This window comes from Bacillus rossius, chromosome 2, assembly GCF_032445375.1.
Source record: "Bacillus rossius redtenbacheri isolate Brsri chromosome 2, Brsri_v3, whole genome shotgun sequence".
In the NCBI taxonomy this organism is placed as follows: Eukaryota; Metazoa; Arthropoda; class Insecta; order Phasmatodea; family Bacillidae; genus Bacillus; species Bacillus rossius.
Genome location: NC_086331.1, coordinates 128,140,879 through 128,603,911, shown reverse-complemented (window position 1 = coordinate 128,603,911; position 463,033 = coordinate 128,140,879). Strand labels below are relative to the sequence as shown.

Genomic DNA, 463,033 nt, shown 5'->3' with positions numbered 1-463,033 from the left:
AAATCAAAGAAGCCATCTGACAGCCATTTGCTTTAAAAAATGTTTCTTAACCACCACACTATTTTGTGCCTTAGTCATAACAATGACTGACTGACTGTACTGTACCTACAGCATTTAAACAGCTATATGTATTGATAAAAACTCAGTGAAGACATATTATTTAGTTATGTTTAATCATTTCTTTATCATTTGAATGCTTATTACATCATAATAAACCATAGAAAGTGAAGCACACAAAAAAACTATTATAGATATATAGTAAGAAAAGGAATAAGTACATTCTAAAATGGTTTTAAGAATTTTTAAAAATTATGAGAATATTCTGAATACAGCAGTCTTTGAAAAGAACTGTTATCACCATTTTGAGATGACAGAAACTGCTTAGTACTTCAAAAATTATATATATTTATATACATACATTTGAGCTTCCTAAAAATTACAGCTTACAATAATGTTTGACACTAAACATGTTACTTTAAATATGTTCTACCTATAAAAAAAATTTGCCATTTACTCTGTATTTGGGCCCAAGTTTGGTATAGTGGTATGGAAATTGAGTGATTTGCTGATTAATAAATTTTTTATCTAAATACAATGTTATGTATGTTATAAATACAACTTACAGGGGTTATTCTAGGACTGATGGAGCACTCTTTTAAATTGTGTATTCATGTATAGGTGGCAGTCTTTTTAAATTAGGAAATATAAACTGCTGCATGGAGAAATGATTGAGAATGGATTTTAATATAAATATGGGAAATCTCCAGCATTGCTTTTCTTTCAGCAAAAAAAAGTTTTTCAATGTACATGCTAGCACATTATACTTTTATACCTTTCACATATACACTTATGACTTCGTATCATTTTCTCCAAATTGTCATTTATTGAAAAATTTTACTTCAGTGTGTTTACATGATTGTTTCTTACACACCAACAATCTCTCTCCAAGACTTGATTCTACTTCTGGTTTTTTTTTAAACACAACTGTTGTAATTGATTGCATAAAAACACATTTAAGTTTCAATTGTAAACTTAAGATTCTTCCACTGCATTTCATTCTCTCTGTGCCATTTAAAGTGGTTTATGTTTTATATATTCCCGTGAAACTTGGAAGAGATTTAGTTGTGACAGTGTTTTGAGAATTTGAATCTTAAGGTTAATTTTGTGTTTCACAATGTTGGATATGAAGAACATAGTTGTAACTTTTAGCACTTAGAAAGCAAGCAATGTTCAAGTTTTATAGAGATTATTTTTTTTCATATTTGTTTTACATAAACATGAAAGGTATAGTTTCTAAATGACACACAGGTGTAAATTTATGGCTTCTAACACTGCCTGGAAATATATATGCAAGCATTCAAAAACTGAAAAACACATTTTAGTTGAGCATAATTTGACTTTAAAGCGGGACCATTTTCCAGATAAGGAAATCATAATGAAGTATAACAATGCAAGGAATAAACCAGTTTTCAGGATGAATGTAAGTGAAAAATCACAAATTTGTTTTTTAGAGTTTTTAAATATTTTTTTATTTTTTATTTATTTCTACACACACTAATAGTTAAGGTGATACTAAACCCTAATCAGTAGTGATCACTTTGATGGTATTTTATGTATATATTACTAATTAAAGTAGAAACATGGTAAAGTAGTTTGTCCTAAAGTTGTTTGACCAAATGTCGTTTGTCCTAAAGTCGTTTGCCCTTAAAGCATTTGTCCTAAATTCGTTTATTTTGAAGTTGTTTGTTCTAAACTTTTTTTTGACCTTAATATTGTTTGTCCTAAAGTCGTTTATTCTAAAACTCGGTGCAAAAATTTGTCGATTCTATACCTACAGTCGTTTGTTCTAAACTTGTTTTGCCCTAATGTCGTTTGTCCTAATTCTTATCTTAGGGTAAACGACTTCAGGACCAGCGACCCACCCCCCAAGTACCCCGAGTACGCGGTGTTGCGGTGTTGCAGGGGAATCCTTTTCACGGACGAGAGAGCCAAACGTCCGATCGTGCATATTCGGTTTTTTTTTTTTTGTTCATTGTAAATAAATATGACTGTGTTGATAAGAGGATACTAATGGTCAATTAGGTTAAGTTAGCTACATTATAAATACTTTAAAACATTGTGGACGGTTGAATTGGTTAGGATGGCTACATAAAAGATACGGGTAAAAAAAAGCATGAACTTCGGGGAACTTCGGGTTTTGGCTCTCTCGTCTGTGAAGAGGCGGCTTCCCGCGTTGTAGCGGGCACGGAGGTGGCAACACTGGCGCACGGCGAAGCGCGACTACGCGGGGCAGGTGTGGTAAGTGGCGCGCGCCAGAGCCCGCAGTCTGAGCGAGCGAGCGCCATGGAGCGGTGGTCCGGCCGCGTTGCCGTGGTTACCGGCGCCAGCGCCGGCATAGGAGCAGCCATAGCCCAGCTGCTGGTGAAGCGAGGCTTGCGAGTGGTGGGCCTGGCGCGCAGGGCTGACAACATACAGGTCAGTCCGCGCCTTGCTGCTTACCTACTACCCAGGGGCGCAACAACTAAATTTCCAAAGGGGGGGGGGGGCAATATACCTTTTTATAAAGAATCATCGATCCCCCCTATTGAAGCGGGGGGTCCCGGGGTCCTCCCCCGGGAAAATTTGTATTTCAAGGTGGAAAATGGTGCTATTTAAGCAGTTTTATTATCTAAAAATTGATTACACAGCACTTTATTTGCCCCGTTTGCCTCCACTTCAAGGTTTCAGAGGGGGGGGGGGGGGGGGGGGGGGGCAAAATACCCTTGCCCCCCCCCCCCCCCTGTTGTTGCGCCTCTGCTACTACCTACAGTCTTTAATTGTTATATGTATTAAATTATAGGCTATTTAACATTTTGACGTGATTGATAACGTCTTGTAAATCGATGAACGCCGGCTGCACGCACGAAAAAATTGTCACTTTCCGCCTGAGCCGAGCGTGCAAGAACCGGCCAACCACCGCGCGAGAAAATTTTCTATGATATCAAACAGGTTAAGGCGGGCTTTTTAACTAATTGTTCGTGATTATATTTAAACAAAATTATTTAAATTAAATTTGCAAAAACGGTAAATAATATTTGAAAATTAAAAAGTATGCAATTTTTCGTCAATGTTTTCTTATGACGTTATCACGTAAAATTATCGTCCGTAAACCGACTTTACAGACAATCCCCTTTTTTATCATGAGGTATGATATTTGGTATGAAGGTGCGATCATAAATTTACCAAAGGTTTTTTTTTCTACAAAAAATTTAATGGTTTTTTATAGCATGTGCTATTATATATGGTACAAATGAAAGGGCATGGGGTACAGGACTTACCTACGTCATAATATTATAAATATATATATTTTTAATACTTTAAAAATTTATCATACCATATGTTATTACATTCGGCACGAATGAAGAAAGGGCTTATGTCTAAGACGTACAAATTTCATATGTTTATAGTTATATTAACAATTAATTTTAAAAAGTTGTAAAATATTTTAAAATCAGTTATTGTATATATTAAGGATAAATATAGGGGCCTAGTCTAAAGGTAGGTACGCCTTTGTCATAATAACATAAAATGTTACGATCTATGCATAGGCGTGCCTACAGGGGGGGGGGGGGGGGGTTGCCAGGTGGTCCATGCCCCCCCCCCCCCCCTAATGTAATCACTCAGATCGACATTTTCTCTAATGCGTTAGTAAATATTCGTATATTCCTGGCACTGTGACACTCAAAACTGTTTTTCAGTGTTGCAGCGTGCTAATTAACAATATTTTTAAACATTTTATCGTTCTGGAAATACAGCCGCCTTAGTTTATTTAAAACACGAGGTCCCTTAAAATGGCCAAGCAAAAAAAAATTTAAGAGGTTTGTTAAAGTTCTGTTGTCTGAATTGCTGTGTTTGCATTCACTAAAAAGTTCATTTCAAGGTAGATCTGGACCAAGCTATTGGAAAATTCGAGAGGGAAAAATGTGTAAGTATCCTTTAAACATTGTCTATAGAAAAAAAAACATATTTTCAAGTTTGTTAAAATTATACGGATATAAATATTAACTAGTAAACATATCTCGTTGATACTGCACAAAAATATAAACACGGCAATGAGTGAATGTATTTAGGCTATTTAACATTCTAAATTCAGCTTCTGATTTAATAATTTAGAAGCCCCCCCCTCCCCCCCCCCCCCCACCCAATGGATATGTCTGGGCACACCTATGGATCTATGTAGGGAGACGTTACGGAGAAAAATGTGGCACCCATTTACGCCACTCCGCGCGGCGGCTCGCGGAATTCTCAAGGTCGTTTAGCGATAGATGACAGCGCCGAGGATTGGCGCTGCGTGACTACGGGGAAGGGGGGGGGGGGATTAGCGACGACCCTGGTAATCCGGCCAGGCACGCGTGGCACCACAGAACAAGGAGGGAAATAAAGAAGTGCGACTCTTACAGTGGAAGCTGAAACCATGTTTCACGCGACATGTGTCGCTATCTGTTGGGCGGGCCCATAACTACCAGCGAGTAGGAGGTCGGAATAGAGATTCTTAATACGTTTTTTTTTGTTAAGTTATCTCCTTGGCGACGCAAAACTAATTTAATCGATGCGAAAATACTTAATGCTGTTTTGCAATAAACCGCCATGTAATAAATATAGTAGTAGGGGGTGCAAATATTCTTTGTATTACACAACACAGAATTAGTGGCTATCTAAATAGAGTGAATTTTCACTGGTTTGTTTGCCTGATAATAGCTTATACATTACTTCTCCTAGTAAATTAATGTAGTTATGTCAGCAATATATGATGAAAACTACCATCTAGCGGACGGGCCCATAACAACTTCAAAAAACTGGGTCTCAGTCTCGGTATTTAGAGTTTCTCCCCCATGGCGTGGCATGCCTTACGTCAGTGGACAGCGCGTGACGCCAGTGGCCTTGAGGGGCAGCCAGCCAGCTCCGAACCTGGCATCGCAGTCTGGTCTCTGGCGTTTCCAACATTCCATTTATAACACTGCTACATTTCATTATGTCATGGCGGCCGAGCGGGTCGAGGCGAATTCTCTAGTTCGTGCGTAATTGGAGTTCTGATGGGTGAGCACGAATTTTATAAAACTAGAAAAAAATTACCAATTAATTACATACTTGCGCAATATTTTCGATGTTTTTGAGACTTCCACGCAGACGCATCGCCGTTTTTTACACATTTCCGTTTCATATTCACGAAATAACTCCAACAAAATGCTGCATTTCGACTATTGTATATATGCACATCATAAATTAGAAACGAATATTTATGGGCAGGGGCGTTCGATATCTTAAGATATCCTTAAAAAAAAAAAATCCTAAAAAATATATCAACCCACCTACACAAGGAAAGAATTTGAAAGAAAACTGCCAAAGAGGTTCTATTCCTTTTCTCCCCCTTTCCATGATATTAAATACTGCGTACACTCGTTATATTATATATATATATATATATATATATATATATATATATATATATATATATATATATAAATATATAAAGTCAAATGAATGCTTTATTTTCATGAACGAAATTATAATTTTTAGTAAGATTCTTACGCATGCATTCGTGAGGGACAATTTAACCATGGGCAGTTTTGCGTCACAGGAGCTGCATGGAGGTTTTAGGTGTGCAGATCTCTCAAAGTTTATAGTCGGTTGCGAACTTAATCAGTACATACAGCCTTGTTGCTCACAAACGTGACTCCCACCAGAGATTTGTACAAACCCGTGACCTCTGCGATCATAGAGATCAACGGCCATAATTTAAATTAGCGGTGGTGAAAGCTAGACTTTTAATTAATTATGACAAATGCAAAACTGTTGATGTTATGGTATATGATATGAACGAGAGGGGACATGACTGCGTTGAAAAATTTTGCAAAGAAAATTAAATGATTTAGGTAAAACTTGGAATACATGTTTTAAAAAAAATTATGTTTGTAAGGAAATGCTGTGTTGGTTATTACAACGGGAAATGGTGCAAGGAGATATTTACTGGGTGAGTTAAAAATATATATATATAAAAAAAACTTGTTTCAGTTGTATATAATTCATATAATTGTCGGTTATGAAACTGGATTTATGGGTGTGGTGTCGTTGCTGCGACCTTGGATGACGTCACGACTTGTCCGCAAATTGGATGTGACTGTCACGCCGCCGTGATAACAAGATTGGATCACCTTGGACCTAGACCTTATGCGCCATATTTTAAACCGCCTTATTGACTTTGATTATATAATTTTTTTTAAAATATTTATATTATAAAACATCACATCATGGACGTCGAAAGTACCTGTGTGAACCTGAGTTCAATTTTTTTTTAATTTAAAAAATGCATATTTAAAAATCCTCTAAAAAATTGTCCTAGGATTATTGAATTATGAAACTCACTTATGTCACACCTTTTGGAGTTTCTGAGTTCGATTCGTGGCAGGTGCTCTTCAAAAAATTTCACAGAGTAACCTTACGCACAATGTCCACCAGCAGACTAAACACCCACCATTGTCTCAAAGGTATATATTATTCCCACCAATGTAACATCATAGCAGCCATATTGGTTGCCATATTGAATACCATATTGGATTTTCTTTTCCTCTGCTTGTGTCGATTGCTATCTTGCTCCACTTGATTTATTCTAGATTACACAGGTTTTATCACCAGTTCGTTCGACGCACCTTGTCGGCCATCTTGAAAATCTTTCATAGCCACACGAAAATCGAAAATATCGAAATTTATTAAAATATTCATAAAATCGGATAATTTATATACCAGGTTACTAATAATTATATGGCACCGTAATGTTGAAAAACAATTGAGTATATGAGTATACTTATGTAGGCGCGTTAGAAGTTATACTTACTTGGCGTAAAAAAATCTTAACTTTAATTTTGCATGAAAATAATTAACAGAAATTTAAAAATGAAGTATGCAAGTGTGCAAGTCTGCTGCGTCATTTCTAATTCTCCCTGCCGTCTCCTCCTGATTCCCCACCACGTATCTAGCTATTCCCCTCGTGCGATCGGAATTTCCGTAACGCTCGGAAATTGTACTCTTCAGCAAAGGAGTTTCGCTTCAAATTATTCTTTGAAACTAGGGAAGCACACGCAAGTGTTGCTTCAACTTGCGAGCCCGAGTGCTCGGGCTGTTGGGCCAGACGGGGTCCCAGTTGCGAGCGACCCCGGCTTGTACCGGCCGCGACAATGAAGGCTGTTAGCACCAGTGAAGTCGGAGCACACACGGCCGTCGAGGTCGGTCGTGTTGCGTGCGAGCGTGGTTGCCGCGGCCTGGTTGCCAACCCCAACCAGCACTGCAAGTGTGTGAACCTTCCTCCTCGAGGATTCTCATTTCCTGATCTGCCCTAAAGCTGCGAGTCAATGAGACATGCAAATAATTCAGTAATGTTGTGCCATTTGAGTTTGTCGACGAGCTTTAATGGTCTTCACTTTCCCCGCTTATGGGTCAGATAAATCAATTATTCCTTCAACACATCTGCAGTACAGTATTGCCTCCGATAAATTGTCTTTGAGGCGTATAAAGTGTATTCAAACGTGACTTGTATTCCCTTCCATATAAAATTAATAGCAAAAATGTTTGATGGGACCGCTCAAAAAATACAATTATGTACTTGTTGGCTCTTACGAAATTAATGACATTGCAAATTACATCTATAAAAAGTTACAGCCAAATGTACACATTCAACTACGTGGAAATCCAAACATACAAAAAAAAAGCATTCGAACATGTAGAGAAAAAGTAGACTTCACGAAACCAGGGACCATAGGTACGATGCTTGGATTCGAACCAAAGGTGAACACTGCAGGAAAAGCATACGAATCTACGCGAGCAGTAAACATTACACCTGTCAATGTTATATGAATAAACTGCAATTTAGCAAATGGAATGTGTATCAACCGAAGACTAAAAAAAACATGCTACACGAGTATTTTAATGAGTACATAAAGACCATACAAACCCTGATAGTTAATGGAAGGTAGAACTTATGTGCATGGGACTGATAATGGTGCCCGCAAGGAACAAACAGCAGAAACATAGATACTGTTATCCAAGATGGCAACTTCCAGCAGAATAAAAAAAAACAATATGGTGGCTGTGATGTCATCCAAGATGGCGACATCCAGCAGACGAAAACCAGATAGCGGCCATGATGCCAAAATCGAAAAAAAGTGGCTGTGACATCTTCCAAGATGGCTAACTCAAGAAGACGAAAACCAGATGCAGACATGTCAGAATCGGAAAAAAAGGTGGTGACATCATCCAGGAATGCACCCTCCAGCAGACATTAACAAGATGGCTGCCATGATGTCATAATCCAAAATGGTGGAAGGTTTTACAATGACCAAAACTGCAACGATCGTGAGTGAGACACTCGATATCAAGATGGGGACATATAATCCAAGATGGCAGATTCAAGATGACTGCCGGAATCAATATCAAGGTCAAACTTCATGGTCAAAGTCATCCAAGATGGACACTATGACATCAGATGGTGGTCGATCACTGACCCCACCTCACACCTCACCCAGGAACCGGGGGTCGGACCAGATAAGGTACACTACTGACTATGAAGAAGAGCCAAAGAGATCTTGCCTACATCCAAGTGTCACGTCTCAGTGCCTCCATCGGCGTTCTGGGAAATTGCCGCCTGAGTAACGTCGCAAACTGTGTGGTGGTAAATAGAAGGGAGACTCGCACTTGTTACCACTCTTCCGTGACGTGACGTCGTATCCTTGTTGACAATGCTGGGAAGGTCTTTTATTGTAGTCCATGGCCGATTCTTTGCCGAGTGCCCCTAATTAGAATCTTGCATTTCCTTCTATAAGTACCTGGCTGTCCATGAGACACTTAAACTATAATAATTCATACCTATTAATAATAAATTGCACTCGTGGTACATACCACTTTAGCCGCAGTATCTACAGGAAGAAGTGACAGGAATTTCCAGGCTCATGTTCGGAAGATGTACGGAAACAGGCCAGTGTGGTATACACAACCGCTGACTTCAGATGTGTATCACAATGAAATGAAAAGAAATTAATTGAGCTTGACGTTTCGTCAACATCGGAATCATTAGAGACGATGAGAAGGGGATGAGATATGATTATGATGGAGCATTGATGGAATGACTAGGTGGGGGAAACTTAAGTACCCCGAGAAACTCAATCGGCCATGATGGCGACAAGTTTCCCACTTGCGAAAAATCCAGGTGCACACAAAGACATTCAAAATGGACATCTGTTCACTGTTCTTCCAATCAACAGAAAACAGACTCGCCTGTTGAAGTTATTAGGTATATCTCAATATTTTACAACATTAGAAATTTCCATGTGTGTCATTCTTTTTCCGCAGCAATAGCTAGATATTCATCGTCATGACATGAGTACCATTAATATAATATTGACCTGATGACTATCATCCACACCATCACCAACATCATCAGCATTGGAAACCGACTACCAAATAATCAGATTTAAAATATAATTTTTTTTAATAAGACAATGCTCTACAATTAAGGTTAGCGAGACATTTATAACCCTCCTGAAATGTAATAAATTAAAACGTGTACTCCGGTGGGTGCAATAATCATCCGACTCAAGATCACTTTCTATCTTATCTTATCAGATTGTAGCTAACCTAAGTTGATAGTTGCTTCCTCTCATTAATCATACAATTCAAAGTTAACACACAGGGTGTAACTAATAAACGTCCAAAAACTTTAATCTCATTGAGTTATTGAATGCACAACCAACAGTAAAAAGAAAATTCCAAAGCTTTAGGCAAGTGCGATTACAGTGTGAAATCATTTAAAATAAATATCTTAGCAACACACTCATTTCGTTAAGTTTTTAAGTTAGAAGCCTTTTACTGTTATTCCCATACCCAAGCGCAGCCCAATAGGATTTATTAAGGTATGTAACAAGTTATGGGCATCAACAATAGGAACATATATTCTTCGAAAAAAGGTTCTTACTGCATGGAGTTTCTTCGATTACTAATACCACCTAGGTGTGTGTGTGTGTGTGTGCGTGCGTGTGTATATATATATACACACAAATGCAAGGGCGCAACAACAGGGGGGGGGGAAGGGTATTTTGCCCCCCCCCCCCCCCTCTGAAACCTGGAAGTGGGGGCAAAGAAAGTGCTGTGTAATTAGTTTTTAGGTAATAAAACTGCTTAAATAGCACCATTTTCCACCTTGAAATACAAATTTTCCCGGGGGAGGACCCCCGGACCCCCCGCTTCAATAGGGGGGATCGATGATTCTTTATAAAAAGGTATATTGCCCCCCCTTTGGAAATTTAGTTGTTGCGCCGCTGCACAAATGCCTACCCCAACCACCATTGTGACATCATCTCATTTTGTCGCCATATTGTCTTTTGTGTTAGTGTGTGCTAGTGTTGCATGGCACTTCAGTGACAATTATTCTCTAGATCACACTAGTGTCGGCCATCATTTTGTCTGCCATATTGGCAGATATCTTGTTGAGGCCAACTAAAAAATAAATAAAAACAGAAAAAATACAGAAATGCAAAAATAAAAGTTTACCAAAAATCGCATGTAATCAGAAAAAATTAATTTACCAAGCTGTTTTCCCCAACCTTCACTTCTTACAAATAGTTATTATTTACAAAATAAGTACGTGTCGACGAAATAATTCCAAAAATAAATTTCGATCATTTTAAAATATGTATGTGTTTATAAAATATTTTTAGTACATAACTAATATATTAAAATGTATGTATATATATATATATGTGTTATATATAGGCTATATATACATGGGAATTCTGGCGCAGGCTTCCGGCTGGGCAGCAGGGAGCGGGTTAATGACAGGCCGCCATCTTTGATTTTTAGAGATTATTTTCTCAAAATTCTATAGACTACTTAAAAAATCCTCAAAAAATATCACAAAAAAAACTTAATTCGAGGTAAAAATTCCCTTGTGAAATTCAATTTTCCCGTTTTAATCCTAAAATAATCTGGTGGCATGAAAAGTCATAAAATCTGCTTAAAACACTCCTTAATTTTTTTAAATTTAAGTCACTAATTCTGGATCTTGTACGTTGACCCTCTTCGAATGTAATTTGACACCACGATTCCATTTTTACATAATATTTATTTTATTAAAAAATACTTAAAAATTATAAAATGTGTTTAATAATAAAGAATGTACGCTATAAAGTACGCAGTCCTCGGTTCGATCCCGACAAGAGTAATTTAATAAAATATTAATAAAATATAATAAATTCAGAAAAATGTTATTAAAATACTTAAATGAAAACCGCACTTCAGTCATACATTTGACGACAGTCGTCGTGCCCTCATAGACTTAGAGGCCGTTTCTGCCCACCGCCGGGTACCTGAGGGGGGCTATTTCCCCCTAACCCCTCTGTGCAGTGCAGTGAGTGCTCCGTGCTAGGGACGCACCTGCGTGCGCCCTAACTTCGCTGCTGGACCGCTCAAGGACGGACATCTTTGTATAATTATTTGTAAAAACTTAACTTATAATTGTGTATTCAAATAGGGTAGTTATGTGTTTTGTTTGAATCGTGTAGCTTTGTACAGGGGCCGCGCCTGGCCCGCAGTGGACACGCGACCCTCCGTGCCGCTTTCCCCCCTTCCCCCCCCCCCCCTCCCCCACACTCGCGCGGTGCTGCGGCCGCGCGGGGCGGGGAGCAGTGTTGCCAGACGTACGAGAATTCTCGTATTTGTACGAGAATTTAGAACCTGTGTACGTTGTACGAGGTAAAGTTGGATCTCGTACGCTTTTGTACGAGAATTTTGAAGATCACTATTACCTTAAAGCTATTCAAAGCTATTACTGTTGGTTTTTTTTTACCCGGGTTCTAGTAAGACATATTAGTTTTATTGTATCGTTTTCTCAAAACAAGTGAATAACATTTCTTTTGTAACTTAATACCATTAAGTGAAGTTCCTGCCCGACAGCGTTGACTTGTGCCAACCTCTATTTATCTAGCACAGGAAATGATGACTCAGAGTCAGAATAATGTTAAATTCACAACCCCTAACTCACAATTTAGAGAATTTTTGTATGTTAAATTAACGAAAATTAAAAAAAAAAACTGGCTTTTTTTTACGAAAAAATAATGCAAAAAGAGTGAATAGCAGGAATAATTGTATTGTTGTGAAAATCGTTGTTAATAATGTTTTAATTATGTAATCATAGGATTGTGAAAATTGTTTAGTTTAGATTTGTTAGGCTTGTAACTCAAATATAAAAATATTTTAGAAACACATTTAAACTTTTGCTTATACAATACCATTGTGTACGAGATTTTTTGTGTGTCGTACGAGAATTTTCGCTCCTTGGTACGAGACATTGACATTTACAATCTGGCAACACTGGCGGGGAGTCGTCAGTCGCCGCTTGGCTGCCGTCAAGGGATGTCCTGTGTCGCTGCGCTCCGCGAGTCCGTAGGCCCTCTGCCACGCGCGTTGCTAGCATCGCTACCGTCGTTTCGGTTAGCTCCCACGTTCGACATCTTCAGTTGCGGAGTAGTGCACCTTCGTGGTTGACCTGCAATTTGCGTTCGTTCACGGCGCGGCGGGGGACGTGTCCCGTAACATCGTTGTGGGTCAGGCGCGCTCAGGGAAAAGGACTAAATAAAACATCTTGTAGACTAACAGCGGACGTTTCCTGGTTCGATCTCCACTCCCATACGCCTGCTCGGTTCATCACCTACCCCTCTACCCAGCTCCCGGTCCCGGCCACAGTAGGCACGAACCCCCACCTCTCACTGAGTTAGTCGGCAACAATAATTCCAACCTAAATTCAAAGTCGCACGTCGGGGATCGGGAAGGAGCCACGGCCTGGGGACGACACATTTTCGAAGTCCTTCTTTCGATTCCCGGGGAATGTATTTTTAAAATGAACACAACAGCCTTTTACATATCAATTCTACTAAACCGACTGAATATTACCAAGGCATATATTACTCTCAATTAATAGAACATCATAGTGACCATTTGGATTCCACCATCTTGGTTTGGTTTTGGCCTGCTAAAAAGTGCACGCATTATCTAGGTTCCTTTTTTACCTACTAAAGTTCAGTAATATCAATCACAAGATCGTCAGCTGTCATATCATCCGCCATCTTGTCAGCCATATTGGCCGCCATATTGGAATTTCAAAATTATAGTCCAAAAAATCGATAGTAATTTCAAAACTCATTAAATATATACCTATTAATATATTAAATAGGCCTAACTCAATCAATTTACGTTCTCGGTTCTATCACTGGTCCATGTATAAAATACTTAAAACTTTTTAGTGTGTACATTTAAAGGCCCACGTTTAATTCTTCATAAGATTACAAGAAATAAAGCAAACATTTTTACAAACCTTATTTATTGCGTAAATTCGAATCTACTACATGTATGCATGCCAAATTAAGCAGTCTATTTAACATCTACTTCTGTAATGGATCTAAATGGTAATTCTCAGCTTCAGTTTGTCCACCGAAGTCAGCGTACGGCCAGGTCCTTTTCCTATGTAGCCTTTTTCTTCTTGACAGTTTCTTAATACCTTGTATTGCAGACTGCTCTGCATTGTCAGAATTGTAAATGGCAGTATTCATCGTCGTGAAAGTGCACTGATTCACTTGGTTCTCATGCGGCTCAGGTTTACCATATACGTAGTTCAATCATAAATTATATTTTAAAACTCAGTGCGTTGTTACTTTGTCTAAAGCTGATTTATTATATTCTGTTTGATATCACCAAGCAATTACAAATTTATTTTAATCCACATGTTTTTTTAAATAATAATAGTCTTTCAACGTTCCACAAAATGCGGATACAGCTAAGGTTGAATCTATATTAATTTACATGAAATGCACTGATCACAGTCTTAAGTATAAATTCATTTCCAGGCGTCATCACATTCGGTTGCTGTGCATCTGCTTTACTGCCTATACGCAAGAGAGTCTTCAGGTTAAACTGAGGAGTCGAAATATCTGCATGTAATTCCACAGTAGGTAAAGGACCTCGCCTTTACAGTTATTTATGTGTCTTCTCAAACTGTCAATACGAGTAAACCATTGATGACAGCGAAACTTCATGTAGACAGTAGACCACCATTACCAAAACCACCATAAAACACATTGCCATCACCACCATCACCATCACCATCACCATCACCATCACCATCAACACCATCAACACCATTACCGCCACCATCACAACAATCGCCATCATCACCATCACTACCAATATCACAATCACCACCACTATCGCCATCACCACCACCGTCACCACTATTATCAACACAATCACCATAATTACCACCACCAATATCGCCATCACCACCATTACCAAAACCACCATCGCCATCACCTCCAACATCACAATTACCACCACCATCATTACCACCATCATCACAAATCACCATCATCGCCATCACCGCCATCATTATCACCATCACCACAATCACCAACTCTACCAACATCACCACCATCACCATAACTCTTGCCGATTTTCCCTTCTGCCTGTCAGTAATGTCATGTTGTGTCCCCAGGCGCTGGCAGATAGTCTGAAGGATGCCCCAGGGAAACTGTATGCGGTGAAGGCTGACCTCTCCAAAGAGGAGGACATCATGGTCGCTTTCCAGTGGGTCAAAGACAACCTGGGAGGAGTGGATCTGTTGGTGAACAATGCTGCAGTGGCTCACAACAACAATCTAGCAGGTGAATAGAACGTCAATGTAACGATACAGAATAATCTGTTCTTTAAAAATCCTTCTGTAAGACATCTGACCATTGTAATAGGAACAAATATAACCACTTTCTGTCACCCTCACTGATTACTATCTTTGGAAATGTATAATGAATTACATTCATCACCTCTGCTAAGCTAAAATTTGATCTTAGTCACTCAAATTGTGTGATTCACTAACGACAAAATACTCTCATTTTTTTTTTATATTTTCGGTAGCATTTCTTCAGTTAGAATTTATTATATCTCAGACATTTTTTCAGTGAATCTGGCATAAAACTGTCTTTTGCACTTTGAAGAATTTTATTTTTGGTCATGTATTATTTATTTTTTTGCAAAAATATCAAATAATTTTATTGTAGCTGTTCGCGAACAACTTTTCCTATAATTAACAACATTTTGCGCCATCTGCGATAAAATAATTTTTTACTCTGGCGCTACTATCCAAGTGAAAAGTTTATTCACTTCGCTCATCAGTCTTTGGCATTACGTTTCTTAAATTTACCTTAAGGGCAAACACATGAAACGGCTGCAACACAGCACTTCGAAACCTCTGTAAGCATTGCTAACCGACGTAGTCTCAAAGTAGAAGCACAGTTACTTTCAATAACTCTGATTCCAAACGCCTCCTATCGGAATTAACCTAAATCGAAACATTACACTAAAAATAAAGATCTTAGGCTTTCACGGCCATTGTCTGGAAGTAGCTTGGCTTCTGGGTTGTTGCCGCGTCCAAGGCAACACCGACGGTTCGGTCGACATTGCAGAAGAACTTGTAATAACCTCAGTGGGTAACTCCACCCTGATGGTGGCGACTGCAATGTCGATCGAAACGTCGATGATACATTCGCCTTGGACAAGATACAACCCTGAAGCCAAGCTATTTCGTAGCACGAAAAACTCAATACTAAAATTCCATATAATTCGATGGGGAAAAAAAGGGGGGTTGTCTGTAAAGTCGGTTTACGAACGATAATTTCACATGATAACGTCATAAAACATTGATGAAGAATTGCATACTTTTTAATTTTCAAATATTATTTACAGTTTTTGCAAATTTAATTTAAATAATTTGTTTAAATATAATCAAGGACAATTAGTTAAAAATCCCGCCTTAACGTGTTTGATATTACAGAAGATTTGCTCGCACGGCGGTTGGCCGGTTCTTGCACGCTCGGCTCAGGCGGAACGTGACAATTTTTCGTGCGTGCAGCCGGCGTTCATCGCTTTATAAGACGTTATCACGTCAAAAAAATAATTTTATTTCTCAAAGGGTAACGAAAAGTGTAACCCGAATTTTTATTTCATATTTCAGCGATAAAATTACTGGCGAAAAACACACAACTAGCAGAAGCAACACTCGACAGCTTGTTTGCATCATAAGACACTTGCGTACTTGCATACTTTCCCACTCGCACACTTTCCCACTCGCACACTTTCCCACTCGCACACTTGTTCAATCGCCCACTTGTTCAATCGCATACTTGGCTTACGCGCCTACTTCCTCACTTGAATACCTGTACTTTCGTCTGTACGCTTGTGTACTTGTATATTTGTGTACCCTACAAATTTTCTATTCTCGTATCTGCGAAGTTTCACCCCCACCCCCTTTTTTTTTTTATGTCTCGCGGCTCACTATATCCCAGAATGCCTTAGGTAGTAGGCACCATCTCGAACCAGATGTTTTGCAGTACGCGATAATGTTAGACTGCACAACTGTTTCAAAAGCAACAATGTGTGTATTGTGCTTATTTTTAGTACTGTACGAACTAAACTACAATAAACATTTAAGTGTGAGCACCATTTTACATATTTTATTTTACAGTAACTTCAAAACCTTGCTCCAAACTTGAATAGTTGAGTGGCCATAAGGGTTTGAGTTAATTTGATACATTTTAGATAAAAAAATTGGTTGTCTGTAAAGTCGGTTTACGGACGATAGTTTGACGTGACAACGCCATAACAAAACATTGATGAAATGATTGCATACTTTATGAATAAAATTGAATCATTTTTATTTTAATAATAAAAGAATAAATACTTGAAATTATACTAGTAATCAGATTTTTAAAATGCAAGAATAATTAACCTTTATTGCAGAAATTATTGTTGTAATAAGCAATGAAAACCACATTAACTTATCACCTCACTTTATAAACAGTCGAGTGGAAGAGAGAGAGATGCGGCGCAAGCGTACAATGAGCGTAACGGGACACAGCGTAACGGAACAATGTGCGTAACGGGACACTTTTTCGTGCGTGCAGCCGGCGTTCATCGATTTATTAGACATCACGTCAAAAAGGAACACAAAATTTATTATATCAAATATGTTTAGAGTACTGATAATGTATCATAGAATGTAGCGTTGTAAAGAGCCGCACCTAGCACATTCTTTGTAATGTATTTTGTTGCAGTTAATATATTTTGTTACTGTGTTTTGAGGTTTAGTATATAACGGTTATAAGTAGTATATAATAGGGGCGCCGGGCGCACGGCTTCTGGCTGTGGTGCCGGTGCCGGTGTCCGCCATCTTGGATTGTGACGTCACGGCGGCAAAAATTCCTCAAAATTCCTCAAAAATGACTCAAAATGACTCAAAAATTCCCGTTTTAAGAAAAAATTTCCCGTTTTCGAGGGAAAAATTCCCGTTTCGAGGGAAAATTTCCCGTTTTATTCCTCAAAAATCCCAACGGCTAGAAATGTCCTGATAGAGGCTTAAGCATCCTTAACTCAAGCCTCAGTTAAGCCTCTATCAGGATGTGACCTTGACCTTTGACCTTGACCCCGGCGGCCATCTTGGATCCGCCATTTTGGATGACGTCATTTCGTTTTCTAGAAAATTCCAGCATTGTGTTATCCGCCATATTGAACGATGACGTCACCGTTGCAATTTTCGTTACGGCCGCCATCTTTAACTTTTTTATTTATTATCCGATTTCAATGAAAAAATTTTTAAAATTTATTAAAAAATCCATTTAATAAAATTTTAATGAAAAATATTTAAAAAATATATTTTTACGACACGGAGTTCGGAGTCCTCGGTTCGAACCCGGTGAGGCCAAAAAAATTAAAAATGGCGACCGATCCTCCTCCCGTGGTGACTTTTGGCAGACTGACTCCCACCACTTTTCTTAAAGCATATATATCGTCACCTAGTATGACGTCATGTCCGCCATCTTGTCTTCGATGCTGGAAGCCATCATCATCATTGTATCGTCGACGAGAGTGCGCTGACACCGTGTTAGTTTAGTTCGTATCCGCTAGAGTGCAGTAATCATTTATTATTACTCTGACACCCGCCATCTTGAAATATGGCCGCCATCTTGAAAATCCGTAATTATTTAGCTAGAAATTCGGGAAAAATTCCAAAATTCATTAAATAAATCACTCATTAACTTACATATTGATTCGATCCGCTCCAGTCCTTGGTTCGATCCCTGAATGATGCAAAACATTTAATTTTATATAAAAAATAATAATTTCAATAAACCATGTTCAAAATTCTTAAAGAGACTTTAAATCCTCTACTACCATCATCCTATCAGACACCAAGACCACCATATTGGAAATTCGTAATTGTAATGCTAGAGATTCGGGAAAAAGTTCAAAATTCATTAAATAAATTTGTAATCTATATACTGATTGATTAGATCGACTAAGGTCCTTGGTTCGATCCCTGGCCGATACAAAACAACTTTAATTTTAAAAAAGTACCAGAAAAGTGTAAGGTTCGAGAAATAAAACACCTCAAAGTCTATTACAAACATAATATTTATTACACAATTTCTATCCTACTACAGAATCACTTGCGAAAGCCAACAACAATCTTATAAACATTTAGCCCTGCATAGACGTGCAACGACTACTTCTTAGCTCCAAATGGCTCCCAAAGCTCCAACAGCCTCCAAATGCTTAACACAGCTCCAAATGGCTCCAAATGGCTCCAAATGCTCCAAACGGCTCCAAATGCTCCAAACGGCCTCCAAATGCTTGACAGCCTCCAAAAAAAGGCTCCAAATGCTCCAATAGCCTCCAAATGCTTAACACAGCTCCAAATGGCTCCAAATGCTCCAAACGGCCTCCAAATGCTTGACAGCCTCCAAATGCTTAACACAGCTCTAAATGGCTCCAAATGCTCCAAACGGCCTCCAAATGCTTGACAGCTCCAAATGTCTCCAGCAGCTCCAAATGCTCCAACAGCTCCAAAAAAAGGCTCCAAATGCTCCAACAGCCTCCAAATGCTTAACGGAGCTCCAAATGGCTCCAAATGCTTGACAGCTCCAAATGCATAACACAGCTCCAAATGGCTCCAAATGCTCCAAACGGCCTCCAAATGCTTGACAGCTCCAAATGTCTCCAGCAGCTCCAAATGCTCCAACAGCTCCAAAAAAAAAGGCTCCAAAAGCTCCAACAGCCTCCAAATGCTTAACACAGTTCCAAATGGCTCCAAATGCTCCAAACAGCCTCCAAATGCTTGACAGCTCCAAATGTTTCCAGCAGCTCCAAATGCTCCAAATGCTTGACAGCTCCAAATGCTTCAAAAGGCTCCAAATGCTCCAAATGCTCCAAACGGCCTCCAAATGGCTCCAACAGCTCCAACAGCCTCCAAATGCTTAACACAGCTCTAAATGGCTCCAACAGCTCCAAAAGACTCCAAATGCTTCAAAAGGCTCCAATTGCTCCAAGAGCTCCATCTCCAATTGGTTCCAACTGATTCCTATTACTTTTATCGAACTTGGCATGATTACTAACATGTCTTTATCAGTATACATTTTGACTGGCAGTGGTAACGTTTTTTTACACCTTTAAGTTATAAGTTTTATTTAGAAATCAGATTTCGATAAATGATAGCTTCCATCTGGAAAGAAAATATATTAATTTATCTTCAAGTTTATACACATACATTTAATTTAATCCATTATTGTATGTAGCCAGCTTCCCTCAGTTCTTTGAGTATGAAGGATATTTCTTCAATGTTCGAATAGTTTCCTGCACAAAGCGATCCATGTAGTAGTCGTAGCCTGTTAACCAATATGTTAGGATCTTCCCATGAGGTATAATCAATCTCTTCTGCTGCCTTCATCATCCTTGCATGTTTATAATAAATATTATCTCTGGTGTTTATCGTTTTAACACCAACCACAAGGTCACTTTCGTCATCTTGCCAGTGATTATCACAAGCTTGATCAGGATAATTTATTTTATTATGCCGTTTCCATCGTTTTGGTCTCAAACCACCATCACAGTCTTCGCTCTTGCATGCTTTTGGTGCTTCAGTACAGTACTCAATCATGTCAGCCTCAGATGTGTCACCACAATCTTCAATCATGCCAGCTTCTGATGTGTCACCACAGTCTTCAATCATGTCAGCACCACAAACTTGATCAGGATAATTTATTTTATTACGTCGTTTCCATCGTTTTGGTCTCAGACTGCCATCACAGTCTTCGATCTTGCCTGCTTTAGGTGTTTCAGTACAGTACTCAATCATGTCAGCCTCAGATGTGTCACCACAATCTTCAATCATGCCAGCCTCAGATGATTCATCAAAGTCTTCGACCTTGTAAGCTTCAGGTGGTTCTCCATCTTTCACATTTTCATGGAGACGACTAGATATTGGAGTAAATATATTTTCATTTCTAATGTGGTTACAACTTCCTTCGTTTGTTTTAAATTTTAAATTATTATCTTGATCTAGATCAGTAATTTTAGCATTAGCTTTTTCGCCTTCGTTCCTCTTCCGCGATGTTGTAGCCCAGTCTTCGTTATCTTTATTCATCTTAATTGTACAGGTCTTGTAATGTCTATCCAAGTAATATCTTCTACCAAAGGATTTCTGACACTGACTGCAATGAAATGGTTTTTGACAAGGACCCAAATTACACTCGCTTCTCTCATGTCGTTTAGCATTCTTTCTCAAGGTAAACACCTTGCTACAGTATCTACAGTGATGACGTTTTGATACAGCAACAAATCCCGTTTCAGGATTCATATTAGTTATTGAGACTAATGCCAGATGCAAACTAAGAGTTTTAAATTAGATATATTACTTAAATAGAATTTTTTAATTATTTCATCAGCGAGAATTAATTTATCTCATTCAAAGGTACTTGTTGCAAGTAGTTCTGCTTTTCAACAACAGATGTCGCCACATGTTACTTGCAGGTAAATAATATTTAGTTATTTTATGCGGGATGCGGGATGCTCACTAACGATCGCAAAAGAAGGATGGCTTCGCTAGACTCCAAGGAGAAGGAAGTTCGTCCATCCTGTTAGTGCTTCTTAGATTTCTCAGAGATTATTTGACTGAGTAATGATATTTTTTTAAATTTCCACCTGATAAAAATATTACAAGTGCTGATTTATTGGCAGAATTTCAATAATTAAATGCGACCTTGAATAAAAAATGACATGACTCATTAAGTAAAAAAAATTCTTCATGCAGAGATCAATTCCTCATCAGTAACCAGAAGCACTCGGAGAAAACCATCAGATGTCTAGTCAGGAATAATCAGAAGCACCCAGAGAAAACCATCAAAATATTGTCAAGAATAATCAGGAGCACACGGAGAAAACTACCATAATATTGTCAAGAATAAACGGGAGCACACGGAGAAATCCACCATAATATTGACAAGAATAATCAGGAGCACACGGAGAAAACCACCGCAAGTTTTCTTTGATATCATAAAATTTCAGGAAAAAAATAATACTAAAAATAAATTAATAAAAAATAAAATAAAAAATAAAAAAAATACATAAAATTCTGCTAGCTTGTGAACTTCTCATTGTTGAACAAAGATAGCAGAATTTTATGTTTTTTTTTATTTTATTTTTTTTAATTTTTTATTAATTTATTTTTATTTTTAGTATTATTTTTTTCCTGAAATTTTATGATATCAAAGAAAACTTGCGGTGGTTTTCTCCGTGTGCTCCTGATTATTCTTGTCAATATTATGGTGGATTTCTCCGTGTGCTCCCGTTTATTCTTGACAATATTATGGTAGTTTTCTCCGTGTGCTCCTGATTATTCTTGACAATATTTTGATGGTTTTCTCTGGGTGCTTCTGATTATTCCTGACTAGACATCTGATGGTTTTCTCCGAGTGCTTCTGGTTACTGATGAGGAATTGATCTCTGCATGAAGAATTTTTTTTACTTAATGAGTCATGTCATTTTTTATTCAAGGTCGCATTTAATTATTGAAATTCTGCCAATAAATCAGCACTTGTAATATTTTTATCAGGTGGAAATTTAAAAAAATATCATTACTCAGTCAAATAATCTCTGAGAAATCTAAGAAGCACTAACAGGATGGACGAACTTCCTTCTCCTTGGAGTCTAGCGAAGCCATCCTTCTTTTGCGATCGTTAGTGAGCATCCCGCATCCCGCATAAAATAACTAAATATTATTTACCTGCAAGTAACATGTGGCGACATCTGTTGTTGAAAAGCAGAACTACTTGCAACAAGTACCTTTGAATGAGATAAATTAATTCTCGCTGATGAAATAATTAAAAAATTCTATTTAAGTAATATATCTAATTTAAAACTCTTAGTTTGCATCTGGCATTAGTCTCAATAACTAATATGAATCCTGAAACGGGATTTGTTGCTGTATCAAAACGTCATCACTGTAGATACTGTAGCAAGGTGTTTACCTTGAGAAAGAATGCTAAACGACATGAGAGAAGCGAGTGTAATTTGGGTCCTTGTCAAAAACCATTTCATTGCAGTCAGTGTCAGAAATCCTTTGGTAGAAGATATTACTTGGATAGACATTACAAGACCTGTACAATTAAGATGAATAAAGATAACGAAGACTGGGCTACAACATCGCGGAAGAGGAACGAAGGCGAAAAAGCTAATGCTAAAATTACTGATCTAGATCAAGATAATAATTTAAAATTTAAAACAAACGAAGGAAGTTGTAACCACATTAGAAATGAAAATATATTTACTCCAATATCTAGTCGTCTCCATGAAAATGTGAAAGATGGAGAACCACCTGAAGCTTACAAGGTCGAAGACTTTGATGAATCATCTGAGGCTGGCATGATTGAAGATTGTGGTGACACATCTGAGGCTGACATGATTGAGTACTGTACTGAAACACCTAAAGCAGGCAAGATCGAAGACTGTGATGGCAGTCTGAGACCAAAACGATGGAAACGACGTAATAAAATAAATTATCCTGATCAAGTTTGTGGTGCTGACATGATTGAAGACTGTGGTGACACATCAGAAGCTGGCATGATTGAAGATTGTGGTGACACATCTGAGGCTGACATGATTGAGTACTGTACTGAAGCACCAAAAGCATGCAAGAGCGAAGACTGTGATGGTGGTTTGAGACCAAAACGATGGAAACGGCATAATAAAATAAATTATCCTGATCAAGCTTGTGATAATCACTGGCAAGATGACGAAAGTGACCTTGTGGTTGGTGTTAAAACGATAAACATCAGAGATAATATTTATTATAAACATGCAAGGATGATGAAGGCAGCAGAAGAGATTGATTATACCTCATGGGAAGATCCTAACATATTGGTTAACAGGCTACGACTACTACATGGATCGCTTTGTGCAGGAAACTATTCGAACATTAAAGAAATATTCTTCATACTCAAAGAACTGAGGGAAGCTGGCTACATACAATAATGGATTAAATTAAATGTATGTGTATAAACTTGAAGATAAATTAATATATTTTCTTTCCAGATGGAAGCTATCATTTATCGAAATCTGATTTCTAAATAAAACTTATAACTTAAAGGTGTAAAAAAACGTTACCACTGCCAGTCAAAATGTATACTGATAAAGACATGTTAGTAATCATGCCAAGTTCGATAAAAGTAATAGGAATCAGTTGGAACCAATTGGAGATGGAGCTCTTGGAGCAATTGGAGCCTTTTGAAGCATTTGGAGTCTTTTGGAGCTGTTGGAGCCATTTGGAGGCCGTTTGGAGCATTTGGAGCATTTGGAGCCTTTTGAAGCATTTGGAGCTGTCAAGCATTTGGAGCATTTGGAGCTGCTGGAAACATTTGGAGCTGTCAAGCATTTGGAGGCTGTTTGGAGCATTTGGAGCCATTTGGAACTGTGTTAAGCATTTGGAGGCTGTTGGAGCTTTTGGAGCCTTTTTTTTTTGGAGCTGTTGGAGCATTTGGAGCTGCTGGAGACATTTGGAGCTGTCAAGCATTTGGAGGCCGTTTGGAGCATTTGGAGCCATTTGGAGCTGTGTTATGCATTTGGAGCTGTCAAGCATTTGGAGCCATTTTGAGCTCCGTTAAGCATTTGGAGGCTGTTGGAGCATTTGGAGCCTTTTTTTGGAGCTGTTGGAGCATTTGGAGCTGCTGGAGACATTTGGAGCTGTCAAGCATTTGGAGGCCGTTTGGAGCATTTGGAGCCATTTAGAGCTGTGTTAAGCATTTGGAGGCTGTCAAGCATTTGGAGGCCGTTTGGAGCATTTGGAGCCATTTGGAGCTGTGTTAAGCATTTGGAGGCTATTGGAGCATTTGGAGCCTTTTTTTGGAGGCTGTCAAGCATTTGGAGGCCGTTTGGAGCATTTGGAGCCGTTTGGAGCATTTGGAGCCATTTGGAGCTGTGTTAAGCATTTGGAGGCTGTTGGAGCTTTGGGAGCCATTTGGAGCTAAGAAGTAGTCGTTGCACGTCTATGCAGGGCTAAATGTTTATAAGATTGTTGTTGGCTTTCGCAAGTGATTCTGTAGTAGGATAGAAATTGTGTAATAAATATTATGTTTGTAATAGACTTTGAGGTGTTTTATTTCTCGAACCTTACACTTTTCTGGTACTTTTTTAAAATTAAAGTTGTTTTGTATCGGCCAGGGATCGAACCAAGGACCTTAGTCGATCTAATCAATCAGTATATAGATTACAAATTTATTTAATGAATTTTGAACTTTTTCCCGAATCTCTAGCATTACAATTACGAATTTCCAATATGGTGGTCTTGGTGTCTGATAGGATGATGGTAGTAGAGGATTTAAAGTCTCTTTAAGAATTTTGAACATGGTTTATTGAAATTATTATTTTTTATATAAAATTAAATGTTTTGCATCATTCAGGGATCGAACCAAGGACTGGAGCGGATCGAATCAATATGTAAGTTAATGAGTGATTTATTTAATGAATTTTGGAATTTTTCCCGAATTTCTAGCTAAATAATTACGGATTTTCAAGATGGCGGCCATATTTCAAGATGGCGGGTGTCACAGTAATAATAAATGATTACTGCACTCTAGCGGATACGAACTAAACTAACATGGTGTCAGCGCACTCTCGTCGACGATACAATGATGATGATGGCTTCCAGCATCGAAGACAAGATGGCGGACATGACGTCATACTAGGTGACGATATATATGCTTTAAGAAAAGTGGTGGGAGTCAGTCTGCCAAAAGTCACCACGGGAGGAGGATCGGTCGCCATTTTTAATTTTTTTGGCCTCACCGGGTTCGAACCGAGGACTCCGAACTCCGTGTCGTAAAAATATATTTTTTAAATATTTTTCATTAAAATTTTATTAAATGGATTTTTTAATAAATTTTAAAAATTTTTTCATTGAAATCGGATAATAAATAAAAAAGTTAAAGATGGCAGCCGTAACGAAAATTGCAACGGTGACGTCATCGTCCAATATGGCGGATAACACAATGCCGGAATTTTCTAGAAAACGAAATGACGTCATCCAAAATGGCGGATCCAAGATGGCCGCCGGGGTCAAGGTCAAAGGTCAAGGTCACATCCTGATAGAGGCTTAACTGAGGCTTGAGTTAAGGATGCTTAAGCCTCTATCAGGACATTTCTAGCCGTTGGGATTTTTGAGGAATAAAACGGGAAATTTTCCCTCGAAACGGGAATTTTTCCCTCGAAAACGGGAAATTTTTTCTTAAAACGGGAATTTTTGAGTCATTTTGAGTCATTTTTGAGGAATTTTGAGGAATTTTTGCCGCCGTGACGTCACAATCCAAGATGGCGGACACCGGCACCGGCACCACAGCCAGAAGCCGTGCGCCCGGCGCCCCTATTATATACTACTGTTATATATTAGCATGCAGATATGTTTAAAGTTTCTGTAGACAATTATACCTATCCATGGTTATCTCTATCGGAAGCTGGACGAATTTAAAATTATTTATTTACATATTTTTATAAACGGCATTAAAAGTAAATTTTACCCATTTCAGGAGGTAGCCGATAATAATGTTACCGTATTAGTTATTGTATTTTATTTCATAGTTAGTGTGTCACTGCCAGAATTGGGTAAGACATGTTGCTGAGAAACAATTATTGCCAGAAGTGTAAAAAATAAAATAAAACAGGAATTGGTGGAACCTGCCGAGCGTGGAAACTCAAGGACAAACATAAGTATAATTGAGAAGCAAAGAGAAAAAAAAAAGGATTTAAAAAAAGCAGAGAGAGTAATTCCCCTGAAACACCGTACACGCACCGTTCGGCCTTGAGTTCGGACTGACAGGCTGAAATGAGACAGTCCCGGTTTCTTACCACACATCTGAAGTTTCGTCGTTCTCAGTGCTTTGTAATAGCTTCCAAGTAGAGATAGTAGTTGATAACCGTTCTTTTTTCATCAGCCCTCATTGTTTGCTCATAAGGACGAAATTTGTAATATGCTTACAATAATTGGATTGGCCATCTACTGCCAGCGAGGCGCGGTGGAGACCTAAAAGGGTCACCGGCTTCCGCGACGCGCGGGTAATGAGGTTAGAGCAGTTCCCGGAAACACGTGATTGGCTATTATCGTCGTGACGTGAAGGACTGATGACCATTAGTTTTGGTAAAACTATTGTGTTCGTTTCGTCTTTTTCGTTTTATCGTGTTTTTTGTCTCGTCTCAACTGTTGTGCTGAATTCTTTTGGGTTCATATTTTTTTGCTGTCATCATTTGTGGTTATTTTTTATCGTTCTATTCTTTTTTGGAAAACTATTGTGTTTGTTTCGTCTTTTCGTTTTGTGGTGTTTTGTTTCGTTTCAACCGTTGTGCTGAATTTTTTTGGGTTCAATATTTCTGTGTCGTCTTCATTTGTGGGTTTTTTCGTTCTCTTAGTACATTTTTCTTTGTTTTTCTTTGTTTTGTTGACCATATTCCTGTCACGGAATATTTTGTGGTGTTTATATCCTTGTTGACAACAGCAATTTTTTGCTTAATTTTGTGTTTTTTGTCTTTTTTTTTGGTTTTATTTAATATTTCGTTATTTTTATTTTTTAGTTTTTCTTCAACAGAAAAAGTTTTTAGCAATGGCGTGTGTCCAAAATCTTACATCAAGTCATGCACTCCCATTGCACAAATCTTTCAAAGATAATATTAGCTGACCTCCCGCGCTGGTCCTCTACCGCCTGCCGCCGCCGCAGAGCCAGTAGTGCTTCACAGCGTGTTTTTAGCTGCGTTTCCCTAATGCGATTTCCTTTTTTGACGTGATAACGTCTTATAAATCGATGAACGCCGGCTGCGCGCACGAAAAAATGTCACGTTCCGCCTGAGCCGAGCGTGCAAGAACCGGCCAACCACCGTGCGATAAAATCTTCTATAATATCAAACAGGTTAAGGTGGGCTTTTTAACTAATTGTTCGTGATAATATTTAAACAAATCATTTAAATTAAATTTGCAAAAACTGTAAATAATATTGGACAATTAAAAAGTACGCAATTTTTCATCAATGTTTTCTTATGAGGTTATCACGTAAAATTATCGTCCGTAAACCGACTTTACAAACACCCCCCCCCCCCCCTTTTTTTTTTTTTTTAAGCGATGTCCTGATGACCTAATCTCTTCGACTTAGTCTACCGGCTGTGAAGAAGTTTCACTTAAAAACAGAATTTGCAGGCTTGCATGGCTTTGGTCTGAGTCGGCTTGGCTGGAATGCACAAGCCAAGCAAATTTAGTGACACGGATTGTTAGAGAGAAACAAATGAATCACACGGCATCGCTTCAGGTTGGGGTGTTTGACGGGAAGCCTTTTTTATACAGACGAGAGAGCCAAACCAACCGATCGTGCATCTTCGGTTTTTTTTTTTTTTTTTTGTTCATTGTTACTCATGATAACTAATGGTCAATTAGGTTAGGTTAGCTACATTATAAATACTTTAAAACATTGTGGACGGTTGATTTGGTTAGGATAGCTACATTAAAGATACTGTGAAATCATGTAAACGGTTTCCTAGCCCTGGATAGCTACATTTTAAAAAGTTATTTGCTAAGCAACCATAAAATGATTTTACAATATTTTTAATGTAGCTATACTTAACCTAATATAACAAACCATCCACAATGTTTTAAAGTATTTATAATGTAGCTGACCAATCCTAATCGACCGCAAAATTTGATGCCACACCGGTTTATACAATGAGATAGAACGGGGGGGGGAAAAAGCGGGCATAAACTTCGGGTGTGGCTCTCTCGTGTGTGAGATGAAGGCTTCCCGTGTTTGACGTGTGTGGTGCGTGCAGACGGGAAGACGGAGCAATGGCGGCAGCTGCTCGAAGTAAACCTGCTGGCGCTCAGCATCTGCACGCGAGAGGCCCTGCAGTCCATGAAGGAGAGATCTGTGGACGACGGCCACATCGTGCACATCAACAGGTGCGGACCCGGTTCACCCTGAGACTGTGGCTGTGGCTTGAGCCACGGGTGCCAGCCACTGCGCGACCGTGAAAACCAGTCCCGTCCCGTCCCTCCCTGGGGAAGTCTACGGTTCACTCGTCCTTCTGGACATACCCGAATACTCACGTTGGCAAGCCTTCTTTTCACAGACGAGAGAGCCAAACCCGAAGTTCATGCTCGCTTTTTTTTTTTTTCGTACCACAACAGGTGTATTTATTTTGGGGGAAACCGTTTACATGATTTCACAGTATCTTTAATGTAGCTATCCTAACAAAATCAACCGTCCACAATGTTTTAAAGTATTTATAATGTAGCTAACCTAACCTATTTGACCATTAGTTATCATGAGTTGTATTTTTATTTACAATGAACAAAAAAAAACCGAAGATGCACGATCGGGAGTTTGGCTCTCTCATCTTCATTTGTTGAAAGAAGGCTTGACTACGTGAGTATTCGGGTATGTCCAGAAGGACGAGTGAATCGTAGGCTTCCCACGTCCCAGGCGGGAGGGGAGAAACTTGTGGCTGGAGGAGGGGGGATGTACAGCGTCCACCAGGAGTTAGTGCAACACCCTGGTGCTTTAGTCGGCAGTAGTAGGCAGCGCTACGACAAAGACTAGTGGTTTCTGTACGTTTTCGTTACAAACAGTGGTGCAATTCGGGAAGCCTTCTTTTCACAGACGAGAGAGCCAAAACCCGAAGTTCCCCGAAGTTCATGCTTTTTTCCCCGTATCATTTATGTAGCTATCCTAACCAAATCAACCGTCTACGATGTTTTTAAAGTATTTATAATGTAGCCAACCTAACCTAATTGGCCATTAGTATCCTTTTATCAACACCGCCATATTTATTTACAATGAACAAAAAAAACCGAAGATGCACTATCAGGTGTTTGGCTCTCTCGTCTGTGAAAAGTAGGATTCCCGTGTAATTCCAAGTGAAATGGGAATGTTTTGATTATGTTTCTTAAAGTAACAGCTTTCAATATTAATTAAAGTTAAGGTCTACAACATCAGAGAGGTTTTTTTTACGTCATCGTGTTACGAAGAAAATTATCGTACAATTTTTACCGTGTTTTAAAGAATGTCTTCAAGTAATTATTATATATTAAGCCATGTGTTATTTATTAACGTCTTAAATGAAATGTAAATGTTACCTTACTATTGCCAAATACCTATTACTAATGCATTATTAAAATGTAAATAAAATAATGTTTTAATGTATTTTGCGCATTAGTTAATAATTGTCTTGAAACACAAATGATCCTAAGATTTCATCACATAAAGTGATACTAGATTTTTAAAAACTCAAAAAACTTGAACATCGGCAACTTGCGATTTTTTTTCGAATTATGGGAAAAAAAAACTTTTTCCAACTATTCTACATTATCTGGTATTACCGCCCTACATCATACACGGCGCGATAATGTCCACACACTGTACGATATTTCACTCGGCACACTGCGAATAGGCGGTAGGCGCCTGCGGGCGGGGAGTGTCGTGAGTGGTACATAAAAGGGGCTTCGATTCCAGGGACCAGGACAGGAGCCGAGGAGCCGACCGCCATCTTGGATTGTGACGTCACGGTGGCCATCTTGAATTACTTTGACCTTGACCTTCAAAAATTGCCCAAAAAACTAAAAATTTGCCAAATTTACCCTAAATTCGCCACAATCAGCCAACATTTCCAGTTTTCTTTGACAAAAAATCCGCTACAAATCTCAAAAAATCATAAAAACAAAAATTTCCCTATTTTGAGGAAAATATTCCCGTTTTGAGATAAAATTTCCCAGTTTAATTCTCAAAAATGTGAAATGCTTGAAAAGTCCGCAAAGCGGCTTAAAATCCCCATCTAAAAGCTGCCCTAAGCCGCTGAGGTCATGACCTCGGCCATAAAAATGTCATGGACGCCATTTTGAGTTATGTCGTCACCGTTGCAATTTTCGTTACGGCCGTCATATTGAAAATTCGTAATTATTATCCTATTTTAATGGGAACATTTTTAAAATTAACAAATAATTTAATTAATAAAATTGCAATAAAATAAATCCGCAGTGTAATATTGTCTGCCATATTGGAAATCCGTAATTATTTAGCTATGAATTCGGGGAAAACTTGAAATTTAACAAAAAATTATTTTAATATAATTTTATAATATTTTACTTAAAACACATTTACATCATGGAGTCCTGAGTTCGAACCCGGTAAGGGAAAAAAATTTAAATGGTGACGGATACTTCCTCCATGGAAGCCACCGCACCATAGATCATCAAAACTTCATAAAACCGCTCAGTCCCTATTACAGACTCACTAACCCCGAGTCGGCACTCAAATGATCTGCGTTTGTTCATCTTCCAATTTTTTATATAGCAATATTTAGTAAAAGTAAAATATATTTTATTTAAGGTGTGTTTCGTAAAGAAAATCCTTTCAAAAAATATCCTTTATTATTTTTATGCACGTGAGTGCATTTTTTTACATCTATAAAAAATTAAATTAAATTCAATTTTGATTAGGTTATTTAAGCATCATTTAAAAGACTATTAAGTCTTGAAAACGTATTAAACACCTTGGGTCGTTGCTTCGCTCCTGCGCCTCGCAAGCAAACAAAAAAAAACTTGATTACCTTATACTAATTTATTTTTTGTGTCATGATATAAATAAATTAATAATTTAACTATAGATTAATGCTGCTGATGTTTGTATCAAGTAAATATGTGTTTATTTTGTAATTTTTTTTTAACTTTAAAGGCCATGCTATTTTTCGAAATTGGCGTGAACCAAGAGCACGTTTTCATTTGTTTATAGTTTTTGGTATAACTTTTGTTTGTATTCTAACGTGTTTTATGAAGAAGAAAAATAGGCCTCGTACAAACGGTTTGCAGCTTGCGAAAACAGCGACGAGTGCCTGGTGATTGGCTGGTGTTGCAGCGTGGCGGGACACTCCGTGGTGGACTTCCCAGGCATCGCCTTCTACTCGGCCACCAAGCACGGGGTCACGGCGCTCACAGAAGGCCTCAGGAAGGAGCTGGCGTGCCTGAAGTCTGGCATCAGGGTGACGGTCAGTGTTTCCATGCCATCACTCACCACATTCGGGCCTTTTACATGCACATCACACGTCACAAAGAACGACGACCCAGTGGCGTAGCCAGGATTTCTGTATGGGGGGTGTTAAGAAGCATGGCCCCCCCTGTATTAAAGCGGGGGGTGGGGGTGGTCCTCCTCCGGGAAAATTTGGATTTTAAGGTGTAAAATAGTGCTATTTTAGCAGTTTTCGGTACTTAAATTTAAATATTGTAATGGTAAAAATTTTATTAATTTTAATATGAAATTTGTTTGAGTGATGAATAAGAAATTAATTAAAGATTTGGTGCTAAGGGGAGGGGGGGTTAGAACCCCTAAACCTTCCCCCCCCCCCCCCCCCCCCCGGCTACGCCCCTGCGACGACCCAAAACACAATTTCACCATTTCTCCATTTCGTATTTCTTAAAAAAATATATGAATGTTCCCAAACATTGGTAGTTTTTATGTGTTAATCTGATAAAGAGTATAAGTGATGATCATAATACCATACTTATTTAGTAGTTACTGTGGAATATGTTATAAAGTGTCTGAAACAGTGATGGCCGACTTATATCGACCATATGATCAAGGCAATAGCTTTGAAGGTCTAAAGACAGGCACTGGTGAGGTGCTAAGTGTAGGGTTCGAGGAGTGCAAAGCAAGTCCTTGCGCGGCCGCCATCTTGTATTGGTGACGTCACAGCCGCCATATTAGATATTCTTGACTGGGTTATGTAAACCCTGACCATCTGCCTTCTTAGTTTCCATCATCTTGCATTAAAAATATTCAATAAAGTATTATTAAAAATTACATGTTTCTTAACAATTTAATATAAATGAGAGTTTTGGTTTGATTCCCGAGGTATGCAACTATGAAAAATCACACAGTAAGCTCTCACTTTCACGACACAAAGCAGACTTACCCCACCACTACTATCAAAACCAGGGGCGAATATTCCATGGAACCAAGGGAACCATTGGTTCCCTGCTGCTGACAAATAAATAAAATAAATATATTACTACTTGTCTACTATCGTAAATAATTTAACTTGTATTTTTTGAACAGCTAGCCGTAACACTTTGTGTAGGCGTGTTCGCGCGTAGAACCTCTCCAGCTATAGCTTTATCTCTCTCACGCCTCTCTTTCTCTCTCTGCCTTCCCCGCTCCCACATCTTACCCCCCCCCCCCCCCTCCCCGGATGCTTCGATTGCCTTCTGAGCCTTCATTGGTAGCCGACTCCTTATCGGATCTCTCCCCCTTCGCCTTCGGGTGTTTCCGTGAGCTCTCGGCTTCGGCCGCCGACCTGGGGAACCAAACCAGACAGCTGGTTCCATCGCGTGCCGCTTGGTGTATTCTCTAAAGAAATTGTGTGCTTCGCGTTGCGTAAAATAACTCGCCTGACAGCCTGAAAACAGATTTACTGCGGTAAGAATACGTACTTTATAATACTTCTTACGTCCCAAGTTTTTGGTGAAGAGTATCGTCAAATTCAAAAGTGGCCACATAGCTACAGCATTGCGGTAGGCTTGGCCAAGGGAACCAACAGTCTATTCTGCGGGCCCTGGCCATGGAGGGGAATTCAAGGGGAGTGCGGAGGGACGAAGCTGTCGCAGGGTGCAGTTCAGGAGGGGAAGGAGCGGCAGGAAACAGACGCGCTTGTGACTGCGTGGTAGAAAATTTACTTGTTTCATCTTTTGGTGCTAAAAGTTTCGAACAAAAACGAGTTTTAATTTTGCAAGGTAGACCCACGCCAGACATGTCGTGTATGGTAACAAATGCTAAATCAAGCGGTGTGCAGTGCAAAAGACACTTCAAATCTAATTTTTACAGTTCGCACAAATGGCTTACTGCTTGTAAACAAACTTTAAAACTGTACTGTTGGCCTTGTTTAATATTTACTAATGAGAAAGGAGTTTGGAATAAGAGCGGTTTTAGTGACATGAACAATTTTCATAAAGCAGCTCACAGACATGAACTCTCGCAGACACATTTATCAGCCGTCTGTAAGCTAAAGATGTTTGGATTCAGTCGTGTTGATCTGGATCTAAACGAACAACTCCGCGCTGATGTCAAAAACACAATGAGGCTGTGGACCGAAACAGAGAAGTTTTGAAACGTTTGATTGATGTCACTATGTTTCTCGGGCGACAAGAGCTTGCGTTCCGAGGTCACGATGAAAAAGAATGTTCCTCAAACTGCGGTAATTACATAGAATTAGTGAAATTGTTAAGCAGTTACGATTCAGTATTAGCCTCACATTTGGAAACTTCTAAGGTTTTCACAGGCTTGTCTAGTAACATACAAAATGACATAATAGAAAGTATTGCCGAAGCGATTGTAACGGAAATTAAAACACAAGTTAGTCAGACTCCTTTTGTAGCACTAATCCTTGACGAAACGACTGATGTTGCCAACATGTCGCAGCTTGCATCTGTACTGCGGTATGTAACGAACGAGGGTAACATCGAAGAGAGATTCCTCGGTTTTACAAACGTTAGTTCTAACAGATCAGCAAAAGCACTGGCAGAGCACGTTTTTAAGTTAGTAGATGAGTATAACTGTGGTGAAAAATTGGTATCTCAAACATACGATGGAGCTGCTGTTATGGCTGGTCATCTGAATGGGCTACAAAAATTAGTGAGAGAAAAATATGATAATGCTATATTCATACATTGTTGTGCGCATAGACTCAATCTTGTGCTTTCGCAATCACTCAACAACATTACTGATTGTAAGATATTTTTCAAAACATTAAGTGGGTTTGCCTCATTCTTCTCTCATTCTACCAAACGAACACAGGCATTAGACAAATTTGTGAGCAAACGATTTCCCAAAGTATGTCCTACAAGGTGGAATTATAATTCCCGCTTAGTTCATACGATTTTTGAAAACAAATCAGATCTGATAAGCCTTTTCGAAAACATAACCGAAAGTCCTGATGAATGGGATAATGAAACCTACATTGCTGCGCGTGGCTTCCTAGCTGCATTAAAAGAATTCAATTTTAATTTTATGTTACATGTGTTTTCTGATTTATTTTCCATCACAGATGCATTGTTTCAGATTATTCAAGCAAAAACTTTCGACATTAGCTATTGCCTTCAAAAACTGAAAGAAACAGAAAAATTAATTTCTGAGAAGAGAATCACATTCAGTTCAACAATTTGGTCCATCTTCAAAGATGACCCTCCCACTAAGAAAAGGCGTACATCTGAGGAAAATGATCCAGAAGCTAGCTACAGAAAACTGTATTTTGAAATTATTGATAATATTCTAGTACAGCTTGTTACACGATTCAGCTCACTCGAAAATTTGAAGTTCCTGGGTCTAATGGATCCAAATAAAAACGAGGAAAATGCAAAAATATTTCCCGAGGAAGCATTCGCCTCTTTAAAATCTTCTTATGGCAACTACTTCGATTTACCTCGTTTAAGGAGTGAATTAATTGCAAAATTCAGTTTAGCAGAGTTTAAATCTAAATCAATTTATGAGATATTGCAGGTATTGAAACAGTCGGGTTTAAGTGTTGACGGTTTTCCTGAGCTGTATAAATTGTGTTCGTTAGTAGCTACAATTCCAGCAACAAGTGCATCTGTCGAGCGCTCGTTTTCCTCTCTGAAACGAATTAAGACTTACATCAGAAACGCCCAGAAACAAGAAAGACTGTCAAATCTTGGACTCATTTCAATTGAACATAAATTATTGCTTTCCCTGAAACAAAGTAAAACTTTCTACAGTGATGTAATTGACAATTTTGTTCGCAAGACACGACGACTAGACTTGGTTTACAAATAACTAAGTAGCAGCCCACCTCAGCAATTCCCCGGATGTGGATATTACCAGACAATGTTGCTGGTCAGCAAGTTTACTCAAGATCTCCTGTATTCCCCGCTCTTGCATTCCAGTGCTGCTCCATCCCACCTCATTCACCTGCATCAGTTCTCAAGACCACAAATGTTAAGCGCCGCCCAAATCTCTCCACTCCACCAATAATGTCTACAAGCTGACAGGATGGTGAGTAGGAAATTTCCTAAATTACAGAGCTTTCTTCCATATTTTAGTTTCAAAATTGTTATGTACGCACAGATTTGTTAACATTTTGGCAGTATATATATATATTGAGATTTTTTAAGACTGACTTGTATGTATTCATTACTTAAGCGAAATAGCCTAACAAAACGACCATACATGCTCATGCTTGAAAGTGAGAGTTAAGATTATTAAATTTTGTGTGACTTTAAAATGTATTGCATTGACTACCAAAATCATAATTTCGTGAATTTTGATATATGCTGGTGATGTGTTTCCGAGCGTATCTTTCACTGTTTCACTGATTAAAAAAATCTTGCTTCGTGTAATGACGATTGTTCAAGTTTTAGTCATACCAGCATTTTAATTTTGTTATAATATAGGAGATGTTGACTTAAAATTTTGTAGAGAAACTCTTAGGCCTGGCTTTCATCAACACTTAAAATTGTTTTGCTGCGGAAACCACCTTATTAGTCGAGGCAACAAAAGAAAAATAGATTAAAAACATACGAATAGATCCATTGGTGGTGAACCAGAGGTGGGAGGGCTGTTTAAAGGTACAATTCATCGCTTTTGCTTTAGTATTTTCCAAACTATGAGTTTTAGCAAAAAAAAAAAAAAAAAAAAATTTGATACAAAATTAAAGAACATAAAATTTCCTACAAAAGAGATACGTTAAACCGCTTAAATAGCACCAATTTGCACATTAAAATCAAATTTTTCTGGGGGAGGACCCCCGGACCCCCCCCCCCCCCCCCCAACTTAATAGGGGGTGACAGTGAACATACTTGGTTCCCCCACTTTGAAATTCACCCTTCGCCACTGATCAAAACACATTCATGCTAACCTACCCCCACCAAGGTGATATCACAACAGCAGTGTTGGTTTCGCTTGTCATAGGCTGTGCTATGCTACTGACCATCGCTGTTTTCCCCCCTTTTTATTTGCTAGAGTGCACTAGTCAATTACAAGATCATCAAAAATTTTACTGGCTGCTTTTTGGTAGGCCATCCAGAGTGAGCAAAAAAGGTTTGAACATGTTCAAAAAAATTATAAAAACTAATCGGTGCAGCTGATTCACCTACATTTTCTTTCAGTCAATAGAGAATATTTTATTTTTTTTAATGTTAGAGTGACTGAACATGTGCTCTTATATTTATGCGCAAGCATCGAGGTGGTATTCAAACTCTCCCTGCACTTTGTGCAGTGTGTCTGCGGTGAAAAACTCAAAATTATTCCTTCAACATTATGCTGCAGAAAGTTGTGTCCGGTGGTCATCTTAGTGGTAATCGGCCTCACACCACATCGACGACACATCACGACCAAGCCATCCCCCAGGGAGATGCGAGCATATGTCTTCCAGAGATGTGAATATATGTCTCCCATACCACCGAGTTGAAGTGAGGCGGTGCACCATTCTGATGGAAGATAAAATTGTTCGTATTCTTCTCCCAATTGTGCCAGAGGTAAGCATGTCGAGGTAGGAATAACCTGTGGCAGATTTTTTTTTCGACTGAAAAGAAGGGCCCATAAATCTTCTTCCTTGACATGGTGCAGAAAACTTTCTCTCATGCACAATGGTGATTGAGAATTTTCTGTTCCTAAAAAAACTCACTTGTGCATATTCTTTTTGGCATTCATGTGGAATGTGGCCTCGTCACTGAAAATTACCTAACCTCATTGGCAAGTTTTTGTCGTTAATCCTCGTTAGCAACTCAAAGCTAAATGTGTATTGTGCACCCGTTTGAGTGCCTGGACCAACTGGAGTGTGTAATGTTTGTTCCGGATTTTCGATAGCGTTGTTTGGGGAGACTGCTAAAATTGATTCTTGATCAGGGTATAATCTTCCTCGGGCACAGGAGGTCTTGCCTTTGCAAATGCATCCTCTCCCTACAGACGTGTTGTATCAAGCGTGAATGGGTGCACTGGTGAATGGTTTTGCGTTACAGGTGCGCGGAATGATGCTGCACAACAGTAGCTGACTCTTTCTCGCTGATTGAAGCACCACCATCTCATCTGTCTGCTGTGCGGTAGCCATCCTTATAGACGCTAGAGGCTCCTAGCGATGACGAGCTTTAGTAAAGGAATCAATACTATTTGTAAAATACTTCCAGAGATTCTCTACTGATTAAAAGAAGTTTCATGTTAATCATCTGCACCATTTAACTTTTGTGATTTTCTGAAAGTGTACGAATAATTTATGCTCATTCTGTATTGAAAATCTTTAAATTAAATCAACACAACATTTCCTTATTAAAAAAAACTGTCAAAGTATGTATGTTGGAGGTAAAATGTAGCCACATATAACTTCTTTAGGTTTATTTTTCTCACTTTAAAGAATATGAACATTGCATAGTCAATTATAAACAAAAAAAACATAATGTGGTTCTATTTGTACTTATTCGTATAGAGTAATTTTTGTCTGTTTGCAGTGCAGCATGGTTGATGTTAAAATGAAATATATTGGAAGGTGACTAAATCCCACCTGAACGTACTTACAAGTAATACCCTGTTTGACTGCATGTGTGCATATCCAGGTGACAGGCATGCATGATGCTGGTGGCAGCATGCGAGGGCGTCGTGCGAGAATACTGTCGGTGTTCCCAGAGCATCAGCCCAGGAGCTGTGGACACAGACATGCTGAGGGTTGCCATCATGCATGACGAAGCCTTCAAGGACGTCTTGAAGGACCTGCCCATGCTGCTGCCCGAGGACATAGCAGAGGCTGTGGAGTACGCCATCTCCGTGCCGGCTCGCGTCCAGGTAGCATCCTTCTTCTGCGACCCACGGATCACTTCTCTCTAGTGTTTGTTGTCACCAGAGGGATTCCCGAAAGGAAACCACTTGTACATGTGCAGACTTGCCAACCTTTACGATTTTTTCGTAAAATGTACGAAAATCACGTCCGTTTTACGATTGTACGAGGATGTCTGCATTTTTTACGAATTTTAAGTACGAGACGTTTATTAAAACATGTATTTTCCATCTGCCTTAAATGTTTTATTGTATGGTTTGTGAAAGCTGTTGCCATGTGTTGTTGCTGTGGAAATGAGTGCGGTAATTGAGTTATATTATTGGTCGAAGGCCAGCAAACCACGTTATTTGTTGTTCGATTGTATATCTTTCCTTATTGGCCGCCTGAGTTACATTGATGCGCTTACAACCAATCACGAACCAGTTTAAATAACATTTTTAGTATGGCAAGATGGTGTCGTGCATAAGCGTATGTTGTGATTCTTCAGTTAAAGTTGAGCCAATTTTGATTTTGTTTATTACAGGTTAGGAAACAAATTTATTGCATGTTTTTAATAAAAACGTGTTATGTGCACAATTAACGGAAGTGGAATCAAGTGAAGAAGAAAATGCCCCCGAAACGTGATACGCATTATTCTCAGGCATTTCGTGATACATACACGCGGATTTTCCTTGTACATATTCTTAAATCAAGCAAGGGAACACAGTTCGCATTTTGTTCAGTGTGTAGATGCAACATCAACATTGGGCACGGCGGAAGATATGACATCAATCTCCACGTGAACTGTTCAAAACATCTCGCAAAAGTTAAAATTGTCGCAGTAAGTTCAAAGGTTAGTGATTAGTTCGCTAAAAATAACAGCACAGACAATGCTGTAATACGTGCAAAATGTATGTTTACAAACTTTTTGGTTGAACATAATATTCCTTTAAATGTTTCGGATCACGCCGGCCCGTTATTAAGAAAAATGTTTTCAAATTCTGAAGTAGCAAAAAAATTTGGTTGCGCAAGAACAAAGTCGACTGCTATCGTGAAAGAAATGGCAACAGATGCAACTATAAAATTGTTTGTAATTTACAAACTGTGGCATTTTCAGTCGCGACCAACGGCAGCAATGACTCTGAATCCAAATTATATCCACTAGTAGTAACATTTTGTGATGCAGGTTTGAAAATTATTGTGTCAAGGTTGATTTCATTACCAGTACTTTAGGGAGATTCTACTGGAAGTTAACTGATATCAGTGTATATTGTAACAAAGGTACACTCTGTTGATTTGTAGGGTACCACAAGGAACAAAGTTTTTTCTTTGATGTACTACTAAGCAAAAATGTTTCCATAATGGTAAATAATGAGAATGATTGTTGGTCTGCAATGTCAATTTATGTTAAAACGATTACATAATTTCGATTACTAGAAAAAATGTGATACAGTAAATTCTCTTTAGTACGTACCCCTCCTTTACGTACTATTCTGTATAAAGTATTAACACGTCGGTCCCTTGAAAGCCAATGATAATTCATAGGGATTATTATCATATAACGTACAATTTTCCTTGGCGCGAATCATTATTACTCGGTAATACGTACAATTTTTATTCGTGTGAACAAAAAAAGTTTATTTAAAATTTATCTATGTAGTATTTCTACGTAGAATAATTGCATTCACTCGTTTTACTTCGCTATACGCCATATTACGTTGCTTTACAAGCGTGTTTATTGATGAACATGGATAAAAAAAAAGATAGCGTCAGTGCAGGAAACAGCGCGCGGCTAAATTTCATTTTAGCGCGAAACATTACTCAACTTACGTATTTACGTGTTAACTGACTGCCAAATCAAATTTATCAACATCAAACGAAGACGCGGGGCCAAATTTTAAATATTTTTTAATGTACTATATTATGCATATTATCGTTGTTGAATAAGCAAATGGTTATGGCAGCGATGACGTGTTTTATTACTCGTACCTACTGGCTACACTGCAGCCTGTGACCGAGCGTCTCAAGGTTGGCTATGCTGCATCTTGAGCTAATCTAAACAGTTTTGTTCGCGACGTAACGTAACCTATACGGTAATAACGTATAAACGGAATATACCCTGCAATTGTAATTCAATTCCACTTACACATTGAAAGAACTCGCGCTTTCTATTACATAGATTGTTAGTTTTGTTGAATGTATACTAGATAAAAATGCAAGTGAAACTTTCCGCCGCAACTAAAGATTTGTAGCAAATATTGTAATAGGATAATATGGGAAACTCCGGCCAATTAGCATTGGCGAAGCGCGAGACACCAGACTGCAGCGCATTCTAGCGGCGTGGACTGAAGAAAGTCCCGCGTAATTCAATTTTACGTGCATATTAAAGGGAACATGTTTACACAATTAAGTGCTGTTTTTACCAAAACTAGAAATTCAAACACATTTAATGCTATTATTCATACAGAACTGTTCTCAGGCTTTATTTAAAGGTATGTGTCAAAGATAGATATGTAATCATGTGCAAAATATAATCTATCAAAATAACTGAACAAGTAGTAGGCCTATGTAGTATCTAATTGGTTTTCCAGCTGTTTTATTTTTAAGGAAACAAGAACACCTAGTTTTAGTAAGGGAAGTAAATTGTATGTATGAAATTAATTTCTCACCTGAAAATGTGACTGCATTTTAAATAAAAATCCTTAATTAAACCGAAAGAAACTGCTGCAAACAAATCATGTTACAAGAATGGTAAGGAATTATAATAAATAATTACTTTATAATAAGAGACAAAAATATAAAACAAAGGGGTTAAAATTGTGAATGCGCGAAACGCGAAACACTTACTGCGTTGGGTCCGCTGGAAATCTGAAAAAGACTTTGAGCAGTTAGTAACGTTGTAATTTTTGCAGCCAAACACCGCACAGATATTTCCGGCCATTCTGAATTACTGTTCACATAATAATGTGTTTATTTATTCGCAAATAGAACCATCATCTTATAGCACCAAACACACTTCAATGCCTTTTACCGCCGTTTCCAAAGCGTAGGTTCAGTCCACGCCGCCAGGTTCGCTGAACAACATGTCTCACATTTTTTTTGTCTGTTTCCCATATTATCCTATTACAATATTTGTTTGTAGGTTACACTATGAGTACCGGTACTAAAAAACGTGTTGGTATTAGTATTGGAACAAAACTCGAGATTCTAAAATTATTTTGTTAGTTTTATTTACCGGTAACTTATGCCAGTGGCCAAATTTTTGTAATTAATGTTTTCAAAGTAGAGAAAATATGGAAGATATGGAAATAATACTGTATTGTAGGGCCTATGAAATGAACATTTAAAAACATCTCTGATGCACTGTATGAATGGCTATTACTTCCACAGCAAAAAGAGGTAAGCCTACTATGTATGTATATTTAAGGTTACCTATGTATTTAAATTATATTAACTATGTTTTACTAATATTTTGCATTACTTTACTTTTTTAAGTAAGTAAATCACATCATTGATAAAAACAAGGCGTGTAAGACCACATACATATGTTTTAATTAGAAAAAAAAATTGTAAACATGTGTGGGAAGCGACATTTTTTTGGTTTAGGGTAACTCCTCTATAAAGTACTCCTCTATAAAGTAGTATCATATTTTTGGTCCCCTAAAGTACTTTATAAAGGGAATTTACTGTATCATGAAAGTTTATTAATTTTTCAATTGCCGCGAGCAGTTTACGCGTGTTATATTATTTTTTATGTATTTTACTAATTGAGGGTTTCAAAAGTTGGAAAGTCTGCATGTGTGTCAGATCTGCAATCGGTCCTGTTATAAAACCGTCACAAAACAAGTGTACCCAGACACTGGCGACACATTTCAGATCTTCAAACGGTCAGCAATCTATGGGCGGAGGGGAGCGAACCATGATTAAAGAGTACTGGATAGTTTGTTCTACAGATTGTTGAAGCCAAGGATTCTCCTGTTCCTAGTTATAAAGAGGAGCACTGAAAAACACATTGATGTTCAATCTAAAATTACTGTGTGGAGAACCACAATGCAACACACAGTTTACTGGAGATACAGTGTTCTTTGAAAACAAAAAGTATATCAGATAAATCACTACCTTAACCATGGGAGAAAAGCTTCACACTCTTCTGAGGGAATTATAGCCCAAGAAATGAAATCACCAGCATGACCCACTTACATCAGTTACAGCACAAAGTGTGAGGCCAGTTGGAGGATGCTAGTGAGCGTATCGCAACTCTAGGCTGACCCTCATGGTGCAGATGGCTGAAGCACCAGCCATCTTTGGCGTGAGAGGTTTCATGTTCCGGTCCTTGATAAGGCTTGGGTGTGTACTGTAAGCTAGATTTCCTTTACAACACAAGATTACCTCCAGTTCATATGCCAAATAGTGAAAATAAAAAAATGAGTAAATTATCGAGGCTACTGAAAGAAGGTCGCTGAAACAATAAATAACAAACATATGGCTCAGAAGTGTCTAGTTTAGAACTAAAACACTAAGTAATACTTCGTCCTTTTGGCGTGCAAATGACCAGGCGGAGCATTCATTTAACCTTCACCTCCTTCACCCCACCACAGCCCCTTCCATGCCAATGGATGACGAATCCTGGAGCGATGTGTACGCGGCGAACTCAGTGAAGCAGCCAACACCCGCACACTCGGTACAGTAACGTCTCGATGCTGAATACGTTATATTCCCGATTCGCCAAAACGGTGACAGAACAGCAGTGCAACACAACCAGTAAGGTTTTTTAAGTTACTCTATAATTTTTGTTGTAAATGAAACTGAAATAAAAATACAGATATTTGTACATTTGTGAATTTACATGAGAGTAACTTTATTGCTACAAAAAAAATCGCAGTAATACTGGGTTCGGATTTATGCCCTAGCATTTACGATCAGTGAGTGGATCTCGTGACTGCCGTATTGTAAAGATCAATTTTCCAGTTGTCTGTCAAAAGTTCAGTTTGTTTGGCTGCACTTTCGCTAGCATATGCTGCATCAAGAAACTTTCCATGTTATTGATTCATTTAGACAGCTAGCCCAACTGGTGCATGAGCAATAAAATATGCTTAGAAGCTGGAAAGTAGCTTTTAAGTCCGGCGTTCATATGGAGAAACTTTAATTCAGCCAACTTAACTTTTAAATTAAAGCAAAAGTCTTTATAGCTGAGCTTAAATTGAGAAGGTCGCTGAAAAAAAGACTGCTCCAGGCAGGAGGCCGACTTTTAGTTCTTTATTATGTTTTATTGATTTGCTGTCACTCTGTACTCGAGTAATTTGAGCGATGTGTGCTTTGTGTTCTCAGGTGCACGAGATTACCATCCACCCGACCGGAGAGAAGTTCTAGCCGCCTCTTCGTGTGCGAGCAGAGGCCCAGCACCATGGCATGAAGACAGCCTGCTGGGTCAACAGACTAACACTTCTTCTACTGGACATTTGGTTTCTTTCTTCTGAACTGTCCTATACATTTTTGGGCTAAATATAACATGTTTCATACTGTTTGCTTTCCTTTACTACTGTCACCTCTTGAAATCATAAACCAAGCATAAAATCGTAAACCACAATTTTCAATGTTCATCTAGTCCAGACAAGTTGATAACAACTCCATCACTTTTTGAAAATCCCAGGACTAAAAGTGAAGGATTATCATAGGAAAATGAGCTGAGGAATATTTACTGGTGTTAAAAAACTACACGAATTTTCAAAATAAAATCCCCAGATCCTGTAGGATGGGCGGGAACTTGTGTTCTGTACAATGCGAGTGGCAGCAAACACTTGGAGCTCTGCCCCACTGTCGAACTTTCATACCCATCTATTTTTGAGTGTAAACTTTGAGGTGTAACATTGATTAAAATATAGCTTTAAAGTTTTTCCTTAGAATAACATTAGACAGACAATAGGTAGCTCAGTACTGTCACGCTATAAGATTTCTTTCATTTAACAGAACAAGATCAAACTTATAGATTTAACATCATTTTAATATTTATAGTATATCACAATCCTGGATTAAAAAATATTAACATGACATTTTTTCTTATCTTAACATTTACGCAGATGTTATTTAAATCACATAAATTCTCGTTGCATGTAAAAATTAATATTTCACAAACATAAAGGTGTTCAAAACATTATGCACTATTTCCCGTGAAAATACATCATAGAAAAACATTTACAAAAACATTTTTTTTTTACTTCTTTTATCTCTCTTATCTCCCATATGTACTTAATCATTTTATATATGTGTTCAGGTAAAATAAGATAACTAATTCCACGCCCTTCCAGACAACTCGGTGTCATTATTCGCAGGTGCTGGGTGAGGGAACAGAATGTCGTGATGGGCCAGGCAAGTCCAGGCAGACCGACCATCTCCGCTGCCTAGCAACACTTTTAAACACTATAAAGTGTTTATCTAAAAATAATTTTTAATATATATATATATATTTACCAAACAAGGATAATGGTGGATGTTACCAACGTTAAGATCCTGGGTCCAAAATTTAATCTTTATAAAGTAGAACTACCTAGTTCACCTATCCTGTCTGCAGCCACAAAAGTATTCTTTATACTTCAACTTCTCCAGACAAATATAACTAAAATACCTAACATACAATGTACATTCTCATAAGGTCTAAGCATAGACATGTGGACTTTTGAGAATGTATCTCTCTTAATGGTGGAACCCTCTACAACAGAATCACTTCCGTAGTACTTGCATGCCAACGAAACAATTTTTTTTGTAACAAGTTACATTATGAACAAAAAAAATCAATGAATTTATCTTATGTATAATAAATTTAATTTTAATATTCACATTATGAATATAACATGTGCTAGAATACCGTCCATATAATATAAATATTGCCTGCCCCTACCTATATAGAATGGAACGGATTGAGCTTGACATATTGTCGACGTGGGGGTAATAAGTGACAGTGAAAGCTGATGTGATGAGATGCAAATGGAGCATTGCCGGAACGAGTGGTTGAGGAAACAAGAGTACTTGGACTGCGCACGGAAACGTCCGCCATGTATCCCACTTGCGGACAAATCCACGTGACCTTTGGAGTGCGGCGCATGGGCGCTTTGGGGTGTGGCGAGCTAGGCAGCCCCAAACCGGACCGTGCTTCAGCATCAGCACCGGTTATGTCCGAAAGAGGACAGTGCAAGGCGGGTGACTACCGAGCAGTTCTTGTTGGTGGTGATGCCAGCGAGGAAGTGTCGTGGGAACAGTGGTTTGCGAGCACAAAAGACACGAGACGTTTGCATGTGCTTGATTAACTGAATGGATATACGACAATCCAAAAACATAAAAAGTAGCTTTTAATATTAGTTTAATCAATATACAGACATATATGTTGGTTTTATGAAATGGACTACATTTTAAAACCTTTTTTTTTCTGCTCAGCTTCGTAACAATATTAATAAAAATATTAAATTTCCGACATTATGGAATCTGGAAGTATAAATTATGCAAAAAAATATTTAATGTTAAAAAAAAAATTAAATTCTGGTAAATTATTGAAGTTTTTCTGTTTTAATTAATGAACTAAACCTAAAAAATAACCCATTATTAAATTTCAAAATCAAATCGCTAGAAATGCACACCTTCTGAACCTGCACCAACATTGGCACGTCAAATATTATTCTGTCTCTTGGCTGTTTAATATTTTCTCAGTAAATACTATTTCCAGAAGTTCAGAACCTACAGTGTCAACTAAATGTGTTACGCGAAATATATATTTTTTATTCACACAAAGAACAACTTTACCCCACCTATCAGGATAGTTAAGACACCATTGTAGACCTGTCTGTTACCCAAGTACCAATCAAGTATAATGGCAATGAAGCTTACATATATTATAATAATACTATGTGACTGTTCAAAACTGGAACATTAAAGCAATGGAATGTTTCTTTTTAGTGTATAAATATCTTAGAGATATTTTAATATTATATCATAATCACAATATACTTTAGCATCCTTTCAGCAGTGCAAGTACTTTTGATGGTGGCATTTTGTTACTCAACTACGTAATTGAAACATTAAAGGTTTGGTATAATAGTTTATTAAAAAGACATAAGAAAGTTATTATCAAATGTTTATTTCAATAATAGCCTCTTATTACAGACTTTCACAGATTTGTTAAAAGAGTAAATATGGTATTAAAAAAAGTAATTGATTGTTGTGCTTGATGTCAACCCTAGCGATGAGCGACATATTCAAACCTGTGTTTTCTGGTGGATGAAATGGATCGCATAGTGATGGAGAGTTGTTCGTTCTTATCGATCGCCATGGAAGACATATAAAGAGGGCGACTTCCTCGATGCTCGCTTGTTGCCGGTCGCTTGCTCCAGACCGTTCCGCACGAGCTGGTTGAAGTCGATGATGGACAGGCGAGGGGGTTCGTTGCGTCTCGGCGTGACCCACGCCGTGCTGAGAGTCCCGGACCAGCAGGCCGGCGCAGGTCTGCCAACCTTCCTGCCCGCCAGCTTCTTTTGTCCCGCCGACAGCGACAGTCGCGACAGCCTCAGCTCCAGGGTCGGTATCTCGTGGCAGTGGAGTGTGATGGCTGATCGTCGCTCCTGTAATCAGTTGTGAGAAGCCCGAGTTCTTGTCGAGAAAGCTTACAGTCCATGTCACAGAATGCTTCCTTGAGACCAAATTATGTGTACCTATGTATTTGGTCATAAGTGAGATAATTTTTTTTTTTTATTGTAGGTCATACTGGTCCAATTCAGTTTTGTTAAGATTTCACGCTCCCCGCCTCACCCCCCAGGCCAAGTGGTGTAACGGTAACCGACCATTGTGTAAACACTGTGTACAACAAAAAATTGTTTAATTTAATGCACGGATACACATAATTTTAAAAACAAAATTGTGCGTGGAGTCCACACGCGACAGAAAGTGAAACTTCTTGCTCTTTAGTTATAGATAGCGATGAATTACTAATAATTTTTTTAATAGAACAAGAGATAATAATTGAGAATAGTAAGGACTCAGGTATGATCTCAAACTAAATAACTATTTCACATGAATAAATAAATTGTAGATTCTTCGAATTTAAAAAAAATGTAATAAAATATTTTTTTCGTTCATTCAAAACAAACTGATTTTAAATAATTCTTAAACTTAAAGCTTGCCGATAATTAGGTCGTTTGTGCAGCTTAACTAATTGTCCAAATGGACTTGTGTAGTCTGAGGTAGATATCTGGCATGTGAAAGTGACAACATGGCATACGAATAGGGCCTAGCTCAATGTTACTTTGTTGAGCTACAGCTACACTCCGATCAAGATTGAAATTCACGCTTCTTAGTTGAACTTAACATATTTAAACACTCGTGGGCTCGTAACTCTAATACGGTGTGTAATTTAATTAATCAAATATAAAAAGAGCGCGTGTATCTCATTACACGTAACAGAAGTGAAACTTCATTGGGAATTCAAACCTCGACTCGTAAGTATATCGTAAGGGGTAAAACGGTAGAGAGAGAGAAAGAAGACAGTTTTATATATAAACATGACCTTACAAAATTATTACTTTCTTCAAAACACCTACTCAGGATATCAATAATTATTTATTAATCAATAATGATTGACAATAAATATTACCTACTGTTGAAATAATCACACCGTAAAATTTTATATTAAGATTTTCAGGCCCCCTACTATAGCATGAAAACAATTATAACTACAATTTATACACATTTTAAAAAGCAAATAAACTTCATTAAATTTTAGTCTGAAACAATATATTTATAATATTACTTAGTATTACTCAACAAAGTCATTTATACAATTTAATAATAAGACAACATTGCAGGGTTTTTCCTTTAATTTTTTGTCAAGTATCTAGTTGAGAATTTTAACTTTTATGTGTTTATTAGATTTTTATTATGACAGAAATAAATACATAAACATTAATTAACAAAATTATTACTGACTTCAAAATAACAGCTCAGGATAACAATATTTATTGATCAAACAATATTCATTGATTAAAAATAAATATTACTCACTGTTGACATACCTACTCACACCATAACGAAAATTGGTTTAGTAAATATCAAAATTAGGATTAATAAAAATATATTAATTTTTAATTGAATTTGATATGTATAGGTTAGACGTGTTCGAGCATTTTTCTAGTCTGATTTTGTAGCTCTGCCAATATCACCTTATCATTGAGTAATAGTGCAACAGATTATGCCAAAAGGTTACATAGACATACTGCAATATATTCATTGGCATTGATAATGTTCTTCCATTGAATGAATGATCAATGACAACATGTCCGCCACTCCGCGATGTATAAACTAAACGACACGGACCTTCCTCACAGTAATTCTTTACATTATAACCATATTGCTACTAAGTGAAAATAAAATCATCTAATATTCCACGCACTGGATTTTTTAAACTATTTTAAATAGCATATTCTTAGTTGGACTCAACATATTTACACGCTCGTGGGCTCATAATTATAATACGGTGAGTGATAAAATTAATCAAATAATAATACGTGACATAATTACCCTGTCAAACTAAAGAGTGAAAAATCATTATACCAGCAAAAAATATTTTGTTATCGCAGCTAAAACAATAGGTAGGTACTCATATAACACGTTTTAACACTGATTTACACAAGTAATTAAAATAAACACACTTTAAAGAACACCATTTTCTTGCGAGGCAATGCCAGTGTTCTTTAAGTGCTTTAAAACTTTTCATTACTTCTTTCCATGCCTATTTTAGTTTGCCAGATATTTTACAGGTTAGTTTCACTATCAAAACTTCATTTGGAACACCAATACATTTGGTAACTTATGTCCCCTAATGTTTATGAAAGGGACTATACGGGTTTATGTTGCTACACATGGGTCCGCCATCTTGTCGACTTCAGCTCGTGGGTACAGCAGAAAAATACAACATGTTCAATTACGGTTTTAGCTAAGACTTCGGGTATGAAAACTTTTATATCCAAAGCCATAGCAATAGGGTGCTGAAATATTACCTACACGTGAGCAGATGCGCAAACAGAAAATATAACTGAAATCTTCTAAGGAAATGGGTATCGTCTATCCTCTATCGCGCGGGGCTAGCTTAAGCGATAAGGTCGCTATAACGAAAAAGTCGCGGCGACTTGGCCCTGCGACTTTCATGTCGCTGGTCAGGGCTTGTCACAGGGACAACATTTGTCGCTACCTGGGTGCGACGTGCTGACAGGGGCGAGCTCTCGCGCGACAAGTGCTGCCCCCTGTGCGGGCGCGAGTGGCAACTGGCTCGGGCACCGGGCGAGGTTGGCAGGCCTGCCGCCACCACCCCCACGGCGCGGTAGTAGTCCAGGCAGGTGCGCGCCAGGCTGCGCCCCAGCCTCAAGTCTGCGGCGAGTGTCAAGGAAACCATAGACCCTCACCCTCTCTGCTCGGGGCCCCGCGCCTTGCCAACTATCTTCTTGAAAATACTAAAAAAGTATGTTGTTATATTCAGTGTTTTCATATATTACAGATAAACTCATCACATCAGTGACATGCTGGGACCAAGACAGATAAAGTTTACATAACGAAAAAGAGATATTTTTCTCAAGTAAAAATAATATTAGTGAAACCACTAAACATGTACTTTAAATGTGCTCTAAATCATATAACACAATCTGATACACACTTTTTATTGTCAGAAAATAAGTTTAACTACAAACATGCCAAATATATAGATAAACGTCACAACATTAACAATGTATTGATCTCTCCTAAGTTTAAAATTAATTTTACCTCAACCAAAATATGAAAACATTTTTTCTTACTTAGTAACGTAGGTACATTCTGGTGGGATAAGCCAAATAAAAAACTCACTATTTCTTTATCTATATCTGTATCTATATCAATATCTTCACAATGTTTCAAACACAGCATTTTACTTAGTTGACTAGGTAAGAATAGTAATTATTGTTACCAATATAAATAAACTTTAAAAACTGTACTGCTATCAAACACCAATTGTCACTTCCAACATTAAAACTGTTTTATTTGAGAGACAATAAAGGCACGTCTACAATTGCAATGTCCTAAACTGTGTCCGACGGACACTGATTGATCACTGATTGGTGATTGGCCCACGTGATCCTCCGACGTCCTTGGTCCGAATACATTGGTCAACTTGAACTTTTTGTCCTAATCTGTGTCCTTTAGTAGGTATCATCATAAAACAACAACGAAATACTCACAATATTTAAATAGCCGGTTCCCGTTTCAAAAGGTAAACAAAATAACGGACATTTATTAGATTTACTTTTGCCTTACAGAATAAAGAAATATTATTGAACTCTAACAAATTTAACAAGATAACTAAATATTTCATCTTAGCTGCGTTCATATTTACACAGCATGAAAATAGTAAAAAAGAATAATCGAAAACCATTATTTAGGCGCTCTATATTCACTGCGCTCTGGTAACTACTTTATAAATCAGTTAATGCAGACATCGGACATCGCATTTGTAGACTGGGCTGTTTTCCGTGTGACAATGTGACGTCATTCACATTAGGATAAGGACACGGACCGCCCACCAGTGTTGCCAACCTTTTCAAATATATTTATGCTACAACTCAGAAAAAAATATGCTATTTTGAGAAAAATTATGCTACATTTAACCAATTTTCTTTTAAATTATTTATTGAGGTAGAAAAACATTGCTTTTACGATGCAAAATAATAAAGCTGTAAAAATTTGCTAAAACTTAATATTTCACATACATTATTATAATATGCATTATTATAAATTAATATCGATTTGCTTTTTAGTCCCAGCTGTTTTACTTTACACACACACACTCACACACACATTAATAACCAAATACAGCTAAGGAAGAGCTTCATCCTCTGTACTGCTGTCGTCAGCAGAATTTAGCACATTCGCAGATGTCAAAGTATTGGTCCTGGGATACAAAGATGTCTTTGTCATGCAGCCAACCATGCATTTGGGTTGGAGTGAAGCCTGTACAGAATCCAGACATCTTCACTGTTTGTCTTGCTAGAAGTGTTCCATTGATCGTGGAAGTAATCATCAGTTCCCTACAAACAATACCGCTTTCAAGACGTCGCTGAAAGATAGTAGTGTGTGTGGCTGTGTAATCAGAGATCCCAGTCCTTGCATGTTCCACCGAAACTGTGTTATCTATTGTATTTAGTTACATTATTTGTAGCTTTTGAACTCAATTCTTTATAGTTCATTTTTTTCTGAAATAAAGAAATTATGCTACTTTTGCGTAGCATAACTGGCTTCATATGCTACATGCTACAGCAACAACAAATTCTGCTACATGTAGCATAATTATGCTACGGTTGGCAACACTGCTGCCCACAGGTTCGGACTATTGTAGACAGGCCTTAAGGGTGTTCAAGGGAGTCGGACATGTCATTAAAGGCAATGTTATGTGAGATATTAGTCATATATATGTAACAGGTATGTGTTAAGAGCATGTTTAATAACATTTCGAAACCAAAACTACTTCTATTAAACTTTTTAATTTAAGTTTTAATGTCCAAAATACATTCATACATATCGATATACTTATATTTCTTTTTAGTAATGTTTAAAGATATATTTATTGTAAATGTTTTCAACATTATCCTCTGAAGATTTAATTTTGTTAGAGCCAGAAGATTATTTTTTTTATTCTATTAAGAATTATGGTCATTTGAACAGAAACAAAAATGGTTGCAGTTTACTTAGAAAATGAAATTATAATAGGGGTATTATTGAATCATATTACCAGAGGATACAGCCATGTCTGTTCACTTTACGCTGATACATGATTTGTATATATACGATGAAAAATACAGCTGTGGTGTAAGAATACATGGAGACGTGTGTCGCTCTCGCGCGAGTAACCGACTTCGTGTTTCGTTCCTGCGCAACCTTCGTCCAGTGTTGCCAGATTGTAAATGTCAATGTCTCGTACCAAGGAGCCACAATTCTCGTACGACACACAAAACATCTCGTACACAATGGTATTGTAAAAGCAAAAGTTTAAATGTGTTTCTACAATATTTTTATATCCTTGACATTTGAGTTGCAAGCCTAACAAAACAAAACTAAACAATTTTCACAATCCTATGATTACATAAGTAAAACATTATTAACAACAATTTTCACACAAAACAATTATTATTCCTGCCATTTACTCTTTTTGCATTATTTTTTTCGTAAAAAATATCCAGTTTTTTTTATTTTCGTTAATTTAACATACAAAAATACTCTAAATTGTGAGTTTGGAGTTGTACATTTAACATTATTCTAACTGGGTCATCATTTCCTGTGCTAGACAAATAGAGGTTGGCACCTGCTAATAAAAAAACAAAACTATATTTTAGTCGGCGTCGCCTATGTTGCCAGCCAAAAAAAAAAGTCAACGCTGTCGGGCAGGAACTTCACTTAATGGTATTAAGTTACAAAATAAATGTTATACACTTGTTTTGACAAAACGATACAATAAAACTAATATATCTTACTAGAACCCAGGTAAAAAAACAACATTGATAATGATCTTCAAAATTCTCGTACAATAGCGTACGATATCCAACTTTACCTCGTACAACGTACACAGGTTCTAAATTCTCGTACAAATACGAGAATTCTCGTACGTCTGGCAACACTGCCTTCGTCCCCGCGTGTCCGTCCACTGGCGCTCGTGGTGGCATTGCTTGGAACTACGTCCGGGAGCTCCCACCAGCCGCACCGCGCTACTGCGCGTTCGTCAAACACTACAATCGCGCGCATTTTGTGTTTTCTTTAGTGAAGTGCATTTGTTAGTCGTTGAAAATATTCTTCCGTGCGCCATGCCGAGGTCTAAACCACCTCCGAGCCGCTCTCACAAAAAAAAAAAAAAAAAAAAAGCAAGAAAGCAAGGATTAAAAGGAATTTTTGGCTGGAGAAAAAAGCTAAGGATACCGAATCTGAAAAACTTTCACATATTTTCATTGCGTGTATTTAGTTGTGTCTATTGGTATATCCTTAGACAATGTGTAGTTTTAAATGTATGTGTGCATTCCCACACTCTGTACTCATTATTTTTTATTTTCAGAAATATATAATCACCTACATCCAGCCCACAGTGGGGCTGTACACAATTTCTCTTTCAGTCGCCTCTACTTGGACCCTTGTGTCCTATTCCTTTGGTACCGCCCTCATGAAGTGATATCGGGACCTTGTCTCCGGGTTAGAACCTTTCGGCAGAAATTAACTTTTATCTACCTTTAAAATTCTAGCAGGAAAATGTCATAAACAATTATTAGATTTGTGACCTTGTAAACAGCGTCATGTAATGGTGGACTGTATCTGCTTTCGTGTGATTCTACAGATGTTAAAGATTATTCATTCATTTTGCTTTCAAAAATTGCTTGCTTTAATTTTAAGTATACAGTGTAATTTCTTAAGTTTTAATTTCACAAGGAAGGTTATTTATGATCGTATTATATTTTTTGTGTTTGGAGTTATTTTAGGTATTGAGTTGATCGGGAGATTGAAATGTATTCAAAGTTTATAGTATTTCTTTTATTCTTAATTAACTGCACATATTATTTAAGTAAATGTAGGTGTGGGTTTTAAGTATAGTAAAAGGTTTCAATAACTATGACTTAATAAGTTTTTATTAAATAAAAATATAAATTAAGTATGAGACTTGTTTTATTGACGAAATGTAACATTGCAAAACCCAGCAGGTCTTTTAGTTTTTTAAGGTATACTAATATGTTTTATGTTATACAGAAGATTTGCTGATCATGTCAATCAAGGTCATGTTAATTAATATTTGCTTTACATTTTTACTTAAAATGTGTATTTACACTATTTACTAAATGTTTCGTATTTGGTTAGGAGAATGTTTATGGATAAATATTTTACAACATACAATTTAAATGAATTTTTTTTTTTTATGTGAAACGGCCCTCGTGTCGAAATGTGCCGAAATACCTAATTTCCGGCACATATGGATTTGTGTTATATTAGCGATGTTATAAAAGCTATGTGTCGTTTCTGCAATGTTGGTGCATGTGCTAGTGAAAGAATAGACGACAGGCAGGTGTGCACCGCGACTAGCCGGCGCTAAGACATTCTGAGGCCTACTGCATGTATTGTTATGATGGGCAGTTGAACCAGTGAACTCTGGGGACACACACGGGGAGACAGTAATTTCATCCATATTTTGTAACAACCAATGTATTTGTGTATGAAAAGTGTTTTTTTGTCTCTCCATTTTCTCCCTCTGTGATTGGAGGAGTTGCGCCATCTTCCTCAATTTAATATTTAAATTAATATACTAATCATTTTAATTGGTTGTGCTAAAAAAATAACTGAAATAATTTTTTTCACATATTTAAAAATTGCGTTCTCTGTTTTGCAAATATTGTTTGATGTTTTTCTGCGATCTAATTATTTCAGGTTTCATTGCCAGTGGCCATTGTACTTTGTTGATGGTGTTTCCAGGATTTGGTATTTTATATGTTATTTTTGATGAATACTACCAGACAGCAAACAAGACAAAACACTAAGATGTGTTCATTATATTTGTTATTAATTTATACACTGATGATAAGAGTATTTTGTTTTATGATTAAAATTTGATATAGTATTTTGTTTTATGATTAAAATTTGATATAGATTATATTTTTCCTTTTTTTTTTGTCTATTCAGTTGGAATGAATTTTGTGTGTTTAATTTTTTGATGAACGTTAACAGTCTTATGATTTATTTTGAGAATTATTTTACTGGCTCTCGTCCTTGAATACTTAACCATCAGTTCTCCTAGCTTGGATTAAGCTCTCAGTTATTCTTGAAATGTCATTTTAAAAATAAATAATACTTAGTTCTTTATCTGAATTCTGGTCAAATGAGTAACTTTCCGAGTGAATTGGTAATAATCATTACGATTTAAAAGGCACTTGAATTTAAGAATAGTTCTACTGAAGTAGTTCTAATATTTATCTATACGACTGTAACACTGCTTGGTCTGAATCGTTATTAGTTAAAAAAAAATTGTGTTGTACAATTAGGGATATCATATAATTTGACAAAGTACTTATAGTTAAGAAAATAAATTAATATTAAATTGCTGAAAACAGAAACACTCATTAAAAATCGTGCCAAAATCGTTTACATGAATCAGCCTACATAAATTTCGGGGAATACCTATATATTTTTCTAGTTTTCATTTGCTAGAAATAATATATATATATATATAATTTCGATTTTGTTTATTACTTTAGTCAGAGGAGACGTCAGACGATTTCCATAGTTTCAACAACGTGTGTATACACATAGTCTACATACATACATACATATACATACTTCAACAGAAAAATCGTAAATTTACAGAAATTTACCTAATTGTTATAATAATTTGTCAGTATATTCACGGAAATTTCAAGATAAATATTTACCAATATTTTCCATAATATAACAGGATTTTTTTTAAACAGCATACCTAAACCATAGTCGATCATCATTATATACTTTATCAACTTATATATATAATTTATAGACATGGGGCTTGTAGCTGATTATTTAGTGGGAAAATGCACGAGTTTGTGTGTTTTTCCATGATGAGGCTTCTACAACAATGGTACAATGGCCGATTGCCATCACGATGCTGCTATAACAATGGACGATGGCCTGGCTTGGTGGGGAATTTAGACGATTTTTTTATTGCGACGTCAAGAATAAGAAAAAATTCAACTTTTTGGAATTTTTCCGCCGGTCACGGGACGAGATCTATTTCGTGTGAAAATTTCGAGTTTCTAGCGTTTCGGGAAGTGGGTTAGAATTTTTATAGGTCAGTTCAGTGAGTCGCACAAGGGGTTGGGTTGTAAATATATTTGGATTAAAAAATTAATGCATATAGGCCATACAAATTTTAAAGTATTAGCGTCACACCGCTCACCGAGTCTCAAACCAACGCAGGTTCTGCTCATCGCCGGAATTCGGTTACGTCTTCTGCTTTGTTTCAGAACATAAGGGATAACAGTAAAAATATTTCCATTGTATAAATATTTGTCAACAAAATCTGAATCAAATCATAGCTACCTTATGCTTGCAGGTTCCGTGATGTGTGTAATGTAGACAGTGCTAAGAGTTTTCTGTTGAGATAAATCAAGAAAGTGTTAATAATTTGATACAGAAATAACATAATGGTGATCTGAGTAATTTAAGTATTGAATCAATTTTATTTCTTCTTATATAATGGAACGGTTTTATCTACCATGTCTTTTCAGATAAATACGCCAGTCTTAAAAGAAATATGCACTGCATATGCATTGTGTCTTTGAGTTATAAAATGCAATACCTTATACCAAAATATTTTAGAACTATAAAATTTGTTTCCGCAATCATTGTTCAATCTAGAAACATATTGATATACTTTAACGTTGAATACAGACAAAAAGCTAAGAGAGTTTACACCTATATAAGTATAGCTGAGTACATGTGATAGATATATATATATATATAAGTATCGGCATGTGTATGAAGCAACAAGAAAGATAATCGAGAAAGGATATTAAATGGCAGCCATATTATTCGCTGTGAAAGTACGCCGTTGCTTAGCATGAACACGCGAAGCTACGCTCCGTGCTGGCACAAAAAGCCTGGCGGACACCAGGCGAATACGACCCGGCGAGGAGTGAGTTCTGGTTGTGATATCCCAGCTGTTTCTTCCGCCCCCTCCATCCTACCTTTGAATATATATACTGTAAAGAAGCGCCAGCCAAGGTTAAAATTTCTAATACGGTTTGAGGTAGTTGGTTAATTCACCGCCGCAATCGCCACCATCTCTAGGGCATCGACTTGTGGTGGTCCCTAGCGGACAAGTGTCGAACTCTTCAAACACCCCTTCCCCCTCCCGTTGAACGACCTTGAGCTGCAGTGAATGATGGGTGCGGGGGAATGACAGCGGGCGACAGTGCTGCGCTCTAACGTGTAAATAACAACCTAAGACGATACAGGGCGTTACGGCAGCGCACTGCAGCGGTGAAGTTCCCAAGCTGCACATCATACGCTCCTGAAAAACGTAAGAGTAAATCCTATCCACTCGCGACTTCTATACAGTATATATATTCAAAGATCCTACCTGCTGCCAGCCTACAAACGGTTAGCTAAACCCCCGCTTGGAGCGACAGGGGCGACATTCTTACGCGCATCGACCTCCCGCTGTTCAGGAGCCGAGTGACACAACCTCCCCCTTCGAAGGCCCTCAGGCGACTGAGCGCTCAGCGGTGAGACCCAGACTCTTATACAGAGTGCTATTAGGGTGTTTAGAGATCAGTTTTTATGCTATTTTGAGTGATGTATCAGTTTGAAGTCATTCGGAAGTGGGGACGTTTTTTTGGACCACTGTAACACCCTTAAGGAACCGAGCAGACAATGAAAGCTGGTATCTGAATACATATTAGGTCTCCCATAGATTTAACCGATAAGATCGAAGATCCAGAGATCCCCAGATATCCCAATACAATATTGAACTTCCCACCTATCTTCTCTATCCCATTCCTTTTCAGAGTTTACTATGGTGGTGTCAGAACCTCGGACCACTACAGTACGGGGTCAAGACTGATTTTAGAATCCATACATACATACACACTTACACACATATATGTATATATATAAATAATATGTTATGGGTAATGCCAGCCAGCGTTCGGCAGACCTAGGTGTACACGGGTAAACGTCGAACTCAAATTTATTTGAGTGAATATTCGGACTATAGTCAACAAACTTGGATAATTCTAAGTTAAGTTAACCCGGGATGAACTTAGGTTGACTTATTTTAGCATTATTCGTAACACACATATACACTGTATTAATGATACATTAAATAAATTATTAATTTCCGATCAGTCTGCAATCTAATTCGAGACCTCCGGCACTGACTGAGCGGTAGGGGGAGGAGAGTGAGGGGGGGGGAGGGCCGGGTAGTGGTAGGAGAGGGGGGGGGGGGGGGGGCTGAGCATACTCAGAGCGAGAAATCTCGCTCCTACATTCTTCGCAGGACGGCTCTGTTGAGCGACAGCGATGAAGAAAAGAAATCCTCGGGAACCAGGCACTCGTTAATAAGTATTTTCCTTTGTTTATCGCGAGGGGCGTTATTATTAATGAATTATAAATAAAATTTCGTGCCCGGGGCCACACTACAAAATATTAGAGACCGGAATAATTCGTCGTCCATTGTAGTCCGGCCTCCCCTGCCGGTCGCCCGGGCAAGCGCGCATCGCCTCCCACTATCTGAATGAAGGCTGTGATCAGACAGGAGGGATCTCGCAGCCCGCCCTCTGCGCGCTCCTTTGTTCCCGCACTTCAGACCTGAGCGCCAGCGTCAGAATAACAATAACAAAACAAATTGTAAAGAGGGGTTAAGCCCGAGAATTGGGCAAGGCCCAATGTGCAGGGCGTTAAATGGATGCAAAAAATATGTATTGGACAGGTAAAACCCACTTAATGCCCCCCGCCCATCCGGAGACACATACGGTGTGCAGAAGAGCTCCAGAAAAGAAACTACGCTATTTGGAAACAGCTCGCGATACCAGACAATCATCTGCTCACGAAGAGCACTTGAGAATGCGCTGAGGGTGGATGAGTAATTCTGAGTCAGAAGAACCAGTGGGTGTCGCACTTATCATCCCGCCTCGCTGACGTTAACACACCTATGACTGGTCGGGGCCCCTGGAACTTCATAAATGCAAAAACCAAAACATTTCTGAGTTCAATTCAAAATCATTTGCATGGACGTGGGGTAGTTTGCAGAAGTTGATTTAACATCAACGTAAATATTACACAGTTACGAATGCGACAGACCAGACCACAATGCCAGGTTCGGAGCTGGCTGGCAGCCCCGCACGGTCACTGACGTCACGCGCCATCAATTGACGTAAGGAATTACAAGCGTGCCTGGCCGGATGCCCACCCCTACCCCCCCCCCTCCTCCTTCCGCTCCCCGCGGATTGTCATGGCTCGGCGCTGCTATCTACCGTTGAGCGGCCTTGGAAATTCCGCGGGGCCGCCGCGCGGAGCGGCGTGAATTTACGCCGCCCTTCTGGATTGTTCGGGCGTCGGGTCGGCGCGGGATGGCGCGACTCGTCACGGCCGCTCTCGTCGGTTCGAGAAAGCACGCCCAGGTACTTAAGCAGCGAATCCTCCGGCCCTCCGCGGGAGTTCGACAACGGAGTCCCGCGTGGGAGTGTCGCGTTGAGTACCGAGTTCCGCGACAGTTGCGGAGTTCCGAGCGGTTTCCGAGCGAAGGGAAGTGCGACATCGGCGAAGAGGGTGAGAGACCCCCCCCCCCCTTCCCCCCTGAGAGTGGCGCGACGTCCCGGAGTTCGACTGGATCGTGAGAGTGCGGCGACCGAGTAGCGCGACACTGCTTAATAATTTGAAGTTCATACAAATTATCTTGCATATAAATATCGTAACTTCAGAATTAGAATTACGTGAATATGATTGTTACGTGAAAGTTCTCAAGACAATTGAAACCTTCGGAAATATTTTCGCAACTAAATTTGCCGACGAAAGCTTTTGCAAAATAAAATGGGAAGCCTCTCGCAGATATGAGGTAGATGACGTTGCTTCTTTACCAGCTGAGTTTGTTACGGCCACTTTTATGGTGTTTTACCACCTCAAATTATTTAAATGAAACAGTTTCGCTACAAAGGCAGAATTCTTTAAAATAATGCTGAACTTGAGAATACACAAAAAATAAATTGTTTTGAACTACATTTCTTGGCGCGAATCGCACGTAGTTTGCGCAACCACCGCTAGAATTCGCTTTAGAAGAAGCGGCTACGTCGACTAGTTTGCAGAGTGAAAATTGAAAACTATATTAACTAAACGGCTCCGATAAAAGCGACAAAAATACTTCAATGACTAGTGAATGTTATTAAAATAACTGTGAAGTATCCCTTTAACTTTGTGGATTACAAGCAACGCTTTTGCGAATTTTTCCGTTTTCCACGCGACTCCTGTTTCCAATTCACGAAATCATTGCAATGTCCGAGAGGTGAAGACGTTGCACGTCAGTAGTTGTGACCTGGGTCACTCTTGCCCGCTGGCCGTTGGGCGAAATGCGTCAGCGAGGCGGGATGATAAACGCGATGCTCGCTGGTGCTTCTAGCGCGGTGTCTCCTCTGGACTGGCGCGCAGTCTTCTCGTCGTGCACAGGATAACTGTGAGATCTGAGCGGTGACCGTAAAATTATATGGCCGATAAATGAAGATAAAGGTGTAATGCAAGTCCCTTAAGTGCTTTTAATAATCTGTATCTGTGGTTTTACGCCTAAAAAATTACTCTGAAAATATGCGTTTTAGCAATTTTAAGTGTTCTAAAAATACAGTTTGAAAACTTAATCCGAAATCAAAAAGTACTTTTTTGGCCCTCAGCGAACTCTTAAACGCTTTTCGTAAGCAGACCCCAACTCGGATATCTCGAGTAGTTTTGAAATCGCGTTGTTTTTTTCTCCTGAAGCTCTGCGCACCGCGCGTGTGTGTGTGTGTGTGTGTGTCCGGGTGGGCGGGGGCCTTAAAAGGAAGAACGTAGCGCGGAGTCGCGAGAGTGTGTGACGGCTCGCGTCAAATGGGCCACGTTGGAGCGAGTCCGCACGCGCTGAATCAGTTAGTTTCAGTTGCGCTGCTGAGACGGGGGGAGACGTTCCACAGGTGAGTGAATCTTTGCGGTCACGCCACAGCGCGTTTAAGCTAACGGGAAGCCTACGATTCACTCGTCTTTCTGGACATACCCGAATACTCACGTTGGCAAGCCTTTTTTTTTTCACAGACGAGAGAGCCAAGCCCGAAGTTCCCCGAAGTTCATGCGCTCTTTTTTTTTTTCCGTTCTATCTCATTGTATAAACCGGTGTGGCATTAAATTTTGCGGTCGATTAGGATAGGTTAGCTACATTATAAATACTTTAAAACATTGTGGATGGTTGGTATAGCTGCATTAAAAATACTGCAAAATCATTTTATGGTTGCTTAGCAAATAACTTTTTAATATGTAGCTATCCAGGGCTAGGAAACCGTTTACATGATTTCACAGTATCTTTAATGTAGCTATCCTAACCAAATCAACCGTCTACAATGTTTTAAAGTAGGTATTTATAATGTAGCTAACCTAACCTAATTGACCATTAGTTATCATGAGTTACAATGAACAAAAAAAAAAAACCGAAGATGCGCATCGGGCGTTTGGCTCTCTCGTTTGTTGAAAGAAGGCTTGCCAACGTGAGTATTCGGGTATGTCCAGAAGGATGAGTAAATCGTAGGCTTCCCACAGTGCGTTTAAGCTAACACTAACGCGATCCAATCATTCTCTCTCTTTTTTTTTTCTGAAGTGAAAACTTCTTTAGCCGCGTTGAGCTTTTTTTTTTTGTAGGGGGCAAAACTTAAAGGATTCCGACATGCTCGTGACGTGTTGCGCCAGACTGGCGACGCGCAGCGGCCTGTGTACATGTATACTCATATATACACTAATGTGCGTGTTGGACTCTGTTTGTATGGGTAAAATCTTGTGAGCTCGCATCACCGACATGCTGTAGTAGCAGTAAGTGAAGTTAAAATTGATTGCGTTGAGCGATTTTCTTTTGTTCAGTTATTTACGAAGTGAATGTTTATTTTATTTGTGAGTCAAGTTCATAGATTTTTTAATGTTAAAACTTAATTTATTCTAATTCGAAGTTATTTTTGGTACGTGCAAAACTTACGGGTTCGCGTCACCGACATGCTAGTGACGTTTATATATATACATACACACACACACAGATATGGATATATAGAACGCTCCACACTCGACGGCCAAAGACGAAAATTACTCGCTAACGCGTGAAAAAATAGAAAAAGAGAACAAACGGTTTCGTCTCACTCGCACTCTCTAGTAAAGACAGATAGGTCCGAGAATAGCCGAAGACCCTTTGTTTGTGTTCAGTTCACACGTACGCTCGCATGCACACTAGCCCCACTTTTACAATTACGCTTTACTACTTTCTCTCCAATATTTCTCGCTCATGTTTGCAAATACGAAGATGGACCTGAGAACCGTTTTTTATGTATTTTTTAAATTCTCCGCAACATTTGTTTGAAACGTTTTTCGCTTAAACGCCTAAATTAGGAGAAAAACTGAGTCGAACCAATTTTTAACAACCCTTTTCTCTAAAAACTTCACGTCCGATTAAAAATAATAATAATAACACCATTCGATTCAGCATCCTCGAATTACCCTTATTTCAAGTTTTCAGGTCTGCTGGTGAAAAGTGCTTACTTTGCCTCTTGTTGACTGGCCTACGCTCGCGTAATGGAGGAGCCTTAAATTCCAACGACCCTCCGCGGTGCATTGCTGAACAAACTGCAAGTCTGTCGCGCAGTTTCGCTGTGGGAATAGCGCGTTACAAATTAACATTTCCTTCTGGTTTAGAGACACTGAACTATTTTTAAGTTTACTATAACAAAAATTAAAGTAAATACATACTCAGTATTAAATAATACAACAAACATGTGTATAAAACTAATTATTTAATTTGGTAAAATAATCGAGATGAATTTTAATTAATAATGAAAAGCAATAAATAATTTATTAAATGTTATTATTTATAATGTAATAATTTATAATATGCACAAATTAAACGTACATACAGTAACATACACTTGAAAAAGTTTATAAACACTATTTCTATCACTAATATTCACAATAAATTAAGATTTTTTTTTATTTTCGTACACGTGAGGTCCACCGTCTTCCTGTGAAGATTTTCTTTGCAGGTGCGCAAGCATCGTAAAAATTCACTCACTTTTTTTTCATAACGCGCCTAAAGAATAACAACTTCAAAAGATCAAGCACCATTTGACTAGTTCCCCCCCCCCTTTTTTTTCCATTTAAGAGTAACTCAAAATCACTTTTTTTATGACCAAACTTCGTCAATACTAGCGATAACTACACTACTAAAAATTTAAAAAAAAATAGTTGTCTGTAAAGTTGGTTTACGATAGTTTAACGTGACAACGTCATAACAAAACATTGATGAAATGATTGCATACTTTTATTAATAAAATTGAATAATTTTTATTTTAATAATAAAAGAATAAATACTTGAAATTATACTAGTAATCAGATTTTTAAAATGCAAGAATAATTAACCTTTATTGCCGAAATTGTTGTTGTAATAAGCAATGAAAACCACATTAACTTTTCACTTCACTTTATAAACAGTCGACGTAACAGTTCACGTGTAGATGTAAGTTGTGTGCTGCCGCTGTCTTTCTTCTCCTCGGAAGCATAGGCCAATCGAGTGGAAGAGCGATAGATGCGGCGCAAGCGTACAATGAGCGTAATGGTACACAGCGTAACGGAACACTTTTTCGTTCGTGCAGCCGGCGCGGCGTTCGTCGATTTATTAGACGTTGTCACGTCAAAAATAGTTTAGACTGTATCGGTACGAAGCCGCAAATTTTTTAACGTGAGTACGTCGTGTAAATGGGAAATTCAAAACTAGGCAAGGTGACGTCCGCCATTTTGGCTTTCAGAGTCTGCACCGGTGAATATCACAAGCTGTCCTTTCTTTAATCGCCGTTTCTTGCAATTACGATCGTATATATTCGCTGTGTGCCCCGACATTGTAATTTTTGGTACAATTTATTTCGTAATTTATTTTCTCACAGTTTTACCAATAAATTTTATTTTTAACCTTTCAAGCGTGGTTTGTGTTCTAATAACTCTTTATGCTGCTGGCCCCTAGTTGTGGTAGCCACTGTAATAAAACCTCCTTGCTCTATAGTATATGGTGTTCAACTCTCTCTAATTATTGGTGTGTTCTCACGGGGTTCTTGGCGCCTACCCTCTTCGCAGTAAATATCAGGAACGCTGCTACTGGATGGTCTGCCCAGACTGATAGTCCAGCTAGCACGTCACTGCCCTGTGTTACTGACCAGAGAGTAATTATAAAAAGAAAATTTGGTATTGTTGTGTGACTAGTAGAAATTTGCATATAAATGAAATAATAATAACTGAAAAACATATGATTTTAATGGGTTCTTGAATATGGGTGTGAAGTTACTGTTAACCTGTGATTAAGCGAGAACAACCAAGGTGTCAAACCTAGGTGTCGGTAATTGGATGCAAATGACGTCACTGGAACACATTGAATACCATGCCGGGTCTAGCTATACGTTGTCGGAGGCTTGAGGCTCTCTTCACAGGACCTCCAGGTGGTCTGCTGCTACACTGGAACACTGGATGCTGTAAGCTGTAATTAGCGAACTACAGAAGGTCTGAGGTAGCCGGGTATCTGCTGAAGACTCGACTTCCCTCTCGTCCTAGAAAGTCTGGTTTAATCTGGATCGGTCTCACCAATCGTCGTGGCCGATCGCACCTGGCGCTGACCTCAGTTGTCTGGAACCACTACGGGACGAAAACGGGACCGACGCGGAAGTTGGCAATCGAAGTCGCCGATACTCCCTATCTAGGACTTATTTAGTCCAGATACAATTCTCTCAACTCGTAGAGCGGAGAATTCTAAGTAGGACACGATCGCGGATGACGCGAATCTTCTATTTCTCGGGCGGCAACCAAGGCTTTGGTTCGCCCCAGCCCGAGAAACGTCTTCCCGCTACTAGATGGCGATGGCGTCTCCCTTCTTCCTCCTTATAACTATTTACTTTTAGTCCCTAGCAACCAAGGGGCTATCGATATCAGCAAACAGAATAAACTGCATAGTGAAATAAAAACTTGGATGTTAGAGTGTAAGAGTATCGAACTAAGACCAAATGAATAAAGTTTCCAAAGAATAATTCTTAGAAGACCCTGAAGTTGAAAGTGTGTTGTCTATGGCAATAAGATGTGTTATATCTGTTATACCTTGGTTGTCCTCTTTACAATCAAAACAATTAAATACATAATATTCGCTCATGAAATATACAATTAATGTTATAATAATAAAAATAATAATCATATAACTGTAAACAGTTGTACTGGTTACAGTGTAGTTCTTTATTTTTATGTGCAAAATTTATTTTATCTCGTTCAGTTTGGCTAACGCGTGTGTCAAATATCAGCTGTCAAATTATATGAGGCAACCGGACACGATCGTTCTAGAAACTTGCCTAATACTCGTGCAGACTTATAAGTATACCAAATCTGTTTATAATGGCGCATGAAAAGCCATGAATCGCTCTCTCTCTCTCTCTCTCTCTCTCTATGTCAAGCCCGGTTTATTTTTATAATGTTTAAAAATCCATCGTTATATTTTATTTTAACTTTGAGACTGGTATCCCGATTTATATAAGACGTGGTATTGAAGTCTAAAAAGCGAATTTTGCCGAATGTGATGTTTATGCTACAGGCCTTACCTAACCTACCGCTAACCACATAAAAACAACAAAAAAATCCGCCTCTTTCGTTTTTTCTCGTAACGGTTTTCCCCGTAAAAAAACTCTTCTCTCGTCCAGATCACATTCTAAAACAAATCGTGAGGCAAATATTTTACTGAACCATCATACGAAAGCTTTTTTGAACATATTAACCTAAATAAGTGTATATACAACGATATTTAACTAAATGAAACACAAAATGACTTTCATTGTATTTTAGCGCGAACATCAAATACTTTTCCTAATTTATATCTATAGAAGTATTGGTTTTAACGTTTAATTATTTATTTCTAGTTAAGTTAGTTTTTTAGCACTTATAATTTATATATATTTTTGCCCTTTTAGCTAAGTAAATTTTTATGTTAAGTTATAATTTTTTTTATATGTAGCGATTTATCTGGAAACAGGCTAAGAAAAGGAAGTAACTGTTAAGTTGGCAATACCTCACGTGATCCGAAAGCTACGAAAACTTTGTGGTTTGTTACAAATCGTGTTGTAGGGTATTTAGTATGCTTAAAAATATTATTTACATAAAATTTTAGCTTGAAATTTTTAATACTCATATATTACTTGGCTACCTGAGTTATAGGCACGAGTTATTATAAAAGAAGGGGGGTTTGAACTATTTTCGTGCCGTGTGCGCTGACGTCAATTTGGTCACGTGTGTTCACGTGTGCTTCCGGAGAAGCCTAAGATGTACATCAAGTTCCGTCCCTGCCCGAACACGCCCGAATATTCACCTTCGGCCAACCTCGGGATTTGTTTTATTTTTGCGCAGGAAAAAATGAATTCAAATATTAAAAGTGGTCGGTTAGGTTAGCTACATTAAAACACTTTAAAACACTATGGACGGTTAGTTAGGTTAGTATAGCTACATTAAAATAAACAGAGAAATATAAATGAACCCGACGTTGGCCGAAGGTGAATATTCGGGCGTGTTCGGGCAGGGACAGAACTTGATGTACATCTTAGGCTACAAGAGTCTAGAGGCAGCACCGCTACTTCCTGCAACTGGCTGCAAATGCCGCACCGCTCACGCTCGTTCCGGGGCCGGCGGCGCGATTCCGCAACGGGAAGCCTTTTCACTGACGAGAGAGCAAAACGTCCGATCGTGCATTTTGGTTTTTTTTTTTTTTTTTTTTTTTTTGTTCATCGTAAATAAATATGGAGGTGTTGATAAAAGGAAAGACCATAAACAAGGCAATGGTATTTATTTGTAATTGTTTTTAGAGGAAAATACCTAATTGAAGAAACTTACTTCGTGGATTTATATATTTTTCATACCGTATAAATTCTAGGAAGTCTTTGTCTTCCACAAATATTCTCGGGGCGCCCCATATTCCCTTGCAATTTTACGCAACTTGTAATTTTCAAGTGAGGACATGATAACTAATAGTCAATTAGGTTAGGTTAGCTACATTATAAATACTTTAAAACATTGTGGACGGTTGATTTGGTTAGGATAGCTACATTAAAGATACTGTGAAATCATGCAAACGGTTTCCTAGCGCTGGATAGCTTCATATTAAAAAGTTATTCGCTAAGAAACCATAAAATGATTTTACAGTATTTTTAATGTAGCTATACTTACCTAATATAACCAACCATACACTAAACAGTCTATGGTGGCTTTTTTTTATACTGGAGAGAAAAAACGCGCGCGTAAAAATAAAAAAATAAAAACATCCAGGGGGTAGGCGCTCCCGATCGGCCAACTTCGGAAAGGCTCGGCATTTGCAGCCAGTTGCAGGAAGTAGCGGTGCTGCCGCTAGACTCTTGTCTTAGGCTTGCCGTGCTTTCGTACGTTGGCGTGTTGGTGGGGCGGGAGGGCGGAGGGTGAAGTTGACAGATAGCCAATGGCCGCCGCGGATGACGCGTTCGCTGCTTCGCGATTATAAGTGTGCGTTACGTTTCGGGATGGCAAACTGGACGGTTTTTTTTTTACCCCGAAGTGACGAGCCTTCAGAATCGGCGAGAGCGTTGACTTGCGTCCTACAGAACTGGGTGCAGTTGGTGCTACATCAGTGTGCTTGCTGCCCTGGCAAGCAAACACCCGGAAGAAGAAAACTTCTAGAAGCCACGGATTCGAAAGTAAGTGTTGGCCGGCCATTTCATATACTACCCCCCTCCCCCCCCTAGTGCTTTGCCTGATCGTGTCTGTTCCGAAGTATTTGTGATTTCACAAGTACACTGAAGAGAAAATCGACACGGTTTTTTTGTCTTGGTTTCGCTACGCCGTCGTGGAGTGTATTTAAAATTCCCCCCGGAAATGGACTTGAACGTAATGATCAGCAAAGAAAAGCCGCCATTTTCCGGACCTGTTTAACGGTATTTTTTTTAAATAAACATTTTCTTTTGCACACGCGAAAGTTCAAATGACTTGATTTAAAAAAAAAATCATGTATTTGTCTCCGCCTGGGCGTAATTAATTAATTCTTAATGTCTAGTATTTTAACAGGTTGCCGTAATGCTTGGTGTTTTTTTTTATATTTTCTGTAGTCATATTTTAGACGCAAGTTTATAATGGGTTTAAGTCTTATTAAAAAGTGTGTGTTTCAGAACTATTCAAGGCCATTTGAATTTTTTTTGCTGTAAGAGAAGTTATTTGTTTTATAGTAAATGTTAAAAATATAATTTTGAATTTTTTAAAATGCTGTTGCTTATCCGTACACCCAATTTTGTCTGCTGAGATTTTTTAACATAAATATCGATTTCAGGTATAGGTTTGCTGGCACCCTAGAAGACTCTAAAGATAATTTTTTTTATTTGTGCGGCAGTTAGAAAAAAATCGGTTGATGTGTGCGACGCCATTGCGTAATGTAGATTCCCTCAAAGCGCTGCAGATTTTAGCACTGCCTCAGAGAAAGGGCAATGGTAAAAGAAGGTTTTCTTTACATTATCCTTGAGTTAAATACGAATAAATTAAATTTAAATAACGTCCTATGTACTAAGCATGATTTGCCTACACATTCTGGATGCAAGCCATACAAATATCCTGCTTCCGTCAACAAAAAACGTATTTGGAATGATTAAATGTGCATTACTCAATAACGTTCTATTACTGAAGCAGTTTTAGATGAAATTTGGATCAGAGGTAGGCCGTAATCTGGATTTAAGTAAAGGCTATGATATCGTTACGAAATTTCACTCCTAAGGGGCAAGTAATTATAAACATAAAGGGGCGTGGTCATAATTATTTCATAACATTCAATTCCTTTTAGGCTATCTTGGAAATTTGCTATTTTGTGAATCAAGGCGTAGGTACTCTTCATCTCTTTATAAGACAAGAATTCATTGAATTACAAATATGACATTTCATTTACAAAGATAACCCATGTTAGCCCAGGCCACAAAAAAAAAGTTACAACACTCATTACTCGCCAGACATGTGTAACATCTAACCTTGGTTAACGAGCCAATTCATATGTTCTCACGTTGAAAATAAACTTATAATATGAAACAATTACTCAAAATTTAATTCTTTAATTTTATGCCGAGTGTGGTAAAAATGTAAAAGCCATTTCCCCGTTTTAAAACTTGACTATAATTACTGTTAACAAGATGATAATAACCTTACCTAACTGAAACGAACCTAATCCCAACCACCCAACCCAGTTTATGTTAGGTAAATATATATTTTTTATATTCCTACAGTTTTTCTCAAAGTCAATACATCTGATGCGCTTCGGGTGGTTTCGTAACAGCTACGATGCTGTTCTTCCGCACGGTGTGAGCAAGTGTGTAGTGGCTTCATTGTGGTATTCAATTCCGTGCGAAAATTTACTCACATACCACCAAGGACGGGGAGAAAAAAATTATTAAAAATAGCGCAACTACAGAAAGCACAGTAGTTTTCATGAAAAAAAAAGACCATTACGTAAGACATAAGTAATAAAAACATGCAAATTAATGTCAATCGAAAAGAAAAAAAAATCTGACTTGCGTCAAAAAACAGAATAAAAATAAATGTATGTTTAATTGTAGGTTATTGTGTCAATCTTGGTAATAAACATAAAAACATATTTATACGTGGGTCCGACCTATTTTCAAGATTTATGAGACTTCCCGGCAGAAAAAACACCCTGATTACGCATTTCCGATCATTTCACTGCCGTTCCATTCACGAGACTACTTCTACCAAATGCCGTATACCGAGAGCTGAAATGTTTACACATCAAATTCGAAAGCAAAAAAATTGGTTGTCTGTAAAGTCGGTTTACGGACGATAGTTTAACGTGACGTCATAACAAAACATTGATGAAATGATTGCATACTTTTATGAATAAAATTGAATCATTTTTATTGAATTATCACTATTTTGTATGGATACAAAGAAGGAGTGAAATTAAATCCACAATTTAATTGATAAATTTACTTTTATTTGCACTCATTAATTCAAATATGTTTATTACTTTAACAAAAAGATTATTTTAACTATAACTTTTATACATGTTTGCTATTTAACTTCTTCCAATCTGTGTTATTCTGTTAAGAATAGGACGATGTTAGGAAAAGTAGGAAACGAATGGGAGTGTTTCAAGTTTAATGTGCCTCGATAAATCAAATCGATGGTTGTTCCAATCGAGTGGAAGAGAGATAGATGCGGCGCAAGCGTACAATGAGCGTAACGAGACAATGTGCGTAACGGGACACTTTTTCGTGCGTGCAGCCGGCGTTCATCGATTTATTAGACGTCACGTCAAAAAAAATTAGCCTACTGTAAATGTTTACGTTAGCATTATTGAATTCCGTAACAAGACGAACATAAATGTTTTACTTTACTCGGTACAAGACGAATATATATATATATATATATATATATATATATATATATATATAAGTATATATATTTTTTTACTTTTCCCGGATTCTATATGGCGAGGATAAAGCGAGTATCAGGTGTTATCATAGATACAGACGTGCATATATGATGCTGAGAGCAACAGAACGCCGCATAAATGAACATAAATCAAACGCAGTCAATTATGGGTACCACAGCGAATTATTCATTAAATTAAAATAAAATAAAAATAAAATTAAAATTAAAATAAAATTAAAATTAATATAAAATAAAAATTAAAATTAAAATAAAACATTTTTATTTAAAAAAAAATTTGCACCAACGCTGTCGCCAAGCTACAGGCGTAGAGAGAGTGAGTGAGTGAATCCCATGCATGAGTGGTGGGGGTAAGTACCTGCGTACGCAGAGCATGTTCGCGAAGCATGACCTCACGAGAAGCAATGCAGTGGAAGCATTTAGCTGGGGGCTTTGTTCTACGAGGACGCATGGCACGCAGCGTGTCCGGCGACACGTCTGGACGCATGTACGCACTCGTGAAACGCAAAGACCCCCGAACAGCTAAAACATGCGAGTAGCCGCGCTTCCGTGTAACCATCGCCGAGCGATTCATGCGCTCTACGCTTGTCACGCCCATGCAAGGTTCTGGTGCATGTGTGAGTGTGTGAATATCGACTGCATGAATGCTCAACTTTTTAAAGAAAGATTCACATAGTTGATTACGCGACGCGCGACGTCACACGATGCGAGTGCGCTGACGCACGTTGTCTTGCGTATTTTTTAGTTAAATATACGTAAAAAGGAAGAAATTTAAGTGTTGTATATGTTTTTTTTTGTTGTTTTTTTTTTACATTTTCGGTGGTACCCAACGTTGTCGGTTTAGACTTACGTTTAAATATTCTTTTTTAAAAAAATAAAGTTAAGTACAATTCAAAGGGAATATTATGTATATTATGCTTAACTACACTAATAGTTAACTTAAAAAATATGTATTATTTTACTTATTTGAAAAATTGGGTTGTTTACCCTCTCTAGAAGACGGACTACGGGACTGACTTAAATTTTTTTTTGTTTGGTAAAATAAAAATGATTTAAAATTCTTGGTAGTGTAGTACTGTAGCAGGAAATATATCCTTTAAAATGTGTCCTACACTCGGGTATCCTGCGAAACTTCGCGTCACACTCGATGCAGAAGGGGTGAAGTGTCGTGAAATTCTCTCAACGAGTATGTCGACGAAACAAGCGGTGAAAGGGTGTGAAAAAAAAATAATAATTGCGCTGTCATGGCGCGGGATTGAATAGATTCCGGTGGGTGGTCCAATTTATCTCCCCTCGATGGTATTCATCCATTTCGGTCTCCGTCTCGTGTCTCAACGTCTCGCGACGCGTCTTGATACTTCTCCGACAGGCTGTATCCTTAGAAGCGGAGTCTGTAGGCATGGTCCTCTGGCATATCTTCACCTCCGACCAGCAGCCGTCGTCCTAGCTGTTTCACTGTGGACACACTTTTTATAAAATAAATGGAAGTAAAACCGTTTGATGTGTAATACTTCAGCTCGCCTTACACGGCATTTTGTGGGAATAATTTACTGAACGTAAAGAAAAATACGTACCCACGGTACTGCTTTCTGTGGCTGGCGGCGCGAACTGAAAGTTCACAAAGCCAAAGGTAAACTTCATTTCATTAACTGTTTGATGAATTTTTAACAAGATAGGGGCGGTATTTTTTATGAAATTGTAGAAAATCAGGTTCTTAGCCGTGATTTATTATTTATTTTTTTTTCTTTTATAGGAACCTTTTTATTATACAGTTTAATCTTTTCGTTCTGAAAATCGAATGATTGAATAGTGAGGTAGCTGCTCCTGCAACGAATTCTAGCGGCGGGTGCGGAAACTACGTGTGATCAGCGTCAATGAATGTAGTTGAAAAAAATAAATTGGCGTGAATTTATCAGGCTCGACATTATTTTGAAGAATTCTACGTTAAATTTCGTTTACGAGTTTAGATTTATATAGTGTTTTTGCAACATGTGAACACATGAATTTGCTTGTTACCAAGGTTAGATGTTACACATTTCTGAGGAGAACTGAAAAAAACTCTCCCCCCCTTTTTTTTTTTTAGATTTAATCTTTTACTATTACACCAACAATTCTCTCGTGATTAATGGCTTTCTAGAAGTGTTATGGATTTAGTTTATAGCATATTTTATTTCGATTAGTCTAACCATTACTGCAAGGGGTTTAAAAATTACTGGGTAGAATTTAAAATATATATATATATATATATAACTCCATTAGTAGGTACACTATCAAATTCGTTCAAATTGTTTGTAAATCTTATAATTTTTTATTTAAAACTTTTGTCTGAAAATTAAAAAAAAATACGAAACATTGTTCCAGGGTGGTTAAAAAATAAAGTTGTAGAATTTTAAAAAAAGTCATAAATTACTTACCGTGTACACTGTTAAATCCGTTCTGTTTAATTGTAAAACCTTAAATTATCTACAGTTTTCGTCTGAAATATTTTTTATGTGACCAATCAATGTTACTAGGTGTAGAATAAACAAGGGTTGGAGAAAAAAAAATCGTAACTCCCTTCGTAGACACAACATTGAATTCGTTCAGATATTTTGTAGAGAACAGTTAAAAAAAAAAAGTTGAATACAAAGTTAGGCATAGAACTGTGGAGTGTACATTTTCTCTTTCTTTACTACCTGATGACTGACTTATTTAATTTGGTTACGTTTGTATAAAACTGCTGATAAAAAATTTATTTATATGTTTCTGTGAAAGTGTAACTCGTTGGAAAATTTTCCGATTTAGCAGAAGCTTTTCCGGTGAGTTACAGTAAAAATATTTCCACAAATAATTTTTTTTTTTTAACTGTTATCTCTAGTTGTAAGTCAGATTGAGGCGAAGTCCTCCGAAAGTAGATCTACGATAGAACAAACGGGGCGGGGGCACCTTCAGGCACAGACACACATCGCTAAGGGGCTCCGAGCACGAATCAGGTTATAGGATTGAACATTACATCACAGCTGGATACCTCCCCCTCCCCCCCCCCTTGCTCGACCCTGACACGAGCCACTCTCTCCGGAGAATGATCGAATTACATCGAAGCTTTGAGTATATATACTGTATAGAAGTCGCGAGTGGATAGGATTTACTCTACGTTTTTCAGGAGCGTATGATGAGCAGCTGCAGTGCGCTGCCGTAACGCCCTGTATCGTCTTAGTTGTTATTTACACGTTAGAGCGCAGCACTGTCGCCCGCTGTCATTCCCCGCACCCCCCACCCACTGCAGCTCAAGGTCGTTCAACGGGAGGGGGAAGGGGTGTATGAAGAGTTCGACACTTGTCCGCTAGGGACCACCACAAGTCGATGCCCTAGAGATGGTGGCGATTGCGGCGGTGAATTAACCAACTACCTCAAAACCGTATTAGAAAATTTTTAACCTGGGCTGGCGACTTCTATACAGTATATATATTCAAAGGTCGAAGCTGCTGAGGTCTATGGAACAGGTGGAGGGGTGAAGGTGAATGAAGGTGTTGGAGGGGGGGGGGGGGGGTAAGGGAGCGTGAGAGGGTGCACAATGAAGTTATAAAGAAATCATAAACGATGCAACACGGGTCCGTAGCGATGTGACCTTCGGCATGAACCTTCTTGTCCCGACGAGGCCCGACGAGGTACTATCTCCCCTCTTCCCATAGGCCAAGCCCACTCCACGATGAATAAAAGCATAACGACAAGTTGTTTCGGGCCGAAGCCCGGCCTAGCCTCAACAACCTCCACCTCCTGGGACTGAACCCGTCAGGGTGTTCCCAGGAGCACTAACTTTTCTTCTTTTCCTCCGGATGTCACCGGATGTACGATGGCATCTGGATGTTTGGCCTTTTGATGTTAACATATGCCGTAATTCGGATGGTTTTATACCATTTCTTTAGCCTCAACCAGAAAACAACTTAAACCTTTCTGTTTGAGCCGCCGTGCCCGCAGCCAGAATATAGCTTTGTCCAGTTGGTTATGAATCCTTGGCAATTGCATCAATGCTTTGTTAAAACACGACGGCTGTTGGTAAAAACACTACTGTCACTCCGCGTGGGGAGTAACATGACGACAATGATTTCCCTTCAAGCCGGGGTGGGGGGGGTGGAGGGCATTAAGGCAACCTTGCTCACGGGCTACTTGGTCTCTTGTCTCACCACGCAGTCGCATGAATGAGCCGTCACCACGTGGCGCGCCTGATGCCACCTCTCGGTTGCCCGTGTGAACGAATAAGCCTCAAGAGGGGAAGTAGTTCGACCACGGCCATCACCAGCCTATTGGAACAAACGTTCCACTTTAAAAATAGCACACGTGCAGAAATTCTGAGCGTATCTGGTTTTGTACTTTAAAATGCAGCATCCACGTCAACAAAAAAAAATGAGACAAAACAATTTGCTCTCACACCTTATCACCCGCAAACCTTCCCTCGTGACATCCTGTTGAAGTAAGGCACCGGAAGTGGCGTGTGGACAGCCGAGTCGCAGGAACATGCGCACGAAGCAAGGAACTATGTTGTTAGGAACACTAACCGCATTACGTTTAATGTAAATTTATTTATTTTTTCACTGCGTAACAACCAAAAACATTACTACCATAAAAATGATTTATCTTTTGTTACCTACAAACATTACAATCATGCATAGCAGCAAATTTATTAGTGCTGAAAATTTTTACGTCAGTTTCTATTGCAGAAAAAAAATAATTGCACACGAGCACATGCTTATTTAATTGATAAAAAAATAATTTAATTTCAGCATAAATTATCCCAAAGTATATAATATTTTGCCGTTCTAATCAAAACGCCACTACGTTAATACACAATTCCATAAATTCTTACCTAAGGATGTTCGTAAATATTATTATTTTTTATTTATGTTATTACTTTTAAGAATTGTTATGTTTCCCTCAAATTCGAAACTTAAATTTCGATGTTGGTATTTCTCAACCGCGCAGTTCCTTTGGTGGTCATGTTCCGCCCGTGCAGTTGCGTTGTGTGTGTTGTGTTTGTGTTTATTATTTTGTTTTTGTTGTTGTCAGTGTTGTGTGTTTTGTGTTGTTTTTGTTTTTCATGTGTTGTTTAGTTTGTGTTATTTTGTGTGGTTTTGTGTGTGTTGTTTTGTGTGTGTTTTGTGTGTAGTGTGTAGTGTGGTGAGGATAAGGTGCAGTGAGTTTTGATGTGTTTGTGGTGTTTTTGTGTTTTATGTTGTATGTTTGGTGTTTTATCTTATGTTTTTGTGTTATGCGTTTTGTGTTTTGTGTGTTGTGTGTTCTATGTGTTGTTGTGGTGAGTGTTTTGTGTGTTGTGTGTGAGTTTTGTGGTGAAAGGAATGTGGTGTGATGTGTGCGGAGTGTGATGTGATATTGTGGTGTGCGGAGTGTGGTGTAATATTGTGTTGTTTGGTGTGATGTAATGTGTGGTGTTTGTTGTAGTGTGTATTGTTTGGTGTGTGATGTTTGTTGTGGTATTAGATGTGGTGTTGGTGTATGATGTGTTGTGTGGTAAGGTATGTGGTGTCTCGTGTGTGTTTTGCGTTTTATGTTTTGTGTTGTGAATTTGGTGTCTTTTGTGTTTGGTGGTTTATGTTTTTATGTTATGCGTTTTGTGTTTTGTGTGTCTTGTGTGTTTTAGGTGTAGTTGTGGTGTGTGTTTTGTGTGTTGTGGTGAGTTTTGTGGTGAATGGAAAGTGGTGTGATGTGTGCGGAGTGTGGTGTGATATTGTGGTGTGTGGAGTGTGGTGTGATATTGTGTTTGGTGTTTTTTTTTTGTGTTTCGTGTTGTGTGTTTTGCATTTTATATGTTTTGAGTTGTGTGTTTTATGTTTTGTGTTGTGTTTTTGTGTTTTGTGTTGTGTGTTTTATGTTTTGTGTTGTGTTGTGTTTTGTGTTTTGTGGTTTTTTTGTGTTATTGAGTTTTGTGTGTTGTGTGTGAGTTTTGTAGTGAATGGAATGTAGTGTGATTTTGTGTGCGGAGTGTGGTGTGATATTGTAGTGTGCGGAATGTGGTGTGATATTGTGCTGTGGTGTGTGTTGTGTGGTGTGATGTGATGTTTGTTGAGGTGTGTGTTGTTAGATGTGGTGTGGGTGTTTGAAGTATGGTATGGTGTGTAAAGTATGTCGTGTTTTGTATGTTTTTATGTTGTGTGATGTATGGTATTTTTGTTAGATGTGGTGTGTGATGTGTGTGGTGTGTGGTGTGGTAAGGAATGTGGTGTGTGTTGTGTATGGCGTGGTAAGGTATGTGCTGTCTTGTGTGTGGTATGGTATGTGGTATGGTATGTGGTGTCTTGTGTGTGGTTTGTGGTGTGTGGTGTGTGGTCTGTGGTCTGTGGTGTGTGGTCTGTGGTGTGTGGTCTGTGGTGTGTGGTCTGTGGTGTGTGGTTTGTGCCTTTTATGTTGTGCGTTTTGTATTGTGTGGTGTGTGTTGTTTGTTGTTTGTTGTGTGTTGTGTGTTGTGTGATGTGTGATGTGTGGTGTGTGGTGTGTGGTGTGTGTTGTGTGTTGTGTTTTGTGTTTTGTGTTTTGTGTTTTGTGTTGTGTGTTTTGTATGGTGTGTTTTGTGTGGTGTGTGTTTTGTGTTGTATGAGTTAGTGTCTTATGTGTTTGTGTCTTATGTGTTTGTGTCTTATGTGTTTGTGTCTTATGTGTTTGTGTCTTATGTGTTTGTGTCTTATGTGTTTGTGTCTTATGTGTTTGTGTCTTATGTGTTGTGCGTGTTTTGTGTTGAGTGTTTTGTGTTGTGAGTGTTTTGTGTTGTGAGTGTTTTGTGTTGTATGTGTTTTGTGTGTTGGTGTTTTGTGTGTTGGTGTTTTGTGTGTTGGTGTTTTGTGTGTTGGTTTTTTGTGTGTTGGTGTTTTGTGTGTTGGTGTTTTGTGTGTTGGTGTTTTGTGTGTTGGTGTTTTGTGTTGTCTGTTGTGTAGTGTGCTGGGGTGTAAGTAGTGAATTTGGTGTGTGGTGTGGTGAGTGTTTTGTGGTGTGATTTGGTGTGTGGTGTGTGGACTGATGTTTGATGTGGTGTGTGGTGTTTGCTGTGCTGCTGGATGTGGTGTGTGATGTGGTGTGTGATTTGTTTTGTGGGTGTTTTTTGTGTTTCGTGTTGTGTGTTTTGCGTTTCGTGTTGTGTGTTTTGCGTTTCGTGTTGTGTGTTTTGCGTTTCGTGTTGTGTGTTTTGTGTGGTGTGTTTTACATTTTAGTGTTTTGTTTGTTGTGTGTTTAATTTGTTGTGTGTTTTTGTGTTATGTTTATTTGTGCTGTGTGATTTATGTGTTGCGTGATTTATGTGTTGTGTGTTTTATCTGTTGTGTGATTTATCTGTTGTGTGATTTATCTGTTGTGTGATTTATCTGTTGTGTGATTTATGTGTTGTTTGTTTTTTGTGTTGTGTGTTTTTGTGTTGTGTTTTTTATGTGTTGTGTGTGGTGTTTGCTGTGCTGTGGATGTGGTGTGTGATGTGGTGTGTGATTTGTTTTGTGGGTGTGTTTTGTGTTCCGTGTTGTGTGTTTTGCGTTTCGTGTTGTGTGTTTTGCGTTTCGTGTTGTGTGTTTTGCGTTTCGTGTTGTGTGTTTTGTGTGGTGTGTTTTACATTTTAGTATTTTGTGTGTTGTGTGTTTAATGTGTTGTGTGTTTAATGTGTTGTGTGTTTTTGTGTTGTTTATTTGTGCTGTGTGATTTAAGTGTCGTGTGTTTTATGTGCTATGTGTTTTATCTGTTGTGTGTTTTATGTGGTGTGTGTTTTATGTGGTGTGTGTTTTATGTGTTGTGTTTTATGTGTTGTGTTTTATGTGTTGTGTGTTTTATGTGTTTGGTGTTTTATGTGTTCTATGTTGTATGTGTTTTAAGTTGAATGTGTTTTATTTTTTATGTGTTTTGTGTTTTGGTGTTTTTAATGTTGTGTAATGCGTTTTGTGTTGTCTGTTTAGTGTGGTGGGTTTATGAAGTAAGTTTTGGTGTGTGGTGTGGTGAATGTTTTGTTTTGTGATGTGGTGTGTGGTGTGTGTACTTATGTGTGATGTGGTGTGTGGTGTTTTCTGCGGTAATAGATTTGGTGTGTATTTGTGTTGAGTATTGTGTGGTGTGTGTTAGGTGTTTCGTGTTGTGTGTTTTGTGTTGTGTTTAGCATTTTATGAGTTTTGTGTGATGTGTTTTATGTTTTGTGTGTTTTTGTGTTGTGTTTTTTGTGTTGTGTGTTTTATGTTTTTGTGTTGTATGTGTTTTTGAGTTGTATGTGTTTTGTGGGTTGGTGTTTGTAGTGTTGTAAAATGTGTTTTGTGTTTTATGTTTTTTTTGTGTTTGTGTTTTATGTATTTGTGATTAAATGTGTTTTGTGATTATGAGTTTTTGTTTTTTGCTGTGTGTTTTGTGTTTTATGTGTTTTTGTTTTTAGTTTTATGTGTTTTGAGTTTTATGTGTTTGTGTTCTAAGTGTTTGTGTTTATGTGTTACTGTTTTATGTGTTTGTATTTTATGTGTTATATGTCTTTATGTATTTGTTTTATAAGTGTTTTGTGTTGTATCTGTTTGGTGTTTCGTGTTGTGTTTTTTGTTTGTGTTTGTTTCAATTTAATGTGTTTGAGTGTAGTGTTTTATGTGTTTAGTGCATTGTGTGTTTTGTGTTGTGTTTTGTATGTGTTTAATGTTTTTGTGGGTTGGTGTTTTTAGTGTTGTGTACTGTGTTTTATGTTTTATGTTTTTGTGTTATGTGTTTGTGATTTATGTGTTTTGTGTTTAATGTGATGTGTGTTTTGTGTTTTTGTTTTATGTGTTTTGAGTTTTATGTGTTTGTGTTTTATGCGTTACTGTTTTATGTGTTAATGTTTATGTGTTTGTGTAATATGTTTTTGTGATTTCTGTATTTGTTTTATATGTGTTTTGTTATATATGTGTTTTGTTTTGTATCTGTTTGATGAGTACATGTTTTTTGGATGTGTTTTATGTTTTGTGTGTGTTGTTTTAATTTTTGTGTAATGTGTTTTGTGTGGTCTGTTGTGTAGTGTGGTGGGGTGTATGTAGTAAATTTGGTGTGTGGTGTGGTGAGTGTTTTGTGGTGAGGAAGTGCATGGTGTGTGGGCTGATGTATGATGTGGTGTGTGGTGTTTTCTTTGGTGTGTGTGTTGAATTTGATGTGTTTTGTATTGTATGTTTTATGTGTTGTGTATTTTATGTGTTTTGTGTTTAATGTTTTGTGTGTTTTTGTTTTATGTGTTTGTGTTTTATGTGTTTGTGTTTTATGTGTTTTGATTTGTATGTGTTTTGTGTTGTATGTGTTTTGTGTTGTATGCGATTTGTGTTGTATGTTATTTATGTTTGTGTTTTTTGTGTTGTGTGTTTTTGTGTTGTGGTTTTATGTGTTGTGTGTTTTTGTGTTGTGGTTTTATGGGTTGTGTGTATTATGTGTTTTGTATTGTATGTGTTTTGTATTGTATTTTTTTTATTGTAAGCATTTAGTGTTGAATGTGTTTTATGTTTTATGTGTTGATGTTTTAGTTTTGTGTAATGATGTTTTGTGTTTTATGTGTTAGTGTTTTATGTGTTAGTGTTTTATATGTTATATGTTTTATGTGTTATATGTTTTATGTGTTATATGTTTTATGTGTTTTGTGTTGTAAGTGTTTTGTGTGGTAAGTGTTTTGTGTGGTAAGTGTTTTGTGTGGTAAGTGTTTTGTGTGGTAAGTGTTTTGTGTGGTAAGTGTTTTGTGTGGTAAGTGTTTTGTGTGGTAAGTGTTTTGTGTGGTAAGTGTTTTGCGTGGTAAGTGTTTTGCGTGGTAAGTGTTTTGTGTGGTAAGTGTTTTGTGTGGTAAGTGTTTTGTGGTGTATGTGTTTTATGTTGTATGTGTATGTGTTTCGATTTGTGTTTTTATTTATTGTGTGTATTATGTTTTGTGTGTATTATGTGTTGTGTTTATTATGTGTTGTGTGTATTATGTGTTGTGTGTATTATGTGCTGTATGTAGTATGTGTTTTATGTGTTTTATGTTTTATGTGTTTTATGTTTATTGTGTTTTATGTTTAATGTGTTTTATGTGTTTTATGTTTAATGTGTTTTATATGTGTTTGTTTTATATGTGTTTGTTTTATATGTGTTTGTATTATATGTGTTTGTATTATATGTGTTTGTATTATATGTGTTTGTATTATATGTGTTTGTATTATATGTGTTTTATGTGTTTTGTTATTTATGTGTGTTGTTGTATGTGTTTTGTGTTGTGTGGTGTGTTTAGTGTTGTGTTTTTGATGTGTTTTTTTCTGAAGTGTTTTGTATTTTGGATTTGTGTTATGTGTTTTAAGTGTTGTGTGTTTTATGAGTTGCATGTTTTATGTGTTGTGTTTTTTATGTGTTGTGTGTTGGTGTTTTTAGTGTTATGTTGATATGAGTATTGTTTTGTCTGATGTGTAGTGTGTGGGGTGTATGTAGTGAATTTGGTGTGGGGTGTGGTGAGTGTTTGGTGTTGTGATGTGGTGTGGGGACTGATGTATAATGTGATGTGTGGTCTTTGCTGTGGTGTTGGATGTGGTGTGTGTTTGTTTTGTGTATTGTGGCGTGTGTTTGGCGTTTTGTGTTGTTTGTTTTGTGTTATGTGTTTTGTGAATCGTGTTTGTATGTTTTGTGTCTTATTTGTGTTGTGTTTTATGTGTGTTTGGTGTGTTTTTTGTTTAATTGTTCTGTTTTTTATGTTATACTGTGTTTTATGTGTTATGTGTTGGTGTTTCTAGTGTTGTGTATTGTGTTTATTGTCTTTTGTTTTTATTGTCTTTAATGTTTTTTGTGTGTTATGTGTTTGTGTTTAATGTATTATATGTTTTTATGTGTTTGTGATTTATGTGTTTTGTGTTGTATTTGGTTTGTGTTGTATGTTTTTTATGTTGTATGTGTTTATTTGTATGTGTTTTATGTGTTTTGTGTGTTTTTGTTTTTATTATTGTGTGTTGTGTTTCACGTTGTCGTTGTGTAGTGTGGTGGGGAGTGTGGTGAATTTGGTGTGTGGTGTGGTGAGTGTATTGCGGTGTAATGTGGTGTGTAGTGTGTGAACTGATGTGTTGAGTGTGTGGTGTTTGCTGTGGTGTTGAATGTGGTGTTTGATGTGGTGTGAGTTTTGGTTTGTGGGTTTTGTGTTATTTTTGTATGTTTTGTGTTTGTTTTCTGGTGTGTGTTTTGCATTTTATGTGTTTTATGTTGTTTGTGTGTTGGTGTTTTTAGTGTTGTAATGTGTTGTGTGTTATGTGTGTTGTGTGTTTTGTGTTGTGTGTTTTATGTTTTGTGTGTTGTGTGTTTTGTGTGTTGTGTGTTTTGTGTGTTGTGTGTTTTGTGTGTTTTGTGTGTTGTGTGTTTTGTGAGTTTTGTGTGTTTTTGTATTGTGTGTTTTATGTGTTGTGTGTTTTTGTGCTGTGTTTTTATGTGGTATATGTGTTGTGTGTTTTAAGTGTTGTGTGTTTTAAGTTTTGTGTGTTTTAAGTATTGTGTGTTTTATGTGTTGTGTGTTTAATGTATTGTGTTGATTTATGTTGTGTTATTTATGTGTTTGGTGTATTATGTGTTGTATGTTTTATTAGTTTTTGTTTAATTGTTCTGTGTTTTGTGTTTTATGTAATATGTGTTGGTGTTTTTATTGTTGTGTGATGCGTTTTTTGTGTTTTATGTGTTTGTATTTTTAATTTTGTGTAATATGTTTTTTATGTCTGTGTTTAATGATTTTGTGTTTTATGTGTTTGTGTTTTATGTGTTTGTGATTTATGTGTTTGTGATTTATGTGTTTTGTGATTTATGTTTTTTATTTGTTTTTTGTGTTGTATGTGTTTTGTTTTGTATGTTTTATGTGTTGTATATGTTTTGTGTTGTATGTGTTTTGTGTTGTATGTGCTTTGTGTTGTACATGTTTTGTGTTGTACATGTTTTGTGTTGTACATGTTTTGTGTTGTACATGTTTTGTGTTGTACATGTTTTGTGTTGTATGTGATTTGTGTTGTATGTATTATGTGTTGTATGTTTTAATGTGTTGTATGTGTTTTATGTTGTATGTGTTTTATGTTGTATGTGTTTTGTGTGTTGGTGTATTTAATGTTGTGTAATGCATTTTGTGTTGTCTTTTGCGTAGTGTGGTGGGGAGTATTTAGTGAAGTTGGTGTGTGGTGCTCTGAGTGTTTTGTGGTATGATGTGGTCTGTGGTGTGTGGACTGATGCTTGGTATGGTGTGTGGTTTTTGTAGTGGTGTTGGATGTGGTGTTGGATGTGGTGTGTAATGTGGTGGAGTTTTGGTTTGTGTGTTTTGTGTTACGTGTGTGTGTTTAGTGGTGTGTGTTTTACATTTTAGTGTTTTGTGTGTTGTGTGTTATATGTGTTGTGTGTTATTTGTGTTGTGTGTTTTAGGTGTTGTTGTGATGTGCGTTTTGTGTGTGTTGTGGTGAATGGAATGTGGTATGATGTGTGTTGTGTGGTGTGAATTTGTAGTGTTCTATGTTTTACTGTGTTTTATGTATTATGTGTTGGTGTTATTAGTGTTGTGTAATGCGTTTTATGTTTATGCTGTTTTGTTATTTTTGTGTTTTTATGTGTTTGTTTGTTTTATGTGTTTATGTTTTATGTGTAATTTGTTTTATGTGTTTGTGTTTTGTGTTGTATGTGTTTGTGATTTATGTCTTTTGTGTTGTATGTGTTTTGTGTTGTATTTTTATGTTGTGTGTATTTTATGTGTTTTGTGTGTTTGTGTTTTTATTTTTGTGTAAAGTGTTTTATGTTGTCTGTTGTGTCGTGTGGTGTGTGTAGTGAATTTGGTATGTGGTGTGTTGAGTGTTTAAGGTGTGATGTTGTGTGTAGTGTGTGGACTGATGTGTTAAGTGTGTGGTGTTTGCTGTGGTGTTTGATGTGGTGTGTGTGTTTTGGTTTGTGTGTTTTGCGTTACATGTGTGTGTTTTGTTTTTGTTTTCTGGTGTGTGTTTTGCATTTTATGTGTTTTATGTGTTTTATGTGTTGTGTGTGTAAGTGTTTTTTGTTTAACTGTTCTGTGATTTGTGTTGTATGTGCTTTATGTTTCAGTTTTGTGTAATGCGTTTTGTGTTTTGTGTGTTTGGTTTTTTATGTGTTTAGTTTTATGTGTTTGTGATTTATGTGTTTGTGTTTTATGTTTATATGTTTTATGTGTTAAATTTTTTTATGTGATATGTGTTGTATATGTTTTGTGTTGTAATTGTTTTGTAATTGTTTTGTGTTGTAATTGTTTTGTGTTGTATGTGTTTTATGTTGTATGTGTTTTGTGTGTTGGTGGTTTTAGTGTTGTGTAATGTGTTTTGTGTTTTCTGTTGTGTAGTGTGGTGGGTTATATGTAGTGAATTTGGTGTGTGGTGTGGTGTGGTGAGTGTTTTGTGTTGGGATATGGTTTGTGGACTGATGCTTGGTATGGTGTGTGGTGTTTGCTGTGCTGTTGGATGTGGTGTGTGATGTGGCGTGTGTTTGGTGTTGTGTGTTTTGTGTTTCGTGTTGTGTGTTTAGTGGTGTGTGTTTTACATTTTAGTGTTTTGTGTGTTGTGTGTTATATGTGTTGTGTGTTATTTGTGTTGTGTGTTTTAGGTGTTGTTGTGATGTGCGTTTTGTGTGTGTTGTGGTGAATGGAATGTGGTATGATGTGTGTTGTGTGGTGTGAATTTGTAGTGTGCGGAGTGTGGTGTGATATTGTGTTGTGAGGTGTGTATTTTGTGGTGTGTGTTTGTTTTCGTGTTAATTGTTTTTGCATTTTATATGTTTTGTGTTGTGTGTTTTATGTGTTTGGTGTTTTTTGTGTTTCGTGATTTGTTTTATGTATAATGAGTTTTCTGATGTGGTTTTGAGTTTTGAGTTGCTTGTGTTTTTTGTTGTTTTGTGTGTGTTTTTTGTACTGTTGTGAGTGGTTTGTGGTGTGTATTTTGTGATGTGTTTTGCATTTTGTGTTTTATGTATTGTGTGTTTTATGTGTTGTGTGTTTTATGTGTTGTGTGTTTTATGTGTTGTGTGTTTTGTGTTGTAGGTTTTATGTGTTGTGTGTTTTATGTGTTGTGTGTTTTATGTGTTGTGTGTTTCGATTTGTGTTTTTATTTATTGTGTGTTTTAATTTTTTGTGTGTATTATGTGCTGTATGTAGTATGTGTTTTATGTGTTTTATGTTTTATGTGTTTTATGTTTAATGTGTTTTATGTTTAATGTGTTTTATGTGTTTTATGTTTAATGTGTTTTATGTTTAATGTGTTTTATATGTGTTTGTTTTATATGTGTTTGTATTATATGTGTTTGTATTATATGTGTTTGTATTATATGTGTTTGTATTATATGTGTTTGTATTATATGTGTTTTATGTGTTTTGTTATTTATGTGTGTTGTTGTATGTGTTTTGTGTTGTGTGGTGTGTTTAGTGTTGTGTTTTTGTGGTGTGTTTTTTTCTGAAGTGTTTTGTATTTTGGATTTGTGTTATGTGTTTTAAGTGTTGTGTGTTTTATGAGTTGCATGTTTTATGTGTTGTGTTTTTTATGTGTTGTGTGTTGGTGTTTTTAGTGTTATGTTGATATGAGTATTGTTTTGTCTGATGTGTAGTGTGTGGGGTGTATGTAGTGAATTTGGTGTGGGGTGTGGTGAGTGTTTGGTGTTGTGATGTGGTGTGGGGACTGATGTATAATGTGATGTGTGGTCTTTGCTGTGGTGTTGGATGTGGTGTGTGTTTGTTTTGTGTATTGTGGCGTGTGTTTGGCGTTTTGTGTTGTTTGTTTTGTGTTATGTGTTTTGTGAATCGTGTTTTTATGTTTTGTGTCTTATTTGTGTTGTGTTTTATGTGTGTTTTGTGTGTTTTTTGTTTAATTGTTCTGTTTTTTATGTTATACTGTGTTTTATGTATTATGTGTTGGTGTTTCTAGTGTTGTGTATTGTGTTTATTGTCTTTTGTTTTTATTGTCTTTAATGTTTTTTGTGTGTTATGTGTTTGTGTTTAATGTATTATATGTTTTTATGTGTTTGTGATTTATGTGTTTTGTGTTGTATTTTGTTTGTGTTGTATGTTTTTTATGTTGTATGTGTTTATTTGTATGTGTTTTATGTGTTTTGTGTGTTTTTGTTTTTATTATTGTGTGTTGTGTTTCACGTTGTCGTTGTGTAGTGTGGTGGGGAGTGTGGTGAATTTGGTGTGTGGTGTGGTGAGTGTTTTGTGGTGTAATGTGGTGTGTAGTGTGTGACTGATGTTTTGAGTGTGTGGTGTTTGCTGTGGTGTTGGATGTGGTGTTTGATATGGTGTGTGTTTTGGTTTGTGGGTTTTGTGTTATTTTTGTGTGTTTTGTGTTTGTTTTCTGGTGTGTGTTTTGCATTTTATGTGTTTCATGTGTTGTGTGTTTTGTGTTGTGTGTTTTATGTGTTTTGTATTGTATGTGTTTTGTATGTGTTTAGTTTTGTATGTGTTCAGTGTTGTATGTGTCTTATGTGTTCGTGTTTTAGTTTAGTGTAATGATGTTTTGTGTTTTATTGGTTTGTGTTTTTATGTGTTTGTGTTCTATATTTTGTGTTTTATGTGTTTTATGTTGTATATGTTTTTCTATGTGTTTTATGTTGTTTGTGTGTTGGTGTTTTTAGTGTTGTAATGTGTTGTGTGTTATGTGTGTTGTGTGTTATGTGTTGTGTGTTTTGTGTTGTGTGTGTTGTGTGTTTTGTGTTTTGTGTGTTGTGGGTTTTGTGTGTTTTGTGTGTTTTGTGTGTTGTGTGTTTTATGTGTTGTGTGTTTTTGTGCTGTGTTTTGTGTGGTATATGTGTTGTGTGTTTTAAGTGTTATGTGTTTTAAGTTTTGTGTGTTTTAAGTGTTGTGTGTTTTATGTGTTCTGTGTTTAATGTATTGTGTTGATTTATGTTGTGTTATTTATGTGTTTGGTGTATTATGTGTTGTGTGTTTTATGTGTTTTTGTTTAATTGTTCTGTGTTTTGTGTGTTTTAAGTAATATGTGTTGGTGTTTTTATTGTTGTGTGATGCATTTTTTGTGTTTTATGTGTTTGTGTTTTTAATTTTGTGTAATGTGTTTTTTATGTTTGTGTTTAATGATTTTGTGTTTTATGTGTTTGTGATTTATGTTTTTTGTTATTTATGTTTTTTTGTGATTTGTTTTTTGTGTTGTATGTGTTTTGTTTTGTATGTTTTAATGCGTTGTATATGTTTTGTGTTGTATGTCCTTTGTGTTGTATGTGCTTTGTGTTGTATGTGCTTTGTGTTGTATGTGCTTTTTGTTGTACATGTTTTGTGTTGTACATGTTTTGAGTTGTATGTGATTTGTGTTGTATGTGATTTGTGTTGTATGTGTTATGTGTTATGTGTTGTATGTGTTATGTGTTGTATGTGTTTTATGTTGTATGTGTTGTATGTTGTATGTGTTTTATGTTGTATGTGTTTTGTGTGTTGGTGTATTTAATGTTTTGTAATGCATTTTGTTGTCTTTTGCGTAGTGTGGTGGGGAGTATTTAGTGAATTTGGTGTGAGGTGCTCTGAGTGTTTTGTGGTATGATGTGGTCTGTGGTGTGTAGACTGATGCTTGGTATGGTGTGTGGTTTTTGCTGTGGTGTTGGATATGGTGTGTAATGTGGTGGAGTTTTGGTTTGTGTGTTTTGTGTTACGTGTGTGTGTTTTGTGTGTTTTTTGTTTAATTGTTCTATGTTTTACTGTGTTTTATGTATTATGTGTTGGTGTTTTTAGTGTTGTGTAATGCGTTTTATGTTTATGCTGTTTTGTTATTTTTGTGTTTTATGTGTTTGTGTTTGTTTTATATGTTTGTGTTTTATGTGTTATTTGTTTTATGTGTTTGTGTTTTGTGTTGTATGTGTTTGTGATTTATGTCTTTTGTGTTGTATGTGTTTTGTGTTGTATTTTTATGTGTGTGTTTTTCATGTGTTTTGTGTGTTTGTGTTTTTATTTTTGTGTAATGTGTTTTGTGTTGTCTGTTGTGTCGTGTGGTGTGTGTAGTGAATTTGGTGTGTGGTGTGTTGAGTGTTTAAGGTGTGATGTTGTGTGTAGTGTGTGGACTGATGTGTTAAGTGTGTGGTGTTTGCTGTGGTGTTTGATGTGGTGTGTGTGTTTTGGTTTGTGTGTTTTGTGTTAGATTTGTGTGTTTTGTGTTTGTTTTCTGGTGTGTGTTTTGCATTTTATGTGTTTTATGTGCTGTGTGTTTTTTTATGTGCTGTGTGTTTTATGTTTTTATGTGTTATGTGTTTTATGTGTTGTTTGTTTAAGTGTTTTTTGTTTAACTGTTCTGTGATTTGTGTTGTATGTGCTTTATGTTTTAGTGTTGTGTAATGCATTTTGTGTTTTGTGTGTTTGGCTTGTTATGTGTTTAGTTTTATGTGTTTGTGATTTATGTGTTTGTGTTTTATGTTTATATGTTTTATGTGTTAAATTGTTTTATGTGATTTGTGTTGTATATGTTTTGTGTTGTATGTGTATTGTGTTGTAATTGTTTTGTGTTGTAATTGTTTTGTGTTGTATGTGTTTTATGTTGTATGTGTTTTGTGTGTTGGTGGTTTTAGTGTTGTGTAATGTGTTTTGTGTTTTCTGTTGTGTAGTGTGGTGGGGTATATGTAGTGAATTTGGTGTGTGGTGTGGTGTGGTGTGGTGCGTGTTTTGTGTTGTTATGTATTGTGTGTATTATGTATTGTGTGTATTATGTGTTGTGTGTATTATGTGTTGTGTGTATTATGTGCTGTATGTAGTATGTGTTTTATGTTTTTTTGTTTTATGTTTTATGGGTTTTATGTTTAATGTGTTTTATGTTAAATGTGTTTGTTTTATATGTGTTTTTTTATGTGTTTGTTTTATATGTGTTTGTTTTATATGTGTTTGTATTATATGTGTTTTATGTGTTTTGTTATTTATGTGTGTTGTTGTATGTGTTTTGTGTTGTGTGGTGTGTTTAGTGTTGTGTTTTTTTCTGAAGTGTTTTGCATTTTGGATTTGTGTTATGTGTTTTAAGTGTTGTTTGTTTTATGTGTTGTGTGTTTAATGAGTTGCATGTTTTATGTGTTGTGTTTTTATGTGTTGTGTGTTGGTGTTTTTAGTGTTATGTTGATATGAGTATTGTTTTGTCTGATGTGTAGTGTGTGGGGTGTATGTAGTGAATTTGGTGTGGGGTGTGGTGAGTGTTTGGTGTTGTGATGTGGTGTGGGGACTGATGTATAATGTGATGTGTGGTCTTTGCTGTGGTGTTGGATGTGGTGTGTGTTTGTTTTGTGTATTGTGGCGTGTGTTTGGCGTTTTGTGTTGTTTGTTTTGTGTTATGTGTTTTGTGAATTGTGTTTGTATGTTTTGTGTGTTATTTGTGTTGTGTTTTATGTGTGTTTTTTGTTTAATTGTTCTGTTTTTATGTTTTACTGTGTTTTATGTATTATGTGTTGGTGTTTCTAGTGTTGTGTATTGTGTTTTGTGTTTATTGTCTTTTGTTTTTATTGTCTTTAATGTTTTTTGTGTGTTATGTGTTTGTGTTTAATGTATTATATGTTTTTATGTGTTTGTGATTTATGTGTTTTGTGTTGTATTTGGTTTGTGTTGTATGTTTTTTATGTTGTATGTGTTTATTTGTATGTGTTTTATGTGTTTTGTGTGTTTTTGTTTTTATTATTGTGTGTTGTGTTTCACGTTGTCGTTGTGTAGTGTGGTGGGGAGTGTGGTGAATTTGGTGTGTGGTGTGGTGAGTGTTTTGTGGTGTAATGTGGTGTGTAGTGTGTGAACTGATGTTATGAGTGTGTGGTGTTGGATGTGGTGTTGGATGTGGTGTTTGATGTGGTGTGTGTTTTGGTTTGTGTTATTTTTGTGTGTTTTGTGTTTGTTTTCTGGTGTGTGTTTTGCATTTTATGTGTTTTATGTGTTGTGTGTTTTATGTGTTTTGTTTTTTATGTGTTGTGTATATAAGTGTTTTTTTGTTTATTTGTTCTCTGATTTGTGTTGTATGTGCTTTATGTTTTAGTGTTTTTAGTGTTGTGTAATGCGTTTTGTTTTGTGTGTTTTGTTTTTTATGTGTTTGTTTTGTGTGTTTGTGATTTATGTGTTTGTGTTTTATGTTTTATATGTTTTTATGTGTAAAATGTTTAATGTGATTTGTGTTGTATATGGTTTGTGTTGGTGCTTTTAGTGTTATGTTGATTTGCATTTTGTGTTGTCTGTTGTGTAGTTTGTTGGGGTGTTTGTAGTGAATTTGGTGTGTGGTGTGGTGAGTGTTTTGTGGTGTGTGGACTGATGTGTGATGTGGTGTGTGGTTTTATGATGTGTTGTGTGTTTTTTAAGTGTTTTGTGTTTTTTGTGGTTTATGTTTTGGTGTTTTAGTGTTGTGAAATGTGTTTTGTGTTGTCTGTTGTGTAGTGTGGTGGGGTGTATGTAGTGAGTTTTGGTGTGTTGTGTGGTGAATGTTATGTGGTGTGTGGTGTGTGGACTTATGTGTTTTGTGGTGTGTGGTGTGAGGAGTGATGTGTGATGTGGTGTTAGATGTGGTGTGTGTATTGTGGTGTGTGTTTTGTGTTTCGTGTTGTGTGTTTTGCATTTTATGTGTTTTGTGTTGTGTGTTGTGTGATTTATAGGTTTGTGTTTAATGTATTGTGTGATTTATGTGTTTTGTAATTTATGTGTTGGGTGATTTATGTGTTGTGTGTTTTATGTGTTGTGTGTTTGGTGTTTTTTGTGTCAAGTGTTTTGTGTGTGTTGTGTGTTTTGTTTTGTGTTTTTGGTGTTTTGTGGTTTATGTTTTTGTTATGCGTTTTGTGTTTTGTGTGTGTCGTTTTGTGTGTTTGTGTGTATGTTTTGCGGTGAATGGAATGTGGTGTCGTTGTGTGGAGTGTGATTTGGTGTGTGTTGTGTGGAGTGTGTTGTGTGTAGTGGTGTGTTGATTGGGGTGTGTTGAGTGGGGTGTGTTGAGTTGATTGTGTTGTGTGGAATGTGGTGTTATGTGGTGTGTGTTTTGTGGTGAATGGAATGTGGTGTTTGTTAAGTTGTGGATGGTGTGTTTTGTGTGTGTTTATTGTGTTGTGTGTAGTGTGTTTTTTGTGTAGTTTGTATTGTGTTTTGTTTTTTAGGTGTTTTTTGTTGTGAGTTTAATTGTTTGTTGTGTTTTTTGTGATATTTGTTTTGTTTCATATTGTTTTTGTTTTGTGTTATTGTTTAATGCATTTTGTGTGTTGTGTTTTTGTGTTTTGTGTGTTATGTGTGTTTTGTGTTTTTTGTATTTTGTGATGTGTGTTTTGTGTTAAGTGTGTCATGTGTGTTTTTTATGTTGTGTGGTTTGTGTTGTGTGTTGTGTAGTATATGTTGTGAGTAGTGAGTTGTGATGTGTCCTGTGGTGTGCTTTTGGTGTTTTTTGTGTGTGTTCGGTTTTTGTTTATGTTTTATGTTATGTGTTTTTGTGTTGTGTGTGTTATGTTTTTTGTATGTGATGTGTGTTTTGTTGGTTTTTGAAATTTTTTTTTGTGTGTGTTATGCTTTGTGTCATGTGTTTTTTATATGGTTTCTGTTGTGTGTTGTGTAGTATGTGTTGTATGGTGTGGTGTGTGTAGTGAATTTTGGTGTGTGATGTGGTGTGTTTTGTGGTTTGTGCTTGTGTGTTTTGTGTTATATGTTTTTTTGTTTTGAGTTGTGTGTGTTATGTATTTTGCATTGAAATTTGTTTCTTGTTTAGAGTTTTTGTGTTATGTGTGTTTTTTGTGTTGTGTTGATTGTGTTTTGTGTTTAAGGTGTTGTGTGTTTTGCTGTTTGTTTTGTGGTGTCTGTTTTGTGTTGTGTTTTGTGGTGTCTGTTTTGTTATGATTGTGTTTTGTGTTGTGGTGTGTGTGTTTTGCATGTTGTGGTATGTGTATTTTATGTATTGTTTTGTCTGTGTTTGTTTTATATTTTTTGTTTTTTTGGTGTATTGTGATATGTGTTTTATGTATTTTGAGTTATGGGTTTTGTGTTTTCTGTGTGTTTTAGGTTATTTGTGTTGTATGTTTTAGTTGTTTGTTTGGTTGTGTGTTGTGTGTTTTAGTTGTTGTTTGTGATGTGTGTTTTGTGTTGTGTTTGGTGTGTGTGTTAGACGCTCCTTTGATGTTCGAAGGCGTTCGTAACAACTGCCAAAACTCATCCCATAATTAATGGTATGTGGAATACCCGTTAAGTTAAGTCTACCTACTGATCTAATACAAAATGTATTTGTGACTGGTATATCCATACGAACATAAAAAAATATTTACTAAGGACTACTGAACTTATTTCAAAGTGCTTAAATTTTTTTACTGGATTTTTTTATTATAACTACGTAACTATCATTTTTGTGCAAATGCATAGAATGGTTTTGATGTAATACGTTTAACCGTTTAAAATTTATTATATTAATGCCATTAATAAGTTCAACAGTTTACAAAAGAAAAGCTCGAGACTCTATGTGAAAATTCATAGAATAACATTTCCTAGCTTCCTATGAACAGAACCGACCTTACAGTGAATGGCATAAGAATTTAAAATAGTTTTAATTTATTGAAAGCTGCGTTGCGTTATTGCTAGAGACCGGAAGATATAGCGGTTTCCTCTCGCGATAGGCTGAAATTCAAATACATATATGTACTACTTATGCTTAGAGACCTTAAAAATTCGCGGGTTCAATGCCCTGTAGGATGAACTCCACAGTTCTACGTACACTCGGTCAAATGCCACCCACTCATTGGCTGCTGTCGTGTGAGACGTCCCAGCGTAGCAGCCTGTGATTCGATAAAGCTTTGGTTGGGCGTTTCTCATTGGCCCAGAGTCATCCAGGTGAATTGTGAGCCAATAGCAGAGGCCGCACTGAGGTAAAACTATTTGTATATTAGCCTATCGCGAAATGAATTCGCGAATTTTTCCGGTCTCTACTTATGCTGCTTCTGCTGTTGGCTCACAGTTAATCTGGAGGTCACTGATCCAATTACAAACACTAAACAAAAGAAGCAACCAATCACAAGCTACCCTGTTGACGTCTCACAAGTCGGCAGCCAATGAACGGTGGTATTTGCCACCGTGTCTACAGAGGTCTTAAAGAGTCTTTCCCAGAAGACACTGGACCGACGAATCTTTCCGGTCCCCAGCTATTGCACCTTGCGTAGTTCATAAACAGGTACTCTAAAATGAGGTTGTTCAATAGTTTGCATCTTACGTTCTTGCGTAGTTTATAAGCCAGGTTAAGGCCCGTCATATATGTGACACGTAAACGGAGATGGACCCTTGCGGATTAACTCGGCAGTGCTGAGCTCTCCCGTTTACGTCTAGAAGCCGATTACTTGGCTGCAGCTCTTCCGTTTACGTTGCTACGTGCGACCAACAGAAGCCTACTACTTGGCTGCGGTGGTAGCCCTGTTTGTTCGTTTTCTAAATGGGTTTTTAAAAAAATTGTTTTCCAGTACAAGGACGCCCAAAGCGAAGGGGGGAGAGAACTCCCGCGCGCCCGTGCAGCAGAGGAGAGACTGCGGCGTGGTTCGGCCATTAATAAAAAATTTACCATTACAATATTTAAATTTAAGAACCTAAAACTGCTAAAATAGCACTATTTTACACCTTAAAATCCAAATTCTCCCGGGGGAGGACCCCCGGACCCCCCGCTTTAATACGGAGGGGGGATGCTTCTTAACACCCCCCATACACAAATCCTGGCTACGCCACTGGCTCCATCCATCGAAATAGTCAATCGAAATTGTCACTCGCCAAAACAAAACATTGAAAAACACACACGTCACAGATGGACACGATTTTCACAGTCCTGAAATCAGGGATTGATATCTGAACGCCTATTAGACTGAAACAAGGTATATACCCCGCTACCAGCGGTTTTTGCCAAGATCCCTAGCTGGTAATAGTTGTTTGCTCACCCTTGGTGGATGGGTTTTTTTTTCAAAATTTTGTTTATTTCTTCCTTTGCGTAGTATGAAAAGTGAAAATATTATAAAAGCTTTGGAAAGTAAGGTGTGGAGCATGTTTGGTAGCCCGGGACAGATTGTGTCGGACAATGCCACTTATTTTACTAGTAAAAATTTTTAAGTCATATGCCTCCATTGGGGTATCAAACATATCACTACCAGTCCTTATTACCCGAATCCTAATTTAGTGGAAAGAATGAACAAAAATATCAAGATCGGTCTTACTATTTTTCTACAACGCAATCATCGTTTTAAGTGGGATAGTATCATCCATATTTTAAATTTGGCTTTCAATATGACTGTGTAATTAACGCCGTCAGAAATATTTTTGGGGAGAAACGTACCGCATCCTTTACTTAACTGCTGGGGTTTGCATCCGAAATGTTTGAGTACTCAAAGTCCTCGTCTGCAGGAAAAAATGTGGGGCGAAGCAGCTGATAATTTGCAAAAAAGCTAAAAATAAAATAAGTATATATTATAACAAAGGACGGGTGAATGATGAATTTAAGATAGGAGATGAAGTTTTATGTAAGCAATTTGTACTAAGTAATAAAGCTATGTACAAAACTGCGAAGTTAGAATATGATTATGATGGACCTTTCAAGATCATAAAGTTTTTGGGACCTGTAACCGCTCTGTTGCAAGACGTCGAAAGGCCTAATAAGATTTAAAAAAGGGGCCCATTTAAGCCACATAAAGAAATTTGTAAGGCGGGACCTAAATTCCTGATTTATTTTTGAGTACGTCTTGTTGGATCGAAGTGTCCAAGTTAATTTATCGATCCTAACTGTTGGACTACACCATTTCAATTTTTGCTAATATCATGTTTTTGGACTGATGTACTAAAATTTGGATTTTTTTTTTGTCTTAGCTTTTACGATTTACCTGCTAATATGCAGTTATTTGTAGTGCTATCTAGTCATATCTTCTATGTGCTTTGTGATGTTAAGGTTTTCTAATCTTTTATATTTTTCTTAATCTTAACGTTTCCTATTTGCATATTTTTTTCTAGGTATCTTTTGAGCTAAGCAAAACATATTTTTAGTTACTAAATTTGTAAACGTAATGTTTGTCTCACTTATCAATTTGGCGTTTATCTTTAGCTAATTTATCTACCAAAGTATTTTTTGTTAGGGGTTGTTGTGGCCACCAGGCCACAATTATTATTTATATTTTATTTTGGCTATTCTGATTTTTCTCAATTATTTCAATTTTAAATTACCGTTTTAATCTTTAAAACTAAGTCGCAGTATTTTTGATTGTTTAATTTTTATGAATAATTCTTTTATTTATTATTCATTGTTTTGGTTTGATTCAGTTTCTTTAATACTGTACATCGATATTGGTTATATGGCCGGCTACTGGGCGCGGTATCGTCGCTTCCCGGTCTGACGTCACCAGCCCCATAGTGCGGGAGTGGGGAGTGAGCTGTGAGCCTCGGGGAGCGATGGACTGCGAGTCGCCGCCGACGCACGTGCGGTGGAATTACGCCGCGGGCAGAGGTGTATAATGCTTCGACACAGCGCCAGGCAGTCCGTGCCTGGGTTGGCATGGATGGGGCCGTACCTCCAGCTGGTACGGAAGGAAGTGCCTCGCAAGAGAATACTTCGATAAGGTAAAGAGGCGACACGCAGTATTGTTCGGATTTGGCGCAAAAACTAAATTTTGGAAGCACTATTACAGTTCACGTGCGTGTGTTAATTAACTGTGTCTGTGCTATCTACAATTACGTTAAGGCTGTTCAAGGGTAAAAAAAAAGTCTGAAATTTAATATTTACATTGTCCTGTATGGAAACCATTGATTAAATAGTACATCTGAAATAACACAAAGTAATTAAAAAAATATTTATTACTTTTTTTTAATATTTAATCGTTTTGATATTATTTTTCCAAAACGGCAATACCGTCTATGTTTTAAAGGTGAATTTTTTTTTATAATTGAAAAAATTGTATTTCTAATAGGCCAAGAAAGTTTTGTGTAGTTTCGAGAAGTCGTTCTCAAGGGGGAAAAAAAAACTTGTTGGCAAATTTTGTATCGAAAATTGGCAACATTAGTAGTACTCTAAAAACAAAAACAGTTTTATCTCTATCGAACATTACATTTTTAACATATAGCAGCATTCTTCCTGATTACAACGATACCAAGTTTATAGCAATGCGAGCTTTCTATTCATTCCGGTGCTGTTCCAAAGCAGCACGTGCACATCCTCTTCTGCGACGCGAAAGCTGCCATGGCGAGCGGCCCCTCCGCCGTTCTTACCTATCGGTGAGGTGGCGCTCCTCGCGCCACCTCTTGCAACTGCGTGGGGTATTTGAGAGGTGTCGGGGGCTCGCTTGCTGTATTTATTTTTCGCGGGCTTTTTGAGGTGCAGTGTTGTGATTGCAGTTGTAGCAAACAGCGGTATAGAAAATTAGGCTTTTCGTTGTCCTCGAGGTGTTTAACGATGTCAAAGGCTCGGCGACGGAAGCAATCACGGCCTTACAAACGGAGTAAAAAATCTAAAATCCAACGAGCTCTCTGGAAGAAAAAGAAATTAGTCGAAAATCAATTAACAATAAACAATGAAGTTACGAGGTAAGTATTTTTTTCTTTCAATCGGCTTAAAAATTACTGCATTATATATACATAATGTGTATTTAACGTGAATATTGTCTTCAACGTACTGGTATTGGCTGAGCATTTATCAGTAAAGGTTTTACTACGATAACAAAGGTTAAATACATACTATTTATTCCTTGAATCGGAAGTTACAATGTTGATAAAGATAACTGGATTCAAACTCTTTCGTTGCCTCATTTCAACAGTGATGTTATTTATTATTGTATTAATATTTTTAACAATTTTATATTTCACTATTTTTAATTGCCTATTTCAGGTACAAATAGTTTATATAGTTACAGTCTAGACTTTTTATAGTGTTACAGGCTAGGATGAAATTTAATATGAATTGCGATGCAGGAATAATTCTGCCGATGACAAACCATGGACGAAACCGAATTCTCATTTATAGGATTTCTGGATAGATATGTATATCGGTATGCAACGTGATAGAGCTCTTGAATTGTCTCAAATTTTCATGCAGTAAAAAAACGTAATTACCATTGTAATAAAGCGTAGCTCTTTGTAAAGCGAATTTAGGACAATCAAAGTGAATAATTCAAGAGTACGTCAGAAATTGTTCTTTTTTTTTCATATATTTTTTGTAATAATAATGCATCTTAAAATATTGCATACAAATTAATTGTATTGATGCAGAACAGTATTTCTGAGCGAAATTGTATGCATCATGTGTGGCAGTGATGTTTCTGTTTCATCACAATTTATTGACTGCGAACAACTTGTTTCTTGCGTTAGATATAACAAATATTAGTTTTTAAATTACTCTTTCCCAGGGAACTGAATACTCCAGCTATCATGTACGGGAGAGTGCGAGAACCGGATGCGTTGCTTAGATACAGCGATGTGAAAGGAGTAAAAGTTTACCCGTGTGGCATTTTTATTGGTGCTTAGGAACCCTTTAGCTCATCGCACACTACAGCGCGCCGCGACGCGCAGCCTTGCGGAAATTTCCGATGGTTCTGGAGGGGGTCGCACACTACAGATGCCGTTTTCTGATTCCGCGCGCTCAGTTCCTTCAATTGTGACCTACAGTACAGGAGTACCGAGGGGCTAGTTTTGCTTCCGTTTAGTTGTGTTGTTGGTTTTCAGGTTTAGTTTACTATTTAATTTCAAAGTCATGAGCAGTTCTAAGGAGGAATATATGTTTCTATATTGTTTACTGGAATCGGAAGAGGAAGAGAAGAGACAGAGGATTATGTGGGTTCACCCGATTAACGAGAAGAGAGATTTGCATGTTTTAGTTTCATATAACTTCATATACAACGTGACCCATCACCAATTTAAATTTTCGAAACTTAGGCAACATTAAACTAAAGGCCACAAAAAGGAGAAGGATAGCTTTTTGACTGATACGTTAGTTTGAGGTTAAACAAAATCTACACTTCTGTTATCTCAAAAACTTTTGTTTCCCGACCTGTTTATTTAAGTTTGAAAATTGAATCAAAGGTTAGCCCATTTATATAGTTAAATCAAAGATGTAAAATAAAGTAATCTATGCTTTAACTTACCTAAAATAGTCTTCTGTGTACACTAGATACGTACAGCCCGTGTGCAGGTCTTATAAAATAGACTCAAAAAAGAATAATGAACGAGAAGCACCGAAGAAACCCGGCACCGGAAGGTTATCTCAGCCCATATTGTGCTCCGTCTGTCACCAGACACGATAGCGCGCCGCTTGGCGCCTCGCCTCGCCCGCCTCCTTGGCGGAACAATTCCGCTCCGAATTCTCCCGGGAGTTCCGGCGCCGGAATAATTCCGCGGCGGACAGGGCGTCGCGGCGCGCCCAAGTGTGCGCATCGTCATTGCTTTACATGCGAAGAGTTCGGCCGGAATTTTTCCAGGGCGGCGCGGCGCGCTGTAGTGTGCGATGAGCTTTTCTAGCTGCAACACCGGATGGTCTGGTAGAAGATGATGGGTTGGTTGAGGTCAAATGTTTACCATCAGTGAAAGATAAGCTCCTAATGGAAGTTGCTAAGGAGAAAAAATCGTCACTCTGTTTAGAAATTATTAACGGAAAACTTCAACTAAAGAAAACCCACAAATATTATTACCAGGTGCAAGGGCAGCTAAATATCACTGGCAGACGTTATTGCGATTTCATTATTCTCACAGAAAAAGATTTTTACATACAAACTATTGAGAAAGATGAACTCGTTTGGATGAACGTCATGCTGCCAAAGCTAAAGACATTTTATTTACAATGCATGCTCCCAGAACTGGTAGACAGCAGAATAAAACGAAAAATGAAAGTCAGAGATCCACCTTATGTACTTGAAGCACAGAGAAAAGTTCAAAACAATAAAGAAAAACCCAATAGTAAAGTTTAAAATTTATTATACATAAATTATCCGAAACTCATAATTAGAAAACCACACGGAACTTAATGCAACCATTATGCTATTAGATATTTTGTGTAGCATACGGTCACTGGATAAGGATATATATTATGTACAGTTGCAGGGACACACGTGCCAATTATATGCTGACAATACACCTTCCTCAGATCGCAGTAATAAGAAAATATGATATTAAAAACTATGTCATTAAGGCGCTGTAGTTTTTCATAGAAAGTCATGCCGATCACATTTAGAAAGTTTACCCTTGGTTATATATGCATATATACACACATACATTTGTGCAAAACTAATTTTTTTTAATCATTTGTCAAAGATGTGAGAATTTGTGCAGTCATATGATGTACAAATTTATGTAAGCGATTTTCAAAATTACGCAACGTTTGTCTACAAAAATATTTTGCTTGAATTTAACCTATGTTTATATTAAAATTTATGATACTTCATTTGAAATAAAAATTTCAAAATAGGTGAGGTATTGTTATTGATAAAGGTATAGTGGCAAAACATATATTTTTTTGTTGACAAGAGTATGCAATTCCGGCATGCGTACATACCACGAAATCCAGTATTAATATAAAATATGAAACTTTATCGAACATTGTTGTTACAGATAAATTGAGAATTAAAAATAGATCGTTGTAAATTACCATGGATATTTATTTTTACTGAACGTCATTATTTGGAAATATAATGTGTATGCGCACGTTTTGGACTGCCATTTACTTTTATTTATACATATATTCTTTATATATTATACTTTACATTTTTCTGTGGTGATTTCAAAATTTTATACATTGCATATCACTACAATGTGCTAAACTCGGCTGTTACTTTTTTTTGCTTCTCTGAGTTCTTTTTCTGTAAGCGACACTGCTGCAGTGTTGTGTGAACGAGATGCATTGTTGCAAAATTCCATTCCTGTTACAAGAATTTTTCAAATTACTTTTAAACATTAAAGATTCAATTACTATATTTGCAGTACAGATTATAAACTACTTGGAAGAAACTCTACTTATTTGTATGCATTTTGGTTACAACGGTTTTTTACATTCCTTTTTTTTTTACATTAAAGCCGTAACGATTATTATACATTTTTTGGTACAACGTTTTAGACTGATTTTGTTTTCTTATATTATTTTGAAAGCTTTGTGCCTGTAAGCCAACACTTTTACTGCTGGTGTGAACATTTTATATTGTTATTTTATATACTATGTGTTTGTATATTTTTAATCTGTATAGTTGGTGAAGTTTTGTTCTTATAGTGTGCATGGTCGTATGTGTACTATGTTCATAATTTTTTTCACCAATTACTCTATTAATTCGTCTATTAGTAGGAAGTAACTAACTCTGTATTTTGTTTTGGTACCTTCTGGTAGTGTTTATGCATGAAAGTGATTTTATGACAAATAAATTCTACTTCAAATACAAGTTCTAAAACAATTAACATCTTGTATATGTTCGTAAGTTTGTCAGCAGTGAAAATGTATAGTAAACAATGGTCGATCCGCATTAGATAATTTATTTTTAATCAAACCCATTATATTTTCCTTTGACTTAATTGTAATCATAGAAACGTATATCATGAAGTTCCAAGTCATAGTCAAACAATAAATGATACGTTTAACATATTTAACAATTTCCACGATTCGGCGAAACATACCGCGAGTAGTGACAATAAACATAATTACGCTTCTTTTCGCAGGCATAAAAATATATTTTTAGGAATTACTGTATAATTAATTAATATTACTATAATATTAAATTATATTTTCCGAGCAAAAGCAGTTTCTCAATTTATTTAATGTTCACAAATTAACTATATATGTACCTATATGTAAATATGCATGTATATATACTACACACATCATAGATCTATCTATAACATATTGATAAACGGTTTTCCATTTGAATTCAAACTAAAATCAACATATACATAACATTAATTGTCTTATTTGTTTTGTTATAAAATATGTAATATTTTATCTCTTGTTTGTGCCTACTATAGCCCGTCCCACTCTTAGATTGCAGTACACGGCTTATGGCGCGCGCTGTTGCCAAATCTCTAACACATTACGAATTTCAGGAGATGCTTGTCTTTGTAATTTGGATCGAACAAGAAGCATTTTAAGAAATCATATCGTAATTTATAATATTTTATACTATTACACATATAAATTTGTAATAATGCCACTTTTATGTAAATTTCAAATAAAAACTACCTACTGTAGACGAAATTTTCTTATAGTTTTCTTTTCTGTTCTAAAAATCCCATATATATATATAATTATATATATATCACATTTTCATGGGCCCGATAAATGCCGTATGTTTGGACAAGTCATGTCCAAAATGATAAATAAAATACGGTAATGGAAATTCTCGGTCGAGTAAGTTATGGGAAAAATCCGAACAATTGGTTCGAAATGGGGAAGATTTTTTGAAAAACAGAAAAATCGCAACAACTCCCATAATATGAATAATATCGAATCCGTTTTAACGTATGATAACTCGGATTACCTAATGCCGAAAAATGTTTTCTAAATACATTTTTGATACGACCAGCCATAATTGCATGGGTTCGAAAAAAAATTTCACCGGACAAAAAAACGTAACTGCCTTAGTAGACACCTTATCAAATCTGTTTAAATTGTTTGTAATAATATCATTATTATTTTCCAAAACTTTGTCTAAAACAATGTTTGATAAGATGCTTGGTGAGAAGGATAGAAAAATAATTCAAAATTTTGTACCATGAACGCTATTAAATTCCTTCGTATTTATTTCATACATTTTAAATATTATGTTCAAGAATCGATTATAATATTTTTAGTTGACTAAGGAAGCCATGTATTTGAAATTGCTTGCAGGACAGAACCCCACTTATCTAAACACACGACCCTGTTTCCTCTTACGACGGCGGAAGCGCGCGCTCTTGTACTGATAAGACACATCTTTAACAGCTATTTCCACGGAAACTGTAGAAGCAATTGAGATGGAGCTGCTTTTAAAAACTAATTCAATTCATTGTGAACATTTTTCTCGCTTTCGTCCTCCATCTATCTTTAATAGAAATTTTTTTTTCCGCGGGTCAACTTTTTGATGTGTCAGTTTGTGAGAAAATGCATTTCAATATATAAAAAAAATTATTTAAGTGAAACCTGAACAGTTTTTGTCTTAACATTTGTTCGGTGGCGTCCTAAGGCATTAATTTACTAATAAAAAAAATCTGAATGAAATACACATGTAGGTTTTCTTTTTTTGATGTGAAACATATCGGAATACTTCAAAACAGTTCGCAGCGAATAAGTTATGTTTTTTAATTTTTTCGGACACTTAAAATATTGTTAAGTATTCAAAATAAGCATTGCCTGATGCGTATTTTCATTCTATACAATATGAAAAAAAGCTTGGTCCAAAAATTAAAATTTTAAATTTCGTTTGATATTTGGCAACAACGCACGAAGAAACAAGGACAGTGCTAACGGCAATCGGCGTGTGTTAGAGAGAGAGAGAATGCGCCCATTTACTTCCATACTGCAATCTAAGAGTGGGATGCTCTATATGCCAGGATAAGATTTCTTGTGTCATGCTGTTCCTTTTTATTGTTTTTTGTTTCGTAGAACAATAAACCAGGAAACAAATAATACTCAATCCGTGTTTTTTAAGCCCTCTTTTGAGCTATGAATTTCGAGGTTTTTGTACGCTGCACTGAAAAAATGTTTGTAGGTAAAGTATAGGTATCTATGTCAAAATTTCGCCAAGAAAGGTTTTTTTTTTTTTTTTCCGTACTGAACTGAAAATCTTGTGAAATATATACAAAAAGAACGTTTTCATAATCAATTGAATCAACGAAACATTTACTTTTCCGTAGACTTGTAGTAAATACAACGCAAAGGTATTTATTGTCGACGCACGTGTTATTAAACTAGCAGTACATAGTGCCATAGCATTGGTTGTTGAAATGGACCCAGTAGCTGATAACCTGTTGCAAGCAGAAGGGTTTTTTCGGAAGTGTTACGGGATATTTCCAGGATACGTCAAACACTGCAGCGCTGGTTTGCTGCCGATGTCACACCTGAATAGATACCTTGTTTGTTATTCATAATACACACAGCATATTCATATTTCGTTGGAGTTATGTGTCGAACGTTTTGTAGAGATAATCAAACCTCAATAGTTATTTTGATTCTGATAAAAATATTTTTGGATTAAAAAAAAGCACGTGTAAACTAGCAGGACACCATCAGCATTAAAAATTCACGTTCCCATTGTAAGTATAAAATCAATTGCTAGCTATAAAGGATCAAAACTCAAGCCAGTAGACACTCCCTCAGATATCCCAAGGAGAAAGCGGGCACCTAGTTCCGTAGTCTGTGTTCTCCAGGGCCATTCATGAAACCAGCAAAAGTTATTTCTAAGCCAAAAAGTAAAACGATGTAACTATAAATGAATAACTTATTTGACTGCTCACCCCACAACGGCGCCACCAGCTTGACGAGGCGATTACAATGCCATCTCGTGTCGGGCATTCCTACTAGTTTTAAAACTGCATAAGAATTCTACTATGGCTTGGAGACTTCTATAAGAATTATTTATATTCAATGGCAGTACGTAGTATTTTACCATGTCTGCAATTAAAGTGTTACGCAGTGACTATGTTATCAGTTAAATGTCACAATTTTAATATCAGTTTCGAAACGTTAATGTATGTAGGCAATAATTGAAATTATTATTTTTCAACCAAAATAATACTCAACAATATACATACGAGCAATGGAGATCATGGGCCTCTCTGGCATACCTATAACATTTGGTGGGGACATCAAATAAATGTATTTAAATACTAGTCTTGGAGCTGCTGTCACTAAGTTCCAGGAACATGAATTTTCTGGGACTCTTCTGTGAGCTCATACAAACACATGCTGGGCATGATCACTCTCCAATTTAGTGACAAAATGCAAGTTTTATTTAGCGAAATATAAAAAATTCCACTAGTTTATTTAACAACACTACGGATGTTGACTATTAATATAGTGTGTCTTTTTCCCAATACTATGCTTTGTATGTAGTTTTTTATTTGACACGTAATCAACTACTATATTACATTACTGTAATTACAGGTATTTCATAAATATGAAAAAAATACAACTTTAGGATGAACTTGTAAATATTGGGGGGGGGGGGGTTCCCCCGACCTACCCCCCCCCCCCCCTCCACCCGCCAGCGACGCCCGTGATGGAGATAGTGTACAATTTGACTATATACTCTGTGGATCTGTCTTAGTGATATTTTAATGGTCTCAGTTGCCAGCTGTCAGGTTTTTATTTTTACAAAAAAATTACTTATAACAATAATTACATGATGACGTTTATTTTATTCCAAATTATTTGTACCAGCATGATATACAAAATAAAATATATAGGTGTTAAGATAACTTTATGGAAATACTCCGGTTAACATTTTAATAGTTATTACCATAAAATGTACTCGATGTATGATAATATCGTTAGCGGGAGTGGAAGTGTTAAAAAAAAAATTATAAAAGTTATTACTACACAAAATGTTTTTCTCTACTCAGTGTCATAAACTTTCACACACTGTAAATAGTTGTTTTATTTTTGTTGGTTGTATAATTGTATAAACGGTTTTGTACTTTTCCCAGAAAAAACAACCATTTAGTCTATATTTATCTTACCAGTTATCCCAAAATAAGCAGGAAACAACTCAGTAGCTCAATTTGCAAGTATGATCACCGTTTTCCACGTGCAGCACACCTATCACTGAGGGGAAATGTTGAGTTGTCTGGTGCATTTATTTTTTATTTAAAATATATTTTCTTACTTAAAAAAATTGTCCATATGCCACTCTATCAGTGTTGTAGTGACAAATACAAAGAACTTTAATATTTTCAAACCGTCGTTGACGTGAGGGATAACTGAAGAAGACTGGTTCAGACTCACAGCGTTCTCCGCGTCTCTCAATCACCAAACATCTCAAGTGGTATTTGTCCGGAAACCCGGATTGCCGTGGAGAGATGTTGGCGTGCTATGTGTAACCAAGTGACTGACACATCAATGATACCTATAATTACTTTATTACATTAAATATATAATGTACTTTCGTGTCAGTTTGTGCGCCGGCCTCTAAAAATAGTTATTGCATAAATCGGGTAACGTTAATAAAACATGATTTAAAAAAAAGTCATTAAAATATTAGCATCACCCTGCTCACCTAGGCTACATGCGACGGCATCTACAGGGGTCTAGTGGGCTGTGAACTACTTGACAGAATAATTTCAGTCTTGCTGGAGATAAGTTTCGAAACAACGCAGCTTCGGCCATCTCGCCGCATTTTAAATGAGTCTTCTTTTGTTTTCAGAACATGAGGCAAATGACAGTAAAACTCTTTTGGTTTTATAAAGATCTAACAACGGATACTGAATCGATTTATAGCCATTGTAGCTTGCAGGTTTCGTAATGTGTTTCATGTGAATAGTGCAATCAAGTTTACTGGTGGGGAAAATCAAGGAAGTATTAATAAAGTAATTTGATGCAAAAATAGTCACATCGTTAGCCGTGTGATTTAAGTCTTGAATAATGTTTATTCTTAAATATAATGAAACAGTTCAATCTTCCAATCCCCCTTGGACAAGGATAGTATTTTTTAAAAATTATTGCAGCAGGTTTTGTCTTGGCATATAAAATACAATAATGCATATTGGAAAATGTTATGGCTCTCATTCTGCAATATAAATGTATATTGATTTACTGTATTATTGGATGTAGACAATAAGTAAATAAAAAATGTATGCCTCTATAAATTACATAAGCTTATCTATTGCACAGGCCGAGCGCATATGGATGAAGCAACATTATAGAAAATCTAGGAAGTATATGCGAAATGGTAGCTGTGGCAGTATGCCATTGTCTGCGGAGCAGGAACACGTATGACACCGCGCCCTGCTGGCCTGTGAGCCGAGCAGCGAGGACCGTCCGAGCTGTCACATCCTCCCCCTTCCCTTAGTCCAAGCCAGCGCGACTACCTGCTCCGGCCTTCAAGCAGTTAGGTTTCTCTCCGCTAGGAGTGACACTGTCCATTTTCTTACGCGCATCGCCTTTCCATTGTTCGGGAGCGGAGCGATACACCCTCCCCCTTTGAAGGCTGTCTCGCCACTGAATGCCCAGCGGCGCGACCCTGAGTCTTATACAGCGCTGTCAGGGTGCTCGGCCATCAGTTTTCATGCTATTGTGAGTGATGTATCAGTTTGAAGTCATTCTGAAGTAGGGACGATTTTTGGACCTCTTGAACAGCCTTAACTGACGTTTTAACGGCTGATCGAGGACAGCTCATTTGTGGTGTGTAGATAGATGCTAGGATTTTTTAAAGCTTATATCCTGGAGACAGATATATATGTTTACAAAATAAATGATAAGTCTTAACATGAACAATACTTAATTAAACTTTTTGATACTTGAAAGACGTAATTGCGAATTGTAATATTAAAATGTTCGTACGGCACGCTGAAAAGTATCAAAAGAGACGATTTTCAAATGATATGAATGTTAATATTCCAATACGTATCAAATCTGTTGATAATACCTTTGAATATATATTCAAAGATAATACTAACCATAAAGTGTTTACCTACCTACTGGTAAATACATATAGATTTTGTAAACGTCCGGAAGTTGTGTAATAATTCACCACTCCATGCTAGATGGCAGCACTTTCGTCACGTTTTGTGATTTTTGTTCTGAGCAGTTGGTTGACAATATCGCAGATAGAGGCCAGTGCTAGTGTGTCGATTTACGCAAGTACCTTGTTTAAATGTTCGTTATTTGTATATGCGAAGATCAATTATTAAATTACAATGTGTCTCAGAATAAAGAAAAATAAAATAACTCTAGTGTTAAGTGAGTAAATTAGTGAAAATAATAAAAAATTAAATTGCTCGTTTTGTGATTAACATAATCAGCGGCCTGGCTACAATGGACGAAAAACCAAACCTAATTATTTGGTTTATTATGTATGTTTTAGGTTGTTTTTTTTAAATTCGGATTTTTACCGTGAGATATATGGCGTAACACCATTGTGCGGAAATAACATACAGAATAAAATAATATTTATCTCAAGAAATTTTTATATTTATCAAAATAAATCTCAAATTAGGTCGTAGTAGGAATTTGAGAGCTTCTGACTCATCAAAATCTTGAGCAAATTCTATTTCCGGGCTTGTGCAAATTCTTAACGCAATTTTAGAGTATAGCTAGTCACAAGTGTGTATACATGTCAAAAAGTGAATGCTTTGTAAACGAGGGGGAGGGAAGAAATTTTTCGGAACAAACTTTTTTCCATGCAATAATAACAACAAAAGAAAGAACATCATGCACTATTTTTTTAAAACAATAAATTGTTAAGATAAGTCGCAATACCACCCTTTTATTGCCAACATAATACGCCCATGGCTAATCAGATTGAATTATGTGAAATTCAATTGTTTTTTAAAAGTAATGCTGTGTTGTGTTAGTAGGTAAAATGCTAATGATGATTGTCTCCTGACTTTAAGCAAACATACAATGATGGAGGGAACGTGAGTACCCCCGAAAGCCTACCAACTCAAGGCAACGCCCGCCATTTTTTAAAAACTTGCGAAAAATCCGACTTTAACCTCTCCTTTTAATCCTCGTCAACAGCGTAATTTCTTTCATTTATTTTATACAGTTGAAAATTAAGGAGTTTCCATCAAACATGTGATATATTTTAGCTTTGAAAGAAAACATTTTTTTATATATATTTGGTTTTACAGTCTTATTCCGTTTAAGTTTGATATGATACCTCGATAGCTTTTCTACGTAAAAAAAAAATATATATATATTTCAATAATGTTTTATATAAAAAAAAAGTAAAAATATTTTTTCTGTGGTTTTATTTACTCAACCATCCGCAGTCAAGATGTTTTTTTCTCCAATTCAAGCTATATACCGGTTTGAAGCTTTATTATTGCCAGATACTTCTTGCATTTCAGCATTCCTTGCTATAATCATCTGCTAAGGTAGGCTGACAATCTCATGTAGGTACAGGCACTTTTATTCATTCTTAAGGTTAGGTGCAACAGCATTTACCTTAATTAGTTCTTGTATCATATTAGTTCTTATATCATGTGAATAGTGGTGTCACTTAATTAACATTGCGATAAAGTAACATCTGGAATAAACTACACAACTAAATATCACATAATTGAGTATTTTGAATGAGTTACACATCTAATTTTAATGCCAACATAACCATTTTCTAAATTTCTTCGCTTTTTTTAAATCCGTATATTGTTTTGCTATAAAAAATTTGATAAATTTAGAAATATATTTTAAATGTTAGTATCAATTTTTAATAGCATCGCTATTTTAATATAATTTGTAGTGAAAATTTAAATTATTGCATAAAAGAAGACGTAAGAATTAGTTTTTAATGCCAACAGTTTGAACCAGGAACTGATGAGACGCATAGGTATATGTGTAGGTGTTGTTACTCTAGGCTGTAGCGTTAGTACTGATTTATTATAGAGTGTGGTTTGAGTCCCCAATACCACGAAGTTGACTCAGCACGTTAGCAATGCAGCTCAGACTTCATTGGGCCAGGGTGCCTGTGTAAAAAAAGGATACATGATTCTTCCGTGTATGTTAGGAATTCTGATCCATTGGGCCTCTTGTACCCATAGAATGATATTTCCAGCGTGTAGCAGTTGACAGATTTACTCAAGGTGTTGCAGAAGTGCCTGCAAAATAAATTTATAGTTAAAACATGCGGACAGAAAATTTTTCATTAACTTAATGTTTTACTCTTTTAAGTCTGAAAAAATTATTAGTTTTTTTTCGTACCGTTTTAAAAATATATAATTAGTATTAGTAGTACATGATAGCATATGGTACCAGCAATAGTAGTATGGAGCCTGTTAAATGAATTTGAACATTAAACTTTTTTTAAATTTTAACAAAAAAAAAAGACTCGAGTTTTCTTAAAACTCACCATGAGTTAGTTATATTTGTCTTCCAAAATGTCACTTAATCCCGCCAAAGTTTTCCGTGCGGAAGCTAAACATTGCATTGCCACCTCACGTTTAATATTTGCCACGCTGTTTTGTGGAGATCACGTAGTTTGCTAGTGTTTCTCCCAGCAAACAATTGTTTACTCTAGCGTATTGCTTAACATGTTGCCAATGAGTAAGAATAATTTTACAGCAAAAATTACTTCACATTATTTGTATTCACTCAAGAAAGCCCTAATACAAGATTTTGTTGTATCATAAAAAAATTGGTTGTCTGTAAAGTCGGTTTACGGACAATAGTTTAACGTGACAACGTCATAACAAAACATTGATGAAATGATTGCATACTTTTATGAATAAAATTGAATCATTTTTATTGAATTATCAATATTTTGTATGGATACAAAGGAGTGAAATGAAATCTACAATTTAATTGATAAATTTACTTTTATTTGCACTCATTAATTCAAATATGTTTATTACTTTAACGAAGAGATTATTTTAACTATAACTTTTATACATGTTTGCTATTTAACTTCTTCCAATCTGTGTTATTCTGTTAAGGATAGGACGATGATAGGAAAAGTAGGAAACGAATGGGAATGTTTCAAGTTTAATGTGCCTCGAAAAAGTCAAATCGATGGTTGTTCCAATCGAGTGGAAGAGAGATAGATGCGGCGCAAGCGTACAATGAGCGTAACGGGACACTTTTTCGTGCGTGCAGCCGGCGTTCATCGATTTATTAGACGTTGTCACGTCAAAAGGGCGTAAGTTAGAAATGTGGCGGACGTTGCGTAAGCCGGTGGGTTTTCTCGGGATACTCCCGTTTCCTCCACCCACTTATTCTTCCAGTGCTCCATTTGCATCTCGTCATCTCTCATCATCTCCATTTGACGTCGATGTCGACAAGACGTTAAGCTAAATTCTGCTCAAGTAGTTTATGATCCGTTAAAGCTAGTGCTTTTCCAAATCTCAATTTTATATCGCACAAACGTAATTTTAAACTTTCGTCGTACTATATTTTTCGTCTCATTTTGCATAGCGAAATTATTTCACAAATGTTTTTTAGTTGATCAGACACAGCCTGTGTACAAAAGCACTGGAAACCAGACAATGTTAAAAAAGCGATTACTGTCGTTAGTTTGGTAGCCGAATGTTTTTGGTCTATTGATTGTAATATGTGCATGTATGTATGAAGAAATGTTTAGTTACTTGTTGAAAGCATGTAAATAAATAACTATTCAACTGTGTGTCACTATTTATTTTTGGGATATTTCTCACTAATAGTTTACATCCTCATTGTTTTGAAGTGAGCGTTTTCTTGTCGAGTCGTAATAGTGTAAAAGTCATCATGAAAATCATAGTTTTATTGCTGACTGTAATAATGTTGGAATTTAAATACAAGTGAGAGTTGAAATGTGCAGATCCAAATCTGAACATTTTCGGCCTAAATTTTAATCAATCACTTTGTAAAGTATAATCCAGACTTGCTTGTAAATGACTGTTAGTTACGTTGAGAAATAGAGCCTATGGAAAAATGTAATTACTGTGACTGTATAGGCCAAATTGTTCGGGGAAGCTTGGTTATATATTTGTTCCAAGTTAGGACGTAATAATATAGTTGAACGAATAATTGCGCTAAAGGCGTTTTAGGTATCCATCGCTTGGTGAATATGTTTATAGTTTGCATTGTACAAGTAGCATTGCTCTGTGCATTGAGCGTGGCTTCAGAATGCCTCATGCTTCGGGGCTCATTGAGGAACTGGGACCCAGACATGTTGCCGAGAAGCTTGGCATTTTGGCAGGCGAAGGTTCCTTCCTCCATTATTTGTTTCTTTTCGTGCAACCGGCGAGAACATATCACGCGATCCGGAAATTTCATTCATTATAACAATTTATCAATTTTTTTGACGTGACGTCTAATAAATCGATGAAAGCCGCCTGCACGCACGAAAAAGTGTCCCGTTACGCGCATTGTCCCGTTACGCTCATTGTTCCGTTACGCTGTCGGCGAGTGCAGTAATAATAGGTTATGTTACAATTGACTAAAAAATTATGGTGATACATATAATTGATGATAGATATTTTATTACAGTTTATTTATATGAAAACTTGTTCATAATTATATTTAAACTTTATAGCTAAACGCCAGATTTTAAAATTAATTAAAAGTCATCTACACGTGAACTGTTTCGTCGACTGTTTATAAACTGAAGTGAAAAGTTAATGTGGTTTTCATTGCTTATTACAACAATTTCGGCAATAAAGGTTAATTATTCTTGCATTTTAAAAATCTGATTACTAGTATAATTTCAAGTATTTATTATTTTATTATTAAAATAAAAATGATTCAAGTTTATTCATAAAAGTATGCAATCATTTCATCAATGTTTTGTTATGACGTCACGTTAAACTATCGTCCGTAAACCGACTTTACAGACAACCAATTTTTATTGTAGATTTGTCTTTGTGTAAAGCCACATGTGCTTGATAATACTAATGCATGCCACAACGTTCTGAGTTCCTTATTTAATATGAGTGTTTCTCATATTGTGATACGTTGCTACAGTTGGCCTTTAGAATATTTTTAAAAAAATGCAGCACCTAACGTTACTGCTAAACGTTTGAGCAGTGATACAAAGAAATTTTGTCACTTCGTCCAGTTGATATTTGTGTATTTACTCACTGCAATATTTCCTGGAATTTTAAAGGTTCGTGCAGAACTTTTGTGTGCATAATAATAAGTTATTTATCACTCGGTAACGTAGTTTTGAGTTTGATTTGAAGTGCGCTCTTAAATGCCTGCCTTTTGGGGTCTGAAACCTACGAGGTTAAATTCCCAGCGGCGGATCTATTGCTAACTGTACGCCATGTTAACTAATTCTTCAACTCTTTTTTGACGTGATAACGTCTTATAAATCGATGAACGCTGGCTGCACGCACGAAAAATTGTCACGTTCCGCCTGAGCCGAGCGTGCAAGAACCGGCCAACCACCGTGCTAAACAAATTACTTAAATTAAATTTGCAAAAACTGTAAATAATATTTGAAAATTAAAAAGTATGCAATTTTTCATGAATGTTTTCTAATGACGTTATCACGTAAAAGTATCGTCCGTAAACCGACTTTACAGACAAGCCCTTTTTTTTTAAATTAAAATAGGTTTTCTGTTAAGGTTTTAATTGTTTGAGCATCAATTTACCCCACATTTTTAACATGAATCTCATTAGGGTTTATAGCCATACCTCCAAAATGGGCGGTAACATATTTTATACTTATTGAAAATGTATTCGATTACAAGATGCATTTTTTGTAATAATTTTATAGAAAATGTATTTTCATAGAGAAAAAATGTACGAAGAGCCTACCTTCTTGCAGTGCCTGCTTTGGCAGGGTCTCTGTTGTACATGGTGTTGGCAGTCACGTAGTCCTCTGTGTTCTGCGCCCACATCTTGGGGAACATTATGTGCCGCTCATACCTGCAGGTTTAACACAGTCTCTTGGGCAAGTCAGTGGAACAAAGTTTCCTTATTGTAAACAGCAAACTACTCTGTTTTCTGCTGTTCTTAGCGCTAAGTTTGCTGTTCACTGAATATCTAATTTCCCTTTCCTTAAGGCAAAAAAAATCCAATGACAAATGACTAAAAAAAATATAAAGTATTACATAAACATGTTGCTAGACATATGAGATCCTTAGAGCTACCAGAAAAAAATACACTATGTTACCAAAGTTACATTTTATCATTTACGGGGTGTGGCAGTAATTAATCAGCTGTTTCCGCCCTCCCTCTGCCTACTCAACTACGTGTTTAAGTGCCATTATCATGTAGTATCCAGACTTACGTACATCTGGCTGTACTATTTACAATGAACCATTGTACTGACCCTGAGGCGTCTCCTATAATTAGTTTCTAGTAACTAGTTTTATAATTAGTTTCAAAGGCAGCCGGCAAGTTCTACTATGTGCGCGCAGAGCAGAGAAGCCAAGAGTTGTTAGCAAAAAGAAGAAAATACGAAAATGCAAACGGTAATAAAATTTTACCAAATGGTTCTAGGATATCACAAAAATTACAATTATGGCTTTGTACGCGGTATACAGATTATTAAGACCACTATATATACATAATGTGGTGCCCCAAGTTAGCTAACGATATAAAACCAGTAACATATGAACAGAAAAATTAAATAGATATTTATTTTAGCATTTAAAATTTTAATGCTCATAACTGCTCATGAAAAGATTATACTAAAGATTAATTACAAATTTACAATACTTTTGTACAGGCTCTTGATTATTCGCAAGACTCAAAAAATATTTCATTCGAAGTCTCAATTGCACAAATGTTCCAAGGATCATTTAACATCAAAACAGGGCTTGCGCCAAAATTTATTAAAGAAAGGGAAACGAGATAAAAGGGAAAATGCCGTATTGCCCGAAAAAGTTACTCCCGGCTAATGTAGAAATTGTCGTCACTCCAATAAGTAATCCTGCAAAGTTATTAATCAGTAGTTGCATTCAGATGAAGTCCCTCCGCAACAATACCAACAGTAATTTCAAATTGTTAACAGTCTAAAAGTGATTTCCTGTACTTGAGATTTCCGCTATGCACATCACCAGTTGCAAAAGTTATAATCTCTCGTATCGACGTCTCGTTGTAAACTACGTTAGGTGCTATAGTCTGTCTTAACATAGTTTCACAAGCCGGCCAAAAAATCACATTTACCGTGCATTAAAAAATACCCTGATGAATTTATGCAATTCAGCATGTTAACACACATTAAGGGCAAGAACTATGAGGCACAGAACAGCTTAAATGACATATTAAGTTTCCACAAAAATATATTGATCCTTGTTAAGACGAAACGTAGAGTAGTTTCTCACTAGAGTCGTTTTACACACAGACACATGATGTCGGATTTGGTGCGCACACAAAACCATCAAAAGGGAAAGTCTTGTTGCTTGGTGCGTAATACACTTCTCAGCAAATAAAAACGTTTGCAGGCAGCAAACACATTTCATGCGACCAATATACAAATGTAGATAAAAAAAAAAAGGCCGCTCTGACAGAATTGCTTTACAGGCTCACGTAGGAAGAAAGCTGTTAGTTCCAAAATAAAACTTACGTTTACCTTCTCACGAACACACATTGTGCATAACACGAAACGTTTATTTGACTATTTGACTAGCTTGCCCGAATCGAGGCAATGCTTTTGTCCCAAACACCTAATTTGCCAATACGCAGCCAGGCCGGGGCGAAACTTAGCCACGTTCTACGATCTTGCCAGAAATCTACGGCTGCGATCTTCATGTTGTCAGCAGCCGGCGCGGCGACTGTCACACGGCAAGTCTCGCGACTGGGCAGTTTCTGCGAGCGCTGCATAGTTCGCCAACCATTTCCTTCTGGCGCTACATCAGCGCTGCATAGCTAAGACAACATTTCTTTCGAACTGAGGCGAAAATTTTATAGAGTGAATTCTGTGCTGAAATATTTGTTGACACCACGACTCAGACGTAGTTGAAACTTATAATCTAAGTGAATGAATTTAGTTAAATTGTTTCGGTGTATTGATTGTGGTCGTAGGGTTTCAGGTCCGAGTTACATAAGAGTCCAGAATTTCTGAAAGTTCCAGCATTTAATTTTTTTTCATTGCGTAATCCTACTGCAGGAAATATCTGCGAACCATTGACAAATAATTCAATGTCGGAAATACTCCAGAAGCAGCTGCTACATTTTCATTAACATGGTTAATTTCCTAATATTGCTTGTCTTAATTATTTAATGTCTTAATATAGTAGTCTGTTGATATGAATAACAATCAAATCTTCACGTTCAGCCCCAGAATTATATTAATATAATTACGAGATTACAATTATTGGTACAGAAATTGTTCCTTCTCAAATCATATTGTGCATAAGGAAAAAAAAAGCTTTGATAAAATTGAATACTAAATATTAAATAAAGAAACTACCAATGTCAACATTATAAGATCAATGCCATATAAACTGTTAAAAAAGGAACAGAGGGAATTTTCATATTTATAGCATATGCACAGTACTTGATTTCCAGGGAAACTACTTACACAATTCTTTAGAAGTGGTAGAATAATACCTGTATACGTCGTCATATGTGTTGCCGTACATAAACACTCCCAGTAAGCTTGAATGCGCGTGCAGATCAAGCACGAAGTCCAAGTCTATTTCCTGGAAAATAAAATACATGTATATAGAAAAACACAACAATATTGAAGTTACGCTTGTATTTCCTAGTGCTTGAGTTGTGTTGGAGCTTTTGTGAAACATGTAGTTTGAATAGCCCGTACCCTCGTTATCATTTAAAAGCAATTAAAACATAGTTCCATGTCAGATGTTTATGCACAGATGCTTATTGCGACGGGACCTCAGAGTACAACAACCATGACATATTACCCATAAGACTGATTGAGTTCTAATTAGCAACACGAATTCTGTGCTGAATTCGTCACTCTGGATACCTGCTAAATAGAGACCGGAAAAATTCGTGGATTCATTTCGCGATACGCTAAAATTCAAATACACATACCTTTAAGCTGCTTTTGTTATTGGTTCACTGATCATCCGGACGACTCTGGGCCAATGGAAAACACTCAACCAAAGAAGTATCGTATCACAAGCAAACTAGTTGAGACGACTCACATGTCAACAGCCAATGACCAGGCGTTATTTTCCCGAGTATACTGAGGACTGTGTAGTCTATCCTGAAGGTCATCGAAAACCCGAATTTTTCCAGTCCCTACTGATAAAATCGCAATAAAGGAAGAACTAAGGTAACTAACAATATGCGTCACTCGATGCCACACATTTTAACTGTCAGTAAAGGACACTTTTCAATGTGATTCTTGTAAACATAGTCACAAACCATCGTGCCCCAGACTACCCTCAGCTCTCAAATCAGGGTTTTTCCGGTCTTTTCCCGAAGTGACCTAACCACTCCTGGCCCTTGCTTATTATAATTTTCATTCGTTTTATTCATCTGCATTTAAGAAATGTTTCATGCCTGTATACTGGAATATGAGGCTTCGGGTGGGAACAGTGCAAAGTTTTATTTTTAGGAGTGGCGTGTTGTGCTACTGCATTGCCTCTGGTAACTTTATTCAACCCTAAATGAGTCTAGCGAGTTGACTTCGCTCTGAAATGATTTTCGAGCAGACAACTACCTATAAATTTTAATTAAAATAAACTATAAGTTTTTGAAGATTCACATGCATTGAAAAATCTCTGGTCACCCGCTGTTTAATCGCTTGTTTTAGGTTCTCTATTTGAATAAAAGAAATAATGTTTTCTTTAAAAATGTATTTCTTCTAAACTTTTCGTTTGCTAAAAAAATTTATACAGCGTCCACTTAATGCTTTATGAAAAGTTTCCCTTGGTCACGTTCACTTTTCTACGGTAAAAAATGTCAAAATTTTTCGTTCGACACACACTTTACTCACCTTAGTATTATCAAATTCTGTAAGCATTATGTTGACAGCGTGCAAAGTTGGATGTCCCCAGGGAGATATTTGGTTCCACGAGCGATTTAGATCGAAGCCCATTAGCGTTGATCTAAAAACCAGAATGAGATATTAAGCTGCATAGGAACTTACGTGAAATAATAATAATTCAAATGAAACTCAACATTGATAAGTAATTAACTATAATTTCAATTATTATGAAAAATATTTAATTTTTGATAATTAATATTCATAATTTATTACTTAGAGCCAATTCTAACTTTATAAAATACTATAAATGCGCAACTTTTTATAAAGTATCGCCTAGTTTCTGTTTTTCTGTTGTGTAATTTTTTTCGTAGTTTGTTTTTCTTAGAGGTTAAAATAGGCTACGGCAACTCCAATTGTTACGTATAAAATATTTATTTTAAAACAAATGTGCATCTGCATTTTTTAATAGTTTTTATTTAAAGTTGCAATTCGATGCTTAATTATGACTGAGATCAAAGTTATAGAAAATATCTGTCAGAAACTTTGGTTCTGTTATTTGTTATCGACATTGAATGAACCGCAGCCTAACCGTTCAGAATACAAACACTGAAACATAAAGAGGGGCAGAAGCATGCAAGGCATATGTTCTTCCGAATTCACGCAAACACGCATGTCTTGATGCAGTGCAGGAATTCTGAAAAGTGTTCTTGTTTATTTTCGGACGGTATTTAGAGTAAGGTTAGATAGTTTGTAAGCCCTCCGTCCACGGAAGGCAGTTGCAAACCCCTGCAGACTCTCTCTGCCGTGAGAACCTCGGGTGTGTCGCGTCTTCCCCTGCAGTCACCGCGCGTTGCAAACTGTCAGTCAAGACGCGCCAGCAATGTGACTGAGTAAACCATCCTCGCTGTACCTTGCAGCATGATGCAGGGACCTTGCAGTATGACGCAGGGACCTTGCAGCATGATGCAGGGACCTTGCACTATGACGCTAGGACCTTGCAGCATGACGCGGGGACCTTGCAGCATGACGCTAGGGCATTGCAGCATGATACAGGGACCTCGCAGCATGACGCAGGGACCTTGCAGCATGACGCAGGGACCTTGCAGCGTGATGCAGGGACCTTGCAGCATGACGCACGGACCTTGCAGCATGATGCAGGGACCTTGCAGCATGATGCAGGGACCTTGCAGCATGACGCGGGGACCTTGCAGCATGACGCGGGGACCTTGCAGCATGATGCAGGGACCTTGCAGCATGATGCAGGGACCTTGCAGCATGATGTAGGGACCTTGCAGCATGATGCAGGGACCTTGCAGTATGACGCGGGGACCTTGCAGCATGACGCAGGGACCTTGCAGCATGACGCAGGGACCTTGCAGCATGACGCGGGGACCTTGCAGCATGACGCGGGGACCTTGCAGCATGACGCTAGGACATTGCAGCATGATGCAGGGACCTTGCAGCATGACGCGGGGACCTTGCAGCATGACGCTACGACCTTGCAGCATGTTGCAGGAACCTTGCAGTATGACGCAGGGACCTTGCAGTATGACGCAGGGACCTTGCAGCATGACGCGGGGACCTTGCAGCATGACGCGGGGACCTTGATTTATGACGCACGTACCTTGCAGCATGATGCAGGGACCTTGCAGCATGACACAGGGACGCCAGTATTCTCTAAACAGTCCTACCAACACGCTTTTTGACCAATAAGTATCCTAAATCTACATTTGTGTGATTCTCAACTAAATTTTCACATTTAGGACGTATATACCGACACTACCCATATGATAAGACTGCTTACAGTGGGAAGTTTGTATATCTACCATAGTGCCCACTTTAATATATTTTAGAGCAATAATATTTATACCGATTATTCCCTGTGAGATTAGAACAAAACTTTACCCTATGTTTGTCTACTACCATTGGCATTTAATCATGCCTTATGCTTTTTACAGACACAATACTACGTCACAGGCTAACCTATATAAGCTATCAATTTTCCATCATCTACAGCTATTGTCCCTAAACTAAACGTAATACTGCAGCGTGTTTCCATATTAATGTATATATACATTGATGTAGTATAAACATGTGTGCACGGGTCTTTCATACCAAGAGATCTAGAATGATAATCTTATAATCCTTTACAAATACACTTAAACTATTAGTCTCACTAACAATTTCCTTTAACTAACTATATGTTTCAATGTTATATATTATTTATAAATATGTTTAAATTTTCCTTGAATTGACATTAATGTATCTTTTTTCAGGGCTAAAGTAAATTTACTTTCATTTTTCGAGTTAGCATCTATCTTCACATTCATCTTCTATATCATATTATGCAACAATTTATTTGAATTAACTAGTATTTGCTTTTTTTTAGGTATATATATATTTAAAAAGTTTTCAGACGTAATTTACCAATTTTTAAATGTTCGCCCTCTCTTCCAATCCCCACTTATAATTGCTCATCGATCTTATAATTGCACATTCACTAAGCTAACGACTTACTGCAACCGACGACTTCTCAAGAGTCATTTGGTTGAGTGGAAGTTCTGAAGACATTCATTATACATTCTTTAGAAACTATCATTTTTCTGCAGCCCGTTAGTTCAACCTCTTTTTAGATTCTACCACTGATCCACTGCGCTCAATCAAATTTTAATATTGGAAACCAGCATTTTGGAAGTTTACAATACAGAAAAGATCTTAGTTAATTTTTAACACGTGGATTTTTTTTAAGTGAAAACATTTAAAAACAGAAATAATATTTTATTAAATGATTTCTTAATATTGATACTAAAAGTTATTTAAAAAAATATAATAGAGACATTACATATGTTTGTTGCACTCAGAAATAATTAAGGCAATAATACATCTAAAGTAAATGTGGGATTCTTACAACTTGTTTATCGTCTCGGTACTTCATTTGCAACCTATGACTGAGCATACTTTGAATATAAGTTATTGGTTTTGCAGCTGTCTAATTTTACTTAGTATTATCTCTCTTCGTGTTTCGAATCGCTTAACCTTTATGGGCGGAGTTTGTAACAATCTGACAAAGTTTAATTTTGGAAAGAAATTTTTGAATTTTTTACTATCTTATTACGGGGTTGTTATTCTAACATCGTTCATTATCAACTAGCAGTGATACATTACTTTTCTTGAAAGTTTGCTCAAAATCATTGCTTTAAAAACACTTGAAATGATGGTTTGGTTACACAGGCTCGTTTCTGCAAGATAATATGCGCATGTCGGCAGTGACAAATAGACGTCATACGGTATTCTTTCACACATACTAGTGCTTATCAGATTGATCCATAAGGACTTAAACACTTGTTATTTAGAGATCACTGCATCAGGATAATAGCATAATTTTTTTGTTAGAAAATATTTATACGGGGTAGTATAATTTATTCCTTATGTTACTTTACCTAAAGTCTCAATTTGCCTAATCATTAAAAACCAGACTTGAAATTTACTGCAAGTAATTTTAAACCCACAAAAATGGTTACAAAAATTCCATATCAATTCTTAGGTGACTAATATTGCTGCATTTTGACAGATCAGTTTACCTATAGGTGGGTGGGGTGTAAGGTGATATACATTCTTTTACTTTGTTAATGCACATAAATATGTTTCTTGAAGCGTTGGGTCGAAAACATTTGCACTTGTATTATCATCGTGCATTTAAGAATGACGATCAATACTATCTGCAGCTCCCTGCTTTATTCCCGCCATTTTATCCTTCTTGAAATTATCACTTGTAAAAGAGAGTATTTAAATATTCAGTTAAATATGATACATGAAATAAGATTTTTTACCTGTAGTTTCCTAAAAATACTCCATCAGGATTCATCATTGGTATAATCTTGAACACTATATGTTGCCTAAGAATTTGTGCTATCGGATGACTGCTCACAAGGAAGTCCATCAATCCTGAAATCCAGTAAGTATGTTTTTAGTTTATCTATACAGTCAAAATGTGTTGCACGAATATTCAACATACATTTGTCCTTCAAATATTTTAAAGTAGTAATAAACATAAAAAGTATTTACATACAAAAAATTATTTAAATCGTGCAAAATATCTGACTTAAAACCCATCATATCAGACTGCGGGCAAAATTCATAAAAAAAACATTTAAAATTACTTAAAAAATCAAAAAAGGCAAAGTAGATGTTTTTTCAAGAAGCAGTCCACAAAAGATTAATGACGCGAGGGCGGGCCGTACTTGCCTTGGCACACGAGAGTGGCCGGGCTGGGGGAGGAGCGAGGGATGGCCGTACTTACCTTGGTACACGAGAGTGAGCGGAGTGGGGGAGGAGCGAGGGCGGGCCGTACTTGCCTTGGCACACGAGAGTGAGCGTTGTGGGGGAGGAGCGAGGGATGACTGTACTTGCCTTGGCACACGAGAGTGACCGGGGTGGGGGAGGAGCGAGGGCGGGCCGTACTTGCCTTGGCACACGAGAGTGACCGGGGTAGGGGAGGAGCGAGGGCGGGCCGTACTTGCCTTGGCACACGAGAGTGACCTGCCTGGAGGAGGAGCGAGGGCTGGCCGTACTTGCCTTGGCACACGAGAGTGACCTGCCTGGAGGAGGAGCGAGGGCGGGCCGTACTTGCCTTGGCACACGAGAGTGACCTGCCTGGAGGAGGAGCGAGGGCGGGCCGTACTTGCCTTGGCACACGAGAGTGACCTGCCTGGAGGAGGAGCGAGGGCGGGCCGTACTTGCCTTGGCACACGAGAGTGACCTGCCTGGAGGAGGAGCGAGGGCGGGCCGTACTTGCCTTGGCACACGAGAGTGAGCGTTGTGGGGGAGGAGCGAGGGATGACTGTACTTGCCTTGGCACACGAGAGTGACCGGGGTGGGGGAGGAGCGAGGGCGGGCCGTACTTGCCTTGGCACACGAGAGTGACCGGGGTAGGGGAGGAGCGAGGGCGGGCCGTACTTGCCTTGGCACACGAGAGTGACCTGCCTGGAGGAGGAGCGAGGGCTGGCCGTACTTGCCTTGGCACACGAGAGAGACCGTGGTGGGGGAGGAGCGAGGGTGGGCCGTACTTGCCTTGGCACAGGAGAGTGACCGGGCTGGGGGAGGAGCATGGATGGCCGTACTTGCCTTGGCACAGGAGAGTGACCGGGCTGGGGGAGGAGCATGGATGGCCGTACTTGCCTTGGCACACGAAGGAGGCCGGGGACTCGCCGGGGTGGATGCGGCCCAGCAGAACCACAACGTGTTGCTTGCGGCCGTCCAGCTTCATGTTGCTGGGGTGCGTCACCGTCACCACGTCCAGCCGCCGCTGCTGCTGTGGCAACACCGCAGAACCCGTTCCAGCCAAGTTCACTAGTCGTCAGCTTCTTATTTGTGTCCGCACTTACGTGCTCTCTTTTTTTTTACATTATTTTCTACATGCATTTCATTTGCAATTTAACTTTCTTTAAAAGGTATCCCAGTTATAAAAATAAGCTATGAGTCAAGGTTGTCATGTTAAGTGTGTTATCTTATACCAAGCTTGATTCTAGCTAACTTGTTTGCACAATACTGGCTTGCAGTAAGCCTGCAATGGTAACTGTGTTAGCTTGAAACAAGTTTGATTCAATCTAACTAGAGTTCACATGACAAGTTTGCATTAAGCCTGCCAAGATAAACTTGTCTTGGTAAGAGTGTTAGATTGAATGAAGCTTAATTCAAGCTTTGATCAAGATTTGATGTGTCAAACTTGCAGCGAATCGTCCTAGTCTCTCCGTGGTTCTTCGGCACCCAGTCTTCTACCCGCGCTATGGTCCGAAAGGACCAGGGAATCATCCTACTTAATCCGTGGTCTCGCCCGGCGAGGAGTATTCCGAAACAGCACTCGATCGCTGACGGTGTTGTCCGGTAGGTTGTGACCTTTTTTTTGTAAATATTATACTGAAGCTGTAATACTAGTTGCAAACAACTTGAACGTGTACTCACATGCTCCAATTTATAGAGCTCTTTCGTGATGAACATAAATGGATGATAAGTGGATTAGAGGTGATAATGAATATCGAAATGAACATTGTTGGGAAAATGTTATGTAAAAACCCAATGTACTGCGAACGTTTGGGGTCAGAAAGTGGGAAGTTAGTGTATCAGTTAAAATTATACTGACTGAACCAGTTGTGACGTTGTGTGTTCTTTCTGGTAAGAACCTAGTGGACAGAATATAGTTGCTCTTAATTTTATGGTGGGTCTCCCAAGGAAAAAATATTTTATTCGCTGAATGGATATTGGGTGTGTGTACATCACAACTGCCGAGCGATGAGACTATGGGATTGTGATGATGACTGGCTTTGTGGAAACCTTTTTCTGCAAGTGTCTTAATTTGAAAGTTGAGAGAATGTTTGGGAAGCTGTCAGAACATTCGGGAAGCTGCCAGAATATAATTAAACCGAACAGAAGGTTCGGGAAGCTGCCAAAAAATTGAGGAAGCTGCCAGAACAATATGAAAGTGGATGTAATGTTTGGGGAGCTGTCAGAACATTCGGGAAGCTGCCAGAATATTATTAAAGCAAACAGAAGGTTCGGGAAGCGGCCACAAAATTAAGGAAGCTGCCAGAACAATATGAAAGTGGATGTAATGTTAAGGGAGCTGTCAGAACATTCGAGAAGCTGCCAGAATTTAATGAAAGCGATCAGAAGGTTCGGGAAGCGGCTAAAAAATTGAGGAAGCTGCCAGAACATTATGAAAGTAGATAGAATGTTTGGGAAGCTGTCAGAACATTCGGGAAGCTGCCAGAATATAATGAAAGCAAACAGAAGGTTCGGGAAGCGGCCACAAAATTGAGGAAGCTGCCAGAACATTATGAAAGTGGATAGAATGTTTGGGAAGCTGTCATAACATTCGGGAAGCTGCCAGAACATTATGAAAGTGAATATAATTTTTGGGAAGCTGTCAGAACATTCGGAAAGCTGTCAGAATATTGTGAAAGCGAATAGAAGGTTCGGGAAGCAGCCACAACATTGAGGAAGCTGCCAGAACATTATGAAAGTGGATAGAATGTTCGGGAAGCTGCCAGAATATTGTAAAAGCGAACAGAAGGTTCGGGAAGCTGCCAGAATATTGTGAAAGCTAATAGAAGGTTTGGGAAGCGGCCACAAAATTGAGGAAGCTGCCAGAACATTATGGAAGTAGATAGAATGTTTGGGGAGCTGTCAGAACATTCGGGAAGCTGCCAGAATATTGTGAAAGCGAATAGAAGGTTCGGGAAGCGGCCACAACGTTGAGGAAGCTGCCAGAACATTATGAAAGTGGATAGAATGTTCGGGAATTTGCCAGAATATTGTGAAAGCGAACAGAAGGTTCAGGAGGCGGCCACAACGTTGAGGAAGCTGCCAGAACAATATGAAAGTGGATAGAATGTTAGGGAATCTGCCAGAATATTGTGAAAGCGAACAGAAGGTTCGGGAAGCAGCCACAACATTGAGGAAGCTGCCAGAACATTATGAAAGTGGATAGAATGTTCGGGAAGCTGCCAGAATATAGTGAAAGCGAACAGACGGTTCGGGAAGCTGCCAGAATATTATGAAAGCGAACAGAAGGTTCGGGAAGCGGCCACACCGTTGAGGAAGCTGCCAGAAGATTCGGGAAGCGTGACTCACCACGGTGGTGGCCACCAACTCGCGCCGGAAGTGCGGCAGGCGGCGCGCCTCCAACAGCCCCAGGTGCGCCTGGCAGCGCGAGTACGAGTAGGGGTAGCCCAGCGCGAACTGGTAGGCGTCGTCCTCACGCTCGAAGGTGAAGGCGAACGAGAGCACGTGGTGGCCGCGGTGCTGCGGCGACTGGTAGTAGAACACATGCTGCCGCGGCAACCGCTGCCTGGAACATTGCCCCCGTCAGTCGTCAAGACCTGAAATAATAATGACCAGTCCACTGCTTTGCAAGTTTCAGATTCTCAACCTTGTTTGACAATTACGTTTAAGGAGAAGGAAGGATAACTTAATAACAAACATTCCTAGTCTCCTATACCCCTCCCCCTCCCACATAAAACAGACTATTACACAAAACAATTAACGCTTAAAGCTTAAGTGCTCTCCCTAGTAGCACCAAAAGTTAGCAAACACCATTTTTTTTTACTAAAACTACGTATCAGAAGATTTTTTCAACAAACAAGAAGAAATTACAACAATTGTGCATATACGTTTCATTTTTTTATTTTTTTTTGTGTCAAAATATAAAATTAAAATAATCTAATTTTAAACTTTGGCTCAATTTTGTACTATTTGGGGCAGTGAAGGAAAGACAGTAAGCTTACAGGTGTATTAGAAACACATACTTGTGTACTATATGCCACACACTCGAGAATCATGTTCCCAATCTTGACGGATTAGTTCGAAGAATTGAAGATGCCCTAAAACTACCTGCTTACTGCATACATATGGGATTGGATAAAGGACTTAATTTTTTACCAAAGGACTTCACAAACCCGCGAGGAACTATTTTAGAGTATCATAAATGCCGATACAGTAATCAACCCGTGTGCAGCTACTTAACATATTATTTTCCACCCAAAAGTTATCATAGTACTTATATGTTAATATGCATGTTGATACGACTCGAGTGGTGCCCCAATCTGACACGATAAACCAAGATAGTTTTTTTATGAATTTAAATAACGTCGCAATGTGAGAAAGTATGTGAGAAACGCCATTTAACTACCGTGTGATACTTAAGTGTGCGACTAAATGTGTACAGAAGTAGATGGAAACATGATTGTACATCTTTTGAAAGATTGCTTCAGAAAATTGTGGAGCTCAACTGCAAAAAAAAAAATTCGGTCAATTATACATCACTGTGTTACCCTCTGAATCGGTGACATTACGGCAATGGACATTTAGCTAAGGTTTCAAATTACGCTGAAATTGTCAGCAATAGAGCCCACATTTGTTATGATATAATGTAAGGAATAATGACTGTGTTGGTAGAAACTCCTAGTAATTCATCCTGTTCAGTAAAAAAAAATTTTTGGTGTATTATTATTCTTGTTAAGGGCCTGTGATGTTGTATGCCCTCTGATCACCTGGCTGCTGGGGGCAGGAGACTACAAGCTGAAATATACCACGTAGTGCATTTAAGAACACATCTCACCCGAGGTCCTATCGCACCGAAGTTGGGACTTCAAGAGGCCCGTGTAGTTCTGCTCCCGAGGAGAACTAGTGAAAACTTCTTGCAGTTAAGTTAACATCTCGCGGCAATGTCTGCTTGAAGGACTCGCCAGCGGATCCTTGCAGACAGCCATCGCGCTGAACCAGAGCCGGGTGGAGTGCAGAGCGACTGCGGACTTGCCCGGCGAGACCCGGGCAGAGCGGACCTGAAGGGCTCCGGCAAGAGGTCGCTGGCGCATCGATCGCTCCGCCCCAGCCCCGGGGGCTGTGCCCCGGGCCCCGCCCTCGTCCCGGCCCATTGCACGCCCTCGCTGACACCGCCACACCAAGTCCCACATCCTGGTCGCTCTCCAGTACGTCATTATGTTTTCTGTTGCTACATTTTCCAAACATTTCTTATTAAATTTATGGAATATGCCAGAAAACACATAAAATCCGAATTGGATGAAGTTCACGGCTCGGACTGTCGGGGTGCTGAATTAAATCGCTCCCAAAACACCTGGTTAGTTTAATGAAGGCGCCAAAGATATGAAGGCCCAAGAAGAGTTGGTTAATACACCCACATAACTCAGGTGGTTTGAAGCCATGTAATAAACCGACGCACATATTTAAAAAAAAAAAACTGCCAAGAATAACACACACCTGTTATTTTGGGTTCAAGGATGAAAAATGACATCCATACTATTTTTAGCCAACAACGCACAACCAGATTCCTAGTCCACTACTTCCTACCCCACTGCTTCTTGTAGTCTCTGGCGGAGTCCACTGTGCGGAGCGCAAATGTATGCGAGGTTCAATTACCTGCAGTTATTATCAGGTAATTTGGGTGAACAAAGGTCCCTGTCCTGGACATTTTAGTCGCACGCCAGTTCAAAGTCATGTGATACAGGATGTCCCACGTGAGTTGGAAGTTAGGTGCTACAGGATGTCCCATGTGAGTTGGAAGTCATGTGCTACAGGATGTCCCACGAAAGTTGGAAGTCCCGTGGTACAGGATGTCCCACGCGAGTTGGAAGTCAAGTGATACAGGCTGTTCAGCATCAGGGGAATTCCCATTTTTACCAACAAATGTCGTTGAGTTGTATATATAATTATTTTACGTTGAAAGGAGAAGGAAATTCGTCTTGCATGATATTGTTTCTCATAATTTTTAAGGAATTGTAATTGACTTAGTAATCATATGTTTTGTTTGAATGCCACATGATAAAAAATATTGGTGATTTGGTGACAGGAATTCACCAATTAAACCAAACTCGAAATACAATTATATGTCTCAGTTTAAAAAAAAATACTTGCAGAGATTGTTTTGCCAGGAATACAAGGAGCACATGGATAACACCAACGTACATCTTGCAAAAGCCAGCTCAATGATTGTTTCTACTGTTGACGACCATAAAATAAAAATAAAAAATACTAATAAACTTTTGTCAGCTTGTGAACATCTCTATGGTTCAACGAGGATAGAGTTCTCGCACAAGCCTGGCTTCCATTCTTGCTGAATAAAGACGTAGTTAATAAGCTAACAGAAATTGTATTGTAATTTTTATTTTTTAGTATATCTTTTTGTGATTCACTGAGTTTGATTTAGCAAGACGTGCGTCGGTTTTCTCCATGTGTTCCTGGATATTCATGATAATATTTTATTTTTTTTTCTCTTTGTGCTTCTGATTATTCCTGTCAATTTTTTGGAGTTCTCCGAGTGCTTCTGGTTATTCCTGAGAAAAAAAAATCGCTACATGCTTTTATTTTTCGATGTGAGATATGGAAATGTGGTCAGAGTTTCATTTTATTACTGAATTCCTGTTATCGAATCAACACATACAATATATTTTTATCATGTGGAATTCAAACAAAAAATTTAAAAAAAGATTCATTACTCGGTAGATTTCTTTGACTTAAAACAACTGAGAAACATTATCATGCAAAGTCCTCCTCCTGCGATCGTGTGTGAGCATCCTACATCCCACGTGAAAGAGTGACTGGCTGTACAGCGCATCGAATAAAAGATAATTACTCAGTCGATTACTATGACTTAAAACAGCTAAGAAACACTATCATGCAAGACGATTTTCCTCCCCCTTGAGGTCTAAAGAAGCCCTTATTCTCTTGCAGTCGTGAGTGAGCATCCCGCATCCCACATGAAAGAGTGACTGACTGTACAACAGAGCATTTGGTGACAACTGTTGGAAAAAATCGGAACTACTTGCAACAAGTTATCTTGCATGATATAACTTAACTCTTGCTGCTGAATGGAACTATTCCACTTTTAGCCTTGTAGACTTTTAGTCTCATAGCATTATAGTCATGTAGACTTGTAGTCATGTAGCCTCATATCCTCGTAGTCTTGTAGCCTTGTAAACTTGTGGCCATGTAACTTTGTAGCCACATATCCTTGTAGCATCGTAGCCTTGTAGCCTTTTAGCCTTGTATCATTGTAATCTTGTAGCCTCTTAGCCAAATGCCACTGTAGCCAGATGGAGCCGACATGCAATTGGAGCAGCTGGAGCCAAAATGCCATTGGTACAGTTGGGGAGCAGTTGTAGCCAAAGACAGGTGGATCAGTTGGAGCCAAAGACAGATGGAGTAGTTGGAGCAGTTGGAGCCAAAGACAGATGGAGCAGTTGGAGCCAAATACAGTTGGGGCATTGTATCCTACCACATCCTTCAACCGACCATATCCTACAGATTGTATCTATCATACCATATCTGCGATCGTATCCTACTGATGGGCTCATATCCTACTGATGGTTTCGCAACCCTTTGATGGGATCTTATCGCCTTAATGAGATCATATCCCTTTGATCGGATTGTATCCCACTAATGAGATCGTATCCGTTTGATGGGACTGTGACACTTTGATAAGATCGTATCCCTTTGATGATACTGTATACCTACCAATGGGATCGTATCCATTTGGTGGGATTGTATCCCTTTAATGGGATAGTATCCTACTGATGGGATCATATCCCTTTGGTGATATTGCGTCCCTACTGATGGGATCGTACCTATTTTATATGATTGTATCGATACTAATGTTATCATTTCCAAGAACAGATAGAGCCAAATGCAAATGGAGAAATTGCAGTCAGACTGAGTCAAATGCAGATGGAGGCATTTTAGCCAGGTAGAGCCAAATGCAGATGGAGGCTTTTTAGTCAGGTAGAGCCAAATGCAGATTGAGGCTTTGTAGCCAGGTGGAGCCAAATATATATATATGTGTGTGTGTGTGTGTGTGTGTGTGTGTGTGTGTGTGTGTGTGTGTCACAGGGGTTTCCCCCCTTTTCTTTGTTAACCCGGCCTCTTAGCCTAACGGCCCTACCGCCCCGGGGCCCCCACGGGCGTGGATGCGGATCACGCCGCATACGCAACCAGGAAGGGCGATAGAGCTTTGGCTATACACAGGGGCTGAGGCTACCCATCCCAGCATATGTACCACCTCGGCCCCCTACCCCACTCGGCTAACCAGAAAGTTGGATGCTCCCTTAGCCCTCCGGAGTTGTTATCTGGAGCCAAATACAGGTGGAAGCAAATGCAGATGGAACCAATGCAGATGGAACCAAATGAAAATGGGGACAAATGCAGATGGTGCCAAACTCAGATGGAGCCAAATACAGATTGAGGCATTGTAGCCTACCATATATTGGCGATCGTATCCTACAAAGTTGTATGCATGCTCTTTTCGTTAAATGCTCGTATTCAAGTTGTAGCCATACCCTACTGATGGGATTGGTATCCTACCAGATCCTGCGATCGCATCTTACCAAGATTAATTTTCGTCTAAATGTGCGTCCTTTCCGTTTAATGTGCTTCCTTTTATGAATGTGTTTCCAAATGTGTGTCTTTTTTGTCGAATGTGTGTCGAATGTGTCAACTTTTCGTTGTTGTATGTGCAAATATGTGTCCAGTATGTATCCAATGTGTGTACTTTTCGTTGTTACATATACAAATATATGCCCAGTATGTGCCCAAAGTGTGTCCAGTGTCTGACTTTTTCATTTATTGTGTGTCCAATGTGTGTCCTTTTTGGTCGAATGTGTGTCTAGTGTGAGTCCTTTATGACGAATGTGAGTCCAGCGTGCCTACGTTTTTGACGAATTTGTGTCGAATTGTGTGTCTTTTTTGTTACATGAGTATCCAGTGTGTGTACTTTTTGACGAATGTGTACAGTGTGTATCCCTTCTGACTAATGTTTGTCCAATTGTATGTCTTTTTTCTAATGTGCATTGTCAAGTTTTTACTAAGGATTGATGATATAATGGTTCAGTGCCTTTTAGTCTTGTAGTAAGCATAAAACATGTTTCAGGTATCGTCCAAAAAGGTCTCGCGGTTCGGAGATGCTTGGCCTACACGTCTGACATTGTACATGACCTTGGTAGGCAAAGTGAAATCGAGTAAAATATTTACTCAGCTGGGCAGGAATCCTTGTTTTCAGTGAGGATGATTAATTAAATCAATATTTTAGAGCAAACATTACCTTTTAGCAACGTCAGAGGATCAAGCCAAAGACAGCAATCGATCTAATCAATCAGTTGATTAATGAGTGAATTTTTTGATGGTTTTTGGGATTTTACCCGAATTTCTAGGTTAATAAAATCGCAGATTATCAAAATGGTGGCCATAACGAAAATATCAACGGTGATGTTATAATTAAAAATGGTGTACATATGTTAAAATTCAATATGGTGGTATGTTCTACAGTAATGTCAAATGCAACATTTGAGAGCGGAGACCTCGATGATGTCATCGTAACGAAAAGTGAAACTTTTGGAGTGAGGCACTGTATGTTAATATGGTGGAATTCAAGATGGCGGATTCCAAGCTAGCGACTGGGGTTAAAGGTCAAAGTCATGGTCAAGGTCAAGTTAAAAGTCAAGGTAAAATTTCAATTTTAAGTTCAAAGGTAAAGGGCGAAGGTCAGAGGTCAAGGTCATCCAAGGTGGCCATTGTGACGTAATTGCGTTTATTAAAATTATTGTTATTAATATTTTATTAAATTGTTCTTGGTGGGATCAAACCGAGGATCCTCCGAAATAGATGCGTTATTATTATTATTTTTTAGTTTGTTGGTTAAAATGGAATTGCGGTTCCGAATTTTACTCGAGGTATCATATTTCAGTTCTCACGAGAGTTAAAAGGTCAAGATCCTGACTGAAAGGCTTGAGTTTTTAGATTTTTCAGGAGTGTTAAGCTTTTTTTAGGACTTTAAAGCCTCCGGCATTTTTGAGGACCTAAACGGAAAATTTTCTCTCAAAACGAGACATTTTTTCATGAAATAGGGACATTTTAATTAATTTTGAGTCAGTTTTGAAGAATTTTGAGGAATTTTTCCTTAAAAAAAACAAAATGGTGGTCGGTCATTTCATTGAAACCATCCTCAATCAACGCCTTGGATCCTGTTTCTGATTTCCCATTATCCTACTACTACCAGTGATCCCTGCAACCCTTGTTTAGGCCGTAAACTAACAATACGCAGTTACAGTATAAATATGCATCGTTTCAAAGCTTTTAACTCTTTTTTATAATTGATCAAATAAAATATCTATCGTATACTGGATCTGTTTGCCTTCTTCGTAAAAGTGTTTTATTAAACATTATTTTACATAACCATAGTGATTAAAATTTCTTGCTCTATTTTTGCAGCAAATATAAATAGTAATCATGTCTGAAAAATACTTTTTTTGTAATCAAACGAAACAGATATTTAGTTCTGACCAAATTTATGTATTTTACGTGACGTTCAAAGCCTTAATTTCACCATAATTTGCGTAATAAATAAATACTCCTTAAATGCATTAACTGACAAGATGTAATAAGCGTGAATCGTCTATTATTGTGTTCGTTCAATGTTTTGTTATCCTGTGACAAAGATATATTACTTTTTATCGAGACTTTTTCAATCGCTGTTAAAGCATTCAGTGAGAAATGCTTACTCAGAAATATCATTTTAACTCTGCGCGTATTAAAAGCCATCGCTAAGTTCGAAGAAGAAAGATTAAAAAAGCGTTCCTCTCCTGATTTGTGTTCGCAGATATATCACTGCTGACATTTACGTTGTTATAGATTTTCAAAGAGAGAAACATGAATAGTAGAACTTTCAATTTCATTAAAAACTTCCGATAGAATTTTTTTAATTTTCATTTCTGTGATTAAAGAGATTTATATAATAGAGATTATGCGTAAACTAACAGTAACAGCTCAACAAATAATTCAATTGCTGTAATGAGATTTTTAGGTACTTAAATGGAGTAAATAATTTTCTATAATTCATAGTTATGGAAATAATTTACTTATATCCTTTAATTGAAAGTTTTAGCTTACATTATTCCTTTATAAAGCGTATATTACTTTATCATTAAGTGAGACCCCTATGGGTATTTTGTTAACTTTATGAGAAATAATTTCAGCGAATAAACATGATTACGGACAGCGCAAAATAAGACGTTTGATGTCGTTTCAAAACAGCCCATCATGCCTTCCAGGAAGCCAGTCCACAAAGCATGCTCATCTGCCTAGTTACCCAAAATACAAGACTCATAATTTCTTCCAAACATTGTCCTAAGTCGGATGTTACAACTCATGAATAATTACGGCGTCATCACTTGAATACAGGAGGCGTAAGATCAAGTTGAGAACACTTCTAGAATTTGGAATTTTCTAAAGTATTCGCCAGTCAATGTTTACGGCCGGAATGTGGTATCACTAGAGCTATGCTATGCATATGTGGTAAGATTTGTGTATGCAACGGTCTTGAAAAAAAAATGATAAATGTGTGTACCTACTTATGTACGCGCATTAGAAGTTGTACTTATTTTTGATTTAAGAAACGAACTATTTTGAAGTTTATTTATCCTGAACCTGACACCGCACGTAACCACCAAAGTTTCGGGCGGTGTTTATTCATTTTGGTCTCTCCATACAGGGACCGAACCAAGCAGGTGCATTAGTGGGCGATTTCGAGAACTGATTATTACGTGAACATGAACACATATACTTAATGTTTGGAGTCGTGAGTAAACGACTCGCCCGTCGATAAACTAAATATTTTTAAGTTCACAAAGAAAATAACGCTGATTGGTTATAATTGTTTTGAGTTTGCTTGGTGTTGAGGAGGCATTTTGTGCTCTGGCATTCTTAATAATTAAGAATAAACTACTCGTTAATATTTGTAGCGATAATAAGCAGTAGTTTGTGCGGATCGAGTAGGAAGTCAATTTATTTTTTTCACCCAGATATTATTGTATTCTTGTACTGATCCATAACTTATATTGTGGTTGCCACACGTGTGAGAAGTAATAATTATGCCTGATAAGTAATTACAATTTTTTTTTGTTTATGAGTCTGAATATACTGCATAGAGGAATCCTGTTATTGTTTGATGCCACCCCTACATCTCAATAAGGGGAAGACAGCGCTCCATTTGTATAATAGCTATCTGTTGGAAAATAATATTGACTTGTTATGTCAACCTCCTGCATCCTTGAAGTCCTTGCTGAGCTCCTTAGGCTAGTAGTCCGCAACAAGCCTAGCACGCAGGTCAATGAACCCCGGTGATTTGCTGCGGTGCGTGGCGGTGGCAGTAAATGTGTAAATGCGGCGCGAGTAGAGGGGTAGAGCGTGTCCGGGAGCAGCTAGTGGCGTAGCGGGGTGGGGGAAGCTAAGGAGGGGAAGTGTGAGGAGGGGGCTGCTCGCGAGCGTGGGTGGGGGAGGAATGTAAGGTCGGGAAGGGGAGTCGCTTGTGAGCGGGAGAGGGGAGGGGCGAGGGCTGCTCGCGTGTGGGAGGTGGGCAAAGGAGGGCAAGGGAGGGTTAAGAGCTGCTCGCGAGAAGGGTTTGGGAGGAGTGTTAAGGGAGGGGAAGGGACTGTTCGCGAGCTGCGTGGGTCGATACTGCGGCCGCCGCGGGCATCGCGGCCGGGCGAGAGGCGAGGTGTCGCGGGCCGCCAACTCCCGGGCTGTTCGCAAGTCCCACCTAGTCCACACCCGTTGACCGAGTTCGCGTAGGTAATAGCATAACCAGAAGATCGTTTGTTTGTTAAGGGAGGGAGGTTATGCCACATTGCCATGCATAGAAGATTGAGGCGATGGGGCCTCCAATATTATAAAGTGGACCCCAGATTACAGAGAACGTATTCGGTGATCATTCGTATGAGTGATGCCGGGGTCCTGGAATCTTCTATGCAACCCTCGCCAAGAGAGAGAGAGATGCCGTTGGTGGACACAACCACCAATGACCTCTACCAGGACTTTGTGAACCTGGGATTAGGCAGGAAGAGTCCTATAAAAATCATATGTTTTTCTTCCAAAAAAAAAAAAAAGTAATTTTATTCCTCAAGCTCCTCTTCTTCCTTGGACATCCAAATCAATGGTTGTGCACAAACCTATGCTCTGATTCTCTAGATTGTTGCAAGGAGAAGTATTTATTTTGTCTAATGTGGTTGGGAATTTTTTCGTTAACTTCATCGCTGTAGCTGATGGAGGCAGGCATATCACTCTAAAGCGATGACTTCTTCCAACTATCTGTGGCAATGGAGTTTCAATTGAGCAGGTTTCATTGCGATACAGAACTGAAATGTTGCTTCTTTTCTTATTTCAAAGTTAATATTTAATTTTTCTTACACAAAACACAACTTTGAAGGTTTTTAAAAGCATTTCAACCTCTATTTAAAAATATTAATAAGTTACAACCCTAGTTGAACTTTTCCCCTTCTTTTCCCAAGGAAAAAAAGAACATTATACCCCAATAAACTTTTATAAAGTTGCAAAAGTTATAAGTCATGTAGCAAGAGATTTCTCTCATTAACCCCCAGCCTGTGCTAAACATGCAAGCTTCCTAATTTATCTAGGCAGCATTTCCATTTTTTTCATCTGTTAAACTTGTACCTAATACAAAGCAAACAATAATAGTAGATGTAAAATGAGAGTTCAACATCAGGCAGAGGGGTGAGGAGGCAAATTACCTTGACCTCTACCACCATCTTGGATCATCTTGACCATGAAATATCCCTTCTTAGCCCTTAAAACACCTCAAAAGTCCTCATTATGTTGAAAATTCCCGTATTTCGAGAGAAAATTCCTTTATCGAGGGAATATTCCCCTTTTTACACCCTTGAAAAACATCCGAAATGACCATTTTCTTCAGTGAGATGAAACTCCACAGGGAGATGTCATGCTCTCCAACAACATCTCTCTGGAGGAGCACAAGATTAACATGCAAACCCCTATAATTGCATTTAGAAACTCTGGTAGGATTGTGATTTAGGCGGAGGATAGACTTTCCAAATAACCTCGATCTCGACGACCTTGACCACGACCTTGACTCAATTGACCTTGGCCTGGTGACCTTGACTCCATTGACCTTGACCTGGTGACCTTGACTTTGGTTATCTTGACCTCTCTCGGTTAACCATTTTTTAAGTTACTGCAGACACAAGTCCCGCAGGCTGGACGGAGCGAAACGGAGCGAAACTGAAAGTTAACAGAGACCGCTCCCGACTCGCGGTCGAAAGCAAAAGTTTGTTTACACCCGCAACCACGCCGCAGATGTGTGACGTCACAGTCGCACGCCTCGGAGAGTCAGGCGCTGGCTCCGGGAGTCAGGATGGCAAGGACATAAACTACCGGCTGGATGACCTCAGTGACCTCGGGGACCTTGAACCTTTACAGCTAGTACACTCCTAAAAGTTACGCCATCCGTTACGCGCCTCGATCGACATCGAGCACCCCAATCACGTTCCGTGTAGGCTCTAGTGTGGTATTGACTCGGTTAAGGTGTGTGTCGTCTCGACCGATATTTTACATGCTTTATATTAGCTTCACCTGTATGTTTGTCTGTCCGTCTGTAACTCTTTCGACTAAGAGTGAGTGGTTCATCACTGTAAAATGTCCCAACTATTTCATTACGTACGTTAGCCGAGAGGTCTAAGGCGCGCGTTTGGATTCAGCGATCGTGGGTTCTTCTCCCGGCCACGCCGAAGAATTTATTTTTTATTTTTTTTCGGTAAATTCTAAGATTATATCCATACATCTAACTGTAAATGATTCGGAGAGACTTTACCATTTCTTTGTGACGTTGCCACTCCAAATAGTTATCTCAGATGGTAATAGGTAGTGTCGGTAACTCATTTCCCTATGATAATTACTTATACATAAATATAGTTTAAAAAACTAAAAAAACATGCTTTTAAAGAATATCAAACTAAAAAGTTAAAAATAAATATAGTTTAAAAACTAAAGAAACATGCTTTTAAAGATTATCAAACTAAAAAGATAAAAATAATTTTAAAATTTAATTTATGACAATAGTATATAAGATATACTAGTATAAATGAGAAAAAAGCATGGGGCGCTTAATATACAAAAAATATGGCACAAAGCGCCTCAATCTTTTTTCTCATTTATACTAGTATTGCTTATATACTATTGTCATAAATTAAATTTTAAAATTATTTTTATCTTTTTAGTTTGATAATCTTTAAAAGCATGTTTCTTTAGTTTGAAACTATATTTATTCAAATTACTGTCACTCGTCAGTCCTGCCGGCCGGAGAGACCAAAACTAAAAGTAAAAGTAACATGTAGCTTGGTAATCACAGCTCGCCCCCTCCCCCTTTTCCACTCTCCAATCTCGTCTGCAAGAGAATGATAAAGTATGTTCACGATCGCAGCTACTCCACAGACAGCGCCATCGTCGCTCTGTCTCATGCGCGTAAGGACGATGTTCTGCAGCCTACCATTGTTGTTCTGACCCCTACAGACATATTAAAATTACATTTTTTAGACAAAATACATTGCAAGCGAGGAGATTCGAACCATGACATTTCGAACTTCTGGGTTGGAAAACATACGCCACTGACCACAAGGCCACCGAAACATATTCCAGACAAGGAGCTAAATAAGGTAAATATAAAAATATCACATATTCGGACCTGTAATTTCTTCATATGGAGATTTAATAGCTGCACCTGTTGAATGTCGAGCCGCCAACGTTGTTTTAAATACTTTGTACTAGAAGCACTAGTTTCACACATTTTATAAGATGTATACTAGAGTGCGCAACCGCCATTTTTGTTTTCAATGCTAGCTACTTGTAGGGCTATATCACATATTTCACACCTCGACTGCTAGAGAGGCTGTCATAATATTAGATTAATTTATACCCTCTAGAGTGCATTAGTGACAATCACTAAATCGTAGCAACCACAATCTTGTTTTTTTTTTCTTGTAGAAATAGATAATAATTTTTTATTTGTAATTTTGTTGTTTTATTTTTTGAACCTGTTGTTTTTTAGTCATTTTAAATTTTTGCATCCGTCGAGGATCAAACCGAGGTGATCGAATCAATCATAATTTTAACAAGTGAATTTTTTGATAATTTTTGGAATTTTTTCTGATTTTGTAGCTTTATAATTACAGATCTTCAAGATGGTGGCCAATATTGCTAATAAAATGGCGGATGCCACGACTGTCTGGTGATTGGCTCTCTATCTGGTAAAAATTAAATCAATATGGTGGAGGCATCCTCAAGCAGATGTCATATTTACTATGTGACATTCACACTCCTGGTATTAAATACTGAAAATAAGATGGCAGCAGTTCACTCTGGCAGACGACATGTTTACTATGTAAAACTAGCGCTCCTGGTAGCAAGTATTGAAAATAATTATGGCTGCCTCCAGCAGACAAAAACAAGATGGCGACTATGATGTTATAATCCAAGATGGCGGTCTCCATCAGACGAGAACAAGATGGTGGACATGATGTTATACTAGCTGGCGATATATATTTACCTTGGAATTAGTGGTGGTAGGTCATTCTGCCAGTGGCTTGTGTAGAGGATGGATATGTCGCCATTCTTAATCGAATTATTTCGCTGGGTTCGAATCCAGAACTTTTTATAAATTGTTAACAAAATTTTATTAAGTAATTTTTTATGAATTTAAAAACTTTTCCCGATTTTCTTGCTTAAATATTACGGATTTTCAAGATGACGGACAAATTTCAAAAAAGCGGGAATTTTTTCATAAAAATTTTTATTATTAAATTTTTTTGAAAAAATTATTTTCCTGAATTTCTAGCATAAAAATTACGGATTTTCAAGATAGTGGCCGTAATTTCATTCAAAATTTCGGCCAAGGTCAAGGTCGAGGTCAAAGCTTCCCTCCAAACACTATGGGAGGCTTGACGACGGGGAATTTAAGCCTCAATGAGGACAATTCAAGCCTCTGGCTTTTTTGGGGTATAAAATGGGAATTTTTCCCTCAAAAGGGGAATTTTCCCTTGAAATAGGGAAATTTCTAAAACTTTTGAGGAAATTTGACATCAAAAATGGCCGCTGTGACGTCATAACCCAAGATAGCGGTCGGCACCGCATGCACCGGGCCCTGGACTCTGCCAGAACACACATTCGTATACTACTATTAGAAAAAAGTCCAAACATTATTTATGTCTAAACGAGCACTTTTTAGGATCTACGCGCATGTTAAATGTTACCCGAGATGGTTTTCTTTTATTTAGAATTCAAATTGATGATGATAAATAAGCACAACTTCTGTCTAAAAAATATGCTTCTTTCTTTGTTTCATTAAAAATAAGTTTATTCATTATTTCTGAAAATATTCTCACTACGCTACTTAGTAATAAATTAACATATTTTAAAAAATGTGAATAGCAATTTAAATTCTTGCCATTAAATAATCGCAATGATTACTATGAATTAGCTCGATGAGATTACCAATGAATGTAATGTTATGATTATGCAAAATTAAAACAGACGTAAATTTTACATACAATTCTCATTTTATTATAGATCCTTCGCTCTTTTTCAATCCAATACATAAAAAGCTACTCTCTGACATATGCCTTTCCCGTGATGTCAATGGTAGTGCTCTCCGACATAGCCTCAATTTTAATTTACTTTTTAAATTTTTTTATTAAAATCTTGATAGATAGGTCGAATATCAAAAGTGGCTGACATAATATTTATGTTTTAAAATACAAGCGGGCTTTTTGTTTAATCGACCCGCTTTAGAGGAAATTGGGCTTCGCAGATTGTTTTGAAGATTCGGATGTAATTTTTCATGCTGGAAGTTTAGTATTATTTAGAGAAAGGACAATTTTACATGTTACACTGTTTAGAAGAGCCTTGAATAAATTCCAGGCAAAAGTAAAAGGGAAATGTACGTCAACAAAGTCACAGAAGTTTAAGTTGGTTCCCCGATACCGCAAAACCACATACGCGCCTAAAGTAAACATCAGCAGTGCGTCGGTAACTGAAGGGGAAAGGAAATAACCGAAATATGTGATCTTCGTTTCAACCTATTTTGTCATGACAATGTTTTATCGCTTGACTTTCAAAATTTAGCTTCGTTAAAGCATAGTTTATAATTTATGGAATGCCTGAAATTAATTTTGACTGTCTGCTAAGGCTACCCTACAGTCATTGGCTATTTGTATTGAATGCATCTTCTTTTTTTTTCCAAATGACTACAACTTTATTCATACTGTACACAGACACTGTGTTGGGGTTTTAAATGTCTTTTCAATTATAATCTGTGTTATTGCATAAAAAAAAGGGTTGTCTGTAAAGTCGGTTAACGGACGATAATTTTACGTGATAACGTCATAAGAAAACATTGATGAAAAATTGCATACTTTTTAATTTTCAAATATTATTTACAGTTTTTTGCAAATTTAATTTAAATAATTTGTTTAAATATAATCACGAAAAAATAGTTAAAAAGCCCGCCTTAACCTGTTTGATATTATAGAAGATTTTCTCGCACGGTGGTCGGCCGGTTCTTGCACGATCGGCTCAGGCGGAACGTGACAATTTATCGTGCGTGCAGCCGGCGTTCGTCGACTTATAAGACGTTATCACGTCAAAAAAAGATTGAAACTGACATGTATTTCGGTCCGTGATGTCCTTCGCTGCAACTGCATGCGTGTTACACAGCGGACTGGAACCTCGCCGTGATTGGCCACACTGTTGTTGTGCTCACCACTTTGGTCTGCTGGTCGACTTCACTAGAGGAGTCATGCCGTCTCTGAACAGGTTCTTGTGCTTGCTGAAGTTCACGATGTTGAAGATAACCCTCTGCAATTGAACACACTTTACAGACTTGGGGTCTCCATTAACATAACACAGTATTGAACACACATCTATATAGTTTAAAAGTAAACACGATACACGTATTAACATTCATGTTGTACACTTCTTTCGCGCAATTTCAAGGCATTTCTGGTATTTTACCATTGTAAAAAAAAGTATATGTTTTATTCAAACATTTTTACTAAAGAAATTGCCAGTTGTATAAACGTTTAAATTCATAAGAAAACAATTTAACAGTATTTACTAAATAAGTTATTTTTAATTTTATACATATTTTATATAAAATATAATAATTAATATTTTATTTTTTATTTTTTATGGTTTATGTATATAATTGTATGACACGCTTTCACCCACCTCCTCGTCTGCATGGACTTCAATATTCGATCCAGAGGGGAATAAATAAAGAGGGAAAATGAATTATAAAATGAATTGAATGAGTCTGATTCATACTGCAGTTTTGCGCTTCATTGTCATGGTAGAGTCGCGGAATTAAAATTGTTTCATAATAACACTCATAATTTAATGCAATACATTTCTGTAGACAACATTATACAGGCATGATTTATTATTTTCGCCAGTCTGTAAAAGTTTTGGGCACTCGGTACTCTTGAAAAACTAACATAGAGCTGACCATGCGAGAAGCGTGGAGTGCCCATATTAACCAGAGCCACTTTCAATTTTCAGTCCAGGGACTTGTTAACTGTGATTGTAAAAGTTAACTTTAGCTGGAAATGCAGCCTCTTGAATTGTAACGGCCAATTGTTGGGATGCGAGGAATCAAACATGCTCTCTCCTTTAGCTGATCCACTGTTTCTCCCCAGCTCTGATATGCACAGCAAAATCATTTTTTCAATAAAAACAAAGGAAAAAGAGCGGTCAAAGCACTGAATTGGTAATCCGGAGGCCGTGGGTTCAATTCCGACTACCCCTAAATTAGTTTTAACTTTTTTTTAAATATTTTAAAGAACCACCATAAGCACTGACACAAAGCGATTTTTACAGTAGAAGTAGCCAATACCGGAAAAAAAACGATAAAATATGGCGCCGAATGTTACCGAAGATGGTCGAAGAACTCCCGATTTATTTTTTATTTTTCCTAACCTAACTAAAACTAAGTGTATTTTGGAGGGGTCCGGGTTAGGGAGGGACCTAGGTGCGTCTCAGGCCGAAGCCTTTACGCCTAGTCATGCTGGGATTAGCCATGCAGGGAGAGGGTCGCATGCATCATGTGCTAGGAGGGGATTGGCCAGCCATGGCAGCGATTGGCGCCATGACTAACTCCCCTCACTCTTAAATCTAGACTATAACTAGAGATAGGTTGGGCCCAGGTAAAACCTGCATAGACACAGGGAAAACCCTGGGCACATTCATGCGGGATGCAAATTGGCATGCATTACGTGTAGGAATTTACAGGAGACAGAGGATGGTCTGGATGAAGTGTTGGACAGAGTAGAAAAGAGTCTACCATGCGGGGGTTGGGCACTTGGACTCGTGGTCCGCTTTTCTAGTTGTCCAGCACTGGATTTAGTGACCACGGACGCAAGCGCCCCTGGTGGTGAGTGGTTGCACTGACCACTCACTCCGCCGCCAGTCAGCACCTAAAAAACTAAGAAACTAACGAACTCCCGATCATAGGCATCGAGAGGCGGACACGCCCGAACAGTGCCGATTCCTCACGATTGGAAAGCCACCATAAAGCCGTAGTCCCATAAGAAATACATTGTGCCAGAATCGCCATTTATACAACTACTACTGTGCGTCTATAGCGATTGTATACAAACCCGTGTATCTATTTAAAATGGCGTTAATTTTGTTAGTGTGACGCATTTGAAAGCGCATACGTATTTTCTCCCCAAAAATCACCACCAAGTGAACCGCGAGATAATTTGTGTCTGGAAGGTCGGGGAAACTTGTCGATTCAGATCTTTAAAAGCTGTTAACGTCAGGGAATTTTGGAATTTCAAGCTAATAGCAATCCTGTTAAAACAGCACGTATCATGTACCAAAATAATTAAAATAATTTTCAATAAGTAATTCAATTAAACAAATATCGCCAATTAAAATAAACACGCAACATTCAATATTTAAAGAATGTTGTGAATAAAATTATTATTTTATAAATATTTAAAATTAATTAATTAGAATAAAGATTCAGCATATTTATTGATTTTAATTACTAAATAAAAATTTATTCAGAATATTTTAATAATAAGATAACTATTTTATACACATGTTTATATTAATATTGAATACTGAGTACATATTTTGTTTAATTTTTTGTTACAATAATTTCAAAATAGTTCAGTGTCGTAAATCAAAAATAAGTATAACTTCTAACGCGCTCACAAAAGTATACAAACCTGTTTTTTATATTTTAGATAAAAACGAGAACGAGTTGTCATTTTCTCTTTATATGTCAAACATTAGCTTAGTTCAAACCCCAGACCTAACAGGACGAGCCTAAAGCCGATTTTAGAACTTTTAAAGTCATCGAGAGTTTTAAAGGAAAAAAAAAGTAAAATTTTTCCTCAAAACGGGATTTTTTATTTGGAAATAGGGAAATTTCTATAGATTTTTCAGGAATTTTGAATTAATTTGGAAGGTCTAAATCACGAGAATGGCCGCCTGTTGTATCCGACTTGCAATCATAGTAAATCTCAATTCTCTGACTGCTTTTAGTAAATAAATTTTAAAAAAATTAAATAAATAATAATAATTGTATTTGTATAAGTATAATAATACATAAACGTGTTATTTAAAACTGTAAGAATTAAATTAATGAGGGAAAACTATTCCCAAGTATACGTACACTTATAAAAATATTTTATTTATAGATTGACTGTGTAGCAGAGTGGTCAAAGGCATTATGCTAGCATGCTGAAGGTGGTGACATCGAAAACGCCCACTTCCAATATAATTTTAACATTTTTTATAATCTTTAAGGATCCATCATAAGGACTAACATAAAGCGATTTTTACGATAGAATTAACCAATCCTTAAAATAATATTAAATATTGCTATCTGCGACGATATGGCGCCTCAGAAACGACACTAGCGCACCTAGCGAGCCATTGGGCAGGACTGATTCATTTTCCCTAACATAACTAAAACTAAGTGTATATGCAGGAGGGGTCCGGGTTAGGGGAGGGACCTAGATGCGTCTCAGGCCGAATTCTGTACGGCTAGTCATGCTGGGAATAAACTTGCAGGGAGAGGGTCGTATGCATCGTGTGCTAGGAGGGGATTGGCCAGCCATGGCAACGATTGGAGACATGACTAACTCCCCTCACTCTTAACTCTAGACTACAACTACTAGATAAGTTGGGCCCAGGCAAAACCTGCACAGACACAGGGAAAACCCTGGGCTCTGTCATGTTTGCATGCATTAAGTGTAGGAGAATACAGGATACAGAGGATGGTCTTGATGAATAGTTGGACAGAGTAGAAATAAGTCTACCATGCGGGGGGTTGGGCACATGGACTCGTGGTCCGCTTTATATTTTTAACCATTGTTGTATTTATGACCAGGGGCTCTCGCATCCTGGCGGTGAGTGGCTACTCTGGCCACTCACTCCACTGTCTGTCAGCCTCCAAAACAAGAGAAGAAAGAAAACTAGACAAACTTACACTCTTAGACACATGATTAGTTTCTTGATGTACACAGCTTCCAACCGAGTGGGCGCACTTTTCTCGAAATTAGACGTCATATAATATACTGAAACTAAATTAGTTTTCTTGTTTTATCAGTAGGAAATATTCGGCTACAATATTTATTTTTCATTTACGTATTTTGTTCCCTAAGTACCCATTATTTTTAAGACTTTGTGTTGAATTTTTTGATTAAAATAGTTTGATTTTATCTGGATTTTTTATCGTCTCTAAATTCCTTTTAGATACAGAGAAAAAACATCTTGTGGCACTATAAAAAATTGGAGAATCTTTTTACTTAATATTTAGTCCATCTCACTCGAAAGTATGCCGACCGCTGGCCTAACCTAACGCATGGCTGGGCCTCAAAAAAGATCAGGCAGGCCTTGAAAGGAGATGGTGTACATACGTGCAGTTTCAATACCGTGTCCTTAACGATATTCCATTACAAGGCTGAGTATCGAGATGGATGCAGTGCACGAGGAGTAGCTGAACTCCATCCCGGAGCACGGCTGGGTATCGAGATGGTTGCAGTGCCCGAGGAGTAGCTGAACTCCATCCAGGAGCACGGCTGGGTATCAAGTAGATGCAGTGCCCGAGGAGTAGCTGAACTCCATCCCGGAGCACGGCTGGGTATCGAGATGGTTGCAGTGCCCGAGGAGTAGCTGAACTCCATCCCGGAGCACGGCTGGGTATCGAGATGGATGCAGTGCCCGAGGAGTAGCTGAACTCCATCCCGGAGCACAGCTGGGTATCGAGAAGAATGAAGTGCCCCGAGGAGTAACTGAACTCCATCCCGGAGCACGGCTGGGTATCGAGATGGATGCAGTGCCCGAGGAGTAGCTGAACTCCATCCCGGAGCACGGCTGGGTATCGAGAAGGATGCAGTGGCCCGAGGAGTATCTGAACTCCACCCCGGAGCACGGCTGGGTATCGAGATGGATGCAGTGCCCGAGGAGTAGCTGAACTCCATCCCGGAGCACGGCTGGGTATCGAGATGGATGCAGTGCCCGAGGAGTAGCTGAACTCCATCCCGGATCACGGCTGCGTATCGAGATGGATGCAGTGCCCGAGGAGTAGCTGAACTCCATCCCGGAGCACGGCTGGGTATCGAGATGGATGCAGTGCCCGAGGAGTAGCTGAACTCCATCCCGGAGCACGGCTGGGTATCGAGATGGATGCAGTGGCCCGAGGAGTATCTGAACTCCACCCCGGAGCACGGCTGGGTATCGAGATGGATGCAGTGGCCCGAGGAGTAGCTGAACTCCACCCCGTAGCACGGCTGGGTATCGAGATGGATGCAGTGCCCGAGGAGTAGCTGAACTCCACCCCGGAGCACGGCTGGGTATAGAGATGGATGCAGTGGCCCGAGGAGTAGCTGAACTCCATCCCGGAGCACGGCTGGGTATCGAGATGCATGCAGTGGCCCGAGGAGTAGCTGAACTCCATCCCGGAGCACGGCTGGGTATCGAGATGGATGCAGTGCTCCTGAGGAGTAGCTGAACTCCACCCCGGAGCACGGCTGGGTATAGAGATGGATGCAGTGGCCTGAGAAGTAGCTGAACTCCACCCCGGAGCACGGCTGGGTATCGAGATGGATGCAGTGCCCGAGGAGTAGCTGAACTCCACCCCGGAGCACGGCTGGGTATCGAGATGGATGCAGTGCCCGAGGAGTAGATGAACTCCACCCCGCAGCACGGCTGGGTATCGAGATGGATGCAGTGCCCGAGGAGTAGCTGAACTCCACCCCGGAGCACGGCTGGGTATAGAGATGGATGCAGTGGCCCGAGGAGTAGCTGAACTCCATACCGGAGCACGGCTGGGTATCGAGATGGTTGCAGTGCTCCGAGTATTAGCTATTTCCATCCCGGAGCAAGGCAGGGTATAGAAATGGATGCAGTGCTCCGAGGAGTAGCCAAGCTCCACCCCGGAGCACGGCTGGGTATAGAGATGAATGCAGTGGCCCGAGGAGTAGCTGAACTCTACCCCGGAGCACGGCTGGGTATAGAGATGGATGCAGTGGCCCGAGGAATAGCTGAACTCCATCCCGGAGCACGGCTGGGTATAGAGATGGATGCAGTGGCCCGAGGAGTAGCTGAACTCCACCCCGGAGCACGGCTGGGTATCGAGATGGATGCAGTGCCCGAGGAGTAGCTGAACTCCATCCCGGAGCACGGCTGGGTATCGAGATGCATGCAGTGCTCCTGAGGAGTAGCTGAACTCCACCCCGGAGCACGGCTGGGTATCGAGATGGATGCAGTGCCCGAGGAGTAGCTGAACTCCACCCCGGAGCACGGCTGGGTATAGAGATGGATGCAGTGGCCCGAGGAGTAGCTGAACTCCACCCCGGAGCACGGCTGGGTATCGAGATGGATGCAGTGGCCCGAGGAGTAGCTGAACTCCACCCCGGAGCACGGCTGGGTATCGAGATGGATGCAGTGCCCGAGGAGTAGCTGAACTCCACCCCGGAGCACGGCTGGGTATAGAGATGGATGCAGTGGCCCGAGGAGTAGCTGAACTCCACCCCGGAGCACGGCTGGGTATCGAGATGGATGCAGTGGCCCGAGGAGTAGCTGAACTCCACCCCGGAGTACGGCTGGGTATCGAGATGGATGCAGTGCCCGAGGAGTAGCTGATCTCCACCCCGGAGCACGGCTGGGTATAGAGATGGATGCAGTGGCCCGAGGAGTAGCTGAACTCCACCCCGGAGCACGGCTGGGTATCGAGATGGATGCAGTGGCCCGAGGAGTAGCTGAACTCCACCCCGGAGCACGGCTGGGTATAGAGATGGATGCAGTGGCCCGAGGAGTAGCTGAACTCCACCCCGGAGCACGGCTGGGTATCGAGATGGATGCAGTGGCCCGAGGAGTAGCTGAACTCCACCCCGGAGCACGGCTGGGTATCGAGATACATGCAGTGCTCCTGAGGAGTAGCTGAACTCCATCCCGGAGCACGGCTGGGTATCGAGATGGATGCAGTGCCCGAGGAGTAGCTGAACTCCCCCGGAGCACGGCTGGGTATAGAGATGGATGCAGTGGCCCGAGGAGTAGCTGAACTCCACCCCGGAGCACGGCTGGGTATCGAGATGGATGCAGTGGCCCGAGGAGTAGCTGAACTCCACCCCAGAGCACGGCTGGGTATCAAGATGGATGCAGTGCCCGAGGAGTAGCTGAACTCCATCCCGGAGCACGGCTGGGTATCGAGATGCATGCAGTGCTCCTGAGGAGTAGCTGAACTCCACCCCGGAGCACGGCTGGGTATCGAGATGGATGCAGTGGCCCGAGGAGTAGCTGAACTCCATCCCGGAGCACGGCTGGGTATCGAGATGCATGCAGTGCTCCTGAGGAGTACCTGAACTCCATCCCGGAGCACAGCTGGGTATCGAGATGGTTGCAGTGCCCGAGGAGTAGCTGAACTCCACCCCGGAGCACGGCTGGGTATCGAGATGCATGCAGTGGCCCGAGGAGTAGCTGAACTCCACCCCGGAGCACGGCTGGGTATCGAGATGGATGCAGTGGCCCGAGGAGTAGCTGAACTCCATCCCGGAGCACGGCTGGGTATAGAGATGGATGCAGTGGCCCGAGGAGTAGCTGAACTCCACCCCGGGGCACGGCTGGGTATCGAGATGGATGCAGTGCCCGAGGAGTAGCTGAACTCCACCCCAGAGCACGGCTGGGTATAGAGATGGATGCAGTGGCCCGAGGAGTAGCTGAACTCCACCCCGGAGCATGGCTGGGTATAGAGATGGATGCAGTGGCCCGAGGAGTAGCTGAACTCCACCCCGGAGCACGGCTGGGTATCGAGATGGATGCAGTGGCCCGAGGAGTAGCTGAACTCCACCCCGGAGCACGGCTGGGTATAGAGATGGATGCAGTGGCCCGAGGAGTAGCTGAACTCCACCCCGGAGCACGGCTGGGTATCGAGATGGATGCAGTGGCCCGAGGAGTAGCTGAACTCCACCCCGGAGCACGGCTGGGTATCGAGATACATGCAGTGCTCCTGAGGAGTAGCTGAACTCCATCCCGGAGCACGGCTGGGTATCGAGATGGATGCAGTGCCCGAGGAGTAGCTGAACTCCCCCGGAGCACGGCTGGGTATAGAGATGGATGCAGTGGCCCGAGGAGTAGCTGAACTCCACCCCGGAGCACGGCTGGGTATCGAGTTGGATGCAGTGGCCCGAGGAGTAGCTGAACTCCACCCCAGAGCACGGCTGGGTATCAAGATGGATGCAGTGCCCGAGGAGTAGCTGAACTCCATCCCGGAGCACGGCTGGGTATCGAGATGCATGCAGTGCTCCTGAGGAGTAGCTGAACTCCACCCCGGAGCACGGCTGGGTATCGAGATGGATGCAGTGGCCCGAGGAGTAGCTGAACTCCATCCCGGAGCACGGCTGGGTATCGAGATGCATGCAGTGCTCCTGAGGAGTACCTGAACTCCATCCCGGAGCACAGCTGGGTATCGAGATGGTTGCAGTGCCCGAGGAGTAGCTGAACTCCACCCCGGAGCACGGCTGGGTATCGAGATGCATGCAGTGGCCCGAGGAGTAGCTGAACTCCACCCCGGAGCACGGCTGGGTATCGAGATGGATGCAGTGGCCCGAGGAGTAGCTGAACTCCATCCCGGAGCACGGCTGGGTATAGAGATGGATGCAGTGGCCCGAGGAGTAGCTGAACTCCACCCCGGGGCACGGCTGGGTATCGAGATGGATGCAGTGGCCCGAGGAGTAGCTGAACTCCACCCCGGAGCACGGCTGGGTATCGAGATGGATGCAGTGCCCGAGGAGTAGCTGAACTCCACCCCGGAGCACGGCTGGGTATAGTGATGGATGCAGTGGCCCGAGGAGTAGCTGAACTCCACCCCGGAGCACGGCTGGGTATCGAGATGGATGCAGTGGCCCGGCTGGGTATCGAGATGGATGCAGTGCTCCTGAGGAGTAGCTGAACTCCACCCCGGAGCACGGCTGGGTATCGAGATGCATGCAGTGCTCCTGAGGAGTAGCTGAACTCCTTCCGGAGCACGGCTGGGTATCGAGATGCATGCAGTGGCTCGAGGAGTAGCTGAACTCCACCCCGGAGCACGGCTGGGTATCGAGATACATGCAGTGCTCCTGAGGAGTAGCTGAACTCCATCCCGGAGCACGGCTGGGTATCGAGATGCATGCAGTGGCCCGAGGAGTAGCTGAACTCCATCCCGGAGCACGGCTGGGTATCGAGATGGATGCAGTGGCCTGAGGAGTAGCTGAACTCCACCCCGGAGCACGGCTGGGTATCGAGATGCATGCAGTGGCCCGAGGAGTAGCTGAACTCCACCCCGGAGCACGGCTGGGTATCGAGATGCATGCAGTGGCCCGAGGAGTAGCTGAACTCCACCCCGGAGCACGGCTGGGTATCGAGATGCATGCAGTGCTCCTGAGGAGTAGCTGAACTCCACCCCGGAGCACGGCTGGGTATCGAGATGCATGCAGTGGCCCGAGGAGTAGCTGAACTCCACCCCGGAGCACGGCTGGGCCTCCAACAGGCGGACGGCAATGAGCGTGCAGCTCGGCCGCGGCTCGGCTGCAGGATCAATGCGCGCCCTGCGGGTAGGGGGAGGGCATTGCCCGCGAGCCACCCTCCCAGGGCCTGGGCAAGTGCACAGTCTCGCCTCCCAGGGCCTGGGCAAGTGCACAGACTCGCCTCACAGGGCTGCACGTGTCGGTGGCACGCCAGTACACCACCAATAGTTACACTTTCCTGGCACTAAAATATCTTGGAGACTTTAGCTCTTAATTCATTTTACTGAGTGGCCGACAACCCGAATTAATTTTTTTAAAATATAACTTTAGCAAATGTCGTGTCTTTGACAGTCATTTAAACTGAAACCTAAATCTTAAGTTACTTCTCCGACGTTTAAAGAAATTGACTTGAGGTTCACTAAACGCTGCCCTATGTGACTCTACCACTGTAGTTGTTGGTGGCAATGTCCGCTATCTTGGATTGTGACGTCACGGCGGCCATCTTTGATGACATTTGTCTTTACCTTTCACCTTTACCTTTCACCTTAAACTTTGACCATAATCTATGTATTGACATTTGACCTTGACCTTGGAAGTTGACCTCATCCGCCATCTTAAATCCCGCCATCTTAAATCCCGCCATCTTAAATCCCGCCATCTTAAATCCCGCCATCTTAAATCCCGCCATCTTAAATTTCGCCATCTTGAAATCGAGCACCCTACTCACGATCGTTGCGCTTTTCGTTACGGTAGAATTTTATGCCATTTTTAAATTATGACACTGTGTTCACAATTTTGTTTTGGTCTGCTGGAGGCCGCCATATTGAATCTGACATCAAAGCCACTTTTTTTTATTCTGATGTCACAGCCGCCATCCCTTTTTAGTCTGCCGTATGCCGCCATCTTGGATGACATCACAACTGCCATATTTTTTTTTTTCTGCTGGAGGTCGCCATCTTGAATGACATAATGTTCGCCATATTAGTTTCTGTTGTTATTTCCTAGAATGCCCCAGCATCGCTCTGTCTCGTGCAAGTAAGGTCGATTATCCATTCCTAAAAGTAGTGTAATGACCCTTATCGACATATTAAATTTTTTATACAAAATACACTGGAAAACTAGGTCATTCGAACCATGACAGCTCAGGCATCTGGTTGGAAAACATATGCTTTTGACTACACGGCCATCGGGACATTTACCTGACTGAGAATTCAATAAGGTATATATAAAAATAATACACATATTCGGACTTTTGAATGTCATTAATTTGAATGAATAATATCATCACCATTTGGAGACTGAGCTACCATCTTTATTTTCTGTACTTGATCCCAGGAGCACTAGTGAACACGCCGACTGCTAGAGGGCACTGCCGACATGTTGTTTTGAATACTCGATACTAGGAATGCTAGTGTCATGTGGTACACACATCGTCTGTTAGTGTGTGCTGCCGCCATATTAGTATAATTTTTACCCACTAGAGTGCAATAGTATTTATTACCATGACATCCACATATCGCATATCTGAGCCACCATCTTGAAAATCTGTTATTGTTAAGCTAGAAATTCGGAAAAAATTCCAAAAACCATCAAAACATTTACTCGAGCGCTCAATATCGCAAATAAAATCTAAATATTGTTGTAGGTACTTTAGTAGATCTTCCTCTACCACTGGTGTTTGGGACTAGTAAGACCCAAAGAAATACCACAATAAATATTTAAATTTTGCCTCTTAAAAAATATTATTTAGGAGTTTGAAGAATTTTTTACAACACTGTTCGAGAATTGACATGATAGGGCAGACTTACGGGCATTTAAAATTCGCTAACCACGCCTTTACATTGAGGTTTTTTTTTTGGAACAGATTAGTGCTACTAGTCATCCTTAGTTATCTTTCAGGTCCACAGAATTGATGGTATCTAACTAGATTAGGATATGAATGTGCTTGGCACGAAATATCCTGTTACTTATGAGTTAAATTATGATGAGCCGGGGACATAGGTCTTAATTTAATTGCTCCTTAGAAGTAAAAGGAATTTAAAACAGTGTGTGACTGGTGACTCACCTGGTCCAGACGCACATTGTCCACGCTGAAGTTGAACCAGAGCCGGAAGCGAGGGTTGCATGTGTCCGGCCGGATGGACAGGTCGTACTCGAACTCCGACACCAGGTCCACGCGGCCCAGGTTCCCTGCCAACACGTCGAGTCCACTCCGAGTCCACTCCGGGTCCACTCGGTCGCCAACCGCGCTGGCAGCTGACTCGTCAACTGCTTACTTCCACGCGATGAAGAAACGAATTAACTGTTCCGGCTAGGAAATTTATGCTTTCACACTTTTTGACGTGACAACGTCTAATAAATCGATGAACGCCGGCTGCACGCACGGAAAATTGTCCCGTTGCGCACATTGTCCCGTTACGCTGTGTCCCGTTACGCTCATTGTACGCTTGCGCCGCATCTATCTCTCTTCCACTCGATTGGCCTATGCGTCCTGGTGATTCATATGACTGATGATAGATATTTGATTACAGTTTATTTATATGAAAACTTGTTCATAATTATATTTAAACTTTATAGCTAAACACCAGTTTTTAAAATTAATTACAAGTCATCTACACGTGAACTGATTCAATTTTATTCATAAAAGTATGCAATCATTTCATCAATGTTTTATTATGACGTGGTCACGTTTAACCTTTACAGAAAACCCAATTTTTTTTTTCTAGTTCACTGTAATGTGTGTTATTAATATTAAAATTCTAAGTTTCTAGTGTCAGTTTCAAGTATTTATGGGGGCTAATAATTATTATTTTTTGGCAGGCATGTTCTGTTCCCTATGGCTCCCTGGAACAATATATAATGAACATATAAAAAAATGTTCGCAAATGGTGGGGCATAATTTTAATGTGTGGCAGAAAATGTCAAAAACAAAAAGTCACTTTTGTTGAACAAATGTTTAGAAACAAGTCCCTGCAAAGTTGCATATGCGCGCACAGCCTTTTCTGCGCAGTCACGCATGCAAGATGGCCAACCGGAAATGAGAGCGCTCCAGCGCAGCAGGTGTGTGTTCAGGGAAGCCTAAGATGTACATCAAGCATTGTCCCTTCCCCACCACGCCCGAATATTCACCTTCGGCCAACCTCGGGTTCATTTATATATATATTTTTATTTCTCTGTTTATTTTAATGTAGCCATACTAACCTAACTAACCGTCCATAGTGTTTTAAAGTGTTTTAGTGTAGCTAACCTAACCGACCACTTTTAATATTTGAATTCATTTTTCCTGCGCGATTGTTTAATTTTTTTTCTAACCTAACTAAAACTAAGTGTATCTGGTAGGGGTCCGGGTTAGGGGAGGGACCTAGGTGCGTCTATACGCCTAGTCATGCTGGGATTAGCCATGCAGGAAGAGGGTCGCATGCATCATGTGCTAGGAGGGGATTGGCCAGCCATGGCAACGATTGGTGCCATGACTAACTCCTTTCACTCTTAAATCTAGACTATAACTAGATATAGGTTGGGCCCAGGTAAAACCTGCATAGACACAGGGAAAACCCTGGGCACATTCATGCGGGATGCAAATTGGCATGCATTACGTGTAGGAATTTACAGGAGACAGAGGATGGTCTGGATGAAGTGTTGGACAGGGTATAAAAGAAAAATAAAACAAATCCCGAGGTTGGCCGAAGGTGAATGTTCGGGCGTGTTCGGGCAGGGACGGAACTTGATGTACATCTCAGGCTTCTCCCAGCGCAGCAGGTGTGTGTTAACTCACCCGTCTCGAACGAGGCGTCGAAGCAGAGGTGGCCTCGCTTGGCCTTGCCGCTGTGTCCGGGCGGTCGTATCACGACACGTGCGACGTTGCCTTGTCCTCCCTCGTTCTCGCTGTCCTCCTCTGGAACACGGGCGATTCCTGCCATTGCTTGCTTGCACCGAGTGGCACGGAGCCAACCCGAACGACAGACAAACGCACAGAAACACAGAAAGCTAACAAAATCAGCCTGCCGATTATATAATGGTATAAATTAAATCTAATTAGTAGAGACCTGCAAAATTCGCGGTTTCGATGGCCTTCAGGATAGACTGCACATACCTCTGTACACTCGGGCAAATAACGTAAGTTGATTGGCTGCCGACTTGTAAGTCGTCTCAGCCGCTTTGGTTGTGGGTTTATAACTGGTTGAGATTCGTCCAGATGAACAGTAAGCCAATATCAAAATTATCTAAGAGGTATATGTGTTTGAATTCTAGCCTATCGCCGAATGAATTCGCGAATTTTGCAAATCTCTACTATTTAGTTAAGCTCAACCATGGAAAACTACTTCAGTAGTATATAATAGGGCATACTGACACAGGCTTTAAGGTTTTGAGCCGGAGGAGCTGAACATCATCTTTGATTGTGACGTCATAGCGGCCATCTTAGACTCTAAATGACTCAAAAATAACTCTAAGTGACTCAAAATTTCTAAAACGTTTTCAATTTCGTTGGAAAAATTCCCGTTTTGAGGGGAAATTTCCTGTTGTATTCCTCGAAAATTAAAAAATTGGGAATTCGATAAACCTCAAAAGACTTTACCTTAGGAAAAACAAAAATTTCATAAAAGCGGCTTAAGACTCCTAAAAGCAAGCCGCCATAAGCCGCTATCATCAGGACCTTGACCTTGTCCTTGACCTTAAAATTCAAATTCTTTAATTTTTGACCGAAAAAATTCTGAAAAAATTCCAAAACAATATTTTACAAAATTGCCTACTTCAAATGTTTAGCTAGTAATAAATTTTGGCTTTGGTTCGATTCCCGGCGTGAGTAAACATGTAATTTATTAATGTATTAAAAAAATTCTTCGTAAAAAATTTAAAAGTGATAAAAATTTTTACGTCACACCCACCATCTTGTATTAAGACGTAATTGTTGCAATTTTCGTTACGGCCACCATCTTGAAAATCCGTAATTTTTATGCTAGAAAATAAGGAAATATGTTACATTTATAAAAAAAAATATTATAATAATATTTTAATAAAATATTTTTAAAAAACTGTTGCACATATAGTTACGGTCGCCATATTGGATTCTATAAACGTTGCACATTTCGTTACGCCCGCCATCTTGTACGTGTATGACATAATCGTTGCACGGTTTGTTACGGACACCATCTTGAAATTGAAAATCCGTAATTATTATCAGATTTTAATGGGAAAAATATAAAATTTATAAAAAAAATAATTAATAAAATTTAATATGAAATATGACATCACAGACACTATATTGTTTTCTTCTGGTGGAGGCAGCCATCTTTATTTTCCGTACTTTCTACCAGTAGCGCTAGTGTTCTGTCATCTGCCATCTTGTTTTCAGTACTCGATACCAGGAGCACTAGTGTCACATAGTACATATGCCGTCTGCTAGAGGACACTTCTGCCATATTGATTTAATATTTACCCGCTAGAGGGCCAATCACCAGACCATTGTGGCATCCACCATCTTGTCGGTCGTATTGGCCACCATCTTGAAAATATGTAATTATAAAGCTAGAAATTCAGTAAAAATTCTAAATTTCATAAAAAAAAACTGCAATTAATATATTGATTGATTAGATCGATGAAACAATTTGAGTTTGTGTAAAAAAAAATATTAATTTCAATAATATATAGTGAAATCTCTTAAACAGACATAAATAACTCTACTCTCAGCTTCCAGTAAGCAGATGTTTACATTTTGACCGCAACCTTGAAAATCTTTAGTTGTTTACTTAGAAATTCGGCGCCAGATGAGGTCGAGTTGCCCCAGAATCCTTGTGAGCCAGAACCACAGTATTTGTCTGTTTGTAACGTATTCTCGGAAAGTTGATATCAACATTCGTGTTTCGCAGAGCAAGGGTGTTGTGTGTGTCAGTATTAGGAAGGATTTACAGACGAAGAAAGCTGTGCCGTATTTCGAAGAAATCCTAAAGCTATAGTTCCCGAAACCCTTCGTCCTTTGGTATCGACTTACTTCCGTGTTTTTTTTTTATTGAATGCCACTTATGTGTTGAAAACAAACTTTTCGCCGAATTTCATCATATTTGGCCTGGCCGGAGCTGCGTACGGACGTACGTAATTTCGTACGTTCCTTTACGGAATGCCAGTGGTCCAAGACCCCACATAAAGCATTTAACAGTCGGCTTTTACTGTGCATTTATCCATGATGTGTGTAATAAACTATAGATATATTATTTTAAGTAGAGAAAATTTTTGACGTGATAACGTCTTATAAATCGATGAACGCCGGTTGCACGCACGAAAAAGCATGACTCATTGTCAGGTTCCGCCTGAGACGAGCGTGCAAGAACCGGCCAACCACCGTGCGAGAAAATCTTCTATAATATCAAACAGGTTAAGGCGGGCTTTTTAAAAGCAGCAATTTAAAAAATTTCATTTGTTTGTCCAATTTCGTCATTTCAAATTAACAATTAATTGATATTGATTTAATTTCAGTTTATTTCTATAACTAATTGTTCGTGATTATATTCAAACAAATTATTTAAATTAAATTTGCAAAAACTGTAAATAATATTTGAAAATTAAAAAGTATGCAATTATTTCATCAATGTTTTCTTATGACGTTATCACGTAAAATTATCGTCCGTAAACCGACTTTACAGATAACCACCTCCCTCCCCTTTTTTACACGGTTATAACACAAAAAATACTCCAACATATTCGCACTGAATCGACATGACAGGAAATTGGGAAGCCTTCTTTTCACAGACGAGAGAGCCAAACGACCGATCGTGCATCTTAGTTTTTTTTTTTTTTGGTTCATTGTAAATGTGTTGATAAAAGGATACTAATGGTCAATTAGGTTAGGTTAGCTTTCAGTATAAATACTTTAAAACATTGTGGACGGTTGATTTGGTTAGGATAGCTACATTAAAGATCCGTGGGGGGGGGGGGGGGGGGGGAAGCGAGCATGAACTTCGGGGAACTTCGGGTTTTGGCTCTCTCGTCTGTGAAAAGAAGGCTTCCCCAGGAAAATACGTGTGCAAATGCTCGACATACGCCAGTTCCGGCGGGAAACCACGCGGCGACCTGCGTCACTCTACGCGGGTGCCGACTCTATGGCCGGGCGGCAGAGATCGCGGCGTATTGGAAATCGTTACGCACGCACGCGGGCGGGCGGCTGCCGCAGTCACGTCTGGCAGCCCGCCGAGGCCCGAGCAAACACTCGGGCCCGCCTCGAACCGCGGACCAATCAGCGCCCCGCTTCGGCCGCGCGCGACGCCGCCATTGGCCCACACTCGGCCGCGCGGGCGCGTGGTCGCCAGTCGCGCAGCAACGAGAAGCCTGAGATGCACATCAAATTCTGTCCCTGCCCGATCACACCCGAACAATTCACCTTCGGCCAACTTCGGGATTTGTTTTACTTTTTGCGCAGGAAAAATGATTTCGAATATTAAAAGTGGTCGGTTAGGTTAGCTACATTGAAACACTTTAAAACACCATGGACGGTTAGTTAAGTTAGTAGATATAGCTACATTGAAATAAACAGAGAAATATAAATTTTTTTTTCCTAACCTAACTAAAACTAAGTGTATCTGGTAGGAGTCCGGGTTAGGGAGGGACCTAGGTGCGTCTCAGGCCGAAGCCTATACGCCTAGTCATGCTGGGATTAGCCATGCAGGGAGAGGGTCGCATGCATCATGTGCTAGGAGGGGATTGGCCAGCCATGGCAGCGATTGGCGCCATGACTAACTCCCCTCACTCTTAAATCTAGACTATAACTAGAGATAGGTTGGGCCCAGGTAAAACCTGCATAGACACAGGGAAAACCCTGGGCACATTCATGCGGGATGCAAATTGGCATGCATTACGTGTAGGAATTTGCCCATCAAGTTCTGTCCCTTCCCAATTACACCCGAACAATTCACCTTCGGCCAACTTCGGGATTTGTTTTACTTTTTGCGAAGGAAAAATGATTTCGAATATGAAAAGTGGTCGGTTAGGTTAGCTACATTAAAACACTTCAAAACACTGTGGACGGTTGGTTAGGTTAGTACGGCTACATTAAAATAAACAGAGAAATATAAATATATATAAATGAACCCGAGGTTGGCCGAAGGTGAATTGTTCGGGTGTGTTCGGGCAGGGACAGAACTTGATGGACATCTTAGGCTTCCCCGCAGCAACGCGGACACGTCAAGTTTATGGTTAAGTAGTTATTTGACACAGAACATATTCATAACACGGCCAGCAACTTTCGGCTATCTCAAAGCTTACGATTCCCAACTATTCTGATGTGTAACATGAAAATATGACTGAAAAGGGGAAAAAAAAACTTCCATGCATTCTAAACATGCAGAAATTAAGATAAATCAACTACGAAATATAAAAAATTGAATTTTAAGAAGACGACGAATAATGTAAATCATGCTCGCAATCATAATGAAATATTATTTAAACTCGTACATAAAAAGTGATACGATATTTAATAACCTGCAGAATGCGCGTCTGTCGTCCGCTATAGTGCAGTGTGTCGATAGAAAAATGTCGACCTCGCAGCTTGCGCACTCTGTCTACGTACATTCTTAGTCTATTATCGGAACACTTTTAAAATCGTCCGTTGGATAATAAACAAAATTGTCTCATGAGTACAATTTCAGTACATTCCCGCGCTTGAAATATATTTGGTTCGTACTTACGTTATTTTGCATGTTATTCTATCAGAAAAAGAAAACCTTAATTATTGTTTCCTTGAAGTGATTGCAAGCATTTTCTGTAACCTTAACCAAATGTCATAAAAACGGTTTTTTGACGTGACAACGTCTAATAAATCGATGAACGCCGGCTGCACGCACGAAAAAGTGTCCCGTTACGCTCATTGTACGCTTGCGCCGCATCTATCTCTCGTCCACTCGATTGGAACAACCATCGATTTGACTTTTTCGAGGCACATTAAACTTGAAACATTCCCATTCGTTTCCCACTTTTCCTATCATCGTCCTATCCTTAACAGAATAACACAGATTGGAAGAAGTTAAATAGCAAACATGTATAAAAGTTATAGTTAAATAATGTCTTAGTTAAAGTAATAAACATATTTGAATTAATGAGTGCAAATAAAAGTAAATTTATCAATTAAATTGTATATTTCATTTCACTCCTTGTTTGTATCTATACAAAATAGTGATAATTCAATAAAAATGATTCAATTTTATTCATAAAAGTATGCAATCATTTCATCAATGTTTTGTTATGACGTACGTTAAACTATCGTCCGTAAACCGACTTTACAGACAACCATTTTTTTTTTTCAATTTTAATATTTTCCGTTTTAACCTGTGTTGCGACAACAAAAAGACTACTGATATAATAGCGTGAGTAATACATACTTAATAATTAAACATTATAGACCAGGACATTCGTGATATAAAAATTGCTCAGTATACGGAATAGGATAAAGTAAACCGCCTTCTTTATCCGCGCGTACCGGCAACGCTGCGAGATACAGCATAGACTTAGTTTATATGAGTATGTGTGAAATGTAAGCTTAGTAGTAAAGGTGAAAGTTTCAAATATAATGTCAGGATGAGATGGAGGTGTGTGAGTTTGTAATTTTGCTGTACATAATTTTTTTTTTTAAAAAAGGGAGGTTGTCTGTACAGTCGGTTTACGGACGATAATTTTACGTGATAACTTCATAAGAAAACATTGATGAAAAATTGCATACTTTCCAATTCAAATATTACTTAGAGTTTTTGCAGATTTAATTTAAATAATTTGTATAAATATAATCACGAACAATTAGTTTAAAAAGCCCGCCTTAACCTGTTTGATATTATAGAGGATTTTCTCGCGCGGTGGTTGGCAGGTTCTTGCACGCTCGGCTCAGGCGGAACGTGACAATTTTTCGTGCGCGCAGCCGGTGTTCATCGATTTATAAGACGTTATTACGTCAAAAAAAATATTATACTCTACTATATATTAACAGATTAATATACATTACAAAAAAAATACAAGAAGATAACTGGGTACTTACTTATTATTGAGCAGAGTCAATACTTTTTAGCCTTTCCAACTCCATCAAAGATGCTGAATGATGAGTGTGGCATAAAGGTTTCCACGGGTCCAGATTGCTAATAAATAAACCCTCCAATGTTCTTACCCTACTTAATGCAACGTAAACTTGGCCCTTTGCAAAAATATGTTTTCCAACGTCAAAAAAAGAAAGGAATGAAATCGGTTACAACCGGGGTTTACAAGGTATAATCGACTCCTCATATTGTTTAAGTCGGTTAAAACGTAGCCTTTGTTACCCGGGTCATAATCACGATTCGATTGACACCTCATTCATCAAAATCGGATGAATAGTTTAGGCGCTACGGAGTAACATACACACATACATACATACATAGACTGCTAAAATCATAACCCTTCCTTTTGGCTTCGCCGTAGTCGGGTAAAAAACAAATACAGCCAACCCTTGTTTGAACCATTATTGAAGGGGAATGATTTGGCAACCGTGTTTTAACAGTCACAAAATCACCGATATTTGAATTACCATTCCCGATTTGTTGCTTATTGGCAAGCAGTTTCTGATATTTCTTTAAAAGGTTTTATTTGAATGTTCTTGGTAGGGGCGGATTAAGAGGAAACGATGAATATGATTCCTTTTAACATTATTTTCTTGGAAAGACTTGCCAGCCGAGTGTTGCCGTATTTTTATTTTTTTTTATTTGTGTTGGTTGCTCCACCTGGGCTTCACGATGTTTACCCAATAAAGCGAACATAACCTTGTTTGCGACCACGTGAGACGGCAGTGGGTCGGAGGGGGAAGGTGGCAGGGGGACCAACAGCAGATAACATAGTATATGTCGGGAGCCAGGATATGCAAACAGGGTTACCATCCGATCAACATCAAAGTGGATTGAATTACTGCGAATCCTTTAACCCCCTCTCTCCCCGAACCTAGTTAAGTGTTCATATCTCCCAGTTCGCTAGAGAAAAAAAAAAAACTTCTGAGGAAAACCTGAAAAGCTCTTCAGCGCAATATTCGATTATCCTAAGTTTTGCTAATGCAATTTTTTTTAGTTTATCTGGCTACAAAGCATTCGTTTGACATTTATAATTTCCTATTTTTGGTGACGTCTACACAAATTAACCTTTCCGAGGCTAAATAACATACTACTGAAAGGTAGTGTTATTTAACAGTTTCGATATCCTAAGCTCTTGTCTATTCGGATATAAATTCAAAATACGAAACTCCAATAGTAATTGTTTGGTATATTTTTTTTTTGCATAAGTTGCAGTTTTTTCTAAGGCCCACGAACCAAAAAATTAACAAAAATCAAGGAATATGTATCACCAGTAACCAAACAAAATTCATAATTTCTTGTATGCGAAGCATAAATAATTACGTACGCTTTTTTTTTAACAAAGGTATCCTAAAATACAAAATACTCAAGCCTCGAACAAGGGTGTCGGTTAATTCGGGTCACGAGAGTAACAGCAACGAACGACTGGGAAAACAAGTGCCCTCATATAAAAAGTTCAAATGTTTTATTTGTCACTTAAAATACATCTTATAATTTATCTAATCGAAATTTCATCATCAAAGTGTCAAGTACAACAATACCTGCAATTTGAAATAGTCCAGTAATGTAACAATATTTTGTTTCTTTTGAAATTGATTTCCATGTTATACAACTCAAACTTTGTAATAATCTAAAGTTTATTAGTGGACCTGTTCCCAGTTAAAAAGCTGGAGATGTTCTTTGCCAATAACATATAAGTTTATACATATTTTTAAAAAAAAAATTTACTGAAACGTTTTTGTTAGATTTTTAACTGTCGTCATGTCATTCCAAATTTGAACGCGGGCCTCGCTCTTCAAACACTTGGTGAGGTCCTCAGGCCTACTTGTCCTGCATACAAACAACATTTCCAGGTGCAATTCTCACACCCGTCCCGGCAAAGGCGCAACTATTGCACGTTTTTACCAACAGTATGCACAAAGATCACGAGAATGGTTATTTAATAGTAATGAAAAATAATTCCATTCATATTTATATGACAACAATTGTTTGAAATCTATTTCAAATATATATTCCAATTTTAAAATGTACTTGTTTTTTTTTTAGTATAACTTTTTGTTAGCTTACAAACTTCTGTATTCAATGAGTAAATTATTTTTGACGTGATAACGTCTTATAAATCGATGAACGCCGGATGCACGCACGAAAAAAGCATGACTCATTGTCACGTTCCGCCTGAGCCGAGCGTGCAATAACCGGCCAACCACCGTGCGAGAAAATCTTCTATAATATCAAACAGGTTAAGGTCGGCTTTAAAAAGCTGCAATTTAAAAAAAATGATGATATTTGTCCAATTTCGTCATTTCAAATTAACAATTTATTGACATTGATTTGATTTCAGTTTATTTCTATAACTAATTGTTCCTGATTATATTTAAACAAATTATTTAAATTAGATTTGCAGAAACTGTAAATAATATCTGAAAATTAAAAAGTATGCAATTTTTTCATCAATGTTTTCTTATGACGTTATCACGTAAAATTATCGTCCGTAAAGCGAATTTATTTTTAAAGAATTTTTTTTCTCTTGGAATCGACCTCCAGTAGAATCTACGGATCTTCCGACCAGAGGCTCTCGCGGTATGTTGGCGTGTTCCTTCAGTGATGTGTTTACCCGTCATCGTGACTGACGCGCGAATTAAGGAAGCACGGGACCAAAAATGATTTATAGTGCTTCAAGTTATTATTTCTCTTTTCTATGGTATTTTCGCTTATATAATGTGAATAGTTTTTTTATTTAACAAGGTCACATTTTAAAATCAATTAATGATTCAAACTTTTAATAAAGTTAAAAAAAAAAATGCTACCATTAACGTCTCAAGAAATAAAATTAATAATTATTGATCAATGACAGATAACAAACTTTTTTAAGTGGTTAGATTATATATTGTATCAAAAAAAATTGGTTGTCTGTAAAGTCGGTTTACGGACGATAGTTTAACGTGACAACGTCATAACAAAACATTGATGAAATGATTGCATACTTTTATGAATAACATTGAATCATTTTGATTTTAATAATAAGAGAATAAATACTTGAAATTATACTAGTAATCAGATTTTTAAAATGCAAGAATAATTAACCTTTATTGCCGAAATTGTTGTTGTAATAAGCAATGAAAACCACATTAACATTTCACTTCACTTTATAAACAGTCGAGTGGAAGAGAGATAGATGCGGCGCAAGCGTACAATGAGCGTAACGGGACACAGCGTAACGGAACAATGTATGTAACGGGACACAGCGTAACGGAACAATGTGCGCAACGGGACACTTTTTCGTGCGTGCAGACGGCGTTCATAGATTTATTAGACGTTGTCACGTCAAAATTATTTTTGGGGGTTTTATTATTATTCGGCTAAAAATAAAACTTGCAAAGTCCAGGGTAGTGGCTATTAAATGCTTTTCGTTGTCAGATGCGTTGCATAAGTCTCGAACTGATTGTAAATGGCACGTGGAACCCCCGAGCTCTGCACACCGAATTTCATGTGCAGACAAACTGTCACAAGTCACCGTAAAACTGGCTGTCCACCTGAATATGATAGCATGCGTCAAGTAGGAATAAAATGTTTAGGCGTAGAACTGTAGACTGTGAACCTCAAAGAGTTAAGACAGAACAGTTTTTTTTTTCTTCTCATTCGGAAATGGTTTTGTATACTAAGTCCATACAGAATTTTCGCACACTTATCACTGCCACGATATTTAAGGAAGAGAAAATGGCTTAATTTCTTTCAATCAGTGAAATAACTGTTTTGTACACGTGGCCAATTACAATAGTCATGGCCTAGAGCCAGGCCATTGTGATGTTGAGCCGTGTAAAGTAGTACGGAAGCTGCACTTCTGTGTCTCCGTATTTGGGCTATAATTTCCCTAGACCTAAATAAATACTTTCCATTATTTGAAATGTCATGGTCACAAATGCAGTTCTTCGCTCAACATGGAGACAATCACACGACGATGGACCATTAAGTGCAGTTTTTTTTCCTCTCGCCTGCTTCCATCCTCCACAGTAAGAACATGTTGGCGTAACCCAAACACGAGCAAACATTATCCCAAATAGTTACAGTCGAATCATACCTGCCAATTTTATAATAGAAGGGTTGCTGCGATGTTTTATGGTAAAGAAACTTAAATTCGTGTCTCCCAAGTGCTCGCAAGACCATCCACTATTCCTTTCCGGCTGCAGGGAAATGGGTTTAGTGACATCGAGGTCATAGGTACCGTGTGAGGAGTAAACAAATAAAACAACGCAGCGACGGATTGAACAGTTGTGGATAATGGCAGTAGAACCCGAAATACTTTTACGTAAGGCGGGTTACCTGGAAACCTTTGAATATATATACTGTATAGAAGTCGCGAGTGGATAGGATTTACTCTACGTTTTTCAGAAGCGTATGATGAGCAGCTTGGGAACTTCACCGCTGCAGTGCGCTGCCGTAACGCCCTGTATCGTCTTAGTTGTTATTTACACGTTAGAGCGCAGCGCTGTCACCTGCTGTCATTCCCCGCACCCCTCATCAATCATTCACTGCAGTTCAACGTCGTTCAACAGGAGGGGGAAGGGGTGTTTGAAGAGTTCGACACTTGTCCGCTAGGGACCACCACAAGTCGATGCCCTAGAGATGGTGGCGATTGCGGCGGTGAATTAACCAACTACCTCAAAACCGTATTAGAAATTTTAACCTGGGCTGGCGACTTCTATACAGTATATATATTCAAAGCTGGAAACTCCACCACCATTGATCCTTATGCTTTCTGAACAAAACATTTTCCTAAGCTACCTTCATATTTTTCACGTGAATGGATTTTCCAGCTACCAATTTTATCCGGATTATCCTTCGAGCTTTTCAACAGAATTGATGCTTATGTGGCACGTGGCGAGCGCCTTGAAGAATCGAGCACCGCAAACCGCAGTACCGCAGTGCGAGTTTGAAGCCTAACCTCTAGGGCGCAGCAACTGTACGCTCTGCTCCGAGCCGAGTCCAGAGACCATACGGAACACTAGCGGTCGCCTTGTGCAGGCCCTATATGTATGCTGGTGCGTTGCAATGTTGGTGTTGTCACCTGGAACGAGCGTACACAGCGTAAACAGTGTATAAACTAAGCTTTCAAGCGAGTCCGCTAAGTATAAGCGTGAGCTTGGAACGGACTGGCGCAGCGGAATAAAACACTGGCTAAAACACCCGGGTTCTAGGGTAAGTGACCAGATTAGGTCATTGTTAACAAAACAACACCATTTCCAAAAATAAATGGTCACAGCATTGAATTTTGTCAGTTTAACAGAAAATTATTTGTGAGTTTCTCGCGAGAATATGAAACTTGAGCGCTGAAAACAGTGACCCTTAAGATTGTAAGCACAGTTGAATCTCGCCAGCAGGCCGGAAGTGCAGCCCGGGGTGGCTGCACATCATCAGCAACCACCTCGCCCCTCTGAAGCCTTGTTCCCACGGCGTGTGGCTTGGCGAGCCTGGTCTGAGGCCTTGTTCCCACGGCGTGTGGCTTGGCGAGCCTGGTCTGAGGCCTTGTTCCCACAGCGTATGGCTTGGCGAGCCTGGTCTGAGGCCTTGTTACCACGGAATGTGGCTTGGCGAGCCTGGTCTGAAGCCTTGTTCCCACGGCGTGTGGCTTGGCGAGCCAGGTCTGAGGCCTTGTTCCCACGGCGTGTGGCTTGGCGAGCCTGGGCTGAAGCCTTATTTCCACGGCGTGTGGTTTGGCGAGCCTGTTCTGAAGCCTTGTTCCCACGGCGTGTGGCTTGGCAAACCTAGTCTGAAGCCTTGTTCCCACGGCGTGTGGCTTGGCGAGCCTGGTCTGAGGCCTTGTTCCCATGGCGTGTGGCTTGGCGAGCCTGGTCTGAAGCCTTGTTCCCACGGCGTGTGGCTTGGCGAGCATGGTCTGAAGCCTTGTTCCCACGTTCCCACGGCGTGTGTCTTGGCGAGCCTGGTCTGAGGCCTTGTTACCACGACGTGTGGCTTGGCGAGCTTGGTCTGAAGCCTTGTTCCCACGGCGTATGGCTTGGCGAGCCTGGTCTGAAGCATTGTTCTCGCAGCGTGTGGTGCGGTGAGTCTGCGCGCTGGCCGTACTGAGGCTAGTCTTCTCTCCATCCATAATCCTTTCAAGTCTTAACATTCACCTACCTTTCACGGAAAAGGTCGAGCCAACCCAAGTTCCCATGACGTGAGGTAGACAAACTTAATTCTACGGGCTCTTCAAGTTACACCTCGTGGGAAGAAGGCTTCGGACCTGACTCTTCAAGCAATACACTGTGGGAACAAAGCTTCAGACCGGCCTCACCAAGCCACAAATAGTGAAAACATGATTATAGACAAGGCTCGCCGTGTAACACGCCATAAGAACAAGGCTTCGGACCAGGCTCGCCAAGCCACATGCCATGGGAACAAGGCTTTAGACCGGGCTTGTTAAGCCAAATGCCGTGGTAACAAGGATTCAGGCCAGGTTTGCCAAGCCACATGCTGTGGGAACAAGGCTTTATACTGGGCTTGCCAAGCTTCACGCTGTAGGAACAAGGATTCAGACCAGTTTTGCCAAGTCACTTGCTGTGGGAACAAGGCTTTAGATCGGGCTTATTAAGCCACACGTTGTGGGAACAAGGCTTCAGATTAGGCTCACTAAGCCACACGTCGTGGGAACAAGACTTCAGACCAGGCTCGCCAAGCCAAACTCCGTGGAAACAATGTTTATTCCAGGCTCAACAATCCACTTGCCATGGGAACGATGCTTCAGACCGGGCTTGCCAAGCTTCACGCTGTGGGAACAAGGATTCAGACCAGTTTTGCCAAGTCACTTGCTGTGGGAACAAGGCTTTAGATCGGGCTTATTAAGCCACACGTTGTGGGAACAAGGCTTCAGATTAGGCTCACCAAGCCACACGTCGTGGGAACAAGACTTCAGACCAGGCTCGCCAAGCCAAACTCCGTGGAAACAATGTTTATTCCAGGCTCAACAATCCACTTGCCATGGGAACGATGCTTCAGACCGGGCTTGCCAAGCTTCACGCTGTGGTAACAAGGATTCAGACCAGTTTTGCCAAGTCACTTGCTGTGGGAACAAGGCTTTAGATCGGGCTTATTAAGCCACACGTTGTGGGAACAAGGCTTCAGACCAGGCTCACCAAGCTACATTCCGTGGAAACAAGGTTTATTCCAGGCTCAACAATCCACTTGCCATGGGAACGATGCTTCAGACCGGGCTTGCCAAGCTTCAAGCTGTGGTAACAAGGATTCAGACCAGTTTTGCCAAGTCACTTTCCATGGGAACAAGGCTTCAGACCAGGCTCACCAAGCCACACTTCGTGGGAACAAGGCTTCAGACCAGGCTCGCCAAGCCACACTCCGTGGAAACAAGGTTTATTCCAGGCTCAACAATCCACTTGCCATGGGAACGATGCTTCAGACCGGGCTTGCCAAGCTTCACGCTGTGGTAACAAGGTTTTATAAGGCTCGTCAAGAAACACGCCGTGAGTAAAGGCTTGGGAACGGGCTTGCGTAGCCACAGGCCTTCGGTAACGCACACGAGTGAGACTTCAAGCAGTTACCCTGTCTGTTTATGTCCTGGCAATAAAGATGAAATTGTGCTCCACGCTCCAATGCCTCTTTATTGGATATATTACACCGCACTTTAACACGGGCGAATCGACGGTAATTCTAGTTTCACTGCCTATAAAATACGTAGGTACTCGAAACGAGCGAATGAAGTTTGTACCAGATTAGTGAAATATCTTTTTGAATGATTTTAACACCAAGATGCTACTACGAAAGCTTGGTAGATGTATACTTTTATATATATATATATATATATATATATATATATATATATATATATATATATTTATATATATATATATATATAATCAGCAGTATGTACTGAGGATCTACACAACATTTGACGGACATTTAAATACACTAGTTGAGTAAGTGTCATTGCAGATTTTCAACTAGTATTAATAAACATGCAAAGCCTATTAAGATTTACTACAACACTGCCATAAATATCAAAAAATTAATTTTGAATCAATATACTAGAATAATGCGTATATTTTACAACATTTTAAAATATTAAGCCAGTAAAGACATTATATATTTAATTATTAAATGAAAATATGAAAATATTTAGCTCTCAGCGACTTGCAATGGAGATAGCAAATAGTTTAGCATTACCATAATTCCACGCTGATTTTTTCTCTTACCATTGTAGGAGTAATTTCCTATAAAATAACAAACTAAAAATAAAAACAATATATTAAATTACAGCTTTGTTCAAGGTTTATTAAAAATTGCAAAATTATGTTTACCTAATTATCAAAAATCTACGTTATGTTGTTCAGCATGATTTTAAAATACTTATTTATCTTTAATTTATTGGTTTTTTTTAGTAATTATTTGTATGTATTTATCCATATATGTATATACATAATCTTAAAATGTAAGTGTCGAAAGTGTTACGTTTTCATGGAAATGCTGAACTATTTGTTATCGTCCCTGATATTAGCTACCTATATAAATGCTCTCTCAATTTGATTGAAACAAAATATTTATAGTGACACCGATTTTTTATAATAATGTTAAAACTAATTTACTTTTTAGTGTAATTATAAATTCAGATGTGGTAAGAGAATTTTCTGTTAAGAAGTTTTTTTTTTTTTAAGTTTGCAATAATGTCTGCATGTTTTGAGTAGCCGGCAGTAGACCCACTCTACTTGTACGTGGCGGGTGGGACCAGCCTTCGCCGCTCCACGCGCCGCTGTGCAAACCTGTGCCACGTGCAGTGAGGTTATGTGCGCCCTACAGCCGCCTGCCCACCTGAGTCGAAGTCTGCCATGGTCGGCGCGTCACTGCGGCCGGCTGCATCGATCCGCCTGCGCCGCAGGCTACCGCGGGCCCAGGCAGGCCCCGCCCCTTCTCCCCCGGGCTGCGCGCGCATCCACCCCCCTCCCTCGCGCGACCCCTCCCGCCGCGCGCTCATTTAGTTCCGGCACCGTCTGACTGCATCTTGTGTTCCGTTCGTAGCAGTTCGTCGAAGATTTCTTTGCTGTTTTCCTTCCGTTCATTTTTTTATTTTAATAATCTGTTTCGGTCTGGTTAGATTCTGCATTTTCTAACTGACCCACCATCGCCTAATTTACTTCGAATTGGTACGTGTTTATTTTTTTTTTTTAATTTTTAGCTAAGAACTATATCAGCTTGTACTTCATTGCTGCCTGTGTCTTGTTCTCTCGCACCGGAGCACGCTCTTAGCCGCTTGCTGCGAACGGAAAACATCCGTCTTGCTGATTCCTCCTTAAGCCTACGACAATGTCATTATATATATATATATATATATATATATATATATATATATATATCCAGGCTGTGTACACGTCAGGGTTCATGCACCTCTACGGAGTGCGTTCGTTCCCTGGGGCTGTGCGTGGCGATGGTGTACGCTTGCTGCCAAGTGTGTAGCGCGTAGTGTATAGTAGGAGGCGTGACGTGTGCGTTGCGTGAGTGTGTGCGTGTGTGTGCGTGTGTGTGCGAGCGAGAGTGCGGCAAAGCAGCCCCGCGCATCGATTGCTTTGTCCAAGATGGAGCCCCCTCGCTCGCTCGCTGAGCTTCGCCTGCCCTGTCAGCGACGCTCTGTGACGGACACGGCCCGTGTTGCCCAGTGCGTGCGCAGGCGGGTTCCACGCGCAGTAACAAACGTTTGCTGACAAGTCACAAACAGCGGCAAATGTTTCTTTCAACACCCCGTGTCTCGTAATTTCTCATTGCAATGCTGGTGTAGAATATAGTCCAAAGTTACATCATGGTTTAACGATACGCAGGTTCAAATGTTGCTGAGTTCAGTAACCTAAAGAAAAAAAAACTGCAACGTATATTACGTTTATATTTAACTTTCGTCCTGAAGCTTGCATCAAATCAAGCAAGGTGCTTTCTCCTGAACATTCTCGTTTATTGACCTAATGTAACATATGAAGTAAGTCTATTAAAGATTCAAAGTTTTTTTTTTAGATATTTTTCATCATTTTATAATGTGTAATATAAAATTTATGTCTGTTTCATTAAATTATGTTAAAGTAGTATGCTTTCATGTTACAGGCCTAGCTATATGTTATGGTAATAAAACGTAAAATAATTGGCCCAGTAAAATATTTCAATGCACATGGGTCAATCTATCTTCAGATATTTTAGTCTTATTAACTAAGATCATGACTGTTAACTGTCATTTATTAATTTTGATCATAAAGAAGATATAAAATCATATTAACAATTATCTATGCGGGGAATATAGCGAGTAACTTTTGAGTTAATTACACATGCAGGTATTCTTACATTCACAAGTAGGTAGTTATTTTTGCCTCAAGAGCATGGAGGTATGTAGCGGCTAGTGGATGGTGGTACCAAATTTACTAAAATCTGAATGTGTTGGGCCGCCTTTTAGAGGTAAGTATGTGAAACTAATTTGAGGTAGCTACAAAGTGGCCGTAAGTTTGACAACTACTGTGTTGTCAGCCTGACTGCCGCTACTAAGCTTCACGCTCGTCTAGAGAGTGTATACAATAGTACTTGAAGCGTCAACGGAATGTCAGGCTTCAAGTGGTTGTGTGAGCTACGTTTAAACTTCTGAGAAAAAGAAATGCCAAACACAATACCCCCGGCAGTGACCCATAGAGCATACACTATTTTACGTACATTTAATAAATGTAACACTTGAATTTTTGAAATGTTTTAACGTTGCTGTAACATTGCGTAAATTTTGTCAAAGACTTTTGTGTTCTATGGGAGGGAGTAGCCAACTAAAAAGAGACGTGGGTATGGATTAGTTTGAGTTACCTGCATGCTATAATACAGGTTGTTTTTTTTTTATCTTGTACAAGGCATCAGTGACGCTCTAGCCGAATGTTGCCGAGTGTTTCCGAGTGGTAAGCTGTGCTATCTCTCAGCGTGAGGAAGGGCTGTAAATATGTCACAATGTTCCCTTAGCGCCTGCACAGAGCTGCTGCCGACCACCCCTGAGGCCTCTGCTAGAATCTACCTCGGGCACAGATGTACTGGCTTCGACTCCAGAGTCCTGCGCAAATCAGACGACAGTAAACTTGTGACATGTTGAAATGTAACGATTCATAATCTTTCCAACAACTTGTTTTCGAAAATAATTTCTTCGTCTCACAATTGAACAATCTTACACGCGAACTCCACGCTAATCCACCTCACAGTTACTAGAAGCACACACGGGACTAAGTATTAAAAGAAGGAACTTGCTATTTCACTCGAACAAAAACAGTCCTAGCAATCGCGGAATGCTACAAAGCCTGCCAGCGCTAAGCCACAGGAAAACTTTATTCCGGGCAAATAGCCAGAGATTGTTCCCAACTTGCCTGCTTGCTATAAGTAATAGCCGCTAAAATATTCCTCGTCTCACTTAAAAGGTTACTAATGTCGTAGTTCCCTCGCAATGATTTGACAGAACAACATTTCTTACCCGTTTATCAATATTTGTTTGAACAGTTAGTTATGGACTATGCTTAGAAATAGTATTTTCTGCAGCTGTCAAGAGATTTTTATATTTACATTTATTTTTCTGTCACAGCCTAATAAAAACCATAATGTTTCCATAAAAAACACTCCTTGACATTATTTTCAATACTTATGTATTTAATAAAATGTCTACCTTTGTGATGAAAACAATTCATCAAACCAACAAGTACCAAAGAGATAACTTTCTGCACAAGTAAAAAGTTTACATGAGATCTTTCTTACATAAGCTTACACGTACGATAATAATTTTGGTCATCTGGCATAATTTCTAAAGGGTTTGTTTTTAGTTTTCATTAATTGCTTTAAAAGTATATTTTTAATAAGTGTCCTTTGATTTAGCAACGGAACGCAACGAATTTTGGCGTTGTTTAAAAACATGAACAAGGTTGCTAAAAATTCTTAAAAAACAAATTATGTGCATATGTATATTTCATTCAAATTGGCAAAGAAATTTTAAAATATAAAAATAATGAAGCAAATAATTATAACAATTTCAAAATATGTGTCCTAGATGTTTTTTTGGGAACAGAGAAATTATAACTCCTCTCTTATACTCAAGTTTCATTGCCATGTAATTTCACGCTACGTTTACATTAATTCACATTTACGTGGATAAAAATTATAAATTTGTCGTACAAAACATGCAGCAGTGTTAAAAAAAACACGTTTAATTAATTATCTTATTTTCAATTAATTTTATTTTAAGTAACTGATTCGTCTTTGTGTCAAAGTCAAATTTTGCATTGAAATTTTCTCCCACTTCCGTATAAAATATTTTTACTCGAGACTGCAAACATATTCAGCAATGACGAAAATGTCAGCAGTTTTGTTCAGAAATATTAATTCTTATAGAAAACTAAATCATGTAGAGCATTGTTATAGTTCAACGTAACATATTATTAGGGTAGAACTAACTTTTTAAGCAGATATTAAGACCTTGTAGTTAAGATGAACTAAAGGGAAAGTTTAAGGGGTTGGATTCTTTTTAGGTTAAGGTTTAAATTAGAATTTTTGGTCAATGTTAGGGTAATATTTACCTAACCCACTAAATATAAATCATTGACATATATTAATCCGTCTACAGCAAGATAATACGTTATATATTTTTGAAAGTTTAAAAACATTAACACTTAAATATAAAATCTTTAAAGTAGAGTGATATATAATTAAGTAAAGTATTTTTGAGTATAGAAAAATAAATTTTACCACAAATTATATTATTTTAGTGACAAAATAGAAGCGTAGATTTCTCTTAAATACGTAGACTTGGGATGAGTTAAAAGTTAACTTTTAACGCATATGTAAGTGGATCTTTGGATTTCATTGGCATTTATATAAGCTCTAACATATAACTTGTTTACTGAAATATTTGTTGCTTACAAATCCTGTTATAGCTTCATTTACCAATTTTTTGACTGCATCTTAAATATTGCTTAAATAAATAAATACAGACCAAAAAATGTTATGACCCCTCGATTTCATTAATAATTATAGCTAGTTACTAGGTTGTGCAAAAATTGATGTTATAATTTTTAGCAAATGGTTTTTAAAATAAATTTTGTTTTAAACTTATGTTTGTTGTTTAACATGATTTAATATAGTAAGAAGGATTTTGTGTAACTTTGTGCAGTAAAAAATAAGCTATATTCATACATTTACTATGAATAAAATTAATCAAACTGCCGTCGTAAATAATTTCAGTTTCTATGGTGGTAATGTGTATGGTAAATTCTGAAATATTTATTATTAATTAAATACATCGTATTTCACAGTAGTAAAAAATAACGCTTGTCTTGGATAGTCTTACCCGAACTATTCAACAATTAATACTAGAGAGGTTTGCATTACAAACCTGCAAACACTTCGCAACAGGTTTATCGTGACATACATGCACAGCTACCTGGGACTTCAACCTAAATTGAACTTAGATATTCTGGCTACCGATGGGCCTCTAGCAGTTTCTAAGTATGCATAAAGAAAATAAACAGGCGAGTACTGGGAAAGTCTCCTCTGAGTACTGAGGCACTCAGAGCATAAGTACTAACAACCTCTCGTAAAGATCTTAATCACCGGCAGGAAAGCCAATTGCTAACTTCCAGGCCAGCCAACAAATATTGTATCTTAAAACATTCACCGTGTTAATTTAAATCTTCAATTTCTTTTAAATAATGCACATTATTGTTGCATTAGTTGTAGATGTATTTATTTATCCGTTAAGATGCGTGTTAGGTTCGCCAATGCCCCGGCAGGATGTGTCGAGGAAGTTGTCTCGGCCATTTCTAACTTTGATGATCACCAAGTCGGTTTTCAAGTCGTCGGAGCCCGCTATAATTTACATTATATTTGGTGGGAAGCACTTTGTAATAGACTATTACAGTTCGCTGTTAAAAATCTTTGCCATAAATTTCCGAAGAAATCTGGTTAAAATTCATCCAAGGATCTTCATTAATGCAAAGAAAACTTGACTTGATGTAAGCTTTTAGACATACGCCATTGCTAAGCACATGTATGTCTGTAGAAGAAAACCACAAAAAATCCAAAAGACAAAACCAAAACACAAATTAAGCAAAAAGTTGCAAAAAAGTCGCACCTGTGTTTTCGTACCATGTGCGTCTCTGCCTGAGGACGGGAGCAGATAGCAGTTCCCGAAACGTCGCTTGTCTCTGGTTTGGAAAACTATTGTGTTTGTTTCGTCTTTTCGTTTTGTCGTGTTTTTGTCTCGTTTCAACTGTTGTGCTGAATTTTTTTGGGTTCAATATTTTTGTGCTGTCATCATTTGTGGGGGTTTTTTCATTCTCTTCTATTTTGGAAAACTATTGTGTTTGTTTCGTCTTTACGTTTTGTCGTGTTTTTGTCTCGTATCAACTGTTGTGCTGAATTTTTTTGGGTTCTATATTTTTGTGCTGTCATCATTTGTGGGTTTTTTTTCGTTCTGTTAATCCATTTTTTTTGTTTTTATTTGTTTGTTGACCATATTCCCGTTATGGAATATTATGTGGTGTTTATATCCTATTGACAACAGCAATTTTTTGCTTAATTTGTGTTTTTGTTTTTGTCTTTTGGGGTTTTTGTAGTTTTCTTCTACAGACATACGTGTGCTCAGCAATGGTGTATGTCCAAAATCTTACATCAAGTCATGCACTCCCATTGCACAAATCTTTCAAAGATAATAAAGAAAACTTGGTTGGTTAACTAGTGCTGAGTTTACTTCATTTGAACATAAACTTAAGAGAATCATCTTGGAATGTTAACGAAACCCTGCCGCGTGAGTGTTCTCCCTGTTCAAAACGGAACTCAGGACCAGGAAGTCGGTATCCGGAATGGTTCCTACTGGGATTCATCAACCTGTAACCACGAAGAAACCTTCGTTTATTTGAATTGCATTCTTCGTTAAAGAGTACGCAAATTTACTGAGATTTATAACAGTGTGGTAGCAATGTATGTACGTAGTTCAAACTTAGGGCGCGGTTACACGGGACCCTGAACTACTTCAGGTGAACATGTTTAAGTAAACACGTTTACAAACGCGAAAGTGTACGGTTACACGGTAGTTGCTGAAAAGTGTGTTCAGCTCTAAAACCGATTGTCTACTGTAAACGAATGACTGTGTTGTTGTTCTCTATTTGTGTAGTTGTATCCAGAAAACGAGGGATTTTCTCACTTGTTTATACAGCATTATCAGCAGAAATGGAATGTGTTTTCATATTGCTCAATATTTGTTTTTACAAATCGGGAATTCAAACAACATGCACAGTAAAATTTTTAAACTTATTTTTTATTATTTTTTGAGCGAGAGTACCTATCTCAGTTTTAAGAAAATTAAGGTCAAGATATATATATATATATATATATATATAAAATTATCTGTTGATTTTTTTTGTTGCATTCGGTAAAATATTACTCGAACTTGTGCCAGAAACACTTTCCATCTTGAATTTATGCAAAAGACTGTTTATATTCTAAACAACCAATCAGAGGCTAATGTAGAAGATATGTCGATCTGAACTACTTTGCCAACCTGTTTAAGTTAAATGAGAAATGGCCTCAAACGAAACATGTTCAGACTGTGTGTAACCGCACTCAACAGCTGAACATGTTCACCTGAAGTAGTTCAGACTCCCGTGTAACCGCGCCCTTACTCAGCTCTACGATCAACGATAAAAAAAAATCTAACTACACTTTCATTTTCTCACTGTAAGTTCGTATTTAAAAAAAATCTCGTTGGCAGATAGAAATTACGAAGACGTGCGTTCGCTACGCCCGCTTCAAGAGCAAGGACAGGCTTGGCTGCCACACTGGACTGCAAGAGGCAGGGTCGGCTTGGATGAGCTGAGTGGCGCCTCTGGGAACTGCTGCATTGCCACACGGATAATCCTGGCAGGCCTGTTCCACAAACTACTTGGATGCTTGTTCCCGCTTGCGAGTTCCACTGCTCTGAACAGCACTTGCTCTACAAGCCTTCGTTCGAAGTGAAACTTCTTTGGGCGCGATGAGAGTAAAATTTCAAGGCCGAATTTTGATGCAGCCTTTTCATGAAACATTATTGTGAAAATTTTCTGACACGAAAACGACAGAAAATAAGTACTTGGCCAAAGATATATAAAGAGAACACTATGCTATATACATTGCTGGGCTTGTTTTCGTTCTCCTCTTTGTGCGATGATTCGTCCCCCACCAAAAAAAAAGGACCGAGAGAGATAGATGAACGAAAGAATAAGATAGAGAGTGTGTGCGTGCGCATGTTTCAGAAAATAGATATAGGTAAGGCATCTGTGAATGCCTTGAACTTTATATTTGCTACCAGCGCGTCGCTTTCCTTCTTGTTCAACCAGCAGCGTATAGAGCGCTGTTGTGACAGTCCCTGCATTTCCCGCATAGATAGCGCTACGTGTTATGAATTTTATATTTCGTTCAGAGATTTGGCGTGTTTCAAATGGCAGAATTGTTTGAAGAAACAGTAACACACACAATTTTTCTTTATGGTGTATTTCAAAAGTGAGTATTATTTATTGTTAATTAATAATTATTTATTGATCAATAATTATCGATATCCTGAGAAATTATTTGAAGTGAGTAATAATTTTGTTGATTCGTGTTTATTAATTAATTTTTATTTTAATCAAGTTTCTAATAAATACAAAAAAAAGTTAGGATTCTTACATACTTGGAAAAGAAATGAAGCAAAAAAACAGCGCTGTATATTTTTAGAAAATTATTGTCTTTCTCTCTCTCTCTCTCTCACTGTGTGTGTGTGTGTGTATATATATGTGTGTGCGTGCGTGTGTGTGTATATCTGCCGTTTTACTTCTTACGATATACTTACGAGTCGAGCTTTGAATTGCCAAGTAGTTTCTCTTCTATCACGTGTACTGAGTAACGCGCTCTTTTTTTGAGAAACGAGAAACCCAGGCCGTTAAAATGAATGGTTTTCGTTCGACTACTTCCACGCTAAAATATTAGTTTCTGCGATACGTAGGTTATGAAATATTCCTATTATTAGGTTCACTTATTAAACTGGATACTAGGGTTTTGAATTATTTGTACTAAGAGCTTTTAAACATAAAAAAACAGAATGAAACTGCATAGCATCTTAAATTAACACTAAACTCATCTTTGTAGAAAAAGTTTAAAGCTGGTATAGCGAATAGTTACAATATCTTAATATAAGTGTGCGCGTTAAATGAGTAGAGAGAGGAATTGCATTAAAACGCTTCGCGACGAAATTTAGTTTTAAAAATTCACATTTATTTTAACAATGTAACTATAATGGCTTCTAAAGAAAATGAATATTTGTTTGACGTTGCCGTTACATGTACTTATACTGCATCTTTGGACTTACAGGCCCCGCAAAGAGGTGACTGAATGTTTTTTATTGATAATTTTACGTTCTATTGCCACTAATTTTGATTATAATAATTATTAATTTATTTTTAAGCGTTTATCTTCAATGCTATTATGTTTTTATTTTGTACTTTATGTTTTGGGCATGTTGCTTTGTATTTTAGAAAGTAATGAAATAATTTAAAATTACATCGTCGATTCAATTTTATGTTAGGATGTAATAATTTATTTACGAAACTAAAAAAAATTTAACAATTAATTTTTTAAACCAAAATACCACGTTTCATTGAGCTGATGCTGTTGCTGACAGAATCATAACAACGGCGCCACTTTTCGCCAAAATAATTGAGAGTTAAGCATTCGTTAAAAAAAATTGTTTGTTTTCTGGTATCAGCTTATTATTTTATAAACTAGTGCAATTTTTAACTTCAAGGAAAGTTTTATTTTTGTCTTTAATAAAGTATGTGTAATAAAGCTTAACAATGATAGCATTTAAAAGTTTTGATAGTATGTATATAAAAATTAAAGAACGAGGACGTAGCTAAAACTTTATTGCGGGAGTGAATATACATACATAAATTTGCACTTATAAATATAATATGCCTTCTAAATTTTTGTGTTATTAATACGGTTATAATAAATCATATTTTATTAATGTAGAGAAATATAACATAAAAGTATGTCCGGGTACTGGATTCTGTGTGTGGTGAGGGTGGCAGTGTGTGCTGCCTTGGAACCTACATCTCCGATGACGTCACGGCGGCCATCTTGGACTCAAAATTCCTCAAAATTTCTCAAAAATGACTTAATACATAAAATTCTAGAAATTTCACTACTTCGTAGAGAAATTGCCAGTTTTTAGAGAACATTTCCCGTTTTATTCTTCAAAAATTCGAAAATTCTAAATTCAGAATGCCTCAAAAAACTTTTGCCTTTGAAAGAACCAAAATTCCCCATTGAGGCTTAAATTCCCCATGGCAAGCATCCAATAAGCATCTGGTGGGTAGCTTCGGTCTTGAACTTGATAGTAAACATGAAATCTTTAATTTTCGACCAATAAATTCCAAAAAAATTTCAAAAAATATAAAAAAAAATTTGCTTACTTCAAACTTTTAATTACCTAAAGGATTTCGGTCCTCGGTTCGATTACCGGCGAGAGTATAAATGTAATTTATTTATAAAAAATTTAAAAAATCTTAATTGCAATTTAACTAAAATTAGAAAAATTCTTGCTTGCGTAACACCCGCCGTTTTGGGTTATGGAACGTTCCACTTTTTGTTACAGCCGCCATCTTGAAAATCTGTAATTTTTATGCTATAAAATCAGGAAAATTTTAAAAATTTATGAAAAATTCAATTATTAAAATTTAAATATAAAAAAACCTCCACCATTTTGCAAATTGTCCACCATATTTAAAATCCGTAATTATTATATGATTTTAACCGGGAAATTTTCAAAAGTTATAAAAAAATAATTAAATTTTAATGAAAAAATTATTATGGAGTTTTCGGTGACAGATCCTTCCTCCACGGAAGCCACCGGCAGACTGACCTCCGACCACTAATGCCAAGATATATATCGCCAGCTAGTATGACATCACGTCCGCCATATTGTTTTCGTCTATTGGAGGCCGCCTTCTGGTTTTCATCTGCTGGAGGCCAACATCTTGTTTTCGTCTGCTAGAGTGAGCTACCGCCATGTTAGTTTATTTTTTACCCACTAGAGTGCAGCAATCGTTTACTACTGTGACGCCTGCATCTTGACACGTGGGCGCCATCTTGGAAATTCGTAAATACTTAGCTAGAAGTTCGGGAAAAATTCAAAAATTAATCAAAAAATCATTCATTAATAATAAACCGATTGATTCAATCGGTTTATTAATCATTCTCTCTACAAAAAACTACTCTAAACAAGATATCTGTCCAACGAAATAAATACTTTGTCGATATGCCTACCATGGAAGTCTAATTTTTCGATACTTGAAATAGGGGAGACCGGGGCTGGTTGTAACAGGGGCAGGTTGTAACAGGGCGAATAGTTCCACGACCAGCCACAAGAGCGTATCATCGTTTCAGCCATCAAGGCACATTATGATGCCTTCAGTGCGAGTGGTAACACTGTGGCAGTCGGACGATTTCACTGGCGACAAGAAGGAAAAATTTGTTTTTGGACGAGGTAAGTAAATATTGTTTGTTTGACTGACATTCGTATTGTACGTAATGTATAGGGAGTTTAGAAAATGTCTTCGGGGCAAAATAATCTCCTAAGCTTTAGGTTCTGATATGTTTTGTTGGCATTGGAAACAAATACAAACTATATGGTAAAATTAAATGTGTTCTATAATGATGTCACATGGGGTAGGTTGTAACAGCGAAATTAATCTGTTACAACCTGCCCCACGTACTGTTACAACCTACCCCGTGACCACGTTTACCTAATTTATTGTTCCTTTTAAGTCTTTTATGAAAGAAAAAAAATACATTTTAAACGGTTTTATCTTGTAGATGTAATTAATAACTTCCAGTCAAATTTTAATTTCAGATGCGTAACTACAAAAGAAAAACCGACAAAGGAAAATATTCTATTGACATGTTGGAGAAAGCAGCTGAAGTTGTAAGAGAAGGAAGATCTGTTAGGCATGCTGCGAAAACGTACAACATCTGCCATGTGACACTTGGGAGGTACATAAAAAAGAAAAACAAACGTAAGTTGCATTCATTAATGAATTTTCTTAATTACATCTGCTTGATTTCTAACATAAATACGTCTCAACAATGGGTTGTAAACGTTTTTTATTGTATTAGTACAAAAATATGGTTTTGCGTAGTTTAGATTTTCTTATGTGAAAACAGGAGCAAAATTAACATAGGCCTGTATGGTTTTTCTATTGTTTCAGGTTTAAATGCAGTCGATATTAATTTTCGAGAGGAGTGGAAACCTTTGGCTGGTTATTATGGGAACAGACAGGTATTTACACCTTTGCAAGAGATCGCTCTTGTTTCCTACATAAAAACATGTTCTGACATATATTTTGGACTCACTCCACGTGATGTACGTCATCTTGCATTCTTATGTGGGAAGAAGTATAATGTTCCCATGCCAAACACATGGAGTGACAAAGAACTAGCAGGTGCAGATTGGCTCTCTTCCTTTTTAAAGCGCCACCCAGACCTTTCCATTCGGACTCCAGAGGCAACTAGTTTGGGAAGGGCTTCTAGTTTTAATCGTGCCAACGTTTCCAAATTTTTTGACAAACTCTCTGAAGTTTATGATCGCCATTCTTTCACAGCTAATGACATTTGGAATGTAGATGAGACCGGGGTCACTACTGTCCAGAATCCTTCAAAAATCGTAGCAAGAAAGGGGGTAAAACAAATTGGAGCAATGACATCATCTGAACGAGGGCAGTTAGTTACTCTAACTGTAGCAGTAAATGCTGCTGGAAATGCTATCCCTCCTATGTTTATTTTTCCTAGGGTAAGGTATTATGATCACTTCATCAGAGATGGTCCAACTGGATGTATAGGTGCTGCAAATAAGTCTGGCTGGACTACGGAGGTAGAGTTCTTGCTTTTTCTTAAGCATTTTGTTTCTTGTATTCGTTCGAGCCCAGAGAAACCTATCCTCCTCCTTCTAGACAATCATCAGTCGCATTTAGCTCCTGACTGTTTAGATTTTGCCAAAGAAAATGGCATTGTAATGCTATCGTTCCCACCTCACTGCACTCATCGCCTTCAGCCACTTGATCGAAGTGTTTTTGCCCCACTCAAAAAACAGATCAATAGGGCAATGGATGCATGGTTGAGGAACAACAAAACACCAGAGAGCACAGTTAAGCCTATGTCAATCTATGATATTCCCTCAATCTTAAAGATAGCTTTTCCACTGCCACAACGCCAAGAAATATCCAACAAGGATTTGAGAAATGTGGAATACATCCTTATAATAGGGAAATATTTCAGGATGCCGATTTCGCTCCTTCGTTTGTGACAGACAGGCCTGATCCAGACTTAGCACCAAGTTGTTCACACGATGTGTCCAGGGATTCACAAGGAACACCAGTTCAATCTTTTTCTAACTGTTCCCACACACCAGAGAAGTTTTCTCCAGAAGTGGTTCTACCTCTTCCTAAAGTCGCTCCAAGGAAAAGGAAAGGAGGAAGAAAGACCAGGAAAAGTGCCATTTTGACGGATACTCCAGAGAAGAAAGCCATTGAAGAAGAATTTGCGAAACGAGGAACACCAGGCTTGATTAAGATAAAAGGGAATGTATCACAAACGCGCATGCCTGCAAAATCCACGCCCAAACGTTCTCTAAAACGAAGATCAGCAGAGTGCAGCTCATCAGAGGAAGAAAGCGAGTGCTTTTGTTTAGTGTGTTTGGAATCATTCTCTACAAGCAAACCAGGAGAGGAGTGGGTTCGTTGTCTAAACTGCCAGTTATGGTCGCATTTTTCTTGTGCAAAAAAATCTAAAATGTATATTTGTCATAATTGCCAATCAGATGAAATCTCTGAGTGAGGACCACTGTTCATTTAATATTTGACAAACTGAAGTTAAACAAGTGAAAAAATAATAATTTTTGTTGAAATATATTGTATAAGTAGTAATTTGTTATAAGTAATCCCAGTAAAAATTATATTTTACCTTGTAGTAATGTTGTTACAACCTACCCCAATGTGTGTTACAACCAGCCCCGCCTCGGGGCAGGTTGTAACACTTTACACTTCCGAGGTTTTAGATTTGTACAGAAAAATATGCTAGAGGAAATTTTATGTAAAAATTGTTTTGTAAAAGTAGAATAACTACTGAATAAGTTAGCTCAATCAGAAGTGCCGTTTATGTTATCCATGATCAGATAAAAAAATAAAATAGCGAAACTGTTACAACCAGCCCCGGTCTCCCCTACCTTACAACCAGGTCTTGTACAATGTTAGGCGTATATACCAAGTGTCTTCGGACCATGAGGCCTGGCCATGTACAATGTCAGGCTGTAGACCAGATTTCTCCTAACCACTAGGCCAATCGACCTGACTACAGACATAATGATACAGAATCAACAGTAGAATACGATTAGTTGCAAGATGTGGTGGGATACAATGACTCCAAATGTCTTTTCCTCCAACTGTCTTTAGCTCCAACAGGCTTTAGTTCCAACTGTCTTTGGCTCCAACGTCTTTATCTCCAACTGTCTTTGGCTCCAAATTTCATTGGCTACTAAACTCCATAAAAGGTAATGGGAAACATAATTTAAAATTTATTTTTAGAATTTAGTTTCTCTTATCACTTACTGTGAATCAAACTAAGGACGGGAATCGATCGAGTGAATTATTATTTCAATGATTAATTTTTTTAAGATTTTTGGAATATTTCCTGAATTTCTAGCTGAATAATTACATAAATTATATATAACAATCAAAATGCCATCATCGGCTTACTAAAGACTTCTAGTAAAGAATTTTAAGCCTATTTTTATGACTTTCCACCATATTTATTGAAATGAACATTTTTTCCCCCCATAAAATAAAAATTTTGTATTGGTCAAATATCGAACCAAGGACAGGAACCAACGCACATTTTCCTAAACCAAGATCAAATAACCACAAAAATTAATAAAAAATAAATAAAAATGGAAAAGAACATAAAGTTCAATATTAAAAATAAAAATAAAACAGCAAAAAAATTACAAAATATTTTGGCTTGTGCTAGAACTCTATCTTTGCTGAACAAAAGGACACGTTTACAAGCTGGTAGAAGCTGTTTTTGTTATTACTGGTTACATACTGGAGCATACTGTATCATACTGGGGCATATGTGGCCAACCTGCGCTACAAGATTGGTGGGTGAAGGAGGAGGGCGTACAGAAATGGAAAATACATCCACGTGCTATTAGTGTTCACAAGAGCCGTGCCAAACTGTGAATTTCAAATAGCAAGCTGTTATTGTTTGTTATTGATACCGATTCTTACTGCGAAAATTACCGACTAAATTTCACATGTGAATATTTTTCACATGCTGCCAAACAGTACCCAATTTAGGTAAATAGTAACTGCATTTAAGTCATATTAAGAAAAAATTAAGCTCATACCTTAAGTTTTAAAAATTATTTAAAAGTACAAATAACATCATTAATTCCATAAATATTACTTACATGCTATTTTGTAATTTGGAACGTTAATTATCTTTAAATTTTCATAATTATTAAAGATCTGTAAGAGCTTACAGTCAGCGCAATAATATTAGCACTTTTACTGATGAACATCAATAAATAGTTTCGTAATCTTAGTTTATTAAAATATTATCGATAAATAAATTTAAAAACGTTATCAAATGCAAAATATAAATATTGAATACAATTATTTGTTAAAAATAATTATTATCTTTATAAATTTTAATACTTTACATACATAAACATTTAATGGCTTTACCTCTACATCCTGTATTTTAGCAGTATTTACTTGGTCTCAACGTAAGGGTTGGGTGTTTGTGGTGAAACAATGTTTCTTCAGGTTCTTCACCGATGATTTGTATGATTGTTTATGCTTGCAGATATAACACTGTGAAAATCTTCATCAACTCTTGTGAAGTAATTCCACGCGGTGCTAGATTTTCCCTTTTTACATTCCTTCTTGAGAGTGCATCGCATTACACCTCTCATAAAACTTATCTCCAAAATGCCTCCCTTGCCAGAGTTTGAGATCCAACAGAGAACTCCTAGAGTGTAACTGTAAAGAATGGTAAATTAGCTTGTGAGTCCACCTTTGACACTTCGGTCGTAATTTTAATATGTGCTCTAATTTAAGACATTGCTTCTGAGCTACATTATTTCTCAAGGTTATAGCCCATATCTCTTTATATTGGTGTTGGAAAGTGAGAATAATAATTGGAATAACATTTCACTTTTGGCGAAGAATATGTTGTTTGAGAATTAGCATTCCGTGTTCATATTCGTCTCTGAATGAACTCACCTGATACTAACAAGCTTAAAGCTGTCGTGTCGTTTGGCTTAAACGACATCATCCAAATTGGTGTACGTGAATAAGATTCTGTTTCTGAACACAGTTTATTTTCTTAATTGTTTAAACTGTTTAACAAACTAATTTTAGCAATGAGACAGTAATAAATTAAAACGTACTAATCAACTACAAAACAATAAATATGGAGAGCTCAATATGTGCTTTTAAGTTTGGAAAATATCCCTTTAGCTCAAGGTAAACGTTGAATGTAAAACATATCCCAAAAATAAAAGTTATTTTTAACATATTTTTAACGATACACATATCAATAACAAAACTTTCCATATCGCTATGAAACTAAATAAAACACTATTGGTACAAAATGACTCTTGCATGAGCAAAATTTTGTTTGCTGAGGACATATTGCTAACTTCGTATTTTAATAAAGAAAACAGTTTTTTTATGAAATGTGTGATCGATAACTGAAACTTTGTTTGTAAATTTGAAATGGTTTTACTCAAATATAGTATTATTATGTACTTAATTTATAATTCTTTGCGTTTAGGTGGCAATAGAAATAAAACTCAGCATATGAAATGTTAAATATCTACACACGTTAAAAAATGTATTTTTTTTTATTTGGGGCTATTTGGTTTGCTGTGTTTGGGTTATATAAACTGTTTACAGTAAAAGTAATTTCTTTATAAGACGCTATAAAGCAATAATCTTTCCCAGTGGAAGACCACGTGTAAAGAAATCAGTATGTTGCTTACTGTTAATGCCTTTGCTTCATTATTCTAAACGAATTTTTATGTTGCTACTGACTTATAAATGAGGCATGTCCTACCACAGACTTCATAAAAACACATGGAGTTACTTCAGTCTAAAGGAACGTACTTGGCTTTACTCACACCATTTTTAAGCAAAAGCTTCACTCTTTGGAAAGTCTAAGCAAGTGTTAGATCCTGCAGCTCCTTCATAATTTACCCACTGAAATCCAAGGAACCACTTGAAATAATCATATTTTTAAGAAATGTTTCTGTTTATTCACTCTACTCATTTGTTTAGATATTCTAGATAGTAGGTCTTCAATTCTGATTAACGATCATGTATTGGATGGAAAAACTTCAGGAAATTAATTCACTTTAAAGAGTTCTACAAAAACACCTTCATGCCATGTATCTTTGTACCTATGGTATTTCCGTCACAAACTTATTACAAGACTTACTTTGCACATAAAAGTAAGCCAACTTGTTTTATCTCTTTTGTTCACAGTCTGCTTGCTTTTAGTTACGATTTAGAAACATGGCTAAGTGTCCAATCCGCTAACTTATCCCTGGTATTCTCCTCTTCTCAGCAAATTTTCTCAGTGCTGTAGTAAACAGTCTCTTCTACATCGTGCGAAATGTGAAGGACAGAAAATACCATCTTGAATGCTCATTTGTGAGTCTCTTCATGAAGCGGCTCAGATGTGCCATATGTTCATTTTAACCATAAGTTGTATTTTAAAGCGCCATCACTTTCTAATTGATCTTTACGCTGATTTACTATAGCCATCTAAGCATCAGCCAGAAAAGTTCCACTCTTTTATTTGCTTAGGTGAGCCGTTTAGGTAATGTTTTGTTTTTAGACACTCACGGAATGCAGAATCTTCTGGAAAGAGTCCATGTTAATTCTCCTTTAATGCGGTGGGAAAAGCTTGAAGCCGTTTTGCATATTGAGGTGATGTCGAGGCTTCTTGGTAATAATGCAGCACTAGCTGAACAGCAGTGGATGAAAGAACCGCCCATTTAAAGTTTTTCAAATATCTACGGAAATTTCCAATACCTGAAAATCACAGGTTGCATCTTGTACAGCAAAAGGCCATACGGGAGTGGTTCTTAAAAATGTATTTTTGTTGCTGTCATATTTATCGGTTCGTTGGTGGATATCGTGGTGAAAATATTTGAGGCTATTTTAATCTTCAAGCGCTCATCATGAATTAAACGCAGAATCTCCGAAAACCATAACCTAAGTGCATTTTTTATAAACAGTTTTATATTATATTTTACCATTTTCAATTAAGTTTAATATTTAGTTGTGTGTTAAATTATTTTAACTTTAAAAAAAGATATGTTTATTTCCAGATAAAACGTGAGAGAAAGGATTTTTTTTAGAATGTCCATAAGTTTCGTCGGTTTTTCAAAAATATTCGGTTAGAATATTTGGATTTTTTTTGTAAGTCAAGGGAAACACTGGCCACTGTTATAAAAATGATGGCGTTTATGATATTTTGAAATTATTTGAGAAAACATTCCCTCTAAAAGGGAACCTAAAAGGAAAAAAAAATAGATATTTTCGTAAATTTTAGGAATTTCGAGACACTACTTAAAAGAAGGAAATATTAAAGGTCAATGTTATCCAATAGGTTTAACGTGACGTTATTCATTACCACTAATATAAGCCTGTGCTCGAACATGTTAATTTATACTTCTTACGTGCTTAGAAACAATGATACATTCTAAACTAAAAAAAAAATTATTTCCTTTATTACGACCATTTTCTTGACATAACACAAACAAAGGAAGCTTTATAAATCTTGGAGTTTAGGATATTTGAAATTCTCAATTGGATATAGTACATGAATTTCCAAGGATGTTCATCACCAACTGTAAAATGTTTGTAACTTTTCAATCTCAATTTCAGGGTAATGCAACAATAGTGTGGCGCCTCAAGAATTTTTTTCTGTTTGTTGGTAAGCGCGCGTTCATTCCTAACGTTTGTTCTGCATACTGATCTTATATTTAAGTACGTGATACCCACCTATGTTTCATCTGTTACTTTTTATAAATCTTAACACATGAGGGGGAAAAAACAAGTGTATTAAGTTACGCTGTTCGAAGTTCTAGAAGACTAGAAATGAATATCAGCTATAGTTTCACAATTATTATTTGTTTGTTACCATATGGGACCTCGAGGAAATTTGGTGTGTGTATTCGTCTCCATAAAAAAGTCAATTTTTTTAAATGTCTGTCATTAGGGTACGTTGTTGTGTTGGACTTAATTTATGCTAAGTACGCATTTGAAGGGTTTTTTTCATTTTAGAAATGGTGACTTCCAATATTTCTTAAGCCCCAAGTCGAGAAAAATTATTGAATTTAGATTGGGAAAGTAATATTTCTGCCTATTAAGATAACATTGTTACAAATGGGGGAACAGGTCCGGAAATGTAACCTAGTTAATTACATACAGATTTTTTACTACATAATATTTACACTTTTCGTTCAGTCATAACAATTTAATTGTATGTCCACAAATTAATCACTCTTTCATTAGGTCCACAATTCACTCTTCCCACTAGAGCTCAACTCGCCAGTGGCTCTCTCTACTGCTCGTCTCTTAACACGCTCATCTGTATCAACACACTGCTACCCACCACTCACTGGTCCGCCGCACATACAACACCCGAATGTTTCGGTCCTTGATGCACCATTCTTCGCACATGAAGTCCACCTCTCGCCTCCTGCTATCGCTCACCAAGGCGACACTTATTCTCTTCTCTTCACTGCCTCGCCGGTATCGCCACCAGCCTCCGTCACTCACACATTGCTAGCCACACACGGGTCTCTCTTAAATACCTACCGAGTCCCAAACTGGAAAGGTCTCTTAGCCCTCCGAAACGTCTCGTCATCAGAATCCACGACTTAACACTCGAAGCTTCGAGAACAATAGCGTTCTAGTTACGCCACTTCACGCAGACGGGGGGCTCTGAGAACGTTCCGAACATTCGAGATACAGGGAGCTAGGCGCCGCATTAATAACGATTTAGGTAAGTTGCCACTTTTTCGTGGGCATGCAAAATAACGTTACTTTTATAATTTGCGGAATATTTTAAACCGCTTAAAAATAACCTTAAAATGTTATGTGTGTCATGTGTATTGTTGCAAGAAGAAATGAAAACAGACATCCAGTCTATTTAGCGCGCGAGAGGCGCGAGACCCATATGTTCTCGAAGTAACTGGGTCGCACCTGGCAATAGCGCGCGGCGCCGGCTGTCTTTGAAACACTCTAGCCTTAGTGATGTCTCCAGCCCTGGCACGTCAGCTCGCGTCTGTCAGCACGCCGCCGCCATGTTAAGCTCTCCCGTCCCGAGCTGGTCCGGAGGAGACTTTGGCGTCAGATGAAGAGCCTTGGTTTCCAGCACAATCGCAAAGCTACAATCGCCTTTGTAACCTGTGGCCACACGGGGCACTATGCTCGCTATGTTCGCGATGTTCGCTACGCGAGTAAAATCTCAGATGCAACTGGCCACACAAAGGTGTGTTCACTACGTTCGCTATGTTGGCAACGTCGCCAGGTGTTTGGGTTTTAGCTATTTTTCTAAAACCGTCACTGAATTCACGCATGCGCAGATAAAAATAAACTGTTTTCACGCGGAATTTGGCTGTACTTGTGCGTTTGCTTTATGCTATGTTTAATTTCGCTCAGTATTGTTTTTTAAATTTTCAAGTCGACGGACAAGTTAATTGAAAGATTAGAATTCAAAATTACGAAATCCAAGATGGCGGCCGGAGTCAAGGTCATAGGTCAAGGTCAAGGTCATCCAAGATTCCGCCGTGACGTCATAATCCAAAATGACCGCCGGGGTCATTAACCTACACCACGCAAACAACCTAAAGCCATTCCCTACTCGCTATTTACCTGGTACTAATTATATCTCCGAATTTAATAAAGGGTAATAAATGATATTGGGTACTAATAATAAACGAACGAAAAATACTAACCACATTTTTATATTTTTCGTAATGCAACTACTAATAGGTGATAAGGGTAAGTATGATTTAATGATGATTCTGTAATATTTAATAATTATATCTCCGAATTAAAGTAAAAATAATAAATAATTTGGCTATCAATAATAATCATATGAAAACAACCCACCACAATTTTACGATTTTGAGAAATTCAATCCGTAAGGGGTGAAAAAGAGGTAAGTATGGTTTGAAGATAATTAAATTTATCTCCAAAGCTAACCAAGTATATTAAAAATATTAGGGACCAATAATGAACACTTAAAAACTACCTGACACAATTTTACCATTTTGTATAATTCCAGCCCTAAGGGGGTGAAAAAAGGGTAAATATGGTTTTCAAGAAAATAATTTCAATTTCTAATTTAATCAAGCATAATAAAAAAAATTGAGTACCAATAATAAACAATCATAAACTACTACGTTTAGAAATTCAATCCCTTAAGGTTGGTTAAAGGGTTGGGTAGTATTTTAAAACAAATAACTGTCACTGCCAATCAAATTTGAATTAGAAGTAAGAAACTAAAAATAACTTTATCTAGAGTTGAGTATTGTTTCTTTTTTTTTTTTCGTTTATTGAAATTCATCTTTTATTAGAAAAAAACGGGGTACGTTTTCTCTTATTTTAAAAAAATCGTATCTACGAAACGTTTTGAGTAAAATGCAATTTAAATGGTAAAAAGAATAAACTTAATTTATTATTTTACTAATTTTCAAGACTCTGCCCCTATTGATTGGGGTTAAATTGTTTTTTTTTTTTTAAAAATCCATACTTCCGAATATACTTGATCTAGGGTTAGAAATTTAGAATGAACAACAAGCATATAGAGTTACGAATTATATTTTTTTCAGTTTTCCTAATTGTGTTTTTAAGGGTGTTAAAAGAGATACGTTTTGTTTTATCATAAAAAATTCAAATCTCTAAAGCAAATTAAGCTGGACGTAAAAACTTATTATGAATAACGTAAATAATTAAGTACTTAGATTACTTGACCATTCTTCGATATTCGGTCTCAAATAAAGTGAAACAGGGCCATGTTTAATTTTTATAGTAGTAAATCATATATCCAACAAAATAAAGTTGAAGGAAAAATCTTGAGCAAGAATAATGTACACAATTATGATTTATTAGCATCTTTTAACCTTTGCCATGTTTCTATATTCGACCGCATAAGGGGTGAAAAGGCGTTTTTTTAATTATAAAAGTCGTATCTGGGAACCTATCAAGTGAGGCCGGTCTCAACTGGTTACAAACACTCATTGCAAGCACTAACTCTTTTACTCTATTTTCTGGCCATATGGGACCTAACCTGCATATTTAATGAAAATCAGAGGAAATAACCTAAATGCTGAAAACTTTAGAAGATAGCAGACCATTAACAAGACAAAACAAGTAAATTTTATTTATTTTATTGAGTGTAAATATCAAACAAATATAGGAAAAAACAAACTTTCCGTTAACAATACAAAAATAATCAATCTGATCTCATTACTTTGGTGAGGTACAATGAAGTTATTATATATTTTGTATTTAATCACACGAAATTATCTCAAAAAATAGTCTCAGCTGTTAAATATGTATCTCAAGTTATTTATAACAAATGTTTTTGAGCGAAAAAGTCTTAAATCTCCGAAAAAGAACAAATATATAATTAAAAATAATTTCAAGGCTTTGGAGAGTTACGTAACTTTTACTACTCTGAAACAAATATGGCCACCAAGTAAACAGCGCAGAAGGTGCAGAAGAATGTGTAAAACAAGTGCAGAGTATTATAAACACACAAAAAAAAAACTAACATTTACCTTATCAGGTGCATCACACACAAAATACCAATGTAAATGGTGTCAGAAAACTTCAGTGAAATATACAAATACCCTTGTATAAGAGCAAACATATCAAACTTAAAAAAATTACTGGCCATTAAAGAAAATAAAAAACACAAAAATTATACTTAGCTCTCCAATAACCTCCATACTCTCGTGCCACACTCTCTCTCTCTCTCTCTCTCTCTCTCTCTCTCTCTCTCTCTCTCTCTTCCTCTCTCTGATGACATTGGTTAATGGTGGCGGCGTCTTGATGGCCATTACTGCTCCAACCTGAACTGCCTAAAATACCAAGTATTTATACCCTAAATTCCTCCCCTCTCTCCCTCATTTTGCCTCTCAAGCTCTCTAGGATACAATATTGTGTCTGGGATGGTTACAGAAAGTTCTGTAGTCCAAACAATCAACACGAGGCGAGACTTCCAGGTGTATTCTTCTTGCTAAGAACTCGGTTGGTACCCTTGAGTTTGAAGCTGTTTTTGAACGGTAGCCTACAACTCGCGTAGTTTCGGTTCCCTACCACGTTCGTGCAACTTCGGATTTCTCTCAAAAATTTAAATTTAAAAAAATCGAAGGGTTAGGTTAGGTTAGGTCAGTAACAACATGCTTGTTTTCATTGGAAACTTCTGATTTAGCGGCTGAAGTGGCGTTAATACTAAAACGCAAAACTTCGGAAATCTTCGAAAATTCTTGCAGGGAACCGAAACTACGTGAGTTGTAGGCTTCCCGTTTTTGAATGAACCCTCGTGATTTTTCTTGTAGGGTACTGTCTTTAACAGCACACAGCAGTAGCATAGATATCTATGACTTGTGATGTCACAAGATGATGATTCCACGTGGTAAACAGGTAAGGTTATGTTTCTCTCGTGTCCTTAAATTTTTTAAGCCGATCTCCATAGCGTAGTTGGATGCACACCGGCTTATGGTGCTAGGGGTTCCGGGTTCGGATCCCGGGTAAGGCATGGGTGTAAATCTACGTACGGATATTATATTGATATGATAATAATAAGGTTTGGACTAAGAAAATGCATCTAGTACTGGTTGTGGGAGAAAGCCAATAACCATACAAACAATTTTAAAAAAATTGGTTGTCTGTAAAGTCGATTTACGGACAATAGTTTAACGTGACAACGTCATAACAAAACATTTATGAAATGATTGCATACTTTTATGAATAAAATTGAATCATTTTTATTGAATTACCACTATTTTGTATGGATACAATGAAGGAGTGAAATGAAATCTACAATTTAATTGATAAATTTACTTTTATTTGCACACATTAATTCAAATATGTTTATTACTTTAACGAACGGATTATTTTAACTATAACTTATATACATGTTTACTATTTAACTTCTTCCTATCTGTGTTATTGTGTTAAGGATAGGACGATGATAGGAAAACTAGGAAACGAATGGGAGTGTTTCAAGTTTAATGTGTCTCGAAAAAGTCAAATCGATGGTTGTTCCAATCGAGTGGAAGAGAGATAGATGCGGCGCAAGTGTACAATGAGCGTAACGGGACTAAGCATAACGGGACAATGTGCGTAACGGGACAATGAGTCATCCTTTTTCGTGCGTGCAGCCGGCGTTCATCGATTTATTAGACGTTGTCACGTCAAAAAATAATGTGTTAATGTAGAAAATTAACATGAAACGTCTCGTGACCAATACATATGGTCTTACAGGCGGGATGTTAAGTTATGTGGTACGATTCTGGAAGATGCAGAATCTAACAACTTTTTACAAGGTAAAATATTGTAAATGTGTTTTTAATATTGAAAAATAATATCTTCTGATCAAATTAAACTTAATTTAAGATCCTGGAAATGATAAACAGACATACTTTAAGCTACCTTTTTTATTCAACGTTCTCCAAAATATCACCTCTTAAGTTGTAGAGGGGTTAATAGTATTAAAGAAATAAAAAAAGTAATGTAACACATTCAATCGTATTGGCAGTATGAATTTAAACTTAATATGAATATAAGTTAAATATAATTATTTTGGAGTTAACATCTGTGGTAAAAAAAAGGGTTGAGTTTGGTGTTATGTGGTTAACGGATATTGCCATATTTATTTAGTTCTCAGTTTTTACATAGGCATCCCGGATGGAAAAGAAGAGAGGGGAAAAAATTGGGAATTTCTTTTTAAGGTACCTATACTAAACATAATTAATGCTTCTGGGCTGTAGCCGTGTCCTTGGCAAATAATTCACCAACGTTTCGGTCGACATTGGAGTCACCATCATCAGGGAGCAGTTACCTACTGAGGTTCTTACCAGTCGTCCTGCCTTTATATACTTTTGCCTGAGGGGAAGGTGCTTCCTGATTGGCTGCTGCTGTGGGCCAATCTGAGCCTTCCTTTCTTCTGGTTGGCTGGGCTGTTTTGCCAATCAGGGGCGATTTGTCTGATGTTGGCTATTCTAAGCTATTCTAAGTTATTCCAAGCATAGCTTTAACCGTAGTAAATGAAAGTGTTGGTGTAAACGATGGCATTAACTCAGTTAAAATGAAATAGGTGAGTGTTTAACAATTGTTAAATTGTCTACCTTGTGAAATGAAAAGGATTTGAATGTGATTTAATAAAGTTGAATATATACTCGAACACTCTAAATCAGAAGTTTTAAAATCAGATAATACTTAATCTATACTAAAAATTTAAAAAGGCCTACACATAACCCCTTTAAAAAATATAATTCTTAAACGGGTTTGTTTGAAATAAATCTTTAATGCACCTGACAATTTATTGTGTCTATTTATTTAGTAAAAATTTTTGGAACTAATCACATACTTTTTCTTTCAATGGTAAGATTTTTAGTAATAATCTGAAACTGCGCGTCAGAAGGCACTATTTATTAGCTAGTCTACAATCAATATGTAAGGAGATGTCAATAGGTTATGTAGATCTCAAGGATAAATAGATATGGAGCCAATCATAATCTTGTTTCTTGCTATCATCATGTTCCTTGTCAACATCTTGTTTCCTATCGCCATTCAGTTTCCTGCTTTCAAGCATTTTCAGCTCCGTTATGAAATTTCTATCTGCCATAAAGTGTTCGTAATCTTTTTGCCTCTCGTTCGCAATCTTTTTACCCTGTCGACCACATTTGATTTCGTTTTCTCCTACTCCCTTTTTCCATATTCCACATTGGATTTGAGTTCTTTTTTCTCTCATTCCTTCGGGAAAATGTAAATATGATTTTCGCTTGAACCAATATATTTAAAGAACGATTGGATTTCTTGGTTGAACTGATGTAGGCAGGCGCATATTATAGGTAAGTGTAAAGTATGGCCTAGTAGGTATACATTTTTAAATCCACAGAAAGTTTACGATACAAAAAATTTAATTTGAACATATTTTCTAGTTTTCATCAAGCCTGCCGGCATATGACAGGGACGTTAATGTTCTCTGAAATAATATTTTTAAAAAATACATTCAAAGCGATACTGATAAACCTTCTTAAAATACAATATCAGTCACAAAATCATAGTGTATATGCTAATGAGAATTTAGTTCCTCCGCTACACACAAGGTAGCGCGCGCTCCAAGTGCGCTTCTTGCTTAATAGTTCCTCCATTCACCGAGGCACAGCGCTGTGGTCTTCAACCCCTTTACAGCTGTCGTGACCACGGTCATATAGACAGGTCTGGTAACTTACCTTCATCCTGAGTCGACTTCGTGAAGTTCGCGGCGGCCTGCGAACTAACGGTGCTAGTAGTAGATCAACCCATCATTAACACTGTGTTAAATGGGAGTTTCGTATAAAATATTATATTATTCCTTATTGCTTCTCAACTATTGACACTTTTTTCCCAGATTACTATTTTTTAAATTCTTTTGGGTGCTTGGTAAATGCCTTAAAAAATTTTTCAGGATCTGTTAGTTGAGTTGGAGAGATATTTCAGGAATAGTTTTAAAGCAGTCAATTGACGGGCTTGGAGCAGTGGTCAGGTGTATGACCTGGCAATCTGCCGGCTTGGGTTCGATACTCAGTGAAACAGGTTTTTCTTTACGTATCTTTGCCCGGTTCAGTGTTAGCATTTCCAGTAAACAAACGAGCGTTTTAATGAAGAATGCGCCCCGAATACATTAAGGGTTCTTCGTAGTTGCAAATATTAGTTAGACCATATTCTGACCTCCAAATTCTGTGTTCCGTTGTTACAGGTCCAACATACGTGTGTAAAGTTAGACTCAAAATGATCCGTCTGTCCGTCAACGAGCCAAGCGATTCACAATTATCCGCACGTCCATCAAATACTTTTCCATTTTAATGCTGCCATCAGACCAAAAATTTTAAATACTGGTGTATATTTATCTTGTATCTGTATCTTATATTGACGATCATGAAAGATAAGCACTTAAAAATAATTCAGTTCAATTTTTTTCGCTCTGATATTTATTAAAATATTTCTAGTTGTTAAAAATATGTTCAAACGTATGTTAATAACATATAATGGAAGCAGATAAACAAATAAATATACTTAAAAATCTTATAAGACAGTAAAGGTCGCCGGCGAAAGGTATCTTCCTAACATTTCGGAGGTTACTTCATCCGTATGTCTGTCGAAAGTTGAAGCTTTGTAAGGTTTTGACAGACGGACGGATGGAATTTTCCGGACCATCTGATTGGCTGCAGGTCACGTGATTGGACGGACGGGTGACCGACGGATGAGTTTTTATAGTCTTTTTGTGCTAAAATATAAATCTTGTACGTTCATCGTCGAAGTAAGTGAACTCATTTGCTGTAAATTTACGATCTCCGTGAATTCCCGAAGATAATTGGATAACTTATAATCAGTGCCCTTCGTAAATTTGAGGTGAAATTTTCATATTTCGTTGATCTGAGCAAGAAAGCTCAATTATTTGAGACGATATCTTCCCAGAAAGCGAGACCCCGCGTGTTAACCTCACTTCATTCACCGAGCGAGCTGGCGCGTCGGTGACACTTTTGACTCTCCGGCAATGCCGAGTTCTTATCCCATCACCTGACATCGCCTCTAATGACCTTTAGAGGCCTTGGTCATTCATTCTTCCTCCAAACCAACCAAGAGTAAAGGCATTACATTTTGGTGACTTTTCCAATTGGATTGCGCTGGTTGCGAACAGAACGCGCTCTAAGAACTACTGTAGAAAATGTAAACAATCGTTCTTAGTTGAACTTTTTCAGTTGCACTTGTCCTGAAGAAGGTGCAGAAATCTTGTTCCGTCCATCGTGAGTTCGGTTGCCCGTGGTTTACAAATTCTGGGGTGGTGCCTCGCAACAGACGACAGTGATTCCTTCCCTGGTTTCCCTGTCTTCCATGACTTGTACTGTATATGTCCTTCTCAGACGACCTCGCTGGCTACAAGACGTAAAACAAAAATAAACAAGTGAATAAATGAGCCTTGTTTCGTTCACTAGTTTCTCCGGCAATGGTGGTATGTACAGAGCATTGAAGAACATTGAATGGATTGGACGTGGGTCGCAGCCGAGGCAAGGTAAGTTCACGCTCGTTTAAGTGTGCATAAGTCACGTCATTGCAATGAACGAGTGCACCACGAAGAACAAAATGTTGTTCATGCTGAACATTTTACTTTTTGTGTTCAACAAATCACAGATACTCCGTTCACAGAGTATAATCCTCTCACCTCTCTATGGTAATATTATATCCTAATTTTTCTGTAATTTCGACAATATTTACAAGCTTTGTTTTAACAAAAATATACAAACAAATAAAATTCTTCCTACTCTCTACAAAGTTTTCAAATGGCTGGTGGCTTCAGAGATTCGTGAAATAAGATCTGGTAACTCACCACACGTGACGACAAACTTACACCGACACGTACGCCATAAACATAAACTGTACCGTCAGAATCCATTCTTCCGTTTTGTATCGTGCGCTTTTTATGTGTCCTGCTTTTAACGAGAGCCCGCCTTCGCTTCGAGAGCGGTTGTAAAAAGGCTGCGAATCAGGTGGAGGAGGGTGTTATTCAGACTGGCCAGCTTTAAGGAAGAACTGCAGGATCTAAGTGTTTGGTTCTGGTTTTGCGTAACCATCCCTCCACCTTAATTTATAGAAATAGTCTAAGAATGATGCCCTTTGGAGTAAGCCCCTATAAAAATGTTACCATAATGTGAAAACCGGTTGTTTTTTAGATTTATCTCAGCTTTATTCATTTGTTGAGGAGTAAATGCTAATACCAAAAATTATAGATTTTTCAGAGGGTGTACATCTAATAAAAATAATAAAACAAAATTAATATTAACTTAAATAACAAAAAATATATTAATTCACAGCGTTTTAATTACTAACCTAATACTCGCAATGCATGTTTTCCCTCCTCGTGCTTAATGCTTTGTTCAAATAAGCAGATTCCAGGGGCGTAGTTTCTTTCGGTGCGTGAACGAAGAACCGCCTATTTTCAGGGGTTGTATCATTGCCGCTGAAACGTGTGTGCGCTGTAAGCTGAAACAGCGCGTCGTAGGTCATTATAATGTCATAATTCTCAATAAAAAGTAATCGAAACGTTCGTAACATCGAAAGGCAAAAAACATTTTAACGCAATAATAGTTGGCCACCCACTATTGTTTTTTTTTTATGAAGTGGACGAGGTAATCTTAATTTTTTTCTCATTGAGCGAACAACCATGCAGCATAAAACACTATCCCCGGAATCTTAGTTTGGTTTCAAAAGTTTAAAATATTTCGCACAAAATCACTTTCTCAAACTGATTATCAAAGTAGTCAAAGTCACCCCTAGGAATCGAGCTAGGTGTAAGTGGCTAATGGCCAGTTCTGCCATTAAAGTTGAAGCGTTTACTCGTATCGTAAACTCGTTTGATAGTGGTCCGACCGCATTATCTACTGCTACTGTTGGCTATGGACTTGCATAGAGAGCGTGTTCAGCGCCTGTCACTGCGTCGCACGCAGCCGTGTTGGCAGCCACGCTACACGGGTTGCCTACCCTCGAGGCATCCACCAGTCTCAGGTCAGTATGCTTTATCTGCTGGGGTCTCTCTCACTCATCGAGGTACCACAAAATGTTACTTATCTAGCTGAGTACTTTGTTACTGCGGATCTCCCCCTGAAGCCTGCAACACAAGTAACGTTGTAGCCCGGATACATACCTAATAATTTTGTGTGATTTGCACTTTAATCATAATTTGTGTTTTCTGTCATCTTTTCGCTATCTGAAAGTGTCGTCTGATTCATGTTTTCAAGTCCAGGAAACTGTGGTACGTGTGCTCACTTTTTTTACGTTTCAGTCTTGAAAGTGAGCCTTATTGCACAGACTATGATAAGTTACACTTTGGAGTGAAACTCTGTATCCCTCACTTCTCAGTGGAAAGTTGTTCTTCGGTGGACCTGCAATGCCTTTGGCCGCGGTCGCTAGGACCAGCTACGTGAGCTGATGAGGCATGATTCACCACGCGAGAGGGTGGTTTCAGACGTGTCTGTCTGATGCCGCGGTGTCGCGGGGTTGGGGGGGGGGGCTGAATTGTATCCCCCTTGGAAAGGGTACCTTTCATACTTTTGGTGGTGGTAGTGTAGCTGGGTAGAAACTGGAAAGGTACCCTTTCCGATTTCTTAAAATGTTTCGGTTTTAATGCAAATATGCACTGGAAAGGTATCCCCTCAGAAAGGTTACCTTTCAGGATTTTCTGTACAATGACACAGCAGAAAATAAACTGGAAAGGTACCCTTTCTGATTTATTAAAATGCATATTATGTTCTGCTTTAAAATCCTGAAAGTTATCCCCTTGGTTAGGTTAGGTTAGGTAAGTATGATGCACTAACACAGACAATACACGGGATAAGAATTTTCCTCCGATCATATATTCTGATCGAGGTAAAGTTTACACGCAGAACAAAAGACAAAAGAGAAGACAATATAAAATGTTACGCTACATAGGCGGTTATTTTGCTAAGGTATTCTGTGGACACTCCCTACCAGCGGTACCTAGTATGAAACTGAGGAACTAAGTGCTTGTATCGATACATTACTTGTCTGGCAGCCATTTTGTGATATGTTTACAAGGGGAATAACTTTCAAGATTTTAAAGCAGAAAATAATATGCATTTTAAGAAATCTGAAAGGGTACATTTCCAGTTTGTTTTCTGCTGTGTCATTGTACAGAAAATCCTGAAAGGTATCCTTTCCGAGGGGATACCTTTTCAGTGCATATTTGCATTAAAACCGAAACATTTTAAGAAATCGGAAAGGGTACCTTTCCAGTTTCTACCCAGCTACACTACCGCCACCAAAAGTATCCCAGGGGATACAATTCTATCGCCCTGGTTGGAGCCGAGACACGGCTGTTGTCACGTGACTCCCACCAGTTAGTTCCCCACGGCCGCATCGCCACCGACCTGCCTTGTCAGAGCTGCGTCGTCTTTCAAGTGAAACTTCTTTACAGCCACGGGGGAAGCTGAGGCGATGGCGTCTCCGGAGCAAAACGAAGAAAATGCAGCGCTCACGTAACGAAAAGTGCAACACGGACATGTTTATCAAACTTAGCAAAAACACCATAAGCAGCGCTCGTTGACGGTTTCCCACCATGACACACGTGTTAGAGGTGGGATGTTACAGCAATTTTCGGTATCTGTTCCAACCAGTTACTAATACAGTAATGTACTGGTTACAAGTAGCTGATACTTCTGTATCAGCAATAGCAGTAGCGGTCCCAGGAAGCAACAAGGTATCAGCATCCTCGTTACAGGTTACACATCCTCCGTACCGTCATCACCAGCGTAAAAAGGTATCAGTTTTCTCTTTCCACGTTCTTCGTAAAAAGTTATCAGTTTTCTCATTCTACATTCTTCGTAGTCGAAAAAAGGTATCGGTGTTCTCTTTCCACGCCTTTCGTAATCGGAGTCTTCAATCTTTGCAAGTAGCACGCACTGCGCACTGAGCGTTCTTTGATGAGAAGCCTAAGATGTACATCAAGCTCTGTCCCTGCCCGAACACGCCCGAATATTCATCTTCGGCCAACCTCGGGATTTGTTTTATTTTTGCGCAGGAAAAATGAATTCAAATATTAAAAGTGGTCGGATAGGTTAGCTACATTAAAACACTTGAAAACACTATGGACGGTTAGTTAGATTAGTATAGCTACATTAGAATAAACAGATAAATATAAATACATATAAATAAACCCGAGGTTGGCCGAAGGTGAATATTCGGGCGTGTTCGGGCAGGGACAGAACTTGATGTACATCTTAGGCTTCCCCCTCCCCTACATTCTTTCCCTTCTTTATCCCTTATTCGTCGTGCCGCTCCCTCCCCTTTCACAAGCTCCGCCCAAGTGACCGTCATCTGCGATCGGGTTCTGCGCACATTGGCCGTGGTGTTGTTCCAGGTGAATTCTAAACTGATACTAAAGTACTTGATACTTGAATAGTGTACTCGTTTGCAGTACTTGATACAGGCGTGTATCAGTTACAAAGAAGCAGATTGATACTCTGCAACCCACTTCTAACACGTGTGTACTTGCGCACTAGTATACTTACTCACTTCGCATTCTTTCGCACTCGAAAATCTTGCACGCATTCTCATGCAAACGTACATGTTTGCACTTTTTCGTACGCTTGTATACTTGCACACTTGCACAGGCGTTTAAAATGTCTGTGAACTCTAAAAATTTCCTTTTTCCTCCAACTGTGACGTTTCACGTCCAACGCGCAAGACGGCCACGCACCCATTTTTATGACGAGACAAACATTTCACATTCTTTTAGAATTGATTCATTATAAGAGACCCGGAAATTTCGCGGTTTCATTTAGTCGCAAGCTAGAATGCAAACCTTCACACTCTCGCACTGTGTTCATGATTGGCACGCAGTTGTTTGGACACGCCCGTCTACGACCGTGAGCCAATCATGCCCAGCTAGGAGAGAAGTAAGCGAATCAGGTAGTACCAAATAACAAGGATAAAAATGTTCTCGCTAAGAAATGAACCAATGGGAAAGTAAGCATGGGTCGAGCACACCTATAACTTTGAATTCTATCCTGAGGCCAGAAGAATCCGCGAAATTTCCGGGTCTCTATTCATTATATTCCAAACTTCGTCTAGTTAAAGTCCTATGGATTGTTTTGATATTTTTTTGGCCCTTTTTTTAATATTCCCAAATACCTAAGTTTATCTGCCCCTTGAGCTTTGGTCTTCAATATTACACACAATTTGGTCATTTACGATGTGCCTAGTGGGGTGTTTGTTTGTGTTTGCTCAGGAGATACGCATTTATTGCATCTAATTATAATTATTTCAAAAATTTTATTATATTTTTCTCTTGGGAAGTCAGAAGGTATGTCTTCTATTACAACTCCGCCTTTGCGGTCTTCTTTTAGAGCCCAAGCAATTGGTTGCGCATCTAGTGGTTTTAAATACGATAATAGTTTGTAAGTAAATCCTTGGATTCAAAGTAAAATGTGAGTTCACCAACTTCAATCGTACCCAGGGGCGCAAAAACAGGGGGGGGGGGGCAAGGGTATTTTGCCCCCCCCCCCCTCTGAAACCTTGAAGTGGGGGCAAACAGGGGCAAAGAAAGTGCTGTGTAATCAATTTTTAGATAATAAAACTGTTTAAATAGCACCATTTTCCACCTTGAAATACAAATTTTCCCGGGGGAGGACCCCTGGACCCCCCGCTTTAATAGGGGGGATCGATGATTCTTTATAAAAAGGTATATTGCCCCCCTTTGGAAGTTTAGTTGTTGCGCCCCTGATGGTACCTGTGAATTTTTTATATCGTAATCGTAAGTTGATCAACGAATTATGTATGAATACAAATGAACAAAAAAGTTGGTGGTGGGCATTTTCGTATTTTTGTTAGTCGAGAATTATTGTTTACTTGTACAATAGGTTGATAGTTCATTCCTTGGCTAAGTGCTTTTTCGGGAATTTGTGTTTGTGGAGCCAAATTCTCTTGGTTGAGGCTGATGTTTCCTCTAGCTGTGATTTATTGTGTTTGTGTTTGTTTTGACTGTTTTTGGATGACACTTTTTCCCAGTCCATGTGATCTTCATCCTAGGAAGTTTCTCTTGCTTCAGATCGTAGTGTGTATTAGTGTTTGTCTGAATTTTTGGTAGCTATTTGTCAAAACAAGTAAATATAAAAATATTATTTCAATAATATTTGACGAATTAACATTATTATCACCGTTCGAGTTGGTAGATCCTAATGTTCCTGGATTTCTAATGTTGTTCAAATTGTCTTAGATTACTTAACTCAACTGCTAAATTATTATTAAATATAAAATTACACATATAAAAATTATTAACATTTATATACAACCCGCAAAAAATATCATTAACAATCGGTATGTCAATGGTTAAAAAATTATAATTAAACCTGCTGTAAATTAAATTTAATTAAAAATAAAATATAAAATCATGATTCAAATTCACCATTATAATAATCGATTTTATTGGATATTAAAAAAGAACATATAGGCCTATATAATTTAGGGTCCTCTTAAAAATTGGCGCAGAAAATTTAAGGATTAAGTTAATATTTAGAAACATGACTTAAAATCACAATACAGGCTTTCATTACTTGGAACTTTGGGGTATAAAATCCAATCGCCCACAAGTGCAAAACATTCCCGGTATTAACATGACTTTGTCATAATTTCTTTCATAGTGAGCGTAAAATCCAAAGTTACAATGAACATCATTCATAAAACGTGATAGTACTTAGTTCGAGGTAATAATTGGCGTAATCTCAAAAACTATGTTTTGGGTTGACACCTAGTTTTATGCCACATTCTGTATCATACACATTGCTAACTATCAGTGCTAGCGGTTACCTTTCACCAATATTAACACTAGCCTTATCTTTCAGCTTAGTTTGACAACACTATACTTAAGTTATTCGCTAAGCACAGTTGCTAACAAAATTAAATTTGTGGAGATAGGGCTTGACAACATAGCGCTAAGGCATCCTTAACACACAAATTCTAAATGACAACAGACAAAAGTTAACAAAAAAACTGTCATCAAAAAATATTCTCGAATGTACTTCGTTTTCCGCGTTGATAACTACTTTTTGTGGCTTGATTTTAGTTTCAAAATTCTGAAACACTGAAAATCAAACTCGAAAGGTTTTTTTCAGTTTAGATATCATTAAGAATGAGATTTTTGCTGGCTAGTAATTCTCTTGTTAACAGAGATATGTTTTGATACATTTGTCAACCTATATGAAAATAATCATAGTTAAAAGTTATGTTTATACCCAAACAGTACTTAAAACCTGAGCCCATAATCGTAATAAACATATTTTAGTGTAATTTCTCATGAGAGACAATAATTCGTGCCCTAGTTGGATTTGGATGAAATTTCTTTTAGGAGGTAATATTTATTACTCGTAGTAATACACACAGCACATTTTATCTCAAATACTTTAGTCGGTCCCAATATTAGTCATTTTATAATAATGTCACTTATAAATATATTTTGTCTCGAAATTATAAATGCATAAATGTGTTTGAGTATCGATGTATAATCTTCCATTGGCATATACCTAATAATATCACGGCCACTCTGCACCACCCCCGGAAAAGGAGTTTGAAGCAGGTGGGGCACGAGTCACCCACCTGACTGCCTCAAACGTCACAAGACACAATTATAAAAAAAGAGAACAAGTAAATAAATAAATAGTGGAGAAACCCATTTGTATAATGTGAACAACATTAATTAATACATTTAATAACTTGTACATTTTTTAATACTTAAATGGCACATTTATCATACATCATAGAAGATTACCCTATAAGAGAATATTGATTTACATAACATTAATACAAACAAGTATAACAGGTCGTAAACTCAATAACAATTTTACATTTAAAAAATAAAAGACAAAATCATAATTATGAGTCGCCCCTGTGGACCTGGTAAGGCGTGGTAACAATCCAGAAAAAAAAACGAGATGGCAAATCAAAAAGGGCAGAAGGCCTGAATGATGCAGCCAGCGCGTGGCATAGCATCAATAATTAATCACAGCAGGCTCGGCCGCATGGCGAACAGCGCGAAGACAAGTGGGCATGACCAGCAAACACGAACATTAAACTCAAAGGCATTAACAAGGCCCGACAACAGGCGCCAGCGCCTGGAGTGGAAGAGACATAAGTAAGTCTGAAATGGGCATGGCCGAGCACGCCTGCAAATACGCCTTACCAGACACAGGGGCGACGGGAACCAGGACCGCTGCCGGTTGACAGACGAGTGAAGCGACCGGCTCACTAACGGTAAACAAGTGGGCGGGACGAGGGGAAGATAGGAGACGGGGGAAGGGGTGGCAAGGAAGGTTTAGAAGGCCGGAACGATCTGGAAGGTCGGAGGAGGAGGAAGGAGGGAGGGGAAGGGGAAAGGAAGAAAGGAGGGGCATGGCAAGCAAAGGAGGGGAAGGAAGGGAAGAGAAACAAGAATGGACTGGAAGAAGGGGGGGCAAGGAAGGGAGGGGAAGGAAGGGAGGAGAGGTAAGAACGAACTAGAAGAATCTGGCCATTCTTCAACCCCCTTTCCTAAAGTGGCCCTGCCTGGACGCGGAGAACATGACGAACAGACATCGTGTGCTTGAAAGATCGGCGAGGTTCAGCAAGGAGTAGTAGCTGCTGTCGTTGGAGCGGCGAGAGGATATCGTCCTCGACATGATTTGCTGGAATTCCAGAGAAGGAGTCCTCAAGTCCAGAGAAGCTCCGACGAATCACGTCCTCCAGGCCAGGGAGGGGGGGACTCCAGTCGGAACTGAAGAACGCAGCCGAGGGAGGCTGTCCGAGGTACAGCCCGAAGACAGTTCCATCACCAAGAGCTCCGAGACCGCAGGCGGCTCACAGCGGTGCATGGGCACTCAGCCGGAGCCACTATAAACAGTCTCAAAAAACACGCAGGAGGAAGAGCACTCAGACCTCCTCAGAGCCACCAGCCATCAGGAGTAGAGAAGCGGTAAAGCGAAGATATCGTCCCAGGCAGGGAGCCACGGAAAGGGAAAAAGGGGGGGTTGATGCAGATGTCGCCCCGCAGAGACGTCTCCCGGCGAGGTGCTGATGATGATGACAGTGCATGGCTAGGATTACCTGAAAGGGGTAAGGGGTAGGGAACCAGACAAAAAATGCCCATCAAAAAACAAACAACAACAACAACATAAATAACTAGCAACACACAATGATCCTCGAGGATCACAAGTATAAAAATTATAATAATAAAAAGATGTGCACATCGTGAATACAAAGCCAGAATACAGGGCTAGCCCTTACAAATTATCCCACAAAAGGCTTAAGATGCGATACATGAGATTTCCTAAACCTATTCTTACGTTGCAAATCCTAAACAACAACATGTTAGGTCCTAAAACCTTATTAACAATAAATGACCCTTCATAAGAGGGCAAGAGTTTACAATTTATTTTGTTTGTCAAGTTTGGGAGAGTAAATGACTTACACAGGACCTTGCTGCCTACCTGAAAATCATGAATGGTCCTACCCCTATTGTATGAGTTCGCGACGGCCTGACGGGCCTTCTCAAGATTACAAGAGACAGTATCCAACACAAGTTCTAATTCCCGAGCATCCAGACTGGCGTCGACGGGGGACAGCCCCCACTGGTTTAATAAGGGGTGAGTGAGTTCTTGACCCAAAAAAGGAATGGATGGAGGGAAACCGGAAGCTGAATGGACAGCGGAATTCAGTGTCACATTGATAAATTCCAGATCTGAGTCCCACAGGGTCTGATCGGCACGGTAAAAAGATGTAAGGATACCCTTGATTACCTTATTGACACGTTCAACCTGGTTTCCCTGAGGGAAGTAAGGTGAACTGTAGACAGCTTTGACGGCCCATTCAAACAGAAAATCCCTGTACACTGAAGATTGGAAGTAGGGAGCATTATCGGAAACAATGATATGAGGAGGTCCAAAAAACTTAAACACCTGGGTTTGTAGAGCATTAACAATGGAAACAGATTTCAAGTTTTTAAGAGGTAAGAGAATCACAAATTTAGAAAATATGTCTAAAACAACTAAAAGGCACACATTGCCTTTATGTGAGCGGGTTAGGGGCCCAAAGATGTCGACGTGAATAACGTGCCAGCGTGCCACAGGAGGATCAGCTGAATAAAGTCCCATTTTAGAATTATGAGCGGGTTTTGAAACCTGACAATCAAAACAAGACCTGACATAGTCTCTAACATCAGAATTAAGCTGAGGCCAAAAGAAATGAGCTGAGATTCTTCGCTGAGTTTATCAATACCTAGGTGACCACATACTAAGGAAGAATGGAAATAAGCAATTACCATAGGTTTAAGAGAAAGTGGTACAACGGCCTTACGTGCCCTACTTGAGGATCTAGTAAAAAAAGACCTTGTTCTTCCATATAAGGTATTGTTTTGTTGGACTGAAGATCATTATGGATCTGCTGGCAAAAAGCGTCTTGCGCCTGCTGATCCCTGATATTAAAATACGACTCTGGAAAAATTTTAATGGAAGACACAAGTTCAGCGGGCAAGGTGTTACAGAGATCTACGGACTCGAACTCATCGGTGCAAAACATACAGGAGAGGGAGTCGGCGACGATGTTGTCCTTGCCAGATACATGGTGGATACAGAACTGAAAACGCGAGAGTCTTAAAATCCAGCGTCCCAACTTGCCGAGCTGATGGGGATGGTTGAAAAGCCAACTGAGAGCACGATTGTCAGTATAGAGGTCAAACTCGCGAGAGTCCAAATAGCTTTCAAATTTCTCCATAGCGAATAGACAGGCAAGCGCCTCCTTTTCGTAGACGCTGAGGCGTAGTTCGGATTCGGACAAAGATCGACTCGCGTAGGCAATCGGTCTGATTTTTCCTTCCTCAAGATGACCTAGTACTACGCCAAGGGCAACTGAAGAGGCGTCCACCTGAAGGGCGAAACGTCTATCGAAATCGGGGAGTATTAACACCGGGGGTTTGGCCATGCAAGCCTTTAGATTCTGAAATGACTGCTCCTGTTCGGAACCCCAAACAAAGATGGAACTCTTCTTTTTTAAGGAATTTAAGGGTGCACTAAGAGTAGCGAAATTATCAATAAAACATGAAAAATATCCGAGAAGGCCCAAAAATCGTTGAACTCCCTTGGCATTTATGGGCTTAGGGAACTGTACAATAGGTGCAATTTTGTCTGGGTCCATGAGAAGGGTACCCTGCGAAATGACATAACCTAAAAATTTAATGGAGGTTTTACCAAAGGTAATTTTATCTGGATTAACAGTTAAGTGAGCAGAACGCAAATGAGTAAGAACTTCTGAGAGGTGATTAAGATGATCTTCAAAGCTGGTACTATAAATTATATCATCAATGTAATTGAATACACATTTGTACTTAAGATCCGAGAGAACATGATCCAAAACTCTACTCATCGCCTGACTACCGAAGCTGACTCCCATGGGAATGCGGTTGAATTCAAAATGTCCAAATGGGGTTGAGAAGGCAGTATACTTACGACAGCTAGGGTCCAAGAGACATTGATGGAAGCTCTGGTTAAGATCAATAACTGAAAAGTAGTTCGCTTTTCCTAAATGCTGAAGAGTGCTTTCAACAGTGGGGAGTGGGTACACATCATCCTTGGAAATCTTCTGGTTCAAGGGAATATAATTGTGGATCATGCGCCAGCTTATTCCGTCTTTTTTGCGAACCAAAAAAGTTGAAGTGCTAAAGTCAGATGTTGAGGATGAAATGACTCCAGCTGTCAAGAGCTTGTCAATAATGTATCGCATAGCCTGAAGCTTAGGTGGAGAGACCTTATGATACCTGCTACGTACAGGATTTTCATCCTTTAAGTAAAACTTGTAGGGAAGGATGTCACATTTTCCTAATTTGGGAGTGATAACATCCGCAAATTTCTGTCTAAGGGCTGAAAGAGCAAGCTCCCGATCGGGGTGACAAGACCCATTACACTGTAAGACAATGGAACTGTTATTCTGAATTCTCAGCACTATTTTACAAGAAGGGGCAAAGGCAAATGAAAGCTCGCGGCGATCTAAATCTAAAAGGCAGCGGGTTTTGCTCAAAAAATCAAGGCTGACAATAAAATTAGGTGAGACACCGGGGACAACTATGAATCTCCAATCCCACGAGAAATGCATGATCTTGAAATGTATGACAACTGATTTGCACGAGCGTAGACACTCACCATTAGCAACACAAATATTAGCATAGTCCTCTGAGGAGAGACAGTAAGAAAGAGCTGGAAAGAGACTAAGCAATTGTTGCAAAAAAGTTTCACTAATCACTGAGCAGGAAGCACCAGTATCCACAAGGGCAGGAAACAACCGGTCGCCGATGGACACGGACAAGAAATGCAAAAATGAAGAGGAAGAGGTTTTTCTTTTTAGACGACAGAGCCGGCCTCTTTTCCGCCCTGTCATGCGGAGTTTAAAAGGGCAATTGACTCTATAATGCCCCAAGGCTTTGCACGAGAAGCACTGCCAGCTATTAATGTCTACACGTGGCTGGGTGCAATCCTCGGTAATGTGTCCAAAGACACAACAGTTCGCGCACCGAGCGCATATATGGGCGGACTGAGGAATGACCGAGGGCTGCTTCTTATTGCGAGGAGGAGTTGCATTACTGGAGCCGCGCCTAGGCGCGCTATAAGATGATGGCCCATTAACCTTATGTAATGCAGGGACCTGCCTCTGAGTGCTCGAAGCACTAGGATCAGAAATCATACTCACTCTGTGTTTACCCAACTCTTGTGTACATGGCCCTGAGCCTGTCCTTACTGTGGAGGGAAATTCTGATTCATATTTACTGATAGCCATGAGGCGCGCCTCGACCTCGCTGCCCCAAGCACGCAGTGACTTGAAAGTAGTAGGTGGGGAGAGAATACTACACGAACTGAAAACATGAGGACCAAAATTTCCTAAAATAAGCTGCACGAGCTCAGCTTCAGGAGTGTCAATCTCTAACACAGTAGCAAAGGCCAAAACGCTATCAATAAATTGAGACACAGGCTCGTCAGGTCGCTGGAAGCGAAACACTAGATCGCGCTTACAAGCGTCCATGACACGAGGAGGGCACACATCATGAAGAACAGCTAGTTTGAAGGCTCGCAAGTCCCCCTTTTGAACGATAATATTTGTAAGCTTCGTCACATAAACACCACAACACTTCGTCAGAAAAGCCTTTAAAAGGGCATCAGGGGGTACCAGGGCTAACTTGGCGACACGATCGGCCTCACAGAAAAATTCTAAGATGTGTTTGGGATCGGTACCATGAGGGTGGGTAAGGACTTCAGGACAGAAAAGAACAATTTTTGTGCGAAGGGGTCTGACGAACTTTCACTCACGTCCAGTGTTGAGCGCGCCGCGCCGTCGCCAGCCGGGAGCTCACCCGCACTGCGCATGAATTTAACGAGCCTGGTACGCATCGCTGCCACGGTGTCCCCATCTTCCACCTGGAGCTGGTTCTCCTCCAGATATCGCATCAGTTCATCCCGGTGGAGGCGGTAGATCCAGGAAACAGTTGAGCCACTCATGATGTTCAGATGTTCATGAAACACAAGTACAAAGTGATTAGCTGCCTTAGCAGAGTAGCACAGAGTTGAACCAGGTGGGGCACGAGTCACCCACCTGACTGCCTCAAACGTCACAAGACACAATTATAAAAAAAGAGAACAAGTAAATAAATAAATAGTGCAGAAATCCATTTGTATAATGTGAACAACATTAATTAATACATTGGTTAACTTGTACATTTGTTAGTACTGAAATGGCACATTTATCATACATCATATAAGGTTACCCTATAAGAAAATATTGATTTACATAACATTAATACAAACAAGTATAACAGGTCGTAAACTCAATAACAATTTAACATTTAAAAAATAAAAGACAAAATCATAATTATGATTTGCCCCTGTGGACCTGGTAAGGTGTGGTAACAATCCAGAAAAAAACGAGATGGCAAATCCAAAAGGGCAGAAGGCCTGAATGATGCAGCCAACGCGTGGCATAGCATCAATAATTAATCACGGCAGGCTCGGCCGCAGGGCGAACAGCGCGAAGACAAGTGGGCATGACCAGCAAACACGAACATAAAACTCAAAAGCGATAACAAGGCCCGACAACAGGCGCCAGCGCCTGGAATGGAAGAGACATAAGTAAGTCTGAAATGGGCATGGCCGAGCACGCCTGCAAATACGCCTTACCAGACACAGGGGCGACGGGAACCAGGACACCTGCCGAAGAGAGTTAGTCCACTGCCACCAGTCTGCACGGAAGCGTGGATGATGTCTACAAAATGGCGGGTGCTAAAATTACAATAAAACAATAGAAAGCAGGAGGTGGCCACGTTCGAACGATAACATGATAAGTGTGTGAAGCCGTTTTTTGTTTCTTCAGTTAATCGTTGCGCCATATTGGTTAGAGCCCAAAACATTGAAATAAGTATAGTGTTAGCAGTGTAGAAACAGTTTTAAATTATTTTGTTTTTATGAAACTGTTTTGAACGACAGAGGAGATTATAATTCATACTAACTTACCATCATCGAACGAGGTCAAGCACCATTTCCGCAATGTTATGTGCGGAACATTATGGCGATTTTGAGGTTAAAAAGTGACTTCAACTAGGTCACAGCACGCCGTCTGCTGACAGTTCCTAACTCCGTGGTGGAAAGGGAAGCCTTCTTTTCACAGACGAGAGAGCCAAACGACCGATCGTGCATCTTAGGTTTTTTTATTTTGTTCATTGTAATTCATGATAACTAATGGTCAATTAGGTTAGGTTAGCTACATTATAAATACTTTAAAACATTGTGGACGGTTGATTTGGTTAGGATAGCTACATTAAAGATACTGTGAAATCATGTTAACGGTTTCCTAGCCCTGGATAGCACATATTAAAAAAGTTATTTGTTAAGCAACCATAAAGTGATTTTACAGTATTTTTAATGAAGCTATACTTACCTAATATAAACAACCCTACACAATGTTTTAAAGTATTTATAATGTAGCTAACCTATCCTAATCGACCGCAAAATTTAATGCCACACCGGTTTATACAATGAGATAGAACGGGGAAAAAAACCGAGCATGAACTTCGGGGAACTACGGGTGTGGCTCTCACGTCTGTGAAATGAAGGCTTCCCTGGTGGAAAGGCAGTCGCGCAGTCTGGCAACGCCTCCAGCCTCGTGGGCTTTGCGTGGTTGGAGGGGGGAGGGGGATGGCGCGTGCGCCGAGCCAGACGCGTCATGCGATGTAAGCACGCCATGTTCGGGTAGCCTGTCCTACTAGCGTAGTTACCTCGTTACTGTAAACTACAATTTAAATAATAAATGTGTGTTGTTAAATTATTGAAATGCATTTTTATAATTTTTTTTTACACATAACATAGAAACAAGTTCAAAGAAGTTTTTGTGGCTTAAGGCCCTGTCACACTGTCAAATATATTGTATCCAATAAATTGGACAACAAAATTTGAAGGGTGATTTTGGATGAAATACGTCTTCAAATATATTGTATTCAATATTATTTGACGAGCAATGTAAAATATATTTGAAGTCATTTCACACTATCAATTTTCTTTGAGTGAGCTCGTTTTACCAAACATTCTGTAGAGAACTGTAAATGACAGTATTTAGAATCAAAAACAAATTTTGGGTCAAGGAACGCGGGCTTTTTTAAGTAGGTTATATTCCAATTTAGGTATATTGTGATCATACACAGTTTAAAATTTACGTTTTCCAGGTGTTTGGAATGCCTGCATTAAGAGCATCAAAGTGTTTCAAAAGCTGTAGCTGTAATTGCAATTGTAGCAAGTCTCAGTAAGCTAGAAGAGAGATCTAAGAAAAGGAAACGCAGATGGTGGACGAGACAGTGGATACTTTCCCGGCAAACAAATGGTGTTTTACCCCTTTTTGTCATGAACTTCGATACGAAGATGCCGATTCATTTCCGAACTATGTAATAATGGATTCTGAAAGTTTTGATCTTCTTCTTTCAATTGTGGAGTCTCGCATTGCAAAGAAGGATACTCATTTGTGCCAGTCTATACCAGCAAAGCAGAGGCTGGCAGTTACATTAAGATTTTTGGCGACAGGGGAATCATTTAAGTCCCTTATGTTCTCTACAAGTATTCCACACAACACCATCTCAAAATTTTTACCTGAAATTTGTAGTGCAATTTATAGTGCTCTTCAAAAACAATATTTAAAGGTATGTTTAGTAAGAATAAAACATATAATTAAATGTAAATCTGCAAGTAGGCATATCCCTTCTCATTCCCGCTTATTTTCTCACCCAACTAGCTGCTGTTGTATGGACACTTTCACTTGTATTTCATCAAAACTGTTCCTATACTTTAAAGTGAATGTGTTAATTTTTGCTGTGTTTAGAAATTGGCAATTTTGTTTTATTTTGAATTAAGTGTATTTACTGTTACAAACCTCAACCTGAGCCTTTAAGCTAACTTCACCTCAGTCACATTATCTCTTTAAAATAATTTTTTAACGAGATATTAGACCAGGTATGCTTGTTTCGTATAGCCTGGGAAGTATAGGCTTACTGACAAGGATCTGCTACACAAATATTTACATTCACGAAAAATGGTATTACTTTCAAAACTTAAATAATAATAATTGAACACGTAGGCAGAATTTTAATATTTCTAGGCCTTTCTTGCAAATCACCAGAGCTACTTGCTTACTCAGAGATGCTGCTTTAACATAAGTCAGTACCATCTATTGTCAGGAAATTATGAGTCTATATTCCAGAAAATTCCAGACAATACTTACAGAGTAGCAGCTATTGTAAAATAAGGAGAACAATGACTTATAAGAAAGATTGATTGGGTAAGCCAAAATAATTTTAGTTACATTAAGTCTCTGAATTGAAATATTTTAAAATTTATTTTAGGTGTTATTAATTAGGATTTGTAGGTAAAAGTTCCGAAATGCATATCCTAGTTTTGATACCTCATTCCTGATGGCACATTTTGTACGCAATGCTTGCTGTTTTAATTTAGTGTATCAACAATACCTGAACATAAGCAAAACTGGTATAGCAGTCAAATAATGATCGTAAGTTGAATAGAAGATGTTTTCTGGTTTAAGGACCATAATATTCCAAAACTACAGTAACTTCTTTTAGTCAAATATATTAACCTGCACTTCCGTACATACAGATTCAATTGGAGGATAATATACAATAACAATTACATATTCCAGCAGAAAATAAAATAGTATTAATTAAATTAGTGCATTTATTTCCCATTCGCCATTGCTGATATTTAAACTATTACACTTCAGAAACGGAAACAAAAGCGGCCGCTTTATTTTAGATAACTCTGATTGGCTGATCCCATCCAACATCCAACATCCAACATATTTTAGAACCAGTCCTATACGTAAAATATTTGAAGGAAACTCTAGACATTCAATCTCTCAAATAAACATGGCTGCGATAGTGACGTTTAACGTGACGTCACAACCCTCAAAGATATTGGATCCAACATATTGGAAGGTGTTGGAAGCTAAAATTTGACAGTGTGACAGGGCCTTTAGCTATGAAATACAATACAGTAAATTTCTTTCTCCTGGCCGTCGTTTTAGTAAAATAGCCATTCTTCTGGCATACTTAGTACATCAAATTACATAGCTGCCTATAACCTACATACATATTTAATCATATACATACATACATACATACATACATACATACATAGATACATACATACATACATACATATAAATATTTAATCATCTCAAACAATGTAAGCGAGTCTTTCAGGGTACTCGCCAGTGATGTGTAACATGTAACCGCGGTAACGAGCAAATTCGTGTATTCTCGTGTTGCAAATAAACCTATAATACGAAACTTGGACACCAAATTTAATGTAGAATTCTTTTAAAAAATGCAGAGTATGATAAATATACGCAAATTGTATTTTCAACTATTTTCTGGACGCGAATCATACGTATTATCTTTGAAAGATTTGTGCAGTGGGAGTGCATGACTTGATGTAAGCTTTTGGACATACGCCAACGTTTTAGAAAACTATTGTGTTTGTTTCGTCTTTTCGTTTTGTCGTGTTTTTGTCTCGTTTCAACTGTTTTGCTGAATTAATTTTTTTTGTTCAATATTTTTGTGTTGTCATCATTTGTGGGGGTTTTCTCGTTCTCTTAGTCCATTTTTCTTTGTTTTTCTTTGTTTGTTGACCATATTCCTGTTATGGAATATTGTGTGGTGTTTATATCCTCTTGACAACAGCAATTTTTTGCTTAATTTGTGTTTTTGTCTTTTGGGTATTTTTTAGTATTCTTCTACAGAAAAAGTCCTAGTCCTTAGCAATGGCGTATGTCCAAAAGCTTACATCAAGGATCACACGTAGTTTCCGCACCCGCCGCTAGAATTCGCTGCCGGAGCAGCTTCGTCGGCTCTCGAATCGAATTTAAACTAAACAATGAAAAGGATTCTATAAAGGCGAAAAAGACTCGAAAAAATACTTAACTCCGGCATTGGACCTGATTTTCGACAAGGAACTTTATTAAAATAATGCCCATCTTGTTAAAATTCACTAAATAGTTTTCAACACCATGGTTGTTACATGTGACACATTTCCGTTCCTTGATTTCTGTCGCATTCGCAACATTACTACCACCAAATGCCGTATATAGAGAGCTAACTAAGATGTCACACATCAAAAATCTACAAGTGACGTTTCAACAGAGCTGGGAGAACAAAAAGGAGGGGGGAGAATTTCCCGCTTAACCTGTAAGTAAACTTAATCCCACTAGAAACATTATGCAAGAATATTACTATTCCCCCCCCCCCCCCCCAAACAATAGTTGAAATGTCCCTGAGGTTCACAAATGCTACATATTCAAATATGTTGCACATTACTAATTTTAAAATAAATATTTGAAAGTTTGTGTTATAAGTGAACTATTTTTAATTCAAGAAAAAGGGAGTGTGTACTTAGGTAAACATGTTATAAGTTATACTTCTATGGCAGTACTAAAATATTCACCTAAAAATTTAGAAAAACTAATATTACAACACTAAGTATATGATTGTATGTTTGCTTTTGCTTAAGCGACTGAAATCACTCCACTGGCGGATTCAGAGGAGGGGGGCCATAGAGGCATGGCCGCCACCCCTGAACCCTAAATAATTTTAAGCTCTTCTCCTAATTCCATATCTATGTTTAGCAAACTTTCTAAAGTATTATTTTCTGCAGTGCTATATATGATCGGACGTTTTTGACCTACAGATAAAATTTACTAAATATTTAAATTCTTACTGTACTAAAATTCTATTAGAAAATTTAATTTGACCCTCTACTGACCATTATTATGGATCCGACCTTGAATCAGTCTGTAAATATCTCTTAAAAACAAGCTTAATCAACATTTAAGATTTAACAGTAAAAATTTTATCACAAATTATTTTTTTTTATTTTTATGGCATCGAATATACATAGGCTAATAAACGGTGTAAATTCTGTGATGTTCACGAAAGCAATATAAATGAAGGAAGGTATACAGAAATGGAGAGTTCTAGGACAGGCGAGGGTCAAGGAACTGGCGGCCAACTTGGATGACGTCCCCGGCAGCCATATTTGATGATTTCATCGGCCGCCATCATGAATTTGGCCTTGATCTTTGACCCTGGTGGCCATCTTGGGTTACACTTGGAGATGTGATGTTCCCATTGCATTTTTCGCTATGGTTGATTTTAGCCCCCATCTTTTTTTGGTCTGCTGATGGTCATCTTAGTTCCAAAGTTTAAAGGTAGGTGATGCCACTGTCGCCGAAGAATTTTATTTTGATCAAAAATCTTTCAATTAAAGTGGTCAAGCCCCGAACCGAAGAACGCCACAGCATGTTGAGGTTTGAAAACATAAACCTTTAACTGCTCGGCTAGCAGACCAATTGGAGAATAAAGAAATAAATAATTTATATATGCTTTCAAAGTATGCCTTTAAGTTGATAGTAGTAGTGATGTATGGCTGGCATGGAGTGCTATGTTTAAATTACAAAATATAGTTTCTCAAAGGATGCCAAATTTAAATTTCGAAAATTATTTTATGGATAGCAAGCACCACCATCGGCCATTTTTAATTCCAGCATAAGCTACCAGATAGCACTACAATCGGTCTTCTTCAATTCATGATTTTGCTGCCAAAGGGCGCCACAGTCGACCATCTTTAATTTATGGTGTTGTTGCCAGAGGGCACCACAGTCTACCATATTTCATACATGATGTTGCTGTCAGATAGTGTTAGTATAATCTGCTAGAGGGTTCCACATTTAAATTTCAAAAATTAGTGGCCAGAGGGCGCCGCCATCTTTAGTGCAAGAGTTATACGCTAGGAAGTGCCATCTAGGATTGACTTTTTGTCTGCTAGGTTATGTTTTTTACATGATCAGAGTGCACAAGGTAAGCCTTTAATGCGTTACATTCCCTGCCATATTGGATTTAGTAACCCCACCATCTTGGATCGAGAAGTGAGGGCATGATGCGCCTAAGACTATGCTCGTTTATGAGCACAGAGTGCACAAGGAAAATGTTCAATGCATTCAATTTCCCGCCATCTTGGATTGAAAAAGGTGCCATCTTAAATGGAAAGTTGTTGCATAGTGCGCCTAAGAATATGTTCATTTATGTGTATCAAAAGCAGGTGTGAGAAATTGCCTTGTCAAAGTCATTATAGTAATATATATGCATATGGTAATATGGGTAAATATAATCCTAATATGTTTATTAAATTAAAATCTTTGTATATGTATGCTTATGTATGTTTATTTATATATGCTTTATACGTGTATGCATATATGTTTATGTGTATATGTATGCTTATAGTGCTACTATGATTATCATGTTTAAAACTTTTTAAGTGTATACATATATTGATAAGTAGATATAGCTTATTTATGAAGTAAGTAAAGTTGTAATATATATTTTGTTATAGACACAGAATATGTAATAATTACGAGGATCCGCCATCCTTTCGAGACTTCGGAGACTTCCACAAATGGCAGCACCATGTTTACACGTTTCCGTTATTTTGATATCAATATATTTATTGGTTACTTATGTTTTTATTATTTAGTTTTTATTATTTAGTATTTATTTAATTTGAAAAATGAAATGAAAATCACGCTAACCTCAGCGTGATCAATATTCTTTCACCTGCTGGCACACATTTCCTCATATTTGTGTCCATATTCTCCATGAAAGGGCCAACTTTTTTTTCCAATCTCAGGTAAGATTCTTTCGACATTCTGTAAAAAGCTATAAACTTTCTGTCTTTCTGAGAAAACTCTTTTTCTACTACAAACAGCCTAGGTTTCACATTTTTCCTTCAGTGCGGATGGATCCAGTGCTCTGTACCCTTCGGGGCCTGCGGTATTGATAATAATCACCATGTCTTCCTTATCTGAATCGGAATTGGACATAGCTAACACCGAAAAACTAACTGCACTGCTCGAATAACACCAACTGATCCATAATCAATCTTGTTATTGTGCGGACAGAAGTTTCGTTGTAAACTGGTTGCAAACTTGACTGACTTGCAGCCTCCTTCTCAAAACAGTTGTTCCTTGTGCGCTCTGCCTAACTATACGTCTGCGCCCCACGCGTTACCTGAAATCACGCGTTCTTTCAACCACTAGATTAGCTCCTAAAGGTGTGCAGGGTCCAAATTTACTCCTTACTTTTCTCTCCTGTAAATTTTTCAGAGTTTTATTTCTGGTCACATGTTCTTTAACAAAAAAAAATTGGGATACTGCTGCAAGATTTTAACGTGAATACGTCGTACTAGGCCGCGGCTGCTACTACCGGCGATGCCTGCACTAGTACTACGTCCGCCATCTTAGCTTTCTTCCTCTCCCTGCAGATATTGGTCCGTTCAGCAACAGTGATTAGCGCCACTTGATACAGCCACAAGCTGTTCTTTATTCTAATAATTTTTTTTTTTTTGCAATTCCGATTGTATCAATTCGCCATATGCCTCAACATTGTCATTTATCCGCTCGATTCTTCATGATATCGTCTCGCAGTTGTTATATCATGCAATTTTATAAAACTTTTTAAACGTGGTTTATAAAGTTCACTATTTTCTGGACAAAATTAATTCTAATGGTTTCAAGTTGGTTAAAGCGTGTGTCCTTTATCTGCTCTCACAGTAGATAAGTCACACTTAATCGAACGTCCGAGTAACTGGTCTATTACTGTAAATAAACAAAACAAAAAGGGGATTGTCTGTAAAGTCTGTTTACGGACGATAATTATACGTGATTACGTCATAAGAAAACATTGATGAAAACTTGCATACTTTTTATCTTTCAAATACTATTTACAGTATTTGCGAATATAATTTGAATAATTTGTTTAAATATAATCACGAACAAAAAGTTAAAACGACCGCCTTAACCTTTTTGATATTATAGAAGATTTTCTCGCACGGTGGTTGGCCGGTTCTTGCACTCTCGGCTCAGGCGGAACGTGACACTTTTTAGTGCGTGTAGCCGGCGTTCATCGGTTTATAAGACGTTATCACGTCAAAAATTTTTAATAACAGTTCATGCATAAGCCCTTGCCCTATCTATTTATCTTGTGTATATCCTATTTTCGTTACACTTGACTTTTCAAACTGGCACATCGATCTGTAGGACATAAAAGCATTCCCTGCCACGCACCCACCACAGAACAAGGAGGTAAATAAAGAAGTGCGTCACTGACAGTGGAAACTGAAACCATGTTTCACGCGACATGTGTCGCTATCTGTTGGGCGGGCCCATAACTACCACCAAATAAAAAATCGGAATAGAGGTTCTCATACAAAGTTTTTTTAGTTAATACGTTGTTTTTTTTTTGTTGTATTAAGTTATCTCCTTGGCGGCGAAAAACTAATTTAATCGATGCGAAAATACTTAATGCTGTTTTGTAATAAACCGTCATGTAATATATAAAGGAGTAGGAGGTGCAAAAACTCATTGTATTACACACCACAAAATTAGTGGCTACCTAAATAGAGTGAATTTTTCACTGGTTTGTTTGCCTGATAATGTAGTTATGTCAGCAATATATTATGAAAACTACTATCTAGCGGACGGGCCCATAACTACTTCAAAAAACTAGGTCACAGTCTCGGTAATTAGAGTTTCTCCCCCATGGCACCCGCTGAACGGTCAGCAGTTTGCGAGCAGCCTGTACGGCGAACAGCTGAGCGCGGCTTCCGGCGGCACCAGGTGTCGCGGTGTTGCCTGCGTGTGCGTGCAGCGCTGCCGGCTGCGAGTGGCTGCCGCGACCAGAGACCGCGACTCACACCAGGTGTTCCCCGGGGAACACAGCACCTTGCCCTTGCCTTGCCGGGAAGCACCGTCCATGGGCCGACACGGAGACGTAGTTTTTTTTTGACGTGACAACGTCTAATAAATCGATGAACGCCGGCTGCACGCACGGAAAAAGTGTCTCGTTACGCACATTATCCCGTTATGCTCATTGTACGCTTGCGCCGCATCTATCTCTCTTCCACTCGATTGGAACAACCATCGATTTGACTTTTTCGAGGCACATTAAACTTGAAACACTCCCATTCGTTTCCTACTTTTCCTATCATCGTCTTATCCTTAACAGAATAACACAGATTGGAAGAAGTTAAATAGCAAACATGTATAAAAGTTATAGTTAAAATAACCTGTTCGTTAAAGTAATAAACATATTTGAATTAATGAGTGCAAATAAAAGTACATTTATCAATTAAATTGTAGATTTCATTTCACTCCTTTGTAACCATACAAAATAGTGATAATTCAATAAAAATTATTCAATTTTATTCATAAAAGTATGCAATAATTTCATCAATATTTTGTTATGACGTTGTCACGTTAAACTATAGTCCGTAAACCGTCTTTACAGACAACCAATTTTTTTTACTAACAAAAAAATTAAGTGTTTTTCGCACAGTTGAAATCTCTTTTACCAAGCTTTTAGTCAAGTAGTTAAATTAACACTATTTAACTAACACTTTGGATTAGAACCTCCCGCCCGAGTTGTTTTTGCTAGTAGTAGTTAGGAGCCCACCTGACAGATAGCGTCACATGTCGCGTAAAACATGGCTTCTGTTTCCACTGCGAGAGTCGCACTTCTGTATCTTCCTTCTTGTTCTGTGGCACAATCACACTGACGGGGTAGTATCCTACATGCTTCTGCTTCTAATGTTTAGTGATTTTTCCACAGTATTTTTAGTAAATTCTTAAAATAAGGCCTTTCTCTTCTAAACATTAATGGTTTTTAAGATATTGAATGCAAATTTTTATGTAAACATGAAATCATATACGTAGCATAAGTTTTGGACTAATCGTAGGTATATAGTTTTCATATCAAAAAGCTCTTTATTTTTAGTATACAATTCATAATTAAATTTAAATTATGTTATTTTCTAAAACCATAGAAAATATTTTTGGTGATATTTAGGTAAATTCGTAATCAGAGTATCAAATCTCACTGAAAATTTCACAATATATGTCTTGAAATGCCAGGTTGACATTAATTATATTTTTAAGGAGTTTCTCTCATCTAAAGAAAAAAAAATGCTGAGGAAAGTTAGAACATTTTTATCATCTAAAACAATGATGGCCACCTGGTGTTCAGGAATCTTGCAAGAGAGAAATGTCAAAAGGTAAACTGTCGTATGTATGCCATCTTTCTTTGTGTATAGGTACGTAGAGTAAGCTGTCAGCAGAGACTGTTCAGAAGCCACAATATTCTCACATAAATATTGAGTAACACGTTTTTAATATTTTTGTCATCTAAATATATTATTAAATTTTTCTAGGACTAATATTTTTTGCAAATAGTTTTTTAAGGAGTTATTTTTTAGTTAATTTTTTGCTTATTCTATAGAAAAATATGGCATAAAAATGTTTGTAAGAAATGTAATATCTATTAAAATGAGTCAGGCACTCGCAATAGTTTCAAAAAAATTGGTTGTCTGTAAAGTCGGTTTACGGACGATAGTTTAACGTGACAACGTCATAACAAAACATTGATGAAATGATTGCATTCTTTTATGAATAAAATTGAATCATTTTTATTGAATTATCACTATTTTATATGGATACAAAGACGGAGTGAAATGAAATCTACCATTTAATTGATAAATGTACTTTTATTTGCACTAATTAATTCAAATGTGTTTATTACTTTAACGAACAGATTATTTTAACTAAAACTTTTATACATGTTTGCTATTTAGCTTCTTCCAATCTGTGTTATTCTGTTAAGGATAGGACGATGATAGGAAAAGTAGGAAACGAATGGGAGTGTTTCAAGTTGAATGTGCCTCGAAAAAGTCAAATCGATGGTTGTTCCAATCGAGTGGAAGAGAGATAGATGCGGCGCAAGCGTACAATGAGCGTAACGGGACACATCGTAACGGGACAATGTGCGTAACGGGACACTTTTTTCGTGCGTGCAGCCGGCGTTCATCGATTTATTAGACGTTGTCACGTCAAAATGAAGTGTGGCGCTGTAAGATTGTGAAGTTGGCTACGTAGAGAAACACTGTGGTGTAAGAAAACGGGACTAATCTAATCGGAAAGCACCCTCCCGCAGAGTGAGATGCCTAATGTTTGACACAGCGGATCCCCTTTCGAGGACGCTGGTTGGGTGGTTGTTACCACGTGTCATGGCCGACTCCTACATTGCTGTCCCTGCATTTAGGCATGGGCCTAGTCCCCCTGCCCACAAACAGGAGTTGATAATCCTCCACTGTGGAGACAATCGTAACTGTGAAACCGGCATTGTAGTAACGCAAAAACTATGTTTTAAGGGAAACGTTTTGAATGTCATACAGTTGTTTTCCGCTTACTACATGCATATAGGCTAGACCACGAGGTGAGATTCCGTTCTTTTACTTTGTGATACATACATTTACATACGTTTTCACGTATATTTTTACTTCACCGTTGAGCAAATTTAAATTAATAGTGATCATGTTAGTTTGTGCTACTTCTGAAAATATTTCATTTTCTGTAGCTCATAGCTGTTAATGAACAATATGTACTCTCAAACAATTTTAAATTTTATCACCTTTTATTGCTCAAGTTAATACATCGAACAATCTGAGTGAATTAGAGGAATATCAATACCATGACCTTTTGGTTGTTAGGTTACCGTCTTGACAACTTGACTATCGTGTGCACAATAAAACATTGTGTAATGGGAATAGTAATTTCGGAATATACTTTTCATTCAATGGGGATTGTCAGGATGAATCGCAAAATACATTAATTTTTGCAGTTTCTTGGTAATAGTAAATTTACTCTGACAAATATTTTTTTATAATTACGTATGTTTGTACCTACAAGTACAGATTACTGACAAAAAACATGACACTGATTAATTAACACTTGATGTATGTGTCATTTCATTCATACAATGAAATGTGTACAATTACGTTAGTTATTGTAATAATATATGAGCATTCGTTAATTTTAACCGAAGACTGTAGCACAATTTAGAAACATTTGTGTAAAATTACATCAACTATACTAGTTTTTCAAAATAACACGACATAAATGTGAAATTACTAAACTTTTGTTTATGTAATTTTGCAAATTTTTTATGGTGTAAATATTTGTTTTTATGACATCATTTCTGTCGACGTGCTTAAAAACCCAACTGAAATAGAAATATATAAATACACTCCTTAATCTGAAGCCTGGTGCTGTAACAACCAACTTATACTATAATTTTTTTGAGTGTTAACCTTTACGTCTTGAATGAAAATACTGAGAGAAGGTAGAAGGTATAAGTTATAAGACTTAAGCTTAGCTCTTAGATATTATATTTGCTTTTGCTAGTGTTATATTTCAGATTATGTAAATTTAGATTAATGTTTATAAATGTAAATTGTAAATAATAAAATAATAGTAGTGCAATTTTATGCATTGGAAAACGCCCTTGTGAAACGTTTCCCAAAATGAACTTTTATAATTTTATTGCAGAATACTAAAGATAAATGTGTGCCACTTAATAATTATTACTGAATCCGTAATTGTAATAACATTCGTCTAAGAAATATTTATTGTAAAAAAAAAGGGGGGGTGGGGTTGTCTGTAAAGTAGGTTTACGGACGATAATTTTACGTGATAACGTCATAAGAAAACATTGATGAAAAATTGCATACTTTTTAATTTTCGAATATTATTTACAGTTTTTTGCAAATTTAATTTAAAAAATTTGTTTAAATATAATCACGAACAATTAGTTAAAAAGCCCGCCTTAACCTGTTTGATATTATAGAAGATTTTCTCGCACGGTGGTTGGCCGGTTCTTGCACGCTCGGCTCAGGCGGAACGTGGCAATTTTTCGTGCGTGCAGCCGGCGTTCTTCGATTTATTAGACGCTATCACGTCAAAAATATAGGTATATGTTAGAATGGCGTATGTCCAAGAAATTGTATTAAATCGAAATTGCACGTGTGTGAGCCGCTTGCAGCCCACCACCTGCGATGCTGGTTCTGAGCAGTTCACACACAGGAAGCCTTCTTTACACAGACGAGAGCCAAACGCCCGATCGTGCATCTTCGGTTTTTTTTTTTTGTTCATTGTAACTCATGATAACTAATGGTCAATTAGGTTAGGTTAGCTACATTATAAATACTTTAAAACATTGTGGACGGTTGATTTGGTTAGCGGACAGCTACATTAAAGATACTGTGAAATCATGTAAACGGTCTCCTAGCCCTGGAGAGCTACATATTAAAAAGTTATTTGCTAAGCAACCATAAAATGATTTTACAGTATTTTTAATGTAGCTATACTTACCTAATATAACCAACCATCCACAATGTTTTAAAGTATTTATAATGTAGCTAACCTATCCTAATCGACCGCAAAATTTAATGCCACACCGGTTAGTACAATGAGATAGAACTGGGAAAAAAGGCTAGCATGAACTTCGGGGAACTTCGGGTGTGGCTCTCTCGTCTGTGAAAAGAAGGCTTCCCGTTCACACACAGCCCTGGCGGCGTGCGTGGCGGGGTGGTTTTAACGATGCAGCGCTGGAGGGTGGGTTACGTCGAGGGAGGCGGCTGGGGCAGATCAGCTGAGCGAGCTAACTTGGCAACGCCGCGCCGCATGACGGCTGCTTTGTTGCGCGCCAGCTGAGACCCCCCACTCCCCGGACCAGTCGTGCAACCCTCCCCCTGCGTGAGGCACGCGCGCGTCCGTCCCACGTCTGCCAACTTCGATCCGGGTGCGAAAACCTGTCTCCTGTCTCCACTCGGAAGCCAGACAAAATGTGCGCCTACTCCGAACTCCCGCCACAAATGCTCGGAATTCCACCGTGATGCAGTAAATTTACGTGAACATCGTAACCACACGACGCGTGTAAGTTAAAGTAGACAGGGCAACAGGAAAAGAGCATTTCCCGGTGAACATTAACTCGTTGCTGTTCAGAACCAAACGATACATATTCTAGGCGAATGAACTCGAAATATATTTTTTTAACAGATTTTGCGATCAAAGTTATTACGTTTGATCATTATCTTTTTTGACGTGACAACGTCTAATAAATCGATGAACGCCGGCTGCACGCACGAAAAAGTGTCCCGTTACGCACATTGTCCCACTACGCGGTGTCCCGTTACGCTCATTGTACGCTTGCGCCGCATCTAACTCTCTTCCACTCGATTGGAACAACCAAACTTGAAACACTCCCATTCGTTTCCTACTTTTCCTATCATCGTCCTATCCTTAACAGAATAACACAGATTGGAAGAAGTTAAATAGCAAACATGTATAAAAGTTATAGTTAAAATAATCTCTTCGTTGAAGTAATATACATATTTGAATTAATGAGTGCAAATAAAAGTAAATTTATCAATTAAATTGTAGATTTCATTGCACTCCTTCTTTTTATCCATACAAAATAGTGATAATTCAATAAAAATGATTCAATTTTATTCATAAAAGTATGCAATCATTTCATCAATGTTTTGTTATGACGTCACGTTAAACTATCGTCCGTAAACCGACTTTACAGACAACCAATTTTTTTTTTCGGAGTGAATACGGACGAGAGGTACTAGTAAAAAAAAAAGTAACACTTTTCAAGTTCATTCACCGGGAAACGCCTCTAAAGCCATGCGTTCTTCCCTCTTCCCTCTTTCCGTGGGAATGTCAATACGTCCATCCTCTGTAGAATTAACTGCAAACACAATTGATAAATGCAATTAAATATAACTACACTATCCCGATAATACAATTGATGCATTTTCTTGGGTTTTCAAAGTGTAAACATCTTAGATCTCGGTATACGGCATTTGGTAGTAGTAATAGCGTGAAAAAGGAACGGAAGCCGATGAACTAAAATGTGTCAAAAAGATGGCGGACCCACGTGTAGCAACATAAGCCTGTATATAGTCACTTTCGTAAACATTAGGAAAAATACCAAACATATTGGTGTGCCAAATGAAACTTTATGATACTGAAACTACCCTGGAATATATTTGGTAAACAAAAATAGTTATAGTAAAGAGTAATCCTAATTTTTTTAAAAACATATTAAGCTGTCATAAAAATATAATAAAACATATTCGCCTTCTGATTCCTCAAAGTAGCACACGCGCGCTTGTTAACCACATGGTTCAAATTTTGTCACTGGAATTTTTTTTTAACTTTTTAAATTCATTTGTAATAGAATATTATTTAATTACAATGTTTAATAAGCTCAGTAAGGTTAATGTTTGTATGTAGGAAGTATTTACGACTGATTTCAGTAGTTTAAGCAAAAATAAATGTACAAACACATACTTTGTGTTATGATTGTTTTATAAAGGTTTCTGGTTAGTATTTTAGTAATGTCATAGATGTATAACTACTAACGAGTGCAGAAACTTTATAGTATTAAATATTTAGTGAATTTTTTACAACATGGGCAGTATTTTAATAAAATTCCTTATCGAAAATCAGGTCCAAAACCAAGGTTCTATCGGAACCGTTTCTAATAGTTTAAAACTTCCGATTGTTTCCTGCTGCTAGTTGCTATGTGCGTTGATGGTGGCAAGGAACGTTTACAATTCAGGCAGTGAATTCTAGCAACGGGCGCAGAAAGTAAGTGTGTGATTCGCATCCCGGATATATTTGTATTTTAAAAACTATTATATTTATCAGTTTTTTTTAACACACTCGGCTTATTTCAAAGAATTCTAGGTTAAATTTCGTGTTCGAGTTTCGTATTATAAGTTGATTTGTAACATGAACACCACGGGAACACATGTGTTTGCTCTTTAGCGAGGTTAGATATTTACACTTCACTGGCGACTACTGAAATACTCGATCACATTTTTTTATACACATACTAATATCATACATTTTTTAATCACGTACAGGTGCCATATTGATTATGGATAATGTATACTAACAAAAGTCCCCTTACTTTAAATTTCCATGCAATACAAAAGAATTAAATCATTTCAACAAAAATGTATTTACATCTCAACAACTGGCATCCGTACCTGGAGATAATGCGAGCTGTTACACAATAAGCGATTACATGGGAACGAGTTTGATAGTATCTTGCATGCAAAAAAAAAAAACATGCACAGTAAACTGTGACATCACTAGCTCGGCGAGTGTTGTTGGCGAGTTTACTCACTCACACTAGGTTTGCTGTAATACATTGTATTTTTATCACATTGTTTGTAATAGTTTTTATTTGTTAGAGTTTATATGTTAGTGAAATTATGTCACTATCGATAATTTTTGAAGTGAAGCTTCTCTTCTGAGGGGGGTAACAATTTTCGAGCGTTACGAAAATTCCGATCGCATGATGGGACATAGCTAGATATTTCGTGGGGGAACCGGAAGAGGAGGGGAATAGATACGTATATGATAGAGGAACCGATAGAGGAGACGGCAGGAAAAGGTAGAAATGACGCAACATACTTGCGCTTTTGCTCTGTTGCGCTCTTGAGCTCTTGCATTCTTGCGCTCTTGCGCTCTTGCGCTCACTCGCTCAATCGCTCACTCGCTCACTCGCTCTCTAGCTCAATCGCTCACTCGCTCACTCGCTCTCTAGCTCAATCGCTCACTCGCTCTCTCGCTCTCTCGCTCTCTCGTTCTCTCGTTCTCTCGCTCTCTCGTTCTCTCGTTCTCTCGTTCTTCTCTCGTTCTTCTCTCGTTCTTCTCTCGTTCTGCTCTCGTCCTCTCGTACTTCTCTCGTTATCTCGTTCTTCTCTCGTTCTCTCGTTCTTCTCTCGTTCTCTCGTTCTTTCGTTCTTCTCTCGTTCTCTCGTTCTTCTCTCGTTCTTCTCGAGTTCTTCTCTCGTTCTCTCGTTCTTCTCTCGTTCTCTCGTTTATCTCTCGTTCTTCTCTCTTTCTCTCGTTCTTCTCTCGTTCTCTCGTTCTTCTCTCGTTCTCTCGTTCTTCTCTCGTTCTTCTCTCGTTCTCCTCTCGTTATTCTCTCGTTCTCTCGTTCTTCTCTCATTCTCTCGTTCTTCTCTCGTTCTTCTCTCGTTCTTCTCTCGTTCTTCTCTCGTTCTACTCTCGTTCTCTCGTTCTTCTCTCGTTCTCTCGTTTTTCTCTCGTTCTTCTCTCGTTCCATCGTTCTTCTCTCGTTCTCTCGTTATTCTCTCGTTCTCTCGTTCTTCTCTCGTTCTCTCGTTCTTCTCTCGTTCTTCTCTCGTTCTTCTCTCGTTCTTCTCTCGTTCTTCTCTCGTTCTCTCGTTCTTCTCTCGTTCTCTCGTTCTTCTCTCGTTCTTCTCTCGTTCTCTCGTTCTCTCGTTCTTCTCTCGTTCTCTCGTTCTCTCTTTCTTCTCCCGTTCTCCCGTTCTCTCGTTCTCTCGTTCTCTCGTTTTCTCGTTATCTCGTTATTTTCTTTCTCTCTTTCTCGCGCACTTGCGCAAATTCATGTACGCGGTTGTTTGTTGTGGGTGGACGTCACACTATCCCCACTCCGGGGCCGTTAGCGCTGTCGGTGATCTGAAATCAATAATCCCCATTGCAAGAACTATTTAAAAAAATGAATACATTTGTTTATTTAATGAGTGCAGTGCGTTTACGCTTTACGAGAAACAGTGTTATTAACCAATTACTAAATGAAAAATATACCCTTTAGCTACACTCACAAATATATCTTATTGCTTTCCATTTTGTTGAAAACTAATTTCTCAATTTTTAAATTTTATTTTATATTTTTGATAGCTCTATTTTTTTGTGTTTCAAAAACAAATCATGGCTTACCAGAACCACAACAAACAGTACAGTTGCTGGACTTGGCCGTTGTTGGTTAATAATTTTCGTTTTTATTAATAAGGCTTATTTTATCTCTTACGCATAAATCATAACAAATTAATAAAGTTTTTTTTCACTTTAAAAGCTAAACACAGTTTAACATATTTGTATTGGTGCACTATATTTTTATGCTATTGCCCAGTTCCCTCAAAATTCCATCACCGTAACTGTAATATAAGGAAATTAATACTTAAGTCAACTATATAGCCCATACGTGATAGAGAACAACTTATATAGACTAATACGCACTGCTTTATTGACTGTTTATTATTGAGAAATAATGAATACATATTTTGCGACTGTATACGCTTGGGAAACAAGCATTACTTATATTGTGAATATGAATTCATAATGAGCAATACTTGAGAAACCATTTCTTGATGAAGAACTACTTCAAGGTTGGCAAATACGTTATACTTGTTTCAGCGACTGTGAAATGAAAACACCATTTAAGTACGCTTGTTTCAATAGATGCTTATATGACGACAATGAATGTCACCGTAAGACCGTGTCGATTTTTTTTCCTAACCTAAATTAAAACTTAGTGTGTTGGGGAGGGTTCCGGGTTAGGGAGGGAGACTAAGTGCGTCTTAGCTTTGAATATATATACTGTATAGAAGTCGCCAGCCCAGGTTAAAATTTCTAATACGGTTTTGAGGTAGTTGGTTAATTCACCGCCGCAATCACCACCATCTCTAGGGCATCGACTTGTGGTGGTCCCTAGCGGACAAGTGTCGAACTCTTCAAACACCCCTTCCCCCTCCCGTTGAACGACCTTGAGCTGCAGTGAATGATAGGTGGGGTATGCGGGGAATGACAGCGGGCGACAGTGCTGCGCTCTAACGTGTAAATAACAACTAAGACGATACAGGGCGTTACGGCAGCGCACTGCAGCGGTGAAGTTCCCAAGCTGCTCATCATACGCTTCAGAAAAACGTAGAGTAAATCCTATCCACTCGCGACTTCTATACAGTATATATATTCAAAGGTCTCAGGCCGAAGCCCATACGCTCTAATCATGCAGGGTGTTAGCCATGCAGGAAGGGTAGCATGCATCGTGTGCTAGGAGGGGATTGGCCAGCCCTGGCAGCGATTGGCGCCATGACTAACTCCCCTCATTGACTATACTAGACTAAAACTAGATAAGTTGAGCCCAGGTAAAACCTGCATAGACACAGGGAAAACCCTGGGCTCTGTCATGTTTGCATGCATTAAGTGTAGGAGAATACAGGATACAGAGGATGGATCTGGAAGAATAGTTGGACAGAGTAGAAAAGCGTCTACCATGCAGGGGGGGGGGGGGGGGGGGGGGCCTTGCACATTGCTGTCCGCATTGGTTTGGGTGGCACTGGTGGTTTCGGGGGCGACTTTAGTAGTTTCCCGCCGGGCTGCCAGCCAGCCCACTTAAATTATGAAGAAAGAAAATTATTTAGGTAAATTTTGTAGCCGAAGCTACGCGGATACGCACTCCAATGTACTCGGCACAAAGCTGATGGCACCATTGGCTTGCCATGTAGGCCGTTTCCGAATGCGCTGGAAGTGTACACTCACAGAAATGAAATCACGAAGGGCTGTACGAATTGGAAGTGAAGTCAACAGAACAGGTATGAAAGTAATTGAATCTGTGTACTCCTCGCGCACTTTCATGTAAAGAAACGTCGCTATTTCGAAAAGAATTTTGTTGGTTGTCTTTGAGATAGCACATACGTAGATTTAAAGACTAACTTAATATTCACACTTAAGACTTGCTGGAGTTAACTTATTGAACACAAAATTATTTAAACAAGTTTATAAAGAAAATTTAACTAAAACATGAACATATGTACTGATCGTAACTTGGGTTGCCTCAAATTCGTGGCGGTAAAATAATATACCAAATTAATAATTTATTTAAACTTTTTTTTTAAGAAAACTCATTTATTGAAAAAAAAAATATCAACCTGTTCGGCTGGCTAATACCTTTTGTAGAGTCCTGTTGCTCAAGTACATCACAAGGTTCAAATATGTGTGTTACTTTTTATATACATTATTTAATTTTCAGTCTGGTAAATGTCTCAATGGCCGTGCGGTCAAAGGCATATGTTTTCCAACCTAGAGGTCAGAGCTGCGTTGGTTCGAATAAGAGCTTGGTTATAATAAGAGCGCTTCCAATGTATTTTCGATAAAAAATTTAATTCATTATGTCGATAAGGACCATAACAGCTCTGGTAGGTAATGGAATATCGACCTTATGTGATGAGACAGGGCAATACTGGCGCTCTCTAGGAATAAACTGCAAAAACAAAGATGTCGGTATCCAATATGGCGGCTCCAGCAGACTAGAATAAAAACCAAATGGCGGATGTGTCGTCATCCAAGATGGCTGCCTCCAGCAGACGAAAACAAGATGGCGGACATTATGTCAGAATTGAATAAAGTGGTTGTGAAATCAGATCAAAGATGGCGGCCGTAACGGGAAGTGTAACGATGATATCATACACATCCAAGGTGGCTGGCATAACGAAAAGTGCAGCATTAGTGAGCGGGGCGCTCGATTTAAAGATGGTGGATCCAAGATGGCCGCCGCTGTCAAGGTCAGTCATCCAAGATGGCCGCCCTGACGTGACAATCCAAGATGACTGTCGTTACCACCAGCACTACAGCCAGAAGCCACATTTGTATACTATCGGTTCTTCTAAAGTTTTGCACACCATAATGTGTGGCCAGGTAGGCGGGGCCCTTAACAGTTACTGAAAGATTTTTAAAAAAAAGTCAAATTTGCAGTAAGTTTTTCAACATACGATAAACCCTTATTTACTGTGTGTTTTAAGTTATGCCCGTTATTCAAATATTATTTTACGACACGTAGTTACAAAATTGGTAATATTTCACTTCTTCAGTGCATTACCACACAAAATCGGACGTTTTTGCAAGACATAAAGTTCGCAAGTTTTGTAGAATCCTTGTGAGACTGTATCTACTTCAAAATTCAATTTCTAGCAAAAAATTTTAAAAATAAAATTTGGCAAAATTAAAAACAGAATTTCGTTTATGATATATCTATGGAACATTTTCTAATCCAACTATTGAGAATAATAAGGTAGTTTTTGACTTCCTACAATTTACATACAAGTATTAAATGTCGATTCTGTCAGATACATGCCTAAAATTAATTCGAAATAGTTTTTATTTATAAAATTATTTAATTATTAAAAATTTACGCAACTTATTTCAAACTCATGTTTAAGTTTAAATGTTAAAAATTCGAAATCAATGTTAGTGGTGAATCAAAGGTTTAAATACCAATAGTAATGCAGTTTTTATTTTATTTATGACCAGTAAGGCTTTGGCCGAGGCTATGTTCGGTGACTTCTGCAACTGAACAGCAACCAAGCAGTTATAAGGCGTTCTTGTTACTAGAATATTGGAATGGAATGGATTGGATTGATTTGGACTTCTCCGCGCCATCGTGGGCATTAGATACGCCGAAGCTTGATAAGCTAATGTCGTACTGACGGAATGAATGGGTGAGAGGAATGAGAGTACCCCGAGAAAACTCATCGGCTCACGGCAACGTTCGCCACATTTCCCACTTGGGAAAACCCATTCTTCTAATGGGCGTAGTAAACAATTCTACCCCCACTCGGGAGGCGATGTAAAAGCGCGGGCTAGTAGTTGAATACCTGGTTTTGTAAGTTAACATTATGACGAAAAGAGAATATTTTGCAAATAATGACGTGATATATATATAACATTTAGGGCAAAGTTATATTTAAAATAATTTAAATATAAAAATAAAGTGAGATAATTTTAAATATTTAATCAAACATTTTTTGTTTCACATACAATACTTACTTCAAAAATAGAAATTATTCATATTTTATACCTTACAATTGACATTTACTCACATTTAAACAATGACTTGTATAAATTACAAGATGACATTTCATGACCGACTTTAAAAAAAAAAAAATCCTTGTTCTTCAGCACTTACGCATTCGGGTGAGAATACACACTAGCTCATTTCTGCATAAGTTGCAAATGGTACAGCCCACAGAACAAAACTCGAGAATGAAAAGCAGTTGTTATGTTTTCCTGACTTCCGCAGTCTTGAACATTACAGGCGGATGTTGAATTGAAAGTTGTGCTTACTACACTGCTTGCTTTGCATCTTCCTGCAACAGTTCCCGTATAGTAATTTCCGAAATGTTTGGTATTCATTCCACAAAGAGCTTTTTTTTTTTTTTTTTTTTTTTTTTTTTTTTTTTTTTTTTTTTTTAGCACATCAAGCGTGCTTGGTGATCGAAGACATTCGTGGAGAGTTCGGCAGCCAGTTTTGCATACACTGACAGTACAAAGGAAAAAAAAAACCTGAAAGTTTAATGTATAGATGGGAGGAAAGCGATCGAATGGCGTGCTGTTGACTCACGCATGCGGTTCGCTTTGCATGCGATGACTCATTGCGACTGGCGGCGAGGGGGCGCAGGCAGTAACCTGCCGCTGCGCAGTGCGCATGCGCAGTCGCTCGGCTGGGGAGATGCGCAGAGACGGCCCGGGGTGGCGTGACGTCACTCGCGCCGAGCACGAGCCGCCAGGGGGCGCAACTTAACAGACAGAATATGGCCACTAAAAATGGCGCGGTTAAGAAAGAAAACAAACATGATAACTTAAAAAGTAATTTTGCATACATTATTTCAGAATTTATGGACTCGTGTATAAACAAACTAACGTTTTGAGTTTAATTGAAAAACAATTATACTTTAAAATTTTTTTTTGACATAGTTGAATTATCTTGGCAGCAATGAAATAAGCATGGCTGCCATGTGCACATGTGCAGGCGTGTGCTCGTGTGTATTTTTTGCAATTGGTATGGAAGTTATGATTTTCATCACTTATACTTTGCGGCTATGCTGTTTTTACGTTTTGAAACCAATGATAAAGCACTTTAACATAGTGTTTTGGTTGTTCCGTATTGGAAAATAGGTGGTCTGAAACATTATGATGAATATTCCCATCAACGAAAGGCTAAATAAAACCAAGCTAGTCAACATTTACTTTCAAATCCCAAGAAAATAAGATAGTTAGTTGTAGCATTGATTTGCGACACTTTTATCTTCCTTACTTTTTGTTTGCCGCTAAGTTCTCTCACATGGAGTTGGGAACCTCTCGGGAGATGGCGGGATGTGACGTAGGTGGAATAACTTTCTGCCTCGCCGACGCCATGTTTCAACACAGAAAACAGTGCTGCTTGACCGCGCCTAATGACGGTTTATAAATATGAATTAGAACTTCCGTCCTTAAACGCAGTTCTTTGAAATTTACGCAATGCAAATACCGCAATTCGCAGGAAAGTTCGCCGAAATTCAAATTGGGAAGGGGGCAGGGGTAGTACATTTCCCTGTTTTATGCTTTAATTTTTTTTCCTTTCCTGGTGGGAAAGCCATTGGTTTTGGGTGTCTCGCAAACATGGCGTGGACCATTAACATAGGATTCTGCTCATCAACACTTGTATCGAGTATACTATCGAGTTCAGACATGGCTAGACAATCAACTGAACCCCGAAGACTGGTGTTGGAAATTAACAGATAATACTTAGGAACCTATTCAAACTATACTTCCACCTGCTCTGGAAAAACTCCTAAAAACTATTTTTTGCAATTGCAAAAAAGGTTGTAGTGCTAGGGTTGTTGTGTTCACCAGCGTGCACTAATTGCCAAGGCCAGTCTTGCTCGAATGTTCGATTTAATCCAATAGACGAAGATTCATGTGATATCGATAAAGAGACAGCTGATTCATCTTCAGTTGAACCATTTCTGAACATCCAGCAAGCAGAAGAGGAAGAAGAAGAAATCGAAGAAGACATGACAGTTTAAGTTGAATTTGAAGAATATGAATCAGATTAGAATATTAACATAAATCAGAACTACAATTTAAATCAATCACCTATATCGGTATCAAAATCAGTAATCATCATGCAGTATATACAGTATTTTCTCATAAAACTCCGTCATAACAAATCGTGAAGTAGGCCTACCGCGGAAACCACGTATAAAAAAAAACGCGCCAAGTACACTATCTCACAGGTGGCGTGGAAATGTGTGCATATAGTGTACTATCTAACTCTTTCAAATTTTTAGAATGCCGATATCTTACAAATGGTTTTTCTTAGGAAAATATGTATTAGGACTATTTTTGTAGATAATTTTATAATCTACAATTTTTGTCTAGGCTATATTTTTAATAAAACTTGCCGTTTATGAGAAAAATCCAAAAAAAAAAGTTTGACCTTTGAACTTGAATAATTTTTTTTTTAGCACACATGGGATATATGGGGACTTCTTGACTTTATTTCTACTGGTGTACCCCAGGTCTCTACCAAAATTCAGCACTGTTGGAATTTTTGTTATTTGAAAAGTCTATTTTGACCGGACTACACACGCAACGCAACCATCGTTGTGCCACTCAAATTAATACAAAATTGCTTGAAAAAAAAAACCTGTGCATGGAATTTCTCTGTTGGTAATCCACGTATAGTACAATTTTATGGGTGGCGTTAAACTGTACGTTTGATTCCTTAGTTGTAACTATTTAGCATACTGACATAATGCTGACAGCTCCCAAAGGGAGATCTCTTCATAGGCGCTCGAGCGGGGGGCTGCCTCTGGCCTTCACACAGGCGATTGAGACTGCCTGGTTACTGAACTCTACACAGGCACCCGAGACTGCCAAGTTACTGACCCCTCCACAGGCACCAGAGACTGCCAGGTTACTAAACTCTACACAGGCACCCGAGACTGCCTGGTTACTGAACTCTACACAGGCACCCGAGACTGCCTGGTTACTGAACTCTACACAGGCACCCGAGACTTCCTGGTTACTGAACTCTACACAGGCACCCCAGTCTGCCAGGTTACTGAACTCTACACAGGCACCCGAGACTGCCAGGTTACTGACCTCTCCACAGACACCCTAGTCTGCCAGGTTACTGACCCCTCCACAGGCACCCGAGACTGCCAGCTTACTGACCCCTCCACAGGCACCCGAGTCTGCCAGGTTACTGAACTCTACACATGCACCCGAGACTGCAAAGTTACTGACCTCTCCACAGGCACCCGAGACTGCCAGGTTACAGAACTCTACACATGCACCCGAGACTACCAGGTTACTGAACTCTACACAGGCACCCGAGACTGCCTGGTTACTGAACTCTACACAGGCACCCGAGACTGCCTGGTTACTGAACTCTACACAGGCACCCGAAACTGCCAGGTTACTGACCCCTCCACAGGCACCCGAGACTGCCAGGTTACTAAACTCTACACAGGCACCCGAGACTGCCAGATTACTGACCCCTCCTAGGCACCCGAGTCTGCCAGGTTACTGACCCCTCCACAGGCACCCGAGACTACCAGGTTACTGACCCCTCCACAGGCACCCGAGACTACCAGGTTACTGACCTCTCCACAGGCAACCGAGACTACCAGGTTACTAAACCCTCCACAGGCACCCGAGACTTCCAGGTTACTGAACTCTACACAGGCACCCGAGACTTCCAGGTTACTAAACCCTACACATGCACCCGAGACTTCCAGGTTACTGAACCCTCCACAGGCACCCGTGACTGTCAGGTTACTGAACTCTACACAGGCACCCTAGACTGCCAGGTTACTGACCCCTCCACAGGCACCCGAGACTGCCAGGTTACTGAACCCTCCACAGGCACCCGAGACTACCAGGTTACTGAACTCTACACAAGCACCCGAGACTGCCAGTTTACTGACATCTCCACAGGCACCCGAGACTACCAGGTTACTAAACCCTCCACAGGCACCCGAGACTTACAGGTTACTGAACTCACACAGGCACCCGAGACTTCCAGGTTACTAAACCCTACACAGGCACCCGAGACTTCCAGGTTACTGAACTCTACACAGGCACCCGAGACTACCAGGTTACTAAACCCTACACAGGCACCCGAGACTTCCAGGTTATTGAACTCTACACATGCACCCGAGACTTCCAGGTTACTAAACCCTACACATGCACCCGAGACTTCCAGGTTACTGAACTCTACACAGGAACCCGAGACTACCAGGTTACTAAACCCTCCACAGGCACCCGAGACTACCAGGTTACTAAACCGTACACATGCACCCGAGACTTCCAGGTTATTGAACCCTTCACAGGCACCCGTGACTGCCAGGTTACTGAACTCTACACAAGCACCTGTGACTGCCAGGTTACTGAACCCTCCACAGGCACCCGTGACTACCAGATTACTAAACCCTACACATGCACCCGAGACTACCAGGTTACTAAACCCTACACAGGCACCCGAGTCTTCCAGGTTACTGAACTCTACACATGCACCCGAGACTTCCAGGTTACTGACATCTCTACAGGCACCCGAGACTACCAGGTTACTAAACCCTCCACAGGCACCCGAGACTTACAGGTTACTGAACTCACACAGGCACCCGAGACATCCAGGTTACTAAACTCTACACAGGCACCCGAGACTGCCAGGTTACTGAACCCTCCACAGGCACCCGAGACTACCAGGTTACTGAACTCTACACAAGCACCCGAGACTGCCAGTTTACTGACATCTCCACAGGCACCCGAGACTACCAGGTTACTAAACCCTCCACAGGCACCCGAGACTTACAGGTTACTGAACTCACACAGGCACCCGAGACTTCCAGGTTACTAAACCCTACACAGGCACCCGAGACTTCCAGGTTACTGAACTCTACACAGGCACCCGAGACTACCAGGTTACTAAACCCTACACAGGCACCCGAGACTTCCAGGTTATTGAACTCTACACATGAACCCGAGACTTCCAGGTTACTAAACCCTACACATGCACCCGAGACTTCCAGGTTACTGAACTCTACACAGGAACCCGAGACTACCAGGTTACTAAACCCTCCACAGGCACCCGAGACTACCAGGTTACTAAACCGTACACATGCACCCGAGACTTCCAGGTTATTGAACCCTTCACAGGCACCCGTGACTGCCAGGTTACTGAACTCTACACAAGTACCTGTGACTGCCAGGTTACTGAACCCTCCACAGGCACCCGTGACTACCAGATTACTAAACCCTACACATGCACCCGAGACTTCCAGGTTACTGAACTCTACACAGGCACCCGAGACTACCAGGTTACTAAACCCTACACAGGCACCCGAGTCTTCCAGGTTACTGAACTCTACACATGCACCCGAATCTTCCAGGTTACTGAACTCTACACAGGCACCCGAGACTACCAGGTTACTGAACTCTACACATGCACCCGAGACTTCCAGGTTACTGAACTCTACACAGGCACCCGAGACTACCAGGTTACTAAACCCTACACAGGCACCCGAGTCTTCCAGGTTACTGAACTCTACACATGCACCCGAGACTTCCAGGTTACTGAACTCTACACATGCACCCGAGAATTTCTGGTTACTGACCCCTCCACAGGCACCCGTGACTGCCAGGTTACTGAACTCTACACAAGCACCTGTGACTGCCAGGTTACTGAACCCTCCACAGGCACCCGAGACTACCAGGTTACTAAACCCTACACATGCACCCGAGACTTCCAGGTTACTGAACTCTACACAGGCACCCGAGATTACCAGGTTAATAAACCCTACACAGGCACCCGAGTCTTCCAGGTTACTGAACTCTACACATGCACCCGAGACTTCCAGGTTACTGAACTCTACACAGGCACCCGAGACTTCCAGGTTACTAAACCCTACACAGGCACCCGAGTCTTCCAGGTTACAGAACTCTACACATGCACCCGAGACTTCCAGGTTACTGAACTCTACACATGCACCCGAGACTTTCTGGTTACTGACCTCTCCACAGGCACCCGAGACTTCCAGGTTACTGACCCCTCCACAGGCACCCGAGACTGCCATGTTACTGACCCCTCCACAGTCACCCGAGACTGCCAGGTTACTGACCCCTCCACAGGCACCCGAGACTGCCAGGTTACTGACCCCTCCACAGGCACCCGAGACTTCCAGGTTACTGACCCCTCCACAGGCACCCGAGACTGCCATGTTACTGACCCCTCAACAGGCACCCGAGACTGCCAGGTTACTGACCCCTCCACAGGCACCCGAGACTGTAAGGTTACTGAACCCTCCACAGGCACCCGAGACTACCAGGTTACTGAACTCTACAAGACTTCCAGGTTATTGAACCCTTCACAGGCACCCGTGACTGCCAGGTTACTGAACTCTACACAAGCACCTTTGACTGCCAGGTTACTGAACCCTCCACAGGCACCCGAGACTACCAGGTTACTAAACCCTACACATGCACCCGAGACTTCCAGGTTACTGAACTCTACACAGGCACCCGAGACTACCAGGTTACTAAACCCTACACAGGCACCCGAGACTACCAGGTTACTAAACCCTACACAGGCACCCGAGTCTTCCAGGTTACTGAACTCTACACATGCACCCGAGACTTCCAGGTTACTGAACTCTGCACAGGCACCCAAGATACCAGGTTACTAAACCCTACACAGGCACCCGAGTCTTCCAGGTTACTGAACTCTACACATGCACCCGAGACTTCCAGGTTACTGAACTCTACACATGCACCCGAGACTTTCTGGTTACTGACCCCTCCACAGGCACCCGAGACTTCCAGGTTACTGACCCCTCCACAGGCACCCGAGACTGCCATGTTACTGACCCCTCCAGAGGCACCCGAGACTACCAGCTTACTGACCCCTCCACAGGCACCCGAGACTTCTAGGTTACTGAACTCTACACAAGCACCCGAGACTGCCAGTTTACTGACCCCTCCACAGGCACCCGAGACTGTCATGTTACTGACCCCTCCAGAGGCACCCGAGACTACCAGCTTACTGACCCCTCCACAGGCACCCGAGACTGCCATGTTACTGACCCCTCCAGAGGCACCCGAGACTACCAGCTTACTGACCCCTCCACAGGCACCCGAGACTGCCATGTTACTGACCCCTCCAGAGGTACCCGAGACTACCAGCTTACTGACCCCTCCACAGGCACCCGAGACTTCCAGGTTACTAAACCCTACACAGGCACCCGAGACTACCAGGTTACTAAACCCTACACAGGCATTCGAGACTACCAGGTTACTAAACCCTACACAGGCACCCGAGTCTTCCAGGTTACTGAACTCTACACATGCACCCGAGACTTCCAGGTTACTGAACTCTACACATGCACCCGAGACTTTCTGGTTACTGACCCCTCCACAGGCACCCGAGACTTCCAGGTTACTGACCCCTCCACAGGCACCCGAGACTGCCATGTTACTGACCCCTCCAGAGGCACCCGAGACTACCAGCTTACTGACCCCTCCACAGGCACCCGAGACTTCTAGGTTACTGAACTCTACACATGCACCCGAGACTACCAGGTTACTAAACCCTACACAGACACCCGAGACTTCCAGGTTATTGAACTCTACACATGCACCCGAGACTTCCAGGTTACTGAACTCTACACAGGCACCCGAGACTACCAGGTTACTAAACCCTACACAGGCACCCGAGTCTTCCAGGTTACTGAACCCTCCACAGGCACCCGAGACTACCAGGTTACTAAACCCTACACAGGCACCCGAGTCTTCCAGGTTACTGAACTCTACACAGGCACCCGAGACTACCAGGTTACTAAACCCTACACAGGCACCCGAGTTTTCCAGGTTACTGAACCCTCCACAGGCACCCGAGACTACCAGGTTACTAAACCCTACACAGGCACCCGAGTCTTCCAGGTTACTGAACTCTACACAGGCACCCGAGACTACCAGGTTACTAAACCCTACACAGGCACCCGAGTCTTCCAGGTTACTGAACCCTCCACAGGCACCCGAGACTTCCAGGTTACTGAACTCTACACATGCACCCGAGACTACCAGGTTACTAAACCCTACACAGACACCCGAGACTTCCAGGTTACTGAACTCTACACATGCACCCGAGACTTTCTGGTTACTGACCCCTCCACAGGCACCCGAGACTTCCAGGTTACTGACCCCTCCACAGGCACCCGAGACTGCCATGTTACTGACCCCTCCAGAGGCACCCGAGACTACCAGCTTACTGACCCCTCCACAGGCACCCGAGACTGCCATGTTACTGACCCCTCCAGAGGCACCCGAGACTACCAGCTTACTGACCCCTCCACAGGCACCCGAGACTTCCAGGTTACTGACCCCTCCACAGGCACCCGAGACTGCCATGTTACTGACCCCTCCAGAGGCACCCGAGACTACCAGCTTACTGACCCCTCCACAGGCACCCGAGACTTCCAGGTTACTGACCCCTCCACAGGCACCCGAGACTGCCATGTTACTGACCCCTCCAGAGGCACCCGAGACTACCAGCTTACGGACCCCTCCACAGGCACCCGAGACTGCCATGTTACTGACCCCTCCAGAGGCACCCGAGACTACCAGCTTACTGACCCCTCCACAGGCACCCGAGACTTCCAGGTTACTGACCCCTCCACAGGCACCCGAGACTGCCATGTTTCTGACCCCTCCAGAGGCACCCGAGACTACCAGCTTACTGACCCCTCCACAGGCACCCGAGACTTCCAGGTTACTGACCCCTCCACAGGCACCCGAGACTGCCATGTTACTGACCCCTCCAGAGGCACCCGAGACTACCAGCTTACTGACCCCTCCACAGGCACCCGAGACTTCCAGGTTACTGACCCCCCCACAGGCACCCGAGACTGCCATGTTACTGACCCCATCCAGAGGCACCCGAGACTACCAGCTTACTGACCCCTCCACAGGCACCCGAGACTTCCAGGTTACTGACCCCTCCACAGGCACCCGAGACTGCCATGTTACTGACCCCTCCAGAGGCACCCGAGACTACCAGCTTACTGACCCCTCCACAGGCACCCGAGACTTCCAGGTTACTGACCCCTCCACAGGCACCCGAGACTGCCATGTTACTGACCCCTCCAGAGGCACCCGAGACTACCAGCTTACTGACCCCTCCACAGGCACCCGAGACTTCCAGGTTACTGACCCCTCCACAGGCACCCGAGACTGCCATGTTACTGACCCCTCCAGAGGCACCCGAGACTACCAGCTTACTGACCCCTCCACAGGCACCCGAGACTGCCATGTTACTGACCCCTCCAGAGGCACCCGAGACTACCAGCTTACTGACTCCTCCACAGGCACCCGAGACTTCCAGGTTACTGAACCCTCCACAGGCACCCGAGACTACCAGCTTACTGACCCCTCCACAGGCACCCGAGACTGCCATGTTACTGACCCCTCCAGAGGCACCCGAGACTACCAGCTTACTGATCCCTCCACAGGCACCCGAGACTGCCATGTTACTGACCCCTCCAGAGGCACCCGAGACTACCAGCTTACTGACCCCTCCACAGGCACCCGAAACTACCAGCTTACTGACCCCTCCGGAGGCACCCGAGACTACCAGCTTACTGACCCCTCCAGAGGCACCCGAGACTACCAGCTTACTGACCCCTCCACAGGCACCCGAGACTTCCAGGTTACTGACCCCTCCACAGGCACCCGAGACTGCCATGTTACTGACCCCTCCAGAGGCACCCGAGACTACCAGCTTACTGACCCCTCCACAGGCACCCGAGACTGCCATGTTACTGACCCCTCCAGAGGCACCCGAGACTACCAGCTTACTGACCCCTCCACAGGCACCCGAGACTTCCAGGTTACTGACCCCTCCACAGGCACCCGAGACTGCCATGTTACTGACCCCTCCAGAGGCACCCGAGACTACCAGCTTACTGACCCCTCCACAGGCACCCGAGACTTCCAGGTTACTGACCACTCCACAGGCACCCGAGACTGCCATGTTACTGACCCCTCCAGAGGCACCCGAGACTACCAGCTTACTGACCCCTCCACAGGCACCCGAGACTTCTAGGTTACTGAACTCTACACATGCACCCGAGACTACCAGGTTACTAAACCCTACACAGACACCCGAGACTTCCAGGTTATTGAACTCTACACATGCACCCGAGACTTCCAGGTTACTGAACTCTACACATGCACCCGAGACTACCAGGTTACTAAACCCTACACAGACACCCGAGACTTCCAGGTTACTGAACTCTACACATGCACCCGAGACTTTCTGGTTACTGACCCCTCCACAGGCACCCGAGACTTCCAGGTTACTGACCCCTCCACAGGCACCCGAGACTGCCATGTTACTGACCCCTCCAGAGGCACCCGAGACTACCAGCTTACTGACCCCTCCACAGGCACCCGAGACTTCCAGGTTACTGACCCCTCCACAGGCACCCGAGACTGCCATGTTACTGACCCCTCCAGAGGCACCCGAGACTACCAGCTTACTGACCCCTCCACAGGCACCCGAGACTTCCAGGTTACTGACCCCTCGACAGGCACCCGAGACTGCCATGTTACTGACCCCTCCAGAGGCACCCGAGACTACCAGCTTACTGACCCCTCCACAGGCACCCGAGACTTCTAGGTTACTGAACTCTACACATGCACCCGAGACTACCAGGTTACTAAACCCTACACAGACACCCGAGACTTCCAGGTTATTGAACTCTACACATGCACCCGAGACTTCCAGGTTACTGAACTCTACACAGGCACCCGAGACTACCAGGTTACTAAACCCTACACAGGCACCCGAGTCTTCCAGGTTACTGAACCCTCCACAGGCACCCGAGACTACCAGGTTACTAAACCCTACACAGGCACCCGAGTCTTCCAGGTTACTGAACCCTCCACAGGCACCCGAGACTACCAGGTTACTAAACCCTACACAGGCACCCGAGTCTTCCAGGTTACTGAACTCTACACAGGCACCGGAGACTACCAGGTTACTAAACCCTACACAGGCACCCGAGTCTTCCAGGTTACTGAACCCTCCACAGGCACCCGAGACTACCAGGTTACTAAACGCTACACAGGCACCCGAGACTTCCAGGTTACTGAACTCTACTCATGCACCCGAGACTACCAGGTACTGACTTCAGAACGGAAAGGAATACCTTTGTACCGCTGTCTGGTATTAAAATTCTGCAAAAATCTAATGTCTGATTTTAATTGTAAAATATTTTGCGTTGCACAAAACAACTATTACACACCGAGGGGCAATACATAACTCACTTACTGTGTTTTCATAGTATCCTCTCTTGTTAGCAAGTTACACTGGCACATGTCCCACAAATATTTCTTTTTACTCTCTTGATTCCAAAGGTTTTCATTGATTTCGTAAAATCTGAAATGTTCATAGGTGGAAAATAATGTTTTTGGTTTTCTTTTACTATCGGCACACTTACTATTTCGCACGAAAACTTGCAATGTCAAATAATAAATTTGGTAAAATAAGTATAAATTAGTTATTCACTCAGCATTTAAAGATTGTTTGAATATTTGTTAGTGTATTTGTTTCAATTTTTGTTATCAACTACATTTAATCGGGTATAATCATTACTAATAGAACAACAGCTACATAACTTAAGAATATAATTGTGACTGTGTTTTGAAATATAATTTTGCTATAATCATAATATTGTTTCAGAAATGTATCAGTCTAATATAAGAATAGGTTCTAAATATTTTACATAGGTAATTTTTATAGTGAACAATTAGTTTATACACTTTTAAGCATTTTATGCGTCTGTTTTAACTTAACATTATTCTTGTCACCCAATTTGTTTGTAGTTTTCCTGAAACAGGCTAATTCCTTTCCAACATAAATGGGCAATGGCTGTATATCAATGCCGTTTGTTTGTTAGCTTTCCAATTAGGAAAATAAACTTTCCGTCTTTTACATTATTTAGAATTTTTTTTGATTTTTGTATTTTAGCGACATAAAATTGTCAGCCATTTTGCTTGTAGTAACAAAATTAGTCTACTAAACAGTTGTACATTACAGTGGCAACTGTAATTCCAGTCTGAAAAAAATTTACCATTTACCGCAGTATTAAAAATACAATATAAGCAGATCTTTAAACACTTTTTAAAAAAATGTTGGTTCAAAGTAAATTATTCAAATGTAGATCACATGTGGCTTCATAAATCAAAGCCCGAGGAAATTAATTGGATGAAAATAATACAGACATCAACTCTCATAATTTAATGTAAAAATTACCTTTATTGACCTCCATATAATTTTCTACAATATACAATATATTTTTTACATTATATAATTATATATATTATATTCCTTAGGAATAAAGTTTTTTTTATAGATTATATAGGAATGAAATACTGTCAACCAATCAAATACGTTTTGAATCCTATCTGTTCACAAGACATGTTCAGTATACACACCGGCTCTAGTTGTTTTGCTTAATCTGCGAAAATAGAGGTCGTAAAAAGCCCTTGTCAAGTGATCCTCTCGCTTGCAGTTCAAATTAAATAATTATCTCGGAATACTTTAAGTAATAAACACTACTAAAATGAAATAAAAATGGGTGCGTGTACTTTGTACGCGCATTATAAGTTTAATTTTTTTTCAGGCTAATGATTAATATAAATAAAATAATAAAAGGACTTGAGTGTTATTATGAATGCGGTTGGTAGAGTATATACTCAAATTAAAAAATTAATAAATACTCGGTATTAAATATTAACATTAACATGTTTATTATATTAATTATTTAATTTAGCACAATAATCGAGATGAATTTGAATTAATAATGAAAAATCAATAAATATGATGAATGTTTATTCTAATTTGTTACTTCTATTATATTTTTTGTAAAAAGTTAACGTTTATAATTTATAATGCAAATAAACTATACATACGAAAACATAACCTCAAAAAACTACCATGAAAATGGCACAGACACTCACTGCCCGCGACAATGGATGCTTACAAGGAACCTGACTTCGCTAAACATACGGGAACATAACCTCTTTTATATGCACGTGAAAATACACTAGAACACGTTTATGAACACAATTTTCTATCTCTAATATGCGAATTAAATATTTTTTTATTACATGGACAAGCATTCACTATCAATCACTTAAGTGTATGATTTAAATTCATATGTTTAATTTGTATTTGTATGAAGCCTGTATTTTGTGAGTAGCCCTTTTTTCATCCTGTAAATATTTAGTTGCATAGTGCGCGCGCATCGTAAAAAATTCACTCTCATCATTTGTTCACAACGTGCTTAAAGACGTATACTTGAATACAAATAATACATACATTTTACTACAAATGAGATTTTACGAACGTAAGAAATATGGAATGATCCGAAGGGGGAGAGGAAAATAACTTTGCTTCCTCCGTTCAAAAATAGTATTAGCTTCCTACGCGTCTAATTTTGCTTGACGACGGGAAACCAATCAAAATAACGCTGCCAGCAGGAAATTCATGGTTAAACATGCAAGCGTTTTCGTTGCCATGGTTTCGTTTTGACGTCACAAAACTTATTTATGCTTCACTCTTCTCACAACATACCTTTTGTTAGTATTCAATCCATGTTGATGTAGCAAATTCTGTGATTCTTACTCAGCCGGGCTCAGTCTTACTCTGCAGGGCTGCCATTCTATAACTTTGGCTCCGATCTTTGGCCGCAGTTAGATTGCTCTAGAGCTCAAAGTGTGCTAAAAGAATGGCGTTTATATGGCGTCAGCAGAAAGCGTAATTTTGGTGTAGATATGCAAGACCTCGTAAGTAATCAGCCAGTGAAAACTGGCGATAGACAAACAAGGCACGGTTTGGAATTAGGTTGCTTTTTTTTTTTTTTTTACCAATTAACAGTTACGTGGGACTGATTAGTTTGAAATTGCAACGTTTTAGTGTGTAAGCATTAAATGCCATCAGTGTGTACACCTAAAAAAAATTAATTAATAATTTCGTGCTTTTGAATACTTTACTGTCCCTAGTTTAAGGCGCCGGCTTCAACCAAATTCACTCCAGCCGTGGGATAGGCATTTACATGCAAAACAAATTCTCGCGCGATTTCCACCATTTTTGTGATAACGGCGTCAAACAAAAACCATGTTATAGATTTTCAAGACCTTAACAGCGCTATATCTTCAAAAGTTTTATTTATTTTTTATTTCAAGATGGTGATATCATGTGATATGATATTCAAAGTATCATGGTTTTCAGGCTATTCATTTGATCGCTTAAACAGCTGTACTGCCGCCTTGAATGAGTTGAATCCTTTAAAAAAGTCAGCGGCGCTGATATTCTATCTCTAAAAACCAAGTCACAGCAGCAGTCTGGTCATTTGTAATGGAAACATTGAGGCCGCGAGGCCCAGCACGTGGTTTGTGGGAGAGGGGTAGCAGGGGGGAGAGGACAGCGCGCGGGGTGGCGGAGACAGGCTGCAGTGTTGCCAGCTCCTTCCTGGAAGGTCACCCACCCCTCGCGACTGTGAGCCAGGGCGATGTCCATCAAGTTCTGTCCCTGCCCGAACACGCCCGAATATTCAGCTTCGGCCAACCTCGGGATTTGTTTTATTTTTGCGCAGGAAAAATGAATTCAAATATTAAAAGTGGTCGGTTAGGTTAGCTACATTAAAACACTTTAAAACACTATGGACGGTTAGTTAGGTTAGTAAAGCTACATTAAAATAAACAGAGAAATATAAATATATATAAATAAACCCGAGGTTGGCCGAAGGTGAATATTCGGGCGTGTTCGGGCAGGGACAGAGCTTTGTGTACATCTTAGGCTTCCCCTGGCTCAGACTTGTTGCTGCAAACTGCAACTGTACTGCCATCATAGCCATTGCGGGCCTCGAGGTCCGAATGCAAGATCCGGGCATCGAACCACGGGCCCGCGTAGAGTTCCAGGCCGCGGATTGCCGCCCACTACCTCTAGTTGTGAAAATATATATTAGGTTTGATCTACGCTTTGACTTCAACAATTGTCTAAAGCTAAGTCCTCTGGTTTGAAGAGCCATAACATTAAATAACAAATATGCTGTGCAAGTTGTGAACTTTTTTTTTTAAATTCCAACTTATCTTTAACAATTCCTCGTAGATCTGTTTGGCAGCCAATACAGTCGCAGGAACACGGAAAATTGTTTAATTTGATTAGGATATTAGACTTCATTTTCACGGTAAAAAAATACAAATTTATATTTGAATAAAAATTTAACAGATCACTGCTAACATCATACCATACACTGTAAGAAAACTAAAAGAAGTATAGTCTTCACAGTCATTTATTTCCATGTGTACGGAGAGTTACGAACTAATTACTATTTCGTTCATACATTGGCTGCTGGTGGCCTTGCTAGTAATTGTAAATTCATTGGCGTTATAATTTTGTTTTGAAGGGATACTCGGGCAAAAGCGACTCTGGGAAGACTTCTTAGGAGGGGCTTTCGTACAAACGAAGGATGCTGCTGCAAAACAATAAAATCAAATAAGTCAGAGATAGCCTTGGAATATTTACAAATATTTGGTCTCAAATACTGAACTTAAATAGTTGAACACATATTTTGATGAAATAAGAGTATAACAAAGACATTTAAGTATCTAATTAAACATAAATTTACCCCCCCCCCCCAAAAAAAAAGGTATGTACTTATGTACATGCGTTAGATGTTATACTAACTTTTAGATTTAAGACAGTGAACTGTTTTGAAATTTATTGTAACAAAAATTAATTACATAAATACTCAGTATTCGATATAATATAAACATTCGAATACAATTAATTATTTAATTGAGTAAAATAATCGATACAATTTTTATTAATAATATTGAATTTAAATAAATATGCTGAATGTTTATTCTAAAATATTAATTTTAATTATTTATTTAATATTAAGTAATAATTTTAATGCAAATAAATTATATATACGGGAACATAACCTTGCTTATATCAATACACTTTAAAATACACTTGATAGAGTTTATAAACTATTTTATATTATAAATATTCACAATAAATACATGTTTTTATAATTATATGGGCTAGCAGTCAATATAAATTACTATATTTCTGAACGCGACTCACACATAGTTCCGCTAGAATTCGCTACCGGAGCAGCTACGTCGATTATCGAATTATTCGATTTGCAGAGCGAAAGGTTAAACTGTTTTATAAAACATCGCCGATAAAAACGAAAAAAGACTCTAAAAAATACTAAACCCCGGCTTGGATTTGATCATTGACAAGTAATTTTATTAAAATACTGTCCACCTTGTTAAAAATTATTAAAAAGTTAATATTATATAGTTTTCGCACACGTTAGATGACTATAAATTAGTATGTATTAAAGGGTGGTTTTACTATTATAGAATTTTATTTATGATTATCTATGCGAATTCATGGAAATTAATTTCCTAACAAATTTAATCAATTTAATATTGCTATAAATAATAATAATAGATGATATAGGCCTACCCAGTATGAAATAATCAATTTAATGGACTGAACTATGCGTTTAATAATATTATAGCACTACGATAAATAAAATGTAATCATATATTATCTTTAAAATATATATATATATATATAATCCCATATACTGTAATTAAAAAAAAATTAAAAAATTTGCATCGCTAAGTTTTGAATTACGTTCATTAACTTATTAACCGCGCACAATAACTACTGCGCTACGATGCCCGACAGCAGGTGATTGTAGGAGAACATTTATTATAACTGTTGTAATATGTACCAGTATAAATTTGTGTTTTAAAACATGAAATTACTATTTTTAATGTGACTATTTTACTTTACCAAATATATTCCAGGGTAGTTTCTCTATCATGATGTTCCATTTGGCACACCAATACGTTTGGTTACGTCCCCTAATTTTTATGAACGTGACTAAATATGGTTTTATGCCATCTTCATGTGAAAATTTCGTTGCATGGTGCGCGCTCTTCGTAAAAATTAATTCTCACCTTGATGTAAGCTTTTGGACATACGCCATTGCTAAGCACACGAATGTCTGTAGAAGAAAACTACAAAAAACCAAAAGACAAAAAACACAAATTAAGCAAAAAATTGCTGTTGTCAACAGAATATATAACCACATAATATTCCATAACAGGAATATGGTCAACAAACAAAGAAAAACAAAGAAAAATGGACTAAGAGAACGAAAAAACCCCACAGATGATGAATTTTTTTGGGGTTCAATCATTTTTTGTGGGGTTTTTTCGTTCTCTTAGTCCATTTTTCTTTGTTTGTTGACCATATTCCTGATACGGAATATTATGTGGTGTATATATCCTGTTGACAACAGCAATTTTTTTGCTTAATTTGTGTTTTGTGTCTTTTGGTTTTTTGTAGTTTTCTTCTACAGACATACATGTGCTTAGCAATAGCGTATGTCCAAAAGCTTACATCAAGTCATGCACTCCCATTGCACAAATCTTTCAAAGATAATTTCATTCTCACAATTTTTACATAATTTGCCTAAAGAAGTATAACTTCAATAAAAACTATATATATAAATATATAATTTTGGCTCGGGATGATCTATCGCCCTTGGTGCCTCCTCTAGAGCAGCTGTTTTCCCAATATTCGAACTCGCGCACTTACACTCTGAAGTGACATCAAAGAGTGTTTTATTGTGTGATCAAGCGTGAGTGCAAGTTCAAGATCTGGTTTTCAGACAGAGCTTTAGAAATCAATAATACATTTAGGTAGCAATTTTCAAAAATTAATAATTGGTGTTTAATCATTCATAGAATCGAGTGTAAGGGAAGATAGTGCTGGAGACATGAACAGCTAACAACACTAAATTCTACCTACACACCTTTAACCTAGCCAGCAGAGTGGCACAACGCGTCACTGCCTTGCTTGCAATCCAAAGAGGGAAAACAGGCAGTAACTGAAGGAAAATCTAGGTGTAAGATGAAGGTACGCCCTACTAGAATTATTATATTTACTATACTTAATTATTCACTATTCGTTAATATAGTATAAGAGATTAGAATTTTTAATCTTTGTGCGCCTATGGTTTGTATTTTTTTTTAATTAAAAAATCTCTTAATAGGAAACACCACAATTTTTACGAAATCGTCGATAATTCGTGTATTGATTTAGTTTGTGTTTGATCATAAATTCGAATTGACAATATTTTTTATTACTAATTTATAGAACCGATGTCTGATACTGTGAGTAATGAAGTGTTAAAAAAAAAAAGCTGGAATCTTGACCACCCTCCAATCCTAAGCCGTAAACGGGTGACAAGTCAGTATGAATGCTGGATAATTTATTGCAGCCGGTATATTTAATTAACATTTCTACGTTTCTGTATGGGCACGAACGTATTCAAACGCACTTATTCGACACTGCAAGTAACGGGAGAGCTGTACGCTGTGGATAGCCAAGAACGACAGGCGGCGGCGTGGCTGGGAGGCGGACGCGGCCGAAGCACGTTCGGGCGGGTTCGGGTGAAGGTGGAAATGTGGGGCGAACGGCCGACCCTGGGGAGGGGATCAGATCCAGGGTGTAGCTGTAGCTAGAGTGAATAGTGCGTTGCTCGCAGCCGGGCTTAGTTGCAGCTTGGCGTCACTGCGGCCGGGCTGGGGGATCCGCTTTATCTGCCAATACTGTGCTACAGCCTCAGTGCGAAGATAAGCCGGCTGTAGAACATCACCGCCGGCTCGCCGACCCGAAGATAGCTTCCACGTACCAGGTAGTCCAGTTTTGCGCGCACTTTCATTTTTAATACGTTGGCACCATTATACCGCGCTCCGAGTTTCAAACTGTCAGACGTGAATGTTACCATTTCTGACCGCACTGTTTAAATAGTTGTGTGTGAAATAAGTTGTAGATTATCTGATGTGTAATTAAGGCATCCCTTAATTTTTATGTCGTGCCTGCTACTATAGATAATATTATAGATTTTATTTTGATGTTAATAGTTCTCATTGGATTAATAACTTAAGACAGTAAAACCAATTAATTTCGTTAAAATCTTTTCATGGCAACGAAGTCCCTTAAATTCAACCCATTTAAGAAACATACATATATATGTATATATACACACACACAGTCATACAAAAGTAATAAAGGTGTGATTAATCAGTGGGTTACATAGAGGTTTGTTACAGGGAATGCGTTTGTTGGAAATATTGATTAAATGTTTTGTTGTTATCTCTGCGTAAATTGAAGTATCAGCTTACGGTAAATTTATTTCATATTTTTATATTTCGTAAGATTTATATAGTAACAAATCAATTATTTATATACATTTTTTTAGGATGTATTCATTGTGATACGTTAACAGGAATATTGTAACATGTGGTTTTTACAAGAATAATAAATAGGTAAAAATAGGTTGTGGTCGCACATTTCACAGAAACAAAGGGGCTGTTCTTAAGCTCTGGAGGAAAACAGGGGTGACCGCCATTTTATTTACTACTGTGTACGAGACATCCGCCTGATAAAGGCAGCGAATAAAACACGTGTTCATGTTAGTATCGTTTTCTTCACACCTCTACGGCAGGGAAATATTTAGCTCGTGGTCATTGCTGAACGTTCGTGTTGTGCTAAATGAAGGCTTTCCAGGTCATCTGAACACTTTAAAATATTTTTTATATCCTTTCAATCAGATGCATAACTTTTAAATTTTTTTTCCATATGTTGTTAATTTGCTGTGTAGGCGGGCAAGAATTTTTGAAAGCTGATAATAGTATGTTTGATAAGCTGGAATTTTATTTTAATTAACTAGAGTAAAAATCGTTTTGTTTTTACAAGTTTGTAAATAAGAGATGATAATTGCTTTTTATCAATGAGATGAACTGAATATGAAAAGGCAGAGAAGTTGAGTGTTTTTACGGTGGTTCGCAGTACGTAGAGCGCGACTGGTTGCGATGTTACGCAATGTCAGTTAAAAAAAAAAAGTGCTTGGCATGCGCGAACCAGAATGTGCAGCGGTAAGCTAGCTCGTATCTGCAGCAGCTGTAGTCTCCCCCACAGCTGCTACCCCCTCCCTCCGCCCGACATGTGCTCCCACTTTGAAATGAATCTGCTCTGCGTCCCCTTGTCCGGCTAACGAGGCTTGCGGCGTTGCCACACCTCGTGCGTTCTGCGAGACGGATCGCGTAAACTGCGACCGGTCTTACGGAACGCACGCGGTCACGGACGGGAAGCCTATTCACAGACGAGAGAGCCGAACACCCAATCGTGCATCTTCGGAGTTTTTTTTTTGTTCATTGTAACTCATGATAACTAATGGTCAATTAGGTTAGGTTAGCTACGTTATAAATACTTTAAAACATTGTGGACCTTTGATTTGGTTAGAATAGCTACATTAAAGATACTGTGAAATCATGTAAACGGTTTCCTAGCCCTGGATAGCTACATATTAAAAAGTTATTTGCTAAGCAACCATAAAATGATTTTACAGTATTTTTAATGTAGCTATACTTACCTAATATAACCAACCATCCACAATGTTTTAAAGTATTTATAATGTAGCTTACCTATCCTAATCGAACGCAAAATTTAATGCCACACCGGTTTATACAATGAGATAGAACGAAAAAAAAAAAAAAAGCGAGCATGAACTTCGGGGAACTTCGGGTGTGGCTCTCTCGTCTGTGAAATGAAGGCTTCCCGTCACGGACCCTACGGTTTAGCTCGGCGATGCCCAACACTTTTGTTTACGTTACTCCGTGCGACAAGTAGCAGAGTATTTGGCCGCGATGTTAGCTATGTTTACACATACATTAAAATTAGTTTCAAGTACAAGAATATCTAATGTTCTATCATTGCTTTATAATTCATTTTTATTATATACGTAAATACAAAAACTGCTTTACGTTTTTGTACCTATTTTTTTTCAAATTAGTTTAAATGATCGTGAAATCCAATATCGTTAATTACCATTGGTATGACATTGAAACGTAAATATCTTGTTGGTCCGTAATCAGTTTACATTTTTTACCTTTCCGTGTCATTTTAGAACGGGCCTTGAGGCATGCGTGAGAATCCCAAGTATGTTACTGTTCGTAATTTAACGTATGTGGATTATCGTTTTACATTAACCAGAATTTTAATACAAACCGTAAATATAACTTTTCTTAATTGATAATTGCATTTTTTTTATCCATTTTTGTAAGCTCTTTATATACAACATAGGCGTCTACGTGCATATTAAAAGAAAAAATAATATGCACTTAAAATTAAATAATAAACACTTTCACATGCGTATTATTCTTAAATACTTCAAAATAAAATTACCGTAATATGTATTCTCATTATTGCTTATAATATTAATTACTGTTGGGGAGAAGGTTAAATAATAGTAATCAGGTAAGCACGGGAGAAATTTTTTTTACTTCTCAAATACAAATAGACAAGTAATTTTCATTTCAAAGCTCGTTATCTTCATACTTAACTCTGAAACAATAAATGAATTAATTTTCCTAATAAGATCATTTATTTTATGTGTTTTTCAGCTTTCAAGCTAGGTATATTTTATAAATATAATTTATTTTATGATTGTCAGTTTTCAAGCTAGGTATATTTTATAAATATAGTTAATTTTATAAGTGTTTGTCAGCTTTCAAGCTAGGTATATTTTATGTTTGTCAGTTTTCAAGCTAGGCATAATGTGCGAGGCTTAAATCAAAGTGAACTGTCTCTCAATAGGAGTACTAATTGCGGTGAGTAGGACTGGAGTGCGAAGGCGAGTGGTTTCAGTGCCGCCATGAGCATACGTGGGCATAGGTGGCTGACTGATGTCGTCGAACAACTTGGCAGGATACTAACCTTGAGACCTGCGTTGGTGTTCATTAGAATGCAGTAGTTTATGTGTTTTTTTTTCTGTGGGTTTCAGTATAATTTGAGAAACTAATTGAGACAAAACTATATTCTGACATTCAGTAATAATTTGACAGTTCTCAAAAGGACCGGCGGTACTCATTTCCCAAATGTCACTTTGCAAAGCAACACATGTTTGTTTACCAACACCGTGCAAGTGGTAGAATGGTGCATGCACCGTTGGTATTACTTTTGAGAACCGTCCAATTTGCTAACGTTACATGACTATACTGGCAGTAAGTTATTGCTTAGGGCGAATTCGTATCCATCGTATGTTTTTTTTTACGATTTAGGGTAGGTGTACTTAAAGATTATTATTTTTGGCAAAGCTTATTTAGGACTAGCAGTTTTTACTTGCAGATTATTGCTTTTCGAAGGATACTGTGGAGTGTTGAACTAGGTTAGAAAGTTAAGGGGACCAGAATTTTAATATCAAAACTAGTAAACTGTGATCATGTCGCATGATATTTAAAGCAAGGTTGGATCTAAAGAGCGTCCATTGAAGGGTGAGAGATATGTTAATTAATTTTTTTTATCATTTCTTACTGAACTTTTTGTGTGTGATTTGTGTGAAAAAAAAAAGGCTCTCTTGTACCCTTGACACGTAAAGAATATTTACAGCATTTAATAAATTAAATACCACTAATTTCCGACCAGATGTCGTTTTGCACGTTTAAAAACCAGGAGAAAACGAGCGATAAGTGCAACACATGCATGTGCTTTACGTTCCACATGGCCTCTAAGGCCTCTAAAATCTAAACGCAAAGTTTAAAACTGGTGTGAATTTTTTTCTTCCACTGTGCTGCGTGTAGCTGCGATCCTGTAGTTATATTGTTAGGATGCATTTCATTCATGTAATTTTTTTGTGTTCAAAATATTACGGAACTATATCCTAAGTACCTAGCATAACATTGTGATGTTATTTATGATCTTAATTATCATGCATAAAAAAAAATTGGTGCGTGTACTTAGGTACGCGCGTGAGAAGTTATACTTCTTTGGCATCATTAAAAAATAGTTTTTAATTGCATGCAAATAATTCTCCATGGTAGCGTTATTCTCTATGGTAGCGTTAAACGTTTAACGCAACCTTGTTGGAAGTCACATTAGAAGTATAACTTCAAAAACTATAGGGATAGTAACCATTTTAAATCTCGAATACAGTTTACGAAAATTAAATAAACTGACCCACACCCGGTTCCGTTTAGTCATTCATCAATACTGTTCGAAGTCAGGCTACGTTGAATTTGTCATTTTTGTAATTTCGAAGAATTCAATATGAATACATTTCGTAATTAACTTTTTCCACTCGCACAACACTCCAATGAGGTAGTATTAGATTTTATTTTAATAGTTCTTCTGAACTGCATTCTCGTGCTATGTTATTAATTACACCAACTTTACACCCAACATGGAAAATTCGTAATTTTTTCGTTACAAAAAACAATTTTTTTTAATACGTTGTTTATGAAATTAATTTGAGGTCACGTAAATGTCTACAAAATCGGTCCATTTGAATACTGCCTCAGAGGGTCTGGTTTATAAATTTCGCTTCTTCAAGACACTAACCTTATCTTCTAGCTGTTGTTAATAACACTTTCCATAACTTGGTGCTCCCTAAGAATTTTGCTAACGAATTAAAAGTTATAGTAAAAGGAGTTGGCACCATAGAATTTTGGTCTTATTGACACACTACATTTTTAATTCGGTTATATAAGGGAGTAACAAATTATTTTCATTACTCTGTACACATTTTGTTTCACGCATTGATTTTTGATTAATTTTAGCCAATGAAAACCAATATTGTTTGACAACACTTCAAGTAAACTAATAATAAAATTTAAAATGCAAGTTACTACGTTATGAGTAAAAAAAATTTTTTCTTTCGTAAAATAAAAGGTTCCTCTAAGTAAGTAAATCATTATCCATTAGAGTTGGCAATTTGCTTGCTAGTAAGTTTCTTGTACACAGAGAGAAATATGAACTCCCGTGAGTTAAACACGATGTGCAAATTATCGCATTTAAATTTATTTTAATACTCAACATTTAAAACATCAACACAATAACATTAAATATATCACCGTGGAATTTCATATGTAACCTTGTTGCGCATATATATATAAATTTACGGGGTGGCAGGGTACACCAAAACATGCAATTTTTGTCGAGGAAACATGCTCTAAAAAGGCAACCCTGCAAAGATAATAAAAATGTCGTATGAAAGAGACTCCACTCCACTGTCAGAGTACGCGCGAAGGCGCAGTGACGTTAAACGCTCCGTGGGAAGCAGGCGCGGGTGACGTAGAAGGTCAGAGTTAGTCAAACGCACGGGAAGCCTTCTTTTCACAGACGAGAGAGCCACACCCGAAGTTCCCCAATGTTCATGCTCGCTTTTATTTTTTCCGTACCACAACAGGTGTATTTATTTGGGATGTAGCTTACTCATACGTCATACGCCGTTCAATCTGATTGTATAATAGAGTGTGGCATTAAATTTTGCGGTCGATTAGGATAGGTTATCTACATTATAAATACTTTGAAACGTTGTGGATGGTTGGTTATATTAGGTAAGTATAGCTACATTAAAAATACTGTAAAATCATTTTATGGTTGCTTAGCAAATAACTTTTTAATATGTAGCTATCCAGGGCTAGGAAACCGTTTACATGATTTCACAGTATCTTCAATGTAGCTATCCTAACCAAATCAACCGTCCACAATGTTTTAAAGTATTTATAATGTAGCTAACCTAACCTAATTGACCATTAGTTATCATGAGTTGTCCAAAATAAACATCCACGGACACACGGCAAACGAAAAATATGGCGGCGTACAAGTAAATACCGTTGCCTTGTTTATGCTCTTTCCTTTTATCAACACCGCCATATTTATTTACAAAGAACAAAAAAAAAAAAAGCCGGAAGATGCACGATCGGTCGTTTGGCTCTCTCGTCTGTGAAAAGAAGGCTTCCCCTGGTGCACAGCACACAGGATGGTTGGTTGTGGTATGTCGGGTAATAGTATGTCGGTGAATAACGTCCCGCGACAACAGATTTGGCAAACAGCAGCATGCACGGGAAGATTGTTACATTCGCAGAGATGGCCGGTTTGTCTGTCGTGTACGGGGAGTCGAGGCATTACAACAAAACAGTGCGCATGTACTAGAGGGCGCTTTCCCAACAGACGAGAACACAATAGGTAGAACTTTATACTTCTTTACCAGCAACTGCCTGAAACTGATAGTTACATACCAATAAGTGTTATGTTGGTCTAAGGTTCTTCTTGGCTACAGAATAAATTAACCTGTTTTTCTTTTTCTGAAGGTTGTAAAGGCTGTATTCGTTATTTTTCTCATATATTTTTTTTTCGTGTAAACATCTTAGCTCTCGGTATACGCCATTTCGTGAAAATGGAACGGAATTCGAACGAAATGTGATACAGATGGCGACCCACGTGTACACACACAAACCCGTTTGTCATTTTCCTAAACATAAGGGTATATACCAAACGAAGTGGTGTGCCAAATGAAACTTTATGATGGTGAAACTACCCTAGAATATATTTGGTAAACTAAAATAGTCATAGTAAAAAGTAATCTCAAGTTTTAAATACGTATGAATGATGGCATTACAATTTAAACACAGTGTCTCATTTCAAAACACCAATAGTCTAGATAGCGCAGTGGTTGATAAGCTCAAGGGGAAATCTGTGAACGTGTTTCAAACCTCGACACTTGGAAAACTTATTTAATAACGGATTGGCTTAAAATAATTGTGCTTCAAGCAAACTTAAATGAATACATTTTATCTTATTTCTATAATATAATTAAGTACATGGCTCAGTTCATTGAATTATTACGTACTAGGAAATCCCGGTCACGAAAGTACCCAATAATCCCCGGTCACGAAAGTACCCAATAATCCCCGGTCACGAAAGTACCCAATAATCCCCGGTCACGAAAGTACCCGGTAAACCCCCCGGTCACGAAAGTACCCGGTAAACCCCCCGGTCACGAAAGTACCCGGTAAACCCCCCGGTCACGAAAGTACCCGGTAAACCCCCCGGTCACGAAAGTACCCGGTAAACCCCCCGGTCACGAAAGTACCCGGTAAACCCCCCGGTCACGAAAGTACCCGGTAAACCCCCCGGTCACGAAAGTACCCGGTAAACCCCCCCGGTCACGAAAGTACCCGGTAAACCCCCCGGTCACGAAAGTACCCGGTAAACCCCCCGGTCACGAAAGTACCCGGTAAACCCCCGGTCACGAAAGTACCCGGTAAACCCCCCCGGTCACGAAAGTACCCGGTAAACCCCCCCGGTCACGAAAGTACCCGGTAAACCCCCCCGGTCACGAAAGTACCCGGTAAACCCCCCCGGTCACGAAAGTACCCGGTAAACCCCCCGGTCACGAAAGTACCCGGTAAACCCCCCGGTCACGAAAGTACCCGGTAAACCCCCCGGTCACGAAAGTACCCGGTAAACCCCCTGGTCACGAAAGTACCCGGTAAACCCCCTGGTCACGAAAGTACCCGGTAAACCCCCTGGTCACGAAAGTACCCGGTAAACCCCCCGGTCACGAAAGTACCCGGTAAACCCCCCGGTCACGAACGTACCCGGTAAACCCCCCGGTCACGAAAGTACCCGGTAAACCCCCCGGTCACGAAAGTACCCGGTAAACCCCCCGGTCACGAAAGTACCCGGTAAACCCTGGTATTTGGAATTTAAAATCGATTCCCGGTTCTTTCAGTACTTTCGGGACTCTACTTCGACTGCATAATTTTTTTTTATTGCGCACTAAGGTTATTTTCATGTGGTACTGTCCGCTGGCGATGTGGTAAGGGGAGAGTCAGCGGCGTTCAGTCGAGTCTTGTGTTCTGCTGCGTGTGCTAGTTCCTGTGGTTGTTGCGTCAATGTCCTTTTAGTAACGATATTTATTCTGTTAAGTTTGTTATTTTAAATTAACTTTGTGATTTTGCATGCGTTGAAAAAATTATCTGTTGGATTTTTTTATTTTTCCTTCCAAAGTTAAATATTAAGAGTAATACTGATCATAAAGTGATTTGTTCACGTTAATAGATACCTTTTGCAATATTTTTTTTTAACACAAATGTTTATCTTTTAACTTTTGGTCACTTAACTTGTTTAATCGTTCAAACCTATTACTAGTTCAATCGCCGACCGCTGCACCATTAATAAAAAAAAAATACCTAGTACCAAAAGTACCGGGAATTCTCGGTTCTGTTGAAGACTAGTACCGAAATTTCCGTGGTACAAGATGCTTGCCGTTTTAATTTAGTACGTCGAAAGATACTGAAGATGTTGTGATGTAAAAATAATTATGATCGTAAGTTGAATACAAAATAAAATATAGCAAAAATGTTGTGAGCTACCAAATATGTATAATAATTAATATTTTTTAAATGCTAGTAACATGGGAAACAAGAGGCCTATGATTCAGAGCAGCTATGGCTCCATGGTATGTAAACAGTCTGTTAGTACAGGCGGACAACAGAGTGATTTCAGTGCAAATAAGATGATTCGGATGTTTACTTGGACGGGGAAATTTGGCGACCCCAGCACGCAGTAGAAAAACAAAACGTTCTGGAAGCTTTTGTGTAACCACGGAAGGTTCTGTGTCAGACTCTGTAAACGAAAGTTTCCAGAAGGAACAACTGGCCTGAGACGTAGCAGAAACAGATATATAGTGACTCGCAAGCTGCAGACAGGCTTCTTTGGTTCAGGGACGTCAGTTAGTATGTAGAGTCTACGAGAGACGCAGGGGACTACCCTGTATCAGTAATCTGTACTACGAGTTGTAAGACTGATAAGTCAAGAATTGTAATCATACTGTATAGTAACTTGAATTCGAATGTAGCCAGCTGTATGCCTCAATCGTATTAAGTGAATAAACAGCAAGAATATTTTATGAGCAGTAGTTAGGTAATTGCCTTTCACTCTCCTACCTACCCACTCAGCCGAAGAGGTATCCATTCCGCTCGGGGATACGACAACAAGACTTAACATAGTTAGTTTTTGTTTGGCTTGGATCTTTCGAAGTACTAAATTAAAACGGTAAACTTAATGTACCACAGGATTAATGTAAACAGAATCTTGCCTTCAAGATGAGGGGATAAGCTTGGATACTTGATACAAAACTTTTACCAAATATTAATAAAATAGTAGGTGCAAAAAGTTTTCGTTCTGCACTTTGGATGCATTTTTACACAACAAAACTTTTTAATGTATTACGGGATACTACAATGAACCTAGTCTTGCAAATGTACCATTTATATAGTTTTTGCTGTAAGACCGGGACATAAAACCCATATGATGACTTTTCGCAAGTCAGAAGAACTAGACTTGTTCCAGATATATGTTCGTAGGTTTTACAGATAGTCTATACTTCATGTTGTATTTTTTTTCCCATCGTCTTAGCTTATTTATTGCAATTATAATTTTAACTTAAACGTAACCTTTTTTTTGCCATGTTATTCTTGTGGGTATATAAAGAACACATTATATAATTTACAAGAATTTATTTTTATATATTTATTGATGAAATATCGCAACGTTGCTTTGGATACACATTAGTACCTTAGTGCTTAATTTACGCAAGTATTTTTTCTTCTCAAAAATAAAAAAAAATTGCACCTAAATATCAGAGAGTGTGGATATTCGCTGAAAAAAAGTGACCAAAACGGCCAGGTAATAGCTGCTTCTAGAACCGCCAGATGCCGGAAAGTTCGGTGCGAGAGAGAGAGTTGAGAAGAGCGAGACAGTGCTTCATACATTTCCGAGAGTGGAGAAAGCGAGTGAGAGGAGGGTTGGGTGTTTGTGCGGCTTCGAGGTAAAACTCAAATAATGTCAGACCACCCTTTTCCTTCAGCGGTGGGTCTGCAATCCTTGCCGGACTTCTCATTATGGCAAGTGGTACATGATCTCTAAAGCAAAGCGTCAACTTCTACTAATTCCTGTCGGGTACTGGAATGGAGTAAATCCGCTCATGACTTTCTGTAATGGATTAGATTTTGGTTTGAAATTATAATCTCTTGGTCAGTATCCAGCTCTTACTTTATTGGTAGTGAAATTAGATTTAATTTTATTATGGTACAAATTCTGAAAGTAGCCTGCATATTTAATAATAGTGGCGTTCTATTTAGAGCATTCTTGTTTTATTTTTGGCGATTAAGGCAAGGCAAATCTGTATGAAAAACGTTTTAAATATTTACCAAATATCTTATGTTAAAAGACACAATATTATTCATTCCTTTTTGGTATTGGGACAACGGTTTTCAGATAAAAATTATAAAAATGTAAAAATATTTTCTTTAATATTAGTGGCTGTAATTAAACAATTACCGTTTTCTATAAATAAGTGATTTTTGTGACTTCCCTCGCAAAGATTTATAGTCAAAACGTAAATCAGTAATGAAAAATGGCTATTTAATTGTATCATTGGCAAATGTAGACAATATTATTAAGATGAATAAACTTACGCACAATAGAACCAACTGAAAATAAAAATACTATCAAATGTGACAAGTTTTTAAACTGTGTTCTTTGTATTCACGATTATCTGCTTTATTATTTATATAAGTTATTTAAGTATGCTTGTAAACGATAGTGTTTACGGACATTCGTGTGTAGTGATCAACAAAATAATCAAGTGAAATGCATTTTAATTGGTAAAGTAAAAAATAAAAAGTTATTTAAGTACTGGATATTTGTGATAAATATAGCTTGTGACACTGAAATGGAATGTCCTGAGATTCCACTGTTACAGTTTTGGAATAGTCTCATCAGGCTTTACAGGCAATGCTTATAATAATTATTTACTCTTAATGTTTACTGATTTTTTGTGCAGATTGTGATTGTATAGATTTTTAAAGTTGATAGATTTAAAAATACAACATTTCGCGTTTTGTTGGTTTGCTCATATATATATATATATATATATATATATATATATATATAATATTCAATAGTAAATTTAATAATAATTTTGTATTGAAGGTTATATGATATCTGCAAGTTTGGCGTACGGCCGAGAATTAAAAAAAAGGTGCTTTATTTAGTCTGAATAGTTGCGGCAGTATGCCAATTCATATTTCGCATGTAATTTATGGAGTTCCCGATTTGGGAAGAACGATGATCTTACGAGGTCTGATCTTGTTCGTGACCGTCATATATATAGCACAGATCTTAGTGAAGTTTAGGCGTAAAACTTTTCAGCTGATCGGATTGGTCCGTCCGCAAGGAGCACCCCAGAATATGGGATCGACGGTACCTGATCACAATTGAGGGGCAAGGGCTGTGGAGTTTGTCAGCAAAAGGTTTAAATAATTAATTTTGCGACTGCCACAGTGCGTTATACAGACGCCAGCCATTCTTAGTTACTGTTTTCTAACATATAATAATCGTATTAAATATGAAAAAATAACGCTTAAAAATTCCTACTGCAAGAATTTTATATAATGACAAGATGCATATAACTAATTTTCAAATACTTAACAAATTTTCAAGGATTTTTTAAAGTTGTAAATTCGTGGGATTTTCATGTTAGCCCATGTTACTCTTTACTTATATTGCCAGAGATTATTTCCTCGTGCTAATGTAAGGCATTTATTTGCTGAGCCTTAATTTAGTTTGACATTTTATTGAAACTGTAACGAAATTTTTCTTTTTTTCACATTTTAAAATTATGTGAATACTCACTGAATTCAATGATGTGCTAAAAAAAACAATCCATTGTAAGATATAAATTAGTTTGATTTTGTTTACAATATTCTTACTTTTTTAATTTTTTTGATTTATTATTTAATTTGAAATTTTACTTTTGTAATTGCACTTCCTTCTTTTGCTTAAAAGTATGTGTATTAATCTTTAATCAGACTTACCATTTGGGTGATCACATAGAACTGAAGTGAAACCTTTTTGCTTACTTCCATTGCATGTCTGTGAAGTAAAATGTCTTAAGTTCTCCCTGTTGGCATTTGTGTCATTTAAGGGTTTTGTGCTGACAAAAAGCATACGTACAATATTCTTAAATGTGGTAAAGAAGCTAAAATCGACACAATAGATATCGTCTTTACGGAATTTCCTTGTAGTATATGGGTTCATACTGCGAACTGGTTGGATTATTCACTAAATATTAAAGGTATTACATATTTGTAATAGTTGAATGCCTATTCCAGGAAAACAAAAGAATATGAATAAAATAAAGAAAAGTACATTAACATATTTCCATGCCATTTAAAAGTATCTTACGTAGTGTAATAATAAAAATAGCAAAAAATAGTTCAATTAATCATCGAGGTTCAATGATGTAATTTATGTCGGGCATTCGCATCATATGTGAGCTATAACATCCATTGCTGGAGTTACTAAAATTACACCACCTCAATGGTTTAAAGTTAATGAATGATTTAGATTATAAAAGTGTATTTTAGGATAATAGAAATTAACAGTTTATTTTTCGCAGAAAAGTACACGTAATATATGCTGCAAATATGACCCAAACTGACATGTACTGGTTTTAGAAGAGACTTTATTAACACGAACTGTATTATCCCGAGCTAGAGCTATAGAGTCGAGGAACAGTGTTGAAATGTTTTACTCGCAGGGAAATGGAAACCCTAACATCAAAACAGCATTCAAAAATAAATTCGGTTCGTGTAGGGTAGGCTTAAGCACTAGTTAAGTTAAACTGCAAGAACGTAATTCTATAAGCGAAACTAAACCGGTTGCATTTCATAGTGAGAGGAAAAACAGCACAACTACTTCCTACAACGGTTTGTGCCAGGTTCCTAACTCTGGCGACAGCACCCTCTAGCAGGTGATTCCATTTACCTTCAATTTTAAAATATGTGTATTCTTTATATACCTTATTAAATTCTCGGCCTAGTAAATGTCTCTATGGCCGTGCGGTTAAAGGCGCATGTTTTCCAACCCAGAGGTCCGAGCGGTCATGGTTCGAATCACCACCTCGCTTCCAATGTATTTTGTATAAAAATATATAATATGTCTTATAAGGGCTTTAACATCATTGGTAGATAATGGAACATCGACCTTGCATGCATGAGCCAGAGCGATCCTGGCGCACTTAAGGAACAAACAGAAGAAACAAAGATGTCTGTATCGAAGATGGTGGTTTCCAGCAGAACAAAAAACAAGATGGCAAACATGTCATAATCGAAAAAAAAAATAGTGTCTAATGTCAGACCCAAGATGGCGGATGTGTCAGAATTCAAAATGGCGGAAGGTTCTGCCATATAACGAAAACTGAAACATTCGGGGGGAGTTGGGCACTCGATGCCAAGATGACGGAATTCAATATGGCGTGAACCAAGATTGCGACTAAGTCAAATGTTCAAAGTCAAAGATAAAGGCCAAAATTCTAAATGACTACCGTAACGAAAAGTGCAACAATGACAATTTAAGATGGTGGCTTTTTTCCATTTTGTTTTTATTCATGAAGTATGTATATATATATATATATATATTTGTGTGTGTGTGTGTGTGTGGGGGGGGGGGGGAGGGGGGGTAGTAGTAGACCGATGACGTGTGGATCACAGGTTTTTGTACAGAATGTTCGAAAGTACCCAACATTATGTCTAGAGCAAGGGAAACAAGTTTAAATATGAATGAAGGTAATAAATTCGCTTATTCACTGATAAGCGAATACAAATATGCGAATGCGAATACGCAAATTCGAATATTTGTACATATTTGAAAATACTAATACGCTAATGCGAATACGAATAGGTACTTTATTCAAGTATTCTCTAATATGTGAAAACGACTATTCACACGAAAATACGAATACAACTGTATACATATTTACACCTGCATATATGAATATATTCGTATTCACGCCTGTAAATATAAATTTATTTATAGGTATCTATTTAAGATGCATTTGGAGAATACATTCGTATTCGTACTTACGACCATTACTGTTGGCCAGTTTCGTCGCTAGCTTTCGTAACAATACTAATGAAAAACTTGAAATATTTTACAGTTCTGGCATTCTTTTCAAACCGATTTTATTATGATTTTAAATAATTTTTTCTTTATTTATAAGTTTAAGTTTTTGTTTCAAAGAAATAAAATCCAGCATATTGCTCCGTATGAAAATCATCTACGTAGATAAACTTGGCAAAAAATATTTCTGCATAACGTCAAGAAAATTTGAACGAGGCTGAAGTTCGTGTTTTTTTCTGTTGACGATCTTCAAACACCACAGTGTTTAAGAGAAGGCTGGTTTAGAAAAAAAAACCACAGAGTGGAGATTTATGAAAGAATTTGGCGAGAATTTCAGCATGGCTGTTAGGGAGAAGAAAAATGTTTGAGCTCTTTGAAAGGCTCTTAACTGACTTGTCCAAGTTAGACTTCAGACATTGACTGAAGGCCTACGCGAAATTTTCATTAACAAGCCAACGCGCACATGGTTATTTATTGTGCATTGTGTATAGAGTTGACGCAAATAAGTAGACAAGACAATTTTTGACTTGACAACGTCTAATAAATCTATGAACGCCAGGCACGAAAAAAGTGTCCCGTAACGCACATTGTCCCGTTACGCTCATTTTACGCTTGCGCCGCATCTATCTCTTTTCCACTCGATTGGAACAACCATCGATTTGACGTTTTCGAGGCACGTTAAACTTGAAACACTCCAGTAGTATAGGTTAGCCGGAACTGGCACAGGGTCCAGGGTGTGGTGTCTGTGGTGTTTTCCGCCATATTGGATTGTAATGTCACGGCGGCCATCTTGGATGTTTGTGACCTTGACCTTTGACCTTGACCTTGAATTTGATCCTCAAAACGGGTCAAAATTTGCCAAAATTGGGCAAAAATTTCCCAAAATTCCTCAAAATTTCCATTTCTGTGAAAAAAAATTCCACCAAAAAATCTGAAAAAATTCCACAAATTAAAAATTTCTCTTTTGGAGGGAAAAATTCCCGTTTAGAGGGAAAATTTCTCGTTTTTAGTCCTTAAAAATCCCGGCGGCTAGAAATGTCCATATGTAGGCTTAAGCATCCATGTCGACAGCCTCCGATAAGCCTCACGTCATCATGGAATATGTCATCTTGGATAATGACGTCACCGTTGCAATTTCCGTTACGGTCGCCATCTTAAACTTTTTATTTATTATCCGATTTTAATGAAAATTTTTTTAAAATTTATAAAAAAAATTCACTTAATAAAAATTTAATGAAAAATATTTAAAAAACATACATTTACGACACGGAGCTCGGAGTCCTCGGTTCGAACCCGACGAGTGCAAAAAAATAAAAATGACGACCGATCCTTCACCTGTGGTGGGTGCTGGCATACTGACTCCCACCACTTATTTCAAAGCATATATATTGTCACCTAGTATGACATCATGTCCGCCATCTTGTCTTCGATGCTGGAAGCCATCATCATTGTATCGTTGGCTAGAGTGCGCTGATGACATGTTAGTTTAATTCTTATCCACTAGAGTGCAATAATCAATTATTGCTGTGACACTCGCCATCTTGAAATTCGGCCGCCATCTTGAAAATCCGTAATTATTTAGCAAGAAATTCGGGAAAAGTTCCAAAATTCATTAAATAAATCACTCATTAATTTACATATTGATTCGAGACTCGGTTCGATACCTGAACGATACAAATAATCTTAATTTTTATGTAAAAATACCTAAAAAATTACAGGTTTGAGAAAATAAAAACACCGCAAGTTCTTTTACAAACATAATATTTATTACATAATTTCTATTTTACTACAGGATCACCTGCGAAGGTTAGCAATCTTACAAACATTTAGGTCCGCATTGGCGTGAAATGACTAATTCTTAGCTCCAATCGGTTTATACAAGACAGAGTCCAACCAGATCCTTTACAGACATAGTCCTCTTCTTGACAGAGTTTCTGGATACCTTGTTCAACAGTTTGCTTGACATCGTTAGAACTGTAAATTACTGCAGCCGATGTCTTGAATGCACACTTCTTCTCTTTGTCATCGAATGGATAAGGCTTTCCATATATACAGTCCAACTACAAGTTATATTTCAAAGGTCCGTTTGTTGCTACGTCATCAGTAAGCTGATTGATTATGTCCTGTCTGATATCATCAAGAAAATTACAAATGTCCTTCGACTCACTTAACGTACTTGGATAATAGTAGTCTTTCAATGTTCCACGAAATGCAGACTGCGCCAAGTAGAAGCCATTATCGTTCACTTGTAATGCTCCGATCACAGTCTTAGGTTTATTTTCATGTTCAGATGCCACAGTAATCGGTTGCTGCACATCGGTTTTTTTACTTGTACGCTCACGAGTCACCAATCTAAACTCAGGAGTCGTAAGTGCTGCAGGTAGTTCTGCAGTAGGCGCACGGACTTCACCTTTACAGTTTATCGCATGTCGGCGCAAATTATCAATTCGAGTAAACCATTTATGACACTCGTCACAGCGAAACTTCATGCGAGAAGGATTCTTCGTACATTTACTCCTCTCATGTCTCCGTACATCATGTGCAAATGCAAACGTCATGTCGCAGTAGCCACAAGGATGCCTAGTTGAAGACAAACCCGAACCAGATGTCGCTGTTACTGCAACTTTACCATTTCCAGGCATACTCTTATGCACATCAATGCATCGTTGTTGTATAGAAACCTTTACTTTCTGCCGCACTGCAGGACCTTTACATGTCTCCAAGTGATGCTTCAAATTAACATTTCTTGTAAATTGCTTGCGACACTTAATACAACCAAACATTTTACGATAAGGGTTCTTGGCACATTCTCTCTTCTCGTGTCGACGAGCATTACTGACGTTTGAGAAAATCTTGTCACAGTAACGACATCGATGTTCGTTAGTTGTTGACGATTCGCCATCCATTGAAGTCTCAATCGAGGGCGAAACAGCGTTCGTCGTGGATTCATGTACAGTCAGCACTACCGGCATTAAAGTCTCTTCTTTTGGTGGTATCACGTCTGTTGAAATCTCCTCCAGTGTTGACGTCGTCGTTGCCAACGGGATCTGCACCTTCTCCATCGTAGCTGTCGTCAAGGTTCCCGTAGTCGACGGTACAACCTCCATCGAGTTCGACGTTAAAGACGGTAAAGATGCCATCGAGGTCTCAAGAACAGCTAATTGACACGACTTATGCAACAGAAGAAACAAACTAGGTGATCCTTACACCGCCGACGTCAGTAACAAACTGAGCGTCCTGCTGTCTAGGACTCGCTTATATACATGCACCGTATGGAATAATACGCTAGTCAAATCAAGAACCATGTACAATAATACTAGAGTCAAATCTACAAATTAAAAAGAGGATCATTTGATCGAAAAAAAAATTCGATCTCTCCAATATACGCCAGGCTCCAAGAGCTACAATTCACGTCATCAGATCCATCTACATTTTGCTCTTATGCTTCAATTGACCATTAGCTGCAAGTGCTCCAACAGCTCCATCAGCTCCAACAAGTAATGTACGCAATGTACGCGCAATACATGCAATTTACACGCAATAAATGTAATGATTACACAGTACACTCAGGAAACGGAACATACACACAGTACACACAGGAAACGGAATGTACACACAATACACACAGGAAACTAAACGGACACACAGTACACACAGGAAACGGAACGTACACACAGTACACACATGAAACGTAATGATCACACATACAGTAGCGGAAACACACACATGCTTAGTTGGAAATCAGAATACAAGAAATAAAAACATTAAATTTTTACTTTCAATATTTTATTACTTCTCAACATTACACAAATACAAGTAAAAGAAGCCATTAATGTATGTAGCCAGCTTTCCTCAGTTCTTTGAGTATGAAGGATATTTCTTTGATGCACAGATAGTTTCCTGCACAAAGCGAGCCATGTAGAAGTCTTAGCCGGTCAACCAATATGTTTGGATCTTTCCATGATGTGTAATCAATCTCTTCTACCACCATCTTACTTGCTTGTTTATTATAAATACTTTTAATATCACAATCGTCCCAGTGATCATAATAAGAGTTATCAGATTTATTTATTATAACACGACGTTTCCATCGTTTCGGTCTCATGACATCGCCACATTCTTCGATCTTGTCAGCTCTAGGTGCTTCATCACAGTCTATGCCTTTGTCAACAGCCTCAGAGTCACTGTAACAATCACTGTAGAAGACATCCTCTTCACCCAGATTACCGTATGAATTCGCTATCGATGATGTCGAAGTGTCTTCATCGTCTTCATGCTTCCTTTTTAGGAGTCCATCATTTTTACAAAGAATGGAGGATCTACTGAATATAGGCTTGAATGCATTCTCGCTTTTCACGGTGTTGATACTTCCATTAGTTTCAGTCTTCCCGAAGCCATTAGCATCCTTCAATTTATGTTCTTCCTCACGATCGGGTGAGCTAATACCATCACGCTCAGGACAAGGAAAATTATTGTCATAATGCAGATCACTCTTCTTTAGTCTAGTGGATCCATCGGTGTCCTCTATGCCGTAAGTAGTCTTGACTTTACATGTTCTACCATGTCTTTTTAAGCTGTCAATTCGTGTTAACAACCTGCTACATCGATTACAGCTTAACATGTTGCGTAGTGGGTTTCTAGCACAATCATTCTTCTCATGACGTCTAGCATTCCTTCTCATGACAAAATCTTTGCCACAGTATCTACAGCGGCTTCCTTCCGATTCAGCTATAGATAACAAACCACGATCCATGGTAGCTTCTGTGACTAATGTTAGATACAAACTGTCAGTTTTCTCCAATTGGAACCATTTCTTAAATAGAGTTTTTGAAATATTTCATCAGTGAGAGTTAAGTTATCTAATGCAAAGCAAATTGATGCAAGTAGTTCCGGCTGTCGTCAACAGATGGCGCCACGTGTTGCTTGCAGGTAAATAATATATATTTCATTAATATGGGATGCGGAACGCTCACTATCGATCGCAAAGGGAGGTTGGCTTCGATAGTATCCAAGGAGAAAAAAGTTCGTCCTTCCTGATAGTGCTTCTCAGAATTCTCACGGTCCGCCATCTTGGACTACGACGTCACGACGGCCATCTTGGATGGGTGTGACCTTGACCTTTGACCGAAACCTCAGGAATGATCACAAGCAGACGGATTAACCATCAAAATATTGATAAGAATAATCAGGAGCACACGGAGAAAACCATCATAATATTGGCAAGAATAATCAGGAGCACACGGAGAAAACCGCCACAAGTTTTCTTTGATATCATTAAAATACAAAAAAAAATTAATAAAAAATTAAAAATAAAAACGAAAAAAAATTCAAACATTCTGCTAGCTTGTGAACTTCTCATTGTTGAGCAAAGATAGAGTTCTAGTACAAGCCAGAATGTTTGAATTTTTTTTCGTTTTTTATTTTTAATTTTTTATTAATTTTTTTTTTTTGTATTTTAATGATATCAAAGAAAACTTGTGGCGGTTTTTTCCGTGTGCTCCTGATTATTCTTGCCAATATTATGATGGTTTTCTCCGTGTGCTCCTGATTATTCTTATCAATATTTTGATGGTTAATCCGTCTGCTTGTGATCATTCCTGCGGTTTCGGTCAAAGGTCAAGGTCACACCCATCCAAGATGGCCGTCGTGACGTCGTAGTCCAAGATGGCGGACCGTGAGAATTCTGAGAAGCACTATCAGGAAGGACGAACTTTTTTCTCCTTGAATACTATCGAAGCCAACCTCCCTTTGCGATCGATAGTGAGCGTTCCGCATCCCATATTAATGAAATATATATTATTTACCTGCAAGCAACACGTGGCGCCATCTGTTGACGACAGCCGGAACTACTTGCATCAATTTGCTTTGCATTAGATAACTTAACTCTCACTGATGAAATATTTCAAAAACTCTATTTAAGAAATGGTTCCAATTGGAGAAAACTGACAGTTTGTATCTAACATTAGTCACAGAAGCTACCATGGATCGTGGTTTGTTATCTATAGCTGAATCGGAAGGAAGCCGCTGTAGATACTGTGGCAAAGATTTTGTCATGAGAAGGAATGCTAGACGTCATGAGAAGAATGATTGTGCTAGAAACCCACTACGCAACATGTTAAGCTGTAAACGATGTAGCAGGTTGTTAACACGAATTGACAGCTTAAAAAGACATGGTAGAACATGTAAAGTCAAGACTACTTACGGCATAGAGGACACCGATGGATCCACTAGACTAAAGAAGAGTGATCTGCATTATGACAATAATTTTCCTTGTCCTGAGCGTGATGGTATTAGCTCACCCGATCGTGAGGAAGAACATAAATTGAAGGATGCTAATGGCTTCGGGAAGACTGAAACTAATGGAAGTATCAACACCGTGAAAAGTGAGAATGCATTCAAGCCTATATTCAGTAGATCCTCCATTCTTTGTAAAAATGATGGACTCCTAAAAAGGAAGCATGAAGACGATGAAGACACTTCGACATCATCGATAGCGAATTCATACGGTAATCTGGGTGAAGAGGATGTCTTCTACAGTGATTGTTACAGTGACTCTGAGGCTGTTGACAAAGGCATAGACTGTGATGAAGCACCTAGAGCTGACAAGATCGAAGAATGTGGCGATGTCCTGAAACCGAAACGATGGAAACGTCGTGTTATAATAAATAAATCTGATAACGCTTATTATGATCACTGGGACGATTGTGATATTAAAAGTATTTATAATAAACAAGCAAGTAAGATGGTGGTAGAAGAGATTGATTACACATCATGGAAAGATCCAAACATATTGGTTGACCGGCTAAGACTTCTACATGGCTCGCTTTGTGCAGGAAACTATCTGTGCATCAAAGAAATATCCTTCATACTCAAAGAACTGAGGAAAGCTGGCTACATACATTAATGGCTTCTTTTACTTGTATTTGTGTAATGTTGAGAAGTAATAAAATATTGAAAGTAAACATTTAATGTTTTTATTTCTTGTATTCTGATTTCCAACTAAGCATGTGTGTTTCCGCTACTGTATGTGTGATCATTACGTTTCATGTGTGTACTGTGTGTATGTTCCGTTTCCTGTGTGTACTGTGTGTACTGTGTGTACGTTCCGTTTCCTGTGTGTACTGTGTGTACGTTCCGTTTCCTGTGTGTACTGTGTGTACGTTCCGTTTCCTGTGTGTACTGTGTGTACGTTCCGTTTTCTGTGTGTACTGTGTGTACGTTCCGTTTCCTGAGTGTACTGTGTGTACGTTCAGTTTCCTGTGTGTACTGTGTGTACGTTCCGTTTCCTGTGTGTACTGTGTGTACGTTTAGTTTCCTGTGTGTACGTTCCGTTTCCTGTGTGTACTGTGTGTACTGTGTGTACGTTCAGTTTCCTGTGTGTACTGTGTGTACGTTCCGTTTCCTGTGTGTACTGTGTGTCCGTTTAGTTTCCTGTGTGTACTGTGTGTACATTCCGTTTCCTGTGTGTACGTTCCGTTTCCTGAGTGTACTGTGTAATCATTACATTTATTGCGTGTAAATTGCATGTATTGCGCTTACATTGCGTACATTACTTGTTGGAGCTGATGGAGCTGTTGGAGCACTTGCAGCTAATGGTCAATTGAAGCATAAGAGCAAAATGTAGATGGATCTGATGACGTGAATTGTAGCTCTTGGAGCCTGGCGTATATTGGAGAGATCGAATTTTTTTTTCGATCAAATGATCCTCTTTTTTAATTTGTAGATTTGACTCTAGTATTATTGTACATGGTTCTTGATTTGACTAGCGTATTATTCCATACGGTGCATGTATATAAGCGAGTCCTAGACAGCAGGACGCTCAGTTTGTTACTGACGTCGGCGGTGTAAGGATCACCTAGTTTGTTTCTTCTGGTGCATAAGTCGTGTCAATTAGCTGTTCTTGAGACCTCGATGGCATCTTTACCGTCTTTAACGTCGAACTCGATGGAGGTTGTACCGTCGACTACGGGAACCTTGACGACAGCTACGATGGAGAAGGTGCAGATCCCGTTGGCAACGACGACGTCAACACTGGAGGAGATTTCAACAGACGTGATACCACCAAAAGAAGAGACTTTAATGCCGGTAGTGCTGACTGTACAGGAATCCACGACGAACGCTGTTTCGCCCTCGATGGAGACTTCAATGGATGGCGAATCGTCAACAACTAACGAACATCGATGTCGTTACTGTGACACGATTTTCTCAAACGTCAGTAATGCTCGTCGACACGAGAAGAGAGAATGTGCCAAGAACCCTTATCGTAAAATGTTTGGTTGTATTAAGTGTCGCAAGCAATTTACAAGAAATGTTAATTTGAAGCATCACTTGGAGACATGTAAAGGTCCTGCAGTGCGGCAGAAAGTAAAGGTTTCTATACAACAACGATGCATTGATGTGCATAAGAGTATGCCTGGAAATGGTAAAGTTGCAGTAACAGCGACATCTGGTTCGGGTTTGTCTTCAACTAGGCATCCTTGTGGCTACTGCGACATGACGTTTGCATTTGCACATGATGTACGGAGACATGAGAGGAGTAAATGTACGAAGAATCCTTCTCGCATGAAGTTTCGCTGTGACGAGTGTCATAAATGGTTTACTCGAATTGATAATTTGCGCCGACATGCGATAAACTGTAAAGGTGAAGTCCGTGCGCCTACTGCAGAACTACCTGCAGCAATTACGACTCCTGAGTTTAGATTGGTGACTCGTGAGCGTACAAGTAAAAAAACCGATGTGCAGCAACCGATTACTGTGGCATCTGAACATGAAAATAAACCTAAGACTGTGATCGGAGCATTACAAGTGAACGATAATGGCTTCTACTTGGCGCAGTCTGCATTTCGTGGAACATTGAAAGACTACTATTATCCAAGTACGTTAAGTGAGTCGAAGGACATTTGTAATTTTCTTGATGATATCAGACAGGACATAATCAATCAGCTTACTGATGACGTAGCAACAAACGGACCTTTGAAATATAACTTGTGGTTGGACTGTATGTATGGAAAGCCTTATCCATTCGATGACAAAGAGAAGAAGTGTGCATTCAAGACATCGGCTGCAGTAATTTACAGTTCTAACGATGTCAAGCAAACTGTTGAACAAGGTATCCAGAAACTCTGTCAAGAAGAGGAGGACTATGTCTGTAAAGGATCTGGTTGGACTCTGTCTTGTATAAACCGATTGGAGCTAAGAATTAGTCATTTCACGCCAATGCGGACCTAAATGTTTGTAAGATTGCTAACCTTCGCAGGTGATCCTGTAGTAAAATAGAAATTATGTAATAAATATTATGTTTGTAAAAGAACTTGCGGTGTTTTTATTTTCTCAAACCTGTAATTTTTTAGGTATTTTTACATAAAAATTAAGATTATTTGTATCGTTCAGGTATCGAACCGAGTCTCGAATCAATATGTAAATTAATGAGTGATTTATTTAATGAATTTTGGAACTTTTCCCGAATTTCTTGCTAAATAATTACGGATTTTCAAGATGGCGGCCGAATTTCAAGATGGCGAGTGTCACAGCAATAATTGATTATTGCACTCTAGCGGATAAGAATTAAACTAACATGTCATCAGCGCACTCTAGCCGACGATACAATGATGATGGCTTCCAGCATCGAAGACAAGATGGCGGACATGATGTCATACTAGGTGACAATATATATGCTTTGAAATAAGTGGTGGGAGTCAGTATGCCAGCACCCACCACAGGGGAAGGATCGGTCGTCATTTTTATTTTTTTGCACTCGTCGGGTTCGAACCGAGGACTCCGAGCTCCGTGTCGTAAATGTATGTTTTTTAAATATTTTTCATTAAATTTTTATTAAGTGAATTTTTTTATAAATTTTAAAAAAATTTTCATTAAAATCGGATAATAAATAAAAAGTTTAAGATGGCGACCGTAACGGAAATTGCAACGGTGACGTCATTATCCAAGATGACATATTCCATGATGACGTGAGGCTTATCGGAGGCTGTCGACATGGATGCTTAAGCCTACATATGGACATTTCTAGCCGCCGGGATTTTTAAGGACTAAAAACGAGAAATTTTTCCTCTAAACGGGAATTTTTCCCTCCAAAAGAGAAATTTTTAATTTGTGGAATTTTTTCAGATTTTTTGGTGGAATTTTTTTCACAGAAATGGAAATTTTGAGGAATTTTGGGCAATTTTTGCCCAATTTTGGCAAATTTTGACCCGTTTTGAGGATCAAATTCAAGGTCAAGGTCAAAGGTCAAGGTCACAAACATCCAAGATGGCCGCCGTGACATTACAATCCAATATGGCGGAAAACACCACAGACACCACACCCTGGACCCTGTGCCAGTTCCGGCTAACCTATACTACTTACTCCCATTCGTTTCCTACTTTTCCTATCATCGTCCTATCCTTAACAGAATAACACAGATTGGAAGAAGTTAAATAGCAAACATGTATAAAAGTTATAGTTAAAATAATCTCTTCGTTAAAGTAATAAACATATTTGAATTAATGAGTGCAAATAAAGTAAATTTATCAATTAAATTGTAGATTTCATTTCACTCCTCCTTTGTATCCAAACAAAATAGTGATAATTCAATAAAAATGATTCAATTTTATTCATAAAAGTATGCAATCATTTCATCAATGTTTTGTTATGACGTCACGTTAAACTATCGTCCGTAAACTGACTGTACAGACAACCAATTTTTTTTTATTACCGCTTTGCTATTATTCCGTACTTAGAGGTGTGGGTAACTCGTAGGGACACCACACTTGCTTGGCTTAGCTGTTCCGCGTGGCTGAAGTGTCCGCCATAGTGACCACTTGGCACAACAAATGTAATCGCTGTTTTATAAAGTATTTTTGCAGTGTGGTGTACTTGACGGATACTTTCGAAAATATTTCGTGCGGGTATTTTCGTAAGCAGTGCTCTAGACCGATCAAATGCGTTCCATCATTTTTGACGTGAATACGTCTTTAAAATTGCTTCCATAGCGGGAGGCAATTAAAAAAAAACAACGAATGATAAACTAAATCGGGGGATACAGTTTGGTGTTGCAGCTACATATCTATCATCTCCATCCAAAATTTAATTACACCACTGGATTGCTAAAGTATCAAAGAATTCGTTACCCTAAGTGAGGACTGTGACGCATCGCGCGGGGTGGAGGGGGAAGAGCCGCCATTTTGAGGTCATTTTGCTGCGTTTCAAGATTTCCATGTAGTATAACTTTTGACTCGGAGAAGCTACGACGTTCGTTTAGTTTCAATCATCTCTCGTCAAAATCTATATATTGCATATATAAAACATTAGTGTAAAATAGTTACAGTGAATATGTATGGTGTTAAAATACAAAAATATAATAAAATATAGATAATGTCGGCCTATACGCGACTTCTTAGTGTTCAAACATGATTATAACATACATAAAATAGCGTATTTTATATTTTGTATAGAACATATAACCTGTTACGTACACGTATTCATATACAACACACGGTCGTGCCCATGACATAGCCACACCTCATTTTTTTCCTGGCCATTAATAAGTCTGCAGTTATTTGGGAAGGAATAGGTCTGCTCACACGTGTTAGAGCACTCTCATTCGTAATGAAGCTTCAAAGATGTTTACGAATCCTTGTCCAGTCCAAACAAGTTGCGTGCAAATTTCTGGTTGTGGACGGTATCGGACGGCTTCAGTTGGAAAATTAATCCAACAGATTCTAACGCCAGTTAACTGTTGTAAGAGGAAAACCTGGTTAACATTGTCTTAAACCATAGCAGCTCTATTGTATGGTTCTGGGGAATTACCTTCGCTTATATGGTCTTGTACGAAATTAATTTTTTTTTATCTATTGTGCACAGCGGGAAACCTTATAACAACGGAAATTAAGGTAACTGATGAACGTTACGAAAGCATTTTTAAGGTGAGAAAATTGTTGAAACATCTGGCAAAGAGTTTAAAACTCGACGTTGCTCGACTTAAAAATATTTACAGTTAATTCTTGGTGCAGTCAATATACTTTCTTTTGTTATGTCAGTGTACTTGTTTTAATATCGCAATTACTTTACGTAGATAGCAAAAAAAGCAAAAAATAAATTACTACTATGGAACTAACAGCTGCCCTAATTGTTACTTAGTTAGCTCATGAACTTTGTTTGAAAATTGAGTGCTGCAAACATTATTAAATTATCGGCATCCTAATCATACCAGAGTGCTTTGTAACCTTTACTACGTCCGGCGCACGTACTTCAGAAAGTTAACCACATTAGTCAGGAAGCAGGCTATTAACATTCACTGACGCTGACCGTGTGGAATCTCACATTCTGGTGGCGCGTTTCAAACTACGCGGGTAGTGTTTTACTTCATCTTTGTGGAGAATGTTCTCACAGTTGCTAGTAGTCGTCGCTTCTTATCAAGCGTGCTTGCTAAAAACATAGCAAGGGAAAACTGTGGTTTCGTTATGGTAATATATTCAGATTATATTTTTATTTTAATTATATTTTGAACTTTGTATACATTGAATATGTACATTCTTTTACCTGTAAAGCAAGCGAGAACGTGTACAACTTCACCAATGCATATATTAACTAAATACGTTAAGTAACATGGGCCCGAGGATTAATTACTCTTTTAAGTTTTATGACTGTGCTAGCTGTTCGTGTTTCCTAGACACACATGCTACTGTAATAATCCTAAATAATGTTCGCAGGCTTTCACGGCCATTGTCTGAAGTAGCTTGGCTTCTGGGTTGTGGCCATGTCCTTGGCGAATAATTCACCGACGTTTCGGTCGACATTGCAGTCGCCATCATCAGGGAGCAGTTACCTACTGAGTAACTGCTGGCGAATAATTCACCGACGTTTCGGTCGACGTTTCGGTCGACATTGCAGTCGCCATCATCAGGGAGCAGTTGCCTACTGAGTAACTGCTTCCTGATGATGGCGACTGCAATGTCGACCGAAACTTCGGTGAATTATTCGCCGAGGACACGGCCACAACCCAGAAGCCAAGCTACTTATATAATCCTAAATCTTTGCTTCTAAATCTTGGTTCAGCACCGGTGTGTGGTTCTGAACCCGAGTTCTCCTGCCTGCAGTCGTAGGTCTGCTGAGCAGGCCACGTGTCGAACGGCGCAGAGAGCATGTTCGAACTGGTCGCGTGACCCCGTTGCGAGGTGTCGGTCAAGGTCTTCGGGCGCCCATTGCGACGGAAGTGGCCAGTACACTCTGCAGTGGCGCGGCAGTTGGCAGTTTGGCAGTCGGCAGTTGGCAGTCGGCGCTTCGATGATGCACCGATCAAGCATTGTGACTTGTTTCTGGGCAAATCCAACGAAACCTTCAACTCCGCAGAACTCATAAATCTGAGAATCCTGATGATTTTTGAAGAGGTCTGAATCACGAGACGCAACCTGATATTCGAGGCTATTTTCAAACGGTAACGCTCATGTGTATTTTTAATGCCACGGAGAAGCTTATTAAAACTCGCTTGATGTGTCATTGTACTGAATTAAAAAATTTCTATGGTATTCTTGTTAAAATTATGTTGACGTTTGATAGTCCGTCTTATCCGTGGTCGCAAACTTAAGTCGCTCGCTTTGCTCGGCTATTGTAATTGAAAATTGGTTTACTATTCTAGTCATTTGCGTTCAATCGCTGTTTTTTATTGGACCTTAATGTGTGTATAGACAAAAGTACGAAGTCGATACAAAAGAAACATTTTAATTTTAATAAAAACTATATGCACGTGTTGCGAAAATAAGACCTCACAGGCTCATTACGCGAAACCTCTTGTAACACACTATTTAAGCTAGACAATGAGCTCGCATGCGCTCGTTTTTTTTTTTTTTTTCATATATGAGTCGCTAGCAAACTCAACCCAACCAATGTTATACAGATAAGGAAACACTTGTTAAATTGACTTTTTTATTTTCTGGTAACAAGTGCCATCCAAATTTATAACGCGGGCATTGATTACTACGAATCACAAGCCAGGGGTAGCACAAAACTTGTGAACTGTTACTGAAACCTCTAATAAAAAAAAAGCATACAGTTAACATCAATAGAGCTTGTGCAGCGTCAGTCATATTGAAGAGAACTACGAAATGGATAAATATTTAAACAACGGGGTTGGGGGTTACAAAAATAAAACGCAGGCGAGATGGTTATTTAATAATTTTATTAAGTAGATAAGAAAAACTTTAGGAAGTCCTATTAAGTGTAACTTGGGGATTTATATTTTACTTCTGTAAAAGTACCATTAGCTTATAAAAGCATAGGGGGAAACACAAACACAGAAATTTAACTGTCGCTCGGTAGAGCCAAACTGCAGCGAGAGAATAAATCAGTACCGATTGGATCCTAAGTTTTGTCATCTTATACAGGAAGTTTTCTGAGGTAAGTTAACACCTTAACCCATGGACTGAATTGAAAATAACTATACACTGATTAAAAAAAAATATAAAGCACATACACTACAAAAATGTCTAATTTTAAAATTAGTCCGTATGAAATGAAAGTCTTAATTTAAACGTCAGAATAATATATTGTTAACCCTCAAGCAACGACTGACATACTGTTGAGTACTCGGAGAGAATAAAATAGATAATATCCAAACTTTATCCTAACCATTATGACGCATTACTTAATTATCTTAAACCTTATTAATGATTGCTCCTTAAGGTGCGACTACGGTGCTCACGATTATCCCGAGAGTTTGACCCTTGCCCTGACTTGAACCCTTCAACTCGGGCCTCTCCTGCCCTCGGTGCCTTAAAGAACTTGACATCTTCCAAGTCGGAAGGTCCACTTCAACTCCGTAACTCTCTTCATCGAACCGACTCGTGTCCTCAGAGCTGCGTAGCTTCCCCCGGAGTGCGTCCCTTTGACGCCCCTGTCTCACGTTCCAGAACGTTCCAGCCCCGCCCGGTCGCCATTAGCCCGCCCTCTGTCGCAGCGACTGGGCGATGGGAAGTCGCGGCTTTAGGCGACGGTCGCAGGATGCCTTCCTGTAGGTACTCCTTGTTAGAAACGCACGTGCTAAAAGAAAAAAAAAACACAAACAAACGAAGACAGCAATGGGTGCATCCGCTAGTAAGTCAGTGACTTATTAAAATCTTTAGATAAATAAAATTTACTGCCTTTTTATTTACTACACCCGGGTGATCTCAGTTTCTGATAACACTCTTTACATACATATATACCTACAACACCTTTTTTTTCTTTCAAATTTCTGTTAAGTTCTTTAATGCAAAATTATAGAGTTAATGTAGTTTTCCTACCTCTGAAATTAACAGTTTCGATTCTATATCCTTTGTTGAATTCACCACGAGGCACGAGCGCCCTGCTCTGGCGCGTCGCTTCGCGGCAGTCGCTGCTACAGTCGTGTCGCCCGTGTTGTGAAGGGACAGGTTTAAAAACGACTGTTCGTGACAGGAATGAAACCAGTTGCGTCTTTTTAGTCGCGGCAATAAAAATACGCTCGTGTGCATGGATCAATTGCAATGCATTGGTTCCATCAAGAGCGACTTTTAAGTCGCTGCTACTGAGCGACAAAGTCGTCATTGTGTAAGGGCCCTTAGCCACAGTGCGACCCGAAACCTGCAGCACGACGGCCGCGCCAGACGCGCAGCTGTGGTAGCGCAACAAGCCACAGTGCGACCCGAAAACCTGCAGCACGACGGCCGCGCCAGACGCGCAGTTGTGGTAGCGCAACAAGCCACAGTGCGACCCGAAACCTGCAGCACGACGGCCGCGCCAGACGCGCAGCTGTGGTAGTGCAACAAGCCACAGTGCGACCCGAAACCTGCAGCACGACGGCCGCGCCAGACGCGCAGCTGTGGTAGCGCAACAAGCCACAGTGCGACCCGAAACCTGCAGCACGACGGCCGCGCCAGACGCGCAGCTGTGGTAGCGCAACAAGCCACAGTGCGACCCGAAACCTGCAGCACGACGGCCGCGCCAGACGCGCAGTTGTGGTAGCGCAACAAGCCACAGTGCGACCCGAAACCTGCAGCACGACGGCCGCGCCAGACGCGCAGTTGTGGTAGCGCAACAAGCCACAGTGCGACCCGAAACCTGCAGCACGACGGCCGCGCCAGACGCGCAGCTGTGGTAGCGCAACAAGCCACAGTGCGACCCGAAACCTGCAGCACGACGGCCGCGCCAGAGGCGCAGCTGTGGTAGCGCAACAAGCCACAGTGCGACCCGAAACCTGCAGCACGACGGCCGCGCCAGACGCGCAGCTGTGGTAGCGCAACAAGCCACAGTGCGACCCGAAACCTGCAGCACGACGGCCGCGCCAGACGCGCAGCTGTGGTAGCGCAACAAGCCACAGTGCGACCCGAAACCTGCAGCACGACGGCCGCGCCAGACGCGCAGTTGTGGTAGCGTCACAGTTCTGCCTCCCCCCCCCCCCCGTCCCAAAGCCATCTACAACACCTAATCAGAATCCGAATCAAGTTTTGTTGTGCAGAGGCAGGTTTGGCTGGTTAATACCACAATGGTTTAAACTAAGTGGTTTTATAAAAAAAACCAAATGGTTATTAAATAATACATTTTTAAATTGAATATTTAAAAATTTTTTTATTAAAGTTTTCCTCTGAATACTGAAAGACACTAACATTTCAGGAGTGGAATCTAAAATTGTTAACCTAGAGAATGGATGTTTATTTTTTCTTCTATACCTCATTTGCCTAAAATTAACTACAGTCGTTAATAAAAGCAGGCTACAGCAGCTGATACAAATATAAACAAACGTCCGCCATATTGGTATGTGAAAATCAGGAGAAAAAAATTGTGGACAAACCTGCTTCACGTCTGACGGCTAATGCTCCATGCGTATCATTTCCTAGTCTGTGTACGTAAGTGGCTGAATGGTGCCATTGGTGTTACTGTCGAGAACTGTCCAGCCGGGACAGGCAGACTATCGCAGTAGCGTGCTGGGGCATAGCGACCGCCCATGACTCATGTGAAGAGCCCAGAACCCTAGACGACAGAGAAGCGGAGGGCGGATTCAGTCCCTTCTCAAAGACTGAGGGCCAGATTTCAGGCTTGTACAGGATGTGCGAAGACATGAAAAGGAGGTTGAAATGCCAGTGGACAAAAGGTCCTGCATGGCCTTTTGTTTTCCGCTTGAGTCTTTTGCCGTGTGCAAGGATGTAACACTGGACCATTGTTATATGGAAGGCCACATCGTCCAGGTACTCAACTAACCACACCTATCGCTGGTTTGGAATGTGAGCTGAGCATCGAGAGACCAACCGTATTTTACCCCGTATGCATGTCACCTGTCCTGGATGTACAAATCCATCTGGATGGCGAGAATAAGGAAATAAAAGTTTAAAATTACTTTTACGCGTGGTATTCATACATATGGCCCAAAGGTCCTCTTAACAAAAGTTTCTTCTTTAAAGTTTTTACTAAATCCTGTCTTTCAATCTCTGCCATCAGAGAAATTTGAACAGTAAAGTAAAATACGTTTGGTTGTATTTGACGCGGCAAAGTTTTTGTTTGTGTAAAATGTTTTATTAAAACAATTCATTACAGCTTATGAGATAGTGTTATACAATTTTTAAGTGTCAGAATTAAAAAAAAAATTGGTTGTCTGTAAATTCGGTTTACGGACGATAGTTTAACGTGACGTCATAACAAAATATTGATGAAATTATTGCATACTTTATGAATAAAATTGAATCATTTTTATTTCAATAATAAAAGAAATACTTGAAATTATACTAGTAATCAGATTTTTAAAATGCAAGCATAATTAACCTTTATTGCCGAAATTGTTGTAATAAGCAATTAAAACCACATTAACTTTTCACTTCACTTTATAAACAGTCGAGTGGAAGAGAGATAAGATGCGGCGCAAGCGTACAATGTGCGTATCGGGACACAGCGCAACGGGACAATGTGCGTAACGGGACATTTTTTCGTGCGTGCAGCCGGCGTTCATCGATTTATGAGACGTTGTCACGTCAAAAAGATTGTGTTTCATAACCACTGCGTCATTCTAAAGCGGTAAGGGTCGTGGCTTCGACATGGCTCATATTCATGAGTGAGTATCAAGTGGCGCGATGGAGGTCTCGTCACCTCACGCTTCTGTGCTTGACCGGGCAACGTAACGGCATTTTCAGAATCTCGGCGGTCTCGTGCGACGTGAAACTCATCTCATTTAAATAATCACTTGTCATTTGCCAAACGTTTGCCATTTAAAATTTTTGTTCTTCGCAAACGTCGAAAATACTTTTTTATTTACTGAGCTAGAAAAGTTGATAATCCCGTTGAGCATCCAACAAATTTCCGTGATCCCTCGTTTACACATCATGTTCGACAAAAGTAAACCCAATGCGATTAAATTTTAAAACTGGCCGCTTAGTTGAAGTTTTCAGTGACATCATAAACACTAAACTTTAGACCGACAGTGGAGGTGTTTGGCGGTAGACTGCGATAAAATGGAAAAGGGGTTAATTTTGTATTCCCAGATGGCGTAGTTACAGTATTTTATGCCTCAGACGTGTTAACATACGTGCTGACTTTGCTTGTTATATATTATACTTAATAAAAAAAATTGGTTGTCTGTAAAGTCGGTTTACGGACGATAGTTTAACTTGACAAACGTCATAACAAAACATAGATGAAATGATTGCATACTTTTATGAATAAAATTAAATCATTTTTATTGAATTATCACTATTTTGTATGAATACAAAGAAGGAGTGAAATTAAATATACAATTTAATTGATAAATTTACTTTTATTTGCACTCATTAATTCAACTATGTTTATTACTTTAACGAAGAGATTATTTTAACTATAACTTTTATACATGTTTGCTATTTAACTTCTTCCAATCTGTGTTATTTTTTTAAGGATAGGACGATGATAGGAAAAGTAGGAAACGAATGGGAGTGTTTCAAGTTTAATGTGCCTCGAAAAAGTCGAATCGATGGTTGTTCCAATCGAGTGGAAGAGAGATAGATGCGGCGCAAGCGTACAATGAGCGTAACGGGACACTTTTTCGTGCGTGCAGACGGCGTTCATCAATTTATTAGACGTCACGTCAAAATTATCCATGATATGAAAAAGTTTTCAAGTGGGCCTGAGCAAGTCCTACATGTGTTTGGCACTGCAGATTAGCCAATGAACGCACACTTGCTCGGTGGAAGCCTGCTAGGACTGCACCAGCCACTGCGGAGCGCGGAGTTTTGGCTGCTCGGGGCGAGCACTTTCCGTGTTCGTTTCGGCCGCTCGATCCTGCCCGGCGCGCTGGCGTGCAGACGCCAGCATGGCGGCCCGGGTGCCCTCACGCGATCTGCCCTGCACTCCGCGTGCTAGCCGAACGATTTTTCGGCTCCCGTTTCGACACGTGTTGTGTTGGGCGTCAGTCCACAAAAACTCAAATCCTGCTTAAAATTACGTGTGCTCAAGTTTAAAGTGTGGACACTACGACAAAATAAGTCTCAAAAAGTATATTCACTACCATTTGTAACTCAAATCCTGCCTAAAATTACGTATGCTCAAGTTTAAAGTGTGGACACTACGACAAAATAAGTCTCAAAAAGTATATTCACTACCATCTGTGCTAAAGTAGCATAAGTATCGCCGGTTGTGCATGCTCTAAGCCAAAGTCACTTGTCATACTAAATTAATTGCTACTTTCAATTATCTTTGAAAGATTTGTGCAATGGGAGTGCATGACTTGATGTAAGCGTTTGGACATACGCCATTGCTAAGCACATGTATGTCTGTAGAAGAAAACTACAAAAAACACAAAAGACAAAAACACAAATTAAGCAAAAAATTGCTGTTGTCAACAGGATATAAAACCACATAATATTCCATAACTGGAGTATGGTAAAAAACAAAGAAAAACAAAGAAAAATGGACTATCAGAACGATGATGGTTAAACTTGAAAAAAAAAATTGTTTGTAATATGTCCCGGTGTTTGTTTCTTGCATTCAGTGGTACCTGCAGAAGGATTAAAATTTTAGTTGCTCTCCGCAGACGGGCTCCTATTTAACTCGAGGACCACATGACATGGACTGGTTTGAAGTCGCGAACTGGATTGTTTTACCACTAAAAAGTAGAGGTCACTAGCTTTGTGATAACATTATGAAAGAATAATATCACGTCTTAATTGCCAAATTTTAGTAGCATGGGTCTTAGAATGGCCTGCTGAGCCATCGTTGTTTTCTTGCGCCGTTGTAATTGGCGGTCGAACGGCTCTCAGTAAAGTTAGAAGTGGCAAAAATTAACTTTCTCTGATCTCCACTGAAAACATATCTTTTTAAATAAAAGTAGAAAATGGGTATTGAGAGGGGGGAAAAAACTCAACCTCATTTGTGCAGCAGTTCTGTTAAGGCGTTACTGTAAAAAAAATGGGTCAATAGTTAGTAAGTAATTGCTGTAAAGGATTTTTAATATGATTCTGCTGTCGTTTTACGCTTGGAAGGTCCGCCTGTAAGATGTTTGCTAACATTTTTAATTATTGTAAATTTGTTTAATGTAAATTATATGTTAATCACGATATCATTAAAATTATCCTAATAAGTTGTAAATTATATCCAGCTAAATACTCCTGTAAAATTTAATTAATTAATTTTAGACAGTGTAAAAAAAGAGAGGAAATGATTTTATTATTAAAAAATATTCCTATTCTGTGGGAAATCCCCGACAGTACTGTAAATCCCTATTCTGTGGGAAACACCCATTCTATAGAGAATACTCTTCCTGTGGGGAAATACCCTTTCTGTGGTTAAGTCCCAGTCAGATGTGCAGAGTTGATGGACTCGGTTTTTTGATGATATAACTTTTCTGGTTCTACATGAGTGGAAGAAAGTGAGATGTACAGCTTTGATTTGAACCTGCTGAGAAGAAAAATAACTAACATAATGAAAAAACCAAAAGATCCATGTTGTTTGGGTTAAAAAAAAAAAAAAAATGAAATTCCGACCCTGGTTGCAGTGAGTTTTTACGTTGTCTGTGACGACAATAAAGGAAACAGCAACTGATGGTGTCGCATCACATAATTGTGCGTACTGTGACATCAAAAACTTGATAATTCGTGAATATGTAATTCACGATCGTAACAGTATCTCTGAGCGCATTAAATATCAGTGCAACAAGTGCTGTAGCGAGTTTGTAAACTACGGAAACTTGAAAAGGCACATGTGGCTTTGGACAGCACGGGTTGAACATTCATCAGAATCAACCTTCATAGTCTGTGGCAGACGCACTTCAGCAGACAAAAACTAAATGGCGGATTGAAGATGGCTGCCATGTCATCATATGGGTTGGCATGATATATTTTGGGAGGTCAGTCTTCTGGTAGCTTCTGTGGAGGAAGAAGCTGTCGCCATTTTTAACTGACCTCACCGGGTTCGAACAGAGGAGGACTCAAGAGCTTCTTTTATTGAAATTGTATTTAAATAATTTTGTTATAAATTTTAATTTTCTAAAATGTTTCTATAATCATTACGAATTTTCAAAATGACGGAATCCAAAATGGTGTAAAGTTCTAGAAAACAAGATGGCCTAATCAAGATGGACCTGCCATAATTAAAAATGGTGTAATACAAAATAGCGTACGGGGTCAAGGTCATTACTCAGAGGCTCGAGTTTTAGAAATTTTAAGGAATTTAAGCCTTGGCAGTAAAATTAAGCCTCAGGAAGGAAAATAAAGCCTCAGGATTTTTTAGGAAAAAAATTGGGAAAATATCCCTTGAAATAGAAAATATTTCCCTTGACATAGATTCTCAAATTTTCTGATTTTATAAGGCTCTTTTTAGCGGAATTGTTTTTCGAAAAATGTGGAAAGTTTGTCTTATTTTCATAAATTTTGGTCAATTTTGACGAATTTGACTAAATTTTGAAGAAATTGAGGTCAAGGTTAAGTAAATGTCATTTAGATGGTCGCCTTCGTCACAATCAAAGATGGTGGACCGGCACCACGACAGCATACAAAATATTTTAGTAGAACAATATAGGAAACTCAGCCTTTCAACATGGCGAACGCTGGCTGCAGCGATCCTAGCGGATTGGCCTGAAGAACGCCCGCAAAATTCAATTTCCCTTGTACTACAATGGGCGATATCGGCTCAGATTGTCTCTCGTCGTTTGAAATATTGTTTTTGTAGAGTAATGAATTAACACTCCATACATTTGTATAAAATCAGTGTATTCTTAATCAATCAATTTTTCGCAATCTCTCTCTCTGTCTCTCTCTCTCTCTCTATATATATATATATATATATATATATATATATATATATATATATATATATATATATATACAAACAATATATATTGACTTAATAGATAGTGAAAAATGACCCAACTTTAAAACATAATGCCAAAAGGGCAATGATCATACAACTTAAAACAATGAAACTTACTTAACTTAAAAATTAATTTTTGTAAAGCGTTTATTTAGTAAATAATTCCGTGATAAATAAAATAGTTTTATCTCATAGAATAGGTACTCATCTAAAGAAAAAAAACCCTCTCCGATAAAATGTATTAGTACTTCTGTTCCGAGTGTTTATAATGTCGTTAACTTAAACTAACCAACCATTAAAACCATTAACAGCATATCAAATGGAGCTAACATTATAAATTGTTCAAAATGGTGAACTATTGGTAAACTACTTGAAATATCAAATGCTGTTTATGTCATCAATTAGAATGAGAGGAACTCAACAATCCAATTTTCAGAATTTTATATCATATTTTTAAAAGAGAACCTACTCTAGAAAATTAAGATTTAAATGTTTACAAAAATGCTTTTAAAATCATTAATATATAAAAGGAATAAATATTTAAAAGCATTACAATTTGCAGATGTGTAACTTCTTTACTTTATACTCATTGAGATTTGTTTCTATAAAAATGTTAGACACAATTTTTTTCACAATTAGATGAAGACTGTGATGATGATCTTATTTTGAATGGAGGTTGTTCAAAATTTCACCAGGAAGTACCAAAATTACACTTTAAGGGGCTGGGAAAGGGAAGTGGGGATTTTTTTTTTTGACATCTTATGTAGACGGTGACATTTTACTTATTTTGAAGGTCAAGCGTGTACAATTTCATCAGATTTCATTAATATTTCTGCTAGGGCAGTGTCGGTCCGAGATCATTGTTCACGAACCGCCCAGAACGTCGGATCTTCTCGAAGTTCCCGAATGATCTTGTTTGAGCGCTCAAAACTCGACGGTGCAACAGAAAACTTGGTCGAAACACGGCAAAAAAGGTTAACGAAACAAGATCGCGCGATCGCGCTTGAACTCTTAATGGCGCGTCTGGCCGTTAAACATACCCCCTCCACGTGACAGACGCCACAGATGCGTGAAACGATCCAATTTCATATCCGCATAAAAATGTTGGGAAGCCTTCTTTTCACAGAGAAGAGAGCCAAACGCCGATCGTGCATCTTCGGGGCTTTTTTTTGTTCATTGTAAATAAATATGGCGGTGTTGATAAAAGGAAAGACCATAAACAAGGCAACGGTATTTATTTGCACGCCGCCCATATTTTTCGTTTGCCGTGTGTCCGTGAATGTTTATTTTGGACAACTCATGATAACTAATGGTCAATTAGGTTAGGTTAGCTACATTATAAATACTTTAAAACATTGTGGACGGTTGATTTGGTTAGGATAGCTACATTAATGATACTGTGAAATCATGTAAACGGTTTCCTAGCGCTGGATAGCTACATATTAAAAAGTTATTTGCTAAGCAACCATAAAATGATTTTACAGTATTTTTAATGTAGCTTTACTTACCTAATATAACCAAACATCCACAATGTTTTAAAGTATTTATAATTTAGCTAACCTATATTATCGACCGCAAAATGTAATGCCACACCGGTTTATACAATGAGATAGAACGGCGTATGACGTATGAGTAAGCTACATCCCAAATAAATACACCTGTTGTGGTACGGAAAAAAAAAGTGAGCATGAACTTCGGGGAACTTCGGGTGTGGCTCTCTCGTCTGTGAAATGAAGGCTTCCCAAAAATATTTACCTCAACCCAACACGGAGACATCTGTTTGCAAGAATCTGGACTACATGCAACAAATTATTTTGCATGAGATGAATTAATCCTCGCAGCTAAATGGAGTCAAAGACAGAGCAATCCAACTCGCATGGTATATTACGAACACAACATTTTTCGTTAAACTCCGACCATTGGTGATGATCTAACGGTATATAACCTTTGAGTATGAACAGTAGCGGATCCAGAGGGGGGGCTAAGGGACTCAAGCCCCCTCCAAAATCATCTGGGTCCACTATTGTTTTAGTGTTTGCCTTGATAAAGCCTAGCCTCAGCTGGGTCAAGCCCCTCCCAAACCAAAATCCTGGATCCACCACTGAGTATGAACCGTATGAACACACATTTCGGATGGCATTTATCGCCACGGTGCTACGTTATATACCACGTTTGTACCAGAATAAGACGTTAGCGATGTAATTAAGCTAAAATAAGTATTAAATAATGTGAAATTTTAGTGGCACGATCTTTCTTTTTATCATAGCTGAGACTGTTGAGGAGCCAAACCAATTAACAATGAAGTTTTACGTAAACCATTTTTGAGGTTAGGATCTGTTGCACAAATAAATTTACCTTATTTTTGAATTTAATAAATATGAAACAAATTATCGATAGTTTAAATGCCAGAAATACAAATAAAAAAAATATATATATATTTAATTTATCAGTGAAACAATTTTTGACGTGACAACGTCTAATAAATAGATGAACGCCGGCTACACGCACGAAAAAGTGTCTCTTACGCACATTGTCCCGTTACGCGGTGACCCGTTACGCTCATTGTACGCTTGCGCCGCATCTATCTCTCTTCCACTCGATAGGAACAACCATCGATTTGACATTTTCGAGGCACATTAAACTTGAAACACTTCCATTCGTTTCCTACTTTTCCTATCATCGTCTTATCCTTAACATAATAACACAGATTGGAAGAAGTTAAATAGCAAACATGTATAAAAGTTATAGTTAAAATAATCTGTTCGTTAAAGTAATAAACATATTTGAATTAATGAGTGGAAATAAAAGTAAATTCATCAATTAAATTGTAGATTTCATTTCACGCCTTCTTTGTATCCATACAAGATAGTGATAATTCAATAAAAATGGTTCAATTTTATTCATGAAAGTATGCAATTATTTTATCAGTGTTTTGTTATGACGTTGTCACGTTAAACTATCGTCCGTAAACAGACTTTACAGACAACCAATTTTTTTTTTAACGCGCACTTGATTATCGAGTAGTTGCTGGCCCTGTTGACGTGACTGATTTGTGCCGTGGCTCAAGTCTCGCATGCCGAGTGCGGCGGTACGTGGCCCACCACGAGTGTTCGCATCTGCCCGCGGGCTGCGGCGGTCGAGTGATGAGAGCTGTCTATCTCTCGCTTCCGCGGCGGGGGCGAGCGAGCCCGTGGGTTTCCTCCTGTCGCCCCTGTAATAGCGTTGCGAGACTCCTCCATCCACGCATCTTCAACTCTCCCCCTTCCTAACCGATCCCGATGTCCTCAGGGCCGCAACTAGAGTCTCTGACACCCGGGGCATGAATGAATTCATGGCCCCCCCCCCCCCCCCCTCTTTTTTTTCACATACTGCGGTGCGCCACTGCTTCCTCACAGCCAGTGGTACCACCCTCTCTGACAACATTGTACTGTATTCGTGTAGAGGACGCATTAAATCTAACTTCTCCCTTTACAATTTTTTATGTTAATGATGAACTCAACATTTTTCTCAGAGTACTTTTAAAATAAATATGTTGAGACGTTATATTGTAAATCAGATTAGACGTTCCTGGCATGCAAGTTAAAAAAACTTTTTACCAGTTACCAGTTGCAGTAGGAATTACAATGCAAGCGATTTCGGCGCCCCCACAGCTTTGCGCCCGGGGCGTATGCTTCCCCCCCCCCCCCCCCGCCCCCTAGTTGCGGCCCTGAATGTCCTTCATGCGTACAACCACAGAAATGTTGTTAATTTCTTTTCAATCTTCCTGTATTGTACTTGTGTTGTTGAAGAGGAGTTGTAAGTTGTACGTTCCTTACGTTTGCAATGAGTACGAATAAATAAAGCAAAAAAAAAAAAAAACCTGTTGGGAACAGAAATCCACTAAACACTTCCTTTTTTTTTTTTTTATGAGTACACGATATTCATGTGAAATGCCCGCTGCTAAGGATTCCAGCGCTTTCCTTTCATCGCTCTTTGCTACGAGGAAAACTCTTCAGAGGTGTACTTTTGTTATTTTGCAATATTTTACAGTTATATAAAATTTTCGTCGATACGTGGCTACAAAAGGTTAAAACATAAAATGGTTTTACGATTTTACGGGACAAGTACGGAGAGCACGCGGAAACAGAGTGAACAGTCCGTGGTGTGCGAACGCTTTAAAACAATTTTGAATTTAAAATACATTATAACAATATAAATCGTATTTGGTTGGATTTTTTTTTTTGTGGCGACTGAGATTTGTTTTAGACACTGTGATAAGTAGGGGAGATACTGTGTGAGAAACAGCTTCGGCTGTACACTGTTGCCAGAACTAAATGTATGTTTTTATTAATATAAATTTATTCCAGTGTTTCCAATAAAGTGGAATAAAAAAAAACACGCCCGTCTTAAGCAGTCTGTTTGGACGGGAAGCCTAAGATGCACATAAAGTTCTGACATTCCCGATTACACCCGAACAATTCACCTTCGTCCAACCTCGGGTTTATATATATATATTTATATTTCTCTGTTTGTTTTAATGTAGCTATACTAACCTAACTAACCGTCCATAGTGTTTTAAAGTGATTTAATGTAGCTAACCTAACCGACCACTTTTAATATTTGAATCCATTTTTCCTGCGCAAAAAAATAAAACAAATCCCGAAGTTGGCCGAAGGTGAATTGTTCGGGTGTAATCGGGAATGGCAGAACTTTATGTGCATCTTAGGTCTCCCTGTTTGGACACGTGAACGGGGCTAGGCAGGGGTTGTTAAGTTTGGCGGAACAGCCGTGATGGATGGGTGCATGTTAGTTTCGTACGGCATAATGGACAGGCGAGGTTGCATGGCAGGCACGGGCCCCGGAATGAGCGTGTCGTGCGAGCGGTCGCGCCAGGCGCAGCTTGGTGCGGCCCGACTTTGGCCGGGCCGCTTGGAGCCGGCAACATCGCGCCTCTATCGACCTGTCCCCCCTTCCCCCTACGCGTTCCCTTCCCCTTTGTTCTAGTACTCTCCCCCTTCTCCACATTCACCCCCCCCTTCCCCCCCCTGGCGGGCCCTGCGACTCCCGGGCACGCCACGCAGTCTCCCAGCGTTCGGCAGGCGGTTCCATCTAGTGGATGCTTTCAGAACTACATCCTAGAGTTGAGGGTCTTACGGATAACCTCACGGTGAAACGGGCGAATTGTTTAATTGTTAAAATAAAAATTATTAATAATAGTCTATTGAACGGCTATTTTTAACGCAATTCCAACCTCTTTCGAGCTGACTTTTACGACTACAAAGTCCAATAAATATCACAGTACAGAAGGACTAAAAATTCTGAAATAATACAATTTTACGGAAATAACATTCAACCAACTTCAGGTGTAGACTGGAGTAGATCACCTATAGTTATCATTACAATTTTTGACGTGACAACGTCTAATAAATGGATGAACGCTGGCTGCACGCACGAAAAAGGATGACTCATTGTCCCGTTACGCTCATTGTACGCTTGCGCCGCATATATCTCTCTTTCCACTCGAATGGAACAACCATCGATTTGACTTTTTCGAGGCACATTAAACTTGAAACACTCCCATTCGTGTCCTACTTTTCCTATTACCGTCCTATCTTTAACAGAATAACACAGATTGGAAGAAGTTAAATAGCAAACATGTATAAAAGTTATAGTTAAAATAATCTCTTCGTTAAAGTAATAAACATATTTGAATTAATGAGTGCAAATAAAAGTAAATTTATCAATTAAATTGTAGATTTAATTTCACTCCTTCTTTGTATCCATACAAAATAGTGATAATTCAATAAAAATGATTCAATTTTATTCATAAAAGTATGCAATCATTTCATCAATGTTTTGTTATGACGTTGTCACGTTAAACTATCGTCCGTAAACCGACGTTACAGACAAACAATTTTTTTTTGATGTGTACGTAAAAATCTTGGCTTTCGGTATACGGCATTTGGTAGTGGTAATCTTGTGAATGGAACGGAAGTGCCCGAGTTTTGGAAGAAGCTAATGAAAAATCGCTGTTAGGAGAAATTTCAGAAGTTCGGAATATCGAGCTGATACTTTGGAAGGGAATTATTGAATAAACTGGAGGGAATGAACGAATTTTTTTGTTTGGAATATTTGTAAAGCCAAACTCCGTCAAGTTACGTTCAATGTTTGAATGTAGTTCATGGCTACATATATTTGTAAACGCAATCGTTTTAAGTTTCTCGTGGGTTGGTGTGTTCGCCACATCCTGAATATTCATCTCGTGAAGAAAACACGTTTGGGAGTGATAGCATGCAGTTTATAGCTTTCTGCAGTGGAAGACGTATGTAAGGATGTACCAAAGGGACCTCAGGGATTTTAATAGGTTTGGTTTGTTACCACCATTTATATCTTCAGTCGTTTTTTTCATATCAATTTGGCTTTTCACGATTTGCTCTAATAATATCACTGATTGATCGTCTGTAACGCTTAAATTATATTAAGTAATAATTGCTTTTGACACTGCTGTATATTCTTATTACTATGAGTTTTCTCAAATTATAAACATAATGTAGAGATGGCAGCCTTGGAATTCAATAGTAAATGTAACTTTAACTAATTTCTAGGAGTATTGCCGGAGGAAGCATAAGCAAATGGGGGTACCCAAAAATATGTATTTTATTTCAATTACAGTAGTCACCTTAAGTATCGCGCTACCTGAAGGTGTTGAGGTAGTTTGCAAATTTCAGGATCAATATGTGATCAGATGTTTAACATCTCAATCCGATGGTGTCGTTTTCAGTCTCCTCAATGGAGACTGGGAAATAAGAAATCCGGAATGTGCCGGGACCTTGGACGCAACCGAGAACAAAACTGGTATCATGCGTTTTTTTTGTATCGGATGCAGATTTTAACTTTTTTCATGGGCAGTTAATACTTGGAACAAACGCAGATAGGACCGCGATGAAGCGTCAGGTTCGGAGCTGGCTGGCGGTCCCGCGCGGCCACTGACGTGAGGCATTCCACGCATCCCTGGCCGGATTACAAGGGTCCTCCTACCCCCTCCCCCTCCCCCCTGATCTACACCTCGCACCGTCCCGCCTCAGACCATTGGCAATGACCCTTTTAGCGGCCTGGGAATTCTGCGGGTTTCCCAAGGCTGCCGTGCTGAGCGGCGCGAACAAATACAGCCAGAATGTCTTGCCAAGAGTATAAAAGCAGCGACGCCGGCCTCCGCCAGAGTTCCGCCAGAGTTCCGCCAGAGTTCCGCCAGAGTTCCGCCAGAGTTCCGCCAGAGTTCCGCCAGAGTTCCGCCAGAGTTCCGCCAGAGTTCCGCCAGAGTTCCGCCAGAGTTCCGCCAGAGTTCCGCCAGAGTTCCGCCAGAGTTCCGCCAGAGTTCCGCCAGAGTTCCGCCAGAGTTCCGCCAGAGTTCCGCCAGAGTTCCGCCAGAGTTCCGCCAGAGTTCCGCCAGAGTTCCGCCAGAGTTCCGCCGTTTTTATGTACAATCATTTATTAGTAATGTAAATATTAGTAATTAATAAAACTTAATTGGGCTATCCCTTACGAACTATTCCCCTCCATTATACTCGTAACAATACCAATGCACGTAATGTAATGAATGTATTATTTTGTAATGTCTGTTGTTTGTAAGGAATGTATTTTGTGCGCAGTGAATGTAATTTGTGCGCAGTGAATGTAATTTGTGTGCAGTGAATGTTTTCTTGTGTGCCGTGAATGTTTTCTTGTGTGCCGTGAATTCTTTTTATGTGCAATGAATGTTTTTTTTGTGTGTGATGGAACGGGAGTTGTGTGAATGAATGTTACATGCGTGAAAAATTAATAGGAACAGATTGAGTTAAGCATGAAGGATAATTAATGTCGTTTGTTGGTAATTCGTCATAGTTGACGTTCCACTGGTACAATTTGCATAAGTTTTACAAGGTAGAATCTCTTGTTTGCCTTGCATTCATCTCTAGCAGATTTTTATGCAGAATTTGTCTTCACAAATTACAACACTTTACTCACCCGGTAGTTCTGAATAAGACGACACTCAATTGGAATTCAATAATAGGATTATGGAAATATTAACAAAAACACACTCCAGATGTCCTGAATACCCTTAAGAGATTGTTTAATTTTGAACGAAATCTGTATTTAAAATCGAAACTAATTGGTTTCCCCTCTGAGTGGTGGTGTGTCAAAGTGTATTCTAATGAATGGCATCAAATTAAAGCAAGTTATTCAGAACAGTCGGGATGGAGCGAGACTCGAAAACTCGAGCAGTGTCGATTAGGAGCTTCTTCAGTCGGACGCTCGAAAGTCTCGAAAGTCGAGTTCACTGTATTTGACTGGATGAGTCTCTGCAGTGTTATTTTTATAACTGCATACCTATTTGAGATGTACTATGAGCATCGGATTACGTATACCACATTCTTCATTCACTTTACAGTGAAACCACGTATTAACTGTCTTGAAGATTTAAGGGGAAGTGGGTATCGAGGCGCCGCTGCTAATGGTATTAGGCTTGTAGCGGTAATGGAGGGACGCTACTTGCATCGCGCCCCAACCGCAGTCTGGCCAACATCGTCGCTAGAGTCCTCGTAACAGTATTTCCTATCTGCATGGGAAGCTTGCATTACATGTTAAGACAGTATGTAAGTAACTTTAATTCCCAAGCTTACATTATTATTTTGTTAATTTACTTAACTTGGATGAAAAAGTGTATATTTTTTGCATGTATAATGGACGCGATGATTTGTGCTCTGATGGTTTTCGTTAAAATAACATTTAAACTATAATTTTTGAATTATTTTACAATTTTACTGTTTTACTTGATATTAGAGATTTTAAAGTGCGGGACATTTTTTCAAGAGACCATCACACCACTTGAATATTCTTAAATCAAACCATTTGAAGTAAATATAACTTGAGTCGAACTGCAGTTTGACGTAACTAATTTGGCACAAGTTGATAACTTCTTGTATTATGGGTTTAGGCCACGTTTGTGTAATTGGTGCGCCCGACGTTTCGGCGCACCTTGTTGGAGCCATCTTGAAGGTCGATAAATGCCTGCAACAAGGCACGCTGAAACGTCAGGAACACAATTACACAGACGTTGTCGCAACCCAGAATCCAAGAAGTGAGCCAAAATCTAGGAAAAGTTGACAGCGTGAGAGGGCTTAAAGACTGTGTCATAACTTAGGTTCCGGCTCGCTCAAATAAAACGCAAAAAAAGTTATTAAACCTATATATGATTTATTATACCTTTTATTCATATTATTTCACCCCACGTTCACACATGAACACGTTCTTTAAATTAATGATGCAGTGTGGAATTCTGATAGAATACAATTTATTGTACATGCGTTCGTCTGTGTTGTCTTGTCCATAATACCTGTTTAGGTTCATCGTTGGGTTTATCTGTTTGACATCAGCTGAATTTGTCTTGTTCTCTGTGGGTATACGTTTTATTTTTAAATCTTAATTTGCGTTCTTGAATTTTTTCCATGGCAAAAACAGCAATGGCGTATGTCCAAGAAATTGTATTAAATCAGAACAGTATATGTTTTTAATATGGAATTTCTTAATCGAATATTATTATTATGCTTTATTCACCTTAGGTAATGTATTTGATGGTAAACATTAATCCCACATAGCAGCAACAAGAGCACGACTGCAGGTTTTTTTCTTTCGAAAACACGAGTTGAACTTTGTGGCGTTAAACATGCTGGGTCAGAAGTATTCATACGCGTGGCCATTAATTAGCGAGAGACACAGGACAAAGTACTATAGTTCTCAATCTCACTTGGTTTATTGTCGGGCGATAGACCAGCAATTATCAATGACTGGTACACAACGGAAAGTGGAATGGGTATCGCAAATAAAACTAAATAATATTAAATGTAATGTGAGGCAGTTTATAGTTTCACAAAATCAAAATAGCAAATCAGGATTTTAAAAACTGCACAGACCGTTGAGAATTCACGTGTCTGTGTGCAAAGTGTAATTAAAAGTTTCAAAGAACATAAAATATTAACATACAAATATTGGGTCGTCTACTTACATTAACCTCAAGGAGAAGAATAAAAAAGTACATTAGATGCTAATGGTTATGAAGGACCCAAGAGTTTTGTTTAGTGCAATACCTACTTTTGTTGGGGAACAGTTTGGATAGCAGTTGCCATTACGTATAATAAGTTGAGTCACTAATCGTGCAAGATACAAAGCTAAGATTCCAAAAAATAATAATAAGAGCATATTTGGACTTCAAAAACTCTTATGTAGGAGAGGTTCTTGATTTGTAGGACAATATTTAATTTTTGGACCAGAGTAATTAAACTTCTTTTAAATTATTTGTTAGAATGTTGGTTTGGAGAATGTTTAATACCACACTTGACTTTGATACCTTACACCAATGTGAAAAGCATTGGGATGTATCGTCGAATCTGACATGGAGAAGATTTAATCGAGGGGACTTAAAGACACGTCTGCTTATTTAAACATTCCAAAAGGCAATTCAAGGAAGAGCGCTGGAAAATTGTACGTGGAAAAAGATTACTTCTTGCAGAACGACAACATTCCCAAGGAAACAGACGGGATTGTCCAATTATGGGTGTTCTGAAAAAAGCCCAGCAGTGATACAGAAAGTTCTGAGAAAAGGTGGACAAAGCGGGTACTGGGAATAGGCGGACACAGCAAGTACTAAGGGGCAGAATTCAGCTCCGTTTTCTTTGGGAAACCGCGCTTCTACGAATAAATTGACCGTGAGATCAAGTGTGTTTGACGATGTTTGTGTTCGGCGGCAGCACAAATAAGGGATGTTTCTGTGCGCTGGTTGTGGTGCTCGATGAGCGAGGTTGAGCGAGGTTGAGCGAGGTTGAGCGATGGCTGTGCGGACGGGGAAGCCAAACGCCCGATGCGCATCTTCGGTTTTTTTTTGTTCATTGTAACTCATGATAACTGATGGTCAATTAGGTTAGGTTATCTACATTATAAATACTTTAAAACAACCTAATATAACCAACCATCCACAATGTTTTAAAGTATTTATAATGTAGCTAACGTATCCTAATCGAACGCAAAATGTAATGCCACGCCGGTTTATACAATGAGAGAGAACGGGGGGGAAAAAGCGAGCAGGAACTTCGGGCGTGGCTCTCTCGTCTGTGAACTGAGGGCTGCCTGTGCGGACGACGTGGTCTGCTCGCCGCAGCCGCCGCGCCAGGAGGCGGTGGGCCTGCGAGTCGGGAGCGGACTGTACCGCGGCCGGGGGCGTAGCGACCAGGAAACAGCGACGCCGCTAAGAATAGCGTCGCGACGCGCCCGTCTCGACGCCACGCGCCAGCCGAGGCCCGCTCGCGCGCGCATTGTCTGCGCCAGCTCCACGCCGTGTTGGTTGGACGCCCGAAACCGGGACGCACCACAACGCCGAAATACCACAACGCCGAACGTACAATAACGCCGAAAACCATAACGCCGAATGCCAAATTGACTAAAACGCCGACAGCTAGGAAACTGCTGTGTACCACAACGCCGAAATACATTAACGCCGAAAAATGTCATTGCAGGACTACCACAAAGGTTAGGTTACTTAGGTAAGGTTAGCACACAAATTCATTCAGTTGTTTTTCATTTTGCTCCTGTGCCCCCCCCCCCCCCCCCCTCCCCACAGCAACATTTTTCGGCGTTACTGTATTTGGCGTTGTGGTACACAGCAGTTTTCTAGCTGTCGGCGTTGCGGTCAATTTGGCATTCGGCTTTATTGTACGTTCGGCGTTGTGGTATTTCGGCGTTGTGGTAACGACCCGCCCAAAACGTTTCATGAACAGTTTTGAATGACCATGTAAGTGACTTGCGTTTAGCGACTAAGGGCGGTATTCCAAGACGTTAGAGTAAGTTAGCTAATACGTACTGCCTTGTTGGGATGCAACCGTGATCAAACTCGCTGGCCGTATTCCAGATCGGGTCCAAACCGAATCCCGGTAAGGGAGCAGATCGGCAGCCGTTTCAATAAACTGTGCCCCGCGCGAGGCTAGAAACTGGTTCCGACGCTTTCTAGCGGACGTTTCGCATCCGTTGATAAAATTTTTACGGCAGAAATCTTGGAGATAAGCAGCACCTGCGCACAAAAATGGAACCACCTCAAAAGCACAAAGCAGACACTGCAGTAGGCTCCATGCTGAAGTATTAGGAGTATAGTGGCTTACCCTTGCTTGATAGTTAAAAAAGTATTACAATTTTTGTTTTAAAATTAAAATATTACATTTAATACAAATTATACGTACTTAAAAATCAGTTTTTATTCTTTTGTAAAGTTACTCAAATGTTTGTTGGGCGGTATTGTTTAGCTAAGCGACGATGTGTATTATAAGTTATAATAGCAATTATTCAAGCAAATATTTAATTTATTTTACACGAATTATATTGTCCATATGCAATAATGCATTTTATAAAAAGTTATTAAAATCCCCTCTGCGAGGTTTTGAACTTGCTACTACCCATATTCTTTGTTATGTACCGTGAATTAAATGTTGAGTGTTCTAATTTTCTCAAGTATGTAGCTACTTTTAAGTTGCTATTATTTCTTATCATTAGAGTGTACAAAATGTATTCCATGATGGTTTCGCTATTATAAGGTTTTATTTGTCACTCCAATAAGCGCAGTACTTCCTCCCGATGTTCAAGAAAAATAATACACAAGAGTTAATGGTGCAATCTAGACGAAATGATCGAAAAAGTGATCACGGATAGGACACCAAAATCCGTTCCCTAAAAATAAGGGACTGGCCGTGTCCTGTCATGCACTAGGAATACGGTTAGCGTGCAGGTGTAACATATTGAACACTTAAAACCCTTAGTTTTGTGTCTTGGAATACCGGCGTGAAATTATAATCACGGAGCTTGGTCAAACAAAAGCCGAAATTGGAGAGAGAGAGAGAGAGAGAGAGAGAGAGAGAGAGAGAGAGAGAGATATGTTGGCTGATGATAGGTAGTGTGTGTTACGCCCTTTCACATGAAAATTGGTATGAAATAAGAAAATATGTATGTACTAATATTGGATTCATGTTAACAAACCTTTTCAAGTTCTCAAAAGAAATAAACAGAATAAATCGTTGCAAAGTAAGGAAAATACAAATTTATTTTAAAAAACATTTGACCCACACTGGTTTACTGGTTTTACACATGCTGGTTTCACAGATAAAACCTAGAGAACGGACAAAGATAAAAATATACAAGGTTGAGGTTTCTCTGTGACAGTGTAAACCAGTAACGGTGGTGTCCAAAGAAACTTTTTAAATCTTCCCAGTTTCGAGAATCGTTCAATGAACGTGTAAATGCTAAGCGGGACGTTCGAAAGTAAGTTTCGTAATTTTTTTCTCACACGGAAAACTTTATTGCCAAAAAATACACCATGGCATCATGAACTACATTGCATAGTTGCCACCGACATTGAGACAATTGTCGTTGGAGGGCAATCAATCTGAAGAAACCGCTCTGGTGAAACTCTGTGCCCTGCGATGCAAGGAATTGTCGCACAGCCTGACCACCTCAGCATGGTCGTGGAACTGACGTCCCGAGAGTGCGGCTCTGCAGGGATGACAGCTCGCACTCCCATTGGCCACCTGGTGTCAGCACACGTCTGTCCGCCTCGTGATTGGGCTCCAGTAACCTCGGGCAAGCCGGTCTGCGGCGCTCTGCGCATGCGTCGTTCCTCCTCCGCGACGCTACTTCCGTCTTCGAACCAGCTACGGCTGTGGATTCTTGTTTCGCCTGGTGTACCATCTGCTCTTTCAAAAAAAAAATGACGGAACTTACTTTCGGAACGTCCGTCGTAGTTAATTACTCGCGCATGCGCTTATCTAGATTTGTTTGAGCTACTCTTTAATTGTAGCCTTGAACCCAAACCCTACAACTTTTACATTTGATACTATTAAAATTGATAACTGGAACATTATTTTATGGACATACTGTATTAACAGATTTTGATTTCCTAACTACAGTGCATTCCAGCTAATGGATTGCCAAGTGTTTTCTTCAAAACATGAAACGTCTTGGACATGGGTGTAAGCCAGGTAGTAGTTTTGGGTGGTGTTGGACAGGGCTGGACGGGGCTGGGTGGTGTTTGGACGGGGCTGGGTGGTGTTTGGACGGGGCTGGGTGGTGTTTGGACGGGGTTGGGTGGTGTTTGGACGGGGCTGGGTGGTGTTTGGACGGGGCTGGGTGGTGTTTGGACGGGGCTGGGCGGTGTTTGGACGGGGCTGGGTGGTGTTTGGACGGGGCTGGGTGGTGTTTGGACGGGGCTGGGCGGTGTTTGGACGGGGCTGGGCGGTATTTGGACGTTGTGGGACGGGGCTGGGCGGTATTTGGACGTTGTGGGACGGGGCTGGACGGTATTGGATGTTGTGGGACGGGGCTGGACGGTATTGGATGTTGTGGGACGGGGCTGGACGGTATTGGACAGGGCTGAAAGGGGCTGGACTGGGGCTGGACTGGGCTGGACGGTATTGGACGGGGCTGAAAGGGGCTGGGCGGGGCGGGGTTGGCCGGGGCTGGACTGCAAGGACTGGTGACAACACCGCCGCGCGGAAAGCGACAGCAGTGCGTAGGGAGCGCCCAGCAAGTCGGAGGTATTGATCCCCGGGTCTCGGCCACGCGGCGGGCATTGCCAGCACCGCAGCGCTGCCCCACGGCCAGTTGCCACCCTTCTTCATGCTGGCTCTACACATTTCCAACCTGCGACAACAGGTAGCAGCAGTGTCCAAGAGATGTTAGGTGCGTTTCTAACGACACGATCCGCTACACTCGATTGTGACTCGGCGATCAAATGATTGATGCGATTACTACAAGACAGCAGCACATAGTCGATGCCTTATCTTTTGAAATTTAATAACTGAAACACATACTGGTATTTAAAGTTTATACAAACCGAAACTGTCAGAAATATGAAGAGGTATTGACTTAAAAAATAAATATCTTATTTAATATTAAAAATATTGAAGTAAAATATTTAAACACTGTACTAAAATAAAAATAAAACATTTCATATCTTTATAATATGGACATTTCGCGTGATAAGAGGTTGTACCACTAAAATAAGTTAATTTTTTTTTAAATAATACTCCAATATTTACGTCTGATAATTTTTTACATCCTTAAATTCCGTGAAAACGCCGGCCATAACTGCTAGCGCAGTCTCGATCCGAGACATTGTCTGTTCACACAGTAGTTCCCAATGGTCTTCGCTAAGCGCTCACAACTCTATGGCGCGACAGAGAATGTGGTCGGACGAAGATCAAACCAGCCCATGACTGGAGATCACGCTTAAACTCGTATGGTGCAACTGACTACTAGCTGAGCTTCTCTGCGCGTCATCCACGTTAATTTCCTGGCGTTTACTAGTTTATTCTAGCTTCTTGTCGACGCAATCCTGCAAAGTTCTTACTTATTCATATTTTTCTGACTTTACAAACACACTGTTAAAAATTTTCACCTTCAGTTTACGAACACTAAAAAGTCTGTGGAACTTAAATGTGTACTGGTGTTTAAAATATCGTGTTTGTTTTCATGATCGCATTAGCCAGTTATATCGAAATGGGATACGTATATTTTGGTATTGCAGCGGTCATTTCCCAACTGTCACTAGTAAATCAACACACGACTTGATTCCAATACTGTTTGTAGAATAACAATTAGCTGAAAGATACCTGGATCACTTTACTACATTCCAAAACCGTCAAATTTGAGACAAGTCTCATGACACGGAATATATAAACCTAAAGGATGAAAATTATTTACAATAACTAAAACTAGTTCATGCAATTAGCTTTTTACATATGTTAATAATGCATATGTCATACTGAAACTCTGAATACGTTCTTTTTGTGTTTTATTCTCGAGCAACTCTTATGTCTTAGGAAGACTATTGTGCTGTGGTCGTTGTTGCCCGGATTATCTGTTAGTCTCTGTCTGTCATGCCATGTTGACTTATTCAGTTTTAGCCATTAATTTTATTTAAGGGCTATTTCTAAAATTTTAATTTGATACCTTCCTTGTATTTGTTCTGCCACCAATATTTTAAACAGATATTCACTTAGTGTAATATCATGGCTGTAAAAATTCGCGCAAGTCTTCGTAAAACACAAGGGAGGTATCAAGTTTAAATATTATAAATAGTCCTTAAATAAAACTAATGACGAAAAAATTGGTTGTCTGTAAAGTCGGTTTACGGACGATAGTTTAACGTGAAAACGTCATAACAAAACATTGATAAAATGATTGCATACTTTTATGAATAAAATTGAATCATATTTATTGAATTATCACTTTTTTTATTGGTACAAAGAAGGAGTGAAATGAAATCTACAATTTTATTGATACATTTGTACTCATTAATTCAAATATATTTATTACTTTAACGAAGATATTATTTTAACTATAACTATTATACATGTTTGGTATTTAACTTCTTCCAATCTGTGTTATTCTTTTAAGGATAGGACGATGATAGGAAAAGTAGGAAATGAATGTGGGAGTGTTTCAAGTTTAATGTGCCTCGAAAAAGTCAAATCGATGGTTGTTTCAATCGAGTGGAAGAGAGATAGATGCGGCGCAAGCGTACAATGAGCGTAACGGGACAATGTGCGTAATGGGACACTTTTTCGTGCGTGCAGCCGGCGTTCATCGATTTATTAGACGTCACGTCAAAAACCAATACATCAGTTTGTGTAGACCGAGCCTGAAGTCTCATCGCAACATCCAACTGTGCGTCGCTGTGTGGTCTAGACTAGCTGTTTATATCATTGGTGCGTTACTATGTGCGTCGCTGTGTTAGACAAGATGGTTGTTTGTCTGCATTTCATGTGCCTGTTGCAAATGTGTCGTCAGCCCATTGTTCGTCTGTACTCGGGTATTTTTCTAACATATTCCTTCCACAGAATTCTGTCTATGCATTCAACTTTTACATGGCTGATTTTGGTTTATTTGTGTTATGCATTGTAAACTCTCAACGTCGTATGTCCAAAAAAATGTTGTACACATAACAGAGCTCGGAATAAAGCATATCGTGGTAGGTGGAAGTAACCGCACCAAGCAGGATATATGGAGGGCCGCATTTGACTGGCTTGTGTCGGAAACACGCTCTCTAGGTACCCTGTTTCCTTGGCGTGCCCAGGACTTACAGACGGGTTGTGAGATTACCCAGCACCACCCGTGTGTCCGAGGAGTCTGTGCGGATCTTTGTGCATCGCACGCAAACAAATTTTTAAAAAAGTTCAACAAAATATGTGAATTACTTTAAAATATTTACCTTGTTAAATTTTTGTTATTGCCGTAGATTACATCACTGCAAAATACAGTTTAGCCCGTAAAAATGACCCAGATAAAAATTTTAATAGTATCAAGTGTAGGCGTTGCAGATTTTTGGTTCAAGGTCACAAAGAGTAACGTAAATAGTTTAAATATAGGCGCATGCACGAATATTGCTTTGTTGTTTTCTCGTTTGCAGCGCCACCTACGCAAAATGGCGGCTCCTGATCATAGTGTTTTGTGTTCTGCAATTCGCTAAGTGTGAATCTGTAATTTCAGTTCAACATGGGTTTAGTTTAAAGTTTAATCGCAATCCCCCCATGTGGCAAAAACATCCGCCGAATGTCGCGATGACAGAGCTCTTTTTCGCTAGCCTCCACGTTCACCTGACATAAAGCCACGCGATATACATTTTTGGTGCTTTATAAAACATCGTGTCTACATTCCGCCGCTACCTAATGCTTTGCCAGAGTTGAAAAACAGAATTGAAGAGGCTATTGCTTCCATTACTTCGGACGTGTTTACCAAAGTGTAGGCAGAATTGGACTTTAAGTTGGATGTGTGCCGCATAAATTAAGGCGCACATATTTAACGTTTGTAAAAGAACTAGGCTAGTTTACATTCAATTCTATGTATGCTTTGTTGTAAAAGTCTTAAACCGTAAGAATATGGCGTTTAAACTGGGACGTTTTTTTATGGACTACTTGTGCATTGAAAACTGTTGATTTCGTTTATTAGTACTTAATATTTTTCTTTAAGTTTTGAAACAGTTTCGCGCTATAAAAGTTAAAAAAAAATGCATGCACGGCAGTTTGTTTAGGAAACTTATTTGCAAATACTTCGGGCAGTAATAAACAAAGTAAATCGTGGATTGTGGTGTGGTGGTGGTGTAGTGTGGTGCGGTGGTGTTGTGATGTGGTGCGGTGGTGTTGTGATGTGGTGCGGTGGTGTTGTGATGTGGTGCGGTGGTGTTGTGATGTGGTGCGGTGGTGTTGTGGTGCGGTGGTGTTGTGATGTGGTGCGGTGGTGTTGTGATGTGGTGCGGTGGTGGTGTTGTGCGGTGCGGTGGTGGTGTTGTGCGGTGCGGTGGTGGTGTTGTGCGGTGCGGTGGTGGTGCGGTGCGGTGGTGGTGTGGTGCGGTGCGGTGGTGTTGTGGTGCAGTGCGGTGGTGTTGTGGTGCGGTGCGGTGCGGTGGTGTTGTGGTGCGGTGCGGTGCGGTGGTGTTGTGGTGCGGTGCGGTGGTGTTGTGGTGCGGTGCGGTGGTGTTGTGGTGCGGTGCGGTGGTGTTGTGGTGCGGTGCGGTGGTGTTGTGGTGCGGTGCGGTGGGGTGGTGTTGTGGTGCGGTGCGGTGGTGTTGTGGTGCGGTGCGGTGGTGTTGTGGTGCGGTGGTGTTGTGGTGCGGTGGTGTTGTGGTGCGGTGCGGTGGTGTTGTGGTGCGGTGCGGTGGTGTTGTGGTGCGGTGCGGTGGTGTTGTGGTGCGGTGCGGTGGTGTTGTGGTGCGGTGCGGTGGTGTTGTGGTGCGGTGCGGTGGTGTTGCGGTGCGGTGGTGTTGCGGTGCGGTGCGGTGGTGTTGTGTTGCGGTGGTGTTGTGTTGCGGTGGTGTTGTGTTGCGGTGGTGTGGTGCGGTGGTGTGGTGTGGTGTGCGGTGCGGTGCGGTTGTGGTGCGGTGCGGTGGTGTTGTGGTGGTGTGGTGCGCCGAGCGTGGACTTTTTTCTGCGAATGGCGAGCTATACTTAGAGCAGCCCGCGGTCAGCTGACTGCGCCTCGCTGCCGTGCAAACTGTGGAGCTGCCTGCGTGGTTCCTTTATTTCACCAGTCTTCGGCATGATGCTTCGCCACTAAAAGCGAGCATCGATTGAAAGTCTCCTTTCGTTGAGGCTTCGTCGCCATGACACGCCCGTCGGATGTATGACGTCATTCAACCCTGTCATACAGCCGACGACGTGTCTTACCTTCATGTCATACTGGAAATAATTCTTTCAAGCGAGCTTGATAATATATTCCGTCCAATTTAATGTTTTGCCTTAATCCTGTGTACTCGGAAATAATTTAGACGGAATTTATGATGGATATAAAAATGTTCGTGTGATTATTTTTCTCACCGTTATCCATTTCAAAAGGCTAAAAGTTAATATCAGTACATACATTATTTTGAGGCTATAAGACTCGTTCCGTTATAAACAAACTATAATTTGACCTGATTGACAGATATTTTGAAATTGCGGGCATACGCCATGGCGTGTATTTTAGTGCTGCCTTTGGTCGTAAATCCTGCGTAGAAATTCGTATTAAGAATTACCTACCTGTGGCGTAAATAACCCAGTTAACACTATTGAATCTTAAAATTGGGAAAAAAATTCCCGTGAACTAACTAAAGGTACTGGCAAAAGATAGGCGCTGACTGATTTCAACGTGTGCATGGCAGGAATCGCACAGATCTGATGTAAGAATTCTTTGCATTGTGTTATGAGACTACGCACACATCTCCGCATCGTACGTATTGGATGCCGTCAGTACCGGTGGGAATCGGTGAGAGTGCAAGGGGGACGCACCACAACGCCGAACGTACAATAACGCCGAATGCCAAATTGACTACAACGCCGACAGCTAGAAAACTGCTGTGTACCACAACGCCGAATTACCACAACGCCGAAATACATTAACGCCGAAAAATGTCATTACAGGACTGCCACAAAGGTTAGGTTAGCCTAGGTTAGGTTAGGTTAGCCTAGGTTAGGTTAGGTTAGCCTAGGTTAGGTTAGGTTAGCCTAGGTTAGGTTAGCCTAGGTTAGGTTAGCCTAGGTTAGGTTAGCCTAGGTTAGGTTAGCCTAGGTTAGCCTAGCCTAGGTTAGGTTAGGTGAAGTTGTGGTATTTCGGCGTTAAGATACATTTAAGAAACACATACAAATTCATTCAGTTGTTTTTCATTTTGCTCCTGTGCCCCCCCCCCCCCCCCCGCAACAACATTTTTTGGCGTTACTGTGTTTCGGCGTTGTGGTACACAGCAGTTTTCTAGCTGTCGGCGTTGCGGTCAATTTGGCATTCGGCGTTATGGTATTCGGTGTTATTGTACGTTCGGCGTTGTGGTAACGACCCGAGTGCAAGCCATCCAAATGGTCTTTAGGTGCGTATGGCCAGCGGTCTATAGCAGGTGGTTTATGCTATGTTTGTGTTTTAAGGTGTGTGTAATTGGCGTGTATTATCTCGCCTTTGATTCGCGTGGCATCGGCAGAGATCGTCCTTGTCTACCGAAGCTACAAGAAATACGGGGTCAAACGGTGTCAAGTTCAAATAACTATACCGTTAAGGGGAAATGAATGGCGCGTTGGAGATAGGCCATTAAAAGTGAGATGGTTGAAGTAACGTTAAAGTTCGTCATTTGGTATCAACGGAAGAGAGTATAACAATGTTTGATTGTTGTTCCAGTAAAGATTGGTTGTGTAAGTTGAGAAAAGGCCGTGTAACGAGATGTAAAATAAAAATAATAGTATCAGTATTGTATACACGAGGAATCTAGATCCAGCCGACAGACTTCGTCTGCAGTTTATCCATGACAAAATAAGTTGAAAAGTATGTACGTATTGTGGTTTTAAGTGCTTCCCAAAGCTGGTATATGGATTTAAAGTTGGAGCTGAACATATTTTATTTTGTAAATAAATGTGAAAGTATTTAATGTATAACACTAAACGTCTGGATTATGTTAAATTAAAAAAATCTAAAACTACAGCAAAAAAAAAAAGACTTATACCACTTTTGGGAAGCACTCAGACCGCAAGTCGTAAATGTTTTGAACCTAATTTGTCGTGATGAAGCATTCGAAGTGTCGATCGAATTCACTCACCCTATGTATAATTATTTACTATATATCTATGTGTAGTATATTATACGATACCAAAAGTATATTTTCATTAAGAAACGTGTATTGTGCAAAACATCCATACCATTGTTCCCCGCTCAAAACCCCCATATCCCGCGCTTGCCCCGTTAAAATTTAGGGCTGATGATAATGTGAGCGCCGCCATGTTGGAAAAGTCAAAAAATATTATGGTATCTGGATCTAGACTACTCCCGAAATAGGGAAAATTTTCGAAAAAAAAAAAAAAAATACTGCGACCATATATTTTTTTCTGGACAGTGGTGGTCAAACCGGAGAAGCCTAAGATGTTCATCAAGTTCTGTCCCTGCCCGAACACGCCCGAATATTCACCTTCGGCCAACCTCGGGATATGTTTTATTTTTGCGCAGGAAAATATGAATTCAAAAAATAAAAGTGGTCGGTTTGGTTAGCTACATTAAAACACTTTAAAAACACTATGGACGGTTAGTTAGGTTAGTATAGCTACATTAAAATAAACAGAGAAATATAAATATATATAAATAAACCCGAGGTTGACCGAAGGTAAATATTCGGGCGTGTTCGGGCAGGGACAGAACTTGATGTACATCTTAGGCTTCCCGTCCAACCGCACGTGAAAGAGAGCGATGATTCCAGTTGACGTCCGGAGGCAGGCTGTAAGTGTGGCGAGTGTGGACGCACGCTACTCGGGCGTGTCGGCGGGCGAAGAATCGGACAGCGGCGCGCGCCTAATTGCCGCGGCGGAGCGGCCAATCTGGCGAGGTCGCCAATTACCGCCCGTCTTTGTCCCTACCTGCTGGACGTCTCCCGAGCGTCGTTAGCGTCCGATCAGACAAGACTTCAGACCACACCTTAGCCGACTTGATGCAAGCTTTTGGACATACGCCATTGCTAAGCACATGCATGTCTGTAGAAGAAAACTAAAAAATACCCAAAAGACAAAAACACAAATTAAGCAAAAAAAAAATGCTGTTGTCAACAGGATATAAACACGACATAATATTCCATAACAGGAATATGGTCAACAAACAAAGAAAAACAAAGAAAAATGGACTAAGAGAACGAAAAAAATAATTTGTGTTTTTGTCTTTTGGGTATTTTTTTTAGTTTTCATCTACAGACATACATGTGCTTAGCAATGGCGTATGTCCAAAAGCTTACATCAAGTCATGCACTCTTATTGCACAAATCTTTCAAAGATAATAGCTTGTTAGCCGCACCACCACCTCCGTGCCCGCTTCTTCGCGGGTCCCAATCTCACGTCCATCGTGTTCTATTCTAGGGTGCCAAGGAAAGTAAGAAAAATATGTAAAAAGTACTCTATCTCCTCCCAGAAAGAGCCATCTCCCGTGGTCTTTCAGTAGTAAATGTCAGCAGTAAACCGTTTTTACTACATAACTGATTTTATAAAGAAATGTTGATGTTCAATTCCCTTGACGAAACTTGACTTGCATAATTTTTTTTCCCTGCAGTCTAGATATTTATTACCTCAAAAAAAAAAAAGAGTTCCCGATTGTTTAATAAATAACCTGTCACCTTCAGGCTGTCCGACGGGGCCATAGTTGGAAATGGTGCGCGGTAAAGTGATGATTGCATTGGACGATGTGCTTTCCTTAGTGTTGGGAGTAAATGGTGCCGGGCACCAGCTCACGCTGACAAGATGGTTCGTGCATGGACACGGGGAACACGGGATCCATAGGGTTCTTGATGGCTCTTTGACTTTCTGCCTTCGAGACGCGGTGCTAATATAACACTAATTCGAAATGACGCTTTAAATGCACGGTAGGTGGTGATGCACTGTACGTGGCCCAAGCCTGGTGGTATTCGCGTTGGGCTCTCATCTCTTAGTGAGGTAAAGTTACACAATGATACGCGCTGACATGCTGATGAGACAGATAAGTTACCCTACCATAATGACAGACCGAATGCTGACGGATCGCTACGAATGGTGACAGTGACAGATTGAATGCTGACGGGTCGCTACGAATGGTGACACAATGACAGACTGAATGCTGACGGGTCGCTACGAATGTTGGCACAATGGCAGACTGAATGTTGACGGGTCGCTACGAATGGTGACACAATGACAGACAATGCTGACGGTTCGCTACGAATGTTGGCACAATGGCAGACTGAATGTTGACGGGTCGCTACGAATGGTGACACAATGACAGACTGAATGCTGACGGGTCGCTACGAATGGTGACAGTGACAGATTGAATGCTGACGGGTCGCTACTAATGGTGACACAATAACAGACTGAATACTGACGGGTCGCTACGAATGGTGACAGTGACACGAGACTCGGGTGACGTCTTACATCCGCAAGCGCCTGGATGAGATTGCTCTCTCTGCAAAGCCAAGTGCGACGGGAGGCCGCGTTCAACATTGCCGTGTCCTGACGCGATTCTACATGGGTTGTTGGGGGCGAAAATTAACTCTGCACAGCATTTGTAGTCAACCATGGCAAGGAATATATACACTAAACATACATACCAGGTTTAGCTGTGGTATCAGATATGTGTGATTGAATATGTGTGAATGTACGTGTATATGTATGATTTATTTTAAGAAAATGTATTGGTATATATATATATATATATATATATATATATATATATTTAAATGTTGTGCCTTCGTTAGTTTTACATAAATATTTAGGTTATTAAATATCTTAAAATCTTTATAACTTTAGCATTAGATAGATTAAAAAAAGGCCTTTTATTAATATGTCTATAATATATTATACTTCAGGTAGCTCATGTGTATCTTATGCTATTTTTTTTATTTTCATATTTGTACTGTAATGTTAATTCAGTTTTTATTTAAATGTATTTGTGACAATTTTTTTGGTATGTGTAGGCCATAACATTTATCAGGTTTACTTTGCACGTACCTAGTTAGTAAAGATGTATGTGGTTAAGTGTAAGACAAGGTGGTACGCCTTTGCTTCGCCACTTAAAATAAGGCAATAAATAAATAAATAAATAAATAAATGATCGGTGGACGACTTCTTCATACCTCTCAGTGCTGACCGAAGGCCGTCGCACACGCGAAAGCACCCGTAGCTTCGTTTGCTGATGTACCTGACACACACAGTAATTTGGGAAGGGTTAAAAGGGGTGGGGGTAAAATGGCACTTCGTAACGGCCTTGCTTGGTTCCAAGGGTTCCAAGGGCACAGAGGCCATGTTGACGTCAAACCACCCTTGAAATGTTTGTGGGAGTAGTTAATTCGAAGTTAGATTTGGCGTTGTAGCTGGTAGCAATCGGTTGTCGGTTGGCGAGGGGGGAGGGATACTCGAGTAGATAATTCAGACGGCAGCTGACTTCACGATCGGCGTGTCTTATGTAATGACGGGTGATTATTAGAGAAATAATATATCTATTTTAGTTAGGCATAATTCTTATAAAGGTTATGATGGGAAACGTGCTAGAATAAAGAAGCTTTACAAATGAATTATTCACATCAATCATAATAAAAAGAATCCAGGCAAACTAGAAATAATAAATGATAACATAAGTGATTCCATCTATCTGTGGCGATATATTTAGAAACTTTTTTTCAAAGAAACGGTCAAACAACATTAAAATTCTGAAAAGGTAAACTAAATAGTAATATTTTCGTTAAATTTTAAATATTAGTTAGGGTGCACTCGAGTTAATTGTTAATAAATAATGTTACATATAACTTTTATTATTTAAATAAATATATATAATAAAACAGCATAATTACGATTTAAATAAATATTTCATTATTAGGGTTTCTAACTTTTACAATATTAAGCTTCTTCAGGAACAAAATGAAATAGTTATTAAAAAAAATTTAACTTGATGACGATAGTCTTTTGTACGCATTTGGTGACGAAACGGCCGGACGAACAACAATGATTTAATAATTCATAACAGGAAGGACAGAATTAGCTGCGGATGAGAAATTTCCGTGACTGGTTCAGGTCCAAAACCTCCGTACAGCCGCTGGTGTAGAACCATGTTCCCCGATCTGACGAGGACGATGATTCAACAATAAATCAATTGATAAAAAGATCAAAACTCAAAAAGTATCCAAAACGAGAACCTCGTGCAACATAAGGTTGTACACACACAAATTAAGTAAAAACAAGTCCAACACGAACATATAATATTCTCTCTCTCTTTCTCTCTCGTAACTTAACGAAAGTGGAGGACGAAGTAAAGTGATCCATAAATTCAGTGCATTTTGAAGCGCCAAATAACCACTACAGCTACGGTGAGACTATTCACAAAATTTTAGGAGTGAAAATCATGATGAGCAACAACCATCACAGATTGGAGCCATCTTGAAGAATGCCTTGTACAATGGCCAAAGTGTGTAATTAACAAAGAAACAATTGAGCATCGGAAGCTTAAAAGGACTGCCACCAGGTTGCGTGGGCGGTACTACCGAAAAACCGCTCCAGGGAAGAAAAAAGGGTCCAGAGGGCAGTTTTTTCTAGGAAATCACATGAAGAAGTGAGGCGAAACTGCAAGGAGCTGCTAGCGGTCACGTGGTAGGACGGGATGACGGGATGACGGGATGACGGGATGACGGGAGGACGGGTGGACGGGAGGACGGGATGACCCCCGAGCATCCGGCCAAGAATAGGAAGTCTCCGACTGGAAACATGAACTATAACTGAGCCTTCAAAGAAAAATATTATAATTCAAAATTGAAATTCATGATAGCTAATAGTCAATCCAGAGGAAAACATACAATTAATTTTAAAAATGCAGTCAAAACTTAGCTAATGTTAAAGGGCTAAATTAAAAAATAAATATAGCTGCGGCTAACATAATTTTAAAACAAATTGGTACAAGACATGGCACAGTGTACGAGAAGGAAAGAAATCAATTTGCCGCTAAAATATCGTTCACTATATACAAAATACTATTCCACTCCAGGGACACCATTCTAAGCACAAGTATGGCAATCTCATATATACTTTTTTACAAATACAAATTTATACTATATATATAATATAGTCTTTAACAAACTTCTTAGTCAGTAGCCATGCTAGTGTTAAATATTTTCGGAGCCATTCACTATACTATAAGGTCACCTTAACGCGCATCCTACTGCCTTTTGCTTAATGGCTGTGTCGAAGGTGACATTAACTCACTACTTACCTTATTTATCGAGATAAGATGGCGGACTGATGAAGGAAAACATGGAATTGAGGTAAAATAAGATATGATGTACAAAGATGTTGTGTAACAGGCCCTAGTATTTTGAAACTATTTTCTGGAAACTTAATTAACTCTGTTTCTCTCATTAGCTGTTTCTCTCATTCGCATATGTGAGAATAGTATTTAGAACTGGACTGGGTCGAGTGAAGTTTAATTCTTGTCAAGTCCAAAATTGTTTAATTTAAATAATTTAGGGCTGCAATTAGAATGTCTGCTTTGTTTCGAATAAGTAATGGCAAAAACCTTTTGGTTTGCAGAATTTTTTTTGTTTCTTTTTATGGAGTGTAACCAATGATTAATTTGACTGTAACAAGTAATAATTTTCAGTCCAAGAATATTTGCGATTACAATCCTAATCAGAACTTTAAAAACAATCGGTGGTCATTCTCGACAGATTTGAGGATATGTTGTGTGTTGTAAAATCTTAACAGAATATTTGTAAAAAAATGATGGTACTTATCTTAGTTTGGTTAATGTTTTTTTTCTGCTGTATTACATTTTTTAATGGTGTATCAGTGTGTGTAAATTTAATAATTAAAGAATCTAAACGATTAGTTAGTATAAAAAATTTCTGTTAGAAAAAAATATGTAGCTTACGACTAAAACTTCACAAAACGTGCAGAGAGATGAATCATTTTGAAAGGCCACAAATATTTATATTTAAAGGACAGATAAGTTATTTGAAAATTATTGAAAATGAATTTTTCTTAACGTTTAGTTTAGTGAGATTTTATTAATTATACTCTCTTGCAGTAAAATGTGACGGTTATAAGAACCCGTCGACATACTAAAAATTAACTTTTTTAATGTAACTGTAAGAAAATATTATTTTAGGTTTTATATGATTGATATCCACTACGCTGCTGGTTTATGCCAGTTTTCATGAGAAAAAAACTTAAATGGCGTATGATCAACACATTGCGTTAATTCATTTCACCCATTGGTATAATCGTTAAAAAAAACTGATCAAATAATACAAACTAACGAGGGTTTTCAGAAACTTTGAACCACTTCTCTATCAATTCTGTCTTATTTATAAAGCACTACTGACTTTTTTTCTATTCCACTTGTCTATTGCAAAATTAATTTTGTTTGTGGCCCAATACGGTGTTAAACCAAAGATTCGTTCATTTACACGTTATCGCTTGAAAGTTAAAAAAAAATTATAACCTAAGTTTTTAGGTATATAACATATATATAGGCATATAACATTGATTATAAAATATAATGTCCTTGTACATTTTTATGGTATAAACAATTGTAATAGCGCAGGTCACTGCATCATTTTTTTATTTTTGGTATTTTTGGAATCTAGAGTACATTATACTGCATTATTACAAACCGAACTAAAAGCCACCTTTATGAAGAAACCTGGTCGCTATTTACCGTCAATCATAAATATTTTATAGAGTCGTTGACTAACCACGACTAGAATCATCACTGCATTTCTGCTACATTTATATTAACAATAGCTTTACTAAACAGTGATTTTTGTGCTGGTAAAAGTTCAATTACGTTCAAATTTATAACGTTGTATGAAAACCCAAGAATGCAAGCGCAGTTCGTGGAACGAGCCTTCAATGTGCTATGAAACTGCTGTAGTTGAGTAACCTTTTTCAACACTTCTAGAGGAGCTCGTAGCGAGTCGTGTTCATAGTTTAATTAAAACACATTGTGCAGTGTGCTGGGTAGAGCGCTAGTGTTGGCTTCTCTGTGTCTTTGTGTGAGTTGAGAACATGTATGTACGGGTCTTGGTCGCCACTACGCCGTGGGAAACAACTGTGATTAACTATGTCGAAGGCAGATTCTGGTCTTGGAACCATAATTTGCTAACGATTTTCCAATGTAACTGCCACAACGAGTGGGTGTAAGACATGCTTTAATTTACAAATGGTTGTTTTAAGACACTCCAATAATACGCGTAAAATATATATCACTCACTGCATCGAAACTTGGGATATTGTAAGTGATAGTGTTTTATAACCTCAGTAATGTGCAAGCTGTGTCCGCCATGGGATAAAATGTTGACTGTTCCTTTGGAGACTAGCTCGTCAAAGTGGGCAGCTTGCGAGCGCCGTGTGTCTGATGTTGACTGTTCCTTTGGAGACTAGCTCGTCAAAGTGGGCAACTTGCGAGCGCCGTGTGTCAGATGTTGACTGTTCCTTTGGAGACTAGCTCGTCAAAGTGGGCAGCTTGCGAGCACCGTGTGTCTGATGTTGACTGTTCCTTTGGAGACTAGCTCGTCAAAGTGGGCAACTTGCGAGCGCCGTGTGTCTGATGTTGACTGTTCCTTTGGAGACTAGCTCGTCAAAGTGGGCAGCTTGCGAGCGCCGTGTGTCTGATGTTGACTGTTCCTTTGGAGACTAGCTCGTCAAAGTGGGCAGCTTGCGAGCGCCGTGTGTCTGATGTTGACTGTTCCTTTGGAGACTAGCTCGTCAAAGTGCCGTGTGTCTAAAGCGGAGCGTCTCGTGCTGGCTGTTGCAGGTTTCAACGCGTTAGTAGTACCATGATGCAGAACGGCATGGACAGTGTGCCCCAGCAGAACGGCACGCTGCACACCAATTCTTCAACGTCGTCGTCCAACTCGCACAACTCTTCGTCGCAAACGAACGCGGGCGGCCAGCAGGAGGAGAGCAAGACCAACCTGATCGTCAACTACCTCCCGCAGACGATGACGCAGGAGGAGATACGGTCTTTGTTCTCCTCCATCGGGGAAGTGGAGAGCTGTAAGCTCATCAGGGACAAAGTCACAGGTGAGCTCCCAGTCACGGGTCATTTTGTCTATTCTCATTTGTAACTTTACTGATTTTTGATTTTCTCAATACATATTTCTTTGCTCTTTTATTGAACATTTTCTATTGTAGTTCATCCTTTTTTTATCATGGGAAACCAACATTATGGTTTAAACCCAGGGATGGGCATAGCTTAAGATTTTGTTATTATTATTGTTGTTATGGGTTACTTTTCTCGCGGTGTTGGTTTCTTTATTTCTTTAAACCAGACGTGTTGACATGTTTTAGTATAAACTAGATTAATTTTCGATTTCTTTTTAGACACTGACTCTGAGCCGTACTCCAGTTTGCTTGGTCGTGAGTACCGATTATATATTACTTATACATTGGATGATGATCGATACCATTTTTTTTTTATTTGGCAAACATTATGGATATTTCCTCTACAAGAGAGATGCCCATCCCTAACACTTAACAATGTTCCATGCCAGAACAGAACTGTCACTGCCTGCCCTGTGTTGCCTTGTTTCACAGTCACTTAACCAGCCTCAGCACATCCGCACATGGCGGGAGTGCATGTGTTCCGGCAATCACCCGCATGTCTGGCACCGGCATTGTCCTGCATGCTGACTTGTTTGTGTGCACTACAGCCACTCGCATTCTCATGCCCATGCCATGGATAACATTTCATTACCATTTTTGCATTCTTTTGATCATTTTTAACGCTTACTTTGTACATTATGTGAGCTGAAACTTAAAATGGTTAACAATTATAACAATATAAAGTGTAACTCAAATAATATCCTATGTTCACCCTAACGATCCATTGTTTTATGTATGTGGTGTTGTATCAAATTAGTGCCACCCACACTAATGCGTTCTCAGCAATAGTTAAAGTTGTTAAAGTAACACATTGCTGTTTTTTTTATGTTATATGTAAATTTTAATTATTTTTTTTCGTGTGCATGCGTTTGTGGGGTAAATTGTCAGTGTTGTTTGACAATGTTTCCTGGTGTGCTAACCCGGTGGTGGTGCTGTGACTCGCACCTGGGGTGATGGAGGAATGTCTTACGAGGCCTGGTCGTGCAGAGACGTCGAGACTCGAGACTATCGAGACTATCGATACTGTCGAGACTTGAGTGCCCCGGACTCGGTGCTCGGAGGGCTGGGATCGAACCCAAGGCCATCGACCCACGAGCGAGACAGCATCTCCTGCTACAGCAGCAGGACTAGTTACTGAACAGCTAAATTATCCTGGACAAGTGGACGCCTTTGTATTTTGATTCAAACAAGCGCAAATTTTCCCAACATATCATTGTGATTTTAGTTTTCCATGATTTTAAATAATTCAGATACACGTGCATTTAATCCTTAATGATAAATAAAGCATGTTTTCAATGTTATCTTTGAAATGAGTACCAATATTTTTTGATAAAATAATTAAAAACTTAAATTTGTGGCCCCATATTGAGTATGTCACGCAAATCACTTGCCTTTGCGACATTAAAAATCGCGTGGTTCATGTAACCTTTTGGGTTTATTTACGGTTTTAGTGTATATAGTAGCATACATTCTGAAACAGCACAAGTATCCATTGTGTTTCCCAGGATTTTAACTTGGGAGCCCTGGCATTGAAGCCGGACTTCATTCCACTTCGCCACTGAGCTGTTGAAGATGCGGTCTCAGGCATACAATGCAAAGAAATGATTATTGCTCTTGTTAAGGTAGTCGCATTTCGTATTGTATTGCTGATGAAAATATATTCACAATTGTTTACATTGTCGAGCATAGCTGGGAATACTATTTTGCATTAGAAAATATGAATTATGAAATAGCGATCGGCTGGTTTCGACTTCTCATTAAATAACACGACAATTAATTAAAGAATTTAAACTACAACAAAAATTTTATGATGCTATTAAATAGTTGCTCATTTTGAAATGAGCTGATTTCGGTAAAGTCTATTTAATGTTTGTATTGTAAACTAACTGTGCGCGGTGTTGTTTCGTCTGCGGACACTTAAAAATGAGCTAAGATTTTAGTTAACTGTTGTGAACCAATATGTACGTGTAAATTGGACATCTACACTGGTGTGCGTCTTCGGGTTGACGCTTTACGCACGCACTTAACCTTAAAATTTATAATGTCTTTCTGGGCTCCAGATACCAAAGCCCACTTAAAAAAAATTGGTTATCTGTAAAGTCGGTTTACGGACGATAGTTTAACGTGACAACGTCATACGTCATAACAAAACATTGATGAAATTATTGCATACTTTTATGAATAAAATTGAATCATTTTTATTGAATTATCACTATATTTTGTATGGATAAAAAGGAGTGAAATGAAAACTACAATTTAATTGATAACTTTACTTTTATTTGCACTCATTAATTCAAATATGTTTATTACTTTAACGAAGAGATTATTTTAACTATAACTTTTATACATGTTTGCTATTTAACTTCTTCCAATCTGTGTTATTCTGTTAAGGATAGTACGATGATAGGAAAAGTAGGAAACGAATGGGAGTGTTTCAAGTTTAATGTGCCTCGAAAAAGTCAAATCGATGGTTGTTCCAATCGAGTGGAAGAGAGATATTTGGGCCACGGACTCTGCAGCAATGCTAGGAGGAACGGGTTAGCAAAGAGCAATGAAAATGTTACATTTAAATGCATGAAAACAGAATTACGCCACGGACTCGGTCGCAATGCTAGGAGGTTCAGGTTAGCAAAGAGTAATATAAAATGAGCGTAACGGGACACAGAGAAACGGGACAATGTGCGTAACGGGGCACTTTTTCGTGCGTGCAGCCGTCGTTCATCGATTTATTAGACGTTGTCACGTCAAAAAAACGCGAAGGTCACATTGTTAATGTTAGCTTCGCCCACAATCACGCTTCATTACTTTGGTAACCATTTTGCTTAGAAAATATAATTTGAAATTTTCCGACATTCTAATGGCTAAGTTGCGCCATACAAGTTTTAGGCGTGATCTCAAGTCAGGATCTGGTTTGTTCATCGTTCGATCACATTCTCTGTCGCACCATTGAGTTGTGAGCGCTGAGCGTAGATCAGTGGGAACTACGATGTGAACACACTCGGGTCGATTCATGATCTTGGATCGACAATGTTTTCTTTGTTGATGTGTATTTTTTTTAAATTATACACAGGTTGGACCCCCTATAGGCAAGCAAAGTTTTACCAAAAATATTGTTGAAGCTTGCAGCAAGTGCGTATGTTGAGTGCAACCGGCTTCAACGGGAAACTCAGTTAAGATTGTTACATTTGAATTATAGGCACTGTTAGTATGCACTTGTAATTAAGGAATATTTGAAGGGCCACTGGGAAAAATGATCATAGTCCAATCAAACAAAATTTTCAGTATTCAAATTTTTAAGTTTCAAGTTGAATAAACACCATATAGAATTGATAAAAAAAAACAATTTTTGAGCATTGTAGTCTACAATATGTCATTTATTTCATACTCAATTACAAAAAATTGTTTAAAAGTTATAAAAGCTTTGTAAAAAAATTCAACACAAAAACATACGAGGACCTTGATCGTTTTTGCCTGTTATTCTGCATAATTCTGCATCAATGGGTGGGTCGTCAACGTACTCGATGTCATTCTCATCATCTTGATCCAATTCAGGGTCAGGAACCAGTGACTCGTAGAAAGCTTGTGATGCAGCATTTGTCAAGAAATGTTTTAAATGAAGATCTTTCAATTTTGCTGGTTTGATTGGTAGTTTTCCATTGTAAAGGTTCCCCAGTACCTTTGTCTCACTTTGCCTCGCAGACTTTCTTGATTTTTTTGTTTTCTGTGCCTTGATTCTTAACAAAAGCCGCCTTTAGATAGCTTCCGGAGTAGTTTTCCTTGTAAAGTACAAATCTTGTCTGACTTTGTTCAATTTTCAAAATTCGTATCGGTCTTGTAGGCATAGGGCATTTTTTTAACACAAAGCCCAGATAAAAAGTCCGTCCAAGTTTCAAACTTTACTTCTATAGAACAATTTACTACAGTGAAAGACGATGGTTTGATTCGACTATTTCTGATGACGTCCCTCCAGTCATCAGGTGTTCCAGTGTACGATTTGGGATTTATAAGGCTCATGTCCTTGTCCCCCTCCATATAACAGTGGCCTCTTATAGGGAAAATCACTTTCACGGTTTCAAATAGATTAAGTGTATGAACTGTGTAGTGCAGAAAACGTATAACTGTGAAATTTTTGTTCTGCCCCGCACATGAATAGCAGAACATAACGATGTGCTTTACTTTTGAACTCAAAATGTTTTCAAAGAAGTGTTTTAGCATTGAGCATACGTCATCCGCCCCTTTTCGAGCAACACTTTAATTATATGTGTAAAATAATGAGGTTGAGTATGACAGAACATGAATATTGAAAGAAATAAAATTCAGTTGCCGACGGTAGTACACATCAGATGTTGTTATATGGGGGTTGGCAGTTTTTTTTAGAAATAAACAGTAAATGCCTCAAGTTCTTCACTTTTTCTGGATTCTTTACGAATATTTTTCTTTATTGAATAAAACTTTTCACTTCTTGCCAAGTGTACTTTCTTCTCCTTTTCTTTATTCAGCAACTCCTTTTCTAAAGATGCTCTAGTTTCCTCATCATTTTTCCTTCTAGTACGGATATTTCTGATTTTAATAAGTCACAGGTGCTGCACGTATCTTTTCTTGGGTAACCAAAACTGATATCGAAATTGGAATAAAAAATTTCACAGAAAGTTGTTAAACCAATAGTGTGCTCTTTATTAGACTCATTGAACATTCTGTGTAGTTTGGCTTTATTTAGCTCTGCAGGTAAATAAACCTTTGAAGTGTCTTTTAATGAATAGTGAGATTTTCTTCCTTTCAGAGATTTAATGAAATTTAACACTTTAGATCTAGTTTCCTCACTTAATTGATTTTGTCTGTTTTGGTGTTTACCCCGACCATCGGTCTTAGAATTACCAAATTCAGTCAAATGTTTCTTAATAGATTTTACATGGCGGTTTGTGATACCGTGTAAGGCTATGAAGGCTTTCTGACAAACAGTAATGTCATGCAATGTATCATTACCATTGATCCGAGCACGTACACGATAACAAAAAGAAGAAACATGATTACTTGCCTCTGCATCATCCTTTCTATTGCGACGCCGCTGAGCGGGAATAACACTGATCAATCCACTCAAATACTGATTCTGCTTATTGTAATCACCCAGTGCATTAAAGTTAGATATAATTTGGTGCCGTTCCTCAGGCGAAATAACCTCAAAACATTTGTGGCGAAAGCACTTGCTATCTTCTCCTATTTCATTAGTTGAAGCTCGCAGTTTCTTCATCACGTACTTCATTCTACCAGTGCTCTTCCTTTTCTTCACATCACTACGGTCAACTAGTCCCTTCTTCACTGTCTGTGCCACTAAAATCACTCGACATAATTAACTGTAGTAGGCCTACATTAACACCATACACAATATCAAAAGTTTAGGTTGAAGAAATGAGGTTATGTATGCGAATGTTGTTATTAAAGCATTGACAAAACAGTAAACAAAACACAACTGCAGGAATGGTGCTGGAGTGGACTGGACTGGAGTGGGGAGGCAGAATGGACCTTGATCCTCCTTGCCCGTCGGCGCAAGGACTATGTTCATTCTTGCCCGTTAGCCCCTATCTTATTATTGCTATAACTAAGGGACTATGATCTTTCTGGCCCGGATGATTTCACAGATGTTTTCTGTCACTTCTAAGCTACCGGTTTCCACTGGTAACTCATTTTGGCAAAAAAAAAATGGACATTGATCGGACTTCCCCGTGGCCCTTCATTTATTTCACCTTTAACTAAATTGGAATAGTAATGTCTTCCATTGTCTCGAAGTGATGGTAACTATACGAGGGTTATTTTTTCAACCTCCGATCGGCTGTAATAAAAAAACGGGAATGAATTGGGAAATTATTTTAATGTCAAAAGAAACGTACATCTTTACTCTATTAGCCACATAATCACCGTGCAGATTGAGGCATTTGTCGTACCGATGCACCAGCTTTCCAATACCCTCTGCATAAAATGATGCCTCCTGCCTATTCAGCCACGTTTTAACACACAACACTCATTCGGCGATGGATTTCTGCTGCAGTGTGCCCTTCTGCCTGTAAGAAACGGATTACTCCACGCAGCTCGCATTTCGCCGTACAGTTTATCGTTGCAGCCATGTTGACATTCCCATAACAAAGCTTCAACTGAGGTGTGAGTTGGCCGCTCCACATGGTTGGTGGAAGGGGGTAAACACTACGAGACGTGTCGATTCGTGTACGAGCGATTAGGGTATCGATTAAGAGAAATGAAGAAATGAAACTGTAATCACACTGCAGGGCACTGTTAAAACGTGGCTGAATAGGCAGGAGGCATCGTTTTATGCAGAGGGTATTGGAAAGCTGGTGCATCGGTACGACAAATGCCTCAATCTGCACAGTGATTATGTGGAAAAATAGAGTAAAGATGTACGTTTCTTTTGACATTAAAATAATTTCCCAATTCATTCCCGTTTTTTTATTACAGCCGATCGGAGGTTGAAAAAAAAATAACCCTCGTATATTTTCTGCAATATTTTGATACTAAAAGATGTTGATCTAGAGCGGAAAATACGTTACAAACTTGTTGTTAGTACAAATAATATTTAATTAAAACTTGTGTTTAAACCGTACGGAAAATATTTCATTCTCCTTACAAAGTTTTAGGCAAGTTAAACTAAACGAGAAAATTCTTTTTTTTTTCACTACTTAAATACTTGGCTCTGTAATAAGCCGTTAAATTTTGCTAGTCTTAGATACATTAAAATTTTATATAATATATAATCTTAAACTCACTTGGGATACATTTTTATAAATTCAGCATTCTTTTTTTAAAAGTAAGGAATTTGGTCGACACCCTATTGGCAAACCTAATTTTTCAAACTTGCACACCCAGCATAACTAGGTTACTCCTCCAGCGATGAATCTTACTCTTGTTGCGTGTCGAAGAGGTTGATTTACAATCGTGTTATTTACTTCTGAACAACCCAAATATATTATCTAACGCGTCACGGTCACACGGGATCTTCCCTGTTAGTTAATAGATGTCAAGTTGTTCTATTTCCTGACCTGTGCGAATAGCATAGTTTTGGTACAAACTTTACAGATTAGAAGAAGAAAAGAGAGTTAATAGCTTTCTTTAAAGTCGCTGGATCAGACCGAAATAGTTTCCTATGTGGACGGTGTTATGTAAAAATGGTTCAACCCACAAACATTTTCAACTGAGTAAATTGAGCTCAAAGTTGAACACATAGTAACCAGTATTGTGGCAGTGCGTTGAATGTTTGGTCGCAAGATGGCATAGTAGCAAGGAATGTCTGTTAAAAATTTTTTAGCTCAATTAAAAATGTGTCATTTTACCTACACAATTATTACAATGACTTTTTTTTTCCTTTTGTTGGTTAACTCATTTGTGCATAACACCATCCATGTTCAGTATTGTGCTCGCGCACACGTTGTGTCCATTTGTGAGGCTGTACATATATGCAGCACTATGCTAGCAACATGTTGTAACATACTGGCGTGATCTCAAATTATGACTATACATGTTGTGACCTAACTGCTCGGTTTTCAGATTGCGACGCTCTTGTGGGAACATAGCGTCAGGTCTACATATCTGCTTCTCGATCTCCTTGCCTCTGTATTCTCTCGTAAAAATTAGCTTTTGATTATTTTTCTCACTATACCCTGAGCTAGAGTTTCGCTCCTTTTTGACGTGACAACGTCTAATAAATCGATGAACGCCGGCTGCACGCACGAAAAAGTATCCCGTAACGCACATCGTCCCGTTACGCTGTCGGCGAGTGCAGTAATAATAGGTTATGTTACAATTGACTAAAAAATTATGGTGATTCATATAATTGATGATAGATATTTTATTACAGTTTATTTATATGAAAACTTGTTCATAATTATATTTAAACTTTATAGCTAAACGCCAGTTTTTAAAATTAATTACAAGTCATCTAAACGTGAACTGTTTCATCGACTGTTTATAAAGTGAAGTGAAAAGTTATTGTGGTTTTCATTGCTTATTACAACAACAATTTCGGCAATAAAGGTTAATTATTCTTGCATTTTAAAAAATCTGATTACTAGTATAATTTCAAATATTTATTCTCTTATTATTAAAATAAAAAATGATTCAATTTTATTCATAAAAGTATGCAATCATTTCATCAATGTTTTGTTATGACATTGTCACGTTAAACGATCGTCCGTAAACCGACTTTAATGACAACCAATTTTTTTTCTTTATGCCTTGTCTTTCCCTTCACCAATTTTTGTTTCCTTTGTGTTTATGTTCATTTCCTACTCCATCCGAGTAGCGGACAATCAAGCAGTCGACCTTCACAGACACACGGTAGGACGACAAGGCTGTTATAGAGGGTGTGGTCGGTTTCCCGGGGTGACGTTAGTGACACAGTATTTTCAACCACTTCTTGCCATTTATACTACGGTGGGTTTCTCACGGATATATAATTACATTTGGGTAAAAATTATTTTATTTCTATTATATCGAGTGATTTTGTTTGATGCATGGGCGTCGCAAGGATATATTTTGGGGGGACTTCAATTGATTTAGTTGTGGAGGAATATCCATCGCCTGGAAAAAAAGCGTGGGGTCCGGTGGTCCTCCCCCGGAAAAATTTGGGGTTTGAAGGTGCAAAAAGGTGGTTTTTAGGCATTTTTCTTTCCTAAATATTTTAATCAATGTTGGTTGCAATAAATAATTTATTTTTAAAAAAAAATTATTTTCAGAGAGCAAATTTGTAAAAGCACAGTTAACATTATCTGCTGGTGCTATATCCACACAAAATCATTAATTTAAACATCAGGAGAAACCTGAATGTTACACTCAAATGCCGCAGCAGTATTAATAATATTTCGCACATGTACACAAACATAAGTAATAAAGTGATTATATTCACTATTATTATAGTATCTCTCCTCGGTATCGGACCTGATTTTGATTTTACATGAAGATCGAATTAAAAAGTGCTCACATTACCACGATTGGACTAAATGCATCGTGCGCAACATATGGGTTATATCACAGAAATCATACTTTTAATATAACTACGAAACTAAATATATTATTGGAGGGGACGAAATTGAAGAATTTTATTATTTGGGGGGGGGGGGTGTCCCCCCCGTCCCCCCCGGTTGCGACGCCCATGTTTGATGTATTAGGTTTCCGACTCATTTTTGTATATGTGTTTTTATTTCATTTCCATTTGTTACGATTAAGATTAATTCGGTTATTTCACATTAAAATGTACAGTTAGGAAACATTACCACACATTTCAGTTCTTTCCTTTCATTTATTTCGTTACAATTCGCCATATTATAATTTATATTTCATAAGAGACGACGACACGCAGTTCATGCTAAGTCTTACCGCCTCCTTCCCAATACAGTATTCCCACACTCGCGGCCTGGTATTTCGCAGTGACGGGTGAAAAATTAGCGCTGGATTTACAACACTGATACCAACTTGCTTGCAGGTACAAAAGCAGTATGATTATCTCTAATAAATAATAAAATATTAATAAGTTGCTTCGGTTACAAGTTGTCTGCTATTTAACCCGTTTCTTCATCACCCTATTCTTCATCCGTAGAAGAGATAGCTACGATGATGCGATAGGTATTGTACCGGCCTCATTTATTACCGAAACAAAAATATGAGTGTCAGAACAGTAACGTCTGGCATCAGAATATTCTTCCAATGCTCTTAAAAAGTAACAATCAAATAATTTCATTTCCTAAATATGCAACATTAAAAATTTTTTAAGGGAAATTATTTTGAAAACAGGTAGTTAGTAAATACTAAAAAAATGAAAACTTTAGTTTAAAATGTCAATTTTTTTACAGGCAGTTCATAATTTTTAATACAGTAAACTTGGGATTAGTCCAAATATATATTCTATTAATAAAATCAATACAGGCTGAGACTGAATTCAACTTAAAAACTTCGGCTGCTTGTTCTACACGAAAAAAAAGTTAAAAAACATATTACGATTAGGTCTTAGGTGTTTCCAAAAGCTGGTACACGCGTTCGAAGTTGAAGCTGAACTTCTTTATTGGAAATAAAAGAGGAAGTATTTAAGATGAAACACAAAGCATCTGCCCTAATGTTTAATGTAACTTAATTCTACAATAACTTCCAAACTTGTCACTGACGTACAATATTTTCATTCAAATAATTAGGGGGAACACCGTTATTCCCCATACATTTTTGTGACGTGGATAAATAATGTGGGCTTTAGAGGCGGATTTTTAATATTCGATTCAAGAATAACAACTTTGGCCTTGCATTATTGCACTAAAGTATACAGTTTTAAAGATATCCTTGAATAAAACGAAAACGCCTAGCACCTATGCAATACGCACAAAACTTATGTACTCGGTTGTTGCTTCTAATCAGGGTCTCTCTCTATGAGTGAAGTACCTACAGTACACTCCCGATTATCCGCGAAATTAAATGGCAGGGCAAAACGCGGATATTGAAAAATCGCGGATAATCCGCAAAAGAGCCAAAAATGGGAAACAAAAAAGAAAACTTTAACTTCAACTTAAAAAACCAAACATTTATGTACAGTAAAAGTTACAATTATCAGTAAAAAATTTTAAATGATGCTAAAATTTTAGTATTTTACTGAATAATTAACACACAATACATTTCAGTAATGTAAACATAAAAGTGCTCAACCATACGACTAGAAACAAAGTGCGACAGAGACAGAAATAGCAACGCATGCCAGCCTACTGCGTGAGTTACGAGAAGGCCTGTGGCGTTTTACTGCATAATGCACACAATACACTCGTCAGTAGAGTTCAAATTTGCTCACGTGTAATAAAATACAGATCTACATATGTGCTGTATTTTTGCGTAGCATGCGCGGATAATAGGGAGTTTACTGTACCTCGTTCCTGCAGGCGATGCTGTTGTGATTGTTAGCATGAAGTTTCGTACACATGATTGAACATTTCTTCTTACGTGAGTGACAGAATCGTAGCGTTGCTCGCGCATCAGTCGCATAACGTGACACCAACTACGGTTTCCAGCTTTCGGCGGCATCTGTACCAAGATCTTCGGAAAATTTCTATCATGGCTGTACATATTTACAATTCAAGTTAATATTTTGTAATATACAATTTTTAATTTGTTATATTTTGAATGATATAAAGAAATTGATCTTTTTAGTTATAATAAACATATTTGACCCAATAATACATTAAATTTTGTAAAGGTACACGCGTGAATTTACGCCCACTTTAAGTAGTGGCTAGAGTTTCTGGCTGGTTGGCCAAGGGCCTGGGTTCGATTCTAGGCCGGGTGGGGGACTTTTGAAACCTTCTCCCTGGGTATAGGACTGGGCGTTTGCGATGTCCCTTTCACCATTATCCCGCGGAAGGCAACGGTAAACCACAGTGGAATCACCCTGCCTTGGCAACCATAAAGACATCACGACTGTCAATCACCGTGGCATTTCCTGTGCTCACGGCACTCGGTGATTGGTGAAACAACTCATCACATTAATAAATAAAATTGAGTCATTAGATGATGACCTTAACTCAAGTACCAAATTATGGTAATGACACTAATTTGTCATCTATTCTTGATACTTGTGTGAAATCTTAGTTTTTTTTTTTACAACGCTGTTACACAGAGGCTTAAGGCGACGATCTGTAAGATTATAGTGGGCATACATGCATGCATTTCAAGCTAAACAATAACGTGTAAAAAATTTATCAAAACACAATCATTTACAATATTGAGAGGGTACATTCCGTTCCAGGTAATTTTTTTTTTACATTGATGATGGTTTAACGTGTAGACGATATGATTACCTTAGTTTTCACAAAATAAAATTTTTTGTACCTTGCATAATTTTTGCGTGATTAGCTGCCAATTTTTTTTAAATTACAAACAAGGAGAAATTGACAGCGGAATCGAAACAATTGAGGTTTGAAGACAATGCTACTGGCTACTATAGCCTTTCATAACTCTCACACTTGTACTTACTAGACTGATTGGAATGAACAATGTGTCTGAAGTAAGGCCAAGAGTGATTAGCACTGGAATGTTAAAAAGCATATGAAGATAAAACTGCCACCCAAGTAAGCTACGGCAAAATTGGTCGGTATATATGTAATATCCCACCACTCAACGTAAAGTGTAGAACAGTTAACAAGCCAGTAAATTCCTTTCCAAAATTTAAAAATTGTCATCTTTTGAGTTATGCAATTTTTTGAATCGTTTTCGAATCCCCACCCTGCACCAAATTATAACACCGTTACTAAAGTATTTTGCTACTCAAATAGTTGATAGGCCAGTATGAATTTTTAAAAAAATACCGTTCAGATAAGTTTCCGATTTAGGCATTTTTTCGCAGGTTTTTAAATCCTCATCCTGCACCCAAATTATTATATGTTGTGACTAAACTTTTTGATACGCAATTAATAATCCTTTATTATTGATAACAATTAAAATAAAATCAAACATGCCATACTTTAAAGGGAAAAAATTATTTGGAAGACTCAAGCGGCAAACATTTTTTAATATAGTAAATTTTACTAGTCATAATGTAATGAAATTACTAACATAGCAATGCATTAAAAAAGCTACGTTGGCAAAGTAATTTATTTACAGATTAAAAATTGCCGCGTAAGTCGCGCAAAGAACTTTTTTCCCGAAAATTACATGTTGGATTCTTTAATTATCAATATTAAGGTTGTATACGATTGCGTAGCTATAGTTTTTATTCACAGTAACAAGTAATTTGGTGCAGAGTAGGGATTCAAAAGCGTTTTCCATAAATGCCTATAACTCGAAAACTGATACGGTTTGAATTTTTTTTATTTACAACCGATTTTACTTATCAATTGATCTTTGCTTGGCATTAGGTCATGGGATATTCTGTATATAACATATAGGGCGCCAAAATGTCAAGTTTTTACTTATTCTCTTTTTTCCTAAAAGGATTAAAATAAGACCTATTTTATAAAGAAATATATATATTAAAAGCCTATTATCTGTTGAATTTTACTACTACGACCATTGAAGGATCAGTCTGTTAACTGATCGAGGACTTATCCAATTTTTATTATTTTATTATGGGGGACTACGATGGTCCATCTCACCCATCACCCATCACCCATCACCCATCACCCATCACCCGTCCGCCAGTCGAGAAGCCTAAGATGTCCAAGTTCTGTCCCTGCCCGAACACGCCCGAATATTCACCTTCGGCCAACCTCGGGATTTGTTTTATTTTTGTGCAGGAAAAATGAATTCAAATATTAAAAGTGGTCGGTTAGGTTAGCTACATTAAAACACTTGAAAACACTATGGACGGTTAGTTAGGTTAGTATAGCTACATTAAAATAAACAGAGAAATATAAATATATATATATAAATAAACCCGAGGTTGGCTGAAGGTGAATATTCGGGCGTGTTCGGGCAGGGACAGAACTTGATGTACATCTTAGACTTCCTTCCGCCAGTCACCCTTCCCGTCAGTCAAATACCTTTCCATTTTAATGCTGCCAACTGACTAATAGGCTTAAATAGTAGTGGAAATGTATATTGTGTATGTTGACGATCATTAAAGTAAAGCACTTGTAAATCATAAAACCCAATTTTTTTTTTCTCTCTGATGTTTATTAATACATATTCAGAATTGCACACGTAATTTTTACACGTCTGTGTCTCGGCAAATTTTGTGTAACATTCGTCAAATTTAAAAAATATGCTCAAACTAAGTTAAAAATATTCGAAGCAGTTAAACAAATAAACGAACATCGAAAGAAACCTTTAAAGATGGTAAAAGTTCCAATCTTGCCAACATTTTGGAGGTTATTTCATCCATCCGTCCATCGAAAGTTAGAGCTCGGTAAGGTTTTGACGAACACACGGATGGAATTTTCCGGGACATCTGATTGGATGCATGCAGGTCACGTGATTCACGGACGGATGAGACTGTTTGTTGTGAGTTAAGCTTTATAATTTTTCCTTGCAGCTAAGATATTATATATATGTTTATATATGTTTATATATACACGCAGTATTTAACTCATCACGTAGACGTGCTGTTTTTTTTTCTCAAAAGCGCTTCTCTCGGAATATAGACGACTTTCCTCTCCGGTTATGCTATAAAAAAAAGTGGTTCCAGGTTTATATCGTCTCTCCCCACGTCACGCATGCTGTCAAGGACTTCTCGAACGAAATGTTTTTATTTTTATGTCGGTGGACGGGATGGTTGCCGAGTTCCCAGAATCTGGCAGGCGTTTCCTGTGTGGACACGCGGGGACTCTTAAGAGACTCCAGTGAACACTCGGCCAGCTAGCGAGGATCCTAGCGTGCTACGGGAAGCCTTCTTTTCACAGACGAGAGAGCCAAACTCCCGATCGTGCATCTTCGGGGTTTTTTTTTTTTTTGGTTCATTGTAACTGGCGGCGGAGTGAGTGGTCAGTGCAACCACTCACCACCAGGGGCGCTTGCGTCCCTGGTCACTAAATCCAGTACTGGACAACTAGAAAAGCGGACCACGAGTCCAAGTGCCCAACCCCCGCATGGTAGACTCTTTTCTACTCTGTCCAACACTTCATCCAGACCATCCTCTGTCTCCTGTAAATTCCTACACGTAATGCATGCCAATTTGCATCCCGCATGAATGTGCCCAGGGTTTTCCCTGTGTCTATGCAGGTTTTACCTGGGCCCAACCTATCTCTAGTTATAGTCTAGATTTAAGAGTGAGGGGAGTTAGTCATGGCGCCAATCGCTGCCATGGCTGGCCAATCCCCTCCTATAGAGCATCCCACTCTTAGATTGCAGTGTGGAAGTAAATGGGCGCATTCTCTCTCTCTCTAACACATGCCGATTGCCGTTAGCACTGTCCTTGTTTCTTCGTGCGTTGTTGCCAAATATCAAACGAAATTTAAAATTTTAATTTTTGGACCAAGCTTTTTTTCATATTGTATAGAATCAAAATACGCATCAGGCAATGCTTATTTTGAATACTTAACAGTATTTTAAGTGTCCGAAAAAATTAAAAAACATAACTTATTCGCTGCGAACTGTTTTGAAGTATTCCGATATGTTTCACATCAAAAAAAGAAAACCTACATGTGTATTTCATTCAGATTTTTTTTATTAGTAAATTAATGCCTTAGGACGCCACCGAACAAATGTTAAGACAAAAACTGTACAGGTTTCACTTAAATAATTTTTTTAATATATTGAAATGCATTTTCTCACAAACTGAAACATCAAAAAGTTGACCCGCGGAAAAAATTTTTTCTATTAAAGATAGATGGGGGACGAAAGCGAGAATCACAATGAATTGAATTAGTTTTTTAAAGCAGCCCCAACTCAATTGCTTCTACATTTTCCGTGGAAATAGCTGTTAAAGATGTGTCTTATCAGTACAAGAGCGCGCGCTGCCGTCGTAAGAGGAAACAGGGTCGTGTGTTTAGATAAGTGGGGTTCTGTCCTACAAGCAATTTCAAATACATGGCTTCCTTAGTCAACAAAAAATATTATAATCGATTCTTGAACAATATGTAAAATGTATGAAATAAATACGAAGGAATTCAATAGCGACCATGGTACAAAATTTTGAATTACTTTTCTATCCTTCTCAACACCAAGCATCTTATCAAACATTGTTTTAGACAAAGTTTTGGAAAATAACTATGATATTATTACAAACAATTTAAACAGATTTGATAAGGTGTCTACTAAGGCAGTTACGTTTTTTTGTCCGGTGAAAATTTTTTTCGAACCCATGCAGTTATGGCTGGTCGTATCAAAAATGTATTTAGAAAACATTTTTCGGCATTAGGTAATCCGAGTTATCATACGTTAAAACGGATTCGATATTATTCATATTATGGGAGTTGTTGCGATTTTCCTGTTTTTCAAAAAATCTTCCCCATTTCGAACCAATTGTTCGGATTTTTCCCATAACTTACTCGACCGAGAATTTCCATTACTGTATTTTATTTATCATTTTGGACATGACTTGTCCAAAAATACGGCATTTATCGGGCCCATGAAAATGTGATATATATATATATATATATATATATATATATATATATATATATGGGATTTTTAGAACAGAAAAGCAAACTATAAGAAATTTTCGTCTACAATAGGTAGTTTTTATTTGAAATTTACATAAAAGTGGTATTATTACAATTTTATATGTGTAATAGTATAAAATATTATAAATTACGATATGATTTCTTAAAATGCTTCTTTTTCGATCCAAATTACAAATACACGCATCTCCTGAAATTCTTAATGTGTTAGAGATTTGGCAACAGCGCGCGCCATAAGCCGTGTACTGCAATCTAAGAGTGGGACGGGCTATAGCACATGATGCATGCGACCCTCTCCTTGCATGGCTAATCCCAGCATGACTAGGCGTATAGGCTTCGGCCTGAGACGCACCTAGGTCCCTCCCTAACCCGGACCCCTCCAAAATACACTTAGTTTTAGTTAGGTTAGGAAAAAAAAATCATTGTAACTCATGATAACTAATGGTCGGTTAGGTTAGGTTGGCTACATTATAAATACTTTTAAAACATTGTGGACGGTTGATTTGGTTAGGATAGCTACATTAAAGATACTGTGAAATCATGTAAACTTTTTCCTATCCCTGGATAGCTACATATTAAAAAAGTTATTTGCTAAGCAACCATAAAATGATTTTACAGTATTTTTAATGTAGCTATACTTACCTAATATAACCAACCATCCACAATGTTTTAAAGTATTTATAATGTAGCTAACCTATCCTAATCGACCGCAAACTTTAATGCCACACCGGTTTATACAATGAGGTAGAACGGCGTATGATGTATGAGTAAGCTACATCCCAAATAAATACACCTGTTGTGGTACGGAAATAAAAAGCGAGCATGAACTTCGGGGAACTTCGGGTGTGGCTCTCTTGTCTGTGAAATGAAGGCTTCCCAACGAGCTACTTGGTTCATGTACATGCGCTGTGAAACCTAGTCAACTGCAACTACTCAAAACATTTAATATCGAATTGCATCGTTACATATCATGATGGAAAGTCATACAGTAAGTCATAAATACTTATCTATCGGTTGTAAATAAATAGAACGCCTCGCCTGTAACAGGTTCCAGGATCAGGATTGTCGGCCGCCATAATGGATTGTGTCGTCTCATATGCCATGTTGTATAATATTTGACCTTTACATTCAAAATTGATTGAAATTACTCAAAATTACTAAAAAAAAAAAAAATATTTTTTGGGGGGGGGGGGGGGGGTAGAAGGATTTTATGTTTTGAATAAATTTTTTCCCAAAAATTTAGCTGGCTTAAGTCCCATACCAGCCACCCGTAAGAGACTGAGCTCCATCTTGTATTAAATTTTTTTCTATAAATTAAAAATACAAAAATTTTTAAATCGATAAAGTCCTAAAAATTAATGAAATAATCACTGGCCTTATTAAGTTCAGAGTCCACTGTTGAACCCGCCGAGGGCAAAACTAATTACGTAATAAAATAATTAAAATAAAATAAACATAAAATAACATTCGCTTACGTCAGCTGTTTATTGGTGGTTTAAACATGGACTTCTAAGACGCTGCAACTGGTATTGGAACACTGATAAAACGATGCGACGAATTCATAAGGTTTATGGAGATTTTATGGAGATTATGTTGAGAAATAAAAATTTTGGAAGTGATTATCACTGGAAGTTAATTTTTAAATTACCTAATGGGATTTATGACTTTACCTCATAGATGGATTGAATGGTTTTCAACAAAAAAAATAGATGATTTGATGGTTCATGCACTACCATTTCTGTTGCAAAATAATTAAAAAATAAGACCTTATTTAAGTAGCATAAAATCTTTCACACAGGTACACCGAAAATCCACCAAATATTTTGCAGTTATTTCCTGGGCATTGATGCACTAGGAACAAAAAAAACACCAATCTGCCCTTTGTGTTCGGTGGACTTGAAAGAGTTCTAGGTAATTCCATGAACTTATTTCTGCGATATATTTTTAATTGCGTAAGTACATGTCGTCACTTCGTTAAATCTGCATTTTACAACCTGATTGCACAATGTTATATGGTGCAAGGAACTGAGAATGTAACAGGAGATCCATTTTTTCCTTTTTTCCGACGATTCGCCGACGTGATCACATTACTCTTCTTACCATAACATCAATAGTAAATAGGCGGAACACAATTTTTTTTTCTGAAGGTGGATTGCAGGCATTCGCGGCCATCATCCAATAAAACTGTTTTGGTTACAAGGTTGGGCCGCGTCTAAGTGGTAGATTGGATCGACGTTTCAACCCCCGTTGGCAGCAGGCATCACCAGAGTCAAGAAATCAACTGCGGTATTCCAGATTATTGCATTTATGAATTTCTGAATATAAATGGCTATGTATATGTGAGAGTCTTTACATTAAAAACATGCAGTTTGCTGTATCAAATTGAAATCTTAAAGGAGGTTACGCTCATTTCTGTTTTTCTAAAACTTAAGTTGAGAGTTTTATATTCATATAATTAACACAAATACTTACACCTAATTTCAACCCTTGTGTAAATTTCGTCATCTAGATGTTAGTTTCGCCATGGCATACATTGGTTTGAGATATCAGTAGTATATAATAGTTCTTCTTGCGACAGGTTCAAGATTGAGGTGCCGTGGTTAATGCCGCCATCTTGGATTGTGAAATCACGGTGGCTATCTTGGTGCCAAAAATTCCTCAAAAATAACTTTAAAAAAATACAAAAAATGACTAGAAATTATTTTTTATCAAGGAAAAATTTACCATTTTAGTCCCGGAAAATTCTGATGGCTTTAAATGTCCCCTAAGTGGCTTGAATTCCCCATCTAACAGCCACAAGTAAGCCGCTGGGGATGTTTGACATTGACCTTGACCTTAACCTGGACCGTAAGGACCGTGACCTCTGCCGCCATATTGGATTCAGCAACTAGGATTCTGCCATTTTGTTTTATAGAATGTTCCGCCATCTTGGATTACACCATTTTTAATTCTGACATTTCCTCCGACATCTTAAAGTTTCCTTACTGTCCAAAAATCTGAAAAATGTTTAAAATATTAAAAAAGTATTTAATATAAATGTAATGGAGCTTCGAGCCCTGGGTTCGATCCCAACGAAGTCATTCGTTTAAAAATGGTGACTGTCCCTCTTTATTCATGTCCTCAATCAGACTAACCCCCATCACCTTCGTCAAAGCAGATATTACGCAAACCGTTATATCGTCATGACTGCCATCTTGGATTCGGGCATTTTATTTTCCTCTACTAGAGTTCGCGCCACCCTATTGGTTTATTTTTACCCGCTAGAATACAGTAATATTTATTACCAGATCATAGTGGAATCAGCCATCTTGTCGGCCATTCTGGCTGCCATTTTTAATATATGTAATAATTAACCTAGAAATACAGGAAAAAATTGTAAATATAAAAAAAAGTTACACATTAATAGAATGATGGATTTGATCAATTAGTGTCCTTGGTAAGATCCTTGACCGGAGCCAGAGAAGATTGTTTAGGCTCAAAACCTTCTTCATTTATTGAAATAAAATAACTTCAATTTATTTTTACATCATAAAAGTCCAGAGTTACGTGCAAGAAATAAAACCTTTTTAGATAAGCGCATGCACGAGTACTATTGTGTCGTTTTCTCGCTTGCAGTGCCACCTACACAAAATGGCGATTAGTAGAGGGTGGACCTGTAAACTTTATTTGGCAACAGGATGGAGCCCTTCCCCATTGGAATCTCTTTGTACGTCGAAGTCTGTGACTGTTGGATTGGTCGAGACGAGAGATCTTTTTCGCTGGCCTCCACGTTCACCTGACATGACGCAATGCGACTTTTTTTTTTCTTTGAAGCTTTGTAAAATATCGTTTCAACGTTCCGCAGCTACTCAATAATTTGTCAGAGATGAGACGCAGCATTTAAGCGGCTATTGCTTCCATTACTCCGGAGGTATTAACCAAAGTGTGGGAAGAATTGGAATTTATGTTGGGATGTGTACCGTATTACTAACGGCGCACATATTTAACACTTGTAAGAAAAACTAGGTTAGTTTATTTTCAATTAGATTTGCGATTTGTTGTAAATAGTCTAATTAAACTTTAATAAAATAGCATTGAAACTGGGGCATTCTTTTATGGACATTCTTTTATGGACATTCTTTTATGGACATTCTTTTATGGACATTCTTTTATGGACATTCTTTTATGGACATTCTTTTATGGACATTCTTTTATGGACATTCTTTTATGGACATTCTTTTATGGACATTCTTTTATGGACATTCTTTTATGGACATTCTTTTATGGACATTCTTTTATGGACATTCTTTTATGGACATTCTGTATAATATGAATATAATTGCAGGGAGGATTATGATCTTGAACCTTAAAACGTGTTCATAAAAAAAATTACTAGTCACGGTTCATGTACAAACGTGTCAACTTGCGTATTGTCAATGGAAAATATCTGGGACGTTATTAATTATTGGAACGGAAGGCGGATCACTCCTTGAGTGAGGTGCCTCGCAGCTAGCAGTAGCAGCCACCACTGCTGTCCACGCGCTCTCAGCCAAGAGCAGTGAGGGGGGGAGGATTGTCTGTGAAGTCGGTTTACGGACAACAATTTTACGTGATAACGTCATAAGAAAACATTGATGAAAAATTGTTTACTTTTTAATTTTCAAATATTATTTACAGGTTTTGCAAATAAAATTTAAATAATTTATTTACAATTATCACGAACAATTAGTTTAAAAGCCCGCCTTAACCTGTTTGATATAATAGAAGATTTTCTCGCACGGTGGTTGGCCAGTTCTTGCACGCTAGGCTCAGGCGGAACGTGACAATTAGTCATGCTTTTTCGTGCGTGCAGCCGGCGTTCATCGATTTATAAGACGTTATCACGTCAAAAACACTTTAACATAAATTATAGTGGAAAACCACCCTTAAAAAATTCTAAGTCTCAATGCTGATTGTTTGCTAATTCGGGGCATAAATTCTACGGGTAGCAGGGAATGCCCAAAACAAGCCATCTTTGTTGAAGAATAAGTTATATATCCGGGAAAAGCAACTGTACAAATTTACTGGCGCGAAAAGTAGCGCGCAAATTAGAATACTCGGTAAATGCGCACTGTTTCTGCTTAAATGTCACTCTCCTCCTCGTGCACAATGTCCACATCGGCCATCTCTGCAGATGTCAAGAGTATGCTTTTCCAGTGCTGAACCATCAACACTGCCCTGATCGCACAAAGCTGAAGATGTAAATGCAGCACCACGCTGTACGACCCACTGCTGGTTGCTACTACTGCATTTGACTGTGTGAACGTGTGTGCCAAGCTCACGAGCGTGCCGCGCAGCACCTGAGCTGTGACGGCGCGACCTCGAAGCCACCGGAGTAGTGCCTAGATGAGCGCGAAACTCGCATTTGTCTCGCTACGGTTCGCGCCTGTCACCCGCCACGGTGGCTTGTCTTGGCATTCCCTGCCACCCGTTCAATTTAGACCCGCATTTTGAGAACATCCTGCACATAACAAATAATGTCTCTTAAAATTCAGAATTATTGACGTGACAACGTCTAATAAATCGATGAACGCCGGCTGCACGCACGAAAAAGTGTCCCGTTACGCTCATTATTCCGTTACGCAGTGTCCCGTTGCGCTGTGTCCCGTTACGCTGTGTTCTGTTGCGCTGTCGGCGAGTGCAGTAATAATAGGTTATGTTACAATTGACTAAAAAATTATGGTGATTCATATAATTGATGATAGATTTTTGATTACAGTTTATTTATATGAAAACTTGTTCATAATTATATTTAAACTTTATAGCTAAAAGCCATTTTTTTAAAATTAATTACAAGTCATCTACACGTGAACTGTTTCGTCGACTGTTTATAAAGTGAAGTGAAAAGTTAATGTGGTTTTCTTTGCTTATTACAACAAAAATTTCGGCAATAAATGTTGATTATTCTTGCATTTTAAAAATCTGATTACTAGTATAATTTAAAGTATTTATTCTTTCATTATTAAAATAAAAATGATTCAATTTTATTCATAAAAGTATGCAATCATTTCATCAATGTTTTGTTATGACGTCACGTTAAACTATCGTCCGTAAACCGACTATACAGACATCCAATTTTTTTACGTATAGTTTAGCACACCTTAACTAACAAGTTGTATTCATAAAAGTGGACAGAAATATTTTACTATCAAAACATAAACATGAGATCAAAAATTAACGTAAAGAATTATTTTAAAAATAGGAAAATTGGCGAGACCATAACACATCGGAATTATACTAAACTTATATATATTACACACACTTGCATATTAAAAACTTTATCAATTTCAAAGACTAAGAACTGAGTCTGGGGTTCGATTCTTATTGTGAATACCACTAAAAAACGTATTTTCATGAACATGCTGACCAGCATACGGACCTTCGCGATCACTAGCACGACATTAACTACCCATATTTTATGACGTCGATGTCGTATGTCATTTAGGCAGAAATGTTGAAGTCTCTCAATGATTGGCGAACAGCCTAAAACACTACAGAAAACAATAGTGAGAAAATCAACAAAGAAAATATTTTTAAATTAAGTAGATATGAAAACCCTTTATTAAATTTATATTTAAAAAATTGGGTTTGAACCGTTTTAGAAATTTCTTCATAAATATAAAATTGTAAAAGAATACCCACGATCATTAGTATGTTTTGTTTGGAATAATGATGCTATTAAAACATTCACATTTATATCTGCTGTTCAGTTTCTTTCGTAAAATAGTGTAATTTTGCTCAATATATTCCTTCAAAATCAGCATATAATGTCTGTGTAATTTTGCTCAATATATTCCTTCAAAATCAGCATATAATGTCGGTGTAATTTTTCTCAATATATTCCTTCAAAATCAGCATATAATGTCGGTGTAATTTTGTTCAATATATTCCTTCAAAATCAGCATATAATGTCGGTGTAATTTTGCTCAATATATCCCTAAAAAATCAGCATATAATGTCGGTAATATAAGTCCAAAAAACTTTTTTTTTGCTGTGGGCTATCTGCCACATTAAATATTCTAATAGTATTCTAAATATTTATAAAAAAATATTAAGTTGAGCAAAACACTAGTGCCCACCTACCTTTATGTTAAGAACTGTATTCCGAAAATGTTATATATCAATTTAATCGCACAGCCTACAGCGATTTAATAGTGAAGTTGGCTATTTCCTATCAGTAATGCTTAGTAACTATAATCGACTTACCTTACGTACTATAACCCTTAAGTGCCAACACACCCTGAAGTATATTATTTACGTAGCTGAAAATGTTTTTCAATTTATTAGGCCCACAAAGTCCATACTCAGACACTGTATCGCAACTATAGGACTTAAAATGTCAGTATTTACATACACACACAGACATCCAGGTTTAGATACTGCTCTGACTTTACTCAAAGAAATTTTAAGGGATAAATGGTGACGAAGTGTGAATTTGAGAAAGGGTGGTGGTGGTGGGGGGGGATGGGGGGTTGTAAATATAAAAACTAGCCCTAAAAGTACGTGCACTAATCATCTTTGTCAGAAACCTTTAGAAGCCTTATTCGATGCATAAATGCTTCAGACATGTCCAATTTAGCAACAAATTTCTGTGTTAACAACACACCAAACGATTTCGAACTGAACGATTTGAAGTGTTGTAGCGAGGTGGCGCAGTTGTGAGAGGCAGTGCTCCCATCAGGATTACCCGGGTTCGAATCCTGAGTTTCTTCCGAAAACAGCACAGACAATATTACTGAAGTGATTCCTGACTATAGGCCATGGTGTATTGCACTCGGAACTACTGTCGTACACTTCTTTCCGAACTTGGGCATCATCTTACAGTAACGCCATCCAAACGGTTCAATGCTAGCGGACTTATTAGCCAGTGATTCGTTCTAGGAGAGCGAGCAAAGTAGCCAGCGGCTAACGTTAAAATAGCACCGTGTGAAACCCCCCATGACGTGGTCCCACCCCCAGTAGGGACAGGCTGACACGAACACAGCGTGATTGCATCGCTAGACGCGTCTGCCCCCCCCCCCCTCCATCACAATTCATCCACCCTCCCAGGGTGGCGGCGTTGCCAGACTGCGCGACTGCCTTTCAGCTGTATTAAACCGAGGCCACACAAAGGTACGCTGCTGTTCTCTATGTTCGCTATGTTCGCTATGTTCGCTGCGCCAGGTGGCCAGACAGGATAGTCTAGTTCGCTATATTTTAGATGTTCGCTGCGCCAGGCGGCCAGACAGGATAGTCTAGTTCGCGATGTTCGCTATGTTCGCTGCGCCAGGTGGCCAGACAGGATAGTCTAGTTCGCGATTTCGCTGCGCCAGGTGGCCAGACAGGATAGTCTAGTTCGCGATGTTCGCTATGTTCGCTGCGCCAGGTGGCCAGACAGGATAGTCTAGTTCGCTATATTTTAGATGTTCGCTGCGCCAGGCGGCCAGACAGGATAGTCTAGTTCGCGATGTTCGCTATTATCGCTGCGCCAGGTGGCCAGACAGGATAGTCTAGTTCGCGATTTCGCTGCGCCAGGTGTCCAGACAGGATAGTCTAGTTCGCGATGTTCGCTATGTTCGCTGCGCCAGGTGGCCAGACAGGATAGTCTAGTTCGCGATTTCGCTGCGCCAGGTGGCCAGACAGGATAGTCTAGTTCGCGATGTTCGCTATGTTCGCTGCGCCAGGTGGCCAGGCAGGATAGTCTAGTTCGCTATATTTTAGATGTTCGCTGCGCCAGGCGGCCAGACAGGATAGTCTAGTTCGCGATGTTCGCTATGTTCGCTGCGCCAGGCGGCCAGACAGGATAGTCTAGTTCGCGATGTTCGCTATGTTCGCTGCGCCAGGTGGCCAGACAGGATAGTCTAGTTCGCGATGTTCGCTATGTTCGCTGCGCCAGGCGGCCAGACAGGATAGTCTAGTTCGTGATGTTCACTATGTTCGCTGCGCCAGGTGGCCACACAAGATAGTCCAGTTCGCTATATTCTAGATTTTCGCTGCGCCAGGTGGCCAGACAGGATAGTCTAGTTCGCTATATTCTAGATGTTCGCTGCGCCAGGCGGCCAGACAGGATAGTCTAGTTCGCGATGTTCGCTGCGCCAGGTGGCCAGACAGGATAGTCTAGTTCGCGATGTTCGCTATGTTCGCTGCGCCAGGCGGCCAGACAGGATAGTCTAGTTCGCTATATTCTAGATGTTCGCTGCGCCAGGCGGCCAGACAGGATAGTCTAGTTCGCGATGTTCGCTATGTTCGCTGCGCCAGGTGGCCACACGGGATAGTCAGGTTCGCTATATTCTAGATGTTCGCTGCGCCAGGTGGCCAGACAGGATAGTCTAGTTCGCGATGTTCGCTATGTTCGCTATGTTAGCTGCGCCAGGTGGCCAGACCGGATAGTCTAGTTCGCTATATTCTAGATGTTCGCTGCACCAAGTGGCCAGACAGGATAGTCTAGTTCTCGATGTTCACTATGTTCGCTGCGCCAGGCGGCAGACAGGATAGTCTAGTTCGCGATGTTCGCTATGTTCGCTATGTTCGCTATGTTAGCTGCGCCAGGTGGCCAGACAGGATAGTCTAGTTCGCTATATTCTAGATGTTCGCTGCGCCAGGCGGCCAGACAGGATAGTCTAGTTCGCTATATTCTAGATGTTCGCTGCGCCAGGCGGCCAGACAGGATAGTCTAGTTCGCGATGTTCGCTATGTTCGCTGCGCCAGGTGGCCAGACAGGATAGTCTAGTTCGCGATGTTCGCTATGTTCGCTGCGCCAGGTGGCCAGACAGGATAGTCTAGTTCGCGATGTTCGCTATGTTCGCTGCGCCAGGTGGCCAGACAGGATAGTCTAGTTCGCGATGTTCGCTATGTTCGCTGCGCCAGGTGGCCAGAAAGGATAGTCTAGTTCGCGATGTTCGCTATGTTCGCTGCGCCAGGTGGCCAGACAGGATAGTCTAGTTCGCGATGTTCGCTATGTTCGCTGCGCCAGGCGGCCAGACAGGATAGTCTAGTTCGCGATGTTCGCTATGTTCGCTGCGCCAGGTGGCCAGACAAGATAGTGTAGTTCGCGATGTCGGAGAGACGCATGCCGTGGGTTTCGAATGATGATTCCGACGATGATAATATTCGGCCGGCTCTCACAGTATGTGAACGTAACAAGAAATGGATTCATGACTTAAATATAAAAAAAATAATTTTAAGAATTTTATCATTTGATGAGGCAGTTTCTAGTAAGGGCAAAACCAAATTTATGGATTTTTTTCAGGATAAATTCAATTCAGTATGACAGCATTCCCTTGGAATCAAATCCCATGCATTGTCCTGCATATCCTGCCTTCTGTATTTTTCCATCAATTTATTGCATAAACATGGTTATTTTTGTAATCTTTCAATTAAAATTTCCGTCTACTTGACTATAAGCACAATACTGAGAGAAATTAAACACCATAAAAAGCAAACTCAGAAGTACAGCACGATTCGCACGAAAACTGATGTTTTTGTTTTATCTGTGCATGCGCGAAGTCAGCAACGTTTTAGAAAAATAGCCGAGAACCAAACACCTGGCGACGTTGCCATCATTGCGAACACGGCGAACACGGCGAACACGGCGAACACGGCGAACACGGCGAACACGGCGAACACGGCTTGGTGTGGCCAGTGACACCTAAGATGCAGCCGGTTATGTTTTACTCGCGTGGCGAACATTGCGAACATCGCGAACATTGCGGGAATAGCGCCTATGGACATCATCCACGCTCCTGTGCAGACTCGTAGCGGCTATCGTGTGCGTCAAGAAAATGTAACCCAGAAATACAATATTTTGCACTGTAAACTATTTACATTTTTAACAACTACAGTAAATAAAACATTTGTTAAACCTCTTTTGCATTATGCAATTTGCTTTACTTTTTTTTTTCATTTTAAAGCATCGCTCTACACCCTTGGATTAAACTTTTCTACCTGTGTTGTGCATATTGTTCCATTTTTACAAGCATTTATAGTAATCGATCTTTATGATAAAAAGGCAGCGGTTTTTTTCTTCATAAATACTGCTACAATTACTGCGAAATAAACGCCCTTCAAAGTTTGGATTATAATTTTCCCGCAAACAATAATTCTATTTTATTTGTGCCGAATCAAGTGGGATGTGCAATGAAATTTGAAATTTCACTAACATACTGTAGTTGCTGTAAAGAAATTGTGTAATTCATGTTAAGTTGCTGCTTATTTTGTGTGTGTTTGTAGACGATATGATAATTTTCAACGTTATCCCATTGAAGTACCCATGCTCTGATTAATAAAATCAGTAATTTAATTTGAATTTAGTATATACCTATACGTATATACAATTTTAGAATACACTTAATTATTTTCAACTATACAAAGAAAACAAACGTGATAGTGGAATTTCAACCAAGTTATAAATTACTATTTCATGATTTTAATTTAATTAGGCGTACTGATAGATTTAATTCTGTTGTCTCTCCTTAACAGTCCAAAAAAAACAGTTTTGTTGGTTAGTATTAAACATAATTATATGCGCATGAAAATAATTGCTCTAATTTAATTTTAAATGCTTATTTATCATTTAAGTATGCAACTAATGTAAGATTAATTCATAAAATCTGAGTTTCTTTAATCTAGGACCAGCCTCTTCTTCCAACCTACATAGTGATTTTAAATTGATAAGTACATATTATTTTAAAAAGACCGACAAATCCATGTATATTGATGTTTTTAAATGCCATAAATTAAAAATAAACACAAATATATCCTGTAGGATTTGAATAAGTCGACCGCCAAGGGTGGGTGGCTTGTTAGTTCCATATTGGCTTTTAAACTATATCTTTTAAGAGAGTGAAAGAGCTAAAAAAATGCATGTTTTCAGGATAATTTTTACACACACAAGAAACTTCCAGCATAGGTGTTGAAGACACCCATGCCAAAACTTCACCCTAATAGAAGGATAAAATTCATGAGTGAACATAATTTAATTTATATTTTGAAAGTTTTAATTTTGTTTTTTATTTTGGAAATTTGTATAAATACTATTTTTGTGATAGGTTTTCTCGGAAGAGTGCTTGAAATTTATAGTTTCATGATAATGGTGTAGGAGGTTTTCATCGCGGTGCTTCCAAATCGTTTCAGTTTGTGAACTTTGCTTCTGCTAGCAGAAGAAAAAGTTTTTTTTTTTCAAACGGCTTTACTCAGAGTAAATGAATTTTTTTTTTCAATTCATTCAATATGTATATTAAAAAAAATTAAAACAAATCTTAGTTGTTTCCAGCATAAGGGGAAAATTGCAGCATTGTAACTTCGTTTCACAAACGCTTGGTTGAGCGTGTGGCGAGGGGAGACTTTGAATGTATTTGCTTGCATGCACATGGTGTATGGATGCTTCAAATTATGGACATTTTTTCAAAATTAAAAAGTCGTACTCGCTTCCCACACATCGGCTACAATTGCAGCATTGTATCTTTATAACTTTGTTAATTTTTTTAGTAGTAGTATTATTTATTGATTTTAATTTTGACTATTCATTTTTCAATGTATTTTGTATGATTATTTGGAGATCTACGTCTACACTTTGCATTTGTGTTTATTTCCTAATTTTATTTTCTATATGAAGTGCTTTGCCTTAATGTACGGTCAGCTAAAAAAAAATGGTTTGCCACCCTAAGGTTGAATGTCGTGCAGATTAAAGGACAACGTTAGATTCGCTTGTAGATCGATATGAAAACTTTTATAGGTAGTATGAACCATGTTAAAATTTTCACACTAGTAAACAGTCAAAACTAATATACTACTTTTTAGGCCGACCGTAACACACACACACCTGGCGGGGGCGCGTCCTCATAATTAGCCTTGATCAGTCGCTGGTCAAGCCGGTTACAATGAATTTTCGGAAGACATGTTTATAGTTGGCATCTTGCAGTCTGGCCTCGAGCAATGTCTGTTTCGGGAAGCCTACTTTTCACAGACGAGAGAGCCAAACGCTCGATCGTGCATCTTCGGTTTTTATTTTTATTTTGGACAACTCATGATAACTAATGGTCAATTAGGTTAGGTTAGCTACATTATAAATACTTTAAAACATTGTGGACGGTTGATTTGGTTAGGATAGCTACATTAAAGATACTGTGAAATCATGTAAACGGTTTCCTAGCCCTGGATAGCTACATAATAAAAAGTTATTTGCCAAGAAACGTTCGGGGAACTTTGGGTGTGGCTCTCTCGTCTGTGAAATGAAGGCTTCCCCTCTGTTTCTCGGGCTTGAGAGCAAAGGACAGGTGTGCGTCGTTTTGGGAGCAGACCATGCCTACTATTGTATTTTGTTGCGCAAATAAAGGGGACGGTTTTGCGGGGCGACTTTGTAAATCGCGCGATTATTAACGAGGCTGCTTTTGTCGGCGAAATGCAGAGGATGGCTCTTGTGCGAGTTGTGTGAAATTTGTTTAGGAGTCGGCTTAGAGGTGGTCCAGTTTCCCTTCCACAGGAGATTTCCGAGCGAGTAAGAATGAGGAGGCCGGACATTGAAGGGGGGAGGGGTGTTGCAAGAGACACCTGCAGGCAGCACTTAGTTGCTGGCTGTCAGGGGGAAATGGTCTGTTGGTCGTGTAAATTTTCCGGCCATTTGGAAAATAGTATCGGGCTGGCATAATATATGTTGTGTTTGATGAATTTTATAATCAATGGAACAGGTATGTCTGGGATGTTTTTTTGTTTGCGCGTGTGGAATCTTTTTCGCGTTATTCGGGCATTTATCAGATTGTATTTCAACTATTTTATGGTTTTTACCGTGTTAATTTTCATGTTGATGTGAAAAAACAGTGTTGTATGTGTATTTCTTCTACGTTTTCCCTTCGGGTATATGTCCTGGCATGCTCATTTTTCTGTGAAAAATATAGTCTTGAAGTAGGGAAATTTTTATTTTGTGTTAAAATTTTTGGGATTAATTAACTTCGGTTTATTTTATTCTGTATGGAACGTGCAAGTGATGTGCGTAGCAAACACTTGGTGTCTAGTTGTGGAAATTCAAGGTGGCTTGCATGGCGAGTGTTGTTAATTTTTTTTTCAGAGTCTAAAAAAAATTTGTAATTTTGTTTATGGTTGTGCGTTTTTTTTGTAAATACTCGTATATGTGATGAAATTATGTGATGGGAAGGTTCGGGAAGGAAAATATTTTTGGTTCTTTGTACAGCAAATTATTTAATTTTTAATATATATATATATATATATATGTACATGTGATATTCAACTTACTATTCTGCATTTGCATGAATGCACGCACAGTTTTTTTTATTAAGTTAGTTTTACGGCACATAAGTTATATTTAATCGAAAATTATCTAAATATTTAACAGCTTTTGCGATATTTTCTTTTAACTAAAGGTAAACTGCGTTAATAACTCTTGCATGTCTAATAAAATTTAATAAAAGGGGTAATTGTATTATTTACTGATTATAATACATATTATACATTAAAAAATCACTTCTTTATGTGATAATTTTAGGAGAGAGAGAGAGAGAGAGAGAGAGAGTTTGTGTCATGGAGTATGTTGGCCTAGAGTTTGTGAGAGTGGAGAGGGAAAGAGTATGAGCAAAAACATGTATGTGTGTATTCGTGTGATAGAAATTAAGAGAGAATGAGATAGGGAGAGGAAAGAGAGCACGAGGGAGATGATGGGAGAGGGGGAGTGTGTTTTGGTAATGAGAGGGAGTAATGTGTATATGTGAGATTGAGAGAGAGCATGGGAGAGGGAAATGAAAAGAGTATTGGATGGGGAGAGAAAGAGAGCCGGAGAGTGAAAGTATGTGTATGTATGTATGAGAGGAAAAGAGTATGAAATAGGGGAGGAATAGAGGAGGAGGGAGGAAGTGTATGTATATGTGTGTGCGATGGAGAGAGTGTGTATGAGAAGAAAATAAAGAAGAGGTGTGGAGAACATTGAAAGGATAGGGGTGGAAAAGAGAGGGATGAGAAAGATGGGCGAGAGAAAGATGGGCGAGAGAAAAATAGGAAAGATTTGTATGTGGGTGTGTATTAGAGGTAGACCAAGAGCCAGGGCACTTTTATTTACCCCAGCGAGTGCAAAAGCTTCGCAAGTATTTTCTGTTCCTACATGACACAAGGGTCTCAGAAAAGCAAAAATTACTAAATTCCAGTGGTGGGCCCTGCATAATGACGTCATCAACATGGCTGCCGCACTGTTATGTGGTTGCCACACTCAATTACACTTAACACTTCACTCGTTTATACTGTTGTGATGAATGTTTTTCAAAATGTTACAAATTGAATGACAAATAACTTTTGTTCCTATACTTTTTATGATAAATGCATTATCTTTTTAAATTTCGTTTGAACATGAAAATGAAAATGAGTTCCGATTGGTTTTGTTCAAAGTTTGACCATTAATTACTTAAATAATAAAAGGCTTTCGGAAAATTACCCTCGAGCAAAAAGTTTTATAATTTAATAAGGTTAAATAAAATATATAGTTATATAGGGTTCACTTAAAAACTTATGTGATTAGAAGTGATATCTAATTTCATGTACACACCCTGAAAAAAGTATGATTTCAAATTTTAACACACTGCATTTAAAGCATTACAAGAAATATATTTAATTCAATGTTTTCTTCGCTTTCATTGGAACTGCTATTGTCACTTTCACTACTGTTTTCTTCCCCTTCACTTTCACTATTCTCTTCTGTGACTGCTATGTCAAGATTTTCTGGAAATGCTGGACCATTGTACCAATGCATGCTATATTTTTCATTTGCCAGGAACCAGACATGTTCACTTGGATCAAGCCCATCGCCAGGTTTTGTACAGACTGCTCGTTTCCATATCCACGACACTGCATTGCATCTTTCAATCTTCTGGATCAAAGCAGGTTTATATGGAGGCAACATTGTTGGGTCAATCCCTTTAAATTTGGAGGATGTCTTAGCCTGTATCTTTGGTGCTGTTTTCTTCATGAATAGACTTTATCTAACGTCAGTCACCGAGGAGTATTCAGGATGACCATACATAGCACATACAAATTTCTCTAACCCAGATATCAGCTCTTTGGTTAAAGAAAGTGAAACACCTAGTAGACTGAAAATGTCTAGGAATTCGTGATATTTCTTCATAACTTTAAAAGGTTTAACTTTCCCCTTTCTTGCAAATGCAGATGTGAAATCAGTTCCTGTAAAAGCATGGTAGCCAGGCAAATTATTATTCTTCTGCTGTTGTTGGAAAACGCACCACAATCCAACCAAATCTGAGAATCTAGGAACTGCTGTTGATGATAAATTAACAATACCAGCACATCAGCATCGTTTGCTCTCACCAAGATGTTCTTTGCTTGATATCTAGAATGTGATATAAATTGGATGTGCCACATAATCCTGGTATCTGCTTCTTGATGATGGCAAGAAAGATCGGAAACTTATGTTGTCCCAATGCTTCCATTGTCATTCATGTATTTGTAGCATAAACTCTCTGCTCCTAAAACAAAGACTTTGCCTTTTAGAAGTGAAGCATACATCTGGCTCTTCCACTCCTTGCATAGAAAGTTAATAAGTGAATTTTTGAACTGAGCATTCCGAAGTGCATCATTTACCTTTCTTGGTGTCTTCTGATCTATGCCCAGTACTATAATGTCACTAGTTATAGTTGTTCGCCTCTCGTGCTCACAATCCTTTATGCTTGGAGAGTAGTATGTGTCAAACACCAAGTGGACTTCCTTAGCTTGTGTACTACTCATAAAATACTCCAGTAATTTATATGCAAGAGCACCATATGTTTCTGGGAATGTCAATGTGACCAGCACGAACATTGCATCGTAAACAGCTACATCTATGCTATGTTGATCTGTATGTGTATGCTGCTCTTTGTCAAAATTCTGGTATTCTTCTAGCATGTGCATCAACTTACTTTTGTCCGTTTTATTCATTGACCCGCAAATCTGAGCCAGAGACAGTGGCACAGGTGTTAGCAGATAAGACAATACTTTTTTCAAATTACAGTTTTGAATTTCTTCTACATGTAGTACTTTACCAAAAGCATCCAAAGTACATTTGGCAACCTGCAAATGCTTATCTTCCATTTAATATTACGAGAACTTTCGCAGTTAGGTAACAAAATTCGTGGTATTGGCTTCTCAATATTCTTTGGATCTTCTACGTAGATTTTTTTTTTAAACTTTTAGGCAGAATCGTGTCCTTTAGAATAAATTGAAAGAAGATTCAGAGCGACTTTCTCATCTATTTTCTGCCCTGTTGCAATATTCCTGAGTGGTAGTTGCTCATTCAAGTCCTGAAATGGGTTTGAAAAATTATTTAAAGTCGAAATAATTTTTCCAATATCTTTGTTATCTTTTTCAATGCATTCTGATTGCAAATCGTGTTTAGAATCGGGAAGTTTTGAAACTCCACTGCTTTGAAGCAAGTTCCTAACTATCTCACTTCTCAAGGACCTTGTGGTCATCCAACGAGCTCTAGCAGACTCGGAGTTTGCAAAGGCTGTGATGCCAGTAAGCTCAGAAGCAGCATCAGCATTAACGGTCTGCTCCAATGCCATGTCAACTGGTACTCTAGAGAATGAGTTACTGGAGCGTTTTATACCTAGACCACCTTGATAAAGTGCAAACTTGACATCAGGATTTTCGGTTGATAGATTGAGGAGTTTTAGTAAGTAAGTATACTGTCATCCATCGAGCATAGTTTACCCTCTTTCCTGAGAAAAATGCAGGAATAATTTTCTCTAGAGCATCCATATACATATCAATGTCACTGATTCTGTAAGCCCTACTAAATAACTTGTAGATGTTAACGAGGTCAACGTATTGCTGATAAAACTGTGCTGTTTTTCCATACAAACCTGACCGTGTTTTTGCTGTGAATTCGCAGAACTCTTTCCAGAATGGTTTTATACTTGAACATTCCATAAACTTTTCTAGAGTATCTTGAGAAAGCTTATCATTCAGTTTTATAACTTGACCTTGAAGTTCTTCTAAATTCGTGCTACTTTGTATTTCTAGAAATTTCAGTAAATTTCAGATTTCTAAAGACAGTGAAAGTAACATATGTACTCTTTTACATCTGTTGAAATGCTTACCACCAAGAAATCCTGGTATTGAACAAGATGCAAGAACTTCACTCTCTGAAAGAATGTGCTCGATCCCCGAACCTTCCAGAAAATATCCAAGAGCTCCAAAATAGGCTATCTCTATGTGGAATGATCCAAAGCAAATAAACAGATTGTCGAAGCGTGGGCTTTCTTGATTTTGGATAATGATTGCAGGTTTTGCCACAGCAAGGTCGTAATGAACTAATATCGAAATCTGTCCACACTCTGCCGCTACTTGCTGCGATATCTTCATAGTTTCCAACACCACATCATTACGTGTTGGAGGCAAAGTGATATTTCTCACGTATCCTATCTTTTGTTTCACAGATGTGTCTTGTACAACTTTCGAATTCCACCCAGCCCACATTGCAATTGATTGACACAATTTTACTGAAACCATCCAAGCAAAATCTTTCAGCAATGAGTCTTCGAAATATTTAGTAACAGGGCAACTAGTCACCAAGCCACACAAACGGTTCACTAATCTAGGTTTCTTAGGATACTGCTCAATGTCCTTTAAATCAGTCTGAATTGACCGCAACTTCTTGCGTGGTTTTCACGAACTTGTAGAGTTATCAATCATGTCATGTTCTGCTTTTGAACTCTCAGAAAATTCCATCACACTCTGTGTTTCATTGTTAGATTTTCAAGTGCTTCAGTTTCCACATTCTGGTAGCAAATCCCGAACATGTCAGGTAAAGTCCCTTCTCCTGACAATGTTTCCAAGTTAAAGAGTCGAAGTTGTCCCAAGGTACCCCTGTGAAAAGATCGGGTTTTTGGCATATGTTACCTGGTGTAACACTTGGTTGTGTCATTGCAGCCCGAGCTAAATGTCTCAATCTCTTCACAGGTGTGGTAACTAGCACAGTGGCCAAAGTGGTTGAGAATTTCTACTACTTTTCGGCTTTCTGTCAAACTTTTCATTCCTAAGCCCAACAGAAGATGTTTTCGTGGTTTATATCTTCCATTGCTTGCAATAAATATTGCGTCTTGTGATGATGAAGACACTCGACGCTCTGGTGTTTCACTTGTTCGCTTACAAGTGCCACATTATAATGTTCTGAAAAATATTTCAAGATTGTCTGGGATTTTATTTTCTCCTGAAATATATTCAACAAGCAAATAAAGAGCTACCTCTTCAACATTTCCCACAATTTGTGTTGCATAATCATTTGCTAATGCCTCAGCTTCAAGTGATGAAATATGCCTGGAATACAGTATGGTTCCCAGTTTGTTACTTGATTTTGTGGTTTTCAAGCCGGCACCAAAGTGATTCAACAGTTTCTCGGCCAACTTTTGAGTTGAATAAGTGGGGTCTTCAATTCCTTCCTCAGACAGATAATCACAATGTCGAGAATGAACTGAAGTCAGTTTTTGGGCCTTATTTGATCTAATAATGTATTCATTGACATAATATGCTGATTTAACAAATGCTCTGTCGTGTTTTTCTTGATAATATTTTCTAGATATTTCAGTGGCTGTTGCTCTTTCATTATGTATCTCTTGAGACGAAGCATTTTTAAGGTACTGTTTACGACATGAGTGATGGTAGCATACTTCCTTCGCTACAAAACTTTCTTCGCCAAGTTTTAGCAACAAACTTAAATCTTTAAGAACTTTTGCCGCATCTTTTATTCTCTTTTCAGCCTCGCTGGTTTGACATCTTCCCAGAACTTCTTCTTTTCCTTTTACTTTTTTCCATTTATTTTCATAAAAAATACCATTTCTGTCAAGAATGCCTGTGTTCGTTACTACTTTCACAAAGGAATTAGCTGGTTCGTTTAACTGCAAAGTGTATCCCGAAGTTGTGGCTTGCGGAGTTTCGAGATTTCTTTCCTTACGAATTGCTGTGAAATTTTTATAACAATCTCGGTGATAACCATGCTTGAACACATCATAATCTTGGGGGAGCGATTTGCAAATATTGTTGTACTCAGAGTCTTTAAATGTTTTTATCCTTTTCGAAGATGCCTCTAGAATTTTCTTCGATGTTGTATCATTTAGTTCCAGAATGGGTCCTTCATAATTTTCTGTGTGGATTATACAATTTTTTTTCCGCTTCATTCATTTCAAATTCCAGCTATAGGTCCCGTATGTTGCAACAAAAATAAACAATTTAAAATTAACTAAGATATTTGCTATTAAATTTTTTACAATATAATTCATGATCTATAACAGAATCTGGAAAAGAATTCTGAACTGGTTAAAAATTATTTTTCCATGGAACATATAAACTTCATATGGATGCTTTAAAATACATGCACCATTAATAACTTTGGTAGCCTATTTAAAAATACCCGGGCAAAGTACACTGTAAATTTGAATCAGTGAAATGCCAGTCACTTAAACCCTTGTTAAGAAGTTCTTATTAGCAGGCAATTAAGTAGAAATAATAGTAGATTCGTCACATCAGTACTATTCTCTGTAAATAAGTGGAAATGGCATCTGAAACAGTGGCATTCAGCCACGAAATCAATCGGTACATGTTTACAAACTTCAGTTGCTCAATTTTAACTGAAGTGAATAAAAGTGATTTATTTCTCTCTGATTCACGTTTAGAGTGTACGCCACATGTAAAGAGGAATCACTTCTAATCACTGAAGTTTTTAAGTGAACCCTATATAACTATATATTTTCTTGAAACTTATTAAATTATAAAAATTTTTTGCTCGAGGGAAATTTTCCGAAAGCCTTTTATTTTACTTTGACAAAACCGATCGGAACTAATTTTCATGTTCAAACGAAATTATTTAAAAACGTAATGTATTTATCATAAAAAGTATAAGAATAAAAGTTATTTGTCATTAAATTTGTAACATTTAAAAAAAACATTCATCACAATAGTATAAACGAGTGAAGAGTAAAGTGTAATTGAGTGTGGCAACTACATAACTGTGCGGAAACCATGTTGATGATGTCATTATGCAGGCTCCCACCACTGGAATTTAGTAAGACTTGCTTTTCTGAGACCCTCGTGTCATGAAGAAACAGAAAATACTTGCGAAGCTTTTGCACTCTTCGGGTAATAAATCCTGGCCTGGCTCTTGGTCTAAGGGGGTGATATGGTGGTTTTCAAAATGTTTACAAGTGATGCACGCACCATGTGTACAAACTGGAACACTACTTGTGATGCTCTCTGGCAACTAATTTTTTTAAAATTTAAATGTGGCATGATCTGGCAGACACTTTGAACACTACATGTGGTGCCCAATCCTCACCATCCCTGTTATTACACCATAGCGGCGAGTAAAGCGTCTAGACAGTTGGGTACTAGTGCTCTCTGTCCACCATTTCTGACACTATACATTAGAGACGAGTAACGCAACTAAAGCAATGGGACTCTAGAGATCCTGGTGGCCATTTTGAATACCAAAGATTGTGTTGCTTCTGAAAGGCAGTTTCATAATTAAGCGTGAAATTAGTCGGATTTCATTTTTTCTTTCCATTCCTCTCCCCTCCCCAAAAAAAATTCTTCCTGCTTCATCCCTCGTCTTCCCCTTCCTTCCCTTCCTTCACATTCCCCTCCTCTTCATGATTTATTTGAAGACATACACCATTAATTTCCCCCAATTTATAATTTAATCTCCCCATTTATTTCTATATACTTTATTTATTTCACTATTTAATTGACTCCGTGGTAAAGTGGATGGAGTACTCGCCTCCCAACCTCGAGTTCACAGGAGTGATCATCGATAGAGTTCCAGCCAATGCGCTCAGATTTTTACACAATAATAATAGCACCCAGTGACCTTGGTGCTACCTACCTTACAACTTCTCAACTAAGCGTGGTGTCATTCTAGATGGCCAACAACAGCGACACTTACCCCCTAGCTTCTCAACTAAGTCCAGAGGGAAATTTAAAAAAAAAATGTGTGAGAAAGGGTTTTGAAGGGGGAGTGGGAGGGGATGAAGTACACCTGTCAGATGCAGTTGCAAACAATAAATCATGACTAAAAATTTAATAAATAATAATTAATGGGTTTATCACCCCAGGGGCTGATGGGGATGGTCGTGGTCTCAGGAGGGGAGTGGTAGGGGAGAGAACGATAGAAAAAAATGATCGATGACTGACAGGAATAGGGGAGAGGGTGGGTGACAGTGATTAATAATCTAATTTGCATATCATTTGTTTGTCCCAGAACTGCTGAGCGCCCCCTACTTAGGCCAATCTGAACATAGCCACATGAACTTAGTCAGCTTTAAGAAGTACCTTTACTATTGGAAACTAATGAAAAAATCTGATGGCTCTTGATCTCTATATAGCACGGATGGGATTTGCCTTTCCCACCCAGATGTTGCTTTGTGTTGTTCAACCTAGCAGATACATGAAAACAGTACTTAACACAAGGTCTCTGCCTGCCCGCATCTGGTGCCATTCTTTTCGACTGCATATGCGCAGGGCAAGATTAAAGGGCCGTTCACCAGCACTAATTAAAAAAGTCATAATATATCTCGCTTGCATCTTTGTCAGCGTTCATTGGAAGATGTATACTCAATTTGAAACATTGAAAACTGATTTAAATGAGTGAGATTTGACTAAAAAAAAAAAATTGTAATACTGCTCATAAGTGATCAATTTTAACCATTTAGCATTTAAGTTCCAAAATTAGCAGAAGGTTTTTATACACAGATATTACAGACATTGTTTCTACGGTAACATAGGCTATTTGTAAGTACCTAACCAAATATACACAAAGTATGCGTTTACCGTGTCGCTTTTCATATATATAATATATATTACATATGTATAATATATATTACATATATAATATATATTACATATATAATATATATTACATATATATAATATATATTACATATATATAATATATATTACATATATATAATATATATTACATTGCCGTCGTCCGCGGTCTCGTGTTCGAGTCCGGGCGCGAGTTCTAGCGGGGTGGCTGGTCTGATTAACGTTTTATGTTCCGGGAGGGCGCCAGGCTAGCTCGGTGTCTAACCAATGAGGGTTCGTGGTTCGTTGCCCCAGCGTGGTCCGCTAGAACCGTCGGCGGTCTTGCCTGGGAATTTACGTTAAAGAAGAATGCGTGGGATTGCCGTAGTAGCGACGTGCCTTTATTCAAGGGATTGACGTCACACCATACAATTACTGAGCACAGACATGCCCCTGAGGGCTACTTGTCCGTTGCGAGGTGCAGGCCGGTACATGTTCAATGTTTCGTGGCACTGGTTTCTCGGGTAACAGTATGCAGGCCAAGTACACTTGGTGCAAGAGAGGCGCGCACAGATGACGTGGCGCAAAGTTACATTAACAAAGTACACTTAATGAAAATTAGGCACGCACAGATGACGTGGCGCAAAGTTACGTTGACACAGTACACTTAATGAAAGTTAGGCGCGCACAGATGACGTGGCGCAAAGTTACGTTGACAAAGTACACTTAATGAAAATTAGGCGCGCACAAATGACGTGGCGCAAAGTTACGTTAACAAAGTACACTTAATGAAAATTAGGCGCGCACAGATGACGTGGCGCAAAGTTACGTTGACAAAGTACACTTAATGAAAATTAGGCGCGCACAAATGACGTGGCGCAAAGTTACGTTAACAAAGTACACTTAATGAAAATTAGGCGCGCACAAATGACGTGGCGCAAAGTTACGTTAACAAAGTACACTTAATGAAAATTAGGCGCGCACAATTGACGTGGCACACAGAGTTTGTGGGTGACTGGAGTCGGCCAGTCCCGTAAGCGATTGTTTCTACGCGGGTGCCGTGCCCACTGGGTGGTACACGCACCGCCACTAAACTTGGCGAAGTTTCCCTTGCGGGTTTGTGGTCAGCGCGAAGGCGCGTGGCCTTAAGAAAGTTCTGTGGTTTGCGGGAGACGGCCCGTGCCGTATGCTGAAGAACGACCCTGCGCACCAGGTGTGGTGCGGGGCGTCTTTACGTTTACGCGGTCGGATTAGGTCCTGAACCGTAAAAAACGGACCGGGCACGCACGGAGAGGTGAATAGAAAAAGGTTTGGTTTATGCTAAATGACTATATTTACCGGACGTTACTTGCGATGAAGACAATGGTTTTGGTCTCTCCGTGGGACGTAGGTCCGTCCCGGTCCGCGAGTCGAGTAGAACTGCGGAACTGGCATGGCGTCCGGTGGCGCGTCGGCCCCTGCCGCGCCAAGCTTGACCTCATTACGTTAAAAACTAAATGACTGCGTCTGGAAGAGACTTTAAGGTCGCAAAATTCGTAATTAATTGTTTGAGGGGGAATGGGTGTGGTTCGTCTCTAGTCCACTCGGATTTAGTGTGCTTTATAATAATAATGTCTGGTTTGGCCGTTCGGCTCGGTGGCTCGCTCGACTCGGGTGGGCCACGGCCAGGGGTGCGTTCCGTTAGCGGGAGAGTATACTGGCGGGTGCAGGTCGGGCTTAGGGATGGTCGTCGGTCGGACGACGTCAACATATATATTACAAGTTGGGCCACACGTCTACCGTATTTGACGTCACTGCTGCATTATTGTAAATGTTCAGGAGCTGATACTTCTCGATAACCAAGATAGCTGTGTGTGATGGATTTCTGGTTACAATTATAATAAAGGCCAAACGGCTAGAGACTTCTGATGTGCAAAGCATCTGGAAGTATCTCAAATAGCTCTGCTCAACAAAAGTACTCCGAACTAAAGTTTTCTTTTCGCGTGCTTATAAGAAAACAAGTTTGAATTTTCTTCGTACATATCGGGGAATTCACGATTAACTTACTAGCGCAGAAACAATGGCTGACAAGTAATGCCCGATAAAACGTTCGAATGGGTTATAGAATCGAATGCCAGCGTCATCTGTTATAATTAGAACATTCGATAATCCCTACACTTAAAGCATTGTGTTGTATTTCCACACGGTTGTATAGTGGCTAAGAAATTTAGAATTTTTTCCGCGATGAAAGAATGAAGATAAAAAGTGTGACTGTTTTTTTTTTCATTTCTACTTAGAAATCTAGAACTAAAATGTTAGATTTCCTCTTAAAGGTACAGCAAATTTAGTACACAATGTGCAAAATTAATGCACAGGAATCAAACTATTAATTTATAAGCAAAATTTTGTGTAACGAATCTTGTCCAATGAAACTAACAAAAGAGCATTTATTGGACTCGAGATTAGATTCAGAGTGTGGTTATTTTAATTTAGTGTGTATAAAGAATTAAGAAAAACTATAACCTTAACCTTTTTCTTTGTTTCTCAATATATGGTTCGTTGTACCCAACGATTATCTTTCACCAGAATGTTTTTGATCAGTAAGCTAAGGAAAACATTTTTAACGATCACTGTAACAATTCTAGTAAGATTTGAGGTTATTTTTAATATATTATTCTTATTGAAATATTTGTGAACAAGCTGGTACCGCTGTTTGGCTGTGTTACTTTGAGAGGTTTATGTCTTAGAAAATTATATAAAATATAATTTTGAAACACGGTGAAATAGTTAATTTATCTCAACATTCCCATCTACCAAATATCGCAGACATGGCTAGAAATACGTTTTGGGAAAGGGACTAAAAAGATTTAAAACTTTCTTACTATAGCTGCATATGTAATCATTATATTTTTATTATTTTATTTTACTTTAAAAAACAATTTTATTCCAATCAAGACAATAGTTTGTATTACGCAAATACAGACTGACTTTAAGTAACATTGCAAAATAATAATTAATTGAAAGTTGAAAATTTCTTGAAAAAAAATTGTTCACGTACTCACATTTTGTTCAAAAAACAACTTTATCTTCATTTATTAAATAACTCACTTTCTCGATTTAATCAATAAAATAAGCAGTTTATAAGCTAGACCCTTCCTAGTTTCATTACACTGTTCGTTAACATTGTAACTATCTAATTTTCTTGACAAAAATATTTGGTCCAGTACTAAAAGAAAATTACAAAAAAAATCATACATTTAGATCTAAATTTTAAGTTTTTGACGTGATAACGTCTTATAAATCGATGAACGCCGGCTGACGCACGAAAAAGCATGACTCATTGTCACGTTCCGCCTGAGCCGAGCGTGCAAGCGAGAGCGCGGGACAAGCGATAGGTAATGAATGACAAGTTGAACCGGCCAACCACCGTGCGAGAAAATCTTCTATAATATCGAACAGGTTAAGGCGGGATTTTTAAAAGCAGAAATTTAAAAAAAATTGATTTATTTGTCCAATTTCGTCATTTAAAATTAACAATTTATTGACATTGATTTGATTTCAGTTTATTTCTGTAAGTAATTGTTCGTGATTATATTTAAACAAAATATTTAAATTAAATTTGCAAAAACTGTAAATAATTGAAAATTAAAAAGTATGCAATTTTTCATCAGTGTTTTCTTATGACGTTATCACGTAAAATTGTCGTCCGTAAACCGACTTTACAGACAAACCCAAAACGTTTCCTCCGTACTTGCATGACAGCAAGTCCAGAGTAAAGCAAACGTGGCATTAAACACCTAGCCTTCTTTACCAAGGAGGGGTTTACCGTCGGCAGCTCTCAGAGGCGGAGGGCAGAAGGTACAAACGTATGCGCTCAGGGGAAGCCTTCATTTCACAGACGAGAGAGCCACACCCGAAGTTCCCCGAAGTTCATGCTCGCTTGTTTTTTTTTTTCCGTTCTATCTCATTGTATAAACCGGTGTGGCATTAAATTTTGCGGTCGATTAGGATAGGTTAGCTACATTATAAATACTTTAAAACATTGTGGATGGTTGGTTATATTAGGTAAGTATAGCTACATTAAAAATACTGTAAAATCATTTTATGGTTGCTTAGCAAATAACTTTTTTAATATGTAGCTATCCAGCGCTAGGAAACAGTTTACATGATTTCACAGTATCTTTAATGTAGCTATCCTAAACAAATAAACCGTCCACAATGTTTTAAAGTATTTATAATGTAGCTAACCTAACATTTTACAATGAACAAAAAAAACTCAGGAGATGCACGATCGGGCGTTTGGCTCTCTCGTCTGTGAAAAGAAGGCTTCCAATGCGCTCAGCAACCAAGTACAACTTAGCGGCTGAGATAACATGGCGTGTTGGTCACGGCATCGCGTTATTGTTTTCCAAACTGGCAGTTGACCTCGTAAACTGCGGTAGCGTAACAAAAACAATGGTATGAATAAAAAAAACGTATACTTTAAAAAGTACTGGTTACATCATGGGTTCATTAAATTTAGGAGGAGGTCTAAGTCAGTTAGACCCTATAATTGATACGACGCTGCCATATAAAGACATTTCTGTTGATAACTGATATATACTTATATATATTATATATATTATATATAGGTACCTATAACAAATGTGCAAATTTTGTAGTGTTTCTAATCAAATATAACCATTTATATTTTGAGAATGAAAAAAGGACTCGCAAATAAGCAATATACATATATATTTTTTTTGACTTACGAATTATAATTTTGACACTTTCAATTGTATTTTGTAACAAAAATACAAATTTTAACTTTAGCAATGACCCAATGCATCAGGCTGCTATTCGAAAGAAAAAAATCCCAATATCATGCAAGGAATGTTGCTTCCGCAAGGCGATGGAAATATAAAATAAACTTTATAATCTAAAGTCTGTTGCGCACGCAAATTTTGTCACGTGAACTTCGCAGATTTATGAAAAATTATTGCTTGAAAATTATTTTATCCACGCTGTGCTGCTGCGATTCATGCATTATTAAAGTAATGGCTTAGTTTGTAGAAACGTTTTACAAAATATCCATAAACTTTTATTGATTTTAAAATCCTTGCGTCTAAATTTTTTTTTACTTTTCTCTTCTATTAACGTAAATCAGCTTTTGGGTGGCACGTTTTAACTTCGTCACTTAAAATAAGGCATTAAATAAATAAATAAATAAAATACATGCATAATTTTATTACGTACGTTATTTCACACAAAGTTTATTGTATAACGAATTTAATATTTCTTCGCTGTTCGTTGCAATATATTAGGTTAGAATAAAACTTTGCTGATATCAATAATAAATTTACGCATCTATTTATGTTAAAAATGAACATTTATTAACAGTGCATCATAATTTGACTTATTGAATTCCACAATGCTAAACTGTCCATCCATAAAAACTTAAATAAAAGCTTGGTCTCAGAAGAAACGAAATTTACACAACGCAATTGCATACTATGCTTAGTTGATGATTACTGTAATTTATCATTATGCTGCCAACCAAAAAAAAGTAAAGATGTCTGCGGCTAATCACTACGTGAAACGTCACTGCATTTTTGTTGCATTTATTTTTACCATGTTTGCGTAACACTAATTTCTATACCGGTAAACTTAAGTTGAGAAACATTTCCAAACTAATATCTTTTAAACAATTATTTTTTAATTTATAGTTTTTTTTTTTTTTTAGAAATCAGCCCTTATTTTATTACCGCCTCGTTAAACTTTACGTTCGTTAATTAATTGGAAATTCATGAGACCGAATCCATGATTATGAAAAATATGGACGGTATAGATGTGCTAAAATGCTTGTTAGAATGTACAGGGTGCGGCAGAGAGGACGAACGTTTTTGAGATGGGTAGTACTCTCCCCCTCCGTCTATGAGAGAGGTGGGGAGGGTGCCGTTGGACTCGTGAGTTCCTAGCATTGTTTTACCAGTTGTCGTCATGGAGCCTTGGACGGTGGAGCACCGCGTTTTCGCCTATGATTGTTTCATCCGAAATAATGAGTCAGTCACCGTCGTACAGCGTGAGTTTCGTCGCCACTTCAACATTCATCGGAATAGAGCTGTTCCCTCTCGAAACACCATCCTTAGTTGGGTTGAATCACTTCGCAGGCGTGGTGAATTGATCAACAGAAGACCAAGAGGAGCTCCGCGAACATTTCGAACTCCTGAAAATGTTGAAATCGTTCGACAAGCCTTTCTTCGCAGTCCGACTCAATCTGCCCGGAAACACGCTGCTGCACTTCGCCTCAGTGATCATTCGGTAAGGCGAATTTTGCATATGGATCTCCGCTTTCACCCCTACAAATTGGCCATTGTGCAACAGTTACAGCCCGGAGATTATGCACAACGAATGAACTTCGCACGTGAGATGGAAGCACTGATCGATCAAAATGAGAACCTCATTTTGTTCCTGATTGACGAATCCCACTTTCTCCTAAACAGCATGGTTAACAAACAGAATTGCCATTATTGGGCTAATGAAAATCCGTAACAGTTACAGGAAAGACCGCTGCACAGCCCAAAAGTAACGGTTTGGTGCGCTGTATCGCAAACTTGCATCATTGGCCCTTACTTCTTCGAAGATGGTAATGGTCGTGCTGTTACCGTGAACTCAGAGCGCTACGTCGAAATGATCACCAACTTCTTTTTCCCTGAATTACGACGGCGACGTGTTCCAACCCGACGTGTGTGGTTCCAGCAGGATGGGGCGACCGCCCACACAGCCAGAGCATCAATTGACGTTATTCGCCCTCTCTTCCCTGGTCGCCTTATTTACAGGTTTGGCGATGTTCATTGGCCTCCTCGGTCCCCAGATTTATCCATATGCGATTTTTTCTTATGGGGACACCTCAAGGCTAGAGTATACGAGAACAAGCCCCGAACTATGGACGAATTGAAGGACGCAATTCGCGTGGAAGTCGCCCAAGTTGAGAGAGCGATGTTGGAGAGAGTCTACGCGAACTTCAAAGAACGCCTCCAGCACTGCATCAACAATTTCGGCCACCACATGCCTGATGTGATTTTCCACACTGACTGTCTCAAATGCTATTTCCTTGTGAACCTGATTGCATCAATAAATTTGTTTTTGCGTAAAAATTAACTATTTTATGATTTATTTGAAACCGCCCGTCCTCTCTGCCGCACCCTGTATTACACATAAATTTTGATTAATTGTTTTAGAGACGTACTTGATACTCTCATGACTTCGTAAAACATAACTTCTTAGTGTAATGGCTTAAGCTTTTCTCACTCGATGCTATTAATTTGCGGTAACACATTTTACACTGTTTTTCTGGTCAGCACTTCACTTAAATGTTAAAAAGTTCTCTTTTATTCAGCAGATCTGTACTGAGCGTGTTTTTTTTAAAACAAAGGCCTATGTCAAAAAACGTTTGGTCCGTAAAGTAATCATTAATGCACCGATTGCAAATATTTAAGGCTAATCGGGTTTCTGAACTTTAAAAACCACGACTCTTGTGGTATTAAGAAGTGGATTTTCGGAGCAGAATTTTTTTTTTTCCACACTGCAGTAAGCTACAGATACCACGGGTGTCTTTTTCACAGTTCCGAACATGTATATTTTGATGTGTTTCATAATAGACATTTTACTTTCGTCGTAAAATGTTTGGCAAGAGAACCTTCCTGGCAAAGCGAATCGTCTTGAGGTAGTCGCTGAAAAGCACATAAAAGTGCACGATTTCACTATCTTGTCATTTTCTTGTGGAGAGGCTGCAGAATGTCAGGTGTTGCGCAATCTCAGGTGCGTGTGTAAAGAACACAAACGAATCCTGAAAGATCCCAGTGGGAGGCAGTACCGAAGGTTTTTTTGTGGAATTGTTGCCGACTTACCAAGAGTATCTGGCAGGAGGTAGCAGCTCCCTGGTGGAGGGATGTAGCTCGGCGTGGCTCTAAGGGGCATGTGTCGTTTTGCCTAAAGGCGTTTTGCCTAATTTTAGGCAAAACGCCGTATAGGCAAAACGCGGTTAGGAATATCGCGGTTAGGCAAAAAGCCGTTAGTTTAGGTTAGGTTAGGCAAAACGCCGTTAGGCAAATCGCCATTAGGCAATTCGCCGTTAGGCAAAACGAGGTTTTGTCATCATAGTAACATTTTAAGCAAAACGCCCATAGGCAAATCGCCGTTAGGCAAAACGCCCATAGGCAAATCGCCGTTAGGCAAAACGCCCATAGGCAAATCGCCGTTAGGCAAAACGCTGTTAGGCAAATAGCCGTTAGGCAATTCGACGATAGGCAAAACGCCTTTAGGCGAAATGACTTTTGGCAAATCGCCGTAACGAATTCATGTTTAAGCAAACCGCCTTTAGGCAAATCGCCTGTTACTCGCTCTAAGACACAGTGGGGTGTGCTGGTCGTCTCTGGGAGGGCTTGTCTGGTGGTGAGGACCGACCCGTGACATGCGCGACAGGCAGCGGAACCAAAATAGCAGAGGGAACGAGACATTCGAGCGACGCTCTGAAGAACTCTGGTGGACGAAGTGGTCGGGAAAGGGCGACATCTGGACCGCGTAGTTGGCAGCATGCCGGCCTCAATTTGTGGCTGATGTATGTCCCGAGCCTTCTTTGCACCGACAAAGCGGTTAATTATCAAGATATAATCTTGCCTCGGAAAAAAAAATTTTATAATGTGAGCCCTGCCAGTTGACGTAGGATTAATCGGTTCGAAGATAACAATCGCTGTTGGTTGCGCATCACTCGCCGACTGTGGTTCTACGAAGATAGGTCTCCCTTTCTTCGCGTGGTTTAAAATTTAGTGTATTAAGGAGGGTACTAGCTACTTCTAGGCTTTTGAATTGACCACGTCCGAAAATGTTGACATACCCTGACGTTTCGGCTTGTCATGATGCAACAATCTTTAAAGGGTAATTAACAACTTTAAGCATGGGTGTTTTGGCGTAGTATTTTTACAGGACCATTCACTGCCTAGCAATGATTGGTTCCTTAGAAGGCAATGATTTGATTATATGGCTAATCAGGATGAGTCTGCTGAATAGAAGCTAGCTGGAATCTGGAACTATCTCACACACATATAGAGACTTAAATCTTAACAAAGGCTTACTTGGCCAGAGTTTTAAAAATACTACGCCAGAACACACAGCCTTCAAATGCGAATCGGCCTCGAAGATGGCTGAAACATAACACGCAGAAACATCGGCCAATTGATAATTCTTGGACGTAGTCTCATCCCAAAAGTCAAGTAGTGGTTGAAAACTTTAGCCACGGAAGTTTACGATCAAGATTGCACTTACCGACTTTTTTCACTAAGCCCGCGATATTTAGTGAAGCAATGATCCGTCTTTGGTGTAGAGGCCTTTGTATTTGCTTCTGTTATGTGAAAAGTGGAAATCTCTTTTTATTTCTTTCAGCTGACTTTCACGAACATCAAACTGTCGATAATTCTAATTGTTTCAAAAGTGGAATCCTTCATGTTTTGCTGGGGTATCACGCAACACTGACCAAGGGTATTTTTCTTTGTTAGAGGAAACAATCTAACCAAAAAAAGTAATGTTTTCTAGGTTCCCAGAAGCATTTTATGCCTGATAAACTCACATGTTAATGCAACTTTTTTGTTGTCATGTGATAAAAATTTTTAAGTCTCAACACTGAGGCAAAGTGAAAAGTCATATTTATTCCGTTCTCAATAATATATATGTAAAAATGATATTAAGGATGTAATATTGAGTGATATTCTGTGTTGAGAGATATAAACAATGCATCTTAGCTAAGTCCAATAGTCTGTTTTACTTGCCAAACATTGATGCTGACATGTAATGTTCATTACACTGTAAATGTTTTGAAACTTGTAAATAACTATAAAGTTAACAGTATACATTGTTGTCATGAACTTGTAATTTTTCTCAAATCTAACAATTGTCAGGGTAAACAATGTATCCCATGTTATGTATTTGCAAAAATCTATATGTTTATGATGTTGAAATGTTTAATGACCTTTGTGTAATTCGTTATGCATTATGAAATGATATTTATGTCTTTAATTTAAACGTTATTGAATTTTATTATTTTAATAATTCCGCTATTTTGATGATACATATATTAAAACCAAAGGTCAAACATATACTGAGTTATTTAAATTAGGCTTTTCAGCATAGGATCCAGCTGCGGAAATGGCACAAAGACTGTTATTCTATCGTGGACGTCTTACGTCAAGTGCGCGAATGGTAAAACAGGGTAAGTGAACGCCTGTTGTGCGTGTGATTACGGTAGTTCTATGACCGCTGGCGAACTGCACGGGACGAGGTGCCATCTACACCAGTATCGTCTACTGCACACGGCAGTAGATGCAGCAGATAGAGGCCGCTACCAGCCAGGCAGATGCAGCGGAAAGAGGCAGCATCTACCAGCCAGGCTGATGCAGCGGGAAGAGGCCGCTACCAGCCAGGCAGATGCAGCGGAAAGGGGTCGCTACCAGCCAGGCAGATGCACAGGAAAGGGACCCCTACCAGCCAGGCAGATGCAGTGGAATTGGGCTGCTACCAGCCAGGCAGATGCAGCGGAATTGGGCCGCTACCAGCCAGGCAGATGCAGCGGAATTGGGCCGCTACCAGCCGGGCAGATGCAGCGGAATTGGGCCGCTACCAGCCGGGCAGATGCAGCGGAATTGGGGCCGCTATCAGCCAGGCAGATGCAGCGGAAAAGGGGCTGCTACCAGCCAGGCAGATGCAGTGGAATTGGGCTGCTACCAGCCAGGCAGATGCAGTGGAATTGGGCTGCTACCAGCCAGGCAGATGCAGTGGAATTGGGCTGCTACCAGCCAGGCAGATGCAGCGGAATTTGGCCGCTACCAGCCGGGCAGATGCAGCGGAATTGGGCCGCTACCAGCCAGGCAGATGCAGCGGAAAAGGGACCGCTACCAGCCAGGCAGATGCAGCGGAAAAGGGACCGCTACCAGCCAGGCAGATGCAGCGGAAAGGGGCCGCTACCAGCCAGGCAAATGCAGCGGAAAGGGGCTACTCTCAGCCAGGCAGATGCAGCGGGAAGAGGCCGCTACCAGCCGGGCAGATGCAGCGCGGGTTCCAGTCCAACCGCGCGCCTGACGGTTTGAGCATAGCGGCTGCAAACCCTCTGTCACGACTCGTGGTGTCCATGGCGCGGCATGCGACGAAGCCGGCAGCTGCAGGGGACGACGAGTCTGCACGCACGTGGTATTCGCAGTTTCCAGAGTTGGCCGTGAGACCCAGCACTTACCGTGCTACTGACGCATGAGCTGCTGATTCTTCTGTGCCGGAGACGTTCTCCTCTAGCAGCTGCAGACGACATCCGATCCAGCGGCGAGAGAGGCGGCGCTTTGAGGTGTCGCGTGGCTGCCCGATTTCCAGGAATCAACTGTCGGCGCCATCTATTTCGGTCGCAGGCGGTGTTGCCGAGTGCGGTGTTGCCATTTCCAGAAAAATTTTTTTCCGTGTGTACATACCGAATTCAGCTAAATGCTCAACTAATGGTATAAATTATGTACGAGAGCGGCGTCTGTGATATCACAGTATTACAGAGTACTGGAACTGAGTATATTCGGTTTGTTTACGTTTTCCTTCACCGTCGCCTAGCGACAAAACGTCAAATTGCTTTGCTGACAGTCGCCGAATGTTTGTTTACAAACTGTGTTTTTTGTTTTTAAACATACTTGAAACACGTTTAAGACACATGGCCGCTAAAATAATTGTTTAAATGATTATTTTATTGACATTTCTATCCGTTAAATTTCGTTTTCGTTTGAAGAACCCTTAGAGTAGTTTGACTATTTTCGTCCTAGACTCCAGAATCTACGACAAATAAACTCGGGAATTTCTGTAGTTGGAAAATACGGCGTTCAGATTAGTTCTGTCAAAATTACGGACTAGGTTTCCGAATTTAATGCACAGTTCGATAAAAATTTCCGTATATCTATAAACAATTCAAACTATGCCCCACCAACAATGTACTACGAAGGGGTGAAATGTTTTGTTGATAGAAACGACTTGTCTAGGGACGTCACGTTACGAAACTAGGCGTTACCTTTAACCTACACGCATGTCTAGTAGAGTCCGTGTGGAGCATGTATCTGCCTTATGCCTGTCTCAGGGAAAGTGATTCGGGTTGTTCACTTAGTGTTATGTCTGCATTCGTTATCTGTTTTGCTTTTTATAACGGCTAACCCATATGTTCTACTTTGTTCTCGGTTGCTGTGATGAGGTTTTAAGCTACTGTCACGAGGTTCGAAATGGTAATAGTAACAGTGGGGGGTCCGTCGCATCAAACTTCTGTGCATAGCTTACCAGAAATCTTTTACACTGAGAGAAAGATTTGTTTGCCTCATCAAAATATTTGTTTATATATGGTGAAATAAATATATGTTGTTAATTCAAACAAATATTTTGTAGTAGGAAAGATTCTGTTGACCAAACAAAATGATTTTGTCAACTACAATGTATATTTGGTTATGTGTAACAAATTATTTTTTTACTTACCGAGTTTGATTAAACTAACGAAATATTTTGTTCCACCAAGTAAATATTTGTTTCCCCACATATAAACAAATATTTGTTTCATTCAAACAAACCTTTTTCTGTGTGTACAACACCAAGGTACGATAGGGGGACTACCAGCGCGCACAAAAATTACTAATTTCCCTATTTTATTGCACTGCAGGTGACCTGACAAAAGTTTCATCTAGACACCTATAAGAGCATATCGGATTTCTCACCTTGAAAGAGCTTCAGAAATACTCGATTCAGCCACGTGAACACATTTTCGCCAGCAGTTATGAAACTGATACATACGCAGGCACATGGCATGGTTTTTAAATTCCATTCCAAGCGAGACACCACGGAAAACGTATAACAGTTCTCCAATAACGGCCGCATTTGGAAATGTATTCACACATTTTTCTTGTTGCAGTTACCTTGGCGTTAAGCCTTTTTGCAAAAACGCGTAAAGTAGAAGCAGATGCCTCGACATTCACCTGGAATGAAGGCAGGCCTCATGTCGGGCAGATTGAGGTGGGCGGCAGGACTCATGTCGGGCAGATTGAAGTGGGCGGCAGGCCTCATGTCGGGCAGATTGAAGTGGGCGGCAGGCCTCATGTCGGGCAGATTGAAGTGGGCGGCAGGCCTCATGTCGGGCAGATTGAAGTGGGCGGCAGGCCTCATGTCGGGCAGATTGAAGTGGGCGGCAGGCCTCATGTCGGGCAGATTGAGGTGGGCGGCAGGCCTCATGTCGGGCAGATTGAAGTGGGCGGCAAGCCTCATGTCGGGCAGATTGAGGTGGGCGGCCGGCCTCATGTCGAGCAGATTGAGGTGGGCGGCCGGCCTCATGTCGAGCAGATTGAGGTGGGCGGCCGGCCTCATGTCGGGCAGATTGAGGTGGGCGGCCGGCCTCATGTCGGGCAGATTGAGGTGGGCGGTTGGCCTCATGTCGGGCAGATTGAGGTGGGCGGCCGGCCTCATGTCGGGCAGATTGAGGTGGGCGGCCGGCCTCATGTCGGGCAGATTGAGGTGGGCGGCCGGCCTCATGTCGGGCAGATTGAGGTGGGCGGCCGGCCTCATGTCGGGCAGATTGAGGTGGGCGGCCGGCCTCATGTCGGGCAGATTGAAGTGGGCGGCCGGCCTCATGTCGGGCAGATTGAGGTGGGCGGCAGGCCTCATGTCGGGCAGATTGAGGTGGGCGGCAGGCCTCATGTCGGGCAGATTGAGGTGGGCGGCCGGCCTCATGTCGGGCAGATTGAGGTGGGCGGCAGGCCTCATGTCGGGCAGATTGAGGTGGGCGGCAGGCCTCATGTCGGGCAGATTGAGGTGGGCGGCAGGCCTCATGTCGGGCAGATTGAGGTGGGCGGCAGGCCTCATGTCGGGCAGATTGAGGTGGGCGGCAGGCCTCATGTCGGGCAGATTGAGGTGGGCGGCAGGCCTCATGTCGGGCAGATTAAGGTGGGCGGAAGGCCTCATGTCGGGCAGATTGAAGTGGGCGGCAGGTTGCTGTTGGGTTGCCCAGACGTGATTGTTAAGACGACGACACGACGTGACTCTAGACTGTTTCTGAAATCAGTTCCTCACAAAAGATGCGTTTTATGGTTGGCGGAATGGTCCGTAAACTTACTGAATAATTAAATCGCAGGCTGGATTTCTTAGGGACCAAAAAAAAAAAAAAAAGAAAATTCACAAGTATAGCTTCAATCTTCTTGTTCAAACATGTGCCCTACCAACAAATGCACAGCTGACACTAACAGAACGTTATTTATAAACCCCCACATCGCTGTCATGAGCCAGTAGCAATGTCGCACGCTGCAATTTACTACGTTTATGTAAATATTTCAATCCGGGTGGAACTGGTATTGGACTTTCGAGCCCAGATTGAAACATTCTACAATGTAGCACAATGTATGTAACATACACGTACTCAACAGAATTGAATTACGACTGGAATAGGTTAATCCATTCAGGTCGTAATTCAGGACAGGCTTCCGGATTGAAGATCTAACCTAAATACGTAAGATCGTATTAGGAGCAATGAAAGCAAAAATACTCAATTTTAAAGACTAATATAACTTGTCTAAAAAAAAAATTGAAAATGTCACACAAAGTGCCTGGAAACTGTTCACAAAATCCTGTAAAACATGGCGAAAATGATAAAAAAAAATGTTAACACATTAGACTAACCATCATGAACTCGTTATGGGAGTATGGGGAATTCTACTCACCATCTTGATATTTTAAACTAGTAGACTCAACTTGCAGAACATTTTTTCCCCCTACAAATCATAGTTCTCGGTTTTGGACACTTTTGAAGCAAACTTTCATGGCCTAGTGTAAATATTTCGTCGTCCACAGTTGCTCGTTTCAAATAATCAGATATTTCCTCCCTAATAGATCATTAACAACATATTTACCATTAGCAATATTGATTTAAACTTTGTCATATAAATGATTAGGACAAACTTATATATATAATAAAAGCGTGGTTTGTACGTGCGTGCAACTATAACACAGCAACCCATCCCCGCAGCCCCATGGGGTTATATTTGTGTTGAATGGTAGCGTAGACCTCCATCCCCCATCCATGAAGAAGGTTTCGGTTTGGAACTGCAGGGATTGAGTTCGAAGACATGGTGTCAAAAGAGGCATCGCACCAATGGACTTCTTACGGAAAATCGGCGAATAAACTGGGAATCTGGTGCCGAAGTGTCCAGAATGTTCAAGAATATTGTAGAATTTTTCAGAATGTTCGATGATGTTCTAGAATGGCCCAGAAGGTTCAGTGCCATCGAAGGGACTTCCTGTTCCGGAATTTTCGAGAAACTGGAAACAGATCTCCATAATCTTCTAGAAAATTCTTTATACTCAACGGATTTTATATATATATATATATATATATATATGTACAATATGAAATACCGCCCATATTCTGAAAGCAGAATGTTAGTACTTCTTTATGAATTTTCTTATTCTTGAAGTTAAAAATTATAAGAAAATTACTATCTACGTGAGATTTTGGAAAAAAAAAAATCCCTATGTCCTTAAGTGAAGTCTCTAAACACTGCACAAAGCCTGGGCAACACCAGGTACCTCAGCTGATAATAAATCTAGAAATTACAGCCAATAATTAGATCCAAGATGGAGGGGTACGAATCCCCTCAACAGAAACAAAACTTCATCTTATTTTCAATTGGTTAACTCCAACTGCGCGCTTGTTTACACCTCAGTCTACATGAAAACCTGACAAACGACCTGATAATGTGTTCACCCCCAGTGTGAAACTCGTTCACTCCACCTCAATTTCGGTTGACAACGTCATTTTAACATAATTGATGATTTGTCTGTGTATTTCGGTCGGAGCAGCGTTCAAAGCTAGACTTTGCACTGCTTGTCTTGTATCGCCATTTTAAACCTTACTCATATATATTTATGTATTTTAATTTTAATTTAGCGAATTTTAAAATTGCAAAGCCTAGTTTGACATGGGGCGACTAAAGTGAATAAATAACCGCATTTTTGGATAAAGAAAAGTACGTGTACTTATGTACATGTGTTATAAGTTATGCTTCTTACCATATGCATAAATTTACCTTTAATTTTGAATGTAAAGTGTGCAAATTTTGATCAAGAAGTACCAAAGTTATTCTGCTTGTGGGGCTGGAAATGAGGATAAGGTGGTTTTTCGATATTTCATGTAGACAGTGACAATTTTTTTTACTAATCAGTTGTAGACAATACTTTTCAGCTTAATTTGAACACCTAGTGAGCAATATTTCGTCAAGATTGGAGTAAAACCTACAATTTGTGTACGATAACACTCCTAAACCGAAGTACAAACATTCAAACGGAAACGCTTATAAGTGTGTATACATCACAATCAGTAATTTTTATTGTGTTCGTAACATTTATTTTAATAATATGTAAAATTAAGGTTAAACGCCTACCTAGTTTAAAATCCCTAAACTAACGGACTGAGCTATGTATTAAAAATAATAACAATTTGTAAATTAAATACTGTAATTTCCATAAATTGAATTGTAAATAATATAAGTTCCATACAAAATATTTGTCTATGACCGAAGTCGATACTCGCACTTAAGCACTTTTTTTTAAAATAAAATGATTGGCAAATTAGTATATATTTCTTTCTTATCAACGGGCCAACCATCCCCATTTAATGTATAATTTGTGGCATTTTTAATTTGTATTTCAGCAATTTCAGTGACAGTTTGTGTTGTGAGTTCTTAGGATACTAAGAAATTCACACAAACGCCTTACCAGGGACTCGAACCCAGAACTATTAACACCGCAAGCCGGCCAGCAAGCGAATTCTCTTTATTAGCTGCATAGCTACTACGAGATGTAGCCAAGACTATTGGATTATTATATTTATTAGTTGGATCCCAGTATTACGACGTATTTTTAAAGTTGTGATTATTTATTTTTGTAACTATGTTTAAAAAACGCATTCCAGGATAGTTTCGCTGTTCCAAAGATGCATTTGGCAAACCGATACGGTTGCTTCGTCACACGATGTTGATGAAAGCGAACATAGACAGGTGTGCCTCAACATGCGGTTGTCTTATCTGGACGACCTTGAACTTCCTTCCATGGGGTGGGCGCACATCTTAACCTTGTACACCTCAGCGCGCCTACAGAAGTAGAACTTCAAACATTAAAAACTTGGTATACAGTTTCCACATTAAGTAAGATGTCCTGATAGGACATACAACTTAGATTTGGGCACTCGTGGAAGTAAAATACTTGTAGCTGCTCGTGCGAATTGTCGGGTATTTTCTTTCGGCGGTTTCAGGCCAGAAATAACGTACGACACGTCGTTACAAAAATATGGACAAATAAATCGATTTAAATGAAAACGAATAATCAAACAATCTGGCGACGACACCTCTGGAATCGATACTTATCGTTTCTTGTAAGGCCGGGGACTCGAGTGTTTAGTTGTAACCGGGTTTCGCCATAAGAGTGCTGTCATGGAGCAAGGAAACTATTAATGGTAACCTGCTGAAGGTGGGCGGGCCAGGTGGCCAACTATTGTTTTCTTGTGTCCAGCCTGTGGCCAAAGAGATGGTTGGCAGAGTGCCGGCATGTCCTGCGGGGCAAGCTTAGTCGATTAGGGAGGCGATATCGAAGCGCTGAATGTGATATACGCCGTTCAGCATAATACCCTGAATAGATCATGGCGAACGCCAGTGATAACGACAGAAAATAATTTAACTGTAAATAAATTACTTTTACAAGGTAAAACCTTGTAAACTCATTTGCCAACGATATCATCTATAGAGTTGCAAGGCAGAGCTTTCTACCTAATTAAATGGCACAAAGCTCTGCCTTGCAATGATATCGTTGGCGACTGAACTTCCAAAGAATGTACTTGCAAAAGTACAAACATTTTCTTGTATTCGTAAGCGAATTTTGAGTGGTAAAAAAAAAGTTGACAATCTGTTTTTAAAAGAAAAATGGCCTGTTGTAAGGACCAGTTGGAAAAAAAACTGTATTGACTAACTTCCCAGATTTGAATTTAGTATATTTATTGTCACATTGCTGTTAATATAACTACATTAACTTACTAACAAATATTAACTTTTACTAACTACGTTATTTTCTACAGCGAATCGTTCGAAAACATCTGTTTTTTTCCGTCAACATGTCAAGTTTTAAGTGGTTTGAATTTCGTCACAGTTGAGGGGCGTGACACATTATGGGAGCCAGTCATTTCTCGAGGTACGACGTATGCCGTAAATTAAGTACAAGCGGGGTATAAATGATGGAAATAATAACCGTTGCTGTGACCGAGTGTGATCTGCGCGCGTGTTGACACCGCGGCGTGGGCGCAAGTGTGGTCCGGCTTGCAAGCACGGCCCGGCGCTTGCAAGCACGGCCTGGAGCTTGCGACCTGCGGGATGCGCGCGTCCTGTTTACACATTTGTAAAAGTTTCCCGCGGCGGTGACAAGTGGCGGGTCTATTTTTTTCCCTGGTTCGCTCGCCAGGCGCGGCGTGGCATCTCTCCAGGCGCACTCCACGGCGGACCGAAGGCATCGGCGGCAATGGGCGGACGCGAATGAAAAGTAAGCAGAGTCCCCAGTTGGCTCGTGGAGCCGCGCCGGTATTTCTGTTGCAGCGGTGCTGGTGACGTAGCTAGTGTTGGGATCAGTAGCGACGTTCATGTGTTGTCCTGTTCTATTTTTCATAACTTTTTGTAGGTTTTGATTTGTGCGGCGCGTTGTTTAATGTGTAATAAGCGAGTCAATGCTTTATGGTTCGTTATTGTCAGCAATACACTAGCCATAAGACACACAGAAGTGGTAACTGCGCGGCGATAGTAGTTACTAAAAACATTGCGTGAACTGCTCTCCTTCCGCTCTCGCTCTCCTTCCGCGCTCTCGATCTCCTTACACGCTCTCGCTCTCCTTCCACGCTCTCGCCCTCCTTCCCCGCTCTCGCTCTCCTTCCGCGCTCTCGCTCTCTCCTTCCGCGCTCTCGCTCTCTCCTTCCGCGCTCTCGCGCTCTCCTTCCCCGCTCTCGCGCTCTCCTTCCCCACTCTCGCGCTCTCCTTCCCCACTCTCGCGCTCTCCTTCCCCACTCTCGCGCTCTCCTTCCCCGCTCTCGCGCTCTCCTTCCCCGCTCTCGCGCTCTCCTTCCCCGCTCTCGCGCTCTCCTTCCCCGCTCTCGCGCTCTCCTTCCCCACTCTCGCGCTCTCCTTCCCCACTCTCGCGCTCTCCTTCCCCACTCTCGCGCTCTCCTTCCCCGCTCTCGCGCTCTCCTTCCCCGCTCTCGCGCTCTCCTTCCCCGCTCTCGCGCTCTCCTTCCCCGCTCTCGCGCTCTCCTTCCCCACTCTCGCGCTCTCCTTCCCCACTCTCGCGCTCTCCTTCCCCACTCTCGCGCTCTCCTTCCCCACTCTCGCGCTCTCCTTCCCCGCTCTCGCGCTCTCCTTCCCCGCTCTCGCGCTCTCCTTCCCCGCTCTCGCGCTCTCCTTCCCCACTCTCGCGCTCTCCTTCCCCACTCTCGCGCTCTCCTTCCCCGCTCTCGCGCTCTCCTTCCCCGCTCTCGCGCTCTCCTTCCCCACTCTCGCGCTCTCCTTCCCCGCTCTCGCGCTCTCCTTCCCCACTCTCGCGCTCTCCTTCCCCACTCTCGCGCTCTCCTTCCCCGCTCTCGCGCTCTCCTTCCCCGCTCTCGCGCTCTCCTTCCCCACTCTCGCGCTCTCCTTCCCCACTCTCGCGCTCTCCTTCCCCACTCTCGCGCTCCTACGCAAGGAACGCAACGATGCTACAGCGCAACACACAACGCAAAAAGTCACTGTCGTTTATAAAGCACGCACGTCACCAATCCTGTAACGGTAAAAATGGTAGAATAGTAGAAAACCTTTTTTCACCTGGGCTATTTTATATAATTTATTTTTATCAAAGAAAGAAAAATTGTTTTAAAAAATTATAATCTATATCATTGTGTGAAAGTTCATAAAGTTAAAATAATAATGATATTTATGATAATAACTTCGTGAGCTTCTTAGCAGAAAATGTATACGTCTGTAAGGTTTCGTAATACTTAAAAACTCAAGCCTAAATGCAAAAAAATTGAAAGTTGAAGATTACTTGCATTGCGCTTTACGTCTTGCATAGTTTATAAACCAGTACTCTAAACTATGATTTCTGAACATTTATCGTCTTGCGTTTCTTGCGTAATTTGTAAACCCAGCGTAAGGCCGAGTTTAAAACCTACGCAAGAAAGCAAGTTAAGGATGTGCCACAATAAATGCCAAACTAATTATTTCATCAATCAAACTAAACTAGATGTCAAAGATATTTCAAACAAATAACAAATTACTTAATTCAAAATCGTCTCTAAATGGTTTTAAATTAAACGAAATAACTTATCGTGAGTTTACTGACGACACAAAATTGAAACCACAATAAGCACTAAATGGTGGCAATTAGAAAAATGTATCAGCAATTGAAAAATGCACGGCAATGTTTCAAACCAATTTATCCAAATTTACGAGTACGTACACAACCATGTTTGCAAGTCAGTTCACGTTGGCGGTCTTTACGTGACTGAAATCATAACATACAAGAGCAAAAATTCAGCAGCAAAATAACGCCGGAGTAAGACAAATATAATGAGGTCAAACCCATATATACTATCGGCCCGCCCTTGGGCTCAGGCCAAATAGCAAATGAGGGGAAGGGAAGGAACAGGAGTGGAGGGGGGATGACATTCCGGGACCCACAAATTCGAATGATTGAATTTGGAATCATTTCAATTCCCCTGGCCTTTTATTTCTGTTCGTGCCCCTTGAGTTTAGAATAGTATAGAACGCCACAAAAAAACAGCGATTACCAGCAATACAAATCCATATTTAAGGTGGCCGACGAATTAATCAGCGCTGAAGATAATAACAAGGATGAATGTTCATTACACATGACAGTTTTTTGTGGACTGGCGATGCGAATCATGTCTAGGTAAAAGGGCAGCCACAAGGTCATCCACTCCCCGCGATGATAGATGTTCGTGCGCCTGGAGCGCTCGCTACTTAGGGGCATCCCCGTCGGCTTGGCTGCTGGCTCACAGGAGGCAGGTGAAGTGGTCGCCACGGTCTCCCCACGTCACTCCTGACTGACCACGAGGAGGGTCGACGGGGCAACGTAGTCCTGGTCAGTCGCCACGGAAGTTCAGGCCAGTGGTGGCAGAGAACAGCCGCCGAAGCCAGCCAGTTGCTGCGCCTCAGCGTCTCCAGAATGTCCGGGTCTCTGCAGAATGTGATCGCGCTGGCAGCAGCTCCTCGTCGGTTCTATGGGCGTTCTCGGCGAAGTGGCCATCGGCAAACTCCAGCAGCATGGGCACGGCAGCCGGATAGGGCAGCACGCACCGACTCGTCACGTCGATGATGCTGTTCACGGGAACTCCTCCAGTCTTCTGGGCGCCGGCTACTCACGTCCATGATGCTGTTCACGGGAACTCCTCCAGCCTTCTGGGTGACGGCTACTCATGTCCATGATGCTGTCCACGGGAACTCCTCCAGTCTTCTGGGCGACGGCTCATCACGTCCATGATGCTGTTCACGGGAACTCCTCCAGCCTTCTGGGCGACAGCTACTCACGTTCACGATGCTGTTCACGGGAACTCCTCCAGCCTTCTGGGCGACGGCTACTCACGTTCAGGATGCTGTTCACGGGAACTCCTCCAGCCTTCTGGGCGACGGCTCATCACGTCCATGATGCTGTTCACGGGAACTCCTCCAGCCTTCTGGGCGACGGCTACTCACGTCCACGATGCTGTTCATGGGAACTCCTCCAGCCTTCTGGGTGAGGGCTACTCATGTCCATGATGCTGTTCACGGGAACTCCTCCAGCCTTCTGGGTGACGGCTACTCACATCCATGATGCTGTCCACGGGAACTCCTCTAGTCTTCTGTGCGCCGGCTCGTCGTGAAAAAGGGGGAGGGGGAATTTTAACTGCAAACAGGGAGGACAACACCAAAACCCCGGCAAACAACACAGTGCACCAGACTATATTAGAATGATACATTTTTATTTGTGCCACATGGGTTTTCGTATATTTTCCCCTACCTACGGCTGTCCCCACTGGTTGAGAAGGGGTAAGGTCAACTCTCTACCCAAGAAAGGGATGCACAGCTGAATTTAAGACCAACATTAAAATCCAGGTCACCTCCCTCAAGGTTTGATCTTCCCTTCAAAAGGACGTCATATGCCTTTCAAAACCTATTGACTCTTTAAGATGGATTACCTTTGGGAGAATAGGCGCTACTGAAAATAGGGCGCATTGCCCACTCAAAGCAAATGTGTCTCTAGAGTATCGATTGAAAATAACGGGCATTGTCGTTCACGATTATCGCCGGAGCACCAAGAATTTCACAAACCTGATATCTTGAGGAAAAACAGCTTTGATGTTTCTTAATGGGATTGGGATGACGTATATTTCATTAATACATTCAAAATAACTAAAATACAGTTGCCGTTACGTGAGCAGGCGAGTGGACGAAAGACTTCTATATGACATCGACGCGACGGGCGGATGTTAGTCGTGTAACACAGCCTTGGTGTCGTGTGGGGGATAGGTATTTGGCAGTCGTGACAACTGCGTCTCGGGCCATGTCAAATGAGACACGATTCTACGAGTGGTTTCTCTATGCCTAAATGTCCGTCAATCAAACATGTTTATAGGCCGCAAGCTTAAGCATCCCATACACTAGCGGTTATGCTCGCCGACTTGGCTCGGCGAGCATACCTGCTAGTGTATGGACTGGTCCGGCCTCTGTCAGACCGAGCATACTCGGCTCGCCCTACGAGCCGAGCCCCGGACCGAGCATATCCGCCAGTGTGTGGCAGGTCCCAACATGCTCGCCCCGAGCCAACAGTGAGTGTGCTGTCTGTTGTCGCATCATCATGTCTTAATGACAATAAAGTTTTTTTGGAGGAGTTCATAAATTTATATTGCACGTGTTGACCAGTATGGGATGTAGGGAGTAAGGAATATGTCAATAGGCATATCAAACGAGAGTGCTACGAACAGCTAGTGAAAAAAGCCAGAGAAATGTGAATGAACATTACTTGTGAACGTGAATGTACATTTATCCATTCTCAAATAACTATGCAGGTCAGTTGGCTCTGAGATTTCCAGCTCTTTCAGCAGTGACATGTCTCTATAACGATTTCGTTCAACAAGCCACCTTTAATACCAAATTCCTAGTTTCTTTTTAGTGGCTTTTCATCCAAACAAAATAATCCGCCAAACAGTGCAATGCTGCTTGCAGCCATTGTGCAAGTACAACACCGACGGGAAGCCTAAGATGTACATCAAGTTCTGTCCCTGCCCGAACACGCCCGAATATTCACCTCGGCCAACCTCGGGTTTATTTATATATATCTGTTTATTTTAATGTAGCTATACTAACCTAACTAACCATCCATAATGTTTTAAAGTGTTTTAAGGTAGCTAACCTAACTGACCACTTTTAATATTTTAATTCATTTTTCCTGCGCAAAAATAAAACAAATCCCGAGGTAGGCCGAAGGTTAATATTCGGGCGTGTTCGGGCAGGGACAGAACTTGATGTACATATTAGACTTCTCCAACACCGGCTGTCTTGATAGAGAAAGAGACGAGCATGCTCGTGTAGTATGTGGTAGCGGCCATGCGGCGAGCATATCCGCTTACAGGCACTACGACCTTGTGCATTCAACCCGAATTTCCTACATAATAAACAAGGCCCTTATCTTCCCCATACAGCACGGGCACTTCAGGATGTCCCTACAAAATTGGTCCATTATTTAACAATCATTCATGTTAATATATGTATGATTCGGAGGAAATTTTACAAGAAGCGACAGTGATGGGCCCACTTGCCGGAGTTGGCTTGGCGTTAACAAACTCCTCAGGGGTAAACATACGGGATAATGAATGGTGTAAAGCAAAACGGGATCGTGAGTGTTTTTAAGATCCATCGCAAGAGTTTTCTTATCCGGTGTGGATGGTTTTAAATAACTAGCAAAGAGCCGGGTTGTCAGTGTACAAATCAAACTCGCGGCAATTCAAATTTGATTCCAACTTTTCCATCCCGAACAGGCACGCGTACTATAATTTTTTTTTAACGTGATAACGTCTTATAAATCGATGAACGCCGGCTGCACGCACGAAAAATTGTCACGTTCCGCCTGAGCCGAGCGTGCAAGAACCGGCCAACCACCGTGCGAGAAAATCTTCTATAATATCAAACAGGTTAAGGCGGGCTTTTTTTTAACTAATGTTCGTGATTATATTTAAACAAATTGTTTAAATTAAATTTGCAAAAAACTGTAAATAATATTTGAAAATTGAAAAGTATGCAAATTTTCATCAATGTTTTCTTATGACGTTATCGCGTAAAATTATCGTCCGTAAATCGACTTTACAGAAAATCCCATTTTTTTTAAATCAAGCAAAGTGCGTCTGGCAAAGGCTACCGGCCGTAAAACACCCTCCTCCGCATGACGTAACTGCTTGCAACCACCACGTCACATGTGTGACACTGGCGGAGGTCGCGCTGCAAGTTGTCAGTGGTGCTAGCTCAGAGAAAACACAGCAAGGTAGAAATGACATGTATGCTTGGTAAGATGCCATCACAGCGGTTGAGGGTCTGGACTGAACGCAATGAACACGTGAAGGAAGCTCGACGTAAAGACAACTATAACAAAATAATAAAAAATTGGTTGTCTGTAACGTCGGTTTACGGACGATAGTTTAACGTGACAACGTCATAACAAAACATTGATGAAATGATGCATACTTTTATGAATAAAATTGAATCATTTATATTGAATTATCACTATTTTGTATGGATACAAAGAAGGAGTGAAATGAAAACTACAATTTAATTGATAAATTTACTTTTATTTGCACTCATTAATTCAAATATGTTTATTACATTGACGAAGAGATTATTTCAACTATAACTTTTATACATGTTTGCTATTTAACTTCTTCCAATCTGTGTTATTCTGTTAAGGATAGGACGATGATAGGAAAGGTAGGAAACGAATGGGAGTATTTCAAGTTTAATGTGCTTTGAAAAAGTCAAATCGATGGTTGTTCCAATCAAGTGGAAGAGAGATAGATGCGGCGCAAGCGTACAATGAGCGTAACGGGACACATCGTAACGGGACAATGTGCGTTACGGGACACTTTTTCGTGCGTGCAGCCGGCGTTCATCGATTTATTAGACGTTGTCACGTCAAAAATAAACATTCATATAGCGACAATCGAAAATATTTTAGTACATAACCTCAAACCTATACATCCAAACAAAATCCATAACGTAAACCTATACCACCACCAACTTATCCTTAAGTTAGCTTAATGCAGTCCCTCCTTTAAACTAACCTAAAAACCACTAAATTTTTAATGTAAAATATTCAAAGTGCTCTTAATGTTTCAGCTGAATAATATCCAATGTCCACTTAACTAGCATTTCGCACATATGTAGACAAAAACGACTAAAGTGATCTTAAAATTTAACATACCCACAAACATAATGAAAATATTTCTACAGGAAAATCATAGGAAACAATTTTTAAAAAAGATAGTATCTAATGTGACGAATATTAGAATTTCGTGTTGGTTTAGCTAAGACTTGCCAACTCCATTTGTTTATACATACTTCGGGTTTGGATGTTCTGATAGTTGAAGAAACGCCATCTCTGATTTGTTGGTAGGCCTTCGTGTGGAAAAAATACGTTAGAAATCTAACAGGTTTTCTTTCGTGGCAAAATATTTTGTTCAAATACATTATATTATGTTTCCTTTTTAAGTGGAAAAATAATTAGTATTAACTACGAATGCCTATCAGTAACTATCTTCATTAAATTCAAACTTCAAAAATGTATCTCTTCGGAATATAGGGTAAAGTAAGGTAATTTCGTGACACAGGTAATTTCGTGACATTTTTTATGACGTTTGTAACGAAAATACCAGCGGTTTTTTGGAGCTGAATTTTGGTCTGGTAGTTTCAGCGTTCTCCGCTAAATAGTGTGGTATGTATCGTTCGTGTCTTGGAATGCGTCAACGTCACAAAACAAAAGTTTTCGTAAAAGTGAGCAAAGTTTCGTTAAATATGAGTACTCTTTTGCAGGTTTAACTTCGAATATTCATAAAAGGATCCATGTACATGGTATGTTAGCATTTAATACACAGTTTTGTAGAGAATATAAACCTCTTAAAGTGTGAATAATTGTATGATTTTGTGCTTCTGCATACAGTTGTTATTGCTTATGTTGTTCATGGCGTTTCTTAGCATTTTTGTCCTTGCTAAAGATAAATTTTCAAAGCCTTTAATATGAATTGATCTTGTAAGTTTTCTAAGCTTGTTAGAACAAAATTATTATGAGAGTTTGTGTTGTAAATTAAGTTTACAATAACTTAGTTTCACTTAGAAAGCTAATTATAGTGTGTCACGAAATTACCTATATCACGAAATTACCTATATCACGAAATTACCTATATGCTATCACAAAAATACATTGGCTATTTTTTTATTTTAAAGTTGAATGATGAATAAAGCAAGAAAAAATACAGCAAATATGACTCCAGACAGTTAATTGCAGCTGCTGAATTAGTTAAACAACAAAATTGTTCACTTTATAAAGCCTCCGAGGAAATGGGTGTGCCATGGAGTACACTAAGAGACTATTTAAAAAATATCCCCTGTGAAAACAGAAATGAACCTCTGCCAAAACTAGGAAGACCATTCGCTCTCACTTCAAACCTAGAAATTAGTCTGTATAATTACATCATAGAGATGCAAGAGTTAGGATTTGGTTTAACTGTTTCTACAGTAAGGAAAGTAGCACATGAACTCGCAAAAAGTGCCGGCCGTGAAAATTTATTAAATTCTGACTGTGAAAGTGCTAGCAAATGGTGGTGGACAAATTTCAAGAGTAGGTACAACCTCTCATTAAGAGCTCCAGAAAACCTTGCAGCATACAAGGCTTCTATGGCAAATGAAGAAATCATTTGGGATTTTTATATTAAATTAGAGGAATTACTGGACCGATTGGATATCAAAGAAGCACCTGATAGGCTATGGAACTGTGACGAAACAGGTCTTTCGTATGTCGTGAAAGCAAACAAAGTTGTAACAGCAGTGGGAAAGCGATATGTTTATAAGAGAGTTTATGCATACAGGGGAGAATCACATACACTTTTGGGATGTGTGTGCGCAAATGGGACATGGATTCCGCCTATGATTATTTTCAAAGGTGTCAGGTGGAACGATAGGTAACCTAAAGAGAGATTGTTTGCCTAATGCAATAGTGAAGTTCTCTCCAAAAGGGTGGATTAACAGTGATCTGTTCTTTGAATGGTTCCAGTTCTTTGTAGCCTCCATTCCTCCTGCTCGACCAGTCATCCTCTTCATGGATTCACACGCATCGCATATTAACCCTGAAGTTATTTCGTTTGCGAAAGAAAATCAGATTTTTTTATTTACTTTCCCAGCCCATACAACTCATTTTTTGCAACCGTTAGATGTAGGAGTTTACAAATCCTTAAAATCACATTGGGTCAACGTCTTAACTCCTACATGAAGGAAAATCCAATGGAAAAACCAAATAGAACAAATTTTCATACGATTATGAATACTGCCTTTATTGGGAGCTTCTGCACTAAGAACATTACAAATTCTTTCAAGAAAATGGGAATTTATCCATTCAACAAGTGTGCTATTCCTAAGGAAGCTTTTGAACCCTCCAAACTAACAAACAAGCCTCTACCTCAAGAACAGCTGGAAAAGGATCAGATATTGGTAGCTGACAAGATCTTGGTCCTGCCATCAATGTCAAGAGACACACTCATTAACAAAGGAAAGAGAAAGCGAGACTCAAGTGCAAGATGCCTTACTCCAGTAGACCTGCCACTTCAACTTTAGATGCTGCCCTACTAACATCGAATCCTGTAATGTCATCATCGAAGGATATCTTATCAACCACAAAGGCTACCCCATCAACGTCCAAGGCTACCCCATCAACTTCCAAGGCTGTCCCATCAACTACTAAGGCTACACCATCAACTTCCAAGGCTGACCCATCAACTTCCAAGATTGTCCCATCAACTTCCAAGGCTGTTCCATCAAATTCCAAGATTGTCCCATCAACTTCCAAGATTGTCCCATCAACTTCCAAGGCTGTCCCATCAACTTCCAAGATTGTCCCATCAACTTCCAAGGCTGTCCCATCAACTTCCAAGATTGTCCCATCAACTTCCAAGGCTGTTCCATGAACTTCCAAGAATGTTCCATCAATTTCCAAGAATATCCCATCAACTTCCAAGGCTGTCCCATCAACTTCCAAGATTGTCCCATCAACTTCCAAGGCTGTTCCATCAACTTCCAAGATTGTCCCATCAACTTCAAAAGCTTCGACACCAACATTAGAACCGTCCATATCTGGTCCAGAACTTCGCGAATGCAAGACAAAATCAAAGGAAGTCCAAATTCTTGATGAAGATTGGATCTGTGGTATGTGCGGGAACAGTTATTTCAGAGACGTTCAAATAAGAAATGGCGCTAAATGGCTACAATGCTGTTATTGCTTGATGCCTTATCACGAAGAGTGCCAACCTGCTGATTCTGGGGAACTAGTTTTCATGTATGATAATTGTGCTAATGCTGAAAGTGAGTTGAGCGATGTAAGCATCTAAATAAACTAGACTAAACCTAATTTTTCGAAGGTTATTTGAATTTTTTTTTTATGATGAAATGAAGAAAAAAGCAATTAGAATGCATGTTACAAGTTAAAATTATATTATTTGTTATTATAGTTGGTAATTGTTTGAAAATATTTGTATTGTTATTGTATCACGAAATTGCCTAACCCCTATCACGAAATTAGATACCCATATCACGAAATTACCTGTCAAACCATTTAAAATTTGAAATTAAATTTTGTGTTGAAAAGATGTATATAATGGTAAGTATATTACTTATAATGTTAGTATTACACAAATGTTAAACAATTTTGCCCAAATACGACAGTAATTGTTGAATAAAACAATATTTATTAGCGAAAAATTAATTTTATCACGAAATTACCTTACTTTACCCTACACATAGTATACAACAAATAATCACATTTTTGTATGAATTTTTGATTTATATCTGCGTTTCAGAAAGAAACGAGAAGGCTATATTGCATGTTGCACGGGAGAACAGTACTACGTATAGTTATCAAAGAAGATATGTTAACCAAGGCTATATATAGGCTTTACATAATAAGTCGGAACAATATGACATTGCTCATTGAAATTTGTAAGCAGATGCATAAATGTGGTATTTTTACATCACACGAGAATGTATATTACAAATCGACTAAAATAAAAGGTAGTATGAGTAGTGACTTTTAATAGTTATCGTTCGAATTGATATGCACTTAATAAGAACTTTATTCTCTACAATTAAATTTCTTTTCTTTTGGGTCATTATTTTAAGTCCTCAAAACAAAATATTAACTCTCGAGAAAATTCATACTGGAAGTGTATTTTTCTCTTAAGATATCATGTCTTATCCGCAATGTGAAGCTGTTTGTTCAATACTTAGAGTAAAAAACTTTAACCTAAATAGTGATCGTGTATTTACAATCCAAGCTGACAATTTTCAAAATAAATAATTTTTAATCCGGCTCGAGGTACCTATTAGAAGTAAAACCAACTTTTAATAATTTGAACATATTTTCATTAGATGTAATTATATTTTAAATATTGGGTGTTCCTGCTGACAAGTTTGGACGAAATTTTAAAATCAGTTTCATAGTGCTTAGTTAGAAATCTTCCACTAGAGGAAAGAGGATTGATAAAGTCCTACTCACGTGAATGTAATTAAATGTACTCAAATCAGGTAAACACCACGTGTTCGCAGCGATCCCTAAACAAATAAAACCTAAAATTTTTAAAGTGTTAGGTATACAAGGTCGTGTGTAAAAGCCTTTGCACCATCTTGCTGCTGTCAAGAGATGCCGCAGTACTGTGCACTTGGCAATTCTTGACCCGCTCTGGCGATCCAACCAATCACCTTCGACTATTTTTAACATTCCTTTTGAAAGCTAAAAGAATTCTGTAACTTATAATTTTCATCCTACCATGCTATATACAAGCAGTAAAAAAAAAAAACTCAACACTTAAGCCGGTCCCTCCTGGTGTCTGGCCCGTGCGTAAACACTCCCCCCCCCCCCCTTCCCAAACCAAAACTCCCCCCGATAAGACCAATAACGGCCCTTCTTTTCCGCACGCTAGGCGCTGGGCGAAGGCGGAAAGAGAACATGCGTTGAAAGTTCTGAAAACTGTCTAAAGGTGTCGCTACTGTCCAGCGCGCTTGATAATGCTTTTTTTTTTGACGTGATAACGTCTTATAAATCGATGAACGCCAGCTGCACGCACGAAAAAGTGTCACGTTCCGCCTGAGCCGAGCGTGAAAGAACCGGACAACCACCGCGAGAGAAAATCTTCTATAATATCAAACAAGTTAAGGCTGGCTTTATAACTAATTGTTCGTGATTATATTTGAACAAATTATTTAAATTAAATTTGCGAAAAATTGTAAATAATATTTGAAAATTAAAAAGTATGCAATTTTTCATCAATGTTTTCTTATGACGCTATCACGTAAAATTATCCTCCGTAAACCGACTTTACAGACAACCCCTTTTTTTGTATCCGCGATCAACGCTGCTAAAATTTCAGTAGGTACTTTTTTACCTTAGGTCCAATTGTAATCAATGCTAAAAATAACTTCAATCCTTTCAGACGGCAGATCATAACATGTTTGAATTATAATTAAAATGTGACTGCAATTATACTCTCAAATAAATATCACTTTATTTCTAAACAGTTTCTTTATTAAAAATTTAAATTTTAAATGCCTTAAATTAATGATTACAGATAATATGGTTTAATCATATCTATTGTCTGAAGATTTATCTAAGAAAGGTTTATCTTTATATTCATTATAGATTTGACAAGCTTGGGCATTAAAAATTCCAGAAAAATATACATAAATAAATAACCACGGTTAAAATTTTTAAAAATAAATAAATTGTATACCAGAATGCTTCAAATCTTCTTTAGCAGCTGAATCATTAAAACATATATTGTTTTGTTCACAATGCTGGTGCACCATTCCCCTCAAATCTTTCGCTTATCCTCTTTCACTTAAAACTATTTCTCTTAAAACTATTTCGCTTAAACCCTTTGCCTTTGCTTTGTTTATTTTGATTTTGCTTTTGCTTTTGCTTTTGCTTTTGCTTGTCTCTCTTGCTTTTGCGTTTGCTTCGTCTTTTGCGTTTGCTTCGTTTTACTTTTGCAGTTGCTATCTCTTCGCATTTTCAGTTGCTATCTCTTCGATTTTGCAGTTGCTTTCTCTTCGCTTTTGCAGTTGCTTTCTCTAGCTTTTGCTTTGGCTCTCTCCTTTAACTTTTTTTTAACCTTTTTTGACCCCTTTTATTTTGTCACTTTTTTAACAAATTCATCTCTCTCTCACTTTTTCTCAGTCACTTTTACTCTCGTTTATTTTTTCTCTCTTTATCAGATTCATTAATGTTGTTTTAGGTTTCTCTAGTAGTGTAATTTGTATATACTCAATACCCAACGATCATCTGGGTTTTTATGCTTTACGATCATATTTACGCCTTTCAAGGTTTTATCTATTATCCACATTTATGATTTGTTTACCTAACATAGTTTTTATTACTGCTGGTCTCTCTACTGTTGCGAAAATAACAATAATTAAATTAAAATATTAATGATACTGTTGTAGCTCAATGGCGAAACAGTCATTAAAACTGCTCAGTAACCAAGACAAATTATTAATTATTTATGTGGTTTTTAATGGCCTTCCGCGTACCTAGTTGTGTATATAACAAGTCTGGGACAAAAATATGTTTGCACGTTTGATTAAAAAAAACCTGTATTTGTACATTTGCTTCTCCAATTAGCCGTTCAGATTAATAGAACAATAGCTTACTCCATTTAATTAAAAATACTTGAAAAGAGAGGTCCACATCGAAAAATTTCGAATATTTTACTCTTTTTAAACTTGTTTGGCGGATATAAATTTTTTTTGAGATGATGAAAAACGCAGATATTTAAAATTCACGTCGTTCGATTTTTGAAATGGAAAGTAATGTCATACAATTGTCACTGCAGGATGCAAGTATTTGGAACCATAAAACTGAATGTATCAAAAAGTTTTCGATTGAAGGTAAGTCTTGGAGAAACATCGTGACTTTACCCTGATAAAATGGTAATTAAGCTGGTTACTTCGCTAACGTTATCTAGATTTTCCCAATTTTCATCGATATGATGAAACCAATCTTTAGCAGGAAGATAAGGAAGGTTAATATTACACTGTAGAAAAGTGTAATTTTACACCGATGTAGGTGTTTTCTACCCCTCATGTAAATGTATTTTAACCTTCACTGGTACGTATGAAAAGACACAGTTTTTTTATATAAAAAACAAACAAAATTGGTGTAATTTTACACATAACTGACACGTAATTTAACTATTTGGAATCACATACACTGTATGCGTAATTTTACACAGTTTTGATGTATTTTACTAATTTTGTATTTATGTAGTGCGTTTATGAGTAATAATGTTAAATATCACTTTTTTTGTCTGTATAAAATAACGCTACTTCATATGTATTTTTCACTCATAAAATAAAATAACTAAACTTGGCACTTTGTATGACGGCGTGGAAGGTTATATAGTTAGCTACGAGGTGACGCTAGTGACTTCTCTTCTTGTAGATAAATACCTTAATAAAATGCCGGGTGCGGTTGTGTGGGTGCGAACCATGATACATACGCCATTTATTACACTGTATGTCATAAGAAACCTCAATACAGAAAAGAAAGATAATGTGCAAACACAGAAAAAACAAACCAAAATCAGGCGATGTCAAAAAAAATTGGTTGTCTGTAAAGTCTGTTTACGAATGATAGTTTAACGTGACGTCATAACAAAAAATTGATGAAATGATTGCATACTTTTATGAATAAAATTGAATCATTTTTATTTTAATAATAAAAGAATAAATACTTGAAATTATACTAGAAATCAGATTTTTAAAATGCAAGAATAATTAACCTTTATTGCCGTATTATTGTTGCAATAAGCAATGAAAACCACATTAACTTTTCACTTCACTTTATAAACAGTCGACGAAACAGTTCACGTGTGGATGACTTGTAATTAATTTTAAAAACTGGCGTTCAGCTATAAAGTTTAAATAAAATTATGAACAAGTTTTCATATAAATAAACTGTAATCAAATATCTATCATCAATTATATGAATCACCATAATTTTTTAGTCAATTGTAACATAACCTATTATTACTGCACTCGCCGACAGCGTAACGGGACACAGCGTAACGGAACAATGAGCGTAACGGGACACAGCGTAACGGGAAAATGTGCGTAACGGGACACTTTTTCGTGCGTGCAGCCGGCGTTTATCGATTTATTAGACATTGTCACGTCAAAAATGTCAAACTTAGACAGCACAGAAAATTCCGTAGAGGAATTAGTCAAAACATTTATCACAGCACAGGCGGACACAGTAGGCTAACGATGATAACAGCATGTCTGTGTCTGAGGACGGGAACAGAACTCGGTTCCAGAAACGTCGCAACTGCTGTCTTAAGAAGCCTGTGCTGCTGTCGTTGTGGTGTCCAAAATATTTATTTTTGGTCACATCGCTGGATTCGCCTTTGCGACTCTGTTGTCGTTGTCTGGTCAATTTTATCTGTTTAGTATTATCGTTTGGTTATTCTGTTTGTCTCAGTGTTTTCCTAGGTTGTTGTCTCGTCGATGTTAGCCCACTGTGTACATATTTTCTGTAATATATATATATTTTTTTGATTATTGCCTTTCATGGAATTTTCTGTGCTGTCTTAAGTTTTTAATTTGTTATCGCCTAATGTTGGTCATTTTTCTTTGTGTTTCCATACTATCTTTCTTTTCTGCTATTGAGGTTAATTGTAAACAGTGTAATCAGCAATGACGTATGTCCGAAACTAAATCTTAGAACAAACGATTTTTGTTTTAATGTAGATATTTGAACCAAAACTTTTTACTGTTGCCAAATGTATAAGTAACCGTATGGTGTGGGTTAAATTCAAAGTAAATTAAAGGAATGAGGAAAAATTTGGGGGGAAGTGGAAGAAATAACACCTTTTTACCACAATATGTATCTAACTCATGTTCCATCAAAAACTATTTATTCATCAATGTACAAGCAGCATAAAAAACCATACCCTCTCCCGATTTGTCATACAAGTACTTGGACTTGCATCGATCTAGGGTACAGTAGAGCGATGCATATGGTGGCACTTTTTAAGTACCTTTAAATACTGGAATTACATTGAGCGAGTACTTGGGAGTATATTAGATTCACTTAGCCCAAATTACTTTTCAACAATATCCTCTGGGTACTGGATCTATGTGCAAGTCGCTGACAATATTTTACGTAACTATATTCACACACATTGCATGAAGTTCCGAAACCAAAGCAGACACATCATTTCACAGGCTACGTCGTACTTCCAACAAATTTGCACATAAATTGCACGTAAGTGGCAAATTAGCTTCGAAATCTGGTTTGGGGATTTTGCCTGAGCGTTGATAAATGCACGCTATTGTTAGGTGCTTGAATCAAATAGCATGACGGTTTTCAAAACTAGTATACAAATTATTCAAGTAATTGGCATGTTTTTTTTAACGTCACAGCAGCCTTTGTGGGCAATATCTCGTATACACCAACCTCTCCTCCACACGTATTTTAAATTTTTATCAATACTCCTGAGGCAATAAGTGCGGCAAAATGTTGGCGGGCGCTAGCGAGTCGATGTGTCATTTATAAATTGTCGAAGAAAATGCAAGTATTGTTGTCCAAAGGAAACGATTGGAGATTCTGGTAAGATATATGTTAATATTGCTACAATAATTTGAATTGTTAATAATTTTAACATGTGCCAGAGTACAAGTGGATTTCCATTCTGCAAGAAAATGATATGAATCTGTTTATGAACCACTGCAAAGCCGCCAGATACACTGTAGAACAGAGTCAAAAAGGAGCGGTGTTGAGTCCAATGATAGCAGTAGCTTCCAGACGCGACGACGCGCGGGAAAATAACGGAACACGACCCTGGCGAGGGTGCGGAGTGCAGCTGCTACAGCTCTGAAGGACACGAGGCACTGCGGCACTGCGGCACTGGGGCAGTGGCCGGGCGCGCCTTGTAGGGTCGCGAGTCACGTGCTATTTATAGCTCCGCCCCCGCGCCGTGATGTGGTGCTAGGCGCATTCTTCCCTCGCTGCAGCGTCTCTCGGTATGCCGGACTACCTGCGGGTGTAGCTTCTGGACACGTGATGTGGTGCTAGCCACATTCTTCCCTCGCTGCAGCGTCTCTTGGTATGCCGGCCTACAGGCAGGTGTAGCTACTGGACACATGATGTGGTGCTAGGCGCATTCTTCCCTCGCTGCAGCGTCTATCTGTATGCCGGACTACCTGCAAGGTGTAGCTTCTGGACACATGATGTGCTAGGCGCATTCTTCCCTCGCTGCAGCGTCTATCTGTATGCCGGACTACCTGCAGGTGTAGCTTCTGGACACATGATGTGGTGCTAGGCGCATTCTTCCCTCGCTGCAGCGTCTATCTGTATGCCGGACTACCTGCAGGTGTAGCTTCTGGACACATGATGTGGTGCTAGGCGCATTCTTCCCTCGCTGCAGCGTCTATCTGTATGCCGGACTACCTGCAAGGTGTAGCTTCTGGACACATGATGTGCTAGGCGCATTCTTCCCTCGCTGCAGCGTCTATCTGTATGCCGGACTACCTGCAGGTGTAGCTTCTGGACACATGATGTGGTGCTAGGCGCATTCTTCCCTCGCTGCAGCGTCTATCTGTATGCCGGACTACCTGCAGGTGTAGCTTCTGGACACATGATGTGGTGCTAGGCGCATTCTTCCCTCGCTGCAGCGTCTATCTGTATGCCGGACTACCTGCGGGTGTAGCTTCTGGACACGTGATGTGGTGCTAGGCGCATTCTTCCCTCGCTGCAGCGTCTCTCGGTATGCCGGACTACCTGCGGGTGTAGCTTCTGGACACGTGATGTGGTGCTAGCCACATTCTTCCCTCGCTGCAGCGTCTCTTGGTATGCCGGCCTACAGGCAGGTGTAGCTACTGGACACATGATGTGGTGCTAGGCGCATTCTTCCCTCGCTGCAGCGTCTATCTGTATGCCGGCCTACCTGCAGGTGTAGCTTCTGGACACATGATGTGGTGCTAGGCGCATTCTGCTGTCTCTGTGGTTGTCCTGGCTCAGACGTGCTGCTGATGAGGCAATACCGCTGCTGGGTGATCTGCAACTGTACTGTCGTCATTTCCACTGCGGTCCTCCAGGTCCGGGCATCGAACCACGGACCCGCGAAGAGTCCCAGGCCGCAATTACCTCTAGTTGTGAAAGTTGCTATTATGTTTTAATGGTGGTGACACTGAGGTGTGTGTGAGTTGGCATATCTGCGGTGTTGAATTCAGTACTCGAACCCGCGCCGTGCTGAGGGTAGTTCCAAAAGCATGATGGGAGAAAATGGGTGAATGTGACGTTGGTTCGTGTGTTTGAATCCCGGTGGAAGCAGTTTCAGTGGAGCTGCCTGTCCTGCGCTCTGGATGCCAGGTGCGCGGGTTGCTTGCTGGCTGCGGTTTCTAGTCGTTTTGTCTCAACTGTGTTGGTGTGAATGAGCTGATGGTTAAGTTCTAGGATGGTGGAGCTTGACGGTGACTGCGAAGTTCGCAGTGGATGGTGGACATGAGTGAGATGAGTGAGATGTATGAGATGAAACACCCCGGGGGAAACTTTCCAGCCCCAGACGGTCCCCAGAGACCTGACATCACACCATGACGTGACATCATGCCAGTTGACGATATATATACCTTGGTATTTGTGGTGGTAGGACAGTCTGTATGTGGCTTTTGTGGAGGAAGGATCTGTTGTTTTTTTTATTTTTTTATTTTTTTATTTTTTGCTCTTACCGGTTTCGAACCAAGGACGGGAATCGATCCAATCAATCAGTATTCTAATAGGTAAATTTTTTGATGAATTTTGAACATTTTTTCATTAAAATCGGATAATAAATCAAGATTTTCCAGATGGCGTCCGTAACGATAATTGATACAGTGGTGACATAATTCAAAACGACGGGAGTGGCGTAAGACATTTTTATTTCGTTTTAATGAGAATTTCTTAAATATATTAATAAATTACTGGTTTACTTTCGCCGGTAATCGAACCGATGACCGAATTCGTTTAAATAACTAATTATTTGAAGTAGGCGATTTTTAAAATTTTTTTTTTTTTTAATTTTTTTCGGAATTTCTAGCATTGAAATTACGGATTTTCCAGACCTTCGGAGACCGCCACTGGAACCCCTGCGCGATCTCGCCCGCTCGTGGCTTGGTTTGTGAGGTCCTGGGTTCGCTGCTTGCCCTGCACCCTCGGGTATCTCCACCCGCCTGCCTGCAGTTGTTGCTTTCCGACACCAGCACGTGCCTGGCTATGCGGCCTGGGCGGCATTTTCGTTGTGATACCTGTGTCTGCGAGTCTCCAATAACTAACGAAGTTAATTACACACATCTCGGATAGTTTTGTTATACATTTATTTCACATGTTGCAGATATAGCGGTCAAAAATGCCAGTTTTGGCCATTTTGAAGGTCATCGAGCTAATGTTTACCATGCGGTAAAGGCCACGAAAGCTTGCGGGGGTTAGTAATGATGAGGTGAATATGGCAACCAAAAGGCTAGAATTCAGAACCATCTCTGACAGTAAGTTTTGCTTTTTTTTTAGTTATATCAATAGTTTGGTTAAATTATATTGGCCTAATTCGCACAAACATAAGACTTGTAAACGCTTTAACTAAGTAATATTTTAGCCAGTAGTGTTAAATTTAATAATTACCTAAAATATGACATTTATTTTGTATGAGCATTAACCATTTACCAAACGAAATCAATAATGATTACAAAACAGAGGATGTCTTACGAATAAGCTATTCCATGAAATGTTTTGTTTTCCACTTGCCTGGCAGTCCCGATGCTTCAGGTGTATTCGATCACAAGGCTAGGTTGTCTGAAGCTCGGGGATAATCACAGCGGGCGCGGGTTGGTATACGGGAGACTCAAGCATGGGTCCCAAGACCTGGGGGTTTCCAGCGAGATGGCTAGGTTATCGAGTGGCATGCGGAGCTCCTGTTAACGCGCCATTACTTCAAGGTGTATGACCACGGATAACACGTAACGGCCATTCCATTCGCCTATAAAAGTATAATTTGTATGTTAACGTCGGTGTTTTCCATGGACTCTCGAGAAATTTGTGATGCGTATGTTAGTGGTATAGGGACACAAAGGATTCCTCTTAAATTTTCCACATTAAACTGTTTGGTCACCGCTTAATCTCACGCAGGCGCCTTACGGACGAGATGACAGTAGGCCATTCCGAAGAGGCGAAGAGGCGTGTGATGCGCACGCCATTGTCGCCCTTAAAGCTCCCGCGCTTTTAGACCCCATGAGCGCAACCAGAGGGCGTCCTTAAGGGCGTGCCTCCCATTTCAGGTCATGATTTTATATTTATATTAATCATTGATCAACTTTTAGACTTTCAATTGTTTAAACTTTCACGAAATGGAAAATATATACAGCGCATACTTTTTGGATAATTAGCTGCCACAGTTACATTTTAAACGATTTTGGGTTGTACAAATAAAGAGAATTTAATTCATTGCAGAACCAAAAACTTTTTAGGTTTAACTACAATGCCACTGGCTACTTCATGATATGGTTTGCATTTCTATCACAAAAAATCATTTCATGTTTCTTGGCTGTCAAAATCGTAACAAATTTGGGAATTTTGAAATGCCAGGTAAAATTAATTAATACTTTCTGAAAGAAATTCAAACCATTTCTTGAAGTAGCCAGTGGCATTGCACTTAAACCTAAAAAGTTTCAGTTCTGCATTAAATTATCCTAATTTGTACAACCCAAAAACGTTAAAAATGTAACTTTGGCAGCTAATTATGCAAAAAGGATGTGCTGTATATATTTTTTATTTCGTGAGTGTTATACAATTGAAAAAGTCTACAAGTTTATCTGTAATTACTGTAAATATAAAATCTTGACCTGAAATAGGAGGTACCCCCTTAAGGCCCCCGCCTACATGAACAATCACACACGGTGTGCAGACCTTCAGTAAAAACAACGCGATTTCAAAACAACTCACGATATCCGAGTGGGGTCTGCTTACGAAAAGCATTTAAGAGTTCGCTGAGGGCCGAAAAGTACTTTTGATTTCGTATTAAGTTTTTAAAATGTAGTTTTTGAAGAGTTAAAATGGCTAAAACGCATGTTTTCAGAGTAGTTTTTAGGCGTCAAAAAACCAGTACAGATTTCTTGAAAACACTTAAGGGACTTGCATTACACCTTTATCTTCATTTCTCGGCCATATAACGTTACGGTCACCGCTCGAATTTCACAGTTGTCCTGTGCACGACGAGAAGACTGCGCGCCAGTCCAGAAGAGACACCGCGCTAGAAGCACCAGCGAGCATCGCGCTTATCATCCCGCCTCGCTGACACACACCCCTGACGAGGCGGGCCTCTTAACGTCTGTAATGTTCTCGAGACTTGTACCAAACCCGGCGAACAAGACTCTTCTTGGAGTGGAATTGGCTGGGGACTGTAATTCTGAAAGCCAGCTAGTGCCATGCATATTGGGGGTACTACGGCTGACCCATGGAGTGAAAGGTTTCCCTCGAGAAGTTCCCTTGGAAAACCCAGGCAGTCGATCTTGAGTTGTTTCGAGTTCATTCGGAAATGCTGAATCTCACTACCGTTATTTTGAAATACAAGTATCACTACAAGAAAACTGATTTTTTTTTGACGCGACAACGTCTAATAAAGCGATGAACGCCGGCTGCACGCACGAAAAAGTATCCCGTTACGCACATTGTCCCGTTACGCTCATTGTATGCTTGCGCCGCATCTATCTATCTTCCACTCGATTGGAACAACCATCGATTTTACTTTTTGGAGGCACATTAAACTTTAAACACTCCGATTCGTTTCCTACTTTTCCTATCATCGTCCTATCCTTAACAGAATAACACAGATTGGAAGAAGTTAAATAGCAAACATGTATAAAAGTTATAGTTAAAACAATCTCTTCATCAAAGTAATAACATATTTGAATTAATGCGTGCAAATGAAAGTAAATTTATCAATTAAATTGTAGATTTCATTTCACTCCTTTTTATCCATACAAAATAGTGATAATTCAATAAAAATGATTTTATTCAAACATTTCATCGATGTTTTGTTATGACGTCACATTAAACTATCGTCCGTAAACCGACTTACAGACAACCAAATTTTGCGTGTTTAAATTTCGAAATGTGAAATCTTTGTTTGATATTCTTTCACATTTCTACCTTCAGGTTTAGAGGAAGTTAAATTTGATACGAACATGACAGATAATAAACGGAACACACCGTAAGAATTATTTTGTGCCATTTTTGTTTCCATTATCTATTAATCTATGGATCTTGTACCTATCCGTAAGAGGAGATTTTATCAACTACGCAAGAAATGCAAGATGAGAAAATGCAACGATAGTTCTTGCGTTTTGGTCTTACATACGAAGTTGACATGAGAAGGCTACCTACTACATTTTTAATATTTACATCACGTTTTCACTTGTCACACTTTCGCTCAGTGAAATAAAATAACTTATTAAAATGAAATTGTTAATAATTTCTAATGTTTCCTTGAAAAACATACGCCCGGGGAAGATATTTGTTTCTATAATACAGCTTTACTATGTTAATTTTTAGGGTTGGAGCCATCTTGCGTCTTTCATGTTTAATAAACGACAATTTTTTTTTTGCTTTGTTTGCGGCTACGTGGTTGCGCCGTTGTGTTCCTTGCGCAGTGTATTAACCCGGCTTACGGCAACAGCTGTGCATGGTTATTATTTTCAAACACTAAGCTACAACGTGGTTTGTTGCTTTTATTTTTAGATTAAATGTTTTGAAAAATAATGAAACATTTTTTTTTTTAAATTTGAATGAGTTTGAGTTTATAAATTCTGTGTTTTAGTTATAATGTAAAATAAATTTATATTAAAGAAAATTGAAACATGTGTACACGTCTCCATATATAATGTTCCGTTATGGTTAATTAATCGGTTACTACTGGCGAAACACTTTTTATGCGACTTATATTTTAGTAACAAATTTCTCGTAGCAGAGTGGGGTATTTGGATGCTTTATACGTCCAAAATTATTATTGTTGAATTTTGCCCAAATAGGTCGTTTTGCTTATTCATTACATTTAAAGTGACGTTAAAATTATTTTAATATTTTTTTCATATTTTTAACTTTTAAATTTTCAATTAAAAATTATCAAACCAAGTGTTTTAACTTGATGTAAGTTTTTGGACATACGCCATTGCTAAGAACTTTTTCTGTTGAAGAAAAACTAATAAATAAAATAAATAAATAAAAATAAAAATAAAAATACTCAAAAAAAGATACAAAAAACACACAAAATTAAGCAAACAATTGCTGTTGTCAACAAGGATATGAACACCACAAAATATTCCGAAACAGGAATATGGTCAGCAAACAAAGAAAAAACAAAGAAAAATGTACTAAGAGAACGAAAAAATCCCCACAAATGATACAAACAGCATTTGAAATCCAACAAAACACTCAAATCCACAGAAACTGAGAAACCTGCAGGAACCCTAGTTATTCCATATGTTCAAGGGCTTTCAGAAAAAATAAGACGCCTAGGAAATAAATATGGACTTCAAACAGCATTCCGTTCTAAATCTACTATTAAAAGTATTGTTACCAAGGTGAAACCAGCCACAGAAAAATTACAAACTTACAACTGTGTGTATCAAATCCCCTGTGAATGTGGCCACATGTACATAGGTGAAACTGGCAGAGCTCTATCCACCCGAATCAAAGAACACAAAAACAACTGCAAGAAGGGTGAAACCCTAAAATCCAGACTTGCTGAACATACATGGGAAAATAGCCACAAAATTCTCTGGGAAGACTCCACACCACTCATACAGGAATCCGATAAAATAAAAAGGAAAATCAAAGAATCAGCCTTCATTATTAGCAATAAAAATATTTTCAGCCAGCAGAGCATTGAATTAAAAAATATGTGGATCCCTTTGATAAAGAGAGAAACATCCCTGCAGCACAAAACAATAGCCAATACTCAACCCACCATAACCAATCCGCTTTAACTACATGGTGCACAGCCAATGGGGAGACAGCTCGTCTGTCATTGGCTGAGCAAGATGTAGCCCTTTCTCTGATAAATACCCTCATTTTCCAGCCCCTTCTCAGTCGCACCTGTGTTTCCGTACCATGTGCGTCTCTGCCTGAGGACGGGAGCAGATAGCAGTTCCCGAAACGTCGCTTGTTTCTGTTTAGGTAAAACTATTGTATTTGTTTGTTTTTTCGTTTTGTCATGTTTTTTGTCTCGCTTCAACTGTTGTGCTGAATTATTTTGGGTTTCAATATTTTTGTGTTGTCATCATTTGTGGGGATTTTTTCGTTCTCTTAGTACATTTTTCTTTGTTTTTTCTTTGTTTGCTGACCATATTCCTGTTTCGGAATATTTTGTGGTGTTCATATCCTTGTTGACAACAGCAATTGTTTGCTTAATTTTGTGTGTTTTTTGTATCTTTTTTTGAGTATTTTTATTTTTATTTATTTATTTTATTTATTAGTTTTTCTTCAACAGAAAAAGTTCTTAGCAATGGCGTATGTCCAAAAACTTACATCAAGTCATGCACTCCCATTGCACAAATCTTTTAAAGATAAAACCAAGTGTTTTAATTAACCAATGTAACACACTGTACTGTAAAAACCATAATATATACAAATAGTTAAAGCCAATGCGCAGTACTAATGTTTTTATGAAATATTGTAGAATTTGTGTAGTTTTAAATTAATGTATTGTTGGGAGCGAACAAAAGTTCAGTTGACCGAAACGATTTTTATCGTTAATCCCTGAATTATGGGTACAAACATATACTACCACATGTTTGTAGATTTTTTTTTGGGCTGATTACCGTCCGTAAGATTTGTTGAAGCTGTCATAAGTCACGCACAGAGAGGTATTAGTTTTTATGACAGTTAATATGTAAGTAATGTTAAACACTTTATATGAATAAAATTGTTCCCTGCAGAAAGGAATACGATATTCGCGAGTGCACAACACAGTCGTTCAAACTAGATATTTATTGACATACTGCACGAGTTACTGAATGCAATTTATGAAATTTCATAATAACTGAAATCTCGTGCCTTCTGGACCTCGCAATGTCGTCCACACAACCTTCTTTGTCGAACAATATGATATGCTTTAAAAGTACAACCGCCCTCATTCAATACAAATTCCCATATGACTGTAGGGGTTCAAATTCCAAGTAGACATGTACTCTTAACGCATGCATTACTAAAAGTTATACCTTGTATTTCTGTTAGCATGGAGAGTTAACATATCAGTGACATTCATTAAATTACTCTGTTAAAAATCTGTAAAAATGACTATTTACAACTGCCCTTTATAAACAGTTAAAAAAAAATTGGTTGTCTGTAAAGTCGGTTTAAGGACAATAGTTTAACGTGACAACGTCATAACAAAAAAAATTGATGAAATGATTGCATACTTTTATGAATAAAATTGAATCATTTTTATTGAATTATCACTATTTTATATGGATACAAAGGAGTGAAATGAAACCTACAATTTAATTTATAAATTTACTTTTAATTGCACTCATTAATTCAAATAAATATGTTTATTACTTTAACGAACAGATTATTTTAACTATAACTTTTATAAATGTTTGCTATTTGACTTCCTCCAATCTGTGGTATTCTGTTAAGGATAGGACGATGATAGGAAAAGTAGGAAACGAATGGGAGTGTTTCAAGTTTAATGTGCCTCGAAAAAGTGAAATCGATGGTTGTTCCAATCGAGTGGAAGAGAGATAGATGCGGCGCAAGCGTACAATGAGCGTAACGGGACACAGCGTAACGGGACAATGTGCGTAACGGGACACTTTCGTGCTTCCAGCCGGCGTTCATCGATTTATTAGACGCTGTCACGTAAAAAAAAAACATAAATTATTGAACGCGGTCTATTCCTTAGCTTGCGTGCTTATGTAAACACCGCTACTCTCCTGTTCCGAGACCTCTCGCTAGCTCTAGCCGTCCTCACTCCAGGAAGTATTGGTTCACTCTGTGTTTCCTGCCGTCAGCACCAGAAAGACTCGCAGTCCTTGTCGCAGCTCAGACACCAGCCTGTAGCACCGGGACTCGAACCATCCCCGCGTGGTGCCACGACGATTCGTCACCTCGTAGTCTCCCTCGTCTCCCTCGTCTCCCTCGTCTCCCACGTCTCCCACGTCTCCCACGTCTCCCACGTCTCCCACGAATCCCACGACTCCCACGACTCCCACGACTCCCACGTCTCCCACGTCTCCCACGACTCCCACGACTCCCACGACTCCCACGACTCCCACGACTCCCACGTCTCCCACGTCTCCCACGACTCCCACGACTCCCACGACTCCCACGATTCCCACGACTCCCACGACTCCCACGACTCCCACGACTCCCTCGACTCCCTCGACTCCCTCGACTCCCACGACTCCCTCGACTCCCACGACTCCCACGACTCCCACGACTCCCACGACTCCCACGACTCCCACGACTCCCACGACTCCCACGTCTCCCACGTCTCCCACGTCTCCCACGTCTCCCACGTCTCCCACGTCTCCCACGTCTCCCACGTCTCCCACGACTCCCACGACTCCCACGACTCCCACGACTCCCTCGACTCCCTCGACTCCCTCGACTCCCTCGACTCCCTCGACTCCCTCGACTCCCTCGACTCCCTCGACTCCCTCGACTCCCTCGACTCCCTCGACTCCCACGACTCCCACGACTCCCACGACTCCCACGACTCCCTCGACTCCCACGACTCCCACGACTCCCTCGACTCCCTCGACTCCCACGACTCCCACGACTCCCACGACTCCCACGACTCCCTCGACTCCCTCGACTCCCTCGACTCCCTCGACTCCCTCGACTCCCTCGACTCCCTCGACTCCCTCGACTCCCTCGACTCCCTCGACTCCCTCGACTCCCTCGACTCCCTCGACTCCCTCGACTCCCTCGACTCCCTCGACTCCCACTCGGCCTGCTACTAGCGCCGCAATATCCCATCGTCTGTCGTAGTGCCCAATGGCCCTTGGGCGGTCTTCGACTCGTCTGCTTGGAGTCACTCGTCGGGTCAACTCGCACTCGCTCAACGACTGTCGCTCGTTCCTCCGGGGACTCGAACCAGCCTCGTATGTCCTCATGCCTCGCCTTACTCTCGAACGGCGTTTACTTGTTTGTTCAAATCGACTCGCTCGTCGATACTCGACTCGTGCGCAAGAGCCGGCGCGCAGCCTTCTCGTCGTGCGTGGGTACTTGTAACCATAACATTAGGCGGCGGAGAAATGAAGATAAATGTATAAAGCAATGTCCTTGGGTGATTTTAAGAATCTTTACCTGGTTTTTAATTTCTAAAAACTGTTAGGATAACACGCATTTTGTACTTGGTGACGTCTTTCCAGTACTTTGGTTTTTTGACGTGACAACGTCTAATAAATCGATGAACGCCGGCTGCACGCACGAAAAAGTGTCCCGTTACGCACATTGTTCCGTTACGCTGTGTCCCGTTACGCTCATTGTTCCGTTACGCGGTGTCCCGTTACGCTCATTGTTCCGTTACGCGGTGTCCCGTTACGCTCATTGTACCGTTACGCTCATTGTACCGTTACGCTCATTGTACCGTTACGCTGTGGGCGAGTGCGGTAATAATAGGTTATGTTACAAATGACTAAAATATTATGGTGATTCATATAATTGATGATAGATATTTGAATACAGTTTATTTATATGAAAACTTGTTCATAATTATATTTAAACTTTATAGCTAAACGCCAGATTTTAAAATTAATTACAAGTCATCTACACGTCGACTGTTTATAAAGTGAAGTGAAAAGTTAATGTGGTTTTCATTGCTTATTGCAACAAAAATTTTGGCAATAAAGGTTAATTATTCTTGCATTTTAAAAATCTGATTACTAGTATAATTTCAAGTATTTATTATTTTATTATTAAAATAAAAATGATTCGATTTTATTCATAAAAGTATGCAATCATTTCATCAATGTTTTATGACGTTGCCACGTTAAACTATCGTCCGTAAACCGACTTTACAGACAACCAATTTTTTCCTCCTGTATACGGGGATTCGCCTAGCGGTGACTGTATCCGTCGGTCGGTGGGGAGTCGTGGCTGAGGGCGCGTTGTAACCCGTCTGCAAAAACCAGGGTACATGTAACATGTACCCTCCCAGGGTACTGACCAGAGTATCCTGTACTCTGCTCGCCGAAGTTGTACAGAAAGCATAAGCACCAGGCGAACTTCGAAGCTGCGCCACAGTCAAATGAACGAGAGTATTCCTCCTTCGCCTCACCCACGCTCCGCGGGTTGACTAACTAGCAGGCGAAAGCGGAACTGCCCTCGCTGTTCGGAGCATGGCGGGTTGTGTCAAATCAGGGTCTGTGAGATACACTGCTTAATTGTTTAAGTAGCATGTCATTAATGGGACATTTAGAATAAGATCCTTATTAAATTCAGCAGTTTTAGATCATACAAATAAACTTTTCTTTGCTGATTTGTGTTAGTTAAATCAGAGCACACATTACCATAATTTCAGTCTATAAAAGCGTAACTATTGATAATATTAATGCAGTCATTTTTAAAATATACTTAAAATATACTTAATATGTACTATGTACGTAGTGCATTGTTTCAAAACGGGAAGCCTACGATTCACGCCGAGTATTCGACATGCCCGAAGATTACCGAATACCTGCCTTCGGGTGACTTCGGAATTATTTTGTTTAGCTATGTAGCTAACCTATCCTAACCAATCATCCTAATTTTAAAGAATATTAAATGGACCTAAACTATCATAAATGGGACACAAGTCAGGCAATTCGGCAGATCAAGATACAGTTGGCTCCTCTTGCCCGATGCACTGATACACAGCATACAGGATTATGTCCACTTTTCTACAAACTTGAATACCATTCACTGCACACTCGGCAACAACATCCACCACTGTTAACTCGGGTGCACACACAAGTGCTGGCCAAAATTCATCTGTTACTGTCATTCAGAGTGTATACTTGATCAGCGTTATGTAGGCTGTTAATGTTGAGTGCAAATTACCGAGGAGAGAAACAGAATTTGTCGTGTTTATTAATATGAACTGCAAGCGGTTCTCAAGTTTATTTTCAAACAACCTATTTTCACTTTGTTTTTCTCAAAATTCACAGATTGTATTTTTTTTAATATTTTACAAAAAATAATCCCTAAACTTTTTATTTTAATTTAAATGATGCAAGCTATAAGTTCTACCACATTTGATAGTGAACTGATTATTTCTCTTAGTGTTTTGGTTGCATTAAACTGCTTGGGAACATACTTTACAACGATTTATAAATGGTCAATGAATAAATACTGCCCTCAGTTAATTTTACTGGCAAATATCTATTTTTTAACGTAATTGCTATACAAATTTAAAAATTTTTGAATTCACCAGGTTTTCTATGCCTTATGTATACAGTTACCACCAAGTTGTTGAACCAGTCATTGACATCCTCTATCAGCTCGTCACTTACATCTATAATGAAATGTCTAGCCTGTTGAATTTTTTCTCAGTCCTTGATTTGAATTCATCAGTCACAACTGAAGGTTGGCCCAAACATTTTTCATCATGAATGTTTGTTTGCCTGCCATTAAACATGAAGCATCATTTTCAGAACAAAGCGCCATTCATCAAATTACCATAAACCTAGGTTATCTAACTGTAAATTTCGACTGGGCAGATTTTTTTTCGCATTCGAAATGCGTGTTGCACTAAGAATCTCGCATTTGGAGGGATCTTTAATTTTGTCACGCATTTCAAAGTAACATTATAAACAGTAAACCACTTTTGCAGCTGGCTGTTAGCATCGTACTGATGCAAAGGAATGGGAATGTCCATGATGCGGCAGTGTGGGTGGTGGGAGAACTGTGCAGCTCGTCAAAACAAAACAATTACAATGAAAATATATCAAAATATTATATCTAAAATAAATTATATATAATATGCATGTATATATGCATGTGTGTGCATGTGCATGCATGTGTGTATGTGCATGTCATGTGTCATGCGTGTGAGCATGGTGTGTGCGTGTGCCTTTAGATAATTTGTACCAGTGCAAACAATTACATTATTAAAGTTTTGAAATTTACTGAACAGATTATATTTATAATTTTTTTAATGATGTCCCCAGTACTCAATTCGAAGTCCTACACTGCCATGACAGGTCCATTTTTAATGTGTGTATCAATATGTAACTAAATAAATTATAGTAAGTAATTTTATGTGAAAATTGTTTGCTCATCAAGGATAATAAGAGATTTAAATTTTTTTATAATTTTTAAAATTAAAAAGATTACAGTATTTTTACTTTGCGGTTAATTCATAATCAAGATTTTAAATTACCAAAGAAGTAGGCAGTAACAAAATATGTGTTTTATTTTTTCACGAGTGGCTGTAGTCATGTAACTTATATGAAAAATAATGACTCTCACAGTTGTGCAATTTACTTTGTTGAGTAAAAAACAGCAGTGTTTGTTTAAATTAAGATGTGTGTGTGCGCATGAGTTTTTTAAGACATGTGTTGAGTGTCAACAGATGGAATTTTTTTTTTCAGGCCAAAGTCTTGGTTACGGGTTTGTAAACTACCATAGGCCCGAAGATGCCGAAAAAGCAATCAACACACTGAATGGGCTCAGATTACAGAATAAAACAATAAAGGTAACTTTTCTATGGATCTAACTGTAATGATGCTATTTATTCCTGCCACTTGCATTCAAAGAAATGGCTTGCTTGGTTGTGTACTCTTCTGCTAAGACAATTAAGGAAATTTAATATTAGATGGCATAAAGTACATAACTATATTGAATGTTCAGAAACACTCTGACTCTGCAGCTTGTAACAACCCAGTTTACTGCCCTTCCCACTTGTTAAATGGTTAAATTAACAATTTATTGTGGTATCCTATATTCAGTACTATAGTAAGGTTTTTTGATATCATTTAAATAACAGCTTATATTCCTTCGTAGAATATTTACATGTGTGCCATATGTTTTAAAATAATGATTTACATTATTTCAAGCCCTTTTGAGTTACTCTGATTATTTGTCTGCTTTATAGTAAATAAGCCCCATGTCTTTCTTTTTACCTGTTTGTGTATTTACGGGTTTGTGTCTTCACGTATTTTAGTATGGCTTGTTTTGCTTTGTTTGTAAATGATGAGTGGTTTCGTAATTTCCCTTAGTACTTTTTCTTGGCCATGGTTCTTTGTTTGAATAAGCTGATGCAATAGTTGGCCTAGAATGAGAGACACGAGTTAAGTAACCGTTGGAAAGTACTCTAGAGTTGTCTGGATGCTGTTGCCTCACACCTGGATTGGCCTGGATTTTTATAATGTAAGGTTGTGATTGGTGAAAAGTCAGGCCACCCAACTTCGTGATTTTTACTTGGTGTAATCTGTGTTGAAAAAGCTTCAGAGCAAGGAGCCGGAAATTTGTATGCTGCTTTGGTTTCCTGAGGGCTGTTCTGTGATTGGTTGGAGAGGTCACGAACCTAACACTTCCTTCAGGCAGATGTGGCTGGGTAGCCTCTTTCGTGAGTTAGCATCTGAACGAGGTAGCAAGAGGTCATGTGTTGGGTGGTGGCTCACAAAAAATAGATTATTATGATTTAAAAAGTAAATTTCGCGGCTGTGGTCTGGGTGCTACTGTACATAATCAACTTTCAAAATATAATTTTTTGACCACAGTCATTGTAATTTGCCCACAAGAATAGAGGTAACTACTTCTTTCTTCTGAGGACTAAGTCCTTTGGCTTGTACCGTGAGTTCACCAGGGGAAATAATTGTGAACTGTATAATATTCATCCTTCACTACCTGCGAACAGTCAATGTGTTTGATTTTCGGAGTTGGTGAAGAGGGTAAACACCACTTAGACTTGGTGCTGGAGAATAACTTGTACATACAGCTCTTGCAATCAACGCAAGTCTTGTGTAAAGGTAATGTTGACTATGTTATGGAAACATAAAACATTAACTCTTGGTTTATAAGCTAGGCCATTCGTACATTTATGATTGAATTTTGAATCCTACATTCCTCACTCAGGCAAACATACATGCCAGTAACAGTAACTTTGTGCATGAGTAATTAAATTATATTGGTTTGTGGCGATTCTTCAAAATAATGGTTTTGAACAATGCAACTGCATGCAAAACCCAGCGGTAAGAATTCTCACTTGGGGAAAAAAATAATTTAGCAAATTCTCTTCCTGTTTGCTCCAATTTTGGCAAAATCAATGTTACGTGATTTTTTGGTGAGAGAGTTTATCTGAGAATACTAATCTTCTACATCATGGAAGTGTGTGATGTTTGTTTTAGGTATCATATGCACGGCCTAGTAGTGAAGCAATAAAAGGTGCTAATTTATATGTGAGTGGACTGCCAAAAAACATGACTCAACAGGACCTTGAGAACTTGTTCAGTCCATATGGCAGAATTATCACGTCGAGAATTCTTTGTGACAATATTACAGGTGAGTGACTGTCTTGTGAAATAAATATAGATGTTTGTATTGAACATTTTTTTTTTTTAATGTTTATGGTCTGCATTGTCTTGGCTTTCTTGCTTTATCTGTCAATATATCAAAACTTACTTTATGAACATCATTTAGCCCACCAACTTGTTACACTTCAGTTCACATTTTCTGTACTGTTATTTCCAGGTTCCAGTTAGGGCATTTTATCAGCCAACCGGTTTCAACTGAGAAATTGACAAATTTCAGATATTAGTTTAAAAATATGTAGATGGTTGAGATTTTTTGGTATTACTAGCTGCAAATAATGCAAGACTATGGATATTAATGAGTTAATTTTGAAATTAATATCTATATATGTTACTGCTCATAAACATTCCTTGTACAATACCTGCTGGGTTGTTGGAGGCAGCATACATTCAAAAGTAACTTTGCTGTGTGATTGGAGCACACTGCAGCCTTCTACGAGACACTCTAGACTATCATCATTGGTATTGACTATTTTAAGGAGAGTAGGGGATCACAAAGTTAACTCGCTTAATCCCCCGTGGCTTTGCTTGCATGAACTGAGTAGACAATAGTACAATTTTAACATTATTAAGATATTATTTTGTTATTCCAAAATATCATAGTAGATCTCAAGGGAGTCCAGAGATGATATAAGAACTATGAAAATTTCAATTGTTGAATCTGACTTTGAATAACTAAAAAAACATTTCACTTACTGATTTGTACTTAGTTTTTTATTATTTTTTAAAAGTGTGCTTTGTGAATGAAAAGGAACTCAACAAAAATTAAGTTTCGTAAAATTGTAGGTACTAAGAGCTAGCTTACTTATCCATTGTCTCTCGTATGTTGTAAAATTATAGGGACACCACTTTAAGTTCTGTAATATCTAGCAAGACAAAAACACTGTACGCCAATTCATTGCCTTGTGTGTAAAGGTGAAAGGGTAGTTTACACAAATGCTGCTGTCATCCTTATTTCTCTGTGGCACCTGTGGTTCAAGCATGGAAAACAGCTTCTAGTAGGTTAATCCCTTAAGGCAGCCACCTGGTTGGTCCCTCAAACTGTGTCCAGGTGTTTCTTATATTTAAAACTAGCGGACAAGGTAACCACAACCTGCCTGGTTCTAGACCTCCACCATTACACTGACTCTGGCAAGCTCCTGCACACAACAAAAACATCATACTACTCATTCTCATCTCAAAACTATTCTTATAAATTTAATCTGCTGTGTGCTTTCACCATTACTTGGGTATCTACTATGTGGAGTTTCAACTGGTGTTGACAATGGAAAACCTTTCAACTAATCCTCTTTCTCCTTGTCCCTTTCACTTTCTGTCCCCTCTGCTGAGCTACTCCCTTGCAATCAGCTGCTCCTCTCTTGACATCATTACGTGTGCTTGCACAGCTCTGACTCCGTATGCGCTGACATCCGCTGTACAGGGCACCAGCACCGGACTCTGCAAAAGCATCTTCTTACTTTCCATGAAAGTCTGTGTACTGCCCACTGCCAGTAATGATTTTTCATCACAACTTATACAAGGGATGCAAAACCGTCGCCAAATTCTGCATAAATTGACCATAGAACTGAAGTGGTCCCAAATATGAGTGTAGTTATGAGCTGGTGCCTCCTGAATCACATTTACCTTCTCCTGGGTTGGTTGAATGCCCTCACTCTGTTTATTTTGCCCCAAAGAAACTATACTTTTGCACAGCAGCTTACACTATTCCTTCTTGGCACAGATTCCATAGGCCTGCAGTCTTTTAAACACACTTATGAAGACCATCTTCCCGACTTGACCCCACCATCAGAATTATCATTCAGATTGGCATGCACTCCATCAATACTTGTTCAATTACTTTCTGGAAAATACACGGAGCACTGCAAAACCCAAAAGGCAGCCATGTATATCAAAAAAATCCTTTGTGTGGGTTAATAGTCAGTAAAGGCTGGCTCTGTTTGTTATTGGCACTGAATGTAAATTCTTGATAGAGAAAACCTTGCCTCCTGCCAATTTGCTAAAAATATAACCCTTCCATCCTTTTTATTAACCTGTCAATTTCCACTTCAACTGCTGCCTTCCATGCAAAGGGTACTTTTCTCGCCTTGCAAAACACTGGTACCATCTCTCTTCCTTTAGCACCACATCCACTTCCACAATTGCAATCGCTCCAAGCCGTGGTCTAAACATAGACACCATAAGTTTACTAACAATTGCTTCTCAATTATTTCAACAATGCAGACATTTCTAAGAAACACTACAGGCTAATAAATAAAGCCAAATGAGCCTTGACAAACATTACGTGTATCTAATACAATTAAACTTCAAACATTGGCTACATAAGAGAACAGCACAAAGCTGACATTCTAATTTACAGCCCAAGCAAACAATATTATTAAAACTATACATTTCCATTATTTAATGATCAGTTAAAAGAAATAGCATGACAATGTAGTCTGGCCTAACAAGTACACTTCAAGATGTACATAATTAATGACAACAATTAAACCACGCCAATAACAAGGCTGACAAACTGTGCCCATACATAAGCCAGACTTTACTACAGGTGTTCAACTAAGATCTCCAAGTTAGACTTTCCACTCGCTGTGCAATTCACAGTTTCTACTCGCTGGACGAGTCACTCGCTCCCTTCGGAGCACTTCTCGGGATGTCAGACTCGCCAGCCGTCTCTTTCAAAGCCTATCACCAAAACTTGAGGATTGTTGGTTTTACCCGTATTGACGACGAAGTACTGGCGGCGTGAACAGTGTGACGGTGGTGGGCGGCAGCGGTGTGAGTGGTTCCTAGACGGTGGTCAAGCAGCTTCTGCTTCTCAGCTCTCAGCCGGGGACTTATGTAGCCTTCTGGCCAACAGACTTCCAGCCCCAGAAAGTTCTTTAAACTGTTTGCTAACGATGCGGAGCAGACTTCTGAGCGACGTGACGGTCCAATGTAGTGGACTATTCTGGTAGCCGTGTACAAGCTTCGCCGGTCCTGTAATGTATGGATGGCGTTCTGTCGGAGCATTGCTGGTGACATCCCAACAGAGGTTAATTACAGTGAAGGGGGAAAACACGGCCGTAACAAGTTATAATATAGTTTCAACTAACTTCCTTTAGTTTTAGAATTTAATATAACTGTCAGTAGATTTATTAGCTATATATATTTATAAAAATATTTTTTTAAATGATTTTACAAGTTACTAACCAAATTAGATGATTTTTGTTTCTATATATCTTTATATATATATTTCTTGTGTGCGTGTGTATGTCACTGAACTCCTCCTAGACGGCTGGACCGATTTTGATGAAATTTTGTGTGTGAGTTCACGGGGATTCGAGGATGGTTTAGATTCACAATTGGATATTTTATCTCGATTCTGAGTTAAGAAAAACTAAAAATACACGCTTTAAAAGCAAAAAAACTAAGCATTGTTGATAATTAGCCTCCATGGCAACGGGCTTTTGCATTGTTGTTGCCTTCTGCGTAACCATGGGAAAGGTTTTTGGTAACGGCAGTGGCGTGCCCAAGAGGAGGGGTATGTATAATGAGAAGATACAAAATGTCCAGCGTAGAAATACTTACCGCCATATCCATATCTCACAAAAAGTACATTTGGGCAGGACAATGTCTGTCGGGTCCGCTAGAAAGATATATAGAGAGATAGAGATATAAATAGAAAGATAGAGAGAGTTATAGAGATATACATAGAGAGATAGAGAATTAGAGAGATAAAGAGAGATGCTTAGTATACGTTTAAAAAATTACAAAAAAAAATTGATTGAGGCATTGCAACGCATGCCGGGCATTATCTAGTTTTATTATATTTTTGCTCAATTTTGAGTGTTAAGTACTATACTATTCTATCAACCATTTATCAACAAAAATAATAAAAAATATTGGTTGCTAGTCCAAAGATCTCGCTTCTAACTATAAAGACAATCCCCATTAGTATAATCCCTAAATGAATGTTTGTTGCCTCAACAATGGAGAGGATTATGTCTACGTGGAATGTTACGAAATAAAGTAGATTGGAAACTTATCTTCATTAACACGGGACATCACATTTGGATTCAATGCAAATAGTCATTTGTAAAAATTAAATCAAATTGTTTATATTGATGTGACTTAAAGTTCTACTGGTCAAATCCTAAGTATTTTATGTTGCAAAAAAAATGTGGCCTTTTAATTTTTTGTAACAATATAAAATGTCCTGTACTTTACTTGTGTATTGGTCCAATTTACTCCTGGGGCATTAAGTCGGCCAATGTGATGCAAGCAAGTTGATAACTTGGTTTCTAATAACATTAAATAATTTTGATACTCAGCAACTTTGATATTAGGAGGAAAATACAAATTACCGACAAAAATGTTATAATTAGGTGTAACAGATAATTTCAACCCAAAAGCTTCTATCTTATCATCATATCCTGCTGCAAAACTACATGGGGGAAACAAGTGGTGTTAATAGCTGTCAGAACTCCCACACTTATAGATAAATACATGAGTTTTCTGAAAACTTTTATAATTTTCGGGAAAATATTGTAATTTAATACTTTCAAGATTGAACCAAGTTTTGGGTAGACATATAATAGGGTAAACATTAGGAGTTTTTGTAAAATATAATGATATAATGTGTCAATGAAATTTAACTACCTTTTAAGTTATAAAAGCAATAATAATTACTCAATTTATGCAAAACATTGACTGCAGAATTGGTAAACAGAATTGTTCAACTTACCTAAAAGTGTATCATATATTTTTATTAATTTTCAAATTTGCAAAGTTCTATTCCTACAAATTACATTAGTTTTTACATACATATAAATTCGTCTGTAATGCAGCATTTAGAAAAAATTTTTTGTTGAAAACGGTTGGTGTAAAAGTTTGTCTCAATAAATAATAGCAAGTAACTTTTTTATAGTTTCAAAGTCAAAAAATAATTAAGTATTAAGCTGAATAAGTTTGATAAAGTTTAGTTACAGCAAAGAAATAAAATGGAGGATGATTACGTTTGTCTTACCAGAATACATAATATATAGGTACACTACACATAAATGTGTGTAAACGTACACAAGTATGTCATAACAAACTTTTTTAAAAGGGGAAGGAAGCAATTTGTATGTATAATTTAATTCACAAATAAAGTGGGTGGGCATCTCTGCACTGCTCATTACTTTTTGCAGTAACTTTATCATTACCATGGTTTCCAACATAATGCCAAATATTCTGTGATACCTTTGCAAGCATGACAGATATCGTACCCTATTCTATGATGTAAAATTTCCTTTTCGAAAAGTCTCCTTTGGAGTCTGGTTAATATTTTGGAAAAATAATTGGCGATTGGCCATGCCAAGAGTTAAGCATAACATCTATATTATATTACGGTTTACTTTTTGAATAATTTTTCCATTACATTTACTGAAAATCGCTTATTGATTTTGGATCAAGGATGTCTCAAAAACCTTGTACCAAGTTAATTCACTATCATAAGTGGCACTAGGTGACACTGTAGGATAGATGAACATGGTGATGGGTCTTGAACTTCTCATTTAAATGGAAAATTTATCATTTATATGGCAATGCATAGATGTATTCATACCTGTTTATGCATGTTTTAATGAAACTAAATGTAACGTAATCCAAGAGAGAATCTCAGTGTGTACCATTCCCATTATACAAAAAAAATGGTACATCACATTAGTGTATAATGTACATATCAGTATTGTTGTACTAAAATTGTGATTGTACCAGGGCATCCATGAAAAGTTAAGTTTTTATACAGTAAAACCTGTATGTAGTAAACCTCTAGACAACAGAATTCTCCTAGTAACAAATTGTTTGCTGATTCCCAATCAAAACTAAATCTAACAATTTTTCTGTTGGGTGAAAACGTTTTTAAACAAGGGACTTTAGTTTAAACTAATTTAATTTCTTTTAAAAATTACTATAATTTATTAAATTTTAACAATGATAAAATGGACAAGTAAAATACTGACATGAACATTTATATAGTGATGTTGATTTCCTTTGTTGAAATTGGGTTCACTTCCAAAGATTTTTTATACATATTTTGTGGAGATTTATTTCCACAATTTTAAGGTACATAATTGGGAACTGTATTTCTAATATGAAATAAATTATTTATATTTTTTCAGAAATCAAATTTTATATAAATACACTGCAGTTTTTTATTTTTGTTTTGTCCCACCTCTTTATAAAAAAACTCATTACCAAACATGCAAAAATTCTGTTGCTTTAGTTTTGTTATATAGAAGTTTTACTGAATAATGTACCATCATTTGTGTCATGTAAATGATGATGGTTTATAATAGTGCATGATTCTTTGTGTTGCATATGCTACAGGGGCTAGAAGTATTACCCAAAATGTTAGATGATTCTATTGGCCACATTCAAGTTGCACAAACCTTGTTTATTCTTGATTTGCACTTGATAAAGTCAAGAGGTATAGATAATCTCTTAACTTTCCTTTGAAATAACCAAGTATTAAATTGGCTGGTCTTTTTGTTTTCTTTTAAAATTGAGGAATCAATTTGTGTACTTGTTTTTGGTTTGAGGTAGACTTTTGGTTCAGGTATGTTTTAATAGCAGTTAATATGCAAGAATTGTCCTCTTTTAAGATGAAAATTTAATCTGTCACTGATGTTAGCGCTTATTTTTTTTAAATATAAATAATTACCTAAGACTTGCAGTAAAATGTATGTGCATGTTTGCTTTGCAACCACCATTTGTACAATTGAGTGCCTTCCCAAGTCAAATGATAGGAAAGAAGGAACTAGAGGCAGGGCTGGGCAAGTCTCGCAATTGTCCAGGGGCAGCATCGACCACTCACATCACACACCGTTAAATCAAATGTTTGTCGTTTAATTGGAAATCCTGTATATGATAATATAACATTAACATAATTTATTCCTATTTTAATACTACTAAAAAGATTTCTTAAGATGTATTAGCAAAACAATTGTCTAAATTTAAGTGGCAGGCTGGATTCGAAATGTTTTGAAGAGTTAGTTTTTCAAATTTGCCGGGCGAGGGACTAAAAACTCCCCGTCTCTATGGGGGCTATTCCATACACCCAAGGTCCTGCCCAGTAAGATCCCGCAATGTCTAGGCCCACTGAGGCGGTCTTTTCCTCACCACAATTATTCAAAAATACTGAAAAACTAAAAATGCAGAGGATTGGCTTGCTTTACTGCTTGCTTAGAATACACTGCCATTGCTGTCGCAAAATCAACAAGCAAAAAGTATCAGAACCAAATTGAAATGTGGTGCACCACATTACCAGTACCTTCATTTAACATGGCAACATTATACTAAAAGATTACAGCACATAATCAAAAATGAAAATCCTTGTGGAAATTTTGTAGGATTATTTTTTTAAAATATGACGGTATGTGGGGGGTGTCATTTCTTTTAAGTTTGTCAAGTAAATCATGATTTTAATCTATTCAATTAATCATGATGTCGTGAGTGGTTGTTTAAGTTTATCATTTTTGAAACTTTTGTTTTATAGCTGTAACTGAGAAACAGTAAAAGTAAATAACTAAAATATTATAGGAGATATAATTTATCCAAACATTAAATACTAAAATTTTCTGTGTAAAACTTCTTGAACATTATGAAATCCTTGGTGCATGAGTTAACACACATGCCTTATTGTTAATCCACTTATATACTTTTCTCTCCTTAATTTTTGTCCTTGGCATGTTCATACTTAAATAGGCCAATGGGAATTTATAAAATTGAAAAGAATTTTTAAGTTCCCTAATTTGGGAACTTGATTCAGCAATATTTGTGAATTCAAAATAAAAAATTTGTTCAAATTATATTTTTTATGAATAAACTGGTTAAAGCCTGCATGATGCACAAATTTAATAAGATATTGTACCTAGACATGTATTTAAACATAAATTTGTATAAAACTTGTGTGTGACAGATGCTAAAGCTTCTCACCTTGCAAAATGGAGCACTATCCCAACACCTTACTGAAGGCACACTTAGTGAAACCCATATAACTTTCATTAATTAAACGTTAGTGATAGAAAAAATTGTATTAGTTTGAAGCACAGCCAAATGTATTTATTTACAATCAAAAATGTATTGTTTAAAAGATTAATGAAACAAATATATTCCTTTCTTTCAGTGTAGTAAAATATTTTAGTCAGTTCTACATGTTATGTATGTTTTTTGAAATGTGTTTTGAAAATGTGTATTGCAATATATCTATAGACTGATGAGGCAGGGGGAAAAGGCAAAACTAAGGGAATTTGATTGAAGTACAAGTGTGGAAACCCCAATGAAGCTCTTCAATAAATGTTAAATTTTAAAAGCATAAAAAGTAGCTAGACAAACAAAATTTAAATTGATAATTAATTGGGTTTTACTACTTCGAATACAAGCTCTATCTAACACAACACTTGATTGTGCAAAAGGACCAGAATATATCAATTTCCCGGTAAATGCAAACTAAAAAATAAATTACAGCTACCCAGAGAAAATATCTTGCCAATTAAAATCATAGGGCAGTGTTATAAAAATGCATAGTTTCTCTAAACATGGTTTTGCTAAAAAAAATTTAAATTCAACAAATACTGATGAAAGATTATAAAGTTAATATAAATAGTCAAGATAATACTTATGTTAACTAATTATCTGCCTTATTTTTAGTATCCAAAAAAATTAACTCTCTAGAATAGATGATTCACCAACAAAATAAAAAATTAAATAAAAATTCATAAAGCGTACGTAGTTTTCAAACAAGCTGACTGCTCCTGAGTGCTGCCCAACTGCTGCAACTCAGCTGTGACCTTGAGGTCGGAACCGCAAACTACGCAGTTTGTAGAAAAGTTCTTTAACACGTATAAAATAATTTCAAGTCATCCCAGTTTTCTGGCCCAATACACAAAATTTTTAAACCACGAATCCCGGTTTATAAGCGCTGCCAATCCCACGACTGTTCGCTCTTTCAAAGTCTAGTGTCCGTAACATGCAACCAAATAATTTTTGAAGTTGAACTACAGTTTTAATATTTCATTTAAAAAATTTTACGGAGCTTTCGCACAGTCATAAAAACACGTTACTTAAAGGGGGTAAAGTCTACAACCATTCAGTGAAATATACCAGCATATCACAAACAGTAATCGCGTAGCAAAAAAAAAAAAAAGCTAGTTTGCAGTTTATCTCTACCAAATACCAACTTCGTGAAATACAGGGTTTGTGCCTTCCTATATTTATATATATAATTTAGACCGTACATACAGAGGATGTCACCTACACCAAGTGTACTTTCAAAACCAACATTGTTTCTCTTGAGCAAAATCATGAGTACATACTAAAAACCACGGTCGGATGTAAAAGTCAAATTGCTTTGGTCATTTACAAACATTTACCAAGCAGTCTCATCTCTAAAAAAATTTGCCAACCACTTTTCACTATTAAGTTAACGTCGCATATGCAAAACACACATAGCAATCTTTTCCTTTAAAATTTTCTAGCTGGGTATTCTACTGTCAACTATGTCTGCAAGGCTTGCTTTAAGTTTAGTATTGTTGCATCGGACACACCGCCAGATTCGCTCAAACAGCTAGCTTGTGACATCATCCGCCCAACACGTTGCTCTTCAATGACAATATACAACACCCATGTTAAACTACTTAACATCTGACTGGTAGAAAAATTCTTTTTTATTTATTTAATGTAATTAAGAATACAAAAATATATTTCAGGAAAATGTAGATATAAATTTATTTCATAAGAAAAGGCAAAAACATAAGGCAGGACTTAAGAGTTATTTTTTCAAACTGACCAAAACCATAAAAAAAATTAAATAAATAGAGTACTACCAACTGTTTTAAAAAAGAACTGGACAAAATATTTCTGAATTATTTTCTAAGTTTTAAACTCTCAAAATCATACTCGTAAAATAAAGCAGTGTAGCCATAGGAAACAACTTTTCTAATAGTGGAGATAGTTGTTACTTCTGCACCATAAAATGCACAGGATTGTTTATGATAGTGATATCACTTATAACTACCCGGTACAGATACTTCAAAAAACTAATATGATAAAAGTCATAAATTGATTTATATGAGAGGTATGTGCCCTTGAAAATCAAATTAACAAATATAATTGTGTTTAAATCAAGAGACTAAATGAGATGAAAAAAAAATCCTGGACAGGGAGTTAAGGAAGGTCTTTAATGCACTCAATGTTATTTAGGTGTTAAATTTGCATCAAGGCTACAAGGAACCATTTTGAACACCTTTAAAGGTACGTGCAGTGACAAGTTACTGTGTACAAGTGTCAAGCGTGTTGTGTTTCATAATGCTACCACCTAGGCGTGAGCTACAGGATCATGTAACACAGCAATACTGGTTGCATATCTTGTAGACATTACTAAAAGCATATGAAACTAAATGTAGTTTCTATGAGAACCACTAAACCTTCAAAGGTTTTATACCAAGGCAACATTTTGTGTTGATGTTTGTGTTCATTGATAATCTTAAATCTCAGAGTTGCTACCTGTAAGCAATAATGGTCTAATAACCCATATTTTTACTCCGAAAGAGAATGATATTACTGACTACAGTTAAATTGTGTTTGCAAAAATGCTAAACAAGCCTAGGATTTTTTTTTTTCATTTTGTCTCATGAATTTTATGCTATATTTAATCACTTATGTTTAGAAATTTGATTTTTTAAGGTGCATAGTTCATTTAATAATCACTTAGAGGCATAAGTCATTAAAATTTACTTTTTTTTTTGTTGAGAGGAATCTGTAGCTACAAATGTATAACAAATTAACACACCGTATATCCATATAGATAAATATATAATTATATACTTACATTATACATCTAAAATAATTAATGTCAAAGCTATTGAGTAAATTTGAAGAATATGGAGAGGAGGCACAAGTGTTAAGGAACATAAATCTCTAAATGCTTCTGTTAATCGCTAGAGATTTCACAGTGTGTAATAAAATATATTGAGTCCCTGCTATGTGGAATGCCATATCAGCGATTTTGTGCATGGAACATAACACAACATAAATATGTTAAGTTGTATCTTTGTTGATGTTGCATTCCACATAAAATGGATCCAGTTTATCTGTTACCAGTTTTATAAGCAATTAGGGACATATATTCAAAGAAACATCTGCCTTCTGTATGTGTACTGTGTCTGCCATGAAAATTTTGACTTGTATTTCAGACACATTCTGTATACATGTACACTTTGCATAACAATATGTAGGCATTGATTACAGATTGTATTTTATAATATATATGACAAATTAGGTAACCATACACCCAATATGGCTTCCCTTCCAAGTTATTTCCTTTGAAATATAAGGGACATACCATCTGTGGACATGAGTGATGAAAGTGAGTGTATGCTGTGAAATGGCAAGCAAGTACTGCAGGAAAGTCGGTCGAATACAGGGGACCAATAACATGGCTTTCCCTATTGTGTGACCTATAAAATCCATCTATTGTATATTGCTTGAATGCAAGACGTCTACATTTATGCCTTTAATAAAGAGAAGAAAAAATTTTTTTGGGTTGTGTGATGTAAGAACTAGATTAAATAGTTTTCTAGCACTCTCGTATTTTACTTTGTAACAACCAAAATGTACATACTTAAAATCCAAACAAAAACCCTTAACCTAAGGCTTTGTAAGAATTGTTGACATTCTTAACCTCTTTCATGAACCATATTTAAACTTTAACATTTCTTTAGCATACTTAACCAGAACTCTTGAACTGTCATAGTTTAGTACACATGCCCTCAAAGTAATGCTCTAATTCATTCCAAGAAGAGTGCTAATCAAATACATTTTTCCCATAAGAGAGTATTTTAATCAAAGTAATTTGTTTTACAATCAGGTAAGTGTGCCTGCTGACTACCATTTTAAAGGAAACACTATGCCCCTTAAAATTATTTTACAGTACAAATGTTGAATAACATTTGAGACTAAACACGTTAAAATTAAATTTAAAAAATTCACGTACCACGGGCATGGAATTCCTAAGTAGGTGCTAACATTTCTGAGTTACAAAATAATAATGTTGTTAATATAGAAGCTATATTTCAGTGATAATAAGAATTTAAAAAGCATTATTATTATTATTATTATTATTATTATTAGAAAGGTTATTTAACTTGTTAACGCAATTCCTGACTGTTGTCTGCCATGATTTGCCACTAGTACATCCTAGTTGGCACGATGTAAACTAGCCCTGTAAACTTCCAGCTTTACTCCCCAGAGATGAACACTTAACACACGCGCATTGTCACATTTTAATACGCAACGAAGAAAGCGAAAAGCTATTAAGGAAAGACAAAATATTGTTTGTTGATACAGCACATTATTAATTTGTTACATTGTATTTAATGCTACACACATGCTATTGTCATTGTGTTTGCTCAAAAATAATAATTCACTTAAAAGAAAACAGCGCTACTTTTAATCTATGACCATGCTACTTTGAATCTATGATCGTGCTACTTTGAATCTATGATCGTGCTACTTTGAATCTATGATCGTGCTACTTTGAATCTATGACAGTGCTACTTTGAATCTCTTACCACACTACTTTGAACCTACGACCGCGCTACTTTGAATCTACAACTGCACTTCTTCAAATCATGCTATAATTTATAGGCGTCATTACTTCGAGGGACTGGTGTATCTATCTTCGAATACACTTAATGGATTTTTATTTTTCACTAGCATTTTGGTGCAGTCACAGATAGGGAGACACAGCTAGACTGCCCTGTTTCTGCATACAATTTTTCTATGGTATAATTATAAAAAGTAATGCATGCATTCCTATACACCAAGTTTCTCATTTACTCATCTTTTGTCGTATATTTATCAATAAATTTTGGACAAAACCATCATGGCTGCCGATACAGAGTTTATGTGCGATTCTTGTGTCCACATATTTTATTGCATTTAAGGGTGATAAATGTTTATTTTCTTCAATTATACTGCAATTATTGTTCATGTTACTAAAATGAATGGTGTGATAGAGCTAAGCATTAACTCAAATAGCAGCAGTAAACGAACATAAACAATTTGGATTTCAACATAATATTCAAAAGAAAGAAAAAAATTAATTTTTTATGCTCTTAAGCTTGCAAAGAAACCTTGTGTAACATTCTAGTAAATGTTCCTTGCATGTACACTCATGCACCATTGAAAGGCCCCTTACTTATGGATGCAATTTACTCTACAGAGAAGCCTATTTGGCAAAGGTTTATTGATGTTTTATTTGTCACATACTATGTAAAATATTTTGAAACTACCTGAAATCATTCATTCTTATTCTTGTGTAGGTACTGTAGTGTGTGTGTGTGTGTACATGCATGCATGCATGCATGCATGCATGAGTGTGTGTGCTATTACGTGTGCATGCATGTGAGCGTGTATATAAAATACAAGGTGAGTAGTGCAAAAGAGGAATAAATGAAGGAGCTGATACCTGGAGTTATTTTAATGGTTATTAGCCTTTATACGAGATGTGAACTGGGCGCGTTGCACTTTGAAGCATCTTGGATCATGACGAGTCACAAGGAATACCAATGGTTGCCTTGCGATGACTACCACTGCTCAATGCTGTGAGTGCGCGTGCTTTATATTTGTGCAGTTTTGGCATCCTCACAACTCCATGTGTATTGTCAACCCCAGGTTGACAAAATATATCAGCTCCTTTGTTTAGTTAACTTTGTCACCATCTTGTATGTATGTATGTATGATTTTTTAAATGGAAATGCATACAAAGTTATATATGTGGACATAATTTATGCATACATTCGTATAAATACATGCACAAAATACATATATATTAATAGATACTTTTTACGAAAGTGCGTGAACACAGGGCATTTCTATAAGAGTGCTTATATGAGTAAATAAATATGTACAGATCCAATTTTTCTATTGTATTCCAACCATGCCCTTTTTCAAGGCCTGTTTTACATTTATTCATGAGGGGTAAACATGAGATACCCTACCAGCTCTAAATGCTGGAATTTAGCAACGAAAAAAAATACAACACTTTAAAGTCATAGCTGCCGGCATTTTTTTAAGTGTCCACCAGTCTTAGCTAATCGTTATGAAATCTTTGTTTCTAATGGGTGATGTATAAGCAGTATTCTTAGAAATGATAGTAGATTCTTTTACGTCGGTCATACCGGCCATCATCAACTTACATTTGCCTGGATTCAATGAGAACTCCCAAATTGTTTAAACTTAGTGCCTATATGGCTGCATGGGCTACAGGTTTTGTTGCATGGCTTTCAAACTTTCAAATTCTCCTGAATGTTTGTATGTGATTTCTTAGTCTTAAACTGATGGCAAGTGGTGTTATGTAGATTTAGACTGTCCTTCAGTAATCAGTCATTGTTTAGGGACATTCATACAGTGAAACCTCATTACAAAGTATATCACTTAAAAATATTTCTCACTTAAAGTATATATTTTCTAATCCATATAAGTTCAGTCTGTTACTTTGATTATAAAGAACCAAAAATGTTGGGTTTTTCAGGTACATTGAAATGAGATTTCACTAGTGCACACATTTGAGGCAACTATTTTTTTCAGTGTCAGAAGTGTGTCTTAGCCATTGCTTGTTTGGCACTTGCATGCATTCATTCATGAAAATTGATTTCTGAAAAAATTAATTTTGCAATATTTTTTTGTATTTTTTGCTACTCTACATATTTCTCAGCTACCCTCTTAAGGAGTATACCTTCTTTAGGACCTGAGCCAGGCTACTAATTGTAATGTTAACAAATGTTTTTCTGCCTATAAGATGATAATTCTCAGGTTTTTTTTATTTTCAAATCCAAATACATTATATACCTACGTATGTTTTACATCCCGTCGTACCCACTATCAGTCTTGTCCTAAATCGACTTTACCAAGCAATTAGCCCATTTCAAGACATTAAAATCCACATTAAAAAAATCTGATATTGACTAACATGTGTATGGACTTATACCAACACATTACTCTTCATTCATACATAAACTGACTACAGAAAAGTCAAAACTCTGTGTGAAAGCTGGATAACAGTTCCTTTAATATTCTTCTAAAATTTCTATGTATAAAATTGTATAACTAGGGCAGGCATTTTCCATATTGTCCGCTGTGCTTGCTCATGTGTGCTTTGTCATTTAAACAAACAGTCCTTTTTATAAGACAGTTGCGTGATACTGAACATTATAGCAAACATTTTTTCATCAAGTTATTGAATATGCAATGTACATAAAGTGTATCATGCATTGCAATTTAACAAACACTTGTAAATTACAATTTTTTTCTTAAACTTTGTTAAAAGAAGGTACTTGTTAACTGGCGTAAGGGTTTTTTTTGCATGAGATGTAGGTGCAGGCACATAACTAACAAAATAATTTAAATTTACAGTATTTTATGCTGCATACAATTAATTATACACATCTTTCACTACAACATTAACAAAGTAGCATGCATAATTGTGGCATCTTTTGACTCGAAGGAAAAGTGGAAAATTGTATGTGAATGGCGAGGTCTGGTGTCTGCCGAAAGCTTAAGTTGATTGTTAATGAACTTGCAGTGACCATGTTATATTGTGTTGGTAACTGAATCAAGGGAAACTACACAGACTCTAAACAGTGAATGTACTTAAATTTAATTTGCTTATCACATTGGAAGGCTTATGTTGAATAAAAATGGTGGTTTGGAAAGGAAACAAGCTGTGCTGTGATGTTCTTGTAAATTCATTGAGGAACTTTCGAACATGTTTATATTTTGGTTTTCTCTTTCCTAGTCCGCCAATTTGTCAGTGGAGCTGGAGACAGTATACCCTGTACGTGAGTGAATCTGTTTGTTTCTACAATTAGGAGTCTGCCTTCCTTAGAATAGTGGTCTTCAATAGCGTTTCAAAAATCTGTATTTTTATTTTTCTTTTCTTTTTTCTTTTGTGGGTTCAACAAACCGTTGGACAGATTGCTGGTTTTGTTGTGCGAAATTAAGCAAACAGCACTTGGAGACCACTGCTCTAATATCCAATAATTTTAAAATGTATTTAAAGTTAATTACAGCTTAAAATGAAATAGAAGTTTCTTAATGCACGTAATGTTGAAAAGAAAAGAGAACTCAGATGATTATTACTTAATTTATAGTAGATAGTTAAGTTGCCTGCATTAAAATGTGTCTATCCAATAGGCAGATTAAAGTGGGTTGCAAAACCACAAGTAGCCGCCATGTTTTGCATTCCCTTGGCTTCTGTTTATTTTTAATTTAACTGAACTTTTGACATAAAGCTACTAACGAGGTGTGAGTTGTGTTTGATATGTGATAGAGCTTAGTACATTCCTGACGTGTGAGCCGAAAGGCAAGGGTGAGCAGGTGTGTGAACAGTTGGTTAAGGTCACTTGCCATGTGAGAGACAGAGAAAAGCTTGCCACAGCATTGTGTGAACACCAGGCCTCGCCATGAGTTGAGAGTTGGTAAAAGGCATCACAAGTAACAGATTGGTTGGCAATTATTTGTGTATTCAAATTTGTGTTTATTATGTGTATTTTACTTTGCACTTTCAATTTATTTAATTTCTAGAACGCTACAATGCCACATGCTTATAAAATGTCTCATCTTGTGCAGCAAGAAATATATACACTACAGTACTTTATTTTTTTGTGACAGTTCTAGTACCATGTATTAAATATAAATTTTTTTATTGCAGTAGTGTTTAAGAAATTAGTTATAACAGCTTATAAAAAAACTAATATGTCAGTTTTCAGTTAACTAGTTATGAAAAAAATTGCAGTGCAATGCTGAAGTTAGGTACTGTCCATTTGCTTAAAAGCTGTTTACAAAGTTAACATAGCATTTGAAAGTTTCATAACTCAGACAGCTACTTAAACACTCTTACAGTGCACAGTTATATGGCTATACATGATTGGAATTACCTATTTCTTATAAAAGTTTTCCAGGTTGGCTTGCATTTATGAAATATTAACATTGTTCGAATTAAAAGCAGAATACAGAACAATGCTATTATTTTCATTAAATATTGTGTGGAATGCTGTTGTACAATCAATATGGTGCCTTTTCACTATCTCTAATTCATTGCTACATAGATTGTTTTGTGTTTTCAAAATAAGTCATTTGCAGACAAGCAAGGAACTTTTTACCATGGTATTGAGACAGACAAGCACTTAATAAAGAGTAACAAACATTGAGCCGCCAGAAGAGTGTTTTGTATAGGTTTTTCCATACATAAAACTTATGTTAATAAAAAAAATTTTAAAATAGCATTAATGTTAAAAATATTAATTAAAAAATATGTAACATTTATGAGTACTATAAATATAGGAAATTAGTATACTTAATTTTTTTATATAAATTTGATAAGATTTCAAATGGGAATTAGGTGATCTATCATGATTTTTATGCTGGCAGTTCTATCCTTCACACACACACACACCCACACACACACACATACATGCACACGTGCACACACATGCCCACATGGCAACGTACACACGTGCACAAAATACACACACACAAAACACACATGCGGACACGCACATGTGCACACAATATGCACGTGCGCACAGAATGCATATGTGCACACATGCACACAATCTGTATGTGCACACATGTGCACAATGCACACAATACACATGTGTGCACATAACATGCATGCTTACACAATGTGCATGCTTACACATTGCATGCATGTGCATGTGCATACACATATATTTTGATTTTGTATTTAAAATCAACATAAAAAGTCATAGGTTTATACAGTAAATTCTAGAAATGGAATCGTAAGAATAATAAATATTACAAAAAAAATTGTTTTTGTATGAAGTTGCTGAAAAAATGTATATTTTATAATCATAAAATTGGTGATTTTCATATGTACATATTCTTGAGATATTAAGTGATTTTTAATTTTTTTTAATTGCTTAATATTTGTTGTTAAATGAAACTGTCACCGAGAGAAAATTAGTCATAACTTCTGTGTCGAGCAATCGGTATGGCATGAAGTACATGTTAAATATGTATTAACGTGAAATTATAGTGCACTGTAAACATGACTTGGGGAAGGTATTTATTTAGATGTGGCCTGCTTGTATATTAAAATTGAGAGTGTATTTTTTTGCGATAATGTGGTAATTACAAGCACTACATAATTTCTGAAAATCATAAAATGAGCTTGGCCACTAGAGGCATGCATTGTGACTGGTTTCTTGCCTGGTGTTCATGCTGAATGGCTTAGCTCGCTCCTTGTTTTTTGTGCAATAGTCGGTTAGAGAATGGACATAGCCTCAATTTGTTTTTAAGTGAGCATTTTGACGGGCAGGCAGTTCTCGAACATGGCAAGTGATGTAACAATTATAACATTTCCTTTTCCTCTGTTGGCCAAGCTTGTTCCTGTATTTTAAACATTTGCTGTGTTGTAATGTTTTTATTGCTGCATTGCAGGTTTGTCGAAAGGCGTAGGATTCATTAGATTTGACCAGCGCATCGAAGCGGAAAGAGCTATACAGGAGCTGAATGGCACCATTCCTAAAGGTTCCACGGAGCCCATCACGGTAAAATTTGCTAACAATCCAAGCAACAATAACAAAGCAATTCCACCGATAGCAGCATACTTGGCACCGCAGGCTCGAAGATTTGGTGGACCGATTCACCACCCGACGGGCCGCTTCAGGTACATTCCACTGTCACCACTATCCAGGTACTTGACTTTCCCAGTTGCAGTCAACTTGTCATGGTTTCTTTGTACTTTTCCATTTTTCTTTTCTATCCATTTTCTTTTGTAACATTGGTTTTGTTTTATTTTCCTTCTGTGCTTTAAACTCTTGAGTAAACTCACTCGTTTGTGTGGAAAGGTATGACCAGATACAAATGCTTTTAGTTCTGTGGTATATATATTTTTTCCTACAGCTGTAATAAGGTAGTTTATTCAGAAGTTGACCTATGCACCTGACATTGTTAGGAGACTTGGAGTTTTAGTTGGTGTACGTACTAAGTGACTAGTTGTTGAAGTCAGTAGTAAGTCTTTGTTTTCACTATCAATTGATTGTATTTGCTACATTGGGCTGCCCTTCCACCAAGCAGCCCTTACGGACTGCCGCTGTGGCCAGATCTCAGAGACTGGTAAGTAGGAGTGGTGGCATGTGAACAGTGCCACACACTCTCTTTAACTCACTGTCATTTGCTCCATATTTGTTTCATTGAAATCTGTTTCTTCTTTTTTTCCAATTTTGTTTCTTCGTGCATGAAATGACCCCTGAGTTCACACCTACAAATCTTGAAGATCTCAAAATTTTACTGGATTAATTAAGTTGGTATCAGTTTGATGTCATGGTAGAGCTTGGTTATTTCAAGACATAGCTTGAGCTTTATTTCTAGTGGCATGCACCTTGCTTGTTTTTTGTCGTAGCAGTCTTGCTTGGCTTCAACTGTTATGTTGCATAGATATGCAGTTTAAATCCTGTTACAGCTTTTTTTCTATCATACTTTTTTTTTTCAAAACTGGGGAGTAAAGATTGTGGTGTACAGTTTTATTTATTTGTTGATTTGATCACTGTTTATTTATTTGTGTGTAAGGTTATGGCTAACATTATTTTAGACAATATGAAGAAAGAAGATAAGTCGACTAAATTTATGATTATACTTAATGTAATCATGTTATTATCAGTGTTGCTTAGCTAGATTAATTTCAAAACTGATTATCTTCCAATCAGAGTGACTTTAATATTTGCTTGTTAATTGTTCAAGTTTAGTGTGGCTGCAAGTCTGCATTTTAATTATTTCTTGTATTTTAGGCAATGTCATCTGCATTTATAATTTTGTATTTTCAAATAAAACCCAATGTTATGTTTCTAGCTTTTCTTATTCTGAAATCAATATTTAAATGATTTCCTGTTTAATTTAGATTTACCTTCTCAGCTTCACATTAATAAAATTGCTGTTTAATTTTCTTATGTTTGTTTGTGTATTTTGTTTTAGCACTGGCAAGACCATGCTAGCCATAAACAAAGGCTTACAGAGGTCAGTATTATCGAGTTTCTACAGTGATATTAAACTGCTGTTTTTATTTGATGTTTGTTTAGCTATTTCTATGTTACTCAAGCATGCCATCCACATTTCGTTCAATTAGTTTTTTAACTTAGGTTTATTTTTTTTATTTTTTATCTTTTAGGCTATCCATAGTTGTCACCTTAACATTGCCCCATTATTTACTGCAAGTTAAACATAGTCTGGTATTTGGTCATCTGAGATACACACGTATTAACTTAACACATGCTCTCTGGAAGTCCATTTCCAGATTCTGCGACTGGAATTTATCTCACGATATATTTATAAAGTAGTGAGGCAAATGAGTTTAGGTGTGAGAGCCATACTACTAAAAATAAAATTATAGATGTTACACTTTAGGTACATGGCAAGGAGTTCTTTAGTGTTTTGTAAGGACTGTTATATTACTGAATTGTTTGTTTCTATTGACTTGTACTATTTGTGTTTGTCTAGTTTGATGACAGGTGTTCAACAACATTGAGTGGCTTTGTTTTGAACTGTATAGTGATTGTGAGTACACTTTTGAGTGTCTTACTTGTATTATCATTTAATTTGTAGGTACTCTCCTTTAGCCGGTGACCTTCTAGCCAACTCAATGTTACCAGGAAATGCTATGAATGGATCGGGTTGGTGCATCTTTGTTTATAATCTGGCTCCTGAGACAGAAGAAAACGTCTTGTGGCAGCTTTTCGGGCCGTTTGGTGCAGTGCAGAGTGTGAAAGTCATTCGTGACTTGCAAACCAACAAGTGCAAGGGCTTTGGCTTTGTTACCATGACCAACTACGATGAAGCGGTTGTTGCAATCCAGTCTCTGAATGGTTATACCCTGGGAAACCGTGTTTTGCAGGTTTCCTTTAAAACCAACAAGAGCAAAGCTACATAAAATGTTGAAGAAACTGTGTTGAAACCCACCACCATATTGGTAGGGGTTGTTCGTGACCATGCTAGTCAGGCTACAGAAGTACTCTAAAGACTGCATTTGTCTCCCTTCATGTGTGTACTTAAAAAGTAGGATAAATAATATCCAGAACTATTGCTGGATACAGGCTAGTACTTAACAATAAAAAGGTAAACAAATGAATATAGAGTGTATGTAATTTGCAAAGCTACACTGCTCATTCCTGCTCGGAGACAAATGAAGTCTTTTAAAAAGTTAATCTTTCCAGGTGTACTGTGGTATTCATACAGTTGAATGTATTTAATAAAACAGCCAAAACTCTGAGCTAGTCAAGACTAGTGCAAGTCATGTGTTCCCTGAAGGAACTGTTTATTCATGGCAAATTTGCCATATTTGTGTTATATATTTTGACAAAGATCCCCTAAATCTTATGAGAATTATTTTAAGTTTACTTTCAAACAATGAATTTGTATAGTTGACCTGGATGTCACAAATATTTCCTTCATTATAAAGATGTTTGTCACATCGATAAATATATATATATATATATTAATTTTATAGAGTTGTAGTTAGTCAAATTTTGCATGAATCGGTTGTATTGATAGTGTTAATTTAATTTTTCATTTAATTATTTTCAAAAATTGAGTCAAGAACTTCACGTTTTGAAGTCTGGTGGTGTTTTCACAATTTTGTTTGGTAGGTAGTTAATGTAAGTCACATTTTAATTTATATTGTATGCGTAAGAAGAATAGCTTGTAATTTTTTTTTGTGCCGTATAAGGCGTTTGTGTGTAAAGATCTTTTAGGTTTCAGTTTTGCACTAACATGCTTTAGTTAGGTAGACTAGCATTTTTTTCTCGTGGTTTGATTTTATTTTTTTCATACACAATTTCATTAGTTTGCTTTATTAAATTTTTTATGGGTAACATTTTTCTTTGTTCTTTGCAATCCTGTAGGAGTTAAAACATTGCATCAATAGTAGTTAACATACATATTCCTTGTTAATAACTGGTCAGCCTGTAGTGTCCTCATTTAGTCCACATTAAGTAGTTAATTATCTTCAGTTGAGTTCGGTGTTTGACAGTAATCTCAGGCACTGTATCCCTCATTTCCCCCCACCCCCTTTTTAAAGCTTTTAAGGGAATCGCACAGACTTGCACTGATAATACCAATAATTCATAATAAGTAACTAATATAAATAATTGATATAAATCAGGTAACCAAGTAAATATGCTGCCCAACTTGATATGTCAACTTCCATGAAAGAAATTTATTTTTATAAGAACACTTATCAAATTTAACACATGCATTCCTAGTGGGCAAATGGTTTAAATGAAAGATGAAATATACTATACAAAAATTAAATATCTTGAAAATGAGATTTTGTATCTCATGATCATCTTAAATTTTCTATAGTATCAGGTAGTTTACCTTTCTCTAGGAGTTGTGAGCTAGATGCTTGTCACTGATAAGTACAGTGCATGAGGTTCCTCTCGTGGTTTTTCACTGGAGGAGCTCCGTGGGTTACTCAACTGGTGCGGGCGTAACAGACGTCCCGAGTGCTCTCCCAATTTCTGCTCAATTACACACACTCCATATATTTTATGTGAATTTGGCGAGAGCAGTTGACTAGTTTGAAAAACCAGTTGGAATATTGCATTGTGCTTATGGTCACACATGAAGAGAGCATCAGGCTCATGCAACTATTCAAGAATTTTTGAATACCAAATTTTGATGAACTTTTATCTTTCATGGTCACAATTGTAAAGATATAAAGAATGTGTGTGTATATATATATATATTATACTTTGCCTGAGATTAGGAGGGATATAGAGAAATCTTTTTGATAAAAAACTTTATCATGCTGTTGATAGGAGTTACTACAAAAATGTAGAATATAAAATAAAGTTCAGTCAACTGAATGCAATTTTCAATGTTGTTTGCCCCTTGATGAATCAACGAAGAAAGATGTACTTTAGTGTTACTTGTGAACATTCCTGATTAAATTTATAACAATTAGGCCATTTTAATGTTGATGCCAATTTGATGTAATACTGTAATTGCTTTTACAAGATCCGTTAGCATTGCAGGCGGTCTTAAAAAATACCTGAAAAATCAGGAGCTATTACATGTGTGGTTTCTAGATTTTTCAGCAAGTAGCATTTTCTCCCCAGTATAGAGACTGCAATGCAAAGTGGAATGTTTTGTATGATACTCAAATGATGGTGCATTATTCCACTGAAAGCTATATAGATATCCACAAGGACAAATTACATTGTGACCTGCTGAGTGGTCAAAGTATATTTTGGGTTGTGGAGACATGTTTTTGAAAATTGCTGCTGCATTTATCAAGATTGTGATTGATGCCTGTATACATTTACAGTATAAATGACTTTTGAAGCTTTATAGAACGTGTTCTTAATGGATGCAATTTTTGCTGAAGTGGTATTTACTAAATGTGGAAAAAACAGAATTTGTTAACTTTCATATTTACTCATTCTTCATATTAAATAGTGATTTGCTTGATTACACATTTTAAAATACTCTTTCTTATCTATTAATTATCCTTTTTAACTAGAATTAAGGCCACTCATTTGCGGTCCATTATTAGAAGAATAGAGTCGTAAAAGAATAAATGCAGTCGAAGATGTTGGCTGCTGTGTCGAAGCACAAACTATTGGGTTTACTATATCAAAATATCTACTGTGTAATGGGAAGTCTTAAAACAGCATGCATTGGCCTAATAACAAATAATGGTTACATCTTTAACATGGACATTGCTACAGTGTGCATGCACAGGTGATTGAAGTGGACTGTTATGTAACGTAGCTGAAAGTGGACCGCAATTGATTGTCTTTGGATTGTTTCTAGGACTGTATCTTTATGTCGTGTAGTTCTAGGTTGTAAAACTTTATTTATGAGGGTCAGAATTGTGCTGTTCACTGTATCCTTGTTTCCCCAACACTGGAAGCTAATGTTCTAGTGAAGAACTGAAAACATGTTGTGACTAAGCATTCCATAAACTTTTATAGAAGAGACAGGGGGTTTCTGATCTACAGTACCTCATATGTAATTGATGCAATAACTTAAAAAGTTCTTGAAGTGTAGCTTTAGATTGAGTGATGATCATAGAATGCACTGAAGACTGGCCTGATGGAAGCCTTCTACAAGCTGAACATTTTACCTGATAGCATTAATCAGAGGTTTCTATCAGATCACGAAACAATGCACCAGTTACTTAGATTTTATTCTCTGCTCACTGAAGTAACAAATTCAAATTTTATGAATATTGTTTTAGAATTTTGTCAGTGTTTGTTACTTCCGTTGTGAGCGGCCATTCTGGTTACATACTCCCTACCTACCACCCATCCACCCCATTGTACCCAACCTAAAGTATTTGTGATCCTTTCTCCTTGCATAATAGTGAGTACCATGGGCTGATCGGTAATGCTTTGAGCACAAGGACATTTTGACATAAAAGTGAGTTTGGTCAGTTAAATAATGTAATTTCTCTATGCTAAATACTGTATCGCATCACTGTCGGACTTACGGTTAGGAGCGCCGTGCTGTTGCTACTGCTTTTATCTTGCAGTGCGTGTCTTCATTGCTTCTGTCTAGTGTCACGATGCATTTAGGTGTATGTATTTGATGGGTTGTATTTATCCAATGAAATGATTCAATACTTATTGATTTTTCATCTAGTTGTAGGTCTAAATGGGTAGTTGAAGAAAGTCAGAATGCAAGCCACATTATAGAACGAGGACTTGAAAAGCAGTCAGGTGTGGGGAGCGTAAATGATGGCGTGGGAGACACAAGGGACAGTTGATGATCTGAAGGACATATGGAGTTGGTGCAAAATCAGCACTATAGCTAGAGCTAGCTTTTACCTTAGTTGTCTTTGTGTTTTTGCTGTAATTTATTGTATATCTAGAATTCATTAATGGGTTGGATTTTGGTTATCTTTTGAGTTCCAAAGGAGGGAAACAGCCAACAGAGGAAAGATGCAGGGGAATTTGATTTGCAAGTAAAAGAAAAGTGGAAAGATACTAACTAGAATGGCCAAATTCTATCCCATTTAATTTATTGTATTTATTGTTAAGTGTAACAAACTAGTCAGTTTTATGTATTTTGTTTTGATGTGTGTAAAGAACTTGATTTACGTGTGTGTATATCCTGTTCTGCTGTGCCACAGACATTTCATCTCAAGGATCTCTTGTTGTTAACAGTGATGTAGTGTGTGTTTTGTTCTAATCCTCCATATAGTTCTGCTTCTATATTGCAAATCTATGTGGTGGCTTCTTTTAACATTTTAATATATATTATGAAACTATTTAAAGTAGTATATTATAAATTAGTCCATGGCTTCAATTTTGTGTGATAAATGCTTTTCTTATAATTACTGTTAATTACTTGAATTAGTTCGTGACTGGCAGTGTTGTGGTGAGACTAAATTTTTTAAGATCTGGAAGTTAGATATGTTGCTGTTCTGTTGTGCACTATAATCAATTTATCCCCTCAATCTTTTAAATAACTGACAATAATGATAAACTAAAAGTTGGTTCTATTATTTTGTGTTCCCTATAAAATAAAATTTGTAACAAGACACTAAAAATTATAGAGAATCTTTGATAAGCTTGTTTTAAAAGCTATGTTCAATTTCTCTGGAAAATATTTGTAACAATTGGTTTTAATTCTGAAAGCAATTATTAGCAAGCTGTATTTTAATATGAAATGGAAAGGCAGCTGCAAACAAGGCATCCTTGGTGTGTGAAATGTCTCGTTTAGTTAAATAGAGCAAACAAGTTGCTAAGTATCTACTTTTGAGAGCAGCCTTGGCTGTTTACACCAATTTATTTGTTTCCCATTTTCTCTGTCTCTGAATACCTGACTTGAATAAACTGACAGTCACTTATTCCACAGGTTTTAGAGATTGATATATCTACTGTCATGACAGTGGCATTTCTAGTCATCTTTGTAATTAACTATCTTTCCATGTTTACATTAATTGTTACAATTTGTTCAATTTTGTAAGCAAGGAATATTTGCATATACGTATGATATTTTAATAAATTAGTGTTGGACTAAGTGTGATTTGTAAAATAATTGATGGTAATCCCCAAAATTAAGTAGTGCTTAAATGAATTTTTTTTTTTTTAAATGATTGTTCTTTTTAATTTTGGGACATTACAGAAGAATAAAAATTTGTTGGCAGTATTGCACACCAGAGGCCATGTGTAAGTAGTTGCCATACTAATTCACTGTTGAAGAGTTTAGTTTTTCAGGTTCACATTCAACAAAGTTACAGAATATAGTTGTTGAAGATACCAAAGAGTTTTCAAGTGCAATACATTATCTGCCTCCTAGGTGTTTTTGTTGAAAAAAATATACATGCAGCTTTAAATAAAATGTACTATGAAGTCATTAAAATCTAATAGTTTTTCATAAAAAAAAAAAAAACTAGATGTAAGAACTTTTACAAAATGCAAAAGCACAATGTTACTAAATCAATGTGATCACTTGCACATGTAGTGGATGTGTGCATGCAAGACAAGTGCTTACATTCTACAAAATTTATTCTGACTTATCATGTGACTGAGGGTATTTGAGAGTGATAGTAAGAAATTACTTAACTCTACGGCTCTGGCTCCATTGTTCATACATTGCTGTCATATTTTTCTTCCAAAACATGTTGGCAATAGCTCTCATTAATCAATTCCATTATCTTCTGGAGAATTTATTTGTAGTATGAAACTTGTATCTTAATTATGTTAAATGAAACATACCAAGGGCCTTTATCATTAACTAAATTTTGAAGAGTTAAATATTTTCGTAGTCTGGTGACTCAGAGTTGTCTATTACATTTACTAATGCATAAATTATAACTGGTGTTTACTAACTATGGTCTTGAAGTTCTCTTCAGTAGTCAGTGGAGACATGGCCTGTAACTGTGATGCATTAACTGCTATTGCATTTAGTAATTTCTGATATGTTTCCTGATTTAGAAAGCAAGTCGATAACTTCCAAAGAGCATACAGTTTTGGTGTTAAGTATGAAGTTGCGCTAATCTTGTGCACAATGTGAACCTCAAAAAAAACATATATTTTGAAATAAATTTTGTCATCTAAATAAACCTACACATTTATGAGAAATTGTGCTTAAATATCTTTTGTAATTATTATTTTGTATATCCACCTGTTTAAAATACTTTAAACATTCAGCAATATGCATTTACTTACTGAATAAAGACCAGGTGGGAGAATTCTGGCTAAATTATTGGCCAAAATTGTGGTAGTTTCAATATAATAAAGATGAGCAAACAAAACTTTCTGCCATCTTTTCCACTGTCTCTTGTCTTACATGTTATAAAATAATAAAATATTTAATGCGAAACAACAATGAAATTAGATTTTTCAGCTAAACCTTGCAGGTGCAGGCAATGTTTGTGTTCCATAATGTGTAAAATCTAAAAATTTTCAGCATTTCTAAAAAAAAAAAAATGTTCATGTGTAAAAGAGATTAAAATCTGAAGGAAAAAGAAGTAAACATTTTAATTTTTTTTTTCTAGGAATAGGTTAGTTAGACCTTTTGATGGTACCTAAGTACATAAAGTGAAAGTACAAAAATTTTAAATATGTACTATAATGCATAGTGTTTCCACTTGAAGCACATACACATCTGCTTCACGTTGATGATTGTACTTCAGGGCTCTTGACAACCCTGAGCCAAGATAGGAACTGGTTACCCAATCACTAGAGACCGGTTCAGTGACCTGCAGGCTGGACTCCAAAGTTCTACGTTTACTCCGGCAGATGTCACCCACTGTCTTGTGAGACGTCCCAATGTAGTAACCCGTGCAACGATACAGATTTGGTTGAGTGTTTCTTAGTGGCACTAAGTCTTCCAGATGAGTTGTCAGCCAATAGCATAGGCTGTAGTAAGATATAACTTCTTGAATTTTAGCCTAACGCAGAATGTTTAGCAGCTAAAAGTTATAATAAACTGTGGTATTTCAATTGATTTCATTATGCTTTGATTGCTTTATCAATTACATCTAGATAACATAGAACTAAATATACCTATATTATTAAAATAAATAAAATGCTATTACTTTCTAATGATTAATGTATTTTAAATGATATTGGAGAGCATATTAATTTAAAGTAGTATAGGGATAAGAGAGGGCTTCACTAACTGATGTACCTACTTCCTGTATTTCTCTTCAAACTATTAAGGTGATGTAAATCGGGATGAGCCCTGATTAAATGGAACAAAACCAGTGCTGTGCATACCATTTCCTTCTTGGGAAAAATCCCAAAAGGGAAAAATACACTGTGGTTTCTGGCATGTAGGGCGACACAGAATACACAACCAGGTCAGCTTTTCAGTAATTAAGGTATGAGGCCATTTGTTCATGGGCATAGAATGTGTATCCACATGTGATCTAAACATTTTTAATGTGGCATTTCACAAGTTAATTATGATGTGTAGGAAAGCTATAAAAAATACTTTGTTTTCTCATTATCAGATAAGAATATAAGACTTGACTATTGTGATGGGACAGAAAGGGACTTGACTAGTAGTTTTATATACAAAATGTAGAAAATAAGTTTCAAGTGTGTTGCTGTAAAGTTTTGCGGCATAAAAATAAGACCGTATCACAAAGCAAAGGGTAGTGGACACAGAACAGCAGCAGCATTGGCGATGCAGAGGATTGCAAATGTGGATAAAACTTGTCAATCCATTTTTCCCGGCTGCATATTAAACTCCATGAAACAGCAGCACAAGTGCAGCCGGTGGTGCCAACTCCGTGTGAAAGTACTGTGCAGTACTGTCACAAGACGATTGCCAGCTTAAAGCTCTCAAACTTGCATGAAATTCTTGTCTAATATACTGGAATATACAGTAAAAGTAAATTTCATACAGGAGTTTAATCTGACTTGTTTCTGTGTGTGTTGTCCTTGGTCAGAAAGTTGGTTAAAAAAATACCTAAATATATTCGAAAACATTTATTTTTATGGGCTATGTGCCTGTTCTAAATCTTAGTGTTGAGCTGTAAGCATATTTAATTTAAAAAAAAAGCATCTTTATGATAAAAATATTTAATGCATGAAAAAATGTAAAATCAAATTAGTTGTAGGCAACTATTGTATTTTAAAAAAATTAGTTAAATTTTAATGCTCAATGGCAACATTATTGGAAACGTGTAAAACTGGACAATATAGAGCAGTGGTGGTTTGGGTAGACCACAACAGATCAAATAGTAGTTTATAGGTCACGTGGGAGTTGTTAGACTTCATTGGAGGATTACAGTGCAAGTAAATTGATGTAAAATATTTTAAGAGCTTAAAATGTCTTCGGTGTCTGTGTTGAGGGCTAGAAATTTAAAATTAATTTCCTAATAAACAAACAAACAAACAAACAGTACTTTCCTGTACCATTATCAACACTAAAATTGTTCACCATCATATACTACATGCATGTATGGGATTAGTCAGGACTCTGTGTGCCTATTTTGTGATGTGATTACACATAAGACATTTGAAATCAAATTTACAAATGGATTCCAAAACTTTGGGAATTATTATTTTTAATTATATCACCCTTTCATTTTGTAAATGGGAGTCAGAATACTCTTCTGGTCTGTAATATGAGAAACTGCTTTAATCGCAATTTTTTCAATGGAATACTTATTTGCATGAAATCTGACTCAGGGAGATGCAAGCTATTTGCAATACTATAACCATATGAAAGGTATGTGGCTTCATTTCAAACCTCTTATTTTTTTTATAAGCAAACACTTTCCACCTTTTTGCTCTGAATGTGCCTGTAAACCTACTAGACAGTGAAAATTTCAATTTAATTATGCAGTTATCTGGCAAAAGAAATACATGAGCAAGTTTTGTAAATGTGCACCTGCAGATTAATACTTTGTAGTGAAGCATGGAAAACAACAAAGGTTCTCTAAATTAAATTCCAAAAGAGGATGTCAAACTTTATATAATTATTGAACGGTACAATTAACCTATCGCAAAAATTTAAAAACAAAATTCCTTAATATTCAGCCAAAGTCCTACAGCTTTTCAGGGTTTTTTTTAATGTTTAGTTAAAATATTTTTAATCCCATGTATATTTTTTAAAAATAAATTAAATTCTTATTTAATGGTTTTGCCCAGAAATTTCAGGGCCAAGGAAATAGCTGCACTCTAGGGTTTCGTATTATATTTGAAGATATAACATAAGTGTTCAGTAAAATTCGCCACTTTGGCACAAGTTTGGAAAAACTGGCTACCTGCTGGCATGACCACAGTGTGAGGGTAGAAGAAACAAATGTTTTATTTAGCAGTACCCACAAAAAATTACTGTTAAAGGGCTTGCACTTTTCACTCGGGCAGAACATCCACAGTATTGGAAAAGTTAAATAAATCCCAAGTCGAAGCCCAAGTCGGGCATGGCAAAAACTAAACTCTAATCAGCGGCGCTGTATGACCAGAGAAAAAGGTGTCTCTTCCAAAATCCCTGCCGCCACATGTCCCGCTGAAAATCAGCAGCTGAGGCAGTCACTAACAACGAGTAGGCTAACTCCGTGGCTGGAGTTTCCGCAGCTCGTTTTCTAACCTCCTCTAGACCAATGTCCTCGCACCGGCTACTCCACACATGGCCGCTCTCCAAGCTTTGCTCTCGCCTCGCGCAGTTGACAGCCACGCCTCCGGCAAAAACAAATGAAGCTGTGCCAACTTTCTTTTTTTTTTTTTTCACAACAGCCATCAGAACTATCATGCTAATTTCAAACCTACAAACTTGCTTTTATGAATGTAAAAAGAGAGTTGAAGTACTGAAAAAAGAATAACATTTGATAGTCAAACCAAAATTACAAAATAATAACACAGTTACATACCAGTAAATAGTCCAAATCAAAGTTAACTAACTAAATCTCATTAAATAAAAGTAAACAAAATAACAGGTTTAACCTCATAAAACAAGTTTAGAGAAAATAATAGGTCTGTGCAAATATTCAAATATTTAAATATCAAAACAAATATTTTTTTATTCAATTCAATTTTGAATACCAACACTTCAAAACAACAAATATTCAGTCATATACAAATAGGACAATGCAGGATCCTAAAAATAGGGAACAATTTCTGGATCACAGAGGTTTTTCTCATTGGGCGGGTACAAATTTTTCACTGGATTTTAGTCATGTTTTAGAGTTATTTATGTGGATATTTTTCTACATCTTGTCACGTAAATTTTCAGAATACTAATGCAGTAAATCTCGATTTACTTAACACAGTAATTTTGAACCATTACTAACACCCACATTATCAGCCAACATATTTTACGGAGAAGGGAGTTACTCAGGTCGTTGAAAATAGATTAAAACTTATCAGCATACTGATAAGGATATGTGTGTCCCTAAAAATCGCACAAGGGGGTGTTGAAGTTGACATTTTTCCGATCAGAGGGTAGAAACACGGTATGCCGGCTCTGTGGTTAGTTTCGTTCAGAATGTGGCAGCAAAGATAAACTTGTATAGATCTCGTGGAAAACATCTGGCCGCATACTTGTAGCCTAACAAGATATGAAAATATTTTTCTGGTGGATACTACACTGTGAATGGTGGGATACAGGCCCACACTCACACTCCTAGTGTAGTGACAGCTCGGGCCAAATAAAATACACTAGACGGGAAGTAAAGTCCACCTCTTTTACCCAAGCATACATACACTGGGTGGCAAGAAAATACTTGCGTGTACCTGCCTTGTAGAAGTCTCAACTCCCCACAAATATAGAGCAGCGTGTGTTTCTCTACGAATGCAGTGATTTGACAGACTTTCTTTATTTAAACATAAATAATAAAAATTTTGAAAAATCTTCAAATTTTGAATGCTAAATTTTTTTTTTACATTCTACATAGATTATATTGCTAAGTAAATAAGTATATGTTATGTTGTAATGTGGTGTGTGATACATGTTTTTATGGGATTCAAATTATCTCATTCTTTTTTTTGAAATAAATATTTGTATTAGAGAAAAATTTGGTATTCAAATTAAAATCTAACCAAAAAACTGATGTTCATACAGGCCTATAAATTAAGTAAAATAGTGACAGGAAGTGCCACATCTGGGAGACTAGGACTGTTCAAGGTATTTGATGCAGTTAACTTAGTTCCAAAGCTCAAAAAGTTAATTTTCTCTAATCACAAAATTATTAACTTAAGTAACAGTATTTATTTTATATTTATTTATTTAAATTTGTTACATGCCCACCGACAGTCTTGAGACTAGACTTTAGAGGTGGGCACGACACAAAACAAGTACGACACAAAACAAACACTATCACAATAAATAGAGACAGCACAGGATATTCACAAAACATGAAAACACAAAAGACCTAAATACCTAAAGGACAAGATAACATGACACATTACTTAGCTAAATATTACTTACATAATTATATAACCTGAGTGGATACATTTACTACACACAAAATATACAGAAAAATGGATAATACAAAAAAAAGTGACTAAAGGACAAGTTAAGAGGATAAATTTTTAAGTTGAGACAATTGATTATTATTGTGATTCCTAATTAATCGGTATATGATGTCATTAAAGTTAAATATGTTTGAAGCGAGAATTAAATTGTGGTATTTTTAACACAGTGGTTTCCAAGAGATAAGTACAGTTAATTTTAGCGTTAAAACAATTTTCCACAAACAGAGAATCTAAATATACTATATGTGCACCAAGAGGATTTTTCTGACAGTGGTTAGTTTGTAAAGTGACCTTATTTAAACTAAACTAAACTAAACTAAACTAAACTAAACTAAACTAAACTAAACTAAACTAAACTAAACTAACCACTGTCAGAAAAATCCTGAAGGGCTGCCCATCCAAGGGCCTTCTTCTCCCGGTCCCCACATCGTATGGGCACCTGCCAGTAGCTGGACTTCAGGTCCAGGGTGCTGAAGACCTGGGCCCTTCCTAAGCCGACTGCGGCTGCCTCGACTGTAATCTGGGGGGGGGGGGGGAGGGGGGGGGGCGCTGACGGTCACAATTCAGACAATCTTTCAAAAACACTACTGTCAGAAAAATCCTGATGGGCTGCCCTTCCAAGGGGCAACAATTAAGACAACCTTTCAAAAACACCACTGTTAAAATTATCCTGATGGGCTGCCCTTCCAAGGGGCAACAATTCAGGATTATAAAATTACGAATGTAGACACATTTTAAGATACTGGAAGGGCTGCCCTTCCAGTCGCTTTACAAACTAACCACTGTCAGAAAAATCCTGAAGGGCTGCCCATCCAAGGGGCAACAATTCAGACAACCTTTCAAAAACACTACTGTCAAAAAAATCCTGATGGGCTGCCCTTCCAAGGGGCAAGTTTTCAGGATTATTTAAACACTTAAAGAAACATGTTTTCAGAAATTGGATGGGCTGCCCTTCCAGTCGCTGTACAAACAAACCATTGCCAGAATAATCCTGAAGGGCTGCCCTTCCAAGGGGCAACAATTCAGCTCCCCCTATGAGTCGAGTAAATGGTTTGCTGCCTCAGAAGTCTACAATGAATCTTGAATCGTTTGTCCCGATTGTTGTATGTGGGTGACGTGTCGGTTAGGGTGTAACCTTTTGCCGATTGCAATAGGATGCAAGTTCCCTATGTACTCATAATTTGACTCAGAAAATACTACATAAGTACCACTACATGAGGTAGGATAACACGTGCTTCCGCCCATTACATACCGTTTACGATTGACTCAGTCCATGACAATCATCTGCCCCATTCAACGTTTCGTTCAATGCATGTACTCCATCTTCACGTCGTATTGATTTATTCATTCGGACATCTGCTTCATTAAAACACGCTTTTTGTCCGTTCGCGGCTCAATGTCAATATTACTATCCTGATTACGTTTACCACCTATCGCTTCATTCGTATAGCTCGTCAGTTTACTGCGAGTATACCCCGATAGACGTCCGCACACGAGCGCAGTCGTTACCATAGAGTAAGTAAAGGGAGAGGCGCCACTCCCATAGTAATGATCGTTTGCTTAAATTTGTAAACAAAACCCTTGCGATCATACCATTTCTTTGCAACTTGACAACTAAAAAATTACAGCCAGATACAACCTGAGAAAGGTTTAGCGTGTGATAGAAGGCACCGTTGGCACCTCTGTAGTCGTCATATTTTATATTTTTTCGATAAAGGCTACTGATATTGTAAAATTGCTTTATGTTAGTCCTTATAATAGGACGTTAAACTATTTCCGCAAAAGAAAAAAAAGTTTTGAACCTAGGTAGATTCGAACTCTCAATCGCCAGTTTCAAGATATGACGCCTTTACCCACAAGACCACCAATCTAACTTGAAATAGGTTTAACAAGTGTATTTACTTATATAATATTTTTCTGCACTAGTAAAGTCCAAATTAATTATATACAGCCAGATTGAAACTGATGATCGTTTAGTAATTAATTTTATTTCTGTTTATTATATTTATTTTCCATTCCATTTTTAATTTTTTTTTAATTTTCAACTCCAAAAACTACAGTAGCAGCCCTAGCAGGTAATATGGAGAACGACAGGCCAACGTGCTCTAATTTTCGGTTTCGGCAATATGCCACGCAGCATCTAGTTTTCAGCGACATTTAAAAAATATATACTTTTACTTTCAAATCCCATTATTACCACGAGACAATACAAAGATGGCCGTATATAATTATAATAACTGGATATGTAATAAACTAAAGAGATCAAAACTTGTAACTTTTTTTTCCGATGTTGGTGAAACATGGTGACGCCGTCCCCGCTACCTCTGAGTATTTAGACGTGATTTTGTTCAGTTCGTGATCTCAGGGAAGGTTCGGCCTTGTGGCTAGAGGTAGGGGTCAACGCAGTAGGGCCCCCCGAGCTGTTGAGGCCACTCGGGACGCCTGAATAATAACACAAAACCTCTTCAGATAGTTGGTGAATTTAATACAGCACAGCCCAATACATGGTGCTGCCCGTTCTGGCCGTAACGGTTTGCCCGACGCGACTAGTCACACGCGCAGCTCACTTCCTCAGTGGCGGCTCACGATTCTTATGCGCGTGAGGGGCAGACTCGTATACGTGACGCGAAAGTTACAAAAGACACTCTGACATGGCACACGATATTTTGAAGCACAATACACTACACTAATACCTAGCTCTGGATAAACTGGGCTAGCAACACGTAGGCCCGTGTCTCCGGCGACTCTACGTGGTGACTAGGTGTGTCCCAGGGACTGAATCGTTATTAAGTTTGGTGGCGCACTGCAGTACGACGGTGATACATAAGCCCTGACATGACGAATTACACTTAGGCGAACAACTATTCCGCTAACACATTACACTTGATAAACTGGGCTAGCAACACGTAGGCCCGTGTCTCCGGCGACTCTACGTGGTGTCTAGGTGTGTCCCAGGGACTGAATCGTTATTAAGTTGGATGGCACGTGTCGCCTGCTGGCTGCCCCGTGCGGGCCAAAACTAAGTAGCCTGTAGGCTAGGTTGGGCGTGAAGCGCCGACGTAAAAACACATACTCTCCCCACAGTACTTACGTATGACGTAAACACTCATCTCGGAGCACTGATTGAATTAAGTTAAGTACCTCATGGTAAATTTAGGCCGACCGCGGAACTGTACAAAAGGTTGAAAAGAAATTACACTATGGAAAACTACATGTCGGTGAATGCAAAGGTTGAAGGTTCCGCGTTGCGCGCAGGCTGCCGGCCTGGTTGAGCTCTCGAAGGACACTAGCGGTGTCGCCGCGCGCGACCCCCCTCCCCCGCCAGCCCTCCCGCGGAAACGTGTGAATTTCGCGGGAAACTGAACCGGCCAGGTTCGGGACAAATCGCACATTGAAACATGATTTTGCAAAGACTTAATTATTAATTAATAAAAAATAATGTTTAATAAAATCCTGTGGAAAAACATAATTATAACAATTTGTTGTAGTGCGGCGGAAGGATATGCCACACCCGGCCGGATCCTTGCGCCGGTGTAGCACTCGTTGTATGGCGTTCGCCTCGTCGCACGAACTGCACTTTGCTGCGCGCACGGGCGCGTTCGGTGCACACGCTTTTGCGAGACGTTGATGAGGCATAGCGGTCTATGCGACAGAGGAGCATTGGCGGTCGGCGTCAATGGTATGATCTCATTTTTAAGGATTCAGTTTGTCCTATCTACTGTCACCCCCCTGGTCGTTACCTTACTCCCCACCTGTAACTCTCCCCTTAAACGCCGCGAAAACAAGCTGTTCATTTGCGCGCTACTTCCCCTCTCTCGACCAGCCCGGAAGGGGCAGCGCGCGATTCGCACGCAAGTATGTTTAATAATGATACAACACGTAAATTATAAAGCCCTAACCCACATATTAAACATAGTATACATCATATTAAAATTACTACCTACCTATATTAATACATACTACAATATATGTATTAAAAAAAATGAAACTTTTCTAAGATTCTCGGCTCTACCAACCTTTGCTTATTGTCACCAACTTAATTTTATGCCGCCCAAAAATAATTAAATAAAAATATAAAATTACAAAAACTGACCAACTTAAAGTAAATACCATAACTACTTACATTAAATTAAAACTCTAATTTTAATTTTTATAGAGTTCAGAGTCTTCGGGGTTAAAAATAACCGTCCTTTGAACAAAATTAAAATGGTTGTGCTTACAGTCCATCAAAATTCCTGGCCATAAAAGGTGGTATGTACTTAAGAAACACACACACATTAAAATATATATAGATATATAAATTATTTAAGATGTCATACGAGAAAATATGAACACTTAACATAGTCATATTTAGGAAAATACTCGTGAACACCAAAAAGCATGCTAAGGTCACATAAGAGTATATTATCGCAAGTAAGTAGGTACTCGACCTCAGACTGCCAAGGCAAAAAATTTACGAAAAATTCAGCCAACTAAATTAACAATAAAATATTTTTAAAAACTTTAAACTATGGCTGGTGCTTACAATAGATATTCTTTCACCAGGGACAAATGAGCCTTACTTATGTTTAAAGGGTTAACGAATTCTTCCAAAGAAACTGTTACAGACCCCCAAAATATCTTTATTATAAATTGCTCCATATAAGCATGTTGTATGTAGCTTGCCGTCGTCCGGGGTCTCGGGTTCGAGTCCCGGTGCGGTTCCTAGCGGGAGTGGCTGTTGCAAATGTAATGAGTCCGGGTGGGCGCCAGACTAGCTCTGGTGCTAGTCGGTAGTTGGGTCGTGGGGTCGATTGCCCTGCGTGGCCCACTAGGACCGTCGGCGATGTTGCGTAGGTTTAAGGAATTCCCTACTCGGCGGTGATTGGGGATAGCAGGTTTAAAGAAGCAGACGCTGAAATGAGGTAATAAATGACGGGCGTCATTTATTCAGGCGACGGTGGCTCTGGTGTAACATCGTTGGTTACACGCCACGTCGTACAACAGGTGACGTCACAAGATACAAAAACTACACAATTACACGCAACTAAGTCTGAAAGTTACTTAATTAACGTGGCACAAGTTTACAAAAGGAATGTTACACGAGGTTGCGTTACACAAGTTTACGAATGTTACGTGGAGAGATGCGTCGCACAAGTTTACAAAAGAAATGTTACACGAGGTTGCGTTGCACAAGTTTACAAAGAAATGTTACAAAGTCACTAATTGTTCCGTATTATCGTGTCCCTAGGCGTTTCTGAGCCTGGCTGCTCAACGAGGGGTGAGGGTGATTGGAGGCGGCCAATCCCGTAAATCTGCGTATCGAGGCGGTGCTCGCGTCCACGGCAGTGGAGCGCGGACCGCAGCTAAATTCGCTCAAAAGTTCCCTTACGGGGAGTGTCAGTGCCGGAGCGACTGAGTTTAACCAAAGTTCTGTCCTCGGGAGACGGCCCGTACCGGATACTGAACCTACCCCGCGGACCAAGTGTGGTGCAGGGGGGGGGGGTTTAGATTTATGCGGCCGGATTAGGTCCTGGACCGAAAAACTGGACCGGGTACACACGGAGAGATTATTAAAAAGGGGTTTTAAGAATGACTATATTTACCAGAAATGAACTCGGTGTGGACAAAGGATGATGTCTCTCCGTGGGACGTGCGTCCGCCCCGGTCCTCGAGTCGCGCTGTACTGGCGTCATGTCATGGCGTCCGGCCGAGGCTCGGTGGCCCTCGCGCCAGGGTTGACCTCATTACGTTAGTTTCTGATATGATATGTTAATAAGAGAATTTAATGATGTTAAATTCTTACATTAATTATAAAAGCTGAATCAAGGTCATTCGTCCCTTCTACAAATGAAAGTTATTATATTTAAGAATTATTATGTTTGAATTTTTACGTCACACCAGCGACTGTTCGTCTCTTGTCGGATTGCTCTGGTGGGGTTAATGACGCAACACAAGGTTTTAATAATTATGTCATAAGGTCTGATTGACTGATTCAGGCAGAATGCCGCCAGGGGAACATTCACACGCGTATTGCTGTAGTTACACACGTGAGTGCCCGGGCACTCCTACGTCGCACTTTCGTTGACCAACTTCAAATAAATACATAGGTAACACTGTTTAATAATCTATGTTTGTTTTTTAACGTGGTTGGTTTTAATGACGGTCTGTTTATTTTGGGGGGGCCGGGTTCTACCTTGGTTGCTGGTGGCTCGCCTGACTCGGGTGGGCCATGGCTAGGAGCGCGTTCCGTTAGCGGGGTTGCATACTGGCGGTTGCAGGTCGGGCTTTAGGGTGGCCTTCGGTCGGACGACGTCAAGCTTACTGGATTTAAACTTCCCTTTATCACTCAAAATATACTGTTTATACACATTGTCCCACGGTAAATAGGTTGGGCAGTCTGTCTTTATTATATTGGGCACAAAATTTATTCTGTGCTTTTCCTAAATTTTCTGCTACTTCCTCCCAGATCTTCTCTAGCAAACCGGGCTGTTGACCTCAAATCTATCCGAACTCACCCCCATACATTAATAATGGGTGGCATAAATCCCAACCCAAAAAGACTTTAGCAGAAGTAAAACCTGTAGATTCAAAAATGCTATTGACTAGTCCCACTTTCTAGGTTCCTGTTGATGAAACATTGTTAAAGATAATTTAATATTTTTGTTTATTCTTTCAATAAAACTAGCTTTAGTATAATATCGATTTGAGGTGACGTGTTTTACCACCCATTAGAAACACATGTTGCGAAAGGTAGAGCTAACGAAATAACTAGCACTATCAGTTACCACTTGTTCGGGACCTCCGTTAAAGATCTAAAAAAGTGGGTACTCTTCATATCATTCAAGCACATCAACATACAAAATTTATTAAACCCATCAATGAGCAATAAACAATTGTTGTTTTTTAATGACAGTGGTGAAGAGCTGAAAATATCAATGTAAACTCTCTCCCAGGGGCGCGAAATATTCTCATTTGAATACTATTCCTGCCTTGATTGGTGTCTTGACACAGGTGCCATTCCTTAACATATTTTTCAACATCTGATTTAAGACGTGCCGTCACCGCGGTCTCGTGTTCGAGGTCGGGCGCAGGTCCTAGCGGGGTGGCTGGCTTTTTTAGCGATTTCTGTTCCGGGAGGGCGCCAGGCTAGCTCGGTGTCTAACCGTGTGGTGGTCGTGGGTTCGTTGCCCCAGCGTGTCCCGCTAGAACCGTCGGCAGTGATGGAGTTTGATTTCTGATTAGGCGGGGTTGTTTAGGTTAATTCACATACACTGTTCTGGTTGTTCTACGGGTCGCACGTCACGCACGGGAGGTGCGGGGTGGACGTTTTATTGCTCACGATTCACACTGGGTTATTACAATTGGCGCGAGTGTTACTCGGCGGTACATAACTGCCAATGAGGCGTCGGGACACGTAGAAGTTTTGATTAAAGTTTGTATGTAGCCGGTGCCTGTGCACTGGGCGAATTAACTAAAGTTCTGTGGTGGCGGGAGACGGTCCGTACCGTATAATGCACGGCCCCACGTAATGCTTTGTGTGGGTTGTGTTAAAATTGACGCGGCTGGGTTAGGCCCTACACCGGAAAAGGACCGGGCGCACACGGGGAGTATTTAAAAAGAGGTTTTTGGTTGTGACTATAATTACCAGATGGAAGTTCGGTAAAACAAAGGAATGCTGGCTCCCCGTGGGACGTGCGTCCGTCCCGGTCCGCGCGTCGCGCTGTACTCACGCATGGCCCTGGCGCGAGGGGAGGGGTGAGCTCCCTGTCGCGCCAGAGTTTCTAAAGTTCCGTTATTCGTGAAAAATTACATTACTAATAAAAAACAAGTGGCTCTAAATTCATACAATAAAACTTAATGATTAACTTAATATCTATATATGTTTTAGAATTGACATTAAATAAGTTTGCTTAAAATAAGTTTGAATGTTAGAGTCAAGCTGGAGACTGTCTGTTTCTTGAAAACTACTCCAGTGGCGAATGCTAATGCTAATTTGGGGTAGTTTGAATTACGTCACACGTTTCACCAATGAAGTTAGGCTGAAGGCCGCAAGGGTTGCACTCACAGCTGTTTTAGTAGCAAGCTACACGTGAGTGACCCGGGCACTCCTACGTCGCACTCTATTAATTAGGGGTTTTTGTTTGTTTCTGCTTACTGTATTATTATGTGGGGGATTTTGTAGGCACGGGGATTGTGTTGCATGCGTGATTAAATGGTTCGCTATTCTCTACCTTGGGCTGCGGTCCGCTCACTTGACTCGGGTGGGCCATGGCTAGGGGTACTTTCCGTTAGCGGAGCCGAGTACTGGCGGGTGCAGGTCGGGCTTTGGGGTGGCCTTCGGCCGTACGATGTCAGACTTTGCCAAAAAAATTGCTCTTTTATATTCTTATATGTTTTTTTTTTGGTCCCACCGAGTGCACCTATTAGCGAATCATGGAAATAATGTAACACCATACTCTTAAACCCTTCAGGAACAAACTTTCTTTACATTGTCTTTCACCCAATAAATATACTTTTATTAGCCTGAAAGTTTCCATATCCTACTTTTCCCAAATTTTCACTAATTTTTTCAACTCAACATTATTCTCCTGCCATCCTTGTGGTCCTGTAAAACCTTCTGGCTAGTGGGACACTAGGCTGTTGATGATGGATCGTGGGTACTAAGACCCCGCATGCCCCCCAGGTACACGGCTGGAAATCTACCCTGAAATTCCCTACTTGGCTGTGAGGCCGCTAGGCCGTGTGGAGGACGGAATGGTGCGGAATAACCGTAAACACAGTTTATATTAAATTGGCTTTTAATCCACGGACTTCTCCGGTGGTACGCATGGGTACGTTGTACTCCCTACACATAGACTACGCGGTGGCAGAACTGCAACAAAAGCTATGATAATGTGCTATGTGGTGTCTGTGCTATTGTACTATTACACTAAGACACGCTGATTACAAAACAAAACACGACACTAAAATAACACTGCGAATTTGCCGCGGCAGTCTCATTGGGATGTGATTACTAGTCCGCTGGAGATGGCCAGCACCGAAAGTTAATTGTCTTGCCGTCCGCCGCAGTCTCGTGTTCGAGGTCGGGCGCAGGTCCTATCGGGGTGGCTGGCTTTCTTAGAGATTTCTGTTCCGGGAGGGCGCCAGGCTAGCTCGGTGTCTAACCGTGTGATGGTCGTGGGTTCGTTGCCCTAGCGTGGACCGCTAGAACCGTCGGCGGTGATGGAATTTGTTTCCTGATTAGGTGGGGTTGTTTAGGTTAATTTACATACATTGTTCTGGTTGTTCTACGGGTCGCACATCGCGCACGGGAGGTGCGGGGTGGACGTTTTATTGCTCACGATTTACACTGGTTCATTATATTGGGCGCGAGGTCTACTCGGCGGTACATGACTGCCAGTGAGGCGTCGGAACACGTAGAAGTTTTGGTTACACTATTATTACAATTACACTTGACAAAACGGCACCCTGTGGTGCTCTTACGTACACGATTACACTCCACACGTTATCTGAGAGGGACACCTGCGTGCCTCTACGTGTGTTTACCTATTAAGTCCTCACGCCAGTCGCAGTTGAGGGAGAGCGTACGATTAGCGTCGGCTAATCTCGTAATCGGTAAATTGCGACGCGCGGGCCCACCTGTGTGGACCGCGACTCGCTACTAAATTAAAAACACGTTTAAGCTTGGATGTAGCCTGTGCCTGTGCACTGGGCGATTAACTAAAGTTCTGGGGTGGCGGGAGACGGCCCGCACCGTATACTGCATGGCCCCACGTAATGCCTTGTGTGGGGCGAGTTAAATTGACGCGGCTGGGTTAGGCCCTACACCGGAAAAGGACCGGACGCACACGGGGAGTATTTAAAAAAAGGTTTTGGTTGTGACTATAATTACCAGATGGACGTTCGGTAAACAAAGAAATGCTGGCTCCCCGTGGGACGTGCGTCCGTCCCGGTCCGCGAGTCGCGCTGTACTGGCGTCTGGCCCTGGCGCAAGGGGAGGGGTGAGCTCCCTGTCGCGCCAGAGTTTCTAAAGTTCCGTTATTCGTAAAAATCTATATAAATAACTAATTTTAAGTGGCTCTAAATTCATACAATAAAACTTAATGATTAACTTAATATCTATATATGTTTTAGAATTGACATTTAATAAGTTTGTCTAAAATAAGTTTGAATATTAGAGTCAAGCTGGAGACTGTCTGTTTCTTGATAACTACTCCAGTGGCGAATGATAATGCTAATTTGGGGCGGTTTGCATTACGTCACACGTTTCACCACTGAATTTAGGCTGAAGGCCGCAAGGGTTGCACTCACAGCTGTTTTAGTAGAAAGCTACACGTGAGTGACCCGGGCACTCCTACGTTGCACTCTATTAGTTAGGGGCTTTTGTTTGTTTCTGATTAATTTATTATTGTGTGGGGAATTTTGTAGGCACGGGGAGTGCGTTGCATGTGTAATTAAAATGGTTCGCTATTCTCTACCTTGGGCTGAGGTCCGCTCACTTGACTCAGGTGGGCCATGGCTAGGGGTGCTTTCCGTTAGCGGAGCCGAGTACTGGCTGGTGCAGGTCGGGCTTTGGGGTGGCCTTCGGCCGTACGATGTCAGTCTCAGGAGGGCACAATGAGCGTGATCCTAAATTCTATTTTACACTTACGTGAGGTTGTAGCCGGCCGACGTATGCGCGGCGATCTTAACGAAACGAGTTAGCTGGAGTCTGAAAGTGCCATAAATTGCATGGTCCGTGACGCGGTGCGGAATCGCCAAGGAAAAAGTCGAGATAAGCCCTGGTCCGCGAAATACACGCCGAGTCTACGTGAGCAGCAATGAATTAAAAATGTTTGGTTATACTAATCAAGTACAAAGCGAACGATTGGTGGAACAAAAGTCAAGGCTGCTCACAGACACACGTCTTGACCCGGGGCGGAGTGGTTGGAGACTGCTGAAAATAGCCACCTCGCAAGGGAGGGAAACTATCACCTCCTTTGTGAGTCGGCACCAAAAACTTATATCAACTTAATTTGCTCTATTATAAGCTAAAACACGTAACAGGGACTCAATTGAAAGGTAGCACCTGGTAATTGGGTGCTTAAGGCTTAAAAACTGTTTTATAGTATTTAATTATATGAATTGTGGCATCAAGCTGGCGACTGTAAATTTATTAACATATTGTCTTACTGTGAACTGTTTTAGTTGGTTTTCTCTTAATCTGACTCGATCATTGTCACGGTCACTATATTTAAGGCCAGTGGCCGCGGTGACTGGTAATGAGGTTTGTTGTCTACTCCGTGTGTGCGGTGCTCGCACGGAGTAGATATTGCGCACTTGTTTAATGCCTGTGAATTAATAATTGTATCCTAATGTCTTGTTCCTTAATTGTTTTATGGGGTCGAGCCCCAGGGGTTTTGTGCCCTCAAGTTTATTTACGTCTAGTGGGGTCACGCCCGAGGTGCTCGCCTGACTCATTCCCGCTGGGCTAAAGGTGCACTCCGAAAACGGGATCTGGTACTAGCGGTGCAGAGCAAGGGCTTAGAGGCCATTGTCGGGACGACATTAACCCCCCCCCCCAGGCGGAAGCACGTCTCCGCCGCGTGTTCCTGATCTCGCGGCACGATGAACCCCTAGCACAGCCGGCACCCTTCGTGGCGCGATCCCATGGCTCGCGGCATCTTGATGTAGGCAGACGCCGTCTCGGCTGCTGCGGAGGCAGCTGAGCCGGGAGGCGGCGCCTCGGCACGTGAAGTGTTGGCACTGGCGGACATCGCCTCGGACACTGCGGGGGCAGCTGGGCCGGGAGGCGGCGCCACGGCGCATGAAATGGGATGCAGAGTGACGAGACTGCCCAGGACGTACTCGGCCAGGCGGGCCAGAGGCCGACGCTCCCATCAGGGGCACTCTCGCTGGCTACTCCTCTCGGGTCTCGTCGAACATTGTCGCCCGTAGTGACTGGCATTCCCACTCAGGTATCAGCATCGGGCTGGGTGAGCTCCGCCCCTGTTTGGTGTCTAGGACAAACTCCCACAAGTTAGCTGGTCTGCACTGCATCCGTCGCGGACGACCAGTTCTTTCCTCGCGCGGGTACGTGACGGTGATGCGGAAAGTGGCATCGGCAAGGGAGGCTGCGTGTCCCCAACCGCCGCTTGCTCGGGAGCGATTCAACCTCGGCCTCATCCAGGTCGGAGATGATGAGCTCCAGACTAGGGGGTGCACCTGCAGGGTCCTCGGAGTCTTCCCCCGCGACCTCCATTACCCGGCACCAGGTATGGCAGGGCAAGCCCCTTCTCTGCCGGCGTGGCATGGTGTATGTCCCCGCGGGTTCCTCTTGCGTCTGGGTCTGGGGGGGGGGGGGGTCGCACTCTGGGGCCTCCCCTTGTGTCGGGGTTGCTGCAGGACAGGGTGCCTCGCAGGGGTCATGTGGGGTGTCCGCTACCAGTCCTCCATCGGCGAGGTGTTTCTTCCCCTTCCGGAGTGGCGTCCTCGGTTGTCTCTCGCAGTCGCTCGAGTCCTCCGGGAGGGCATGCGTCGGGAGGAGTGTCTCGCCCGTCGGCCGGGTCCCCTTAGTCGGGTTCGGTCGGGAGTAGTTCCCCGGGGGTCGCCGCCACTCGCAGGTGGTATCGGTGGATTTTCTGTATGCGGCGGCCACCTAGGTCCACCATGTAGGACGTCGTCCCTAGGCGCCGTGTCACGGTGTAGGGGCCCTCCCAGCAGGTGTGAGTTCGGCGCAATAGTGTCGCGGCGCTGCCGACAGGGGGTTATGTCCTGGCGTACACCCAGTCGCCGGCCTGCTGTTGTGCCGGTGTTCGTGCAGTCTGTGGCATTATCTGCTGGCTGTAGTGTGCTTGTCGCGCTCGGGCGCTGTGTCGTGTTCGTAGGTGGGTCGTTGGTTGTGCTCCTCCTGGTGTTCTCCCGGGTATGGAATGCCATGGGTTGCCAACTCGCCGGGTAGTGACCGGTTACGCCCCTGGGTCATTTCAGCGGGAGTCATCCTAGTGGCCGCATTCATGCGCAGTCGGACGCAGAACAGTGTGTCGGCGTCGTGGCTGTCCCTTAGGAGTGGTCCTCCCCTAGGCACAGCTGCAGTTGGACCCTCAGATCTTGGTTCCTGCACTCGATCGGGTTGGCCCTGGGGTGGTAGGAGAGTGTGGTGTGGTGGATGATGTATTGCTCTTGGCACCACCCTCTCCACCGGGCCCCCCAGAACTGACTGCCGTTGCCCATCAGGACGGACTCCGGGTAGCCGAACCAAGTTAGGAACTCACGCGTCAAGACGTCGATGATGGTGGCCTCCTGTGCGTTGCCGCAGGGGTAGGACTCAGTCCAGCGGGTGAACATGTCGGTCACTACCACCAGAAAGCGCTTACCCGGCGGCGAGCGGGGGACAGCCCCATCATGTAAAGCGTGAGTGTCTGGAATGGCACTGATGGCAGGCGAGGCTGCTGCTGTTGGGTGCCATCGCCTCGACAGGCCTTGTGGCGCTGGCAGATCTCACAATCCCCGATGTAGACCCGGACGTCCCGGTTCACCCCTATCCAGTGGTAGTACTGGCAGACGGCTCTTCGGGTTTGGTCCGAGCCCGGATGTCCAGCGAGGTCATGGTCATGGTAAAATCGCAGAGCTGCCTCGCGCGCCTCGGGCAGGATGTATGTCTTCCACCTGTCCATCTCCCTGGTGACTTATTCAGGACCAGGTCGTCCCGGAGCTGCCAGGAGGGGTGGCCTCCTCTGCACGCTAGCTCGCGGCATCGGTCGGTGTCCGGCGATCGGTGCTGGGCCGCGAGAACATGCCGCTCTATGTCCGCCTCAGTCAGTGGCGTAGCCAGGATTTGTGTATGGGGGGTGTTAAGAAGCATGCCCCCCCTCATATTAAAGCGGGGATCCAGGGATCCTCCCCCGGGAAAATTTTAATTTTAAGGTGTAAAATAGTGCTATTTTAGCAGTTTTCGGTATTTAAATTTAAATATTGTAATAGTAAAATTGTATTAATTTTTAATATGAAATTTGTTTGAGTGATGAATAAGAAATTTAATTAAAGATTTGGTGCTAAGGGGGGGGGGGGGGTTGAACCCCTAAACACCCCCTGGCTACGCCCCTGGCCAGAGTGCTGAGCGGAGTTTCGGCCCCCACCACATCGATCGTGAGGCAGGTACAGGTAGGGAGCCCGTCGGCAGTTGTGCTGGCATGGGTGGGGGGCAGAATCTCGTCCCACTCCTCTTCATCCAGCACTTCCCGACTGCCGTCTGGCTCGCGCGAGAGCTAGTCAGGGAGATGGTTTTCCGCGCCTGGCATGTGCTGTACCGTGAAGTCGAATGACAGCAGGAGCAGTGCCCAACGGATCAGCTTCCCCTTTCTCCCTGTATGGTGTGAAGCCAGGAAAGGCAGCGGTTGTCGGTGCGGAGGGTGAAATGCCTGCCCTCCAGGAGTGGGCGGTATTTTTTCACGGCCCACACTACTGCTAAGCACTCCTGCTCATTGCTGTGGAACCGCTTCTCTGCTGAGCCAAACCATGCGAGGTCGTCTACTTGGTACAGCACGGCTCCGGTGCCCAGGGTGCTTGCGTCCGTTTGGAGGACAAGTAGGCGCTCGGGGTCAATGAGGGCCAGAGTGTGGCACCGCGTAAATGCACCTTTGATGGCCTCAAACACAGCCTGAGCGGGCGTGCCCCAGTGGTAGCGGACTTGGGGCGACAACAGGTCTGTTAGGGGCGCGATGTTTTGGGAAAAGTTTGGAATGTAATTTCTGAGCCAGTTTAGCAACCCGATGAAGCGCTGCAGTTGCTTCTTGGTGCGCGGGACTTCTGCCATCAGGATCTGTTGGAGGTGACCTAGTTGGGGTCAGTTACCCTCCGCATTGACCACGTGGCCCAGGAAGTCGACCTTGGTGGCTCCGAGATGGCATTTGGCTGAGTTGGCTGTCAGGTGGTTTGTGGCCAACCGCTCCATAACCAAGGCCAGATGATGGCAGTGGTCCTCCCAGTTCCCTGAATACACGATGACATCATCTATGTACGCTAGGGCGAACTGCCCTATGTAGTCGACTAGCACTCGGGTAATCATGCACTGGAAGTTGGAAGGGGCGCACTTCAGGCCGAACGGCATGGCTCGGAACAGGAACCTCCACCCGTCTGGCACAGTGAACGCCTTCTTCTCCCTGTCCCAGCATCGTATGGGCACCTGCCAGTAACTGGACTTCAGGTCCAGGGTGCTGAAGACCTGGGCCCTTCCTAAGCCGACTACGGCTGCCTCGACGGTAATCTGGGGGGGCGGGGTGCTGACGGTCACAGTGTTTAATGAACGAAGTCCACGCAGAACCGGTTAGTCCCATCTTTCTTGGCGCCCAGCACAATGCACATAATGTACAGGCTGTGTGATGGCTCGATGACCCCGCTGTGCAGCATCTCGTCCACCTGCTCCCGGATGGTCCACTGCTCGCGAAACCCATAGCCGCTAGCAGGGGCGCAACAACAAAATTTCCAAAGGGGGGGGCAATATACCTTTTTATAAAGAATCATCGATCCCCCTTATTGATGCGGGGGGTCTGGGGGTCTGGGGGTCCTCCCTGGGAAAATTTGTATTTCAAGGTGGAAAATTGTGCTATTTAAGCAGTTTTATTACCTAAAAATTGATTACACAGCACTTTATTTGCCCCCGGTATCCCCTACTTCAAGGTTTCAGAGGGGGGGCAAAATACCCTTGCCCCCCTGTTGTTGTGCCCCTGGCCGCGAGGTGGGTCATACACTGGGTCATCAATCAGAGTGGGGATGCGGTGTTTGGCAATGGTGGTCCGCCTTAAGGGTCCGTTTACAGCATACACCTCGGGTCGGGCGGCGAGGACCTTGTTTACCTCAGCCTGGTAGGCGGGGTGGACGTCGTGGCGCATGTCCGCTAGGGTCAGTACCGTGTCCTGGTGGAAGGGCGTCTGTCCTAGGTCTTACACTACATATCTCTCTGCCCATCCCAGGTTGAGGAAGGAAGGTCCCAGCTCCAAGACTGTGTCTTGCTGGGCTAGCCAGGGAAGTCCCAGCACCACCTCCTCGGACTAATCCTGTACTACCACTGCAGATACACAACTGTTGAACTCTCGGGTACTCACCACTATCTCGGAGTGTCCGAGCATCCGCCCAGTGTGCGTAGTGGTGGCCAGGCATAGCTCGCTGCCGCCTGGGCACAACGCGCCTGCGGGCCGAACGAGGGGCGCACGAAGACGTCGCTTGCTTCGGTGTCGACGAGTGCGGCTGCTGGCCATCCTTTGAAATCCACGGGAATGCGGAACAAGTTGTTTAGCGGGTGGCCCAGTTGTCCCAAGGTCGGGAGGGCGTGTCCCTCTCCGAGCGCAGGACTGTAGACCTGTTCGGGGGCAGGGCGCCCTAATCCCGGTCCCCCTGGAGCCGTTTCCCGGTGCGGGCAGGCTGGCGCATTGCGTCAGAGGTGGCCTTGCGTGCGCCTCCCGGCGCGGCGGTGTGGTTGGTTGCGCTGCCCAGAATCCCTGCGGGCACTCACTGTGCCAGTGGCGTTCGCCACACGTGCACCCCAAGCGACACAGGGGGACTAGTTCCAGTGCTCCGACGTCCCGCTGTGGTCGCTCTGCTCGCCAAGATGGCGGCGCCTCAATGGCATGTGGTCCTCTGGGTTGGTATGAGGGCATGTCCCATGGTGCCGTGTTTCGCCGGGCTTCCAGTGGGCTTTCACTCCCTCGGGTGTTCATCGCTGGGCCGCGCTTGCAGGCCCGCTGAAAGTTACACTCTGTTTCGTGTGCTTCCTGCACATACTCTGCTACGCAACCGGTGTGGCAGCAGCGCAGGAAGGGTGTCAGCTCGTCTCTCACCAAGCCCGTGATGACAGGCAGCGCCCTGGATGGGTCGGTGCCGGGTGAGATGCGGCGGAACAGTTGAATTTTCGTGGCTATGAACGCCTCGACTGCTACGTCGTCCTTCTGCCGGGTCCCATAGAGGTGGGTGGAACACTCGACAAGGGGCGATCCTGTGTCGAATCGGTGGTTGAATGTGTTGGCGAATTCGCTCCACAGCATTGCGAACCTGCCCCACATGTTCCACCAGCTCCGGGTGGTTCCTCGCAGATGTTCGCTGACCCGCTGTCCATTCGGGCTGGTGCGTCCGGCACCCGACTAGGCGCGCTTCACACAGCCCCAGGAATTCCCTCGGGTCCTCATGCAGGGCTCCGGCGAACTCCGGCATAGTCACTCTGCTGGGTGGCAGGGCTTATGCCAGGTCCTCCAGGGTGGGCCACACACATTTGGCCTCGGTCGTCTCCGGTGCGCGTGCCGCATGGTCGGTGTGCGAGCTCCAGTCGCTGGCGTGGGTGGTCGGAGGGGCAGTGATCGGTGGTGTGCTGTGGACCAGCAAGGGGTTGTTGTTCACTAGTGGTGTTCTCGCCTGTGTATGCATCTCCGTGCTGTTGTGCCACGGTTCCAGGTGCGCTTCAGTCTCGATCATCGGTTTGTTGCTGTCCGGCGCACATTTGCATGTCTGCAGCGGATTAGCCCTTCCCGTCAGCAGGTCTCTGCCCTGTGGCCAGTAGTAGACTCTACAGGTGTTTGTTTTGAGCTTGTCCGCCATTGCGTCGCGCGGGGCTTCGGTGTTGATATTTACTCCGCACGCGCACGTAGCTCTGTTGACAACCGCTCCCTGGCGCGAGGCCAGATGTGCGTGGATGGGTGGGAAGCGGTGGATATGGGGGGGGGGAAGGGGTATGGGTGGTGCACGGACAAGGATGCTCACTGAAGGCCAGGAGAGGGGGAGTGAAGGTGAAAGTGAAAGTTGGCGGAGGGGTGGCGTGGGTTGTCCCTTTGTTGCTGCTCCTCTGCACGCCAAATTCCACCACTCGCGTCCAAAATGGCCATCCTCCGTCCCCTTTGTCTGATCTTGATCCGATTTTATTGGTTTCTGGCTCTGCTATTATGCCCAACGCAAGGGCGCCATTTGCAGTCACCCGGCCTTTGTAGAAGGCCTGGGAAGTACCTGATGGGTGCTACGGGCTTCGCGGTGCTGCTGTTGTCCAGCGGGGGGTGGAGAGGGGGCGCCAGACTAAAGGGACGTTAGGCTGTTGGTTATGGGTCGTGGGTACTCTGCCCCCGCGTTCCCCGCCAGGTACGCGGCTGGAAATCTACCCTGAAATTCCCTACCTGACTGTGAGGCCGCTAGGCCATATGGTGGACGGAATGGTGTGGAATAATCGTAGACACTGTTTATATTAAATTGGTTTTTAATCCATGGACCTGCCCGGTGGTACACATGGGTACGCTGTACTCCCTACACAATACACTACAGTGACAGAACCGCTACAAATGCTATGATAATGCGCGATGCGGCGTCTGAGCCATTGTACCATTACACTTACACACGCGGATTACAAAACAAAACACGACACTAACATAACACTGTAAATTTGCCGCGGCAGTCTCGCGGGGACGTGATTACTAGTTCGCTGGAGACGGCCAGTGCAGAAAGTTATTTGTCTTAGGAGGGCTCAATGAGCATTATCCTAAATTCTATTTTACACTTACGTGAGGTTGTAGCCGGCAGGCGTATGCACGGTGATCTTAACGAAACGAGTTGGCTGGAGTCGGCCAGTGTCGAAAATGGCATGGTCCGCGATGCGGTGCGGAATCGCCAAGGAAACGGTCAAGATAAACCCGGGTCCGCGAATTACACGCCGAGTCTACGTGAGCAGCAATGAATTAAAAAGGTTTGGTTATTAAATCAAGTACAGAGTGAACGATCGGTGGAACAAAAATGAAGGCTATTCACGGACATACGTCTTGACCCGGCGCGGTTGGAGACTGCCAATCATGGCCGCCTCGCAAGGGAGGGAAACATTCACCTCCTTTGTGAGTCGGCGCCAAAAACGTATATCAACTGTAAATTTATTAACATATTGTCTCACTGTGAACGGTTTTAGTTGGATTTCTCCTAATCTGACTCGATCATTGTCACGGTCACTTTATTTAAGGCCAGTGGCCGCGGTGACTGGTAATGAGGTTCTTTGTATACTCCGTGTGTGCGGTGCTCGCATGGAGTAGATATTGCGCACTTGTTTAATGCCTGTGAATTAATAATTGTATCCTAATGTCTTGTTCCTTTATTGTTTTATGGGGTCGAGCCCCCGGGGTTTTGTGCCCTGAAGTTTATTTGAGTCTAGTGGGGTCACGCCCGAGGCGCTCGCCTGACTCATTCCCGCTGGGCTAGGTGTGCACTCCGAAAACGGGATCTGGTACTAGCGGTGCGGAGCATGGGTTTAGAGGCCATTGTCGGGACGTTAACTGGAGCTAGGCTAAATAATGGTTCACCTCTTACCACTCACCTGTTCATACATACAGTCTCGCACTACTTGGTCACACATGCACATTCCTGTTGCTCCGCAGCTTGCAAAGGGGGTCTTTCACTCTCCTCACTGAACTCGCATTCCACGCAACTCAATTTCTTTTGGAACTGCCGCGGAGGCCGGCATCACAGCTTTTATACCAGTTGGCCCTCTTTATGGAATGGACTGGAGTGGCTGTAACATGTCGCGTCATCCCAGGCCAACCCGAAGCCCGAAGCATCCAGAAATGTGTTGACGTCATGTCACTCAAAGTGCAGCCTCTAAGAAGCCCGCAGTCTTCCAGAAAGCAGCAGGGTAGACAATAGACGATACGAAAGCTTGCATGGGGGGAGAGGGGGGAAAGTTAGCGATGACCCGGATTATCGTCAGATGCACACATTACATCAGCAGGCCGTGCTTCAACGCCATCCACCTGGGAGCCACTGGCCCAGCTGACAGACCAGCAGGTACCTGACTCTCACCGCGGCTTTGGTTATAGCATGCTTTGTAACACTGGTCCCTCCTTAAACATGTTCATCTTGTACAGGTTATACATATCTACCATCATATTCTCACAATTGGTCCAAATGTACCACTTTTATGTGTCCTTCTGGATGCAGTAGACCACATCATTTAGTCATTTCTACACTTCACAGTGGCCTTCCTATGCCACTTGAAGTTAGGGCACCTGCCCTTCCTTCGCTGCGGGTTACAGCTACACCAGATCGCCTTCCTGATATCCGGTCGAGTTAGCCTTCAGGTCATGCCTCATCTTCATTCAGTTTGTTACAATTCAAATGGTTTTACGAGCTTGATCATGTATAAGTGCCATATGCTCCTCCAGACGATTGACGTAGTCAGTGGTGCTGGTCAGCTCTAGGCAAGGACGGCTGTACTTGGTCACAGGGCAGCCTCAATTCCTGTACAAACACAATACTCGCAGTGGTCTGTCAAGTGGGGTCATGGATTACAGCTCTATATGCCATTGGGAATAACTGGATATGTCGATCCCAATCCTGTTGATGATCAGCCACAACCTTGGTAAGATGTTCCTGGAGAGTTCTCCACCATGCCATCAGACTGGAGATGTAGGTTTCTGGTTTTATTTATTCCCATCATCCAACACACCTGAAATACCATGGAATCAATATTGTGGCCTTGGTCTAAGTGAAGCTCCATCGGTACCCCAAATCTGCAAATGAAGTTGTTGACTAGTGCATTCACAATGGTAGTGCTCCACATCCTGCCAACACTTCAACCTATAATAGAGTTGATGGATCTTGGCTAGAGTTCTCTTCACCCCTAGGTGTCCGCTGGAGGTACCATCATGGATTTCTTTCAATACCTCTGCCACTAGCCTCTTTAGAAGTAGTAGTTGCATGGTAACTACTTTTCCATTTGGATGGACTCTCTCATGATCTCATTAGTAGTCCATTTGTAACCAATATGTAACCAGGGGGTCTCGTAGTGATTACAAATTAAATATGAAGAAGTAAATGCTAGATATTACCCTGGAGTTAATGTTTTGAAAGATACACAACTTTCAGAGTAATAATCACTGACCAACTACCACTAATGTTCGATTCGGCGTAATATTCTTTAAATATATTTTTGTATCACACAAAAAAATGTAATTTTAGAACATTAGCTTATATATCATACTCTTGTTGTTACACACTAAACTTGAAGAACAACATTTTTAATAGTCTTGTTACAAACACAAAAATTACTATTGAGGTTGTTCTTCAAGCTACATTCAACATGTCTTATTTTTATTAAGTCTCTTATAAAATTTTTTGTTACATTCTAAACCAATCATTTCTCTTATATGAATGAACAAGTATAATTCTACAGTACTCTTTTCCTCGTGAAACTTAACACTCAATTTTAATACAAAACATGAAAATTTTCAAATCTTAACAATATTTATAATTCCTGAGGATGACCACACCCTGAAAAATTAAACAAGCAATACACCAATCAAGTTCAAGGGGCAATGCATTTCTGGACTCTGTTCGACCATTGTACAACGAACTCCTTTTGCAATGATCTCCACACAGCTACTTACAAGTTTAACAGAACCATGTTTACTTTCCAAAATTCTTGGAGGAAACAAAATCATTATCTCACTCCTCAAGTGACATATCAACCTAAAGGCTGGAGAACAATTCACATACCAAATTATCAGTAAATAAGAGTGCTCAAACTTGCTAAAAGCAATTTCTCTAACACAACTTTCCACAATATCAAGCCACAGCAAATGACTTAATCCTTTGAGTGTATTTACGCCTCTCAATTAGTTGGTTACCACATGAACAAGACGTGTTTAGATCAAAAGTCGTGTTGCAAGCTCACTACCATACTTCTCACCAAATGTATGCATTTACAAGAAAAATAGAATATGACTACATAAAACTAACAACAAATGCATACTCAAACAGAAACGCGTGCAGGCTTAGTCCGAGTAGAGACTTCAAAGGGCCAGGGCCGGCGCGACCATATAGGCGAACTAGGCAACCGCCTAGGGCGCCAAGTAGCTGGGGGCGGCGCAGCACGACACAACAGCTGATATCATATGTTAAAACGATTATTGAAACTAGATGAAAATTGAAATTTGTAACAGTTTGGAATGCTTATATTGATATAAGTAATTATTTAAAAGTCCACGGTGACCTGTTTATGATTTGTAATACGTAAAAAAGTAAAAAAAAAAAACACTAGCCTGCTTACATTTGATTGTTGACAAAATCTTAAGCTTACGTGAAGTATTTTTAGGCAAGGAAATTTTTTTTTGGGGTGTCTGGCGGAGGGGGGGGGGGGGGGGGGGGCATAAGGTTTTTCGCCTAGGGCGCCAATTTACCTTGCACCGGCCCTGCAAAGGGCTCCCAACATTAACATCTTAACTACTAATTAAATACCATCGCAGCTGTTACATATCTAGGATTTTTACATTTATTTTAGTATTACATTAAAAAGTTTGTTAAGATTAAAAATAGGCATATGCAATAACAAAAATTATACTTGCTTGCCTTTCAAGTATTAACGACAGCCGAACTATTATAAGATTATCAACGAGAGCTACAGTTATAATAAAAAAAATTGTCATGAGACACACACACACACACACACAATTGTACTCAAAAGTATTAAAAAAAAAAGTGTTATTTTATTTCTTGATACCTACACATTTGCTTTCAGCCCGCTTAACCATGTGTAATGTGTTGTCAAACTCGCAGTGAATAGCGAGTCGTTTTCAATGATTGGCGGTGTTCAGAAATTTGCAATTTTTTACATTTTATAAATTGAAAACTAAAGTGCACATTGAAATAAAATTTGGCTGGTTGTATTATACAAGAAAATTTTTTTGATTGCATTGGTTAGAATCAGTGGCATTTTCAAGGGGGAGGAAACGGGAGGAAATTTCCCTCCCCCCTATTAAGAGCTGAACCTTCAAAAAAATATAATGCTGTTTATTAATACTAACACTTATAAATTTATTAAATGATATTGTGGCGGAAGGCCCTCGGATTCCGTCAAGATCTGCAAAATGTCACTCAAAATAAAAATAATAAAATATCTTAAGGGGGTTAGCAGTAGAGCTGGTACAAGGACGTCTAACCTCCTTGGAACAGGGGGTGTAGGGTGTTGACTGAAAAAAAAGTATTATTCATCCCACATAATTTCAGGTTTATTTCCGGTAAACTATGACCAACACATAAATAAATAATGTCAAACTGCTCTTTTCACAATAAAATAAATAAATAAATACATACTACTTTGAAATAAATAAACAATAATTTATCCTCTTCTTAGCATGAGTATTAACTTTTAAAATTAAATGAGTAATGTTTACAAACACCTCGACCCATCCTTAGGCTAAATTAACAAAATAAATTTAACATTACTGGATTACAAACTGCCTGCCCTCCTGGAAAGAAACAAAAAAAGTGATGCCATCCTAACACAATTTGAAATACACCTACATGCTTTACTTGACTCAAGGATAGACACTAGGTGAAGGAGAATTACGAGTTCGCCATTACTTACAACACCTTCTCCGGACGGCAGCACACAGCTACCAGCCGGGGGGGGGGGGGGGGGGAGGGTTCGACAGTCCTCAAACACCTCACGGAGAAGAACCACCCCGGGCGCACCCAGGGTGACCCATTTATTAATTCCCCCTCACATTGTCATCACGTCGAGAACACTCTACGCGACAGCAAAAACCCCGGCCGCGATTTCACAACACATCCGCCATGCGGCCAACCGACGCTATCCCCTCTCCACCGGCCATGCCAGACTCGCATTCCTTCCACCAGATTGCAACACAGACACCAGCGCGACAGGCCAGCGCGCCTGCGCAGAGACAGCAACGCAGCGGAAACAAAACAGGGCGGCCAACGCTCCCGGAGATTCCAAGCCACAATGTCGAAACTGCCCGCAGCTGGCCAGGCCGCGGTCGGCAAATCACGCCACCGCCCCAGAAAAACAGAGAGCATTAGCAATCTATCGCGCCGCGAAGACAAAAAAACAACACCCAAGTGTCGTAAGCAAGCATCAAGCACTTAAGCGGGCTCACAAAGCACCACTGCGCAAAACAAAGTTCAATAAACTCTTCACGTAAAATTTTACAGCGTGACAATATATTGCAAAAATGTTTCATATCATTGAGAAATTTACCTGTGCCTTTTTTCAAGGAATTTATTAAAATAATTTTGGCAACACTGCTTGTTAACTTTGCTGTATATGGTGGAGTACGTATATATTTAATGAGATGTTTATGCTTTTTTCAAGGATTTTCTCAGTATGAAGTTGGCAACACTTAAAAACCACACAAATTAAACAGTGTTATTTTGTGGGGAGGTGTAAACGAAATCAATAAGTAACAATGATGGTACTAGTGTTTAAAACCTGCTTCAACAAACACTTAAAAACCACGCAAATTAAACAGCGTTATTTTGTGGGGCAGGTGTAAACGAAATCAATAAGTAATAATGATGATAGTGTTTAAAACCTGCTTCAACAGATAGGTGACATAAGGAATGCATCCTTCAGAAAAATGTTAACAACTACCAAGCACTGATAGGTAAATAACAGAGTGAATTACTTGACACTGATGAAACTAAAATCGGGGGAGCGAGAGATAAAATACAGTATCACCAGCACACTTTATCTTCCCCTGACTCAAAGTACAGACTAAAAGTCTGATGTGTTTAGAGGCTAAAGATCATCAGTTCATAGTTGGACTTTGATAAAGCAACTGACAAATTTCTTATCGGTCCATGCGAAGGCTTCTGTATTACTGAAAAATATTGAAATGTGAAAACAAATTAGAAACCACAATAGTAAAGAAAAAAAATCCTTGAAACTAGGCTAAAATCCTGGACAATTCCCATTTTTTTTTCCAGCTTGTGAAACTCACGTACAATTCCCAAATTATCCGGTAGTAGAAACCATGAAAAATTGGAATTCCATTCTGCATTGGCTAACAATAACAGAACATTAAAAATGTTTGAGATAGTTTTTTAAAGTTAGAGGTACTCTGTAATCTGATTTCTTAATATATGTAAATCTTGACTATTAAAAAAGTAACAATTTGTTACTTTATCCAAAAATATATTTATTAATAGTTAAGTTTCTTGTAACAAGAGCTCATACCATGCCATTTTTTTTTAATTCTACAATACCTAATTACGAGTTGTTTGTGTAATGTTTACCCATGGAACTGGACTATTTTACCATTAGCATAGGGACATCACGGCTGTCATCACTGGCATTGTCTGTGCTCACCACACACAGTGATGGGCAAAACGACCCATCATCATCATTTAGCTACTAATAACTGAGACATACTGTACAGCAAGTTTAAACTATCTTAAATTTTATACTATTTTTTTTAAATCTAAATTTTATAATTAAGATGTAAGTTAATTGTTAATTTGAAAATGTCTAACTTATTCTTTAACAACCATTTATTGTTTGTAAAAAGGGTAGTAATCACTATTTTTAAAATTTTACATAAGTTATAAATGCTTACACACATTTATACAAATTAATATTGGAGTACATCTAAAGTTCTGGTTCACTATTTTACTAATATAAAGTGTACAGACCTGTAAAATAACTGTTAATTACGCTCAATAATGTTTCTGGTTTCAGATTTTTCAGGCTAAAAATCACACATCAAAGATAGACTTGCATGTTATGGTGTTTCGTATAGGTACTGCTACAAGAATTTTCTGGAATTTTATTATTTTCCACTTAGTAGTTACTTGTAAGGATCAGGGTACGATTATTTTCCTGGGAACTACGAAAAACGCATACAAACCAGAGGAAAAACTGACACCCATGTGCTTTGTACCCATGATCTTGGCTTAGTAAATTGGTTCCAGCTCCTTGTTTATGTAATTTCAGAGAACACTGAACACTAGAACACTGTTGACATGCAAGTGGTTTGTTGTGCAAAGTTAAAAAAAAAATTATTTCAACAAACAAGGTACCTATGCTAAGAGAAAATGTGGCATATGTCTTGACTAAATGTTAAAATAAAACAAAAAAACTGCAATTAGCGATGGAAAAACAATAAATTCACTCATATTTTAATTTACATTTTTACCTAAAATAATAATAGTACCTAATTCTAGAAAACAATTTTAATGTAATATACTAACTATTGAAATATTAACAATTTATTAATAAATTAAACATATTTGTAAACAAAATTTCAAGGTCAATTGGTCAAAATATGGCTTCCAATTTTCACTACCAAAAATTTTTTTACAGGTAACCTCAAAAATATTTTAAACCCTGACACACTATCTAAGA

The 463,033-nt window shown here is 39.1% G+C and overlaps 4 protein-coding genes across 17 annotated transcripts; 3 read left to right on the top strand and 1 right to left on the bottom strand.

The window, feature by feature from the left end:
* The first annotated feature begins 1,845 nt into the window (after window positions 1–1,845).
* On the top strand, window positions 1,846–43,748 carry LOC134529819 (farnesol dehydrogenase-like). Of its 3 annotated transcripts, XM_063364299.1 has the most exons (6): window positions 1,936–2,475; window positions 14,567–14,735; window positions 28,252–28,381; window positions 31,332–31,461; window positions 38,100–38,255; window positions 43,555–43,748. In XM_063364299.1, exons 1-6 carry the CDS (start codon window positions 2,344–2,346, stop codon window positions 43,594–43,596), a joined length of 759 nt encoding a protein of 252 aa, XP_063220369.1. In that variant the 5' UTR covers window positions 1,936–2,343; the 3' UTR covers window positions 43,597–43,748. The 3 variants fall into 3 exon arrangements, with proteins under 3 accessions (XP_063220370.1, XP_063220371.1, XP_063220369.1); XM_063364300.1 differs by lacking the exon at window positions 43,555–43,748 and having other exon boundaries at window positions 1,846–2,475; window positions 38,030–38,251; XM_063364301.1 differs by lacking the exons at window positions 38,100–38,255; window positions 43,555–43,748 and adding an exon at window positions 35,369–38,023 and having other exon boundaries at window positions 1,846–2,475.
* A 2,583-nt stretch (window positions 43,749–46,331) lies between these two features.
* On the bottom strand, window positions 46,332–167,129 carry LOC134529815 (cytosolic carboxypeptidase 6). The gene is made up of 13 exons (XM_063364283.1): window positions 167,102–167,129; window positions 151,993–152,112; window positions 150,283–150,407; window positions 138,962–139,056; window positions 123,466–123,682; window positions 121,015–121,147; window positions 119,667–119,781; window positions 115,846–115,957; window positions 114,486–114,577; window positions 111,744–111,854; window positions 107,994–108,106; window positions 49,454–49,629; window positions 46,332–46,832 (listed from the first exon to the last, which is right to left on the bottom strand). The coding sequence occupies exons 1-13, from the start codon at window positions 167,118–167,120 to the stop codon at window positions 46,530–46,532; spliced, it is 1,731 nt and encodes a 576-aa protein (XP_063220353.1). The 5' UTR covers window positions 167,121–167,129; the 3' UTR covers window positions 46,332–46,529.
* On the top strand, window positions 67,502–432,265 carry LOC134529816 (ELAV-like protein 1). Of its 12 annotated transcripts, none has more exons than XM_063364295.1 (9): window positions 67,502–67,730; window positions 314,312–314,580; window positions 314,881–314,916; window positions 402,500–402,603; window positions 404,258–404,411; window positions 420,255–420,293; window positions 422,921–423,176; window positions 424,454–424,495; window positions 425,081–432,265. In XM_063364295.1, the coding sequence occupies exons 2-9, from the start codon at window positions 314,334–314,336 to the stop codon at window positions 425,403–425,405; spliced, it is 1,203 nt and encodes a 400-aa protein (XP_063220365.1). In that variant the 5' UTR covers window positions 67,502–67,730; window positions 314,312–314,333; the 3' UTR covers window positions 425,406–432,265. The 12 variants fall into 12 exon arrangements, with proteins under 12 accessions (XP_063220365.1, XP_063220360.1, XP_063220358.1 ...); XM_063364290.1 differs by lacking the exon at window positions 67,502–67,730 and adding an exon at window positions 94,753–94,972; XM_063364284.1 differs by lacking the exon at window positions 67,502–67,730 and adding an exon at window positions 95,493–95,932.
* LOC134529888 (uncharacterized) lies at window positions 177,660–217,606 on the top strand. The gene is made up of 4 exons (XM_063364447.1): window positions 177,660–177,833; window positions 178,200–178,362; window positions 178,555–179,444; window positions 217,385–217,606. Exons 2-4 carry the CDS (start codon window positions 178,200–178,202, stop codon window positions 217,604–217,606), a joined length of 1,275 nt encoding a protein of 424 aa, XP_063220517.1. The 5' UTR covers window positions 177,660–177,833.
* Window positions 432,266–463,033: the final 30,768 nt, after the last annotated feature.

What these genes read in the sequence shown, in the direction of transcription:
- LOC134529819 (XM_063364299.1), top strand. Translation starts at nt 2,344, where the DNA reads ATGGAGCGGTGGTCCGGCCGCGTTGCCGTGGTTACCGGCGCCAGCGCC. An exon ending in GCAGGGCTGACAACATACAG is followed by an intron (nt 2,476 to 14,566) that starts GTCAGTCCGCGC and finishes TTGTGTCCCCAG; the next exon opens with GCGCTGGCAGATAGTCTGAA. An exon ending in CCGTGCCGGCTCGCGTCCAG is followed by an intron (nt 38,256 to 43,554) that starts GTAGCATCCTTC and finishes TTGTGTTCTCAG; the next exon opens with GTGCACGAGATTACCATCCA.
- LOC134529816 (XM_063364284.1), top strand. Translation starts at nt 95,802, where the DNA reads ATGTCAAAGGCTCGGCGACGGAAGCAATCACGGCCTTACAAACGGAGT. An exon ending in CATCAGGGACAAAGTCACAG is followed by an intron (nt 314,581 to 314,880) that starts GTGAGCTCCCAG and finishes ATTTCTTTTTAG; the next exon opens with ACACTGACTCTGAGCCGTAC. An exon ending in ATAAACAAAGGCTTACAGAG is followed by an intron (nt 424,496 to 425,080) that starts GTCAGTATTATC and finishes TTTAATTTGTAG; the next exon opens with GTACTCTCCTTTAGCCGGTG.
- LOC134529815 (XM_063364283.1), bottom strand. An exon ending in AGTTGGTGGCCACCACCGTG is followed by an intron (nt 121,148 to 123,465) that starts GTGAGTCACGCT and finishes GTGTTGCCACAG; the next exon opens with CAGCAGCGGCGGCTGGACGT. An exon ending in TGTCAGCACGTCGCACCCAG is followed by an intron (nt 46,833 to 49,453) that starts GTAGCGACAAAT and finishes AACTGATTACAG; the next exon opens with GAGCGACGATCAGCCATCAC.
- LOC134529888 (XM_063364447.1), top strand. Translation starts at nt 178,200, where the DNA reads ATGCGTAACTACAAAAGAAAAACCGACAAAGGAAAATATTCTATTGAC. An exon ending in CATAAAAAAGAAAAACAAAC is followed by an intron (nt 178,363 to 178,554) that starts GTAAGTTGCATT and finishes CTATTGTTTCAG; the next exon opens with GTTTAAATGCAGTCGATATT. An exon ending in TCAAAAAACAGATCAATAGG is followed by an intron (nt 179,445 to 217,384) that starts GCAATGGATGCA and finishes AACGGTCAGCAG; the next exon opens with TTTGCGAGCAGCCTGTACGG.